The sequence below is a fragment of the Lissotriton helveticus genome, chromosome 4_2 (assembly GCF_964261635.1).
Source record: "Lissotriton helveticus chromosome 4_2, aLisHel1.1, whole genome shotgun sequence".
NCBI classification, from domain to species: domain Eukaryota; kingdom Metazoa; phylum Chordata; class Amphibia; order Caudata; family Salamandridae; genus Lissotriton; species Lissotriton helveticus.
The window spans coordinates 108,854,303-109,431,018 of record NC_136064.1 but is presented as its reverse complement, the minus strand read 5'-3'; the positions used below and the strand labels follow the sequence as shown (position 1 = coordinate 109,431,018).

General features: G+C 47.5%; 1 protein-coding gene across 6 annotated transcripts; it reads left to right on the top strand.

The window, feature by feature from the left end:
• Positions 1 to 115,591: 115,591 nt before the first annotated feature.
• On the top strand, positions 115,592 to 566,936 carry ZMYM3 (zinc finger MYM-type containing 3). 6 transcript variants are annotated; one of them, XM_078640230.1, is made up of 25 exons: positions 116,197 to 116,318; positions 165,337 to 166,274; positions 216,543 to 216,562; positions 245,837 to 245,918; positions 246,154 to 246,478; positions 326,502 to 326,688; positions 338,370 to 338,582; positions 339,279 to 339,429; positions 340,132 to 340,247; positions 340,850 to 340,936; positions 368,821 to 368,971; positions 378,131 to 378,303; positions 381,190 to 381,355; positions 383,215 to 383,276; positions 384,276 to 384,432; positions 386,452 to 386,567; positions 392,151 to 392,325; positions 405,538 to 405,684; positions 406,067 to 406,170; positions 454,982 to 455,366; positions 506,395 to 506,546; positions 526,930 to 527,044; positions 527,492 to 527,746; positions 537,685 to 537,799; positions 562,426 to 566,936. In XM_078640230.1, the coding sequence occupies exons 2-25, from the start codon at positions 165,353 to 165,355 to the stop codon at positions 562,622 to 562,624; spliced, it is 4,575 nt and encodes a 1,524-aa protein (XP_078496356.1). In that variant the 5' UTR covers positions 116,197 to 116,318; positions 165,337 to 165,352; the 3' UTR covers positions 562,625 to 566,936. The 6 variants fall into 6 exon arrangements, with proteins under 6 accessions (XP_078496351.1, XP_078496350.1, XP_078496356.1 ...); XM_078640225.1 differs by lacking the exons at positions 116,197 to 116,318; positions 405,538 to 405,684 and adding an exon at positions 115,592 to 115,683 and having other exon boundaries at positions 381,190 to 381,382; XM_078640224.1 differs by lacking the exons at positions 116,197 to 116,318; positions 405,538 to 405,684 and adding an exon at positions 116,094 to 116,185 and having other exon boundaries at positions 381,190 to 381,382.
• The last annotated feature ends 9,780 nt before the right edge of the window (positions 566,937 to 576,716 follow it).

Here is a 576,716-nt window from a genome sequence, read left to right as displayed (position 1 = left end):
ATGTGGCACACATACATGCGCCAACTAATAGTTGGTGGTAAATAACGAATCCTTAAAGCCCAGAAGCACTCTTTGAAGTGCTTCCTACATTACCGAATCGGTAAATGATGATTCGGTAAATACCGAATCTGTAAATACCGATTCGTTATTTACCGAATCGGTAAATGTGCCTCCTACATAGGAAAAGTCTATTACCGGTCGGTAAAGGCCGATTTCGTCTGTTACCGACCGGTAATCGCCTTCCTACATCTGGCCCTATATTCTTATTCGTGGTGTCTCTAATTATCATTAAATTATATATCATTTAATTATATTGTACGGTTCCATTGGGAAATATGGGTACAGTGCTTTAATTGCTGCTTTTAACTGGCAGAAGGTGAATCGAAATAATAGTGTTTGATTGCTTATGTAAATCAGATCAGCAATCTCTACACATTTCCTATCTATATATAGGTCGCCCATAGTACTCACCTCTACCTGCAATAACATTCTATGCTTCCTTTGTCCTGCGCTACAGATATTGATGAATGATTTGCTAATAGTAGTGCTGGTGCGTATAAAGGCAGCTTCTGTGCCATCTTACCCATTTCGCGCCATGCCTCTGCTGTAGCTTGTACTGTATTTATTTCTTTACGCGTTATTTCTGCACGTTTGTGGGTTAATATATTGCATAGTGGGATAAGATGCGCGTTGCCCTCTTTTACCGATGTGTGTGATAAGTACCGTGTGGTACCGGGTGGTACCAATAGTGTGCGTATAGCGCTTGTGCGCACAGGTAACATAATAGCATGCCCGGTGCCTTGAATCCCCCTTGTTCGTATGGTAGGGTTAGTGTCTTCCAGTCTATCCATGGCTGTTTCCCGACCCATGTTAATCTGACTCTCCTTGTTTGTAATTCTTTAAAAACAGATATGGGTAACTGTATTGGGATGTTGTTGACTAAATATAAAAATGTAGGCAGTGTGACCAACTTAACTATGGGTATCCTGTCCGCCGGTGTTAAAGGGGGCTGGGTCCATTTCTTTACCTGCGTATCTAATTGATCTATTGCAGTCCCATAATTTTTCCGAACCACTTCAGTTGGGTCCCTATGGATCCATATACCTAAGTATTTTATCGGGTCGCTCTGCCATGCGAGCGGAAACTCCAGTGGACATGCGCGAGTGCCTTCAGTAAGTTGGATTATGGTGGATTTGTCCGGAGTGTCTACCAAACTTGATATACTCCCTCAGCAGCAGTGATAAGTTGTTTTGGGAGTCGCGGACGTAAAGTACCTCTGACCCTGTTTACCAGGCAGGTCGCTCCCCTCACCGCCACGCAGCCCCCTGTGTGACCGCTTCCCGCTGCTGTGACCTGACTGCCTGTGACCGAGTGCCAGCGCCTTCCTTCTCCTCTGTACCCCGAGTGAGTGCCTGTGTCCACCTTCTCTCTTGTACCCCGAGTGAGTGCCTGTGCCCGCCTTTTCATCTGTACCTGTGTCTATCTGTTGCCCGGATTTTGCTCCCTTAACGTTTTTTCCCAGATTGTGATCCCTTTTTTCCCTCTGTTTCCCGTGATCGCCGCGTCACCCCCTCACCACCCGTTTCCCGCCGCTGCGTCCCGGTAGCTCCGCCCCCTCGCACCCCATTGGCCGCCCCGCTCCCACCTCCCAGCTGCTCCTCCCTCCCTCTTCCACTCATATGGAGGCCACGCAGCGAATGCGCAGCGGACGCGTGCAGCGGACGCGCCGATTGTGCGCCGAAGGCGCTCCAAAGGCAAGCCCGTCCGCGCCTGGACCGCGCCCAGCACCAGGACCCCTGGCCCCCGCCGAGGCAAGACGACCCGACAGACCTACAACGCCAACGCACTCAATGCCGGCCGGAACCCCGCCTGCTGCCGAGCCACCCCGAAACGCACCCACGGACCCTTCACCTGCCAAGCCTGCAAGTTCACCTGCCTCCCGACCTGCACCGCTCCCGCCAAGCCGAGCCCCAGCAACAACCACCTCAAATGCATCCTGCTCAACACGCCGTGGAACTCTGGAACCTCCTCGACACAACATCACCAGACATCGCCTTCCTCACGGAAACCTGGATGAACGTCTCCTCAGCCCCCGACATCGCCATCGCCATCCCGGATGGATACAAGATCATCAGGAGGGACCGCGTCAACCAGACCGGAGGAGGCATCGCCATCATCCACAGGAACACCATCCGCATCACGACCAACTCCGACGACACCTTCACCGCCGCTGAGCACCTCCACTTCCAGATACACACCGACCCAAAAACGACCCTCAGAGGCACCCTCGTCTACAGACCCCCAGGACCACGCACACAATTCAGCGAAGACATCACGGACTTCATCAGCCCGCACGCCCTCCCCTCCGCTGACTACATCCTCCTAGGGGACCTCAACCTCCACCTGGAGAACAACAAGGACCGCAACACCGCCGCCCTGCTGGACAACCTCGCCAACCTCGGACTCAAGCAACTGGTGAACATCCCCACCCACTACGCCGGCCACACGCTTGACCCCATCTTCTCCTCCAGCAAGCACATCACCTTCAGCCACTCCACCGGACTCCACTGGACCGACCACAGCTGCGTCCACTTCAGCTTCAGAAGAACCACGACCCACCACCACCCGCAACAGGTTCCTCACAGGAGCTGGAGCAAGATCACCACCGACCAGCTCACCACCTCCCTCAGCCAGAACCCACCCGCCAGCACAACGGACCCCAACGAAGCAGCCCGCAACTTCACGCAGTGGCTGACCGCCTGCGCCGACGACCTCGCACCACTGAAGAACCCTCCCAGCAGACCCAGAAGCAAGAAGGCCTCCTGGTTCACCGACGAACTCAAGGACTCCAAAGAAGACCTGCCGCACCCTCGAGAAAGCCTGGATCCTCGACAAGACCACTGACAACATGACCGCCCTCAAGCACGCCACCCGCAAGCACCACCAGCTTATCCGCACCACCAAGAAGAAATCACTGAAGGAACGACTGGACAACAACGCCCACGGCAGCAAGGAACTCTTCAGCATCGTCAAGGAGTTCTCCAACCCCAGCACCGGCAACAACGACATCACTCCTTCACAAGATCTCTGCGACTCTCTCGCCTCGTTCTTCCACCGCAAGATCGCCGACATCCACAACAGCTTCGGCACACCATCCACGCACCCAACCTTCGAACCAACGCCCCCCACCGCCACCCTCCGCGCCTGGACCACGGTGACCACCGAAGACACAGCCCGCATGATGAACACCATCCACTCCGGATCTCCAACCGACCCCTGCCCCCACCACGTCTTCAACAAGGCCGACTACACCATCGCACCCCAACTCCGGAACATCATCAACACCTCCTTCAACACCGCCACCTTCCCGGAGTGCTGGAAGCATGCAGAGCTCAACGCCCTACTGAAGAAACCAACAGCGGACCCCACCGACCTCAAGAACTTCCGCCCCATCTCGCTCCTCCCTTTTCCTGCCAAAGTCATCGAGAAGATCGTCAACAGACAGCTTGCCACCTTCCTCGAGACGAACGGATCCCTCGACCCCTCGCAGTCCGGTTTCAGAGCCAACCACAGCACCGAGACCGCCCTCATCGCAGCCACCGACGACATCCGAGCCCTGCTCGACAACGGGGACACAGCGGCACTCATCCTCCTGGACCTCTCTGCAGCGTTCGACACTGTCTGCCACCGCACCCTAGTTCAACGCCTCAGCAACATTGGCATCCAAGAGAAGGCACTGGAGTGGATCATCTCATTCCTCGCCAGTAGAACACAGAGAGTCCGCCTCCCCCCGTTTCGATCCGAGGCCACCGAAGTCATCTGCGGCGTACCGCAAGGATCATCACTCAGCCCCACCCTCTTCAACGTCTACATGAGACCTCTTGCAGCCATCGCACGCCAACACAACCTCAACATCATCTCCTACGCCGACGACACCCAGCTGATCCTCTCCCTCACCAGAGACCCCGACACCGCCAGAACCAGCCTACACAAAGGGATGAAAGACGTCGCCGAATGGATGAAGAACAGCCGCCTGAAACTAAACTCAGACAAGACGGAAGTCCTCATCCTGGGACCATCGCCCTCCGCCTGGGACGACTCCTGGTGGCCCCCTGCCCTGGGCACCGCTCCCAAGCCAAGAGACCACGCACGCAACCTGGGCTTCATCCTGGACTCCTCCCTCTCGATGACCAGACAAGTCAACGCCGTCTCCTCATCATGCTTTCACACCCTTCGCATGCTCCGCAAGATCTTCCGATGGTTCCCGACCGAAACCAGGAAGACGGTCACCCAGGCACTCGTCATCAGCCGACTGGACTACGGAAACACCCTCTACGCCGTAACCACAGCCAAGCTACAGAAAAGACTCCAACGCATCCAGAACGCCTCCGCCCGACTCATCCTGGACATCCCCCGACGCAGCCACATCTCCGGCCACCTGAGGGACCTGCACTGGCTCCCCGTCAACAAGAGGATCACGATCAGGCTCCTCACCCACGCACACAAGTCTCTCCACGACCTGGGCCCCAAGTACCTCAACGACCGCCTGACCTTCTACACGCCCACCCGCCAGCTACAATCTACTAGCCTCGCCCTCGCCGTCGTACCACGCATCCGAAGAGCCACCGCCGGAGGCAGATCCTTCTCCTACCTGGCGGCCAAGACATGGAACTCCCTCCCCATCCACCTTAGGCTGACCCTGGACCATCTCTCCTTCAGGAGACAACTCAAGACCTGGCTGTTCGAGCCGTAGCGGACCCCTCCCCCCAAGCGCCTTGAGACCCTTCCGGGTGAGTAGTGCGCTATACAAGTGATATGATTGATTGATTGATTGATATCGTCCTCATATAGTGTTATGCCTATTGGTCGCTGATGGAACATCAACCCCGTGTGTGCATACGTCTATCTTATTTTGCAAGCCAGCGGTTCAAGCGCTATTGTGAATAATAACAGGGAGTGCGACACCCTTGTGTTGTGCTGCGTTGAATATTTATCAGATCTGATACCTGCCCATTGACCCTAATGTGCGCCACTGGAACCATTAATATCAGCTGTATCAGTTGTATTAATGTTGCTGGCATACCCATTCTCTGCAGAATAGTGAACAGATAGACCCATTCTATAGAGTCAAAGGCTTTGGCTGCATCTAGCAATACAGCCGCTGCCTCCAATTTGGATTGAGATGATGCTGTAGCGCAAATATAGTGTGGATATTGTGTTTATTGGTTTGTCGGGCTTAATCAACGCCACTATCAAGTCTTCTCTGAGGGTGGGTGGGAATAGCTTTCTGGCATATGCGTCTTCATACATGCACACTAGGTGCGGGCTGAGCAGCTCAGCAAATTCTTTATAAAACTCACCCCTTAGCCCATCAGGCCCAGGTGCCTTGCCATTCGGTAGCGTCTTGATGGCCTCCTTAACATCTGTTTCTGTAATAGGCTGGGCTAGGTATTCTCGTTGGCAATCTGATAACCAAGCTAGCACCATGTCCTCTAGGTAGTCTACTATTTCCCCTGCGTCCACAGTTTTACGAGTAGCGTACATTTTACGGTATGCGTCTGCGAAGGTTTGAGAAATACTTTTAACATTGTAGTGTGTTGCGCCATCATCATCCGTTATCTGTATGATTGTCTGTGGCGTGCTTTTAGTTTGTATTTTTTGGGTGAGTGTATGGCCTGATCGACCCCCTCCCAATATGCTCTCGCTCTTTGCCTCTTGAACCTATATTTGACTTCATCTTCTGCGTATTCATCATATGTTGACAGTTGTTCTCTTATAGAGCCTAGCACTGCAGCATTAAGTGTACGATCATACTCCACTTCCAGCGCTTTAATTTTCACTTCTGTTTTCTGCAATTGTGTACGTATGTCTTGCAAGATGCCCGCACTTGTCCCTATGCAGAACCCCCGAACAGTGGCTTTAATGGCCTTCCATACTATGGTCGGGTCATCACATTCAACTGGAAATATTCCTCTATAGCCTTGTATATTAGTGCATGGTACACTGGGTCAAGCATTGATTTTGCGTTGAACCGCCATAATTATAGTGGTGGCACGTATGTTGGTATATCTAGTGACAACTGGACTGGTCTATGGTCTGAAAGCGTTCTTGGCACCCGCTGATGTGAGTCAGGGGGGACAGCGTTTGTGCAGGACGCGAGCCGTGTGGGGAACAGCATTTCTTACCTTGCTTTTCCCGGCACCTGCGACGCCGTGAGGGAAACGGCTCTGTCCATTGCCTGCCACGTCATCACCGCCACGCCGTGAGGGGAACGGCTTTAGCGAACTTCATTTCCCAGCTGCCTTGGGGGTGGCGCTAAGCACCCAGGCCACCAACGCGCCCGGAGGCGCTTAAAGAAGGCGGAGCGCCCTGAGCTCCTGGGGGACAGTGTGTGTGCAGGACGCGAGCCTGAGGGGAACGGCATTTCTTACCTTGCTTTTCCCGACACCTGCGACGCCGTGAGGGAAACGGCTCTGTCCATTGCCTGCCACGCCACCACCGCCACGCCGTGAGGGGAACGGTTTTAGTGAACTTCATTTCCCAGCTGCCCTGGGGGTGGCGCTAAGCACCCACGCCACCAACGCGCCCGGAGGCGCTCAAAGAAGACGGCGTGCCCTGAGCTCCTGGGGGACAGCGTTTGTGCAGGACGCGAGCCGTGAGGGGAACGGCATTTCTTACCTTGCTTTTGCCGACACCTGCGACGCCGTGAGGGAAACGGCTCTGGCCATTGCCTGCCACGCCATCACGGCCACGCCGTGAGGGGAACGGCTTTAGCGAACTTCATTTCCCAGCTGCCCTGGGGGTGGCGCTAAGCACCCACGCCACCAACGCGCCCGGAGGCGCTTAAAGAAGGCGGAGCGCCCTGAGCTCCTTGGGGACAGCGTTTGTGCAGGATGCGAGCCGCGAGGTGAACGGCATTTCTTACCTTGCTTTTCCCGGCACCTGGACGCCGTGAGGGAAACAGCTCTGTTCATTGCCTGCCACGCCATCACCGCCACGCCGTGAGGGGAACTGCTTTAGCGAACTTCATTTCCCAGCTGCCCTCGGGGTGGCGCTAAGCACCCACGCGACCAACGCGGCCGGAGGCGCTTAAAGAAGGCGGAACGAACCTCGCCCCGCGAGTTGCGCGCGGGAGTATCACGGGAGAAGCCCGGGACAAGGGCAGGACAGTCTGTGGCAGTCCGGGGCAGGACGAGGCTGGGCTGGGCCACAGACCTTGGTCGTAGCAATGGAGGCGATATATGGACCTAATCCGTGAGATACCCCGACTTTGTCGAACTTTCTGATTGTGTTTAAGGACTATAAGATTTTAACCAGTAGGAGTACCAGTCGGTTATATCCTCTTTATTATCATTTTCATGATAGCTTTTGTTTTTAATGTATACTTAATTGTATTCTTGTGAGTGCTATTATGTCTAAACAGAAGGCCGTTAAAAACCTCCCAGTGATAGCCACGATGGACAATTATCTAGTTAAAGTGGTGAATAAAATCAATAAGGAGCGCAGATTATCGCTCGGTAAGGGGAGCCCACCCATTTTATGTCCTACTTTGTCTAGCTTGCCAGCGGATGATTTCTGTGAATTAGATAGCCCTGAAGTCTTAGCGGAAGTGGAAGCACCTGCTAATTCAGTTCATAATATAGATCTGTTTGGTGTTTCTATTGAATCCCCTGTCCAGTGCTCACCTGCTCCTAGAGCGCAGAGAGCATGTAGGAAACCCCAAATCAATCGGGGGGGATCCAAACTCGCAAAAAGAAAAAAAGAGTAGATACACCTTCTAGGTGTATTGCAGGGGATGTCCAGACTATGGATAAGAATGGTCAAGTAACAATGAATAGCGACCAATTTGACCTTTTGGTCAGTACCTTTGATTCTAAAGTAGAAAAGCCTATTAAACCCCTGGTGGATAAACTGGACCAGATTTCCGCCGAAGTAATCAGACTAGGCGGACTTTTGGATAACCACTTTGCCCCGGCTGAAAAAAATAGGGTTGTCGATAAGGGTCTTAAAGTCCCTAAAGTAGTCCCTAAAGCTGTCCCTAAGCAATCTAAAGGGCGGAAAACTGTAAATGATGTAGCTATTTCTGTACCCCCTAGGCTTGAATCATCGCCTATTACTTGCCAGATTAATCAAGATGTAGTGGCCCCTGTAAGCCAGGTTGGGCCAAGACAGGTTGATGAGAAATTGTTCTATTAACCGCCCGCCTGAGTGTGCACCATACGTGGTTGTTTTAACCAATGTTCCACCTATTGGAACATTTCCTATCCATCTGCAGGAATCTCACGATTCATAAAAAAATAAAACAGTCTCATGGCTGTACAATAACTCTGGGTTTCCACTTTCCTACTCTGATCAAATACTAAGTACTAGAAGGGTAGACTGGATAGGCAACTCCAGCAAGACAAGTAGAGGTGACTGTGTAATAGTCAATTTTAAACACCCTCAACATGTGGCAACAGTTCTGTTAAGGGCTGCCTCCTTAACACCTGGTGATAATAGTATATGTGTCCGCCCTCTTGGCTATTTTTATAGTCACCTTATTAATATGCCTCCTGATACCAATAGGATTAATCTTTTTACCCCTCCCTGTTGCCCGATTTCTGGGATCCCGATACAGAATAGATTCCAAGCCCTAAGCACAGATTTTAATGATTGAGAAACTCAGCTACGTGGTCCCACTCTTTGTGTGACCACGAACGTCCAGGTGTCTGGTACTAGGAATAGGCATATTGATGTCGAGCCGATTATGGTGGCCGTCAACAATCTGCCTAGTGGCGTCGGGTTTATAGCTAATGGGAATCCTGATACAGTAACTGACCTAAATGAAACAACTCTATCCGAAAATAACTATAGTACCAGGGGTCTTAAGGGTATTACAAGTATCAGCTGGAATATCGCGGGGCTGAAAACTAAGGGGGATGCCTTGGGGTGGAAAGATTTTATTAATACCTATGATATACTATGCTTCCAAGGAAACATGGAGCAGGGAGGAGGTCAACTACGAGGGGTTTGCTTCCCATAACTTGCCAGCGCATGGTTCTACTTTTGGGAGAGCAAAAGGTGGCCTTTTGATTTTAGTCTCTATTGACCGACGAATAGTAGTTAAAAGGTACCTGACCGTGGGAGCATATGTACAGATCCTTTGGCTTCTTGATGATCAGGGCCGGAATGTATTATTACTTAACTACTATAATAATGTTTTTAATGATAGCCGGACATTAGTAGTCAAAGACTTAATTAATATCATTGAGAATCTTAATGACCAAAATAATGTTTTCTTTGATTTTATTTGGGTGGGTGATTTTAACATCCCGTTATGTGAACTATCAACCCAAAAAGCCTGTGGGGTTATAAATAATGCAGGTTCTGATGATCTGCACTTTAAGCACAACAGCTATGGAGATCTCCTGTATAGTTTCATGGGTCGCTATGACCTGGAAATTTTGGATTTCGCTAAAGATGTAAATGGGCAGACTATCCCTACTTTTAAGAACTGGCGAACAAGCTCAGTGATTGACCACGTGATTGTTTCCTCTAATATCACCACGCATTGTGAATCTCCTAGGATTGAAGTCACTTCTTTAAGTGATCGCAATTACATTATCTTAGAATGTACTCTTTGGGGTGAGAGTCCTGTAGCGGTAGGAACTACTCTCACTAACGTGGAACCACACAGAGCAAATGGAGTCAGAATCAGATGGATAGGGGAAAAAGCTAACGAAGTATTAAGTTCTATCGTTAGTGAGTGTCTGATCGATATTACCCTTATCCTTGAAAATAATACTGATCACAAACGGGTTCTATCTGCTTTTACTGATATTAATTCATCCATTGATGCCAGGTTCACCAGACCAATAAGAGATAAGCGTCGAATAAGCCCAGGCTGGTTTGACCACACGTGTACTACCTTACTGACTGAGCTGAAACATGTACTTGCCAAAAAACCCAGGGACAATGCTCTAATAACCAAATTAAGAGTTGATTATAAGTTAGCCCTGAAAAGGAGGAGGGGTGAGCTACAACAGGAAGCTTGGGATTCTCTCAACCAAGCAGCGGAGTTACATAATAATGCATTGTTTTGGGCTACAGTTATTTCCCCTTTTCTTAAGGAGGGAAATTTACCTGAATTAACTTCTAATGTTTCTAGCGACAGTTGGGTTAGTCATTTTTCAATTTTTTTAAATTCTGATAACTGTGGGGCAAATACCCCCGGTAGGTGGGCCGTCTTACCTCTGGATATCACTGTTGCCGAGGTGGAACACGGAATTAGTGCAAGCAAGGGAGGGAAAGCTCAGGGACCCGATGGGGTGCCCATTGATGTATACAAAGCTGCCCCTGAGATTTGGAGCCCTCACCTGGCAATAGTCTTTAACGCAGCTGTGTGTTTGGAAGCCCCAAAAACCTGTGGGGAATCCATTATAATTCCGATTTTTAAGAAGGGTAGCAGGACAGACGTTAAAAATTATCGCCCTATTTCCCTCCTTGACTCCTCTATAAAGATTATGAGTAGAGTCATGCTGGTTAGGCTTGAAGAGTGGGTTGAACAGGAGGGCATTTTGGCAAACAGCCAGTATGGATTTAGGAAGGGACGGGGAGCAGTAGATCAGTGTGTTAATCTTGATCTTACAATTGGCAAATATATCCAAGCCAAAGGCGGTTGATTATATCTCTGCTTTGCAGATTTAAGCAGCGCCTTTGACTTGGTCGACCATACTTTATTGTGGCCAATCTTGCTACAGATGGGAGCCCCCGAGGGTATAATCTTTTTTCTTGCCAGGCTGTACCAAAATCTCCAAACTTGTGTGCGCTATGGTACTAAGGGCGAATGTACTCCCAAGTTCAGTGTCCATCGAGGTATTAGACAGGGATGTGTCTTGCCCCCGTTATTGTTTATTTTATTTATAAATGAAATTGATGTTATTTTAAAGGGTGTTAAAGCCGATGCCCCTATGTTCAAGTGTATCTCTGTGCCGGTGTTATTGTATGGCGATGACGCCGTGCTTCTTTCTAGAACTCCCCTTGGTTTACAACGTTTAATTGACAGATTCTCTTTGTTTATTAAGGATAGAAAACTGATCATTAACAAGGGGAAAACGTACACTATGACCTGTGGGGCAAATAGCAAATCCAATGCCTTTTTTATTGATTCTGACAAGGTGCAATCAGTATATAAATTCTGTTACCTTGGAATAACCTTCTCCCACGATAGTAAATGGTCCTTTGAATTTAACAACATTAGCCATAAAATGGCGAAAAGTGCCCACGGTGTTTTGAGATTTGCGGCAAAAGTTGGGGACAGAAGAACAAGGGATATGCTGCAAATCTATCAAGCTAGATGTATTACTATTGCATTATATGGGGCGGCTGTTTGGGATCACAGATGTAATCATGTCTTGCAGTTGGAGGAAAACTTGTTTCTAAAGAAGCTTTTGTGTTTACCTCCATCTGCCCCAACTGAGTTGATTCACCGGGAACTAGACCTCCCCCTCACAGGGGGAGGCCACCGCTGCCCTCCACTCTTCATCATCCAAGCTGGCCACATCATGATCCATTTACTGCGCAAACGGGTTAGGTGATCTGTCATGTTGTTGATAAGCTTTATATAAATAAGAGGTATAGCTTTTTCAGGGAGATCACAATCTAGGATCCTGTCTTCAAGAGGGGAGGACTCAGGGAGGACAGTACCCCTGGGGAGAACAGCGAGCAAGGCATGCCTAATTTCTAGATATCGGAAATGCTCAGATTTGGCCATCTCATAATCGTGCTGAAGTCGGGAAAAGGGAATTACGTCATCTGTTTTCCAGAGATCCCCCACCCTGGGGATACCGATGAGGTCCCATTTATCGAAACCCTTGGAGCGGGACAGTCGACCCAACATGTCACAGTGCCAGAGTGGGGTGGATTGTTTGAGCTTACCCTCCCAGCCCAGGCTCCGGTTCGCCTCTTTCCACACTTGTACGGCATGACTGGTCAGACCGGACAGGGCAGGCTTCAATTGGAGAAGTGTGGCTCACTGGTTAGAGGAGGCAGACCTGGAAGCAGAGGTCAGCCCGGGACCAGGGTTCAATTCCCGGCTCGGCGGGGTCTTGAGTCCTAAAATGTCCATGGACTCGACAATTCTCGCTCCGGTGCCTACTCGATTCACGGGTTCACACTCTGCGACTCTGGGCAATAGCTTGCTTAATCTCCACAACGGCCACCCGCGGCGGGATGCCTGGCTTTCACCTTGCGGATACCCTGCTGGGGTTATCTCACATGGGAATACCAGGACGGGTTCCCTAAGCAAGCGCTTAGAAACCGCTTGGTGATTTGCGCTATATAAATTCCTGTACATTTCAATGACCAAATATATAACGCACCATCAAAACGACCCCCAGGAAGGAGCCATCTGTCTATCCAAAAGGCCGGGTCATCTTGCGATCTATAGCTACATTGATTGATTTCCTGTCTGATCTAATATTACTAAGACCACTTATGTTATGGCGCTCAATTTGGCTCCTGGAGGAAAAGTCAGTTAATAGACTTATCATTGAAGATTGTCTCTCCTTGGACAGCTATAGGAAAATCCCATGGATAAAATATGTCGCCGACTATTTTATGGAAATATTTAATATTAAGGTTTTGATTAAAAATAGGGCCGCTTCCATGATTCCCAAAGCTGAGTTGAAAGCAATATTCTTGGCCAATAAGGCGAGCAAGCGAGCTTTAGCCAGTGGATTGATGTCTACTGGTATATTTTTTAACAGATATTTATCTATTGAAGGTTTTCCATCTTATCTTACTATGGTGACTAGGCCATCCCACAAGTTTGTATTAACTAGACTGAGGTTTGGAGTAGTACACCATTTAGTCGCCTTACCCAACCTTAACAAACATCCTAAAGGCCCATGTCTGTGCGATGGCATATCTAAACAGAGCACCTTGCACTTTTTATTGTTATGCAAACTGTACATGAATTTCCGTATTACCTATTTGAAACCGATGTTTGTCAAATATGGTGTACGTACAGTCGATGAGGCAATGAATCTTATATTTAATATGAAATCTGTAGATATCTGCTTTTATACTGCCACGTTTTTAAATCAGTCTATTAGTGCACGCAAAGGCATGTTATTTTAAAATTCTTTTTGCTGCTTACGTTTGTTGGTATCTCTCCACCTGTTATTTAATAATTTGTCAAATTATGATTTGTACTCTGTGCTTTTATGGTCATTTTTTATATGAACCGAATCAAGCTTCATGAAATGAAAAATTAGTCAGTAGTCTAACCTAGACCATCTCAAGTGTACAGTAGATGTGTATGTGCCCTCTTGCTTCCCAGGGTTTCTTAGGCGCCACGCATCAACCATCTGGAATTCTTCCATGCCATGTAATATCACTTGGACAGCTTGTCTATGATGCTCTTTAGATGCTGGCGATCTTTCAACTGCCTCATGCAAGGCGACATTAAGATCCCCTCCCCATATTATTTCAATCTGCTGCAATTCATGCAGCTTATCAATATTGACCAGTATAATCCCGGGTCATCTGTGTTTGGCCCATATGTATTAATGATGCCTATCTTGGTGCTCCGTAGTATGCCAGTCATTATTATATACTTGATCGTCCTTGATGACCTTATACTCCTTAAATTGTACTCCTTTCTTTATTATGGTTAACACTCCTCTTGAGTAGGATGAGTACAAGGAAACTACTGCTAATTCTGTCCACTTTCTGCCTACCCCTTTATTGGTCTGAGCGTTGAGGTGCGTTTCCTGTAACATTGCGATTTCTATTTGGTGCCTATTGAGATATGCTAGCACTTGCCTTATTCCCTAGGGTCATTTAGGCCCTGCATGTTCCACTTTGTCCATTTTATCGTTGTTTTGTGCCTCTGATCATTCATTTATATAGTTAGGGACGATATAGTTGTGGGTATGTGTCGTGATGTTGTCATACAGATAGATACACACCCATGTTGTATATCCTGTATGTGGTGACTCTTGTTGAACTGATACAACAATCCCACTACCTGCATCTCAAACATGCTGGAGAATTCCCTTTTAAACACAATAACATTTACCCATTCCTCAATGAGTTTAACAGTCTTAAATTGATGCATTACTTACATAAAACAGTTCGGAGCTCACCCAATGTGGGGGCACGCCAAAGTCCCAACTCTCATCCCCTCTTGGGAAGGGACGGGCCATGAGCTTAAAGTTTTTGCCATCAGCCATAGGGCTCTAATTTGCAGTTCAGTGGGTCTGGTGTTGCACAACTTCTTAGTTACATTAGGTTTCTTCTTCTTTTACTTCTTGTTTGATTTCCCACTACCTTGTTCCGTTCACGGCTTTACTGGTCTTCCTGTCACATTTTATCTATCTTCCTTTTTCTGCTTTTCCATATGCTGGCAATTACTTTCATCGGTATCAGTCCTCTTCTGTGTGTTGCCTTTTTTGCTTGTTGCTTGCCAGCAATGTATCTGTGTATTCCATTGCTGCTTTTGGCGTGTGGAAGACCTTTTTTTCCCTTTGTGTGTTATCTTTATTCACAATCCAAGTAGAGCCCAGGGAACAACAGATATTCATCAATTATTGGTACTGTAGCTCCCACGAGAAAAGATTGGAAGGCTGTTTGGATCAAGCAAATGCGTAGCAAGAACAATTTAAGCTACTGGTAGAAGGGGGAATGTTTTGATTAATTGATGCACTGTGATTATTTGATGAATAGGTTTTTTCTTTGCATTTAATTTATTTGTCTGTATTTGATGAGATACTGTGAATATTTGTTTCTTATGCTGTGTATTGCAAACTCAAAATGTTTTAATCATGTATGTTTTCAGGAAGTTTTTCTGAAATTTTAATTCACACATGGAGGACAGTGTCTTCCATTTTTTATGAAAAATAAAATAAGATTGTAAACGTTACATTTTAGTGTGGGAATTATACATTTTCACTGTCAAGCCAGGTTTCTTGGGTTGAATGTGGTAAATGAGATATAATAGAGTGAATAAAAGAGTAGTTTCTCCAGGGATTTTCCACTGACCTTTATTGTCTACAGTACCCTGTTTCCTGGAACAAGTGGGGTCTTCTCTCTCTTTCCTTGACGTTTCTTTATTCGCGCCGGTAGAGCATAGCCTAAGAGATCTCTGCCTTTGACTTGTAGATACCGTTTCTAAACCGACTGTACTGCCATTGTAAAGTCTGGGAAAAATAGTAATGTGTTCCCTTGGTGGTTTATATCTCTCTTTTCTCTGGCCAGTCTTAATACTGTGTCTCTATCCCTATAGTTCAGTAATCTGGCCACAATTGGACACGGGCGCCAATGAGCGGTGCGCTCTCTCGACGATAAGCATAGGAGAAAGTGGCTCTGCACCAAATACTTCCTCTAGTAGACTCTGTACGTAGTGCTCCATGCATCCAGTATTTGCTGATTCTGGCACTCCGACTATTCTTTTTTTAATTAATTTTTTTAATAAAAATAACACCATTACAAGGCAATAGTAGGCAGAGAGCCAGAGGAAATAGTTCAAACAATACATCCTCAGTAATGACACTCAAGAACATAGGGCTGATAACATTCACTGAATACAGTCAGTCCCCAGCAGCAATACCGTCACTAATCCTCGGTGGTACACAAATGTCCCCCCTGTAAGCATTCCACAGCCCCCAGACCTGCATCCACTTTTTCGGGCACCCTCTCGATTCATAGATGGCTTTCTCTGTTACCAAGCACCAGTCCATATCCTTGGCCCAATCAACAGTCTTCGGTGGGCTCTGGGCCCACCACAATCGTTCAATATTCCGTTTAGCAACCATAAAACGTAGAGAAACCCAAATTCTATCCTTGCCGTTCAAATCTGTAGGGCATCAAATATTCAACAATGCCAGTTTAATGTTGCAATTAATCTGTCGCCCCAATGCCTCCTCCATCTTGTGGACCACCCTCTCCCAGTATTTCTAAATCACTGCACACTCCCAAAGAACATGGATAAAGGTACCCTTTTGCCCACATTGACGCAAACAGCCACCGTTTTGGGTGTAGCCCATATGGACCAGCAAGGGCCCGGACAAATATGTCCTGTGGAGAAGTTTTAGTTGGACCAGACGGAGACGGCAGGAAATGGCCACCTCACGGGGGGAGGCCACCTGTCACAACAGAGACTGGTTGACTAGCCTTAAATATCCAGGTACAGCAGGAGCGATGTTGTAGCTAGTTAACCCCTTCCCTAAGTGCGGTACCAACTGCGAGTGGTGAATAATCATTCCACAGATAGGACCTCAGCAGGGGAAGGGAAAAAAAAGGGATAAACGAAACAAAAACACTTGTGGCAACCAGGACACTCTTCCGCATGGGTTGAAGGAGTTGTATGCCTCACTCCTACGGCTGCATCAGTGTTCCCTGTATGAGAAACACAATAGACAGGCATACATTTTTTCCCCCTTCGTCCCCCTGTATGCAATATATTATATGTATGGAAGAGGTGATAAACTCACATAATATCTGCCACAATCATCCTCAAAATATGAAAGGCACAAAAGGTAAAAATAAAGTAAGAAAAAGAAAAGAGTACTTTGCTTCCAATGGTTCAAGGTCAGCAATTGTTTCAGCATGAAACTGTTTCAATCAAAAGCATAGAAAGTCAATGAAGGCATCTACTTATCTGGAAGATCTTGAGAGGTTCCTGTAACACAGGGGTTAACAGCATCACCCAGCTAATTTCCAGGATACCCTATGGTAATCCGAGCCTCGCAACGGCTCCTCTAAGCGTTATTCAAATACCCAAAATAATACGAGGTTTGGTTGCTTGGAACACCCTTTCCTGTTGGTGAAAGCAACCGAAGAAGCAAAGTAAAAATGCCCATGAATCCTCTCGTTTCCTCACAAGCGTGTAAACAAAGGCCCCCAGTAGCTGCTCAGCAGAAATTGGGGCGAAAAGAATATCCGGACTCTAACTCGTTAATGCGCTCCAGCGCGACTCGAGCAAGAACCCTTAGAAGTTGCCAGGCGCTGCTGGCGGGTCAGAGGTCGCGGTCGCGCTCCAGCGCGATCACGTAATCACGGAAGGAATGTTCTCAGAATTACCCGTAGATACAGCGCTCAGCCAGCGAGAGCACAGGAAGTGAAACTGCAACGAAGAAGGAATTCCTCCGTAGAACGTCGAAGGAAATGCTTTCTGGAAACCGCAACAGCGTATACTGTACAGGACCGGTCTTCACCTTGGAACTCAGGTGACAAGCACCGAATGAGAGAAAAGGAGGAGCATAAATAGGAAGTTGCAGAAAAGATAGTAAACAGCGAAGACAGAACCAGTCTTCAGGTTTTCAGGGACATGTAGTTCTAAGCCACCTTGCTGCATTCATTCAACCTGGCTTAAACGTGACACCACCGCTGCCCTCCACTCTTCATCATTCAAGCTGGCCACATCATGGTCCCATTTACTGCGCAAACGGGTTAGGGGATCTGTCATGTTGTTGATAAGCTTTATATAAATAAGAGATATAGCTTTTTCAGGGAGATCACCATCTAGGATCCTGTCTTCAAGAGGGGAGGACTCAGGGAGGACAGTACCCCTGGGGAGAACAGCGAGCAAGACAAGCCTAATTTGAAGATATCGGAAATGCTCAGATTTGGCCATCTCGTAATCGTGCTGAAGTCGGAAAAAGGGAATTACGTCACCTGTTTTCCAGAGATCCCCACCATGGGGATACCGATGAGGTTCCATTTATCGTAACCCTTGGAGCGGGACAGCGAACCCAACATGTCACAGTGCCAGAGTGACGTGGATAGTGTGAGCTTACCCTCCCAGCCCAGGCTCCGGTTTGCCTCTTTCCACACTTGTACGGCATGACCGGTCGGGCCGGACAGGGTGGGCTTCAATGACTAAATATATAACGGACCCTCAAAACCACCCCCAAGATGGAGCCACCTGTCTATCCGAAAGGCCGGGTCATCTTGCGATCTACTTGATGTACTTTGAGTGTGCCCTGGGTTCCTGCTAATCAGGTACCCAGGGCTTATGTTCTTTCCCTAAAACTGCATTGAAACCTAAACTCAATTGGCACTCTCTGGCCACAGGTCAGCCCCTGGGAAATGGAACCACAGGTACCCAGGGCACTGTGACCGGAGAAGGCCTCTAAGAGCTGCAGCACTTATTGTGCCACCCTTGGAGGCCCTGTCCCTTTACACGCACACACGCACCCTGCCTTCGCAGCCTGCGTGTCTTGGTGCAGAACAAAGTGAAGAGTCAACATGGCACACATCCCCCTGTGTGCCATGCCTACAACCCACTACCTTGGCATAGGTCAGTCACCCCTCTACCTGGGTGCACTATACCAGTGGTGAGGGTACAGGTGCATGAACCCTGTACCCCTACAGTGTCTAAGTCCATTCTTAGATATTGTAAGTGCAGTGCTACCATTAAGAGTATATGGTGCTGGGAGTTTGTCATTACAAACTCCACAGCACCATAATGGCTACACTGAAAACTGAGAAGTTTGGAATCAAACTGTTCAGCATATTAAACCCACACTGATGCCAGTGTGGAATTTAATGAAAAATACACAAAGAAGGCATCTTAGAGATGTCCAGGCTGAGTGGCTGCTTTCAGCTGCCACCACCAGACAAGTTTCTGGACCCCTGGGTTGAGGGCCTGCTGCTCTTGGGGGCCTGAAACAATGCACACCCTGGGACGAGGTGCCAAGCCTCCTCCCCCAGGATGGGCAGGGTCCACGAAGGGGAAGCTTCAATGGCTTGCCACCTTTGTGAGCTTGCCCAGGCCACTTGCTGCGCTCAGCAACTGGTCCCCACTGGTTCTATCCCCCACTTAGGGTGGGAGAACCGAAGGGCAAAACAAGTGAGGAGAGAGGTGTTCCCACCTCTGCCAACTCCACCCCTCAGGTGGGGGAGGCGAAGTGAAGCACAACTCTCAATCCACGCCATCTTGAAGATGGAGGGACTCAGCCAACCAAGGACAGGCTCATGTCCCCATTCCACTGGAGGGTGGCATAATAGGGGGAGTACCCACCCCAGGGAAGGGACCCCTTGGTTCCTGCCTTTTACCTACTTGTAACCCCCCTACATCTAGTATTTAGGGGCTACCTTGAACCTTGCTCCCTCAGACAAGAAGAAACTACAAGAAGAAGAAGGACCGAACAGCCCTGCAGCATCTAACAAGAGGAAGATGCCCACTGACTTGGTCCCAGCCCTACCGGCCTGTCTCCACCTCGAACCTGCTCTTGCGAAATCCCGGTGTGTCCTACAGTCAGCAACCTCGAAACCCCCTGAGGACCTGCCTGCCTTCAACCCCAAAGATTTTGTCTTCTGTGAACACTGAATTTGTTCATCTACAACCTCTGGCCTTGGACGGAAACCGCGATCCACAGCACTCTGCACCTGCTGTCCTCGGCCCAAACTCGAGTGGGCAAACACCACGAGGAGGTCACCCTGGCGATCTTAACCCAAATTACGGCGACCCCTGACCTGCCTCAAGCCTCCAGCCGACATCTGCAGTCTAATTCCAGAAGGTCCCCCAACCGCGACCAGGAACTGGTAAGAAGATTCGACCCCAAAGGGCACCCTTGCACCAAACGCCCCACGGCCTTGTGTACCCAAACCGACAGTGCCTAACCAACCTCTAACTTCCCAATTTACCTCTTGAAGTGGTGGTCGCACCGGAAGACCTTTGTCCCCAAGCCTGCAGTGCCTTTGCAAACCGGAGTTTCCCCATTGAAAACAACAGGGTGCCTGATGTCGAAACAGCACCCTGCACCCGCCGCCCTAGTGCCGCTGAGGGTGCACCTTTAGTGCTTCTTGGTTTCCTCATTTGCCCTGAGCTAAAATCTAGGAGCTCTGCTCCCACAACCAAGTGGCCTGCTTGCCAGCAGCCACCAACCGGAGGCCCCCTATCCTATATTGGATAACATTGGGCCTCAACACTCTGCACCTGGCCGCCCTAGTGCCGCTGAGGGTGCAACTAGAGTGCATCCTTGACCCTGGAGGATCCCAGAGTTTACCCCCAAAACCTCAACTCCCACTACCAAATACTTACCTCAAAACCAATAACACTACTTTCCTGCATAGGATAACATTGACTGTTTTTATGTGAAAAATTGTGGAGTTTGAGAAACTAAAGAAATTCTTTAAAATTGCATAATCTAATAAAAACGATTTTACTTACCTGTTTTCAGACAATGTCCCAGAGTAGTATCTAGGTATATTACTCTGTGTAAGCCTAGTAATCTCAAAAGTTACTTGCCTGCTATTTTACTGAAAAGCCTATTCAGGTCTATGTACTGCATTTACTAAGTGTTGCATTTCTCTGTATCCATACTGTAAATCAAACCAAAGTGCATATACAATTATCATTCAAACTGTATTCCAATTGCATTACTATTGTAAAGTATTTCATGCTTACCTGTGCCAGGCTTGCTTGGTTCTAAAAATAAAACAACAGTATATTTATTTATACAAAAGCAATTGGCCTAGAGTTCAGTTCTTGAGTGTGTGAACTCATTTGCTGACTGAGTGTGTACATCAAATGCTTTACACTGTCCTCTGATATTGCCTTACTGCTCGACCACAATTAGAGAGTAAGGTTCTATCTAACGTTTACCTCTGCCTAACTCTGGGGACACTTGGACTCTATACACACTGTACCTCACTTTGGTGTATTATATACAGAGCCAGCTTTGTAAGGTGAATGGTAGACTTAGCCAAGCTTTGCCTGTGAGGGCGGTGCACACAAGGCTGTTCTGGTTCTACAGGATATATCAGTCTCCGTGAGCACTCATTGCCGAGACTTGTGTCAGATGGTCACACTTAGGAGAAGCCTTTATTTGGGAGTCCCCACATTTGTACCTGGTTAACTGCTCTCTCAGACTGCTAAAGGGGCCAAGGGTTCATCCACTTCCTGTGCGACCAAGCTTCTTGCAGTTCTAACACAAAACTTTAACTTCTGCCTAGAGTTGTGAACTTCGACCAGCGCAGTCTAGGTCGGACACACCGCGCCCCTCCCTTCAGCACCGTTTCTGACTCGGTTCACTAGCGTCCTCGGTCCCTTCTACCATTCTTCTAATGCAGCAGGTATTGCTAACTTCTTAATAAAGATGGTTAGGGATCATTGTATAAACTGCGCTCAGCACGGATCTGCATGTTGGGTTCCCTCACTTTGAGGATGTTCGGTGGCTTCTCACTGGCTTCGCTCTTGCATCTGAGGTCATTCTGAGACAAGTAGACCGCGCCCGCCTGAGCCGCCCCGGCGCCATGCCAATGCTGTCTGCTTGAGCAATGAGTTACTCTTAAGTCAGGGTGAGCAGCGGACTTTGAGATCTCACACTCTTTGCCGCCAGAGCAGGACCTCTTCTTCAAGACATCACTTGCCCTCATGCGACTGACGTCAACATTCAGTTGGAAGGTCCGGGTGGGCTCCCTGTGGACCACTGCAATGGATCCATCCACTGGCTCTCCGTGTTCACTCTTCGGGGCTCTGAAGTTGCCCCTCATCACGTCTGCTGATGAAGATGATGAACATGATGATACACCGTTGTTGCTGCGGACCTATGCAATGCTTCCTGGCTCTCAGCTCTTGTTGCAGCGTCAATAATGGGATTATTTTCACATGATTGACACATTATTCACCAACAGCATCTTCAGCAATTGTTTTTGGACATCTTCTGCTGACGTCAGCAACCACTGCACCTACCCCCTTGCTGGTCTTCAGTTGATGATCTCCGAGTGTACACCCTGGGTCCAAGTCTGATGTGCGGATAATGACGGATATCGGAGGCTCGGCCGGCGGAGCCGCCTTAATGTGCGGCCATCTCGCTGCTCAGCGAAGCCACGCCCCCAAGAATAAATAATAGGTTTGCTTTTAAATATCATGCATTGGCTCCTGCATTATATTGAAATCTATAAGAAGAAACCTGGTGATTGAATGATCACTAAATCAAGCCAATTTTTAATAATACTTACTTGGCTTCCAAAGCAATATTTGTGCATTGGCTGGACTTGAAAGAAGAAGTTGCATCATTGGAATAAGAATTTGGATTGACATTGTATTGAGTTATTTTAAATTTAGATAAAAAAAAATTGGGACTTTCTAAGCACTCTCTTTCTACGTATATTTGTTCATTTTGATTTATGGTTTCCGAGCAGTAGAACCATTAGAAGGTTGAGTGCGACTGTACTTATACTACGTAAATAACGCCTGGGCGACCGGGTAGAGCCAATACTGCTCTTGTTGGAGTACTCTCATTAGATCAGTAGTCATCTGTGTTTGGAGAGAAGGTGGAAGCTCCCAGAAACAAAGATAGGGGGATTCTTGTAGATTTTGTTAAGGGCCAATTGGAGATATTGAGTGGTGGTGAAGACAACGTGATGGACTCTGGGGATAGAATCCAGAGGAGTGCTGTGCTATCAGTCTCTTTCAACTCTTTAGCACAGGTTTCCTCAAATGCTCCCAGTGTGACACAATGTTTGCTTTATAGTATATCCCGGTGATAGCCCCCTCCACACCCCACTCTGTTTCCAGGGTAATTAAGGTCATTGACTCCAGAATTCATTACCTTCTGTGAGTTAAATCTGACTGAGACCCTGGACATGCAGTTGGCACTCCTGAAAACTAAGGTTGAAGGAGAGGAGAAGGTCAGGGAGTTTGAGAGGAAGAAGTTGAGATTAGCTTGCCAGGAACAAGAGGGAAGGAGGCAACAGAGACAAGAGGACTGGGCCACATAGGAAAGAAAAGGAGAAAGGGAAAACAAAAGGTGGAGACAAGAAAAAGAGCGTGAGTAGGTAGAAAAGGATAAACTCTCGATAGCAGCAGAGGTCTCCCTGTCAACTCTACAGGGTCATCTGTTAAGGATCAAAACGTGCTTGAGCACATGTATGTGGTAGGGCCAGGATATTCTTCACTGATTTTTGTGTAGTCAGAAAGATAGGTTAGATTTGAGTAGGAGGGATACCCTTGACAGTGCTCAAGGGCACCAATTTACTATTTTTCTTGGACAGAAAGCACAGCAAATGTTTTATTATGGTTCTAAACATTTTGAAACCTATGTCACGCAGTTTGGGAAACATTAAGTGAAGTGTCCTTTACACCTTCTACTAGTTTGGACAAGTTGACAAAAACATCTGGGTCACCTCACCCCCCACTAGAGGTCAACTATAAAAAAATTAATGAGGCAGGCAGATGGTGTGGGCGGCAGTCACCCTGACCTATGTCAGGATGTGAGGTATCCACAACTTGTCAGTAGTCTCACAGCGCCAAGAAGGCCCAATGCTTCAGTAGAGTGTGCGTCAGGGACTCTACCTTGATCTTAGAAGTGGAAGCCCTGACCACCAGACAAAGAGAATCAAAGAGGAGGAGGAAATTAAGATCAGACGTGAGATCTGCAGCAACTAATTCAAATGGTCATTGCTAAGAACCGGACAAATAAGGAAGACAACAAGAAGGCAGGACAATTCCTAAAATCCGACAAGATGGGCCCTCCATGAGTATATGAACAACCATCAAAAACTAAGACCATGATAAAGACTTCAAAATGCAGAAAGTGTTTCTTTAACATTTGGGAGTTTTTCAATTTAGTACATTAGATCACAACATTGCATTGACTTATTTGAAGTGAATGTTTCTAATCATGAACTTTAAAACTTTTATTAACCCTCCATCTTCACAAAGCCATGAGTGAACAAAGTGAACCAAATGTCTGGTGTTCCTTAAATTATTACCAATATTATTGCTATGGATGGTGTAAAATGACAAGGCCACTATAACATATGCAAGTGTTGTTTTTGTACAGGATCCGTTTTGAAACGAAGTACTTGAAAGTGCTCTCAAATATCACTATCAAGTAAATCAGACACATGAAGTAACTTGCTTTGACTAAGATCACACAATTCAGTCATGTCAGGAAGCCAGGATTTGAACCCAGGTTTCCTGGTCAGGCATAGTGAAATTCATCCACTGACTAGATTCATTTCTTTTTCACAATTTCCTTTATCACCAGAGGACAATGTTTTTGTACAATTCTAGCAGATGAATAGTAACAGTAAATAATTTACAGATCACAGGTTAATCTGACACAATATATTAAAAAAGGTACATCGTGAAGGCGAAGGACTGCAGAACACTATGTGCTAACATCACTCACTCAGACTTTACATAGCTACTCAACACAGCGGGGAAGTGCATTAACGCAAAGTGTTGATCCTATGGCCCTGAGTGTAGTGGGGATGGGGTCAGTGAGCGCGGAGGCGGAAGCAAAGGCATGGCTAAAAAGAACAAAATATTCTTGGACTATTTTGTTGATCTTCACCATCAGGTAACTGCAAATAAAACAATGCACTTCTTAAATGAAAAATAAATGGCAGCTAAACTAACCAGTGGGAAATGCACGGTTTTAAGTTACAAAACCTCTGTTGGCCAACGTGATCACAGCAGATGTATGTGTGCCTCCAGAGGCGCATAGAACTGAATCTGGTTTTGTACAGCAGCGAATAGTGACTTGTGTATTTTAGTGCTATGGGGTCCCAGCTCATCACAGAAAGCACTGTGAATGGGTTAGCCATTATTTAAAATTTGCATTACACATAGTATGCGACTACAAAATGTGGAATTACATTTCAGTTCAAGATAATTAAGAGTTTCTAAAGTATAGTGTGGGCTTTGGGTATGGGCGGACCGGAATAACAGGCTTGGAGGCCGTATGTACTGAGCAATTTCTGTAGCTCTGTTTATTAACAGTGACAGTTATAGTACGTAGGGGCAGAGGAAACAGAAGAATGGAGAGGGAATCCGGATGGTAGTCGTCAGGGAGCCGGGATCCGCGGTGAGCAGGTGTGGGTGTCTTCCTTTTCTCCGTCTTTGGTAGTCCGGTGGTCCTCGGAGGTAAAGAGAGACAATGACAGGGCAGTTAGTCCTTGGTCACGAGTACTAACTGGTGACACCAACACCCGGGTTGTGAGGGGATAGAAGAGAGCGTGAGGGGGGGGGTCGGAAGGGTAGAAGATGGAATGGAACTCAAGCAGGAAGGGAAAGGGTGCAAGTTGTGAGGATTCCGGTGGCGGTATGAACTATCTAGGGTGTCTCAGGAAGTGCGCATATATACAGTGCTCCTAGGAGTGCTATACAGTGAGAGGAGTCGATATCTACACTATGATACAAGTCAGCCTGCAATTCAGGAGACAGGGTACTCACATGCCCCGCCGCAACTCTTCTCCGAGTTGCGGCCGCTCTCCAGCCACCTCCACAGGACTCCACCAGTCCTCGCTCCAGATCTCGTCCTCCTCGCCTCCGCTCTCCTCTTCTCCACGCCCTCCGTCCACCACCTTCAGTTCTCGGTTTGCTGTCTCCTGCCACGAGTCCGCCTTCAAGAACTCCGCTTCTTCTCCGTGGCGTCCTTTTCCGTGTTCCGGTCCGGGATCGTGGGCGGGACTTCCGGGGTTGGAGACAGGTACTTCCGGTTCGCCGTCCCTCGTACTCGTTTCCTGCATGGAAAGAGAAAGGGGGATATGCCGGATTGCCAGGGACGCGGTGGGAGTATCGTCGGAGCCCAGGGAAACGGTACTGAGCCACCGCCTGAGAGAGGTAGGGGAGGGGTCTGTTCCACATCCCTTTCCCCTAGCCATCTTTCTACTAGAGTTGGTTGGGGGAGGGTAACGAGACAAGTAGTCCGCATTTCCCTGTTCCACACCCTTGCGGTGTAGTGTTGTGAATCTATAGGGCTGAAGAGTCAGGAACCATCGTAGAACACGGTCATTGTGTCCCTTGTTTCTCGCCATCCATTCTAATGGTGCATGATCCGTATATAGGGTGAATTCGCGACCATCCAAATAATAACGAAGGCTTTCTATAGCCCATTTGATAGCCAAGGCCTCTTTTTCAATGACTGCATAATTCCGTTCCCGGGGAAAGAGCTTTCGACTTAGGTAGAGGATGGGTCTCTCCTGTCCGTCCCTATCTTTCTGCGACAGCACGGCCCCTATACCCTGGTCTGATGCATCCGTTTGCAGGATAAATCCCTTGGTGTAGTCGGGACTAACCAGGACAGGTTCGGAAACCAGGGCCTGCTTCAGTTGGCTGAAGGCCTGGAGCACCTCCGGGTTTGGATGACAGAGGGCCTCCTCGGCTTTTGTGGATTTCTTAAGGAGGTCCGTCAGGGGAGCAGCTGTTTGGGAAAAACGGGGAATGAACCTCCTGTAGTACCCCAGGAGACCCAGAAAAGCCCTTAATTCCTTTCTTGTTCGCGGGAAGGGGATGGATTGTATGGCTTCTATTTTTTTGCTTTGTGGTCTGATGACCCCCTCGCCCAGGAGGAACCCCAGATACTTTACGGTTTGAGCGGCCAGCGTGGTCTTGGAGGGGTTGATGGTAAAGCCATGGTTTCCTAGTGAGGAAACGACTTCTTGCAAGTGTTGTAGGTGTTGGGTCCAAGTCTCACTATAGATGATGATATCATCAAGGTATGCCCCGGCGTATCGTGAATGAGGTTGGAGGACCTGGTTCATTGCCCTCTGAAAGGTGGCGGGGGCACCGTGAAGGCCAAAGGGCATCACCTTAAATTGGAACAGGCCATCCGGGGTTGAAAAGGCAGTTTTCTTTTTGTCCTCTGCGCGGAGTGGGATTTGCCAATAGCCTTTACAGAGGTCAAGGGTACTGATGAATTTAGCCTTTCCTATGCGTTCCACCATTTCATCGACCCTGGGTAATGGGTATGTATCAAAGCAGGAGACTTTGTTGACCTCCCGGAAGTCGATGCAAAAACGTACCGAGCCATCCGGCTTCGGTACTAATACAATAGGGGAGTTCCAGTGACTGATGGACGGTTCGATGACGCCCATTCGTAGCATCATGTCAGTTTCCTCCTTGATTACCGTCCTTCGAGCCTCTGGGACCCGATAGGGCCGTTGTCTCACGGTTTTCCCTGGTTCAGTCCGAATACAGTGTTCTACCACCGTGGTGTGGCCCGGTAGGGAGGAAAACACATGCTGAAGGGAGGTCAGGGCTGTGTTTAGGTCTGCTCTCTGGGTTTCCCGCAAGTCGGGATCAAAACAGATCTCAAAAGGGAGGACAGTAGGAGTCGCAAGACCGGACAGAACAGGTCGGGGTCCTTCCCACCGTTTCAGGAGATTTATATGGTAAATCTGGGAGACCCCTCGTTGGGGATCCATCTCTATTTCGTAGGTCACAGGGGTTACCTGACGTAGGACTGTAAAAGGACCCTGCCACTGACCCAGAAGTTTATGGTCTGAGGATGGTAGAAGGAGTAGTACGAGATCACCTGGATTAAACGAACGGGCCCTAGTTCCCTTGTCATATTGACGCTTTTGAGAGGCTTGTGCCGCCAACAGGTTCTGACGTACAATTTCCCGTATTTGTCCCAAATGGGTTTTCAGGTTGGCTACATATTCTGGGAGGGGTTTGGTGCGATCAGGTGCGGCCTCCCACGCTTCTCTTGCCATGTCCAACAGGGTTCGGGGAGCCCTTCCATACAACAATTCGTATGGGGAGAAACCGGTGCTTCGTTGGACTTTGCAACGGATAGCAAATAATGCTAGGGGTAGCATTTCTTCCCACCTTTTGCTTTCGAGGGCCAGCAGCTTCTTTAGTGTGGTCTTTAGGGTGGCATTATAGCGTTCTACCAGGCCGTCGGTCTGTGGGTGATATGCAGAAGTCCTTATCTGTTTGACACCCAGCTGGGTGCAAACCTGTTTCATGAGGGAGGAAACAAAGGGGGTCCCTTGATCCGTCAGGATCTCTCGGGGAAAACCTACTCGTGAAAAGATGGTGATAAGTGCTTTTGCTATGTTCTGGGTGGTGGGTTGTTTTAGGGCCACCGCCTCGGGAAAGCGAGTGGCATAATCCACCAGAACCAGAGCATACCGACACCCACTTCTGGATGGAAGCATAGGACCGATAAGATCCATGCCAACCCGACTAAAGGGCACGTCTATGAGGGGCATAGGCATGAGAGGAACTCGGGGAGGGCGATATCGGCTGTTTTTCTGGCAAACGGGACATTCCTGACAGTAACGTTTGATCTGCTGATGAACCCCCGGCCAATAGAATCGGTCAAGGATGGATTGTCCCGTTTTTATATCACCGAAATGTCCCCCTAATAGGTGGCTGTGGGCCAGGAACAACACTTTCTCCCGAAAGGGCCCAGGGATTAACAACTGTGATGCTTGCTGTGGGTTGCCCTTCCTGTACAACAGCCCGTTTCGTTTAAAGAAGTAGGGACCTACATGAAGAGGGTCTTCGTTATCCAAAGCCTGGTTCCAGGCATTCTGTAGCATGGGGTCTTCTTGCTGAGCCGCTCGGAACTCCCTGTCGGTCTCCCATGGGTGGTCGTCCACTTGCACGGGATATGCAGTTGCGTGCTTTCTTTTCTCCTTCTTCTTTTGGCTCTTGGTTTTGTGGGGTTTGTCCGGGAGGCTCGGGTTAGCAGTGGCCTGGGGAAACGGTGCTTCTGCCCACCACTTCTCGAGTGAGTCAGTCGTTTTCTGGAGGAGGTGAGGTAGTCCGCTGTAATCACTGCCCAGTATAATCTGTTCCGGTAAAGTGGGTATCAAACCTACGTTCAGAAGGCTTCCTTGGTCTGCATGGTGTTGTACCCGCACCCTTGCGGTGGGATATGTCTTGGTGTCGCCGTGTACGCATTGGATGGCGACAGTACCGGTCACGGGTCCTATGCGAGTGGGCAGTTCTTGAGGGCGCAGTACGCTTTGCCGGCAACCGGAATCTGCTAGAGCGCTCAATGGTTGGCCGTCTATCATCACTGGACAGTGAAAACGAGGGGGTTCCATCTCCGGGGTGTCACACACCAGGTTTCTAACCAGCCCCACCTCCATAGGCTCTTCTCTCTGGGGGCAAACCCTGGCGATGTGGCCATAACCTCCACAATGGTAGCACTGGGGTCCGGGGTTCGGTGGTCGTGGTAGGACAGGGTAAGGAAAAAGGGGAGTTGGTTCGGGTTTTCTTGGCGGGGGAGGTCTTTGGGCTCGGATGTGAGAGGGGTGATGTCCTCGGGTTAGGTGTTCATCCTTAATCCTTTGTGTCTCCTGGGCACGATTGAAAGCACTGGCAATTTCCACGGCCGTTTCTAGTGTTAGGCGTGCGTGCTGGCGTACCCACTTCTGCGTGGAGGGATGCAAGGAAGCCAAAAACTGCTCCAGATATATTTTGGCTAAGATGTCATCTTTGGAGGAGGTGGCGGGTTTCAGCCACCGATTAGCCAAGTCCTGGATACGGAAAGAAAGAGCCCTGGGGTTTTCTTGTGGCCCTTCCTTTACTTGTCTAAGGCGTATTCTATAGGTGTCCTCGTCGATCCCTAGGCGTTCCAGAATGCATGTCTTTATGTCGGCATACGGGGTCTGTCCTTGAACGTTGGCCTGCTGGTAAGCTGCCTGTAGCTCCCCGGTAAGCAAAGGTCCCAAATAGTGACCCCAACGGTCGGCTGGCCATGCAGCAGCCTGGGCCAAGCGCTCAAAATTAGTAAAGAAAAAGTCAGGGTCTTCGCCTGGAACGTACTTTTGTAGCACTACCGACGGAAGGGATGTCACGGGCCTCTGTTGTCCCAACACGTCGGTCAGTTTTCCTAGAGCATGGTCCTGGGCCGTGCCTTGACCCTTCAGGACGTCGTGTAATTGCCCGCGGTCCTCTTCGGCCGTCTTTAGGAACTGTTCCATGATCCTTCCCATCTGCTCCTGGGATTCTGCTAGTTTCTTCACTGCCGCCTCCATGCTTCCGGTGTATCCCACTTCTGACACCACTTGTGGGCTTTGGGTATGGGCGGACCGGAATAACAGGCTTGGAGGCCGTATGTACTGAGCAATTTCTGTAGCTCTGTTTATTAACAGTGACAGTTATAGTACGTAGGGGCAGAGGAAACAGAAGAATGGAGAGGGAATCCGGATGGTAGTCGTCAGGGAGCCGGGATCCGCGGTGAGCAGGTGTGGGTGTCTTCCTTTTCTCCGTCTTTGGTAGTCCGGTGGTCCTCGGAGGTAAAGAGAGACAATGACAGGGCAGTTAGTCCTTGGTCACGAGTACTAACTGGTGACACCAACACCCGGGTTGTGAGGGGATAGAAGAGAGCGTGAGGGGGGGGGTCGGAAGGGTAGAAGATGGAATGGAACTCAAGCAGGAAGGGAAAGGGTGCAAGTTGTGAGGATTCCGGTGGCGGTATGAACTATCTAGGGTGTCTCAGGAAGTGCGCATATATACAGTGCTCCTAGGAGTGCTATACAGTGAGAGGAGTCGATATCTACACTATGATACAAGTCAGCCTGCAATTCAGGAGACAGGGTACTCACATGCCCCGCCGCAACTCTTCTCCGAGTTGCGGCCGCTCTCCAGCCACCTCCACAGGACTCCACCAGTCCTCGCTCCAGATCTCGTCCTCCTCGCCTCCGCTCTCCTCTTCTCCACGCCCTCCGTCCACCACCTTCAGTTCTCGGTTTGCTGTCTCCTGCCACGAGTCCGCCTTCAAGAACTCCGCTTCTTCTCCGTGGCGTCCTTTTCCGTGTTCCGGTCCGGGATCGTGGGCGGGACTTCCGGGGTTGGAGACAGGTACTTCCGGTTCGCCGTCCCTCGTACTCGTTTCCTGCATGGAAAGAGAAAGGGGGATATGCCGGATTGCCAGGGACGCGGTGGGAGTATCGTCGGAGCCCAGGGAAACGGTACTGAGCCACCGCCTGAGAGAGGTAGGGGAGGGGTCTGTTCCACATATAGATTTTAGTAATATGCAGTTTACACATAGTGCACACAGATTTAGAAATGTCCATTAAACATGAGCTCCACAGTTGAACTTAAGACATCCTTACAATACCTCTTAAAACAATTCTTTATCTTCAGGAAACTTAAAGTGATCTCCATCAATTAACACCTATTCTGGCTCCCAGGCAGCCTTTACATCTGCAGATTAGCCAAGTGCACAGATATACAGTTCTTTCAGGCAGCAGACACCCTGGCGAGAGGGTTGGTTTCTTGTTTAGATTTGTGCCCTTAACCCTGTGTTTCTGCCCAGTAATCACAAGGAGATGATGGGCAGAGCGCTGAAACTTTTCAAACACTTCCCCCAGTCACAGATCTGGGTTGAATCCATCATCGTTCTTTAGCTCACTTTGTTCAGACACAGCTATATGCAAATCAGTCTTGACCCTGTGTCTCATGGGAACAGTCCAGCCCGCACTGCCAGGCCAGGTCCGCCCTGGACTGGAAACAAGCATCCTGGGACCGGTTTTGGGCTAACAGCCCTCATCAGCCAGGCTAGCTTGAATCCAGTGAAAAAGTGAGCAAGGGACCCACGTCTGGGCATACCCTGCCAACTTAGGGCGAACAAAGCGAGCACAAGGAGACAATGTATTACAATGGAGGTAAGAACAGGAGAGAACAGTAAACTGGTTGTGCATTTGACTTGGGAGTGGGAGGGGAACCTAATTTACACCTGAGCCATAGTCATGCTTCTAATAGAGCTTGCTGGGGACAGTCCTCGATGGAGTCACCGGGGCTGGAGACAGAATAGAGTGAAGGGACCGCGTGTAGTGGCCACCGGAGGAGTCATGCTCAGTTTGCAGAGCCATGGAAAGGACCCTACGACTGCGGTGGCAAACACTGTCAACCACCACACTTGGAGCCCGGTGGCCCCTGTCTTCATCCCCACTCAATATGGGGTTTGTCTGTACCTACAAGGAGATTTAAGGTCATTCATTGAAATGCAAGGCAAACTGTCCTGGAAGATTGGTGTACTCACGAGAGGAATACGATCCGCTTTTCAGTCTAACAATAAAAATCATGGGGCAAGGCCCTGAAGGGCATTTAGGGACGTCCTGCAGCAAGAGGAGAGTTTGGTGGCAGTGCTTAGTTCTAATAAGTGTCCAGAGTTAAAATGATTGAGAGTGTCACAGCGTATGTATGATGTTACAACGCGAACAAAATGATCGTGGTACATCAGAACGCATCTTTTACAACGCAAGTCGTTACCACGACTTGCGCTGTAGGGTGTTGGACTTAGGAATAGTAAGATTTACTATTCCAACTCCAGCCTACGTACAGTAGGGAAGGTGTTGGAATAGTTAATCTACTATTCCTAAGTCTAGAGCGCCCTCCAGCGCAAGTCGTGGTAACGACTTGCATTGTAAAAGATGCGTCGTAATGGCACTGCGGTGTTTTGACCGCGTTGTAAAGGTTGTTTACCGTCACAGCAGATGTTGTGGTCAATTGGTTGAGCAAATGATTTCCTAGGGAAGAACATCCCAAGTGTTCGATATCTGATAAAGGTCTGCAATTTGAAACTGCAAAATGTGAAGAATATTTTACTGTAGGAAGCTTGTCCTTTCTGCGGGGCTACCCTAGATTCATTACATTTTTGCTGAACCCTCTCTGCACTTTACCCATGCTAACCAGTGGTAAAGTGCCTGTGCTCCACCTTTTAATATGATGAAATTGGTATACACCTGATAATAATTTTTTTTTTTACAGAGTTTTATATAGCGTGAACTTGACCCGAAGGTATCGGGTTTCAGAGCGCTTTACATAGCACCAGTTGTGTTACATGAGGACACATTAATTTTTGTTTGGCACGGGGAGATTAAGTAATTTGCCCAGAATCACAGGATGTTCAGCGTTATTGCCGAAACTCGAACCCGGTTCCCCAGATTCGAGGTCGACCGCCCTAGCCGTTAGGCCACCTCCTATATTTAACTTACCTACAAGTTACTCTGGAGTTATATCACATCCGAGCATACAAAAAACTATTCCACCAACCGCGACATGTCCGATGCTCCAGATTAAGACTAGAGCTGGGGCTAGTAATCCAATCAATCGAGTGTAAGGCATCCATGTTAGAATATTACATCAAGTGCAGGACTGCTCCTAAAAATCCATAAAAAGCCTTTTGAAAACCATCTATGAAAACCCAACTAACCCATGGTCCATCCAACTAAAAGAAGCGATCCTGGTATTCAAGACTGAAGTTCCTGCCTTTAGGGATGGCGCCATCCCACATTCTGCATGGAAAATAGCCATTAACAAGCAAATGAAAGTGACCTCCTGGGAACAGGATTTACTCACGTTGATAGCCGAGTGCTGGCGCAGCCTCTAGAGGATTCCTGCCATGTTGAGAAACCACAAACATATTTATTGAACCCCTTTAAAGCAGCTAGCGGGCCCAAATGCTTTATATGAGACTCCTTGCTTTACCTATAAGGGATTTTAACCTGCGTTGGGTTGGCTCAGGTGTTGATAATAATTGCAGGTTGTTGGACCTGCGATGGGCAAGCCCAGCACAAAGGGGGTAGCTTGGCACAAGTGACAAGGCAAGTGAAGGCTGTAGTGTTAAGCCGGCTGTGACCCAATAATAACCCCCTGTGCAGCCACACCAAAAAGAAGGACACCACACCACTGCTGTAGAAAAATACGATTCCTTTATGTAAAAATTCTCTGTAAATAGGGATGATTGGGATAGCACATATACATTTCTTTTAGTCACACATTTCAGGGCTTCAATTCTGTAATGAGTAGTTCCATAAATAATATCAAGAATAAATAGCATCAATAAATAGAATAAATATCAGGAAGCAGATAGTAGTGGCATTGGTGGGCTCGAGGTTGGATTACTGCAATGTATTATATGCAGATGGCAACAAAGGGCTCACCCAGTGACTACAAATTGTCCAAAATGCTGCGGCCCGTTTTGTCCTAGCACTCCCAAATACTTCATCTGCCACTATGGCCAGAAGGACCCTTCACTGGCTCCCTATTCAACTGAGGATTTCCTTTAAAATTCTCTGCTTAGCCTATAGAGCTCTATCAGAAAGATCTACGCACCCGTTAAGCGCCTTGCTTACTCCCTACCAGCCGGGGAGAGCGCTTAGATCTGCTGAGCTGAATCTGCTGGTTGTCCCTCGAGCCAAAAGAGCACGATGGGGAGATAGGGCATTCTCAATTGTTGCACCTAAGTTGTGGAATTCTCTCCCCCAAGATATCAAGACACAGTCCTCTCTTTCCTCTTTTAAAAAGGCCCTTAAAACCTGGTATTTCGTCAAGGCTTACCCGCAATAGCTGTATAACTGCAATAGTCGTATAGCTGTAATAGTTGTATAACTGCATAGTGGTATTTCTAACAGCTGTTACTGTTTGGTTATGCGCCTTGACGCCCATTGGGCTTAGTTGCGCCATACAAATTGCCTTTAATAATAATAATAAATATCACAAATCAATAGATTATATATCACTTTCGCCTAGCAGAATAAATACTGGTTCGTTTAAATAAATAAACACATGTTCATTCTGGTATCGCTGCCACCAATTAAATATTTTAGGAACATTTCATTTGCATTACGTGTCAATTTGGAAAGATAACTCTTACAGTTTGTGTTGGTTTCAATAACAATGCATACAGGCTTCTCTGGGCACAGAATGTGTTTTGGGACTCTTTAAGGCTCATTCAAAGAGTACGCGCATGTATCTAAAAAGGCAAGGAAACACAGTGAACATCTCATTTGCACGCGGCTGCCACCGGGATAGGATCTCTGCTTGCCGGTGGAGTCTCTACGCGCCTACGGGCTTTGTCATCGCTTGCACTCAGGCGGCACCAGTTCAAAGTCTTTAGACTGACGAACAGGCTGCCGGCGAGGTCACGTAACTTCCGCGCTTAGGGAAAACAATGCCGGTTCACAGTTCCTTCACAACACTGCACATTACTGGAAGAAACGGGCCCACCTCACGTTGGCTGTGATCGAAAAGCGATTCAGTCAGGGCTCAGCACTCCTCACACCAGCGGCGCGATTCTCAGGGGCTCACCAGACCTCCCTCTGACTTCCGCGTTCCGGGTGGTTCCCGCCCACGGCCACAACTTCTGGGTCACTGGGGAGTGGCAGGGACGCTAGTCCCACCCAACAAGGGTTGGCGCTCCCCGCCCCGGCGCACCACCTCACCTTCAGATCGCCCAGGAAGCGCTCTACGCTGGTGGGGCTCGGAGACGTCCGAGCTCCCCTCTAGAGGTGCCTGTCGCGAAGGGGGGGCACAGTCGATAAACTTGCTCTCGCCACGCGACTCGTGAAGTCTGTCGCAATTCACAACCGGGGGGCGGGGAGGAACACGATATTGGCCACAGTCTTTGGGGATGATGAGGCCCTCGCTGGGCAGGCGCTGTAGGCGCAAGGTCACCGCTAATGCGGATAACTGGAACGCCAGTCAGGGTCAATGCCAATGACCTTTGCCACTCTACTGCCCGCGCTACCAGCCACCTCAGGGGTCAACAGGGCAGGTGTCAATCTGGTGTCAAGTCTGGAATCTAAAATTAATCTCAAATGAATCTAAAATGAATCTCAAATGAATCTAAAATGGCCGCCAGGGACTGAGCCTTATATAGCCAGTGCCCTGGGGTGCTGGCACGAGCCAGAAGGTTCCAGAACCTTCTCTGGCTGTGACAATGACATGGCCCTTTGGAGGTGTATTTAGGCCACACAGAGCCACCGTACTGTGGTTCTGGAGCAGCCATTTTGTGTACCTGAGAGGAAATAAAGAAATTCTTGTCAGAAGAGCGCGCTAAACAAAGGGCGCCAAAACCTCCAAAGGTCAAAGTTCATGAAGGCTCCAATGGGAGTCACTCACATGAAGGAAAAGGGTGTCTACCATTTTAGGGCCATATCTTTGGGTTGACAACCCCAGTTTGTAATGCCACCGGTTTCACCATGTCTTGTAAATAGGTGCCACAAACCTGGTGAGCAACTGGGCTTCAAGGAACATCTAACCCCATGAAACAACACATAAAAAGTCCTGGCAGACAAAGAAAAGCGACAAATTTTGGGAGGTACAGGGGAACAAAAGAAATCATAATGGTGAGGGGACTCTCAGAAGCAGACAGGTCTAACACAGGTTATGCCACAATTATCAAGAATCATGGTTTAATTCGCTATGCTGCTGCCTCGCGTTAGATCAGCAAAGGCGATTACTGCTAAAACCAATTTTTGGGGCGGAGGGAGTACGTACCTGTGTACAGGTATCTTCCATTTGCTTTAATAGCAGATCACCTGGGGTGCTGGGGAGATGCACTAAATTTGTGAACATTTTAAATCAACTTTTAACGAAAGTATAGGCCACAGCCCTCCCTCTGAAACAGCACCAGGCGTTAATTACATCATTTGCAATATGCACTGGGCTACCTGCATAACAGTTGCAGTGTTAGTAAAATCTGATTTGAAGAAGTGTGTGTTCGTTAACAGGTTAAAACTCTGAGTATGAATGTAATTGCATTATGTATCTAGTTTAGTCTCTTTCGATAGCTTAATTATAAAGTTCTAGCAGCAGAGTCGTAAAGCGTCATTACTATTGTAGTTATTCGTGTTACATACGTTAATGCATAGGTACCTTACGAGGCAAGCAAGAGTATGGGATTTAAGATAGCCCTAAGGAAGACTATTTTGGGCGTTTCTTTGGGGTATCCTCATATTTTGCATCTCCCCGTAGAGAGGGGGGTACCAGGAGGGTATGCTTGAGGCAACAGTCAGCACAAAGCACTTTTTCCTTTTATACAATATTATTTTATTGGTGTATATTGAAAGGCATTAGGTGGCAGTTTATATAGTTCACTGCTTTTATAAAACAGCTCAGTAGTGTATACTTTGCTTACCTCGAACTGTGAACAGCTTGTTACATTGACAATGAATTTTAGTGGTTATGTGATTATGTTTTATCTTAGAATAAAATTACATATTTTAGACATGGTTAGACCTATGCACCCTGCACATTAAACAAGGTATATTACTCCCTTTACCTGACCAATGGAATTTTGCTAATTTTATTGTTAAGTATTTTGAAAATTCTGTGCAACATATCGATTTTTCCTTTTAAATTGTTATTACTTACTTACAAGTCCCTATCTGTGTGTAGCCAGAGGGCCATGCCGGGGCTGCTGGGCCCAACAGTGGTGTTTGAGGCAGTTTACTCCTGGTATCACATTGGCCCAAACTACTATGGATCCTGAGCAACAGGGCCAAGTACCCTTTTTGCACTTGACTCTCAGTGGTAGCTATAGTCGGGCAGCCAGGGCTCCCTTTGGAGGGGGGTGGATGCACAGATCAGTGACCACTGCTCAGAACTCAAAGTACAAACAGTACGAACAATAAATAAATAACCAGTCAAATACTTGCATTTATACAAAAAAATACGTATTTCATTTCTAACGATACACAAGCAAAGGTATACAAGAATCAGAAGAAACAACACAATCCCCGTGAGGTCGGGTTCTAGTAATTGTCAGGAAAATCCCTGTCCCACCCTCCTTCGTGTAACGTGTTCAGTGTTATTCCCCATTCATTGGTGGCTGCATCCCAGGAATGCTCACTATTAGGTCATATTCAAAGGTTCCTATTGACTCTTCAGGATTTATTCAAAGATGTCTGTGGTGCTGCAGCACCATTGGCAGTGAGTCCCCAGGGGCGCAACTAACCCAGTTCACGTCTTACCCACTTTCATTGCAAGGAGGAGTTCAGCGGTTCAGTGGGTGCATTTAGCGCAAGCATCCACAAATCCGGCTCTGCTCAAAGTTGATCTGCTCGTGGGCCACACAGCAGCACCTAGTGTGCATGCTCCCTTTCCTGAGTGGCACTGCCAGAGTTCTTAATGCGAGTAGGTAGTGTCACTTAAATAAGTGACATCCCCCTGAGCCCAACCTACGGCCTGCGGGGAGCAGGAATTGAGATTTTTGATGCTGGTTTATGAAGAACGAAGCCTGATGAAAATAATCACTTGATTAGATGTTCGTTTATTCCGGTTTTAATTTTCCTTTCAGTCTTTCCTGTATATACAAGGCCACAAGGGCACTTGAGCATGTGGATTACGTTTTTCATATCACAGTTCGCACTGACCTTCAATTTGATTTTTGTGGCTTTCATGGGGTGTGTAATGGTTTGTCTTTTGATGATGTTATTACAATTGCTACAGTTGTAGCATGGTACACTTCCTTTGTAATTGGTTGGTGTTGTCACTGTAGGTCTGTTCGTTATTAAGTCTTTAATGTTTTTACCCCTATTGTACGTGAAAATTGGTGGTTCATTGAAAATACCTTTGAAATCAGGTTCCGAAGACAAAATAGACAAATGATCCTTGATTGGTTTTTTGTATCGTGGACTCAGGAGAAAATTTCGACACTACAACTGTACGTTTGGAATCCATCTTCAATGTGTAGATACTTCTCCTGATGAAGGGCCATTGCCCGAAATGCATCGGGACATATGTCTGAATGAATAGATGGATTTATGTACATTCTAATGATTCACTTTTGAGATGAAGCAGTAATACTTCATGAATAAAAAACAGCTAAACAAATTATTTTCATCAGCCTTCGTTCTTCATAAACCTGCAACAAGAATCTCAATTCTTGCTCCCCGCAGGTCTTAGCCTGTGCTCAGGGGAATGTCGCTTATTTAAGTGACACTACCCACTCGCATTTGGACCTACACCCTGATCAGAAGGCGATACTCCTGAAGCATGCCACAACTTTGTATCTCCAGATCACCTTCAGTAGAGCGTGTTCTAACCCATGTTACTGCCGGAGTTCTTCTCAGTTGTTGGAACAGCTCTCAATTCGCGAAGATGCTATAAATGTGTCTTTACCCAGTTGGGGAGGGGAGGTAAGACCTTCCTTCAGCTCCCAACTAGAGCCCAGCTCAGGTGCAACGTTGTCCAGGGTATCCTTGACAGTCCTCAGTGGTCAGTTAGGGCAGTACCCTTGCAGTTAAGGTCCAACCCACTGAATGTAGCCTCAGTCTCCTTCGGGCAGCGGAACAAATCCCTTGGCAATGTTGGCACCGGCTGCCCCTCCTGGCATACGGGGTTGCTAAGCTTCTTGACAGACACAGACTATCTCGGCACAAGTTATCTCAGTACAAGCACCCACGGCAAGACGTTTACGTGGCTCGACCAGCGGCGGCCGGCGAAGGTAAGTGCTCTGGGGCGGGGTGGGGGGGGCAGGGTGGGATGGTAGGGGGGGAATTCAACAGACAGAATAGGTCAAATTAATTAAATAAATAAAACCTATTCCATCGACTGTCGACTTCTCCTTACCCCGCCCACCCTACCCCGCTCCACTCCTCTCCTCCCACTGCACTTCCGAGCACCGGCAGCGATTGGTCTCAATGCTTCTGGTAGCTTTACCGGTGGCCCCCTCTGGCATACAGGGGTCACTGCAGTACAGCAGTACGGGTTCGTCCAGTCCTGTACATCGCTTAATTTGCTGCTCAGTCAGCGGCAGCCCTCTCCTGGCATACTGGGGTTACCGAGCAGACACTGCACATGAGCAACGACCCGATCGGTGCACAGCCTCACACTTCACTCAAAAAATCCTCTTGCAGGGTTCCCCAGGGGACCTCGCTACCTTAATGCTCTCCTCTTCTGCACAGGGCACACACTGGTCTTAGCAAGCAAGCAAGCAGGCAATGGTGCTCCAGGGCAGGTGATCTTGATGTCCTCACTCAGCAGGCAGACTACCAGTCTTTTGCCCTGCAGTCCTAGTCACAGGCAGAAGTTTTGCAGAGCTTTCCCTTCTCACACAGCTAGTCTGGCTGCTTGGCAGATGACAACATTTGGGGTCTCAACCTCCCCTTCTTTTGGTCGATTTCCATATACCAAAATATAATTTGGAGCCTTTGAAGTTTTATGTTGGATTCTGCTTCTTTTGAAGTGGACGCTTCTGTTTTTCTTCTTTACTCATGAAAGACTGTAACAGCACGGAGAGTCCAAAGCTATTTTGTCCCACAACACAATTCATGGGAGTGATCAGAGTGGGAGTGAGAATGATACGTGCATCAAAAGGCTAATTGTGGGCTCCCAGCCTTTATCTTTAGGATTTCATTACAAGACCGGAGCCACCATTATGCATATTTCTTTTAATGCTAACTCCAAGCAGCCACTTGGAAGCAATACATCATAAAGTGAAACAGATCTGGAATAGAATCTTCCAGATGTATAATAGCCATGCACATAGGATAGTCTGCCTCTTTTAAATGTGGCTCCAGGCAGATAAGTACATTTTCTCTTCACTTTCATGTATGGCCTGTATCTTCTAGAATGGGCAACTACATGTGTATGTATGTTTTCTCAACTTAATTTGTATACCTTTCTGAAGAGACTTGTGCCCTTTTTAACTTAATTTGTATACCTTTTTTAAATAGACGTATGCCTCTTTGACCTCAAACTCCTCTTAAATTTTGGCTCACGCCTAACTGATTTCCAATTTATGGAAATCCTGCTCCCCCCACCACTCTCTGCCCTCACCCCAGACCTCACATTGTGTTTCCACCCAATAACGGGCTACCCCGAAATACAGACAAGTTGGGACCTCATAACAAAAATCAATGCTTAAAATAAAATAAAAAAAATGTAAAATCTTTACCCTGTCTGTAGTTGGGGGCTACATGGGCAATGCAGTAAATCAACAGCTGATCGCTCACAAGAATAGCCGATGTCAGGAAATCTGGCAGTTGGACACTCCTGTGATCTGCTGCTAACTGCGACCGCATGTACTCAAACTATTTTTACACCAAAAACCTCACTTTACAGTAAAGGAGCATAAAATGTAAAAGACCTGATGTAACAAAGCATTAATTTACATAAGCGCCTCTAACAAAGCCTTAATTTACATAAGGTCCTTTGAACCTTACTAATAAATCAGATTGCCCGCCTTCTAAGCAATCTATATAGATTACTAAGTACTACAACCCGTAAAGGAGTATAACATCTAATATGCCGGAAGTAATATCAGATGGTCTTGAGGTACCTACCCCTAGCATCAACAATGAAGAAATGAAAAAGATTACTCAACAAGAGATGCACTCCTGCATGCGCAAAACACTCAATCAGGTCATGTCAACCAAAAAACACTGACACTATTGAAACCCAGAAAGGCCAAAACGGGGAATGCAATAAAAAGGGGGCAAAATATTAAAGAGAAAGAACAACATTGAAAGAGCAAACCCCATGAGCACACTGGGATGTCTAAGCACCTCAAATAATTTGAGAGGTCTACGCACCTCATCATAGAAAGGAGGTCTAAGTGATGGAGCAAGGATTCGCACGTTACGCGACTTGCTTGAATTCATGAACCTCGAATAACATGTAACAGAGTAACTCAACATGTTTTGTCTTACTAATTTCCCTTTATTTTGACATTGGGAATGCCCAAGAGACGCTTGCCTATGTGTTTACTAAAACTTAATAACGCTTGTCACTAAAAATGGCCGCTGCTTGGCGGGGGTTTTTCCTGCGCATGCGTTAGTCGCACTCACGTGACGTGACGTACTTGCAGTTCTGGTGGGACTCTTTGCGCTTGCACATTAGCATTAAGATGGCCGCTTGGTGTCCTCACATGGTGAAGCTTGCGCTGATGTTTTCGTGTTGTCGTTTGTTTTGCACTAAAACCTAATGCCAATAGTTTATATAAAGTAAGGGGTATAGAGTAGCTATTCATGGTATACAGTGTAATCATTTATTTCTGTGTTTTAATTTGTTTTCGCTTACTTTTCATGTATCGCGTTCTTGAGGGTCTGAGGAACACTCGTGAATCCATCTTGAACAACCTTTCTGCGCATGACAGTCTTCTGCCGGTGGCATTGAATCCCTGCCAACCAGAGGTCTCAGCCAAGATGTGCCTGGGAAGATGCACCCTCACCTAGCAGAAGAAGCTAAACTGTCCTGCAAATGCAACAAATGTATTTTATTCATAATATTTCGTAGAGTATGTCATGGGAACCCCAAAATCAATAGGCGGTCCAAGAATATGTTAATATAGGCTTGTAGAATTGAAATGTGATTGGTGTGTTGACCTATCCTACTTGGGGACCAATCGAAATTGGGGATTCTGACACTTGCAACATTTGGGGGGTGGTACACTGACCCGAAAACAGTATAACTAGCCTAGGTTTAGCTAGAGAAATTGTCCGACTTGTCCGAATAGCTGACCTGTCACTGACCCAACGCACTCAATAGGTGACTTGATACAGAGGGCTGCGGAGCACTCTGTCCGAAATTTCCATAGACTCAAGGGTTTTGTTAAGAAACCTTAAGTGCTGGCGGAGCACTTTGCTGGGGAGTTCGATAACCCAATCGGGGTTCTGACTGATAGCTGCAGAGAGGGTGGAGCGCAGGCGTTGCTTCCGAACTGCGGGTGCTGGTCGTGCCTTGGTGGTCCTGTCCTGATCCTAATCTGGGTTTCCTGTCCTGTCCTGGGGTGTTCATTCTGCACCTGCTGTCCTACTGGCGACTGTCCTTCCTTGGGGTTCCTCCCGTCCTTAACTGACCCGTGGCCAGGGTTGGTCTTCACACCATTTTAGGTAAATATAGTGCTGAAAAGTCTACTCTGCACCTTCTATATTTTCCTTTCTTTTGCTTTAATAAAGTCATACTCTTGCAAAATTGATTTTCCATGCTTTTTCGCATCTCTGAATGAACAAGTCATACATAAAATTGTCGTTATTCTAGCATGTTCCACTTTTTCCCCATCCTTTGAGTACATTTCCTTTTCAGGTCATGATATACCGATGTTCCCTTGTTTTACCCATGTTATAGTTGATTCGAGTAATTGCACCGGTTTATTAGTACGATTTATTTGCACCTTACCTGTAGTTCCTCTTTATGGGGAAATATTTCACTGTGAAGTTCTAGTATGCTCTTTATTCTTCCCCGTCCTTTAGTCTCTCCTTACTAAGTCAAAATTCTTAACTTACTGCCTAGCATGTTCCTTGTTTTTACCTTACTGTAAGACTCATAAATGGTTGGCTTGATCTATTTCCTTTATGGATATGTGCTCTTTATGATTTTGGTTATCGACTGTTTGTTCATTGTAAACCTCATGTTTTCAGAGATCGAAGAATTTTAGATAAAGGTTTTCAAAACTTCTTAAGTTTGTGGTTATTATAAAAGTACAAATAGAATATATAAAGTATAAGTATTTGGTGTCTGCCTTTCTTTTACAGCTAGCTCCCTGATCCATTGTGGTCATTAGGTACCCGTAGCAGTGAAATGGTAAGTCGGGTACACTGGAAATGAAATAGGAAGGAAGCTGGGATACTGGTACTAGAGCGTAAGGTTACCTGATTAATGTATATGATAAATTGAAGTTTATGGGCCGGATACGAATCTGGTAAAATTGTTGGCCGGGTGACCTGCGCGCTCTAACAGTATTTATCTGGTAGCCGAAGGATGGTTTTAGGGACTAGTTAAAGTTAGGTAGGACTTGTTAAGATAGGTAGGTAGGTTGGATGCTGCTAAAAAGTTATTGCTGCTAATTGTGAACATTTTGCTGCTAAACGCATTTGCAAATGTTATATAGCATTGAAAATTATGAAATGTTTTAAACTGTTTTTCTTGCCGTTATATTGATTTATGTTCTAACAAAACTCGTTAGTAATTGTTATATGTTGTCTGGAATCCCCGGGGAATTGAATAGCGAGTGGTGAGGAGAATCCACTTCGCTTTGAGGTCATTGGCTTGAGGAAAATTGGTGCAGGTTAGGCAGAACTGGAAGCACTAATTAGGGTTTTCTGAATGTATGTTTGAATAAATGATAGCAAAGAGTTCGCTGGCAAAACTTCTATTGTGATATAACCTAGTAAGGGTCACACGGGAGGAGTAGCAGGTTCGTCTAAGCTTGATCGATAGCAAAGGAGTTCGCTAGTGAAACTTTAGACTTAGTATATATCCCGGAAAGAAGTGGATGAGTCAAAGAAGTAGCAGGTTCTCTAATGCTTGAGTGAAGGGTAGGCAGAAGAGATCTACTCGTAGTATTTGAAAAGTAGACAGAAGAGGTTTGCTTGCAGTGAAACAAATCTTTCTTTCTAGACACTCAAGTACAGTGGCGAATGTTTCTACGTTGTAAATTAAATAACGCACTTGCACTTTAAGAAAGAAAGAAAAGTTTCCGTTACCTTGTGAAGGAGGGAGTCAGTAGCGGAGCTGCGCTGACGTCACTCTGTGCCGCGCTGGGATTGGTAGAGACAGCGGGTGTGTAGCGGAGCTGAAATTGTAAAGGAGGGGTGAGTGCCGAAGCGTGAGAACCTGTCTCGCGAAAAGGCCGCGCACCCATTGGTCGAGATTATTTGAAATTGTGTATTCTATTGGTTGCACGGAAATAAAAGACGCATTTGGATTGGGAGTAATTTTGTAAACAAAGTCGCTTGTAGGAAGTTATATGTGGCATACGTATAGGCCAGTGACTAGACCTGATCCAAGACATTTGGGGTTTGAAAACGATCAGTGGAAAGGTCATAACACCAGCATTATGTACGGAAATAAAAGAAAATTGACCCTTGTAAACAAAATGGACAAACCTATCAAAACTAGAGAAGGTGTTGTCATACCGCCACCTAATACTCCCGCATCTTTTATGATGTTTGATAAAGGGTACCACTCATGTGTGTGGTTGGAAAACTGGGCGGAGTACACAAAGGATGATGGAATTTTGGCTTTCCCATTGGAAGGTACATTTAATGGCAGAATTCTTTTTAATTTGAGAACGCGAATGAATGATCTACATCCCAGACCTAGATTGACCCAGTACGAAGCTTTAGAAGAATGGGAGATAGAGGCTTTTGAAAGAGATTAGCCCTGCATGGACAAAGGGTTAACCAAATGGTATCCGAAATTGAAGCAAGAAACTAGAGAGAAAAAGATGAAACAGTGGAGACAGAATATGATAGTAGAAGGACTGTATCCTATGATGGCACTAGAGGAACCTGTGGGAGGGAAAAAGACAGAAAAGACCAAGCATTGGGTGTCCAGTGGGGATTCAGATGATGATTTATTGGATGACTTGTTTATGAAAAATCCACCTCCTTATAATGAAGGACTCAGATCCTCTAGTGTAGGGAATGCAAATCTGAGACCTCCTTACCAGGAGGGGTCTAGACCTGTAAATGTAAGAGAGGGCTGTCAAATACCTCCTTATCAGGAAATGCCGAGACCTGTAAGTACAGGAAATCCATTCATGAAACCTAATTATGGTGAAGGACCTAGTACGACGCATCCAACTGCCCCAACTTTGACTCCGCAAATTGTACCTGAAGTCAGCCGGGAAAGGATACTACAGGAGAGAGAGCGAGAGGCATTAATTAAACAGAGAACAGAATTAATTCAGAAAATCTCCCAGCTAAATACAAGTCCTGAAGCCCTGACCATCCCAGTAACTATTGGACCAGTCGTTCCTTTGTATGGGGATAAACCGGGGTGTCCAAAGACTCCAATTATTTCTCCAGCTGTAGTACAGCCGAGAAAAGAACCCCTAATTGTAGATGATCAGGAAAGCGAATGTGAGTCTGTGATTTCCTTGATGGATCTGCCAGTACGAGAGCTTGAAAGGGGTTCACACAGAAGACACACTCCTCTCAGTTCAGGAGAAGTGCAGATTGAGTCAGCTTCTGGTACTAAATGTGCCACTGTAGTGACTCCTGAAGAAATCGACAGGTGGAGTCGAGAATTAGAGAAACCAAATTCTTCGCCGAAACCATTAGATATTTACAAATTGAGAATAGAAATGGAAGAACTGATGGCTGGAAATGTGGGGTTAGACAGATTAAATACATATTCTGAAGAAGAGCTGCTGTTTATCTGTAAGAGTCTTACCCGTAATACCAGAGTGCTCCATGAGAAATTAACAGACACTGCAGCTAGTATGGGAATAGATATTTCGAAATCAAAGCCATTACAAAAACCCTATAGAGCTGAGTTCTCAGACAAAGATCTGGAAAATATGAATGTGTCAGGGAAAAAGGTACAGATCAAAGAATTGTTGACCGTGTTACAAAAATGGGGAGAATTAGAAAAGTGGAGAGCCAGGTGGGCAAAGAAAAAGGAGGAAGTTAGATCAAAACAGGTGACTTCTGAGTATGTTCTAAAAGAAGCTGACAAACCAGAACAGTTATATCCCATGCGAGAAGTGCCAGGTGGAAAGTATGTGCACGTTCCATGGTCCCGACAGGATATTGTGTCTTTTACTAATGATTTCCCGAAATTACGAGAGAAACCCGTAGAGTGGTACAGACAGGTAGAGAGGTCTATGAAAGTCCAAAAATGTCTGTGGAAAGACTTGGATGGATTTTTCGATATCGTAGTTCCCGTTGATTTGTGGACCGAATGTAAAATTGCCGTTGATTGGCCCAGTAAAGAATACCCGAGGGACCCTATCACAGGGGCTCCTTCAGATGACGTAATGAAAAAATACAATCAGGTAATATTGCATCTGAAGGGAAAAGTGCCTGCAAAAGAGACAGATTGGACCCGAATAGATAGAACTATCCAGGATAGAGACGAAACTGTGCATTCCTATTATGAAAGACTATCACAGGTGTTCAAAACGTACAGTGGCATAGATAACATTGAGATGAAGGATATGACCCACTTCATTTACAGGTTTGTAAACGGTTTAAGACCTGAAATTAGTCAATGGATTAAAGACAATAAAATTTGTTGGCAGTCGAAAAAAATTGATGAGGTTTTGCGCTACACAAAGTACTGCGAAGACGATATGGCTGAAAAGAGAAAGGCCTTAAAAGAAAAGGTCATGTGGGCTCAAGTTAAATTAGCTGAGCAACAAGAAAATAAGTTAAGTAAAGCGAATAGTAATACCCAAAACCAAGGTTCTGGGGGTGGAGGGAAGCCCAGGGTAAAAATGAGTCGAGAAGAAGCCAAAAAGAAGTTCCCCTGTCACGGGTGCGGACAGATAGGGCACTGGAGAGACAAGTGTCCATATGCACAGAATAATAACCCCCAAACCACTGATTTAAATCCACAGACTCAGAATGAAAAACCAAGAAAGACCCAGCAACAGGTAAAATCGAATCAGTTGCCCCGAGCACCTAGACCGAATTTTAAGGGAAAAGCACAGCAGGGTGAAGACTTAGAAATTTGGGGAGGAAAGGAGGATAGAAATGCAGCAACTTCGCAATTTCTGTTGAATGACACTTTCCTCTGTGATGAACCTTACTGACGGTGCCTGAGGGGGGAGGACAAGGAGTGCGTACTTGGCACCTCCTTGCCGGTAGACCAGTCAGGACCATACATTGAAGGAAAGGTTGAAGGCAATGATGTCACCTTTCTGTTGGACACTGGAGCTACCCGGTCTACTGTAAGAACAGCAGATGTTCCAAACCTACCCCTCTCGGGCGAAGCAATCCAAGTAGTAGGTGTATCTAATCAATTGATTAGTACCCCAGTTACTGAACCCATGGAGATTACAATAGGGAATTTCAAGGAGATGCATAGATTTGTTGTCTGTGATACCAGTCCTGTAAATTTATTAGGACGTGATTTGTTGTGTAAAATGAACTGTACCATCTTTTGCACACCAAAGGGCGTTGAAATATAAACCCCAGATGAAGATGGAATATACAAATTAATGCTAATAAGACCTGACTCAGAAATTAAACGACTGACAATACAAGACTTACCTGAAGAACTCCAACAGACCGTGAAATCAGAAGTATGGGACTTTACTGGAAAGGACGTAGGATTAATGGCAAATGTTGACCCAATTAAAATAGCCATAAAAGAAGATGCAGTTTACCCAAATACTAAGCCATACAAAATGAGTGCAGAAGTAAAAGCAGGAGTTGCCATTGAAATAAAAAGATTGCTAGAGGCAAACATTATACAAGAAGTGTTGAGTAGCCCATGTAACTCACCCATAATTGGAATCAAGAAACCTAGTGGTAAGTACAGGGTAGTGCAGGACCTGCGAAAGGTAAACAAAATTGTTGTTCCTTGCTGTCCTATTCTTCAGAACCCAGCAGTAATCATGTATCAGATTCCCTGGAATGCTGAATGGTTTACTGTAATTGACTTGTGTCATGCATTCTTCTCGATCCCATTGCATCCAGACAGCAAATTTCTTTTCTCATTTGAATTCGACAGTCATGTGTTCGTTTGGAATCGCGTCCCTCAGGGGTATACAGAAAGCCCCTCAATCTTTAATCAGATTCTGAAAAAGTGCCTTGAATCATTAGTCTTACCTGGAAACTCAGTTTTGGTGCAATATATAGACGACCTTTTGGTGGCGTCTAAGAGTCAGAAAGACTGTGTTGATGACACCATTGCCTTATTGAATCATCTAGGTGAAGGAGGACACAAAGTATCACCTGACAAACTACAGTTCTGTACCAATTCAGTAAAATATCTGGGGCACCAGATAGAGAAAGGTATCAGGAGAGTTACTTCAGAAAGAATTAGGATAATTTGAAACATGCAGTTACCCAACACTCAGAAAGAGATCAGAATGTTCCTTGGGGTTGTAGGATACTGCAGACAGTGGATTGTGGGATTTGCAGTCCTAGCAAAACCATTGATAAAAATGACAAAGAAAGGAGCAAAAGACCCAGGAGAATGGGACGAGGAAAGCCTGACGGCATTCACAAAATTACGAGAATGCCTATGTACAGCCCCTGCTTTAGGAATGCCTGATTATTCTAAAGAATTGGCACTGTTTTGTGATACGAGAGACAATTGTGCATTGTCAGTCCTAACCCAAGAGCATGGTTTGACTAGACGTCCAGTAGCATACTTTTCTGCTACTCTGGATCCAGTGGCTGCTGGATTACCCGGATGTCTGAACAACTTGCATGAGTCTTGAACAGAGCGAATCCATCGTTATGGGACATCCTGTAACTGTATATGTTCCACATGCAGTTGTAATTTTACTGACCAGAACTAAAACCCAGTATCTCACCCCTAGTCGGCTGACTAAATATGAGAGGATTCTTGTAGGTGCTGCAAATGTAAACACTACTCGATGTAACATACTGAATCCAGCAACTCTATTACCAGACTCATTAATTGCAGAAGCAAAGGGAGAGGTCGAGCATGACTGCATTGACCTGACTGGGTTTAGTACCAAACCACGTCCAGATATCAAAGAGATGCCCTTGCCTGTAGAAGATTATGAGCTGTTTGTAGATGGTTCATGTTTGAGACATGAGAATGGAGGCCTAAGTGCTGCCTATGCTGTAGTCACAGTATCACGCGCTATAGAAGCATCTTATCTATTTGGAATAAAGTCTGCACAAGTAGCCGAATTGATTGCATTGGCAAGAGCCTGTAAAATTGGGAAAAACAAAAGAGTAACCGTATACACTGACAGTCAGTATGGTTACGGAGTTGTGCATGACTTCGGCCAATTGTGGCTGCAAAGAGAGTTCCTGACTTCTTCAGGTACTCCTATCAGAAATGGAAAAGTGGTACAGGAATTACTGGAAGCAATCCAGTTACCAAAAGAATTGGCGGTGGTCAAGTGTGCTGCTCACAAATCGGGCAATGACAATGTGACAGTAGGTAATAAATATGCTGACCAACTAGCCCAACATTGTGCAAGACATCAAATGTCAGTCAATATAAAATTGGGGGGGCATGGAAACAGCTGCCAACTTATGGTGTTTGAGGATGTGCCAACATGGGAGGAATTGAGAGAGTTGCAAGGTGCAGCAGGACCGAAGGAAAAGGGAAAATGGAGAAAGCTTGGTTGTCAACCGAGAAGCGAGGATGGTGTTATAGTTTGCCCTGATGGTATACCTGTGTTGCCTAACAGTTTGCTTGCTCCTATGGCCAGATTAATGCATGGAGATACACACATTGGTAGAGATGCCATGGTTTGTGTTTTTAAGCAGACATGGTTCAATCCGAAGTTCAGGAAAGTAGCAGAGTAACTCTGCCAGAGGTGCTTGACATGTCAGCAATACAATGCTGGGAAGAAGACAGTAGTTGAGATAGGAAAAATTGGGAAATCAGGAGATCCTTTCACAAGATTGCAGATTGACTTCATTCAGTTACCCCTTTGTAAAGGGATGAGATATGTCCTTGTCATTGTTTGCCTATTTTCAAAGTGGGCAGAGGCTTACCCGACCAAGAAGAATGATGCCATCCCTGTAGCCAAGTTGTTACTGCGGGAACTAATACCTAGGTACGGGGTCCCAGTCACAATTGAATCAGACAGAGGTGGGCATTTCCAGAATGAAATAATTGGTCAGATCTGTGAAGCATTCAAAATCACACAAAAACTGCACTGTGCATATCGTCCAGAGGCTTCTGGAGTGGTGGAACAAATAAATGGCACTATCAAGTCGAGATTAGGGAAGATGTGTGAATCTACTGGCATGAACTGGATAGAGGCTTTACCTCTTGTCCTGATGGGAATCCGAAGTATTCCAGACCGAAATACAGGGCTGAGTCCTCATGAGATCCTGATGGGAAGAGTAATGAGACAAGCATGGGTCCCAGGACACAAACTGATAAGCATTTCTGATGATTTGGTACTTGAGTACTGCAAGCAACTGGGTGACCAAGTGCGTTCTATCTCTCACCAGATTGGGGAAGACGCCGTCGCCAGTCCAGCAATTCCAGTCCATAAATTGATTCCAGGTGATTGGGTGGTACTCAAGAAACACACCCGTTCAAGTTGCCTTGCACCGAAGTGGGGAAAACCAAGACAGGTGATCCTGGTTACCACGACAGCGGTGAAGTGTGCCGGTGTGCCAAAGTGGATCCATGCCAGCCATACCAAGAGGGTAACAGAGGACGAAAAGAAGACTGACGCTGAAGGTTGCCCAGCTGTGGGGTCTCCAGACGCGGGTCCTGAAGTAGCTGATGATGAACGACCGAGCACCAGTCAAGATGATTGGATCCCAGTGATCGACCTGACTGATGATCCAATAAGAACCAGAAGCCAGACATACGCAGACAGAGAGTGGAATAGTGAGGAGGAGACAGGACTAGAAGGAGACAAACAGATTATCGAAATCCATATCAGATCTGATGGAGAGGAGGAACAGATAGGGACAGAGCAGGTGATCGACACACCCCGAAGAACTCCTGAGATTGAAAAGGGACAGACAGAGACTAGGGCGAAAGTTCAAGGGGAAGAAAAGCAAAGGTTCGAAGTGCTTGAACAGGATCAGATAGAAATAGACGAAGGTGTTCAGGACACTGAAGCTGAAATACACAAAAGACAAATCCAGCATTCACCTGAACAAGGCCAGCTTAGCGACCAGGCAGAAAAAAGCTAAATAAGACCTGGGACTAGTCAGATAGAAAGAGAGGAAGTAGAAGCAGAAGTGCCACAACAGAACGAAAATAAAAGAGCATTGGAAGAAAGCCAAACAACAGTGCCAGTTAAAAGATTCAAGAAGAAAAATAAAGAACCAAGGTACATTAAGAGACTGAGACTGAGACTGAAAACAGTAGAAGAGAAGCTTGAGCAAAGGAAACAAGCTTCCAGCAAAACAGAGCCAACTGGAGAAAGCACTAAGCGAAGAAGTGCCCGAATAAAAAGACAGAACGAAAAGTATCAGGATCCTGAATGGACATACCTGGTGTTGGAGGAGTTTGAGGATCTTGATATAACTGACGAAAGTGACGAAGAATTGACGGCTGACCAGTCTGCTGAAGAAGAAGAACCAACCTGAAGTTGCTCAGTGTAAGCTACCTGTGCAAAGTTACAAAGAGGGGTTGAAAAGCTTCTTTTAAGCAGAAATGTCTGATTCAAATGTGAATGGGAGACCTAGACGGAATTATTGTAAAACCTGCTGTAAGGTATGTGTATGTAGTGTAGCTTTAGTATTAATATTATGGATAGGACTAACGATTACTATTCCTTATATGATGAGTAAAAGTACTGATATTGACTCTACAAAGACTGTGACAAAAGACACTGACGAACTGACACCACAAAGCACTTAGCAGTAGACAAACTAAAATAGACTTAGAAGCATCAGATGAGGAAGGACTACATTATCACGGAATCAAGAACAAGACTCATTTAAATGTATTCGCAAACCTTTTAGTGCATTATGTAGAAACCATGGAAATAGAGGACTGTTATGTTTGCATGAAGCTACCTACTTCTGTAGCTGAAGGAGTGACTTATCATCACTTGCCATTAACATATGGAATTTCCTGTAGCATTTTAGCCAGCTTATTCTACAAAAGAGGACCGTTACAATACTATTACTCTAACTCAGACGTGATATTTTCTGAACTTCCTATACGTGGAAATCTGAATCCTGTACATACCAAAAGTGACGTAACACGTTATATGGGAGAATACTTTTTGACTATAGGTACCATAGATTTAGGTGAAGCACATAGAGATAACTTGACCTGTTCATTACATGAACAAGAGAAAATGTTTCTAAACATGGCGGAGAAAAGAAGAGAAAGTTTCCAAAGAAAGGCAAATGATAAAAGGCAGAAAATTCCTAAATGGGCTGAAAACATGGGGAGCACCTCAAATGGTGGGGCTAATCCTGCTTTGTTGCTGGATTTCGAGAGAAAAGGGAAACTTTGTCTTCACCGAGAAAAGACTAGTTATTACAATAACATTTTCATTGGTTCCAGTCAATGTGAACACAATTACAAGGTAGTTGGAGGTTGGGGTTTCAAAAATGGGTCAGAACCTGTGTTTCCCGGAATTTATTACATATGTGGAAACAAGGCTTATTTCAAATTGCCGGATCACTGGTATGGAAGCTGCTATTTTGGAATTGTCTTCCCGAAAATATACCATGTGAATGAAATTGCTGGAAGCAATGAAAACACTAACAGTTTAGTGCGTAGTAAAAGAGAAAGTGTAGGTGAAATAATGGGTAGTATATTTAGTGCATTGATACCTGCAGTGGGAGTGGTTCTGAACACACACAGAATTGGCAAATTATCAACAATAGTGGATTGGTTGTCTACTGACACTGCTAGTGGACTTCTGATGGTCAATACCGAAATGGTTGTGATCCGATCTATGGTTTAACAGAACAGACTTGCTCTTGACACCTTATTAGCAAAAGAGGGCGGAGTCTGCCGAATGTTGAAAGCGCAACATTGTTGCACTTACATACCGGACAAAAGTGTGCAACTCAAAAGGTATGTGAGGAACATTACAAATTTGGAAAAGGAACTCAAACCACTGGAGGTTGATAGTGCCTGGAAGAGACTTGCTGATGGTCTCTCCTCTGTAGGTCATTGGTTTTCTAATTTAGGTAAAGGTCTTTTGTTTAAGGTACTGATGCCAATTGCAGGAATAGGGTTCTTCATATTCCTTATATTTGTCTGTTGCAAATGTAGCAAACCCCAAAAGAAATACACTGTGAATAGAAGAGGTGTGAAACGGAATGTGGATGAACTTGAATTAGAGGAACTGAATAATCAGATTTATAAAAGGGTGAAAACTTCTCACCCTAACAAAGAAACAAAAGAAAAGCTGAATAGAATGTTGGAAGAGATTGAATTGGGCAAAGTGTGAAAGTTGGCATCTGATTCCATTGGTTTTGTGATGATAGTAAATATCATCAAAGAGGGGATAGATGGAGCAAGGATTCGCACGTTACGCGACTTGCTTGAATTCATGAACCTCGAATAACATGTAACAGAGTAACTCAACATGTTTTGTCTTACTAATTTCCCTTTATTTTGACATTGGGAATGCCCAAGAGACGCTTGCCTATGTGTTTACTAAAACTTAATAACGCTTGTCACTAAAAATGGCCGCTGCTTGGCGGGGTTTTTTCCTGCGCATGCGTTAGTCACACTCACGTGACGTGACGTACTTGCAGGACGTGACGTACTTGCAGTTCTGGTGGGACTCTTTGCGCTTGCGCATTAGCATTAAGATGGCCGCTTGGTGTCCTCACATGGTGAAGCTTGCGCTGATGTTTTCGTGTTGTCGTTTATTTTGCACTAAAACCTAATGCCAATAGTTTATATAAAGTAAGGGGTATAGAGTAGCTATTCATGGTATACAGTGTAATCATTTATTTCTGTGTTTTAATTTGTTTTCGCTTACTTTTCATGTATCGCGTTCTTGAGGGTCTGAGGAACACTTGTGAATCCATCTTGAACAACCTTTCTGCGCATGACAGTCTTCTGCCGGTGGCATTGAATCCCTGCCAACCAGAGGTCTTAGCCAAGATGTGCCTGGGAAGATGCACCCTCACCTAGCAGAAGAAGCTAGACTGTCCTGCAAATGCAACAAATGTATTTTATTCATTGTATTTCGTAGAGTATGTCATGGGAACCACAAAATCAATAGGCGGTCCCAGAATATGTTAATATAGGCTTGTAGAATTGAAATGTGATTGGTGTGTTGACCTATCCTACTTGGGGACCAATCGAAATTGGGGATTCGGACACTTGCAACATTTGGGGGGTGGTACACTGACCCGAAAACAGTATAACTAGCCTAGGTTTAGCTAGAGAAATTGTCCGACTTGTCCGAATAGCTGACCTGTCACTGACCCAACGCACTCAATAGGTGACTTGATACAGAGGGCTGCGGAGCACTCTGTCCGAAATTTCCATAGACTCAAGGTTTTGTTAAGAAACCTTAAGTGCTGGCGGAGCACTTTGCTGGGGAGTTCGATAACCCAATCGGGGTTCTGACTGATAGCTGCAGAGAGGGTGGAGCGCAGGCGTTGCTTCTGAACTGCGGGTGCTGGTCGTGCCTTGGTGGTCCTGTCCTGATCCTAATCTGGGTTTCCTGTCCTGTCCTGGGGTGTCCATTCTGCACCTGCTGTCCTACTGGCGACTGTCCTTCCTTGGGGTTCCTCCCGTCCTTAATTGACCCGTGGCCAGGGTTGGTCTTCACACCATTTTAGGTAAATATAGTGCTGAAAAGTCTACTCTGCACCTTCTATATTTTCCTTTCTTTTGCTTTAATAAAGTCATACTCTTGCAAAATTGATTTTCCATGCTTTTTCGCATCTCTGAATGAACAAGTCATACATAAAATTGTCGTTATTCTAGCATGTTCCACTTTTTCCCCATCCTTTGAGTACATTTCCTTTTCAGGTCATGATATACCGATGTTCCCTTGTTTTACCCATGTTATAGTTGATTCGAGTAATTGCACCGGTTTATTAGTATGGTTTATTTGCACCTTACCTGTAGTTCCTCTTTATGGGGAAATATTTCACTGTGAAGTTCTAGTATGCTCTTTATTCTTCCCCGTCCTTTAGTCTCTCCTTACTAAGTCAAAATTCTGAACTTACTGCCTAGCATGTTCCTTGTTTTTACCTTACTGTAAGACTCATAAATGGTTGGCTTAATCTATTTCCTTTATGGATATGTGCTCTTTATGATTTTGGTTATCAACTGTTTGTTCGTTGTAAACCTCATGTTTTCAGAGATCGAAGAATTTTAGATATGGTTTACAAAACTTCTTGAGTTTGTGGTTATTATAAATGTACAAATAGAATATATAAAGTATAAGTATTTGGTGTCTGCCTTTCTTTTACAGCTAGCTCCCTGATCCATTGTGGTCATTAGGTACCCGTAGCAGTGGAATGGTAAGCCGGGTACACTGGAAATGAAATAGGAAGGAAGCTGGGATACTGGTAGTAGAGCGTAAGGTTACCTGATTAATGTATATGATAAATTGAAGTTTATGGGCCGATACGAATCTGGTAAAATTGTTGGCCGGGTGACCTGCGCGCTCTATCAGTATTTATCTGGTAGCCAGAGGATGGTTTTAGGGACTAGTTAAAGTTAGGTAGGACTAGTTAAGATAGGTAGGTAGGTTGGATGCTGCTAAAAAGTTATTGCTGCTAATTGTGAAAATGTTGCTGCTAAACGCATTTGCAAATGTTATATAGCTTTGAAAATTATGAAATTTTTAAACTGTTTTTCTTGCTGTTATATTGATTTATGTTCTAACAAAACTCGTTAGTAATTGTTATATGTTGTCTGGAATCCCCGGGGAATTGAATAGCGAGTGGTGAGGAGAATCCACTTCGCTTTGAGGTCATTGGCTTGAGGAAAATTGGTGCAGGTTAGGCAGAACTGGAAGCACTAATTAGGGTTTTCTGAATGTATGTTTGAATAAATGATAGCAAAGAGTTCGCTGGCAAAACTTCTATTGTGATATAACCTAGTAAGGGTCACACGGGAGGAGTAGCAGGTTCGTCTAAGCTTGATCGCTAGCAAAGGAGTTCGCTAGTGAAACTTTAGACTTAGTATATATCCCGGAAAGAAGTGGATGAGTCAAAGAAGTAGCAGGTTCTCTAATGCTTGAGTGAAGGGTAGGCAGAAGAGATCTACTCGTAGTATTTGAAAAGTAGACAGAAGAGGTTTACTTGCAGTGAAACAAATCTTTCTTTCTAGACACTCAAGTACAGTGGCGAATGTTTCTACGTTGTAAATTAAATAACGCACTTGCACTTTAAGAAAGAAATAAAAGTTTCCGTTACCTTGTGAAGGAGGGAGTCAGTAGCGGAGCTGCGCTGACGTCACTCTGTGCCGCGCTGGGATTGGTAGAGACAGCGGGTGTGTAGCGGAGCTGAAATTGTAAAGGAGGGGTGAGTGCCGAAGCATGAGAACCTGTCTCGCGAAAAGGCCGCGCACCCATTGGTCGAGATTATTTGAAATTGTGTATTCTATTGGTTGCACGGAAATAAAAGACGCATTTGGATTGGGAGTGATTTTGTAAACAAAGTCGCTTGTAGGAAGTTATATGTGGCATACGTATAGGCCAGTGACTAGACCTGATCCAAGACATTTGGGGTTTGAAAACAATCAGTGGAAAGGTCATAACACCAGCATTATGTACGGAAATAAAAGAAAATTGACCCTTGTAAACAAAGTAAAGAATTATTTCAAAAAGGACAAACCTATCAAAACTAGAGAAGGTGTTGTCATACCGCCACCTAATACTCCCGCATCTTTTATGATGTTTGATAAAGGGTACCACTCATGTGTGTGGTTGGAAAACTGGGCGGAGTACACAAAGGATGATGGAATTTTGGCTTTCCCATTGGAAGGTACATTTAATGGCAGAATTCTTTTTAATTTGAGAACGCGAATGAATGATCTACATCCCAGACCTAGATTGACCCAGTACGAAGCTTTAGAAGAATGGGAGATAGAGGCTTTTGAAAGAGATAAGCCCCGCATGGACAAAGGGTTAACCAAATGGTATCCGAAATTGAAGCAAGAAACTAGAGAGAAAAAGATGAAACAGTGGAGACAGAATATGATAGTAGAAGGACTGTATCCTATGATGGCACTAGAGGAACCTGTGGGAGGGAAAAAGACAGAAAAGACCAAGCATTGGGTGTCCAGTTGGGATTCAGATGATGATTTATTGGATGACTTGTTTATGAAAAATCCACCTCCTTATAATGAAGGACTCAGATCCTCTAGTGTAGGGAATGCAAATCTGAGACCTCCTTACCAGGAGGGGTCTAGACCTGTAAATGTAAGAGACGGCTGTCAAATACCTCCTTATCAGGAAATGCCGAGACCTGTAAGTACAGGAAATCCATTCATGAAACCTAATTATGGTGAAGGACCTAGTACGACGCATCCAACTGCCCCAACTTTGACTCCGCAAATTGTACCTGAAGTCAGCCTGGAAAGGATACTACAGGAGAGAGAGCGAGAGGCATTAATTAAACAGAGAACAGAATTAATTCAGAAAATCTCCCAGCTAAATACAAGTCCTGAAGCCCTGACCATCCAGTAACTATTGGACCAGTCGTTCCTTTGTATGGGGATAAACCGGGGTGTCCAAAGACTCCAATTATTTCTCCAGCTGTAGTACAGCCGAGAAAAGAACCCCTAATTGTAGATGATCAGGAAAGCGAATGTGAGTCTGTGATTTCCTTGATGGATCTGCCAGTACGAGAGCTTGAAAGGGGTTCACAGAGAAGACACACTCCTCTCAGTTCAGGAGAAGTGCAGATTGAGTCAGCTTCTGGTACTAAACGTGCCACTGTAGTGACTCCTGAAGAAATCGAGAGATGGAGTCGAGAATTAGAGAAACCAAATTCTTCGCCGAAACCATTAGATATTTACAAATTGAGAATAGAAATGAAAGAACTGATGGCTGGAAATGTGGGGTTAGACAGATTAAATACATATTCTGAAGAAGAGCTGCTGTTTATCTGTAAGAGTCTTACCCGTAATACCAGAGTGTTCCATGAGAAATTAACAGACACTGCAGCTAGTATGGGAATAGATATTTCGAAATCAAAGCCATTACAAAAACCCTATAGAGCTGAGTTCTCAGACAAAGATCTGGAAAATATGAATGTGTCAGGGAAAAAGGTACAGATCTAAGAATTGTTGACCTTGTTACAAAAATGGGGAGAATTAGAAAAGTAGAAAGCCAGGTGGGCAAAGAAAAAGGAGGAAGTTAGATCAAAACAGGTGACTTCTGAGTATGTTCTAAAAGAAGCTGACAAACCAGAACAGTTATATCCCATGCGAGAAGTGCCAGGTGGAAAGTATGTGCACGTTCCATGGTCCCGACAGGATATTGTGTCTTTTACTAATGATTTCCCGAAATTACGAGAGAAACCCGTAGAGTGGTACAGACAGGTAGAGAGGTCTATGAAAGTCCAAAATTGTCTGTGGAAAGACTTGGATGGATTTTTCGATATCGTAGTTCCCGTTGATTTGTGGACAGAATGTAAAATTGCCGTTGATTGGCCCAGTAATGAATACCCGAGGGACCCTATCACAGGGGCTCCTTCAGATGACGTAATGAAAAAATACAATCAGGTAATATTGCATCTGAAGGGAAAAGTGCCTGCAAAAGAGACAGATTGGACCCGAATAGATAGAACTACCCAGGATAGAGACGAAACTGTGCATTCCTATTATGAAAGACTATTACAGATGTTCAAAATGTACAGTGGCATAGATAACATTGAGATGAAGGATATGACCCACTACATTTACAGGTTTGTAAACGGTTTAAGACCTGAAATTTGTCAATGGATTAAAGACAATAAAATTTGTTGGCAGTCGAAAACAATTGATGAGGTTTTGCGCTACACAAAGTACTGCGAAGACGAGATGGCTGAAAAGAGAAAGGCCTTAAAAGAAAAGGTCATGTGGGCTCAAGCTAAATTAGCTGAGCAACAAGAAAAGAAGTTAAGTAAAGCGAATAGTAATACCCAAAACCAAGGTTCTGGGGGTGGAGGGAAGCCCAGGGTAAAAATGAGTCGAGAAGAAGCCAAAAAGAAGTTCCTCTGTCACGGGTGCGGACAGATAGGGCACTGGAGAGACGAGTGTCCATATGCACAGAATAATAACCCCCAAACCACTGATTTAAATCCACAGACGCAGAATGAAAAACCAAGAAAGACCCAGCAACAGGTAAAATCGAGTCAGTTGCCCCGAGCAACTAGACCGAATTTTAAGGGAAAAGCACAGCAGGGTGAAGACATAGAAATTTGGGGAGGAAAGGAGGATAGAAATGCAGCAACTTCGCAATTTCTGTTGAATGACACTTTCCTCTGTGATGAACCTTACTGACGGTGCCTGAGGGGGGAGGACAAGGAGTGCGTACTTGGCACCTCCTTGCCGGTAGACCAGTCAGGACCATACATTGAAGGAAAGGTTGAAGGCAATGATGTCACCTTTCTGTTGGACACTGGAGCTACCCGGTCTACTGTAAGAACAGCAGATGTTCCAAACCTAACCCTCTCGGGAGAAGCAATCCAAGTAGTAGGTGTATCTAATCAATTGATTAGTACCCCAGTTACTGAACCCATGGAGATTACAATAGGGAATTTCAAGGAGATGCATAGATTTGTTGTCTGTGATACCAGTCCTGTAAATTTATTAGGACGTGATTTGTTGTGTAAAATGAACTGTACCATCTTTTGCACACCAAAGGGCGTTGAAATACAAACCCCAGACGAAGATGGAATATACAAATTAATGCTAATAAGACTTGACTCAGAAATTAAACGACTGACAATACAAGACTTACCTGAAGAACTCCAACAGACCGTGAAATCAGAAGTATGGGACTTTACTGGAAAGGACGTAGGATTAATGGCAAATGTTGACCCAATTAAAATAGCCATAAAAGAAGATGCAGTTTACCCAAATACTAAGCCATACAAAATGAGTGCAGAAGTAAAAGCAGGAGTTGCCATCGAAATAAAAAGATTGCTAGAGGCAAACATTATACAAGAAGTGTTGAGTAGCCCATGTAACTCACCCATAATTGGAATCAAGAAACCTAGTGGTAAGTACAGGGTAGTGCAGGACCTGCGAAAGGTAAACAAAATTGTTGTTCCTTGCTGTCCTATTGTACCGAACCCAGCAGTAATCCTGTATCAGATTCCCTGGAATGCTGAATGGTTTACTGTAATTGACTTGTGTCATGCATTCTTCTCGATCCCATTGCATCCAGACAGCAAATTTCTTTTCTCATTTGAATTCGACAGTCACGTGTTCGTTTGGAATCGCGTCCCTAAGGGGTATACAGAAAGCCCCTCAATCTTTAATCAGATTCTGAAAAAGTGCCTTGAATCATTAGTCTTACCTGGAAACTTAGTTTTGGTGCAATATATAGACGACCTCTTGGTGGCGTCTAAGAGTCAGAAAGACTGTGTTGTTGACACCATTGCCTTATTGAATCATCTAGGTGAAGGAGGACACAAAGTATCACCTGACAAACTACAGTTCTGTACCAATTCAGTAAAATATCTGGGGCACCAGATAGAGAAAGGTATCAGGAGAGTTACTTCAGAAAGAATTAGGATAATTCGAAACATGCAGTTACCCAACACTCAGAAAGAGATCAGAATGTTCCTTGGGGTTGTAGGATACTGCAGACAGTGGATTGTGGGATTTGCAGTCCTAGCAAAACCATTGATAAAAATGACAAAGAAAGGAGCAAAAGACCCAGTAGAATGGGACGAGGAAAGCCTGACGGCATTCACAAAATTGCGAGAATGCCTATGTACAGCCCCTGCTTTAGGAATGCCTGATTATTCGAAAGAATTTGCACTGTTTTGTGATACGAGAGACAATTGTGCATTGTCAGTCTTAACCCAAGAGCATGGTTTGACTAGACGTCCAGTAGCATACTTTTCTGCTACTCTGGATCCAGTGGCTGCTGGATTACCCGGATGTCTGAAAGCAGTAGCTGCAACTTGCATGAGTCTTGAACAGAGCAAATCCATCGTTATGGGACATCCTGTAACTGTATATGTTCCACATGCAGTTGTAATTTTACTGACCAGAACTAAAACCCAGTATCTCACCCCTAGTCGGCTGACTAAATATGAGAGGATTCTTGTAGGTGCTGCAAATGTAAACATTACTCGATGTAACATACTGAGTCCAGCAACTCTATTACCAGACTCATTAATTGCAGAAGCAAAGGGAGAGGTTGAGCATGACTGCATTGACCTGACTGAGTTTAGTACCAAACCACGTCCAGATATCAAAGAGATGCCCTTGCCTGTAGAAGATTATGAGCTGTTTGTAGATGGTTCATGTTTGAGACATGAGAATGGAGGCCTACGTGCTGCCTATGCTGTAGTCACAGTATCACGCGCTATAGAAGCATCTTATCTATTTGGAATAAAGTCTGCACAAGTAGCCGAATTGATTGCATTGGCAAGAGCCTGTAAAATTAGGAAAAACAAAAGAGTAACCGTATACACTGACAGTCAGTATGGTTACGGAGTTGTGCATGACTTCGGCCAATTGTGGCTGCAAAGAGAGTTCCTGACTTCTTCAGGTACTCCTATCAGAAATGGAAAAGTGGTACAAGAGCTACTGGAAGCAATCCTGTTACCAAAAGAATTGGTGGTGGTCAAGTGTGCTGCTCACAAATCGGGCAATGACAATGTGACAGTAGGTAATAAATATGCTGACCAACTAGCCCAACATTGTGCAAGACATCAAATGGCAGTCAATATAAAATTGGGGGGGCATGGAAACAGCTGCCAACTTATGGTGTTTGAGGATGTGCCAACATGGGAGGAATTGAGAGAGTTGCAAGGTGCAGCAGGACCGAAGGAAAAGGGAAAATGGAGAAAGCTTGGTTGTCAACCGAGAAGCGAGGATGGTGTTATAGTTTGCCCTGATGGTATACCTGTGTTGCCTAACAGTTTGCTTGCTCCTATGGCCAGATTAATGCATGGAGATACACACATTGGTAGAGATGCCATGGTTCGTGTTTTTAAGCAGACATGGTTCAATCCGAAGTTCAGGAAAGTAGCAGACTAACTCTGCCAGAGGTGCTTGACATGTCAGCAATACAATGCTGGGAAGAAGACAGTAGTTGAGATAGGAAAAATTGGGAAATCAGGAGGTCCTTTCACAAGATTGCAGATTGACTTCATTCAGTTACCCCTTTGTAAAGGGATGAGATATGTCCTTGTCATTGTTTGCCTATTTTCAAAGTGGGTAGAGGCTTACCCGGCCAAGAAGAATGATGCCATCACTGTAGCCAAGTTGTTACTGCGGGAACTAATACCTAGGTACGGGGTCCCAGTCACAATTGAATCAGACAGAGGTGGGCATTTCCAGAATGAAATAATTGGTCAAATCTGTGAAGCATTCAAAATCACACAAAAACTGCACTGTGCATATCGTCCAGAGGCTTCTGGAGTGGTGGAACAAATAAATGGCACTATCAAGTCGAGATTAGGGAAGATGTGTGAATCTACTGGCATGAACTGGATAGAGGCTTTACCTCTTGTCCTGATGGGAATCCGAAGTATTCCAGACCGAAATACAGGGCTGAGTCCTCATGAGATCCTGATGGGAAGAGTAATGAGACAAGCATGGGTCCCAGGACACAAACTGATAAGCATTTCTGATAATTTGGTACTTGAGTACTGCAAGCAACTGGGTGACCGAGTGCGTTCTATCTCTCACCAGATTAGGGAAGACGCCGTCGCCAGTCCAGCAACTCCAGTCCATAAATTGATTCCAGGTGATTGGGTGGTACTCAAGAAACACACCCGTTCAAGTTGCCTTGCACCGAAGTGGGGAAAACCAAGACAGGTGATCCTGGTTACCACGACAGCGGTGAAGTGTGCCGGTGTGCCAAAGTGGATCCATGCCAGCCATACCAAGAGGGTAACAGAGGACGAAAAGAAGACTGACGCTGAAGGTTGCCCAGCTGTGGAGTCTCCAGACGCGGGTCCTGAAGTAGCTGATGATGAACAAATGAGCACCAGTCAAGATGATTGGATCCCAGTGATCGACCTGACTGATGATCCAATAAGAACCAGAAGCCAGACATACGCAGACAGAGAGTGGAATAGTGAGGAGGAGACAGGACTAGAAGGAGACAAACAGATTATCGAAATCCATATCAGATCTGATGGAGAGGAGGAACAGATAGGGACAGAGCAGGTGATCCACACACCCCCAAGAACTCCTGAGATTGAAAAGGGACAGACAGAGACTAGGGCGAAAGTTCAAGCGGAAGAAAAGCAAAGGTTCGAAGTGCTTGAACAGGATCAGATAGAAATAGACGAAGGTGTTCAGGACACTGAAGCTGAAATACACAAAAGACAAATCCAGCATTCACCTGAACAAGGCCAGCTTAGCGACCAGGCAGAAGAAAGCGAAATAAGACCTGGGACTAGTCAGATAGAAAGAGAGGAAGTAGAAGAAGAAGTGCCACAATAGAACGAAAATAAAAGAGCATTGGAAAAAAGCCAAACAACAGTGCCAGTTAAAAGATTCAAGAAGAAAAATAAAGAACCAAGGTACATTAAGAGACTGAGACTGAGACTGAAAACAGTAGAAGAGAAGCTTGAGCAAAGGAAACAAGCTTCCAGCAAAACAGAGCCAACTGGAGAAAGCACTAAACGAAGAAGTGCCCGAATAAAAAGACAGAACGAAAAGTATCAGGATCCTGAATGGACATACCTGGTGTTGGAGGAGTTTGAGGATCTTGATATAACTGACGAAAGTGACGAAGATTTGACGGCTGACCAGTCTGCTGAAGAAGAAGAACCAACCTGAAGTTGCTCAGTGTAAGCTACCTGTGCAAAGTTACAAAGAGGGGTTGAAAAGCTTCTTTTAAGCAGAAATGTCTGATTCAAATGTGAATGGGAGACCTAGACGGAATTATTGTAAAACCTGCTGTAAGGTATGTGTATGTAGTGTAGCTTTAGTATTAATATTATGGATAGGACTAACGATTACTATTCCTTAAAGGATGAGTAAAAGTACTGATATTGACTCTACAAAGACTGTGACAAAAGACACTGACGAACTGACACCACAAAGCACTTAGCAGTAGACAAACTAAAATACACTTAGAAGCATCAGATGAGGAAGGACTACATTATCACAGAATCAAGAACAAGACTCATTTAAATGTATTCGCAAACCTTTTAGTGCGTTATGTAGAAACCATGGAAATAGAGGACTGTTATGTTTGCATGAAGCTACCTACTTCTGTAGCTGAGGGAGTGACATACCATCACCTGCCATTAACATATGGAATTTCCTGTAGCATTTTAGCCAGCTTATTCTACAAAAGAGGACCGCTACAGTACTATTACTCTAACTCAGACGTGATATTTTCTGAACTTCCTATACGTGGAAATCTGAATCCTGTACATACCAAAAGTGACGTAACACGTTATATGGGAGAATACTTTTTGACTATAGGTACCATAGATTTAGGTGAAGCACATAGAGATAACTTGACCTGTTCATTACATGAACAAGAGAAAATGTTTCTAAACATGGCGGAGAAAAGAAGAGAAAGTTTCCAAAGAAAGGCAAATGATAAAAGGCAGAAAATTCCTAAATGGGCTGAAAACATGGGAAGCACCGCAAATGGTGGGGCTAATCCTGCTTTGTTGCTGGATTTCGAGAGAAAAGGGAAACTTTATTTATTTATTTATTTTATTTATTGTATTTAAGAGGTTTTATATAGCGCTGGCTGGACCCAGGAGTATCAGAGCGCTTTACAAGGTGTTTCCATACAGGTACAGTGTGTATAAGCACAGACAATGGAATAATAAAAGAGCAAGTCCACATAGGATACATGACATCTAGATAAAAAAGTAAAAACAATTGCTAGACACTATGAGTCATACAAAATAGCGGTCACAGTTTGGCGGGAAGCCTCACTTAGGTATACAAAAAACATGCAAGAGAACTGACGGTCATGAGGAGGGGAGGTAAGGTGATCAGATAGAAGGAAAGGGAGTTGGCCAGGTGGGTGGTCACAAGTCATATGCAGAGCAGATAGGTGGGGTGATGCAGAGGGACGAGGCTACCAGGGAGGGATTAGAAACCCCAGTATTTATTAAGGAGAAGAAGTTTGAGTTCTTTTTTGAAGCTGGGGTAGGACTGGTTACAGCGGAGGTCTTTAGGGAGGGCATTCCAAATAAGTGGGGCATTGCCTGAAAAGGAGCGTGACTGAGTGGAATTCTTTTTCTGAAGGGGGGGATAAGTAGGAGGGTGTTGGAGCTTCTCAGTGATCGCGTGCAGCCTGCTTTGGTCAGTTTATTGGAGAGGTATGTCGGTGTGTTTTTGTGGAGGATTTTGTGCGTAATGCAGGCGGTTTTATATGTGGATCTACCTTCAATGGGGAGCCATTTAAGGGATTTAAGGGCGGGAGAGATGCGGTCAAATTGTTTACAGTCCGTGATAAGCCTAGCCGCGAAGTTGAGCACAGATTTAAGAGGTGCCAGGTGGGTTTTGGGAATTCTGGTGAGGATGGCATTGCCGTAATCAATGCGCGATAGAGCAAGCGATTGGACTGCCAGTTTAAAGTCATCAATTGGGATGAAGGGCTTAATTTTCTTAAGGTTACGGAGGTTAAGGAGGGCTCCTTTGGCAGAGTTGTTGATGTGAACGTTGAGAGTTAGGCGGTTGTCAAGGGAGATGCCCAAGGATTTGACTGAGGTGGCTAGGGACAGGGAGCAGTTGAGGGCGTTAAGGTCTGTGATCCACTTTTGAATGGGGAGCTGGTTGTTTTTTTGGGGAGAAAAGAATAATTTCAGTTTTTTTTGGGGTTAAGTTTGAGATGGTTCGAGTGGAACCAGGCTTGAATTTTGATGAGGGTGTTGTTGAGGTGGAGGATGTCAGCTTGGGTTTTTATCTTATGGTAGAGTTGTGTATCGTCAGCGTAGAGGTGATAGTTAATCCCTGCTTGTTTGAGCATGAGGGTGAGAGGTTCCATGAAGAGGTTAAAGAGAGAGGGAGATAGTATGAATCCTTGTGGAACTCCTAGAGAGATGGGGGAGGGGTTCGAAAGGCAATTGTGGATTTTAATTTGCTGAGCGCGGTGCTGCAGGTATGAGACAAACCAATTATGAGTCATGCCATTAAGGCCGAATCGTTCTTTAATAACTTTGAGAAGAATAGAGTGGTTAACGGTATCGAACGCTGCGGAGAGATCGAGGAGGATCAGTAGGCTAGATTCCCCATTGTCGAGGGAGTGGTGAATGTCATCTATAATGTTAAGCATGGCGGTTTCGGTGCTGCAGCCTTTCCTGAAGCCAGATTGAAGAGGGTCAAGTAAGTTAAAAAGTTCAATGTGTCTGTCAAGCTGAAAAAGGACACATTTTTCAAGGGCTTTCGAGAGGAGGGGCAAGTTGGAGATAGGGCGGAGGTTGTTGAGGTCATTAGGGTCAGCCGTAGGGTTTTTAAGAATGGGGGTGATTTGTCCCAGTTGAAGGGAGGTGGGGACACAGCCGGTGGCTAGGGAGGTGTTAATGATCGAGGTCCAGGCAGGTGTGATGATATGTTTGAGGTTTTGGACAAGTTTAGAGGGGAGGGGGTCTTTAGTATGGGAGGAGGGTTTAAGTTTTGCAATGATGTCAAAGACATCTCTTTCAGTGACTGGCTGGAAATTATGCCAAGCTGCGTTATTTTTAGGGTGAGTGTTGGGGGGATTAGAATCTTGGAGGGTGGAGGGAAAGGGGGGGGGAGTGAGATCAGTATTATGGAGGGTCGTGGAGGGGAGGGGAAGAGAAAAGACTAGTTATTACAATAACATTTCATTGGTTCCAGTCAATGTGAACACAATTACAAGGTAATTGGAGGTTGGGGTTTCAAAAATGGGTCAGAACCTGTGTTTCCTGGAATTTATTACATATGTGGAAACAAGGCTTATTTCAAATTGCCGGATCACTGGTATGGAAGCTGCTATTTTGGAATTGTCTTCCCGAAAATATACCATGTGAATGAAATTGCTGGAAGCAATGAAAACACTAACAGTTTAGTGCGTAGTAAAAGAGAAAGTGTAGGTGAAATAATGGGTAGTATATTTAGTGCATTGATACCTGCAGTGGGAGTGGTTCTGAACACACACAGAATTTGCAAATTATCAACAATAGTGGATCGGTTGTCTACTGACACTGCTAGTGGACTTCTGATGGTCAATACCGAAATGGTTGCGATCCGATCTATGGTTTTACAGAACAGACTTGCTCTTGACACCTTATTAGCAAAAGAGGGTGGAGTCTGCCGAATGTTGAAACCGCAACATTGTTGCACTTACATACCGGACAAAAGTGTGCAACTCAAAAGGTATGTGAGGAACATTACAAATTTGGAAAAGGAACTCAAACCACTGGAGGTTGATAGTGCCTGGAAGAGACTTGCTGATGGTCTCTCCTCTGTAGGTCATTGGTTTTCTAATTTAGGTAAAGGTCTTTTGTTTAAGGTACTGATGCCAATTGCAGGAATAGGGTTCTTCATATTCCTTATATTTGTCTGTTGCAAATGTAGCAAACCCCAAAAGAAATACACTGTGAATAGAAGAGGTGTGAAACGGAATGTGGATGAACTTGAATTAGAGGAACTGAATAATCAGATTTATAAAACGGTGAAAAATTCTCACCCTAACAAAGAAACAAAAGAAAAGCTGAATAGAATGTTGGAAGAGATTGAATTGGGCAAAGTGTGAAAGATGGCATCTGATTCCATTGGTTTTGTGATGATAGTAAATATCATCAAAGAGGGGATTGATGGAGCAAGGATTCGCACGTTACGCGACTTGCTTGAATTCATGAACCTCGAATAACATGTAACAGAGTAACTCAACATGTTTTGTCTTACTAATTTCCCTTTATTTTGACATTGGGAATGCCCAAGAGACGCTTGCCTATGTGTTTACTAAAACTTAATAACGCTTGTCACTAAAAATGGCCGCTGCTTGGCGGGGTTTCTTCCTGCGCATGCGTTAGTCACACTCACGTGACGTGACGTACTTGCAGTTCTGGTGGGACTCTTTGCGCTTGCGCATTAGCATTAAGATGGCCGCTTGGTGTCCTCACATGGTGAAGCTTGCGCTGATGTTTTCGTGTTGTCGTTTATTTTGCACTAAAACCTAATGCCAATAGTTTATATAAAGTAAGGGGTATAGAGTAGCTATTCATGGTATACAGTGTAATCATTTATTTCTGTGTTTTAATTTGTTTTCGCTTACTTTTCATGTATCGCGTTCTTGAGGGTCTGAGGAACACTCGTGAATCCATCTTGAACAACCTTTCTGCGCATGACAGTCTTCTGCCGGTGGCATTGAATCCCTGCCAACCAGAGGTCTCAGCCAAGATGTGCCTGGGAAGATGCACCCTCACCTAGCAGAAGAAGCTAAACTGTCCTGCAAATGCAACAAATGTATTTAATTCATTGTATTTCGTAGAGTATGTCATGGGAACCCCAAAATCAATAGGCGGTCCCAGAATATGCTAATATAGGCTTGTAGAATTGAAATGTGATTGGTGTGTTGACCTATCCTACTTGGGGACCAATCGAAATTGGGGATTCTGACACTTGCAACATTTGGGGGGGTGGTACACTGACCCGAAAACAGTATAACTAGCCTTGGTTTAGCTAGAGAAATTGTCCGACTTGTCCGAATAGCTGACCTGTCACTGACCCAACGCACTCAATAGGTGACTTGATACAGAGGGCTGCGGAGCACTCTGTCCGAAATTTCCATAGACTCAAGGTTTTGTTAAGAAACCTTAAGTGCTGGCGGAGCACTTTGCTGGGGAGTTCGATAACCCAATCGGGGTTCTGACTGATAGCTGCAGAGAGGGTGGAGCGCAGGCGTTGCTTCTGAACTGCGGGTGCTGGTCGTGCCTTGGTGGTCCTGTCCTGATCCTAATCTGGGTTTCCTGTCCTGTTCTGGGGTGTCCATTCTGCACCTGCTGTCCTACTGGCGACTGTCCTTCCTTGGGGTTCCTCCCGTCCTTAACTGACCCGTGGCCAGGGTTGGTCTTCACACCATTTTAGGTAAATATAGTGCTGAAAAGTCTACTCTGCACCTTCTATATTTTCCTTTCTTTTGCTTTAATAAAGTCATACTCTTGCAAAATTGATTTTCCATGCTTTTTCGCATCTCTGAATGAACAAGTCATACATAAAATTGTCGTTATTCTAGCATGTTCCACTTTTTCCCCATCCTTTGGGTACATTTCCTTTTCAGGTCATGATATACCGATGTTCCCTTGTTTTACCCATGTTATAGTTGATTCGAGTAATTGCACCGGTTTATTAGTACGGTTTATTTGCACCTTACCTGTAGTTCCTCTTTATGGGGAAATATTTCACTGTGAAGTTCTAGTATGCTCTTTATTCTTCCCCGTCCTGTAGTCTCTCCTTACTAAGTCAAAATTCTGAACTTACTGCCTAGCATGTTCCTTGTTTTTACCTTAGTGTAAGACTCATAAATGGTTGGCTTGATCTAATTCCTTTATGGATATGTGCTCTTTATGATTTTGATTATCGACTGTTTGCTCATTGTAAACCTCATGTTTTCAGAGATCGAAGAATTTTAGATAAAGGTTTTCAAAATTTCTTGAGTTTGTGGTTATTATAAAAGTACAAATAGAATATATAAAGTATAAGTATTTGGTGTCTGCCTTTGTTTTACAGCTAGCTCCCTGTTCCATTGTGGTCATTAGGTACCCGTAGCAGTGGAATGGTAAGTCGGGTACACTGGAAATGAAATAGGAAGGAAGCTGGGATACTGGTAGTAGAGCGTAAGGTTACCTGATTAATGTATATGATAAATTGAAGTTTATGGGCCCGATACGAATCTGGTAAAATTTTTGGCCGGGTGACCTGCGCGCTCTATCATAAGCACCTCAAAAGTATCAGGTGTCCTTAGCGACACAACCTATCAAGGTGTCCAAAGCGGCACACAATATCTAAGTGCTCGTCATGATACACAACATCTTGAAATTGAACCACAAGGGGACCAAAACATGAACCCGTTGGATGAATGTATCCGTGACCTAGACCAGGATGATCTAGACTTCGAAAGTCCCCTATCAGAGGAAGAGCTCCCTTCATCCTCTAAAGAAATTATAACCAACTCACTGGAGAGGAGATGTTCTCTCCACATAATATCAGAAAGGCGTGGAGCTCAGAATGGTGGCCCCAAGATCCAGTGGTTCAAGAAAAGGTATGTCTGAAGCCCAACCTCGAGCCAGAATGAATCAAATTCCTATTCAAACTGGGTAGAGACCCCAGGAAGGGCATGAAAAGGTCAATGAAGGCCTGCCAGGATCGCATGCTTGATATTTTAGGCCCACTGACTAGAATAATTGATATGGCAGAAGACAGCCACATTAACGGTACCCCGTTAGACTTAGATCTACTAAGCTAAGAGGATGGAGTCAGAAATCTCTGATCCTATTAGGGAATGAGAATGCAGGGATAATTGCATGCAACGAAGAGTAGTCCTTACCAAGATCAACCCTAAGTGAGCAACATGGCTGAGAAATAGCCCTCAGCAAACCCCAAAGGACTCTTATATGGAGAGGACATGGTCAAGATCTTAGGCAAATATGTCGCCACCTTCACAGCCCTCGTCAAAGCTCAGAACAGCATGCGTCGAGTATTCAACTATAGTGTTTTTGCCAGGGCCGGCAGAAGGGGCCGCTCTACTGGCCATGTCTACAAAAGGCCCTACTACAGACAATGAGGATTAGGTCGACTCAGATTTGTTTTTTACAGACTTTGAAAACAATTACACAAGACCCCTGGGTGTTAGAAACCATTCAAGGCTTCAAAATAGAATTTTCAAAAATATGGACACAATCCTCACCCCCAAGAAACCTAGTACGGATCACAGAACAACAGAAAATAGTAGAAGAGGTAATGTCCATGATAGAGTAAGGAGCAATTATATAAGTACCATGGGATTGTATGAAATTCGTAAGCACTCTCCTTCTGGTAGAGAAAAAAGACAAGGGTTGAAGATCAGTCATAAACCTGAGAGAACTGAACAAATCTCTTATCAACATTCCGTTTTGCGATTCCTAAATAGCGATTTTTAAGAAATCGCTATTTAGAAATTGCAAAATGGTATGTATGTAGAAATCAGCTTCTTTTTAGCAATTTCTTAATATTCCTTAAATGCGATTAGCAAATTGCTAATCGCAATTAAGGAATAATTTCCCATTCATTTCTATGGGCCAGGAGGCCCATAGGAATGAAGGGGAAATGTGCAATTAGCAATTAGCTAATCGCAAATTGAGAATATTTTCAAGGGTGCAGGGGTGTCCAAAGGACACCGTGCTGCACCCCTGAAAATGACATGTGTGCGCATATGGCGCACATACATGCCCTAAGGGCATGTATGAGCGTCACATGGCACCTTTTGTTTTTAAAAAAAATGCTTTTTAGGTCGAAGCACGACCTGCATTCAATGCATAAGCATTGATTGCAGTGTGCTTCGACAACTATTGCTACCCGTTTTTGGGAATGTGGACAGGAGAGGGTGCACGAGCGCAGATCTGCTCGGTTTTGACCTCGTGAGCGCGCACGGCGCCGTGCCCCTCTCCTGCCTCATTCCCTTGCGCAAACACTCTACACTCACGCATGCGCACATACACACACTGCATACACACACGCACCCTCCCTTAAACAGACACACGCGCACTCCAAGACACATACACACACACACACGCACGCACACACACATACATACACAGCCCGCCCCCCCGCACGCGCGCGCGCACACACATGCTTCCCCCCAACCCTCCCCCCGCAGCTCAGCAACCCACTCACCGGCTTCCTTCGTGCGGCGGCTCTCCTCAGCTGCAGGGCCCGGCAGCAGGAATCTTCTTCCCTCCTTTGGCACCGGGGCGCAGGGTAGGCTCCTGCCTGCTCCGGTGCTCCAAACAATCGCGGCTCTTCCGTGGGAGGCGGGGTAGGCTCCCGCCCTCCTACTTCCTGTTTCCGGTTGTCGCGCCGGCCTGCCTGACTTCCTGGTCGCAGGCCGGCAGAGTGACGAGGATGTTTGATTTGCGGTATTTATTTATTTATTTATTTATGCATTTTTATATAGCGCGGACTTTACCCGAAGGCGGTATTTATTTGTTTATGTATTTATGCATTTTTATATAGCGCGGACTTTACCCCGAAGGCGGTATTTATTCATTTATGTATTTATGCATTTTTATATAGCGCGGACTTTACCCGAAGGCGTCAGAGCGCTTCACATTAGGAACAGAAATGAAACATAATGAGAAACATTACAAAAGAACAGGTTGCAAAAACATACGTTACTTACATAAGGTAATAGTGACAATTGTGAGCAAACAAAATACATGAGGTAGTAAAAACTATGAGCAACCAAAAATACATGAGGTAGTAAAGGTAATAGTGACAATCGTGAGCAAACAAAATACTTGAGTAAAAATTGTGAGCAACCAGAATACATGGGTAGTAAAGGTAATAGTGACAATCGTGAGCAAACAAAATACTTGAGTAAAAATTGTGAGCAACCAAAATACATGAGGTAGTCAAAAGTGCACAAGAGGAAATGAAAGTGACAAGTGTGCAGTTATAAGAGAAAACAGAGTATAATTAGAGGTATAGTCCTGCAATAAGTGCTAGACACTCAGGCTCAGGAACAAGCATTACATGGGCAAGGTGGCACTTGTGCAAGTATCAAAGGCAAAGTCATGTGAGAGGTAGCAGCCGTGTGTTGCAAGGGCAGAGTGGTGTGTGCATGTTACAAAAGGGCACCGAACACCAGTACATGGAAAATACTGCAAAAAGGCAGACCCTCCAATCACAGGCATACACTGGGAAGGCACTTCCATGGTCATGGAAAGTAGAAATTATCAGTAGTGGGAAGTCTTCCTCACAAATAGCAAGAGGACGTGAATTACTTTTGGAGGTGTCTCTGGAGGAGGAGAACTTTGAGGTCCCTTTTGAAGGCCTGGGAGGAGGCGGTGGTCCGGAGCTTTTTTTTGTCCTCTCGCGGTTTGTAAATACAAAACATATTGCATTACAAATGCTATAGGTATCACATTTGCGAAAGTTATAACTATTGGCATTGTAAATGACGAAGCTATTAATTTAGCTATTTAAAAAAAAAGAAACATAAATAAAAACTTTGCCATTTACAATACCAATAGCTCAAACTTTCCTAATGCGAGACCTATTGCATTGCAAATGCTTGTTTAAAGGAATTCGCAACTTACCACCAACTTGAAGTCACTTCAAAATGGAGGGTATCTACCTCCTGAGAGACATGCTTGTAGAAAAGGACTGGTTAGTGAAGTTGGACTTGAAAGGTGCCTACTTCACAATCACCATGGCCTCGGAGTTCCAACCATACCACAAATCACATGGAACTGTTGTCTATTCCAATTCCACGCTCTTCCCTTTGGGCTATATTCTGGTCCCTGGTGTTTCACCAAGGTAATGAGAGCTATAACATCCTTCTTGAGAGAAAGAGGGATACGACTGATAGTCTATCTCAATGACATTCTCATTATGTCCCAGCACCACTCTCAGATTCTTCAAGACCTGAATACAGCAGGAAATCTCTTAGAGTGCCTTAGCTTCATAATAAACAAAGAAAGATCTATCATGACCCCCTCAAAATCTCTGGAATTATTGGGAATCACTGTAGACCCTTTTGCTACTACCCAAGAAGAAAATAATGAATACGCAAAGAAATACGACTTGTATTAAAACGAGACCTCTTGTCTCTGACTGAACTAGCCAGACTCCTGGGCCTCCTATTTTCCTCTATCCAAGCTATCTTTCCAGGACCTTTACATTATCTAGCCCTTCAAAGAGTGAGGCAAAAGCCCTCCGTGCTGGTCTATGGTACGGAGACAAGGTAACCCTAGACCACTAAGCCAAATCAGAACTGAACTGGTGGTTAGAGAATCTAGATGCCTGGGACAGCAAAGCTGTTTTTAGAAACTCCTCAGAATTCATTCTAGAGTCAGATGCGAGCCTTCATGGCTGGGGAGCGTGCTTACAGAACCAGAACACGGGAGGTCTATAGTCCTATACAGAGAGCTCACACCACATAAAATACCTAGAGTTAACTACTGACCTTTACGCTCTGATGAGCTTCAAACAATCCCTACAAGGCAGATTGGTTATTCTAAAAATGGACCACATATCAGCTGTGGCATACATAAATTGCTCTTGGGGTTCAAAATCCTCAGACCTATCAAATCTAGCCCAAAAACTCTGGATGTTATGTCTAGAACACAAGATAGCCCTAAAAGCAGCATACTTACCGGGAAAAAACAACGTCACTGCTGACTGGAATTCAAGATTCCTGCGGGACCACAGCAACTGGAAACTCAACGTGAAAGTCTTCAGAACTTTAAATCAGTTCAGAGGCCCTCTGAAAGTAGATCTTTTCACAAGCAGACTGACATTCCAACTGCACAAATATTTCAGCTGGATGCCAGACCCCGGTGCTCAAGTGGTCAATTCCCTTCCCCAGCCATGGAAAAAAATTAGAGCATATGCATTTCCCCCATTTGCAATGCCCCAGGGAGTCTTGGAATGTGAGACAAGACCAATGCTCCTTATTACTAATAACCCCTTTCTGGCCCTCTCAGGCATGGTTTCCGATGAGCTTGGAATTAGCCTGCGAAATACCCTTTCTACTTCCACCCGCAGAAGGCCTTTTAAGAGACATAGATGGAAGGGAACATCCCCTAGTCTGTACAGGGACTTTGAACGTTCTTGCCTGGAGAATGTCAGGAAATCTAATGAAATCGCAGATCTTTTGAGACAAGCTGCTACACTCCTCCAAGAGTCACGGGCTCCTGGAACCCACTAGATGCAAAAGCATCTGGAGAACTTCGGTACGCTGGTGCCTGAAGAGGAACCTGGATTCCGTGGAGGCTCCTATTGTACAGGTAGCAAACTTTTTAGTTTAACAATATAAGAGAGGGCTTACTTTCAGATCAATTAATTGCTACAGATCAGCTATTTCAGCAGGCCACGCTCTAATAAATGGCAAGACCATAGGGAAAAATGCTACAATATGCAGAATAATGAAAAGTATCAAACTAAGGAGACCACCTAAACCTAAATATAAAACTCTATGGGATGTTAAGTTACTACTATACCCTTTCACTACCTGGCCTGAGAACAGATACCTAGATAAGAAGAGACTTTCCATAAAACTAGCATTTCTTCTCTGCCTAATCTCCTGCCGTAGAGTATCAGACATTAAAGCACTAGAAGTAACTCAGAGTCTATGACCAATTTGGTGTCAATTTCGAGATTATTAGGAGGACTAAGACTATGTCAGATACAATTTTCAACACAAAGTTTAACGCATGCAAAAAATGTGTGGTAGATTATATGAAAGAATATGATGCGAGAATGAGCTAACATCATGCGAATGGTGTTAACCAATTGCTTATCTCTTTTGTGAAACCCTTCAAACCCATTACATCAGCTTCTATAGCAAGATGGGTTAAATATGCAATGCAATCAGCTGATATTGACCTAAAAATGTTCCAGGCACACTCATAAGGGGTGCTATGGCTAGCGAATCACTTTGGAAAGGGGGTAAACTAGATGACATTCTTAAAGCAGCTGTTTAGTCAAATTCTAACACTTTTGCTAAACACTATTTTAAACCTATTAAACATATATCAGATGTAGTGTTGCTAAACTACCAACATGCATAATGGTAGCCTCCGGTCTTGTAATGAAATTGCGATTCTCCTAATAAAATGACAAGAGAATCTGGATTTCATTAAAGCAATCACAGGCACACACAGGCCTAACACGTCCACCAAGAAAGAAAAAGGAAATAAGAGACTGGATTTCAAAAACCCATTATAACTCAGAGACCAACCTAGATGGGTCAATAGCTGGATCCTTCCTTGGTTGTGTCAACAAAAACTTGGTAGGTAATTTCTCTAGTTCTATACTCCAATTGTAACGGACAGGCAGAGAAGAAATATATAATAATTAGATTTAATTATTGTTTCCTGGCCTTGCGAAAAACTAGGATAGCCACCCCGTTACAAAAATGCCAGAAGAGGGGATAGTTAGTAGGGCAACCCCATACACAAATTAGTGTCTCCCTCATCACCCACCTGCAACTCTGGCTCGGAGTACTCGCCAGGTGAAAGCAGCAGCAGATACAGGGAAGAACACACTTCGCCCAGAACAGCAATCACAGGCACACACAGGCCAGCAACTCTGGCTCGGAGTACTCGCCAGGTGAAAGTAGCAGCAGATTCAGGGAAGAGCACACTTCGCCCAGAGCCCCAATTGAGTCCGAATTGGTGTATTCGATATGATCCAATGGCGTTAAGTATTCAGTCAAAAAATTTCAAAAAGATTCCATTCGCTTAGTGGTAGCACGGGTGGTAAAAACTTCAATATCGTAAATCAAAATGGAAACACCAGCAGTGAAAAAATCATCATGAGGGGCATATGTATTTCATCACGTTGACCCCCAACTGCAATCTCAAGTTCCCGAATAACACCGCGTATAGCGTCCCGTTCCCGTGCAGGTCGACTCTAGATTTTAATACACTGGCTTATTCCAGAGTTAAGATCTGCTGAAAATTTGCCAATCTTACCATGCATTCTTCTGTCAATCTGGCGGGAAGGCACTTAGGGTAATCCATTTGTAAAGGGAATATCCTGTCTCGCAAGATCCTTTCGTCTGCCAAAAAACATTACACAGTAAACATACAGACGCTAATCAGAACTCAATGATACCTGCTCCTACCTAAAAGTAATGCATCTGGACATTAGATTGGGCTTTTACTGTTTGCTCTTTTAATGACGTTTTAAAGAAACAACTTCTCTTATGATATTTTAATCTGTTTTGTAAAATGTTTGCACTGGTTTTAATTAACTATGCACAATAAAAATGACCTTACCTTACCTTACCTTTCGTCTCTAGCCAATTCTAATTCTAGCGGTTCATGGTCACTTCCCTCTCTTTGTGTTACCCAAAATCCCTTAATTTTTTCGAAGTGACAAACTGGATTTTAGAGTTAGATGTGGAAGCACAGTAGGATCATCCTAGTAAGCCCCCCCCCAATGCTCAGAGCCCAAGTTTAGTGTGGCTGAAGCCTTTTGTCATCTTGAAAATGCCCAAAGTGGATAGGGTTGGACCAGGAAACGTTTACCCCATTGTTTAAGGCTTGCCTAGGAGTCAATCTCATCTACTAGATCACGCAAAGCATAAATATGGTACTTCCAGGTATCCAATTTGGAACATTCCTGGAACTGAGAAAGATCGTAAGAGGACTAGAGCTGCTGCCTATTGCCGGAGAGGATCCCTGGAGGACTGGACCTGATCTCCCTCATGTACCCAGAACTAAGAAGTAGATTCGATTTGATGAGTTTTAAGGCTGACCTCCTGTTCAAGCTGCAGGGCTACAACAAGCTGCAAGACGTCTTTCCTGCAGATGCCCAGCGGATTAGTGGCACATGGAATGGACTTTGCCTGTCACCCTGTGAGTTTCTAAGTGCCTCCCTTGAGGTCCAGAGGAGCTTTAAAAGTGTACTCTTGTGGCAAATAGGGACTTAAATGACTAAAGTCAGAACGTATAATCTTTGATCAGGATGAACCTGGTTGGTGTATCGGACCCACACTCCATCTTGGTCAGTGTCAAATTGCGTGTTGGTGCTGTTCTATTGTGACCATTGACCATCATTGGCAGTTTCTGCTTCTTGGTGCTAATTCATATCTTCGTGTTCTATTTAATGGATTTTTGTTATTTTAGTGGCATTTTGTGTATTAAATTCTAATTTTCTAATTCATTTTGGAAGTTATATTGTTTTGTAATCCAACATTATTACTATTTTGGTACTGCATAAAAACTTTACACATTGCCTTGAAGTTAATCTTGTCTGCTCTGTACCATAGCTACCAGGGGATTGAGCTCACATATATTTAGTGAATTTAGAGGTTCATCCTGACAAGGACTGTGATTATTTCTTGAGGTGGGTACTTACCCACCTCAACTTATAACTCAATTTCTAACAGCGTCGGACGCGGAGTTGAATGGGTGAGAGATAAGTTGAAAGCATTAGGTTACCTATGGAGAAGTCTTTGAAGGATGTGAAGTTATTTTCTCTTGTGTGTTGACTTTGGTTTGTTGGTGGTACACGAAGCAGGGAGACAAGGGTGGCAATGGGTATGGTTGGTTTGCAGTGGATTGTTGATTTTCAGAAGACAAGATCAAGGATGTGGCCTTTTGAGTGTGTTGGTTGTGTGATATGCTATACCACATTGGGTGTATCGAAAAAGTTGAAGAGGGTGCCTCTTGTTCTTTTGAGCTTGCGTTCTTTTGGCAATTGAAGTCACCCAAACGGCTGGTGTGGGCATGTCGGATAGATGAGGTGGTGAGATATTTGCACCTTCCTGGAATTAGTCACCGGCCCGAGGGGTCCGTGCCCCACAGTTTGAATGCCTCTGCTTTCTGAGGAGATCATGAAATGTGGGTATTGGTTCTCAAGCTTCTTTCAAACACTTTTACTTTAACCCTTTGTCATTTGTAGCTGAATTGGTTATTAGTGAGCTGACAATACTGGATCATCAAACAAGTGTATTCTGTTGTAGGTATGGACACAAGCAGGAGTAACTTGGTCACTGACTCCTTCGGCTGTTTCTAAGGTCGCCACCTTTCCCAGAGTAAAATATTAGCTATCTGTTGACGTTTTCAAGATTCTGCAAAAGCCAGGGCATGATTCTGAAACAGAACTTTATATGAAATCTTCTATGTTCACTTTGCTGAGTTTCTTTAAAGCAGCTGTAGAACACATCTTAAAATGTTTTTTCATACATTTATTGTTTAAAGTATGTTCTGATAAGGGGAAAGAAATACCGGCTTTGGGTGATTTTCCGAATTTTTGTACCAGCAGGGACATTTGAATAAGAGTCATGCAGGTATAAAACTGAAAAGGTGGCAACCCTAGCATTTTGCAGAGGATGATTAAAAAACTGTCTAGCTGTTGCGTCAAAAATTTGCATTTCTGTTAAGGACAAGGAGGCGAGGATTATGCTTCTCTTGCTCTACTGGTTTTCAGCAGCAGACAATAAAAAACAATAAAAAAAAGACATATCCCAACACATCATTATTCCATCCACCAATTCCTATTGACAATCCTCACCAAAAACTCTTTCTTTGCAATTCAAAAACAGAAGCACTATCTATGCCATAACTTTGTCAGACAGTCATGGTGGATAATAATCAAGTATGTAAAATCCAAAATGTGATATCTTTACACAATTATCATATTAATTTTGACAGTTATTTCCTGAGTGGAATAATCCTTGACTTCTTACATAATAAAATAAAAATTCTTGATGCAACAGATAGATTTTTTTTATTCTGTGACAGGAAAATCTGACCTAAATTCTCTTGATCACTCCTCATACTCTTTCGAGCATTTTACCACACAAAGTTTAGCATATTCTGGCAAAGCTGGATAAGAAATACATTTGGTAAAAGTCATTGCATGTTTAGAATGTAAAAGAAACTCCTTCTGGAGTATATACTTTACCTGCTGAGACAAGTGCTTGGATGTCTGAAACTCGTCTACGGGTAACAGTCAGCTTAGTCGACAGTTGTTCCCTTGGGGTCTCAGCCACCTTTCTTAAAGCTTCAACAGAATAGTGACATCCTGCAGATTGAATGAGATCATTTTTAGAGAGAGCAGCTGCTCCAAAGAGTGTCCGGGTGCTGCTCTGAAAAGATAACTGTAGATATGATGCAGAGATGAGTTGTTAATACTTTTGTGAACTGTCTCTCACAATGAAAGGAGCACAAATAGAACACAAGCTTGTTCCAAGCCCTGCCCGCAACACAGAGAAAGAGCAACCGCCAGCTCTCACCAAACAGAATTTTGGAATCTGAACTAGCAGAGATGATGCAAACCCTATAACCCTAGAGGGGGTAGAGTCTCTTTATCAAGTAAGAAGGACTCCAACTGTAGGATCCACGGTGCATAAAGATCATAGCTTTAAACAATATCCTATTTTTAATAGGTAGCCAGTGTAAGTCACGCAACACAGTAAAGACAAAGCCCCTTCTTGATCGGCCCATTATGGGTCAGTCAGCTGCATTTTGAGCAATCTGCAGTTTCCAGGTCAAATAATCCTGTAAGCCAATATAAAGGCAGTTAGAGTAATCCAATTTGGAGGTGATCAACAAATACACAACTGATTTCCTAGTTTCAACTGGGAGGAAAACAGGAATTTTCTCAAGGAACGTAAAAGACCATAACAGGTCCCAAACGCCAACCCAGTTGGAGTGTCAAAGATAACTTTTCATTGTTTATAAATCCCAGGTTTTTAGCTGATTTTACTGGGAGAGGGAGAGAAGGGTTATTTTGTGTCCAATTAACCCCTTCAGTGCGGCGCACGTTCAGCGGACGTCGCGTGCACTACCTCAGTAGTGCTGCGCACGTCCGCTGAACGTTCCGAATTCCGCCTGCGCAATAGAACGTTCCGCACCAGCGCGGAACGTTCGGCGCAGCTGAGGGGTTAAAACTCTTTCCCATCTGTCTTGCTTTGCAAAAAAAGGAGAACCTCAGTCTTAGACTGCAGGAGGTTTCTCTGCATCCAAAATAGAGCACCCTTCAAACAAGCAGTGAAAGAAAAAATGTACATGGAGATGAATGATCGAAAGTAAAGAGCAACTGAGTATCACCCACATCAAAGTGGTAACCACTCTATGAGATTCAATGAGGGACGCTAATGGGGCCAAATAAATGTTGAATAAGGTAGGGCTCAAAGTGGAGTCCTGTGGTACTCCAAGGATGAGATTCTTCTTTGAGGAGACATGGGGGGCCATCCGGATCTCTTAGATTTCCTTTTGAGGAAAGACTTTATCCAAAGCCATACCTGGAGCTCTATGCCAATATCGGACAACCACTGTAATAGCACCTAGTAGGAGAAAAGGTATCAAACGCTGCAGATAAATCCAACAGAAGAAGAGACACACTTTTCCCCTCATCGACAGCCAATTTAATCGTTTCAGTCATTTCTAAGGGGGAAGACTCCGTGCTGTGGACGGCAACCTGACTGGGTATAATGAAGTTCATTGGTTTCCAGATAGTTAGATAATTGGATATTGACTTCTTTCCTCAATATTTTCGTAGCCATGGGTAGAATTGAGATGAGTCGATAAATGGAGAAACAGGATGGATCTGCAGAAGGTTTTTTCAGGAGAGGAATTAATTTGGCATTTCTCCAGTAGGCAGGAACAGAGGCAACCTCAAGAGAGTGATTTTAAAAGCTCTGAGATCTCAGCACACAGAAGCCATCTTCAACTATGCAAGAAAAAAACACCAGATCATATGGAACGGGCAGAAGATCATCTTCACGCAGGACTATTCAAAACCCACAGTGAACACCAGGAAAAGCTTCCTAGCCTTACGGGACATAATGAAGAAGAACAACATCCAATTCTCGTTCCCAGGCCCAGCAAAATTCAGGATAAATGACAGAGGTCGCTCCCAACTATTCGATGATCCGAGAGAACTGGCCAGATACCTAGAGGGTCCGACGGCCCAAGAAATGGAGACCTCGCAAGCCGGCACCAGCAAGAGGAGAGCCTCACCGGAACTGGGGGGGAGAGGAGGGAGTTAAAATAAACGCCCTCGAAGACTCATAATCTACCTCATTGTCTACCTCAACATCAAAGTAACTACTACAGTAGCGAAAGATTGCACAAAAAAACCCCCAAAAACCCCACAATACAGACATGTTGTAACACAGAATCAACGCGCTACCTCACGAGCTACCTCAGCAGCGGCAACCATACTCAAAATATGTACCTCAAAGCTGCCTGAGAGAGCCAGCAAGACCACAATAGAGAGGCCCGGCAGGCCATACCTAACAGGGTGAAAGTGGTCCTACTCCTCAACAGGGACAGCCAGTTGGCAACAACAGCTCACAACAAGCAAAACAACGCAAAGAAGAAGGCCCTAAAACCAGGAGCAAGGGCCCATACCCGGACACCACTGTGATAACCACACCTACCCCAGGGAGGGCACCCAAAAGCCAGCTCGACGCGACCCTCATCATGAACAATGGGATGCGCTGGAGTACAATTCTTGAAAATAGGACTCGCACAGCCAAGTAGAACGCAAATTAATCTGATTGGATAGGTTGTTGCGTGCTACGCAGGTATCGCTGTCTGTTCCGTCCAGCGTGGGGTATGAATACGAATGATGAGCAACCTCTAGTATAGAGGAAGCTGCCTCCGTGCACAGCTTTGGGGGAACCTTTAAAGGTTTTATGCTTTCAACAATCTCAATAAAGTTTTTTGAAAACAAGTTATCAAAAGGAGTTCATGTTCAATGCTGTTTATTCACAATCATTGGTCATTTTATCCTTGAAATTCAATATCTTTTCCCAATGCATTTCGGGCTTTACTGTTGCCCTTCATCAGGGGGTCCCACTCTAAACAATAAAGAAAGTACATCCGTTGAGTAGATCTGCCTATGATGTTGTATCACGTTAAACATTCGTTTTAAAATCATGACTTGCCGTGAGAAGGATTATGAAAAGGGTGGTCTGAACGTCCATGCGCATACGGTATAAACGTCATGTGCATTACATCAATCAATGTGGTAGGTGTAGTCCTGGTCGTTTTATTAGTGCGTCTTCGATTCTGTACCCAGGGTGCTCAACAGGTGACTCAGTGTTTTTAGTGACAACGAAAATGCAAAGCTTAATAAGATGTTCGTCGTTTTTGACTGTGCCGGTTATGGAGGGTGAGCATGCGAGTGCTCTCCAGTGTTAATCTGTGCCGGTTGAAAGGAGTAAACATGCGAGTGCTCTACAATGTTAAACCCCGTGTCGAACTTAATGTTCACTATGATAGACGCTCACTTACCTGGCGGTTCGCTGTAGCGTACTCCGCCTGTAGAAGCAAATATATAAATGGAATATAAACAGCCCGTGTGGCCTGTAAAGTTATAAATTGTTATGGTGGAGTCCGAAAAGGTACTTACTTGTGTGGTAGGCGTGTGCGCTAGTAGTTTCATGCGTTCGTGTAGCAGGTTCGAAAATGTGTGTTCCTCTTGCGGGAGTTTAAAAGGAAGGGTGATATGTGACGATGACGGACTAGAAAAAGTGCGGTTAGTATGGGCGCCATATTAGACTGGTGTGAGTGTGTTCGTCATATACCGTTCGTGTGTCTAAAACCGTGATAAGCAGGCCTAACATGCAATATAAATTTGTGATTGTGCTTAAACAATAATTATCATGAGGTTCTGGTAACATAAATAACAAATGGTACTTGAATTCAATAGTGGGAGACAAAAACATTAGTTATCCAGGTAATCATTAGTACTGCACAAGTTTATAGATAGCACATAAATTCCATCCTATCATTTAATCCGTGGGGTTGCATCGTGGCCATATATCGGATCCAAAAGTTTTCTCTTCTCAAAAGTGCGTTTTTGTTGTTCACAGTTGGCTTGATTACTTCCAATATTAGAAACTTTAATTGGGCTACTGAATGATTGTTGTTCATGAAATGAACTGCAACGTTGGATTTGGCATTCCTTGTTCGTATGTTGCTCTTATGTTCTAAGACTCTTGTTCGTATTTTCCTTTCGGTATGGCCCACGTAGCATAGGCCACATGGGCATTTCAGCATGTAGATCACGTTAGTTGTGTTGCATGTGGCATTAACCTTCAGTTTGATTTTGGTGCCCTTCATGGGGTGATGTGTGCAGTTTCCTGGGATGATGTTATTGCAATTACTGCAGTTGTAGCATGGTTTCAGACCGTGGTATTTGACTGGTGTCGCTGTTTCTGTTGGATTGGTCAGTATTTCTTTTAGGTTTCTACCTCGTGTGTAGGCGAATATTGGTTGTTGTTCAAAGATGCCTTGGAAGTCTGGTTCGCCACTTAAAAGTGGTCAGTGTTTAAGTATGATCTGGCGGTATTTGTGGCTTGCGATGGAATATTTAGATACCACTACTATTCTGGTGTCAGTTTTCTTTTCTTTCACTTTCAATAGTTCTGATCTGTTAATCCTTTTGCATCGTTCTCGTGATGTTTCTAAAACGTCGCGGGGGTACCCTCTGGATGCAAATCTGTTGATCATGCTATTCATCTCTTGTTCACTTTCTTCCAAGGTAGAGACAATGCGTTTCACGCGTAGAAGTTGAGAAAATGGGAGGTTCTTTTTCAAGCCAGGTCTGTGGAAGCTGTTATAGTGCAATATCGAATTGCGGTCCGTTGTTTTTCGAAACAGCGTGGTGGACATCTTGCCATCAAGTAGTTGTATCTATACATCCAAAAAATGTACGCTGGAGTACAGCAGAGCAGTCACGCAGCTCAGACCCACATAACGGATGCACTGTAGCAAAGACATTTACCATATCCTTTATCTATGTGGGCACATAAGTCTGCAAGGGGGATGTATAATGGGGCGGGGCAGTACTATAGACTTAATAGGAACCGGCAAATGTAGACTCTTGGGATCACAGAAACACTGAGTTTTCACCCAAACACCTCCCAGGGCGACGGGACGGCGACCTTGTCGTCGCACGCTCAGCATACGAAAGCATACAAAGTTTCTGTGAGGGGTGGGTGAGTGGGGTGGGGAGTGAGGGGGGGCTCCTGACTATTTGCTTTCTTTTTTCTCTTTCTGTCTTTCTATTTTCACCTATTTACTCATACTACATAAGTGAGAGAGTTCAGCCAGACACCGGTTATGGCCATAGGACGGGAGAGGTGGCGGTGGGGCAGGAGGGGAGAAGGTACGGTAACACTAGTGAGGTCGGGACACGGATTAGGTTCGCCATACACTACTTACCTCAGATAATGGCCCACACCAGCAATCGCAACCTGGCAGCTGACCTAAAGATAGTATCCCAGAACATCAAAGGACTCAACCACACAATTAAATTCAAGAAGATACTTGACTATCTAGCTAAGACTAAGGGTGACGTGGTCCTACTACAAGAAACAAAACTATCCCTGGGGGATATCAAACTAGTAAAAGGTTCTCCCAAGTGGCATGCTCACCGGCCGAGGGAAAGAAACGAGAGGTAATTACACTGGTATCTAAAAGCTCCAACCTAACAATAGAATCCCAATCCCAAGATGTGGCAAGCAGAGTTCTGCTAACACACCTGAAAAGGGGAGAAGAGTGTATACATGTAGTTAACATATATGGCCCAAACACAGACGACCCCACCTTCTGGGAAGGAGTGTCACAGAAGCTCGAAAGCCTCCCACAGAACGACCTCATGGTGGTGGCGGGGGACTTTAACATGCATCTGGACCACATACTGGATAGACAATCAACATGCCAGTACCAATCCACAAGCGCACACACTACATTAAAGAACATATGCTCCAAATTCAACCTCAATGATCCATGGCGGCTCCAACACCCAGATACAAGGGACTTCACATTCTACTCTAACCCCCACAACTCATACAGCATGATAGATTACATACTAATCACAGGCCAGCAAATACAACTAATAGAACTTTCCGACATAGCGCCCAGATTAGTGTCAGACCACTCTTGCATAAGCCTAAAACTGAGCGGTTGCCACAATGTAGACATTCCCCGAAGGTGGCGGTTTAACAGTGATGTCATAGCCTCGCCCGAGAACAAGGGGAAAATAGAGGAGGCAATAAAGGAATACCTCAGGCACAACGATCTACCAGGGACTAGCGCCTCCACCCTATGGGACGCCCTAAAAGCCACAATCAGGGGGACAATAATAGATATTAAGGGCAAGCTAAATAAAGACACAAACTCACAACTCGAGCAAGACATCAAAAGCCTAGAAATGGGTCATGCTAGGGGCCAAATTGCAAAAAATACAGATGATGGACAGAATGTAGAACAATGTCATACATTCACCCCAGTACAAGGATCTGGGCCTAAATCCATCGTTTTTTTGCACTCCACACCACCCTGGGTTAGACACTGGCTATATGCAAATCAGCTCTGACCCTGTGCCTCATGGGAACAGTCCAGTCCGAACTACCAAGCCATGTCTTTCCCAGACCGGAATCAAGCATCCAAGGACCGGTTTCTGGCTATCAGCCTTCATCCGCCTGGATAGCTTGACTCCAGTGGTGTGGAGAGCCTGGGACTCACGTCTGAGCATCCCCAGCCCACTCGGGGTAAAATTGCAAAAAACACAGATGATGGACAGAATGTAGAACAATGTCATACATTCACCCCAGTACAAAGATCTGGGCCTAAATCCATCGTTTTTTTGCACTCCACACCACCCTGGGTTACACACTGGCAATATGCAAATCAGCTCTGACCCTGTGCCTCATGGGAACAGTCCAGTCCGAACTACCAAGCCATGTCTTTCCCAGACCGGAATCAAGCATCCAAGGACCGGTTTCTGGCTATCAGCCTTCATCAGCCTGGATAGCTTGACTCCAGTGGTGTGGAGAGCCTGGGACTCACGTCTGAGCATTCCCAGCCCACTCGGGGTAAAATTGCAAAAAACACAGATGATGGACAGAATGTAGAACAATGTCATACATTCACCCCAGTACAAGGATCTGGGCCTAAATCCATCTTTTTTTTGCACTCCACACCACCCTGGGTTAGACACTGGCTATATGCAAATCAGGTCTGACCCTGTGCCTCATGGGAACAGCCAGTCCGAACTACCAAGCCATGTCTTTCCCAGACCGGAATCAAGCATCCAAGGACCGGTTTCTGGCTATCAGCCTTCATCAGCCTGGATAGCTTGACTCCAGTGGTGTGGAGAGCGCCTGGGACTCACGTCTGAGCATCCCCAGCCCACTCGGGGTAAAATTGAAAAAACACAGATGATGGACAGAATGTAGAACAATGTCATACATTCACCCCAGTACAAGGATCTGGGCCTAAATCCATCGTTTGTTTGCACTCCACACCACCCTGGGTTAGACACTGGCTATATGCAAATCAGCTCTGACCCTGTGCCTCATGGGAACAGTCCAGTCCGAACTACCAAGCCATGTCTTTCCCAGACCGGAATCAAGCATCCAAGGACCGGTTTCTGGCTATCAGCCTTCATCAGCCTGGATAGCTTGACTCCAGTGGTGTGGAGAGCCTGGGACTCACGTCTGAGCATCCCCAGCCCACTCGGGGTAAAATTGAAAAAACACAGATGATGGACAGAATGTAGAACAATGTCATACATTCACCCCAGTACAAGGATCTGGGCCTAAATCCATCGTTTTTTTGCACTCCACACCACCCTGGGTTAGACACTGGCTATATGCAAATCAGCTCTGACCCTGTGCCTCATGGGAACAGTCCAGTCCGAACTACCAAGCCATGTCTTTCCCAGACCGGAAACAAGCATCCAAGGACCGGTTTCTGGCTATCAGCCTTCATCAGCCTGGATAGCTTGACTCCAGTGGTGTGGAGAGCCTGGGACTCACGTCTGAGCATACCCAGCCCACTCGGGGTGAAAATTGCAAAAAACACAGTTGATGGACAGAATGTAGAACAATGTAATACATTCACCCCAGTACAAGGATCTGGGCCTAAATCCATCGTTTTTTTGCACTCCACACCACCCTGGGTTAGACACTGGCTATATGCAAATCAGCTCTGACCCTGTGCCTCATGGGAACAGTCCAGTCCGAACTACCAAGCCATGTCTTTCCCAGACCGGAATCAAGCATCCAAGGACCGGTTTCTGGCTATCAGCCTTCATCAGCCTGGATAGCTTGACTCCAGTGGTGTGGAGAGCCTGGGACTCACGTCTGAGCATCCCCAGCCCACTCGGGGTAAAATTGAAAAAACACAGATGATGGACAGAATGTAGAACAATGTCATACATTCACCCCAGTACAAGGATCTGGGCCTAAATCCATCGTTTTTTTGCACTCCACACCACCCTGGGTTAGACACTGGCTATATGCAAATCAGCTCTGACCCTGTGCCTCATGGGAACAGTCCAGTCCGAACTACCAAGCCATGTCTTTCCCAGACCGGAATCAAGCATCCAAGGACCGGTTTCTGGCTATCAGCCTTCATCAGCCTGGCTAGCTTGACTCCAGTGGTGTGGAGAGCCTGGGACTCACGTCTGAGCATACCCAGCCCACTCGGGGTGAAAATTGCAAAAAACACAGTTGATGGACAGAATGTAGAACAATGTAATACATTCACCCCAGTACAAGGATCTGGGCCTAAATCCATCGTTTTTTTGCACTCCACACCACCCTGGGTTAGACACTGGCTATATGCAAATCAGCTCTGACCCTGTGCCTCATGGGAACAGTCCAGTCCGAACTACCAAGCCATGTCTTTCCCAGACCGGAATCAAGCATCCAAGGACCGGTTTCTGGCTATCAGCCTTCATCAGCCTGGATAGCTTGACTCCAGTGGTGTGGAGAGCCTGGGACTCACGTCTGAGCATCCCCAGCCCACTCGGGGTAAAATTGCAAAAAACACAGATGATGGATGGTGTCATGCTAGGGGCCCTCATGACACCAAACTCTTAACGGACTTACCTAAAAAAAAGTATGAATACAATAAACTCCTGAGTGAGAGAGCCGGGCTGTGGTTTAACACATACAAGGCCATTAACCTCTGCGAAGCATACAAAGCGGGGAAACTACTAGCCTCCTACCTGAAACACAAACGCAACCAATTCACCATCTTGTCCATCACAGACCCACACAATAAAACCCACACAAAACACAAAGACATCCTCAGGATCTTTCAGGAGTTCTATCAGGAGCTCTACAGAAACTATCAGACCCTAGATCTGGAGGCATGCAAGCAATATCTTGATAGAATCGGCCTCCCACAGTTAACCAGTTCTGACTCACAGAGTCTAGGGCAAGAAATTAGCTCCGCAGAGATTATATCGGCGGCCAAGTCCATGAAGGATAACAAAGCCCGGGGCCGGATGGATATACAGCCACCTTCTACAAGACCTTCCTGGAGCAGCTAAAACCAACCTAAAAGAAGGCGTTCAGTCACTTTGCAGAAAATGGGTTGGTAGCACAATCCATAGCCGAAGTGAACATAATAGTAATACCAAAGGAAGGCATGGATCAGTTGCAACCCAAGAACTACAGGCCCATATCCCTAATTAACGTGGACTGCAAAATATATGCAAAAATTCTAGCGACCTGAATTAACTCCGTCCTTCCCAACCTAATAAGCAACTCCCAAGTAGGCTTCCTGAGAACACAGATGTCTAACGACAATACCAGACCTCTCTGCCACATACTAGACCAGACAGCAAAGAAAACTGAAGCACCCTGGATGCCGAGAAGGCCTTTGACAGGGTATCATGGGCTTTCCTGGAACAGTGCATGAAATACTTCAACTTAGGGGAAGGTTACATTTGTAAAGTGATGGCGTTGTACGGGGACCCAAGCGCACGCATTGTCATTAACGGGTCACTCTCCGAACCACTCACTCTACAACGCGGCACTAGACAGGGCTGCCCACTGTCCCCCTCACTCTTTCTGTTGGCATTAGAACCCTTGATTGCTGATATCAAGCTAAACACAAACATAAAAGGGATCAACATCAATGATGTTGAAGTAAAACTGGCAGCATACGCAGATGACATCCTAATAGTTACGGTGCAAACAAAGACCTCGATTGAGGCCCTAATGACACCATAGAGATATACTCAGGCCGCTCAGGATACAAGCTAAACAGCGACAAATCAGAATGCAAGCCCCTGAGCGTACACTGCACTAGTGACTGCCTAGGGAGATCAGGTCTGACCTGGCAAACAGGGTTTATCAAATACCTAGGCATACACTTTGGCAACGACCTTATGAGCACACTAGCCCACAATTAGAAGCTACTGCTTGGAAAAATAAAGAAACTCCTGGAGGCATGGTCCCCGAAATGTATAAATTGGTGGGGTAGAATCGAAACGATCACAATGATGATCACACCAATGATCAACTACCTGATCAGCATGCTCCCACTCCTGCTCACAGATTGCTTCCATCGTAAAACAGACAACATGATTACTAAATTCTTATGGCGAGGGAAAAAGGCCCGGATAAGCCTAAAAAAACTAAGACTAGGGAAAAAACTAGGAGGAGTAAACCTAGCGGACTTTAGAACCTTCCAAACTGCATTTCTGGCAATACAAGGGGCATACTGGTTTGCACCCCCTCAGGGCCACACACCGGTATGGCTGCAAGTTGAGAAAGCCATCCTGGGCAATCTAAACCCAGTGGTGCTGCTAACGGCTAGCAAACACCCTCATGCCTCCAGCTCCATTTTTAAGAACACAAAAATTGCCCTTTTACAATAAGGCAAGAAAATGGAGCACAGCATAAAGGGCTCGAAGATGGAATCGCTCTGGGCCAACAGTAAGATCAGATACAAATCCCTCGTCCTCAACGCATGGATAGAGAAAGGCATCACCAACCCAGACCACCTAGAAGTAGGGGGATACCCAACCATATTTGCCATACTGAAAGCTAAACATAACCTACCAGACAGTGAGTTCTACAACTGTCTAAAAATCAAAACAGCTCTATCCAAAGCCAAACTTTCACAAACCCAACAGTCAATCTCACAGTATTTAACCAAGATAAACAGGCTAGGTCACCAGGTATCACACCTATACAAACTTCTACATCCAAACACCACCAAACTTAATGACAAGACAATCAACTACTGGATAAAACTAGGCAATACCACACTGAATGAGCAACAACAGGCGGAACTATGGTCATCCGCCTCACGTAATAAAATCACCCGAGTGCTAGCACAAGCTAAATTCTGGCTACTCCACAAAGCCTTCTGGACCCTCGCCCGACTATTCTCATTAGGACTTAGAGATGATGAGCTGTGTTGGAATTGTAACACCGAAAAGGGGGACCTGGCACATCTTATCTATTACTGCCCATCACTTAAAACGTTCTGGGAGAAAACCTTTGGGCTCATAAATAGAGTACTGGGCTGCACACTAACAACTGAATTCTCCTCCCTCACCACGGCATTCATTACCACAGCACTACGTTCAGAGTTGGATAAAGACCTATTGGACCTGATCCTCATTTCGGCGGTGAAAATGGTCCTCAACAATTGGAAGGACACGACTAAGACCTCATACAAGGGCTGGTTCAACTGGGTGACATACCTCAGAGGTGCTGATAACATTGCATTGTAGAACTTCCCCTGGAGGCCAGCAACTAGAGGGATGTGGAAATCACTAGATGCATACTTAGACTCGCACAAAAGCTACCTTGAAGCCACGCTGGCTCCCTCCTCTCCTCCACCTATGGGGGGTCGGAGTGTAACGATGGTGAACACCAAGGGTCGATGGGACTTAGGGAGGTCTCGCTGGACTGCCTGTTCCGACCACCTCTCCCGCCATAGACGGGCGTAAGCTTTGACACAGGACTAAAACCCCTATCAGACTCAAAATCATAGCACCTCTCTCACATCCTCCTCTCACCTCTTGCCTCTCCTTTCTCTCTTTCTATCAATCTCTGCCTAATTTCCCAGCAAGTCAATGTAAGAGCGATATAGCTAAAACAGATACCGTACCGTAATAGTACATGTAACCATTGTAAACTAACTATTTTGGCTAGCCCCTTGACAGAATGCTATTGTATTTGTTGTATAAAAATCCAATAAAATACTTTGAAATAAAAAAAAGCTCAGTTAATATCGGGGCAATTGAGGTAGCAAATGGCATAAAATCGAAGGTGGAAATGTATCTGAAGGAGAGTCTGAGTGGCAATGCAGTGGAGCTGATAGGATTTTTGTCAGAGGAATCAAATGGAAGATATTCAAGAAAAAAGATTCAGTAGGAATTGGTGCAGAGTCCGACATAATCATAGGCTCACTGGCTTCATTGATGGTAGAAAACCCACTGAGAATACGCGGTATTTTGTCCTCACACCACTTGTCAGAGGACTAGGCTGCAAAAGGATTTGAAAAGTTAAAAATTGTCCTTAGGAGAGTACTTAGACGAGGTAATGTAAGAGGTGTAGAAGGATCATTTGGCATAAATAGCTGTCCTGTGATAGTCCTTCATGGCAGGTTTATACTGCATCTTACTGCTAGAACTATAGTCTCTACGCCATTATATCTCTAAGTGTTTGCCTTGTTTTTTCATGGCCCCAAGATCAGAAGAGAACCAAGGATCAGAAGATTTAGGTTTAGAATAAATGGACTTAGTAGAGACAGCCCAAGTAACAGCCTTCTGCAACCAATTGTTTTGGAGGACTGAATAATCTAACTCATCTCATCAATTTACAGAGTAGCGGGTGTTTGCCTGCCGGGTTACCATCAATCAGCCTATGTCTAGTGATGGCTGATAGAAAATTATTTTCTAATCTACAAACTAATGTCTTCAGCCACTTGGACCAACAAATTGATTATTAGAGGTAATTCTGCCTCTACGGGATCCACATTCTGTTCATTGTACCAACACATCTACTGTCTCCGTGAAGCAGAATATCACTTATGGGTGGAGACTGCCCAAACCTTGTATTGGAGGAGAACATGCCAAAAATCGTTGGCTATTTCAGCTAACATTCTGCAGCAAGTTCCTCCCAGCTTGTTGATGTACCTCACTGCTGAGATGTTGCTCATACCTTAGCAATATACACCAACTGTTCTTTTTTGGAGAAACGGTTTTGATGGCAAAAAACCCTGCTAGGAGCACCAGGCAATTGGTCAGACCCGGCATACAGGCTCAAAGTCGGAGAATTGGGTTTTGCCAAGATCCAGGCCATGCTATATGGGGCCCCTATTACCTCCCGCTTGCCAGAAGTGACACGCTCTGTGCTGCTGGCCTGGCGGGCTGCTCTGCGCCATACCAAATGGATGCACATGTTAACCCAATGTATACCCTTGTGGCAGGGGACCTGGCTCAGAGACGTCAACGCACTACAGGGGTTTAGAGCCTGGGATTTGATAGGCATTTCGTAGCTAGGCAATGTATGGGTGGGGGACCACATGCGGACCTTTGAGGACCTTCAAGGCAGGTACTCCTTACACCGGTCACAATTCTATAGGTACTTGCAGTTACGCCATGCTCCTCACACCCACCTTGCCACTGGCACGCGCCTTCCTGATCGCAGTCCACCTGAAGCCCAGATAATGTTTGGTGACCTGGGGAGGGGTGGCATCTCCCGTATTTACCGTACATTGATCAATAATGCTCCCACTTCCTTGGATCGATTGCGGGCTCAATGGGAGGGTTGGATAGGCACCTTAGACGAAGAGGACTGGCGAGATGACCTTATGGCTTCTAGGACGGTCACGTCCTCCGCTAGACTGCGCTTAGTGCAATTGTACTACTTACATGCTGCATATCTCACCCCGACACACCTTCACCGGGCCGGACTTAGCCCAACCTCAGCCTGTGCCAGGCGCGGTTATGACCCCGCTAATTTTTTCCACATGGTATGGGAATGTCCCCACTTGGAGCAGTTCTGGGGGAGATTGAGGAGGAACTCACTGAGGTTTTGGGGTGGGCGGTCCCCCATGACCCAAAACACGTGCTCCTGGGTATCACTGATGGGCTGGACGGGTCACGGAACGAAAAACTGTTTTAAACAACGGCAATGGTGGTTCCAACAAGAGACATTGCCGCCTCCTGGAAGCTCTCCGAACCTCCGTGCGTTGGACGCTGAAGGACTGGGGTGGATTGGTGTGCCACCCAGGAGAAGGTCATGTACGAGGCTTGTGGGTGTCCTAAGAAATACCGTAGGGTTTGGGGGAAATGGGTGGGGTGGCGGAGTAGTCATGAAGGGTGTGCCCAACTTTATACTCCTATGTGTTTTTTGTTATTGCCTGTAAATCTTGTGGTGCTGCTTCCCTTTTCTATGTCCTGGACTTATGCGGTGTTGGACTGTAAGACTGGTGTAAGTTCTTTATTTTGTCAATCAATAAACACAAAAATGTGTTTATCAAAAAAGAGCTCCAGGCAATTGATGTGGAGTTGTAACTCTGTAAGGGACAAGAGACCTTCTGAGATATTGTTGCATCTGGCTTCCTAGACCCATCTGCTGGCGTCAGATTCTATCATGATCTCTGGTTAGGAACCCAAAAATGGCCTTGCAATTCCACGCTTCTATATGCTCCAGCCATCATGTCAATTCCACCTTTGCATTGTCTGAGATCATAATCTGGTCTGAGTATGCCAGACCCTTTCTCATATATTGGTTGTAATACATTATTCGATAAATATATCATAAAAGTACAGACATAAAAAACAATACATAAGACAATTTACCAAGTATTACTGCAATTTCATTTAAAAAATCATCACCACAAAAAAATTTAAAAATAGAGGAGGGTCTACGCAGAATAAAAAAATGATTGGAATTTCAGACGTTGCAGGATCGTGTGTGGAAGAGACCTGGGAAAAATAGACTGGATCGAGGATGCCAGCATTCCCTCTATCCATGCTGTGAGGACACAATCTATCTGCTCAAGGCAGACTTCAATTCCGTTTTGATGTCCTTTATTTTCTGTTTGGTAAGTTGTAGCTGAGACTTGCATTGAGCCTGTCTGTCTCCTTGCAGATTCTGAAAAGGAGAAGCAGCTCTCCAGCCCCCACCCCCAGGCCAGCAGACCCAGGACTGGGGATTGGCTATTCAGCTACCAGGCAACTCAGAGCCCTCCCCTCACGCCTGCCCAGGCCCCTTAAGGCTTTGCTGGGTGCACCCCAAATCATTCTCCTCCATCTTGTGAGTTGCAGCCTACCTGTGCCCCAGATTGCAGTGAACAGAGTCCAAGAAGTGGTAAGGAGGAAGACTAGTGCTGTCTCTTCCCCAAAACAAAATTTGTTAAAAAAACGAGTTTCCCTTTCTATGATTACAGTATTTGCCTGTGGTTGTTACAGTTTATATTTGTAGTTTTAACCTGTCTGTGATTGCATATTTTATCACCTGTTTTGTGTTTTAAACTTGTGTTTTTGCTGCCCATGATTGCTTCCATTTAACGTGTTGAATTGTGGGATTTGCAGTACAAACTCTTTAGTTTATTCCTCATTCCTGGTGACAGTTCAGTTTTCCCTCCAAATTTCTCCTTTGCTCTGTGCTAAGACCTGTGTGTTAAAACGGTGCACCCCCAGCCACCATTTTGTGTTCACAAGCCAGTGAAACCAGACCCCTTCTCCCCCACCCCCAGCAACAGGGATATTCTACATCAGAGGGTTCTTCTGCGAGCTGTTTAATTTATGTTTACTAGGGACTGTGCACTTTGTTTTTTGGCCAGGAGAGGGAGTAAAGTTGTATTAAAACAGTATTGTTAGATTTCAAGTTAGTGAGGCCTTTACCTGCAGAAGTCCAAAGTGTGGATTGAGCCTGTCTGTCTCCTAGGAGATTCTGAACAGGAGAAGCAGCTTCCAACTCCACGGCCAGCAAACCTTGTCTGAGGTCGCTGGGACCTTACAAGGTCTGCTAGTGGTTGGTACATGTGTACACTGATTGGTGGTTGTATCTGGTGTTTCTATTGGATTAGGGTTGGTGTCATCATTGGTTGGGTATTTGAGGGTTCTGATTGGTTTCTCGGTCTGTGATTCAATCAATGTAGGGTTGGGGCTAGGGTTAGGATTTCTATTGGAAGTAGGGACTAGGGCTTCCTATGTTATTGGGAGTAGGGTGGGACTAGGGCTAGGATTAGACCTTTAATTGGAAGTAGCGATTAGGGCTTCTGGGGTGATTGGTTGCTGGACTAGTTGTGGGACTAAGAGTATGGTTAGGCTTTCTATTGAAAGTAGGGACTAGGGCTTCCTGTGCCATTGGTTGCTTGGACTTGGGTTGGGACTACTGGTAGGGCTAGGGCCTCTATTGGACGTAGAGATCGGGATTTTTGAACTGATTGCTTGGGTGCTTGGACTAGGGCTAAGATTGGCTGTAAGGTCCTGGTCTCCAATTGTATCTCTGATTTTAGGGCTAGTGTTGTGATTGGATAGGGTTAGGGCTAGGGTTCCCATTGGTTGAAGGGGTCACCTGATTGCTAGGGCTATAAAAGGCCAGGGTTAGGGCATCGAGGCTAAGGGCAGTTGCCTGATTGAGCCTGTTATGGGCAGAGAGGACAAGGGCAGTTGCCTGTTTGAGCCTGTTAAGGGCAGAGAGGACAATGCACTACCCTATTGCTCAGCCTATACTTGGTTCAATATATCTTCTAGCCCAACTTTCTGACTATCTCAAACTTCTTTCTACTACTCCTTCCAATGCACTACCCTATTTCTCACCCTATACATCTATCAATATATCCGCTACATCCATTCTCTCATTTATCCCAAAACCCATATCACTACTATGATCCCCAAAATAACCCTTTCTAGACTCTCTCCTACTCTACCCCTCCTTGCATCATCTGACACCTCTTTTACTATACTGATCCCCTAAAACAACCCTTTCTAAACTCTTCCCTCTTTTCTACCCCTCCCAACCCATCTTAATCCAAATAACTGACTAACATATCCACCACTATAATTACTTTCATGTTTCACCATACTAATTCAACACTAATCCTGATGGGTTCCAGAGTAGCGTGCTACTTGCGCTTCAAAACCCCATCCGGGGTAGCAACCGCTATATAAATACAAACCTCTTTCCCTCATCTATCCCACCACCAATCCTTCTCTACCCAAATAGCTGAATAACATATCCACTACTCAAATTACTTCATATGTTGCTATACTAATTTTCAACACTAATCCTTTATGGGTTGCGGAGTGGCGTGCTACTCGCCAGAAAAGCGCTTCAACACCCATCAGGGGTAACAAGTACTATATGAATGCAAACCTTTCTTCCCCTTTTATCCCTCCGCTATCCTTCTCACTCCAAATAACTGACTAATATCCACCACTGAAATGACTTAATATTTCACCAAATTAATTCACCACTAATCCTTTATGGGCTTCCTGAATAGCGTGCGTCAACACCCCATCAGGGGTAACAAGCGCTATATAAATACAAACCTTTTTTCTTCTATTCTTCTGCTATCATTCCAAATCCAAATAACTGACTAACCTATCCACCACTTAAAATGTACTTGCATGTTTCACTATACTAATTAAACACCACTCTTCTATGGGTCCCGGAGTAGCGTGCTACTCGCTGAAAAAGCGATTCGACGCCTCGTCAGGGGTGGTTAGCGCTATATAAATGCAATTATAATACAATACTTGGAAAGCCAAAAACTCTACTGATTGCGTCGAGGTCAAAACAGACTTCTTCTCGTTTATTACAAGCCCTAGTTCCTGCAGCCTATGTATCATCCACATCGAATGCAGTATAACTTGCAACTGCTCTTGAGCCATGATAATAAGATCGTCCAAGTACACCACCTGATTAACTCCTTTTTCTCTAAACCTTTCTGCCACCAGGCTCATCACCTTGGAGAAACACCAGGGGGCCGAGGAGAGTCCCAAAGGCAGTACTAAATACTCATACCGTTGATTTCTCCACTGAAATGGGAATATCTGAAATGTTGACTAAGCTTCCTTGAGGTCCAAACAGACCATCTAGGCCTTCTCTTGCAAGAAATCCATTAACAGACGGATACCTTCCCTCTTTAAATATTTGTACAGTACCCAATAACTTAAGTCTTTGCGGATCAGGGACTGACCTGTAACCGCCTCCTTCCTTGTCCAAAAGGAATATGTTGCCTCAGAAACCCCTGGGATGTGGCGTGGGAAGCATATGGTCTCTGAACAACCGTTCCTTGATTTCTTGGTCTATAAAAATCACTTTGTTTTGGGGGAAAATGTAGTTATCAGAGAAACCACTTATGGTGTTAGTTGTGATAGAATTCTATCCTGAAAACCTGTATGGTATCTAGAATCCAAGGATCTTGAGTTAACTTCCCCAATTGTGCAGAAAGAATCAAACACTGCCCCCTAAAATCACTCTTGATAAAGAAATCATTGTACCTGTAAAACCAGATCCTGTGTTGAATTAGAAGTTTCCTCTGTAACCTCCACTGCCACATCTAACACAGCACCCTCTTGATCTGGTAGGAAAGAAAGCGCTCCTCTGGCTCCAGGATACATACACTGTGAATAGGAGGGATTATTTATGGACACAAGATATGTGAAGTCTTAACTGTATGTCTAACATCGGACCCTATTGAATCCAATTTGGGACGGAAATACAAACGGATTTAAGGATCTTCACGTATTGAGTATAGCACTGAAGAAGTCGCTGTGCACAACCGTAAGCGAGGCATAACACGTGTTGGCTAAGGTTGTTGTGAATAAACTGAAATGCATGTTCCAGCAAAGACTCAAGCTTCGGTCACAATGTTATTGATATAATGGATATACTGTTAGCCTGTGCAGAGGACTGTTCTGTATAACACGCTTATAACTGTAATAAAGGGATTAATAATGGTTCAATCTTCAACCTTTCTGTGCTTCTGTCCCACTCTGCAGAGTGCAAAACCGTGTGGGTCATCGGGCAATCTTACGGGTCCAGGGCAGCGAACACGGAGCTGGGAAAAATTGGGGAAATCAGCATTCCTGTTTCAACGTACAAGGGTGTGATGGTCTGGAAAGCCAGGGTTATACTGGAGGGAATTGGGAAGTGTCATTAAAGCGTGCTGCATCCACTCAAGAGACCCTAACGTTTTATTAATCAATTTGTTGGGAAATTACCTTCAATCTTTAGGTAGGGGTGATCCATTTCACATTCTAAAGAAAGACTGACTTGGCCAGGAGCATGAATGCCACAAAATTTTTATTGTCAGAGATCATTCCTAGGAGATCCTGGGCTAAGGCTTTCTCCCAAGGGGGTATAGAGTTCTCAAGGAGGAGGCTAAACAGCCTCAAGGCCTAATTTCTGTGGGGACTGGCTTAGGCGGCATTAGGCATAGCTTAATTATCTTGTGACAGCCACACTATTACAGTCCAGATGGGTGTAAATGTAAATGTGTGTATACTTGTAAAGCGCACTGTCGCCCCATCTCGGGGCATCCTGGCGCTGTATACCGCTGTGGAACCCTTCCTGGCTTTCCCCGTGAGATGGCCCCTCCTGGGCACCCCAAGGGGAAGCCAGGCATCCCAGCGCTGTTGGGGCCGTTGTGGAGATTAAGCAAGCTATTGCCCAGAGTTGCAGAGTGGGACCCATGATTAGAGTAGGCACCGAGGCGAGAATTATCGAGTCCGCGGACATTGATCCCAAGACCCTGCCGCGTCAGGAATTGAACCATGGTCCCGGGCCAGACCTCTGCATCAGGGTCTGCCGCTTCTAACCAGTGAGCCACACTTCTTGAAGGGTGTACCTCTCGAATACTGGGATGGATGTCCTGCTACGGAATATATGGGTGGCATTTAATGCAAGGAGTTGTTGACAGTGTGGAAGAATTGAGGCACATATGTGGCGGGGGCCTGGTTGGCAGCAAAAGCTCCCAGCAAGGCATGGCAGTATTTACACAGCAATCCTACACAAATAAAGCAGGTTGCCAAATGGCATAAGGTCACAAACGGGACAGTCAGGACCCAGGGGATACTAGCAAGCTACCCCAATGGATTTTTTCAGAGGAACCGGAAGCAAATAATTAAGTAAACAATTAAAGACAAAGTCTGCGGCATGGAAGAAGTTGAGGTACAGGTCACCGGGTCACCTCTGCAACGATGGGTTGGGGACGTTGACCCAGGATATCAATTCATTTAGGGGCTGGAAGCAGATGCTTGCCCTGAATGAAATGGATAGTGACATCAGAAGTAAATGGTCACCCGGCGGACTGGAAGAACATGCTTGCCCAGATAAAGGTTTGGCACCTGGTTGGATTGGATGCAAACGCTTACCCAGGAGGAAATGTGGGGTTGCACTGGAAGTGGAAGGTCACTCGTTCGGGTTGAAAGCAGACGCTTACCCGGAAGGAAATTGTGGTTGCACCGGAAGTGAAAGGTCACCCGGTGGGTTGGAAGCACACGCTTACTCGGAAGGGAATGTGTGGGCATCAGATGCCCCTTGGTTTGGCCCTCCACTCCCCAAGGGGAGGGGGACAATGGCTGAACCGGGGGCCTTAGTGAAGGCCACCCCCAAGGAGCAGAACCCGAACACGACTGGGTGGAGACAAGAGAATGGATTCAGGGAAGGAGCTGGACCAGCAGATACCAGCATTGGTTCAGCTCAGTCATAAATTTAATCTCAGGAAATTGGCAGGGAGGTGGGGGGTATTTATTCATAGGCGCCTGGCACAGGGCCCTCTTTCTCCTGGGAACTTCTACAAGAGAAGACCACCCACACGCTTAGGAACAGGAAGTAGAATGGGGGGCAACAATGAACATTTGTTGCGGAGGCATAGCTGACTTGCAGGAGGTCCTTTGGTATCAGAGGTTTGGGACAGGTTACGAACGGAACAGCCCACAAACGGGACAGTCAGTACCCAGGGGGTACTGGCAAGCTCCCCAATGGCCTTGTTCACAAGAACCGGAAACGAACAATTAAGTAGACAATTAAGGGCAGAGCCTGTGGCATGGCAGAAGTGGGGTACCGGTTACCGGGTCACCTTCGCAGAGATGGGTGGGGGAACATTCAACCAAGGTCTGGCGGGCTGGAAGCACATATGCTTGCCCATGAAACAAAAGTTTAGACACACCGGAAGTGAATAGTCACCTGCTTGGGGTGGAGACAAACGCTGATCCGGAAGATGTTTGGACACTGGAAGTGAAAGGTCACCCGGCCGGGTCGGAAGCGGATGCTTGCCCGGGGAGTGTGTGGACATCGGAAGTGAAAAGGTCATCCCGTTGGGTTGGAAGCAGACGCTTACCCAAAGGGAGTGTGTGGTAACTGGAAGTAACAAGCATTTGCAATGCAATAGGTCTCGCATTAGGAAAGTTTGAGCTATTGGTATTGTTAATGACACATTTTGTATTTATGTGTTGGTTTTGAAAATAGCTAAATTAATAGCTTTGTCATTTACAATTCCAATAGTTTTAACTTTTGCAAATGTGACACATATAGCATTTGTAATGCAATATGTGTTGTATTTACGTGTAATCCTGAATTCCTCGGTATCGGGTAACTACCACCTCTCTCGCACACCAAGAATGTAGAACAGACGTATCTTGGTATGTAAACCAGCTCTTTATTACAGCTTGCTCCCACCAATAGTAACAGTATAATATACTCTACAAGGTAGTGCAACGGTAGATGTTCCAACCGTCCTCTGCACGGATGCCAGTCCTAGCATCCACCAACAGAGGACACCGTGCTAAGTAATGGCCGACAATGCCAATCGATTATGGAGTAAGCTGTTTAGTGCTGTTACTTTCGTCCTCCGCACTCGTGTCAGTCCTGACACGCTCCAACGGAGGGCAAACAAATACAAAAACGAACGGAATTCCAGTATAATTCCTCTCACTCGAATCCCTCGAGTGAGGACTGGCAGAGTTCAATAAGGGTACAGAGCCCCACGCACTCGATAACCCTCGAGCGGGGACTGGCAAGGTTTGTGATGGAACTGTGTCCCACGCGCTCGATAACCCTCGAGCGGGGACTGGCAAGGTCTGTGAAGGGACTGTGTCCCACGCGCTCGATAACCCTCGAGCGGGGACTGGTAAGGGTCTGTGAGGGACCTTAGTCCCAAGCGCTCGATAACCCTCGTGCGGGGACTGGCAACGGTCGGTGAGGGGACGGAGTCCCAAGCGCTCGATTACCCTCGAGCGGGGACTGGCAATGGTCTGTGGGGGACGGAGTCCCAAGCGCTCAATACCCTCGAGCGGGGACAGGTAAAGTTCAACGGATAGGGCGGTTCACAAACGCCCCGTGAGATACAGGGTCCTGTCTGTGTGCAGCCGCCTTCCGGCAATAGCGTCCCACGCTTCCTCACCTCCACACTTAATACAGAGCTCACCTTCCTTGAAGCGTCGGCTACGCGGCTTCGCATCTATGATTCAAAATATCCGAAGCCGGCTGCTGGCTTCCCGGTTGTATTTAAGGCGACGCCCTCCGCGTGCGTTACCGCGCTATGCCCTCTGGGAATTGTAGTTCTTGGCGGGTGTGGTTCTGGGTCTTGTGGTTCCTTGTTCTGTTTTCTCCTCTACGGTGCTCCGATGTGTGTCTTAACAGTACATTCCCCCTCCTTCAGGGGCCCCCGGTCGAGCCGGGCTTAGACGGGAATTTCCGGCGGAAAGCGGACACCAGCCGCGGCGCACAGATTCCGGCAACAGGTTCCCATGACTTCTCCTCCGGCCCATAGCCCTTCCACGCCACAAGGTACCACAACCTACCCCTGCGCCAGCGTGAATCTCTGATGCCCTTGACCTCGTATTCCCGCTCACCGTCCACCCCTACAGGTGGAGGTGCGGGGGGACGTGGTGCAAAAGACGGTTTGAGCAGGGAGACGTGGAACACCGGGTGGATGCGCATGCTGTCCGGCAACTCCAGTCTCATGTTCACCGGACTGAGGCATTCCTTTATGCGGTACGGCCCAATGAACCGAGGATGGAACACACTGTGTTTGCTGAACCTCATATTCCTTGAAGACACCCATACGTAATCCCCTGCCTGGTACAGTGGGCCCTGCCTTCGTCTTTTATCCACCGACGCTTTGTATTTTCTCTTGGCCTCCTCCAAACACCTCCTAGCGCTCACCGTTGTGTCCCGGATGTGAGCTACTCGTCTGGCTGTTTCAGGAATGCCTGCCGTCGTCGAGGGGTGCAACAAAGGGAGGAACCTGGGATGATGCCGTAGTTGCTATAAAACGGAGACACCTTCGTGGATGAGTGCGTGGCGTTGTTATACGCGACTTCTGCAAGCCACAACTTATCCACCCACTCTTCCTTGCCCTGATCGATGAAACATCGGAGGTATTGCTTCAACGTTTGGTTGAGGCGCTGTTTGGCCGTCCGTTTGCGGATGGTAGCAGGTGGACAAAGCGGATGTGACTTGTAGCGCCGAACACCAGGTTTTCCATAACCTCGCCGTGAACTGCGACCCCCGGTCCGAAACAATTACGCTGGGGAGGCCGTGAGCCCTCACCACCTCCTTGAGGAGTGTGACCGCCAACTGTCCGGCCATGGGCACTCCTTTACAGGCAATAAAGCGACCCATCTTGGTCAAGTAGTCGATGACCACTAGAATGGCGGTATACCCTTTGTCCACGGGCAACCCAACCACAAAATCCAGGGAGATGCGGTCCCATGGCCTGGCGGGAGTTGGCAGCGGTTGTAGAAGGCCCTGAGGGCATCTGTGATCTGATTTCATGGCTGCGCAGGTTGCGCAGGCGGCGATCCAGCTCCGAACATCCAACCTCACAGACGGCCACCAAAACTGCCGCAACACGTAGTCGACCGTCTTCTCCCATCCGAAGTGTCCCGCGCTGGGCGACTCGTGACACCACTTGAAGGCCTGTTTCTGCAGTCGTGCGGTAGGAACCAACACACAACGACCCCTCACTGGAATGCCGTCACGAACATGCCAGTCCTCGTGCCTCCGCAGCCATGTCCTCCACCGGAAGGTGTTGACTCCTTGCTGTATGCCTTGTAAGAAAGCCCCCGGCTGGATTGCACCCACTACCGCACCCGGGCGAATTATGTAATCAAAGGTTGGTAGAGGACGCTCCGCCTCGTGGTTTGCCTCGAAAGTGCGTCTGCTTTCCTGTTTTCGGTTCCCGGCCTATATGTGATGGTGAAGTGGAAACCGGAGAAGAACCGCATCCATCTTAGTTGACGAGGAGACAGCTGCCTGGCAGCCGTCATGAACTGGAGGTTCCTGTGGTCGGTGTATACCAACACCACGTGTTTGACCCCCATCAGCAGATGTCTCCACTCGGCAAAGGCATCCTTGATGGCCAGAAGCTCTTTTTAGGCTACATGGTAGTTTCGTTCTGCCAAGTTCAGTTTCCTGGACATGAACGCAACGGGATGCAGCAACCCAGTCACTGGGTTCTTTTGGGACAGAATCGCCCCCACCGCCAGATCCGAGGCGTCCGCCTCCACCAAGTACTGCTGTTCCGGGTCAGGGTGGGCAAGGATAGGAGCGGACACAAAGGCTAGCTTCAACGCACGGAACGCTCTCTCTGCTTCTTCTGACCATAGAAACGTCACTGACTTCCTCAAAAGATGTGTGATGGGAGTCACTAGTCCTGAGAACCCCTCAATGAACCTGCGGTAAAAATTGGAAAAGCCAAGAAAGCTCTGTACTTCCTTTATGTTCTTAGGCGCTGGCCAATCTGCCACGGCTTTCACTTTTCTCTCCGCCATTGTTTGTCCTTCGGGGCTTAACATGACCCCGAGGAATTCCACCGTTGTCACGTGGAAATCGCATTTACTGAGCTTACAGTAAAGCGAGTTCTCTCGCAGGATCCGTAATACCGCAGCCACATGCCCCACATGGTCTTCTGTGTTGTCCGAGTAGATCAAAATGTCATCGATGTATATGACGATGTATACATCCAGGATGTCTCTTAGCACATCGTTCAGGAAGAACTGAAACGCTGCAGGGGCGTTACAGAGCCCGAACGGCATTACTCTGTACTCGAAAAGGCCAAACCGCGTCTTGAAGGCCGTTTTCCACTCGTCCCCGCCACGCATGCGAACTAGATGGTAAGCACCCTTCAGATCGAGCTTGGTATACACACGGGCCTTCTTCACTTGTTCCAGGAGCACGTTGATGAGCGGCAGGGGGTACCTGTTCTTTACTGTGATGGCGTTGAGCGCCCTAAAGTCCACACAAGCGCGAAGTTCCCCATTGGCTTTAGGGATGAAAAACAGCGGTGATGCCGCAGGTGATCTTGAAGGCCTAATGAACCCGAGTTTTAGCATCTTATCCAGGTAGGCACTGAGGTGGATGTTTTCAGGCTCGGACAATGCGTACAGCCGGCCGCCAGGTATCGTAGCCCCAGGGACCAGGTCGATTTGGCAGTCATAGACTCTATGTGGGGGGAGCGTCTCCGCTTGGTCGTCATCGAACACGTCTCTGTAGGCTAGATATGCCTCAGGGAGGACCACCTCCTTTTCCGCAGCGGTGGCCACCACCCACCCTGTGGTATCCGAGTTCCTGTGAGACCCCCTTGACCATATGCAAGACCGAGAACAGAAAGGGGAGTCCATTCGCAGCTCCTGGGTTTCCCAGTTGATTGAGGGGTTGTGTTTTTTCAGCCACAGTAATCCCAAAATGATCCCATACTGTGGAGCACAGATGATCTTGAAGTCCCCCACCTCCCTGTGTTGGGTCCCGTATAACACCTCAACGTCACCGGTGTGGAGGCTGATGGGTCCAGAAACCAGCCTGCGCCCATCCACAGCTAAAACTTCCTCCGGGACCTCGCACCTCTGCAGTGCCAAACCGATCCGTTTTGCCTCCTTCTCGTCCATGAATAGCCCTGTGGCCCCTGAATCGACCATGGCTGAGACCGAAACCCATGTGCTCCGTACCAGCAACTGTAGAGGGATGTACAGGTGTCGGTTACACGCCGATGTTTGCAGCTGTGCTGAAGGGATAAAGCCATGACTCCGGGAATCCCCTTCGTTGTTCCAGGAGCTCGTTAGTTTTCCGCCGTATTGTCCACAGTTGCGGTGGACATGCGACCGGGGTGAGGACGCCCTGTCTTTGGTTTAACAGGACATTCGCGGACGTAATGTCCCTTCTTGCCGCAGTATAAACAAAGACCTTGTTTTCTACGTGACTCTTTCTCGGTTGCCGTAAGGCTGGCTCTGACTGCCCCGATGTCCATGGATTCGGCACGTGATGCGGGTGTCGTCTCTGAGTTAGCCGGATGGCCCGCCGCGAGCAGGGCTTTGTCCTTCTTATGAACACCCCCACGCCTTTCGCTAAGGCGGTGGTCGAGGTGAAGGGCCAGGCTGATCAGGTCTTCGCAGTGCACAGGTTGTGGGTCTATCTGTGCGATCACATCCTTCAAGTCCTCGCTCAGACCCTGGTGAAAAAGCGCCGTTTGTTTGGCAGGGGGCCATTTGAATTCCGCAACCAGGCGTCTAAATGCGTTCAGGTACTGGACAAGCCCGGTTGTGCCTTGTTTCAGCTCCAGCAATTCCCTGTCCGCTGTGTATGAATCCGCTCTCCGGTCGAACACCTTTACGAACTCCTCCTGGAACTGCTCCCAATCGTACAAAAGCAGATCGTCCCTGCTCACCAACGGTACTGCCCACTGAGCTGCGTTCCCCGCCAAATAAGAGATCAGGAAGGCGACTCGCGCCTGGTTGGTGGGAAACGACTTCGGCTTACAGGAGAAGTGCAGTGCCACCTGCGTTATAAAGACCTGGACTGTGGTGGGATCCCCGCTGTACCTTTCCGGTGTGGCAAGAGGTATTGCCACAGGCATCTCCACTACCACGGCAGCAGGCGTCCCCGTGGTAGAAGCCCCTGCATTAAATGGATTCCTCTGTTGGTTGTCCACTCTAGCTCTTAAGTCCGCCGTCTCCTGGCGTGACGTCGCTAGTTCGTTTTGTACGTCTAACAAAGCAGCCAATACGTCTTCCATGGTGGCCATGGCGTGTTACCCAACCAGGAGGTTGATTGTTGTATGTCGAGGTTGGATATTATGTAATCCTGAATTCCTCGGGATCGGGTAACTACCACCTCTCTCGCACACCAACAATGTAGAACAGACGTATCTTGGTATGTAAACCAGCTCTTTATTACAGCTTGCTCCCACCAATAGTAACAGTATAATATAGTCTACAAGGTAGTGCAACGGTAGATGTTCCAACCGTCCTCTGCACGGATGCCAGTCCTAGCATCCACCCACAGAGGACACCGTGCTAAGTAATGGCCGACAATGCCAATCGATTATGGAGTAAGCTGTTTAGTGCTGTTACTTTCGTCCTCCGCACTCGTGTCAGTCCTGACATGCTCCAACGGAGGGCAAACAAATACAAAAACGAACGGAATTCCAGTATAGTTCCTCTCACTTGAATCCCTCGAGTGAGGACTGGCAGAGTTCAATAAGGGTACAGAGCCCCACGCACTCGATAACCCTCGAGCGGGGACTGGCAAGGTTTGTGATGGAACTGTGTCCCACGCGCTCGATAACCCTTGAGCGGGGACTGGCAAGGTCTGTGAAGGGACTGTGTCCCACGCGCTCGATAACCCTCGAGCGGGGACTGGTAAGGGTCTGTGAAGGGACGGTGTCCAACGCGCTCGATAACCCTCGAGCGGGGACTGGTAAGGGTCTGTGAGGGACCTTAGTCCCAAGCGCTCGATAACCCTCGAGCGGGAACTGGCAACGGTCGGTGAGGGGACAGAGTCCCAAGCGCTCGATTACCCTCGAGCAGAGACTGGCAATGGTCTGTGGGGGACGGAGTCCCAAGCGCTCGATACCCTCGCGCGGGGACAGGTAAAGTTCAACGGAAAGGGCGGTTCACAAACGCCCGTGAGATACAGGGTCCTGTCTGTGTGCAGCCGCCTTCCGGCAATAGCGTCCCGCGCTTCCGCACTTCCACACTTAATACAGAGCTCACCTTCCTTGAAGCATCGGCTACGCGGCTTCGCGTCTATGATTCAAAATATCCGACGCCGACTGCTGGCTTCCCGGTTGTATTTAAGGCGACGCCCTCCGCGTGTGTTACCGCGCTATGCCCTCTGGGAATTGTAGTTCTTGGCGGGTGTGGTTCTGGGTCTTGTGGTTCCTTGTTCTGTTTTCTCCTCTACGGTGCTCCGATGTGTGTCTTAACATTACGTGACATAGATGTATTGATATTACAAATAACAATGGCGTTTCATTTTTCTTAATAATTAATACTTAAATAAAAGTTCTTGTAATTTATAATGGCAATAGCTTAAACTTTTGTAAATAACTTTTTGTGAAGATTATGTTCAGTGTATTTTATTGTGACGAAAATCCAAGAACAGAAGTTAAATATTAACATATTTTTGTGACATTTGTAATAAAGCTTGAAACATTGAGAGAACATATTTGAACCAGTTCTTGTTGAATGATTGCACAGATTGATGCTGTGGTGGCGATGAGTGATGTTGTGGTGGCAGTGATGCTGTGGCGTTCAGTGATGCTGTGGTAGCGCATAGTGATGTTGTTTTGCCCCTGAGTAATGCTGTGGTGGTGCTCAGTGATGCTGTGGTGATGTGATAGATAGAGTGAGTGCAACAGATAGATAGAGGGAGGGCGATAGATAGATAGAGGTAGGGCGATAGATAGATAGAGGGAGGGCAATAGAGGGAGGGCGATAGATAGAGGGAGGGCGATAGATAGAGGGAGGGAGGGCGATAGATAGAGGGAGGGAGGGTGATAGATAGAGGGAGGGAGGGCGATAGATGGAGTGAGGGAGGGCGATAGATAGAGTGAGGGAGGGCGATAGATAGAGTGAGGGAGGGCAATAGATAGATAGATAGATAGAGTGAGGGCGATAGAGTGAGTGAGGACGATAGAGTGAGTGATGGCAATAGAGTGAGTGATGGCAATAGAGTGAGTGAGGGTGATAGAGTGAGTGAGGGTGGTAGAGTGAGTGAGGGCGGTAGAGTGAGGTGGTAGCGTGAGGGCGATAGAGTGAGGGTGGTAGAGTGCCAGAGTGAGGGCGGTAGAATGGTAGAGTGAGGGCGGTAGAGTGGTAGATTGAGAGTGGTAGAGTGAGTGCGGTAGAGTGAGGGCAGTAGAGTGAGGGCGGTAAAGTGGTAGAGTGAGGGCGGTAGAGTGCTAGAGTGAGGACGGTAGAGTGAGGGCGGTAGAGTGGTAGAGTGAGGGCGGTAGAGTGAGGGCGGTAGAGCGGAGAGTGAGAGCGGTAGAGTGAGGGAGGTCGAGTGGTAGAGTGAGGGCAGTAGAGTGAGGGAGGTAGAGTGGTAGAGTGAGGGCGGTAGAGTGAGGGCAGTAGAGTGGTAGAATGAGGGCGGTAGAGTGACGGCAGTAGAGTGGTAGAGCGAGGGCGGTAGAGTGAGGGCGGTAGAGTGGTAGAGTGAGGATGGTAGAGCGGTAGAGTGAGGGCGGTAGAGCGGTAGAGTGAGCCTTTTAGAGTGAGGGCGGTAGAGTGGTAGAGTGAGGGCGGCAGAGTGGTAGAGTGAGGGAGGTAGAGTGGTAGAGTGAGGGTGGTAGAGTAAGGGCGGTAGAGTGGTAGAGTGAGGGCGGTATAGTGGTAGAGTGAGGGTGGTAGAGTAAGGGCGGTAGAGTGGTAGAGCGAGGGCGGTAGAGTGAGAGCAGTACAGTGGTAGAGTGATGGCGGTAGAGTGGTAGAGTGAGGGCGGTAGAGTGAGGGCGGTAGAGTGGTAGAGTGAGGGCGGTAGAGTGGTAGAGTGAGGGCGGTAGAGTGGTAGAGTGAGGGCGGTAGAGTGGAATAGTGAGGGCGGTAGAGTGAGGGCAGTAGAGTGAGGGCGGTAGAGTGGTAGAGTGAGGACGGTAGAGTGAGGGCAGTTGAGTGGTAGAGTGAGGGCGGTAGAGTGGAATAGTGAGGGCGGTAGAGTGAGGGCAGTAGAGTGAGGGTGGTAGAGTGGTAGAGTGAGGACGGTAGAGTGAGGGCAGTTGAGTGGTAGAGTGAGGGCGGTAGAGTGGAATAGTGAGGGCGGTAGAGTGAGGGCGGTAGAGTGAGGAGGGTAGAGTGGTAGAGTGAGGGCGGTAGAGTGGTAGAGTGAGGGCGGTAGAGTGGTAGAGTGAGGGCGGTAGAGTGGTAGAGTGAGGGCGGTAGAGTGGTAAAGTGAGGGCGGTAGAGCGGTAGAGTGAGGGCGGTAGAGTGGTAGAGTGAGGGCGGTAGAGTGGTAAAGTGAGGGCGGTAGAGTGAGGGCAGTAGAATGAGGGCAGTAGAGTGAGGGCGGTAGAGTGGTAAAGTGAGGGCGGTAGAGCGGTAGAGTGAGGGCGGTAGAGTGGTAGAGTGAGGGCGGTAGAGTGGTAAAGTGAGGGCGGTAGAGCGGTAGAGTGAGGGCGGTAGAGTGGTAGAGTGAGGGCGGTAGAGTGGTAGAGTGAGGGCGGTAGAGTGAGGGCAGTAGAATGAGGGCAGTAGAGTGAGGGCGGTAGAGTGGTAGAGTGAGGGCGGTAGAATGAGGGCAGTAGAGCGGTAGAGTGAGAGCGATAGAGTGGTAGAGTGAGGGTGGTAGAGTGAGGGCGATGGAGTGGTAGAGTGAGGGTGGTAGAGTGAGGGCGATGGAGTGGTAGAGTGAGGGCGGTAGAGTGGTAAAGTGAGGGAGGTAGAGTGGTAGAGTAAGGGCAGTAAAGTGCGTGGCTGAAGGTGGCACGCAGCTCTCTGCTGATGGCACATTCTCCTACTGAACTATCGTTCTAGTTTGGGAGTATTAGCATTTTTAATGCAGTTCTAAGCCATGCATGCCTTCCCTGTGGCGAGGTTTGGTCTGCCCAGGCCATATGCTGTAGAAATATGGAGACGAAAATACAGCGTTTAGTTTCCAAATGTATCGCCTCGTCAGGGAGGTAGTAGGTGCTATATAAATAAATTTAAAAAAATGAAAGACTCTGAGACGGACCGGCTGACCGGTTACAGGTTATACTTAGTGAAAAGTTAATGTTTCCTCTAGCCATCAGTAATAAGCATGTAGCTTCAGGAGGGGGGATTAAAGAGAAGCTATTTACAGTCAATTAATCAAGACTTGCATAGCGGCTAATCACCCAGTAGGGTATCCAGGCGCTGAAGATGTGTCTAGAATTAACGGTATCTAAAGAACAATATGTGTGCCAGGACTGATAGTGATTTAAAACAGATACTTGATAATGACCCTTATGAATGAAATATAAACGTCTGATTATTAATTTGCATCATTTAATGATGTAGCTTGCATTTTTTCTTTTTTTAAACAAATTTTTGAAAGAAATATTCTTTGTGCAACAAACCTTATATGACAAAAAACTGATTATATATACAAATATGTACACAATAAACAATACATTTGCAATTGAAAGAATTTCACTTACACCACATATATACTTCTTTCAAACTACACACACACACTGTACAATGGTCTGTAATCACACTATAATGAAATCAAAAATTACACTTCAGGAATTAAATGGATTGTAAAAAACATTTCTAGTAATTTTAGGATTTGTGACTTTGAATTAAACTAAAGAAACAATGATGACTCCTTAGTTCGTGTGACTTGGGACAATGTCGACGCGTTTCGAACCCTCAAACTGGTGGGGTTCTCATCAGGACCCAAAAAGACTCTTAAGTCTTCTCAGCAAACCCTTTTCTTATGTGATGAAGTTGTCTTTGAATCCCTATTGATAACTCGGGAGATTTGACCTGCCAAATGTAGCCCCAGTTTTGCTGTATGCTAATTTTATATCCAGGCTTGCATAGCGGCTAATCACCCGGTCGGGTATCCAGGCGTTGAAGATGTGTCTAGAAATAAAGGAGCACACCCTTTAATTCAGGAACACGCTTGGCCCGCTGATAGCCGAAAACCTGTAAATGGCACTTTCAGTCAGACCTTTCAATATTTTAGCAAACTGGTTATTTTAAAAGTAAAACTACAAGTCATAGACCTCAACTTGCTGCTGGCTTAAAGCCAGGCTGACGTTGTCACGCTGTAGGCATGGGAGAGGGGCTGGGGACGCTCTCTATGCTGGGAACAGGTGCTGCAACAGGAACAGACTAACCAGTATACTTCTTTAGACTTGGTTTTATTTTTATGGTACGTCTGGTTCTGAATGTCAGTCTCTCTCTGGCAAACTCCAGCTTATCTGTGATGGTGGTGTCCTGTGGCTGGGTTGTCTTCAGGGGCTGTCTTCCCGGGTACAGCGTCTCCGGAACCCAAGGAGAAAGAAGACCGACAGAGGGAGGCCGTTAGTTACTTGTCTGATACTGTCTTACCCCAACGGGACCCAGTGGTTGTGAGGGAGCACCGGTGATATTTATACTGTCACGCGTGTTCGTGCTCAGGCAAGGGAGGAGTGATGTGAGGAAAGCAGGTAAAGGGAAGGGAGGGGTAGCGGGTATCGGGAAGGACACAGGGAAGGCACGCACAGGAGTTTCTACACTATGTACACGGGGCACTCTTCCTCCCCACCCAGGTCGCCCAACGCCGCCGTACCTGAGCAAGCCACACTCCTCCCTCGGGAGTGTGGCACGGCGGATCACGGGGTCGTTGGCCTCCTGGCTCTCCTCCGCTCTCGGTCCTCCCGACTTCTCCGCCTTCTCCTTGCTTCGCCTTCGGACTCTCTTCGCCTTTTCCGTCTCTCTGTCCCGCGGTGACGTCACACGCCGCATACAGGGCTTCCCCCTCTTTCATCCATCCAGGTCCTCCTACGTCAGCCGGAGGCGTGGTCTCGCCGAAGTCATCGTACGCCCAATTAAAGGAGCCGGTATTATTTTCTTCGTCGGGTTCCGGCTGTATTCCCCAGTCTTCCCTCGATGTGCCAGTCTGTGGGGAAGGAGGGGAGTTAGGGTCAGGGGTCCACCAGTCATCCCGGTCCCGACCTCGTTACACACGCATTACCAGTAAACCATATAGTGGAATTCTGCTACTGTCCCAATTGTAGATGTGAGGTGTTCCAATTCTGGCATTCCAGCTACAAACTGGTTATTGTGGTTTTGCTTTTTATAATACAAATATATATATATTGCTGCTTTATGTAGCGCCAACTTCCTTCAAGGGCATTAGAGCGCTTTACAAGAGAATCACATTATGTTCACACACTGTCACGGGCAGGGAGGCTATGTTTTCGTAACAGGTAGGGAAGGAACCAAACGGAAAGGTTGAACAAATAAAAATGTGGCCCCTGTCATATCTAGTTGGCCCGTGCAGTAGTTTCTAGCTTTGTGCGCTAAAGCTTTGTGCCTATATGGGGCCTTGATGTCCAATTGGACCGGAAATGGGCAGGCTGCATGTGCTTATCTGCCATTAAATCCTCATTTCTGTAAATCCCCTTCGCAGGGACGCAGATACTATTGCCCAGTAAGTGCCCCGCTATCAGGATAAGTGGCTGCCCCTTGGGGTTCGGCTGAGGGCCCTTCCATCTCCTTTTGTCACAGCACAGCTAGAGAGTGAAGAGCTGAGAATGGTGCATTGCTGCTGTGCTTTATTGCAGCCATATAACTGTCTCCGAAAGCAAGAGGTGACGGACCAACACGGGGTGGGGGAGAGGTAGAATGAGATGAGCGGACTTTGTTCTAAAAAGATTGAAGAGTCGTGGTTTCCTCTGAAGGCACCGGGGCACATGTTCAATGCTGAGTGGAAGGAGGGAGCACAAGGAGCGAGGAGAGAAGAGGGAGGGAGGGGGTCACGGGGAGCTATGGGGAATGCTATGCTGACATTTTTAACACCACAGACACGCATATAAATAAGGCAATAACAAAAATAAGCTGTGTTTTAGGAAGGAACAGGAAGAAGGCTGCTTGTGAGGGTGCACGTGTGATTGTGCAGTGTGGGCTTGCATGTGTGTTTGGTATGGAAATGCATGTATGCATATGAGACTGCATGTATGAATGTGCATGTTTATAGAAATGTGAGTGCGTGTCTATTTGCATGTATGTAATTATTTAGGCACCTGTGCTCACGCATGAGCCTGTGCCTTGATGTGCGCATTCCCACGCATGTGAGTATTATTGTAGGTCTGTTTGCGTACAAATGTGTGGTGTACCTTTGTACAGGATTATCCTTGTTAATTTGCATACCGTCAAATTGCATATTAAACTAACTGAAGGTTCTTCTCTATTGGCCCCGGGATAATGTTATTCTTTATAACACCATTCTGACAAGCAACCTGCTGATTGTGCGTGTGAGATATTGGGGAAATTCGATCGGCATAACCAAAGCAGGTGCTCCCGCAAGAAACATAATGAAGTCAGACTGCCCTGGTATGGCAGTCAGTTGGAAATTCTTATTTTGCAGAAACAATGCCCTAAATCTGCTGCTTATTTCTGCAATACAAAGATGCACATCCCAGTGGTGTGTGCTCGCGCACACACAAAATGTTTAAAATGCCATGCAATGCCACATTTCCATTAGTGAACTGCGGGCCTTCTTAAAAGGAAAGAAGAGACCCCGTGGGGGGGGAGGGACGAGAGGGAGGGGGAGGATGACAGAATGAGAGATGGGGAGATAATGAAACAAGCATTGGCGGTCCCTTTCAAGTGAAGCTCACGGCCGCAAGTGAAACCAGGATGTAATTAGGGGGAGGAGAAGTGAGGCCGAGACGCTGGGGAAGCAACAAAGGCCTGTGGGAGGGAGGCTGATGGCTTTGATGGGGACGCGCTTTCCGCACGAGTGCACCACACGAACTGTACGAAATCCGCGATGGTTTAAGACCTTGGTTTGACCACTATACTCTCGTCTATTTATCCCTTGCGGGATATAATAGTCTCAACCTAAAAAGGTTACCCGGTCGGGTCGGAAGTAGAAGCTTGCCCGAGTGAAAGTGAAGGGTTGCATCCCGAGGTGATAGGTCTCCCGGCAAATGGACCGGCACAGAATGTTGTGTCCTTGTGTAACGTAACCGGTGCTCATGTAAAGCGCTCCAATACCTTCGGCTGGAGTCCGCACTATATAAAATCTGCAACAAAAAAAAAAGCAACAGTGGAGAGCTTTGGGTCCGAACACAGGCTCGCCTAATAAGTTAAATGGTGTTTAAAGGATCGCTTGAAAGTTGAAAAATGCCAAATAAACCCCAGCCTCAATTCTTCCCAAAAATGTGAATTTGGTGTGGTCTGAATTTATTGGGATCCGGGTGGGGCGTCTAGGTGGGGGGTGCCTCCGCTAAGTGAAAGGCCCCCCAGTTGGGTTGGAAGTAAACGCTTACCCGGGAGTATGTGGGTCCCGGAAGTGAAAGGACACCCGATCGGGCTGGAAGCAGACGCTTGCCTGGAGTGAAAGGGATTGCGTCCCAAGGTGAAAGGTCACCTGGGAAAACTGGCCGGCACTAAATGCAAGGCACAGTGCTGAGGCTATGGGTCAAGGACACCGGCTTACCTAAAAAAGTTAATTGGTGTTTCAGCGCATGATCTACAACTTCCGGTTATAAGCCATCTCATGCATCTGCTGTAAAGATTTTGTGTATGGTAACATGTTATGGTATATACTGTCCTTCGTGTATTACCAAATCATGTATGTATAAGGCCTGTTACGATATAACTCTGTTTTCTTTTAATTTTTTATTTTGGTTGTGTTTCTTTATGTAATGATGATGTCCTGTATGCCTTGGTACTGTTTGATTCCTCCAATAAAAAAATTTGAATATAAAAAAAAAGTTAAATGGTGTTTAAAGGCTTGCTTATTAAGTTGAAAATTGGCTAATAAACTGGGCCTCAATCCTTCCATAAACGTGAATTTGGTGTGGTTTGAATGTTTGGGATGGAGTGGGTCGACTAGGTAGGGGTGCCGCCACTATGCACCAATCGTTGCCGGGGATTCCTCAAATCAAAATGACAACAGAAGTCATACACACGTGATCCCGGCGGCCGGCAGAGGAAGCGGCCATTCCAGTTAATGCTGTTTGCCCGTAGAGCTCTTCCGCCATCTTGAATCGGGACAAGTGCCTTCAAATGGCCCTAACATGCATATACGCAACCCTCTTGGATCGGTCTATTTCGTTCAGGATAAAATGGCGGGCGCGATTGCTGCCATGTTGAATAGGTGGGTTTGCCGGTTGACTGAAATGGCGGTACGGGGGCGGCCATTTTGGATGATAAATCACTTCAGAGAGAGTTCCGGCCAGTGCGGCCACCGTAGAGCGGGAGCGCTTGTTTCTCAAGCGTAACGGTATCTACCGTGACACCCATGCAGCCGCCGCTCATCTCAGCGAGCAGATGCTGGCATTGAAGGGACGGTTAGTCCGTGACATAAAAAATAGCGGGAGACTTTAAGACTGCTGCAATATGAATCACTAGTGCCTTTGGAATTGCTTTGAACAGATCGTGTATGTAATAAATATACTACTTTGAACACCGTTTGCAGATTTTGTTTGCCATACTTGTAGCCGAGAAACTGTTCAGTGATATATTTCCAAAATGCTTGTATGTTGATTAGAAGTTTAATTTGGTTTCGCTGTTTTGCATCTGAAGCTACCCCTCAGGAACATCAGCCATTTTGCTAGCCAAGAGTTTCAAAGCGCATGCGCTAACTTAGTGTAGACTGCCGTGTCCATCTCCGAGTCAGGCACCCTTTAAAGAGGTAGGCAAAAAAAGAGTCAAAGGATAACATGGGAACAGATGCCTGATTTTAACATGGACGCCCCGGCGAAGCTTATGACGCGCGGGTCAGTTGTGCGACGCAGTCCTTTGTCTGTGTCTATCTCGGGCAGCTTCTAGACGGGCGGGTGACACCAAACGGACCAGGCTCCTCCCCCACAGCGGCCCAATCGCGTTGAGGAGAGCGGGAAGGTCCCGCCCCCTGGTGGCAGCGGAGCGCCGCGAAAGAGGGTGAGATTTAAAGGGGCCGCGGCTCTGGCGGGACCGAGGGCAGGAGGAGGGGAGCGACGGGCCAGCGGGAGCGCGAGGCACCGGAGCCGAGCCACGGGAGCGCGCGGGCGGCCTGCAGCCACCTGCGCCGCAGGTACCCGCCGTGGGCTGGGTGGGGGAGGGGCCTGAGGGGCAGGGGCGCGCGGGGAGGGGCCTGCAAGTTGAGGCCTAGGGGGGGAAGAGCAGCGGTGTGACCCTCTGCACACTGTGGGGGAGGGGCGGGGCGAGGGAGCCACGGGCTCCATGGTGGGGGATGGGCGCAGGGGTAACCTGGGGAGCTGTCTCGGATGAGAGGCCCTAAAGCGAAGGGGCAGTGAGAGGCCTGCAGCAGGGAGAGGCCTGGGAGGGGGCTGGGTGGCCCCAGGAGGGCAGGGGAGCGTGCATCCTGCCTCATGGAGAGTGTGAGGTCACACCCTGGGGGGGAGGGGGCAGGAGGAGGGGGGGATTGAGGGTGACCGCCCCCTTCTGCCTGGGGTGTTTCCTCCCCCCCTATTATGCATGGTAGTTGTGTGTATCCATGATCAGGGGCATGGCATAGGGAGGGGCTCTGTTGAGCCTGCTCCTGGGGGGCATCTGAGATCTGCCCACAGGTGGGGGTGCTGATGACAGGTGCCAAGTTCATCCTTGTGTGGGGGGAGTGATCTCTCCTGATTAGGATGGACTGGGCCTGGGAATCCATGAAGAGGGAGCAGGCTGATGGACCCATAGACTGCTCTGAGAGTAGTTTGTGCTCCTGAGTAGAAGGGCATGAGTGCATCTGATTATTTTTTTTAAGCCTGTGGTGGCCAGACTAGACTCCAGAGGACTCCCCAAATCTTTAATTTGTATTGTTGACAGTGCAAATCTGCTGTCAGTAAACATTACAATTCCAAATGTTACTGACAATAATCGGAAAGTGTCAGACTTTTGAGTTTTAATACGTCTAAGCATTTGTTCATTCAAATTCATGGAAATACATTTCAGTCGGAAGGTTGTGGTCTCAGAATGAGGCAGATTTTGCTGGTGGTGTTCAATGATGCATAAGAAAGATTATCAAGCAGACAAGCCATGGCTGGCCTTTCTTGTCCTTTGTGCTGCAGACCCCACGTGTTTGCCAATGTCCTTGGTTTACTCTGCTCCTGGCTGTTTAGTGACTAAATCAGGTGACTTGGTGCAATGTTTGGTTAAGATTGGCCAGACGATGGGTTACGTGAGATATTCGACCAATCTTTGCCATTTTGGATACAATATGATGAACCAACAAAACACAAATAAGATAAAATCACATATTCTAGTCATATAAAACTGTATATTTTTTTTACATTGGAATCAAAATAAAACCATTGCATATTTAATAATTTAAACTTTGTGTCACATCTGTTGCTCGTTAATTGGCCTATGTCAATGATTAAGCTCTCGGGTACCTAGCTGTTTGCACAAATGGCAAATGCCACTCAAGGACCAATATTGGATTTTCATATTCTTATGGTGTTTCGATAACATATTGGCAACACTCAACAAAGTACAACCTATCTTAATCTAGGTCTTTTAGTTTGGTGTACAGAAAACATATAAAACATTTCCCAGTTTATTCCTATTGATAACAAGCAGGACACTGAAAGGATATCAGTCTAAACTTTATGTACAATTTTTTAATCTAAGGAGTATTAATGTAGTCCAGAATTTATATTTATAGTTTCGTTTAATAGATTAAAACAAAAAAAAGTCAATCTGTAATTGGTGGAAGTCTGCTTTTTCTCTAGAGCTACACACCCAAACATGTGATTCACAGTGCTTTAAGCACTGGATGAAATAGAGAAGATGTTAAACCAACAATCGCTCAGCCAAAGTGTACTGAAAGTGATTTGAATATTCAGAATCTGCTCCCTTCCATGAGTCTGGCACTGGGGTGCCTGCTGCTAAACCATTTGATAGACTTTAGACTCTGTGTGGTGATCGTTGGCCACACAAATTGAATGATTGACCCCATTAAGTGAGTGAAGATGACATTATTAATGATCCACTGTCTATAGTATGAAACTGGTTCACATGTATGATAGGTGATAGATGTTGGTAAACACGCAGTGAAGAGATTGTGAAGTGGAGACCGAACTAAATGAATATTTCAATGCTGTATACATTCTATACCTTTTTTTTATATGAATATTTATTTTTGCATGTTGAAATATGTGTGTAGTATGAAGGTTTATATTGTGCCTAGAGTTGTGTGTGGAAGATGGTAATTATAATTGTTCATATCTTTAGTTATATATAACATATGTATGCACTGTTTTTTTTTTCTTCTTATGTTTATAGAGTTGTTCTTTATATGTTCCATTTTAACTGATAGAAAATATATGTCCGAAAGATGGTGAACACTTAAAATTGACTGAAACGTGGAGATATGTTCCATTTTAACTGATAGAAAATATATGTCCGAAAGATGGTGAACACTTAAAATTGACTGAAATGTGGAGACATTTTTGTATCCATCTACATCTGGACATGTTTACATGGCAAATAAGTCCTAAATGTACAGTGATAATTTTGGTGGATGTGTACAAATTTAAAGACCAGTTAAATTGTCTTATGTTTTCTTATGTGGTTATATGTACTCTATATCAATTAGGGTGTATTGTCCAATGTATATTTCTGGGATAATGAAGATTATTTTCATTTAAAGGGGTGTATTTTTGTCGACATTTGGCAGTCATTGATTTTAGCTCTGACTCATGATTGTATAATAGAGTGAATTACTTAATTGGTGAAAGTCAAGTGGATTAATTGTCTAATTCTTAGTCTACTCAGTGGATTTTTTCTTTGTATTTGCAGATCTATTGGCTTAATCTTATTGAAAAAATGGGACAGAGAAAAGTCTTAAAATGTCTTGTACTGGCCTTTATAAGACAGTGATATGATTTTCAGGCAGAGTGGCTATATTTTCTTTGACGTTATTATTTTGGAGGAAACTTTACTATTGTCTGTAAACTGTTTTTAACAATAATGCAGAACCTTTTGTTTATGCTTCTACTCGGGAAAGGCTACTAATGTAATGCAGACTGGAAAGTAGAATATGTATGCACGAAAAACTGAAAGGTGTTTTGGCTGCTAACGATCTGTTGGGGCAAAGCGTTACAGCGCAGGTGTTGGGCAAGAGTGAGCTTTACATGTTTTCAGTTCATTATCACCATATCCCTGTGTTTTACAACGTGGCATCAGCAGAAAAATAATGAACACAGTGCTTAACCCACACAGGAGTGAAGAAGTTGTGGTGCAGCGGCCAGAGCTGCTGACTCAGAAATTAGGATTCTCGGTGAAGCCACACAACATCCTGTGATTGTATGCAAATCATTTAATCTCTCCTGGTGATAAACTGTTATATAAATATGCTGCAAGAGTAAAAGGCGAAACTTTATGACCATAATGGATGTTAAACAGTATTTCGGCTGCGGGAAACTAATTAGAGAAGCAGACGAGGAACAAGCATTGGTAAATTCAGGAAAATATGCTACAACCAATAGAAATGGAGGAAAGCTAAGTGGCACTCACAGGAACCAATGAGAAGCCAGGAAAAAGAGGAGGGGGATGTTAGTCCCTTTAAAGTTTTTATTAAAGACAATAGATTTCTCAAGCACTCCGCAAGCTTTGCGCAGGTGAAACCTAAAAATGAGGTAGTAATTGAGTGAAAAGTGGCAGGAATTGGCAATGATAGAAAAATAACCATCAGTTAATATACAACATTAGCAAACTGACCTTTGCATACATCTTATGACAACAAAAAGATGATTGAAGTTCCATATGCGTCCATCTTCGAGTTTAGTTGCTCCTTTGTACGCCTTCAGAACTTTGAAAGGACCTCCATGTTTGGACAAACGTTTTCCCTTCAGGACATTTTACCACCACTACATCACCAACATTTATTCGCATAACCGTAACAGCTTTTTTCATATAGTTTGATTTACAACCTTTTTGTTTACATATCTCCCTTACTCAACATTGTTGTAATTCTAAAATATCTTCATTACATTTTTCCATATTTTTTTCTAACCCACAGGGGTCAAACCCCGGAGCCTGGCTATCTTCTTCTTCTTCTTTTTTTTTTTTTTTTTTTTTTTTACTCAAAGGACGTGGCTCCTGTAGTGGGGTGAAGGGTATATCTAGAGGTCTCAGTACATGATTTAACATCTTCTCTCTAGTCCCTTCTACACTTTTGGCCAACTAAATACGTTCTTTAAGAGTTCTGTTAAAGCATTCTAACGTCCTATTTGTTGGAGGATGATACAGGGAACTTTTTTTTTGAGGCTTCTGCCTCGCTTAAAAAAACAAAACCAAAAAAACCCCTTTATATCCTTTTGAAGTCCGCTGAACTCCGTAATTAGAATAGATCTGGGATTGCTTTCTCTCCAAAATATCACTGAAAAACCTTATCACCGTATTCGTGGTTACATAATTGCCTATGGCTACTTCAGACCAATGGGGCACCGTATCAATGAGAATTAACATATATATATATCTATATATATATATATCCGTAGATCCATCCTGTACTTGTCTCAAAAAACCAAAAGAAACTTTGTCCAAGAACCTGCTGGCTGTTCTCTGCATAATATCGGATGTATTCTAGCCTTTGATCTCTTATCACTTTGACAGCATTCCATAAAGTCTGACATTTCTTACTATGCTTTGATCCATGCCTGACCACCTATAACCACAGCTTAATCACTCTTTAGTTTTACGAATACCCTGGTGTCCAATATGGACTAACACAATTATACGTGATAATGAGTAACAAGTGGACTAAGCCTTGTGTCACGGAACAGAAAACCCCCCTGCCGAAAGTTCACCTTTCACTCTCGCGAAACTTTTGAGCTGATCTTTGCATTTCCCAATTCTCTGTCCTTTACACGTAAAATCATGAACCTCTTTCAACAATTCATCGTAAGATAACTCTTCTAACATTATGCATCCAATTGTAACAGAACAGACTTTAACCACTGTCTACCAACCTTAAACACACCATCACCGTTGTCTATAACAGTCTAGAAAGACAATCTGCTGATTTATTAAGTGTAATATTTAACAAGAAAGGAGTATCACCACATGGACCTTGAGAAAGGTTCTAAATGGGATGTCGGAGAACAAGAGGAATAGTATCCTTTTGTAGAAGACCCCTCACTCACCAACCTGGTTGGTGACATGCTTCATCATCGGGGTCCCACCTTGACGGCCGAATGCCATCCGGGTGTGCTGCGACACCTGACTACAGTGGAGCTGTTTTTTTGAGTGAATGGTGCAAAAAGTGATCTTAAAAATTGTCCTGGTATGACTTTTTGAAAAAACTTTATTCATAAGCAACTGGACAATGTTAAAAAAGAAGTGGAGATACTAATGGGTGATAATGACCGTAAGTATCTATGTGAAAGTAATTAAGATGGTCTACATGTTTCAACCTGCATAGAGCTTTTTTTTGTGCCGATAAATTTGATCCAGAAACAGTTCAATATTTTAAAACTTTTTTTCATTTGGGGTATTTTAAAGTAGGTTTCCCCCTGGAAATGGTAAAAAGTAAACCGTGATGGGGTAATGTTCTGCACAATGAAGAAATAATAAAAGTAACAGATTAATGTTTAACTAATTATGATGAGAATAAAATTAACACATATATATATATATATATATATATATATATATATATATTAGGAAGAATGTATAAATCACACCATATCCAATAATCTACCTGTAAAAGAATGATTTATTAATAGAAAAATATAAATAGGCTGCATCTGAAGTGTAATGCCTGTAGATGGCAGTAGAGTCGTAAGGTTTTGCAATGAAGCAGAACTCTATAGAAGTATGAAAGGTAGTTTTTACGACAAGTTTTTCTTTCTTGATATAATAGAACTTTGTGGGTAAAAAGGCAATATGTAATCAGAAGCGTGGCTTATTTTCTTGTTTACAAATATCTACGCTTGAGTGCAGGACACAGGTGTATGCTGAGCAATTCTATTTGACAAGACTTCAGAGGCTGATAGTTCTCAAGGCAATGCAGACACCACACACCACACTCGAGAAACTGCATGAGGATATGCTAGGAATCTTAAAAATGAGAAATTTAGCAATATCCAACAGGATAGCATCCAATATTGTTAGCATATATTGTGCATAACCCCTTGAGTGTGGGTGTCGGCCAATGGCTGACACCCGCTCTCCCTCTCCTGTGTATCTGTCCGCCATCGACCCACACTGGGATGCAGTGCACCAGAAGGGTTCCTTTATAATACTTTAAACTTGGGATGCTCAGGAAGAGTTCCTGAACAGCCCAAGTCCCTTTAGTGTGATGCTTTTCACCTGACATTATTACACTTCAGTGAAAGTAAAACAAACCCATGGGCTAGTTTTACCTTCACTGCATTAGTGCTCTGGGAGGCATATTTCAGCCCCCCAAGCACTGATTGTTGTGGGAGAGGTATTGTTGGAAAGGGGGGAATCTCTTCCATGCAGCCACCCCACCACAAAAAACGAAAGTGACAGTTTTTTGTGCCCTCGGCGGGTAGATGTGGGTCGTATTTACCCTCAAAAAACCTTCTAGATAGTAGGGCTTAATTTAAAAAAACACAGTGGTGGGGACTGCCCTTGCCGCCACCCCCAAAAATGTGTGAAAACTTTTTTTATTTGGGCCATTATAACGTAGGTTTCCCCCTGGAAATGGTAAAAAAAAAAAACAAATGGTGATGGACAGTTGTAGGAAGCTGGGTTTCTGTTGCAGTAACCTCCACCTTCCCTCTTTTTGCCAGATTTCTGATGCACTTTGAGTTGATGTGCCCTAGGTACCTGTCAATCAGGTTCCCAGGGCCTGTGTTCTTGCCCAAAACTAGTTTATACCCCCAATTGGCACTTCCCTGGCCATATGTGAGTCCCTTGTAAAAGGTACCCTGGTTACTAAGGGCACTATGACCAGGGAAGGTCTCTAAGGGCTGCAGCACATATTATGCCACCCATAAAGGTCCTGTACACGCTCGCTCACTCACTCTCTTTGGTGCAGAGAAAAGTGATGAGTCGACTTGGCACATATACCCTGTGTGCCATGCCTGCAACCCACTACATTTGGTATAGTCAAGACACGAGCACCGTGACCCCCTACAGCGTCGAAGTCCATTCTTAAACATTGTAAGTGCAGTAAAGCCATAAAAGAGTATATGAGCTGGGAGTTTGTCATTACGAACTCCAGAGCACCATAATGGCTTTACTGCGTTGTGGGAATTTTGATATCAAACGTCTCCGCATAATAAACCCACACTGATGCCAGTGTGGGATTTATTATACACTGCACTCAGAGGGCATCTTAGACCAGCCTCCGGTGGGTTCACTGACTGGTAAATACCAGTCTGCCACCACCAGGCATGTTTCTGGACCCCTTGGGTGCTCCCTGAGCCCAGAAACAAAGCTTTTCCTGGGTGGCGGAGTTCACACCTCCCCCATGCCAGGAAGAGCCGTCTGTGGCAGTGGTGCTTCAAATGCCTTGCTGCCTCTGTAATGCGACCCCTCAGTCTCTCCTGCTATCAGGAGCAGGCCCCCTTCCTGTCTCCCCTTCTTTTCGGTGGGAAGACAGGTGGGAAAAATTAGAACAGCCCAGAAGGTGTATCCACCTCTGCCAACCCCACCCCTCAGTTGGGGGAGGCGAGGTGAAGCCCACTCTTCAGTGCTCTCCATCTTGCAGATGGTAGACACTCCAATCAGGGTTATGGTTTGTGCCCACTCACCCACGTGGGGTAAGCACACTATGGGTGTAGTCACCCTAAGGTCAGTAGCTCATTGGTTAATGACCTCAAGACCCCTAAACGTACCCTAAATATAGTATTTTAGGGATGTCCTGAACCAAGAAGACAGATTCCCGCAACCTACAAAGACGGATGAAAGAAGACACCCAGCAGAGGAGACTGCAGAGAAGAACTGACTTGGCCCCAGCTTTTCCGATTCGTCTGCAGTTTCCAGAGATCCTGCGCCAAAAGTCACCTCGTCCTACAGCCAGGGACCTTCAGAGCACCTGGAAGGACTGACTACCTTCAACAAAGACCGGATATTCTGTTAACAGCAGCTCTGTTCATAAGAAACTCCCAAGAAGACACTCTGAGCCTGCAGAGGACAAAGACACCTGATGCCTTGGAAAACCACTACACTAGACGATTACGCCCAAGTCCGAGTGGTCCACCGGTCCTTGCGAGGTCCAGCAGCTCTCCAGAGTCTGAGTCCACCGTGGGTAGGCCCCTCCAGGACTCCCTGACGTCGCCTGCAGCCTCTGCACAGAGACCGCCCCTGCCCCCCTCCCCAGCTCCAAAGCGAATGGTCTGGTACGGTGAAATCTGACCTCAAAAGGCACCCCTGCATCCAGCCACCCTGTGCCCTGGAGAATAGGACCTGAGGTGCACCTACGTCCCCTAGCCCTCCAACTTACCTGCCCAGCTGCTGGTTCTCCTCCTGGAAGACGTTCTGGACCGAGCCTGCAGAAAAAATCCCAAACTGGCAACTCCCATTGAAAACTGGGCACACAACGGCAAACCTGCACCTGGCCGCCCCTGCGCTGCTGTGGGTGCACCTTGGGTGCTAAATAGGATCCCCCTTTGCCCTGAGCTTAAGTCCAGGAGCTTTGCTCCCACAACCTTGTGGCATGCTCGTGAGCAGCCACCAACCGGAGGCCCCTTATTCCCCGTTGGATAACATTGAGCCTAAGCACTCTGCACCCGGGCACCCTTGTGGCGCTGAGTGTGCTTTGAGAGTGCATCCTCTACCCGGGGGGGAACCCTGGTTCTAACCCCAGAAACACAACTCCCACAACCAAGTACTTATCTGCAAACCGATAACTCCATTTCCTCCCATAGGATTGCGTTGACTGCTTTCCTTTGAAAATTGTTCAAAGTGTGGATTTGGTTTGTATGGAACTCTAAGAAACTGCAAATATACAGAGTCAGAAGGTAGCAATATTTAACTACCAGCGTCGCCACTCGCTGAATGGTGAATGGAGCCAAATCCATTCCAGACGCGGTAATCGAGAGCGCTTCGTGTAGCGACGTGTAATAATACGCCAGAGTCCGTAGTGTAGGTTTTTCCCTACACTATGGACTCTATTATTACACGTCGCTACACAAAGCGCTCTCGATTACTGCGTCTGGAGTGGATTCTGGCTCCATTCGCCGAGGGGTGACTCTGGTAGTTAAATATTGCTGCTTTCTGACTCTGCAATTACTCTTTTGGACAAACTCTTTTTGTAAATCAACATGTGTGTTCCGGCTAGCGTGGTATCCTAACTGCAATTCCAAGTCTACTTGTTACGGAACTACGTGATACTCCGTTTGATATCTGTGAGGGGGTTACCAGAGGCGACTGACCCTAATCGGAATGTCATACTGATACTTTAGAGGGATAACCACCTGCTCCGGCCGGGATTTGATATCCAATCTACAATATTTGGCTGACCTCTTCTTTGACTCTGAAAGTGGGACCTGTCTGGTACAGAAGTCTCTTGCCCTGACGAAGTTCCTATTCAAGGAACGAAACGCTTTGGCTGTTGACCTGTTGTTTTTATCCAATGAAGGTTAAAGATTTTTTAATAGAACATATTGGTTGTTGTGACTCCATCCCTGGTGCTGCCTATATGCTTTTCTCATTTTGACGCTTCTGGATCTCCAGTGGGGCGGCTCGGAGGCTATGGGCACAGGACTCTAAAATATTGTGGACATTGAAATTGGGGTGCCAAACATATAGTCAGCTGCAGTTTAGTTTTATTCTAGTGGGCAAAAGAACAATGGAATTAACCCAGATCTCGTGACTGGGGGAGAATGTTTGGATCATTCAGCATTCTGTCTATCATTTGTTGCAGTTGCACATAAAGCAAGGCAGTAATAGAAAGCACTCCTACTATGCAAACCCTACTCTAAGTTTACCTAGAGTTTGTGTGTAGGTATAGAGCCAAGAATCCCTCCAAAGGACGACCCAACTGCATTACCTGGTGGGAGAGAATGAAGGACCCTATCTTAGTCACAAACTGGACACCCCACACGAGATGTCAACCTGCTGCGTGGTGTCTTTGGTGTCAGCTGAAGTGCCTTTTCTGATAATCTATTGGGATGCTCATCTTTTATAATAGAAATCAGCCTTGCGATGTGCCTATAGAATAGCGATATTGTGGATATGTAGATAGCTTTTTTGCCCTGTGGATGAAGATAGAGGTGACATTTGTACACACTGCGAAAAGAGACCTTATACAGAATGTTCAGGGCATTGTGATAATGTTGTGCGAAGCTATATGTGTAAACAAGCTTAGTTTCAGGGAAACTAATCCAACATCTTCGCGCATGCACATATGTGCCAAAGTTTACTTCTGAAAAATAGAACCATGTAAGAAAAAAGGTGCTTCGTTATGTGGCCCTAACTATGGAATATAACAGCAGAAGTAAGGATTCTTTATTGGGTTCTGTGTGGTGGAGGACTCTGATGGGTGGGGGAGGGAAGTGGAGGGTGAGTGAGGAACTAATGTGCAATATCTCTTGGAATTCAAAAGTTGTCCTAGAATGTACTGGGGGATTACCTCCTTTGTGAAGCGATATTGCACGCACACCTACCATAAATGGGTTCGCATGGCTTTTCTCCAGAAGAAATATCTCACGGAGATGGAGGCCCAAAACTGTTGTACTCCGCCACTTATTTCTCATACGGTAGACAGATGTCGATATGTTTGGCCCCAGGAGTTCCATTCTACTTGCGGGAACACATGGCAGATGTTGAGGGAACGTACTTATTGTTGCATGGTATATTGGATGGCCGTGAGGTGTGCCTGATGAATATTTATGCTCCCAACATTGACAGCTGGGATTTCTTTAGCGCACTGGGAATGGTGTTGCTCCCGTATGCAGGATCCCCAGTTTTTTGGGATGGGGATTTTAACTGTGTGTTGGATGGGCACCTGGACAGGCAGCCAGCATGGTTGGGCAGTATGGTGGCTGGTTTGCGGGAGGTTATGCACAACTTTCAATTCGTGGATGTATGGTGGGAACTGCACCCCACGACGCCGGAGTATTCTCGTACTCCTCAGCGCATGGCACTCCTATCAGACAAGGATTCTGCACACACACAGAACCGTGCACAGGAAAACAGGACCTCGGTGTATAGGGGTTGTACCTTCCTACCACCTTAGTGCCCAAAATCCCCAAACCGACTATCTATAGTGTCTCATTTGTTCTCCGACAAAATCACGAAGCTACAAATGATTAGACAACCCAGAACACAACACTCCAGACTCTCTCAGGAATCGCGGTAGCAAGACATACCCTTTCGCTCACTCACTCGTACTTGTCCACAATATGGATTGTCAGAGTCACTATATAGTTTGAAATGTTTATTTTAACTATCATGCTCTGTAATGCAGTATACAAGCCACTACCAGCAGCAAAATGTATAAACTTAGCACAGTGAGCATTGTTACAATACCATAGAATATGAAGGGGGGATGTCATTGTATATTGACAGTGGAAAAAGGGCTGACTATAAGGCCTAACCACCCTCCCCTTGTTAAGCTACGGTTTACTATATAAAGGAAGATCTCTGGGCTTTGTCAACAGACCCCATACCTGAGAGCCTAGCTGGTAGCTTTAAATCATTGTAACAGCATAGCTCTTCTCCAAGGAAAGATTTCCCTCCAAGTGTGTGTGAACAACAAGCGTCCCCGTATTATGAAAGCATGAGTTTTCAGCAACGCAGCTGTATAGCATGTTTTGTCTAGGTGCTAAGGACTGACCAGAACAGAATAACATGGGCATGTTTATCGACCTTTCCCATAGCGTTCAGACCAAACTCCAGGAATAGCAGAAAACACAAAAAGTAGACAGTTCTCATGTGAAAGGCACAAAATAACGTTATGTGGTAACATGCGCAAAAGCAGCATCAGGGCAGCAAAGCTCATGCTAGCTTAGCAATGTTGAGAATGACCCTAACAGCCATATAACACCCTCCCCTTGGTAAAGTCATAGTATATCGAAAAAAGACCAAAACAGATTTCAAACTTAAGCGGAGTTCAAAAGCTCTTGGAAAAAAACAATGGTTTTTTTTGTTTTTGTTTTATAAAAGAGATTTGTTTTTGTCGAGATTAAGAAGGTGGTGGAAAGTCCATGAAATTACTTGAACCCAAGAAAGCAATACGTTCCAAGTGTTCATCCCAATTGTTAGTTGAAAAAAGGGACGCCATCCAATTTAGTATGTCGAAAGAACAGACATGCTCCTCGTATTGAGATGCTGTCAAGAGCACGTTGGGACAACTTGCTTGATATTCGATGAAACTTCATTGTAGGGGGGTATGCGCCACCGCGCAGACATCCCATTCAGGAGAGATCCCAAGTGCAGCAGCATGCGCCATGTGACCATTCCCAGAACAGGCCTGATCATGGGCCTCTAAGGGATCCATTAACGGGATAAAATCCGGCACTCTCCATGACGTATTGGACAGGCATATATCCAAAGCCAAATGGAAAGCACACTGCTGACAGTAGAACACAGGTTGCAGGCAAGTGAAGTAGGCAAAGCGAAAAGTTAATCTATAACTCATGCTAAGCGTCGCTAATGGCAACAATCCAAAAAGTTGTTGTATTCAATCACGGTTGCAATTGGCCTGGTCTGTGCATTACCACAAGATGAGCAGCCATTGTGTAGTAGGAGCAGAAGGTTCAGTATTCCACCAGCAAGCGCCAATAATAAGGGAAACCCTCCAAAGACGCTAGAAAAAAAGGAATGAATAAAAGCCGGTATTACTCTAAATATAGTCTGAGAAGAAGTCGCAAGGCTGGATCCCACAAGTTAAAATAAATTAGCAAGGCCTGTGGTATCAGACACATTAAATATTTGGTGTTTGAGCTCCCCAAAATGAAGTGGGAGGTTAGTGTTCAGAAGTGACTGAATTTCGCTAAAGTTTCTAGCCACCTGCAACTTGAAGATCTCTCTATCTGAAGTGAGGGCCACTTCTTGTTGAAACAATAGCGCCTTGAGCCAGCTCAATTTGTTTAAATCTGTTTTCCAAGTTTGAATGGAAGGCCACATTGAGGGCCACTTCTTGTTGAAACAATAGCGCCTTGAGCCAGCTCAATTTGTTTAAATCTGTTTTCCAAGTTTGAATGGAAGGCCACATTGAACTATCTACTTTTCCATGTGGGGACGGAAAAAGCACATTGCTACAAGTAACGCGTTGTGAAACAGTTACTAAATACGGGATCACAGCCCGTAAACCACAGCAGTCGTGGTAGTTCAAAATAAGATAACTGCAGTTAGTAAGCACAGTGAAAGCGGTAATTATAGACGGTATGAGAGTTCCTTTTAAAAAAAACAAGCCAGATTAGGCGCTGATATATTACACGTGCCGTGCAACTGAACGTGTTTATAAACTAAGGATTGTCCTACTGTGGAATCGCAGTCGTGCCCTGTCAGGAAAACTTGCTTATTCTGCCGTTGGCATCCGTAAGTGAATGAAAGGGACCATAATTCATGTAGGGGTTCACTACCTAGGGGTTCAAAGCCGCCTATCAGAAAATGTTTCAAACATGAGTTAAATTGAAACAGAGAGAAAGGGAGATATATAACCTCATGGATTAACCAAACTGCCCAATCCGTTTCTTCCACAGACAGTGGCAAAGGTTCTAACTGTCCTATGCGTAATATGGTATATGTAGCATCTTTCATGGGCATAAATCTTTGTTTATCAGTCAGATTAAATGGTAAAAATAAAGCAGAAGCATTTAAATAATTCCAAAGGACTTTTCCCATTTTGAGAGTCTGTAACGTCTATGATCTTCATTGATTATTTTTTTTAAAAGATTTTATTGAAATTTGCAACAAACGGGGAGGACCCCTGGCATACATTTGGAGGCAGGTGTAATACACCTAATGTAAGTACTTGAACTGTATTAGGCGGTACCTGGATGACACTGTAGCACCCCTGGGGCTAGCGAGGGCCTCTGACCAATCGTCACCCGATGCAGGTTTGTCTTGGAATGGGTGGTCAATGTCTGATAGAGTTGGCGTATTTTATGTTCCCCGAGGTCCCCCATCAACAGCCTACCCTCCAATGGATGGAATTCTGGCAAGGACGTCAGGTACTTGATCAGGGGAGATAGGGCGTGGCAAAGCTGAAGGTATTTGTGGAATTGAGACTTGTGTAGGTCGAACTCCTCCTGCAGCCGTTGGAAAGATTTAAGTGTGGGCCCGCGCATTACATCGCCCAAAGTTGAAATTCCAATATCATCCCATCTGCGAAACCCGGGTAGGGTCGCAACCGGTCGCAGGTACGTGCCCCGCCAGAGGGGGGTCTCACGTGTAAGCATGCCCCACCAACCCAGGGTCTTAGAAGCACTCCGCCAAATCTGTATCACAGTGCGGCAGGCCGAGGAAGGGCACCTGAAGGAGAATTACTGTAAAGGAGATCAAGCAGAGGGTGGACCTCGAAAAAGACTACCGCGTACGCCGGGTAGCTGGGGGTTGTGCTACCAGTCATTAATGACGAGCAGCTGGGAAGCCCAGTAGTAGGACCACAGTTCAGAAGCAGCAATGCCCCCGCAGTATGTATACTAGACACAGGTCGCCAGGGCCACCCGAACCGCCCGCCCCCCCCAGAGAAAGCCATTTAGGAGCGCGTTCACTTGTCGGAACCACGACGCCGGGATTGGGTATGGGTAATTTTGCAGCCGATATAATAGCCGTGGTAGGGACATCATTTTAAAAATCGCGGACCTGCCATATAGGGACAGAGGAAGATGGGACCACGCCGTCGTCTCATCGCGAACCACCGGAAGCAGAGGCGCACTGTTAAGCAACCACGCCATCGTGCGGCATCTGGTAATGTGGACTCCGAGATATTGAAACCCCTCCCGGGCTATGACCAGCTGTGAGGCCCAGTCCTGGTTACCCTGATCACCGCATATTGGAATGAGCGTAGATTTGGACAGGTTTGCGTGGAGCCCCGTCGTCTCCCCAAACACACCTAGGATCTCCAAAACTCCTGGGCCAGTGACCCACGTGTCAGAGAAGAAGAAGAATGCGTCGTCCGCATATAATGCAATTTTGTCCACACATTCCGGGGACCAGACCAGGCCTCGATATGTCGCGGCCAGGCGCACCCATGCCCGCTAAGGCGAAGAGGAGCGGGGAGAGAGGGCATCCCTGCCGCGTCTCCCTTCAAATATGAAAGGGATCCGAACGATGCCCGGCCACCCGCACCGAGGCCGTCAGGTCCGTGTATAGCAATTTAACATAGGCTCTGAAGCGAGGTCCCAGGTTCACCGCCTCCAATAATTAAAAAAGGTACATCCAGCCAAGGGAGTCAAAAGCCTTATCATTATCGGCAAGGAGGACTGCCGCTGGGCGTTCCAATCGGTGGGCTTCAGCTACCGCGTTATGTACCCGTCGTATGTTATGTCTAGTAGAGCACAGTGGCATAAACCTGGACTGGTCCGGGTGAACAAGGTCAAGAATACAGGTGCGAAGACGATCCGCTAACACCTTCCCCAACAACTTCAGCTTGAAGTTCAGCAGGGATATGGGGCGGTATGAGTCAGGGTCCTCCGGTGGACGACCCGGTTTCAGGAAAACAACAATTTCAGCGTGACGCCAGTCAGGGGGCAGAATCTGCTGCTCGAGCGCCTGATGTAGAGCGCCTAGAAGATGGGGCCCGGCGGTCCCCATTTGGCGGCGCAGAAAGTCGCACGGGAACCCGTTAGGACCAGGAACGCGGCCCAGGTGGATATTGGCGAGAGCTGCCTGGAGGTCGGCAAGCGAGATGGGTTTGTCGAGGGCGTCCCGCTGCTCGTCTGATAGACGCTTCGCGGGATGTCCACCAGGAAGGCGTCGATGAGCGGATCCATGAGCTCTTCCCGGGCGCTGTATAACTCTGCATAAAAATCGGCGAAGACCTGCACAACTGCCTCCGGGGAGGAGCATAAGACACCTGAAGATGACCGCAGGACTGGGACCTGTGGAGCATTTGACTGGAATTATCCCCCACTGATAAATCTGGTATTGGGTCGCTAACCAGGCCTCCTTTGCAGAGTCTGTAAGTAGCTGACGTAACGGCTGCTGGACCTGAAGCAGGTTGCGGCGAGCACCGACGTCGGACCCCCCCACCACTAAGTCTTGGAGGGCGCGCTGGCGCTCCTCCAACTCAAGGACCGGCGTCTCTTTTCGCCTGTGCGATAGCTAATATCGACGCCACGTAGCGTGGGCTTGAACGCTTCCCATACCGAAACCTGGGACTGAATCTACATTAGTGGCGAAATAGTCCGCCGTAGCACGAGACAGAGCCTCTTGGTATTGGGGGTCGCGGAGCAACCAGGGTGACATGCACCAGCGATAGGACGGGCGGCCGGTCTGCAGGCGGAGTTTGAGCTGGGTAGGTGAATGGTCTGATAAACCTCGCGGGAGGATGGATGTGGTGGCGACCCTGTGTGTGTAGCTGTGTGGGAGAAACATATAATCCAACCGCGACAACGTGGGGTGTACTGAAGATGCTTATGTGAAGCCGGCCTCGTAGGGATGGAAGGCCCGCCATGTGTCAGTCCAACCTAAAGCTTGCGTCAGGATACGAAGTCTGGAATTGGGGGGGGATGGACTGTAGACTGCTGCGCCCCCGCCACCTGTCCATGGGACCCATGACATCATTCCAGTCACCCCCAAGAACAGCCAGTCCAACTGGCAAGTCTCCCCAAAGCTGCGTCAATCTGTCCACGAACGTCTGGCTCAGGGGGGTCGAGGCATATACGCTCCCCATAGTGATCTGCTCCCCCGCCAAGGTACCAGACACCACTGTGAATCGGCCCCCAGGGTCTAACGACTGTCGAGTGACTTGGAAGGGGACTCCGCGATGGATGAGCACGGCCGTACCCCCCTAGAAAATCCAGAATGGAAGACCTGACTGTAGCCAAACCTGCAGAGGCATGGGGCCTTATTGCCCAATAAATGGGTCTCTTGTAGGAATAAGACGTCCGCGGAGTGGCGTTTAGCTTGAGTTAGTACTGCCCCCCTATTAACTTTGTTGAGTAGGCCCGCACATTCCAGGAAATGATGTTTAAGTCTCCCAGTGGGCGCCTCTATATGTGCGTGTTATGAGCCTTGTGGGGGACATAGTGTGAATGACCAATGATATATAGGAGATGATGCGGTGCAACGATCAAACAGTAAAGCAACAAAACCAACTTCCCAGTCCCCCCTCCCCGTCCCCCCCCAGATCTTAATTGATTATGACTGTGATACAACACAGATACATCATTCTGAATAATATCAGTAACAGATGAAACCATATTATCTAAGGTGTAGATACGTGAGGACAGTGTACTGATACTATTATCGACCACAGCAAGAACTTTTTCTAAATTTGCCTTATCAATTTGACGCAGACGAAAAGCTGCTTCCATCTGTGAAAGTTTCCAAACCTCGTTGTATGCTGCATAAATAAATCTTTTATTTCTAGGGGTTCCAGGACCCTAGATAAAGAGCGACAAGTGTTTTACTGGTGACAAAGAGAAATGCTCCATCCATTGTTGGCACAATTCACGCACATAATATGTCGTGACTGTATGTGAATTTGGAAAACGTGGATCAGGTCATGATTGTTGGAAACCGAGTGTTACATTATAAAAACTTAATTGACATGCATTTGAACTTGTTTGCCATACCAACCCACTAATTGGTCAATCTCAGAGATATTGAAAGTGTAATTTCGAAGCAAAGTCTGTGACACATCAATTGTGTAATTAGTCTGTTTGCGCCAATCATCATATTCCGCTAAGGAGGGGATGGATGGGATATTCAAATGTTTAGCAGTTGCCAGGCCTGGTGCACCATGTTGTTTAAAAATAAAATTTGTGTCGGAATCAGGTAGGCACGATACAGTGATTCAGTGCCTTCAACCTACCAAGCTTTAGTGCCCCAAATTGATTTTAAATCAATGGTATCTTTCCAGGGCTATCTTTCCAGTACTAGCCCTGTTTAGCTAATTCGGTTCTTAACGAAGTGGAATAGTTTAATTTAGTATGGATAAGGATACATTTTGGCTGCAAATAGGAATGTAATTTAAAGAAATATGATCCTGGATTAGACGTGTTATAATTGGTGAAATAAGTGAACTTATCCCGAAATGTTTTAGATGGACAATGTTCCCATTGTATGAAATTAAAGATCGGTCTTGCAGTATTTGTTTTGTGTAAGTAACGATGCCCATAATGTTGATAACGGAATAAATCAGCATAACTGGCAGAATTTAAATGCAAATCTACTGCATCAAAAGCAGCATAATATTTCAAATCAGAAAACAATGAATGCCAGCTTGCACATCCCAATCATCTGAATGTATGTCCTTTGTTACAACATCTCATAAGGAGACGCGAAACATGTTTGGTATGTTAAGCACTTCCGGTATGTTAAGCACTTCCGTCGGACCATAATTTTCGAAAGGCACCTTATCGCAAAAAATGCCATCTGCAACAGGAAACGTTCACAAAAGTTTGATCATGTTAATAAGAGGTGGCCGGGTAGGATCAGCATGATGTTGTTGAGGAATGTCCTGCATTTCAGTATTGGACTAATCTGTAGGGTAATTTTACTCAACGTCTGTATTGGATGATGGAGGCAGAACAGGTGTAAGGTCATCAGCAGTGTCCATCACTCCCTCAACCTCACGGGCACTGGTGGAAGACGATGAAGTAATCGGATTTAATGAAATTGTGTTGCACGAAACTGCAGGCGTGACACTAATCAGAATCGGCCAGACGGTGTAACTTAACATTGTCCACTGAGATGTATCTGTTCTCTTTGCAGCCAGGTAGAGATGGAAAAATGACTGAACGAGTACCCTTTAATCCAAGCGCTGGAACCGAGGTACGATAAGAGGGACCAAATTCTTTAATGAGCATTTCGTATGGGGTCCGCCGACTCATATATCTTCTAGTGAGATTATAAAGTGCACGTTAAACCCCATACAAGTGGGCTAGCCAGTTCCTGCCAATCCCTAAAACTCTAGCTGTCAAAAGAATTCTTTAAGTCCCTTTTTATTCGCTCCACTATGGAATTGCCCTCAGGCCTATATGGTGACGAAAACTGCACCTGCACCTCCATTGACATCCTTGCGTCATTGTACGCCTTGGAGGCGTACACTGTACCTTGGTCAGAATGAAAGATGCTACAGGCAAACATTCGATAAAAACACGCAAATCGACATTTCGAGCGTCCGCACTGCTTTGTGGCCAAGCCCAAAGGAATCTACTGCACGAATCAACTGCAAGCAATACATATTTGTATGCAGTATCCAAAGAGAACGGATAGCAGTGATCAAGATATACACAGCCAAATGGCTGATTGGAAATACATAGTTGTGTTTGTGGTGGGTGTGATACTGTAGATGGCTTAATTTGATGACAAATGTCACACGAAAGCACATAATTACACGTCTGTTTATATAAACCACGCCACCAGTTATGTCGCTGTGAAATAGAATCTGTCGCGGACACTTCGGCATGTGCAGAAGCCATTCCCTTGTGTGCGGCAATGATCAAAGCAGGTCTGCGGTCCTTGTTGGGAATTGGCTGATCTGCAACAGTTGGAACTGTAGCTTAAGGAAATTGTTCGGGAGATAAATGATAAGAATACTTCGAAGGGAAACCCTGCGGAGGAGCAGTTCCATCCTTCGTAGCCGCTATAGCTGCCAAAATGTCATTATTAATCTTAGTCATGGACCTTGTAACTGCTGCAACGGAACACGTGGCTACTGTAAACCTGGCCGCTTCATCAGCTAAAGAATTACCACGAGCAAGTGCTCCCACACGCTGCTGGCCAAGAGTATGGATAACCTGCGTGAGGGGGAGACGTTTTTTAAGTTCCGCCACTCGAACCCAAAGCAATTTATGCTTTATTTCGCTGCCTTTAGAGTCTCTATAGTTATTTTGTGACCAAAAGAACAAGTTGTCATTAAAAGACTGAATACAGTAGTAAGAATCGCATACAAGAAGAGTATTCACATTAGGATCAGCAAATTCAAGAGCAAGAACAAGACCCTATGCAGTCTGGCTTTAGGGCTACTTACTCCACAGAATCGACCCTGCTTTTGTCAACCGAGACTATTCGTAAAGTTGTAGATGAAGGCCAGACAGTCGCACTGATCCTTTTGGATCTCAGTGCGCCTTTTGACACTGTATCGCATAAAGTTCTTGTTGGACTTGGCAGGTTCACCCCTAAACGTTTTGCCTTTTAATGTGACCTGATGTTAGTTGTTTTTAGCCTCTGCGCACTTTAACACTGTGGCCCAGTGTAAAGTGTGTGCGCACTCTGAGTGCATGTGGTGAGATTGGCCTGCCCTCCCATAGGAATGCATGGTGGATATATGTGTCCATGGTAATTCCTGGTGTGAGAGGAATTCAGGGGCGAGTTTGGTATGTGCAAACTCGTGTGAATAAATCCTGCGCAATGGTGTGCGCAGATTTATTGTGACTTGTGAAGTGCCACTTTTAGAAGTTGGCATTTCTGTGTACTGTGTCTGCCTGCCTGATGTTGAGTGCATGTCTGGCTTGTGATTGACAGGGGCTGGATGGTGTGCTTGGCTCCAGGAGCCAGGATGGGTTTACCCGGTGGTGAATTGGGAGGTCTGCATGTAGATGTGAGGGAGGAGTTGCACCTGGGACCTGAATAGGGCTGTGCCTTCCCTCCACAATGCTGGCTCCAACCCCTGTGGTGCGTCTGAGCACCTAGCCCCCACCTGACAAAGGGACTGAGCACAACCAAGTGCTCCAAAGCTCCCCCAAACCAGTTGCATCTGGTTTTTCCCTAAACCATGTTCTATGTGACAAAGGAAAGATGGGTATATAAGAAGGAGCTGTGACCCTCCCCCCCCCCCATGAAATTGTTCTCTGTTGGGCTTGTGTTCTTGAGGGGGCACGCTGCCCGGAGGAACTGCCACGGTACTCAGCTGCTGCTTCGTGAGGGTCCCTGCGTGCTGGCCTGCCTGGCTGCGCTTTGCTGGGTCCCCCAGCCCCAAGGACTCTTTCTTTTTGTATTTGCAAAGACTTTGCAGCACCTAGCGCCTTGAAGCGCTTTTATGCAGACCTTGACTATTTTTATTTTTTTAATTCAAATCTTTTTTATTGAAGAATAAAAAGAAAATAAAGACAATACAAGAAGTCTTACAGTATACAAATGGGCAAAAATGTTGGCATAAGGACGCTTACACTAATCAAAAGCAAATCAGGGGGAGAGAGAAAGAGGGAAAGAGAGGAGAGAAAAGGCGAGAGAGAGTGGGAAGAGAAGAGAAGATAAGAGAAGAAGAGAAGAAAAGAGGACAGGTGTATCCATAGAGCAATAGCAACTGGTTTACCCAGACCTGACACGCTGCATGCGTGACGGGAAATATACAGTAGGCATATATAATCAAACACACCAAATACTATATAGATCCCTTACTGGGAAGCTAACTGTTGGGATGCGCTTCACGGGGGTTCAAAGTGGGAGGATGACGCATCCAGGGATGTCCAGAGTTTGGAGTTTGAGGGCTTCCAAGTGGCTGACTGTAGTGCAGGATTGTCCGCCCCTCTTAAGAAGGAGAGCCATTCTAGCCACATTTTGAAGCTGACTCCAGCAAAGTCTTTCCATTTGTAAAGTATGACCTTACACGCCAATGTCAGCATAATATCAAGCAGTTGTCTGTCATGAATGTCCGGCAATTGCGCCTCCAGAGGGCCCAAAATGACACATATAAATTCTTGGGTAGGTGTGATTCCAAGCACTTGTTGAATATATTTAAATATTTTACTCCAAAATGGCCGCAATAGGGAACAATTGAAAAGCATGTGTGCTAAGTCACCAGGTGCTTCTTTTTTTTTTTTTTTTTTTTTTTTTTTGAAAACCTTTATTGGACAGAGAAAGCTCACAAATACGGGCCTACAACCCACCAGGGCTGGCCACCACATAGCAAAAGTATCAGGAGTCATATACCAATTGCCACAGTATACAAAGGCAACGAATCAGGGGAAAGAACAAGCATCTTAGAGCAGTCTCAGGAGCAAACAAAGAGAAAGGTAGTTTTCTTTTAAAAAGAACGAGATTGGGAGGTCAGGAGCATAGTGGGCCGGGAAACAAACCAGAGGGGCGGGGTCGCGGCGGGCAGCAACACAGCGATCTTAAAGACACAGGAGAAGCAAATACGACAGAGGTATACCAATAAGTACCGGGCAAAACAACGGGCATGAGGAAAGGCAACTGCGCACACCGTCCACTGCCCGCCCACCGCAGCCACCACCCATCCCACCAATCAGCACAATAAAGGACCCAAATAACAAAACAATACGAAACGCACCCCCATGTAGAAGAAAACCCCACGAAAGGGGGGGGGGGAGGGGGAAGGGAAAAGGGGGAAAAAGAAAAGGAAGGGACCCCAACCCAAACACCCGCCCCCAGGTGACAAAACAGGAAAAACAAAATTCCGGTACAAAATCGATCACAAAATAGGAAAACAAACATAGCAAATCACCATCTTTGTAATACCGGAGAAATACACCAGAAAGACACCAGGGGGATAGACGGCGAGACAGAGCCCCGAAAAAGGGGATACACAAGGGCCATAGAACCAATAAGGGAGTAAAAGAGGAGGAGAAAGAAGCCCCCTCCAAAAACAACAACAGACCCTCCCACCCACCCCACAAGCCCTCCCTACACCCCTGCAGAGGGCTACGGCCTACCCCCCGGCAGCGTGCCTGTCGCCCTAAATAGAACCCGAAATGTAGAAGAAAGAAACAGGGTAGAAACAAAGACAAAAGGGAAGGGACAGGGGAAAGGAAAGAACAGCGCACACGGGGGGAGGGCGAAAAAACAGTATCATCTGCTTCCATCCCGCCACCTGCTACAAAGGAGAAGTAGAGCCCACGGAAAGTCAATGATATTAGGATAAGTTTCAGGAGTCCCATGAGAGTACACAACATCACAACAGCACTTGTCAGTCACATATCAAAAGAAGCAAGACTACCGCATATAAAAATAGTGTCAGCCCTGTCCGCTTTTGTCCAAAGTTGTAACCATCCGAACAAACAAGGAGCAAACAGTGAGGGACACAGGGCACAGGAGTAAGTTCCGCGGCAGTCCTAAGAAGAAACGTGAAAGAAAATACTGAAGGTCCAGGAAAGGCATAACACAACAGTCGCATCGCAGGCTGAGTTCCAAGGACAGTGCGAACGAGGCAAGCCCAGCCGGGCCGGCACATGCTTCTAGGCCGGGGAGTCGACGCGAAGAAAAACTGGAAAGATCATCGAGGCCAGGCCAGGATATAAGCGGACCGCAGACCAGCGGCCGAGGCACCCGGACAGGATGAAGAGGGGCGCCGGAGACTCTCCGACCCACGGATGCGGTCCCCGCCGGGGGGACAGAGTCCAGGAGCACACCAGCCGCAACCAGCAACGAGGAGGCCAGACCCGATGTCGGGGGCCCGCGCAGTTCAAAATGAGGGTCCGCCCCCACAGCGGAAACGGGCGCAGCCATGGTAGTCCGCCAGGAGTTCAGTGCATCCAGGACAACTTGAAGCGTAGAAAACTCTGTACAAGATCCGACATCTGGGCCATGCGGCGGGCCCCCAGTGCTCGCCCAGGCCCGGCAGAGACTCCCAGGGCCGGCCGCCATCTTAGGAGCCCAGCAAGTCCTCGGTCGTCGGGGACCCCGGCCGGGGTAACACCAGAGCAAAAGAAGGTCAGCCGAACTGCGGCAAGGCGCCCCAAGGCAGGAAGGAGAGCCAACAGAAGAAGGATATCCGTCGGTCCCCCCGTGCCGCCGGCCCCGTTCTCCGAGCCCGGGCGGAAAAATTCAAAATGGCCGGGCCGGGGAACAGAAGGGGGACCCAGCCGGACGATGGAGTAGGCTCTCCCGCGAGGGGCAGCGTTCGTACCTCTGGGCCCAGGCCAGTCGGGTCGCCAACAGGCACAGCCGGCCAATTCGCACATCAGCCTCCGCGTCCAGCTCCACAGCGCCAGCAAGGGCCGAGCATCATGCTCCGTCACGTCCCGGCGTCGCGATGAGGTCCGGCCAGTCCGCCCCGGAGGCTCCGAGCGAGATCGCTGCACAGGATCGACAGCACTCAGGATCACCGGAGCAACGGGTAAGTGTCCGCGAAGCGACTTGAATACCGACACACAGCAAGGAGGGCTTCCCGGGGCAGGAGTAATACAGGATAAACGAAGAGAAACAGGCGGTTGAACGGAGCCGAGCTAAAACGCGGCCATCTCGGTCGCGAGCTCCACCAGGTGCTTCTTGACAGTTCCAACAGTTAGGCGTATCCCTCAGTTTACATTTAAACAATCTCTGAGGAGTCCAGAACACTCTATTTAACAACATATACTTCGTTTGACACAGGATCGGGGATATCTTGTTTGTTAGAGCAGTGTTGTGTATCACCTCCCAGTCTAACACAATGCCAGTGGAGTTAGGCTCCAACTCCCACTTACTTTCGGTCACCCTATGTGGTTTCTTGGGCAGGGGGAGGAGTAGTTTATATATTTTGGAAACAAAATGATCAGCATGGTACAATGCTGGAGGCGGGTCACCAGCCAGGGCGAGTCTTTATTGAGGGAGCATTTGGAGATAGCAGCTTTTAGTTTCAGGAACTGGTAGAATTCTATGGGTGGTAAATCAAATTTTTCTTGCAATGTCGAAAAGGGTAATGGCTTACCATTATCATAGAGGTCGTTCACTATGTGTATACCTTTTGCAGCCCATAGTTCCCAGAAAAGGGTCTTCCCCTCTATCCGGAGCATAGGATTATGCCATAATGAGAGCAGGGTGGATCTCTTGAACACCAAAGCAGTTTTATGGGACTGGTCGAGTCGGAGGAGTGCTCTTCTAGTATTAAGTAGGATGTATTTAGAGTGGGGTACATGGGCCAAGTCCATGGTGAGGAGAGCCGAGAGGGGTGCATGTGTCATTAGTGAACGTTCAATAGTTAGCCATACTGGAGTGTAGGATGTATCATCAACCAGCCAGAGGGATCCCTGCTTGCAGAGGAAGGCTGTTTGGTAGTTCCTGAACGAGGGCAGGCCCAGGCCGCCCTTATCTTTTGCTAGTTGCAGCTTCTTTAGTGATACCCTGGCTTTTTTCCCTCGCCACAGGAACTCCCCGAACAGCCTGTCCACCTTCTTGATGAATTCCTCTGAAAAGGTCATGGTAAGCATGCAAGCTAGATAATTGACTAGAGGCGTGCACATCATTTTAAGAGTCTCAACCCTACCCCACCAGGACAAATATTTAGGTGACCAGCTATCTAGCAGCGTGGATATCTTTTTTAACGTTAAGTCTTCATTTAATTTCAGAGTTGTAATCAAGTCCTTCTCGAAATCTAGGCCCAAATATTTAAAAGCTTTTGGTTGCCAAGTGAGACCGGATGATCCCAGGATTTCTTTACCCCCGATGTTGTTTAGTAGCTTAACTTCTGTTTTATCTTTATTCAGTTTATATCCTGATACTCTAGAAAACCCCTCAATTGTGTCCATCAAGGCTGGGATAGCCTCGTCAGCTTTTTCCGTTAGTATCAGCACATCATCAGCATATGCAGTCAATTTCACAGTACAGTCCTCAAATGGGATCCCAGCAATGGCGTCATTATGTCTAATATGCCAAAGAAAGGGTTCTATTGCTAGTAAGAACAGAGATGGTGATAACGGGCAACCTTGTCTCGTCCCTTGTTGTAAACAAAAAGAGGAAGAGAAGGAACCACCCGCTCTGACCTTAGCAGTAGGGCCGGCATACAGAGCCATTACAAGCTTAGTAAACATCTTTCCTAGATTGAAGTTGTGCAAAACTGCCTCAAGGAAGGACCAATCTACCTTGTCGAAGGCTTTCTCTGCATCTAGTGTGGGAGTTTTCAAGATTTTTGCTTTCTCTAGGGCATGGGCTAATACTCTAGTGTTGTCACTAGACAATCTATGTTTTAAGAAACCCGCTTGAGACGGGTGTACGAGGGAAGGAAGGACTTTTTGCAACCGGGCTGACAGGATCATGGCTAGCACTTTACAGTCCAGATTAATCAGGGAAATCGGCCTATAATTCTTTGGTAACGACGGGTCTTTGCCGTCCTTGGGTAAGACTGCGATAGTCGCTTCTGCCAATGTGCCCTTCACCTCCCCCGACTCCGTAAACTCATGAAAGAGGTTCAAAAGAGGTTCAACCAGATCTGCCGCAAAGCTTTTATAAAATTTAGCCGTAAAGCCATCGGGCCCCGGTGCCTTTCCACATTTCAATCTACTGATCGCTGTTTGCACCTCTTTAGCTGAGATCGGCTCATTAAGACTAAGTTGTTGGTCAGGTTTTAACTTTGGTAATTCACACTTCTGTAGGTATTCCTGAATCTTATCTTCATCTACCAATTTGTTTTTAGCGTATAAGTCCTCGTAAAAGTCTTTAAAGACCTCAGTAATTTTTTGGGGGTCCGAGTGAGCTACTCCCGCCGAGTCCCTGATAACATTAATAGCATTCCTTTGCACTTTGAATTTTAAATATGCCGCCAGGCTCTTACCGGCTTTATTAGATTCACATAGCTTAAACCTTCGCTACCTATCCAGCCATACCCCTGCCCTTTCGCTCACTAGCTTGTTATATTCGTACTTCTTGTTGGTCATGGTATTTAGCGTTTCCCGGTCCCTTGTCATTTGGTGTTTGTTCTCTAAGGCAGCTATCTCAGCCTCCAGCCCCTCCAGTTTTGCATTACAGTTTCTGTTCATTGCTGAACGGATTTTGATGCACACTCCCCTTATTGTACTCTTTAGAGCCTCCCATCGCACTAGGTCTGAAGTGTCCCCTCTCGCATTAATCTCCAAATAAGATCTAATAGCTGCCAAAATTTCCGTTCTATGTTGTTCTTTGTGTAGGTTTTCTTCATTGAATCTCCAAGACGTTTGTTTAGGTGATGGTTTAGTGTTACTGATGGATAGAGATATACATGAGTGGTCCGACAGTACCCTTGGTTCAATTGATGTATCCTCTATCCTTGCGACGCCATTTTGTGTAATGAAAATGTAATCTATGCGGGAGAACGAATCATGAGGGGAAGAGTAAAAGGTGTAATCCCTATCTGTAGGGTTTTGAATTCTCCAAGCATCAATTAAATGAAATTGTTGACAAAATTTGATGAAGGCATTATGTGACTTGTTGGGTTTGAATGCACACTTAGAATCCCTATCTAAGGCTGGGTCAAGTGGAAGATTAAAATCACCCCCAATGATATGTACCGCCGTATCGGGTATTGTTGCAATCTGCTTGACCAAATCCTGCCAAAATTCTAAATCATTAGTATTAGGTGCGTAAACGTTAGTCACAAAGAATTCCGTGTTGTCCCTAGAAAGTTTCACCGTGACCCAGCGACCTTTTTCATCAGATGAGGATGACAGTAATTTTACCTTGGACTTTTTTGACAATAAAACCAGAACTCCATTCTTTTTACCGAGTGCGCTAGATCCTACAACCTCTGAATAAAACTTGTTGCGCAGAGTGTAGAATTGTTTAACATCTAACTTGGTCTCTTGCAGTAGCACAATGTCCCCCTTCTGCCTACGCAGATAATCTAATATCTTTTGTTTTTTAACGGGCTGATTCAGACCCTTAACATTCATGGACAGAATTTTCAATCGATCAAGTGAGGTTGTACCAAGTGGAGTGGACAGTGGTGGATGTGACATTTACAGTAGTATATGTATCATGGTTATTCCATGAGAACCAAGGAAAGACATCCTACTCGGTGTATTATGCAAAGAACACACTTTTTTGCTCCATATGATGGAAAACGGTCGACAATCATTAATACACATTCGTGTGCCTAGGGATATATCACGAGTTGCCTGAGTACAATCATACAAACACATCGTATGCATGATACAACTTGTCCAATCAAGAATGAAGAGGCAGGCCAGAAGAGAAGGAAGAGAAAGAAGAGATAGAAAAGAGAGAAGTGGTACAGAGATTAGAAGAAGAGGAGTGGAATAGAATAAAGGAGACATAAGAGAAAAAAACACGGACCATAAAACACAACACCCATCCCCCCCAAACCCCCACAGCCCCCCACCCCACCCACCCCAACTGTAGAACAGAAGCATGGCGACGTGAGGAAAACCGCAGTAACCCTCCCGTCTAAACTAGTCATGTACAGACATTGGAACTATTATGCATAACACAAGTGCGTATAAACATTATAAATCGGAAAAATTCCTGAGCGCCTACTGGTCATCGAACAGAAATCTGAACAGAAATCTGGTAATACAGCAACATGCTTCTTTGTAAGATATTATAGCATCATATCCTCCATAAAAGGCAGTTTCTAAGACAACGCATCAGCGGTGAGTGACCTAAATAACCTAAGGAAAAACAATAGGTCATTAACAAACATTCCCTTAGCCAGAGAGTTTTCAATGCTGCCGGAGCATAATCCGATCTACTGCGAGTAACCTGCCAGTGCGCCGGAGACTGGAGTTAAGCAACACGTTGCAATTTATATCTCACTATCCACCACCCCAGTGGAGTCGACAAAACAAGAGAAGTAAAGTGAAGTAAAGTGGAGAAAGCTTTAGTTCAGCCCCTTGCACCACATTTTCAGGGTACCATAATTTCCCAGTGCAGGATGTCTTCCATAAACTTTAAACCTCACCACAGACAAGACCATTAGACTTGTAACACGAACAGAGCATAGAGAACTTGATGGGAGTACTAAAACCCAGACGTGTTCATTTGTACCCTGAAGCTGAAGCCGAGGCTGTCAGACCATTCGGGTTATTAGTTTCCATGTCGCGTTCCATATCTCGTTCTTCCACGTCTTCAAGCATACGCTTGAGCCTCATGGGGTCCGTGAAGTAGTGAGACGTTCCTCGTATTGTCACCCTATACTTTGCTGGACCCGCAAATCCAAATTGGTATCCCTTCGTTGACAGTTGCGGACGTAGGGCAAGGAAGGCCTTCCTTATTTCTACGGTCTCTTTACTGTAGTCCTGAGAAATGTATACTTTGGAGTCTTTCCACAGAATATGGTTGTGCTTCCTCACGAAGGCTAGGATTTGCTCCACGTGCTGGTAGCGTAATGGTTTGCATACTATTGGCCTTGGTCCTCTCTGCGTTTTAGTGATTCTTCTTGGGACTCTATGCGCTCTGTCAAATTCAAGAGGGTTTGTAAAGGTCATGTTCGTGGCTTTAGCGAACCAGGACTCCAAGAACTTAATGCATGAGCTTTCCGATTCTTCTGAACCTTCCGCAATTCCAAAAATGCGTAAGTTCCCCCTCCTGTTCCTGTCTTCCAACTCGGCCAGTCGTCTAGTTATCTGGTCAGAGGAGATGTGTAGGTGTTTCAGGGCCGTCGAAGTTTTAGCCTCTATGTCTTCCAGGCGACTGATCCGGGATTCTGTTTCTGTTAGGCGCGCATTAGTATCACGGATATCTTGACGGATCGCCACTACTTCCTCTTTAGTGGTCTTGGCTAGGTCCTTCACTTCGTCTAGCCTATTTAATATCATGTCTAGTGCGTCTGTAGGGACATTCCTTGGTTTGTCTGGTGATCCCGGGTTCGAGTTGTTTGTTTTAAATCTCTTAAGGGTTCCCTGATCCTTGGTATTCATTGCAGCCACTTGATCTTTCCTGGGATGCTTAGAAGGTTGGGCAGCGACTGAAAAGCTCCCCTTCGGCACTCACGTGGCGCAAAAAATAGATAGCACTAGCTTAAGTAGGAGATTGCCAGAAAACCAGGTCACAGATAGTAATGACACTAACGATCCTTCCCAAAAGGCATCTGAGGAACAGAGCGTCCCATCCATTCATTCACTAATTGCACGTGATGATTGCTGTGACTGGAGCATTAGGGAGCCACTGTGAGTAGATTAATGGTCTGTCCTCCTAGTACACAGCGTAGCAACAGTCATCTCCCCCTGACCATTTCTTGAGTATCTGGATCTCTTCTCCAATGTCAATTGTCAGTAAACAATGCTTGCCTAGCTTGCTTAGCTTGAAAAACCCGCTGATTTGGGCAGATTTAATGTGATAGATACTTTGCCTCGTTTTTGCCTCGTTTTTTAGGCATTACCGAGTGGCGGCCGCCATCTTGGTAAAGGTCAGGGAAGCCTCGGCATGGCCGGTCGCACTGCACTGCACTCACGCGATCAGCAAACACAGCTGCCAGCCCTGGTGCGATGGTTTCTGTAGATGCGCCCACCTACTTTCAGTCCCTCTTATGTTGTCTTGTCGCGCTCCGGAGGGGCTCAAATCGCGCTCCGCTTTCCTTCCCTCAGTCACGTTGCCATCGCCGACGTCCGAAGCCTCACTCGGTGCAGCTCTTGATCCGCTGCAGCTCCAAACACGCAGGCCAGCGCATTACAGTCAGGGAGTGATCCGACGCTTGAATCTTCGGTCACATCCCAGCTGTAAGCCCATGAAAGCGTTCCAATTCTTGTTGAAGACGCTCGTGACGGGAGGAGAGACGCTCTAAACCGCCATCTTCCTCGGCGTCCAAGCCACGCCCCCCGACCTTGACTATTTTTAATTGCAGCACGGAGCTGCAAGCATTTTAAAAAGGGATTCCTCCTCATTTATGCCTCCATCACGGGAGCCAACCCCACTTTGTGCATAAAGGAAAGCGGGTGCCCACCCCGCTTTATTATTTATTTATCAATTGCCACTCCGCTTCGGTGCTTTACTATAAAGCGGGAGCCTACCCCGCATTGCCCAGATCGAAAACAAAATCACTGCTGCGACCCGGAAGAAACAGGAAGCCAGGCAACCTGTGTTGTGATGTGGGCGGGGCCGCAAGAAAAGAGTAAACGGAAGTAGTGGCCTGGGACATAGTGGGGCTCCCGTGAGGAGGGGGGAGCCCCGCATGCCACAAGAAGAAGCAGGCAGTGGACGGGAGACCACCCCGCGCTCCTGGGACCAGAGAAGAAGCGGCAGATAGCGGACTGGAGACTTCGCTCCGTACGGTGGGGGCTCCCTGTGGAGAGATGAGAGCCCCATATGCAGATTCCTCAACCGCCACAGGAGACCGGGAGATTGAGGATGGCGGCGGCGACTTCCTGAGCAGGGCTCCTGCGTGAGTTGGGAGCCCTGCAGGTTCCTAAAGAGAGAGAGAGAGGGGACCCAACCCGAGGAGCAGCCAATACAGCCCAGTGAGTGGGACACAGTTGGGAGGGGGGTGTGTGAAGGCTCGTTGCCGGTGCACCCCCCCTGCAGTAACAACGTGGCCGGGGCTCCCGTGGCCCGAGGAGAGCCCCGGGTTCCAGCCTGGGAGTGCATATTTACAGAGCGGCCCCTCAGGAGAGTGGGCCGCTCCAATGTTGGGGGCAAGTGTTTCCATGAGTCCCCCGAGTGGGTCTCCCACAGTGGTGCCCGTGCAGATTTGCTTTGGGGGCTATTTGCTTGACAGAGTCCCAGAGTGGGTCTCATGAGCCACAGAGAATGCCAGTGCTTATTTCCCTATTATTATTTTTTGTCATCACAACTGCCTCGCCTGACAGTGGGCAGCTGCAACGGAGGGCCATAGTGGTCTTTGAATCCCAGTGGGGCCAAAGAGGCACCGTGAGTGCCTGACTGTATTGGCACATTTTGGTCACATCTGCCCTGCGAGAGCGCAGGCAGCTGCAACGTTTGGGGCACATTAATTTTGTTAGAGTCCCAGAGAGGGGCTCAGAAGGCACACTGGTGCCCCTGCTCATTTTACAGCTGCCCAGCAAGTAGTGGGCAGCTGCCACGTTTAGGCCTGAGCAGATTGCGCACCCGTGACTTTCGCTGCCTAGGCAGCGCGCCCTGACTGTTGGACATAGGGTGTTGGAACCCTGTGAGAGGCCAGTTGGCCTGGGGCCAGTTTACAGGTGTTGTGCCCCCGATTGGGGCATACTGTGTTCATGATGGTAATTACATGATGCCGAATGTGATGTATGCGTAATGTATTTATGCACCCTGTTTTTAACCTCTAAATCTTTTTTGATTAGGAGGTTGTTTTGCATATTATGCTAGTGAGATTGTTTCACTGTGTGATTTATGCCGAATGGGATTATTATTGCATAGTGTGTTCCTAACTTTTACCAGTAGTTACTTTTTGTGCTCTACATTTATTATTTGTGCGACATTTTCAATTGGTGATTTGTGATTGTTCTGACAGTGGGCCAATTGGCCCTGTCAGGTGTATATAATCCCCTGTAGATACTGCCCAGTGCCAGTTGGCACAGTGTAAATTGTGTGATTATGATCTAATGTGTTTATAGTAATACAAAGGCAATTTTTATATATAACCTTGTGTGGAGTTCCTTTTGTGGTGTGCCTAGTGTGTTGCTGCTGTGTGTGTGTTGCGCAAACACTTTACACATTGCCTCCGGGATAAGCCTGACTGCTTGTGCCAAGCTACCAAGGGGGTGAGCAGGGGATATCTTTGGCGTGTAACTCCCAAGTCCTGACTAGAGTGGTGGTCTCTGCCTGGCTTTGGCGCAAGCCTTAGCCAACCAGAGATCCCATTTCTAACCGTTCTTTTACAGCGGCTCAGTGAAGGAGGACTCGAAAAAAACAGTCATTCAAATACATGACTTCCTTTTTGCTAGAGCTTTTAAGTGGTCCAACGCCCTCACTATTCTAAAAGCACTCTACTATCTCATGGGGTTTCTCAGGGCTCCATATTGAGCCCTACTCTCTTTAACTTGTACATGGCCCCATTGGCTAAGGTGGTAGAAAAGTATAACATCACTATTGTTGCATATGTGGATGACACAATTGGTGGTTTCATTGTCGCAATCCTCCTTGACATCTGCCACAAATCTCACCTCCTGTCTTCGAGATCTATCCTTATGGTTAAATGGCAGTAAGACGGAAATTCTAGTGGTAGGGAATTCGCCCTCCATTTGGTCATCGGCGTGGTGGCCACAATCACTAGGCCCCACTCCCCTCCCCCTCCAGTACTCTGGTTAAGAACTTAGGGGTGTGGTTAGATTCTAATCTCTCCTTCGAGGCTCAGACAAATAAGGTAGCCGGGAAATGCTTTGGAGTACGACGCATATTACGGAAGACTCTAAATGTACTTCCCATATCTGCCAGGAAAACCCTAGTCCATGCATTGGTCACCTCTAATCTGGACTATGGAAATGTTTTATATTTGGGTGCTACTGAAAAGTGCATGCACAGGCTTCAGTGCATTCAGAATGCGGCGGCCCATAGGCAAACGTGTACATTTTTTCTGATATCCGATGGCAGTAATGCTGTCCAGTCAATGCTCTCAGGAGCCAAGTTGTGACTATAGAAACCATTGGATATGTCCAGGCTAGTTTTGTATTTTTTGTGAATTAGTGTGTTCACTAACGCAGAGCTGTGGGTTTTGTACCCCAAATGTACGACAATGACTAATCAAATTTCAATGATTTAAGACCATGCAATACGATCCGCGAGGGTTTAATGCCTGAAAAAGAGGATTATTAATTGGTGATATGCAGGATTCAGTCACTCCTTGATACTCTACCCAAGTCAGAATATCACAAACGGGAGCCTTGGCTTCTCGTTTGATTGGATATTACGGTTGTGGCTGTAGCATAGACCGTAGTGCGATCTCATGTGCCAGGGAATCTTTATCCCAGCCCACTTGATTACGGTACGCTGCCGGGGCAAGGGCCAGTGCCCACTCAGATGCAAAAGCTTTTGCATGTTCATCAGGGATGTAACGTAAAAAACTAGGAAGTATCACGTCTTCTCCTCTAGGGGCAGCTAGCACAAATGGTGGAGGCCAATCCGCCTCCGCCATCAAAATCTCATAAGAGGATGTCACATTTTCCCCCAAAAACGCTGTGATTGTACGCTGTATATCACCTTCAGTTTGGAAGACAATGTCATATAGTCTATCCGGGGTGCCAACTCTAGTATCCTATATCCATATAATCTCTACTGTAATGAAAGTTTCAGTTGCTGTTGCCTCCAGACAGGGACGCAGTGCCTCCCGCATTATGGTAACCTCCGCTGCGCTGTCAAGTAGTCACCACCCAAGTCCAATCTAAAAGAAGTGTTCTCACCGTCTGAGGCATACTTCGCTGTTAAAGCAGCAACCTTCTTCTTCTGAAACAGTGGTCTAAAACAAGGCAGGTCCTCTTGTTTGGCTTTAACGTCAAACTGTCAAGGTAGATGTCGTCCCTTTTGTGTGGTCGGACCTTTGCCACAATCCTGGCAATCTCCACCACCGACTTGTGAGCCTGGTGTGCCCTGTAAAGAATGAGGAGAACGCTGATCAGGGACTTGAAATCTATCAGGAGTCTTAATTTTCGCGAGATTGCTCAAATCATAAGTACGCTCAGAAGACTTGGGTGTCGGTGAACCAGCACGCGAACCCTGCTTCTGCTGTTGCTGCCCCTGTTTTTTATTTTGTCAGTTTGTTTTAGGAAAGAACGGGCGCCCATCTTTATCAGCCATGGCCTTTTGTTGACCTTGTGTTTGAGTTTGTATTTGTGGTTGAGTAAAAAGTTTGATTCCCAGACTATTGCGCACTATGGTTTTATTAGCTTTAGCAATAATCTTTGGGAATTCGCGTTGCTTGTCTGCACCTGCCACAGCCTCCAAGCAGTGCGCCACTTGAAAGCTCAAAGCATCACCTTTAACATTTGCAAGGATCATATCGCAAATAATCTCGAACTCCCCCCACCAATCTCATTCCCAGCTCCAGGGCCCGCTTCCGCCCCATGTTCATCCTGAACACGTTTGATCACGGATGGGAGAACAGTAATTGAGTGGGTGCCGAAACACATTGAATATACCTCTGCAAACACTTTACTCCAAGTGTTACAATTAGCGAATTCTCAAATCACATTTTTCGTAGACATATTGTCAAAATCCTGTGTTTCTTTACAGGTGTGATATTAGGAAAGACAGCTTCGAATTGCCCAAATTTCTCGGCAAGCCAATAAGGAAGGTGATCCTTATTTTGGGGATGCTTGCCCATCACAGAATTAATAATCAACGGACTGATGGTCACAACACCAGGTGCAGGTGGTTGCACAGGAACGCCAGTTTGTCCCACCTGGAAGATGCGCAAAATGTATTGAATAACCGCTCGATGTATACGTATTAAAGAAGGGTGTAATACGTGCAGGTATGCAACTACAGCAGTGAGGTAAGTTGGTTGAGGGGTGTACCCAGCCAAAACGGCCCAAGTGGCCCCATCAATAGACAAAGGGCCTAAACGGGCCGGTGTAAGGGGGTGAGGAAGGGTGTCATTAAACCGTATTTGGGGTTGCCAAGCTGGAACTTCAAGAGATCTATAAGGTCAATATTCCCGCAGTGTTGCCGGGGCAGTATACTTGTGAAACAAATGATCTGTTCCATCGACCGCCGGAAAGGTGAACCACTAATAAAATACCTTGAAGCGGAATGCTGGATCCGCTTCCACAACAAAGATGAGCGCAAAACCCATCATCTGGTACTCCATATTGTTGCAAATAAGCCTTGAGCGGTGCTCGGTTAAACGCCGTAATGGCAATCACCATAATGAATAAGAAAGTGAACTACTTATGCCTGGCAGCGCAACAAAGGGCTACACTAGAAAGAGAAAGACCTTTTTAAATTCAAGCTTGAAAAACCTATAAAATATCACAATATAGGAGGCTACACCGTCACAGCTGTCTCCGCAAACAGAAGTGAGGGGATTATGGAGAGACGCTACTCAGGAGTCTCGCAGATCAGAACCAGACCAAACATTGGAGGCGCCATGTTGCTGGGATTCTGCACATACACAAGACTATGGGCGGGAAAACAGGGCCTCACTGTATAGAGGTTGTACCTTCCTACCACCTTAGTGCCCAAAATCCCAAAACAGACTAGCTATATTGTCTCATTCGTTCTCCGACAAAATCACGAAGCTACAAATGATTAGACAACCTAGAACACAACACTCCCTACTCTCTCAAGGGTCGCGGTGGCAAAACATACCTTCCGCTCACTCACTCTTACTTGTCCACAATAAGGATTCTCAGAGTCAATGTGTAGTTCAAAATGTTTATTTTAACTATCGTCCTCTATAATGCAGTATACGAGCCACTACCAGCAGCAAAATGCATAAACCTAGAACAGTTAGCATTGTTACAATACTATAGAATATGAAGGGGGATGTTATATTTAAACAGTGGAAAAAGGACTAAACGGCCTAACCACCCTCCCCTTGCTAAGTTAAGGTTTATTATATAAAGGAAGATCTCTGGGCTTTGTCAGCCTAGATGGTAGCTTTACATCATCTACTTCAAGGAAAGGCTTCCCTCCAAGTGTGTGTGAACAACGCAGCTGTGTAGCATGTTTTGTTTAGGTGCTAGGGACTGAGAAGAACAGAATAACAAGGGCCATGTTTATCGACCTTGCAAAAAGTAGACTGTTCTCCTGTGAAAGGCACAACAGAGTCTTGCAAAATAACGTTATGTAGAAACGTGCGCAAAAGCAGCAACATGGCAGCAGAGCTCTTTCTAACCTGGCAATGTCGACACTGACCCTAATAGCCATATAACACAGGTTCCTCCTTGTGGCTGAGGGATTACTTGACACTGTGAAAATCTCTAATCAGGTGAGCCTTCTTTCCGACCACGCTCCTTTACTCTCGGAATGCTGGGTGCAGGGATGACTCCCTGCTATACCTTTGTGGCTGAACAGACCGGAGTCTTTAGGAGACCCTGAATATGCCACAGATATGCAGGAAGTACTCCAGGGCATTTCTAACTCCAATTGGGGAACAGCGAGTGCACTCGGGTGGAATGGAGGACATTGAAGGTGGTCATCAGAAGGGCGAGTTTAGGCAAAACATACGGTATCAGCTCTCAAAACTGCAGCGACAGGCGTAAGGACGAGAGGGTGACGAGGCAGCACTTAGAGCAGTGACAAGGGTTTGGTACAGTGTAGACTGCCATGTACGGAAAGACTATTGGCAACTCCGACATAAAGAGGGAGACCAGCCGGGTCGCATGATGGCATGGTTACTCGAGGGATTGGCCTCCTCCAATATTTTTTGCTCTCCAGGAGCCAGATGGTGCATTGGTCATAGGTCAGTTGGCTATCACACGGCTATTACGTGCTCCTCTTGCTGGGATCAATACAGCCGCAGCTGTGGGGTTTATCAGATTTGTAGGGTGAATGATCCTTCCCTGATTGACAATGGGGGATGCTATAGCTCTGGAGGAATTGAAAGAGACGCTTTTTATTATGGCTAGAGGCCCGACGGACTGCTGGTTGCTTATTATCAGGCGCATACTGCCACCCTACTCCCGGCGCTGTTGGAAACCCTCTTGAAAGCCCGCAAACAGGGAGTGCTACCACCGCATATGAGGGAAGCATTGATCCTTATGCTGCCCAAGCTGGCAATGACCCTGTAGATCCGGGGTCATTTAAGGCCCCTGTCCATCCTGAACGTGGATGTAAAGCTCCTTGCAAAGGTTTTAGCCCTTCGGTTGGGGCGAGTTATCACATATTTGGTGAGGGAGGGTTACTGTGGTTTCGTGCTGGAACGGGGATCGCACATGAACCTTAGGAGGTTGCCACACTTAATGCATGAGACCGAGGACGCTGTATTTTAAGCCGTCTGGGTGTCTCTGGACATAGAGAAGGCCTTTGACACTGTCTTTGCCATACCTGTGGGAAGTCCTGACTCAAATGGGGTTGGATATCGAATTCCTAATGTGGGTCCAGCTTCTTTATAAATTGCCCACAGTGAGAGTAAGTGTGGGAACTGAGGTGTCAGAGGCTTTTGATATAGAGAGGGGTACCCAACAGAGCTGCCCACTGCCTCTGCTTTTGTTCGCTCTGGTGATGGAAGCACTCGCTATCTATATTAGAGACCAGTTGCAGGCCAGGAGTATACCGGTCGGGAATTGTTGGCACATTGTGTCGTATGCTGATGACAATGTGTATGTGAAAGAACCGGTGCAATGGGTCCCCCTCTTCCTGTGGTTAAGAGCATTTTGATGAGGCATGGGGACTCCATGTTATTCGACACAAAACCGTACTCTACCCACTAGCTGCCTTGGTGGGCAGGGAAGGGACGGATCACACAGTTTTCGGTATCTTGGGCTCCAAATCACCATGAGCCATCTCCAATATTCGTTGAATATGGGAAGAACTCCTTTTGTATACTGCCCCTGGTGGTGTTTCATCATATAGATCATATATTTGTGGACTTTGTATGGGCAGGTAAGAGATGCAGACTGCGACTTGAAATACTCCAGCTGGATCTCAGCGAGGTTGGATCTGGCAATCTACAGCTGTATTATTTGGTCGGGCCTCCTGCAGAAAGCAGCGATGTGGTGATGACCCTAACTGGGAAAAGAGTTTGATGTCGGGATCCATGGAAACTGTGCAAATCCCTAGTTATTGATGTGTGGCAGGGGGCTGCTGTTGGACACTCCTTTCTTCATTACTTAAGTAGCCCAGGCATGGGATCTGGCAGTTAAAGTTACTAAGAGAGCGCTGTATGCCCCTCCTTTACCGTTTTGGTGGTTGTGCCCTTTTTGGTATATCCAGGAGTCTATGAACGTCGAGCTGTCGCAGGGCAGAAGACTTGTACTTCAATGGTTCTTTCATGACTGGGGGGGATGGGAATGCATTATGGGGTCGATGAGTGACCGTTTTTACAGTATGCGGGTATTTCAAACACAGTTTGTGAGATCTGGCTTACCTTCCGGGACGAACCAGAGAAATCTCATGTACTCTGAGTGAGCCTGGACCCGGGCTCCTATAAAGGTATTATATCCCGAATGAATGTAGCCCTGAAGGCGGATAGGAAGACGGTGACTGGGAAGCGACGGGAGGTGTGGGACCGGGAATTGGAGTCTCCACTATCGGATGTTGAGTGGCGCAGGGAGAGAGCACAAGTAAGAGAGGTAGCCAATAATGCTCGTTTCAAATTGGTGCATTTTTATTTTTTCCATCCATGCCTACTACACAGAGTGTACCCGGCGAGGTCACCCGGGTGTAGTACATGCGGGGCCACCCCTGCTGACTTCTGTGTTGTGGAATGGAAGTGCTCACAACATACCTTGTACTCGTGAGCAGTGAGTGAAGAAATGCATCGAGTGACATGGTGTCAGGTTAGCAGATAACACAAGTCACTAACCTTCAGAACAAAACCAGCAGAGGCGATGCTAAGTTCCCTCACTCCCCCCCTGCGCCGACCAACAGAAGAGTGACCCAAGACCCCTCCTGCAAGACCGCACACAGGGGAAAGGGGTAGTGGATAAAACAATAAATTATCGTGGAAAGCCACGAGAAGGCCTCAGTTTCCTGTGTCTTGCTACTCAGCACCCTTTGTAGTGAGAGGTCCTGTGCAGGTGGAAGCAAAGAAGAGGGGTGTATTAACAGAGAATATGCCTAGGACTAAACATTACTCACAAACGAGACCATTAAAATACGTAACTCGCATATTTTTTACCCCCATTAGCATAGGAGGGTATGGATGCCAGTAGGATAGGAATCTCTCTTAAATGATAGACTGCCTATAGGGGTGGAGGGGCAACTTCTTCAATGAAAGGTCAAGCCACAAATAAAAAGAGAATCAGCTATAACACAGGACTGATAATGCACGGTTTCACATCTCTGCTCCTGTTAACCAACAGAAGAGAGAAGACGGAAGAATCAAGTCTGCCATGGATTCAGTACTGTCCCTTGACGCTCGTCCTTGCACACCTTATGGATTACCGTAGGAGTGTAGCAGTGCAGAATCTGTGCATGCTAATTCTTGAAGGATCAGGCTGGTGGAAGGCCAATGGCCACCTTTTCCATGCGGTTTCAATGTTTAGCAAAATAATCCAACTGCAACTTATGTTGCAGCACTCCGTGCGAGCAGTGCGATACCCAGTATGAGTATCTGCTCAAATACATCTCCGCTCGCAGCGCAGCATCCTGTGCGTGCAAACGGAGGAGAATATTCCACATTATAATGGCGTTCCGGACCGCAACTGTCCCAGCGGTCGATCGTGATGCAGAAAGCCAGCCGCTCCTCCCGCCCCGCTGTTATGCTAAAACTTACTGCTTCGTCTGGAAGCGGGGACAGGAAACTTCAGGAAGGAGAGAGCTGCCTTCAATGCCAGTGAGCTTACCATGTCCATGATGGCTAAGGCGGGGACAAAAGGAGAGCGTGTCAGGCAGGAATGATACCAGCATCTCTCCTACCGGAAAAAGCTGACTGGCTTCATACAACTCCCGAACAGTGTATTGGCGGATTGACAAGCACTGGTTCGTTGAAGAGGAGAGGCTTAAATAATCCGGCTCCCTCCTCAGCGCAGCTGAGCCCTAATTACAGAAATGGTGGCTTCTGGGGGTTGTAGTTTACCCATCCTGGGAAAGATATGTATACGCATTACCTCGCATACACATGCCTATTTTAAATCTGCGTTGTAGGATAAGCATGTTCTCGTTTGAAGAAGGAAGGGCCGCGCCCTCCCAGACTTGTGACGGCCATGACACAAGGGTAGCAGTGGAACTTAAGATCAGACATTGACTGCTAGGACTACTGCCCCTCTCTAGAAGGGGAAACAAGATGCAATATAAATTTGTTCAGCTGGGCCCTGCTACTGGCCCACCGACGAGTAGCCATACACTGGGCCAGTCCCATGCCCACGATCATCGCAAAATGGAAGGGGGATCTGTTGGAGCCGAGTAGTGTAGGCTTCGGAGAGTGTGCACGATTTAACATGCGGAACGGGACCTTGAGTTGTGGGTGAATATGTTAGCTACATTATTATGAGACTGGGTTGGGGGGCAGGCTGAGGGCAGAACTCGTATGACAGAGATGAGGAGAGGGGTACCTGTACAGATGAGGAACATAAACGGAGGGAGTCCACTGGCCCACAAGGGTTACCTGAAGACGTCCGATTGATAGAGCAGAACGTCTTTGGTGGTGTATCTGAAATAACACGGTGACTGTTTTTGTTGTGGAGACTGGGTACTAACCCCTCCACCCCCCTGTTGGCAGCACAACCGCACATAACATTAAAGAGACTGGGGTGGAGACCTGGCACTTGGCCCCCCTTCCCCAGAGACTGTACACAACACACACACACACCTAAATGCAACTGTATGGAATACTTGTACCTTTGCTGCAATTTTATTTCTTTGTATTGCTTATGTTAAAAAGCTCAATAAAACATTTTTTTTTTAAGAAAATGTTTTGACGTATTTTATATAAAATGGGTTGTTTTATTTCTCATGCAGATAAAGTTACAGAAACCTGCTTGTTATCCAGGAGCGCCCCTCTGAAGTTTGTGTGGTTTATTGAACTTGTAGGACAGTGAGGGTGCATGAAATAGCATTCCTCCAGGCTTATGGACATGACTGTTTGGATCATGCTCGTGTTCAACAGTTTTCTATACCATGTAGAATTGTACATCATTTCTGAAGCTTTATTTAGACATTTAGTTCAAATTGTATTTTAAAGCTATGCAGTTCCTGGATCAATCTGGCATGGGGCAATAATATTGGCTATAGGACGGAAATATCGGAAATAATTTGTTTGTGACTTAATGCTAATATGATGCAGCTACACAAGAGAGTACTTTTGAGGTCTCGCCTAGCAACGCAGCGCAAAAGCGCTGTCGCTAGCGAGATCTATTGTTACTGACTTGCTTTGGAAGGAAGACAGGACATGTGCACACGCAGAAAGGACTGCAATTGTGAACACGCCCGTGAACGCGTACCGTGGCTTTAGATTAATTTGAAGGACAGGGCGCAGCGTTGACGCGCCTCCTGCTTGGGTTGAGGAATCCCACCTTCCAGTCATGTTGGCTGCCACGCTCCTCTTCTCGGGGTCCGACTTGTCAGTTGCCTCTCTGGGTCGTTGCAGCTCCTGTCAGATACCAAAATTCCGTACCTAAAAAGGACAGCAGCTGCAGGAGACCTAGCCGCGACATAATGCTGTTGTCGCACGCCTCCTGGGGAGCCAGCGTGCTCGTCTAAGGTGTGGCGGCGACTTCCTGAACCTTATTCCTTCCCCAGAAACAGTTATCTCACGAGTCACTTTGTGCTCCTGCATTCTCCGCCCAGCAATACTACTGCAGGGCGTCACGCCTCCCTTTTGACGTAGCCACGCCCCTCTCATGCTTCCTCGAGTCTGTTCTCGACTCTCTCATCCAAAGTATTGGTATTTTCAGCGCTGATTTAAATGTGTTTGTCCTTGCCATAGGATGTTCCCGTGTGCGCACAAGCAAAATCCTGTCATGTCGTGAAGCGAGACGAATATTACATTGTGCTGTTGACACATTTCTTCTTGTTGTTTGACTGAGGGTACTCTGTCAGAGACCGCTGTGCTCAGTCCAGAAATTGTAAACAGCTGTGGTGTGGTCAACCCACCATGTCTTACATAAAGCAATGATAGGTTTAAAAAGTTGGTGCCACCTGTCCGTGGAAGTGGCCAAGAAGCTCACGAGACCTTAATCACATACTGTTCCACTAAAAAAGTTAAACTAGTTCCAAGGTGGGGACTGTTTAGACACGTCTGTGTCTGCCCGGTGCAAACCCTCATAAAGCTCAGTCCAGGTCAACCTCTTGAAGCTGTAAGAGGGACCCGCTGCAAGAGACCCATCATACAGATTCCTCTGATCGCTGCTGTGTGCTTGTAAATGCACAGCCTCTGGGCGCTATCCAATGCTTTTAGACACTGTATTTTACAGCTAAAAAGGACCCCACATGTTTGTCTCTAAAAAACATCTGCACTTTTAAATTATTAGCCATAAAATGTATACTAATATTCCCTAGCCACGTCCCTCTCGCCAATTCACCGCCTCTAGATGCTGTTTGCCTCTCTCCCATGGCCTCTAATACCTGCCAACTACTCTATCTATATGCTGCCTTTACCGCTACCTTCAATGATGTGGTGTTATAGCCAGATCTGCCAACTTTGGCACTGAGAAACAAGCTTGAGTCCTGGCACGGGCTCACCATTTTGTGATTCTGGGCAAATCACTTAACCTTTCTGTGCTAAAACAAAATGAATTTTACTTACCTTGTGTAATGTAACTAGTGTTCATGTAATGCGTTCCAACGCACTACATAGAACTGCAAAAAGAAAGAAAATAACTCTTGTTTTATTCCCAGCCTCTGTGGGCCACCCCTAACTTTTGCCTCTACCCTGGAAAAGGGAATCATAGCCGGTAAGGGAGGGGGATAATTAGGCTGCCGTGCACAAACTCTCGTGTAAAGGAAGTAGGCGGCAAACATGCACATCTCCCGCCTGCACGTGTATTGTAATCAAACGCTGCTGTGAAGTACTAAGCAGGAGTGTAATCGGGTGCTGTTATCCGAGTTGTATTTACAGGAGGGTCAGGCTATAATTCTTCACCTCCTACTATGCTATGCACCAGGACTAAATTGGTTAAGAGGTGGTCTCAAAACACCAGTACATACAGTTGAATTGTCTAACGCAGTGGTGAGAAGTCATTATGGGACTGTTGGCTCAATTCATCTGTTTTCAGTGAGAATCAAATTAAGCCGGGGACATAGCTCCAACTGTAATCTACGACGCCAAAAAACACAGTACTCCGAACTGTCAACTGCATTGTTGGTACAGCGACGTTCTAACCAATCAACTGTGCACCACCGACCATGCACAGAAACCGCTCCTGTGCTAGGGTTATTGGAGTCCCATGCTAAATGATATTTTGCTTTTTTGAAGCTTTTCATGTGGTCTAAGGGTACACCACAGACCAGACCATGCAAAAAACATTGCCATTTACAATTCCAACAACTTTAAACTTTGCAAATGCGAGACCTATTGCATTGCAAATGCTTGTTCTATAATGTTTTTAAAACTCAGTTCTTAAAATGTAAACTGCAAGATTTCTTTTATAACAAATTTATTTTGGATGGTTTTATTTTCACAAAGTTTTATTCAGTTTTCACACTTCCCAGGGCATAAAAGATTCGAAAGAGGCTATGTTCTGGCATAATTGATAAATGAGCTTGATAATAATGAATTGAGAAACTTGCATCTAATGCCCATTTTTCATAATCCTCCCCAAGCACAGGTAATCATATAACTAAGCAGTTGTAGGCGTGCCAAACCCTCCATCCCAAAACCTAAGAAATATTAACAGTCTCTTTAGTACACTGCAGCACCTATCAAAATGTTTCGGAGGAAAGTAGGGCAGCACGTACCTTATACTAGTGTACATATGCAACCATCAATTGTCATTTGGGAACTAATCTAGGAAGTGAATCTCTTCCCCAGTGCACCAAGGTATTCTGGCTTGCTACGTATAGATTTCAGATTTCCCCCATCTCTGACGTGACCATCCGGTGCATTCTACGCATCTGTGTTTGCTGCTTGTGTAAGCAGAGTGTGGGTGCACAACAGTGTGATAATTGCCCAGCATGTAGCCGTCCTGAGTGTCTCAAATGGTCTGTTGGAAATGTATTACATGTGCAATGGTGACATGAGTGTTCTGACCACTTTTGACATCACTCAAACTGCTGAAACTGTAACCCACCCCTATGTCTTACAGTGCCTTGCACCAGTGCACAATCACAGCAGATCCTCAAGTGGTCAATTCGGACTCTATCAAACTTCACCATACAGCTCTGAGTATTTTGAATGGGAAGTAGAACTTCAGACCACATACAGCAATGTTCAAAGCCTTCTGTTGACAAAATGCCTACTTTCGGGCCCTTCTCACTTGACCTGTGTCGTTTCCTCAGGAGTTATCGATCTAGCAGACACTGTTAATTCTCAAGAACTTAGTCCTTTTACTCTTGGGAATCTCTAGTGTGTACATCCAGCATCTCCTTAATACTGCTTTATTAATTAAAATGAACTGTATGGCAAAGAGATTGTCCTTGGCAAGCGTGGCTTCTGGAAGCACATCTCTTCATGGGAAATGGTCTGTAGAACAGCTTTGATTTACATGTTTGATGTACTTATTTCACTAGAAGGCACTTTAAGATTCCAGACTTCCACTTTAGAAAAAAGCTCAACTTGATAATTTTAGAACATTTGATGGTGTTCAACCTGAGAAGTGAAACAAAGCATGAAAATAACTGCTCTTTCTATCTTATGATTTCTATTTAAATACAAGAGTTACCTACTACAGACAAGTCCCTTCCCGTTTTATTAATGCAGTACTTTGACAGCACCTCTTCAATGCCTATGTACCTCAACAACAGCTGAATGTGACCACTTGAGATTTTATTAAACTTGCATGTTGTGTTGGACTTAGTTTTCAGTATTTTAGTAACGCCTTGCATTTTTTGTCTGAGTTTGCTGTTTCTTTTTCTTATGGCGGGTTGTATGCCATAAGTGCACAAACCCGTCAAGGGGCTGCGGTTATCCTCTGGTTGCAGAGGATGTTGGTCAGTAGTGAGCCTGAATCTTGCTGGTTCTAGCATCTTCTGAGAGTTTGTTGTTCTGCGGTACTGATATGATGCCGTTCAGTGGGGGGTTTTGGTCTGCAGTTGACCTTTTTGGGTGGAGCCTAAGGCAGCGGGCAAGCTCTGCTCTAAGAGATGACCTTTTGGAATCGGTCTGCAGTTTTCAAACACTCGTGCTTGTGGTAGCATCCACCTTGCGGGAGCGAGCAACGACAAACAGGGGCCATCTGTTTTCAATTAGCGTGGCCGCGTGCTCTTGTTTACATTTGCCTGCTCGCGGTCGCTTTCACTTTGCCAGACACGCGATCAAAGTTCATGTCAGAGGTGAGCACTGGAAGCCTTCATTCCACGGAGGTGTGGGCTATGAGGGAGAATATGAAATCGCATATAGATCTCCGCATCCCTCAACTCGTGATTTAATTCTGCGTACACAGGGCCATCTCTCTTTATTATTGCCCATCGCACCCAGCAAGTGTTTTTTACTGTCCGCAAAATAAATTAATTTAAGTGCTGTGGCAGAGTAGCCCGTGTCGTACCTGCATTCTCAATTCACTTAAAACAGCTCAATAAATCAAGCCAAGAGATTCACTGATCTGTGTGTGACCTGCACCTCACAGTAATATGATCAACCTTAATTGTGTGACTATTTAACATTGGACCTTCGAGTAAAGTTTAAAACCGCCACGCTCTGACTTCCAGAACGGGTGCTTATCCCACTGAGCTAGCACAAGTATTTTGTTTTTGCCTACGGAAAACAAACACTTGCTGGTCTTGCCTCCTATTTCCTTTCTTGAACGTTGCATCATTTCATTTTCAGCCCAACATGAATCTGCCAGCTCCATGTGAAGAGCTACAAGCAGGAACTGCTGTGACCTTTCAAGCCGTATAGTAAAACGTTGACCTGTACTGCCACACACACCAAAGGTCCAACTTCTTACCTTTTTGTGGGTTCCTTGAACTTCGGATCAACTCAAAATTTGGGCCTGCAAAGATTTAACACGGGCTGCTGCGTCACGGTCACCACCTCTGTGTAGATATTAAAAGTGAATTGTCAGTTTAACAGGTTTGGTAGCCTTTATGCATGTCTGGTGGCACTGATTATATTTCGAAGTAAAAAAAAAAGGTTGTGGAGTGAGGCAAACTGGTAAGTAAGCTCTTTCCCTGGAAATTATGAAGTTTCTGCTTTTGTGACTAGACGGTGCCAGTCACAGGGGCTGGTGGCAGCAGAGGTGGGGTTGGGGTGTTCTCGGATAATCCTATATTCATATAATTATCATTATAAAAATGGTCCCCTATTTTTAATTATTAGTTTTAGTATAGTTTTATTATCATAATTGTTAACCTAGTGTACAAATATTATTAGTAGCGCAGTGATAGAAGTAACCATAATGAAAATATTTGAATTGCCGTTATTATGGCGTTATTCTCACCTCTACCGTCCCCATCATTAGCACTACACATCACCCACGTAATCCTTTCCCCACAGCGTGATTTTAGGCATGATAAAATACATACAGAAAGACAAGTAAACAATCAATGGGTTCATAAATAAAGAGGTATGCAGTCAGCGGAGCGTGCATTGCGCGTGCATTGCGCAGTATGACCCTACTCATGACGCTAAACTGAGGGCACGCAGCGTGCATCACTGCGTCGAGGCATCTCGGAATATCTTTGTCATATCGCCTGTGGTGATCCAACAGTGTTTGGTTGTGTTCTGGGTTGTAGTAATGATTATTTTGCAGCCACGGCAGTAAAAGTATAACAAGCATTGGCATAGCCAATAGGTCTCGCTTTTGGGACCTTTTAAGTATTTAGTTAGGCAGCACAATATCCTTGGTGCAACAACATAAACTGTTGCATGGCTAAACACTTATAAGGTCCCAAAGGCGAGACCCATTGGCTATGCTAATGCTTGTTGTTGGTTGGAAGCTATTGACGTGTTTTATTGGAGGGCATATATGCCAAATTGATCAGTTTCTCTTAAGTAAATGGAAGTTGCTATCCAGTCAAACATCTGTCACATGAAAGAGAAATATGTTTTTGTATGTGTTTACAGTCCTAAATAACCATGTCGCAGCTATAGCACAGCCATTGCTAGATAGAGCAGTCTCTTAATCAATGCATTAACGGTGAATTGCAAAACCTACATTTTAAAGGCTTTGTATGTGCACATGTGAAGAGGGGACTCCTTTGGCACTATTTGTGCGTCAGGTTGGACCACAAACTAGACTTTTGGTGTTCTTGGCTATTGCCTGTCCTGAGGGATTTATTTATACAGTTTCATAGCGTGGACAAGGTGCGGGGACGTTAACATGATTACAAAGGCATAACAGCTTAAAAAACAAGCATTAGCAAAGACAGTAGGTCTCGGCTATCTGGGAGCTATTGGCTTTGCCGATGTGTTTTAGTCATGTTGTACATCAGCGTGGCTGCAGCGTGGCTGCTGTTCAGCATGGGTGTACAGTGGAGTGGCATAAAGTGGAGTACAGCGTTGTAGAGTAGCCTAGAGTATTGATTATTTTTCTGGTCTTTATGAAATATATTGCAGCACACCAAAATTACTAAAAAATGTGATTCTTTTATGCTTTCTTAATTTGAAATATTTGACCGCATAAAACAAGGAAGGTCTGCAAATAGAAAGCAAGCAAATGTGAGTTACAAACCACAAAGCCAGTGGTAACCAATTGGCAGAATGCATTCCCAGGGAATCTTTGAGAATGCCCCCAAGAAGCCTTTTCGCAGCCAGGCAGCTGGGCTAGCTGCGCTAGCTGGTAGTCTTCCACCTAAAAACGAGACAACTTTAGCAATAAAGATGTGAAGAAAACGTGAAAGAACAAAACTACAGTGCACATGTGCAGCACTAATTAGAAACAACATTGTTAAAGAAAACATAGATCCCCATTAGTGGATATCAGAGAAAGGGCAATAACTAATGATCAGAGCGCAGGAAAAAAAGAGATCTGTGTGACTCGGCCATGGCAGAGCAACACATGGAGAAAAAAAATCTTGAAGCTGCAAGAAGTGTGAGGGGAGGAGTGGAGAGAGTTTGAAAGATGAGGGCCATGCCAGGGGGATGGTGTCACTCTAGGCAGGTTTAAAGCATGCAGTGAAGTGAGGAGTTCTCAAATGGGTGTAACTTCCAATCAGTCAATCAGGATTTATAAAGCGCTGCTAATCACCTGATAGGGTATCCAGTTTTTATTGTAGACAGCGAGGCGATGGTATACAAACTTGGGGGGCAGAATTCCAGATTCTGGTGGTGGAGAGAAATATTTGTTCTTCCAGTAGAACTATATTGGCATATTGTGGGTGGGAAGAAAGGGGACACATTTCACTTTGGACACTGAATGGGGTTTCTGCTGTTGCTGGTCCCTTCTAGGCTGTTGAGAGTTATTTTCTCTGTGAGTAGTTTGGCATTGATTGAGATGTGTGCAACTAGTGTCTGATGGCGAGGTAATCGCTAAGGGCCTTCATGGCGCTGTGGAATGTTCACTTTCAGTACAACAATCTGTATGAACTTGATACTAGCAGTGGGGTACCTTGTACTTGAGTTTGTTTAGTAGGCCGTCTAGATGCGGCCTGTAATATTTCATTGTTATTGCACTTCGTTCTCTGAAAGGTTCTCCTATTTTGGTGGTGGGTGGCAATTGAGATTCTCTGCTTTGTATGCTGCTTTATATAGATTTACCCTTGAACCAAAAGCAGCCAATCACAGGATTGTTCATTTAAAAATGCAGCGTTTTCTTCCTGTTATAACTGTTGTTTTGTCTTCCTAGGTGTTACAGCCATCTGATGGATTTAAGCAAGTCCCGCGTTGCTTCGGCTCCAAATTCTGTCCCTGATAAACCATCTAGTGACAGCCTTACCACAAATATGGAGAAAGAAAAGGAGTCTTCAGAGTCTGGGACTGGCTCTCCACCGCAAACTGCAGTTCCTGACCCTGATCCTCCCAAGGAAGCGGCTCCAGTGAGCAAGTCCAGCTCACCTAGAGAAAATGCCAACTCTGCAGATGATGTTGAAAAAGGCCCACAGAAGGCTGTAGACAAGCCAGTTGTTGAGGATGGACCTGAAAAGTGCAAGAACGATGCGGCACTCGATGAAACAATTGAGTCAGTGGTGAACTCGAAACCATCTTCCAATGATGTGAAGCGTGGAACCTCTGTCAAGGCTCCAGCCATGAGCAATAGTTATGTGAGGGGGGCATCCATGTACAGGAAGACTCTAAAACCTAAAAAAGAGCGCAGTCCAAGTCCGGAAATCGATGCTGCGTCAAAGAACCCAACTTTTGACACTGGAACTAGGAGAGGAGCTCCCATGTTCAGAAAGACGCTTAAACCCAAAAAAGAGCGTAGTCCAAGCCCAGAGATTGACGCTGCAGTAAAGTACCCGTTTCTTGAGAACTTTATTACAAAAACGGAGCCAGTCAGCCCACCACCACCAGAAGACAAGGTGGCGCAGGAGCCATCCGCTGAGCAGGCGGACCCTCCACAACCTAGCCAAACTGTGGAAAAAAAGCCACGGCAAAGGGGTCCAAGAAAGAGGCTATCAATAATGGGTGACAAGGTGCTGCCGAAGGCTGAAGGAAAGCTCACACAGACGGAAAGCTCTCACTTGCTGGGCTTTGGGCAACTCAAAACTGAACCGGTTGATAATGGCGAGCCAGCTTCAACCACTGATTCCAGCATTGGAGAAGCCGGCACACAAACCTCAACAGGTGAGTTTTAAATCTGCCCATTTTTCAACTTTGAAATGTCTGTCAGTGCATTTGTGTGACCCAAGATTTCACTGATGAGGCAGTCAGGGATGCTTGAGCATAGCTGGTCTGGTGATGCTTATGCTTCTCTGTAAGCTGTGTTTGTTCTGGCTGTGCCGTTGGTTATGGTGGCAAGTTATTGGTGCACTGGAATCAATTATGTCCGATGCATAGATCTTTTAAAAAGTGACAACAAAGGTAATGGGTCTAGCTTATTGATGAAGAAAAGCAATTGATAAAGCCAGTAGACTGTTAACAGTGGGTTGTTATAACGTTGTGTTGAAGGCTATCTTTAGGTTTTTATGTTACATATAATCGCAATGTTTACCGTACCCAGTTTAAAAAACCCTGGGAGTTTTCACTGTGGTGATTATTGTTATGCCATTTTGAGAGGGGTTGTATATTGTTTAGGAAGCTAGATGGTTGTCAGTTTATGTGGACTTGAATAGGCATGTGCGGGTTATGGTGTCAAGCCACTAGTAAAGGTTATAGAGTTTATCGATTCGTTGGGCTAAGCTTTACCATATTACATAGTTTTGATCTGTTTATTATGAAACATAATGACAAAGCCAGTAGTTCTACCTTATTTGCTGTGAAATGCTGTTGTTAAAGCCAGCTGGCCTCTAATAGTGGGGTATCAGATGGAGTTACAGTCTATAGAGAGTATTTTCTTAATCTCATCTCACAGTGTACCGCAGTAAACACAGGTTGTGATGTTGGCATTCTGTCAAACCCCGCAGGGTTTTCACCAAGATGATTCTTCATGGGTCCTAGTGTGAGGTGTTCTATATTGTTTTGCAAACTGGATTTTTCTACATAGTTGTAATTTCATCCTTTCAAATCATGAAAGCTGTTTTATGTCTATTTAAATAAGCCTGTATTGGTTATAGTGACCGGCCAAAGATAAAGGTTGTAGGCCTGATTGTTGTGAAAAGTTATGATAAAGACTGTAGGCCTGACCTGTGTAAAGCATATTTTAAAGTCTTATTGCTGTTACTCTGTATTAAGCTTAGAGATGGGAATTTTGTTTCATGAAACCGCGCAGTTTATGCTAGTAGGCAATGTTTTTGGTGTTGGTTACCCCCTTTAACAAACTATGGTGGATAGAAAATTTGCACTGGGAGAATTCTCGCCAGGCCATCCTAGTAGAGAGTATGTTGCTTATCCTGCTATAATTTTGTATACATTCATTATTTTATGACGGTGTGTCTGCTGGTTGCTTTGTGGGTAAACCTACGTTTCGTCCAGGTGGCCATGGCTGGTTATGGTGACAACCCAATAACGGCTAGAAACCTGGTTGGTGCATGGGGAAAGTTACGCCAAATTCTATAGGCCTGGTCTGTTTATTATGAAAAGGTATGACGAAGGCAGTGGGCCTGGCTTATTTATTGTGAAAAGCATTTGTTAAAGCCAGTAAGCCTCTAATAGTGGAATGTTCTTACTCTGTGTTAAGACTGTAGACCAGTATTTTATTCCCAGAGATTACCACAGAAACCAAAGGCTTTGATGTTGACCTCACACTGACACATCATGGGAGCAGAAGATTTTCACTGTGATGATTCTTGTGAAGCCATATTGAGAGCTGTTTTATATACTGCTTTGCCAACTGCAATCTGTATATATTTGTAGTTGAATAACCATATGCATGATGGTTGCCAGTTTATGATCACTTCAGAAAGCCTTTGTTGATGATAGTGTAAAACCAATTGTAAAGGCTATGGACCTTATTGGCTCACTGGAAAAAGTTATGTCAGATTATTAAGTTTGATCTGTTTATAATGAAAAATTAGACAAAGCAAGTAGGCCTGACTTAGTTACTGCGGAAATCATGTATTAAATCAAATAGCCTTTTATGGATGGATTGTTAATACACTGTGCTAAAAACCATGTATTTCTTTATACTGAATCTCACAAATTACTTTAATAAAGAAAGGTTTTTGTGTTTGGTCCCACCCAATCAAACCACGGGGATAGACGATTTGCACTATAATACTCCGTATTGGGCTCTATTGGGAGGGAATTATATTGTTTTGCCCTCTAATAATTTTCGGTAATTTAGACTTTTACTTTGAAAGCTCAAAAGAAGAAGTAATTCGATAATTAAGGAGTCCGTCATGGGGAATCTCCAATATCATTTATTCTGCTTCCACTACAGCAGGGGAGTTTCTGAGCATTCGCCGGAGAGTCTGCTTAAACTTGCAAATTACTCTGCTTATATACATTTGTACTCACATAGGAAATAGTGAAAAGCAATTATCTTAACAAAATATTATCATAAAACACAAAGGACCTTGAGAAATGCAGCTTTCAGCAGGAAGATTACAGACCGCTTGCTATATTTATAATGAATTGATTGGTTTCCTTCCTTTGCTACAATGTGTGGTTGCACGTTAAACAAAACATTATTCACAGACCTTAACAACACAGTGGGGAGTTTGAAGTATTTATAATTGATCTAATGGGAACTCGTGCAGCGTCCGCTTCCTTACTGGCTCTAAGGCTCTGCTGACCGTTTACAAAACTGAGAGATAAACGCTTTCCTTTAGTGATCTTTGAACAGGAAGGAAAACATTCTGCAGTCAAAGCCTTTGGCATGTAGTAAAACAAATCTTTCCATGAACCCAGCTGCACTCAGCCAAATCTGTTTATCCCGGAAATAAGTTCATGTAAAGATTAAAGAAAAGAGAAAAAAAGCAGTATTATAAAGGACCATCTCTTTCAATCTTCTGTTTGAATGCCTTTTTTACACGGGCATTCACTCTATCTGTATCGTCCGCATAATTTCACGCTGATCTGGGACACCATAGCTTTACGTGCAGTAACACGAGGCTTTGGGATACATGCTGAGATGCATGCAGGTAATATATTTATGAGAATACAAACTGTTACCAAAATTGCTAAGCAAATACAGTTTTTATTCAATAACAAGGAGCCCCAAGACCCAAAGAAGGACTCCAAATCATCCCAGAAAATTATTTTAGTTGCCTCAAGTATTTGATGCCCAATATCATGCCGATCTTCCAATGCCTTATATACAGTTGATACATTATCTGGTATTTAATGGCAGCAATCCGTTTTAATCATCCTACAGACTCCACTATTCTCAGCTAATATGTCTAAAACCAACTGGTTTTGTAGAACCATGGTCCTCACTGCAGCCAACTTTACTGTTAGGTTTCCCAGTGACGTTGAGGTTTCATTTATTGTTGCCTCCAGTAATCTACCCAATTGTCTGGTTTGTCTGAAATTAACGGTTACTCCTAGCACCAGTATCATCTCTTTTCTTAGATCATTTGCTTCTTGGGCTGCTGGATCTGTCTGGTCTATTTTTCTTCCACCCCCCTCCTCCCTCCAAAGACATGCTGCATTCATCTTTGGGCTATAAGCACTCCCATCTATTACCATTAATTCCTTGTTGTGCTTGTCTTAAATGTTTCCTTTTTATTTGTGCATTTTCTAAACGTCCCTCCTTTATGTGCTTACTAACCCCACACCCCGCAGCGAACTGTTGGCCCTCACACAACGTTCATGCACCTTCACACTTCCTCCTCCTGTTGCAGTGTTTGATGGCCCCTCCTCTTGCCTGGGTATTGCCGTCTTCATGTTCTTTAGGTTTTCAATAGCTGTCGCCAAAAACAGCCAGCTTTATATATTTCCTTTTTAAAACTGTTGTTTCCAGCATTAAAAAAATCAGTGTGGCTCTCCTTTTCTTTCTTACGTCCGTCTGAAGGTTTTGAAAGTTCTTCACTGCCAACAGAAAGACAGCATGTGGTTTCATTTAATGTATCTAATTTCTGTGGGAACTGTTTCATTCTATGAGAAACAGGGCCTGTTGGTTAGTTGTTTTTCTACCCTTTTTCTGTACACTACAATGCAGGAGTGCTTTCTTTTAAGGTTACCTTTGGGTGTTTCCATGTTGTGTTAAGTCAATTTTGGCAGCATGCTTTCTGTGCGTTTGTGAGATGCAAGCTAGTCTGTAGTCTTAATTAAAATTTTACAGGGTGAAGTGTGCTTCGCTAGCACGCCTTTTTAGTTCATTTCGTATTTTCAGTCAGAAAAGATTTATTAGGAGCAGAGCATATACGCACGTTGTTACGCATTTTAGTTGCACAAATATGAAAATAATACATATAATTATGTCAGAGGCACGCATGTGCATTACAGTAGTGCTTTCTTACTAGTTTTATATAAGGTTAATATTATGCTGTATAATAAAAGGTAATCCTGTCCATGAGTAGCTACGGTACTCCGCTGCCCGTGCCCGTTGTGGGATACCCTGGGGTATACGGGATGCTAGGACGTCCGTGCTGCCCTGCTGCTGATCAAACTACGGTGGTCACAAGTAGCCCATACTTGGCTCTAGCATAATCTGGCTCCTTCTTTGCCGTACACAGCCCTCCTCAGCGTATAGACACCACTGAGCCGGGCTGGGTGGGAATAATAAGCTAACTCAGGAGCTTGCAGCTGCTCCAAACTGTCCCATTATCTGCTTTGTCTCTAACATTATAAATCGACATCTCCAGTTTAAAATGTACACTTTGACATATGTTAGCATTTCAGGACGCATTGCTGCATTTTGGTTACATGTTCAGTAAATCAAACATTAAATAGATTGCTTTATTCAGTACATTTGCGTAAACTACACAATTACTATATTGGCATTCAACAATGCATTGGTACATTTGTACAAACTGTTTTTTCCAAATATGTTTGGCATTTATAAAGCGCAACGTATACCCGCGGGCGTCTTGGCGCTGGAATGTTTGCATGATTGTTATTCAGTACGGCTTACGGTGTCCAAGGTAATTTAGAGGAACAACTATTGGTTAAACAGCCAGGTCTTTAGTTTCTTGCGAAACTGCAGGAGGGACGGGCTTAATCTAATATCTTGCGGCAAGGTGTTCCATAGTTTGGGTGCGGCTGTCAAAAAACGACGGTCGCCCCAAGATACTGTTTTGGACCTAGGGATCGTTAGTTGGTTGAGATTAGAGGACCGAAGCTGTCTAGGGGGGAGATGTCGAACCAACTGGTCCTTTAAAAATTGGGGACCTTTATTGTTTAAGGACTTGTAGACTAAACATAAGGATTTGAATTTAATCCTATTCTGGATGGTCAACCAATGTAGTTCTTTTATTGTTCCTGATATGGCTGTAAATTTTGGAAGTCCCGAAAGTAGACGTGCCGCAGCGTTTTGTATCGACTGCAGCTTTTTTAGAACCCTGACCTGAGTGTTTAAAAATAAACCATTGCAATAATCAAGTGCCGAAAGGACCAGGGAGCTAACCAGAGTTTTAGTGGCAGCTGCTGGTAGAAACGGACTTATTTTCCTGATCATGCGTAGCTTGTAGTGAGCTGTTGATGCCACTTTATTCGCATGGTCCATAAAAATGAGACCATCGTCAAAAGTTACTCCTAAATTTCTGACCGTAGCTACTGGTGTTGGGGGTGCTCCGAGAGTAGACGGCCACCAGACTGAGGACCAAGGTGGTTGGAGTGGTCCGAAAAGGACCACCTCGGTTTTTTCCGAGTTGAGTTTTAGGCTGTTTATCGCCATCCACTCTTCTATGGCCAGCATTCCACCTTGAAAGCGTTTGGCCACCTCCAGACCATCGCCTTTAATGGCTAATACCAATTGCGTGTCATCTGCATATGAAGTTAGGCTCATCCCATGGCTTTTGATGACACTAGCAAGGTCCGACACATAGATATTAAATAGTGTCGGACTTAGGGATGAGCCTTGAGGAACTCCACACGGCAGAGACAACTGAGCAGATTGGTATGTCCCCAAGGTGGCAGCCTGGGTTCTGTCCTTAAGGAATGAGGCGAGCAGTTTTATTGCCGTTTGCCCAATGCCCATTTTACCGGCACGGTCGATCAGGATCTTATGATCGACCGTGTCGAAGGCCGCGGACAAATCCAGCAATACCAGGAGTGCTGTCCCACCCTGGTCTCGAATTGCTCGCACATCATCTGCCGCCTTAATTAACACGGTTTCAGTCCCATGATATTTCCGGAATCCGAACTGTGTGTCATCAAGCAGTCTGTGATTCTCAATGTACTCCGACAGTTGTAAATTCATAGCCTTTTCGACCACTTTTGCTATGAAGGGGAGGCTGGCTATGGGCCTGTAATTCTTCAATTCACTTTTGTCGAGGCCAGGTTTCTTTAAGAGGGGTTTCAGGAGTGTCTTTTTTTAAAACAGTGGGATAAGTTCCTGAACTTAAGATGGAGTTGGATACATGAGTAATTATTGGTATTAAGACATCCACTACAGGAAAAAGCACAGATAAAGGGCAGGGATCTAATGCAGATCCTGTTTTATTTGAAGTGACAATGGTTTTTACATGATCGTCAGTTAAAGGATTGAAGCTGTCTAAGAGGGTGGTATGTTTATTGGAAAGCATAAGGTTAGTTATGGTAGACTTGGACGTAAAAGTCTGATATATGTCATCTACTTTGGAAAAAAAGAAGCTAGCAAGCTCATCGCACATTGTTTGAGATGGGGGTGGGATGAGGTCGGGAGGTTGCCTGACAATGTTTTAGTTATTTCGTATAGTTTTTTACTGGAATGTTGAGCTTGCTCAATCTGGGCAGAATAATAGGACTTTTTAGCAGTTGCTATCATTCCTTTATAAACGGCGAGTGAATCTTTGTATCGCTTTCTACTTGCCGCATCATATGTTTTTCTCCACTGCCTTTCATAATTCCAGCTGTGTTGTTTTTGCTTTTTTAAATCTTCTGTATACCATAATGCTGTAGGCCTGGCTCGGTTTTTTGATATAGACTTTGTGGGAACCAAAAGACTGGTAGCATGGCCAACCCAGTCATGAAACTGTGATATTGCCATGTTTGGATCGAGTGAAATCACTGGTCGCGTTCTGTCTAGCTGATTTATCAGTTTTAACTGATTAATATTCTTCCAGGCTTTAAAGGGGATATGGGGATGAGTTTTACATTTTTTATACTCCGTGGCTGAGACTCTCATATTAATGAAGATGGCATAGTGATCAGTCCAGGTCCTTGGCAAAATATCGGAGACCGGAAGGCCTTTAACATTAGAGAATATACCGTCTAATGTGTGTCCTGCCACGTGTGTGGATGAGGCCACCAATTGTCTGAGCCCCAATGTGTCCATGTCCGAAAGCAAGGCAAGAGTATCGCTCTGGCTCTTGTCTTCCAGATGGAAGTTCAGATCACCTAGGACCGTACAGGAGTCCTCGATGGCCAGCGATTCCAGTATAGTGCTTAGGCCCGATAGAAAAGCTGCCCTGCCTCCTGGGGGTCGATAGAGGAGTATCCCTTTGAAATTACATAGGGCACTGAGCTTAATTCTAAACTGTAAGGCTTCGCATGATGTTTCTGGAATGGGTGAAATTGTAATACCAAACCTTTCTCTGGCTATGATTGCTAATCCTCCTCCTCTTTCCCCCCCTGTTCTGTCCTGTCTATAGATTTTATAGCCATTGGGTGTAGCAACCACTAAATCCGGGTCAGAAGCATTATCAGTCCATGTTTCAGTTAAAAACAGTAGGTCTAACTTGTAATCGGTTATGAGTTCTGCTACTTCTTGTCTGTGTTTACAGAGGGAGCGAGCATTAATAAGGGCCATGGCTATGGGTATATCTGTATCTTTAGTATATATATTAGCTGGCTGTTTGACCTTGTTATTTATTATCTCTTCGTTGCAATGTGCACAGTGCACCACCTCCGTCTTGGGGGATAATGTCAAATCGTGTAGGAAGCAGTCGGGTAACAGGGGTGGTCGTAGGTCAAGCAAAAATGTACGTGAGTAAACAATATGCCGAACGTTAATCACTTGGCCATAGGTCGTGGCCCTAGGCCCGGCGCGGACGGGCGCAGACGGGCTTGCCTTTGGCGCGGGCGAGATGGTCTGACGTTTTTATCCATGTTTTGGTAAATGGGAGGAGGGTGGGAGTGACGATCCACTAGACCGCCAGCCTTCCCCTAATTAATATGGCGACTGAAGTGGCGGGAAGGACTAGTCCGCGCGTGTTAGCAGTGACGCTGTACCAGGCAAATGATACTGTAAACCTCGGGCGACGTCAATCTCGCTCCCAGGTATGAACTAGAGTTAAAAATGAGCTTTCTAAAATATTTACACAGTTGTTAAGAAACGTTATTTTTATATCAATAACGATACCGAAATGCTGCATTCAGTGAAAGGAGCACCAGAGCGCGCAGAGAACCCCCGGCTTCCGCCTCAGGCGTGAAACAGAATAAACAAATCCGCAAAAGGGATTCCTAATTTGTGGGCCAATGCTTTCTTTCCAATGTTTAGAATGACTGTTTGACACCAGTGCTAATCACGCTAAGCAGATTGTTACGAAGAGTGACATGAAGCAGAAGTGTGCCACTCATGTTTAATTTGCATTTCTCCAATCTGACCGGTTTCGGATTCATAATCCTCATCAGCCAGGCTAATAGAGAATACAATATTCTCTATTTAAATCCGCAAATAACTTGCCCATAGGCTACCTAATTAATACATTGCCATTCTATGGCGCATTGCCACATTTTGTCAATGCAGTTAATGATACTAACATTGTGGACGTAATCTGATTATATGCACAAAATCACTCCATATTCACTATTCTGTTAATAAAATTTCTACGTTGTTGCCATACTGGTTAATAGGGAAATTTTATAACTAGGGAGTGCTGCTAGCTAAACACTTGTAAGGTCCCAAAGGCGAGACCTATTGGCTATGCCAATGCTGGTTGTGTTGGTGTTGTATGGTAGGGAATATCCATTCTTTGTAACATGAACCTCCCCAGTCTCTTGGTAGCCATGTGTATGCTCTTTCTCTGTGTTTAAAATACACTTTAAGGACACTGCTCAGTAGCCGTGCGCAGTACGAATAAATATGATATAACATAACATAACTTTCCTTCCCAGGTACATGGGATAGTCTAATGAAGAGGTGTTGCTTTTGTTAACCGCATGCGTGCGGGCGGAATTCCGCCCGTACGCTGAGTTTTTAAAAAACGCATGTTACGTGACGAGCTGGGCTCGTCATGAGCGTGCGAGGAGGCTACCTCATGACGAGCCCAGCTCGTCATCAGCGTCGAAGGGGTTAAAGTACTGTTCACATTCACTATCTCTCACTTCTTCTCGTCCTTCGTACATTAAACACATACTCTCCTTTAATCTCAGCCCTGATCCCGGAGGTACCTGGACAGGAGGGGCTGTGTAATTCCATATTAAATCCCGAAATTCGCTACGATGTGTTGTATTTATTATTATGGGTTCTTCTTCCTTACTTACTGACATAGCCCATTCTATACAACCAGAAGATACATTAACCTGTCTATTATATTATTTATGGTGGATGGCCTAATTCTTCTCTGTTCTGTCCAGAATTTACATTCTGGACAGAGCAGAGAAGAATTGGGCTCCACCGGCGGGTTTCCCCTCTGCTCCAACCGAGTGCCCTGACTCTGTCACTAGAGTCGCCACAGGTAAGCATTTGCCCCCCCCTCCCTGGTGCGCCACCTGGGGGCCCATAGGGGCGGTAGGGACTCTGGTAGGGACGCAGCCAGCGGGTTTACCCTTGGCTCCAACAGAGTGCCCTGACTCTGACACCAGAGTCGCCGCAACGTTGGGACACGGCCCAGAGGGGCAGGGCATCCCACGACGTTTAGCCCTTCCATAGCGCTGTCGCACAGCCTTCCGGGGCTCCCTGTGGCCTCGCTGGAGGTCCGGTTTGGCCCTTCCTGTCCTGTGCATATCCCTAGATCTCAAGGAGCGGCTCTGGTGTATGCCTTTCTGCCTCTTTGCTCCACCCCTGCTGTTTTTCTGGGTGTGAGTTCTTATTCCCTTTCTACACAGGTGCTTCTTTAGGTTGCATTACTGTGTATGTATTCTCGACGTTCACCATTTGGTGGACGGTGTCAGTCTTTGGCGGGGTAGGTTTTTGGCGCAGGGCTTCTGTCTGCCTACTTTCTTTCCTTTATGAGCGGTCTTGTGGTCTGTTTCCGCGTCTCACGGGATGAACATTATATGGCTAATTGTTTATTGTGAAAGTTACTGTAAGGGCAGTAGGCCTGACATATTTATTGTGATAAGCCTATTTTAAAGTCCTTAGACATTTAAGGCTGGGTTGTTATTACTGTGTATCAAAGCATTCAGATAGCTATTTTGTTTACATGGTGTCCCACAGCATACCATAGTAGGCAAGCGTTTTGGTGTTGGTTACCCCCTCTGACAAACTGTGGGCAAACTGTGCAGACCTGCATTGTAATAATAATACTTGCAAATCTTTTTGGTAGGTCCAAAAGGATCTTCAAGTAAAATGTATTTTAAAAAAGTACATATAGCTGTAGAGATTTAGAAATATACATACATACATACATCTATCTGTCTAGCTACCTAAAGGCCAACTCCCCTTTTCTGTTGTCGTGTGTGGGAGTAATTAACACTCTGCCTCCATCCATAACAGTGTACTGTTGGTTCAGTTCACATCAGTCATTGGCCCATTTACCTTATGAATTATGTTATTTTCTGATTGCATGTGCAGATCCACATGAAAATGACTGGTCGACAGTCCTTTAGTTTTCAGGTTTCTCCATTTATAGTTGCTCTTTCACTTTTTTGCTTCTCCTTTTTTAAAACTGTTCCCCATGCAGTGCTAATGGGCTGCTTGCTTGCCACTCATTTCAACTTCGATGCGCTGTACCTCGCGTAGTGACCGCCTCTAAACCAGGCAACCATTACAAATTGTGGTTGAACATAGTTTGTCATTGTGTTACTATTCTAGAAATGCAATATGTTGGTACTCGTTATGGTGGCCGTGCTGATACTTTTAAGTTTGTAGGTTCTTCAAGGACCCGAGGTACCCAGAGCAAACAACTGAACTGCACCCCACAATGGTTTTTATAACCGGTATAGGGTAATTCATATGGTAAAATATACAGAGTGAAAAATGGGTATCAAAGAAACCTATGTATTTTTTAAATGGGCACCAGGTACAGATTTTTTGAGCAGTGGTTATTTGTACATCTCTGAATTTGTGGGAATCCATACTTCTGTAGTAGGGGATCTCGGTTATAGTCATAATCTAGTGAATAGTCCCGCCCATGTGCGTGGACCCCGGAGCAATCAAAAATAATCTCTTAAGGTGTCGAAAAATGCAGAACTGCACAGACACTTAAGAGTGAATTAAAGACAGATAATGCAGCCTATATCCACAGGCTACACTGTCCAGTACTTCAACTAGAAATTCCACCAAAAATCCACAAACAGCACAGCCTGTCCAGATTTCTCTTGCCTTAACAGCAAAAACCCTCGGGAATGATAGAGAGGAAGACATGGACAGACAAGCCCCATAGGCTGCCATTATGTGGCTCAGAACAGGATACTGTGCCTTTAAGAGAACTTTCCAGAACTTCACCGTCACTATAACAGAATCCAGAATCTGATCCATCCACAGAAAAGCCGGGTCAGAATCCGGGGCCCTGTACTTCTTAAGGAGCCGGGAGGGAGCGGCATTACGCACTGCTGGTGTGATGATCAGCTCCTCCGCGGGCTCTACCCATCCTGGTACTAGCGGTAGTAAAGGGCGAGACAAATGCTTCCAATGAAGCGTCTCAAAAATCACGGACGTCGTGGGTGTTGGAGCCGTCACCGTGATTCCCAATTTTGCTGCACCCCTCAGGAGAACATCCTGGAACGTGCTGATGTCCGGGGATTCCGACAAAGTCAGTGAATAGGTCCTGGTCCTGGAAGAGTCCATGCGGGACCGTGATCCGCGCCTCCTATGGCACCGTCTTGACCTAGTGGAGGATCTGTGACGACTCCTCGATCTCCCCCTCCGTCCGGAGGGTGATCGCAACCTCCTTGGCTTCGGTCGATCCGCCGGTTCCACAGGGGCGGGCGACTTTGGCCTGGCTGGGGCCCTTGGCCGAGGGGTCCCCTTGGGAGGAGTCGGATATTGGGGCAGTGAAACCGACCTCGGAGGAATCGGAGGCGGCTTGTCTGCCGGCAGCTGAGGTTGAGGTAGAGGTCGAGGACGCGGTGGAAGTGGTGGAAGCGGAGGCGGAGTGCGAGCCCGCGGAGGAAGCCCCCTCGGCAAGGGAGGAGGGGGGGTAACCGACTTCTGCCTAGAAGGGGTATACACCACTGAGTACACCGAACCCGTTGATCCGCCTTCCTTTCTGGGCTGGGACGTTGGCGAGTCTCCCATAGGCACCTGGCACCTGCTAGACTGACTCCTGACGCCAGAACTCCTTCCGCGCCTTCTTGGTGTCGAAGAATGGCGACCGGACGGCGAGCGTCGGCCCCTCGACGACGAGCGTCTTTTCCTCGACGGCGACTGTCTCTCCCTCGACGGCGACCTCCTTCGCCTCGGCGGCGATCTTCTCCTCGACGTCAAGGATCCCCTCGACGACGACCTTCTCCTCTTCGCCGACAGCGAACGGCGGTGTCGCCTCGACGGCGAGCGCCGACGCTGGGCCTCTCGCCGTCGAATACTCGACGACGACGAAATCGTCACCGGAGATCTCAACAGCGGTCTGTTCAATTCCCTCGACGCCGAACGTCGACGTCGCTTTGACCCAGAGCCCAGGGGAGACGGAGAACAGACTGCAGTCATCCCTCTCGACGCCGTAGTCGGTGCAATCGACACAGACCGAGAATGGGGACGCTTGCTGGTCTTCCTGCCCCTGGGGAGCCCCCCAGAGGCCTCAGCATGGGCAGAGGAAGCCCCTCCAGACCTACCTTGTGCCTTCAGTCTTCTGTACTCCAGGCCCTGAAGTCTGATCTTCATTCTATCCCTCAGGGTCCTGCTAGAAAAGCCCTGACAAATGTCACACTCCTCTGGGACATGAGATGAGGGAAGGCAGATGATACACACCTCGTGTGGGTCCGATTTGGCCTTCTTCCTGGAGCACTCTGGACATTTGTCAAATAATGCAGGCATATTGACAATCAAAGAGTGCACCAAAAGACAAACAGGAAGAAAAACACCAAAGTACTTCAGAAAAGTACTCAAAGAACTTGAAAAAAGTGAAAAATCACCAATAAACCCTTGAAAAGGGAGAGCTCAATGCTCCAGGGTCCTGCTTGCAGGAGCCGGAAAAAAGAACTGCAAGTAAAAAGGGACCTGCAGTGCATTCTAGGATACTGTGAAGTTCTGGAAAGTTCTCTTAAAGGCACAGTATCCTGTTCTGAGCCACATAATGGCAGCCTATGGGGCTTGTCTGTCCATGTCTTCCTCTCTATCATACCAGAGGGTTTTTGCTGTTAAGGCAAGAGAAATCTGGACAGGCTGTGCTGTTTGTGGATTTTTGGTGGAATTTCTAGTTGAAGTACTGGACAGTGTAGCCTGTGGATATAGGCTGCATTATCTGTCTTTAATTCTCTCAAGTGTCTGTGCAGTTCTGCATTTTTCGACACTTTAAGAGATTATTTTTGATTGCTCCGGGGTCCACGCACATGGGCGGGACTACTCACTAGATTATGACTATAACAGAGATACCCCTACTACAGAACTGGAGTTACAGGACAGAAACTACTCCTACCATGTGATTCAGAGGACATTTATCAGAATGTCTTCTTTCTTACACACATCCCTACATTTGGAAGGCAAAATTGCAGAGAACTATTCTGTATTCCCACACGTCTCCCAATAGAAATGGCACGCCACTTGTGTGGGTAAGCATAGTGCCTGCAACAGGTAAAGCACCCAAACACAATGTGGACACATCAAAAAACAAGCATTTACAATGCAATGGTCTCGGCATTATTAAAGGTAGAGCTATTGGCATTGCTCATGACTTTTTTTTTTAAAAATCATAAATAAATGGCATTGTCATTTACACTGCCAATAGCTTAATCGTTAAATAAATGGCATTGTCATTTACAATGCCAATAGCTTAATCGCTCGCATATGCATGACCTATTGCATTTACACCCACACAGAGCCACACACACACACATACAGAGCCACCCACACAGTCATTCACATAGAGCCACCCACACACACAGAGCCACCTACACAGAGCCACCCTCACACAGACAGAGCCACCCACACATAGAGCCACCTACAAAACAAGAAAAACTAGTGCAATCAGGGGGCAGAAGGCAAGAAAAACGAGTGCAATCAGGGGAGCGAAGGCAAGAAAAACGAGTGCAATCAGGGGGCAGAAGGCAAGAAAACGATAGCTTAATCGCTCGCAAATGCAAGACCTATTGCATTTGCACCCACACAGAGCCACACACACGAAGCCACCCACACACACATACAGAGCCACCCACACATAGTCATTCACATAGAGCCACCCACACAATCAATCAATCAATGAAAGATCTATATAAACACCAAAATCTATATGGTTATGCAGTTTCGTCCTCTACATATTTGCCCATCAGAAAGAATCACTGCAGCTTTAGTTAAAAACATGCCATGTTTTTGGCTTTGCTAATATTAATAACTATAAGACATATCTACTGTGTAAGCATCACAAACTGAATTATAGCTCGGTCCTTGAATGGAAGACTTTTACACTATGATACTTGTTGAATCGACCTCAGAAAGATGAGAGGCTGACGCAGCCCTTTATTGACTCAGAACTATGCAGGTCACAAGGCTGGCACTCTGCCCACAAATTGATCCTGCGGCTGCTTCCTTCTTCTGTGTCCAAATGGCACGGGGACACTGCTTTAATGTGTCACTAGCAACTGGAAATGCGCTCCTCAGAAGATTATTGCATAGGCAGACTACGTTACTCAGTTTATTTATGGGCCTTATCTGAACCCAGCACTGGAATAAGGTACCAGGAACTTCCCTGTCTGAATTAATACTAAAGTGCTTACAACTCATTAACTTTATTATTGTGACTCGGATTATCTTCTTTTTACCACTTAAGTAGTAATTTTTGGCTTCAAATTCCTGAAAACATACTTACACATTTAATCTAAATTACCACAAACCGCAACAATTCCGCTTGAAGTAAAATCAGGAAATTCACTATAAAAACACAGATTGTAAGTGACACAGAAAATACATAATATAACTATTCCCAAAGCAATCACTTCCTTTACTCACAGAACCCATCTTAAGAAACATTGAGGGGATAGGGCGTGAACGAACACACCTCTTATCTGGTCCTACTGGCCCATACCATTCCTAGGCTGCCTATGGGCTGGTGCTGACCAAAAGAACATGTCCAAAGTTCGTATGAGGAGCCTCCAACATGTGAAAGAATTTCAACAACTCAGTCTTCAAGTGCAACTCTTCTTCACCTGGATTGACTACACAAATTTCGAAAACCAGAACATAAACCCTCGTCTAATATTTATTTGGTTTATTTTATAATATGTTCTTTAGTATGGCACTCCGGGTGCCAAGGTCGTATTTCAGAGTACTAAGGGTCAAACCAGAGGAGAATTGGAGAATGAGCAGGTGGCGGGGAAAAAAAATACGTCAATTAGTTTACGATTGATGATTCCTACACAGAGCAGAACAATTTGGTCTTCAGTACTCTTCCGAACTTCCTACATCCATGTTCAAACAGGGTGCAGCGTAAGAGCCTTTGCAGCAAAGGACTCTGACCCTAAAACTGTGGAGCGCCGGGGGATGGGGCAACGCCCGGGGGGGGCCTGGGGGTGACAAGAATGAGTGCCGGGTGATGGGGCAGGGCCCGGGGGAGCCTGGGGGTGACCAGGAGTGCCGGGTGACGGGGCAGGGCCCGGGGGGGGGGGGGCCTGGGGGTGACAAGGAGTGCCGGGTGAAGGGGGATGGCTCCGGAGGGGGCCTGGGTGGCAGAGGTCTGGCCGGGCAGTGTGGCTGGCACAATAGCGCGGTGTAAGCTCAAGGGCCGGGGTGGGAGGGGGGTGCTGAGAGGGGGCCCCTAAGCTGATACATTATTAATAAAAACAAACACGTCCCCCAGTCCCCCGACCCTCGAATGCTGCAGCGGGGTGAAGCCTGCGCTGAGATCACAAGTAAACATTGTAAACTTACTGTGTGTAAAGCAAAGGCGGTGGAGCTTTGAGCGTCGCTGCTGACCAGGTGTGGCGTCGTGTCAAGAAGAGCTGCCAAATGCTAGTTTGGGGGCATTTAAGTAGCAAACCAGTTTGGGGGGAAAAAGGGGCGTGTTTGTTAAATAACAAAGGTTTCGCACTTGCCTTAAGTCTCGCCAAGAAATGCACGTGAGCGAGAGATGTTTTGCTAATGTGCACTCGTCTACCGAGGAGCTGCGAACCTTACAGGTCAAGGGTGAAAGGGCAGGACGGGGGGGCTCCACTTGTGCGGGTAAAAACTAGGCGGTGCAAACACAACACTCAAATGAAAGATAAAGGAGAGTGAAGCGGAGGAGGTGCGTGTAAGGGCACAGAGGAGCAGGGGGGAGCAGCTGGGGGGGAGCAGCTGGGGGAGGGGGAGCAGCGGGGGGGGGGAACAGCGGGGGTGGGGGGCAGCACGGATCATGCGTTTAACCCTCACTCAAGATGAGCAGTAAATGTGCCACCACAGATGAGCAGGGGTGCCCCGGCCGAGTGCAGATTCAGCGCGCACAATCAGCGCACTCAGGGACCATTACTGAGGGACAAAGAGAGAGTCAGTCAGCAGCAGGCCCGGGCTCCGTAAATCCCTAGACTAGCTCTGTGTGGGTGTGGCATTTAATGCAAAAAAAAAAAAAGACGCTGCACAGCTCCCCATAGCGCCTCAGCTCTGTACACTAGGTGAGGAAGTAAGATTTGCGAAATGCCCCCTGTAAGCTGGCTCCGGTACCAGACGCCTGTAATGGCGTGCATGTGAGCCGGCAATCCCAGCTCCCAAATCAGCAGGACACGGCCCACCGGCAGCGCTCCCCTCCGCAATGGTCTCAGGCTCCGGTTCCGACTTCACGCCTGCTGAAGACAGTATTACAGGCTTAGTGCTGTCTGTGGACCGCATGAGACACTGAGGGCGCTGCATGGGAGCCCGGAGACGAGGGGGAGCTGAGCCAGGAGTGGAGGAGGATGGCAGGGGGCAATGTATGTTGACAGAGCGCCGGATACCAGCTGCTACCCGCATTCCAGTCTAGCGCCCCCCCTCCCCGACACTGAGATCCTGTGCGGGCGGGCTGCAGACACCAGACTATCAGCAGCTCAGACTCTTGTTCAAGAGCTCTATTGAGTGCCGGGAGGGGGGGCGGGAAAAAGACACGGCGGGGAGGACAGCGAGATGATCTCATCAGCGGGAGGGGAACAAAGACACGGACAGCGGGAGGGGGCGGGAAAAATGACGGCGGGAACGAGGAAAGCGAGAGCAGCCTACCTCAACCTTACCAGCAGCAAAATGGCGGCCTCAAGCTTTCAAATTTTTTCGGATTCGGGGGCGTGTTTTGCTGTCCTGAGTGACGGACGACGTCACAAGCTAAAGAGCAGCAAAACTTACGCCCTCGAATCCGAAAAAGACGGGGCTAAATTAGAGTGACGCATCTCTCCTCCAATGGCTGGCCTCCGTTTAGGAAGCCAGCCAATGGAGGAGAGACGTGGCAGGGAGGCGGGTTAAACAGCACACTAAGAGACATTAAATCTCTGACCCCAGACTGCGCAAGCGCAGCCTTTAGGTCCTCGACCTAAAAAACATTCCAGTGAAAACTGACCCAATTTTCCAATGTGGTAGCTGTGAATTTTGGGCCCTATCTTAGCCAGCACTTTAAGGAAAATCCTAGCAAACCTGTACATCTAGACACAGAGGAGAATCCAGGGTGGGCGGACTTGTAATTTCAATTGGTATTGATATAGCGCTTACTACCCCTGACGAGAAGTCGATGCGCTTTTCAGTGAGTAGTAATGGGTTAGTATAGAGAAAAATGTGTTAATTTGAGTGGTGGATATGTTAGTGTGTTAGTTGGATTGAGTAGGATAATGGAGGGAAGATTCTAGAAGGTATTATCTTGAAACAATAAAAGTAAGACTCCTTTCGTGGTGTCAAAACACTTTTTGGCGAGTCGCACGTGGCTTCAGAACCTCTCCCCCTGGAATCTTTTGGGGCTCTAAAAGGTGTAGGTAAACCAGTTTTACCTTCACCAACTCAGATTTTTGCATCCTTTTGTGCTCAGAGCGAATTACTTCAGGCTCCTAAAGATCGCACCATGGCATTTTCTGTCAAACTGGGCTTTATTCTGTTTAAAGTCTGACAAGCACGCCCTACTCCTGCGTGTGAAATCTTTCACGATTTTTTCTGTTAAGGAAGGACATCTTTGCAAGCTAAAGGACCTTTTTACCTCCGTAGGTAAGAGAAAAGAAAGCCTTAAATTGGTGCAGTTTCACTGCAATAAAAGACCGCCAATTGAACATGCTTGCTCCGTTTCATTTTAATGGTAGTTGGCTCTTATAAAACAGACCAAAAATGCACCAGGTGACATGGTTACTTAGTAAGACCACATAAATACGGTGAGCAATTACACTTTTTCTGAAGAGATTATTTTTCCTCTTAGTGTTTCAGAATTCAACAAATGCGTGGGACAAATTCTTCAGGACTATAAATTAAAATTACTTGTTAGACAGTAAATTAACGAAAAAACATGAGTGGTTGAGACTTAAGACGTGTGTGAAGGTAGCAACGCTACACTTGCTGCACAGCACCCATTTGTCATAACCTCTAAAATAGTTCTCCTGTTTGCAGCCTAGTCAACTAGATTAGAAGCTCCTGCTTGTCTGACCCAACACATGTACACCAAAATTGAAAAGTAGGCATTCAAGATGAAAATGTGTGCACTCTCAGAACTCCCATGCGGATGCCTGCAGACAATGGCTGAACATCCAAAATATAATTGAAGCTCCTACCGGGGTGATAAAAAAAAAAGTGTTGTGGAGACCCATCACCAATATTATTAACTGGGTGGCAGGGCATTGTAGCCTTGGCTGCTTTGCAACACTCATCCAAAGGCACTTTACACTGACGGAGCATTTCTCCACCACTGCTAGCAACTGTGCCCGACGCACTGACATGAGCACTGTTGGCAATTTGCATCTCAAAGCCCCTAAAGTTATCTTGTCTGATGCCGTAACCACTACACCACCCACCCCCCAAAAAAATACTAGTAGCTTAGGACAACTTCCATTGAACATGAGTAGCTCTTATTACAGAAAAGGTTGGAGACCCCTGCTTCAGGCAAACGTAAGCTGTCAAAGGTGAAACTACAAACCCTGTGCCAGTCATTGGTGGGGGAGGGGCTCACCCCCACAGTCCACGGTGTACACCATCTCCGCTCGTGTGGCCTGGTGGACATCGCCACCACCTGGGCTGCCACCCAAGTGCCCCGCTCCCCAAGCAACCCACTGTCCCTTACCCTCACTTTCTGTGATAGAAAGTTCTGGAATTGCCAGGGAACCACAAACTTACTGCCATCTACCATTTCCTCAAGTCTCCATATTAAAAATGCTACCTCACTTGTGTGGGTAGATCTAATGCCTGCAACAGGAAAGGCCCCACAATTCAATGTGGAGACCTTAACATTTCCTCTCACAAAAATGATTTGATTTGGCCATGGGAGGAGCAATGTTTTGTTTGTCTGGGATCGCCATCCACCCAGGAAAATCTACCAAACCCAGACATTTCTGAAAACGAGACACCCAGGGAAAACCAGGGTGGTATGTTTCGCATGGATCACACAGTTTTCTTACCCGCAATGCCCTCCATAACTCAATATTTTTCCTAAAATTGCACATATATCTTGCATTTTTGTGACGTAAATTCCCAGAAACAGAAGGTGTCCACAAAATTCCTACCACCCTGCGTTCTCCCACTAGTCCTGATAAAAAACTACGTCACTTGTGTGGCTGGGCCTAGTGCATGTGACAGGCAAGCAGCAAACCACTGTCAATGGGAGTCTTGTGGCGCAGCATCCATTGACCTTGGTTTGATTTGTGCTTGTTGGGCATCACAGTTGTAGCTCTGCATGAGAGTGCATGTGTTTGCAGGCTATCCTGTGAAAAGCAGCGAGTCTCCTAAGACCCCCAATGCTGCCCGGAGCAGGGTCACCTTTAATTCACTTTGGATTCACTATCAAAATAATGAGGCAGGCGCTGGGAGCTGGAAGACAAGAAAAAGGTTTATTCGTCTCGAGAGGAGACCACGTCAACTGCAGACACCGGGATGTCTCAGTGAGGTGTTCTAACTGCATCTATTTTGGCTCTTCCTTTTATGCAGGTTTGACACAATGCATCCGTTTTATTCACATGGTTACACAAGCTTGAGTGCCCACCCCGGGCAGGTTACCTCACAAACCCAACAGTAATTATCCTCCTACCCAGGTCAAAACAGACCATGTTATCTCGCAGCTGGACCTTTCTTCAGGGTCTAAAACCTGTGAGCCCAGCCAGATCTGAGTCTCTTCTGTTGATAAAAACAGGTCCCATTGTTGGCAAAAACAAGTCTTGCTGTGTGCAGTTTTTGAAAAACAACAATGGTCCCAAGCAAAAGTAATAATGAACGAATAACATATAGACAGAGTCAATCTATATTTATAGGACAGACATGTCCAGCCGGACAGGGGTCTTCCAGAGATTTTACTCAGTATTTATGTATTGAAATCACATAGAGAATACCTTCCAACAATCAACCAAAGTGGACAACAAGCCTGTGTCCAGTACTGACAGAGCGAGTACAAGTGGTGATGTAGACAGCAGAGAAGGGCTTCGTAAGGCAAAACAGCGTTACTCTATAAATAGTACAATTGTACAGAGTATAACATAAATGCACTAGACATTTCAGTAGTAATCACATTTCAGTTCAAGTGCATAAATAGTCGACGGCGTTTCGGACCCCTATAAAGTATCAGGGACCATCATCAGGACAAATACAATGAAAAGCCTTAGATTAATTAAGCCTCTAAATGCCTAAAAGGGGGGAGAAAAAGAAGATATTCAAAACATACAATGAATAAGATTTAAAAACTTGGTGACATGAGTGAGACCAGTGAACAACGACGTATTGGTCAAGCAAGTCACGTGGACTACAGTGCTGGTGATGTGCACTAATAACTCTGATCCAATCGGTGGAGACTTAATATGGACAGTGAAGGTGTTTCAGTGACTGATAACTGTATTGTCTGTAAAAGTGGTTAAATTGGTTAAAAACGCGTAGGCGTGAGGGGATATCGGCGCAAGTGGTGTCTTGAGGAAGTCATGAGTGAAGGAATTAATAACCAATGGTGAAAATAGATCCAGATGCGGGCGTGAGGAGATAACGGCGCACGTGGTTCCATCGAGGAGTCAAAAGTGAAGGGAATGGTAAACCGTAGCGTCGGCCGTGTGGGCGTGGGCGGAATACATGAGGGATTCCAGGCTTACCGGGTCGCCTCAAGACGGAGAGGCTGACTCCTAGGCAACAGTTACAGCCGCGAGCCCTGCAAGGGTAAAAAGGTGGTCAGGACCCGGGAGGCGCGGTGTTTGAAATTGACGAGCCGCGAGGGCTCTGTCAAGGCGTGCAGCCACTTACCAGAATCGGGATGCGGGAGCCGCGGACAAAGTATTTCCGTCGGCTGGCCAGGATACCTAGCAAGAGGGGGGCGCATCAGTCATATACAGAATATAATCAAATAAAATAACCACGCAGCCGAAGAGCTAGAGGAGGATCCACTTACCGGATCAGTCGGCTAGAATGATTCCCTGGCGTCCAGCACGCAGGGTAGCCAGGGTCTAATATACTTAGTTCGGATTGGACCAGGAAATGGGCATAGAAATAAAAGACGGACCAACATAGGTGCCATCTTAGGGTAGTGAGAGGACAGGACAGGGCATAGAAATAGAAGACGGACCCACATGGGGGCCATCTTGGGGCAGTGAACGTGAGGAAGTGAAGGCATGCTTATGGAAAAGGCGCGTTTAAGGGAAAATAAGTGTTGTGGGGAATTTAAACATACATGCAATTAAACAATAAAATGACCCCAGCAGCCAGTACAGTTGAATACTTCAGCAAGGCACATAATTGTTATCGTACAGGCACAGTCATGAATTGTGAGCAAGGGTGTCAGATAAGGGCAGTCCATTCATCTTGGACGTTGAGCCCCGAGTTCAGACTATCAGTCTTCAGAATCCATTTCAGTTCCTCTCTGTTTAAGAGGCGTGTCAGATCTCCACCCCTTGGTGAGATTATGATTTGTGTAATAACAGTCCATTGAATGTCGTTCTCGGAGTGTCCTTTCTCCACAAAATGTTCCACCAAAGGAGCGTTGGGTGTTTTACACCTGATGCGGCTACGGTGCTGGGAAATCCTCAATTTGACCTTCTGCTTGGTTTGTCCCACGTATATCAGGTTGCAAGGGCAGAAGATGGCATATACAACATTATGACTGTTACAATTGGTAAAGGTGTTACGAACATTTCTTGCATTGTTGAACATAAATTCTTTACCATCCATTGAAAACTCACATACAACGCACGTCCCGCAGCGGGCGTGCCCAAGAAGTGGAGGTAATTGCCAATGGTCATTCAGGGTTACATTTCTACTGGATGGTAAGGCAGCCCTAACCAATTGGTCCTTGAGATTTTTGTTTTTCTTAAAAGCAAATAACGGGGTGTCCCAATTCAATACGCCTGAGTTCAAAATGTGCCAGTTCTTTTTGACACATTGTCTCACCCGGCTTGAGACCGGGGAATATGTTGTTACACACACCAATTTCTCAGTGGTCTTTTTGGGTTTAGGTTCCAGGAGGGTTTCCCGAGGGCAGTACCAAGCTCTCTTCATCGAATTCTTGATGAGACGCTTGGGGTACCCTCTAAACCTCAGTTTACTAGATAGTATATTAGCCTCACAGAAATAATCTTCCTTTCTGTAACAATTTCTTCTCAGTCTCAGGAATTGAGAATATGGCAGACTATCCCTCAGAGCCCTGGGGTGACAGCTGTCATATCTTAGCAGGGTGTTTCTCTCCGTAGGTTTACGGAAGAGGGAGGTGTACAGGTTGCCCTCATGATATTGGATATTCAAGTCCAGGAAAGGGATGCTGCTTTGGCTGTGAGCAATTGTGAAGGTGAGGCCATTGCAGTTGTGGTTAAGCCAGTGTAGGAGCCCATCTAGTTCAGGGATAGTGCCCGCCCAAATCAAAAAAATATCGTCTATGTATCTCTTCCAATTCTTTAGACCTGGAAAAAATGGATTCGTAGGACATAGGATGGTATTAGTCTCCAACCAGTCCATGTAAAGAATCGCCAACGTGGGAGCAAAGACAGCTCCCATAGATGTCCCACGTACTTGTTGGTAGTACTGTGAGTCATACATGAAGAAATTTTGAGTAAGGCAAATTTCTAAAAGTTGGATGATAAATATAGTTGGTACTCTGTGGGGGCTGGCTCGGGTGTTGAGAATGCTTTCCATCACTAGTAAGGATATGACGGCTGTCACCCCAGGGCTCTGAGGGATAGTCTGCCATATTCTCAATTCCTGAGACTGAGAAGAAATTGTTACAGAAAGGAAGATTATTTCTGTGAGGCTAATATACTATCTAGTAAACTGAGGTTTAGAGGGTACCCCAAGCGTCTCATCAAGAATTCGATGAAGAGAGCTTGGTACTGCCCTCGGGAAACCCTCCTGGAACCTAAACCCAAAAAGACCACTGAGAAATTGGTGTGTGTAACAACATATTCCCCGGTCTCAAGCCGGGTGAGACAATGTGTCAAAAAGAACTGGCACATTTTGAACTCAGGCGTATTGAATTGGGACACCCCGTTATTTGCTTTTAAGAAAAACAAAAATCTCAAGGACCAATTGGTTAGGGCTGCCTTACCATCCAGTAGAAATGTAACCCTGAATGACCATTGGCAATTACCTCCACTTCTTGGGCACGCCCGCTGCGGGACGTGCGTTGTATGTGAGTTTTCAATGGATGGTAAAGAATTTATGTTCAACAATGCAAGAAATGTTCGTAACACCTTTACCAATTGTAACAGTCATAATGTTGTATATGCCATCTTCTGCCCTTGCAACCTGATATACGTGGGACAAACCAAGCAGAAGGTCAAATTGAGGATTTCCCAGCACCGTAGCCGCATCAGGTGTAAAACACCCAACGCTCCTTTGGTGGAACATTTTGTGGAGAAAGGACACTCCGAGAACGACATTCAATGGACTGTTATTACACAAATCATAATCTCACCAAGGGGTGGAGATCTGACACGCCTCTTAAACAGAGAGGAACTGAAATGGATTCTGAAGACTGATAGTCTGAACTCGGGGCTCAACGTCCAAGATGAATGGACTGCCCTTATCTGACACCCTTGCTCACAATTCATGACTGTGCCTGTACGATAACAATTATGTGCCTTGCTGAAGTATTCAACTGTACTGGCTGCTGGGGTCATTTTATTGTTTAATTGCATGTATGTTTAAATTCCCCACAACACTTATTTTCCCTTAAACGCGCCTTTTCCATAAGCATGCCTTCACTTCCTCACGTTCACTGCCCCAAGATGGCCCCCATGTGGGTCCGTCTTCTATTTCTATGCCCTGTCCTGTCCTCTCACTACCCTAAGATGGCACCTATGTTGGTCCGTCTTTTATTTCTATGCCCATTTCCTGGTCCAATCCGAACTAAGTATATTAGACCCTGGCTACCCTGCGTGCTGGACGCCAGGGAATCATTCTAGCCGACTGATCCGGTAAGTGGATCCTCCTCTAGCTCTTCGGCTGCGTGGTTATTTTATTTGATTATATTCTGTATATGACTGATGCGCCCCCCTCTTGCTAGGTATCCTGGCCAGCCGACGGAAATACTTTGTCCGCGGCTCCCGCATCCCGATTCTGGTAAGTGGCTGCACGCCTTGACAGAGCCCTCGCGGCTCGTCAATTTCAAACACCGCGCCTCCCGGGTCCTGACCACCTTTTTACCCTTGCAGGGCTCGCGGCTGTAACTGTTGCCTAGGAGTCAGCCTCTCCGTCTTGAGGCGACCCGGTAAGCCTGGAATCCCTCATGTATTCCGCCCACGCCCACACGGCCGACGCTACGGTTTACCATTCCCTTCACTTTTGACTCCTCGATGGAACCACGTGCGCCGTTATCTCCTCACGCCCGCATCTGGATCTATTTTCACCATTGGTTATTAATTCCTTCACTCATGACTTCCTCAAGACACCACTTGCGCCGATATCCCCTCACGCCTACGCGTTTTTAACCAATTTAACCACTTTTACAGACAATACAGTTATCAGTCACTGAAACACCTTCACTGTCCATATTAAGTCTCCACCGATTGGATCAGAGTTATTAGTGCACATCACCAGCACTGTAGTCCACGTGACTTGCTTGACCAATACGTCGTTGTTCACTGGTCTCACTCATGTCACCAAGTTTTTAAATCTTATTCATTGTATGTTTTGAATATCTTCTTTTTCTCCCCCCTTTTAGGCATTTAGAGGCTTAATTAATCTAAGGCTTTTCATTGTATTTGTCCTGATGATGGTCCCTGATACTTTATAGGGGTCCGAAACGCCGTCGACTATTTATGCACTTGAACTGAAATGTGATTACTACTGAAATGTCTAGTGCATTTATGTTATACTCTGTACAATTGTACTATTTATAGAGTAACGCTGTTTTGCCTTACGAAGCCCTTCTCTGCTGTCTACATCACCACTTGTACTCGCTCTGTCAGTACTGGACACAGGCTTGTTGTCCACTTTGGTTGATTGTTGGAAGGTATTCTCTATGTGATTTCAATACATAAATACTGAGTAAAATCTCTGGAAGACCCCTGTCCGGCTGGACATGTCTGTCCTATAAATATAGATTGACTCTGTCTATATGTTATTCGTTCATTATTACTTTTGCTTGGGACCATTGTTGTTTTTCAAAAGTATGCTCCCCATGGTCCCGACAGACTAAACTGGGGTCCCTTGTTGCTATAAAATTTGCTGTGTGCAGTGCCATAAACCATGTTGGCAAGAGTCTGTTTGGTATTTTGGAACCTGTTTGTGTAGGAGTGTCCATGGATTTGCCTGTAAACAGAGATGAGAGGAAAAACGAGTTTGGGGCAGCAAGTGGCACTAAGGTTTGTCGTGACAATAGGGTTTATAGCCCCCAGCACACACATCAGGTTTGGTCAGAGAGTCAGAAGGATGCTAGCAAGGACAGGGTGAAACAAATGTGACCAACAGAGTACAAAATGGCTGTGATGTGTAAAATGGCTACAGCTTACGTGCACATAGAAATACCCACTAAGCAAGATGGCGCAGGCAATGTTCACGACCGTCGTTTTACCTTTAACAATATGCTGTGGTGAACATAAATGAACGCCGCTTATGTACACCTAAAGTTTATCGATTTTAACGGTCCCACCCCCTCCACCTCAACCCCATGCGCGTCCTTGCTTGCACCTGGCTCCCGCCCTCTGCTGCCTCCTAGCGGCTTCCACCTACCCCCTTCTCTGCTGCTTCCACCCACTCGGAAGGTCTGCATTTTTTGCAATTATAATATAGTTCAGCTAGGCGACTTCACCGGGGTGAGACGAAAGACACGAGGCTCTTCCATGCTCACTGGGTACTTCCAAAGCGGTTGGCATGAAAAGGAGGGGGTGGGAGGAGGAAGGGAATGAAAGAGGGGGCAACATTCGTTTTCCCCATTCATTTTTCTATAGGTAAATTAGACCGAGCTACAGACAACCGCTGAAAGGAATTATACCAAATTTGGCAAAATGCAAGATCTTGGCCCAGAAAGTGTGTTTTGTGGTTTGGTTTAAATCCTTTCAGTAGTTTTCGAGAAAATATTGATATTTGACGCTGCTGAGTATCCGTGAAGCTGACCGACCAGATTGGCTGCTACCACATCAAAAAAGATGCGATGGCCGCTATTTTAGGACTCAGAGTCCGTCCTTTGTCCTGACAAAGGGGTGTTAAAAAAAAAAAAAAAAAATTGTAGTTACTTGAGAACCATAACTGGCTATTATCAGTGGTATTGTTAGTTTAAAACGGTATTTTTTAACTGACATTTAGACAACGAATCGAAGAGTGCTGCGATGGACTAAGTTATCGCGCTATTATTAGCCAAAAAACAACTTTGATGATGGGGGACACGGAAGCTGCAATGCGAACTTCGATGGACTCCGCCAGTGTTTCCTGACCGAACATCGGAGAAATCACACGCAGGCAAGATCCTGACTGCTATTTGGGCGAGAAGTGAGTGTGCGCAAAGGAAAGCAGAACTTTCAAGGATGATAACTGCAGGGTTTCATCTTTGTGCCTCATTGCCGATTGTCGTGTGTGCCCTGTGGTGCGACCCCGGGTAAAAGCAAAAAGCAAATGGCGGCGCGGAGATAAGTAACACTTTATTGAGACACTTGTTGCAATGCAGGTCATGCACTCCCTCCTCTCCCTTCTATTCTTCATTATAACGCTGTCCATCACGGCCGCAATGAGAGCCGTTGAACCCCTGCAGTGCAGTGAGTATGCCAACGCGAACTGGCAATAACTTCCATACCCCGTGACACGCTAGGGACACCATACAGACAGAGTGGGGCACAATATTGTAAAAATACGCTGGATGATGTGCGACCGCACGCACTGAACACCCGTGCTGCTGTGGCACCTATTTGAAATAGCGCTAATACCTGGTGGCATCCTACTAAATCACCACCATAACTGCCCATCTGCTCCAATGCACAAACTGCACACCCACAATCCCAGGAGGCTGCCTGAATAAACAAATAATACCGGCACAAAACGTGGGCTAACATCAGAGAACTGCACCACTGAGGAGATACCCATATGAGCCTGAAAACAAAATGCCTAATCACCAGATCTCACAGATGGAGCCAGCCCCCGGCAATTTCCTCATTGCTACGCACGGCTATTGACAACTCCCATTATACCACTTCAACCCCAGTGAAACAAACTGGTTGGACCGGAAGGGTGGCACCAGGTCAGCACTCTTAGGGACCCTTAATTAGCCCAATATACAAAGAGTAACTCCTGCACGCATTCTATCAAGGGTGCAAAATATTGATGCATCAAGCAACATGGGCAAACTTGACAAACAGCCCAAACTATCACTCGATACATGTCGCACGTCCAGGCCCACACAGGCACTTTCTGATACGGAGATCGACCCAGAACGTTCCAGAGACACTAACCTGGACTACCTTTGATCTTCTCTCCTCTCCACTGATCCACGCATCTTCCAAGAATATTGCTGATACCGCTGTTCCCCCCCCCCCCCCCCCCAACTCTTTTTATGTCATATTTTACACCCCCGTTTCGTTGCATGTTTTAACACGAAGGTTCGTACTGTGCAACGCCTCATCTATCTTGTTTAACCATTCATGTGAAGACTGCCAGTACGGCCCTGACATTAAAATGGCGACCAAACCTTCCCCCGGGCCACATCTTACCTTCCCCTCTGCTATTGTTTGTTCCCAATGTTTCTCTGATCTCCTTATTCGAATCTATGCCTCATTTCATTAGCGCGATTTACGGCAATGGAGAGCGTTTTTTAACATTACGCTGACGGAGGCTCACTAGTCGGGCTCCTAGCGGAATTTTAAAAAGTAATTTTATTTTCTTATGCACCACTATTTGAGCACAATATTTTCACCACTGTATTTTGAATGCTAATTTACTGTGTGTACTGTTGGCTCAGGCGCGATCCCCGTTCCACCACTGAATCATTCAGTTTGATGTGGAGGGATAGACCGCATAACAGGAAGTGCGATACTTACTCACTTCCGGTCTTGAGAGGTTAGCAGTCTAGCTGCTCGCCTCCACGACTACTTAAACCTTATGCCTTCCCGGTCGCCTGGACCGGGCCTAGGGCCACACCCCCTGTGCAATTGTCTATCCACCATCCTGGCTCTCGTATTACGTACACCTCGGAGCAACTGAAGCAGGTTAACACATCAGTACGAGCACCTTGTTGCGGGCCGCTGCCATTTGCAGATGTCTACCAGGGTCTACGTACACGGTGTTCAGCATGTACTTTTACTTTTTCTGCACATTGCAATTCTACTCACCTCCCTTTACCTAAGGTACGCACCCCCTATCGTGCTGCTCTTATAAATACGCGTTCTTTACCCAAACATAATTTGGAAATTTCAGAGCTGATTATCAATCTACAACTGGACATTCTGTTTGTCACAGAAACCTGGGGTGACTTATCGTCAGGTCCGGACTTCTGTGCAGCATTACCTGAGGGTTTTTGTGTTACTAGACTAGACAGACCGTCAGGCAAAGGTGGAGGACTCGCTATATTTTATAAAAATCTATATTCTATTAAAACGGAACCGATCTTTAGCCTGAACTGTGAGGCACTTATGTATTCGATTGCTCTTAACAACAATCAAGCATTCAAAGGTACCCTCCTTTACCGACCCCCCTGGCCCACGTAAACGCTTCCTCACAGCCCTAGATAACATCACAGAACCCCTGATTGGACCTTCGAGCTACACCATTCTCGGAGATTTTAACTTCTATCTAGAATCTCACACCGACAAGGACACGGTTCAACTAATTTCCGACATGTCAGTGGTCGGTTTACACCAGCTAGTTTCAGGTCCTACTCACCAAGCAGGCCACACCTTGGATGGCCTGTTTACCAACAGTACTGATATATCACTGCTTGAAGTGCTCCCCTTACCTTGGTCAGACCACGCCGCAGTTATCTTCAGGCTCAAGGCTCACGACCCTATCTTGCCATATCCCAAGGCATATACCCCTCAAATAATTCGAGACTGAAAACATTTAGATACCCCGTTTCTTACCGATATCCTTACCTCTTCCCCTTACGAGGCATCCTCTAATCCCATCATAGACTCTAATAGCTACCAAAATTGGCTTCTGGATGCTCTTAATGCAGTAGTTCCCACCAAATCTATTTTTCCTAATCGCTCTACTCCTTCGGCCCCTTGGTTCTCCGAGGATCTTAGACTGCAGAGACAGCACTGCAGGAACTTGGAGTGACGGTGGCGCAAACTCTATACTATTCAGGATAGACAATGCTATAAAGACGCCTTAGCCATCTACAAGCGATAAAAGCGCGTTCTTTCGATCTCAAATCGAGTCTGCTCAGAACTCTGCAAAAAAATTGTTTCAAGTGGTTACTGCTCGTTCAACACCCCCAGTAGCCCCCCCAATTGAGCCATCTCAACAGCTATGTGACTCCTTGGCCGATCACTTTGCCTCCAAGGTTACCAATATATTTTCGTCCTTCTCTTCATTACCCTTAGGGTGAACACCTACCTTTCCCACTCCATCCTTTTCCCTCTTCGTCCCTGTCACGACAGAGATCATCAGTAGCTATGTGTCTACTATCCGATCAGGTTCCCCTCTAGACCCTTGCCCTCCTTCGGTACTAAATCGTCTCCCTGACGTCATTACCTTACCTCTTAAAGACATCTGCAATGCCATGTTTCATACTGGAGTCTATCCGGAGATCTGGAAAAGAGCAGTTATCAAGCCCTTATTAAAAAAACCTTCTCTGGATCATTTGCATTTAGCAAACTATAGACCCATAGCTTGCCTCCCCTTTCCGGCTAAGATCTTTGAATCCCTTATGAACCACCAGCTCTCCGACTATGTCAACCAACATCATCTACTGGATGATACCCAGTTCGGGTTCAGGCAGGGTCATGGCACCGAAACGGCATTGATAAAAGCAGCAGATGAGATCAGGTCAATACTAGATCAAGGCGGAGCAGCGGTCCTCATATTGCTAGACCTATCTGCCACATTTGACACGGTCGATCACTCCATCTTGATCGACCGTGTCTCTGCCTTGGGGGTTAACCATCGAGCTAAGGATCTCTTGGCTTCCTTCCTTGCCAACCGTTCACAATCTGTTAAACTGGGCACATTCTACTCACCCACTTTCACACTGCCGTGTGGAGTACCCCAGGTTTCATCGCTAAGTCCGACACTATTTAACATCTATGTGTCGGACTTGGCAAGGGTCATAAAATCTCATGGCCTGAGTTTAACCACCTATGCGGACGACACCCAACTGGTGTTGGCCGTTCATAAGGATGGGGCAGTGGTTGCCTCGAGATTCCAGGATCGCATGCGAGCCATCAGCCACTGGATGTCGAGGAATTGCCTAAAGTTAAACTCGGACAAGACCGAGGTCATGATTTTTGGCAGCCTCTCCCCTGGATGGTCTGACAACTGGTGGCCACATGACTTGGGCCCCCCTCCAGTACCAGTCACCAAGGTTAGAAATCTTGGAGTCATATTTGATGATAAATTAACATTCTATCATCATGTTAACACAGTGGTCTCCTCCTCCTTTCTGGTCCTAAGAAAAATCAAAAAGCTGCTTCCATATCTACCAACAGATGTGGGAAAAACTCTTATGTCCACCTTGGTTTTCTCCAAATTGGATTACTGTAATGCTCAACGCTCAAGAACAGGTTCTAAATAAATTGCAGTCTATCCAAAATGCCGCAGCCAGGGTCCTACTTCCCACTCCCAAGTTTCATTCAATTGCTGCGGGAATCCGGCAATTGCACTGGCTACGTGTCGGGTGCCGCATTAAATTCAAGGCGCTTTGCATAGCCTATAAGGCAATGCACAACTCAGGACCTCACTACCTAAGAAAAGCTTTCGCAATCTATAGCCCCCTCAGACCCCTTCGTTCATCTCTGACTCCTCTTTTACCAGTTTCCCGCACCAGGACAGTCTCCTGGGGAGACAGACGCTTTCAAGTGGCTACGGCGAAACTTTGGAATACTCTCCCTCTTTCTATCAAGATCAGCCCCACACTTATCATCTTTCGAAAGCAATTGAAGACCTGGCTTTTCGACCAATGACCGACTTCTGTGCACTTTGTCCTTTGGTAAATCTCAGGCGCCGAGACACCTCCAGGTATTTGTGCGCCATACAAATTTAAAAAACATAAACATATTCTGCCTACGCTCTTTCACCCTTAACTCACTTTCTGCTAGCCCTCCCATTTTAGACCATGAGGGTTCTTGACTTTGATTTAACTACGTTCAGTTCGGCAGCCTACTTATTTTAAATTCATGGTTTTTCCCTTCTACCGTCATCGTTAGCTGCTCTAGGGCAGTAGGCGTCTGTACTAGAGTACAAAAAACAATGGAGGAGTAACCCCTCGTCGCTAGAGAGGTATCTCTCTGGCAATGAGCTTACGTGCTCTGGTCAGCACAATGTGCCCCAACCTGCTGTTGGATAATACATATCCTTATAGAAGACCCCTCACTCACCAACCTAGTTGGTGACATGCTTCATCATCGGGGTCCCACCCCATAGGCCGAATGCCTATAGGGTGTGCTGCGACACCTGATTACAGTGGAGCTGGTTATATTTCTTTTATGTGTTCAAAAGCTATCAAAAAATTGTATTAAAAAGGGCCAACACTACTCACTGCAAGTATTTTATTCTTGAGTGCTTGAACCCTTGTTAAAAATTAAAGTGTGGCACCTTTGCCTAATTAAGTAGGCTTTGGTGTCATAAGTAGTATTAAAATATATTAAAAATAGCAAAAGTGTGCTATGTGAATGTGAATTTTTTACAAACTATCGGTTAAGAAGGTCTACATGTTTCAACCCATACATAAATTCAAGGGTTTTCGTCAGGACCGTGGTGTTTTGAACTGGGTGGTCCGCCCTCGCTAAGGGGCGCCCTAGTTCAAATAGGAAACCGCAAATTGCGATTTCGTGAAAAAAGTGCGTTTTTTCTTTTTTTGTAAAAAACGCTTGGAAGCGGAACTATCGCTTCATGGGCATCAGCGTTACCAAGATGACAAGAGTCCGTCTCTTGTAACTTCTGATCGTCAGACAGAAAACCTACTTGGTTCCTGCTCTGCATGCCCCGTGGAAGCGCCTTGAATTTAATGCGGCATCTGACACGTAGCCAGTGCAATTGCTGGATAGCACACTTTTGCTATTTTTAATATATTTTAATACTACTTATGACACCAAAGCCTACTTAATTAGGCAAAGGTGCCACACTTTAATTTTTAACAAGGGTTCAAGCACTCAAGAATAAAATACTTGCAGTGAGTAGTGTTGGCCCTTTTTAATACAATTTTTTGATAGCTTTTGAACACATAAAAGAAATATAACCAGCTCCACTGTAATCAGGTGTCGCAGCACACCCTATAGGCATTCGGCCTATGGGGTGGGACCCCGATGATGAAGCATGTCACCAACTAGGTTGGTGAGTGAGGGGTCTTCTATAAGGATATGTATTATCCAACAGCAGGTTGGGGCACATTGTGCTGACCAGAGCACGTAAGCTCATTGCCAGAGAGATACCTCTCTAGCTACGAGGGGTTACTCCTCCATTGTTTTTTGTAAATTAGTTGGGGGACAAGGAGTTCCCACCTCACATAGTGCCTGTATATTTTCCCTCACTCTCCCTTTTGTTATTAAAAGTCTGTACTAGAGTACCTACTCTCATTTCCCCTTGTCTGCTGTATCAGTCCCCCACTACCGCCCAACTGTCCCTAAATGACCTCCATGTTTGTGCTCCTTGCCAAAGCACTCCCTCTCTCCTTGTTGGGGTGGGATCAGCATTTTTGCCCCGGAGTCTCCGATTCCCCTCTGAGAGAGTCCACAGTGTTAAGGGTTTCACATATAGTAGAAAAAGGCCTTAATTGGCCTCCTGGAATGTGCCCCTTACCAAAGCACTCCTTCTCCCCTTGTTGGGGAGGGATCCTAGCATTCATGTCCTGGAGTCTCAGACACCCCTCAGAGAGTCCACAGTGTTTAGGGATTCTCCACATAACGGAGGTTTGGGAATATTAGCTCTTTAAATGTTTTTCCGTTGAGACCTAGCTATCTGACTGATGCGCGGTGGAGCTACCTGATAGCTGAAGAGGAGATGGGCTGTGGATTCCCCCGTGGCCGTCACCTACCCAGCCGGACCTGGGGCAGACTTTCTCTTCGTCTCTCCGTCGTATCCATACCTTACCCCCTTTCCCTACCCCCTTTTCCTTTTTTTCAGACCATTTTACTTACCCTCTATGTTCTTTAAATGTTTTTAATGTTATGGTTTTTGTAATTTGTGACTGATGTCATTTGGCAACTATGTGGAACCTTATGTAAAGCGCTCTGATACCTCCGGGTCTAGCCAGCGCTATATAAAACTCTTAAAATAAAAATAAATAAATAAGTGGGTGCCAGAGGGGCTGGGTACACGCGAGTTACTGCTCAGCAGAGTTCAAAAGCAGCACTTGTTCTTAAACCACTCAATTCTTTGGGGATGTTGCCCTCTAGTGGTAGAGTGCGTTACTGCGCCGTTAGGATACAGTCTCGTATGGCCAGATGTCGAAGCATATTTCTATACATTGAACTTCATTTTACACACCGGTGCACCAGTACTAGAATGCGAAGAAAATACAGGAATATAATTTATCTGAAGGACTCGTGAAACATGACTAATTCTGCCCGAACACCTTTGCCAACTGAACCCTCACGTGTCATTTTATTTCTAACATATTATCCCACGAAAGAAATTTCAATGAAAAATATTTCTCTAACGGCAAGGGCGGTTTTAAGTTGGTAATACGTCACATAATACGTGATTGTGGTCACATTTGGTCTTGTTTAATAAACATGGTCAACTTTGTTTCATGGTTTCATGAATGGTCAGGGTTACAGTTAACAAGTTCTGTTTTCCTCAAAGTATAGTGTTTTTGATATTACGCATACTAAAACATAAAGATTACAAAACATTCGCTTGACACAGTAAGTTATTCAAGCTTTGTGAAAGTTAGTACACAAAATAGGTTCCTGACCCCAGGGGAGTGCTAAAGGGTATCCAGAGTCATAGTAAACAAATCACACACCAGGAAAAAAGCAAAATCAGTGCATGACTCTTGAGTCGATTCAGTAGTCTCGCAAAAGGCAATTAGAGGTACCAGATTGCCCATCCTTTTGTGGTTGACTGTCTCATCACCTCTGACGTAAATTACTACCGAATTAGGTCAGACTCAGAGCCAGGGTTCTCGCAAACATTTTCTCAGGGGCCAAAACGGTTGGTGTGTGATGTGACCGGGGGCTGCATTGATGCCAGCAGGGTGGCGATTGAGGGGCGGTAAGGTGGGTGCAAGTGACTCAAATCGTGTACATCTCGTGACTGATTAGCATAATGTGAAACCAGAAAACCTGCATCAATCCCTGCAACCACACTTGCACAAATTGTGTGATCCTAGACAGTTGTTTTATTTCACTTTCTTTTTCCATCATTCTAACTAATAAGAGAACCATGAAATGCATGACTTAAGGATGTATGTTGTACAAAACCTACTCCTGTTTTTGATTTAACAAACTATAATGTTATATATAATAGCAACGGAGGCCTCCCAAAGGGTGTTCAAAACAACTGACTTGCCTCTTAGTCATGCCTCGAAAAATCATAAAACTGTCACTACCACAACTGTCACAACCCTAGAGTAGGGGCTAGAGGAGGCGGCATTGGACTGATTTTCAGAGAGACACTTAATTTCTCTCAACTGACCATCAAGGCCATTGACGGTTGTGAGGTACTTGGCCTCTCCATCAAGGGTACAGGAGGTGTGTTATACACGGGACTGTTATGCTACAGACCCCCGGCAGGGACGATATCAGCTGTGTCTGAGCTTATAGACTTGATTTATGACCTGTCCCACTCTCACACCAGGCTGATGGTGTTAGGGGATTTTAATCTGTGGCCTGACGGACCGACAAATTCCGCCTTCTTAGAGTTGGTCCAAGCTTGCTGCAACATTGAGCTTCCACAGTTGGTACTCTCGCCAACCCATTCCAAGGGTCATATCCTTGACTTGATTTTTGCTGATGCAGGTCAAGTGTCTTTGCGGGGTGTTATATCTCAAGGCTGGACCGACCACTCTCTTGTCCTTTTCTCCCTTTCCTGTCAGGGCGGCTAGGGGCAATGTGGGGGGCGCCAGAATGGGTAGACAATGGTCTAGACTTCTTGCGATGCCCGCACCCCCTAGGCTGCTGTCGGAGGGCTCCGTACTGGGAGAGACGGTGGACAGGAGCTATGAGACGCTTTGCCAACAAATCTCAGCCTCTCTGGACTCTTTGGCGCCGATGCGCAAAATTAGAGCTAAGTCGAATCTGGCAATGCCATGGTACTCAGAGGAACTCCGGCAGCTCAAGCTTCCGTGCAGACAAGCTGAGCGTGCCTGGAGAAAACAGTATCTGGAACCATGCAGAGCCCGCTTTAAACAAACGCTGGCGACCTATAAAGCCCAGATCAAGCTGGCTAAGGCTAGACACTTGGAAGAACTTTTGCTGGCCGCGGCAAATAAGTCTCAGACCTTATTTAAGGTCGTAAAAGATCTGGCACATCCAGCTTGTATAAAAAACATTATACCTGCCTCTCAAGCTCTTTGTGATTCGTTGGCACAGGCCTTTGAGGATAAGATTGTTACCATCTTAAATAATCTTGCTTTGCCATCGGGTCAGACCGTGCATTATCCAAACTGTGCTAAGATGGTGGAGGAGGACGCTAAGTTAGCGGAATTGAACATCTTGCCCTTACCATCGTATGAAGACTTCTGTGCACTAGCCGATGGCATATCCTCGGGCTCCCCGTCTGACCCGCTTTCACCAAAATTTTGGAAGCTGTGCCGGGAAGAACTGTTTCCACCTCTTTACTCCATTTGCTGCCAATCCCTCAGCTCGGCGCGGGTTCCAGACAGCTGGAAATTGGCGGTTGTCTGTCCACTACTCAAGAAGGAGAACCTGGACCCTGCCTGCCCAGCCAACTACAGACCCATCTCTCTGTTGCCATTTCCTATTAAGATTCTTGAGAAATGGGCCACAAAACATCTCTCCAACTTTCTCGAGGTTAACAACTGCTTGGATGTGGCCCAGTTTGGCTTCAGACCAGCGCATGGGACTGAGGCAGCTTTGGTGACCGTTCTTGATGACCTGCGAAAGCGGGCCGACCAGGGTCAGGCGGCCTTTTTAGTGCTGCTTGACATGTCGGCCGCGTTCGACACGGTCAGCCATACAATATTGATCAGGAGATTGGAGGAGGTGGGAGTATCTGGGTTGGCCCTTGAATGGCTGAAGTCATACCTCGATCATAGACATCAGCAAGTGGCCATCCCCCCCTTTAAATCAAACATCAGAAGGGTTGGTCAGGGCGTACCTCAAGGGTCAGCCATTAGCCCCATTCTTTTTAATCTCTACCTCCGCCCCCTGATCATGTTGATAAAATCTTTTGGCATTACGGTTGTGTGACGTGGCGGGTCGCCCCAGTGAGGTTGACGGGGAAAAGGGAACAGTTACGCAAGACTGGTGGTCAGCTGTGCCTTTATTGCCCTTTTCTCGTCCCCTCCAGCAAAACACTTCATTGTCCGAAGAGGAGTGGGCAAGCCCAGACTTTGCGTACCCATGGGGTGGAGAGACAGATCCGGTACACTGTACCTTTAACGCTGACAGCTGCGTTGCAGTGACTCCGCCCAGGGTACAGCTCGTCACGACAAAAGGAGACGGAACCCGGAAGACGCCGGAGAATACTTCCTCGGAGGTCGACTGTGGTGAGGAGAAGACGCTGAAGACGGGTCGGAGAGAAACCAGTTCTACGGAAGAAGTCAAGCCAGGAGGCTAACGGTTCCGCGAATCGCCCTGCCACGCTCCCGCGGAAGGGGCGTGGCTGACAAAGGTACGGGGCAAGGTTGCGGGCTGGGCGGGTTGGAGCGGATGACCTGCTCACTATATTCCGCCTTACGTTTCCCTGCACCCCTTCCTCACTGGCACTCCGTCACCTCGCCTTGTACATTACACTGTGGCACAGAATCCCTCACTCCCGCTCCCTCGACGAGTGTGAGTAAAACACTCCCCCTGAAACCCTTCTTTTCTTCTTGTTCATTTTCCGGTGGCGTTCTCCCGGACTCCGGCTGGAGGTCGACGGCGATCCCGACGTTCTGGCGGCAGCAACCCCTGCACGTCGCAGAGCCACCCTGGACCTCCATCTTTTCCCGAAAGGCGTCAAGACGGAGACAGATGAATTCGCCCGTATAAGACTTAACAGGAGAAAGAAAGCCTACCTTAAAATAAAGCCTTCGTTAAAAGCACTTTTTCAGCCTTCAGACTCCTTCCCCCGTGTTACCCACCCCATTACAGGTCACCAATTACGCTGACGACACCCAGCTCATCTTCTCCCTTGAGGGTAAGGATGGAGTGTCCCAGGAGGCCTTTCATCGTTGTATGAACACCACAGCTGAATGGCTGGGTAATAACTCCCTGCAGTTCAACAGCGCAAAAACTGAGGTGCTGCACTGTTCCCTGGACCGCATCCCTCGACCACTCCCGCCAGATTTCTGGCCTTCAGATTTTCAGGGCGCTAGTTCGCCCGTAGAGTTAGTCCGTAATCTGGGTTTAACGTTTAGCACTAACCTGCAGCTTGATGCCTCAGTGAACCGGACAGTGTCCACTTGTATGGCACTGCTTTGCTCGCTGCGTAAGATCTTGCCCCTGCTCCCGCCTCAGGTAAGACCAGAGGTAGTGCGGAGCATAATATTAAGTCGAATCGACTACTGCAACGCACTGCTCCTGGGAGCGCCGGCCAGTTTGGTCTCAAAATTACAGCGGGTGCAGAATTTCGCCGCTAAACTGGCCCTCTCACGCCGTCGCCTGGATTCCTCTACTAAGGCACTCAGGGACCTCCACTGGCTGCCAGTCTCCCAGCGTATTGATTTTAAAGCACTATGTCTGGTGTTCAGGGCCCTACATGGGCAGGGTCCGCCCCCTTTGCGGGACCTCTTCTCCCGGTACACCCCGTCTAGACTGCTTCGGTCAGCATCTTCCCACCTAGTGGTTGTGCCTAAGATCTTGAGGTCCCGAACGGGTGGTCGGTCCTTTAGATTCGCGGCTGCAAGACTGTGGAACTCCCTTCCTTTAGGTTTGAGAGGTTTGGAAAACCTTAACTCCTTTAAAAAAAACTCTGAAAACTCACCTGTTTCCCAGGGCAATGTAATCGTGTAATGTATGTGTAAGCATCAGGACAGTCTAAGCGCCAGGATGCCCGTTGGGTGACAGATTTCGCGCTATATAAGAATACCCATACATACATACCCATACATACTAGACCTGCAAGTCTAGGGACTTAAATAATCTACTCTACTCGACCTATTTGTAAAGCTCTAGACCCATAAACTGGTTTCAAATGATGTGATTGTGGGCAAATATTTTAATTTATTAAGCCACCATTATCTTCATTAAGACATATGACAGCACCTACAAATGTGGGAGTTCAGCAGGTCTGCTGTACGAAAAACTCTGTTTGATTTAAACTTTTTTTCCATATGTAATACAAATCTAGCTACATATAGGTTACACATGACCCCTCACTTGCCTCTTAGTTCACTAACAGCATTGTCATCAGGGGCAGGGGGGGGCTCTAGGAATGTTTTTCAAATCATCTTGTCCACTTAATCCCTGGGTACTTGCCATTTAACTTGGTACACTGCCAATTGAATGGTTATGTTTTGGTTTTTGGTTTTTAATAAATATTAAGGAAAAGTAATTTAAAAAAATATTTTTTTCCCTGGGCTGAAGTTCTAGAGTCAAATTTGCATTGGCTCTCCAGCTTCTCCCAGAAAGTAATTGGCCTTGAATAGGTGTGCAATTCCTCCTAGGAGCTACAAAATCGATCTCTGTGATTGGCAAGGTGACCTGAATGGGTGAGGATGTAGTAACTGGTATTGGTGTGTCTATGGTTTCGAAAATGGTAGTCTGTCTTTTAGAGTGGGTGTATCAAAGGTTCTATTAGGTTGTGAGGAGGTGCATCACATTATCACGTGGATGATGTCACCAGTGATGTCACGGACCATGTCATGAATGATGTAATATGTGACGTCATCAGCAGTGCATTGAGGGGGCGCGAGTTATTGGTTATACAGACAAAATATCGAATCAAAAATATAGAATAGCACTAATATCGAAGTCAAAATATAGAATGGACAAAATATCCAATGGACAGAATATAGTCAATAAAAATATCCAATTTAAGGTAAGTAATTTAATATCGATTTTCATAAATATAGAAAGTCAAAATAGCAAAGTATATAATATAGGTATTAAATATATTGAATTTTTAATATCACATTTTTAAAGTGTTTTGTATGTTAGTATATGTGTGAAAAGTGTATATTTATTTTATAATTTATTTTAAGTAATGAATGTTATGTTATTTAAATATTGCGTAATTTAGTTCAGTAGCGGGATGTGGGTTTATAGGGGAATAGGGTGGGAAGTAATTTAATTATAATTAATTAAATATTTTAATTTATTTGTATTTATTTTGAATTAATTAATTTTAAATTGGCAATTAATTTTACTTAATTGTTTAATTGATAATTATGTTAATTTTATTTTATTTTCCGTTGTGGGTTTATAGGGGAATAGGGTGGGAAGTAATTTAATTATAATTAATTAAATATTTTAATTTATTTTTTGGTATTCATCTTGAATTAATTAATTTTTAATTGGTAATTAATTACATTTTTAATGGTAATTCATTTTTTATTAATTGATAATTATGTTAATTTTATAAATGTATTTCCCGTAGCGGGTTGTGGGTTTATAGGGGAATAGGATGGGAAGTAATTTAATTGTAATTAATTAAATATTTTTATTTATTTATTGGTATTTATTTTGAATTAATTGTTAAATAATTTTCAATTGCTAATTAATTGGTAATTACTTTGTATTAATAGGTAATGAATTTTATTTTTTATTTTTAATTGATTAAATATTATATTAAATTGGTAATTACTTTTAAATTTTCATTGGTATTAATATTTTATTTTTATTAATATATGAAGTATTTACTTTCCCTACTGTTGCACTCACGGGAGTGGGAATAGTAATATTTACCCCAACGCTATCCAATGCTTTCCCTACTGTTGCACTCTCTGGAGTGGGAATAGTAATTTTTACCCCTACGCTATCCAACGCTTTCCCTACTGTTGTACTCACTGTAGTGGTAATAGTAAATTTTACCCTCCCGCTATCCTAAGGTAAAAATATTGTATATATTTTTATTAATATTATGTTAATATATATATGTTTTGAAAAATAAAGTATGTTTTTTTTATAACTTAAATTAATTATTTAATAATTTTAAGGTTATTTGAGTATTTTAAGTAGATTTTAGTTCATTATTTTTTATATTTTATTAATTTTAAATTATTTCTAAGACATTTAAAAATCGATATTTTGACTATTTTTTTAAACTATATTTTTGATTCAATATTTTTGTACTTACCTGTTTGTAGATAGGAATTCAATCCTCGATATTTGTGTAATTCTATATTAGTGTAATTGATATTTTGTCAGTGATCCGAGTTATAGATAGCTCAACTAACTATAACAGCCGAAAATCTCAGGTTCTGTACTACTGAACTGTCCAACTAACAGCTAACATTTTTCTTGGGGTCGAAACGTCGACATCTATTCTGTTAGCCAGCTTGAACAACAGAGATTCAACACTGTGTTATTGTTTAAAACCATGGCTATTTATTGTTTTGATAAATTGTGAATAATAGGCTTGAGAAATGAGCCACATGTTTTCTAAGTAACTGACTGTTATGATGTACACTTTATCCTGCATTCACTGCCTTATCCTCACTTGAACCACAATCACCCCACCTCCGCCCCCCCCCTTCCCTCTCTAGGGGCACTTTACATGCAATAATGTTTAAATGATACTAATAGACCTATGTCCAGTGTGATTAAATAACACTGCGTACAACAAATATCTTTTGTTTTCTGAATTTTTGGTCTGATCCATGTAAACTTCGTGTGTTGTAGAATTTTTTTGGGGAACATTGTTCCTACGTACTGTTCTGCACCCAGGTCCCAGAGACTACATTTGGGTTTACCCTTTCTAGGTAATTATTCTGGAATGTTATCGGTGGCTTCTTAACTACTATCCAACTTGCCTGTATTTGTTTGGGCAGGATAGGGATTTGTGGATGGATGTTAGTGCAGTAATGGTTTAAGAATTAGTGAGAGTGATTGAGCTTTTCATAACACTAATGCAATGTGCAGTGTTCACCTGTCTTTGTGTTCCCTCCCCGTCAGTTTATTTGAAGTTCAACTTAGAACCTTGAAAAATATATTGAGCTTTGGCTGGCTGATTCTTGACCTCAGTATTTCGGTACAGCCACTTTTTCTGCTCATACCCGCACTGATCACCAAATGTGAACTTCTTTGATGCGAGAAGAGATATGCTTTGGTACCCCAAATCTGAAGCTTGCAAATTGTGAGACTGTTTTGATAGTTGTTCCTTATGAAGACCCTTTATTAAGTCTCTCATCAGTGCTGCTTTACACTTAGTTGTTTCGTGGTGACAATTTAGTCATGTGATCAATACTAGTAACTCTTTGTGTTTGCATCATACCTTTACTCCGGGAGCTTGTCTCCATTGCTGGTGTAGGGGGATCACCTTGTTGATACGCCCTGAGACTTAACCCAAATGTGAGCGTGAGCTTTCTTCAACAGGTCTGTGTGCGTTAGCCAGGATTCATATTGACTTGGCCAGGAGCTGTGGTTGGGACTGGGATGGACGCGATATGCTACGGCGTGTCGAAGATAACATGGATTTTGCTCAGTTAGAAAATTCGGATAGATGATGGCAGGGTGCTTAGCTTGCCAACCAGGTCAGACACCCTTAAGCCATTTGAAATCTGAAATGTAATTTCGTTTTCGTTTATTGTTTAAACTCTAGATAAGATTCTATTACTTTAAATTATGGTAACAATTCTCTTGGCAGGCGAGGATGGCACGAAGATGGTAGGGATGGAGCGAGTCCAGTTTACTAGGATGCAATTGGTGTGGAAGGATGGCATTATTGCCTGGTTCCCCAGAATACACCCAATTGGATTAGTGCTGTAACAGAGATAGACTAATTCTACTGCTGAGGACATTTGAGATCCTCAATGCTGTGACCGAAAGTGATCTAAAGGTATTCAAATTGCAAGGGGGCTCTGTGGTCCACCTGACAGACGCTACTATTTCCTGTTACCCTGAAACCTTTCCTCCAATCTTTCGCTTGGGTGAACTACCCAATAGGCCTCAGCCTACTCCACTTTTGCTGTCTAGTGGACCAGTTAGTTTCCAACCGTCTCCTATCGACGGTTTGTAGTCTCCTCCTAGGATGGCAACTGAGGCTAGTGCTGCCTACGCACGGGCTATTCACAGGGTGGCGGCTATTCTTCGATTTCAGCCCCCTGTGGTTTCCCTACCTTCTGATCCTTTATTGGATCTTCTCCGCATGGAGCCTATTGAGGTGGAGCCTTTGCTACCCCTTGGGGGATCCTTATTTGACATCCTGCTTGGAACATGGGCGAGGCCATCCTCTGATGACCCTGTTGATCGGGCCAGTGCTTGCCTACACCGTCCTGCCCCGGCTGATCCACTCTGCCTGTCCCTTCACCCTAGAGCTCAGGGTCTAGATGTTCAGGAGCCTTTTGACTTGCAGCCTTCCTCCGCTTTGCCGTTTGTTACCTTCCACCAGGGAGTCTGGGTGGTGGGACACATGTAGTCGCCAGCGTTTTGCCTCTGCCAGTGCAAGCATCCGCGCTTTAAATACACCTTTTTCGCATGCGCTCCCTTTGCGACTTAGTCAAGATAATTCTTCCTACCCTTCTTTTTTTTGCAGAGTTTTATATAGCGCGAACTAGACCCGAATCGGGTATCAGAGCGCTTTACATAGCACCAGTTACGTTACATGAGGACGGACACACATTCATTTTAGGCACGGGGAGATTAAGTGATTTGCCCAGAATCACAGGAGGGTTTGGCGTCGTTACCGAGGCTCGAATCCAGATCCCCAGGTCCGAGGTCAAGCGCCCTAGCCGTTAGGCCAACTCCTCTTCCCTTCCAGAAGGGCCATGGGCAGAATTACATCGCCTTCTTCTTGATGGCAGGGGAATGGCGTAATTTTCCCTTTGTTCTTCCCTTGATGCAACTGGCGCTGTGGGTAGGGCTCTTGCTCGGTCTGTGGCTTTGCACCGCCATGCATGGCTGTGCGACAGTTGTTTCCCAGACAATGTTCAGGATGCTCTTAGAGATATCCACCATTCAATGGCATGGACTTTTTTGATAGCCACGCGGATTCAGCGGTCTCCCGCCTCATGTCTGGGCTACTGTAACTCTTGCGGCACGACTTTCTACCTTATAGTATCTTTTTATTCTGCATAGGTGATGTTGCCTTGTTGGTTTCATTTTTAAAAATGTCCCAGGTTTTTTTCATAGTACCCGGATATTGTAGACTTTGTTCCGCCATTTCAATATTCGTTCAGTACATCCAGACGGCTGGTTCGGTCTTCCTTTCAGTCCTCTGACTGTGTGCTTTGCCCAAGAGGACTCCCCTCGCAGGGGTTGAGAATTACCCTATGTGGGGTATTTGCGGGCCATTGGATAGCTGCCTTAGCCTTGGTACGCTCCTATGGAGTCTTCCTCAGAGACATCCTTCAGTGGGTCAGGCTGTCCTATTTTTCTGCTATTCTGCGATCCTAGCATTAGCATCGCTCTATGGCACTTTTGGTTGCAGTTGTCTCCAGTTGTCTGCAGTACTTCTAATCCTCGGCATAGGTTCCTTACCTTGCGGCCTCTGCCTCGCCTGCCTCTACGAGGTCTTTTTTTAGCATCGCAGTGATCTTCATGTCCATGATGGCTGCTCTTCTTTTGCCGGGCACTGTCTCTTGGGGCCCCTTGTTATGTTCAGTTCAGGGGCAGTTCTTTCACGGCTGACACCCTGTCATCGTTTTGTGCCTGGGAAAAGCCACGGTGCGGCACTCTTTTTAGTATTGGCGCAAACTTTGGGTGCACCCTGGTATGTCTACTACAATAGGGTGTTTGTGTTGTTGCTTCTATGGTCAGCCCTTGCTGGGCTTGTCTTTGAAGGAAGCGGATTTGCCATGTACGTCTCTGCTGTACATTGTCTTATGCCCTCATTTTCTGGGTACTTTCCCAATGGGAGTTTTTCCATATTTCATGCTGCTTCCGCACAGGTGTTTTCCACACTTCTGCTATGGGTTCATACTGTAACACTCTCAATGGGAGTGTTCTCTTCAGGATACTCGCTTCTTGGATCCCTGGACCATTAGGTTGGTCCTGACTGTTTTCACTATCGTGTCTGGGTCCATCTCCTCATCTGTCTTGCGGGGGAACATTGCTCTTCCCAGGCGAAGGGCTGATGTCACTTACGGGCCTGGACATTGTCCTGTCCAGTTCTGATGCCACGTAACTGTTGGTACTTTCGCGTGCCCTAGTCTTTTATTGTTACACTTAATTTCTTTTTTTCTTTTTAATTTAAAAAAAAATTTATTTTATAACAAAAAGAAAACATAGGGCCTAACATAATCTTACATCACATTTGTAACAGTTAGCGGTTGAGACATGTAGATCGAAAATGCAGCTATAAATTACACAATTACTACTGAAGGACAGAAATTTCTGGCATCACATTAAAAAGACTCCATTTCCTATCACACTCATTCACTCCGAGTCATCCTCGCTTCCCAACACCGGCGACTCGCACAAATTACCTCTGTACTCATTCCAAGCCCCCCATATTCGGTTCCACTTCCGGGGGCACTTTCCGTTCAGATATATTGCTCGTACCGCCAACATTGCGGAATCTAAATCACTGCACCAATCTCTGAGCGTTGGCAGCACCGGGGATGCCCAAAATTTGGCTATATTTCTCTTAGCGTACATGCTGCCTAATGTCATCCAATCCTGCATATAGCGCGTTAAGTCATTTGGTTTCCAAATATTCAACAAACAACACTTAGGGTCCGGAGTCACTGATACCTTTACCACTTGCGACATGGTCCTCATGACCATGGCCCAATATGGAGCCACTAGGGGACAGTCCCAAATAGTGTGAAAAAAAGATCCCTCCTCCCCACAGCCCCTTAAACAAAATTTATGCGTGGCCCTCCCAATCGCGTACAATGTGGTCCTGGTATAATAGACCCGATGCAAGATCTTCAATTGTACAAGCCTGAGTCTGGATGGTATGGCCACCTCCCTAGTAGAGGAGAGCGCAGTCTGCCAGTCCGACAGAAAGCTCATGAGCAGACACCATATTGAATGTCCTACAAAATACACACATGCACAACAAGTGAATGAAAAAGACTAGTATGAAATGTCATGAAGTTATCTAATATACACAGTGTTTAAAAACACATGAGCTTGGGTTGATAGAAGTTTTGCGTACAAATAGGACTCTAGTAGGCATCAACATCTCATTGATACAAGCATTGGCATAGCCAATTGGTCTCGCTTTTGGGACCTTATAAGTGAATAGCTATGCAACACTTGTTGTTGTTTAATTGAAGGATATTGTGCTGGATAACTAAACATTTATAATGTCTCAAAGGCGAGACCTATTGGCTATGCATTGGGGGGCAATGTTTCTAAGCTGTGCTGTAGAGAAGTGTGGCTGCTGTGCAGCATGCTGAGAAGTTGTAATTAATATGAGTAAGAAGCACTGAGTGATGCTGTGGTGGCGCTGAATGAAGCTGGGCTGGGCCTGAGTGAAGCTGGGCTGGGCCTGAGTGATGCTGTGGTGGCGCTGAGTGATGCTGTGGTGGCGCTGAGTGAATCTGTGCACTTCCAATAAAGCGACCAGCCCTTTTCGGAGTCAACATGTGCCCTGTTGCAATTTTACGTTAAATATCCTAATATGCGCTAGAAGATGGCATACTGTTTTGGGGGCGATTATGTGATGATCAAACAAGGTTACTTAGCCAACAGTGCAATTATAAAGTTAATGCACGCACGTTTTTAAAAATAAAAAGCACATTATGTGCCATAAAGTCTGTAGTGTAGGAGTAGCATTTATTATCCCTGTAATATTTTAATATAAGGATGGTACAGGGAAGTTATACGCATGCATCTTGTTGTTATACTAAAGGCCAATGCGTGCACCATGAATCCTGTAGTATGGGGGCTGTTTTGCTTATTTCCTGCAATGTTTTTAAAGGTGTGAATGTTGCTTTGAATGAATGTGCACGCACCTTAAGTTGTGCTTGGTGGTAACTTCAGTTTTATTTGTTGTTAAAGGCATAGTTTTTCCAGCTTGCACTCGGGATAATTGTTAACACATGAAAATGCACTTCCCTATCATGTGAAATAAAAGTCCAAGATAAAATGGGGAAAAAATTTGAAAGCGCATAAGTAGAAGTCCGGCAACACGAGGCACAAGTTTTAAATCGGGAAAGTGGCACTCCGGATAAATATGACCAGATGATAATACACGTCCCTATCATGGAGAAATGTGAAAAAAGTGCAAGCTAAAAGTGGGTGATATTAAAGTAAAAATGACAAGTTAGATGCTAAGTTAAACCGATACAATTGATCACGCACGCGCCTAAAGTTGTGCTTGGTGGTAACTTCATTTTTTGTTGTTGTTAATGGTGATCAGGCTCACATAATAAAGACAAGCACAGAGTAGTGTGGAAGTAAAAATGACAAGCTAGATGCCAAGTTAAACCGACACGATTGATCACGCACGAACCTAAAGTGGCATCGTAATGCACTCTGTGAAATCGAAGAATGCAAAACATGCGTAATACAATAGGTCTCCTATTTTCACAGGATTACAGGAGATCTGTGTGGTGAAGAGCGCGTGATGGGGGTGGGGACGGGAATTGTGGTGCTTGCCACAGCTTGGAGCTTGATTGGGCATATAAGGGGATTGGTGTGGGCACGGTGGGGTTGGTTTCAGAGGGTAGGTGCAGGCGGTTTGCGTTGGAGTGTGGTTTGTTTGGTGTTGACAAAGGGGGGGGGATGGAGGTGCTCGCATACACAACATGGGATGGCACAGCCGAGATTAAGGCGCTATCGATGGTTGCAGGAGGCTAGGTGCCCAGGGAGAGCTGGGGTGAGGGGGGCTGGACATTCGTGTACAAACTTGAATGGGTTGGTGAAGTTTTGATCTCTGAGTGGCTCAACATCCTGTGATCCTGGGCTGATGATTTATCTCTGAGTACTTAAAAAGAGGAATGTAGTCTGGGGTGACGGAAAGGGGGATGATTTTAAAGGACACGTTAATGTTGGAGGCGGGTAGAGGTAGATGGGGAGCTTGAGTGGGAGCAGCGTGAAGGGAGGGGCATGGGGGCTGTTGTTTTGGTGGCTTGGGTAAAGGTAGCAAACGGTCTGGTTGCAAGGTTGGGGCGGGGGTGTCAGGCTGACCAAGAGGAGGTTTTCTGCATAAAAGAAGAGTGAGTCGGTTGGAGTGCACTGCATGGGGGGGTGGGTGGAGGGAGTTGCGGTGCCGGGCACTGTGGGGTGCGACGCCCACAGATGAAGGGCACGAGTGATTTGCACACGTGGGGGGGGGGTGGTTAGGGGCACCAGTTCGGCAATATGGGGAAACACTGGGTTGTGTGGTGCACGCTGCTGTAATAAGGGGAGAGAAGGAAATTTGTGGCAGCGGGGACCTGCGTGATGCCCCTGACTCATGGTGTGGGGGTCTGCGAGGCGCAACCGAGCTTGGTAAAAATATGCCCTCCCTATCTTAATTAAACAAAGAACTCCGTTGTGTGTCCGTTTAAGCTCTTCTGTTGTATACACTCCAAGCAACGCAGGGCACTTTAAATATATAAATGAGCACAGCAGTCCTGAGAGACGGAGGGAGTTGTGTGTGGGCGCGCGTTGCGCGTGAAAGCCACGGAGGGGGGGAATTGTCACAGCGGGCGGTACCAGCGCCAAAGCCGGCCTTGTCGAGCTAAGTTTAATTTAATATTTGTTGTTTATGAGAACATAAATCTTTACAACTGACACAAACACATTTTATGTTTATTTTCCTTTTTAAGTGACTAACGGAACGGAACTTTGAGTTTTCGTTTCGAAATGCAGATAAGTTGACCCCTGAGGTGTGTTTGTTTTGGTTTCTAAGCACTGTGCATGTCTTCTATTAAAAAGACACACAGTGAGCATAGTGTGGTCAGTCAGTGAATCAGAAAATGTGCAGTACAATATAACTTTGATCATGTGCATCACTGTTACTGGTGAGTCCTTGTGAGCGTTAGAAGGGGGGAGTGATTTACCGAGCTGCACCACGTCGCACAGTGAGTCGACGAGGTGCAAAGCAGTAACGAGCAGTTCTCCGTGATGGAGATGAGCAGACTATGCTAGACAATACGTTTTCTATAAGTGTAAATCCAGTAATGCTTGCAGTGGAGCTGGCCTGCGGCCATTTGTGTTCCAGAACTAAACCCGCGCTTCTGCTAAAGTGAATCGTCCAGCTTACATTAAAGTGCAGAGTGCGAACTATGGGATGTACCGCACACGCCACCGTTAATGCCCGCCCGAACTGTACCGCGCTGTGCGACAGTCTAAGAGCTATAGTGAGGCCTAGAGGGACTGGAAACCAGTTACCCATCACCAGCACACCTGTTTGTCACTTCACTGTAAGTTGGACAACAAACAGACCGAGATAGAAGTGTCCTACTTTCTCACGCTCTCTTAAAAGAAAAAAAAAAAAGAAAAAGGACGTATTGTAAATAAAATCTGAGGACCATGTGAGTGGTGAAACTGATGGCAGCATTATGAGGTGGCACGAGAGGCTGCAGCAGCGCTCCAAGCGCATGGGGTTCCGCTTGTAAGGCATGGCGCTGGAGCCTGGCATGACCAGCATCCGCCGTGAAAGCGAAAGAGCAAGGGGGTGGAGGAGAATGAAAAGGAAAATGAAGCTGACGAGGAGGGAGTGGGAGAAGGGAGGGGGTAGGAGAAAGGATTCACACACTGTAAGGCTCAATCAGCCATTACATAAAGCCAGATGGCAGCTGTGCACGTTCATGCGTGCGTAACAGCATGCTTGAGGCCAGCAAAAGCCTTTGGTAGCACTTTGAAAACCCAGATACTAAATGTCTCCCCAGACAGCGCATGCGCTGGCTCAGGCGAGACCTAAAAAAAGCTACATAAATGTGCCTTGCTTTTGATTTAATGTTCGTTCTATGTCTAGGCGTGTCTGGTGCCAATAGAGACCTTATCAGTACCAAGCATGGATGTTATTAATTCGGTTCTGAGCAAAACATTAAGGGAAACAAACTTATGGTTTAGTATTGCATTAATGGCAAATTTAATATACAGCCAGTTTGTTCATCAAGGAAATAGAGACCATGTCGTTGTGCTCTTGCTGAAATGTGATCAGAAGTCTGCCCGTCTGTTGTGGGATAACTGGGCTTGGATGTACCTCTGATGCTTTGCCTAGACTTAAAAACACAATTTGATCTGTCTATCTAATTGTATGCTTTGTGCATACCTTGTAATTAAGGCTGTTTCTCTCTTTTTCAGGTGATGATGCAGTTGTGAAGGTAAGTGAAATAATTTTAACTTAACAGTATGGTCAGAGGATCTGGGAGATTATGCAGAGGGAAGACTGAATGGCCTTTTGGAATTCTGTATTGTGGCCTTGCTTCCTTTCAAGATTTGTGCGTTGATTGTGGGTGAAAATTTAACTGGGATGGGCTGGGTAGAGTTCATAGAAAGGATTAGTGTACGGAAGGGGCTGTTGACTGGGAAGGAGAGTTGTGAATTGGACCACGCATGAGTAATGCTTGGGGTGAAATACTCTGCCATTCATGCACGCTTCTACTTCGACTCTCTGGGGTGCTGTGATTTCATATTTTACCTCTGCCCTGCACATCTATTGGACTATTAACCTCGGTACCTTTTCGTTTCATCAGCCTTGCTTCCTTCTAAGTGTTCACTTTTGGTTTTTGCGTTCACCTGCCAAGGATTCGAAGAGGATTGGTAGTTTTCCAAGTTTTGAATTGCTCTGCTTTCTCTCTGCGAACCCGAACATGCTTTTAAAAAGCAAATGCACAAATGTTACCTTAACCATGGTTGAATTCCTCTTGTGAGCAGGGCAGTAATGGAGCATGTGGTAGAATGTTGTCTCACAGGTTGGTAACCTCAGTTCTATGATTAGGTTTGCCACTTGGTGTGTGCCTGTAATTCAACTGTTTTACTTGGTGTGCAGCTGTAACATTTCTAGGAATCTCAGAATGTCCACAACTCTGCAGGAAGGCTCCATGAGCATCTTTTGCCAGGGGTGTCATTCTAGGTGTCTCTCCAGTAGATTACATTTTGTTCGTAAGTGAGACACGAGGCACTGGGTGATGCTTTGAGTGTTTCTTCTATAGAAATGTGTACCCTCCTCACATCATCGCATTCTGTGTTGGGGAGTTTAGACTTTTCTGCAAGCTGTCTACACTGACTAGAATGAAGCCTGCACATAGGGTAACATTCTCAGAACTCTGCCAATCTCAAAGCTGCTCCCAGACTCATCAATGTCTCGCTGAGAAGGCAAAAATCCAAAATTCTTCAGCACCTTGAAAGTTCTTTTGAACACCTTTTGTGGTCAAAGAAACATGCTCCTGGTCCTTTGTGACCAAAACCCGATCCTTGCTCTCAGGCTTGGTTGAGCAACCCATTTCAAGACCTATTTTGTCAACCCAGCACATGCCTGATCATAAAGAGCATCTTTTCAACACCGACCCGTGGCTGTATATGTGATTCAGAGGTCTTCGATTTAATTACAGAATACCATCAGTAGGAGCAGGTTTCTGATGCAGCCTCTAGACATGGTATAGCAATGCCTTTAGTTAGTTACAAAGCACCATCATGCTACCTGTATGTAAATCGTGTTGTTTATCAGTATGAATTTGTTGGAGTGTTATCCGGGTTATATGGGGCAGTGAGCCACAAAATGACCTACCCTGATTGCCTAGTGGCTTAATACAATCTTTCTGGTTGTGTTAATCTTTAGTTTTTATCTTTTTAGTGTTTGCCTCGTCCCTTGTCACAATCTCCTAGAAAAATGTTCTCCTGCACAATTCTTGTGATATCAGCCCACCCCCACGTCTACTTTGGCTTTCTATTGTCCCTTGGGCAGATGGGGCACCATCACTTAAGCCCATAGGCCCCACTGTTGTCTCCTGGGTTATGATGTTTCAGCCCTTTTTGTGATCCTTGTTGAGGTTCTCTTTTGATCACCCTCTACCTTCACCAAGCCTCAAGTGGCTTAGTGCTGCCCAGGAGGGGAACACTATCACCTTTTCTTGTTTCCTTATGCTAGTAGCATCAGCACTATTGGTTGTTCAGTAGAGACAAACTGAAACATTGCCACTACTTAGCAGTGCGCTGACGTCCGGGACAAGATGGCCGGATTTCACACATCAGATTATTCATGTCCATGCATAATCTAATGCTGTCATAGGTGACTTAAAGCTCACGGTTGTTCACTTCTCAGCAAGAACGATTTCCTTAGGATTCTCGTTGGTTATATTAAAATACTCCTCCTGTCTAATACCTCAAACCCTAGGTTTGCACCTTTAATTAGCAAACCAAATGAAATTCCACAACCAGACATCATTAATGCTGTGGGGTGAAATGCTGTGCGCCACAAGGTCTCTTGAGTCATGTGTAAAGTTTGCAAACCTGAGTTGATGATCCAGGATGTCCAATAGGTTATATACTATTATCAATTTACAACATGTTACAAAACTAGTTGCATGTGATATATTCCTTGTGCATATAGAAGTTAACTTCATAAACACTTTAACTTTTATAGTCCTTGATTTGGATATCTACATTTAAATTTGCCAATACTTAGTTGTATACACACGGGCTATAATAGACAAAGATACCTTAATTACCACCGATCACAAGTAGTCCATATATCTACGGGCTCTTCAGATTGTGAAAGCTTCATGGTGGTTTGGCAATACTCCAGGCTTGTAGATAAATATATGTTGAGTCGGCTCTCCCTAGGAGAATCAAACAGAACGGTCCAAGTCCAACCTAAGCCCACTGGTTCTTATGCCACAGTTACCAAAGTGAGCATAGGTATATGATTGGGCGAAACTGCATAATTAATCTAATAAACGGGGATTCTAATGTTAGATAAATAACCTGCTTTGACATTTTTGTTTGATTCCACTTATTTTCTCTTTACACTCCTAAATAAGGCCATTGAGCTGACCTACAAGTACCCCCTCAAGCCTAGCCCCATCCCTAGGGTGAACCAAGAAGTGAATTTAGTGTGTGCTTGGCTGTATGCTTCTGTTTGGGAGGGGAGGGAGTGCAAAAATGGAACTGTAAACAGTGTGCTAGAACGATCCCTTCTCTTTTGCAATGTTGACATGCATGTAATGTCGCCAGCTTCCTAGGATCCCAGTTACGTGGAGTGGCGTGGCTCACTGGTTAGAGGCGGCAGACCCGGAAGCAGAGAACGTCCCGGGACCAGGGTTCAATTCCCGACGCGGCAGGGTCGTGGACCAGGGTCAGCGGACTCGATAATTCAATAATTCTCGCCTCGGTGCCTACTCTAACCAGGGATCACACTCGGCAACTCTGGGCATTAGCTTGCCTCATCTCTACAACGGCCCCCCACATTCGCCGGGGATGCCTGGTTTCACCTTGGAGATACCCAGTAGGGACCATCTCACAGGGATAGCCAGGACGGGTTCCCCAGCGGTCTACAGCGCCACGACGCCTCAGGGCAGCGGTGCGCTTTACAAGACACATACATTTACATTTAATGGTGAACAGGCAATATAGGCCCTCACCACAAAATGCATTATTAGTGCACACCGAGACCAGGCTCTTTTCATCTGGAAGTGCCCAACTCTTGAGAAAGAGTAAAGACTTGAAATGGGAGTTAAAAATGTATAGTTCATTGCCGAGCTCAATCTAAGATCAAATTCAGCTACCCTTGGTACTCTGAGTATAGGATCAAAAAGCAGCGTTCTGTAATTCTCCCTTCACGACTAAGAACTGGGTGTTGCAGAGAGTGCCTTTTGATGAAAATGTAGCACTGAAGGAGGGTTAGGTGAGAGGCCATTTATAATTACTGCAACTTCACATATGAAACCTACGCAGTATGTGGACTGCCAAGAACCAGTCATTTCAAGGCTGTGATTGAACACATTGAACAGCATAGCACGGACTTGTCCACCTCGACCCCTTCATGCCAGCTCTTGCCATGCTTTGCATAACAACTCTGGTCTGTTTAAATGAAGTGCTCCGAGAAGGTCGTTTTGGCGCTGGATTGAGGATATGTTGGACCCCATACAATGAATATCCCATTAATACTGCATATAAGCCACAATTAAGGTCTCACACTTGTGCCTACTACAAGAAGTGTAGGGTCATTGGACAAGAGGGAAAGTGAAGTTGGAGTGAGTGGTTCAACATTGCCTCGTGTCAGAAAAGGATGGAGGCTGTACCACATATCTGATCTGTGACCACAAATGCATTGAGTGCAATGAAGTATTGATCCGATTGGCTTAAAAAGGCTGTTAGTGCCATCTCTAATTGGGACTGGACTGAACTCTGTCACTCCCTCAGTGTTGGTTCCAGCTACCATGTATCTCAGTGGATGCTCCTCCAAATATTGCCTTTCCTTAACCAACGTCTGTGGCACTGATGGGGATACGGACTAAAAACCCTAAAATCTTAGTTTAGCACAACAAAACGGCTGTCCTTGACACCACGTGTATTGTAGTGACTGTGAGCGTCCGGATCGCGACATACCTACACTCAACATGAAAAATCGTTTCTTTTTTATTTGCAAACTGCGTTCATGATTTACAGGAAATGTGAAGAAATCTCAGGCTATCTGGTTCCTGTGTGCAAGGATCTGTTCAGAATACCACGAAAGGCAACCATGAAAAATGGCCATGTGAAGAATGGACATGACATGGTACTCACGAGGCACACACTACTCAGCCCAAGATGATTTCAATTCTGGAATGTTTTCACAACCATGGGTGCCAGGTCATCGAGATTTGGAGGTTCTAGCAGCTGTTGCAGCTCCTCTAATTTGAGGTCTGCAATGACGTATTATTTCCATAAGAGCTGTGAAGAGTTGGTTATTGCTGGGATGTTTGGAGCTTGGACATGGATGAAGAAATGGTGAACTTATAAAAAACCTATAGGCTTTAGTATCAAATTTGCTGATTTTGTGGATGTCTTACAGCAGCGTGGACCCCACAGATTGATTGGGCAACCACAATCAAATGCCAGGAACCTTGCATCCTGAAACCAATAGGAAGGGTACAATATGTCCAATGGACTATACTTTAGCTCAGTTGGTACAATTAGTTTGTATTTTTACTGGTAAATGCTCTCCAAGGATGCAGGAATCATCCTTCTGAATATTGGCTGGCCAGAAGGGCTGAAAATCACTCCTCTTAATTTTGGTGGCTGCTTTAGGCATAGCATCTGAAGTGCTACGAGAACATTATTGCAGCTTTAGTTGTCGCCAACGCATAAAAGCACCAGAAAAGGTCCAACTTGAAGTCTTTCCACCACCATGTCTGAATGACGTCTATGCAAACTTGAAGCACTGTCTCTGGATGGACCTTTCAAAAGTTATGTTATGTTAAAAATATTTATACAGCGAACGGACACCAGGCGGTTTCATGGCACTAGGAGCGGAAGGACGATGGCAGAAAGATTAGTGGGGCCCTATTCATAGGCTTGCAAAAACAGAAAAGTTTTAAGGAGAGTTCTGAATAGGGTAGAGCTGGTTGCTAGTCTCAGCTCATTCGGAAGGGAGGTCCAAAAACGGGGGGCCAGAAAGGAAAACCTACATGCTAAGAGTGTCACTAACCACGTTGCCTTTTCAGTGATCAGTCAGTACTTGGATTTGATTGTCAGATTTTATTGGATGCACTGAAAGTAAAGTGGTATTGTCCTGTGACTCTCTAGCCTTCTTCAATGCTTTCAGCTCATTTTTGCTTGAATGACCAGATGGTGCTGGATCTAATTTCCTCTGCAAGCTCCTTGATCTGCTGTTCGAGATGTCTTCATGTCTATGAAAGTTTATTTGGAGATCTTCTGTTGAAGAAGGAAGCTTGTGTTGTTGATGCTTCTTGAAATATCACTTAGTAGTTATCCTCAGAACTTTGATAACTCATGCTGTGCGCCAAAGGAATTCAAAACAGTCTCGTCTGTTCATTTTCTCCTTTGCCACCGTTAAGTAGCATGCTTTTACCCTATTCTTTGAAAAGTATGCGTCTGCCTTTTTCTAGAGCGTTTTGATTCCATGCCACACAAGGTTCCATACTGCAATGTTTTTTGTAAAGCAGTATTCTGGCAAAACACTAGTTATTATCATTGAGGTAGCTCCTAAATTTACCCATGTTCTAGGACGCCTGTAGGGAAATTTAATAGTACTATAAGTAAGAGAAGCCCCAGTAATGAAGGTAACAAATCTCACCTAATATGCAACCCCTCCAGACTTTTTGCTTTTTGGTCTCCTGTTTTTGACCTTTTTTGTTGGTTTTAGGATTCTAGGGCACTTTACCACTGCTATTCAGTTCTAAGGCGCATAAGCGGTCCAAGTAAATTGTGTATGGATTGGTGTATCCATGATTGACTTATTTGATTTGATTTACACTGTGTCCCTAGTTATATGCACATGTATTGTATTGTAATTGCATTTATATAGTGCTTACTACCCCTGACGCGGCTTCAAATTGCATTTTCAGCGAGTAGCACGCTACTCTGGGACCCATAGAGGATTAGTGTTGAATTAATATAGTGAAACATGCAAATAAATTTTAAGTGGTGGCTAGGTTAGTCAGTTATTTGGATTCAGTAGGATAGAAGAGGAAAAAAAGGTTTATATGTTCGAGGCATGTGGGCTGCTGAATTCATATCTATGCATAGATCGCCGCCTAGTGTTGGGTCCGGATGATTGCTCATTGTTGTCCTGGAAGAGTCTTCGAAGTATCACGAGATAGGTGGCTCCTCCCCTGGACTACAGTGCGCATGGGCATCCTCTCCATCTTCAGATTGTTTTTTTCCTGCCATTGGGTTCGGATGTACTTTCTTTACTCAAGTTCGGAAACTTATTTCTAAGGCCAAAAGGCCTTCGGGGTCGTCGGTATTGTCTTTCGTTCGGTGCCGAGTACTTGTTCCAGTTCTTTCGAATAGGACGTCGAAGAGAGCGGCGTGGCCTTTTCGACACCAAAGGCCCGATCGTCGATGGAACGGAGCCCGTTCAAACGATGCCCCCTTTGCAATTCTAAATATCCACACATCGATGTACACCCGGTGTGCAACAAGTGTCTATCTCCGGAGCACAATGAGGCCAACTGCCTAGCGTGTGCCAAGTTCAGATCGAAGAAGACGCTTCGACTTCGGCGCGCAGCGAGACAAACGATGGCGAAGCCAGCGCCCGACCCGGTGAATATCTTCGAAGAAGACGACGATGAGGTCGTCGAGACTGAGGATCCAGAACAGCAGTCGGATCCCGAGTCGGAGCATGATTCCAACTACTATGAAGACGACGACGGAAGCGTCGACAATTAAAACGTCGTCGAGGTAAGGGACGACGCATCAGCCATCGGAGCCATCGATGACGACTCGAGCGATGAACCAGGCCCAACAGTGAATACGGGGCCCAATACAAACACTGAAAGACTTCCAAGGGCTCAGGTCGAGGCATCGCCATCAGGCCTTAGCCAAGATCATGACGAACATTCTATAGCCCCGCGTCTCGGCCTGGCTAAGAATATATCACAAGAGCCATCGGTCGAACGTTGCCAGTCAATGGTGAAAACGAAACCGAAAGCCATGGAGTCGAAACCGAAACAGCTGCAGACAGTCTTCGGATCGAAGAGTTCGGATCCATCGGGTTCGACAAAGAAAAAAGGTGTTGACGACCCTGTGGGGTCACGAATAAAGGGTGTCGACCCGAAGATCGGTACGCTAAAGTCCATATCTAAAGTCAAGACCGTCGAGCCGACGAGGTCGACGTCGACGGACAGCGACACAAACAAGGGACTCGAGTCTCGGAAGGTTCTCGATCCGAAGCATCGAGTCGACGGACCACAGCTCGTCAAAAGCCCCGGGCCAAAGTCCAAAACCGCCTCGAAGGACTACGTCGAGTCGAGGCAGAAGACGGTGCCTCCAACGCAACAGGCGCCAAAGTCAACGCAAAGCCAAACCAGCATTGGCGAAAAGACAAAGTCGGTTAGACCGACGTCGACGCCAGCCCCAAAAAAGGTCAGTCAGTCGACGAATACTGTACCACCAATAAAATTCGGATTGCCCCCAACTGCATGGCCTAAGGCGCTCGATCTGAAGACTGGGATCTAAACATCCAAGAAGGTGTCGTTGGGGAAACGGAGTCATTCTCTAGAAGAGGACATTGTGTACCAAGAGCCCTCCTATGACGACCAGTCTAAGCTACATATCGACACAGGCAGACTTACTATTTATCAGAGGAAGATCAGGTCAGAAAATCCTCTTGAAACATATAAAATTCCACTCAAAAAGAAAAGGGATTCCTCCACATCACCTGTACTTTTTGAGACTGCAAGTTACCATGGCCAAGACACCTCTGCATACTCACCCACACGCAATGATGAGGATATGGAGTATGACTACAATGTAGAATTTAATTACCGTGTGGACACAGACCAGGATGACCAGACTCAAGCCTGGACAGACCCTGTCGACCAAGGGGAGTCACAGACTATTCCTGACGCTTCTTCTTATCCTATCAAAACTTCGCCAACAGAGGATACAGCTGCGTATAACGCATTAATAGAAAGGGCAGCACTCAATCATGATGTGGAGATGCATGCTGACCCAATTGAAGAAGACTTCCTATTTGACACTTTTTCCACTTAAGAGAAATTAGTCAAAACATTGCCAATGTTAAAAGGTGTCTTTAAACACGCAGGAGACATTTTCAAGGAAACCACAAGAGCAAGGGTTGTTAACCCCAGAATTGAAAAGAAATACAGGCCGGCACCTGTGGACCCTACATATATTAAGGGACAGCTGCCATTAGACTCTTTGGTGGTATCAAATGCTCGTAAGCGTGCCAACTCTCAAACCACTGGGAATGCTCCTCCTCCAGACAAGGAGTCTAAGATATTAGAAGCCTCTGGTAAAAGGGTGGCTGCTCAAGCAGCTAATATATAGAGAATTTCTAATACACAAGCGCTATTAGCCAGATATGATAGGGCACATTATGACACACTAGAGCAACTGCTACAACACTTGCCTGATGCCTACAAGGAGGGAGCAGAGACACAGATACAAGAGGGAAAACTCATATCTAACGCATCTATTGAATGTGCGCTAGACGCAGCAGACACAGCAACCAGGGCCATCAACACAAGTGTCATGCTCAGGAGACAAGCTTGGTTACGCATCTCTGGGTTCAAACCTGAGATCCAAACCACATTATTAAATCAGCCTGTGAACCCTGATTATTTATTTGGTCCTGATGTGGACACAATATTAGAGAAAATTAAAAAGGACACTGAGACAGCCAAGTCTATGGGTGCCTTGCAGTCACAACAGTTTAGAGGAGGCTCCTTTCGTCGCTCCGGTAACAGAGGAGCTACACGAGGGCAAGCATCCCAGCAGACTCCATACAATAAAGGGAGCACGCAGACCACCTACAATAAAAACAATAGAGGTGGATACCGTGGCAACAGCAACAAAGGCAGAGGACGAGGGAATAACAACACCAGATCCTCCGCCAATACTAAACGGTGACGCCTTGTCACTGCCCCCAGACCATGTAACACCGGTCGGGGGACGATTACAACAGTTCCTGCCAGTCTGGGAAAGCATTACCACAGACAGGTGGTTAAGACAACTCATCCAGTTCGGCTATTGTCTAGAGCTTACCTCCACTCCACCCAACATACCCCCAAGACACCGCCCTATGTCCGCAGAGCACACACACTTATTGCAGCAAGAAGTCATCAGCATGCTGCAAAAAGGGGCCATAGAACTAGTACCCATACAAGAACAAGGTACAGGGGTATACTCGCTGTACTTCTTAATCCCCAAAAATGACTGGTCTCTCAAACCAATACTAGACATTCGGCCCCTAAACCAATACATCTTGTCAGAACATTTTCACATGCTCACTCTACAGCAGGTTCTACCATTGCTCAGTCAGGGAGATTTCTTCGCAACACTAGACCTGAAAGACGCATATTTCCACACACCGATACATCCAGCACACAGGAAATTTCTCAAGTTTACCATACAGAATCAGCACTACCAGTTCAAAGTCCTGCCTTTCGGGGTGACGACAGCCCCCCAGGGTGTTTACCAAGTGCCTAGCGACAGTAGCTGCACACCTACGGAGGCACCATATTCACGTCTACCCCTACCTGGACGACTGGCTCATCCAAGCAAAGTCAGCCCAGCAATGTGCCAGCCACATGTCCCGCACTATTCACCTCCTACACAGCCTCGGGTTCTCACTAAACTACCCGAAGTCTCATCTTCAGCCCGCCCACGTCCAACAGTACTTGGGAGCGACAATCAACACTCTGGCAGCAAAGGCGCAGCCAAACTTGGCAAGAATCAACAGCATTCAATTACTGATTCAAAAATTCAGACCCAACACTGGCTCACAGCATGGGTGTTTATGCAGTTGATAGGCATGATGGCCTCCTGCATCTTCATAGTCCCTCACGCGAGACTACATATGCGTCCGCTTCAGGAGTGCTTAGCACGGCAGTGGAACCAGGCTCAAGGACAATTAACAGACCTAGTGTTGGTGACCAGTCGCTCATACAACTCTCTGCATTGGTGGAACCCACAAAACCTTTGCAGGGGACGACCGTTCCAGAAGCCTGTACCACAAATAGCGCAGACAACGGACGCATCTCTCCTGGGATGGGGAGCGCCTGTCCTCCATTACACAGTGCAGGGACTATGGACAACACAGCAAAAGAAAATGCACATCAACCTGCTAGAACTGATGGCAATCTTTATGGCAGTGAAGGCGTTCAAAGTACACTTGTGCAACAAAGTTGTGTTGATCCGCATGGACAACATGACTGCAATGTACTACATACAGAAGCAAGGAGGGACACACTCTCCACAACTATCACATCTAGCGCAAAGCATGTGGAAGTGGGCCATTCAGAGGAACATATTCCTCATGGCGGAACACTTGCCAGGCAAGGACAACCAGATGGCAGATCTGCTCAGCAGACACAGCCACCAGATGCACGAGTGGGAGATACATCCCTCAGTGCTACAACCGTACTTCCAGCTGTGGGGTCACCCAGACATAGACCTGTTTGCCACAAGAGAAAACGCAAAATGCCTAAACTTCGCCGCCAGGTTTCCACACCCGCAGTCTCAGGGCAATACGATATGGATGAACTGGTCAGGCATATTTGCGTACGCTTTTCCACCAGCCTCGCTCATACCACTAGTGGCACACAAACTACGACAACCCTCAATGACCCTCATCCTAGTTGCTCCAACGTGGGCGAGGCAGCCGTGGTACACCACTTTCCTAGAACTTTCCGTGGTGCCTCATCAAAGGCTGCGATTAACACCCAGTCTTTTAATGCAGAGCCATGGAGACATTCAGCACCCAGATCCGCAACAGTTGAACCTTGCGATCTGGCTCCTGAAGTCATAGAGTTTGGTTACCTAAACTTGCCTCCTGACTGCATGAATATTATCAAGGAGGCAAGAAGACCAACAACCAGAGCATGCTATGCGGCAAAGTGGAAACGATTTGTCATCTATTGTAACAATAATGACGTAAATCCACTAGATGCATCAACGCAAAACATCATCTGTTATCTGTTACATTTACACAGCTGCAATCTAGCCTACAGTTCCATACGTATACATTTAGCTGCGGTGGCAGCTTATCTTCAAAACAGGCAGCACCTTTCACTCTTCAGAGTACCTGCTATTAAAGCTTTCATGGAGGGACTCAAACAAGTGATTCCTCCAAGACACCCACCTTCACCTGTCTGGAACCTGTACGTGGTTCTAACCAGACTAATGGGACCACCTTTTGAACCTCTACACTTGTGTGAAATACAATTCCTAACGTGGAAAGTGGCTTTTTTAGTGGCTATTACATCACTTAGAAGAGTTAGTGAGCTGCAAGCCCTAACTATTCAGGAGCCATTCATCCAAATTCACGCAAATAGGGTAGTGCTACGTACAAACCCTAAATTTATGCCAAAGGTGGTATCCCAGTTCCACATCAATCAAACAATTGAACTGCCAGTGTTCTTCCCAAATCCAGATTCAGTGGCAGAAAGAGCTCTACATACACTAGACTTCAAAGAGGGGAGAGGAGTTGGCCTAACGGCTAAGGCGCTCGACCTCGGACCTGGGGATCTGGGTTCGAGTCTCGGTAACGACGCCAAAAACCTCCTGTGATTCTGGGCAAATCACTTAATCTCCCCGTGCCTAAAATGAAAGTGTGTCCTCATGTAACGTAACTGGTGCTATGTAAAGCGCTCTGATACCTGATTCGGTTCGGGTCTAGTTCGCGCTACATAAAAACTCTGCAAAAAAAAAAAAAAAAAAAAAAAAAAAGAGCTCTCCTGTACTATATAGACAGGACAAAACATTTCAGGAAAACTAAGCAACTGTTTGTTGCCTTTTCACCACAGCATAAAGGCAACCCCATTTCCAAATCGGGTATAGCCAGATGGATTGTTAAATGCATACAAATTTGTTATCAGAAAGCTAAACGCACATTAACAGTTCCCCCAAGAGCGCATTCAACACGCAAGTTAGGGGCATCCATGGATTTCCTAGGAAACATTCCTCTAGAAGAAATATGTAGAGCAGCCACATGGCCTACCATACATACATTTACCAAACACTACTGTGTAGATGTACACTGCAAGCAGCAAGCAGCTGTAGGACAGGCTGTTCTCAAAACTCTTTTTCAGACTGCTGCAGCTGGCACGGGCAACCACCGCTAAGGGGGAGACTGCTATCCATTCTATGCATAGATATGAATTCAGCAGCCCACATGCCTCGAACGGAATATGCTACTTACCAGTATGCATCTGTTCTTGGCATGTAGGGCTGCTGACATTCATATCGCCCGCCCTCCTCCCCGGTGCCTGTCGCAGCTGTAGCACTCAGAATTAATCTCTAGCATGGACATTACTTACTGTATCATACTCCATCTCTGCCACAATGGCAAAAAACAATCTGAGAATGGAAAGGATGCCCATGCGCACTGTAGTCCAGGGGAGGAGCCACCTATCTCGTGATACTTAGACTCTTCCAGGACAACAATGTGCAATCATCTGGACCCAACACTAGGCGGCGATCTATGCATAGATATGAATGTCATCAGCCCTACATGCCAAGAACAGATGCATCTGGTAAGTAGCATATTCCTTATATGGCGCTTGTTACCCCTGATGGGGTGTTGAAGCACGCTACTCCGGAAACCCATAAAGGATTAGTGGTGAATTAGTGTGGTGGAATATGAAAGTAATTTGAGTGGTGGATATTAGTCGGTTATTTGGAGTGAGAAGGATAGTGGAGGGATAGAAGGGAAAGAAAGGTTTTCATTCATATAGCACCTGTTAACCCTGATAGGTATTGAAGCTCTTTTCTGGCGAGTAGCATGCTACTCCGGAACACGTAAAGGATTAGTGTCGAAAATTAGTATAGGGAAATATAAGTCATTTGAGTGGTGGATATATTATTCAGTTATGTAAATCACATGCTACTAGTGGGCCTGCAGCACTGATTGTGCCACCCACACTATAGCTTTTCAAACGGGTTCTCAGACCTGAAACTTCAGTGACTGCACACAGTTTTTAACTACCATGTCAACCTGGCAAGTGCACGCAGTTGACAGGCCCAAACCTTCTCTTTTGTTACAAGTAAGGCACCCTTGAGGTAGGACATGTACTGGGATGTTTAACATGTTCTGTTTGTGAAATACTGTGCATTTTGTTTTTCCCTATTGACAGGCTGTCTGTCCCATAGGCTTAACAGGGGAGTTGCCTTGTAACATTTTACGAGAATAACTCTCCATTAGGATAAGATGAAGAAATTGAGTTTGGTATGCCTGAACTCAGATTTTAAAAATACATATTTTAGTGAAGATGATTTTTATGTTGTGTGTTTTAAATGCCACTATTAGAAAGTGGGCATTTTCTTTCTTAAACGTCCCGTGTGCCTCTGCCTTTTGTGTATTCACTGTTTGGGTTCAGAGTGACAGGAGCATTCACACTAGACAAACACAAGGGGATTTGAGGTGTGCCTTGCCTTTCCTAGGTGACTCATAGCAGGGCTGAATAGATCTGGATGCATTTAGAGTAGTGGGATGAGTTGTCGCTTGCACCTGAATAGGCTGTGGCTGACTTCAACAAAGCTGTCCCCCTCCCCCCCCCAATCGAGTGAGCCTGGCTTGAGCCAAGCAGAAGTGGTTTATGTAAGCTGGTAGAGCTTTGTTTGGACCAACTTCAAAGGAAAATGTGGTATAAATATTGAGGCCCTGACCCCAGAACTTTAGATTACTGCTGGACTAAGTGCAGAAGTGCAGGAAAGTGGGTTTCTGTTGTTGGATCCTCACCCCCCCCCCCCCCCCCCCCCCATTGCCAGATGTATGATGCACTTTGACTTGATGTGCTCTGGGTCCCTGCCAATGAGGTTCTCAGGTTCTGTGTTCTTTCCCAAAACTGTAACTTTGTACCCCCAATTGGCACCTTTCTGGCCACAAGTAAGTCCCTTGTAAAAGGTGCAATGGGTACCAAGGGCCCAGTGACAAGGGGAGGGGAGGGATTCCCTTTCACCAAGCCTGCGGACTGCGGACCTTCAGCTACAGCGACTGAGGAGGAGCGCTTGCTGCTGTCAGCGTTACCTGCCTGTGCCTGCTCCCGCCGCTGCCCCTCGCCGGACCCGCTTCGCGGGTCCCGCTTCGCGGCCAGGAGCTGTTGTGGGGCGTGCTAGGTGTGCTGATTCCTTGACCGGCAGGGCTGCGAGCCAGACGCGGGGGACTCCGAGTTCCAGGAGCCCCCGCGCGCCCGTGGCCACCTGGGCTGCTCTCCCTGCCGGCCCCGCCCCCACCTGGACGTCTAAAGAGCCGTCCTTCCCTCCATTTGGCGGATTCCCTTTCACCAAGCCTGCGGACTGCGGACCTTCAGCTACAGCGACTGAGGAGGAGCGCTTGCTGCTGTCAGCGTTACCTGCCTGTGCCTGCTCCCGCCGCTGCCCCTCGCCGGACCCGCTTCGCGGGTCCCGCTTCGCGGCCAGGAGCTGTTGTGGGGCGTGCTAGGTGTGCTGATTCCTTGACCGGCAGGGCTGCGAGCCAGACGCGGGGGACTCCGAGTTCCAGGAGCCCCCGCGCGCCCGTGGCCACCTGGGCTGCTCTCCCTGCCGGCCCCGCCCCCACCTGGACGTCTAAAGAGCCGTCCTTCCCTCCATTTGGCGGATTCCCTTTCACCAAGCCTGCGGACTGCGGACCTTCAGCTACAGCGACTGAGGAGGAGCGCTTGCTGCTGTCAGCGTTACCTGCCTGTGCCTGCTCCCGCCGCTGCCCCTCGCCGGACCCGCTTCGCGGGTCCCGCTTCGCGGCCAGGAGCTGTTGTGGGGCGTGCTAGGTGTGCTGATTCCTTGACCGGCAGGGCTGCGAGCCAGACGCGGGGGACTCCGAGTTCCAGGAGCCCCCACGCGCCCGTGGCCACCTGGGCTGCTCTCCCTGCCGGCCCCGCCCCTAGAGTGCAACCAACCATCTACAAAGGAGTAGAGTCATCCCCGCTGCGCGAGAGCGCCCGGGAGAGCGCCCGGGAGGGCGCCGGGAGAAGCCCGGGACAAGGGCGGGACCGTCTGTGGCCGTCCGGGGCCGAAGGAGGCTGGGCTGGGCCCACTCCCTAACATCCTACATTCTACGCTAAGGCATACCCAAGGTACTGTTATTGACTAAAAGACATAAATGTAAGAATTTTGATATCCTGTGCCACTGAACATTGTTGCATAATCCCCAATTTATAGTATTCCTCCATCCTCCTCCTTGTTGCCAGACGGGGGTCAGTGGGGCTTTCATGAGCACCCTTTGAATCGCCCAGGCATAAGGTTGAGTAGGGGGGGTTAACGAGGTTGGGTTGGGTCCAGAATCCTTGAATCTTCGTTTAATATTCTTGCGAACACGTATCCTGAGGCTTAAATATCTGCCACTAAGAAATGGCTCTTAGATCTGGTAAGCAGCGTCTTGTGCACATCCAAACTTCACAGGGGGTTGTTTCAGGCCCCCTAGATGCCTTTATTACCAGAGCAACCGGTATACTGGAAAAAGAAATTGAACTGGTTGAGCATAGATTGTCCCTGGACCTGGTTACTGGGAAACGTTCCTCCATAGGTGATTTGGCTCGTGTCAAAAGCCCTTTAACTAACGCAGCATTTAATTGTATTTCAACATCAGACACCGACATAATTGTCCATGAAGAAGGGATCGAAGCCACTACATCTAGGCTACATGAAAACATGGACGTGGCCTCCAATAGTAATGTGACTAGCTTAGAAGAGAATAGCCAATCATTTGTGCTTGAAACCTCTCAAATAAATGTCACTACTTTACCTTGTACCCCTGCCCCATCAATAGAATCCATCAAACAGGCACCACGGAAAAGAAAACATGTATCCAGCCCCGAGGGAGGAAAGACACAGAAACAACTTAAAATAGATTCCGAGAATAGTCCCTCCCACTCTCAGTCCATTCAAATGCCACAGATAGTGTATTGCCCATCATTGGCCCACTCAGGATCCTCTAACCCTTGCCCAACCTGTTTTAGTAGCGATGACATCTTGCTGGCAAAAATGGAAACAATAGTTAAAAACCTACTGCTTCCGATGGTAGAAAATATAAGGATAATGTCCGCCAAAATAGATGTCCTAGAAGCGGCAATTAATATTAATATGGACCTCTTACAAAACATATCTGGCACTAAGCCAAGGGGCACAGTTCCTAAAGGGGGTTCTACCCAAAGTACCGGGACAACCACAACACTTCCCGCAGTGACATCGCTTACCAACACTAACAAGAAACCATTAAGAGGGGCAAAAACAACATCTATAACTAGAGCCACCATTAAAGACCCACCGAAGGCTAAACCCGCATCGGTGGTCAACACCGTGCAAGGGGAAAAACATCAAGCTAATGCTGTACCAAAACAACCAAAAAACACCCCAGCACGCGCCCCTGTATCAAATAGGGATAATAATATACCATACTCTGATAGGAACAAGAGGTTAGATAATAGAAACTCACGGAAATCCCAGAGGGTCAATCTACCACCAGAAGCGGCTCAATATACTATTGTGCTAACAGGAGTGGCTCCACTTAAAGAGGGCACTAGAGAATCCCAGGTGGACTTGCGGAACAAGGTTACATTCTGGTTGAATAAACACCGCCCACTCCCCCCGTCGTCCCCCACCGAAATCTTATACGTAAGGAGAGTAGATTGGGTTGGAAAGGGCGAAAAAGATCTAGAAGGGGACTGCATTCTAATTTCTTTTAGAGACCCGTGGGTAGTGGATAGAATCCAACGGAAAGCTAGATTTGCCCGTTTGGGAGATGTCCAGACTTTACATCTTGGCTACTTTTATCCCTATATTCACCAAACAAATCATACGGGATATAATTCATGGAAAGCCAAAGGGGGAAGACCAAGAGAGCCTGTAACTCATTACCCCCCATATTATCCCCCGCTCTACAACCACTTTGAGGCACTGTCCGACCTAGAATGGGTTGACTGACTATGTGCACCAAACCAGTCACCCAATCTAGCATTAGTGGATGATGAAGGAGCCCAAACCTCATCCACCCCCACCCCAGAATCGGTAGAAGAGCGACAGCCCACGCCCCATAGTGGCAGGTCAGTAAAGGGATCTTTGTGGGTTAAAGGCACCTCCCGTAATGTAGAAGAAGCAGGACTAACAAACACCTATCCACCGAGTCCCCAATCCCTGTTCTCTGCTAGCAACAACTACGCAGAGATAGATTTGTTACATTCACACTTGGTGTCCTGGAACGTTGCTGGAGCCAAGTCACGCCTGGTATCTGACGACTGGTCGGGGTTTATAGGTAAATATGAGGTGGTGCTACTGCAGGAAACATGGGCTACAGTCCCGTTTTACATGGCTGGTTATATTAATTTTTTTAAACCAGCAGTAAAAGGTGTAAAGGGGCGGGCGTCTGGGGGCTTAACCACATGGGTTAAACAGGCCTGGGGTTTTTCAGCTTCTGAACTGTATGTGGATAACCCTGACATACTGGCTGTAAGGTTGAGTAAAACGGGGGGGCAGGAATTGTTCATTATTAACATATATTCCAGAGGTCTCCCCGGCGGCAGATGCCCCAAATTGATCGGCGAATTAGATACATTGTTAACGGGTTGGGATAAAGCCTCCCTCATCATGCTAGCAGGTGACATCAACTGCACGATTGAGCCTTTGTACCAGCCAGAGGATAATTGGGGGCTTGAAGAAGATGTCACGTGGAAAATTCCTGAACTTTCCAACAAAACCATAGTCAAAGCAACGGAGGCCGCCCTGAACTGGACATCCTTCTGCCTCACATGGGGTTTAAGGGCTGTGAACGGTCGCACAAAATCAGATTTTGGAGCAAACCCTACCTTTGACAATGGTGTGAGGAAGAGTCGTATCGATTATATTTTTATAAAAATGGAACATTGGAATGTAATCGATGACATGGAAATTATAATACGACCTGAGAGTGACCATAACCCCTTGTCCTTGAAATTCTTAACGTGTGATCAGACAAGATTAAGGGAACCTGATCCTAGGGGGCAAGGGGTGATAATTGTATCAAATGACCGGAGGAGAGTGAAGTGGTCACTAATTTCAAACGATGTAACGATTCAGTCCAACATTGAAAATGTAGTGTCATGTGCTCTAAATAACATGAAGTCTGTTGCTGTTGAAAAGGGTCAGGATGATTTACATAAATTGATGGATATTCATGATAATTGTTTTTCTGAACTTAAACATATTCTATCGAAACCATGTAATCATAATACTGGACATCTGAACCCCCCAAGAAGTAAATGGTACAATAGAGAATGTAGAGAGGCTCATAGCCATCTCATAGAAAAAGTTAAATCTAGAGACATCTGTGCTGTTAAAGAGGCGAGGAAAAGGTACAAAAAAGTACAATGGGTGGCAAAAAAGGAATGGGAAGACGAATTTTGGGCAGATCTTCTGGAAGCTAGTCAATCAAACGACCATGTCAAATTCTGGGACATCGTCAAATGTGGTAAAGATGGTGAGCTTCGCATTCCGTCCAACCATGTTTGCCCAGAAGACTGGATCAAACATTACTCTACCCAATTCTGTCCAGTGGCCCATGATTCCCCGTCCAGAATGTCTAGGCTGCCGATAACAACACCAGGCAATTTGACTCTGTCCTTTACCGAAGCTGAAACAGATTATGCATTGGGGCTAACAAAAAGGGGGAAGGCACCTGGGTTGGACCAAATTCCGGCTGACCTCTTTAAAGCGAATACAGGTCTGTGGGTACCTTACTTAACATATATAGTTAACATCATTGCGAGAGGTGCCCACATTCCTAAGACCTGGAAAGGGGCAGAGATTCTCCCCATACATAAAAAGGGCGATAGAACAAATCCAGGGAACTATCGCCCGATTAGCTTAATTGATTGTTTTCAAAAGGTTTTTGCCCGTATGATTTTGGTGAGGGTTCATGGGTGGATGGATATAGAAGGAATACTATCCCCGTTACAGGCAGGTTTTAGACCCGGTACAAGTACTATAGACCAGGTCCTGAGGTTTTGCATGATTTTTTGGAAATTTGTCATACTTGGCGGCGGAACCATCTTTGCTGCATTTATAGATCTTAAATCAGCATTTGATTTGGTGCCGAGAGGAAAATTGTGGCAGGTTTTAAGGGACCTAGGAATGCCGGGGGAACTAGTGGACATTATTATCAGACTACATGAAGACAATTTCGCTAGGGTCAGATGGGGGGCACAAGGCCAATTTACGGAGTCTTTTCCAGTCTCCCGAGGAGTCCGCCAGGGGTGCGTTCTCGCACCCACCCTATTCCTACTATTTATAGACCAGGTAGTGAAATTCTTTGGGTTAATTAACACTGATGCTCCGTCTCTGGCGGGGACAAAATTCCCATTGTTGATCTTTGCGGACGACACCCTCCTCTTATCCAAAACAAGGGGGGGGCTGCAGAGGGCATTGAACCATTTTGAGGAGTACTGTAATCGTAATGACCTTCAGATAAATGTGGGGAAAACAAAATTTATGGTTTTCTCCAGGAAAAAAAAACCAATACGTAGTAGTGTACAACTTAATGGGGTTAACCTAGAACAAGTTGACACGATGACGTATCTGGGGGTCACTCTGGATTGCCGACTGTCCTGGAAACCACAAATTGAGACCCAGCAATTAAAACTGTCCCAACTCACTGGTTGCCTTTTGCGGGAGCAAAAGAAATCGATTACCAAAAGGGTTGCCCCGGCTTTACAAATTTACGATGTTAAAATCAACGCTGCGACATTGTACGGGGCAGAGTTATGGGGTTTTATGGATCTATCAAGTTTGTATAAAATCCAGTGCAGGTTCCTTCGTAGTTTGGTGGGACTCCCCCAATCTACACCACTGATCCCTCTTTGCCACGACATGGGTTGCCGTCCAATTACGGATATGGCACGTTACAGAGTAGTGTCTACATGGAGGCGTCTGTGGACCACAGAGGAGTTGTCACTCTTTGCAAAGGAGGTATCCGAGGTGAAGGCTATTGGGGGTTCAGAGAGAATCCCATGGTTGCAGATGGTGAAAAAGACCCTGTTTGACATGGGCCTTAGCCACCTGTGGTCCTCGCCAGATATTAGCAACTTTCCCTCAAAAAAGGATTTCAAGAGCCTATTCTGGGCTTCTACCCGCCATTCTCTGGTCCAGGCATCTGGCTCTGAAGATCTGACAGGGCGTTTTTTAAGATTTAAATTGGATCCGGTTCGGGAGCTATATTGGGATCTTATCTCAAAGCCCCTAGATAAAAAATTATATCACCAACTTCGGGTGGGCACCTTACCCCTCAATTCCTTCACAGCAACATGGAATAACAAAACTAGTAATCTATGTAGCCATTGCCCTGGGTGTAAGGAAACAGAGGGACACTTTTTGTTTGTTTGCCCGCGATATAGCGAACCCCGTTCAAAGTGGCTAAAACCCATTTTTAAACGTATGAACTGTAATAAATCTTCAGATGCAATATGGGTTTTAAAAACAAACACAACTGGTTTTATTGTGATATGCTTGGCTAAATACCTAGGTTGGGCTTGGGTAATCAGAACAAAAAGGAATCCCATCGTTACTGGACAGAGTGTAAGCTGTATAGTGCCCACCACTAATACCTGTTAAAACTCATTTTAAGAGCTTTTTAACTATTATGATAACATATTTGGATTAAATAATGTCTTGATTTTGTCGTTGATGGTTTAATAACTTTTTAACTTTGGATTCAAGTAGGACGTATAGTGATGATTTTATATACATAGGTATAACTATCCCTTTTTCCTTATATATAACGATTTGTAACATGAATTGATGTCGATATTGTTGTAAATATTTTGCTAAGTTGTCTTTTATGATTTCATTTATCGAAATAAAGACATTAAAATCTGAATCTGACCTGACAAGGGGAGGCCTTTAAGGGCTGCAGCACATATTGTGCCACCCTTAGAGGTCCTGTACCTTACCACACACACACTGCCATTGCAGGCTGGGTGTTTTGGTGCAGAGAAAAGTGAAGAGTCGACATGGCACTCATACCTGTGTGCCATGCCTGCAACCCGCTGCCTTGGGTACAGGTAAGGCACCCCTCTAGCTCGGTGCACTGTACCACTGGTGAAGTTACAGTTGCATGAGCACTGCAGCCCTACAGCGTCCAAGTCCATTCTTAGACATTATAAGTGCAGTAAAGCCATAAAGAGCATATGGTCTGGGAGTTTGTCATTACGAACTCTACAGCACCATAATGGCTTTAATAAACTCTGGGAAGTTTGGTAGCAAATGTCTCAGCATAATAAACCCACACTGATGCCAGTGTGGGATTTATTATACCATGAACTCAGAGGGCATCTTAGAGATGCTCTCTGAAAAATGACCAGCCTCTGGTGGGTTCCCTGACTGGTACACACCAGACTGCCACCACAAGACTTATTTCTGGACACCTGGGCTGGGAGCCTTCGCTCATTGGGCCCAGAAACAAAGCCTTTCCTGGACGGAGGTTTTCATACCTCCCTCAGGTTAGGAAGAGCCATCTGTGGCAAGGGCGCTTCAAAGGCCTTGCTGCCTTTGTAACACGACCCCCAGCCTCTCCTGCTATCAGAAGCAGGTCCCCGTCCGGTCTCACCTCTTTTTCGGCAGGAGGACAGGTGGGAAAAATTAGCACAGCACAGAAGGTGTGCCCACCTCTGCCAACCCCACCCCACAGGTGGGGCAGGCGAGGTGAAGCCCACTCTTCATTGCCCGCCATATTTCAGGTGGCTGGCATTCTCCAGTCATTGTTGGGGATTGTGCCGACTCCTCCATGTGGGGTGAGCACACCAGGGGTGTGTCACCCTGAGGTCAGTAGCCCATTGGTTCCTGACCTCGAGACACCTAAAACACCCCCTAGATACAGTATTTAGGGGGCAGCCCTGAACCCAGAAGGCAGATTCCATTAACCTACGAAGAAAAAGAATGAAAGAAAATGCACCGCAGAGGAGACTGCAGAGAAGAACTGACTTGGCCTCAGCCCTTCTAGAAATCCTGCGCCAAAAGTCACCTTGTACTGCAACCAGGGACCTCCAGATCCCTGGGGGACTGACTGCCTTCAACAAAGACCGGATCTCCTGTGAACAGCAGGTCTGTTCAAAAGAACCTCCAAAGAAAGGCTCCGAGCCTGCTGAAGACAAAGAAACCCGTCGCCTGGAACCACCACTGCACCTGTCGATTATGGCCAGAGTCAGAGTGGCCCACCAGTCCCAACGAGGTCCCCCAGCACTCCAGAGTCCGAGTCCACCGAGGGTTGACCCCTCCAGGACTCTCAGATGTCGCCTGCAGCCTCTGCATGGAGCCCCCCCCCCACCGCAAGTGGCCCGGTAATGTAAAATCAGACTTCATAAGGCACCCCTTCATCCAGCTGCCCTGCGCCCTGCATAAGAGGACCTGAGGTGCACCTACGTCCCAGAGCCCTCAAACTTACCTGTCCAGCTGTTGGTTCCTCTTGGAAGACTTCCTGGGCCGAGCCTGCAGCCTAAATCAAAACCTACAACTCCTATTGAAAATAAAAGGGCACCCAAACAGGGCTTGAAAATTCCACTCGACCGCTCGCATAGTAGAGCTAAATTTAACAAGGTCGAGCTGTTTTTAGGTCCTACTCGCCCTTTCTGGCGAGTAGGAAAACAACCTAACTTTTGTCCTCTGTCTGTGAAAACAGAACAAATGTGACAAGATTACAAGATTTAAAGGCATTTTTATTGCTCACAAAGTTAATGAGCAATAAAAATGCATTTAAATCTAGTTATCTAGTTACATTTGCTGCGCTTTCAGAGACGGAGGTCAAGTAGGTTGCAGTTAGGTTGAGGAAATTTTTTACGGTGCTAGTCCTGCAGGACTAGTACCATTTTTTTGAATTTTTCGAGCCCTGCCAAAGCCAAATCCGCTCTTTGCACCTTGCTGTCCCTGTGCCGCTGTGGGTGCTTCTTCCGTGCTAACTCAGTCCCACCTTTGCCCTGAGCTTAACCCAAGGAGCATTGCTCCTACATTCCAAGTGGCGATCCTGTGTGTAGCCACCAACCGGAGGCCCCCTATCTCCCATTGGATAACATTGCGCTTTAGCATTCTGCACCTGGCGCCCCTAGTGTCACTGAGGGTGCTCTTTGAGTGAATCCTTGACCCTGAGGCAACCGTGGTTCTAAATCCAGAAACTCAAATCCCAAGACAGATTACTCCCCTTTTAAATCGATAACCTGATTTTCTCCCTTAGAAATTTTTCCAAAGAATAACAGTCAATGCAGTCCTAAGTGTGGAGTGGAAAATTGTATGAAAACCTAAAACTGTGTTTTGAGAAACTATTTTACTTACCGTTTATCCAGGAAATGTCCCAGTGTGATATTTAAACATATCACACTGAGTAGAAAAAGTAATCTAAAAAGTAATCACAAAGTTTTTAAAAAGTAACTGCAAAGTAATTTTTAATGTTTCTGAACATTTGACCTACCTGTAATAAAGCCAACTACATTCAACTGTATTATTCTTGAACAGTACTATATTTACTTGCATGCACCAAGTCCTGCTTGGTTCTAAAACTAAAATACAACAAAGAAATATTTTTATACAAAACAATTGGTCAGAGTTCAGTATTTGAGTGTGTGAAATCATTTCTTGCCTGAGAGTGTAGATCAAATGCTTAACGCTACTCTCTGATAAAGCCTTACTGCTCACCCGCACTACCACAAATCGAGAGTTGGTTACTATCTATTACCTCTGCCTACCTTTGGGGTTCCACTGGACTCTGTGCACACTATACCTTACTTTGGTATACTATATACAGAGACCGTTTCCTACAATGGGGCACTGCCCCCAGGCTTGAATTTTTGATTAGTGGCCTTGTTCCACACTTTCCATTATGCCTTCGGTGTGCCCTGGACCCACCAGCTTTTGATAGTTGTTGGGACCCAGTGGGAAAGATCCCGAAGCGCCCCGGCCAGATCGCTGCACTTCCTATGTGGCACACAGGAGCTGGCCCTAGGATTCCTTTGCTCCTGCCGTGCAGTTTCCAGCCTGTGCATGCCCCCTTCCATCAAAATTAGATAAATCCTGGTTCAACGGACACCTGGGGGCTTGGCCCTCTGCATGGGAATTTCAAAATTCCCTGTGAAGCGCCATGCCCTTTGTATTCCGCTCGGTCCGTTTAGGGGACCAAGCTTTGCAAGGAATTGCTTTCAGCCCCTTAAGTCCAGTTGAGACAGTCTTGGGCTTATTGAGCTGGTTTGTTGAGCGGAGTTAAAGCTCGCCAGGGTTTTTTACTGTTTTATTCTGATTTTAACTGTTGAACAAACTGTTTTTAGAACTTTTAACTGTGGAATAATTGGCTTTTAGAACACACAGGGCCATTATACTCACTGTTGCTGCTCACCTTATATTGCACCGATCAGGAGGGAATCGGGGGAAGTGAGCGGGGCAGCCATCACGAAGTTAGCAGGCTAGTTGTTTTTAGCCGCTCGTTGGAAATAGGCCTGCTGAAGCGACCGCGCAGTGGACTCGTGCAGCAGGCGCGTCGCTGGCATGCCTAAGGCAAGCCCATCTGCGCTCGGTCTGGGCTCAGGGCCTGTCCCCTGGTTTATTGAAGCCAGAATTTCTGACCTATTCAAGAAAGGATCTTTTAGAGCTGAATCCAGCAGGTGAAAAATTGAGTTGTCCAAGCATAATACTTGAGGCAACTCCTAAGGAACTGGCAACCATTTGTCCCAATTGCCATCTGAATCTTCCCCCATATCATGTATCACTCCATTAGTCGTCCTGAAAATAAGAAAGGACGGTTAAAAACAGAGCAGATTTAGCCCCCCTAAGATGCTTACTACTAAATGCAATCTCCCTGATTAAGCACAGGACTGAGTGTGCACTGCTTATCGCGGAATATAATATAAAGCTGGTCTTCATAACGGATTCCTGATTGGATAAAGCCTCCTAGCCTGATTTACCAAAGCTACACCCCCAGGCTTTCATGGCTACACTCAAGATAGACCGCATAGAAGTGGGGAGAGGACTAAAGGTCATATACCATGATTCCCTGGAGCCTTCCTTTCACACATCATCAAACCTGGCCAGTGAAGCACTTTCGTTTAGCCTACGCACCTCTTATCATAATACATTAAAGGGAATCCTTCTTTATCGACCCCCATGCCCCAGAGGCGATTTTCTTGAATCTGTTGGAACGCTACTAGAGGAGAGACTTTGCTCGGACTCATTCACTGTACTGGGGGACTTTCTTTCATCTTGAAGCTCTCACCGACCCCGACACAATTAGGTTGGGACAAGTGATGAGCGCGGAGGAACTTAGGCAACTTGTCGAAGTCCCAACCCATGGTGCAGGGCACACTTTAGACGGGCTTTATTCCAAAAATCCCAATTTGACCTGCACCAAGGTATTTACACTTCCCTGGACAGACCACACCGCCATCCAATTTGAATTGACCTATCCAACCTGCCTTCAACTCAAATTAGAGCCTAAAATAAAGATAGAAATAAGAGCCTGGAAACATATCAATAGCGCAGAGTTAGGAGATCTACTCAAGGCAACAGCTCGCCCTTTTCCCTTAATAATTAACAACCTACTTCTGCATATACGGAATGGGAAGATGCTGCTTATAATAAATTATTCCCTGAAAAACCATGGACTCCCAGACATGCCCAGACATCAGCCCCCTGGTGCTCAGAAGAATTAAAGCAAAAACATGCTTGTAAAAAACTAGAGCGAGCCTGGAGAAAAGGCTATAATAATATGATAGAGACGTATAAGCTAAGCCTCACCCTTTATAAGAAATTATTATTTAACACTAAAAGGACCTTCTTTTCAGAGCAAATCACTTGAGCAAAATCCTCCTCTAAAGAACTCTTAAAACAATAACAAAGCTTACCGCTCCCAACATTCCCAAAAACCAGAGCAGTCCTGAACTATGTGAAAACCTAGCCTCCTTCTTTCAGCAGAAGGTGGAAGCAATTTTCTCCTCATTTTCGCTTCCCCAGACAGCGGATATACGGGCTTCAGCCAGGGTGGTGTCCTGTGGATCCAAAGTAACATTGGCGCTTGATAGTTTCCCACCATTGGTGATACAAGCCTCCATTAAACTCCTGGCCTCTATTTGATCAGGATCTCCTTTGGACCCGTGTCCTGAGTCCATGATCAAACAAATACCAGAGATCATTGGTACAGCACTTACCCCCCTGTTCAACGCCATATTCAAATCTGGCCAGTTTCCCCAAAAAATGGAAGATGGCATCTATTCTTCCTCTGCGCAAGAAACAAAATCTCGATTCCCAAGGACCCTAATAATTACAGACCTACCTTGCGCCTCCCCCCCTACCAGCAAAAATGATCGCAAAAGCCATGAATGCCCAACTTAGCCTGTTCCTCCAAACAAACAATATTTTAGACCCGACACAATACGGATTTAGATCAGACTACAGCACAGAGCTGGCCTTGATACAATCTACTGAGGAAATAAGAGAGGCCTTGGACCAGGGAGGCAACGTGGTACTGATCATGCTGGATCTCTCGGCGGCCTTTGCTACGGTTCATCATAATGTTTTGATGGACTGTCTATCGGAGAGTGGGGTACAAGGCAAAGCCTGCAACCTCCTGAAATCCTTCCTCACAGATAGAACCCAAAACGGTGGACCTAGATAAAGACAGTTGGCGGCTCTGATAAGATCATTTGGGGTCCATTTGACATCTAATGTGGATGACACGCAAATAGTGTTGTCTCTCCGGCGAGGGCAAGAGGCTGAAACGGGAAAGATTCCATGACTGTACGAAAGCCATGACTGGTGGATGTCCTCAAATTGCCTGAAACTTAACTCTGGCAAAACGGAGGTCATCATGTTTGGCAACAACTTGAACCTCTGGACGCCCGACTGGTGGCCGGAAGAACTGGGAACTCTCCCCGTACTAACCAAGAAAACGAAGAACCTCGGGGTTATAGTGGACAACGGACTCACTTTCGGGGACCTGATAAGTGGGGTTGTCTCAGTGAGTTTCTGCCTTCTCAGAATCATAAGGAAAATAAAGGTTTTTCTTCCGGAAGACAGTCTTAGGACAGTGGTCACAGCACTCATTATTTCACGGTTACACTACTGTAACAGTCTTTATCTGAACATCCCAAAAAAAACACCTAAGCAGATGCCGCGGCCAGATTGTTAACTGGAACAACGAAGTTTGTCCCGGTTAAGAAACAACTAGAGCAACTACACTGGCTCCCAGATAAACAAGTGACACAATTTAAAGCCCTCTGCATTGTCTTAGGCCCTCAAGGGAGAGGGCCCGATTACCTAAAACAACGGTTCCAATGGTATGTTCCCAGAAGGACCCTTCGCTATCTGGGAGCAAAATCGTGATCATTCCCCCGGTCAAAAAAAGCAAACTGGGATGGTCGGAGCTTCATCACAGGTGCCTCAAAGGCCTAGAACAATCTACCGTTCCATCTCAAACTTAACCGAGCTCCTCTCGTCTAGGAAGTGGCTGAAAACTTGATTATTTACCTTATAGTCACCCTACACCACAGCAACCAAATAGGAAGTGATCAGTGCCGGGACACCCCAGGGTAACCGTTGTGCTTAAGAAGTTAAATTATCATAACATTATAGTCCTGGGGACCGGCCCTAGCCCAGCCATTTTCGTCAGGCCTCCTGGCCTCTGAAGTGCAATTTTTGGGGAGAGCTTGATGTTATGGCTTCCTTCTCTAGATCTGGCTCCTTGTGCTCTTCTGCTGCTTGTGGGGGCCACCAGATACGAATGCTTAAGTAAATGGCATGTGCACTGGGATGCAAGTTTGAAGTGGGAGCGTGAAACAAGCGCAAGACGAACTGAATGTACATAGACCAGCAAGTTTATTAGAAGTATACAAATGTACAGTTGTACGGTGTAGGCATGTACTAAGTAGAAGACGGCTCAGGGTTGAGAGGCATTGTGATTTTCATGTCTGTCAAACAGACAATTTTCTGGTAGCTATGCATAAATATTAGCATTTCCTGCATTTGCATTTCCTGATGTTTCAGCTGAAACCACTAAATGGATGGGATTGTGTATAGCATAGAAATCTTGAATAGGTGTGCCTGTGCAATATTGTTGATAAGGAACTTGTAAGCAAACACTGCTCTCTATGAGTAGTACGAAGACATTGATTATCGGCTACTCCAAAAAGATCTATTCTGTTTTTCCGGGCTGAGATCAAGACCAGTAAATGTTAGAATCTATTGATGCCATCTGCAAGCCTTCTTCATACTCCTGTATCACTCTAGGGTTTGAGGCCTTTTCGTTGTGTGGTTTCCAGTTTTTTTTTAACATGACGTTCTATACTTTTGTTTGTTCTGCGGCATGATGCCAGTGAGCGATTTGGAGTGTTTACTTGCTACTGTGAACCTTCTGACTGTTGGTGTTGACCTGTTACCTTGAAGGGTATTGTTGTTTGGAAGTGCAGCTCTTTGTGGACATTTGAGTGTTCTTCTCAGTTGGGTGGGTTTGCAGTTAGAAATGACGCAATTGATATCCCAGTGAATGTACTCTAAAATCTATATTCTTCTTTTATGCTTCTTATGCATCTCTCTCTCTCTCTCGCGCACTCTCTCGCGCTCTTGCGCACTCTCGCTCTCTTGCATGCTCTCACTCTCTTGCATGCTCTCTCGCATGCTCTGCACACTCATGCACGCTCTCTTGCGCGCGCTCTCCCTCTTGCGCGCTCTCTCCCGTGTTCTCTTGCATGCTCTCTCGCTCTCTTGCATGCTCTCTCGCTCTCTTCCATGCTCTCTTGCGTGCTCGCTCTCTTACGTGCTCTCTTGCATGCTCTCTCGCTCTCTTGCACGCTCTCCTTCGAGCTCTCTTGCGTGCTCTCTCTCTCTCTCTCTTGCGCGCTCTCTCGCGTGCCCTCTTGCGCGCTCTCTTCCGCGCTCTTGCGTTCTCTCTCGCGCTCTCTCCAAATTGTCAGACGAGGGAGGTCATTTCTGAATAGGGATATGCCTGGCCCACTAACTCTAATGTTCTGTTTTAGGAGGAACCAAAGGTTCGGACCCGCCGAGCAGAAGCCATTAAAGCGGATGCCATGAATTCAACCATCAACTCCTCTGAAAGCAGTAAGTGAATGGCAGCCCAGTAGGGCTTCTCCACATTTCTATTTGAATGGTTTACCTTTCATTTGTTTTCTTCACTTTACCCACTATCCAATGGGTTTCTTTTTTTGCGTCTTGCCCATTTTCTATTTTACTACCTCTTAATTTCTTTGTCAATAATCTATGCTTCAGCGGATCCCTCTTTACCTATTCTGTGTATTGTGTTTCCTAATGTATATCTGGTCTTTTCTCTTTACAGTGCAGATTTCCGATGAGGAAGACGATGCGATGGTGGACGATCCCAACGATGAGGATTTCGTTCCATTTGGTTTTCGGAAGCCGAAGCCTCGATTGACCATGCGTGGTCAGGCAGCACAGCAGCGTGGCAATGCTCGCCCTGCTCCTCCTCCAACGCCACCTCCCATACTCACAAAGATGACCTGCGCCAACTGCCGGACCGCACTGCAGAAGGGACAGACAGCCTATCAGCGGAAGGGGCTTCCTCAACTCTTCTGCTCCTCAGCCTGCCTCACTGCCTTCTCCAGGAAACCACCGTGCAAGAAAAACTGTACCTTCTGCAAAAAGTAAGTGCTCGCTCTTCTGACAATGATTCTCACTGTTCACTTACTTTCCTTCCATATTGTTGTTCTTAATGCACAGTTTTGGCTTGCAGGCTGTTGCCCTGTTAAATTTCTATTTACCATCGACTTATTCCAACTATATCTGTTGATTTGGTTTTATTGGTTAATTTGGGCTTCCTGTTTTCACTTTTTGAGTTGTGAGTTAGTAGTGTCATCCTCATTGTTTAGGTTGCAACTCTACTTTTGTAGATTGTCTCTCTGGACACAGGTTGTTAGTTGCTGTGACTACAACCAAATTAAAAAATGAATACTTTTCGCAAAAGTGGTTTTCCAAATAATATTGTATTCAAATACGTTCAAATGGTTCATTTCACAGGAATTCATTCATTGCTGTTGGAACTCCATGTCCCATAATGCATAATTTCTGCACATGAGTTAAACCTTCTCCCTATGTATTTCGGCATTAAATGCCTTCATCAGGGGAATGTCTGAAACACTAAAAGTAATATGGTTTTAATGGTTAGGACTAACCACCTCATATAAAACCGCCACCGTTTAGACTTATCAAAGCACAAATTAATCGGGGTCAACGTGTGTGAATTTGTTACTGCTGTCGTGTGAATGTCGGTTGATGTGTAACGTCAAATCCTGGTGACTTTCTTATTAGGCTGGCGTGCATGGTAAAAACGTGATGTTAAGCGCTGTTTCTCCCTTTAATGCATTTGTGATGCATTTACACGAAACGCTAAACCAAATTTAGGGGCTTGCTTCTTTAAAACGCTGTGATTGTGAATACGTTAGTCAGTCAAGATACTTTTATTCGATTAATAAAAAAACAAATACGGTATATGTACACGATATGGTGGTGAATCTAATGTGCTCGTCGCTCAATCGTTGTGAAAGCGATCATTTTCTCATTTTTAGGTCTCGGGCCTAGCGTACGCTGCACGTGCATTGTCGCGCAGCAAGAGTCCTTTTCTCGCGGTTTAGAAAATGGACCTGGAAATTCCACGCAGCTCATGCGTGTTATTTCCTAGGTCCATTTTCATTGGCCTTTGCGTGCGTGTATTTTTAAAACAGAACACGCAATAGGCCATGGGCGGTAGCGTAGCTCCGCCCATGGCTTATTGGTGTCTGTTACGCGCACCAAAGGCCATATATCTTCAATTATTATAATTGAAAACATATGCTGGCAGTGGTGCACGCAGGGCGCACCACTCGCCGACCTTTTTGTTGTTGTTTTGGATCCATTTCACAGCGCAGACAGAAGCACTGGTACAGGCTTCAATCCCCGCAGCGCGAGGCTGGTGCCGAGCTGGATAGGCTGTCAGCCTCCTCCCAGAATGAAGTGTCTCATTGCCTGCCAGGGCGATGTCCCTGAACCTGCCTGACCCACCGCAGCCTGGAGCTAAGGATTACCTGGCCGTGCACCAGCGGAGCCCCACCGGCTGCAGACCTCTCGTCCGTCCTGTAAAGTACGGGAATGTAGCCGAACGCCCTCCATCTGCAGTGTCCCTCAGGCCTCCAGTTCAGTCCCCTTCTCTCGGCTCTCTCTCCACAGAGTCCCTCTGGCCTCCACTCCCTCTCCTCTCTCGTCTGCTCTCAGCCCTCCACTGCTCTCTCTCCACAGAGTCCCTCTGCCCTCCACTGCCCTCTCCTCTCTCGTCTGCTCTCAGCCCTTCCTTCCTCCCTGGAGAACCGGTTTCTTCTATTTGGATAAGTCGCTCCCAGCCGCCGGCGGGTCTCGGGGCCTGAGACACAGGGACGATGTTATGGCAGATGCCGTAGTCACAACTGGTCATGTACATGACAATTTCCGTTATGCGTTCCTCGCACCCCGAGCTCTTAGTGCTTTTTTTTTGCAGGGAGAGCGGGTTCGTTCAAACACATTTCAGGTGTCACTATTCTGTTCAATGTATTTATTTTATACAGTCTTATTAGATGCGATTTCACCCAAATGTTACATTATTCCGCCTTTTAGAATATAGTAATAGTTTGTACTATCTTTAAAAGATGCACGCTAGAGGAGGTGGGGGCGTTGGGTGGGGCGGGGGCCTTTTTATAAGAAAGTAAAGTACACTTTTATAGGGCGGCGGTGCGGGGGTCTACGGGGTTTCGCCAACCGAAGGCGGTCCATACATTCAGGATGTTTTTGCCCCCCTCCCCATTGCCCCCACCCACCCCTCCCCCCACCCAACAGCCCAACGACCAGAAGACCATGTTCCGAGATGGGAATGAATGTCCAGATTATTGGGGGGGAGGGAGGAGGACATACAGTCTTTCACTTACCCTCCATGTATCTGGTGAAGCAGCTGAAGTGCATTCTCGGAGCTTGTGCGTCTGGTCTTGTTGTGTTGCCACTTCGCCTTGTAAGTGACACGGTCATGATCAATTCTGTTTTGGCCTTAAGAGAGGGATGTTGCTGCTGAGTTAGACAACTTTGCATTTGGTCGTGTTGTGTGCACGACATGAGCTTAGTGAGTGCACAATTGAAATCATGAGGGACTAAGTCACGTGACTACACGTATGGTCTTCGTGCGTTCACCCTTCTCACAACGCGCCTTCCGTGAGTTTGCATTTTTGATTCGTTGGATTCTGTTTGTATGACATTGTCTTGGAAGTGACACAGCTCTTGTGTAATTGGACCAACATTTAGTTTGATTTTCACAAGAAAAGACAATGATTTGCTTCACTCCCCCAGTTTCTGAAAGCACCCGTACATCGGTACAGCCGTGTGCAAAATATGACACACACATCGAAACACAAGCACATAAAAGCACAGACACGCAAATACACCAGGGCATACATAAGCACGCACACACATGCACACTCACAACAATAGTGCAGTTCTATATTGATATGCAAGTACGCACGCAAACACAGATATAAGCCCACACACACAGGCACTCACACGCAGCCCACACAATTGCACATTATTTCATAAAGTCACACAAAAGCGCACACTCAATGCCACACAGAAACACATAAAAGTTTATATAGATATGCCACGTGGATCCATGACACACATGGATCCGGGCACAATGTCTCTCTCTCTCTCTCTCTCTCTCTCACCTTCACACACACACCTTCACACACACACCTTCACACACACCTTCACACACACACCTTCACACACTCACACCTTCACACACTCACACCTTCACACACTCACACCTTCACACACTCACACCTTCACACACACACACACACCTTCACACACCTTCACACACACACCTTCACACACACACCTTCACACACACACCTTCACACACACACCTTCACACACACACCTTCACACACACACCTTCACACACACACCTTCACACACACACCTTCACACACACACCTTCACACACACACCTTCACACACTCACACCTTCACACACTCACACACACACACACACACACACCTTCACACACACACACCTTCACACACACACACACACCTTCACACACACACACACACACCTTCATCCCTACTCCTGTGCTGCATGGATTATTGTTTATTTCGCTTCGGATTGCACGCTGTTGGCATTTAATCTGAAAGAATAGCGCCTTCTCATTAATTTTCCAGACACCACCACCCTGCCGCTTTTCTCACTCTTTCACACGCAGACGGCTGCACTCCACTGTGTTTTCTCTCTCCATTGTAAGCCGGCCGCACTGCTACCGAAATATTACAGGAACCACGTCTTCACTATTTCCTACTCGTTTCTGCTGTGTGTGCTCTGTTCTCTGTTCACTACAACTGAGTTTTCAATAGACTTGTGCAAAAACGTTACAATAAAAGGTGCGCGCCTTTTATCTTGGTTGCTTCTTTTCAGCTCTCTCTTCACAGAATGAAGTGTCTCATTGCCTACCAGGGCGATTTCCCTGAACCCGCCTGTCCCGCCGCAGCCTGAAGCCAAGGATTACCTGGCCGTGCACCAGCTGAGCCCCACCGGCTGCCGACCTCTCGTCCGTCCTGTAAAGTTGATTCGAACAGAGGCCCCAAAATATGCTTTTCCCAGAAGCCTTAACATTTTTTTAAATGGCACCAAACATACGGACTTGCGCGACCTAGGTCATTCATCAGAGCACGAGCACGCGCACACACACACACACACACACACACACACACACAGACACACACACACACGCTCACTCACTCACTCACTCCCTCACTCACTCACTATCACACTCTCACACTCAGTGCACGCTTTCACCGGGCACAAACACCACCAGCCGCCAGTGCACGCTTTCACCAGGCACACACACCAACAGCCGTCAGTGCACGCTTTCACCAGGCACACCCACCACCAGCAGTCACTGCATGCTTTCACCAGGCACACACACCACCAGCCAGCAGTGCACACATCAATTGTTAACGCATCCACAATTAACTGTTGTAGCAATCGCAGTATGGCACACTTTACTTTTAAAGATATTTATCTAAAGCGCAGCATGCCACCATTGCTACAAAAATAAAGACACATTTTTTTGGCCTACAATTTATAGACTTTTGTTGCTGTTGGTGTTGCAATATTTAAACATTGCCATTCGCTCTAACTCAAATAAATCCGAGACCTATTGCATTTCTAATGCCTGTTTAAACTTATACGCTTACTGGTTTCATGCGCTGCGCTGTTCCCTCATATACGCCGAGTGTGGCCCGGTGTTAATTCTGCGCGCTTCTAATACGTAAAAGCGGCGCCAAGCGTCTTGTTGTTTTCTTAAAGGAAACGTGTGAAGGAAATGTGTGCATGTGTGTGTGGACGCGCTGTTATTTAACAATAAAGTTGTGTTAATGAAACATTACCTGCCTATGCTGATAAGTATATGCGTTCTTCCGTGTGATATCTATTCCCACACTAAACTCATTGGGCAGTATGCTGTTAGAAAAAACCTCACTTGACAGTAATTAAACAAATATTGAAAACAAACTGTGTACAATAAACAATTGATTATGTACATGTTGATAGTTCTTCTTCGCTAGGAAAAACAGTGGTATCAATGTGGTCGATACTTTCAGTATTTAGGGTAAAGCATTTACCCCATGGTGTCTTTAGGGTCCATGCGATGGTGTTCATATATTTACAGATAACACAAAAATTCAGTTCTGTCATTCATCCCATTGTTTTTTTTTTTGATAATCAATTTTATTGGGTTTTTCAAAACACAAGAAATTCATTGGCAGCAGATTAAACATGATTGGAAGGAATATAACGTTAATCATAGTCAACAGGACATGGGTTACCCGGTTGGGTCGGGTGCAATAGATTGAGTATGCAATATAAGCAGAAAAAATTAGATAGATCATCACAGTGGCAACAAATTAAACCATTTACCCCACACTTTTCCAAATAACTCCGGGCAGCCCCGGGCCTCAAAGAGGGACTCCTCCTGCATCCCACACCAATCCACTCCCCTTCTCCACTTCTGCACCGTCAGCGCCTTAGTTTGAGACCAAAGCGCCGCAATATCCCCTTTTGCCACTGCCACAGCCGTCCCAAGGAAGCGCTTGTCTGCCCTGGAGCCATCTAGGCCATCGAACACCGCCAGGAGCATACGTCTCGGGTCATGGGGAACCTCCCATCCCAGGGCCTGCGTAAGTTCGCGTTCAACCCTCCCCCAGAACGGTGTCGACGCTGGGCATTGCCATACTATGTGATAGAAGTCCGCTGGTGTGGTGTCGCAGCGCGTGGAGGCTGGGGACGGTCTCATACGGGCTTGGAAAAGGCGCAGTGGAGTGAGATAGGTTGCATGTAAGCAATATAGTTGTCAGTGGAAAAAACAACCTAGGCGGAAGTTGTAAATTGCTTACACAATGGTAACAGGACAAAGACTAAAGATGAACAGTTTCAAATTAATCACTGAAGTTTATTGCATTAACATAAAAAATGCGTATATCATAAAGCAATAGTTAAAAATTTACATTCCATGGGAGGTAGATATACATAAAACATAACATTAAAAATTCCTTAACATTCAGGAATAAGTTGTGTGTCGACGCGTTTCGGCGACCAGCGCCTTTCTCAAGACAAAATACAACTTTCTGAAAATAAAAACATAGTTTAGTATATAGTTTAATCTGTTCTTCTATTATCAATAATCATACTACATATAAAACAATAAGTGACAGGTTTAATATTAATATAAATTCAATTTAATTTAGATCCTAAATAGACAATGTGTTCTTTATTGACAAAAAGAAACTGTACAAACAAGCTAAGTCCTGAATTAATAAGGGCAGACTAATAATCTAATAATAAAGACATATATAGCGAAACCTCCATTATAGCTCACATGATTCTTTCACATTGCTTTGTGCCAAACTGTTTGGTGATGTAAGACATGATTGATACATGATATAAATCATCGTTAATTAATTTCCGGTAAACAGGGTATAACAATGAATTGTTTCAGAGGCATGATTTTGTGTATAATTGCAAGGAACTTGATGATATAAACTAAGGAACAGAAATTATTATTTGCTAATAACTAAACATTTCCAAATAGATACCAGGGTACCTACATCAATTCTTTGAAGTTAGGTGGAGCTACAGATCAGTTATGAAAAGACAGGTGAAGGGTAAAAAAGTTGAGAGAGAGAAATTCTATCACAACTACCATTTAATTATTTGATGGTACTACTCTAAGTTGCTATTTAGATTGCCAGTAATTTAAATCACTTGAATGCTCATATTCTGGCTGTAAGGAAGTGTTCGAGGCATGTGGGCTGCTAAATTCATATCTTAGCATTAGATCGCCGCCTAGTGTTGGGTCCGGATGATCGCACATTGTTGTCCTGGAAGAGTCTTCGAAGTATCCTGAGATAGGTGGCTCCTCCCCTGGACTACAGTGCGCATGGGCATCGGCTCCATCCCCAGATTGTTTTTTTCCGCCATTGGGTTCGGATGCGGTCTCGACGTCTCTCTGTCGGAACCGAGAAAAACTAACTTTAAACGGCCAAAAGGCCTTGTATTCTTTGCGTCGGTATTGTTTGCGTGCGGTCTCGAGTTCTTCCGTCTCTTGGAGTCGGAATCAGCAGAGTGCTTACACTCTTCGGACATCGGGGCCTTCTCATCGCGACACGACTGCAACTTTACAGCATGGAGCGGAGTCCGTTTCAGCTCTGTCCGCTCTGTGGGTCCAAATACCCACATATAGACCTGCACCCGGTCTGTAACAAATGCCTTTCGCCAGACCATGACGACGGCAACTGCAGGGCCTGCGCAAGGTTCAGGTCCAAGAAAACACTCAAGATTCGGCGCGCGGTGCGCCTTGAAGCCAGACAAGCGGCCCCAGATCCGGAAAACATCTTCGGCGACCAAGAAGACGAGGACCAGAGCCATCATCTTCAAATCTCCCCGCCCGAGACGGAGGTCGAGGCAGATCCGGAACACGACGACGGAGTCGGGGGTCAAGGCCTTGAATATGTCGAAGAGGTAGGGGACGTCGAAGAGGTTTATGGGGCCGCGGAAGATAGCTCAGGGGACGAGCTATGCCCCGAAGGTTACGAAGATCGGGATCGGGTCACGGGATCGCCTGTCGGCCTTACCCTAGACCCCGTACCGCAAGCCACGGCCCCGCCTTCCGGCCCGGCCACGGACAAACTTGCTGGGCAGCCCTTATCGAAACCGAAACCTACGGTATCCACTACACCTAAAATGGCCGACCCAAAATCGAAACCGAAACTTATGGATTCGAGCACACCTAAAATGGCGGCCGTAACAACTAAAACGACCAAACACGCTGCTTCATCGACTCCGTCGATTTCCGGTCCACAGAAGTCGAAGAAATCTGTCGATTCCACAGTGTCAAAATCGGCGACAGAGGAGGGATCCTCTAAGAAGGGTGGTCGGCACGGGTCAACCGCTGCGGCGCCGTCAAAGCCCGCGACAGCCAGCGAAACGGCTCCGGTTCCGACTGGGACTCCGTTAGTCGGACGTGTGGTGGAGACGGAGCCGACAAAGTCACACGGATCGAAAGCTGGTACATCTGCGCATCGGTCCAAGGACTCTGGGTCGGCGGCTGCGGCATCGTCGTCCAAGACTCAGAAGGGCCAACAGGACGTCGGATCCGAGGGCAAGGCCAAGACCTCCTCGTCGGCGCCAAGGGCCGCTGTAAGTGACGCGTCCCTCGTCGCCGCTTCACTACAGAGAATCAGGGAGAAGGCCTCTGCTACGCCGGCTCCGATGCCATCGCCACAGAAACCGATGGACATTCCGGTGAAGCCTGCGGGTAAACTTCTCTTCCTTCTGCCGCCAAAAGAGACGCCGAAGGCCTTTTCCACAAAATCGACGCCAAAGAAGTCGGATTCTTCGACGGCAGGGGCACTTTCGAGTCGGGTACTCGACTCTGAAGAGGATTCGTAGCATTTTTTCGACGCAGACACGGGCAAATTGACCCTTTACAAGAGGAGGATCACTTCACAGCCAGTGGACTCCTATGTCATCCCCCTAAAGAAAAAAAGGCTTCCTGAAGACGCTTCAGGCCTCATGGAACCTATCCAGCCTCCTCCAAGAAGGAGCCCAACTCCTTCCCCAGAACACTCTGAGGGTGAAGGATATGTTGAAGATGACCAATACACTTTCCCCATCAATGAACCAGATGCACAACCGGATTCATATAATGACATTGGTGACCAAGGCACCCAAGATGTGGGGCAAGACCCACAGCCTTTCACTGCACGTGCATCCCCAACAGAAGATTCTGCAGGTTTTCATGCACTCATTGAACGGGCAGCTGCTAATCATGATGTGGACATGCATGCTGACCCAGTAGAAGAAGACTTTCTATTTGACACTTTTTCAGTCTCTGAACGGACAGTAAAGACACTGCCTATGCTCAAAGGGGTCCTCAAACATGCTGCAGACATCTTTAAGGAACCTACCAGGGCGAGAGTGGTCAATCCACGTATCGAAAAAAAGTACAGACCAGCACCTGCAGACCCTGCATACATTCGGGGACAGTTGCCGCTTGACTCCCTGGTGGTCGCAAATGCCCGCAAAAGGGCCAACTCCCAAACAACGGGTGAAGCTCCTCCCCCGGATAAGGAGTCCAAAGTGCTAGAGGCAGGAGGCAAAAGAGTAGCTGCACAGGCTGCCAATTTGTGGCGTATTGCAAATACACAAGCACTCTTGGCACGTTATGATAGGGCGCATTACGACACCCTAGAGCGGGTTTTAGAACACCTGCCTTCGCAGTTTCAAGAGGGCACCAAACTGCTTATAGAAGAGGGAAAACTGATCTCCAACGCAGCCATAAAGTGTGCACTTGATGCCGCAGACACTGCAGCTAGGGCCATTAACACTAGCGTCATGCTCAGACGACAGGCGTGGCTCCGCATATCGGGGTTTAAACCTGACATTCAGACAACCATTCTTAATCAGCCAGTCAATCCTGATAGACTGTTTGGTCCAGATGTGGACACCACACTAGAAAAAATTAAGAAAGACACCGAAACTGCTAAGTCTATGGGGGCCCTACAATCACAACAGTTTCGTGGCAAAAATTTTCGTCGCTCAGGTGCACGTGGAGTCACCAGAGGACAGATGGGTCAACAGTCACAATTCTCCAGAGGTGGAGCACAATCCTTGTACCCCAAACAGAACAAGGGGGGTTACCGAGGAAACAGCACCAGAGGACGTGGCAGAGGGAACAACAACTCCCGCTCCTCTGCCCCAAGCAAACAGTGACTCTCTGTCACTGCCCCCCGACCACCTAACACCTGTCGGGGGGAGACTACAGCAGTTCCTGCCCGTCTGGAGAAACATCACCACAGACAGGTGGGTGCGACAACTTGTCCAGTACGGTTATTGTCTAGAGTTAAAGTCCACTCCACCCAACATTCCACCAAGGCAACGGCCTATGTCCGCAGAGCATTTGCACTTATTGCAGCAGGAAGTAGTGGTGATGCTGCAAAAAGGCGCTATCGAGCTCGTGCCGGTGGAGGAGGAGGGCACAGGGGTGTACTCCCTGTACTTCCTTATTCCAAAGAAGGACGGATCTCTCAGACCCATTCTAGATCTGCGTCCCCTCAACCTGTATATATAGGCTTTCCTGTTTTCAGTTTCTATTCTTGGGAAATTCTGGTGGTGTTTTTTCAGTGTTTTCCAGTAATTTAATACCTCAAAAAAACAGTGCTTTTCAGTGGTTACTCATTTTCGCGCCATAAAAAATAACTGAAATAGTGTTTTACCGGTGTTTATGGAACACTTTGCTTTTATTGCTTTTTCCATTTTTCTTCAGAAATTGTATACTGCTCTACATTTCAGAAGCTTAATACAGTCATGAAATACTTTCCATTGTCCTTTGAGTCCGCAACTCAGATTTAACAAGCATTTGCAATGCAATAGGTCTCGCATTTATGCAAGTTTAAGCTATTCGTGTTGTAAATGTCAAAGCCTTTTATTTATGTTTTAAAAACGAAAACATAAATACAAGGTATTGTTAGTAGCTCAAACTCACGTAAATGCGAGACCTATTGCATTACAAATGCTTGTTTTAAATGAAAGCGTTAATTGGTCACTCAGCAAGTTGGAAGTTACAGTCGGTGTTCCAGAGTCGCTCCCCCTCTCCTGCTCAGAGTGTTTCATTGCATTGTATCATCGAGGGGGTAAATGGATGAGAAGGAAAAAGAGAAGGAAGAAGAGAAAAAAACTGAAGGAGAGACAGAGAAGGAGGGAGTAGGGAGAGGGGAGAGAGGGGAGGAGGTAAACAAAAGGAGGAGAGAGGGAAAGAGATAAAAAAAGAAGGGGTATCAGTGAGATTGGAGGAGAGAGAAAGATGGCCAAAAGCCGAAATGGAAGTGGAAATGCAAATGTGAGGCACTTGACTTGGCTATTGCAGCAGGTGAGTATAGCCAGATATGCGCTAGACAGCTCAGTTGAATTAGAGAGAAAATCTCAGTTAAGAAATTGAACAATGATGTGCTCTGCTGTGAATTACTGTACTGTTCCCTGGAAGCTGGTGAGCTCCCTGCACCTTTTGAGTACAGTGATAAGTAGTGTCAGTGGGCCCCCAAATGTGATTCAAGACGTACTCCATCTTTGCTGAGGGTCCCCGTCTTTATGTGCCCCACAGGTTCCATGGTGCATGCTAAACTAGTACACGCATGCTAGGATAAACTAAATGCTTCTGCACATTGAGGTTGCCAGGGAATGGTGAGCAGTAATGGTTCAGGTGTGACAAGTAATCCTTTATATGTTTGCTTTCTGCTCTACATTTAAAGAGGCAGTAGGCATTCTGAGTTTCAGACTCTTCTCCTTCGAGCCGGTGGAAATTGCCCTCGCACTGAGCTCTTTCCCAGATTCTGAGAGATGAATCCAAGGTCACCAGATCACAGAATGCCGATTCTTTTGAAAAGCATGCTGCATGCATTAAAATAAAAATAAAACTTTCATAGCCCTGTGGGGGTTGCAGGAGGCAGTAGCAGGATGACAGATGAGCATTGTGCAGGCATCAGTTGGCACGCCTCGGCAAACACATACCCTCAGTCTCAACCCGGAGTCTCTGCTTCTCCAGTTATTAGATTTTTTATCAGAAGGCAAACGGCCAGGAGGCTTCCAGTGCAGCTGCTGGCAATTCTAGGCCTGTGACAGGCAACCCAGGGACCTGAGTGCAGCCTGATCGGTTCTGCGCCTGCGAAGCAGAACTGCAGGGGCGTGGAACACAGGAAGGGTGCTCGGGGATGGGTCGGAAGTTACATGTCTTCTCACTGAGCCTCCCCCCTGGGCATGGGAAACCTAGTGATTAGGGAAAGTCTTACAGTCGTGTGTGGCAGCCAGGGTGAGACAGCTTCCCTGTCACACACACAGTAAGTACTTCACAGACCATTTGCTTCTTAATTAGGCATTGTTGTTTCTCACCCCTTCTTAAGAGCCCCTGCAGCTCCATTCTGCCTATTTCTGGAAGAATCAGACGGTCCCCCGCCCTTCCCCCCCCCCCCCCCCCCCCCAAAAAAAAATCTTAGCCCCATCAAAGCCTGCCCCTCCCTCCGCCCCCCACGACCCCCGAAATTTGGCTCTAGTTGCGCTACTGTGTGTAAATACACAGTGGCACATTTACTGTCATGGAGGAGAGTAAAATTAAGCTTATTTACATAGTGAAGGTTTTCAACATCATTGCCATACCATCAACGCATTTCTTTTTTCACTCCTATGTTTGTAATTGAAAGAGGCCCACTTCACCTTTCATCCCAATGACGCAGACAAAAGCACAGTTTCAAACACGGTAAATAAATTAGCAACAGTGGAACATGCAGCCATGCCAGGACACTACAAAACTTCTGAGTTACAGTGAGTTTTGTACACGACCGGCACCCACTGACTGTGGCAGCTGCCGATCGCGCGCTGTCTCATGGAATTAATTAATCACACGCACACAGTCAGTGGCTGCATTGCAGCACCGCTTTCTCACTTAATTCTTTAAATTGCAGTATCTAGAGCTCGAGCCACTGCAGGAATAACCGATTGCCGCGTGCAGCACTGAGATGTTGCCGGAAAAAATAAAGCCTGTCTTCCACTTCGTGGGGTTTTGAGGTAGCTTTAAGAGCAACACATTTTTATAAATGTACCCAATTCGGGAAACTAACAAGTTCCTTAAACACCTGAAGCCTCATGGTGGAATTAATGTAATCAAGTGACGAGCATTTTTTTTAAAGGCTATACTTACAGACCGAAGTTGGTGCCCAATTAGAAGTAGCTTAGTTTTGCGGTGCGCTAATTTTGATTGGTGGTGCTTCCTACTGCCCTTTTGAATGTACAGTGGAAGATTTACCATCAGCCATTTACTCATCGCTTTTGCTACGTTTTCGACGTGGTTCTGCTCACCATTTTGTGTTTGCAAACCATGTTTATGGGTTTGGCCGGGTATGGCAGTACTTCGGCTGACGGGCTGATAGTAGTGTCTTCTGCAAATGAAAAGTCCTTCAACCATGACCGGCTGGGCACTGTCATCATGCCCTGCACATTTTATTAGCTTTAGAAAGAAAACAATCTATCTCCTTGTTAAGTAATGGTCTTTTTAAAGGGGTGTGAAGTGCTCAGTTGCGGCCGGCCCCAGTAAAACAGACTGCAGACCACAACAGCTCCTCTCCCTCCCACTTGAGCCAGGCAGGGGGCCTGGTGTTGATCTGACCCTTGGGCCATTCACACCTCGGCCCCATGTGCAGACACAGTGTTTTCCCCCTGACACCTCTGCGCCAGGCCACCACAGGCAGGCCAATGGAATGCTTTAGCTCCACCAAGTGGCCAAAAGGCGCTACAACTATGAAAATCAGTGACACTCGGTTTAAACCAGGTCAGCTGAATTTCATTCGGTAGGGTTTTCTCGGGTACAGTCGTTTTAAACCGAATTCCGAACAGCCTATGTATATACTATCAGAACATTTCCATATGCTTACACTGCAACAGATTCTTCCCTTGCTAAAACAAGGGGACTTTTTAGCAACCTTAGACCTCAAGGATGCTTATTTCCACATTCCACTACACCCGTCCCACAGAAAATACCTCAGATTCACTATCCAAGGCAAACATTATCAGTTCAAGGTCCTACCCTTCGGAGTGACCACAGCCCCAAGAGTGTTTACCAAGTGTCTGGCGACAGTAGCGGCGCACCTCAGGAGGCAGGGCATCCATGTCTACCCCTACCTAGACGACTGGCTCGTTCAAGCCAAGTCGGAACAACAGTGCGCCGCGGACATGTCGACTACCATTCACCTCCTTCACGATCTGGGCTTCTCGTTGAACTACCCAAAGTCGCATCTTCAGCCGGCACATGTCCGGCAGTTTCTGGGTGCGACGATCAATACCCTGACGGCCATGGCTCACCCAAACCAAGTCAGGATAGACAGCATGCAGTCTCTAATCCAGAAGTTCAGACCACAACACTCACTTCCAGCGAGAGTGTTCATGCAGTTGATAGGCATGATGGCCTCCTGCATCTTCATAGTCCCTCACGCACGGTTGCATATGCGCCCGCTCCAGGAGTGCTTAGCAAATCAGTGGGCACAGGCTCAGGGACAATTAACAGACCTAGTGTTGGTTACCAGTCGGGCATACGACTCTCTGCATTGGTGGACTCCACACAACCTTTGCAAGGGCCGACTGTTCCAGGAGCCAGTGCCACAGATTATCCTGACAACGGACGCATCTCTCCAGGGATGGGGAGCTCATCTGCTCACTTACACCGTGCAGGGACTATGGACGACGCAGCAACAGAAGATGCACATCAACTATCTGGAACTGATGGCAATCTTCATGGCGCTCAAGTCCTTCATTGTACATCTGTGCAACAAGGTAGTGTTAGTCCGGACGGACAACACGACCGCGATGTACTACATTCAAAAACAGGGGGCACCCACTCGCCACAGCTGTCTCATCTGGCTCAGGGCATGTGGCGGTGGGCCATTCAGAGGAACATCTTCCTCATGGCAGAACACCTCCCGGGCAAGGACAATCAGATGGCGGATCTGCTCAGCAGATACAGCCATCAAATGCACGAGTGGGAGTTACATCCGTCAGTACTCCTCCCGTACTACCAGCAGTGGGGTCATCCGGAGATAGACCTGTTTGCAACAAAAGAAAACGCAAAATGCCAACACTTTGCCGCCAGGTTCCCTCACCCACAGTCGCAGGGGAATGCGATATGGATGAACTGGTCAGGCAAATTTGCGTACGCTTTTCCGCCAGCCCCTCTGATACCGCTGGTGGCAAGAAAGCTAAGGCAGCACGCGATGACTCTCATCCTGGTTGCTCCAACGTGGGCGCGCCAAGCATGGTACACCACGTTCCTCGAACTCTCAGTGGTGCCGCATCAAAGACTGCGCCTCACGCCCAGACTCTTGACGCAGAACCATGGAGAAATTCAGCATCCAGATCCGCAACAGCTCAACCTGGCGATCTGGCTCCTGAAGTCCTAGAGTTTGGATACCTTAACCTACCTCCGGAATGCATGAACATCATCAAGGAGGCAAGGAAGCCAACTACCAGAGCATGCTATGCTGCAAAATGGAAGCGTTTTGTCATTTACTGTACAGCCAATGACATCAACCCGCTAGATGCATCTATCCCTAACATCATTTGCTATCTGCTACATCTTTACAAGTGCAATCTAGCGTTCACTTCTATTCGGATACATCTATCCGCCATCGCAGCTTATCTTCAAAATAGGCAGCATCTCTCTGTTTTCAGGGTGCCTGCTATTAAAGCTTTCCTTGAAGGCCTGAAACGAGTCATTCCCCCAAGAACACCGCCAGCTCCGGTGTGGAACCTCAATGTGGTCCTCACCAGACTGATGGGACCACCATTTGAGCCACTGCACTCGTGTGAACTCCAGTTCCTAACGTGGAAAGTGGCTTTCCTAATTGCTATTACGTCACTGAGGCGTGTTAGTGAGCTACAAGCGCTCACAATCCAAGAGCCATTCATTCAGATTCATCCAAATAGGGTAGTGCGACGTACTAACCCCAAATTCCTTCCGAAGGTGGTGTCACAGTTTCATCTCAACCAAACTATTGACTTGCCGGCATTCTTCCAAAACCCACAAACGGTAGCGGAAAGAATGCTCCATACGTTAGACGTACGGAGGGCGTTAATGTACTACATAGACAGAACACAACACTTTAGGAAAACAAAACAACTTTTTGTTGCCTTCTCACCACAACACAAAGGCAACCCTATTTCCAAAGCAGGAATAGCCAGGTGGATTAAGTGCATCCAAATCTGTTATCAAAAGGCCAAGCGCACGTTAACGATACCCCCAAGGGCGCACTCCACACGCAAATTGGGGGCATCCATGGCTTTCCTAGGGAACATTCCTTTAGAGGACATTTGCAGAGCAGCCACGTGGGTTACACCACATACCTTTACAAAACACTACTGTGTTGATGTGCATTCCAAGCAGCAGGCTGCTGTAGGACAGGCTGTTCTCAAGACACTTTTTCAGGTTTCTGCAGCTGGCACGGGCAACCGCCGCTAATGGAGGGACTGCTATGTATTCTATGCTAAGATATGAATTTAGCAGCCCACATGCCTCGAACTGAATATGCTACTTACCAGTATGCATCTGTTCTTGGCATGTAGGGCTGCGAACATTCATATCGCCCACCCTCCTCCCCGGTGCCTGTCGCAGCTGCAGATATACTATTGTATTCAATCATTAGCATGGACATCCTTTACACTTTTCACTCCATCTTCTGCCACAATGGCGAAAAACAATCTGGGGATGGAGCCGATGCCCATGCGCACTGTAGTCCAGGGGAGGAGCCACCTATCTCAGGATACTTCGAAGACTCTTCCAGGACAACAATGTGCGATCATCCGGACCCAACACTAGGCGGCGATCTAATGCTAAGATATGAATGTTAGCAGCCCTACATGCCAAGAACAGATGCATACTGGTAAGTAGCATATTCAATACTGTTATTTCCCGTGAGTGTGTTTATTGCAAGGGCCCTTAAGGTTCTACTAGTTCTATAAATCGCTGAAACAACACTGTATCTGATCTTGATTTTAAAGTTTAATGATTTTTGATTTGGCTTACCTGTAGCTAAAATAGACTATTCATAGTAGTAACATATGTCGACGGTGAGGGATTCCATTCGGTTCTTGAAACAAAAGAATTCACGTGTCTAATTGGAAGTAGTTCTGCAATATTGTTAATAAAAACAGAACACATTTACCACTGCATATAGGCAAAACTGTCATTAAATAATTCAATTTAAAGAAATAACTAACCTAATGTAGCGTGTCTTTATTTCTTGTATTCGGATAATCTATTTAGATGTTCCACTCTTTGACACCAAGATATATGGCCTACATGGAGTGTAGTACAAATATAATGTTAAGGACAAGGACTCCGATAATGTTAACGACTATACTGAAGTTTAACATGATGTTTATCAAATGAATATCAAATCTCAGGTAGAATATTAAATCTCAGGGGGGCCCCTTACCTAGTTTTGAACGTTAGTTTACGTCACCTTCACAATATATATATATATCGCTTGATTACAAATCCCTAGGGTATCGGCATCGTCTAAGCTGAAAAGAAATGGATGCAGAAACTCAGCATTCTATTTATAGACAGACGCGATTAATTATCCATGGGAACCTAGATAGAATCTTACCAGGCTTTTAGTGGACTTGTAAACAAGTATATTGAGGGTATAAGAGTTGCGTTGGACTCGATAAAGGATTGTTAGTCCAGCGCGATACCAAGCCTGAGGAGAAAAACAAGGGCTTGGTTACTAATTACCTAAAACGAAAACGCAACGTTCAAATACCCTATCTATATGTCCGAGTGATATTTTCAAAAACCTAAAACGAAAACGCAATGTTCAAATACCATATCTATATGTCCGAGTGATATTTTCAAAAGCATACCTAGAAATTCGGCTCTTTTAATTTCCGCAGTATAGCGTTTTCAGATGTGGCCGTGTGTCCTGGATATGAACACTTGGGCGGTGCCTGCAGAAAACCAGATAACAGCGCAGTTTAAAAAAAAAATATTTTTAAAAGAAGGTAGTCTATCAGAGCGTGTAGCGCTTGGCTGCTAGCCTCTCCAGTCTACGTACCTTTAGTGTTTTAGATGGAAGCGCGTGGAGGTGAACATCTATCTCGGACGTGGTTCCGTGATGAAATGGAGTCTGGACAGATTCGCGCGTTTTTATATTTTCACCGGTGAAGCTAATTAGTCTTTTCCTGACATGGCTAGAGTTAATAGAGCGCGAGGAAAGACTATAGTATAGCGTTATCGGAAAGTTTAGTGAACAATAACTGTTCTCTTTTTAAAATCGGCAATATCTCTATGGGGGAAATTGCTTCTAATTCGAGTGACCGATAGGCAGAATAATTAATAACTCAAAAAAGGCATCAATAAGATCCTTTTTCCTATATACGTAACAATCCTAATATAATTTTATAACTGGGTTCAGGGGAACATATATTTTTTTCCCAATAAGATGTCTTATATAACTGTATATTTAAACGATCGCATTCTCCCATGGGATTTCACTGTTTAATCCCTCACGGAAAGTATTAAGAGAAAAAATCCAGAAGACTTCACGTTTCTTTCGGATCGCTTCACCTCCTTTGTCATCAGATGTATTGATTTTTTCTAATATCCGCCAAGTAAATTCATTTGGACCATGTCCATGGTCTAGAAAATGCTTCACAATTGGCGCAGTAACCTTTTTGGTTCTGATCGCTGAACGGTGTTCGGTTAGTCGTGTCTGAATTGCGCGAGCTGTCTCGCCCACATACCCCAAAGGGCACGGACATTCCAGGAAATATATTACATTTGAGGTTCTGCAATTGAACATACCCATTGCACTGGTTGTGTGTCCATTGTGAGTGAAAGTCACTCCTTCATGGATATTGGCACAAGATGTACAGTTCGAACAGGGAAAGGTGCCCTTCACAGGATGATCACCAGTTAAAGATTTCTGCACAAAGTTTTGTGAGTTTGTTGGAATTTTCATTCTCGAATGAACAATGTGGTCTTTAATGTTTTTATTGCGCCTATGAGCAAAAAGAGGTTTTTCTAATTTAATTGCTCCATTGCTGTTCAAAATGTGCCATGAAGAATTAATGACTTGTTTTACTTTCGCGTTTACTGTTGAATGACGAGTAATACAAACTAATTTGTTAGTTTCTATCTTTGATTTGGTTCTCAACAAACAGTCTCTATCGTAGTACCGTGCTCTTTTGTACGAATCCCTCACTAGTCTGTGTGGGTAGCCCCTATCTAAAAATTTCCTTTTCATCTCTGCTGCCTGTATGTCAAAGTCTTGGAGATTTGTACAATTTCTCCTCACTCTTAGAAATTGGGAGAATGGGATGCTTTGTCTCTGGTTCCTGGGATGAAAACTTCGAAAATGCAGAAGTGTTTCTGGCCGTAGGTTTCACGAAAAGGTCCACTTTGAGTTTACCTTCCTCGTGAAAAATCCAAATGTCCAGAAATTCCAACCTATCAGAGCTCATATGGGAAGTGAATCTGAGATTAGGATCACATGCATTGAGCCAAGCCAGAAATATAGTTGTACCAGGCGTAACTTGGAGGACATGGTCAGGGTTTTGGGCGCCATAAGGGCGTCTCGCCAATCTGCCTCTAATAGGGGGCCCACCCATCCCTCCCACCGTGCCTTGAGCCGGTCTACAGTTGCGAGGCCATTATTAACTCGTGACTAGTATATGCGGGACACCCCCGCCTCTCCCCAGATTCCCCATCATCACCTGGGCCTCAAGCAGACTGAACTCTGGAAGAGGGGGAGGGGAGGTGCGTGTGAAGTGCGTGCCTGAGTTGTAAATACTTATAGAATTGGGAGTGGTGGAGCGCATGTCATTGCTGCAGATCGGCAAAGGACCGCACATGATCTCCAAGCAGCGAGATTCCGACGAGGTCCCACCGACGGAACCCCTTTAGGGACGAGACCTCACACATCCAGGTTCCGCTCCAGAGCGGTGTTTGTCGAGTGAGCGTACGGTTCCACCGCACATGGCGCAAAGCTGTGCGCCGAGCCGTGAGCACCGTTCTCGCTAGGGATAGACGCGGCCTCCCTCTTCCCCCAAAAAATCGGTTAAGGACGCCGTCCAGTTCTCGGAACCAACTCCCCGGGAGGTGGATGGTGATGTTTTGCAAAATGTAAAGGAAGCAGGGGAGAATCATCATTTTAAAGAGCGCACTTCTGCCCAGGGGATTAAGGGGAAGGGCCTGCCACCTCTTGAGGTCGGACTTCATCCGGGTGACCAAAGGTGCGACATTTAAAACCCATTCAAGCTCTGGCAAAAGGGTGATCCAGATGCCCAGATATTTGAACGATTGCCTCCGTAGGGGAATGTTTCGACTGCCAGTCAAAGCAGGCCCGGGAGGGATGCAAGGGAACCAGAGTTGATTTTGCCGGATTTAACCGGAGCCCAGAGACCCGTTCAAAAGCGGAGAGGACCTCCTAGCATCTGGGCCCGGAAATGCCTGGCTCTGCCAAATAAAGCAGAAGGTCATCCGCATATAGGGCTATTTTGTCAACCTGACTCGAGTCCCAGGCCCATCCTCTGATGAGTGGGTCATGCCGGATGAGCGCCGTCAGGGGCTCCTTTACCAGCGTGAACAACAGGGGTGAAAGCGGACACCCCTATCGTATGCCCCTCCGGATTGGAAAGGTCTCGGAAAGCTCACCGTTGATGAGAACACGGGCCCTGGGGTTGGTGTAGAGGACCCTGACTAGGCGGCGGAAGGGAAGGCCGAAGACCATCCTCTCCAGCACATCCTCCAGATATGTCCTCTCCACCGTATCGAAGGCCTTCTCAAAATCAATGAAAAGCAACGCCAGGTACGGGGTTAGGCGATTACTGTGGGCCATAGCCAAGTGGAGGCGGCGGATGCAGTGACGAGTACCCCTGGCAGGCATGAACCCGCATTGGTCGGGATGAACCAACACCTGTAGGAGGGGTCTGAGTCTCTGGGCTATCACAGTGTTAGACGGGGACCCTGAGGGTCGGCCGGATACCGAGGGAGAGATCCCCGAGGGGGACCGTCTCCGGCGATCGTACAGACAAGTTACCTCCCTCCCCACAAACAGGCACCACACCAAGTCGAGTTCAAGGCTTTATATAGGGTTCTTAAGGCAAGGATATCAGCGATACAGGAGATCTTGGACCCGGGGGTCCTCTCACTTCTAGTCTCTGTAGGGAAAGGGGGTAGCGGGACAGTCTTGGTACCGGATCGGTACGGGTAGTGGTAACAGGCGAGCTCACAATCCTCGAGCTGGAGTGTCTGGGGATCGGGCCGCGGCAGCGCCAGCAGGCCAAGACGATGGTTTCACGAGGCAGAGGGCCGCGGCAGCGCCAGCAGGCCAAGATGATAGTCTCTTAAAGCAGAGGGCCGCGGCAGCGCCAGCAGGCCAAGACGATGGTTTCACGAGGCAGGGGCCGCGGCAGCGCCAGCAGGCCAAGACGATGGTTTCACGAGGCAGAGGCCGCGGCAGCGCCAGCAGGCCAAGACGATGGTTTCACGAGGCAGGGGCCGCGGCAGCGCCAGCAGGCCAAGACGATGGTTTCACGAGGCAGAGGCCGCGGCAGCGCCAGCAGGCCAAGACGATGGTTTCACGAGGCAGGGGCCGCGGCAGCGCCAGCAGGCCAAGACGATGGTTTCACGAGGCAGGGGCCGCGGCAGCGCCAGCAGGCCAAGACGATGGTTTCACGAGGCAGGGGCCGCGGCAGCGCCAGCAGGCCAAGACGATGGTTTCACGAGGCAGGGGCCGCGGCAGCGCCAGCAGGCCAAGACGATGGTTTCACGAGGCAGGGGCCGCGGCAGCGCCAGCAGGCCAAGTCACGGATGAGTTCTTCTCGGGTCTCTCGACTCCAGGATACAACTGCCTTCCTGGTCTGGTCCTGCCCCAGTTATAGGTCTGGTCCCCTTTGATGTCCGGACCCTCGCGCCTGGGGGGCCGGGAGGTCCGGGATGAGGGAGTCCAGACACCCAGCATGGGGGTGGAGCCAGCGCCCAGGCGGCCGGGGGTGATCGACACCTGGCGGAGGAGAGCCGTTGACGATTCCTTTCTCCCATTGACTCGCCAAGTGGTCACTCTGCCTCCCGGGGGGAGGTTGGTGCCTCGACGTCGGGCCCGGCCGGGCCCGGGGTGAGGGTCGAGTTGAGGCCACGCGGCCTCGTGCTGTAGTGGTCCAAGATGGCGGCTGGGCCGAGGCCGTGGTGTGGATGGTGACCCGGGCCAGCTGGGTTCGGAGCTGGCGTCCCGTGGGTGAGGAACTGCAGTGTACTTCGGGTGGTCGTCGGGGACCCTGGCTGGGGGATGCAGGGGGAGCCAGGGTCCAGGTCCCATTGCGGGGAGGGGGCAGCCCGACCATGCGGCCTGTCCAACATGCGTCCCCCCCAGCTGAAGGCGGGGAGAGTCAGCCATCTTCCTGGGGACTCTCCTCGCTGAGGCGGAAAAAGCGTGACAGGCCGTCGGCGTTGGCGTGGTCCTGGCCTGGACGATGTTCCACCGTGAAGTCCATCCCCTGCAGGGAGATGGACCAGCGCAAAAGCTTCGGGTTCTCCCCCCGCATTTGCATCAGCCATTGCAGGGGTCGGTGGTCTGTTTGCACCCGGAAGTGGGTGCCGAAGAGGTATGGCCGGAGCTTCTTGAGTGCCCAGACTACGGCGAAGGCCTCCCTCTCAATGGTGCTCCAGCGCTGTTCTCGGGGCAAGAGGCGTCTGCTGATGAAGACCACCGGATGGTCGACCCCTTCGGCGTTGAGTTGGGAGAGGACGGCCCCCACACCATGATCGGAGGCGTCCGTTTGCACAAGGAATTCCCGGCTGTAGTCGGGAGCCTGGAGCACGGGGGCCGTGCACATGGCGGTCTTTAGCTTCTCGAAGGCTGATTGGCAGTCCGGGGTCCAGTTGACGGTTTTGGGGCTCTTTTTGGAGGTGAGCTCTGTGAGGGGCCCCACGATGCTGCCATAGTCCTTCACGAACCGCCGGTAGTATCCGGTGAGCCCCAGGAAGGCCCGGACCTCCGTTTGGCTCGTCGGGGGTTGCCAGGCCTGGATGGCAGCAATCTTGAGTTGGAGAGGGGCCACCAGCCCGCTTCCCACTTGGTGTCCCAGGTAGGTCACGGACCCTTGGCCAACTTGGCACTTGCTGGCCTTGATGGTGAGCCCTGCTTGCTGGAGGGCGTGTAGAACCTCCCGCAGGTGGCGGAGGTGGTCGGTCCACTGGTGGCTGTACACAGCAATGTCGTCCAGGTAGGCGGCGCTGAAGTCTTCCAGGCCCGCCAGTACCTGGTTTACCAGCCGTTGGAACGTTGCCGGGGCGTTTTTCATGCCGAAGGGCATGACTTTAAAGTGGTAGTGCCCGTCTGGGGTAGAGAAGGCGGATCGTTCTTGGGCTGTTCGAGGGTCGAGGGGCCCCACAATGTCTATTCCCACTCGTTCAAACGGGGTGGTGACGACAGGAAAGGGTTGTAATGGTGCTTTGATTTTTCGGCCACTTTTTCCGCTGGCCTGGCAGGTGGGGCAGGCCTTGCAGTGGTTGGTGACATCCTTCCGCATGTGGGGCCAGAAAAAATGGGTCACCAGGCGGTCGTAGGTTTTATCCTGCCCCAGGTGTCCGGCAAGGGGGACATCGTGGGCTAAGTTCAGGAGGAAGTCTCGGAAGCGAAGGGGCACCACCAGCACCCGACTGGCCCCTAGTTCTGCAACTTTCTGCTCGCTGTAGAGCAGGTCTTGGTCCCAGTAGATCCAGTGGGCCCCCGAGGTATCCCCGGCGCTCTGGGCCAGGGCTTGCTGCCGGAGTCCTTCGAGAGAGGGACAGGTTTTCTGTTCGGCCCGGAATTGTTCCTGCGTGGGGCCTCCCTCCTGCCGCCATTGTGCCAGGTCAGGGACGTCCCGAAGCTGGTCGGATCCCTCTTCGGTTTGGGTCAATGGACTGGCTTCTGGGGCGGCCTCCTCGGGGATGAGCGCGGGAGGAGGTTCTGGCCACTCGGGCTCTTCTGGGCTGGGGACCGCGCGGGCGGTCATGGACCGGGTCGTGACGCAGACCCATTCGGGGAGGCCAAGCATCCCCAGGTGCTCCCTCCGTTCGACAGCTGCCCAGGGAGAGCTTTCAAGGTCGTTTCCTAGGAGGCAGTCCACGGGGGCATCATCGCGGACAGTTACTTTTAACATCCCTGTTACTCCCCCCCACTCGAAGGGGACGCAGGCCATGTGGCATAGGCTTTCGGAATTGTCGGCTGATCGGACAGGGCAAAGAATGTTCGGCAAGATTTGGTCTGGAGTGACGAGGTGGCGTCGGACCGCCGTTACACTGGCCCCGGTGTCGCGGAGGGCTTCCGCCCGGCGGCCATTAATGTTGACCCATTGACCGTACTTCTGGGTGTTGGCGGGAAGGGGGGCCCGCGGAATCATGTCTCTCTCCCCTAAGCAGACCAGTGCCATGGCGGCGGGTGCCCATTCAGAGGGATCGGTCTCGTACTCTTCCTGGTCTTCCGGGATTAGTTCTTCCCCTAGGGCCGCCGCTGCAACTTGGCGGGGGGTAGTGTTCGGGTTCTTTGGGCAATTGGGATCACTGGCGTAGTGGCCGGGTCGCTGGCACCTGTGGCACGTAATGTTGGCCCGGAAACCGGCCCGGACGGCAGGGCTTCCTCGGCCAACCGGGGTCGAGGGGTTTCTGGGGGGTGACGAGGGGCCGGGGTCTCTCCCCCGACCCTGACTTCCTCCTCCCCCTCGGGGGCGATACGGTCTGGATAATTCGCTGGGTGCGTTCCTGCCAACTCGGGTGCTTTCCCACCGGTCGGCTTCGACGGCTAGTTGTCGAGGGTCGGTTAGCTTACTGTCCAGGAGGTGTTGCCGGAGCTCCACGAAGCAGTTGTTCGACAGGTGCTCCCATACGATAAGGTCAAAGAGTTGTTCGTAGGTGGTTACTTTGTTGCCCTTGATCCACCCCTCGAAGGCTCGGCTAAAAAAGTTCACGTACTCCACCCAAGTTGTACCCGGAATCCGTTTGCAGTCGCGGAACCGTTGGCGGTACATCTCCGGTGTGAGCCCGTATCGAGTGAGGAGGGCGGCCTTCATGTGGTCGTAGGAGGTCATCAGCTGGTCCGGGAGTTGTAGCAGGGCGTCCCGCCCTTCGTTGACAAACCTCCCCCATAAACCGGCCCCCCAATCGCTTCGGGGAATCCGGTGGGAGGTCATTGCCACCCCATAGGCTTTAAACCACTGCTGTATATCATCGTTCTTGTGGTATTCCCGGATGACATCTTTGGGGATGTGAACCTTGGGTTCGGTCGAGGCAGACGGGGTCGGTCGTTCGGGGAGCCCGAGGTCTTTATTCTGTTTCTGGACCTCCAGTGCTTTGAGATTGCGCTCATGTTCCTACTCTAGTCTCTTTTCCTCTAGCTCCCTCTGTCTTTGCTTGTCTTCCCGCTCTTCCCTGAGCCGTAAGTGTTCCAGGGTTATTTTTTGTTCTGCCAGCTTGAGTTCCCCATCCAAGCGAAGTCGGGCAAGTTCTAATTCGTGGAGTCTGGTTTTTTCTCTTTCTCGGATCTCTTCCAGGGAGAGATCCGCTCTTTCTTTAGTTGGTGCGGGGCTCGTCTCGGTTGTTTGTGTTCGGGGTACGGCCGTACCCGTTTCCGCCCAAGCTTCTAGGGCTCGTTTGAAGTCTTCCTTTGTGCTAAGACCTGTGGTTGGAAGTCCAAGTTCTATGCAATATTGCTTCAGTTCCCGGTGGTTGTAGTCTTCCAATTTTTCCATCTGAAATTTCTCCGTGGTTCCGCTCTCTATTGACATGGTTGTTGTGTGTGGTGGGGCGAGTGACTTTCTGTACGATTATGCGTAGGTTCGGATCCCGTCGCTGGCCACCAATGTTAGACGGGGACCCTGAGGGTCGGCCGGATACCGAGGGAGAGATCCCCGAGGGGGACCGTCTCCGGCGATCGTACAGACAAGTTACCTCCCTCCCCACAAACAGGCACCACACCAAGTCGAGTTCAAGGCTTTATATAGGGTTCTTAAGGCAAGGATATCAGCGATACAGGAGATCTTGGACCCGGGGGTCCTCTCACTTCTAGTCTCTGTAGGGAAAGGGGTTAGCGGGACAGTCTTGGTACCGGATCGGTACGGGTAGTGGTAACAGGCGAGCTCACAATCCTCGAGCTGGAGTGTCTGGGGATCGGGCCGCGGCAGCGCCAGCAGGCCAAGACGATGGTTTCACGAGGCAGAGGGCCGCGGCAGCGCCAGCAGGCCAAGATGATAGTCTCTTAAAGCAGAGGGCCGCGGCAGCGCCAGCAGGCCAAGACGATGGTTTCACGAGGCAGGGGCCGCGGCAGCGCCAGCAGGCCAAGACGATGGTTTCACGAGGCAGAGGCCGCGGCAGCGCCAGCAGGCCAAGACGATGGTTTCACGAGGCAGGGGCCGCGGCAGCGCCAGCAGGCCAAGACGATGGTTTCACGAGGCAGGGGCCGCGGCAGCGCCAGCAGGCCAAGACGATGGTTTCACGAGGCAGGGGCCGCGGCAGCGCCAGCAGGCCAAGACGATGGTTTCACGAGGCAGGGGCCGCGGCAGCGCCAGCAGGCCAAGACGATGGTTTCACGAGGCAGGGGCCGCGGCAGCGCCAGCAGGCCAAGTCACGGATGAGTTCTTCTCGGGTCTCTCGACTCCAGGATACAACTGCCTTCCTGGTCTGGTCCTGCCCCAGTTATAGGTCTGGTCCCCTTTGATGTCCGGACCCTCGCGCCTGGGGGGCCGGGAGGTCCGGGATGAGGGAGTCCAGACACCCAGCATGGGGGTGGAGCCAGCGCCCAGGCGGCCGGGGGTGATCGACACCTGGCGGAGGAGAGCCGTTGACGATTCCTTTCTCCCATTGACTCGCCAAGTGGTCACTCTGCCTCCCGGGGGGAGGTTGGTGCCTCGACGTCGGGCCCGGCCGGGCCCGGGGTGAGGGTCGAGTTGAGGCCACGCGGCCTCGTGCTGTAGTGGTCCAAGATGGCGGCTGGGCCGAGGCCGTGGTGTGGATGGTGACCCGGGCCAGCTGGGTTCGGAGCTGGCGTCCCGTGGGTGAGGAACTGCAGTGTACTTCGGGTGGTCGTCGGGGACCCTGGCTGGGGGATGCAGGGGGAGCCAGGGTCCAGGTCCCATTGCGGGGAGGGGGCAGCCCGACCATGCGGCCTGTCCAACACACAGTAGCGAAGATCTTGAGCTCCGTGTTAATCAGCGAAATCGGACGATAGTCCGCACAATCCAAGGAGTGCGGATGAGTTTTTGGGATGACCACTATGGTGGCTATGTCTGATTCTGGTGGGAAGGAGCCCGACTCCGTTACGTGTGTGAATAGTTCCACTAAATGTATAAATGTAAATGTAAATGTATAGGCATTTATATAGCGCACTACTTACCCATAGGGTCCCAAGGCGCTTTGACCGCTGCGAAACCCTTCCTGGCTTCCCTGAGAGATGGTCCCTTAATGGGTATCTCCAGGGTGAGACCAGGCATCCCCGGCGGTCTGGTGGGGCCGTTAGTGAAGATGAGGCAAGCTAATGCCCAGAGTTGCCGAGTGTGAACGCTGATCAGAGTGGGCACCGAGGCGAGAGAATTATCGAGTCCGCTGACCCTGGTCCCGAAACCTGCCGCGCCGGGAATCGAACCCTGGTCCCGGGCCGTCCTCTGCTCTCGGGTCTGCCGCCTCTAACCAGTGAGCCACACTACTTCACCTAAATGGGGGAGAAGGATCTTGCGAAAGGTCGCATAATACTCCTGGGGATAACCATCCGGACCGGGTGTCTTGCCGGGGTGCAGGAGTGATATTGCCTTGTGAATATCCTCTGGGGTGAAGGGGTGGTCCAATGTCTCCGCAGTCTTTCGGGGGAGACACGGCAGCCGGGCCCCAGTCATCTCCAGCCATTCCGCCAGCGGAACGCCGGGAGGGCGAGCAGCGTATAGGTTTGTGTAGTAGTCAGCAAAGGTTTGTGCTATGGCAGAGGACGTCACATGATGGGCTCCGGTAGCCGAGCCGATCTCGGGGATCACGCGTGCCACATCCGTGCCACAGAGGAACGCCAGAGCATTTTCGCAGATTCCAATGAGATTAGGCGAATCTCCCCTCGGACCACTGCCAATTGCCAAGAGAAATCTCCGCGACCATTTGCCACCTGGAGTCTTTCCAGCTGTGCTGCCTGGGCTTACAGCCGCACAAGGTGGGCTGTCTGTTTCACCTGTTTCGCGTGGACCAAACCCTTAGCCACCCCCCGGACAACAGCCTTGCCGGCTTCCCACAGCGTCCCCGGCGAGAGAACCGATCCTGTATTAGGAGAGTAATAGTGACGGAGTTCCTGCTTAATTGAGTCATCGAGCTTGGAGTCTTGCAGAAACCAGGCGTTCAATCGCCAAGTCGCTCGGGGGCCCGTGGAGGAGGACCCAAGACGGAGGGATACGGGCGAGTGTTCCGAGATCCCCCTGGGCAGGATTCCCGCCCCGGGGACCAGTTGGCAGTCCGTGGCAGGAAGCAGGAGGAGGTCTATGCGGGAGTGGGTATGGTGGGCCGCCGACGTATGAGTGTACTGATCCCTAAGGGGGTTCCAGACCCTCCATATATCACAACGTCCCAGGGCCGATGTCCAGCTCAAGAGGGTCCTCGCAGAGGCGAGGCGGCTCTCCGATGGATTTCCCGTCGCATCGCGCAGGTGTTGCAGGACGGCAATCCCCCACGATCTCCGTGAGACCCTGCGGAAAGGAGGAGAAGACGAGCGTAAGATGCCGAAGGGTGGAGGTCAGTAGCGCAGGCGGGGCATAAGCACATAGGAGGTTCGCGGTACGTCCTTCAATCGTTCCGGAGACGGCCACATATCGGCCCTGTGCATCAGTCTCGGCTCTAACCATGGCAAAGCGAAACCCTTTCCTAAGTAGGATAGTCGCCCCTCGGAAACCTCGGGCAAAGCCGGAGTGCCAGACCTTATCAAATCCGTATCTGGCTAAGAACTTGCATTGTGTACCTAGGAGATGCGTCTCCTGGAGAAATAGGATGTCTGGCGCATGGCGTTGGGCTGCGCGAAGGACCGCTGTACACTTGATACGTTCAAGGAGGCCATTGACATTCCAGGAGAGTACATGGGTAGGTCTATTGAAGGTGTTTGCCACCTGAAAGAATGATGTGTGGGAGGGCGGGTGTAGGCGTGGGACCGTACAAGCCCTGAGGGGTACCCACTCGGGCCAGAAACCCTGGGGAATGACCATGCAAAGTGGTGATCCGTTTGTCAACTGCGATAACAACTAGGGAGTGACTGCTGCCAGCGAAAACAACGAACAGCGGCCCGTAGGCGGCTAAAAATAAGATACTTCTGGGAGACAACGGTCTCCCACCCCCCCACCCTCGCCCCCAACTCCTCCCCCTACACTTCTGAAGTGGAAGCATCTGTCGCCCCAAAGATCCCAACCTCTAACTACCCCTCTAAGAGGTGATTCGCTAGTCTAAAACGGTTAGATAAGCCTACAACAACCAGGAGCATGGCTAAGGAGGACCCCCCTCCATGTAAACGGATGAAGACCAACAGCTGAAAAAGGAAGAAAAAAGAAAGGATGTGATGAGTATAAGGTTTTTTGTTTTTTTTGCAGAGTTTTATGTAGCGCGAACTAGAACCAAACCGAATCAGTTATCAGAGCGCTTTACATAGCACCAGTTACGTTACATGAGGACACACTTTCATTTTAGGCACGGGGAGATTAAGTGATTTGCCCAGAATCACAGGGGGTTTTTGGCGTCGTTACCGAGACTCGAACCCAGATCCCCAGGTCCGAGGTCGAGCGCCTTAGCCGTTAGGCCAACCCCTCTCCCCTTAAGGTTAACAGGATGAATCCGTTCTGACACTGCATTGGGAAGGTAGACCTTTGAACGGGCCACCCATTGGAGCCGAGGCGAACCTCGTACATAGGGCAGGTGCAGCCCGCTGTGAAAAGTCTTGACAAGTGAAGTACAGGAGACACAGTCTGCAGCGCTGGTTACACCCCCTCCTAACCACCAGAGCCACGGATCACGGGGCTCCCAGACAGGCCTTTCGTAGATTCACCTCCGACCCGGAGGCACTCCCCATGTCGATCAAAGAGGGAGCCAAGGTGGGGGAAGAGGCTCTCTGGTTCGTGGGTTGAGTTGGGGACCGTCGGGACTGCGCCCCCGGTGAGAGGGAATCCCCACCCCGGCGGTTGCCTCGCCTTCGAGACCCAGGCCGACGCCTCTGGGCCTTGGGCGCCTCGTGTGGCAGCTGCATTGATGATCTCCGGGCGGGGGGGGGGGAAGTCTGCGCCAGGCAGGAGGGGACGCTCTTCCGTAAGCCAGGTCCATGCTGCCTAGGGGGTGTCGAAGAAGAATGTCTTATCTTGAAAGATCACCTTAAGACGCGTGGGAAAGAGGAGGCCGTAGCGGAGTCCCATAGCACTGAGTTTTTGCTTGACCTTGTCGTAGGACCGGCTGCTGGGTCAGCACCTCCCTGGAGTAGTCCGGAAAGACCAGGATTCTAGAATTATGGAAGTGTACCAGACCCAGTTCTCTTGCTGCACTCAAAATCGCGTCCCTGTCTCGGAAGTTGAAGATACGAAGGATGATGGGACGAGCGGAAGCACCGGGAGGGGGCTTGGGAGCGAGAAAGCGGTGGGCCCGCTCCACCGCGAACCAGGGGGAGAGTTTCTCTTTGGGCATCCAGGAACGGACCCAGTCCTCAATGAAGGTATCTGCGTGCCTCTTCTCCACTCCCTCCGGAAAGCCCAGGAGGCGTAGGTTATTTCTTCGTGCCCTGTTTTCAGCATCTTTGGCCCTGCGGTGCAACTCCAAGGTCTGTGTCTGAAGGCGGGCCACCTGGGACTTGAGGGCGCTCACGTCGTCCTCTACCGTGGAAATACGGGCCTCCGCTTCAGTGATGCGTGCCGTGGCGTTACGGAGATCCTGTCGGATTAAGGCCACGTCCACCCTCACCTCTCCTATCTTACTCTCTACTGACGCCTGTGACATGCTTATCGCCTGTAGGATGGTGGAGAGATCACCCCCGAAGGGCCCAAGCGCAGTCAGGGACTCACCACCCGGGTCCTGGTCCGACTTGGTGAATTGGTCCATTGTTGTTTGGTTTGGGGGAGTGGGGTCTGGGTTGTGCGGGTTCGGCCCATATCCTCGAAGAATCGGCTTAGGGAGGCCGGAGGGGGGGGGGGGCGCGTCTGTGCCCCGGCCACTGCCCCCGCCACCCGGTCTGGTGGCCGATCCCTCTCCCGCTCACCAGCCTCGAAGGAAGGGGGGCTTCTCTCCAGGAGGGCCCAGCCTCCGACAGTAATGGCGTTCCCCTAGGGGCCCCCTCGGGCCCCTCCAGCAGGCCCCGGCAGCAAGCCTCAGGTATTCAGGGGGAGAAGGGGGAGCCGGGTGCGTGGGCGCCACCCGATACGGTGGCCGACGTGCCCCTGCACCGAATCACAGTGCACCCCTCAGCCCGCAGATATGGGGGAGAAGCGAGCCTCCACAGTGGTAAGCCCAGGGCTGGTCATAGAACCTTCAAGGCCTCTGAAGACAGGGCACCCAGTATTCCGCGCCTGTGCCGGTATCAGAAGGTCCGCCCTGCTCAGTCCGCTCCCTGGAATTACAGGACGGTCTTGGGCCAGCTGCTTCGCTCACCCGATGGAACTGGCGTTACCATGCACCCCCGCACTGTGTCTCCAAGATGGCAGGGGGACGAAGTAAGTCTTTCAGTGGGAGTCCCACCTAGGTTTTGGAGCAAGGCGCGCAGGGTTTCGGCTGCATGGAGGAGGCGACGCTGAGCCGGGCCCCCGGCCCCCCACACAGCCTCAAAGGAACAGTCTGGTCCCCGCCCGGGCAAAGGCCCTCTTTCTGCCTCCACGTCAAGTCGGCGCCGGGCACTCCCACCTTCAATCAGGCCCGGGCGCGCCGCCTAGGCCTCGCCGCCACTCGCCGCATTTCGGCCGCGGGCAGGGCCGGCCCAGCAGCGCGGCCCGGTTCGACAGTCCCCAGCTGAGTACCATCTAGCCAAGGTGCAGCTTGCGGGTGCCTCTCCATGCATCGCAGTGTCCCGGAGGCCGGTCGGCTGCCCCTTGCGGTCCTCTCCGCCTCCGGAGTGGCAAGGGCGCCCTTTAGTGCTCCAGGGCGCCTCTGCTGCGCCCCGGGGCCTCCCTCTGCCCCCCATGATCCAGCAGTCCTGAGAGCGGGGCCCGCACCGCAACACCGGGCTCCGCGGCCAAGCAGGCAGCCGAGGGTGAGATCCGACTCCGCCAGGTGGGTCGCAAGCAGCTAGGCGGGGGGAAGAGCGATCCGGATCCTCCGGGCCGAGGCTGCAGGCTCAAGGACAAGACGGCGAGGGGGCCGCCATCTTGAGAGAGCCGGGCCGCCCGGGGTAGGGAATCAGCACAGACAGCCCGGGCACCGGGCAGCCCCCAAAGAGAACCAGGACGGTGCAGACAGGATGAGGAGACCGCTCCTGGTAACGAGGAGAGCTGATGGCAGCTGGAAACGGACGGATGACGGAGGGGGTCCGGAGCACTCTCAGAGTGCGACCGCCATCCTGACGCCTCAAGCCATGCCCCCCCATCCCATTGGGTTTAAGAGTGTTCAAGTGATAAATCCAGTGATTTTCTCTCCTCAATAACATGGTTCTGCTATCTCTTCCTTCTTTATCCACTGTTTCCAATACACATGCTTTTAGTTGGCTAATATGAGGTTATGCTTTGATGAAGTGGACTGCTACTACAGATTTGGTGGATTGAGTTCTTATATTGCTTTTGTGTTCATTCATCTGTGTTTTCAATTTACGTTCAGTTTGACCAATGTATGCTTTTCCACATGGGCACTGGAGCATGTAGATAATGTTGGAGGTATCGCATGTTGCGTTCACTTGTAACCTGATCTTATGTCCTTTCATAGGGTGTGTAATGTACCCTCCTCTAATTATGTTGTTACAATTGTTACAATTCCAACATGGTATAGTGCTGTTGTAAGATCGCCTGTCAGTGGATTTGGTTTTGTGTTTTATGATCTCACCGAAGTTCTTAGCTCTTGCATACACAAATATTGGTTCTTGCTCAAAGATGTTTCTAAAGTCTGGTTCCAGTCTTAGTAGCATCCAATGTTTTTTGATGATTTTTTTGTAGTGCTGGCTCATGGTAGAATATTTACATACGCATGTGATTTTGTCTTTCTTGGAAGACATTTGTGTTTTCAGTAGTTCTGATCTCTCTTTTTGGGTTGCTCGATTTGACGCTTGTGTGAGTAGATCTTCCGGATATCCTCTGTATCTGAAACATTGCATTATCTCTTCGAATTGTTCGATGGCCTTTTCAGGGTCTGAGACTATCCTTTTGACTCTCAGGAGTTGGGAATATGGAAGGTGTTGCTTGAGTGGTTGAGGATGAAAGCTATCATATCTTAACCCCTTCGGTGCTCATGATGGCTCCCGCCGTCATGAGTCACGGTGGGCGTGTGCTGATGACGTCCGGGACCCGTCATGACCACGCCGCGATCGGAATGTCCAGCACCAGCGCGGAATTCCAGACGCTGCTAAGGTGTTATTCCTATCCGTTGGTTTTCTGTACATGTTTGTTGCAAAGCCTGTTCCAGATTTAGTTATTGAGACATCCAAAAAGTTGATGGTGTGGTCCTGTATCTCAAATGTGAGTTGTATTCTTTCATTTGTTGCATTTAGTAGTCTTATCTGAGCCTCCAATGTGTCTTTTGTGCCCCTCCATATGATGAAAATATCATCGATAAACCGCAGGTATAGCCGTAAATTGTCATTCCATTCCGGTGTGTTTAAGATGTGTTGCTTCTCATATTCATTCATGTAAATATTAGCACATGTGGGTGCTGCACAATTCCCCATAGATGTACCGCTCTTTTGTAGGTACCAGTTGTCCTGCCATTTGAAATAACTGTGCATCAAAGTAAATTCAAGCAGTTCCATTAGGAAAATCTTCATACCTTCTTCATAATCAGTGTTTAATAAAGCCTTTTACACTGCTTCAATTCCTTGTTGGTGTGGTATGGATGTATAGAGAGATTTAACATCTATGGTGCGTAGTACAATAGACTTCTCTGCTGGTATGATGATGTTGCCAATTTTGTTCAAAAAATCTGTGGTGTCTTTTAGGAATGATTTCATCTTGAGTACACATGGTTGCAAGTATCGGTCTAAAAATGTCCCCACTGGTTCATGGATGCTTCCTCGCGTTGAGACGGTGGGGATACAGGGAGGTTTCATCGCATCCTTATGGATTTTTTAACCATATAGAAATTTGGGCTTTTTGGTTTACTCTGTATTAGGTATCTCTTGGCCTTTTCATTAATGATACCTCTTTCTGCTGCTTTCTGAATAATCTCAATTAAAGTGGCTTTGATTTCTGTAGTCTGGTTCAAATCTAGTTTCATATAGATGCTTTCATCCTGTATATGGTTGTTAACTTGTTCTAGGTAGAATGTGGTATTCATTAGTACTAAAGCTCCCACTTTTTCCGCCTTCTGGCAGGTCACTGTAGTGTTGTTTTTGAAATTGAATGCAATATTCCAAACTCTTTGGCAGTGAGGTTTTTCCTCTTAGTTCTTTTTTGGAATGTGGTATTCATTAGTACTAAAGCTCCCACTTTTTCCGCCTTCTGGCAGGTCACTGTAGTGTTGTTTTTGAAATTGAATGCAATATTCCAAACTCTTTGGCAGTGAGGTTTTTCCTCTTAGTTCTTTTTTGGAAGTTCAATTTAGTCAAATCCTGCTTGACCATCTGTTCTGCATGGTGACTGATTTTCTAATGTTTCTTAATGTTTCAGTGGTTTCATTGTCAGATGACGAGGTGTCGGTATTCGCGGCGTACGGTCGATTTGGTCTCCTTTAACCGCATCGCTGCGGCGGCTTTTCCTGCCGTGCGCGGCAGTTTGCGGAATCCCGCTTTTCATGACGACCTCAGCTCGTCATGAGCGGCTGAGCTAGTCATCAGCGCGGACGGGGTTAAGCATAGATGTCGGCTCACGTATATACCTCCCCTAACTTATAATCGATGGTGTCTCTTTGGTATTTTCTGATCTTCTTTTCGTTCACCTCCTGGGTGTGTTTCTGTAGTTGATTATTAATGTCCTCTAGTGTCTTCGAGAGTTCGTCTGTGGTCATTGATTTGTCTAATTCTTGTTTTAATGTCATAGTTTCTTTCCCTAGTGAATTTTTGTGTTACCTGTAAATATATGAACACCATTGCATGGACCCTAAAGACACCATTGGGTAAAAGCTTTACCCTAAATACTGGAAGTATCAACCACATTGATGCCACTGTTTTTCCTGGCGAAGAACTATCAACATGTACATAATCAATTGTTTATTGTACACAGTTTGTTTTCAATCTTTGTTTAATTACTGTCAAGTGAGGTTTTTTTTAACAGCATACTGCCCAATATGTTTAGTGTGGGAATAGATATCACACGGAAGGACGCATATACTTCTCAGCAACGGCAGGTAATGTTTCATTAACACAACTTTATTGTTAAATAACAGTGCGTCCGCACACGCATTCACACGTTTCCTTTAAGAAAACGTCAAGCCGCTTGGCGCCGCTTTTACGTATTAGAAGCGTGCAGCATTAACACCGGACCACACTCTGGACTCGGCGTATATGAGGGACCAGCTCAGCGCAAGAAACCGGTAAGTGTATAAGTTAAAAAAATTAGGAAATGGTCGCTTTCAGCACGATTGAGCGACAAGCACATTAGATTCACCACCATATTGTGTATATATAACGTATTCACAATCACAGCGTTTTAACCCCTTCGCTGCGGGGGTTAATTCCCCCGCTGTGCTGAGGGGAGAGGGTGGCACACACAGCGCCCGCATGCTCATGTGCTCATGACGAGCTCAGCTTGTCATGAGGCACGGCGCTCCTGTGCTCATGACGAGCTGAGCTCGTCACATGTGCACCGGTTACCGTGGAACGCTGCGCACAGCAGGGGAATTATCCCTGCATGCGAGCGTTCCGCGGGCACCGGAGCACCGTGCCTCATGATGAGCTCAGCTCGTCATGAGCATGCAAAGTGTTAAAGAAGCAAGCCACTAAATTTTTGCGTTTCGTGTAAATACATCACGAATGCTTTTGAGGGAGAAACCGCGCTTAACATCACGTTTTTAACATGCACACCAGCCTAATAAGAAAGTCTCCAGGATTTTATGTTACACATCAACCAACATTCACACGACGACAGTAACAACTTCACACACGTTGACCCCGATAAATTTGTGCTTTGATAACAAGTCTAAACGGTGGCGGTTTTATATGAGGTCGTTAGTCCTAACCATTAAAACCATATTACTTTTAATGTGTCAGACATTCACCGGATGAACGCATTTAATGTCGAAATGTATAGGGAGAAGGTTTAACTTGTGCAGAAATGATGCATTATGGGACATGGAGTTCCAACTGCAATGCATGAATTCATGTGAAATGAACCAATTTGAACGTATTTGAATACAATATTATTTGGAAAACCACTTTTGGGAAAAGTATTCTTTTTTGAATTTGGCAGTAGTCACAGCAACTAACAACCGGTACCCAGAGAGACACTCTAGAAAAGTAGAGTTGCAACCCAGGCAATGAATTTACACGCCTCCGAGCGGGAGGCCATTCTCAGGAGCACGGCAAACCATTGAACCACACCAGAACCTAGCAGTGCACGACAGACACCATTTTGGGTCCTCATTGTTTATACATCCCAAAAATGTTTCTAATGTCTACAGACACTTGGATGTTACTGCCAAGCATGTACTACATGCATGTTACTTTTTAAAAAATGGCAAGTATTTTTATCCCCAGTCACATTGTGTGCTATGAGCCCATTAGACCACTAAAACGTTAGTTTGGATCTGTTTATCTCACTCAGTCTAACTTTCATGTTTACTGCCTCTCTCAAGTGGCTCCAGACACCCTTAGATATTGTTTAAGGATCCGACGGCTGCTTGCGATGCTCGGTTAATTTCTTAATCTTCCTTAAATTTTGTAACATTTTCTTAGGTGTGCATCACTGTCCATAATACAGTCCCTTATTGAACTATTACATTTGCCTCCGATTCATTTGGACCCTCGCTTCATGAATTGCCTGTAACTTGGATTTTTTCAGCACGCGCCTCGCTTCTTTTATGGAGTGGTGTTGCTGCTGCTGTGATGACATTCAAACTTGTTCATTTGGTCCCATTGTCCAATATGACACCTGTAACATGGCTAGTTCTATAACCCACATGTTTATTGCATTCTGTGGCTTGTACTTTATAAGCCCATGCATATGATGTTATAACATTAAACTATGAGTCACTTATGGCAACAAGTGCTTGTGGCTTAAACTCCAGGACCTCCTAAAGGAGTCCCATGACACTGGTCATCTTGACATCTGTGAGTATTGGCATTACTCTGTTTTCAGTGTGTGCTTTCACCAGAATGCATGGTACCAAGGCACGGTCATAGATGGGCACTGTTCTCTCCCACATGTTGTGAATGACTGTCTTTCTTTTGACACTGAATTGGAAATGGATTCTTGAAACACCATTTTGAAACGTCATTTTTGCCAGTCTGCCAAAAGAATAAATAAGGTTTCGGTGAAAACATCCTTGTAAACGTATCTGCTCCACGCAAACAAGGATGGGAGAAAGAAAAATAGTTCTAGTACATTCACAACCTTCAAAAGACTTGCAGATTTATTTTAAACCATCCTTCATTGCTGCTACCTTCTATATCAATGCCACAGTATGCTGGGCTCTTAAAAAAAATAATAATAATAAGAATAGCACATTCTCTTGCTACCTTGACTTTCCTCTGACTGTGGTTAGTTTGAAAAGCATGACTGAGTATAGTTTCCTGCTTCCCGGTCTTGTGTACTTCCGTTTACACTGATAGTAGCAATTTCCCCTTTGGTGGGGTTTTACTAGTGCTAATCGGTTTCAATTGAAAGCTTAGTTTTGATTATCTATTGACCCATAGTGAACTGTTCGTGAATTTACTACAGCAATGTGTACATCAAACTAATGTTGCACCAGAGTTCAGAAAACTAGTGCATGTGTCTGTGAAAGCTGCATGTAAACATTTCTCCTTTGCAGATGGTGTGAATAAGGCAGCTGATCTCACATGGACTGTCCACCTCCAGAACAATGTCCTTTGTCCCCCACTAGTGCAAGTGGATGGCCCTAACGCCCTCCCAGATACCTTGCAACACATGATTGTCGCATATGTGGCAGCAGATACACATGCTCTGCATACGCCGGCTATCTAGTGTTTGGCTTGGACTTTGCAAGTTGTTTCTGTTGGAAAAAGTCTTTCAAGTTACGGGATGTCCTGTGTCTCTCCACTTAGCTGATTTAAAAAAAACAACAACAATTTTTTATTGGTATTTTTGTAAGTACAGTACAATAGTAGCAATTTCTAACATAAATTCATCAATTATACATCTTGTCATGAATTAGAATTACATCACAGTATATGCCCCACTGAACTGGTCTGGAAGTGGCGGTGTTGATGTGGATAGATGGGTGAGGCGAGTACTGCGTCCATGTAAGGTTGGCAATGAGCTGTACTGGGAGTCGGGTGTTCGCTTCATTGCTAGCCCTACGCTGTAGTTAGTGCTATGTGCCAGCTAATGATTTAAACTGCAGAAACTGGGCAGATATAACTGGGGTACACTGTGTCTCATGTTATTACAGGTGGTAGGGGCCGTCTAACTATTGCCTTCAACTCCTCACTAGCTGATAATGCACATAGGCATCAATGGCGTTGTTAGATTGTTTTAATTCCACCATCAGGTTCGGACTTGTACCAACGGGGTTTCCAGACTCTACGTGTTCTTGCTTCAGGCCTTTGTCGATCAACCTTAGAGAAAGACTTTTTCTATACCTGTGGCCATCTTTTCTTTTTCCTCCTCTCCGCTGTTGCACTTCGAAGACCGCAACGCTTAACCGGGTCCATGACCTCGGGGTGCCCATGCCCTTCGAGTATTCCATGCTTTCTTTGATCTTCAAAGTCAGCGAATGTGAGGGTGTAGAAGATGATAGAACTGGCACCATTCAGGAAATGCCTTCAATGCCATGCTAAATATTCTTGGTATGTCCACCACAGCATCTGTAATCTTTGCCCATACCATAAAAATGCTGACTGGACGTTCTTCCTCACCCTCTATTAAAAACACTTTTTTAAAACCCTTCTGGATGAAATTGATAGGCACTGGGCATACATCAAATTGCAACAGTCACTGGAAGAAGCTCTGGGCATCTTTGGAGAGCCAGACCAGCTCGGTGCCAAAGAGGAAGAGGACATTGAGGCTTCAGATGTCCCTCCTCAACAAGCCAGCCCAGAGGTCAGACTCCAGCTGCTTCAGTGCCAAGTAGGAAACTGTGAGAAGCTGGGTTTCTGTTGCAGTTACCCCACCCACACACTTTAGCCAGAACTACTGATGCACTTTGACTTGATGTGCCCTGGGTCCCTGCCAATCAGGTTCCTAGGGCCTGTGTACGTTCCCCAAAATTGTACCAAACCCAATTGGCACCCTGGCCACAGGTCTGCCCCAGGTAAATGGTACTCCAAGTCCTCAGGGCACTATGACTAGTGAAGGCCTCCAAGGGCTGCAGCACTTATTGTGCCACCCTTAGAGGCCCTGTATCTTTACACTCACACTCTGCCTTTGCAGGCTGCGTGTTTTGGTGCAGAACAAAGTGAAGAGTCGTCATGGCACACGTCACTGTGTGCCATGTCTACAACCCACTGCCCTGGCCTAGATCAACCACCCCTCTAGCTGGGTGCCCTATGCCAATGGTGAGGGTACAGGTGCATGAGCCCTGTAGCCCTACAGTGTCTAAGTCCATTCAAGTACAGTGCTGCCATTAAGAGTATTTGGTGCTGGGAGATTGACATTAAGATCTACACAGCACTATAATGGCTTCACTGAAAATTGAGAAGTTTCTCAGCACATTAAACCCACACTGATACCAGTGTCGGATTTAATGAAACATGTACTCATTGGGCATCTTAGAAATGCCCCCTGAAAAACGACCAGCCTTTGGTAGATTCCCTGACTGGTATACACTAGCCTGCCACCACGAGACATGTTTCTGGACCCCTGGGGTGGGAGCCTTCGCTCCTCACTCCCCGAGCCCAGAAAAAAGCCTTTCCTGGGTGGAGGTGTTCACACCTCCCCCAGGCCAGGAAAAGCCATCTGTGGCAGGGGAGCTTCAAAGGCCTGGTAGCCTTTGTAATGCGACCCCCAGCCTCTCCTGCTATCATGACCAGGTCCCTTTCCTGTCTCCCCTCCTTTTGGGCGGGAAGACAGGTAGGAAAAATTAGCCAGCCCAGAAGGTGCGCCCACCTCTGCCAACCCCATCCCTCAGGTGGGTGAGGCGAGTTGAAGCCCAATCTTCAGTGCCTGCCATCTTGCAGATGGCAGGCACTCAATCAGGATCAGAGGTTGTGCTCACTCCCATACGTGGGGTGAGCACACCAAGGGTGTACTCACCCTAAGGTCAGTAGCCTATTGGCTACTGATCCGAGACCCCTAAAACGCCCCCTAAATACAATATTTAGGAGGCAGCCTTGTACCAAGAAGGCAGTTTCCCGCAACCTACGAAGATGGACAAAAGAAGACACCCAGCTGAGAAGACTGCAGAGAACAACTGACTTGGCCCCAGCCCTACTGGCCCGTCTGCAGTTTTCAGAGATCCTGCGCCAAAAGTCTTCTTGTCCTGCAGCCATTGACCTCCAAAACCCCTGGGAGGACTGACTGCCTTCAACAAAGACGGGATCTCCTGTGAGTAGCAGCTCTGTTCTAAAGAAACTCAAAAGACAGGCTCTGAGCCTGCTGAGGACGAAGAAACCCGATGCTTGGAACTACCACTGCACCTGTTTCCTACGGACCGAGTTCGCGTGGCCTACCGGTCCCAGCGAGGCCCCCTAGCTCTCCGGAGTCTGAGTCCACAGTGGGTTGACACCCCAGGACTCCCCGATGCCGCCTGCATCCTCTACACGGAGACCCCCCTAACCTCCCACTGAGTGGCCCGGTAAGGTGAAATCTAACTTCAAAAGACACCTCTGAATCCACCCGGCCTCCGCCCTGGAGAAAAGAACCCGAGGTGTACCTACGTCCCCGAGCCCTCCAACTTACCTGCCAGCTGTTAGTTCCTCCCGGAAGTCTTCCTGGACCGAGCCTGCAGCTAAAAATCAAAACCCAAAATCCCCATTGAAAACCACTCCCTCTCCCTCTTTGACCAAGAGCTTTGACGCGTGCCATTGGGCCCACCCGTGCCGACCATGCCTGCTGTCGATGGAACAGACTGTTTAAATAATTCCCCGGGTGTGGTGCTAAGTTCCCACACATGGACGTACACGAAGTGTGTAACTACTGCCTCTCCACCGACCACTACCACCCCGACCACTAGGAAAAGCACTGTGGGCCTGTACATCGTTCCGGTCGAAGAAAACCATCCGTGATCGTTGGGCTCTACGTCACGAGATGTCCAGCTGTAGAAGTTCGATTCCAGACATCTTCGGAGCAGTTTCTAATATCCATCAGAGCGCCAACCTGCAGAAAAAGATATCTCTGTGCCCGAAGCCGACGACTCTGAGAAAGACGAGCAGAACGTCACCCGACCCAAAGGACCATGAGTACTAACCCCCAGGCCACCACCAAACCTTTGCCAAGAAAAGGAGTCTGACTTTTAAAGAAGATCCTATGCCAAATACCCCTTCGGGGCACACATCAATGCCCCAAAGGCTTAGAGACTATGCTACCAGTCCTCCTTAAGTTCTACCTGCCCCCTCCACAATGGAAGAAGGCGGAAGAGCTCTATCAACATCTTCTTGACTCGTTTAAGAATAAGGATGAGGAAATGGTAGGAGAGGGAAAAACGTTGGGCTCACAACAACGGTAGGAGCCTCTATTAAGAAAGCCCCTACCTTCAAACACTGTCCTGCCACCCTCACCACCCTCGCCATACTCACAGAGTACCTGTCAGTGGGAGTTTGTAGGTTGTTATTCCACACTGGGAGGAAATCACTTGGGTCCAGTTGGTGTTTTTTGGAACTTCTTTCAACCCTACCAACCACATACCCTGGACACACACCCTAAGCTTAGAACTCCTGCGCCTTCTCCAGTAGTTTCTTCAAAAACTAGTGCCCATCATTATTGTGACAAGAGATTTAATCCCTATACTTCCTCATCCCCAAAAAGGATGGCTCCCCCTAACCAATCTTAGATATCGGGCACCTCAAAAAAATACTTCCTCTCACAACATTTCCACATGCTAACTATGCAGCATGTTATACCTTTGCAGCATTTCAAGGGGCTTCCTTTCGGGGTTAGCTCAGCCACAACAGCCACAAGATTCTTCACAGAATGTCTAGCGTTTGTAGCCGCCCACCTCAGAAGGGGAGGCACCCACGTTTTTCCCAATCTAGTCGATTGACTGATGGAGAGCGCACACAGGCAGCATTACCCTGCCACACTCGAGCTTCTATTTCCCTGCTTTACAAGTTGAGATTTACAGTAAATACCACCCTCTCCTTTTTCAACCCTTTGAGATTCAGCCCTTCCCATGGTCTATTCTAAGTACAGTCACTGGCACTGTGTTCCCAAATAAACCAAGACTATTGGCAATCCAGCAGGTACTGCCTCTTTTCTCAGGCCAAAGCAGGACAGTGGTCACAGGTGGAGGAGAGTCACAGGGAAGATCTAGTGTTGGTAAGGACAGGTGCTCATCGCTCTCTGCCCTGATTGAACAGCAACAGACTGTTGCAAGGCAGTCCTTAATGGACCCCATTCCGGAAGTGACTATAACCACGGACGCATCCCTCTGTGGCTGCGGTGGGAGTGGCAACTCCTCAACGTGACAATCCATGGTGTGTGGTCACCTCAGCAACAAGGTCTCCACATTAATTATCTGTATTTTCATCTGGCTCTCAAAACCTTTCAGAACATCCAATGCAAGATAGTACTTTAACATTACCGCCGTGTACTACCTACTGAAATGGGGAGGACACGCTTTTTTTTTTATTCTATTGTTGCAGATTTGTCACTGGGGGATATACCAAGCGGAGTATCTTCTGGAGTGGACAGTGATTTTGCAGACCTGCTCAGCAGGATGTCTCTGCATTTCCTCAAGTGGGAACTCCACCCACAAGTCCTGCTCCTGCAGGTCCGTCACTGGAGTGTTTCACAAATGGATCTCTTCGCAAAATGCCAGAAGTTCACCTCTTGGCTCCCACACCTGCGGTCCATGGGCTGTGCTTTATGGATGAACTGGTCACACTACCATGAACTGCCTACACTACTCCTCCTCTTTTTCTCCTTTCATATGTGTGAAAGAAACTACAGCAAACATCTCTCATTCTCCTTATAGTAGCTCCCACTTAGGCAAGACAACCATGGCTCTCTTCTCTCCCCATGAGAAGCACCCTGACTGGCCGGACCTTCTCACGCAGTGCCAAGGCAAAATAAGAGGCCCAGATCTCCAGCAGGTCACTCTAGGGATTTTGCACCTGAGGTGTTATAGTTGATTTTGCCGCATGAATCCTTTTTGCAGCGTGAATCTTTCTGGATTCACTATGCTGTGCATTATTCCGCGGTCTTGTGGTTGGGTCCGGATTCGTAGTCTTTTCTTTGTTTTTTTTTTTTGTTTTTTGTAGCCCAGGTGGGCGTCGGCGTCACACCCCCTTGGGTGTATTTCCGGTGACGTCGGCATGCTTCCTGCGGAAGCTCCCACTCTTGGGCGCTATCTTCAGATTCTTTTTTTCCGCGGTCGGGTCTGGATCGTTCCCGTTTGGGCTCCAGACATTTTTGGAGAAAGAAGAAAGGAAAAGACAGAAAACACAAGGAGAAGTCATCTGAAGACTCCAGGGGACTTCATCGACGAACAATCAGCAAGGAGAAGGCGTTTTTCATCGAGATCCTCGACGACCGTCGACGAACACGCGACCAGGGAGCCCCTCGACGCTCGATGATGGACAACGCGCCGTTCAAGTTCTGCCGTAACTGCCACCACAAGTACGCGCAGAAGGACCAGCACCCGGTTTGCAACCTTTGCCTACCGGTGGACCTCGAAAGCGGAGACTGCAACGCCTGCTCCGCCTTCGCACCGAAGACCCTTCGTGTGAGGGAGAGACGGAGGGTAGCGCACGCCACCCTGCAAGGGAAGGCCCCGACTCCGTCCCTCTACGAACTGGGGATGTCCTCCGAGGAAGAAGACAACGCTGCCGCCGAAGACGACAGCTACACGGTCATAGAGACCGATTACACGAAGACCTCTGATAAGGTAGGAGACTCTTCGGCCCCCAAGAACCCGAGAGACTCCGAGTCTCGAAAAATCGAGGGCAGGACCCCGAAAGCGCCGACGCCAAAGAAGGCGGCGTCCGCGACTACTCACAGGCCCAGCGGATCCTCCGAGAAGGAGTCCCCGGCGCCGAGAGCTGCTGATCAGCAGAAAACGTCGAAAATCGTACCCGAAAAGGATCGATCGACGCAGAGGGAGAAAGACCCTAAACTAACGACGACGACCAGAGAGCCAAAACCCAGTTTGACGTCGACGTCAAACTTCGACACCGAAAAGCTCGGCACCGAACCAAGCGCCGAAAAGAACGGGTGATCCATCCGACGCGGAACACGCGGCCGAGATAGAGAAGGCGCCTCAAGGCCGAAATGGAAAACATCATGCAGCGGAAGAAAGATTTCGACGCTAAGATGAAAGCCTTCACGATCCCTCACAAGACCAAGCCACCGGTGGTGGAGGTAGTCGAGGAGGAAGACGAGATCGACGAGGTCGCCGAGGAACAAGACCAGGACGTCGAGGTGGTCGACGACCAAGAAGGGTACGAGAATCCCTACGATAGTTACAACTATGGGGAGGAAGAGGACATCAGGACGGACGCAGAGTCGGCACCCTCTGACCTACAGGAGGTAGATTACATAGATGTCGACACCGACAGCCCGGAGGAGGCGGTCGACACATACCCCTCGAGGCCCTCGCCACCGGACGACATCGGGGCCTACAACTCGGTGATAAAATCTGCCGCAGCAGCATTCAAGCTCAAACTCGACGAAGAGAAGCAGAAAGCAGACTTCCTTCTAGAGACATTGCTCCCAACACAAACAAGGAGCCAGTACCTTCCAATGCTCGACAGCGTCTTGGCCCAGGGGAAGGAAGCATTCAGGGAACCCGCAACATGCAAGGCAGTAACTCCCAGAACAGAAAAAGTACAAACATTCCTCAAAGGACCCAGCCTACATCCAGGGCACGGTCTCCGCAGACTCCATTATCACGGCCACAGCAAGGAAGAGGGCTAACGTACCCACTACCTCGGGTCCACCACCGGATAAGGAGAGCAAGAGGATGGATCTGGTGGGCAAAAGGATCGAACGGAATGCCGTGACCCACTGGCGCATGGCTAATTCCAACGCCCTGATAAACAGGCACATGTACCAGATCATGGAGGAGCTGGGGCAGTTGGTGAAGGACCTGCCCCAGGATGCCAGGCAGAAGGCCGAAAAACTGGTTGTAGAAGGGAAGAACGCGGCAAATTCTTGCCTTAAAACGGCCCTAGATGGGGCAGACACCGCCAGCAGGCTCATGATGATGGGTGTCACGGAAAGGAGACACACCTGGCTCAGGATCTCAGGTTTCAAACCGGAGGTGCAACACAGCATCCTGAACACACCGTTCAACGGCAGCACGCTTTTCGGAACAACAGTTGATGAGAAGCTCAGTCAACTAAAAAAGGACAACGAAACAGCAAGGTCCATGGGAGCATTGCAGTTCAGAGGCAACAAAAGGGGCACCCCGTCACGGAGGCCTGGCGGGAGAGGTGGAAACCAGCCAGGTACATCCCACCAGGCTTTCCAGCAGACGCACCAGACAGACTCGCAGGGTCAGCAGAAGCAGCCCTGGCAATACCAACAAAGAGGCCAGTCCTTTCGAGGGAGAGGAAATGGACGTGGACAGAATAGAAGAGGGGGACAGCAGCCCGCCTCTAAGTGACTTAAAAAAACTCTGTGTGCCCGCCCACAGAAAAGATCCCAGGGGGCAGCACGTACAGAGGGGTCAGGACAAGCTAGACATCTACGACCACATAACACCAGTGGGAGGAAGACTAAGATTTTACCTCCAAGAATGGAGAGAAATCACATCAGACAAATGGATGCTCAACATTATCCAATTCGGATACTGCATAGAGTTGGAGGGGAGCCCAACAAGCAGAAAACCAAAAAGAAAAACACTAGCAAGCAAGCAGCTGCAGTGTCTTCAGGAGGAGGCAAAGGAACTCCTGCGGAAGCAGGCCATAGAACGGGTACCCTTCAAGGAAAGAAACACAGGAATATACTCCACGTACTTCCTGGTACCAAAGGTAGACCAGACAATGAGACCCATTCTGGACTTACGGTTCCTGAACAAATTCATAAGAACGCAAAAATTCAAAATGACCTCCCTGCAAGAGGTGCTCCCACAATTGCAGACCGGGGACTTCATGGTCACGATAGACCTCAAGGACGCCTACCTGCACATCCCAATGAACAGAAAGCACAAACACATGCTCACCATTGGAGAAAGCCACTACCAGTTCACGACACTGGCCTTCGGACTAAAATCAGCACCAAGAGTTTTCACAAAGTGCCTCGCAGCAGTCGCAGCGCACCTACGAAGGCAAGGAATACACGTATACCCTTACCTGGACGACTGGCTGGTGAAAGCAAACTCATACCAGAAATGCAAGCAGCACGCACATACAGTGACGAGCACGCTCATAAGCCTGGGGTTCTCCATCCATTGGAAGAAATCATCAATGGAGCCGGAACAAGTCAAGATCTTCCTGGGAGCACAGATCAACACCTTACAGGGCAAGGTGTTCCCCAGCGAGAAGAGGGCGAAGGCGCTGGTGAAGGAAACTCGCCTCTTATGGAAGGGACAAGCTCGGACAGTGAGGACTGCGAGCAAGATCATGGGCATGATGGCATCATGCATCCACCTGGTACCAAATGTACGACTCCACATGAGACCCATTCAAGAATGGCTACAGGAGCAATGGTCACAAGCTACAGGCGGTTGGGAGGATCTAGTGGTTGTAACGCACGCAGTGCAGAAGGAGATGGCATGGTGGACCATGGAGAACATAACAAGGGGAAAGCCTCTAACGCCCCCAACGCCAACAGTGACCATCACCACAGACGCATCCCTGAAGGGATGGGGCGCTCACATGGAGGAGCTCACGGTGAGGGGACTGTGGACGCCAACAGATGCGGCAAAGCACATCAATTACCTAGAACTGAAGACAATCTTCCTTGCACTGAAAGCCTTTCAAACAAGACTGTACAAACACAAGGTGTTGATACAAACAGACAACACCACTGCGATGTTCTACATCAACAAGCAGGGGGGCACACAGTCAGCCCCGCTTTCAACGCTGGCGCAGGAGATCTGGAGATGGGCCATCCCTCTCAAGATAGACCTGCTAGCCATACACCTACCAGGGAAGGACAACATACAGGCCGATTGGCTCAGCAGGCAGACATCGGCATCCCACGAGTGGGAGCTCAATGCTCAGGAGACAAGGTACCTGTTCGACGGATGGGGGACACCATCGGTGGACCTGTTTGCCACATGCCAGAATGCAAAATGCCAAAACTTCGCATCCAGGCAGCCCGAGGAGGGGTCACTGGGGAATGCCCTATGGATAGATTGGTCAAGGACATTTGCTTACGCCTTTCCCCCGATACCACTGATGCACAGAGTGCTGAGCAAGTGCAGAGCGAGCAACATGACACTGATACTGGTCGCACCACAGTGGGCGAGGCAGACATGGTACTCGCAGATCATGGAGATGACACCGGGTGCACCCCACAGATTCAGCAGGAGGAAAGACCTACTCTCCATGCAGAACGGGGAGGTACTACATCCAGAGCCAGAGAGCATGAGCCTAGTAGCGTGGCTCCTGAGGACATAGAGTTCGCACATTTGAGACTGCCAGAAAGCACCCTGAGTGTCCTTCGGGAGGCACGAAGGCCCAGCACTCGAAGTGCTACGTTGCGAAATGGAAAAGATTCACAATATGGTGCAGACAAGAAAGACTTCACAATAAAATGAAGAGGGACTCCACAGTGCTAAGGTACCTGACGCACTTGCTGGAGAAGAACCTTAGCTCATCCTCTTTAAGAGTTCACTTGGCAGCGATAGTCGCCTACACAAGGGGAGAAACGTGCAGGAGTTTCTTCACATCACAGGTGGTGAAGAGATTCCTAGAAGGAGTGAAAAGGATCGCACCACCCAAGCGGGTGCCGCCACCTGCATGGAACTTGAACACCGTCCTAACGGAACTCATGAAAGAGCCCTTTGAACCACTTCACAAGGCCTCCCTAAAGATGCTAACTATGAAAACAGCCTTCCTGGTTGCAATAACGTCCTTACGCAGAGTAAGCGAGCTTCAAGCGCTGACGCTACAAGAACCCTACATACAAATACACAATGATAGAGTTGTGATGAGGACTGACCCACACTTCATGCCGAAGGTGGTATCCAAATTTCACATGAACCAGTCTATACAGATACCGAGTTTTTTCCAAAAACCAACAACTAGCGCAGAGCGAGCTCTGCACACCCTGGACGCCAGAAGGGCAGTCATGCACTACATTGAAAGGACAAAGGGACACAGGAAAACAAAACAGTTCTTTGTGTCATTCGCAAACAGCTTCATGGGGAAAGCAGTAACCAAAAAGACCATTGCACGATGGATCGCACAGACAATTCAACTCTGCCACAAGCGTGCAGGACAAGAGCTGGCAGAGGGGACACGTGCCCACTCCACTAGGAAGAAGGGCGCTACAATAGCCTTCCTGGCTAACACACCCATAGAGGACATATGCCTGGCGGCAACATGGGCTTCGGTGCACACGTTCACGAAGCACTACTGTGTGGATATACAAATGAACAAGGAAGCTCAAGTTGGACAGAAGGTGCTACAGCACATATTCAACACCCAACGCTCATCTTCCACCCAGCCGCCACAGAGATGAGAAACCGCTACAAAATCTATGCACAGCATAGTGAATCCAGAAAGATTCACGCTGCAAAACGAATAGGTTCGAGGCATGTGGGCTGCTAAATTCATATCTATTGCATAGATCGCCGCCTAGTGTTGGGTCCGGATGATTGCACATTGTTGTCCTGGAAGAGTCTTCGAAGTATGACGAGATAGGTGGCTCCTCCCCTGGACTACAGTGCGCATGGGCATCGACTCCATCCCCAGATTGTTTTTTTCCGCCATTGGGTTCAGATGTGATTTCGACGTCTCCTTGTCGGAATCGGAAAAACATACTTCTTTAAGGCCAAAAGGCCTTCGTTAACTGCGTCGGTATTGTTCGCGTACGGTCTCGGCCTTCATCCGACATCGAGGCCCTGTCGTCGCAGCAAGACCCCGACGAGCTTACCATGGAACGAAGTCCGTTCAAGCGCTGCCCCGTGTGTGGATCTAAGTACCTGTGATGTATTCCTATAGGTTCTGAATCGATCCCCCTATTCCTGACCCTATTCTGGTTAAACAAACCAACAAGTTAACTAGCAGTCAGCCCATGAGGCAGAAAACCCCCATGATGCAGATACCGTTATCTGACGCAGTCACACTACGGCACAGGAACGTGTTATCTGATTAGGTCATAATGCTTGCGATCTAATTAGACAAGCGATATTCCTCCAGCCCCTGATAAGGCATACGGAGTTCTCATAACAAATCAAACCTATGACAACCTGGGCAAAACCCTGCGGCCATTGTTTTGATTTCACCGAGAACTTCAGTAAAAGAATGTGCTAACGAGCAAGTCGTATGACATCCTTATTGACGTATCTATGTCCATCCTTACGTCAATCTCGGCACCTTAAAGGTATAAATATTACCGATATTGCCCTATGCAAACACACGCGTGGTGACGAGACGGAGCAGCCATACTTGCCGAAGCGAAGAGCAGAGCAGACCCCGCTGGCGCAGCCCCGCCTTCCTGACGCGCTGAGAGAAGCTGCTTTCTCCTGCCGAGAAATCCAGCACCGGCGTTTCTGGGTAGCCCTCGCAGGCAGCCTGGAATATCGAGACCAGAGACGAGAGATACCATCCCTCATTCAACCTAGATTCCAGGTACAGAACTGAATAACCCCTCACAGAGAATTCTTTAGTTATTCACTTGGCAAAAACAAACTTAACTTACACTGTAACTTTCTATTCCCGCCCACGTATTAGACTTAGGTCAGGTACACGGGGTAGGCGTATTTAGAAACACCAGTTGAGTACGTTTAGTCAAATGTATATGTGTATGTAATATATTTTATTCATTTTAAACATCTTATGGCTTAGAAACCATATCAATGTTTTTACAGTATTATTTTATACTATTGCTTTTAATGTATGCACTTTACTTAACTATAAGTATTGCAATAATATCGATCCATTTCTCTTGTATGAGAAAAGAGACTGATCAATAAATAACACCTTTTTATTGAACACGCCCGTCTCTTCCTTTTCTCTACAATCTGGTGAGACTAAGAATGCACGTACTGACTGAGTAAAATAAATTGCCTTTTGTTCACACGACTCTCGAGATATACTCTTGATTAGGGGAGAGCAAAGTTCTCATGTTCTATGGTTGTCAGAAACTAAATCCCTTCTTGTCTAATCAGGGAAGTTAAGTCCTCCTTGAACATTCGAGAAAGTTTCTAGTGAACTCTGAGCTAAGCTGGCAAACCCAAAACTTTAAGTCTAGTATCGACAGTAGTAGACCTAGTTAACGTCTGGTCTAGGCCTTTACTGCTGTAGGTATTATTCCAATGCGCAGAGCCTATTGGGATGATAGGAACTACACTACATGGCGCCCAACGCGTTTGGAAAGGGCGATAAAACTAACGTAAGACATTTAGAGTAACTCAGTCGTGCTTTCTCATTCAGACCCCTTTTCCCAAATACTCCAAAGACGTCTGGAGTGGGTGAAAGGTTATATCCGCCAGACCTCGCAGGAGGGAACTCCTATGTATGGTTCTTGGTACAAGTCAACGTTGAAGGATACACGGTTCCAAAATATTGTGCATCTAATCTTTGTTTCCATAAGAAACCTGATCTGCAAACAAAAGAAAAAACCTTTTGGACAGTAAAATGTCAGACAATGAGGATGAAAGAGAGGCAGTTAGATTAGCAACTGAACTCGCAGCAGCTGATGCTACCATGCAGGCAGCAGACGAGGATATAATACTCATCCCGGTCATTAAAAGGAAATCTATAACCATAAAACTTATAGAAAATGGACTGACACCTAGAGGTGGTACAGTCATATTCGTAATTGAGGCACACGAATATCGGCAGACAGAGGTATACTATTCATGGATAAATTTTCCAGCAGCAAATCCTGTAACAAAGTACTTCCACTATTACAAAATAGAGGAACCTCCTGAAACGTACACTCCTTTCGAGGAGGTGGAAGTACCACTCAAATTTCAAGAGCATTTGCTCTTATTTGATGGCGCCCTAAAACGCAATAATCACATCACCAGGCTCGGTCCTTTAGGTAGACCAGGAGCAACGTGGCCGGTCCTAGCCGGATACACACCACATCCAGACATCGATGGGATGTCTGCACCAAACCTTTTAACACAGCTAAAACAACTAATAAAAATACACAGACAATTAGTCCAATATGTGATGCGGACTTCAACAATTCAGCCAGCGATTAAACTCCCACAGCTGACCCCTCACCAGGGGAACACAAATAAAATTACACCACAGAACATCCAGTCCTGCCTAGGTAAAGTACCGGCTAAACGGGAACAAATACCATTCTGGCTAGCGCAGAAAATCACCCAAATAGAGGCGGTGTTTCCAGACACCACCCCGCTAGAAAAGCACAGGATTCTGACTATCTGTCTTCCAATGGGAATCGCACCACACATTGAGGACTGTGACACTTGGGGTACAGTCTTTGCTTCCATCTACACAAAAACGCACGGTGTTCCATCCATTTAGGTAATACCAGATGTGCTAAAACAAATTCAAGATGAATATGGTCCTGAACCTGCTTTAACTCTTGGTATGAAATTACTGAAAGACTTCAAGCAGGTCTCGGCTATATTATTAGCCAACATAAAAGGTGAAGCAGCAAACGTGGCGATCCGCCAGAGGTTAAAAGAGACAGATATAGCAGACCAACCAGCTGAAATTGCCAGAATCATAGAAAAATCCTATGAGGAACTAGGTAGAGATAGTTTAGGTGGAATACCAGTAAAACCGCAACTAATTGAAAGTCCTGAAAAAATATTTTTTAAAAATAATTCTACATCACCAAAAAAGAACTGGGATGGAAACAAACAATCCAATCCTAAAGAAAAGAAATTCCAGTCCCGAGGAAGGTCTCCTAGGCGAAGAGAAAAATCTCCGAACCAAAGACACAGGTCACCTCAGAGTGACCCCTCTGAGAAAAGATATAACCTTAGAAATAGGGATAATATTAAAAAGCCTGATAGATATCAAGACATTGATACACGTCCCTCTCAATCTTTTCAGACTTCCTCGCAGAAATCGGAAAGAAGAGGACGATCAGAACAAAGAACCTGTGACCCAGTTCCTGAGGCGGAAGCCGGGAACTGGAGGTACTTTGCAAATTTTAACATTTCCTTTTGTGTGTGGTGTCACAATATTGCTCTTGTGTTGTTAAACAAATACTTTGTACCTCGTAGCGCTCGCTCTCCCTCTTCGCGCACAGCTGATGACAATAGCTGTTGGCGCCATTCTTTGCTCTATCAGCCTGCCGCCGCCATCACCACCGGCGTGCACGCTGACTCCGCCCCCTTCTTAGGCCACACCCCCCTCTGTCTCCCATAAATGTGCCTGTACAGGACGCGCAGCGGACGAGCGCAGCGGGAGCGCCGTTTGCGCGCCGAAGGCGCGCCTAAGGCAAGCCCGTCTGCGCCCGTCCGCGCACGACCGGGCACAGGGCCAGACGCTATGCCGGAACCTGCCACCACTAGGAGACTTTACACCCGGCGAGACCTCCTTAGCCTCAGACCTTCGAAAAATAACATCTGTCATGCCATATATGACCTAAACGTCCCCTTCACTAGCTGTAACATCTGCAAACCTGGAAACCTTCACCTTCCCAGGACGGCCGCTCCACTCCCTGGACTCAAACTAGCGACACTTAACTGTAGATCGCTCCCCAAGCACGCCCTCCTCATAAACCACCTAATTGATGAACACGAGTTGGATATTCTCTTCTTAACCGAAACCTGGATCACCGGTCACTCTAACTCCGACATTGTCTTAGCCCTTCCCCCGGGATATCTCATCATGTCCCAACCTCGCCCTTTAGGTCGAGGTGGTGGTATAGCCATCATCCACCGAGACCACTTCACCTGCCGATCTACTGAGATCCAGAGCAAGGAGTCGGAGAGCTGCTTGTTCACTCTGACGCTCTCGCCAACCTACTCCCTGTCAGGCCTCCTGGTCTACAGACCTCCTGGACATTTCGGCCTCTTCTCTGCCGCCTTATTAGAATCCGTTTCATCCCTGGCCCACCTAACATCCAATTTCCTGATTACAGGCGACCTCAACATCCATTTCAACGATCCTACAGACACGGGGTCGTCTGACTTAATCAGTGAACTCGGCGCCCTCGGCCTCACCCTGATTAACTCAGGAGCCACGCATGTGAAAGGTCATCTACTCGACCCGGTATTCTCGAATATCCCCTCCCTCCAGTTCACCAACTCCCTCCCCCTCCCGTGGACGGACCATTTCTTGGTCTCGACCCATCTCCCAGGAGCCTTTAAAAAACCCCACAACCCCCCTACCTTCACCAAGGACAGATCCTGGGCCAGACTTTCGACGGACAACTGGGCATTGGCGCTTGGCGCTACTACCCCCAGTCTTGCAGCCGACCCCACTACTGGAGACAGCCAGTTTAGAGACTGGATTTCCTCCTCCCTCGACAGCCTCATCCCCATCAAAAATCGGGAGGTGAAAACAAGAACCAAGGGCCATGCCCCCTGGTATAACTCTGACCTTAGAGCGCTCCGCAAAGTGTGCAAGAAGGCCGAGAGAGCATGGAGGAAAGATTGGCTCCATAGTAACAAGGACATCTATTACAACGCGGTACGACAATACAAAACAGCTTTGAAATTAGCTAAATCAACGTTTTACGACAACAGAATAAAAACCGCGACCAACTCAGCCAAAGAATCTTATCAGATAGTTAAAGAACTACTAAATATCCCAACAGCACCCCCCCCCCCCTCACTCCCCCTCCCCCAGACAGAAGCAAGGATCTGGCTAATTACTTCGAGTCTAAAATTCTGCGGATACTGGACTCCCTTCCCACCGTCAGCCCCCCTCCCATCCTGGCTACGGCGGACGAAAACAACAGCCCACAGCTGGAGACTTTCAGGGCAGTTTCCCTCACCGAGGTGACGTCCACGCTAGAGAATATGAAAAGCGGTTCCCCCCTTGACCCAGCCCCGGCTAGATTCTTAAAAAAGGTGTCCTCCGCCATAGCCCCAATCATCAAGGACCTTATCAACTCTTCCCTTGCTGGTGGAACGGTACCCTCCAACTGGAAGAACGCAGTTGTGAAGGCGTTACTGAAAAAGCCCCAACTGAACCCGGACGACATGTCCAATTACAGACCGATCTCACTGCTCCCTTGTATCAGTAAGATGGCTGAAAAACTAGTCAACTCGCAATTATCCCAATTTCTCGAGACAAACAATATCCTGCGCCAATCCCAAACTGGGTTTCGACCTGGCCATGGCACGGACACCGCACTCCTCTCCGTCATCGAGGAGGCAAGGTGTATCCTAGACTCAGGGGGATCAGTGGCAGTGATCCTCCTGGACCTTAGCGCCGCCTTTGATACGGTGGATCATCGTGTCCTTCTACACCGCCTGACCAAGGCAGGTATTGTGGGTACGGCGCGAGCATGGATCGAATCCTTTCTTTCTCATCGATCCTTCCAGGTGTGGGACGGCAACTCCCGGTCAGAACCTCTTCCACTGAAGAATGGAGTTCCCCAGGGGTCGTCGCTCAGCCCCACCCTGTTTAATGTCTATATGGCTCCCCTGGAAGACGTAGTGGCCCCCTACGGTATAAAAATAATTAATTACGCTGACGATACCCAACTTGTTGTATCCCTGTCTCACCTGGATAACCATCCTGACAGCCTGCTGCACTGTCTCCAGGACATCCATACCTGGATGTGTGACTCGGCCTTGAAGCTGAACGGCGCAAAGACCGAGATCATGCTCCTGGGCAATAAATGGACGACCTTCCCACCCACATCTTGGCCCGACACCTTCGGCGAAATCCCCTCTCCTAGAAAGGAAATCAAGACACTAGGAGTTTGGCTGGAACCTGACCTTACCATGAAAACGCAGGCAGCCAAGACAGCAGGTGCCTGCTTCGGTCTCCTGCGGTCCGTACGTAAGATCCTACCCCTTCTTCCCATTCCATCCAGGAAATTACTTGTCCAGGGTCTGGTCTTGGCCCGGCTCGATTACAGCAATGCCATATATCTGGGGGCCCCTGAATACACCTTGGCCAAACTCCAACGTACCCAGAACGCGGCGGCCAGGCTCATTATGAACCTTCCCCCCAGAGCGTCGGCCAAGTCTGCCCTCAAAGCCCTACACTGGCTTCCAGTCCGCCAGAGAGTAGAGTTCAAGGCCCTATGTACCTCCCACAAGCTCATCAACGGAGTTGGCCCTGCCGCGCTTAAACACATGGTCACCCCCTACAAAGCCTCAAGACCCCTTCGCTCCGACGCCGAACACCTTGCTACGGTGCCTAAATTTAGGAAGGCCCGCACCGGCGGTCGCCGCTTCTCGGTCAAAGCCTCCACAGCGTGGAACTCACTCCCTCTCAGTCTTCGCCTGGAACCCTCCCACATGGTGTTCCGCAGGAAACTTAAAACCCTCCTTTTCCCTAAATAAAGCACCCCCTACCCCCTACCCCCCTTTGTATCCTCACAGGTTGAATAGCGCGGGGATGCCTACGGGTCACCAGGCGCTTTAGAAATCGCAAAATAATAATAATAAAGAGAAGAGCACACCAAGTCCAAAGACAAGGAACCTGCTCAGCTAAAAAAGAAATTACAATTTCCAAAAAAGAAGGTAGCCAGTATCAAGGTAGTTAACAATGCCGAGAATACTGAGGACACAACTGAAAAACGGAGAATGGGCTCAGACAATGCTAGACAGCGCAGCAGAAGTGAGCATAGCTCGCAAAGTCCTTATGAATCATCTGGAGACAGTGGACACGAATGAATATCTTCAAGTGGAAACTGCGGACACCAGAGTTAGCAAACCTCACAAAATATACGAAATAACATTGCGTATAGAGGGAGATAAGACTAGGAAAATAAGGGGACTATTTTGGGATAATCTCTCCAAGGGCTATGATATCCTTCTAGCTGAAAAAGACTGGCCACCAGAGTTTGTCAGGGAGTGCCCTCATGGCGAAGAAGTAATTATGCCTGCCTTCTCAAATCATATCCCAATTCATAAAAAATACACACTTGCCAGAAAGTGGGCAGTAGCTCTAGCTCCTGCTTTATATAAAAATCAGGTAGGATGGGATGAGGATTCTCCTCCTCACAAAATCCAGTTAAAATCACAACCTACTGCACAAAGGCAGTACCCAATTAAGCAAGAAGCTAAAAAACAGGTAAATGAAATACTAGATCAGCTAGAATACCAGGGGGTGATTGAAACTTGCACCTCACAAATGAACAACCCTTTGTTTCCGGTCTCCAAACCAGACAATTCATATCGTCTAGTTTTGGATTACCGACACCTTAACACATGTTGCAAAACTTTTGCAGTGCAAAACTCACATAGTGCTGCACTAATGAATAACATAGTGCGCAAAAAATACAAAACAACATTAGACATCTCTAATGGATTCTTTTGTCAAAACATAGCACCAGAGAGCAGATATTTAACGGCAATCTCAATAAATGGCACTCAAAAACAATTCTGTCGGTTAGCCCAGGGGTACAAGAACAGCCCGGGAGTATTCTCAGCGAGAGTAACAGAATTACTACAAATATATGATGATGAAGCATTATCTTATGTCGATGACATTTACTTAACAGATGATGACTTGGAGACTCACTTGAAAAGAGTGAACACCATAATACTTGGGTTCGCTGCAGAGGGTTATAAATTCAACTATCCAGAATTGCCCATCTGACAGTCCTGTTCTTAGGATATGAATTATCAAGTGAAGGCAAAAGCCTGGCTGACAATTTCCTAGAGAAATGTGCCGTAATCCAAGCACCTAGAACACTAAAAAACCTACAGTCGATTCTAGGCTTCCTAAATTTCGGAAGAACATACATTGCAAATTACGCAGAAAGGGTCAAACCCCTATATGATCTGATAAAACCAGATTTTAAAAGATCCAATTGGACTCAAATACACACAGAAATTTTGAGATCCCTACAAACAGACATGCTAATTAAAACAAAATTAGAAACACGTGATAACACACGCAATCTTGTGATTCGAGTCATCCCAGGGAGATGCGGATTCACATACCTGACCTCTAATGAGGGAGAAAAGGTACCAATTGCATTCAAATCACACTTGTACACAGAAGCTGAACAGAAATTCAGCAACAAAGAAAAAATTGTTCATGCAGTTCAAACCGCAATAGCTAGAGAAAAAGATCAAGCGGACGGTAGACATATCACAGTCAGAACAGCAGAATCAGCCTTTGAGGCACTAACAACACCGTGTAATTTACCAACAACAACATTGAATCCGGAATGGATACAATGGGTGAATTCAATCACAACGGACAAAGTGTACTACTACTTTGATCCAGAACTAGAAGAATTAAAAAATCTAGAATATGAAAAAACATATCCTCTGCCAATCGATATTCTGCCTTTACGACATTACGCCTGTGTAATTTATACAGACGGACATGCTCAACCCCCCGTTTGGGGCGAACAGGCATACAACCCCACATGTGGGATTACAAAAGAAGTGTGGCGCGGAGGTAAACTAAAACCTCTATTAACAAAAACACACTCAGTAGAAACTAATTCAGAACAACAAACTGAAATATTAGCTTTGAAAATGGCGCTAGATAATGCGGATCGCGAATTCCCGACACTTATAGTGTCAGATTCATATTACTGCGTCAAATCATATAACAAGGATTTGCAGACATGGATTCGAAACGGTTACAAAGATGACACAGATGCACCAATAAAGCAGAAACTGCTCTGGGAACAAATAGCTCTTTTACAAAAAGAACTACCAAAGACTCACGTGACACACTCACTGAGTCATCAGCGTGATGGCGTTCACGTTGCAGGGAATTCATTGGCTGAAACAGCCACAGCGGCAGCCACTAAATCGGCTCCCGTAGTTCGAAAAAAGCGTACATTAAAATACATTGACGGTGAAACAGTGCTGGCAGTGAAAACGTCATCAAAAGGCGACTGCTCAGCGTTACCGATCAACTATCCACTCAATTATACATACATAATCGATGCAAACTCCGTCCCTTTTGCTCGAATCCCTGGAGTGGGGGATAGGGTGATTCCAAACATGGACAGGAGAAACTTGTTAATCGCAGACGCACATATGGGCGAGGGTCTCAGACACCTCAAACTAAAAGATTCTCTGGAAGAATTACAATCACGGTACTGGTGGCCAGGCATGACCCTGCGTCACACCATGTTTGTAAAAAACTGCCCAAACTGCAACAGAGATCGCAGTGGGGAGAGAAACAGTTTAATACCTCGTCGGTTTACTCCAGGAAAAATCAGGAGTAAAAAGGAAGGGTTGCGATTAACATATACAGGCTAGTTCCACTTATAATGTAGATCACCAGCACTCGGCTGACGTCTGGACTGTTATACAAAGATTTGCGAGTCTAAATGGCATATACGCTAAGAGCATGCTACGTTTGACCATTGTCTTCACTCTAGCCCAACAGCCTGAGGGGAAACATGACCAAATGAGCATAGCACAGCAGGAATCTTCTCACTTCCTTCCTGAGGGTACGGGATGGTGTAAAGAAAAAAACAAGGCATAAAGCAATCTATAGCGGAAAGGATATTAGGTTCGGGAGCTGGGTGGGTCAAACATCTAATAAGTGTCCAACGTAGTCTAAATAACTTGCCAAGAAATTCTCTGAAGGGATTCAGTGAGTACGAATTATTATTTGGAACTAGGATGTTGATCTCTGACATTGATAGTCAGACTTCAGTGGTAGAAGAAAAAAGCTTTGATATCAAAGACCGTTTGGCTATTTTGCAGGACTTAAACAAAACAAGAAAAGACCTGAGCAACATAAAGTTGAAACAACAGCCAACAACCACTGAAGAACCACCACCTGTCCCAGCAAGACCTGTCTGGATTCCAAAAGTCGGGGATCTAGTCAGGGAAAAGATCGCGGTAAAGAAGGAATTTGGGCCTTCTTATAGAAAAGCAGTTCCTGTCTTGTCTGTCAACGGGACAAGATCAGTTGTACTACCGCCACTTGCTGGGAAAAAAGGAGAACCGAGTTGTATCCATCGACCTGGTAAAACCACAACATGTGGCCGATAACAAACAGTAGGCCAAGTGGACTCCCAATAAGTAGCAGAACACCAAGGTTTGCTACCAGTACAGAGGTCCTAACGAAGAGGCTCATCACATTCGAAACGCCTACAGAAGAACAACAAGGACTATGCAACAATGCAATAGAACTCAGACCTCTGAAAACCCAAATAAAAACATTTAGCAGAGACACACCAATCTATAATGAAGTACCAAGTGAAAATGCAAGAAACAGTAATCCTGAAGCAATTGGAACAATTGACTGAACAGCATCCGGCTACTTCATAAACTTCGATGATTCCTCTGAAGGCTTCAGTGAATCAAAGACACAGCCATCATCAAAAACCTTTAAAGATAAAGCAAAATAACTTTTGAAACAACTAAAAGAAACATATCTGATTTCTCCATGGATCGAATTTTGGGTGGGTTTTGGTGCATTTATCCTCATACTTTGGCTCATCATGATACTAACTTTGGGACGCTTCATTGAGGGAAAATATGCAAAAATGGACACAGCAAGTCAGAAAATCAACTTGATCCTCAAACCACACACATCTTCACACATCGAGAAAAGAGAACTTTCTTCAGTCAACTTCACAGCCAATCCGATACCGGGTGGGGTAGCCTGGGACAACACTGACTATGAAATTTATGGTCCGGTCGAAATCCTGAAATATCCACACCAAATTAAGATCTCCTTGAGTGACTTTGTAAAACCAAGCTCATTTGCTGATGATTGGGACTTCGAAAGCATTAATAATATGATGTCTGACTTAGTAATGTCTGCTAAATTTACCAAACATGATTATTTGCAGGGTTCTACAAATTATGATAGTATGTACTGTTATAACCACTATGGTAACCATTTTTTACATAGATCTGCACAACCTAGAAATGTTTTAAATTATAATCAATGGGAACATTGTGCAACCCCTCCAAAAGGAAGCTCAAGGACCTTCTATGACAAATATTCATACTTTTCAGTTTTTAACACAAGTAATGCTGAAGTCTATTTTAAATTGTCAAACAAGACAGGGACAAAGACCATGATAACCAACACAAAATTGATATATTCAGACTCATTTTTTGAACAAATGAATACTTTTGGTTTTGATTATTGGGACAAAAATGTTGAATTGAAAAGTGTTTGGGGTACAAAAGAATGGCAAGTGCAGGGTATAGAATCTTTGTTTAGAGCCTGCATGATCCCAGAACAAATGATATTTTTAAATGACACTGTTCAACAAACTACCTGTCTTGGCCTAGCCAAAATCAAAGACTTAAATAAACCGTCTATTCCAAAGCCAACAATGCTCAGCAATAGCTCTACAGATGAAGAGATAGACGTAAATTATGTATTAAACCAAAACAGAACACATCCTGATTGGAAACAATGGTTGATCTGGCCCACAGATACTAATAACTGTCAAGACAGATTCCTGAATAAAACACAGGGGTTCAAAATGACCAGGCCAGACCCTAGATATCCTCAAAGACATCACCCAGGGATAATAAGAACCTACAGTGTGGGCAAATTATGCCTTCAATGGCTACAAACTTCCACACTGGCAGAAATTAAGCAACACCTAACTTTACTTACTGATGGTGCTGACTTGCGTGATTTCATAATGGGACCACGCAAACAGCGTCAAAAACGTTTCATAGCAGCTTCTGTATATGCAGCATACAATGAGGCCTGGAAGGTTACTCAAATTGAAACAGCAGAGAGAATACGGGAAATTGACCGTATTAATTTGGAAAAATCACTTTCTGTAGTGGACAATGGGTTAATGACTCTGTCCTCCAGAATTTTTTCTTTGGACAGCATTGTGTCTTCAGCAATCGACATATTGTCGCAAGACTTACTGTTATTACAACACGGTCAGTCACAATTGCGCTCTATTGTACAGCTTGGCTGGACGTTACAAAATCTACGTTCAGGCTATGTGCCTTGGCGTTTAATCAACACAACGTCACTATTCCAAATCTTTAACCTTACTGATAGACAAATCAGTATGGCACAAAAGGGTGCTGATTATACAATCTTGAGCATTGAAAAACTCGAAAGATTACCAGTGACAATGTCAGAACGACCTGTCAGTGAATGGATAATACATGGGATAATAAATATTCCAATCTCAACCTTCAGGTTTCAATACTGCCAAAAATATATACAGGCTGGCATGTACGAGAAATTGGGAAAGGGGTACCTTAAAACAACATGGAACCTGCCCTATTCACATGCATGTGTCAGTAATAAAGGACAGAAAGTGTTTCTTAGTGGCAACAATTGTGCGATGTCACTAAGTGGCACACTTCTGTGTAACGGAATTAGTTTGCATGGAGCCTGTGAAGGGAATTCATACAACCTTTCATGTCACCAGCAAGGCGCACCTGCAACAGAAATAGAACCATTCTTTCAAAGACTCTATAATGGGAGTTACATTCTAATTGTAGACCGCAGATGTTGTAGTCTTATGCCCGGGACTCCTTATCTAGTAACTACGACTGCGAAGGTCAAGTGCTGTGGACGCTCATTGTTCCCCAGCTCCTTTCCAGACAGGGAGGCAAGGGCATGGCCCAATTTGAAAATTACTTCTATTCGAATAGATACTTTAAGCAGAATGAAAACAGTGCTTCTTCAGACGCCTACAAGGCTCACGTCATCAAAATAAACGTATGATCTACAAGTCGCAAGGACGACTGCAGAGATACATTCATTGTTATCAACTAATTCCCCCATACATTTCGCGGAAATTCTAAACGAAATCTTAAATATTTCTGATACCAATGGGGTCTCAAAGGTATTTAAGACAGTATTTTCGATGGCATTAACACCATTCAAAGCCATACTGGGTATTTTTCCAGATTTCGTCCATTCGATTTTTGGTGGACTTCCCCTGATCTTGGGACTAATTGCAGGAATCCTATTCTTAGTCCTTATTTTTCGTTATGGCAACCCATGTCACAGACAAAACTCTTGCGACAAGGGAAGAAACAATCCTAGCCATTGGATACCGGGACCGGATATCAAAAATCCTGGGACTCTCCCGGCTTAGAGACCTGAACATGACTTGGTTTCTATCATTTCGACCAATGTGGCAAAGATGTGTTTTACCTGTATTAAGGTGTCTGCTATGCGGAGAAGAATGCGTGTTAGACACCTGTCTGACGCTACAATCGGATGCGCCAATGGATGCAGAAACATTGTTGAGCCCGATCAAGGTTCATGCTTTGTGCTGCCCTCAAAGGCTACCAATCCTGATGACGGCATTCGTGGAAGCTTCACCACTACGATTGATGGGTAGTGAAGTTCAAGATGAAAGCAGCATCGATCAGGTACGACCTTCTGTCAGCAATGCGAATCAGAATGTCAATGGAGACAATCATGCGCATGAATGCGTGATTACACCTATATCCGAGTTAGTGGAACTTTCCCAGGAAGCTGTTGACAGTTTTTTCGAAAGCCTAAATGATATGATGTTCTCGCCAGAACAGAAATAGAGACTTTTGAACAAGCTCGCACACGGCGTTCCCTGAATTCGGCCTTCAACTTTAAAAATAAAGTCACATGAACAATTTTCCCTCCAGTTCACGGACAGCAATTTTTCAGCAGCCCCAGAATATTTTTGCATATTTTTCGGGACACTATCTTCTGCTTAAAGTAAGAACTATTCTTAAAGAACTAAGGTTTCTAAATTTTAGATAGCTTATAGACATTAGCTGCCCGCTGGTATGTTCATTGTTATTATATTCTGTGATGAAATGGTCTCGAACTTTTCTTCTGTATTAAGAGCCATTTCATGTGTAATTCTCATATACAAAATAGCAATAATGTATACAAATGCGATTACTTTGGCATTATTCTACAGCTTGAGTGCATACAATACATATGACTGCAATTTTTCCGTATATTTGAAAATTTCAAAATGCATTTATGTATTTTGGGGTGGTAAGGTATACACTATACTCTATAGTATGTTGTACTATGTTATACTATGCATAGATTAGTAAATATGTCCATAGTTAGCGTGGAGTGGGTGTGATGTATTCCTATAGGTTCTGAATCGATCCCCCTATTCCTGACCCTATTCTGGTTAAACAAACCAACAAGTTAACTAGCAGTCAGCCCATGAGGCAGAAAACCCCCATGATGCAGATACCGTTATCTGACGCAGTCACACTACGGCACAGGAACGTGTTATCTGATTAGGTCATAACGCTTGCGATCTAATTAGACAAGCGATATTCCTCCAGCCCCTGATAAGGCATACGGAGTTCTCATAACAAATCAAACCTATGACAACCTGGGCAAAACCCTGCGGCCATTGTTTTGATTTCACCGAGAACTTCAGTTAAAGAATGTGCTAACGAGCAAGTCGTATGACATCCTTATTGACGTATCTATGTCCATCCTTACGTCAATCTCGGCACCTTAAAGGTATAAATATTACAGATATTGCCCTATGCAAACACACGCGTGGTGACGAGACGGAGCAGCCATACTTGCCGAAGCGAAGAGCAGAGCAGACCCCGCTGGCGCAGCCCCGCCTTCCTGACGCGCTGAGAGAAGCTGCTTTCTCCTGCCGAGAAATCCAGCACCGGCGTTTCTGGGTAGCCCTCGCAGGCAGCCTGGAATATCGAGACCAGAGACGAGAGATACCATCCCTCATTCAACCTAGATTCCAGGTACAGAACTGAATAACCCCTCACAGAGAATTCTTTAGTTATTCACTTGGCAAAAACAAACTTAACTTACACTGTAACTTTCTATTCCCGCCCACGTATTAGACTTAGGTCAGGTACACGGGGTAGGCGTATTTAGAAACACCAGTTGAGTACGTTTAGTCAAATGTGTATGTAATATATTTTATTCATTTTAAACATCTTATGGCTTAGAAACCATATCAATGTTTTTACAGTATTATTTTATACTATTGCTTTTAATGTATGCACTTTACTTAACTATAAGTATTGCAATAATATCGATCCATTTCTCTTGTATGAGAAAAGAGACTGATCAATAAATAACACCTTTTTATTGAACACGCCCGTCTCTTCCTTTTCTCTACAATCTGATGAGACTAAGAATGCACGTACTGACTGAGTAAAATAAATTGCCTTTTGTTCACACGACTCTCGAGATATACTCTTGATTAGGGGAGAGCAAAGTTGTCATGTTCTATGGTTGTCAGAAACTAAATCCCTTCTTGTCTAATCGGGGAAGTTAAGTCCTCCTTGAACATTCGAGAAAGTTTCTAGTGAACTCTGAGCTAAGCTGGCAAACCCAAAACTTTAAGTCTAGTATCGACAGTAGTAGACCTAGTTAACGTCTGGTCTAGGCCTTTACTGCTGTAGGTATTATTCCAATGCGCAGAGCCTATTGGGATGATAGGAACTACACTACATACCCACATATCGACGTGCATCCAGTCTGTAACAAATGCCTCTCGCCGGACCACAACGAGGACAACTGTATGGCCTGCTCACAGTTCAGGTCGAAGAAAACGCTCAAGCTTCGGCGCGCGGCGCGCCTCGAGGCCCAGCGAGCGGCTCCGGCACCCGACGACATCTTCGACGAGCCCGAGGCAGAAGGCCCAAGCCATCGCCTGCAGATTTCACCCCCATCGACGGAGGTCGAGGCAGATCCCGAAGTACCCGTTGAGGGCCAGGACCTTGAATACGTCGAGGAGGTAGGGGACGATGAAGAAGTTTATGGCGCCGCGGAAGATAGCTCGGAGGAAGAGCTATGCCCCGAAAGTTACATGACTCAGGCTCAGGTCACGGGATCGCCACTCGGCCTTACCCACGACCCTGCACCGCTATCCCCGGCCCCGCCTTCTAGCCCGGCCACGGACACACCAGCGGAGACGCCATTGCGCGTATCGAAACCGAAACCAAAACCTTCGGATTCTACGACACCAAAGATGGCCGACGTACCATCGAAACCGAAACCTTCGGATTCGACTACACCAAAGATGGCCGACGTACCATCAAAAATGAAAAAGCCTGCTACGTCATCGACTCCGTCGCCCGCCGGGCCTCTGAAGCCGAAGAAGGCTGTCGAGCCGACACCGCCACAGAAGGTGGCCAAGGACCCGTCCTCTAAGAAGGTCGTCCAACACGTGTCGAGCACGGTTACTCCGGCAAAGTCCACTAAGACTGTTGAAACTCCTTCGGACGCGACTGCGGCGCCAACTGGCAAACGCCCGGTCGAAGCAAAGTCGACAAAGGGCCCCGAGCCAAAGTCCGGAGGCCCTACGCATCGGCACACAGACGCCGGATCTAAAGCAACGGCATCAGCGCCTAAGCCTACAACGGAGGCGCGGACCATTGGGGCCGAAGATGCCTCGGCGGACACCTCGTCGGCACGGAGGGCCTCCGATGGTGACGGACATAGGGCATCGGTTACGACACCCTCCGCTTCCTTCACAAAGCAGGTCACTGACTCCCTCAAACGAATTCGGGAGAAGACTTTAACGTCGACGACTCACACGCCGTCGGCTCCGAAACTGGTTGACGCACCTACGAAGACTTCAACCAAGCTTCTCTACACTCTGCCGCCGAAGGTGGCACCGAAGGCATTTGCACCCAGATCGGTGCCGAAGACCACTGAAACATCGGAACCTTCGACACTAAGTGGCCGATTGGATCGACATCAAGCTTCAGAAGAACAATCTGAGCATTATATCGATGCCGAAACGGGGAAATTAACGCTCTATAAGCGAATGATCACTTCCCACCCATTGGAATCCTATGTCATACCACTAAAGAAGAAGAGGCCGGCACAGGACATTCCTGCCCTTGTTGAACCTATTCAGCCTCCACCAAGGAGGAGCCCATCACCTTCCCCCAATCAGTCAGGGGGAGAGGACGATAACCAGGATGACCAGTACAATTTCCCAGCTAACAATGACCCTGATGAGCAACAGGACTCATGGGTGGACACTGGTGACCAGGGAGGCCATCAGGTGGTACAGGACCCACAGGGTTTTGGTGCACGAACATCCCCAACTGAGGATTCAGCGGCATTTAATGCCTTGATAGAGCGGGCAGCTGCAAATCATGATGTGGACATGCATGCTGACCCGGTGGAAGAAGATTTTCTATTTGACACTTTCTCGGCTTCAGAAAAAACTGTTAAAACACTTCCTATGCTAAAAGGTGTCCTTAAGCATGCCTCAGAGATCTTTAAGGAACCTACCAGGGCGAGAGTGGTAAACCCACGTATTGAAAAGAAATACAGACCGGCACCTGGGGACCCTGCATGTATTCGGGGACAGTTGCCTCTGAACTCGTTGGTGGTCGCAAATGCCCGCAAAAGGGCGAACTCCCAGACAACTGGTGAAGCTCCTCCCCCAGACAAGGAGTCGAAAGTGCTTGAGGCATCTGGCAAAAGGGTGGCTGCGCAGGCTGCCAATATCTGGCGCATATCAAACACACAGGCACTGTTGGCACGTTATGATAGGGCGCATTACGACACCCTAGAACAGCTCCTTCAACACCTCCCAGATGAGTTTAAGGAGGCAGCCGAGATGCTCATACAAGAAGGAATGCTCATTTCAAACTCTGCAATAAAGTGTGCGCTTGATGTGGCAGATACAGCGGCTAGGGCTATTAACACTAGCGTCATGTTAAGGCGCCAAGCATGGCTTCGCATATCAGGTTTTAAACCTGACATTCAAACAACTATACTCAACCAGCCCGTTAATCCAGACAGACTGTTTGGCCCAGAAGTTGACACCACCCTCGAAAAAATTAAAAAGGACAATGAGACAGCGAAGTCCATGGGGGCGCTTCAGTCCCAGCTATTCAGGGGGAGCACTTTTCGTCGCTCAGGTACCCGCGGTGTTACCAGAGGACACCTGGCACAACAAACACAATTCACGAAAGGTGGCGCACAGTCCTCGTACCCCAAGCAAGGTAGAGGGGGTTACAGAGGAAATAGTGCCAAGGGCAGAGGCAGAGGAAACAACAACTCCCGTTCCTCTGCCACCAACAAACAGTGACTCTCTGTCACTGCCCCCCGACCATCCAACACCTGTCGGGGGAGACTCCAGCAGTTCCTGCCAGTCTGGACGTCCATCACCACAGACAGGTGGGTGAGAAAACGTATCCAGTACGGTTATTGTTTGGAGTTGACATCCACTCCACCCAACATTCCCCCAAGACAGCGTCCTATGTCGGCAGAGCACTTGCACTTATTGCAGCAAGAAGTGGTGGTGATGCTGTAAAAAGGCGCAATCGAGCTCGTACCAATGGAGGAGGAAGGTACAGGGGTCTATTCCCTGTACTTCCTTATCCCAAAAAAGGACGGATCCCTCAGACCCATTCTGGATCTACGCCCCCTCAACCTGTATATACTGTCAGAACACTTTCACATGCTGACGCTGCAGCAGATTCTTCCCCTGCTAAACCAAGGGGACTTCCTAGCGACCTTGGACCTCAAGGATGCTTATTTTCACATACCACTCCACCCCTCCCACAGAAAATACCTCAGGTTCACCATCCAAAACAGGCATTATCAGTTCAAGGTACTACCCTTCGGAGTGACCACTGCCCCCAGAGTGTTTACAAAGTGTCTGGCGACAGTTGCGGCGCACCTCAGGAGACAAAATATACATGTCTACCCTTACCTAGACGACTGGCTCGTTCAAGCAAAGTCGGAACAGCAGTGTGCCGCAGACATGTCCCACACCATTCACCTCCTTCACAGTCTGGGGTTCTCACTGAACTACCCAAAGTCGCACCTTCAGCCAGCCCATGTGCGGCAGTATCTAGGCGCGACAATAAATACCCTGACTGCTATGGCTCAACCAAACCCGGTGAGGATCGACAACATTCAGTCGCTCATCCAGAGGTTCAGACCGCAACACTCACTACCAGCGAGAGTGTTCATGCAGTTGATAGGCATGATGGCCTCCTGCATCTTCATAGTCCCGCACGCAAGGTTGCATATGCGTCCGCTCCAAGAATGCTTGGCGAATCGGTGGACACAGGCTCAAGGACAACTGACAGACCTAGTGTTGGTTACCGGTCGGGCATACAACTCTCTGCATTGGTGGAATCCACACAACCTTTGCAAGGGCCGACCGTTCCAAGAGCCTGTGCCACAGATTATTCTAACAACGGACGCATCTCTCCAGGGGTGGGGAGCTCATGTGCTCCACTACACGGTGCAGGGACTGTGGTCGACGCAGCAACAGAAGTTGCACATCAACTACCTGGAACTGATGGCAATCTTCATGGCGCTCAAGTCCTTCAAAGTACATCTGTGCAACAAGGTCGTGTTGATCCGGACGGACAACATGACAGCCATGTACTACATCCAGAAGCAGGGAGGTACTCACTCTCCACAGCTGTCTCATCTGGCTCAGAGCATGTGGAAGTGGGCCATTCAGAGGAACATCTTCCTCATGGCAGAACACCTCCCGGGCACAGACAATCAGATGGCGGATCTACTCAGCAGGTACAGCCATCAAATGCACGAGTGGGAGATACATCCATCAGTACTCCACCCGTACTTCCAACAGTGGGGTAATCCGGAGATAGACCTCTTTGCCACAAGGGAAAACGCAAAATGCCAAAGCTTTGCCGCCAGGTTCCCTCACCCAGAATCGCAGGAGAATGCGATATAGATGAACTGGTCAGGCAGATTTGCGTACGCTTTTCCCCCAGCGCCTCTCATTCCACTGGTGGCAAGAAAGCTAAAGCAACACTCGATGACGCTAATCCTGGTTGCTCCAACGTGGGCACGCCAACCATGGTACACCACGTTTCTAGAACTTTCCGTGGTACCGCATCAAAGGCTGCATCTCTCTCCAAGCCTCTTGACGCAGAACCATGGCGACATTCAGCATCCAGACCCGCAACAGCTCAATCTGGCGATCTGGCTCCTGAGGTCCTAGAGTTTGGCTACCTCAACCTGCCTCCTGAATGCATGGACATCATCCGGGAGGCAAGAAAGCCCACTACCAGAGCTTGCTATGCAGCAAAATGGAAGCGGTTTGTCATTTACTGTACTGAACACAATATCAACCCGCTAGATGCATCCATTCCTAACATCATCTGCTATTTGTTACATCTTTACAAATGCAATGTGGCGTATGCTTCCATTCGGATACACTTATCCGCCATAGCGGCTTATCTCCAAAACAGGCAGCATCTCTCTGTTTTCAGGGTGCCTGCCATTAAAGCCTTCCTGGAGGGACTGAAACGAGTCATTCCTCCAAGAACACCACCAGCTCCAGTGTGGAACCTTAATGTAGTCCTCACTAGGCTGATGGGCCCACCTTTTGAGCCACTACACTCATGCGAGATTCAGTTCCTGACATGGAAAGTGGCTTTTCTCATTGCTATTACATCGCTCAGGCGTGTTAGTGAGCTGCAAGCGCTCACAATCCAAGAGCCATTCATACAAATTCATTCAAACAGGGTAGTGCTCCGCACTAACCCCAAATTCCTTCCGAAGGTGGTGTCACAGTTTCATATCAACCAAACTATTGACCTGCCCGCATTCTTTCAAACCCCACAAACAGTAGCGGAAAGAATGCTCCATACATTAGACGTAAAAAGGGCGTTGATGTACTACATTGACAGAACACAACACTTTAGGAAAACACAACAACTTTTTGTTGCCTTCTCAGCCCAGCACAAAGGCAACCCTATTTCCAAAGCAGGAATAGCCAGATGGATTGTTAAGTGCATCCAGATTTGTTATCAAAAAGCTAAACGTACTTTAACAATCCCCCCAAGAGCGCACTCCACACGCAAGTTGGGGGCCTCCATGGCTTTCCTGGGGAATATTCCTTTGGAAGACATTTGTAGAGCAGCCACGTGGTCTACACCGCACACATTTACCAAACATTGTGTAGATGTGCATTCCAAGCAGCAGGCTGCTGTAGGACAGGCTATTCTCAAAACTCTTTTTCAGACTTCTGCAGCTGGCAGGGGCAACCGCCGTTAATGGAGGGACTGCTATGTATTCTATGCAATAGATATGAATTTAGCAAACCACATGCCTCGAACTGAATATGCTACTTACCAGTATGCATCTGTTCTTGGCATGTAGGGCTGCTAACATTCATATCGCCCACCCTCCTCCCCGGTGCCCGTAGCGGCTGCAGATACTTTATTGCATTCAATCATTAGCATGGACATCATTTACACTATTTCACTCCATCTCTGCCACAATGGCTAAAAACAATCTGGGGATGGAGTCGATGCCCATGCGCACTGTAGTCCAGGGGAGGAGCCACCTATCTCGTGATACTTCGAAGACTCTTCCAGGACAACAATGTTCAATCATCCGGACCCAACACTAGGCGGCGATCTATGCAATAGATATGAATGTTAGCAGCCCTACATGCCAAGAACAGATGCATACTGGTAAGTAGCATATTCATTTTCTTACCTGTCGGTGTAGTTTTGCAGCTTGAAGCTCTTTCTGGATTCACTAGCGAACCCACCCACCTCCGCCAGAAAGATGAGGCTGGAGAGAGAAGAGGTGGTTAACAAAAAAGAAAGGATTTTTTAAAAAGTACAAAGCGGTAAAATATCAACTAAATAGAACATTGCCATTACTTCGGAAACGAAAGAAACACGGAAAAAAAGAACCCGAAGATGGCGCCCAAGAGTGGGAGCTTCCGCAGGAAGCATGCCGACGTCACCGGAAATACACCCAAGGGGGTGTGACGCCGACGCTCACCTGGGCTACAAAAAAACCCAAAAAAAACAAAGAATAGACTACGAATCCGGACCCAACCACAAGACCGCGGAATAATGCACAGCATAGTGAATCCAGAAAGATCTTCAAGCTGCAAAACTACACCGACAGGTAAGAAAACTATTAGTTTCTGGATCCACATGCTGTGTATTATTCGCACATCTAGTGGTTGGGTCTGGAAATGTCTATTTTTGTTCTGTTTAGGAGGTCGTCTGCCACCATGTGGAATTCCTACAAAAACAAGCAATAGAGACGATACTAAGGAGTGAACACTTCAAAGGGAACTATTCACCTTACTTAATGGTACCAAAGCAAGATCTCCTGCTAAGACCTATCTTAGACCTCAGATTTGTAAACCAATTCATTCGCACGCAGCATTTCAAGATGTCAACGCCTCAGGAGGTAATCCCACAGCTTCAAAAAGGGGATTTCATGGCAAAAATAGATCTAAAGGATTCCCATCTGCACATCCTCATGAACCAAGCACACCAAAGATACCTCCGGTTCACCCACAAGGACATTCACTACCAATTCAAGGTCTTGCCCTTCAGAATAAAATCAGCACTAAGAGCCTTCCCAATGTGCCTAGCTGCAATAGCAGCAACCTTAAGAAGGAGAGGAATCTCTGTCTATCCCTACCTAGACGACTGGCCAGTGAAGGCAAATTCAAAGCAAAGATGTTACACACAAGTTCATCAGGTGATCACAACACTGCAAGATTTGGGTTTTTCAATAAACCACAAAAAGTCATCGACAAGAAAAAACCTTCTTAGGAGCAAGATTAAACTCCAAGGTTGCACGGGCGTTCCTTACCCAAAAGAGAATACAAGGTATCAGAAAAGAAACTCTCCACCAGAAGGGTCAGTCTCTGACAGCGAGGACAGTCATGAAACTCATGGGCATGATCGCATCATGCATCCCCCGTATCACTCATGCATCCCCCGTATCACTCATGCATCCCCCGTATCACTCATGCATCCCCCGTATCACTCATGCATCCCCCGTATCACTCATGCATCCCCCGTATCACTCATACATCCCCCGTATCACTCATGCATCCCCCTTCTCACTCATGCATCCCCCTTCTCACTCATGCATTCCCCTTCTCACTCATGCATCCCCCTTCCCCCTTCTCACTCATGAATCTCCCCCTTCTCACTCATGCATGTCTTCACATGCGCCCTCTACAGTTGGTCACAAGCCACAGGGAGTTGGGAGGATCTAGTGGTTGTAACAAACAGTTCAGAAGAAGATACAATGGTGGACATCCAAGAACATAACACTACACCAACTCCCTCAGTGACCCTCGCACTAGGTGCGTCTCTCAAGGGTTGTGGAGCACATTCAGGAAACTTGAGGGTACGGTGTCAATGGAGCAATGCAGACTCTGTAAAGCACGTCAACTTCCTAGAGAGGAAGACGGTGTTTCTGGCACTAAAGGCATTCCAAGCCCACATAGGAGGGAAGACAGTATTGATCCAGACTGACAATACCACAACAATGTTTTACTTCGACAAACTAGGAGGAAGAAAATCAGCTCGGGAAATATGGAAATGGGCCTCTTAAAGGAAAATCAGCATACAGACAATTCACCTACCAGGAAAGGACAACACCGAAGTGGGCCAACTCAGCGGACACAACTGCAGCTCCCACGAATGGGAGATAAAGCAAAGGAGCCTGCTACAGGTCTTCAACCTCTGGAGGACACCAGAAATAGACCTATTCGCAATATGGGAGAACAAAAAATGCAAATTCTTCTCCTTCAGGTTTCGAAACCACCTATCAAAAGGGAATAGCCTGTTGCTAAACTGGTCAGGGACATTTGCAAATGCTTTTCCTCCGGTTAGTCTCCTACAAAAGGCACTGGAAAGAGCCAGGCAACCAGTTACAAATCTAATTCTCACAGCCCTTCAATGGGCAAGGCAAACCCGGTACTCAAGCCTACTCGAACTGTCCAGGGGACAGTGGATTAAATTCAGGGCAGAGAAGGATCTTCTCAAAATGCAGAGGGGTCAAATTTGTCATGCGGAACCAGCGACGCTCAGCCTGGCACCTGAATATGTAGAATCCAGACATACAAACATACCACAAAGAACAATGGAGATACTAAATGAGGCAAAGAAACAAACCACAAGACAATGCTACGCAGCTAAGTGGAAGTGGTACACCATATGATGTACAGAAAACAGTACCCTAAATTCGATTTCCACACAGGAAACAGTGTTGACAGCAACATCAATACCCAAGCCACAAGCTGCACCTGGCAGCAATTGTAGCCTACACCAGGGGAGATTCATGTAAAAGTTACTTTACAGCACCAGTCATCAAAAGATTCCTGGAAGGGGCCAACAGGATTGCACCCCAAGGGAGTCTCTAGCTGCAATGTGGAGCTTAAACACAGTTCTAACACAACGAATGACCGGACCATTCGAGCCCATGCGCAAAGCAGAACCCAAATACATGACCATAAAGACTACGTTCATAATAGCCATAACATCTATACGACGAATAAGTGAACTACAAGTGTGAACGATTGAGGAACCATACATGCAGATACACAAGGACAAGGTTATCCTAAGGACAAAGCCTCAATTTCTACCAAAGATAGTTAGCATATTCCATATGAACCAAAGCATACAGCTAGCTGTCTTCTTCAAAAACCCCACAAACATGACTAGAAAGAAGCCTTCATACCCTGGATGGTAGAAGAGCTTTACTATACTATCTACAGGAGACAAAACAATTCCGTAAAGGCAGTTGTTCGTCTTACTCAAGGTCGAACAAGGGAGCACCCGAGACAAAGGGGACAATTGCATGTTGGATTGTAGAGGCAATTCAAGTATACTATGCCTCAGTAGGAAAGACTCCAAACACACAGCCGAAAGCCCACTCAACAAGGAAATAAGGGGCAACCCTGGCCTTCGTGGCCAACGTGCCAATAGACACTATGTGCAGCAGCAGCTTGGTCATCTCAACAAACCTTCACCAAGCATTACTACGTGTATATACAGATGACTAAAGAAGCTCAAGTGGGACAAAAAGTACTTCAACACATGTTTGCAAAATCTTCCTCAACTTACCACAGCCCCCCCAAGGAGGGGGAACCTCTAGATAATCTAATGCACAGCATGTGAATCCAGAAAAGGATTCCTGTGCAAAACGAAATGGTTACTTACCAGTAGGAGGAGTTTGGCAGCTTGAAGAGTTTCTGGATTCACATGCGACCCACCCAACCTCCCCTCAAAGGAGGAATGCAAACAGGTGGAGAAAAAATCATGTCAATAAAGAATTAACAACTAAAGAGAACAAGATTTAAGACCTAACCTATTTTACCAAGTAAGGAAAAGGGAGGAAAAAGAATCCGAAGATGGCTACCACGCACAGGAACTTCGGGGGGCTGTCTGATGTCACACAAGGGATGGACCTAGCACCAAATGGTAGTCTACAATGCTCCAAAGAGGGGGGAAAACGTACTGGACCCAACCACTAGATGGCGGAATAGTACACAGCATGCGAATCCAGGAAACTCTTCAAGCTGCAAAACTACTCCTACTGCTAAGTAACCATTTTGTTATCTCAGTTTATTACATAATTGTATGGATATTCTTAGGGGAAGCCCTATACCTACTATATGTGCTTGGTATGCTTGAAAGTGGAACAGGTTCGTATATTATTGCAATACAAAACACTTGTACCACCTCTAAACCTCTGTCCAGGACTATGTCTGCTACCAGCTCAAAAGTCAAGGTTAGCACACACATCTGTATGCCTTTTCCTGGCTGCTGTTACTGTTCTATGCAAAATAGGGAGCATTCTTCATTATTCGAATTCCTGTCAATAAAGCTTTCATGGGAGGCCTTGCATTTATTCCACCCACAGTTTCACCTGCTGCTCTCTTAATGTGGTTCTCACTAGGCTAATTGACATTTCATTTGAACTGTTACTCACTCTCCTGCCATTTGCTGCTCCTATCTTGTAAATGGGCTTGCCTCATAGCTATTGCGTCTTTAAGGTATATCAGTAAACTCCAGGCTCCTGCTAGAGGCTTTCGTTCAAGTTAATAAGGATAGTTGCTCTTAGCACTAACCCTAAATTCCTCACCAAAGTTATATCCCGTTTCAACCCTAACCAAACAATCTAGCTCCCGGTTATCTTCCGACTCCGCGGAAAGACATCTTCATATATAAGATCTGAAACCGGATCTAATGTTGTTCGTTGGCAGAACTAAACCTTTTCTGTCAAACCCAACAACTTTTTGTTGCTTTTGTTAAGCCTCATAAAGTTCACCCAGTATCAAAAGTGCCAGCATAATCAGGTGGATTGATTAATGCATTCACATCTTTTACCTTAAAGGCAAAAGAACCATTCCTACTCCCCCATTCTACTTAAAAGAAGGGTGGAACAATGGCTTTCTTGGGAAACATTCCCATAGCTGGTATTTGTAAGGCAGCTACATGTTCAACTCCGCATACCTTCAGAAAACATTGTCGCGTGAATGTTCTAGATAATCAGCAGGTTAGAATTGGCCAAATATTTTTGAGCACATTATTTCAGATATCTGTGTCTCCTGCTGACTGAGCCGTATTCTAGGGGAGTACTGCTTTAAAGTCTACGCAGACATTGTGCATCTACAGAAACGCATGCTACGAAGTTAATGTGTTACTTACCCTTCAAGCATCTGTTTATAGCGTGTAGTGCTGTAGATTCACAAGCTCTCATCCACCTCCTCTGGGGTCAATGTTTGCTCCAGGTATCGTTTGTTCATTGAGATTTACTCCTTATACACATTATATGCATGGTCACCATATTGATGTCGCTCACCACTCCTTACTTACGCTGACACACTGTCCGAAAACAATCAAACAGCGGAGTCCGTGCACACCCGTATTGCCAACTAAGGCTAGAGTCACTGGACAGCTTGTGACTTTGTAGACTTCTTCCAATAAAAACTACTTGCAACGCCCGAGCCCAGCACTAAATGGCGGGAGTATGCAGAGCATCTGAATCTACAACACTGCGTGCTTCAAACAGATGCTTACAGAGTAAGTAACATTTTCCTTATATTCAACTGGTGGGGTGTATGCTGAAATTGCTCTGATCATCAGTAGGAGAATAGTACCAAATTTGTGTCTATACAGCAGAAGGTGTATTTGTGTACGTGGGATTTTTTGTGTGATCAGGTGCCATTTCGGTCTGCAAATCCTAATGTAACTGTTGTCCGTGCCTATAATCCAATTCAGGTGCCTGCACCAGCTGCGACCTAGATCATGTTCAGGCGTTGGTGCTATAGATTGTGGATCAGTAGATGCGAAGGGTCATCCTGTGTTTAAAAATGTACACAGTCTGTAACTGGTAATTTTTCTGGTGCCTAATGCACCCACTCCTAGTCACATGCTGTCTAGAGACCTCGAGATTGACCTCACCCATAACTACCCCTGCCCTTCAACCTGGCCACTCCATGCATCAAACCTTTTGACCTCTTTTTTAATTGAAGTCGTTATGCAAAGCGATCTGCAGATGATGTAGCACTTTGTTCTTCGTCTGCTTTTGTCAAGATGGTCCCTGCACCTGTAGCATCTGTGTTCCTGGCACATGTTCTCAAACTAATCCACACACCCCTTTCATGGCTGATGCAGCCCCAGGTAGCTTTTTGCTGAAGTTACTCGTCTGAGACGATTGTACCATGACACATACACGGGAGCCACATGGAAAATTAATTCCAGTCTTGTCGACCTGCCATTTTGATGCTCAGCTTTTGGCGTGATGAACAGTCCGAAGCTTCTGATGCAAGCTTTTCTGTATTTCCTGAGTGAGGCTCATTTGTAGACCTTTTAGGTTACGTTTTGAAATGTATACTGGACTAGGTTTGGGTTATTGCCTTAGTGCCTCTTTATATACAGTTGTGCTTATTTTTTACTGTCTCTAATGTCATAACATGCTCTAACCCTAATAGCTTCATTACCAAAGCTGTGATGGCCTCAGGCTCCTGTTTGGCTTTGTCCACCTTTAAAAATCAGGACACTTCCCAACTAACGATCGATTGAGTTAGAACACTCTTATTTCTCAAACACAAGCTCAAGATGATTGAAGACACGGTCACCACATGTGAAGTAGACAAATAACGAATGACTTGAATCAATCTTTCATGCCTTAATTGATGATGCCATGGAGTTGATTTCCTGAATGTCCAGGCGATGGCCTTCTGCCAAGAAATGTACACTGGCCCAAGGTTTCTCTACGGTCCACCACACCATTTATGATTGTAGGAGAATGTGCTGAAGGAGGCCAAGGTTTGTCAGGATTGCACCCTGATCCCTGCTCCTGAGACTAGTCGGTGTTGGGCACCCATAGGGAGCGCCCATTCTCTTTGCATTGTGGCCTCAGTTAAATATGATTGTGGCAGCTTTTGGGACCGCTCACACAAATGTGCTTTCGTGATTTCAGATATTTTGAAATCTGTTTGTGCTGTTCATTTACAAGCTATTTAAATGTTTTGTGTTGGGAAAAAACACTGACATCTAACAGCCATTTGTTTCACAATGATTGGCAGGCAGCGCACTTGACAAAGACCTCTAAGTGTAGTGGGAGAACGAACAATAAACACAATTTTCTAGGATAATATGAGCAGTGATTATTAAAAAGACGAATTGACTTTTAACCGCTGTCCTTGAACAGACCACAAATGTGTCAAGATAAAAAACAGATGTAAAAGCACCTTTATTTCTCTTTCACTTTTCTGAATGAACAGAACACATGTTCATTTCAAGCTTAAATTCATTGCCAGAACGGACGAGTAGATCCTAAAAATTGCTCGACCTGATGAAATCTGACGTGCTACAGGGAGTTGGCGAGTATTTCTTTTGAGGCCAGCTAAATGTTAATAAATCCTGGTCCCCTCCTTCTGCAGTTTCTATCTTTGTTTTCTTGGCACCCAGAAGGCCAGCACACTTGTGTGGAGAGAAGACAGCCAACCATGTTTAGAACCTCTGCTGAATAGCGGCCCTCACTCTGGACTGGACCCAAATCTGGTAAAGCCATGAGAGTTGATGAGAGACTTGACTGCCTCTTTAGTAGCAACGAACGCTCCGATTCCTTGGTAGACCTGTACACTATGCAGATGAGGAGAGAAACCTATGTGAAGACAATTCGACACAGAGCCTGCCACGTGTGCCTTGATGCTGCCCCAACCCTGCTGGCCAGAAGGAAATGCGACACCAAGACCTGAGTGGAAGAGCTGGCTTGGCTTCATATATTGATGGGTGAACCTGCACGACCCCATCCTTCCTTCGTCTTTAGGATACCTGTATCCCCCCTGGTTTATGCCCTGTAGGACGAGGAGGCATTCTGTTCCTCTGCCTCCCTACGACAAGGAGTTTTTTTTATTCCTACTGAAATAGATGACCCTCGATCCAGGCTGAACCACCTTTCACTTATGGTTTCTGGAGCACTTGCCGATAGAAGTAGTGGTCACTATCTGCCCCTAATGGAAGAGTTTCTAGTTGGACGTGGTGCAAACTTTGATTGTAGTGGGTGGCACAGGGTCCTCGCATTGGAATATCGTGCCTCCTAAGTGGAAAGGCACCCTTAGTACTTAGCTGGTCTCCTTGGAATACATAGGGAACAGATAGGGCTTTTGCAGGTGCGTGAAATCCATATTACAGAGTTCCTAGTTGTTTGGGTGGTTGGTTTTAACTATTTGAGAATGACTACTTTTATTCCACCCTTTGGTACTCTTGGAGCGGCGTGAAATCCGTGCTTCTTGCATCTCTATTTCTTACCCACCTGTAAATTCTCTTTGCGAGAGCGCAGGACTGCAAGTAGCTAACGACCCAGAATGCTTTCAAGCTCTCAGTCGTCTAAAACGAAGCCCATTGAATAATATTGGCAATGGTACCATTCTTAACGCCTAGATATGCAGAGCTACAGCTATGTCTAGGTGCATATGTTATCCCAAGTAAGCGATGGCACCATTTGGTTTTCTTTATTAATCTTAGTTTTAATTTCATTTTTGCTTGATAAAGTCTTTTTTTCTTTTTTTTGTAACACTGACTGGACATTGAAGTTATTCAGTGTTACTATTGTCATGGTAATGCTGAGTTAACTCCCCTCTGCTTTCTGAAGTTAGTTTAAACTGTCCAAGGGAGTGGTGCCAAGTGGTTGAGTACCTTAAGGGAGTAACTTGGACTAATTAGAATACCTCAGTATTGTGGGCCAGGATCACTGGTGGTAATATGATCCACTACGAACACTGCCCCACAACCAGTGGCTGCTACTGGATCCCAAGGACAAGCATATGGGGAGCACCTTTGCCTTTAATTGTGGGTGAAGTATGGTTTTGCGTTCAGAGTTGCAACACCAGGGCGATGAGGTCTTATTCCGCAAGTAGCGGTGGATCTGCAATGCATAAATTCTGGCAGTCCAAAGAAAGGGGACCCAACTCTGGAGGCGATCATTGCGACTGATGTGGCCATAAAGGGTTGGGATTAAAAGGGAGGATGTGTGGTTTATATAAAAGGTCACTGAAGAGTCCAGACATGAAGAAACGAGCCATGGGTTTGAAACCTGATAGTCGCATTATTCTGCAAAATTGTGGTTGCATATAGCATTTTAGTTTGTAGCCCTGAGGAAAGAAGTCCAGGCAATGTTGCCAGACGGAACACGTGTTGGCTAGATGTTTTACAGAAGTAAGGAAGCTAAAGGAATAGATCATGAATTTTCATTTATATATTTATTAAGAATAGTAAATAACGTAGCTTCAAGTCATGTTTTTTTAACCTTGTGGTGTTGCTCGTTTGCATAGCACTTAGAAGTACTGTGGGTTCGTTCAAGGTGCTGAAAGGAAAGAGAAGAAAGCAACGAAAAGGACATGAAAGGGAAGAAGGAATGCCAAGAGCTAGATAATATAGGAAAGTGGACATGGCATTATCAGTTTGAATGGCTCATAAAACACCCTGTGTCACTGAACATGGTCCGGAATGGACCAGAAACGTACGAGCTTTCACCTACTTCCAATGATCGTATGTACTTACTGTATCTTTCCATCAGCGATGCCTTGTTAAAGTGTTAGTCCTTCTTTTAGTGTACATTTTTTTAAACGTTTGCTGAATTCTGACCTATTGATGTAAATGATGGTCTGTGATGAAAACAAGGGTTTCTAGTAAGTACTTTCCTTCCTCTGCTTCCACTAACCCTTTTATCATTCTCATCCACTCCTTGGCATTCTAGGGAAATCTTGAGCTCCAAAGAGTCTGTTGTGGCCCAGACTGGAGATGGGGGCGCCTTCCAAGAGTTTTGCACCAATTCTTGTCTAGCGCTGTTTGAGGCACAGCCAGTACGACCTCCCCCTCAGCCGCAGAGACCCTCGGACCCTGGCGAGATCATCAAGTGCAGTATCTGTCACAAACCTGGGGAGGTGAGTCCATTCATGGCTTCTTTCAGCCAGTGACTAATGGGAGGAGCTCGAGGGTACTTTTCCCACAGTGTGTGTACATTACGATGCTGTGCAGGCATACATGTCTTTAATTTACTGGGCTTGGGTTTCTTTAATTTACTGGGCTTGGGTTACTCTGCAGAGAAGCCTGGGGTTGTGAAGGACTTGCACTGCTGAGTTCTGTGGGAAAGTTTTGCATGTCTAATACTTGTTCTTGCAGTTTGGTGAGTTGCATTTGGAGAAACTAGCTGTTGGTTTTTCTACAGGAGGGATCATATTGTTGGGTGGATGTGCTTGATTTTTTTTGCCCACTTCCCCCTCTTTTAAGTAGGGACCACAGAAAACACAAAAAGATCAATAGACCGAAGAATGTGTTCTTCCTCAAGGAAACAGCCGTGCTCCAGAGACTGTTAGGTGTTACTTGATGCCAAACTTTTCCCCTGAAACTATCCTGACCTTAAAAATTAAAAAAAAAAAAAAACTATACTGGAATTTCTGGCTCCTCTGGCTGACCTTGTGTTAATCAAAGCTCTCTGATATGCCATGTTGGCTTCGTTCAGGATGGCTCAAGTATGCTCTGGGCCACTTCTAAGGGTGAGCCTGTTCTGCTTTGGGGATTCCGGTGTCTTTCAGACGCTGCACCTCCGATGGCCTTCAGTGCCTAAGAAGTTGTTAGTGCCCTTCAAGGTGCTGTATCCTCTCTCTCCCACATACCCTCTGACCAGGATCAAGCAGTGCTGACTTGGATGCTCCACTTGGACCTATTTTTCCACCACCACGGTCTTAGTCAGACGAGTTAATCTAAGTGGCAAAGGAGAAGGTTATGGCTTGTTTTTATGAAAGCCCTTCTCGCAGGACATCTTCAAAGAGGCCTGTGATTTGCCCAGTTGAAATAAGTATTTGGGTTTGACTCAAATGCCTTTAACATGTCTGAGGTGCAGAAGACAGATACCAGAGTCCGGTAATACTTCGACTGCCCCTCTGATCCTCCTTCATAAGACGTCTTTGTTCACTAACATAAGTGTTCATCATACACTTTTCAGGGGCAGAATCTGTTATTTTAACACATTTTGCAGCTTCTCCTGCGGTTGTAGAGCCTTCAGTGTCTTGGGAATAACCTTTTTTGGTCTAATAATCCATAGACAATTCAGCTCTTATTTTATTATCTTTCAACAGAAAACTTGGTGGTCCCTGCTTCCTCCTCGCAAATGTACCTGAATGTCTTTCCCATGATCCTTTAGTCTAACAAAACTAAGTGGAATGTAAAGTCTTTGCTTCCGATACCCTTGCCCTTCACACTCTGGGCTCCACATCCTCTGCACATGGCTGTTTTCATGCTGTTTGCAAAGCTGACTCTTTGGGATCACATGAGAAACCCCTTCTCAGACATGGATGGCTTGGATTCATCCAAACAGATCTTGAAGCATCTGTCTGCAGTTGGCTGACACTATGGATTGATCCATGAATATGGCTGCCACCCTAATCGGACATGCGTGCAAGTGTTCCACAGACTTTTTAGTTGATGATCAACCCACTGTAATTCAAATGCCCTTTCATGGCCAATACCTATGTGGCAAAAGGCATCTCTCTGTAAACCGAGGTAATGCTCGCTTGATGAGCCAGGCCTACCTACCGAGGCAGTTCCATCAGCAATACATAAAATATAGAGACCTGTTCAGGAGCCAGTCGCCTTGGAGACACCAATCCTCGCAGCATTTCCAAATGCCCTTACAGATGTACCATTCCTTTTAGGGCAGGGGTGGATGTATCCGATGCTGTCACCAGCAGACGATCCAGTCCCTGCCATCTTCCCTGGCTCCGACTCAAACGTCCGTTGCCTTTTAAACCAACATATTCTGCAGGGAGTGGTCTTCCATTTATCCACCAGTTGATATCACTATTGATTCACATGCGCCAATCTGCCTCCTCTGAGGCAGCTGTTTGCTCCAGATGTCATTTGTTCATTGATATTTACTCCTTAAACCCATTATGCGCATGGCCACCATGTTGATGGCTAATCAATCACTATCTTTTTTTTTCTCCTCCCTCCCATGAGGTTAGACAATGTATAAAGTAAAACTCCATTACCTTGGAAGAGATTTGTAAGAGTCGTTAGTACGAATACTCTTGTAGTGTGGTAAAATCAAAGCTATTACTGACCAGTGTTATGCAGAAAAACTCTATTTGAAGGCTGTAATTAACAAAAAAAAAACACTTATCGCCATTCTGCAGCGATCTAACCAAATATTTGAGAAATATATGCAAACACCATTTTAAAAGAACCTTACATTTCTCAAAAAATATTCACACATAGAGGGCAAGAGCCCGGATGAAGAGTGAGGGTGGATTGGTGGGTAGGTTGGGAATTGTACCGACAGGGGTGACATTACAGAAAAATTGGAATACTATTGACTTAATTATGCCAAGATATTCAGCTATATACCGCCTAAGTACATTATGTGATTCTCTATACACTGTCATTATTGCCTATGTGTTGAATAAAACAATAAAAACAGTTAAAAAAAATATATATTCACAGCAATATGCCCTCATGCAAAACTCGAACAATAACATCACAATATAACTCTTTGGGCATACATATTGTTAACATTCAGAACATGTTTTGTTCAGATGCTTATTCACAGTTGCACATATTGAGCGTCTTCAGTGAACTTTGGGTTAGCTGTGCGAACAATGCAAATAGCTCCTTTTTTTTGTTGCAAAATCACTAATTGGACATTGCTATCCCTAATGTACAAAAAAAGTGATTTGTAGTGGCTTGCAAATAGACTTACCTCATGAAATTTAATGAGGTAGGTCTCAGTTTGTGGCCCACTACGATAAGCTGCCATCACGGGATGGTGGCCTGCTGGGCTCCGCAGACCACCGTGTCTGTGATTGCTTTTAAATAAAGCATCCTTTTTTTGTATAACGCAGCCCGTTTTGCTTAACAGGATGCGTTTAAAGAGAAAACAATGAACCGTTTAAGTTGATTCTTTCAAGAGACCACTGCCTGTTCTTTAAAGAAAATGTTTCAACCGTTCTTGGGGACCCATTCCCATTTGCGAATGGGTTTGCGGTAAAGTGCTAATGTCTTGCGACCGCATTTCAGTCGCACAACATTCATACGCACCAATGCAAACTGGAATTTGCAGTGGACACCCTAATCACGCCCCTTCCAAATACTAATTCGCAAACCCAATTTGCTATTCAGGCACTATTAGGACATTGTACATTTGAACACAAAAAAGCTTTGTACATCTAGCCATTAGTTCTAGAGATGCATCCTATGTCTGATTTTAACACATTCATTTCCTTATAAGTTTGACCGTTCAATATGATTGTCACATGTCTACTTATAAATATTAATGCGAGAAAGAGGATGGTGGCACAAATTAGCAAAGTATCCTTTATAAATACTCATTTAAAAAAAAAAATCTTTGTTTTGTAAGCTTTACAGTTTGACTTCCAGCAATTGAAACATACTGTTACAACATGTATCAACAGTCTTTATCTCTTTTCTTACATATATGATGTACTACACATGTTTCCGCAGCAGGTAGGATGGCATGTCAGCTCGTATATGGTACAATTGGCTGGTCACATCACATACATCATATTACATTGTTCGCTGTATAGATGTGTTGCATAGTAAACATCACGCCAAATCCTGCTCAGCTTAGGTACATCTGACATATTGTACATTCGATAAAGGAAAGGGGGAAATAAAACTTGGGAGAGGTGGGGTACAGAACTTGGAAAAGAGCTGGAGCAGCTCCATGCAGCTACTAGTATTTGTGTACGCGTTTTCCGTTTAATGTGCCCCTATTTATTGCCGTGATGGTTGTTGGCCGGAGCGCGTACGTTCCAGTGTCCATTCACAGTTTGAGGACAACCAGTCTAGTGCCTATGAATGGTTGAAGGGTGTTGTACGCGTGTGCAGAGTCCCTCCACCGGGTCAGATCTATGTGTGGGCTGATCCGGCTGATCCGTATACTGTTGTAGTGCCGCCAGAATCGCTTCCCAACTGGTGGATATAGGTATTTTCTTACGGCCCATGATTTCCTCTCGCCGAATCGCTATACCCTCGGCCCTGGCCCATGCGAGAGTGGAACGCCACCATGCCTGTATGTGTGGGGGTTCAGGTGCTTTCCAACTCTTGGTGATTAATCTCTTCGCTGCCACCATGCCCTGGTCCGGTAATCTGGAAGGAACTTTGGTGTTTCGTGTTCTACGGAATGTGTGATGTAAATTAGTTGGCGAGTCGAAAGGTATCTCTCTCTCCCAGTGCAGGCTTGGAGCATGTTCGCAACCCCCTCCCACTACATGTTCAGTCTAGTGCAGCCCCAAAGCATGTGCACCAAGTCTGTATCCACGGTAGCACATCTGGGCCAGGCTGAGTCAGTGCGGTGAAAGTATCTGTTGATGTTGGCTGGTGTGAGGTACGCTCTTTGCATGATGTAGTATTGGATTTGTCTAAATCTAGCGTTCCTAGGGATTTGTACTGGGCTAGCCAGCGCCCGCTCCCAGTCTTTATCTGTGAAATGTCAGCCCAGGTCGTGTTCCCATTTCTGTCGGCGGGGGCCTAGATTTACCGCTGTGTGCTGCTGCAACGAGGCCGCGAACCACCGCATCAGGTGTCTACCAAGTCCCATGACATGTAAATATTGCACAGTAAGATGTGTTTGCGGTTCTGTTGTAAGGTCTCCCCATTTCACTGAGAGTGTAGCTATCCATGACCGGTAAAGGAGGACTTGCCCTGCCGGAAATCCCTCGTCAGACACTGGTGTAGTGTAGGGAATAAGCAAGCCTTCACGATAGAGATCCCCTACCGTTTGTACACCCGCGTCGTGTCAATGCTGCAGTGTAGCAGTTGTGAGTGTTGTTCGGCCTGCAGGGGCACCTTCCAGAGGGAGTGCGGGGGCGTAAGGCATTGTGTCCCAGGTTAGAGTCTTCTACGGTAACACCTGTACTCTATGTTCAGGAAACTGGGTTCAGTGGGCCGCACCTGCATGCCAGGGTGGAAGAGCTCAAGGATCTCGGAGAGCGTGTATGGTGGACATGTGGTCGCTGTGTCATCTCGCTGGCGGTCTGCCATCCATCTGGCGATCCATTGAAGTTGAGCTACCAAAGCAAGTCGCTGCCAGGCCCCCCTGATCAATGGGTCAATATAGTTTTTTAATCGCCACCCTGTGTCGATTGCAACCCCAGATAAAATCTCTGGCTATCTTCTCCAGTGCAGCAAAAAAGGAAGCAGGGACATAGATGGGCAGATTGGCAAAGAAGTACAGAAATTTAGGCAGGGCCACCATTTTGAGCAGTGCCACTCTACCGACCAGAGCGAGAGGGATTGTACTCCAGAATTGCATCTGGGATTTCATGGCTGTCAGTGCTCTGCCTAGGTTACCATCGAAGAGGTCCAGTGGATGGCGATACACCCGTGCCCAGGTATCTAAATGTGTCCGTGCTCCACTGCACTCTCACGTCTTTGAGTAACAGGCCTGGGTCGCGACAGTCCCCTTTAAAAGCATACAGTTTAGATTTAGCTACGTTTACTTTTAACCCTGACACAGCAGGGAATTCACGCAGGATTTGGGGCAGTCGTTCTGGCACCTGAGTGATGTCTCTTAGGTAGATCAGCAGATCGTCGGCGTATAGTGACACCACGTGTGTGCCATCGCCCAACAGTATGCCATCATGTAGTTGTGTCCTTAGCGACTCTGCCAGTGGCTTCATAGCGACCCCAAAAAGGAGCGGAGACGACGGGCAGCCCAGTCTCATCCCCCGCCTCACTGGAATGGCAGCTGAGACGTGTATGTTCCCAGTTTCACTCTGACCACAGGGTTGGTATAGAGTAGGCGGGTCAATTGTATCCTTTATAAATACTCATAACAGTAATACATAATGTGTATTAGTGGAACATTTACTATATAATCTGAAATACACTATTTTATATTTTTATAATTCCATTTTGATATTTTAGAAGCTTATACAATTTTCACATTAGTCCTTAATCAGTGTCCTAAATATAGCTAATTGTCCCTACTGTCCACATATTTCATGTTTTGATTTTATTAGTTTCCACAGAAATTAACTACATCAATATATAATGAATCTCTCCTTAAAAATATTTGTAGCTTATGTTTGGCTTGATTAAATACAGTTTTCATTGGTTGTTTCCAGAATAAGGATAATGTAATTCCTTTCATTGGCTTTAATTCCTAACAATATATACGAATCAAAGAGCTAAAAAATATATTTTTCATTAGAAAAGCATTCAGTTCTCAAAAGGTGATTAGTAGTATTGCATTCTTGCCTTTTTAGTAGAAATTATTGTGAGTTTGATAACTGTCTTCATGGAAGGTTCTTATACTGATTTCACTCCCCTGCCCCCTTGTAGGAAGCTTGGGTTCTGTTGCAGTAGCCCCCCACTTTTTGCCAGGTTTATTTTGCACTTTGACTTGATGTGCCCTGGGCCCCTGCCAATCGTGTTCCCAGGGCCTGTGCTCTAACCACACCCACACACAACCACACCCACACCCACACACAACCACACACACAACCACACCATCGCCCACACCCACAACCACGCACACACACACACACACACACACACACACACACACACACACACACACACACACACACACACACACACAACCACACACACAACCACACCATCACCCACATCCACAACCACACCATCACCCACATCCACAACCACACACACACCCACAACCACGCACACACACACACACACGCACGCACGCGCGCGCACACACACGTTTTGGTGCAGAGAAAAGTGAAGAGTTGGCATGGCACACGAGTGCCATGCCTGCAACCCACTGCCTATGGTATAGGTAAGACGCCCCTCTAGCTGGGTGCACTATACCACTGGTGAGAGTACAGTTGCATGATACAGTCCATTCTTAGACGTAAGTGTAGTAAAACCATGAAAGAGTATATGGTGCTGGGAAGTTGTCATTACGAGCTCCACAGCACCATAATGGCTTTACTGAATTCCGGGAAGTTTGGTATCAAACTTCTCAGCATAATAAACCCACACTGATACCAGGGCTGCAGCACTTATTGTGCCATCCTTAGCGGTCCTGTACCTTAACAGAGACACAGCCATTGCAGGCTGCGTGTTATGGTGCAGAGAAAAGTGGAGTGACATGGCACACATATCTGTCTGCCATGCCTGCATCCCACTGCCATGGTATAGGTAAGACACCCCTCTAGCTTGGTGCACTATACCAATGGTGAGGGTACAGTTCCCTGAGCCCAGTACCCCTACAGTGTTTAAGTCCATTCTTAGGCATTGTAAGTGCAGTAACACCATTAGGTGTGTATGGTCTGGGAGTTTATCATTACGAACTCCACTGCACCATAATGGCTTTACTGAAGTCTGGAAAGTTTGATATCACACTTCTCAACATAATAAACCCACACTGGTGCTAGTGTTGGATTTATTATACAATGCACTCAGAGGTCATCTTAGAGACCCCCCCCCTGTAGAACGACCAGCCCCTGCCACCACAAGACATGTTTCTGGACCCCTGGGGTGGGAGCCTTCGCTCCCTGAGCCAGAAACTAAGCCTTTCCTGGGCGGGGTGTTCACACCTCCCAGGCCAGGAAGAGCCATCTGTGGCAGGGGAGCTTCAAAGGCCTTGCTGCCTTTTAACATGACCACCAGCCTCTCAGGAGCAGGCCCCTTTCCTGTCTCACCCCCTTTTGAGTGGGAGGACAGGCGGGAAAAATTAGAGGAGCCCAGAAGGTGTGCCACCTCTGCCAGCCTCACCTCTCGGCTGGGGGGATGCAAGGCGAAGCCCAGTCTTCAGTGCCCGCCGTCTTGCAGATGGCAGGCACTCTCCAATCAGGATTAGAGGTGGGCTCACTCCTCCACGTGGGGTGAGCACAACAAGGGTGTAGTCACCTAAGGTCAGTAGCCCATTAGCTACAGGCCTAGAGACCCCTAAAATACCTGCTAAATAAAGTATTTAGGGGGCGGCCCTGAATGAAGAGGGCAGATTTCCGCAACCTATGAAGGAGGAAACAAGACTTCCAGCATAGAAGACTGCAGAGAAAATCTGACTTGGCCCCAGCCCTACTGGCCCTCCATCAGTTTCCAGAGATCCTGCACCAAAAATCGCCTTGTCCTGCAGCCAACGAACTCCAGAACCCCTGGGAGGACTGACTTTCAAAAGAATCACCAAAGAAAGACTCCGAGCCTGCTGAGGACCAAGAAACCCGACGCCTGGAACCACCACTACACAAGAAAATGACCAAGAAATCAACTGTGCTAAAATATTTAACACTAAAAACTAACCTAAGCTCTACCTCGCTGAGAGTACACCTAGCAGCGATAGTAGCCTACACAAGAGGAGAGACGGGAAAGAGCTTCTTTACATCCCAAGTAGTAAAGATATTCCTGGAAGGGGCTAAAAGGATCGCCATACCAAAGAGGATGCCGCCACCGGCATGGAACCTTAACTTAGTCCTAACAGAGCTTATGAAAGCGCCCTTTGGACCCATCCATAAGGCCTCACTACAAATGCTCACAATGAAGACAGGCTTTCTGGTGGCAGTCACCTCGCTACGCAAGGTAAGCGAGCTACAAGCGCTGACGCTACAGGAACCCTACATTCAAATACACAATGACAGGGTGGTAACGAGAACGGACCCACACTTTATGCCAAAGGTGGTGTCAAGGTTCCACATGAACCAAACAATACAGAAACCCAGCTTCTTTCAGAAACCATCCACAAGCGCAAAGAGGGCGCTGCACACTCTGGGCGCTAGAAGGGCGGTAATGCATTACATAGAAAGAACTAAAGAGCACACGAAAGCAAAGCAATTCTTTGTGTCCTTCGCAAGCAGTTTCCTAGGAAGATCCGTAACGAAGGGAACCATCGCGTGATGGATCGCACAAACTATACAATTCTGCCACAAGCAGGCAGGTCAAGAACTAACAGAGGGGGCACAAGCCCACTCTACCAGGAAAAAGGGAGTAACAATAGCCTTCATGGCTAACACACCCATCCAAGATATATGCCTGGCGGCAACATGGGCTTCAGTGCACACGTTCACTAAGCACTACTGTGTGGATATACAAATGAACAAGGAAGCACAAGCCGCCACAAACATAACAAACCGATACAAAGTCTATGCACAGCATAGTGAATCCAGAAAGATTCACGCTGCAAAACGAATAGTTTCTTACCTGTCGGTGTAGTTTTCCAGCTTGAAGATCTTTCTGGATTCACTAGCGAACCCACCCACCTCCGCCAGAAAGATGAGGCAGGAGGAGGAGAGAATACAAAGACAATATACAATCAGACTCTTAAAAAAATCTGTAGTTCCTTTAAATTAAGGAAGAACTTGAAAAGATTGTAAAAGGATGAACAAACATGACACAAAAACAAGAAAAAAAGAATCCGAAGAGGTTGGTGGGAGCTTCCGCAGGAAGCGTGCCGACGTCACAGGAAGGACACCAAATGGTGGAACGTCGACGCCCACCTGGGCTACGGATAAAAAAAAACCCTGAAAAAATAGTACGATTCCGGACCTAACCACTAGACCGCGGAATAATGCACAGCATAGTGAATCCAGAAAGATCTTCAAGCTGCAAAACAACACTGTCAGGTAAGAAACAAATTGTTTCTCTCTGTCTGCAGCTGCTGAGATGTCCTCGACAAGTTACACTAGCATGGATTCTGCTCCAAACTGCTGGAAGGAGTCTGACAGTTGGAATTTATCTGTATGAGCTTGCAGTTCAGGGACTAGACCACCACTTTTTCCAAATTATTCAGGTAGTCATGTCCTTCCATCAGTGTGACACATTGTTTTTTTAGGCCTGAGGTTTTAGGCATGACCTGATTTTACTAAAATATATATTTATAATACACTTACTGATAGGGGTTTTCAGCCACCCTTCTTCATCCATTGGTCTGTTTTTGTCAGTCAGATTTTTCTTCTGCCTACTATACCATACGGCATGAGGCAGTGGGTCAGCTCACTTCAGTCATTGGCTGAAGTCACTCTGGGTTTCAGAGGGAGTACATCGACACACAGCACTTTCCTCCAGTGACTGTGACTACTGTGGCAATGTGTGCTATTTGAGACCAAAAATGCTTTTCCGTTCAGCCAGTGTATTTTTCTTTTCTTTTTTTTTATTGAGGAGGCCATGGCCGCTTTCCTGATCATAAAGTTCCCCAAAAATAAAGCGCACTGTGACAAAGCCAAGAGGCTATTAGCAAACACCAGAACTATTGGATTTACCAATGCTTATTTAATCAAGATAGAGGCTAGTGACAGATTTATTTCATGCTTCCTAGAATTACTCAAGAGCCCAATCAATTATTAGCAAACTTGCCAACGTTGGGTGCTATTCAAGCAGGTACTTTTTGCTAGTAAACTAAAACTGATATCATAATCTTTTTCAGAAGTTTGGTAATTTTGTTCTCTTTAGCTTCTTTGAAGATGAACAGCGATTATGACCTGTTTGGGGTATTGGGGTATCTTTCATAGATTCACATGCCTGAATCATTCCCCGTCGTTGAGTCCTACTCAGTTTTCTTCATTCAATATTCTGGAGTTTTTCCTAAAAATTTATCTTTAGCAAAATATGTCTGATAAAGAAGGCCTTTTCCGCCCTTGTAAGACCTGTGGCAGGAACAGCGTTCATGTGGACGATCCACCCAAAGACTGTATTTATTGCCTCCACCCTACTCATGAGGTAAAAACGTGCAACATCTGTTGCACTTTTTCATCTAAAACTCTAAGGGATAGAGTGGGGTGGCTCCAATCCGCTAAGCAACATAATTCTTCTGAGGAGGACAGTGATGGCTCACCCAGGCCTCACGAGATCCAGATCCCAGGATGAGGAAGGAAACACCTCAAACCCTCTCAAGAGAATAAGAGCTCTAAAAAGGAGCAGCACCATAAAGTCTCCTCAGAGCCTGCGACATCTGTTCCCACCACTCCTGTGAGAAAGGAGAAGGAACATCATTGAGCTTGCTCCATGGATTCTGTGAGGCGTAAGGAACGAAAAATCCTCATCATAATAGTTGATGACAACTCCTAGATCGTCAACGAAGACCAGTATTAGTCACGTTGTCAGCTCCTTCGACGGTGGGAACGATGATGGCGGCCATTTCGGGGCCCATACCGTCGACGAGAATCTCATTGACGACATCTTTCCTGTCGGCATCCCTCCCGTCGATGTCCATCTCTTCGACGAAGACTCCGTCGATGAAGAAGGCGGACTAAGCAATGACCGCACCGCGGAACTTCTGTATTTAATTCAGCATAATGTCTAAAGTAACACACTCAATATTTTACTCTGCCTCATACTGATTCAGGTATAGTGCTGGGACGCCTGGTTGGGCAGCTGTGTGCTCTTGAAAACTTATAACTTAATGTCACGAGACTCGACTAAAGGACAAAAGGGTCACACTTCCTGTTGTGTGTGGAATTGAAGGCTTTCGGTTCTGATTAGAAGAATGGCTTCCGTTTGAGTCTGAATTGCCATTAGCAGATTGACTAGAGACAGGGAAGTTAATTCTGAGGAGATGTAGTTTCTTTCCTTCTCCTCAATCTATCGAACAGGATATGTTTTTCTACATAGTTAATTGTTGGCCTTTCGTCCTGTTTGTGTGCAGATCCAGCACGAGGTCAGCAATGGAAACGTGGTGCACCGGCTCTGCAGCGACGCCTGTTTCACCAAATTCCGAGCGACCAAAGGCTTGAAAACCAACTGCTGCGACAATTGTGGCATCTACATCTACAACAAGGGCCTGCCACTGGAGTACCTCTTCCACGAGGGACAGCAAAAGCGCTTCTGCAATTCTACCTGTCTGAATGGCTACAAAAAGGTAGCGCTTCCCTGTAGGGTTGTGCCGGGGATTGAAAGTCTTCACACTGCATGAGTCCCAGATTCTGTGTGCAAGTGAAAGCTAGTTCTTGTGCAGACAGCATGGTCTGCCTGCAGGGACTAGATGAAATGCACTAGAGGTGAGAGCTCTGTGTGTCACACTTTGTATGGAAATGTGGAGATTGTGAGGGGTTTTCAGCAGGTGTGAGAGCTACAAATTCTATGCAGGAGAGTTATTTTGGGTGCAGTGACCACAGACTGCCATAGTCTGGCAGGCGTGCACATGGCCGGGCCTCTGTGGGGGTGATGGCTGAGCTTCATTTATGGCATTAAATGGGTAAAGAAGCTATGCACAGTCCAGCTTGTATTCTTTGATTGTGACAGTGGCTAGGAGGTGATGGCTTCTGGGGGAATGAGCTGGTGTGTGTATGAGACTGACATAAACATCCCCCGCTGCTTCTAAAAAAAAGTAGCCGACAAGATGGGTGTGCCAACTTTGTTGTTGCTAATCATCGGTCTGTTAATGGCCTTGCAATTGCACATTGGTTTTTAAGTTTCAAGGACTGGTGGGCCTGTTTAAAGTCTGACGGCTGTGCTTCTTCCGCTGCACGTCTACAGACTATGCCATGCCAGGTGTTAATTACAAATCTGGAGGTAGATTTGGTAATGATCGTGAGTCTTTGTTTTGTGCGTGCAGAAAAACACAAAGGTTTTCCCGTGCATGTGGTGCAAGACGCTGTGCAAGAACTTTGACATGCTCTCCAACCTGGACAAGAACAACCGGACGGGGCTCTTCTGCTCAGTCTGCTGTATCACCTCCCACAAGGTCAAGCAGTCCGGCCTGACCGGTAAGTGGCCCTTGCACACCTGCTTTATGGATGGGGCGCCTGTGGAACATGAGCTGCTCTGAAGTGTCCTGGCTAGAAATGCACTATAGTCTGCTCTGCTGCTTTTAATGCAGCATTAGTGCGCACTGTAGCCTTGCTGGCGAGTGAAAAACAAGATATATCGCACTCCTCCGCTCACTTATTGGAGTTCGTGCCAATCAAACCTTTGACAGAACAACCATTGTTTGCACTTAATTATTCTAAAAGATTAAATGTCTGTATGTTTCCTTTTGAGATTAACTTCTAGAAAGAGGGGCTACTCTACTTTTTATGAAAATTACAGAGAATTTTTAAGTGGAGGTGCACTTTGTGCATCTGAGCCCCTTGTCCTTTGCAGCTCCCAGTCTTTATACTATAGAATCGCTCGTGCGGTGCTGTTCTATTCACTGGAGTAGGTCATGGGCTAGTGCTTCTTTAACGCTGTGTTTCTAGTCATTGGAGTAGGTTACGGGCTAGCGCTTCTTTAACGCTGTGTTTCTAGTCACTGGAGTAGGTTATGGGCTAGCGCTTCTTTCTGGCTGTGGGACTAGTCACTGGAGTACGTTATGAGCTAACGGTTATTTCCCGCTGTGGTTCTAGTCAGCGAAGTAGGTGGTGGCACAGAAGATTTGATATCTCATCGGGAGCCCTGGATGAGCTTCTTCCTTTGTGGTTTCTGTGCAGGTCCAGCCCGGCCGTGCAGTCTGTGCAGACGCAGCCTCTCCGAGCCTGTGTATTACAACAAGACTGATCGTGTTGTCTACCAGTTTTGTAGCCCAAGCTGCTGGACCAAATTCCAGGTACCAAAATGTCATTGTATCTAGTGCTGACTACCTCATCTTGAGCTCATACTCGTGCTCTGCCATCTTATCCAAATGTACACTCACTTTCCTACTACTGCCTCTTACACACATTTACAGGGGTATTCTTCTGCTATTTATCTTTGCTTGCATTCTCGTGTGAGCATGCACATTCTTTACAGAGACATTTCAGCTTGAGGGGCAACATTAGCTTGTTGCTGCTACGCCTTTCTGTGCTTTCTTTGGTCCACTTCTGCATATCTCTATTTATCCTCCCCGTTTGCTCGTTACTGGTCCTTTTTTTTGGGAAGGGTGTTCTGTGCATTCTTTTTTTATTTTTTTTAACTGTTAGCAGCTTTGCTTGTTTTTATTCTCCCATGATGGTTATTTGCATAATCCCTTGTGCAAGTTTGTGTTGTCCCCTCATTCTAGGTCTGCCACGTTTTGCTGCACTCACTTGCTTTCATGAATCTGTCACTTTCCAGATGCCTCTGATTTGTAGATGGTACACTGTTCCCTGTCCTTTGGAGTTCTTCTTGTGCCATGTAATGTATTGCATGCCGTCCGCTCTGCTTTGACCCTCTGCTCTCTTGCCCTTTTAGCGCACAACTCCTGAAGGGGGCATCCACCTGACCTGCCATTACTGTAACAACCTCTTCACTGGAAAGCCTGAGATCCTTGACTGGCAGGTAAGCAATGGGAGCTCCCGCTGTGCGTGTGTAAAATGCACATCTCATGCCTCACATTGAGAGGGAGATGTGATGCTGTCGTGTGTAATGCATCCAAGTCATCATGTCCTCTCGATTCTGCATGTTTTTAAGCTCTACCATCACGTACATTGACCACCTATATTGGTTTTGCCCCGTTCAGCCAACCAATGGTCCTGCATTGGGGTGAGATCCATTTTTAAAATGTCTCTATCGACTAGGGAATGTATCATGTAGCACATTAAGTTAAACTTTTGCCATACCTCCCACCTGTACAAACTGGGTGCATTATGTAGCACCCACCCACAAGTAGAACGTGTATGATAGGATTTTCCATTTTTAGTCACTTTCGTATTGCTTTGTAAAAAATACAGTAAAACTCATGCTTTTTTAATATTTTGTAATTGTTTGATTATTCATGCGTTCAGGAAATTTTGCAGTAGGTTTTGTTTCATCTAATGTAGTTTAACACAAAATAACTGACCCGAAACTATAGTACAGCTTTAAATGTGTATATCGTGCCTAATGCAACGCCACTGTCCCATACTAGCTTCCATGACCCCATCTTTAGGCATTATTCCCACTCAGAAGATTCTAGCAATAGCCCGTCTGTAACTGCAGATTCCTAACCTTTGAATTTTCCCCAGGCACCAGACTGGATCAAGAATGTCTTCTTTGCAGTGCTCCGATGCGCCGTTAAGTTGACGCCATGTGGCGTGGTATAGGCTTTCTACAGCTCATAAGTGGCCGGGCAGAGCTTCACAAAAGAGCCGCTGCTGGATGCTGACATCAGTTCCTGTATTTCTGCTTATTCTGACGTTGATTCGGAGGTCAGCTTCCAGTTTTCCTCTTCCATTAGATAATTTCTAAAAACAAGTTCCAGTGTGCCAGTGTAGGAAGCTGACTCTTGATATATCAAAATGAGATGGATATCATGTGAAGCGTCCAGGTGTTCTCTTATGAGTGGCGAGGAGCCTGCTCTAGCAATCCCAAGGTACTCTTCCAGGGGGTCGTGCGGTCGAGCAGCCGTAGGATTTTTAAAGGGGGGTGTAAGTCATCTGGAAATGTACACAGTAGTCAATAAATGATGCACACTACTCAATAAGGAGATCCACACCAATTTATAAAAATAATACGTATCTTTATATATATATATTTAGGCATCCGAACCAGTTCGATCAGGTAAGAACTTTTTGTAATAGAAATACTTTTGTATTAAAAAATACAAGTACGGCCTACAGGTACAGTACAGTGACTTATAGGACTAATCTCCAGGAGTTAATGTGAGTGGTGGGCAAGGTCCAAGACAGCACTTGCATAATACCACCAGTGGCACTGTGGCAGCTGGGTGCAAAACTGCGTTGGGTGCCCAATGTTGCTCTATTGGGATCCGTCTTTGCATTAAGAGGCTGCAGGCTTTGACTGGGGGGCCAGTTGGGCTGAACCAATGGGTGCTCCGGCCTTACGATGCTCGTGGACTTTGGGACACCTTTAGTCCTCTTCTCCTCGGCCTAGAGGCGATGGTGCAAAGGTATCTTTAGGTGTCGGGTTTTCCTTACTGGGAGCAGTTCAGTAGAGGGGGACTGCGTTTAGAGGCTGCAGACGACGTTTGAAAGTCCACGAGAGGCGAAACCACAGTGTTCGAGGCATGTGGGCTGCTAAATTCATATCTGATGCATAGATCGCCGCCTAGTGTTGGGTCCGGATGATTGCACATTGTTGTCCTGGAAGAGTCTTCGAAGTATCACGAGATAGGTGGCTCCTCCCCTGGACTACAGTGCGCATGGGCATCGGCTCCATCCCCAGATTGTTTTTTTCCGCCATTGGGTTCGGATGTGATTTCGACGGCTCCCTGTCGGAATCGAAAAACCTTCCTTCTCAAGGCCAAAAGGCCTTCGGTATTCGCGTCGGTATTGTATGCGAACGGTCCCGAGCATCGTCTGCCTCTTCCGGTCAGATTTCAGCGGAGTGGTTTTACCCTTCGCGCATCAAGGCCCTGTACTCGCAGCAAGACCCCGACGGCTTCAGCATGGAACGGAGCCCGTTCAAGCGCTGCCCCGTGTGTGGGTCTAAATACCCACACATCGACGTGCATCCAGTTTGTAATAGATGTCTTTCGCCGGACCACGACGAAGACAACTGCATGGCCTGCTCCAAATTCAGGTCAAAGAAGACGCTCAAGCATCGGCGCGCGGCGCGACTTGAAGCCTTCCACGCAGCCCTGGCACCCGACGACATATTCGAAGACCCCGCAGACGAAGGCCACGGCCATCAACTTCAGATCTCACCACCATCGACGGAGGTCGAGGCAGATCCAGAGGAATACATCGAAGGACAGAGCCAAGACCTTGAATACGTCGAGGAGGTAGGGGACGACGAAGAAGTCTATGGGGCCGCGGAAGATAGCTCAGAGGACGAGCTATGCCCCGAAAGTTACTCGACTCAGGCTCCGGTCACGGGATCGCCACTCGGCCTTACCGTCGACCCTGCACCGATATCCCCAGCCCTGCCTTCGGGCCCGGCTACGGATACACCGGAGGAGCCACCGTTGCGCGTATCGAAACCGAAACCGCAACTATTGCTGTCGACGGCGCCTAAAATGGCCGACATCACGCCGAAAACGAAACCGAAACCTTTGGTCTCCACAGCTCCGAAAATGGCCGCCGACTCAGCAAAAGCGAAACCGAAACTTGCGGCTTCGACAACCTCTAAAATGGCCGACGTCCCGTCCAAGCCAGCAAAGCCGACTCCGTCTTCAACTCCGTCAGCTTCAAGCCACACGAAGTCCAAGAAGACTGTCGACACATCGGCGCCACAAACGGTGGCTAAGGACAAGTCCTCAAAGAAGGTCGTCCATCCCGCCATGGCGCCTAAGGCCCAAGATCCGACGACCGGAGCCGCTACTCATTGGCACAAGGATGCCGGGACGGCATCGCCGGCGTCGGCGCCTACACCGACCGCAAAGCAGCGTCCCGTGGGATGCCAAGAATCATCGGTGGCCACTTCTGCTACGCCGAAGTCCTCCGAAGCAGACAAACATGAAACATCGGTTACCAAACCCTCGGCTTCTTTTACAAAACAGGTCACCGACTCCCTCAAGAGAATTCGGGAGAAAGCACAGACGTCAACGTCTACCGCATCATCGGATCCGACACCGGTGGACATACCGGCAAAGTCGTCCTCCAAGCTTCTCTACGTCCTGCCACCAAAGGTGGCGCCCAAAGCGTTTGTGGCCAAGACGGTGTCGAAGAACGCCGACACGTCGGAATATTCGACGCCCAGTCCCAATTTGCAGCGGCCAAAGGCGTCAGGGGACAATTTAGAGCATTACATCGATGCCAACACAGGGAAATTGACACTTTTTAAAAGAAAGATCACTTCCCAACCTTTAGAAGCTTTTGTTATTCCACTGAAAAAGAAAAAACAAGCACAGGACATACCTCCACTTGTTGAACCTCTTCAGCCTCCACCAAGGAGGAGTCCTACACCTTCCCCCCACCACTCAGGGGGTGAGGATGAGGAACAAGATGACCAATATAATTTCCCTACTGACAATGACCCTGATGTACACCAGGACCCATATGATGACGCTGGGGACCAGGACAGCCATCAAGTAGTACATGACCCTCAGGTTTTTGGAACACGTACATCACCTACTGAGGACTCAGCAGCATTCACTGCTTTAATAGAACGGGCAGCTGCAACTCATAATGTGGACATGCACTCTGACCCGGTGGAGGAAGATTTCCTGTTTGACACTTTCTCTGTCTCCGAAAGAACAGTCAAAACACTCCCCATGCTGACAGGTGTCCTTAAACATGCACCAGAGATCTTTAAGGAACCAACAAGAGCAAGAGTGGTAAACCCACGTATTGAGAAAAAATACAGGCAGCACCTGGAGACCCTGCTTATATTCGGGGACAGTTGCCTTTGGACTCATTGGTGGTCGCGAACGCCCGCAAACGGGCCAACTCCCAAACAACGGGTGAAGCTCCTCCCCCAGACAAAGAGTCGAAAGTGCTTGAGGCTTCTGGCAAGCGGGTGGCTGCGCAGGCTGCCAATGTATGGCGTATAGCAAATACACAAGCACTACTGGCGCGTTACGATAGGGCGCATTACGACACCCTTGAACAGCTCCTTCAACATCTACCTGATGAGTATAAAGAAGCAGGCGAAATGCTCATTCAGGAGGGGAAGCTTATATCAAATGCGGCCATTAAGTGTGCACTTGATGTCGCGGACACAGCGGCTAGGGGTATTAACACTAGCGTCATGCTAAGGCGCCAAGCCTGGCTTCGTATATCTGGGTTTAAGCAGGACATCCAGACTACAATCCTCAACCAGCCAGTCAATCCTGACAGACTGTTTGGCCCTGATGTAGACACCACACTTGAAAAGATTAAGAAAGACAACGAGACTGCTAAGTCCATGGGGGCTCTCCAATCACAACAGTTCAGAGGCAACACTTTTCGTCGCTCAGGTGCGCGTAGTGGTACCAGAGGACACTTGGGACAACAAACACAATTCGCAAGAGGTGGTGCGCAATCCTCGTACCCCAAGCAAGGTAGAGGGGGTTACCGAGGTAACAATGCCAAGGGCAGAGGCAGAGGAAACAACAACTCACGTTCCTCTGCCACCGCCAAACAGTGACTCCCTGTCGCTGCCCCCCGACCATCCAACACCTGTCGGGGGAAGACTACAGCAGTTCCTGCCAGTCTGGTCGTCCATCACCACAGACAGGTGGGTGAGAAAACTAATCCAGTACGGTTATTGCTTGGAGTTAACATCCACTCCTCCCAACATCCCCCCAAGACAACGTCCTATGTCGGCAGAGCACTTGCACTTATTGCAGCAGGAAGTGCTAGTAATGCTGCAAAAAGGAGCAATCGAACTCGTGCCAGTGGAGGAGGAGGGAACAGGGGTCTACTCCCTGTACTTCCTCATCCCAAAGAAGGACGGATCGCTCAGACCCATTCTAGATCTGCGCCCCCTCAACATGTACATACTGTCAGAACATTTTCACATGCTAACACTGCAACAAATCCTTCCCCTTCTAAACCAAGGGGATTTCCTGGCAACCTTGGACCTCAAGGATGCTTACTTCCACATCCCACTCCACCCATCCCACAGAAAATACCTCGGGTTCACCATTCTCAACAAGCACTATCAGTTCAAAGTCCTACCCTTCGGGGTGACTACTGCCCCCAGAGTGTTTACGAAGTGTCTAGCGACAGTGGCGGCGCACCTCAGGAGACAACACATACATGTCTATCCGTACCCTGACGACTGGCTCGTTCAGGCAAAGTCGTAAAGACAGTGCGCCTCACACATGTCCCACACTATTCACCTCCTTCACAGCCTGGGGTTCTCGCTAAACTACCCAAAGTCGCACCTTCAGCCAGCCCATGTGCAGCAGTATCTGGGCGCGACCATAAACACCCTGACTGCTATAGCTCAACCAAACACAGTCAGAATCAACAACATTCAGTCGCTGATCCAGAGGTTCAGACCGCAACACTCCCTGCCAGCGAGAGTGTTCCTGCAGTTGAAAGGCATGATGGCCTCCTGCATCTTCATAGTCCCGCACGCAAGGTTGCACATGCGTCCCCTCCAAGAATGCTTGGCAAATCAATGGACGGACAACATGACAGCCATGTACTACATCCAAAAGCAGGGCGGTACTCACTCGCCACAGCTGTCTCATCTAGCTCAGAGCATGTGGAAGTGGGCCATTCAGAGGAACATCTTCCTCATGGCAGAACACCTCCCGGGCAAGGACAATCAGATGGCGGATCTGCTCAGCAGATACAGCCATCAAATGCACGAGTGGGAGATACATCCATCAGTACTCCACCCGTACTTCCAGCAGTGGGGTCATCCAGAGATAGACCTGTTTGCCACAAGGGAAAACGCAAAATGCCAAAGCTTTGCCGCCAGGTTCCCTCACCCAGACTCGCAAGGGAATGCGATATGGATGAACTGGTCAGGCAAATTTGCGTACGCTTTTCCCCCAGCGCCTCTCATTCCGCTGGTGGCAAGAAAGCTAAAGCAACACTCGATGACTCTCATCCTGGTTGCTCCAACATGGGCACGCCAACCATGGTACACCACGTTTCTAGAACTTTCCGTGGTACCGCATCAAAGGCTGCATCTCACACCCAGGCTCTTGACGCAGAACCATGGCGACATTCAGCATCCAGATCCGCAACAGCTCAATCTGGCGATCTGGCTCCTGAGGTCTTAGAATTTGGCTACCTCAACCTGCCTACGGAATGCATGGACATTATCCGAGAGGCAAGAAAGCCCACAACCAGAGCTTGCTATGCAGCAAAATGTAAGAGGTTTGTCATTTACTGTACTAACAACAATATCAACCCGCTAGATGCATCCATCCCTAACATCATTTGCTATTTGTTACATCTTTACAAATGCAATCTAGCGTACGCTTCCATTCGGATACATCTATCCGCCATAGCGGCTTATCTCCAGAATAGGCAGCACCTCTCTGTTTTCAGGGTGCCTGCCATTAAAGCCTTCCTCGAGGGACTGAAGCGAGTCATTCCTCCAAGAACTCCACCAGCTCCAGTGTGGAACCTCAATGTGGTCCTCACTAGGCTGATGGGCCCACCTTTCGAGCCACTGCACTCCTGCGAAATTCAATTTCTGACGTGGAAAGTGGCTTTTCTCATTGCTATCACGTCGCTCAGACGTGTTAGCGAGCTGCAAGCGCTCACAATCCAAGAGCCCTTCATCCAAATACATTCTAACAGGGTAGTGCTCCGCACTAACCCCAAATTCCTTCCGAAGGTGGTGTCACAGTTTCATATCAACCAAACTATTGACCTGCCTGCATTCTTTCAAAACCCACAAACCGTGGCGGAAAGAATGCTTCATACACTAGATGTTAGAAGGGCGTTGATGTACTACATTGACAGGACTCAACACTTTAGAAAGACACTACAACTTTTTGTTGCCTTCTCACCACAGCACAAAGGCAACCCCATCTCCAAAGCAGGGATAGCCAGATGGATAGTTAAGTGCATTCAAATCTGTTACCAAAAAGCTAAGCGCACTTTATCAATACCCCCAAAAGCGCACTCCACACGCAAATTGGGGGCATCCATGGCGTTCCTAGGGAACATTCCCTTAGAAGACATTTGTAGAGCAGCCACTTGGGCTACACCACACACGTTTACCAAACATTACTGTGTGGGTGTGCATTCCAAACAGCAAGCAGCTGTAGGACAGGCTGTTCTCAAAACACTTTTTCAAGCTTCTGCAGCTGGCACGGGCAACCGCCGTTAATTTAGGGACTGCCATGTATTCTATGCATCAGATATGAATTTAGCAGCCCACATGCCTCGAACTGAATATGCTACTTACCAGTATGCATCTGTTCGAGGCATATGGGCTGCAGATGGTACATTTATGAATAGATCGCCATCTGGTGTTGGGCTCGGATGATTGCACTTGTTTTTCTTCTGGAGAAGTCTTTGTCGTCATAGATGACTCCTCCTCTTGGTGTCAGTGCGCATGGGCATCGGCTCCATCCTTAGATTGTTTTTTTCCGCCATCGGGTTCGGATGAGGATCGAAGCGCTCCGGACCGACTTCGATAAAGAAGGTTATATTCGGCGCGTAACCCTTTCCAATTCGACGGTATTGTTATCGAACGCGACTTCACTTCCATACCGACGCGTTTCGAAGGACGACGACTACGAGAAACTCGAAGTAGTCCAGCCCGGGGTCCATGGAAAGGACTCCATTCAAAAAATGTCCAACGTGTGGTGCTAAGTTCCCACACAAGGACCTACACGAGGTGTGCAACCTCTGCTTGTCCCCTGAACACGAATCCAGGGACTGTGAGGCCTGTGCAGCGTTCTCTTCAAAATCGACGATTAGAAACCGTCGAGCCCGAAGACACGAGGTATCGAGAATGCAGTCACAAGCAATCCCGGAGCTGTTCGAGGACCAGCACCCAGAAGAGGAGGAAGAAGAGGCCGACGAGGCGGGGTCGGAAGTGGACGAGTCCGACGTCGAGGAAATCGACGTCCAACAAACCGTGAGTGACGACGTCCCTTTACCAAAGAACAGACCCCGCACGGTGTCGACCCCGCCCTCTAGCCCGGTCAGACAACCGAAAAAAGTTTCTGACGCCCCGCCTTCGAGCCCGGCAACGAAACCGAAACCGAAACCCTCGGTCTCCCATCATGGTGGTTCCGATAAACGGACCACATCGACACCGAAGCTCGAAAGTCAAGGAAAGCTCGAAGTCGAAGCAGTCCATGTCGACACCGAAACACGTTTCGACGTCGAAAACACCCTCGACACCGGGGACATCTTCGATACCGAGGACATCGGATCCGAATAAAATCTCGGTGCCGAAGATACAAATGGACAGTCAGAAGAAAAAACACCTTTCGGAACCGAAAACTGTGGTACCGACACAGGAATACAAGACCGATCCTAAACAAAAGACTCTGTTTATTGATCCAAAAACTGGCAAGGTAGTCACAGAACTACCTAAAAAGAGGAAGAATGAACATTCGGACGACAAAACTCATCCGAAGAAGAGAACAATGGGGACAAATACAACTCCTCCCCCTTCTCCAAAACCTAGACACACACCATCTTCGCCTCTTCCTCACAATAGACCAAATATTCCTCCCACACGACCATCTACACCTACAACAGATGTAGAGAGTGACACAGGGGAGGGGGAACATCCTGGGGATGATGAAGACACAATCCCAGAGGAGGCAGACCCATGGGAAGAGTACAATGTAGGGTCAGATAACGATAACGACCCTGAAATGTATCCTTCAAAACCTTCACCTCCTGATGATAATACTGGTTTTGCGCAACTCATTAATAGAGCAGCAACATATCACAAGGTAGAACTACATGCAGAACCTCAAATAGAGGATTTCTTATTAGAAACACTACCTACTGCACAAAGATCAGGAACACTACCAATGCTTAAGGGCCTTCTCAGTCACACATCAGAGATATTCAAAGACCCAGTGAGGGCTAGGGTACTGAACCCAAGAATCGATAAGAAATATAGGGCAGCTCCAAAAGACCCAATATACATTAAAGGGCAAATTCCTCTAGACTCACTAGTGGTCACAAACGCTCGTAAGAGAGCAAACTCTTTATCTACAGGAGAAGCTCCACCTCCTGACAAAGAGTCTAAACTAATAGATGCCTCTGGCAAGAGAGTGGCATCTCAAGCGGCAAACAGCTGGCGCATAGCTAATACGCAAGCACTACTTGCAAGGTATGACAGAGCGCATTATGATGAGTTAGAAAAACTCATCACACATCTCCCTAAAGAACATCAAAAGAGGGCAGATCAACTCATACAAGAAGGGAAGTTAATTACTAACACTTCCATAAAGTGCGCCCTAGACGCGGCAGACACTGCAGCAAGATCTACAAACACAAGCATCATGTTAAGGAGACATGCATGGCTCAGGGTATCAGGGTTCAAACAAGAGATACAAACATCGTTACTGAACCAACCTTTTGATGGGAAAACACTTTTCGGCACAGGGACAGATGAGGCCCTAGAAAAGATGAAGAAGGATACCGAAACGGCTAAATCAATGGGAGCATTGCAACAGCCGACCCAAAGAGGTTCCTTTCGTAGATCCACCTATAGAGGAGGATCCAAAAATACAGGTACAAACCAGCAACAAACCTCTTTTACACCTACATCACCCAGAGGTAATTCTAGAGGTGGCTACAGGGGTAACAACAACAAGGGTAGAGGTCGCGGAAACAACAACAACCGCAACTCTCCAACCCCGAAACAGTGACTTCATACAGCTCCCCCCAGACCATATAACACCGGTCGGGGGACGCCTATCACAGTTCCTACCTGTCTGGGAAAACATCACATCAGACAGGTGGGTGAGACAAATTATCCAACATGGTTATTGCCTGGAACTCACATCTACCCCACCAAACATCCCCCCCAAACAGCGTCCAATGAAACAAGATCACCTGACACTGTTAAAGCAGGAAGTACTATCCCTGCTAGGAAAGCATGCCATAGAGAAGGTTCCACAGCACCAACAAGGAACAGGAGTATACTCCCCATACTTCCTAATTCCCAAAAAGGATGGGTCTCTAAGACCGATACTGGACCTAAGACCTCTCAACGCATACATAAATTCGGAACATTTCCACATGGTCACGCTCCAACAGGTACTTCCTTTACTGAAGAAAGGGGACTTTCTTTCTACACTGGATCTAAAAGACGCTTACTTTCATATCCCGATTCACAAAGCCCACAGGAAATACCTCAGGTTTGTGGTAGAAGGACAACATTATCAGTTCAAAGTCCTTCCGTTTGGTGTCACAATGGCACCAAGGGTGTTCACAAAATGCCTGGCAGTGGTGGCAGCTCACCTAAGAAGACAACAAATACATGTCTTCCCATACTTGGACGACTGGCTAATAAAGGCCAAGTCACAAGAGGAATGTCTTCAAAACACACAAAAGACAATTCAGCTACTACACCAGCTAGGGTTCACGGTGAACTACACAAAGTCACACCTACAACCAAGCAAGGTTCAACAATATCTGGGGGCTACTATAGACACAGAAAAAGCCAAAGTATACCCCAATCCAGTCAGGATCCAAACAATGCTTACAATCATTCAAAGATTCCAGCCACAACACTCACTACCAGCAAGAGTGTTCATGCAACTATTAGGGATGATGTCATCCTGCATACTGCTAATACCATATGCCAAACTACAAATGCGTCCGCTACAAGAATGCTTCGCGACACAGTGGAATCAGGCTCAAGGACAGATTACAGATCTGGTGTTGGTAGACGACCGCACACACCGCTCTCTGAAGTGGTGGAACACAACAAACATTGCCAAGGGGCGGTCGTTCCTAGAACCAATTCCACAGGTGACAATAACAGCAGACGCATCGCTCACCGGATGGGGAGCACATATGGAGAAATACACAGTACAAGGAAGGTGGAGTGTGCAGGAAAGAAGACTGCACATCAATTACCTAGAACTACTAGCAGTGTTTCTAGCATTGAAAGCCTTCCAAATACATGTTACCAACAAAGCAGTCCTGATCAGAACAGACAACATGACAGCAATGTATTATATTCAAAAACAGGGGGGGACGCACTCTCTCCAACTATCCAGACTAGCACAGGAAATCTGGAGATGGGCCATTCCTCAAAACATCTATCTGTTAGCCGAACACCTACCAGGAGTCCAAAACCAGATAGCAGACATCTTAAGCAGACAGTCGGAACAAATACACGAATGGGAACTGCACCAACAAATACTGCAGCCATTCTTCCAAAGATGGGGACAGCCAGAGATAGACCTCTTTGCCACTCATCAGAACGCAAAATGCCAAAGCTTCGCGTCCAGGTACCCGCACCACCTGTCGCAGGGCAATGCGTTATGGATAAATTGGTCCAACAAATTTGCATACGCTTTTCCCCCTCTCCCACTAATCCCATTAGTGGTCAGAAAACTACAACAACACTCAATGACCATGATACTAGTAGCACCCACGTGGGCAAGACAACCGTGGTTCACCACGCTCCTGCAACTCTCACAAGTGCCACATCAAAAGCTACAAATTCTACCCATGCACCTTACACAGAACCATGGAGAAATAATGCACCCAGATCCCACACAACTGAACCTAGCGATCTGGCTCCTGAAATCCTACAATTTGGGTACTTAGATCTACCCCCAAATTGCATGGAGATAATTAAACAAGCGAGACGTCCCACCACCAGAGCATGCTATGCAGCTAAGTGGAAGAGGTTTGCTATACACTGTACTAATAACAATATCAACCCTCTGGACGTATCAACAAAGGAGATTATTTGCTACTTATTACACTTGCAGCAATGTAATCTAGCGTACACATCTATCAGGGTACACCTAGCAGCTATAGCAGCGTACCTACAAAACAGGCAGCATATATCACTGTTCAGAGTGCCAGCGATAAAAGCCTTCATGGAAGGCCTTAAAAGAGTCATTCCACCAAGATTACCACCTTCCCCAGTCTGGAACCTCAACGTAGTACTCACCAGACTAATGGGGCCACCTTTCGAACCTATGCATAGGTGCGAAATACAATTCCTTACATGGAAGGTGGCTTTCCTTATAGCCATTACCTCACTCAGGAGAGTAAGTGAATTACAGGCATTGACAATACAAGAACCATTCCTACAGTTACACCAGAATAAAGTGGTTCTTAGAACAAACCCAAAGTTCTTGCCTAAAGTAATTTCAGCATTCCACATCAATCAGCCAGTGGAATTACCAGTCTTCTTTCCAAAGCCACAGACGGTAGCAGAAAGGGCTCTACATACACTAGATGTTAAAAGAGCCATTTTGTACTACATAGAAAGAACACAAAACTTCAGGAAAACTAAACAACTATTTGTAGCATTTTCCCCAACACATAAGGGCAATCCTATCTCTAAAGCAGGCATCGCTAGATGGATTGTAAGATGTATACAAATATGTTACATTAAAGCAAAGAGGACATTAACTGTTCCTCCTAGAGCTCATTCTACACGAAAACTAGGAGCATCTATGGCATTCTTAGGGAACATTCCCCTAGATGACATATGTAGAGCAGCAACTTGGTCTACACCACATACATTCACAAAGCACTACTGTGTTGATGTACAGGCTGCACAACAAGCCAGAGTGGGCCAAGCTGTATTAAAAACTCTATTTCAAACAGTTGCGACAGACACTGGTGACCACCGCTAGGGAGGTAACTGCTGTACAATCTATTCATAAATGTACCATCTGCAGCCCATATGCCTCGAACGGAATATGCTACTTACCAGTATGCATCTGTTCTTGGCATAGAGGGCTGCAGAGTGGTACATGCCCTCCCTGCCTCCCCGGAAACCTGTGTCTGTCCCAACATTATCTTATTTAGATACACTTACATGGGCATATCTTTATGTATTATACTACACTACTCCATCTAACCCTACTATGGCAAAACAATCTAAGGATGGAGCCGATGCCCATGCGCACTGACACCAAGAGGAGGAGTCATCTATGACGACAAAGACTTCTCCAGAAGAAAAACAAGTGCAATCATCCGAGCCCAACACCAGATGGCGATCTATTCATAAATGTACCACTCTGCAGCCCTCTATGCCAAGAACAGATGCATACTGGTAAGTAGCATATTCCGTTCTTGGCATGTAGGGCTGCTAACATTCATATCGCCCGCCCTCCTCCCCGGTGCCCGTAGCGGCTGCAGACACTATCTTGCATTCATCATTAGCATGGACATCATTCACACTATTTAACTCCATCTCTGCCACAATGGCTAAAAACAATCTGGGGATGGAGCCGATGCCCATGCGCACTGTAGTCCAGGGGAGGAGCCACCTATCTCGTGATACTTCGAAGACTCTTCCAGGACAACAATGTGCAATCATCCGGACCCAACACTAGGCGGCGATCTATGCATCAGATATGAATGTTAGCAGCCCTACATGCCAAGAACAGATGCATACTGGTAAGTAGCATATTCAGCACTCAGTCTCTGGGGGGCTGGGGGACCACGCTGACACCATTGGCACACTTCAACTCTGGTTTGGTGCGACGGGTGCAGTGGTGTCCTTGGGCGTCAGATTTTCGTGGTCTTGAAGTCCTCTCAGGTTTCTTTTGGTTGCCTGCAGGATAGACTGTCCGTCCTATGGCCTTGTTGTCCCTAGAATGGGAGGGAGCCCTTACCTAGAGAAGGGTGGTGGTCCTTCCTGACCTCCCTCTAGACTGTATCGTAGGCAGCAAGCTCCCACAGATGGGAAATTACCCAAATGTGTTAGGCTGCCCAGGGCACCCACCTGCTCAAAATACTGGAGGAACTGTCTCTAAACGCAGGAGACATAGGGCCCTGAAAGAGAAAGGGCTCCATGGCTGGCCCTGGTGAGGCCGCTGCTGACCCAGAAGTATCACCTGCCCTGTCATGGCAACAGGCTTCTCTGGGACACCCGGAGAGTGTCACCCTTAAAGGGGGGGGGGTGTCTGCCTAGTTCAGCCAAAGCACTCCGCCCCAGACAAAAGAGGATCGAAGTAGGGTGCCTACCTTCTGAGCTGGTAGCCCCCCCACTCAAAAGAACCAAAGAGTTTTGAGGAAGAGCAGGTGGATGACTCCTTTCCAGCCCCAGGGAAGTGATGCCTATTCCTGGCCCCAAACTACTGGCGTTTCTGCCTTTCAGGGGAGAGCTAGGGGTCTGGTTCCTGACACTGGCAGCTGACGGTGGCTTCTGCTGGCTGCTTGCCTGTGGAGCAGCACTGGTTCTCTCGTGGGGACTAATGCCTGACTGGGAGGCAAGATGAGCCATCTGACCTCCTTGCTGGTCTTGGTGGGTCTAGTCACCTGCTGGGTCGCCTTCATGGGTAGCCTGCGCTAGTCCTATCCCAGATCGGGGCAGGCAGAATTCACTAATCTGTGATTGACACATTTAACTTACCTGTAAGTCACTAGTTTATGGTACTCTGGGCATCCAAGGCTTGTAAGTTAATTGACACCAGTAGACTGCAGCGTCTATTATTCCACCACTAAAGTGACAGCACAAAGCATGTCTGCAGGCCTGCCCTTCCAGCCTGAGTGGAGAGCTTTAAAGTGGCAAATTCAACCTGGCAAACTAAACCTTTTGGCAGCCCCAAATCTCCCTTTTTAATACTGGTAAGTCGCCCCTAAGGTAGGTCCTATGTGTCCATAGGGCAGGGGGGATGGTATTTAAAAAGTTTGGTATTTCCACTTAAGTTTACTTGTCCAGGCAGAGGAAAATCACTTCACAATTCACACGGTTGCTGCGAGAACTTCAGTCAAATGATAGTTAACACCTTTTCATTTAAAGCAGCAGATAAGGTTTTGCATACATTAGATGACTAGGGCTGTACTACATTAAAGAGTCCTGGCAACTCTTTGTAGTAGCACGTGTCTAGGGTATCGGAGACAACATTGTCTTAAAAGTATTATAGGCAGATGGATAATAAAGACTATTTATTTATCGAAAGCCAAAGGCCCATTCCTTGGGAAGAAACGTTGGCTTTCTTCCAGACTATGCCTACATCGATGACCTAAAGAACAAACGTTAAAGTTAATCATTGGGGCTCAATTACTAGATGGCAGAATAATGCATAGTGGGTGAATCTACTAATGTCGAGCTGCAAGTTCATTGCTACAGTTGGGGAATTGATTTCTTTCTCCCACCGCTTAGAGACTTCTCTCCTCCGATTTGGTGGAGAGAAGCACTGCTTCCACAAGCCATGTAAATAACATTTGTCCCAAAACCTAAAGTTAGCCCGGACAAGATTTAGTAACTTGATTTTTCAAATTAGAGTGCAATAGTAGCTTTGGGGCGCTATGGATGGATGGATTTTCTGGATATGGCGCACTTGTCTCAGTGGGTCTCCCTACCCACGCACTCGGGTGGGCACACCCTGGATGTGATTTGCTCCAATTTTTCTCTCCAGGTTGATGCCCCGGAACCTCTGCCGTGGTCTGACCACCAGCTAATTAGATTTGCTTGGTCAACTTTGGGTACCTCCAATGAGAGGGTCAAAACACTGTGTGCCAATAAAATTAATAATGAGACTCTGGCGGCCACCCTGACCGGGAGCCGGCCCGCGATGGGAAGCGACCTTACCATAGCGGTGTCGTCCTTCAATGATTGGATGGCGTCGGGGGTTGCAGCCTCCTCCAAAGGGAGAGTTGGCAGACTGCGCGCCTCTCCCTCTAAACCTTGGTTTTCCCCGGAGTTGCGTGTCCATAAACAGTCCTGCAAAAAACTAGAGCGGGATTGGCGTCAATCATACTGCCCTTTGGCCAAGGATATACTACGTAAGGAACAGAGAAATTATTATGCTTGTATTAAAAAGGCCAAGGGTATCTATTACGCCAATCGAATCGCCAATGCCAAAAATAGCAGCCGAGAGATTTTTTCGATTGTGAATAGCTTTCTTGCCCCTCACGCGGAGCAGCGGATAGTTCCAGCTTCAAAAGACTGGTGCGAGAGTCTGTCCGGGTTTTTTGAGGACAAGATAGCTGCTATTCAATCTAATTTTGTTGCCATCAGTCCTTTAACAGCCTCGCTTGATATCTTTCTCCCTCTGAGGGTTCCATCGGCCAGGTTGACGGAGTTTGTCCCGCCTACAACTACTGACACTCTTGCTGTGATCAAATCTTTGAAATCGGGTTCACCATCTGACCCCTGCCCAGCTAGAGTGTTGGCTGCGGTTGCCGATGTGGTTGTTCAGGAGGTGACACACTTAGTCGGCCTTTCCTTTAAATCTGCCGGTTTGCCTTCAGAGTGGAAACAAGCTAAACTCCTGCCTTTGCTCAAAAAGGCCGGAGCCGACCCTGCGGTACTGACCAACTACCGACCTATTTCGTTGCTGCCTGCTCTGGCAAAAATTGGTGAGAAATTGGCTTTCCAGCAGCTTAATGAGTTTGTGGAAAGATCCGGAGCTCTCCACGAGGCCCAATCCGGGTTCCGCGCTGCTCACAGCACGGAGTCGGCCCTGGTGGAAATCTCAGAGGCAGTCAGGGAGTGTCTGGATGGTGGCGGCAGAGCGGCTCTGATTTTATTGGACCTCTCTGCCGCGTTCGATACGGTACCCCATCAACACCTCCTGGCCAGGCTCGCCGATATCGGTGTCAGTGATCTTGCATTAGATTGGCTGAGCTCATTTCTGACGGCAAGATCCCAACAGGTATGGCTCCCTCCTCATTCATCATCGGCTAGACCTCTCTTGACTGGGGTCCCTCAGGGCTCGACTTTGAGCCCTCTGCTTTTTAATATATATCTGACCCCCCTGATTGAATTAGCCGAACATTTGGGTGCCAAAATTATAGCATACGCTGATGACACACAGCTGCTGTTCACCTGGCCTGGAGAGGCTCTGGAAACAGAGCAGATCCAGAACTGTCTGTCCTCTGTTTTCAATTGGTTAGCATCATCTCAATTGAAGTGTAATGAGGACAAGACCGAAATCCTGCTCTACGGCCAGTTCCCTCCTGATTTTAGGATCCTGTTGTGGCCGGACGGCTTCCCCATCCCAAGTACCTCAAATACCTTGGCCAAGAATCTTGGGGTTTGGTTTGGGGAAGTCCTTCGATTTGAGGGGCATATTAAGAGGCTTACTGGAGGCTGCTTTGGGACCTTGAAGTCTCTTCGAAAGTTTTTTCCGTTTTTAATTCTCTCGCGACTGGACTATGCCAACGCTCTGTTCAGTGGCTCTCCGGCCTACCTGATAGGGCGGCTCCAGATTATCCAGAACGCTACCGCCAGATTACTGGGGAATATCTCCAGGCGGATCAGCGTTAGGAGTTTCCTGGTGGGTCTGCATTGGCTCCCGGTGCCGCACAGGATTACCTTTAAAATGTTGACTCTGGCCCATAAGGCCATCAATGGGCGGGGTCCCGCTTACCTGATGAAACGATTCGTGTGGCACTCCCCCAATCGAGAATTGCGTTCAGCAGCTCAACATCTGCTGCAGGTTCCGCGCTTTCGGCGTGTCCGGTTGGGTGGACACTCTGTGGCAGTGAAGGCCGCGCGCGCTTGGAATGCGCTCCCGGCTTCTCTGCGTAGTATTGCTGACTTCATGGCTTTTAAGAAAGCGCTAAAAAACCATTTATTTAGATTGGCTGTCTAGTTTGTTAGGTCGGTTCAGGGCTTTGCTGTTCAACTCTTTTCCATTCCTTTCTTTTCGCGCCAGGATACTCCGGAGTAATTGAGCGCGCTATAAAACTGCTTAATAATAATAATAATAATAATGGATGAATCACTGCACCCACTTAAAAACTTCTCGGTGATGACGAATTGTCCCAGAAACCATTAAAAGTCTTCCCTAAAGGTACTCATTAAATAATCATTTTGAAATAAATCAAATGGAATGCTGGTAGAGCTCTTAATATTTGGGTCACATGGGCGCTTATTTCTTCTGATGATGATCTGCTTCTCCGCCAACTCACCACAGACTTTTGCCAGGTTGGGGAAATTCAGGTGTTATTCGATCCGCACTTCTTAACGCACCAACAGGGTGAGAATTGCTCGGCCTTTGTGTGACAAAAGCATTTTCTCCTCCGTAGGGGCCCAGACTTGGCACTTGTTGAACATCCAAAGGGACATAAGCAAAGTCAGTCTGGCCTTGGTGTTCCGGCGCACCGGAACACGAGCACTTCACTTCCTCCTTGTCTTTTAATTATCCTAACTCTTAGGATCTCCTACAAGAGCAATCTGTTGACAAAATCAAGAAGAGACAACACTCACGACTCTCTTTCCCCCCTAAGCGCTTTAAAGCTGCTAACAAACCAGCAGCGCAACAATGGATTAGTTTCAAGATGAAATAAATGTTTTAGTTCAAGTAATTTGCACTATTTTTGCCTCTGAGTGGTTCTCTGTTGACCTTGCTCAGATCAACACTGGCATGTGAACAGAAGAGTCGGTTTACATTGTTTTTTATATAAAGAATTAGAAAAAAACTCATTTTATTTAACCATAGAATAGAGCAATCACATATATCATTTAAAAACAGCCACGTACATAGATATCCATTGTTGTTTTAGATCCCCCATGTAGAAATGCATTATAATTGACGCAAAGTCGCACATTTGTTTAACAAACAATCCCAGGCTTTAATTCCGCCTGGGCTGTCTTTTGCGTCATATGGGTTCATTCTCGGTCTCCCACACCTGAGGTTAGTAGTTGGAGGGGAGCATATGTTACCCTTATAGGTGTTCCATTTTCCCCAAATTTGTCCCAGTTTCCATTTTCCCCAAATTTGTCCCAGTTTCATTGGTCACCCTCTGCTTTTATAGGCCACTTCCTCAGCCACCGGGCACAAGTCCATGTCTATCTTCCATTCAGTCAGTGTTGGTATATTTGACACCCCACCCCCATCTCCTTGCTATGTTCCGATTAGCGATCATTGTCCCCATAGTTGCCCTGAGTTGTTCTTAGAGTGAGGTCTATAACGTACCATATATGAAGAAGGCCACATCTTAACAGGGGTTGTAGATCTAATCCACATACTTCTTGTAGGCACTGTATCGCAGCTTCCCTATAGCTTTTCATTTCTGGGCACTCCCATACTATGTGAAAGAACGATCCCACTTGCTGACTCCCTTTACGAGATTTAGAGTACCTCGCTCTTCCCATCCTCGCCTGAGCACTGCAGGACAGATACGACCTATTTATTTATTACTTTTAATTTATATTTATAACCAGCTGTGAGAAAGTGGCTCTATATACACTGGACCAGAATAAGGTACAGTGTGTATAGAGTCCACCAACCCCAGAGGTATAACAGAGGTTAAAGTCAGGGCTGACCTTACTCTCCAAAGTGGTAGCTTGGTCGAGCGGTAAGGCAGCACCAGAGAACAGTGCAAAGCCTTTGATGTACACACTCAGTCAGCAAAAGGTTTCACATACTCAAGGACTGAACTCCAGGCCAATTGTTTTTATATCAAAATATATAGTTGTTTTATTTCTAGAACCAACAGGTATCAAAAAATATACTGTTCTCAATATGTGAGGTCTCAGATGAGTACTTTGCAGAAAGGTAATAAACTTTGTAAAGACAATAGGTACAGGGGTTGTAGTAGGCAACACAATTCTACACACAATTTAGCATTGAGCTCAATGGATTTCCTTATAGAAACACAGTTGATTACTTTGTAGATTACTTTGGTAATTCCAGGACTGGATCCTCGGTTCAGTCTTGTCATCTAAGCTGAAAACAGTTTAGCAAAAACGTTTTAGGTATTGTAGTGATTTTTCAGGAATAAAAAGCTACTTTAAAAGTTTACACTTAAAAACATTTCAACAGGAATCTGGCAATGTTATCAAATGGGAGAAAATTCAGGTTGCAGGTAAAGTACGATCTTGTTACTTTTGTAATCCAGTACTGGTCTCCTGGGGCCAGCACTGGGGTCTCAACTCAAAACAGGTAAGTAATTACGTTTCAGTATTTCGTATGATTTTTAAAGAATATTTCTAGTTTTCAAAAGTAGACACTTAGAAGAAATTTCATAGAAAAGCAGACAATGGGTTCACATGGAGAAAATACAGATTATTAGTAAACCTGGTAAGGATTACGTTTGCGGTTCAGTACTGGGCTATAAGGTACAGTACTGGCTTCTCCCCTGATCACAGGTGAGTACTTTGGAATTCGGGTGATTTTATATGAATATTTTTAGTTTCCAAAACTTCACACTTAGAAGATTTTTCGAGTCAAACCAGTCAATGTTATCCAATGGCAGGTAAGTGAGTTATCGGTTTCCAGGTGAGTACTTGACTGGTGAAGTTAGGGTTCTGGGCATAGACTCAGGGGTCCCCGGGGTCAGGTAGGTACAGTTGGTTCACCCCCAGCGGCACAGGGGAGGCCGGGTGCAGAGGTAGTTAGGCCCAATGTTATCCAACGAGGGAAAGGAGGCCTCCGGCTTGGTGGCTGCTGGCTAGCAGGCCACAGGGCTGTGGGAGCTTGGCTCCTGGTCACTTGCTCAGGGCAAATGGGGAAGTAGGATAGGGTACAGGTTGCACTGCCAGGGGCACTCGGGCGGCTGGGTGCAGAGTGCTTTTGAGCCGTCGGCGCTCAATGTTATTCAATGAAGAACTTGAAAAGGGAACAAAGGCTGCAGGCTCAGGGGCGAAGGATCTTCTAGAGCGACCAACACTTCGAGGGGTAAGTTGGGGTCTTGGAGGCACCCAGGAATTGGACACAGGGGGCCGCTGGGCGCAGGGGTGTTTTTTGAGGTCGGGAAATCTTACCTCCTGCTGGTTGCGGTCGGAGGGGTCCTCTGTCCTGAGGCTGCAGGCGTCGTCGGGGTCGTCGACGAGGGTCTTTGGACACTGGACTTCGGGTTCCAGTCGCCGGGGGGACGTTCTCGTGGTCCTGGATCACTCGAGTGGGTTGGTCCGGTGCATTGATTATCAGTATGGCGAAGGATTGAGCATGTACTCCTCCTTAAATAATGTGTGTAATTCAATATCGTTGGAGACTCCCTTTGTGGTTCTGGGGTGTTATGTTTTTGACAAATATAGTTGGAACAGGTTGTCTTGAGAGTTTTTATTGGATTTCATCCTTGTTGTTCCAAAGTATTATTATACTGCAGTTGGTAAGACAGCCGACATGTGTTTAGCCCTAAGCGGTCAATAGACCAGGGCTTTCTCAAGGCTGCAAAAATATGTAATATAGCAGTACAAGTCAACCGGAATTCAGAAACCCGAAAGTAGAACACCACTGATTGCACGGTGTAGGACGTTCAAAAAGTGACAAAGGCTCAACTGTCATTGGGGGTGTTTAAGAATGCACAGTCTTAGATATTTAAAGACAGACTATGGTTATGGAAGAGTGCACATTACCATTGTGAGAGGGGGAGGGGGAGGGGGTGATGCACGAAAGCAGAAGTAGTAGGGCAGTGAACAGTTTATTTTGATGCTGGCAGGAGCAGAAAAATACTTAATTTGAATATTGCATGAGCTTTTCCTAGTAAGGTTGATCTAATTCTAATTATCATGCTTATTATTAGTATAGTTAATTGAACGTAGATTGAGAACCATAGCCATATTACGAGTATACTTAAGTTGTTAGTATCTGACAGTGAGCTTAGTAATTGAGTTAAAAGGTAGAACATATTATGATATACACATGGGGAATACATCCACAGTGACCATCACGACGGACGCCTCCCAGCTGGGGTGTGGCGCGCACATGAACCAGCTCAAGGTGTGGGGTCTATGGTCGCAACAGGATGTGGTCAAGGACATCAATTACCTGGAACTAAAAACAGTGTTCCTAGCCTTAAAAGCTTTTCAAAAGGAGCTGTACGGAAGCAGGGTGTTGATCCAAACAGACAACACCACGACCATGTTCTACATCAGCAAACAAGAAGGAACACAATCAGTAGCGCTATCAGGGCTAGGACAGGAGATATGGACATGGGCCATTCCACTGAAAATAGACCTACTAGCCATACACCTACCAGGAAAGGACAATGTCGAGGCAGACCGACTCAACGGGCAGACGTCAGCATCCCATGAATGGGAGATCAGCCTAAAGGAATTACAAAAGGTATTCCGGAAGTGGGGTACACCGCAAATACTTATTTGCAGCACACCAAAATGCAAAATGGCAACACTTCGCATCCAGACTGTGAGAAGTTGGCCTGATATATAGTGCTCACTATTCTAGTGATCACTTTGTATCATACCAAACAACCCTTATTGATGTTTGGTTGTAAGTCAACCTTATAGACCAGCTATCCTAGTAGCATGGACACGTGCAGTCTTTAGGCTAAACTCTAGAGGGCGTGTTAAGCCAGCTGTTTTACCATCACATTTACCCTTTGAACACCAAGTGAAAGGACACCACACAAGTTGTTATGAAAATAAAAGTATATTTATTTATAACAGTACTACCCTGAACTCTTTATGAGTCAGGGAGCTAAGCACAACACAAAACTCTTAAAGAAATACTGAAAGTCGCACAATTTACACAAATGCCCGAGGGGCACGAAAAACCATATACTACAAAAGTGGAATGCGAAATTACTAGCAGGTAAGTAACTACTCTCATAGACTTTAGAAACGCTAGGCCTACAATACTGAACCCTTAGATTAGAAGCAGGAGGCCTAGGGACGTCGTGTGCAGAGTGGGAACTCTCACGCGTAATGCGGGACAAAGTCTATGGATACTAGTAAAAGCAAAAGTTAGTGTTCTCGGGCGAACCCGACTAGGTAGGTCAAAAACGAAAGTGGATCTAGACACTTAGAGAGTTGGTCTACGCTGGAGCACCGGGGTACTCGGTTTACCTAGCCCAGGGGCTGCGGCTGCATAGGGTTCAAGTGTCGTCGGGTTTCTTCGTTGACGAACCAGGAGCCTGAAGTGGAAGTTGCTGGCAGGCGACCAGTGGAGATGTTCTGGGCCGATCCAAGGACTGGATCAGCTGAAGAGAGTACCTGTAAGCAGAGGGGACCAAGTTCTGAATCACTAGCCAGTGATTAGGTGGGCACCAGGATGGCACCGGACGAGGTCACTCAGCCAGGTGAAGAAGTGACACTGGATTCTGCTGCAGCACGGACCAGGGCGCTCAGGTCGACCAGGCTGGAGGTCTGCAAGCTGTCCCACGTCTGATGTCTGCTGCTGGCGATGCTGGATCCGTTGAAGGAGGCAACAAGCCTTGGCTAAGGCAAGCCCACGCGGTGACACAAAATGGCATCTGGGGTGGACCAGGAGGGTCCGAGGAAGTTCCCCTTCAAGAGGAGACAAGGGCCAGTCTAGAGGAGCTAGACCAGCGGTGAAACAAACGTAGGACGTCGTCTGGAGGGTCACTAGCCAGCGGGCAAGTGACCGGACAACGTGGCAAGCAACACAGAAGCAAAAGGGCCCCACGCAGATCTGGTGGATGCTGGGGGGCTGGGCTTTGGTGCTCGTGCTGCTTGGGGTTGGGGCTTCTCTTACCCCAGTGCACCCACTCGAGGGTCCCTCGGCGGTCGTGCTGGGTCAGTGTCGTGCAGGTTCTGATGATAGCCGGTTCCTCTGGTCTCGTCGCACCCACGGTTCTCAGCTGTGCTGTAGAGGCAGGTAGAGGTCAGAGATGCAGGGTGGCCGGGTCTCGTCGTGCTGGTCGGTCTGGTTCCGGAGGAAGGACGGGCAGCAAACCGCAAGATACTTAGCTGGTGCCTGCTGGTGCAGGCTGACTACTCCTTAGTCACAAGGGAGAAATCTTGAGAAGAAGTCGAGAGTTCCTTTCGTGGAAAGTAGTTTCAGGATTCAAAGATGATCTAATCTGGAAGGGGGCCTGCTCCTACCTTTATCCTGAGAAAAGGGTCTGGCACGCGACTAAGTCCTGCCCTATGGGTGGCACTAGGAGGGGGGTGGCTACACCCCTCTCCTTTGTCCGGTCTCTCCCCAGCTCAGGGGCTGGTGTGCCCCAGGAACTGGTTTGAGCCGGCATATGCACAGTGAGCATCGGGGTGCCACTTGCAGTCACCTTCCTTTCAGCCCTGCCTACCTGGGATACACAAAATCCTGTCTGGGATGGTGCTAGCACCGCCCCTGACAGGAAACCCTTTGTCCAGGCCTCCGTTTGCTGGAAGGACTCCCAGCAGCAGGAGGGCAGACTGGTGTCTCGGTGGCAGCATCCATTTTGTGGAGCTGAGGCTGTGTTTAACTTTAACCGGGGTTACAGCTACCAACAGGTCTTCTCCCTCTAGAGGGGTGGAATGCTACCCCCGTCGCCAGAACTGGCGAGGGGGTAGTATTCCAAAGCGTATGACACCGTACACGACATGTTTAGATAATGTCAGACCAAAGTTACCATAACCGCGAGGATTATAAGGCACTTAAGAGTATATGGTCTGACGCTATCATGGAAACGGCTAATGGATAGATCCCGAAGGTCGCAGACAAGCTCAGCTCATGCCAGAGCACTATCTCACACGATTCCAAGCACTCTGCCTTCAGGATTGTTAAGGCCTGCCATAGGAGTGACTGATAGGAGATCTGTGTGCCCATTTTAGGTTTAGATATAGGAATACTATATCTAAAGCAAAGGGTGATTACACCACCTTGCTCCCAGCTGTCAATCAGCCAGTTGTGTCAGTTTAGTTAGTCAGCCCAGGGGTGGCATAATACATGCTGCAGCCCCTGGGAGACTTCTGGGTGCACCTCTGCCCTGGGTACAGGGACTTGGAGAGGGCCCAGTGCCAATTCAGTACCTGGGTACAATTTGGAATAGAGAGAACAGCTAGGCTGTGGGTCTGATTAGCAGGCCCACAGCCAGGGAAAGTCGTAAACCAGTGCAGCAAAAAGCAAAAATCTGGGTGATCATAGGATTGCAGACCCTACTCTCCTACACAGACCACCAGACCATCAGTCACAAGGGAATGCGCTATGGATAAGGTGGTCAAAAACTTTTGCATACGCTTTTCCCCAGATACCACTGATACACACAGTACTCGACAAATGCAGAATCAGCAACAATCACTGATACTCATAGCATTGCAGTGGGCCAGACAGTCATGGTTCTCACAAATAGGGGAAATGGTGCAGGCACAAGCACACAGGTTTCCAAGACGAAGGGACCTGTTAACAAGGCAGAACAGGAGGGTGCTACACACAGAGCCGGAGAGCCTCAGCCTGGCGGCATGGCTCCTGAAGAGCTAGCACCTCAAGCTACCGGTGAGCACTAGCAGTGCTCAGGGAGACAAGAAGGCCTACCACAAGGAAATGCTACGTAGCTAAGTGAAAAAGATTCTTAGAATGGTGCATTAGAGAAAAATTGCAAAGAAAGATCGCAAGGGAGTAAACATTACTGAAATATTTAACACATCTACTGCAAAGTAAACTAAGCTACACATCCCTAAGGGTACACTTAGCGGCGATTGTGGCTTATACAAGGAGATACAGGGAAAAGTTTCTAAACCTCACAAGTAGTGAAAAGAATTCTAGAAGGGGCAAATAGAATCGCAACTCCAAACAGGATGCCAGCACCAGCATGGAACCTCAACGCAGTGCTGATCCAATTGATGAAGGCACCATTCGAGCCAAGGCACAAGGCTCCACAGCATATGCTCACACTAAAGACTGCCTTCTTAGTGGCTATCGCATCACTACGAAGAGTAAGTGAGTTGCAGGCGCTAACACTTCTAGAGCCCTACTTGCAGATACTCAGTGGTAGGATTGTAATGAGAACAGACCCACACTTCATGCCAAAGGTGGTGTCTTAATTCCACGTCAAGCAAACAATCCAAATACCTAGTTTTTTCCAAAAACCAAGCACAGAGAGAGCGCTACACACTGGACGCCAGGAGGGCTGTGATGCACTATATCGAAAGGACAAAGGAGTGCTGAAAGACAAATTGACTCTTTGTTTCCTTCGCAAGCAGTTTTTTTGGGACGACCAGTTACCAAAAATACCATTGCTCGATGGATTGCACAAACCATACAACTATGCCACAAACCAGCAGGACAACAGTTACAAGGAGCAGCTCAGGCTCACTCAACAAGGAAGAAAGAAGCAACAATTGTGTTTCTAGCTAACACACCGATTCAAGACATTTGCCAAGCAGCAACATGGTCTTCAGTGCACACGTTCACTAAGCACTACTGTGTAGATATCCAAATGAACAAAGAAGCGCAAGTGGGACAGAAGGTCTTACAACATATATTTAGTAACCAGAGCTCATCTTCCGCCCAGCCACCACAATAAGGACAAACCGCTACAAAGTCCATGCAGAGCACAGTGAATCCAGAAAGATTCACACTGTAAAACGTATAGTTTCTTACCCGTCGGTGTGGTTTTGCAGCTTGACGACTTTATGGATTTACTAGCGAACCCACCCTCCTCCGCCAGAAAGAGGAGTCAGGAGGAAAGGGATTAAATAAGAGGAAAAACAAGAATAACACGAGACAAGAAAAAAAGAATCTGAAGATGGCGGCCAAAGGTGGGAGCACGCCGACGTCACGAAGGACACCAAAGGGTGGTATGTCGACGCCCACCTGGGCCACGAACCCTACCCCATACAAAAACTACAATTCCAGACCCAACCATTAGATGGCGGAATAATGCACAGCATAGTGAATCCAGAAAGTCTTCAAGCTGCAAAACTACACCGACCGGTAAGAAACTATACCTTCTCTTTGTTCAGTCCTTTCATCACAGTTTCAAGATAGATGATTAGGGCACTCTCCTGTTGGCCTAGTCAATGCTCCAGGTTGCCTCCTCTTGCATGTTGCATTTAATGCAGTAGATGAGTTTTTGGTTGTAACCCAATACTCCTCCACTGTATTTAATTCACCAAAAACTCCTCTACTGCATTTAATTAATTTGGAGTTTTGTTTACTGTTGTTGTAAATGCAATGTAAATTTTAATGTCATGGACACCCCTCACTTCACACACTTTCACTTTTTGTATGAGCACTGGAATTATTACTAAAAATATGCGATGATACTCCATTCATGCTGTTAATAAATGTGATTGCAAAGTTAATAAATGTGATGTCATACCGAAACTTGTGTCCCAGCATACATTGCGTAACCAGTCCCGCTTGGACTTCCCTTGATTACTCCTCTGATTAACGCTTGCTGTTCTAAAGGAATTACTATTGGCCTCCCACAGACCCTTGTTTTTCCAAATACTTAATTTCCCCGGGTCTCAATACTGGGGTTCCCTTGTTATTTGAAACGTATATCCAGACTCGGTAGGGCGCAATCCTCAAGCAGTCTCGGGCAGCCCGCTTCAATCAGGGGCACTTCTGGCTATCAGTCCATGAGGCGGCAGCAGGCCAGGTCCGGCTTCCGCCTCAGGTGGGCCGCAGTTGTGATCCGCCGCCGCCCAGCTCCACAGCCCGGCAACAGGGGACAGTCAGCCACAGATCGCCACAAGTAGTCGATATCCAGTCGATTTGCCTGGTCAGCACTAGCTGATGCTACTGATACACCTCAGGAGTCCTGGATTATGCAGGATTACTGGCTCAGCCGGCAGAGCTTGGTTTCAGAGCGGCCATCTTGCTGCTTGGCGAGACCACACCCGCCTTATGGAGTATCTTTAATTGAATTAATCTAAGTTTTGATGACATGGCTGACTTGTATAAGGAATTTTAATGTTCTTCACTAATGCTGCTATTCTTTTAAGTCATTTTATAGATCACACTTTTCTTTGCAAGTTTGAAACACTTCCCATTATTGTAAATCGGAAACCGCTGTGTTCTGATGTTTACATGTAATGATTTTAAGTAATCGATCATGAATAAAATTCAGAGTTTCTTCTTCATAGACTCTGACAACTGCATTGATGCTGACTTTTTTCTGTGACAGAACAATGTTTACCAGTTTTGCTGCAAAGATTGCTGTGACGATTACAAGAGGCTACGGGGTGTGGTGTCTCAGTGCGAGTACTGCAAGCAGGAGAAGCTTCTACACGAAAAGATCCGCTTCTCTGGAGTTGAGAAGAACTTCTGCAGTGAAGGTAAGCTGGAAGGTGGTGGTGTGAGTGCAAAAACATGGAATGGTCATGTGAAACCCCAGAATAAGTGTAGGTACCCTTTCAGAGGAAAGGCTGATGCAAAGAGACTGCCTTGTGGGACAGCAGTAATATAATGGTAACACGAGAACCAAACAGAAGTCTTGTGAGGGCTGCGAGAAACTGACTTCTTTTTATTTTTTCATTCCTGCTTTTGAAATAAAGAAGGAGGGGGTGTTCATTCACAACCTGATCATTTCTGGCCCGTTAACCACATTCTAGGTCTGAAGATGGTGTACTGCAACTCTTAACCACATCCCTTCCGCCTGAAGATCAGGGTGCATTATATTGGATAGTGGCATTTTTTTAGTGCTACATACTCCTGGCAAGACGCTAAAGTGCCTTTGCGAATGCTTGGTATGCCATTTGGTGGGAGGTTTATGTATGGGATGTGTCTGCTCTATATGGGTAATGTTTCTGTTGTGTGTGACTGCCGTAGATATGCTTTAATAGTGGATTATTGTTCTGCCTAGTAGTGGAGCTGAAGTTAAAAGGAGTGATGGATAGTATTTTTTTTAATTGATTTTCTTTACGTATATGTAAATATAAAATGCAATATTCATACAAAGTTGAAGCAATTGCAGCCCACATTGGAAACCCCACCTGGACGTATGATGCTTTCTTTCTTACGTAGATACATATTGCATACTTGCAGTCAGTCTAGGGGAAAAAAATAAGTGTTCGAGGCATGTGTGGTGTAGATACACATGCTGTGCAAGAGTCTGCCATATAGTGTTGGGCTCAGATGATTACAAATAGTTTTTTTCCAAGAAGCTTTTTCGAGTCTCAATGCTGTGTGAATCCTCTTGGTAATACTGCACAATCTGTACAGAAAACATTTGTTACGATATAAACATTGGTCACATCCCTCCCTTTCTCCCTTCCTTTTCCTCCCCACTACTGGAAACCGTCATTGTATATATTGTATATTATACTTGCACTAATTGCACTGAGCACCAATTGTCACAAATTACACACCTTGCCCACCGCTGAACAGAATTTTCAGCCTTTTACTTTTGTACGTTTACAAATGAAAGAATTTATAAATGAATATAATTTATAAAATATCTTGCAGATGGTTTGGATTCTATTCTTTTTCATTAATAATTTCGCTTTGATTTTCTCAGTTAACAATGAATGAATAATATTGTGTGCATATATGAGATAAGTAAAGAAATATATTTCACCCGAATGAACCAACTGTCTATAATAACTGTATTACTGCCCAGGTTCTTGGGGATACTGGGTCACCCCATTTGTTACTTAACTTAGGTAAGTAACATAATCATTTTCTTCCACTCCTCCATTTCTAGCCAAGTTACCACTAATCACCATAAAGTCTGTCTTAAAAATGTTGTGTCTTCCTAGTAGGTCATCATTCCATATGGCCAACTAGTTGTTCTAATTGGGCATTCCATGCCAGAGTGCCATATTTCACCCATACATTTGTTGACCTCTTTCCAGTATTCAGTAACTTTGGGACACTGCCAGATAATGTAGTAAAATGTACCTTGTTGTCTGATTTCTTATTTATATTTCATCACAAGCACCACAGAGATCTACATGTCTGTTCTTGTATAGTCTCCTACACGCAGTATCTTGAGTCCTACTGATCCGAGTCTGGACCTTACTGCTACTACTGGCTTTGGTTGTCCACATGCTTCGTCTTTGTGTCCGCATTATGCCCTGGTTTTTTCCCCATCGTAACCATCATTTTTCCCAGCGGTGTAGGGTTATTTTGATGAGCGTCCTTTGCATTTGGTATCTATATATATATATTTTTTGCATCTGACAGTATAATACTTTTTATTCTAGAGTGGAACTGGCTTGTGTGCCTTCCATTTGTTTCCGTTCCCACGCTAGTGCATGTTTTAGTTGTATTCATGCTTTTTTATGAGTCCGTCTGCTCTTGATACATGCACAATTGTCACCATTGCCTTATGTAATGTAACGTTTGCTTTTGTAACATGCTGACTTGTAATAAGTTTTCTTACTATTCCTATTGTGAAGCGCTCTGACACCTTCGGGTAAAGTCTGTGCTATATAAAAACGCATAAAATAAAATAAATAAAATATAAATAAATAAAACATGTCTGCCTATAGTGTCCCACTTGTATAACACTCTAGGTCCCTTACTTTCTTCAGTATACAACTTTTCCAGTGAAGCGTTTAAACTGTTAACCCTCTCTTCCACCCTGTTTTAGCTGTCGTCGTATGCCATGCCTCAATAACTACTTTTATAGGTCTTGGTAGTTGACAGGGGATGTTGGTATTGGACAGTCCCTTCCAGGGCCTCATTCAGGGAGAGAATCTCCTCGAGGGATGAGGTTTTGATGTAGATCTGAGTGTCGTCAGCGTACATATGGTAGGAGATATTTGCGGTGTGTAATACTTCGGCAAGAGGTTCAAGGTAAAGGTTGAAGAGGGTGGAGGACAGGGTTGATCCTTGGGGAACTCTAACCGTGACCAGATAGGGAGCCAATAGGTTGCTGTTGATTATGAATCTCTGTGATCTGTGGTTTTGGAGGATGGACCTAAACCATTCTAGAACGGAGCCAACCAATCCCATCCTGAGTTTGAGGCACTCAAGTAGATTTACATGGTTGACCGTGCCAAAGGCTGAGGATTGGTCTAGGAGGATTAGGAGGCAGATTTCCCCTTGGGCAAGGGTTTGGACAGCATCGTCAAGGATGTGGAGCATGGTCGTTTCGGTGCTGTGCCCGGGTCTGAATCCAGATTGGAAGTCATCAAGTAGGTGGAATTTGTTGATGTGTTGACTTAGTTGCTGTTGCACACATTGCTCCAACACTTCAGTTAAGAGAGGGATGTTAGAGATAGGTCTGAAGTTGTCGGGGGAAACTGGATCCAGCAACAGCTTTTTCAAAATGGGGAGGACTTGGCTGGCTTTCAGAGTCCAGAATGGATCCCTGCCGCAGACAGGCGTTAATTATTGCAGTCCACCTAGGAATAATGGACAGAGTGGCGGCCGCTGGGCAGTTGGATGGTAGCGGGTCAGTAAGATCGTTGTTCGGGTTTAAGGTCGATAGGATTTTAGAGACGGAGGCTTCGTCATAGAGTTTGAAATCAGCCCAGAGTGCTTGATTTTTAGGTTAAGTCTGTGGGGGCAGCACAGGAGAAGGAAGGAGTAGAGCGTATGTTGAAGCACTAAGTTTGTTTCCTAAGGCTGTGGCTTTGTCAGCGAAAAATGAGGAGAATTCCTCAGATGATATTAAAGACTTGGGGGTTTCTTTCGCGGTTTTGGCCAGTCTATTGGATTGGTGTTTGACCAGTTCGAAGAGCTTGCGAGGTCTGTTCTGGGCATTCCCCAGTTCAGATCTGAAGAATTCTTTTTTTGAGTTGATGTTCCTGTTGTAGGCATTTCTGGCCTGGTGGAGAATTTTTAGATGTGCTACAGAAGGGTGCTGTCTCCAGATTCTTTCGGATTGTCGAGGGCTCTCCTCTCATTGTTGAGGGATCCAGTGAACCAGTGGTTCCTGTCTTTAGTTTTAGTGGTGCTTGGTCAACCAGAATGTTCGATATAGTTGCAGAGTAGTGAACGTTGCGGTCACTGACCGTTGTGATATGCGAGGTGGGGGTGGGGGTGGGGGTGGCGGGGAGGTCTGATTTGCAGCAAGCCTCCAATTCCCTGTGGTCCAGGTTTTTAGTGTTTCTGACCCAAATAAACTGAAAGAGTCGACCTAGGATACCTCTCTGGGTGCCAGGCCTACCCATCACTGCCTGCGGCAATGGTAAGTCACTCTTCTGGCAGGCCTTACAGTCCTAAGTCAGGGTGCCCTGTACCACAGGTGAGGGCATAGTTACATAAGCAGTATGCCCCTACAGTGACTGAGTCCATTATTGAACACTGCAAGTGCAGTGAAGCCATTTTGAGTACATGGGTTAAGAGTTTGTCAATACGCACGCCAAAGCTCCATGATGGCTTTACTGCAGACTTGGAAGTTTGGTATCAAACATCTCAGCATAATAACCCCACACTGATGCCAGTGATTATTGTGAAATGCACTTAAGTGGCATCTTAGAGATGCCCCCTGAAAAACTACTAACTTTTAGTGTATTGGGTGACTGGTCCCCGCCAGCCACCACCAGGCCAGTTTATGACCTGACTCAGCCTTTGTGCTCTCGGAGGTCTGAAACAAAGCCTGCTCAGGGTGGAGGTGCTTCACTCCTCCCTCTGGCAGGAACAGCATCACTTGGCGGTGAGCCGCAAAGCCTCTCACCTTGTGTTATGCTGATTTGGGCAGCTCCAACTAGTTGATGGTGTCAATTACATCATTGATGACAACACTGTGCATGGCAGAGGTATCCGTGATCGTCCCTCGAGTTAACTATAACTGGTGAATTTCAGTGGTTTTTAGAGTTTAGAATGTAATTAGTTGTAATTAGTTGTAATTAGTGTAGAATAGTTTTAACTGACATTTTCACCTAGCTATAATGTTACTTTAGCCTTTGTTTTTTCTGTTTTTTTTTTTTAAAGTAGTAGTTTACTACCATCCCAAAGTATGCCTACTCCACACGTGGGATAGCTGCAGGGCCGGGTCACCTGCAGGCAACTAGTCCAGTGTCGCGCAGAAACCCACCATCCCCACATGCAGGTGGCCAACCCACATTGCTTGCCAAACACACAACAACCCACAGGCTTAACTTTTTTTGGCACCACCGTAATTTTGCAATGATTTTGAGGAATCCTGAGAATTTCTGCAACTAGTACCGCAAGTCTGCGGCAACCATTCTGTTTTACTTTGACCTTGGGCACAGGGGATTGGTGGAGGGGTGGTGTTCCCTCAGCAGGCAATGAAAAATCTACTCGCCCACTCGCTATGGCGAGTCATATTTTATCAGGTCAAGCTACATTTAGGACCTACTCACCTGTTATGCCAAGTTACCAAAGAACAGGTGTTCTGTTCAGTCAAAGAGAAGAAGCAATACAGCTGCCTCTATATCTTGTTAGGTCGAGCTCGATATATTGTGGCTTAAACAGAGCTTACCGAGATCAGGCGATTCCCAGGCGATTTCTTCCAGTGCACGTGAAAGCGCGTGCACAATGCCACCAGCCGCTTGCCTCGCATTACCACATCAAAGGCAAGGCGGCCTCGTCTCAGGCCCCTGCTGCTTCACACCCTCATGCCGCTCTCCCCGCTCCGCCCCCTCCCCTGCCCGCCGTGTCGCATTTCTCCTCGTACTTTCACTTTGACGGCCGCAGGCCGTCTCTCGTGTTTCTCCTTGTTTTTTCTTGCTTTCCCGGTTTTAGCTTGTCATTTTTTCTTTCGTTTCTAGTTTTCGATTCCCATTGTTTTCTTGTTTTCCCCCTCCCTTTCTCATCACGTTGCTCGTCATTCTATACCTTCCCGCCCACCCCCGCCCCACCCCCTCCCCCCCCCCCCCCCACCAGGCTCTCCCGCCCCATCCGGCTTCCCTCCGCGCAGCCATCTGCCTGCCACACTTCTCCCCTCGTTCGCATTCCCGACCCCCCCCCCCCTCCACCCTCCCCCCCACCTACGGCTTTCCTTGTCCCCTCTGCTTTATTTTTTCTTGCTTTCCCGGTTTTAGCTTGTTTTTAAATCAAGCTTGCACACGTATCGATCGGCTCCATATCTTGTGCACCACAACAGCCCATTCAAGGGGTGACATGTGTCTGACACCGAGTGAAACCGAAGGCGCTCCCGGCTAATGAGTGCCTTCACTGGAGCCGGCTACTCAATGCTTGGTTAAGTAGAAACCAGCACACCCACTGAACAACAGCACACACGTTATTTTTATTCTTTATTTGGTTCTGTGGTTTACCTGATATTAAGACGGTTTAAAAGTATTGTTACCAAGTGGAATATTGCTATAATAAATGTGTGCAGTAAACACGCGTTTAACTCCCGGACTACAAAGGCTGCAGAAAGCCGCAAAAACGGCAATAGATGTAGTCAAAATTACTTATAGGATTTGAAGGGCTGAACGCTGCCAAATCCATAATCTCCTTTAAAAACGCAGTTTGCTTCTGAGCGAACAGCCGCGACGCCTCTGCCTTGATCGTGCGCTGTTCAGATATTTGTTTTCAGTTCTCTTCCCAGTGTGTTGCAGTGGGGTCTGCTCGCTGGTCCTTGCAGTGCCAGCAAATCAATGGCCTGTAATACTCGATTGAGCCTTTTGAAGCGGGGATCCCCTGGTGTAAACTTTAACACAGGCTCATTTAAATATTAATGTTACACAAGTGACTTGTTAGGCTAAGTTAATGCCAGCGTAATAAATCCCATAGCTGGCGCTATATTTCCCTCCTGCCAAACGAAACAGTCCCTTGGATTCAGTTTTCAGAGGCTGTTTAAGCCCAAATGCTAGGCCCCAGAGCTGCATATGTAATGTAATGTAATGTAATGTAAAAAGGATTTGTAGAGCGCTGCGTTCACCGGACGGTTTCTTGGCGCTGGTCAATAAGTGTCAATAATGTCTAGATGGAATGCATGCTCGTTTTTTTGTGTGACTAAATAGCCAATGATAGAGTTCGGAGTGTTCACTGGGACAAAAAAAAGCATAAAACGTGCTGAATAAACAGTGCATGTCTTTTATATTTGAGGCACATGGCATTTTGAAAGAATTAGATGGACATAGGTTGTATCACATTGTAATTGCAGACACAAATTTAAATGTTATTGAAATAAGATCATCTCATTTACAATACAATACAATAGGTGTCACATTTGCGAAAAGTTAAAACTATTGACATTGTAACTGACAAAGCTAATAATTTTGCTATTTTCAAAACCAACACATAAATTAAAAAAGTGTCATTTACAATACAATACGAATCGCTCAAACTTTCCGAATGGGAAAAGTTAAAAGTATGGGCATTGTAAATCACACAAAAAAAAAAAATGTCATTTAGAAAACCAATAGCTCAAACTTTCATACTGCGAGACCTATTGGCAACGCCAGTGCTTGTTTTTATCTTGTCACATTTGCTCTGTCTTCAGTGACAGAGTTCAGAAATCAGTTTACAATTACTTTTCCTTCTCTGACTGCAGACTTTCAGGATTTCGTAAAGTTAACTGTCTGAGCTGCTGTGCGAAGTGTGAAATGAAAGGATGTAGGGTATCAGGTTTTTCCTACCACCCATTTTAATAGCTAATAAGTCAACTGTACAAACATTTCAAAATAAATTTGATTAGTTGTGAAAGCCATTTTTTTTGCACTTCTGTGTGATGAAAACAATATTTTATCAGGATGAAAAACAAATCAGAACACTTTACTTGGTGATGTGCAAATAATAAATATGTTTTCTTAGATCCAATTTTCACAGATTGTTAATACACTATATTGTTTTATCATTAAAGCTGCAAGGCAGTGGGAAGGTTTTTGGCCACTAAATGACAGTGCATTACCACATAATGCTTTAGTAATAGATTTATGAAAAGTGAGCGTTTAAACATGAACTGAGAAACTCTCCTGCCCCGATGGCAATGCCATTTGTAAACGGAGAGGCAAGTCAGGGATCAGGCGTACCCTATATGTGGGCTAGGTTTTTATTCCACACGTAGCAAGCATTTACTCTAGTTAATCAAATAAGTTTTGTTTTGTACAGCAGAAATGCTGAACTCCATTATTTGAAGATGCACTCATGTGTGAGAATGAAGAAAAGGGCGACTCTGTAAAATAAAATGTTTGCCAATGATCACACAATTTGAGACCACTTTACAGGTCAAGTCCATTGCAGTTAGGCCGATTAGGTTATTCAAGTTACTCAACCTGCAGGCCTAGTACATTTTGAAGAATTTTCGAGGCCAGCTCAGGAAATCCAGCCTCCAAAAGGGCCATGGGTTCAGGGCTCCATTGTGTGTTCTTTGTTTTTATTTTCAGGACATGGAGACTGAGCCCACAGCCATCCAATCACAGCCCTTGGACCAGTCCTGTGGATCCAGCCAATCCGTATGACTCACTTGCCAATTAGCACCGGAGTACTCCATTAGTAGTACCGTGACTCTGCTGAGTTGTTTTTTTTGTTCTTTTACTCTGACCAGGGGTTGTGGTGGTGGGGTGGCTCGGGGGAGATGGGAGGTTCAGGGTACTGCCCCCTTATATGCTTTTATTTCCTTTCCAGGACTTGTGAACTGAGTACTTGAGCCCTAAACTGCTGTCCACAACATTTCTCTTTGTTATGGCCAGGCATTCACAACCCTTGGTTGCGAGGGACCGGTTTCGGTCCCGCAAATCCAGCCAAACAGTATGCTTCCTTTGCTGTTTAGTACCTCAGTAGTAAAGGGTTGGTACAGAGCTATAACTTTTTAAGCTTCATGTCTCTAAAATGGTTGAAACGATTAACACCAGTTCTTTTTTTTTTTAACACGCTTTCTGGGTAAGGAATAAACTTTCTGCCAAATATGGTGTAATTCCGTTCAGCCATTTTGGCTATAGCATTGTCTAAAGTTCCTTTAAGAAATTGCATGAGGAATGTGTATTTTATCCCTCCCTCCCTTTTTTAGTGGATAGCCCAAAAACTTTCCAGGAAGCAGCTGAAATTTTTGGGGAGGAAAGTTTAATTAAGATTCGTCGAACGAAGACAAACGTCTTAGCATATTGCGTTTAAGATTTAGTTCTTACATTGTATGAAGACTAATGAATAATTATAGAAGCACAATAGTACAAACTAGCATGTTCTATATCCCCAAATGATAAAATATGAAAGCATACCTAACGAGCAAACAGGGCGGTCAAGCAAGGAGTCCCAGAATGGCCACACGTAGTGTGTTGTCTTGGGCTGGATCATTCTTTTTGCACAGTCCTCTAAAGGCGTGCTTCCTCAGCACCGTTCACTGTATCACACACATTAGTTACCGTGGTGAAGCACCCATACATGTGAACAAGGCTGGTACTGCCAAACGTCACTTTTAGGGTCAGTTCTAGTCCATGGGAGATGAGTTGCGGAGGGGTGTGGCAGCTGCAGAGACACGGATGGTACTCGGAGTCATTTTGTTTGCTGTTTCAGATAAGCAGACAGGATACAAAGGGTATCTTATTTTGGTTAAGGGAGTGCAAGAATAGTGTCCCTATGTCCTCTGTGCTTTTTCCCTGCGCCTCTTACGCTACTCCCCCCTCCTGTTTTAGGTTGCGTCCTGCTGTACAAGCAGGATTTCACCAAGAACCTGGGCCTGTGCTGCATCACCTGCACGTACTGTTCGCAGACCTGCCAGCGGGCTGTGACGGAGGAGCTGGACGGAAGCACCTGGGACTTCTGCAGTGAGGACTGCAAGAGCAAGTACCTTCTCTGGTACTTTAAGGTCAGTGACGTGGCTCCACCAAGACACGTGCCGAATGGAAACTGATGTCATAGGGAGCTCCAGTTGGGAGCTTGTGCTTTGTATCTTGATTGCCACTAAGAAGGTGCGCAGTAGGCAGACTGACAATGATGGGTCGTTGGTGTGTGCTTCACAGCTCTAGATTAACCCCTTTTTGCTACGTGAAATATCTTCTAGGTACACATGATGTGAATATTTCTGTTATCTAATGGTTCGGTCCAGAATTGCTGGATTACAGAACCTTTTCCCACTCTTGGTAGGTATCGACAGTGGTTGTGTATGATTGACATTTACTTTAAGCTGTTGCATTTGGAGGTGCACGGAGAGAGCTGCTAAGAAGTTGCTGAAAGTGTGTCAGAAGAGCTTGAATGAACTCCGAAGAGTGTCAAGTACGCAAGGAAAATCAACGCTTGTAAAAAAAGTGCTCCTTTTTGCACGGTTGCCCCCACTTTTTGCCTGATGTTGATACTCTTTGACTTAGTGAGCCCTGGGTTCCTGACAACCAGGTACCCCGGGCCTATGTTCTTTTCCTGAAACTGTATCGTGTACCCCCAAATTGGCACCTCTGACCATATGCAAGTCCCTTGTAAAAAGGTACTCTAGGTACCAAGAGCCCTGTGACCAGACTAGGCCTCTAGGGCTGCAGCACTTATTTTGCCACACTTAGAGGTCCTGTACCTTATACATGTATATATCTATATACACACCCCCCCGCCCCTCCGTCTGTGAAGAGTCTGCATGGCACACACGCTTGTGTGCCATGCCTACAACTCACTGCCCTGGCATAGATCAGCCACCCCTCTAGCTGGGTGCACTATACCAGTGGTGAGGGTACAGGTGCATGAACCCTGTACCCCTCCAGTGTCTAAGCCAATTAGGTTCTAAGCCTCCTCCTCCCCCAGGATGGGCAGGCTCCACGAAGGGGAAGCTTCAAAGGCTTGCCGCCTTTGTGAGCTACCCCAGGCCTTTTGCTGCTTCCCGCAATTTGCGCCCACTGGTTCGGATCCCCACTTTGGGGGAGAGCATCGGCGGGAAAACCAAGTGAGGAAGGGAGGTGTGCCCACCTTTGCCAACTCCACCCCTTAGGTGGGGGAGGCGAGGTGAAGCACAACTCTGTTACCGCCATCTTGCAGATGGGGGACCCCATCCAACCAGAGTGAGGCATATGCCCCCCTCCCACTGGAGGGTGGCATAATAGGCTGTACTCACCCGAGGGAAACAACCCATTGCTCCCAACCTTTAATTACCTGTAGCACCCCAAAATATAGTATTTAAGGGCAACCCTGAACTTTGCCTCCTCAGACCCCACCTCGAACCTGCAGAAGCAAAATCCTGGTGTGTCCTACCAGCCATCAACCTCAAGATCCACGAGGACCTACCTGCCGTTCACAGAAATGTCTCCTTTGACCACCGGATTTGCTCACCCACAGAATCTGGCTCCAGCCAAAACCAAGAGTCTGCACCCAACGTCCCCGGCCTGAGTGTCCCTACACCACGAGGAGGCCTCCCCGTCGATCCTGACCTGAGATCTGGTGATCTCTGACCTGCCTCAAATCTCCAAGCGAAGCCTGCAGCCTCTTTCTGGAGGATCCCCTGGTAATTAAACCCAACGCCTAAAGACACCCCTGCACCCTACGGCCTGTTCCCAGCATCCCCAGGTACACCAACATATTTCTTCAACCAGTTGTCACCTCAAGAAGATCTTCATTCTGGAGCCTACAGTCTTTGTTGCAACCGGAGAATCCCTATTGAAACCAACAGGGCATCCAATGCCAAAACTGCACCCAGCCGCCGCTGTGTTTGTACTTTGAGTGCCAACTTGGATCCCCCTTTCCCCTGAGCCGAACACCAGGAGCTTTGCTCCCACAACCTTGTGGCGTGCTCGTGAGCATCCACCAACCGGAGGCCCCCTATTGGATAACATTTGGCTTCAGCACTATGCATGTGTCGCCCTAGTGCCGCTGAGGGTTCTCTTTGAAAGAAGCCATGATCCTGGGGGAACCCTGGCTGTAACCCCAGAATACCAACTCCCACAAATAACTATTTACCTGTAAACCGATAACTCAATTTCCTTCCATAGGATTGCATTGACAGCTTTTCTTGAAAATTGTTCTAAGCGTGGAGTTGGTTTGTATGGAACATTGACAAAACTGCAAATGTAGTAAAAGTGATTTACTTACCTTTTGTCTACGAAATGTCTGTGTGATATCTAGACATATCACACTGATTACCAAAAGTAATCTGAAAAGCAATCCAATAAGTAGCGTACAAAGTAATCTGAAAAGTAACTGAACAGGGATTTCAAAACATTGACTTACCTGTAATTCAATCAACTGCATTTGAACCTGCATGTAAATGTAAAAACATTGCAGAAGTTTTGTAAATTATTATTTCACTTACCTGCACCTGGCTTGGCTTGGTTCTAGAAATAAAATAACTTAATATTTTTATACAAATCAAATTGGTCTGAGTTCAGTCTTTGAGTGTGTGACATCATTTGCTGATTGTGTGTATAAGAAATGCTTAACCGTACCGTCTGATAAAGCCTTACTTGCTCGCCCACACTACCACAAATAAAGAGTAAGGTGCGATCTACTATTACCTCTGCCTACCTTTGGGGTTCCAGTGGACTCTGTGCACACTACCTTATTTTGGTATAGTATATACTGAGCCAGCTTCCTACAATATGGTTCTATTTGCACATTGAAGTCTAGTTCACTATGGTATGCATGGTTGTGCCATTTGTAGACCGTTCAGCTCTACCATTTCACACTTGTAATAACGCTAACTAATCTCTTACCAGAATATTATGTGGGAATGAGTCCGTGGGCAGGTGTCTTAATCATTTTCATCTTTTTTACTCTGCAGGCAGCTCGTTGCAATGCCTGTAAGCGCCAAGGGAAATTATTGGAAACCATTCATTGGCGAGGTGAGATCAGGCATTTCTGTAACCAGCAATGTCTCCTTCGATTCTACAACCAGCAGAACCAGCCGAACCTGGACACGCAGAAGGGACCCGAGAGCCTGCTGAATAGTAAGAACCGAGCCAGGGGAGAGTACGGTAATCAAGAATCTTGAGATGCGGATTACTTGGTAGTGGAAAAAGGCACTACAGGCCATATTTGGCTTGTCTGCAAAGGCAAAGAGGGGCACCGGCTGCAGAGCTCCAATCTGTGAGGTGGTCAAGAGGGCAAACCGGTTCCTTGTGAGGCGTGAAAGGAGATGTGGGCCAGAGAGCCTGCTGAGCTTTCACGAAGTCAAAGAGCACTTGGAGCGTACAGGGTTTGATACGAGAGCGAAGGCTTTGCGACTGCGCTAACCTGTACAGTCAAATCAGGAACACAGACACAGTGCGAGATCACCTGTGATATTTGGCAACCCTTTGAGGCTTATGGCTCCCTATACCTGCTAGACTCTAGGGTAAGGGATAGCTCACAGATTGGAGACGGAACAATGGTCTTTTTTACAGACTTCTCAACAGGTAGGGAAGAAAAGAGGAGTGATGTATCGGGCAGAAGAGCGCAGCATGGAGCCTACTATGAGTGAGGAACAATAATGGGCTGAGAAAAGGGCCAACTATGTTCCTCTGTGAACAGTGAAAAGGGAGACTGGGTGGTTCTGGATGCTGCTGAGTGATTATGAAGCACGCAGAATTAGCAGCATCGAAAAGTGGACACAAGACTATTGAACCAAGAGTAGGAGACTGTGTTCAGTAACTCCTGCTGAGAGAAATGTCTAGTGATAAGGAGCCTGTTGTATGTGAACGGTCGCAGTTCAAGGGTAATGACTAGATGTGCATAGATCCTAAACCATGGAACGTGGAGGGATCGTGCGCCCTGCAGGGCTCTTGAAACGACCTAGGTGTGCTGAATCAGTCCGTACGGGCAGGGACCCCACACAACCATCAGCTAAAGAATAGAGATTTGATCCTGACACCAGTGCTCTGTGGGGTGGCATCGATATCGAACTGTGTGGAAGATTAGAACTTCAGAGGATGAGACTTGTCTTTGAATCTCAGCAGCTTAAGATAAAGATGCATCGGCCATGCTGGACATTATAGAGCAGCTAAGAGTGTGCCAGCTAATGGAAGAGCTAGCCTTCTGCACCGAGCCAGTTTAGGGATAAGTAGTGTAGGGGCGTTGCTGCTGCTGAACTGTTAGTTTAGGAATGAGAGGTCTATTTCCTACTGAATTATGAAGTTAAGATGTGAATCCAGCTAGTGGATAAAAGTCCGGCAGTGGACATGTGAAACAATTGAGAGGTGCCATGGCAGGGCAATAACCCAGCTGCTCGAATTGTCTCTGAGGTTTGCTAGATACTAACAAGAACTCACATGTTGTAGTTTTCGATCCTGTATTTGAGAACGGAAGGTGCGAGCGGTGGTCACCTAATCAGCTTTGGGATTGTTGGAAGAAAGGTTTCCACAGCCTAATAATAGAAGTGTATGTGTGTGTTTTTGTGTGTGTTGGGGAGGGAATGCACTTAAAGAGGTACAGACCTCATGAAACATGGTCTGAGAGCAGAGTGACTTACAGTTTAGTTTTAGTGGTTACCCAAGGGATTTTGGAGCTTAATGAATGGTAGGGCACAAGGCCCCGAACAGTGGTTTAAGTGGCTCGAGGTATTTCCAGTTGCAAGGAGAATGGAGAAGCACTTTGACTGAGACATTGTGGATGAGAGGGGTGCTGGCTGCTTTCGCCATGCCTTTTTTACCCCATAGTTTGCTGGGGACGCTCTCATTTCTGCATGATTATTTGTTGTTTGTTGGTGCGCGCTGTTTCCTGGAAGCTCTACTTTTGTATGTTGAAACTATATTCCTGAGAGATTTGAATTCCTGTGGACTGGGGTTCATTCATCTGTCAGAAATAGTTAATTCTTATTTTAAAATTCTAGGCCAGTCTCCAGATGCTAAAAGTCCAACGGCAGCCACCCCCAGCAAACCGGAAACAAATACGGTAAGAATGCCCAGATCACCAGTGAAGACCTCTAACCTCGGAGTGCTGTCGGAAAGGCCATCTTTGGCCCTTTGAGAAAATGATTGAAGCATCAACAGTTCTAGAGGAGACAGTAGTTTATTTTGGATTTCAGGTTACAAGGAAGTGAGGAAAGGGTTGTAAACTAGATTTAGCTAAAATGTAAATGTAGCTGTCCATCGCTATGCTGGCATGGGAGGTATTAGTTATGCTGATTGTCTTAGGGGCTATGTGATGATCCCAGTTTCCCAGGCCCGGCAAAATTGTGGCGCTCAAGGTCTATACCCTGCAGAGTGTTGGTAGTGAGAGCCTGTATGCCCCACACCCTTTTGGAATTTCTGAGGATTGGAAGTTGTTTTTCTATTATCTCTGGCATCTTTCTGGGAACTGCACATCAAATTGGGAAAGTCACATAATGGACATTGTACACATCTACCCAAGGTACATTACCTCCCAAACCTTTGAAAGGTGCAGCCATCCTTTACGTTTTGAAATAACAGTATCATTTCTTCTCCCCCAGAATATATGTCTACGCCGCCACTCAGAAACATACTTCAGCAATCCTCCAGTTCAAGGTGTATTTCTGCCCAGCATATTTTGCTGCTTGACCAGCTATTCTGTGGTCACTGCAGGGGTGTCGCAGAATGAGTTACGATGGTTGAGTAGTGGAGGCTAGTCTGTACGTTGGGATAGTGTACAGAGTTTGTGGTGTGATTTGTGGGACATGCATTCAGATACTATCCATAGAGAAGAAAGGTGGTTTAAGGTGAGAGCATGGTTGGCCTTTGAAAGGTATAAGTGGAGCTGTAGTGCTTAGCTTTTAGGCAGCAGAGAGTGTTGGAAAGTGGTCATTTGTATGGACCCAACTCAATTGGGTTTTGTGGTTAATGTAGAAACTGTGCTCCTATTGATGCACCAGCCATGTTTTGGGGAGCAATGGCTGCGTTTCAAATCATCTCATCACTATTTTTCATTTTTCAGAATTCGGTGAAACCCCGACCTGCACAGCCACCCACACCCCCTCCTACACCTACGGCCCCAACGCCTCGAAAAAACAAAGCTGCCATGTGTAAACCTTTAATGACAAACCGAGGAGTCAGCTGCAAGGTGGAATCTAGGGCCAAGCTTAGCCAGACAGGTGGGTACAGCGAATGTGGGGGCCTAATTAATGGAGAAGGATGACAAGTGTTTGATACCTGTGTGCTGATTGATTGGTGGCAGTGCAAGAGAGACCACAGCCGAGTCAATCAATCAATCAATCAGGAGTTTGTTAAAGCGCGACTACTCACCCGTAAGGGTCTCAAGGCGCTAGGGGTGGGGGGGGAGTTGGGGGGGTGCAGGTTCCATTCCATCAAGGAGGGGGTCTGTCGAAGAGCCAGGTTTTGAGGTTTCTTGCGAAGATGGGGAGCGATGTTGTCTGTCTGAGGTGGAGCGGAAGGGCGTTCCGTGCCTTGGCCGCGAGGAAGGAGAAGGAGCGGCCTCCCGATCTGGTCTTTCTGGTGTGGAGGACCACAGCGTAGGAAAGCTGGGCTGATCGTAGGGTCCTTTGGGGTGCGTGGAATTGCAGTCGGCTGTTCAGGTATGCTGGTCCGGTGCCGTGGAGGGCCTTGTGTGCGTGGATGAGCATCTTAAAGGTGATTCTCGCCTCGACGGGGAGCCAGTGGAGTGTGCGCAGGTGCTGGGAGATGTGGCAGTGTTTTGGCAGGTTGAGGACCAGTCTTGCGGCGGCGTTCTGGATGTTCTGTAGCTTGCGGATGAGGTTTTTGTTTATTCCGGCGTAGAGTGCGTTGCCGTAGTCGAGTCTGCTGGTGACCAGGGCGTGAGTGACTGTCTTTCGGTGTTCGAGGGGGATCCATTTGAAGGTCTTACGAAGGAGGCGGAGGGTGTGGAAGCAGGAAGATGAGACAGAGTTGATCTGGCAGTCCATTTTGAGCTCGGAGTCCAGGATGATTCCGAGGTTGCGTGCGTGGTCTGTGGGGGTTGGCGGGTTTCCGAGGGCGGTGGGCCACCAGGTGTCACTCCAGGCGTCGGGGTTTGGGCCCATGATGAGTACTTCTGTTTTGTTGGTGTTTAGTTGTAGGCAGCTGTTTTTCATCCATTTGGCGACGGCTTCCATGCCTTCTCGAAAGTTGCGTCTGGCGGTGTTGGGCTCGTTGGATAGGGAGAGGATGAGCTGAGTGTCGTCTGCATATGACACGATGTTGAGTCCGTAGGTTCTGACGATGGGGGCAAGTGGAGCCATGTAGACGTTGAAGAGCGTCGGGCTGAGGGAGGAGCCCTGGGGGACTCCGCAGGTGATAGGTGTGGGGTCCGAGAGGAATGGGGGGAGTCTGACCCGCTGCGTCCTGCTGGAGAGGAAGGAGCAGATCCAGTCGAGGGCCTTGTCCTGGATTCCTGCATCGTAGAGTCTGCGTATTAGGGTGCGGTGGGAGACTGTGTCGAACGCCGCTGATAGGTCGAGGAGGATGAGGGCTACTGTTTCTCCTTTGTCCAGTAACGGCGAGTAACAGTAACGGAGTAACTGTAACGGAGTCACAGGCGAGAACGTTTGTGGCTGATGAGTAGCAGTGTGAAACAACAGCTGAGTCACAGGAGGGAAAGTGTAGGCTGATGGGTAGCAGTGCGAGATACCGCAGCTGAATAACAGAAGGGAAAGTGCTGCTAAAATAATCTATTGCTAGTGGGCTTGGATGTGAGAACTGATGTCGTAGCACGCTTGATCCCAGATGTTTAGAATGTTAAAGCTCATTCAGCGATTGGTTAACAGCCATGCTTCACCTTGCGGGCTTCGATCCTTTCATTGTATTTTTCCATGGTTTTATAAAAGAATGTCTTGGGTATGTAAATTCTATTTTTTCCCTAGTGGTCATGTTTTCAGGATACTGAAATGTCAGTGCAGTAGTGAACATCCAGTACATTTTCTCTTGCTAACGGGATTCCTCAGACCAGTAGACTATGGCCATTTTTTAGCACATATCTAAACACAAGCAATGTGAGTGTAAAGTTATGGATGATTATAAGCTCTGTTTCCGGACAGATTTCTAAGACTAAGTAAGCATTCTACAAAAGCTGTTTTACGATGTTTAGGAACCACTTTATACAGCCTATGCCGTCACAATGAAATTCTAAATCTGCTTTTCTGCTTGTTCCTCTTCAGAGGAGGACTGGAAGCCACAGGTGATCGTGCTGCCAATTCCTGTCCCCATCTTCGTACCTGTGCCCATGCATATGTATTGCCAGAAAGTGCCGGTGCCCGTGTCGGTCCCTGTTCCGGTGAGTTACCAGACACAGAGCTGAGAATGGATCTGCACCCAAGAGGTAGCTTATGCTGTCCGCGCCGCAACGCCTCCCGGGAGTCGCACGCTTAATAAGTACATTTAGCATAACATAACTTTAGTTCATATCTGTGAGGAAATGCCTTTTTTCCCAGATTGCACCCACTTTTTGCCTCCACTTTTTGCTAGATTTATTGCTCGTTTACGGACTACGAACACTGGGTCACTGATGTCGAGGGCCCAGTGTATGTGGTCTGATCCCTAAAGTGTGTGTAATTGGCTATTACCTGATTGGCATATTTAACCCCTTCAACGCGGATGACAAAGCCAGCTCGTCATGGGCGTTACCTGCGCTACGCGCATGACGAGCTGGCTTTGTCACAAACCACGCGTTTTTCAAAAATCAGCGCACAGCGGGAAAACCCGCCAGCGCGCATGCGGTTAACTTACCTAGAAGTTCCTAGTGGATGGTACTCTTTGTACCCAGTGCGTGCAAGTTAAATGCCACTAGTGGACTGCTCGCTAATGGTGCCATCACTACAGTGACATAGAAAAAAACACCATTCTAGGCCTGCTCCTGCAGCTTAGAATGGCTGTTTCAAAACTGGCAATTTGCGAGGCCTAAACCTAGCTTTTGAATTACGGTACATCACCCCTAAGTTTGGCTCTAAGTGCCCAGACGGTAGGGTACATGGTATTTAAAAAGATGGACAGGTGTTCTTAAGTTGTATATGTCCAGGCAGTGAAAAATCTCAAAAGCCTTTTTTTACTGTGGCAAGGCTGGTCTCCCCAACAAAAGCACTAGGTTACATTATAACACTGTAATTCACAACCTAGTTTTGGAATAGCTAGACCCTTGCTTCAAGGACTCTAATGGGAATTTAAAATCCATACTATTATGAAAATACCACTCCTAAAAGGGTGTCATTTTCCTGCCCTAAGCCTCTTTTATTGGGGGTGAGGATGTGGCCTAACGGGTACAAGGTTTGAGTCTTGTGGACGACGCTCAACATCCTGTGATTCTGGGAAAATCACTTAGTCTCCCCGTGCTCAACAAAAATGAATGGGTCCTTATGTAACGCAACTAGTGTCCATCTAAAGCGCTCAGATACCGGATTCCTTTGGGTCAAGTTTGCGCTTTATAAAACTCTGGGGAAAAAACCTTTTCTGAAATGATCCTCAGCTGTGACCTGGTTGCCTGCTGGGAGATGTGAATTGCTCTCAGGAAAGGGAATAAGAGATGTGGCCTCCTCCTGACTGGTTGGCCAGGGGGCTGTTGTCACCAACTGCACAAGCTTCAAAGGGGCAGTGCCTGTCCCTGTCCGATGTAGCTCACACAGGCCTGCCCTTCAGTTGTCTAAGTATCGTGAGTGGCATCAATGCCAGTTGGGGTGAACCCTGTCCCAGAACCGGGGGAGAGGTGGGTGTTATCCTTATTTCCCTAGCCACACCACAGAGGTGTGTCCAGAACTCTGACTCTGGAAAGGAAGATTAGGACATCTTGGATTTGGGCAGAGAGAATCACTGTGGGATTGTTTGGTGCCAAACCCCAGGAAGTGATGCAAGAGTGCGTAGGGTTGCCTGTGGGAATCTTACTGCTATTGCTCATCCACAAGCATGTGCCAGGCATAAAAGCTACACCCCTGACTACCCTCCTCAGAACACTGCTAAACCTGCGGAAAGGAGGAGGTCTGCACCTGCTGAACTAAAGGACTGGGACTCTAAAGAAGGACACAGCCTGCTGTTAAAGAGAGAAGCCCAGGGGCTGCACCTGCTTCCACTTAAACCCAGGACAGAAGGTTGGACTCCATGGACTAGTTGGCCAGCCTGTTAAGTATCAGGAACTCAAAAGCTGCAAGAAACCTGCAGCGAAGAAGAGCTCAGCTGACCAGTTCCAACTAGACCCCACTAACGGCTTCTGGGAGATTGAGTCCTAACTCGCCAAGTGGTGCCCAGAAGGTCCTGGACCCTTGACTTGTGTTAGAGTTCACTCTATCACCCTCAAGATTGCGGAAGTGGACACTTAGTAATGTTTTCCTAAAAGAACCAGAGTCCACTATAGGACTGCTGTCGGACCACAGCTGCCAGCGTTGCATCACCCGTTAGATACAGCTTGCCGATATGCCCTGCTGAAAGCAGCTCAACTGCAAGAAAAGTTTCTAAGTTTGAATGTGGAGGATTTCGTGGGACCAATGATGAGCAGCACCCTGCTGTTAAAGAGCCCTCCGTCAGATCCTGCCAGTCACGCCAACAATCAAATTCCTCCCAAAAAAGACTAAGTCAGTAGGTAAACTTTTGACCAGAGTGAAAATGGTTCTTGTAGCTGACCTTCGCTCACTTGCGGTCAGCCTTAACTTTTCACTTCTACCCTGTTTAGATACCCAGGGTTGGCACTTTGTGCTTTTTAACGATAGGAAACTCTAAACCGTCTAAAATACTATCTCTGGTTCCCCTGATGCGATTTTGATCATTTTGATGGCTATTCCCTCCGTAAAATGTATACAATCTTTATAAATGTCAGTGGCTTTTTATTGTATTGTATTTCCAACTTATTAACTGTTTTGGCACTGATAAATGTTTTCCACTTATCGAGTTTAGCTCGACTGCTCTGTGCCCCATGTGAGAAGTTGGCCTGATATATAATGTTCACTATTCTAGTGAGCACTTTGTATCAGTCCAAACAACCCTTATTGATGATTGGTTGTAAGTCAACCTTATAGACCAGCTATCCTAGTAGCATGGATACGAGCAGTCTAAGGCTAAGACTCTAGAGGGCGTGTTAAGCCAGCTGTTTTACCATCACATTACCCCTTGAACACCCAGTGAAAGGACACCACACAAGTTGTTATGAAAATAAACAGATATTTATTTATAACAGGACTACCCTGGCTCTTTATGAGTCAGGGAGCTAAGCACACAACAACACTCTTAAGAAAATACTTTAAGTCGCACAATTTACACAAATGCCCGAGGGGCACGAAAAACCATATACACAAGAAGTGGAATGCGAAGTTGCTAGCAGGTAAGTAATACTTTTCTAGACTGTAGAAACGCTAGGCCTACAATGCTGAACCCTTGGATTAGAAGCAGGAGGCCTAGGGACGCCGTGTGCAGAGTGGGAACTCTCACGCGTAATGCGGGAACAAGTCTATGGATACTAGCAATCACAAAGTTACTGTTCTCGGGCGAACCCGACTAGGTGGGTCGAAAACAAGAGTGGATCCGAACACTTAGGGTGTTGGACTATGCTGGAGCACCGGAGTACTCAGTTTACCTAGCCCAGGGGCTGCGGCTGCATAGGGTTCAAGTTGCGTCGGAAACCCTCGTTGAAGAACCAGGAGCCTGAAGAAAGAAGTTGCTGGCAGGCGGCCAGTGAAGAAGTTCGTGGTGATCCAAGCCTGGATCAGGGAAGAAGAAGACCTGTAAGCAGAGGGGACCAAGTTCTGAATCACTAGCCAGTGATTTAGGTGGGCACCAGGATGGCACCGGATGAAGTCACCTCGACCAGGTGAGTGGGCGCTGCTGGGCTCTGCAGTCTCTCGGACCAGGAGGCGTTGTCGGCGACCAGGATGGAGGTGCGAGCTGTCCCACGAAGGTATCTGCTGTCGACGTCGCTGGACCCAGGATTGGGGCAACAAGTCTTGGCAAATGCAAGCCCACGCGGTGGACTTAAAATGGAGTCTGGAGTGGACCAGGAGGGTCCAGGGTGCTCCTCTTTTGGAGGGGAGCAAGGGCTAGTCTGGAGCAACCAGACCAGTGGTGGTTGTCGTCGTGAAGCGTCGTAAGAGGGCCACTAGCCAACGGGCAAGTGACCTGGACAACGCGGTGAGCAGCAAAGAGCAGAAGGGCCGCAAGGGGGCTGAACTTCGGTGCTGCAGCTGCTCAGGGTCGGGGCTTCTCTTACCCCAAAGCACTCAGTCGAGGGTCACTCGGTGGTCGTGCTGGACAAGCGTCATGCAGTCTTCAAAGATGGCCGGTCCCTCGAGGTCTCGTCACACCCACGGATCACAGCTGGGCTGATGATGCAGGTTGAGGTCAGAGGTGCCAGGGAAGCCGGTTCTCGTCGTGCTGGGCAGTCTTGATCCGGAGGAGAGACTTACAGCAGACCGCGATGCTTGGTTGGTGCCTGCTGCTGCAGGGTGACTACTCCTTAGTCACAAGGGAGAAATCTTAGGAAGAGTCTTGAGTTCCTCTCGTAGAAAGTCGGTTCAGGATTCAAAGATTGATCTCATTTGGAAGGGGGCCAGTTCCTACCTTTATCCTGAAAAAGGGGGCTGGCACGCGACTAAGTCCTGCCCTATGGGTGGGACTAGGAGGGGGGTGGTTACACTCCTCTCCTTTGGCGGGCTTTCCCCAGATCAGGGTCTGGAGTGCCCCTGGAACTGGTTCAAGCCGGCCTATGCACAGTGAGCACCGGGGTGCCACTTGCAGTCACCTTCCTCTAAAGCCCTGCCTACCTAGGATACACAAAATCCTGTCTGGGACGGTGCTGGCACCGCCCCTGGCAGGAAACCCTTTGTCCTTGCCTCCTGTGCTGGGAGGACTCCCAGCAGCAGGAGGGCAGACTTGTGTCTCGGTGGCAGCATCCATCTTGTGGAGCTGAGGCTATGTCTGACTTTAACCGGGGTTACAGGTTACATACATGTCGTGTCCCTCTAGAAGGGTGGAATGCTAACCCCGTCGCCAGAATTGGCGAGGGGTTAGTATTCCAATTCGTATGACACCTTACTCGACATGTTTTGATAAAGCGATACCAGAGTTGGCATATAACCGCGAGGATTATAATGCACTTAAGAGTATATGGTATGCGTTATCATGGAACAGCTATTAGGACTTGGTTCCGCAAGCTGCAAACGGGCTCAGCTCATGCCAGAGCACCATCTCACATGATTCCAAGCACTCTGCCTTCAGGATTGTTAAGGCCTGCCATAGGAGTGACTGATAGGAATACATGTGTCCATTTTAGGGTTAGATATAGGTATACTATATCTAAAGCAAAGGGTGATTACACCACCTTGCCCCAGCTGTCGTGCAGCCAGTTGTGTCAGATTTGGATGGCCAGCCAGGGGTGGCATAATACATGCTGCAGCCCCTGGTAGGCCCTGGGTACACCTATGCCCTGGGTACCTAAGGTACACTGTACAGGGACTGATAAGGTGACTCAGTATCCAATTAGATATGTACCTAAGGTACATGGAATCCATTTTACAGAGAGAGCAGTAGGCCTGGGGTCCTGAATAGCAGGGCCCCAGGTCAACTAAGTCAGAAAACCAGCAAAACACCAGGCAAAAAGTTGGGGGCAACCATAGTCAGGGATCTACCTTCCTACACCCCAGATGCCCAGGACTGAGCTAATGTTTAAATTAAAGTAATATACCTGGACCAGATACAAAATAATGACTTTAATACTTGGTGAGGTCTGAGAACCACCCCAACTACATTCTCACAGTATCCCTTGAAAAGTAAACCATATCTCAGTGTTCGGAATTACCAGGTTTAATTAAGTTGTATATTTTGATTAGTGTCCTCATGAGATCCCATCTGACATTAAACTGTACTGCCTCTTTTTCACCTCTGACAGGTGCCTGTGCCAATGTTCCTGCCCACCACGCTAGAAAACACAGATAAGATTGTGGAGGCAATTGAAGAGCTGAAGGGGAAGATCCCGTCCAACCCTCTGGAGGCGGATATCCTTGCAATGGCTGAGATGATTGCTGAGGCAGAGGAGCTGGACAAGGCATCCTCAGACCTTTGTGGTAAGAGTGCTTTGGAGTTCACGGGATTAAGGAGCTTCAGTTAGTGGAGCAGCTCTGCCGGGGCTGGAAAATAAGTGGGAAAGGTCCAAGGAGGTTTTAAAAGAATTCACACGATCAGATTATAGTGGTGAGTATTTCTTTTCATATTGGGCAACCATGCAGTAAAGAAGTGCTCATTGCACAAGGTGCCTCTGAGTCGGACGTGAGTTTCTATACACTGGCCTACTTAGAATGTTCCACCCTGTTCAGCGAGAACTTGGTAACTCATGCTAGAGTGTGTTGAAAGCTCTCATAGTTTTTCTTGCTCCCTAGCACTATGTTTGTTTCAACCATTCTAAGTTGTTATACTCCTATGCAGTTGCGTTCTAAAAAAGGATGGAATTTGTTTTGGGTTTTGTGTAATGTGTGCCTAGACTTAATAAGCAGCAGGGAACTGAACAAAGTGGTGAGAAGTACAACTTGCATGTAATTTAAACTGTGCATGAAGGTGAAGTCCACTGCACAGGGTGAAGTTTATGTTGTGGGGTAGAGGGCTTTTGGCAGAAGTGGCATAGACCTACTATGGTTGACCTTGAAGCAGGACTGCAGTGCCCCCTTCGATCAGCACCTAACCGTTGAAGATTGGCAAGATACTAATGAGGTTTTCATGCTTAGGAGACCTACCATCAAGTGAATTGAGAAGACCGTGAAATCTCTGCTAGGTTGATGTGGTCTGGTGGGAAACAAAGCTGACATGATTCTGTGAAAACCTGCATAGGGCCTTCTGCAGTGAGTTGATCCAGAGACAAGTTGTTGGAGGTCAAGAGCCTCAAAGTTAAAGATGAGCAATGAGGTGCAATGCACTTCCGGCTTCTCAAACCAGGTGTTTGTCAGCCAAGATGCATAGATTTTGGTGGGCAATGAGAACATCTGAGGAAGAATCTAGGGAGACCTCTTGAAAGGCCGTATTGTAACAGACCAGTTGGCAGATGAGCACAAAAAAGAAGGCAAAGAAAGTTGCATTGAATGAACAACGCACAGGTAAGGTTCTGCAATGTTGGTTGGTGAAGTGTTTCCTATTGAGTCTGGTTGTAGATACCCATGTACTGCGTACTCTTGCCTTCTAATGATGGGTCTTGACATTTGCAACGTATTTTCCTTCAAAGACGTTTTGAGTCACAAGACTTATTGGGACTCCTCACTTAGTCCGCAATTCACAAGTGTAAAGACTACACCGCAGATATTCTTCTGTCTTAGGGTTTGGACTTTAAGTGCCACCTCTGGACTGGGCCATTCTTTGCTGGACTCTTCATGGGCAGCCTTTTGATCGTCTAACTCCACCAGAGTTTCAGGCCGCTGACATTGGACAGAAGGATGCAGAGCTTCTACCATAGAAATCCAAAGGACAGAAGACCAGGTTCATGCCTAGTGCCCCAGACCTGCAAGTCAGCCATCTTGACCTCCAAAGTGTCCTCAGACAGAGGTAGAGCACTACTTCAGAGGGAGTGGAGTGTAGAATCCAGCCTAAAAAGGCACCAACCTGCGAGTTTGGCTCTGCTAGTGGACCCTGCTCAACCCAAAGTCGTCTTTAGTGCTGAGGAAGCTGCCACCTAAAAGGTGCTGAGCGAGCCGCCGCCTAAAAGGTGCTGAGCGAGCCGCCGCCTAAAAGGTGCTGAGCGAGCCGCCGCCTAAAAGGTGCTTAGCGAGCCGCCGCCTAAAAGGTGCTGAGCAAGCCGCCGCCTAAAAGGTGCTGAGCAAGCTGCCGCCTAAAAGGTGCTGAGCAAGCGGCCACCTAAAAGGTGCTGAGGAAGCCGCCGCCTAAAAGGTGCTTAGCGAGCCGCCGCCTAAAAGGTGCTTAGCTTTGAAGCTGAAGACTATGCTAAAAGACCCACCCACACCCAGCTCGACACTGGCATGAGAGATCTGTCACCACTGAGGGATTGATCCGGTTAGAGGTTGTAGGAAAGTGCCCTTTTGACATGGTCACCCCCACGTTTTGCCTGCTAAATGTTTTTTCTACTGAAAGTGCACTGGGTGCTGCTAACCAGGTCCCCAGTGCCAGTGATTTTACTCTAAAAGAAGTTAACTGTTTTATTGTTCCCCAATTGGCAATACCTTTAGCACCTCTAAGTCCCTAGTAAATTGTACCCCTTGTACCTAGGGCGTGGCTACTAAAGAGGGTCCCCAAGGGCTGTAGCATGTATTGTCACCCTAAGGGACCCACCACCTAACTTATACAGACTGACATCGCAGGCTGTGTGAAATGGTGCAAACAAATATGAAAACACGACATGGCACACACCCTATGTTACATGCCCCCAGACTCTGCATGACACTGCACTGTGCTCCCTAGAGCAGGCCGGACAGCCCTAATGCAGGGTGCATTATATTACTTGAGGACATATCTGCATGAGCAGATTATTCCCCGGTGCGGTGTATTGCAATTGCTAGAAAACAACTTGAAGCAACGTGGAGGCAGCACCAGTTATATAGTAGACAGTTGAAGCGTCAGTTGTATTAAAATTTCTTTTATTTTTTTTATTTTTTCTCCGTAATCAAAAGTGCACAAGACAGCCAACGCATTTCGTTCCCACCCAGGGAACTTCGTCAGGGCAGAAATAATAATATATATTGTGTAATGTCCCAAGGACTGCAAGTGAGCAACGTCAGGTGTGAACCAGTTTGACGGTATATCAGCAGAATAATCGATATGATAACCAATGTCCTGAGTAACTTGGGGTAAATACTGATGGCCCCTTTTTTTTAGTACAGATTGTGAGAAGTTGGCCTGATATATAATGTTCACTATTCTAGTGAGCACTTTGTATCAGTCCAAACAACCCTTATTGATGATTGGTTGTAAGTCAACCTTATAGACCAGCTATCCTAGTAGCATGGATACGAGCAGTCTAAGGCTTAGACTCTAGAGGGCGTGTTAAGCCAGCTGTTCTACCATCACATTACCCCTTGAACACCAAGTGAAAGGACACCACACAAGTTGTTATGAAAATAAACAGATATTTATTTATAACAAGACTACCCTGAACTCTTTATGAGTCAGGGAGCTAAGCACATAACAAAACTCTTAAGAAAATACTTTGTCGCACAATTTACACAAATGCCCTAGGGGCACGAAAAACCATATACACAGTAAGTGGAATGCGAACTTGCTAGCAGGTAAATAATACTTTTGTAGACTCAGGAATCGCTAGGCCTACAATTCTAAACACTGGGATTAGATGCAGGAGGGCTGTGGACGTCGTGTGCAGAGTGGGAACTCTCACGCGTAAGGCAGGAAAAAGTCTATGGGGGCTAGCAGTTGCAAAGTTACTGTTCTCGGGCGAACCCGACTAGGTGGGTCGAAAACAAGAGTGGATCCGAACACTAGGAGTGTTGGACTATGCTGAAGCACCGGAGTACTTGGTTTACCTAGCCCAGGGGCTGCGGCTGCATAGGGTTGAAGTTGCGTCGGAAACCCACGTTGACGAACCAGGAGCCTGAAGATGAAGTTGCTGGCAGGCGGCCAGTGAAGAAAAGTTAGTGGTGATCCAAGTCTGGATCAGGGAAGAAGAAGACCTGAAAGCAGAGGGGACCAAGTTCTGAATCACTAGCCAGTGATTAGATGGGCACCAGAGTGGCACCGGGCGAAGTCACCTCGACCAGGTGAGTGGGCGCTGCTGGGCTCTGCAGTCTCTCGGACCAGGAGGCGTTGTCGGCGACCAGGATGGAGGTGCGAGCTGTCCCACGAAGGTTTCTGCTGTCGACGTCGCTTGACCCAGGATTGGGGCAACAAGTCTTGACAAATGCAAGGCCCACGCGGTGGACCTAAGATGGCGTCTTGAGTGGACCAGGAGGGTCCAGGGTGCTCCTCTGTTGGAGGGGAGCAAGGGCTAGTCTGGAGCAACCAGACCAGCAGTAGTTGTCGTCGTGGAGCGTCGTGAGAGGGCCACTAGCCAACGGGCAAGCGACCTGGACAACGCGGTGAGCAGCAAAGAGCAGAAGGGCCCCACGCAGATCTCGTGGATGCAGGGGGGCTGAGCTTCGGTGCTGGAGCTGCTCAGGGTCGGGGCTTCTCTTACCCCAAAGCACTTAGTCGAGGGTCACTCGGGAGTCGTGCTGGACAAGCGTCGTGCAGTTCTGAAGATGGCCGGTCCCTCGAGGTCTCGTCGCACCCACGGGTCACAGCTGGGCTGATGGTGTAGGTTGAGGTCAGAGGTGCCAGGGAAGCCGGTTCTCGTCGTGCTGGAGCAGTCTTGATCCGAAGGAGAGACTGGCAACAAACCGCGATGCTTGGTTGGTGCCTGCTGCTACAGGGTGACTACTCCTTAGTCACAAGGGAGAATCTTGGGAAGAAGTCTTGAGTTCCTTTCGTGGAAAGTAGTTTCAGGATTCAAAGATGATCTAGTTTGGAAGGGGGCCAGTTCCTACCTTTATCCTGAAAAAGGGGGCTGGCACGCGACTAAGTCCTGCCCTATGGGTGGGACTAGGAGGGGGGTGGTTACACCCCTCTCCTTTGGCGGGCTTTCCCCAGGTCAGGGGCTGGAGTGGCCCTGGAACTGGTTCCAGCCGGCCTATGCATAGTGAGCACCGGGGTGCCACTTGCAGTCACCTTCCTCTAAAGCCCTGCCTACCTAGGATACACAAAATCCTGTCTGGGACGGTGCTGGCACCGCCCCTGGCAGGAAACCCTTTGTCCTTGCCTCCTGCTCTGGGAGGACTCCCAGCAGCAGGGGGGCAGACTTGTGTCTCGGTGGCAGCATCCATTTTGTGGAGCTAAAGCTATGTCTGACTTTAACCGGGGTTACAGGTTACATACATGTTGTGTCCCTCTAGAAGGGTGGAATGCTAACCCCGTCGCCAGAATTGGCGAGGGGTTAGTATTCCAATTCGTATGACACCTTACTCGACATGTTTTGATAAAGCGATACCAGAGTTGGCATATAACCGCGAGGATTATAATGCACTTAAGAGTATATGGTATGCGTTATCATGGAACAGCTATTAGGACTTGGTTCCGCAAGCTGCAAACGGGCTCAGCTCATGCCAGAGCACCATTTCACCTTATTCCACGCACTCTGCCTTCAGGATTGTTAAGGCCTGCCATAGGAGTGACTGATAGGAATATAGGTGTCCATTTTTAGGGTTAGATATAGGAATACTATATCTAAAGCAAAGGTTGTTTACACCACCTTGCCCCAGCTGTCGTGCAGCCAGTTGTGTCAGATTTGGATGGCCAGCCAGGGGTGGCATAATACATGCTGCAGCCCCTGGTAGGCTCTGGGTACACCTATGCCCTGGGTACCTAAGGTACACTGTACAGGGACTGATAAGGTGACTCAGTATCCAATTAGATATGTACCTAAGGTACATGGAATCCATTTTACAGATAGAGCAGTAGGCCTGGGGTCCTGAATAGCAGAGCCCCAGGTCAACTAAGTCAGAAAACCAGCAAAACACCAGGCAAAAAGTTGGGGGCAACCATAGTCGGGGATCTACCTTCCTACACAGATGTAGTAAGGCTCGAAGCATCAACCTCGGTAGGGTATATAACTGGTGAGAAAGTGATCATTTGATAGTGTGCGCTTTGACATCATATTACAATCACCAGGTATCCACGAGATCCCATATGTGTCTAGTTGTCGATAATAGAAAGTCCTGCGGTACGGGGGAAACTACCAATCGTTCACTCTTTGTAGAACGAGACCTCTAGCAGCTTATCAAGGCTTGCTCGAAAACATCGGGGCATCCCCATTGGACCATTCCATTGCTAGAACACCTTCTATTATCGACAACTAGGGGTAGAGCTTCTCCGGATCTGCGCTAGCTGGCGTGGAAAAAAGAAGAACTGACGTCAGCGCGCATGGGCGGCATCTAAGTACGCCGACGTCATTCCGGCGCTAACGACGCCGACAACGGACGCGGAGCCGCGGACGACGCCTGCCGGCGCGCAGGGGTTTTGCTACGCAAAATTTTCCGGATCCAGTCTGACCCCTGGGGATATTCTAAGGTATGGAATCTATCACTAACTAATGTCTCTTACAGATATATCGTTACACAAGTAGTAACTTGTGCTTCAGGTGCGTACCTAGTTTTGCAGTGGGAATCTTTCTGGATTCACTATGCTGTGCATTATTCTGCGGTCTTGTGGTTGGGTCCGGATTCGTAGTCTTTTCTTCGTTTTTTTTTGTTTTTTTTCGTAGCCCAGGTGGGCGTCGGCGTCACACCTCCTTGGGTGCATTTCCGGTGACGTCGGCATGCTTCCTGCGGAAGCTCCCACTCTTGGGCACCATCTTCAGATTCTTTTTTTCCGCGGTCGGTCTGGATCGTTCCCGTTTGGGCTCCAGACATTTTTGAAGAAAGAAGAAAGGAAAATACAGAAATCACAATGGAAAGTCATCTGAAGACTCCAGGGGACTTCATCGACGAGGAGTCAGCAAAGGAAAAGGCGAATTCATCGAGATCCTCGACGACCGTCGACGAACACGCGACCAGGGAGGCCTGAGCGCTCGATGATGGACAACACGCCGTTCAAGTTCTGCCGTAACTGCCACCACAAGTACGCGCAGAAGGACCAGCACCCGGTATGCAACCTTTGTCTACCGGTGAATCACGAAAGCGAGGACTGCAACGCCTGCTCCGCCTTCACCCCGAAGACCCTTCGTGTGAGAGAGAGACAGAGGGTAGCGCACGCCACCCTGCAGGGGAAGGCCCCGACTCCGTCCCTCTACGATCTGGGGATGTCTTCCGAGGAAGAGGACAACGCTGCCGCCGAAGACGACAGCTACACGGTCGTAGAGACCGATTACACGAAGACTTCTGATAAGGTAGGAGACTCTCCGGCCCCCAAGAACCCGAGAGACTCTGAGTCTCGAAAAAACGAGGCAAGGCCTCGAAAGCGCCGACGCCGAAGCACCAGGCGTCCGCGAGTACTCACAGGCCCAGCGGATCCTCTGAGAAGGAGTCCCTGGCGCCGAGAGCTGTTGAACAGCAGAAGTCGTCAAAAATCGTCCCCGAAAAGGATCGATCGACGCCGAGGGACAAGGACCCTAAACTACCGACGCCGACCAGAGACCCAAAATCCGGTTCGACGTCGACGTCGAAAACTTCGGCACCGAAAGGCACGGTGCCGAGCCAACCGCCGAAAAGAGCGGCCGAACCATTCGACGCGGAACACGCGGCCGAGATGGAGAAAAAGAGAAGGCGCCTCGAAGCCGAAATGGAAAACATCGTGCAGCGGAAGAAAGAATTCGACGCAAAGATGAAAGCTTTCACGATCCCTCACAAGACCAAGCCACCGGTGGTGGAGGTGGTCGAGGAGGAAGACGAGGTCACCGAAGAACAAGACCCGGACGTCGAGGTGGTCGACGACCAGGAAGAATACGAGAATCCCTACGATAGTTACAACTATGGGGAGGAAGAGGACAGCAGGACGGACGCAGAGTCGGCCCCCTCTGACTTACAGGAGGTGGATTACCTGGATGTCGAGACCGACAGCCCGAAGGAGGCGGTCGACACGTATCCCTCGAGGCCCTCGCCGCCGGACGACATCGGGGCCTACAACTCGGTGATAAGGTCTGCCGCAGCGGCATTCAAGCTCAAGCTCGACGAAGAGAAGCAGAAAGCAGACTTCCTTCTAGAGACATTGCTCCCAACACAAACAAAGAGCCAGTACCTGCCAATGCTCGACAGCGTCTTGGCCCACGGGAAGGAAGCATTCAGGGAGCCCGCAACATGCAAGGCAGTAACTCCCAGAACAGAGAAAAAATACAAACATTCCTCAAAAGACCCACCCTACATTCAGGGGATGGTCTCCGCAGACTCCATTATCACGGCCACAGCAAGGAAGAGGGCTAACGTACCCACTACCTCTGGACCACCACCGGATAAGGAGAGCAAAAGGATGGATCTGGTGGGCAGAAGGATCGAACGGAATGCCGCGACCCACTGGCGCATGGCTAATTCCAACGCCCTGATAAACAGACACATGTACCAGATCATGGAGGAGCTGGGGCAGTTGGTGAAGGACCTGCCCCAGGATGCCAGGCAGAAGGCCGAAAAACTAGTTGAAGAAGGGAAGAACGCGGCAAATTCTTGCCTCAAGACGGCCCTGGATGGAGCAGACGCCTCCAGCAGACTCATGATGATGGGTGTCACTGAAAGAAGACACGCATGGCTAAGGATCTCAGGTTTCAAACCAGAGGTGCAACACAGCATTCTGAACACACCATTCAACGGCGACACGCTTTTCGGAACAACAGTTGATGAGAAGCTCAGCCAATTGAAGAAGGATAACGAAACAGCAAGGTCCATGGGAGCATTGCAGTTCAGAGGCAGCAGAAGGGGCACCCCGTCACGAAGCCCCAGCGGGAGAGGTGGAAACCAGCCAGGTACATCACACCAGGCTTTCCAACAAACGCACCAGACAGACTCGCAGGCCCAGCAGGGTCAGCAGAAGCAGTCCTGGCAGTACCAACAAAGAGGCCAGTCCTTTCGAGGGAGAGGAAATGGATGTGGCCAGAATAGAAGAGGGGGACAGCAGCCCACCTCTAAGTGACTTCAAAAAACTCCGTGTGCCCGCCCGCAGAAAAGATCCCAGGGGGCAGCACGTACAGAGGGATCAAGACAAGCTAGACATCCACGACCACATAACACCAGTGGGAGGAAGGTTAAGATTCTACCTCCAGGAATGGAGAAAAATCACATCAGGCAAATGGATCCTCAACATCATCCAATTCGGTTACTGCATAGAGTTGGAGGGGAGGCCAACAAGCAGAAAACCAAAGAGAAAACAACTAGCAAGCAAACAGCTAGAGTGTCTTCAGGAAGAGGCAAAGGAACTCCTGCGGAAGCAGGCCATAGAACGGGTACCCTTCAAGGAAAGAAACACAGGAATATACTCAACGTACTTCCTGGTGCCAAAGGTAGATGAGACCCATTCTGGACCTAAGGTTCCTGAACAAATTCATAAGAACGCAAAAATTCAAAATGACCTCCCTGCAAGAGGTGCTCCCGCAATTGCAGATCGGGGACTTCATGGTCACAATAGACCTCAAAGACGCCTACCTGCACATCCCAATGAACAGAAAGCACAAGCACAAGCATATGCTCAGGTTCACCATCGGAGAAAGCCACTACCAGTTCACGACACTAGCCTTCGGACTAAAATCAGCACCAAGAGTTTTCACAAAGTGCCTCGCAGCAGTCGCAGCGCACCTACGAAGGCAAGGAATACACGTATACCCTTACCTGGACGACTGGCTGGTGAAAGCAAACTCATACCAGAAATGCAAGCAGCACGCACATACAGTGACGAGCACGCTCATAAGCCTGGGGTTCTCCATCCATTGGAAGAAATCATCAATGGAGCCGGAACAAGTCAAGATCTTCCTGGGAGCACAGATCAACACCTTACAGGGCAAGGTGTTCCCCAGCGAGAAGAGGGCGAGGGCGCTGGTGAGGGAAACTCGCCTCTACCGGAAGGGACAAGCTCGGACAGTGAGGACTGCGAGCAAGATCATGGGGATGATGGCATCATGCATCCACCTGGTACCCAATGTACGTCTCCACATGAGACCCATTCAAGAATGGCTACAGGAGCAATGGTCACAAGCTACAGGCAGTTGGGAGGATCTAGTGGTTGTGACGCACGCAGTGCAGAAGGAGATGACATGGTGGACCATGGAGAACATAACAAGGGGAAAGCCTCTAACGCCCCCAACGCCAACAGTGACCATCACCACAGACGCATCCCTGAAGGGATGGGGCGCTCACATGGAGGAGCTCAAGGTGAGGGGACTGTGGACGCCAACAGATGCGACAAGGCACATCAATTACCTAGAATTGAAGACAATCTTCCTTGCACTGAAAGCCTTCCAAACAAGACTGTACAAACACAAGGTGCTGCTACAGACAGACAACACCACTGTGATGTTCTATATCAACAAGCAGGGGGGCACACAGTCAGCCCCGCTCTCAACGCTGGCGCAGGAGATATGGAGATGGGCCATCCCTCTCAAAATAGGCCTGCTAGCCATACACCTACCAGGGAAGGACAACATACAGGCAGACTGGCTCAGCAGACAGACATCGGCATCCCACGAGTGGGAGCTCAATGCTCAGGAGACAAAGTGGCTGTTCGGCAGATGGGGAACACCATCAGTGGACCTGTTTGCCACACGCCGGAATGCAAAATGCCAAAACTTCGCATCCAGACAGCCCGAGGAGGGGTCACTGGGGAATGCCCTATGGATAGATCCGGGACATTTGCTTACGCCTTTCCCCCGATACCACTGATGCACAGAGTGCTGAGCAAGTGCAGAGCGAGCAACATGACCCTGATACTGGTCGCGCCACAGTTGGCCAGGCAGACATGGTACTCGCAGATCATGGAGATGACACAGTGTGCACCCCACAGATTCGGCAGGAGGAAAGACCTACTCTCCATGCAGAACAGAGAGGTGCTACACCCAGAGCCAGAGAGCCGGAGTCTAGTAGCGTGGCTCCTGAGGACATAGAGTTTGCAGATTTGAGATTACCAGAAAGCACCCTGAGGGTCCTTCGGGAGGCACGAAGGCCCAGCACTCGGAAGTGCTACGTTGCGAAATGGAAAAGATTCACAATGTGGTGCAGGAAAGAAAGACTTCACAATAAAATGAAGGACTCCATAGTGCTAAAGTACCTGACAAACTTGCTGGAAAAGAACCTTAGCTCATCCTCGTTAAGAGTTCACTAGGCAGCGATAGTCGCCTACACAAGGGGAGAAACGTGCAGTAGTTTCTTCACATCACTGGTGGTTAAAAGATTCCTAGAAGGAGCGAAAAGGATCGCACCACCCAAGCGGGTGCCACCACCTGCATGGAACTTAAACATAGTCCTAACGGAACTCATGAAGGAACCCTTTGAACCACTTCACAGGGCCTCCCTAAAGATGCTAACTATGAAAACAGCTTTCCTGGTTGCAATAACGTCCTTACGAAGAGTAAGCGAACTTCAGGCGCTAACGCTACAAGAACCCTACATACAAATACACAATGATAGGGTTGTGATGAGGACTGACCCACACTTCATGCCGAAGGTGGTATCCAAATTCCACATGAACCAGTCTATACAGATACCGAGTTTTTTCCAAAAACCAACAACTAGCGCAGAACGGGCTCTGCACACCCTGGACGCCAGAAGGGCAGTCATGCACTACATTGAGAGGACGAAGGGACACAGGAAATCAAAACAGTTCTTCGTGTCATTCGCCAACAGTTTCATGGGAAAGGCAGGAACCAAAAAGACTATTGCACGGTGGATCGCACAGACAATTCAACTCTGCCACAAACGTGCAGGACAAGATCTAGCAGAGGGGACACGTGCCCACTCCACTAGGAAAAAATGGTGCTACAATAGCCTGCCTGGCTAACACACCCATAGAGGACATATGCCTGGCGGCAACATGGGCTTCGGTGCACACGTTCACGAAGCACTACTGTGTGGATATACAGATGAACAAGGAAGCACAAGTCGGACAAAAGGTGCTCCAGCACATATTCAATAACCAACGCTCATCTTCCACCCAGCCGCCACAGAGATGAGAAACCGCTACAAAATCTATGCACAGCATAGTGAATCCAGAAAGATTCACGCTGCAAAACGAATAGTTTTCTTACCTGTCGGTGTAGTTTTGCAGCTTGAAGATCTTTCTGGATTCACTAGCGAACCCACCCACCTCCGCCAGAAAGATGAGGCTGGAGAGAGAAGAGATGGTTAAAAAAGAAAGGACTTTAAGAGTACAAAGCGGTAAAATATCACCTAAATAGAACATTGCCATTACTTCGGAAACGAAAGAAACACGGAAAAAAAGAACCCGAAGATGGCGCCCAAGAGTGGGAGCTTCTGCAGGAAGCATGCCGACGTCACCGGAAATGCACCCAAGGAGGTGTGACGCCGACGCCAACCTGGGCTACAAAAAAAAAAAAAAGACTACGAATCCGGACCCAACCACAAGACCGCGGAATAATGCACAGCATAGTGAATCCAGAAAGATCTTCAAGCTGCAAAACTACACTGACAGGTAAGAAAATTATTTGTTTTTACTCATTCCGCAGGGTATGGTATTTACTGGGTGCCCACTCTGGTCATCATTCTGAGATTCCAACCGAGAATTAGGGGGGGAAGACTCCTAATGGAGCATGTTTCCCCCATTCAGAGTGAGAGTATCAGATTCTTTAGAGTCTATCGGTCTTGTTAGTGTATGAAAGATCAGAAACAGCTCAGTTGGTTTGTTCTAAATTAATTTCTGTGTGGCGTTCAAGGGAGAGAGGAAATATCTTACTAATTTTCTGCTAAATCTTATTGTTTGCGTCTCAATGCCATGAAGCTTTTGTTATCAGAGCACTTTACAAGTGATGAAATCAAATTTGTTTAATTAAATAAATACAGTGCAGGCATTTAAAGGACAAAGGGGGCCATGTTTCAGAGTCCCACACGTCGGCGAGGTTAGAAAGGAGAAATCAATTATGGATAATAAGGATTGAATGTGATTTTTTTTTTCTTTTTACATCTTTATTTTCTGTAAGGAGGAATAGGGGGCACGTCATCCTGGGCCCAATTTCTTTATTTTCAGTATTTGTAAAGTTTGCTATTCCATTCTAGCAGACATTGTGAATTAGTGGCAAGGGTAAAATTTAATTTTACTGTTGATGGATTCACATTCTGTGGATAATCTCGCCATCTGTTGGTTGGGTCCTTAAATGCTGTAATGGGGGCCAAGTTGTGTCCAGGATGGCTTTGCACGGGTAATAATTTTTTTCAGCAGTTGACCCTTACCACCTTGTAATATGGGTCATATTTATTCATAGTCTCTTTCTCATTCATGCATGTGATTGGTTACAGGTCCTAGGCTGTAGTAGTCTCTGGTTCTGCACTGCTGACCCAATTCCCAGCCCTCATTTAAGAAGGCAGTCAGGCGTTGCCCTTTCAGTTGCTCCGTGCAGGTTAACCTGTCTTGGCAAACGCAATGTCGGGCGTATGTATGTGGGGTTGCAGGCTGCTAGCGGCTGATCAGGAGTCCATGGGAGACTGCATGAAGGAGATCACTTCGTATCCGCAACTCCTGTTGCCCTCCCGCAAGCCAGCACAGAGTCGAGTTAGGTGCCGAGAGGTGCAGCAAATAATGCAATGATCATGCCTGGCCTCGTCGTCTAAGAAGATGTCTGACACCTTCTGACCAGGGCTTTGTATTCACAGACCTGGCCAGTGATCAGAGTGGAGAGGGGCTTCTTGAGGACTGTGACCTGTTTGGGCCAGCAAGAGATGATGTGCTTGCCATGGCTGTCAAGATGGCCAATGTCCTGGAGGAGCCCGGGCAGGACCTGGAGGCTGACTTCCCCAAGAGTGAGTACCTTCATACCATGCGCTACAGGAAGACTTCGCTGGGGCAAAAGGGTATCCCTCGTGTCCCCTAAGGGGCCCACTGAGGTGAACCCTGCCCGCCACCTAATCCACCAATGATGGCAGCTGGTGCAGCGTTGTTGAAGTGACACTCCCCAGTTTGTGTATCACTTCATGGGAGTGACAAACGTAGCTGCTCTGAACGACATCCGCTGTATTTGTGGGAAGGGCTTGGCCATTGAAGAGCGATGAAAGCTTTTGAATGGCACCTTCCACTCCGGCAAAAGGCTAGTCTAGGGATCTGTGTGCTAAGAGATAGCTCAATATATTTATGTATATAAATATATATATATATAGACATATCATAAATGTCCTTTCTTTTTAGATTCACTAGACATAAACCCAAGCGTGGACTTCCTCTTTGACTGCGGCATTGTTCCTCCAGACGAAGTACCAGCAGAGCAGGACGTACCTAAAGCCCACCGGAAGGTGAGATACTATTGCGGTGCTACCTTTCTGTTACCCATTACTACTTTCTTGCTACATTGTTACCCCCTGGGTCTCCAATTTGATTTATTTTAAGACGAATGATTGGCAGAATTCCTCAGGGAGTGACTTCTTTGGTAATTTTTTTAAATCTTTTTATTGCACATTATAATATAGCATAGTACAGTACTGACATATGTAAAATCATTGGATCTCGACAACGATCATTCTTGTCACTAAACATCCCATGCATTGCTCCCTCGCACCCACTTCAGGAATATCAATTAATAATTCTGGTGACTCACTCTCCCGATCTGATGAGGAGGTGCAGATCTTGCCTCTATACGCATTCCATTTCCCCCAGACTTTATCCCATTTCCTGAGTCACTTTGGTAATTGTGATAGAAAGAGGTAAACTTTTGTTGTACCTGCACATGTTGATGTATGAGTCGGATCGGAGAGTGTAAATGGGTTCTTTGTGAGCTATCTAGAGACTACAGTGTTTCATTTGTAAGGAGGGCTGCCCGTGTAACAAAGAACCTGTGGGTGAGATAAAAATGTGCAATGGTCTCTGTTGGTGGTTGACCGAATACGAAGCAGTCTTGCAGGATGGAAAATAACCTTTGCTTTTTCATAAAGATGTCTTCTTTGTAGCAGTAAAAACAGTTTGCTTTTGTACAGGATACCAGAATACTTTCAAAAATAGGTTAAGCATAAATCTTCTGAAAAAGTGTTACATTTTTGTGTGTGCTTTTTGAGACACTATATTCATTTAGATTTGTGTTTCTTCTGCAACACAGGCATTTAACTTTAATTTGCTATAGGTTCTGTGTTATTCCCTGACTGACTACACATATCTCCATCTGCTGTAATCTGCCATCATGCCTGCTAACTGTCCACTGGTTTTTCAGGTGATGCTCAACCCAGCCTAATAGACATGCCGTTTGATGGCTCTGTCCTGTTGGTTGAGAAAGCTGATTTTGCTCTGGAAAGGTTCAAGCATGATGTGCTACATCTCGTTCTCTGGGGCTGCCATCCTCATCCAACAATTACCCAGAGAATACCACAAGTTTTGTGGTTTCTCCAGGCCCAAACCAGCCACCCTAACCTGTGGAGCTGCTATATACCGATGGAGATTTCTACCTGCAGATTCTCCACCGCCTGGATTTTTCACGTGTATGTCCTGGCGTAAGACTGAATGCGGACATTTTGCAATGGCTCTCCTTAGCCGATAGGTAACATTTGGCTCGGTCTCAATGTTTGGTGCCACCCCAGACATTACATCAACGGAGCAATAAAGTGCCATCCTAGTGCCCTAGTGTCAGTTATTTTTATTTTCTGCACTCTTCGATACGGATCCTGAACTGATCTTCGTGGAATCTTGTTAAAAACAAACTGCAGTGCTAGGGGGCGCTAGAGGGCACACTGCGGAATGGCTGCCTTCTAAGTCAGCTCCGCCGGTCAGGCCCAAAATGCGATAAAAAGAGCGTTCAGCAGACACGAAATTGACCGCAAATGGCAGGACTACAGGTCAGAAGATATTGACCCTGGCGAGATGAATGAGAGACTGGCAGCACGCAGTAAACGCTGGTAATTTGTAAAAGATAGCCGGGCGCGCGCGGTGCTTGGCAATGTGCAAAATGGCGGCGCCCTGAAGTGTGGGTCAATTGGAGCAGACACGGAGCGGAGCACGGAGGTGTGACACATTGCGGTGAGTGTACGCTCTGTTCATCGTGCGAAAGCTGGGTAAGAGCTCTCACTGTATTGCCATGGCGCACTGAAGGCACTGAATGGAGACGTGGGATGCTTATGGTGGAGACTCCTGCCAATGGCATAAAATGGCGGGCAGAGGTAATGGCGGCAACCGTTGCTATGTGAAGCGGGCACGGAGCCATTAATAGCGGAGCTTCAGGATAGCGTGGCACCTGGGTTGGAGATCAAATTGCGCCCTGCCTCACTGTGTGTGACTTAAAATGCGAAACTCCCGCTGACGATGTCTTTATTCCCAGCTCATGTGACTGTGCTGTGATTCTCACGCCCATTGCATCGTGCTCGAAACTGGGAGGTCAAAAAACGGCAAATCTCATATGGAGGTTAAGATATAGTGCGTACTTTTCCAGACATGCTGTTAAATCCTGAATGGGTGTCTGCGGAGTGGCTGCGTATTTAGCCCTTTCGCCGGTTGATCCGTCTCTGGCGAGGGGAGCTGGTCCTGAAGTGGCGCATCACTACCGGTCACGCGCCGTTCCTACTGATGGTTGGTCGTGTGCTATCCTGTGGAGTGACGATCGCTTAGCGCCTGAAGGGTCCAAGTAGTAGGACGTCCACCCTTTGAGGAGCGGTAACTACACACCACCACACGTGCACCAAGGCCATAGTCGATACTTTACTTCCAAGACTGCAGTGCTTAATAACACAACAATGGGGAAGCTGGACAAGCAACAGTCCAAACTACCATTTGAAAAGGAACACCAGGGGTGCGACAGCGAATTCGGATACCAAACTTGAAACTGAAAATGCAGCACGCAATGTGAGAAAGTGCCATCTTTCTTGCATTGGTATGCCCCCACTTTTTTCTGACTGTTGATGTGCTTTGACTGAGTGTGCCCTGGGCTCCTGCCAAACAGGTACCCAGGGCCTTTGTTCTTTCCCTAAAACTGTATTACAACTAAAACCCAATTGACATCTCTGGCCACCTGTCAGCCCCCAGTAAATGGTACCCAGGGCCTGGTGACCAGAGAAGACCCCTGTGGGCTGCACCACTTATTGTGCCACCCTCAGGGGCCCTGTACCCTGACACCCACACACTGCCTTTGCAGGCGGAGTGTCTAAATACAGAACTAAAGCAAGAATCGACACGGCACACATCCCTGTGCGCCATGCGCACAAACTCACTGCCCTGGCATACTTCAGTCACCCCTCTAGCTGGGTGCCCTATGCCAGAGGTGAGGGCACCGGGGCATGAGCCCTGTGCCCCTACAGTACCCAGGGCCATTCCCGGGCACTGTAAGTGCAGTGATGCCATTAAGAGTATATGGTGCTTCGAGGTTGTCATTACGAACTCCACAGCACCTTAGAGATACCCCCTGAAAACCTAGCCTACAATCCACGTCTGGGCTGAGTGGCTGCAGAGGCTGCCACACAGCAGACATGTTGCTGGACCCCTGTTTGGAGAGCCCCCCGCTCTCCTGGGCCTGCAACAATACACATCCTGGGCGAGGTGCTAGGTCTCCTCTCCCAGGATGGGCGGGGGGAGCTTCAAAGGCCTGCCGCCTCTGTGAGCTTCTCCAGGCCACTTGCTGTATCCAGCAACTGGCTCCCACCAGTCCTGACCCCCACTCTGGAAGCTGCTAACAGGACAACAACAACAGCAACTAACTTGGCCCCAGCCCTACCAGCCTGTCGATCCTAGAACCTGCTCCTGCCTAATCCCGACGACTCCTGCGGACAGCAACCTTATGACACCCAGAGGACCTGCCTGCCTTGACCCTCTTAAAGCCTGGGACTCCCATCAGCAGAGGCTCTGCTGCAACAACACTCCTAGTGCCTGCCAGGAAGCTCCGGACCAGCCCACTCTGCCACCGCCGAGCCCGGCCCGTGCCAGAGTGATCCAGGACCACGAGGACGTCCCCCCGGCAAATGGGACCCGAAGTCCAGTGCCCAAAGACCCTCCTCGACGACCCCGACGACGCCTGCAGCCTCAGGACAGTGGACCCCTCCAACTACGACCAGCAGGGGGTAAGATTTCCCAACCTCAAAAGACACCCCGGCGCCCCACGGCCCCCTGTGCCTAACTCCTGGGGGCCTACCTATCCTCCAAAATCCCAACTTACCCCTCGAAGTGTTGGTCGCTCCAGAAGATCCTTCTTCCCCGAACCTGCAGCCTTTGTTCCCTTTTCCAGTACCCCATTTATTTATTTATTTGTGTATTTTGTAAAGCGAGCAGCTGCCCCAACGGGACGTCCCGGCGCTAATGAATCTGGAAGCAGTGGGCAAATATAAGACAGTTATAGATCAAAAAGATGGGTTTCGAGGGCCTTACGGAATAGAGATTCAGATGGACATGCTCGGAGGGACAAAGGGAGCTTATTCCATTGCTGAGAAGCGCAAACTTCAAAAGTTTTCCCTCCCTTTCAGGTTCTCTTAGACCTAGGAGTGACTAGGAGAAACTGGGAGTTTGAGCGCAATGACCTGGCATTAGGATAGGGACGTAAGCAGGTTTTAAGATGGACCGAGCCTTTGCCCTGCATAATTGAATAACATTGAGTGCCCGACGGCTCAAAAGCACCCTGCACCCAGCCGCCCGAGTGCCCCTGGCAGTGCAACCTGTACCCTATCCTACTTCCCCAATTGCCCTGAGCAAGTGACCAGGAGCCCAGCTCCCACAGCCGCGTGGCCTGCTAGCCAGCAGCCACCAACCGGAGGCCCCCTTTCCCTCATTGGATAACATTGGGCCTAACTACCTCTGCACCCGGCCGCCCCTGTGCCGCTGGGGGTGAACCAACTGTACTTATCTGACCCTGGGGGACCCCTGAGTCTATGCCCAGAACCCTAGCTTCACCAGACAAGTACTCCGCTGGAAACCGATAACTCACTTACCTGCCATTGGATAACATTGACTGGTGTGACTCGAAAAATCTTCTAAGTGTGAAGTTTTGGAAACTAAAAATATTCATATAAAATCACCCGAATTCCGAAGTACTCACGTGTGATCAGGGGAGAGGCCAGTACTGTACCTTTCAGCCCAGTACTGAACCGCAAAAGTAATCCATACCGGGTTTACTAGTAATCTGTATGTTCGAGGCATGTGGGCTGCTAAATTCATATCTATTGCATAGATCGCCGCCTAGTGTTGGGTCCGGATGATTGCACATTGTTGTCCTGGAAGAGTCTTCGAAGTATCACGAGATAGGTGGCTCCTCCCCTGGACTACAGTGCGCATGAAATTTCTTCTATCTACTTTTGGAAATTTGAAATATTCTGTAAAAATCATACGAAATACCGAAACGCAATTACTCACCTGTTTTAAGTTGAGACCCCAGTGCTGGACCCAGGAGACCAGTGCTGGGTTACAAAAGTAACAATATCGTACTTTACCTGTAACCTGAATTTTCTCCCATTGGATAACATTGCCAGTTTTTCATTGAAAAGTTTCAAAGTGTAAACTTTTAAAACCGCTTTGTATTCCTGAAAAATCACTACCATAACTAAAACGAATTTACTAAATTGGTTTCAGCTTAGACCCCAGGACTGAACCTAGGATCCAGTCCTGGAACTACCAAAGTAATCTAAAAAGTAATAAACTGTACATATATGATGATAAACCCATTGAGCTCAATTCTATAGTGGGTTTAGAATTGTGTTGCCTACTGCAACCCCTGTATCTATTGTGTTTGTGAGAAGTTGGCCTGATATATGATGCTCACTAGTTCTAGTGATCACCTTGTATCAGTCCAAACAACCCTTATGGTGATTGGTTGTAAGTCAACCTTATAGACCAGCTATCCTAATGGTAGCATGGACAAAGCAGTCTTAGGCTAAACTCTTTTGGCATGTGAAGCCAGCTGTTTTACCACAATATAACCCCTTGAATACCAGATGAAAGGACACCACACAGGTTGTTATGAAAATAAACAGTATATTTATTAATAACAAACACCTCTGAACTCTTTATGAGGTCAGAGGGCTAAGCACATGACAATCTCTTCTGAAAAATACGATAAGTTGCACAAAATCACAATGGTGCCCTAGGGGCACGACAAATCATGGTCGAGGCATGTGGGCTGCTAAATTCATATCTTAGCAAAGTTAGCATTAGATCGCCGCCTAGTGTTGGGTCCGGATGATCGCACATTGTTGTCCTGGAAGAGTCTTCGAAGTATCCTGAGATAGGTGGCTCCTCCCCTGGACTACAGTGCGCATGGGCATCGGCTCCATCCCCAGATTGTTTTTCGCCATTGTGGCAGAAGATGGAGTGAAAAGTGTAAAGGATGTCCATGCTAATGACTGAATACAATAGTACATCTGCAGCTGCGACAGGCACCGGGGAGGAGGGTGGGCGATATGAATGTTAGCAGCCCTACATGCCAAGAACAGATGCATACTGGTAAGTAGCATATTCAGTTCGAGGCATGTGGGCTGCTAAATTCATATCTTAGCATAGAATACATAGCAGTCCCTCCATCAGCGGCGGTTGCCCGTGCCAGCTGCAGAAACCTGAAAAAGTGTCTTGAGAACAGCCTGCCCTACAGCAGCTTGCTGCTTGGAATGCACATCAACACAGTAGTGTTTTGTAAAGGTATGTGGTGCGGACTAGGAGAGTCCGGGGTGCCCCTCTTTTGGAAGGGAGCAAGGGCCAGTCTGGAGCAACCAGACCAGCAGCAAAGATTTCAAAGTTCGTCGTCTAGGAGGCCACTAGCCAGCCGGCAAGTGACCAGACAACGCGTCGAGCAGGAACCAAGCAGAAGGGCCCCACGCAGATCTCGTGGATGCTGGAGGGCTGATCTTCGGTGCAGGGGCTTCTCGGGGCTGGGGCTTCTCAGTCCCCAAAGCACTTGGTCGAGTTTACCTCGGGAGTCGTGCTGGAAGCGAAGTGCAGTTTCTTCCAAGATGGCCGGTCCCACGTGTCTCGTCGCACCCACGGGTCTCAGCTTTGCTGCAGATGTGAGTTGAGGTCGGAGAGGTCTGGGAATCCGGGTCTCGTCGGGCTCTGAAGTCTGGATCCTCGAGGGAAGACGACAAAGGGAAGCCGCTGGACGCTTGATGGTGCCTGCTTGTGCAGGGTGGACACTCCTTGTCCACAAGGGAGATTCTTCTGTCTTCTGTGGAGCAGAACGTCGAAGGCCAGAGTTTCTTCTTGTTGAATAGTTCAGGATAATCTGATTTGGAATGGGACCAGCTCCTACCTTTATCCTGCTAAAGGGGGCTGCACTACTGACTAGGTCCCTCCCCTGGGTGGGACCAGGAAGGGGGGTGGTTACACCCCCTATCCTTTGTCCGGTTTCCCGCCAGAGCTGGGGCAGGGATGCCCCAGCAACTGGTTGGAACCGGTGTATGCACAGGACACCTTGTGTGCCCCAGGCATGTCTCATTCCTTTCAAGCCTACCCTACCCAATACACAAAATCCTGTCTGGGGTGGTGCTAGCACCTCCCAAAGCAGGAAATCCTTTGTCCAAGCCGCCCTCGCTGGAAGGACTCCCAGCAGCAGGAGGTCAGACTTGTGTCTGTGGTGGCAGCATCCATTTTGTGATGCCAAGGCTCGAGTAAACTTTAACCGGGGTTCTCAGTTACATACATGTCGTGTCCCTCTAGAAGGGTGGAATGCTACCCCCGTCGCCAGAATTGGCGAGGGGGTAGTATTCCAAATCGTATGACACCTTACTCGACATGTTTTGATAATGTTATACCAGAGTTGGCATTTAACCGCGAGGATTATAATGCACTTAAGAGTATATGGTATAGCGTTATCATGGAACAGCTATTAGGACTTGGTTCCGCAAGCTGCAAACGGGCTCAGCTCATGCCAGAGCACCATCTCACATAATTCCAAGCACTCTGCCTTCAGGATTGATAAGGCCTTCCATAGGAGTGACTGATAGGAATATATGTGTCCATTTTAGGTTTAGATATAGGGAACTATATCTAAAGCAAAGGGTGATTACACCACCTTGCCCCAGCTGTCGTGCAGCCAGTTGTGTCCGTTTAGTTGGCCAGCCAGGGGTGGCATAATACATGCTTCAGCCCCTGGTAGGCCCTGGGTACACCTATGCCCTGGATACCTAAGGTATACTGTACAGGGACTGATAAGGTGGCCCAGTACCAATTGGTAAATGCACCTAAGGTACATGGTTGTCAATTTAGAGAGAGAACAGCTAGGCTGTGGGTCTGATTAGCAGGCCCACAGCCAGGGATAGTCGTAAACCAGTGAAGCAAAAAGCAAAAATCTGGGGTGACCATGGGATTGCAGACCCCACTCTCCTACAGTGTTCACAAAGTTTATTGCCTCTTTGCAAAGTAATTACATGAGAGTATCGAGAAAAGTATATTTTTATACCTGTTGGTTCTAAAAATAAAACAACTATATCTGTTGATATAAAAACAATTGGCCTGGTGTTCAGTCCTTGAGTGTGTGAAACCTTTTGCTGACTTAGTGTGTACAACAAATGCTTTACACTGTCCTCTGGTACTGCCTTACTGCTTGACCAAGCTACCACTTTTGAGAGTAAGGTCAGTCCTGACTTTAATCTCTGTTATACCTCTGGGGTTTGTGGACTCTATACACACTGTACCTTATTCTGGTCCAGTATATATAGATCCACTTTCTCAAAATCACCCTACGGGTCGACAATATGGCCGTTAAATTGGACAAGCACGGAGAGCGTCTTGTTGAGGCTGAAACTCGTATTAGTGCTGTGGATGATGAGTCACACGGCACAACGCAAAAATGTACGGAAATGGAAAAACTGCTGGAAGTTATCAAAAATAAAGCGTAGGATTTAGAAGCAAGATCTCGACGCAATAACATCAGATTCGCGGGTTTTCCAGAGTCCACAAACACAGGACGGATGGAAACCTATCTGGAGGAAATGCTTCGCAGCGTGTTTGGTGCAGTACACCTTTCGGCGGTCTTCCTGATAGAACGCGCGCATAGATCCCTTGCCCCGCAACCGAAGCCCGGCCCCACTCCGAGACCCATCATCGCCCGTGTCCTCAATTACAGGGCTCGAGATGTCATTTTGAGGCTGGCTCGCGAGCAGCAGCAGATCAACTACCAGGGGAAAGCATTGAAGTTCTACCCAGACTTCACTATGACAGTCCAACGTGCGCTAAAAGAATTCAACCCAGCGAAAAAGAAACTGCGAGAAGTAGGAATAGAGTACGCTATGCTTTATCCAACTCGGCTGAGGGTTACACACGAGGGCCGCTCTACGCTTCTCCAGACACCAAAAGCAGCACAAGGCTTCCTTAAAAAAATCAACTATAAACGTAAAGACCAAAAGCGAGCGGAGCAGAACCAAGACTCGGAGTGAGCGCCTTTAGGGGGGAAGGATATCCTTGGATCTCAGACATTATGGACTGGTAAGGCGTGTGTGCGCTGTAATAACAGATTGAACTGATGACACGCTCGTGCAGTTACCTAGGCTTAAAGTATCCGCGCCATCCAGAGGTTATTGCAGGCGGCTAAGAGCAGACCTATGATCGGCTAGGCCTGCGTTAGCTCAGAACACAGAACTTTTGGGGCGTCCAATAACTAACTAATGTACTTGAGGTCACGAATGGGGGCGGTACCCTCTTCAGATGGGAGTATCTATACCCTGCATATTTGTTCTGATCTTGTCAGGGCTGATAGATGCTGTAGGCATACATGAATAGAACCCGATTGGCCCTGCTGATTTCAAATAATGAACAGTACTGTATCTGTGGATGTGGAGCCTAGGGAGGTTTATGCAGGCTATGGTATGGTGATTGCACTATTCACACAGATGGAGAAACTATAGCTATGTTGTTTGTCTGGTCCCCCAAATTGTACATCTTTGCCAATTGTGTGCATTATATGGGGGGGGGTGGCGGGCACTTCGCTACAGCGTATTGTACAAACCAGGTATAGGCACTATATGGAAACCCATATGTTGTAGGAAATGTTTAGTCTGCGTCACTAATGTATACCTGACCACATCCACTATGGTGGATGGAGTTTTGTGCACTTGGCGGACCCCCTAAGCGGGTGTTCCCCCATCAAAGTTAGGTTATGCTGTTTCTTTGCTCAGGGGAATGTCTTTGGCATGGTTGGGTTGCTAAAGTGGGTGGTGCGTGGGAGGGTTGGTTTTGGGAACTGTTATACAGGCCAATGTACTTGAGAAACATCGCTGAAATCCAGAGCCACAACGAGATGTACAGCCCCATTATTCTTTTCCCTAGAAAAAGACAGTAGTGCATGCTGCAAACTTTACACGTTAATACAATGGGCATCAATGATTAGAGATGACCTCTGAGAGATTTAAACCTAAGCACTTAAACTTATTAACTTGGAATGTTAGGGGGCTTAATAACCCGAAAAAATTGGCAAATATTTGCATACTTTGACAAGCTGCAAGTCGACATCGCTCTCCTGCAAGAAACACATATTGTACCCAACTCTAACATCGGGCGCAAGTGGGTGGAGTCAATACACAGTTTGTCCTACTCTAGAGGGGTCATTATACTGATTAAAAAAGATTGCAATTTAATATAGATGCTACCATCACGGACGAGTTGGGGCGCTGTGTTATTATGACAGGAACACTGAGGGGGCAGAGACTGGCTTTAATTAATACATATGGCCCAAATATAGATGACCCTGAATTTTGTCATACATTATGGCGCAAACTTCATGACTTACCGGACATCCCCTTGCTTTGGGGGGGTGATTTTAATATTGCACTACATGACGATCATGACAGGTCAGGAGCATCAGTGGAACCTCACAAAAGGGCCCTGGGCAAATTAAAAGATATTATGACCGATATGCATCTTACTGATATTTGGGGATCTCGAAACCGTGGGCGGCTGGAGGCCACGCATATGTCAGCAGCACATAACAGTTTGTCCCGTATAGATTATTGGTTAGGCTCTGACGACATATTACTATGGACACGCTCCGTGAATCACTTACCCAGAACACTGTCCTATCACAACCCAGTATTACTTTCCATGCCACACTGTGCCACCCCCTTATAGCTGGAGGTTCAATGCAAAAGCATTACTAGATTCAGTGTATACTGACACCATTAGTCAAGCTATCACAGAGTACTTTGACCGCAATAAACACACTACTGAGGATCCTGGCCTGCTATGGGAGGCTTTTAAAGCTACATAAACACTACGGTAAGGTAGGACCCGGGGGAATCTTTAAAGACCAAACTGTGAACAGTCCCCACAAATACAGAACAACAACAGGGTTCCAGAGGGTCTAGGGGAAAAGTAAGTATGTAGTGGGCAGGAAACCAGCCAAAACAAAAGACCCCGGACTGACTACAAAAGGGTATGCAATGACAACTCGATGGATGATCAAAGATTTTTTTTGTTTGTTCTATGTTCTTTTTTCTATGTTCTATCTTCCAATAAAGTTTGTTCTATGCTCCTTTATCCAATTTTAGACACATTTTTCTATTATGTTTCCACGTTATAGTTTTGGTTTTTTGCACTGCACCCCCCAAGTCACACCACTTATTAGTCTCAGAGAGTGGTAGACCACACCATTGCTTGTTCATATTTTTATTTTTATATAATATATTGGAAGAAGGAAGTTGCTGGCAGGCGACCAGTGAAGGAAAGTTCGTTGGATCCAAGCCTGGATCGAGGAAGAAGAACCCTGAAAGCAGAGGGGACCAAGTTCTTGAATCACTAGCCAGTGATTAAGTGGGCACCAGGATGGCACCGGGCGAAGTCACCTCGACTAGGTGAGTGGGCGACGCTGGCTCTGCAGATCTCACGGACCAGGAGGCGTTGTCGGCGACCAGGATGGAGAGGCGAGCTGTCCCACGATGGATGAAGCTGTCGGCGTCGAAGTTACCCAGGATTGGGCAACAAGCCTTGGCTAATTCAAGCCCACGCGGTGGACTCAAAATGGCGTCTTGAGTGGACCAGGAGGGTCCGGGGTGCTCCTCTTTTGGAAGGGAGCAAGGGCCAGCCTGGAGCAACCAGACCAGCAGCAGAAATGTCGTCGGGCGTCGTTCAGAAGGCCACAAGCCAGCGGGCTAGTAGCCAAACAACGCGGTGAGCAGCAAAAAGCAGAAGGGCCCCACGCAGATCGTGGAGATGCTGGGAGGCTGCACTTCGGTGCTGGAGCTGCTCAGGGTCGGGGCTTCTCGGACCCCAAAGCACTCACCAGGAAATTACTCGGCGGGCTTGCTGGAAAGAAGTCGTGCAGTCTTGAAGATGGCCGGTCCCTCGAGGTCTCGTCACACCCACGAATCTCAGCGTGACTGATGATGCAGGTAGAGGTCAGAGGTGCCAGGGAAGCCGGTTCTCGTCGAGCTGGGCAGTCTTGATCCGGAGGAGAGACTTGCAGCAGACCGCAGTGTTCTTAAGATGGTGCCTGCGGATGCAGGGTGACTACTCCTTAGTCACAAGGGAGAAATCTTAGGAAGAAGTCTTGAGTTCCTTTCGTGGAAAGTAGTTTCAGGATTCAAAGATGATCTGATTTGGAAGGGGGCCAGTTCCTACCTTTATCCTGTAAAAGGGGGCTGGCACGCGACTAAGTCCTGCCCTATGGGTGGGACTAGGAGGGGGGTGGTTACACCCACTTCCTTGGCGGGCTTTTCCCCAGCACAGGGTCTGGAGTGACCCTGGAACTGGTTCCAGCCAGCCTATGCACAGTGAGCACCGGGGTGCCACGTGCAGTCACCTTCCTCTAAAGCCCTGCCTACCTACAATACACAAAACCCTGTCTGGGACGGTGCTGGCACCGCCCCTGGCAGGAAACCCTTTGTCCTTATCTCCTGCTCTGGGAGGACTCCCAGCAGCAGGAGGGCAGACTTGTGTTCTCTCTATCCAAATTGTACTCAGGTACTGAATTGGCACTGGGCCCTCTCCAAGTCCCTGTACCCAGGGCTGAGGTGTACCCAGAAGTCTCCCAGGGGCTGAAGCATGTATTATGCCACCCCTGGGCTGACTAACTAAACTGACACAACTGGCTGCACGACAGCTGGGGCAAGGTGGTGTACTCACCCTTTGCTTTAGATATAGTATACCTATATCTAACCCTAAAATGGACACACAGATCTCCTATCAGTCACTCCTATGGCAGGCCTTAACAATCCTGAAGGCAGAGTGCTTGGAATCGTGTGAGATGGTGCTCTGGCATGAGCTGAGCCTGCCTGCGGCTTTCGGGATCCATCCCTTAGCCGTTTCCATGATATCGCATACCATATACTCTTAAGTGCATTATAATCCTCGCGGTTATGTGCCAACTCTGGTATCGCTTTATCAAAACATGTCGAGTAAGGTGTCATACGAATTGGAATACTAACCCCTCGCCAATTCTGGCGACGGGGTTAGCATTCCACCCTTCTAGAGGGACACGACATGCCTGTAACCTATAACCCGGTTAAAAGTCAGACAGAGCCTTAGCATCCACAAAATGGATGCTGCCACCGAGACACAAGTCTGCCCTCCTGCTGCTGGGAGTCCTCCCAGAGCAGGAGATAAGGACAAAGGGTTTCCTGCCAGGGGCGGTGCCAGCACCGTCCCAGACAGGGTTTTGTGTATTGTAGGTAGGCAGGGCTTTAGAGGAAGGTGACTGCACGTGGCACCCCGGTGCTCACTGTGCATAGGCTGGCTGGAACCAGTTCCAGGGTCACTCCAGACCCTGTGCTGGGGAAAAGCCCGCCAAGGAAGTGGGTGTAACCACCCCCCTCCTAGTCCCACCCATAGGGCAGGACTTAGTCGCGTGCCAGCCCCTTTTTACAGGATAAAGGTAGAGACTGGCCCCCTTCCAAATCAGATCATCTTTGAATTCTGAAACTACTTTCTGCGAAAGGAACTCAAGACTTCTTCCTAAGATTTCTCCCTTGTGACTAAGGAGTAGTCACCCTGCATCCGCAGGCACCATCCAAGAACACTGCGGTCTGCTGTAAGTCCTTCCTCCGGAATCCGACTGCCCAGCTCGACGAGAACCGGCTTCCCTGGCACCTCTGACCTCTACCCACCTCTACAGCCCAGCTGAGAACCGTGGGTGCGACGAGACCTCAAGGGACCGGCCATCTGCAAGACTGCACGACTTCTTTCCAGCAAGCCCGCCGAGTAATCTACTGGTGAGTGCTTTGGGGTCCGAGAAGCCCCGACTCTGAGCAGCTCCAGCTCCGAAGTGCAGCCCCCCAGCATCTCCACGATCTGCGTGGGGCCCTTCTGCTTTCCGCTGCTCACCGCGTTGTTTGGCTACTAGCCCGTTGGCTTGTGGCCTTCCTGACGACGCCCGACGACATTTCTGCTGCTAGTCTGGTTGCTCCAGACTAGCCCTTGCTCCCTTCCAGAAGAGGAGCACCCCGGACCCTCCTGGTCCACTCAAGACGCCATTTTGAGTCCACCGCGTGGGCTTGAATTAGCCAAGGCTTGTTGCCCAATCCTGGGTAACTTCGACGCCAACGACTTCATCCTTCGTGGGACAGCTCGCACCTCCATCCTGGTCGCCGACAACGCCTCCTGGTCCGAGAGACTGCAGAGCCCAGCAGCGCCCACTCACCTGACTGCGGTGACTTCGCCCGGTGCCATCCTGGTGCCCACTTAATCACTGGCTAGTGATTCAAGAACTTGGTCCCCTCTGCTTTCAGGTTTCTTCTTCCTTGATCCAGGCTTGGATCCATCGAACTTTCCTTCACTGGTCGCCTGCCAGCAACTTCCTTCTTCCAGGCTCCTGGTCCGGCAACGATATCCCCGACGTCTTTTCAGACCTATGCAGCTGCAGCCCCTGGGCTAGGTAACTTCGGCACTTCGGTGTCCCAGCATAGCCTCACTATCCTAGGGTCAGGATCCACTGTCGTTTTCTTCCTACCAGGTCGGGTTCGCCCGTGAACACTAACTTTGTGAATTCTAGCTTCCATAGACTTTGTCCCGCATCCCGCGTGAGAGTGCACACTCTGCACCCGAGTCCCCTGGGCCTCCTAGTAGTAATCTAACGATTCCCTAGTCCAGTCCTAGCGATTCCAAAGCCTATTAGAACTGTTACTTACCTGCTAGTAATTCGCATTCCACTTTTAAAGTATATGGTTTTTCGTGCCCCTCGGGCATTTGTGTATACCGTGCTAACTTAAGTATTTTCGTAAGAGTTTTGTTGTGTGCCTAGCACCCTGTCCTCATAAAGAGTACAGGGTTGTTGTGATTCTAATAAATACATTGTTTATTTTCATAACACTTGTGTGGTGTCCTTTCACTGGGTGTTCAAGGGGTAATGTGATGGTAAAACAGCTGGCTTAACACGCCCTCTAGAGTCTTAGCCTTAGACTGCTCGTATCCATGCTACTAGGATAGCTGGTCTATAAGGTTGACTTACAACCAATCATCAATAAGGGTTGTTTGGACTGATATATAGTGATCACTAGAATAGTGAACACTGCACATCAGGCCAACTTCTCACATTGGTGAGCAGCGGTTGGGATTTGAGCTTGCTGTTGTTTTACCACACATGCCCTAAGAATATCTTGTGAAAGATCACATAAGTACTAAAGGTACATATAACTTAGCTTAGAATACTCTGAGTTCTACTGAACCAGCTGTTGTAGCTCCTAGGGCCTAGCACACCCTAAACTACAACTCTAGCAAGGGATCAGTAGGCAAACATATAGTGTAGGTAAGTGCACCACTTACACCTCACTAGAAAAGCATGTCGACTCAGGGGGACTCTACTGAGACTCCCCTGGTCAGTGTTGACCCTCCACAGGTCACTTCAAGATATGCAGCTCTCAATTTTCAGGAGATGAGGCAACTCTGTGTCTCCAGGAAACTGAAGCAGGGGTCTAACCCCACCATTCCCTTTCTGATAGGTCTCTTAGAGACATATGATGCCAGAAAGCTCTCTCAGTTACATGAGAGCATGCCAGCCTTAGAGGGAACCTCTGGGGATCCAGACCTCCCCAACACTGATTCAGCAGTTGAGGAGGAGGATCAGGAGGTACTCTCTGGGGATGAGGTAGACAAAGGTCTTGAGGTAGTCAGAAGGCTAACTAGGACCAACTTAGACTTACTTGGGCTAGGATCTGGGGGCCCCCCAGTACTAACCCGAAGTGGGCCTAACCTTGGAGTTAGGAGAGATAGATCTCTTTCTAGGGACTCCAATAGATCTCTGCACTCTAATGCCTCTTCTCAGGGGAGAAGGAATCCTCCACAGAGGAGATTTACTTCCCCTCAGAGAAAGGAGCATGAAGCTAGGATGAGACAAGCTGAACTGAGGATTGAAAGGGAAGAAATTGCCCTGGCCAAAGAGAAGCTTGCCCTGGCAAGAGAGCAGCAGATGAGTGGGCTAGCTCCCACTGGTGGCAGCAATCTCCCAAGAGATAGAGAGAAGGGTTTAGATACTAAACACCTGACTAAAATAGTGCCCCCCTTTAAGCAAGGGGATGACATCCAGAAATGGATGGCTGCTCTGGAGAGGGCCTGCACTGTGCAGAACATTCCCCAGAGTCAGTGGGCAGCTATACTGTGGCTCTCCTTTGATGGTAAAGGTAGAGATAAGCTCCTCACTACAAGAGTGGAGGATGCTAACAATTACCAGGTCCTGAAGAATACACTGGTTGATGGGTTTGGTTTAACCACTGAGCAGTACAGGTTGCTGTTCAGAGACACCCAGAAAACTCAGTCTCAGGACTGGTCTGATTTTGTGGATTGTGCCACTAAGGCTTTGGAGGGCTGGTTGCTGGGTAGCAAGGTTACAGATTACACAGGATTGTATAATCTAATGATGAGAGAACAAATTTTGAACAATTGTCAGAACCAGTTGCTGCACCAGCACCTTGTTGATTCAGATCTGACCTCTCCCCAAGAATTGGGAAAGAAGGCAGACAAATGGGTCAGGACAAGGATCAAGCAGAACCAGAACCAGAACCAGGGTGGTCAGAAGAAAGCAGACCAGAAGGGTAATGTTAAGAATGAGCAAAATGACCAGAAGTCTTCACCCGGTCCCCAACAAACCAAAGAGGGTGGGGGTCAGGCTTCCCAGAAGAAGAAGACTCAAGAAGGCCAGTCAAAAAGGTGGTGCCAGTACTGCAAAAGTAAATCTCACTGGTTTAGTGAGTGCACCAAAAGAGGAGGAGGACAAACTCCTGCCACTACAGCTCCTAAAGCAACTGCACCCCCTAGTACAGTCAGTAGTGGTAGTGTCACTCCCAAGGCATTAGTTGGGTTAACCTTGGGTACTGAGGGGTCTGACAACTTAGTTGGCACACTCACTCAGGCTGTCCTTGTCTGTACAGGGGATATAGATATGTCCCCTGAAATAAGTCCCAATACCTTGGGCAAATACAGGCAGACACCTTTGATTAATGGCAAAATGGCTCAGGCCTATAGGGACACTTGTGCCAGTGTCACCATGGTGACACCTAACTTTGTGGACCCTGGACAGATCATGCCAGGTACTGATTTCCTGGTGACCAATGCCAGCAATGTCACTACTAGTCATAGTGTGGCAATTGTGGCTTTCTCCTGGGGTGGAGTGAAGGGACAAAAGAAAGTTGTAGTCAGTTCAGACCTCCCAGTTGATTGTTTGTTGGGCAATGATTTGGAGTCATCACAATGGTCAGAAGTGGAGCAGAGGACTCACATGGAGATGTTAGGCTTGCCAGCACATGTGCTTGCTGTGACTAGGTCACAGGCCAGAAAATGCCCCACTGAACAGGTGCTGGATCCTGAAATTATGGACCAGACACCTTCCAAGAAGAAGAGCAGTAAGGGTAAGGCTTTGCCTTCCCCCTTGCCCCAGGTTGAGGATCAAGTCTCTGAGGAGGCTGATCTAGAAGAGCTGAGGGAAACTGAGCCTAAAGAGCTTGAACTTGATCAAGTTGAGTTTCTGGGCTCAGGGGGACCCTCCAGAGCAGACCTGGGGAAGGAACAGTTGAGCTGCCCTTCCCTTGAACCCCTCAGACAGCAGGCTGCTGCTGAGGCTGCAGGGAATGCCACAGGTGCCCACAGGGTATACTGGGAAGATGGACTCCTGTACTCTGAGTCAAGAGACCCCAAGCCTGGTGCAACCAGGAGGCTGGTCATCCCCTTGTCTCTGAGAGGTTTCCTTCTCACCTTGGCCCATGAGATTCCCCTTGCAGGTCATTTAGGTCAGACAAAGACTTGGGACAGGCTTGTCTCACACTTTCACTGGCCCCATATGAATGAGAATACCAAGGAGTTTTGTCGCTCATGTGTCACTTGCCAAGCCAGTGGTAAGTCAGGTGGCACAACAAAGGCCCCCCTCATACCACTACCTGTGGTGGGGGTTCCCTTTGAAAGAGTGGGGATTGACATTGTTGGTCCAATGGAACCCCAGACAGCATCAGGACACAAGTTTATACTGGTGGTGGTGGACCATGCCACCAGGTATCCTGAGGCTATTCCCCTTAGGACCACTACAGCCCCTGTAGTGGCAAGAGCCCTAGTTGGAGTGTTCTCCAGAGTGGGTTTCCCTAAGGAGGTCGTTTCTGACAGAGGTACAAACTTCATGTCAGGATATCTGACTGCCATGTGGAAAGAGTGTGGTGTGAACTACAAGTTCACCACACCCTATCATCCACAATGCAATGGGCTTGTTGAGAGATTCAACAGGACCCTGAAAGGGATGATTCATGGACTACCTGAACCTCTTAGGAGAAGATGGGATGTCCTGATCCCCTGCCTCTTGTTTGCTTACAGAGAGGTCCCACAGAAGGGGGTTGGCTACAGCCCTTTTGAGCTTCTGTATGGGCATCCTGTAAGGGGACCCCTGTGTTTGGTGAAGGAAGGATGGGAGAGACCTCTCAAAAAGCCTGCAACCAACATAGTGGACTATGTACTTGGTCTCCGCTCCAGGATGGCTGAGTATATGGAAAAGGCATCTAAAAACCTTGAGGCCAGCCAGGAACTTCAAAAAGCTTGGCATGACCAAAAGGCTGTACTGACTGTGTATCAGCCAGGACAGAAGGTGTGGGTGCTGGAGCCAGTGGCCCCAGCAGCTCTGAAAGACAAATGGTCTGGGCCCCACACCATCATTGAGCAAAAGGGAGAGGTTACCTACTTGGTGGACCTTGGAACTCCCAGGAGCCCTCTCAGAGTGCTCCATGTTAACAGGCTCAAGGCATATGTTGACAGGAAGGACATGAGCTTGCTCATGGCCACAGATGAGGGACAGGAGGAAGAGAGTGACCCTCTCCCAGACCTGCTCACTCAGAATCCTGATGATGGGTCAGTTGATGGTGTTGTCTTTTGTGGCAGCCTCACTGAACATCAGCAACAGGATTGCAGGCAAGTTCTGCAATCCTTTCGACATATGTTCTCTCTGACACCCAGCCAAACTGATTGGTGTACCCATGATGTTGACACTGGAGACAGTCTGCCTGTCAAGAGTAAAATCTACAGGCAGCCTGATCATGTTAGAGACTGCATCAAAACTGAAGTGCAGAAAATGTTGGAACTGGGAGTCATTGAGCCCTCAGATAGCCCTTGGGCTAGCCCAGTAGTTCTAGTGCCAAAGCCTCACACCCAGGGTGGTAAGAGAGAGATGAGGTTTTGCGTAGACTACAGAGGCCTCAATGCAGTCACTAAGACTGATGCCCACCCAATACCAAGAGCAGATGAGCTTATAGATAGATTGGCTTCTGCCAACTTCTTAAGCACATTTGATTTGACAGCTGGGTATTGGCAAATCAGGTTAGCTGAGGAAGCCAAACCTAAGACAGCATTTTCTACCCCTGGAGGGCATTATCAATTTGTGGTAATGCCCTTTGGACTGAAAAATGCACCTGCCACCTTCCAAAGGTTGGTGAATCAAGTCCTCACTGGGCTGGATGACTTCTGTGCAGCTTATCTTGACGATATTGCTGTCTTTAGCTCCACCTGGGAGGATCACCTGGTCCACCTGAGGAAAGTGTTAGAGGCCCTGCAAAAGGCAGGCCTCACTATCAAGGCCACAAAGTGCCAGATAGGGCAGTCACAGGTTGTATACCTGGGCCACCTTGTAGGTGGAGGCCAGGTTCAGCCACTGGAGAGTAAGATACAGGCCATCAAGGACTGGACTCCTCCAATCACCCAGACTCAGGTTCGAGCTTTCTTGGGCCTGACTGGGTACTATAGGAAGTTTGTCAGAAATTATGGGTCCATAGTGACCCCCCTTAATGACCTGACAAGCAAGAAGATGCCAAAGAAAGTTCAGTGGACAGCAAGCTGTCAGAAAGCATTCAATGACCTAAAGCAGGCCATGTGCACAGCACCTATCCTCAAGAGTCCAGATTACTCCAAGCCATTCATTGTCCAAACAGATGCTTCTGAGTTGGGTGTGGGAGCTGTTCTGTCACAACTGAATTTTGATGGTAATGATCAGCCTATTGCTTTCATTAGTAGGAGGTTGACACCCAGAGAGAAAAATTGGTCAGCTATTGAGAGGGAGGCCTTTGCTGTGGTCTGGGCCCTGAAGAAGCTGAGGGCCTACTTGTTTGGCACTCACTTCACCATTCAGACAGACCATAAGCCCCTCTTGTGGCTAAATCAGATGAAGGGTGAAAACCCCAAACTGCTTAGGTGGTCCATTTCCCTACAGGGGATGGATTTTACAGTGGAGCATAGACCTGGGACTGATCACAGCAATGCTGATGGGCTCTCCAGGTATTTCCACTTAGAGCAAGAAGACTCACCTGGTCAAGGTTAGCTTATTGTCCCAAAGTTTGGGGGGGGGTCATGTAGGAGAGTAGGGTCTGCAATCCTATGATCACCCAGATTTTTGCTTTTTGCTGCACTGGTTTACGACTTTCCCTGGCTGTGGGCCTGCTAATCAGACCCACAGCCTAGCTGTTCTCTCTATCCAAATTGTACTTAGGTACTGAATTGGCACTGGGCCCTCTCCAAGTCCCTGTACCCAGGGCTGAGGTGCACCCAGAAGTCTCCCAGGGGCTGAAGCATGTATTGTGCCACCCCTGGATTGACTAACTAAAACTGACACAACTGGCTGCACGACAGCTGGGGCAAGGTGGTGTACTCACCCTTTGCTTTAGATATAGTATACCTATATCTAACCCTAAAATGGACACACCGATCTCCTGTCAGTCACTCCTATAGCAGGCCTTAACAATCCTGAAGGCAGAGTGCTTGGAATCGTGTGAGACGGTGCTCTAGCATGAGCTGAGCCTGTCTGCGGCTTTCGGGATCCATCCCTTAGCCGTTTCCATGATATCGCATACCATATACTCTTAAGTGCATTATAATCCTCGCGGTTATGTGCCAACTCTGGTATCGCTTTATCAAAACATGTCGAGTAAGGTGTCATACGAATTGGAATACTAACCCCTCGCCAATTCTGGCGACGGGGTTAGCATTCCACCCTTCTAGAGGGACACGACATGCCTGTAACCTATAACCCGGTTAAAAGTCAGACAGAGCCTTAGCATCCACAAAATGGATGCTGCCACCGAGACACAAGTCTGCCCTCCTGCTGCTGGGAGTCCTCCCAGAGCAGGAGATAAGGACAAAGGGTTTCCTGCCAGGGGCGGTGCCAGCACCGTCCCAGACAGGGTTTTGTGTATTGTAGGTAGGCAGGGCTTTAGAGGAAGGTGACTGCACGTGGCACCCCGGTGCTCACTGTGCATAGGCTGGCTGGAACCAGTTCCAGGGTCACTCCAGACCCTGTGCTGGGGAAAAGCCCGCCAAGGAAGTGGGTGTAACCACCCCCCTCCTAGTCCCACCCATAGGGCAGGACTTAGTCGCGTGCCAGCCCCTTTTTACAGGATAAAGGTAGAGACTGGCCCCCTTCCAAATCAGATCATCTTTGAATCCTGAAACTACTTTCTGCGAAAGGAACTCAAGACTTCTTCCTAAGATTTCTCCCTTGTGACTAAGGAGTAGTCACCCTGCATCCGCAGGCACCATCCAAGAACACTGCGGTCTGCTGTAAGTCCTTCCTCCGGAATCCGACTGCCCAGCTCGACGAGAACCGGCTTCCCTGGCACCTCTGACCTCTACCCACCTCTACAGCCCAGCTGAGAACCGTGGGTGCGACGAGACCTCAAGGGACCGGCCATCTGCAAGACTGCACGACTTCTTTCCAGCAAGCCCGCCGAGTAATCTACTGGTGAGTGCTTTGGGGTCCGAGAAGCCCCGACTCTGAGCAGCTCCAGCTCCGAAGTGCAGCCCCCCAGCATCTCCACGATCTGCGTGGGGCCCTTCTGCTTTCCGCTGCTCACCGCGTTGTTTGGCTACTAGCCCGTTGGCTTGTGGCCTTCCTGACGACGCCCGACGACATTTCTGCTGCTAGTCTGGTTGCTCCAGACTAGCCCTTGCTCCCTTCCAGAAGAGGAGCACCCCGGACCCTCCTGGTCCACTCAAGACGCCATTTTGAGTCCACCGCGTGGGCTTGAATTAGCCAAGGCTTGTTGCCCAATCCTGGGTAACTTCGACGCCAACGACTTCATCCTTCGTGGGACAGCTCGCACCTCCATCCTGGTCGCCGACAACGCCTCCTGGTCCGAGAGACTGCAGAGCCCAGCAGCGCCCACTCACCTGACTGCGGTGACTTCGCCCGGTGCCATCCTGGTGCCCACTTAATCACTGGCTAGTGATTCAAGAACTTGGTCCCCTCTGCTTTCAGGTTTCTTCTTCCTTGATCCAGGCTTGGATCCATCGAACTTTCCTTCACTGGTCGCCTGCCAGCAACTTCCTTCTTCCAGGCTCCTGGTCCGGCAACGATATCCCCGACGTCTTTTCAGACCTATGCAGCTGCAGCCCCTGGGCTAGGTAACTTCGGCACTTCGGTGTCCCAGCATAGCCTCACTATCCTAGGGTCAGGATCCACTGTCGTTTTCTTCCTACCAGGTCGGGTTCGCCCGTGAACACTAACTTTGTGAATTCTAGCTTCCATAGACTTTGTCCCGCATCCCGCGTGAGAGTGCACACTCTGCACCCGAGTCCCCTGGGCCTCCTAGTAGTAATCTAACGATTCCCTAGTCCAGTCCTAGCGATTCCAAAGCCTATTAGAACTGTTACTTACCTGCTAGTAATTCGCATTCCACTTTTAAAGTATATGGTTTTTCGTGCCCCTCGGGCATTTGTGTATACCGTGCTAACTTAAGTATTTTCGTAAGAGTTTTGTTGTGTGCCTAGCACCCTGTCCTCATAAAGAGTACAGGGTTGTTGTGATTCTAATAAATACATTGTTTATTTTCATAACACTTGTGTGGTGTCCTTTCACTGGGTGTTCAAGGGGTAATGTGATGGTAAAACAGCTGGCTTAACACGCCCTCTAGAGTCTTAGCCTTAGACTGCTCGTATCCATGCTACTAGGATAGCTGGTCTATAAGGTTGACTTACAACCAATCATCAATAAGGGTTGTTTGGACTGATATATAGTGATCACTAGAATAGTGAACACTGCACATCAGGCCAACTTCTCACAATCTCTAAATATCCCCACATCGGCGTGCATCCGGTGTGCAACAAATGTCTCTCACCGGACCACGACGAGGCCAGCTGCATGGCCTGTTCGAAGTTCAGGTCGAAGAAAACTCTCCGTCTTCGACGCGCTGCACGACAGTCGGCGCGCGAATCGGCACCAGACCCAAAAAACATCTTCGGTGGCGACGACGAAGAAAATGTACAAGACGACGAACCGGAGCACTCGGACCCCGCGTTGGAGCCAGACTCCACCTACAACGAGGACGAGGAAGAACTCTACGTCCATGATGAAGACATCGTCGAGGTAGGAGACGACGTACAACCTATTGGAGCCGTCGACGACGACTCAGGTGAGGAGCTAGGCCCAACCTCAGTCGCGGGGACCCATAAAGACTCTTCCACGGCTCAGGTCGAGGCATCGCCGGAAGGCCTTAGCCAAGATCTTCGACACCGTTCTCTAGTCCCGCTTCCAGGCCTGACTAAGAACATTTCCAATGAGCCATCAGTCGATCGGCCACACTCTGTGGACAAATCGAAACCAAAACAAAAAGACTCAAAATCGAAACAGAAACTGGTTAAAACAACCATCGGCTCGACGGCTTCGGAGACTACCAAGTCAAAACGTGCACCCGACCCCTCGGAGTCGAACGGGGGCGTTGAACCGAAGATCGGGTCGACTATGCCTGTGTCGACAGTTAAACACGTCACGTCGACGTCGACGTCCGGCTCCAAAGATGGCCACTCTTCCAAAGGACTCGAGGCCCCAAGGACCATCGATCCGAAAATAAAGAAGCCACTGCTGGTCAAGGCTTTCGACCCGAAGCCAAAACTCGACCGAAAGACCCCGCCGCGTCTACTTCTGCGCCTTCTCAGCGTCGAAGAACGGCGACCCGACGGCGAGCGTCGGCCCCTCGACGGCGAGCTTCGTCTCCTCGGAGGCGAGCGCCTATCCCTCGACGGCGAATGTCTTCGCATCTCCTGCGCCTCGACGGCGACCTCCTTCGCCTCGACGACGACCTTCTCCTCGACGTCAAGGATCCCCTCGACGACAACCTTCTCCTCTTCGCCGACGGCAACCGGCGGTGTCGCCTCGGCGGCGAGCGCCGACGTCGGGCCTCTCGACGTCGATGACTCGACGACGACTCCGACGACAACGAAATCGTCACAGGAGATCTCGACGGCGGTCTGTTCAGTTCCCTCGACGCCGAACGTCGACGCCGCTTCGACCCAGAGCCCTGGGGAGATGGGGAACAGACTGCAGTCATCCCTCTCGACGCCGTAGTCGGTGCAATCGACACAGACGGAGAATGGGGACGCTTGCTGGTCTTCCTGCCCCTGGGGAGCCCCCCAGAGGCCTCAGCATGGGCAGAGGAAGCCCCTCCAGACCCACCTTGTGCCTTCAGTCTTCTGTCTTCGAGTCCCTGAAGCCTGATCTTCATCCTATCCCTCAGGGTCCTGCTAGAGAAACCCTGGCAGATGTCAGACTTCTCCGGGACATGAGATGAAGAAAGGCAGATGATACACACCTCGTCTGGGTCTGACTTGGCCTTCTTCCTGGAGCACTCCGGGCACTTGTCGAATAATGCAGGCATATTGACAATTAAAGAGTGCACCAAAAGACAGACAGGAAGAAATACCAAAGTACTTCAAGAAAAGCACTCAAATAACTTGAAAAAGTAAAAACAATCACCAATAAACCCTTGAAAAGGGAGAGCTCAATGCTCCAGGGTCCTGCTTGCAGGAGCCAGAAAAAAGAACTGAAAGTAAAAGGGACCTGCAGTGCATTCTGGGATACTGTGAAGTTCTGGAAAGTTCTCTTAAAGGCACAGTATCCTGTTCTGAGCCACACAGTGGCAGCCTATGGGGCTTGTCTGTCATGTCTTCCTCTCTATCATTCCAGAGGGTTTTTGCTGTTAAAGCAAGGGAAATCTGGACAGGCTTTGCTGTTTGTGGATTTTTGGTGGAATTTCTAGTTGAAGTACTGGACAGTGTAGCCTGTGGATATAGGCTGCATTATCTGTCTTTAATTCTCTCTTAAGTGTCTGTGCAGTTCTGCATTTTTCGACACCGTAAGAGATTATTTTTGATTGCTCCGGGGTCCACGCACATGGGCGGGACTATTCACTAGATTATGACTATATCAGAGATACCCCTACTACAGAATTGGAGTTACAGGACAGAAACTACTCCTTACCAGTATGCATCTGTTCTTGCTATGTAGGGCTGCAGAACCACACACACCCACCCGCCTCCCCGGCTACCTATATCTCTTCCAGTAATATCTTAATTAGATACACAATACCTGGTCATCCTTATCTGTACTGATACAATTCCATCATTTGCCCAATGGCGAAAACAATTTGAAGATGGAGTCGATGCCCATGTGCACTACGATCTACGGGAGGAGTCATCCAACGGACAAAGACTTTCCAAGACAAAAACAAAGTGTAATCATCCGGGCCCACCACCAGATGGTGATCTATGCAATAGTGTGTTGTTCTGCAGCCCTACATGCCAAGAACAGATGCATACTGGTAAGTAGCATTTTCCTTACAGGTAACAATGTAAAGTTGCAAAAACTGGATGATGGATGTTGTTGTACAACCGTCTGTATGTTAATTACATGTTGGACGTTGTATGTCTTTAAAAAATGCTAAATAAAAAAAATAAAAAAATCAATCTGCAGTGCTAGGAATGGCCCCATGCAAAAAGGCTAATTTTGGACTTTCCACAAGGTCTCTTTGGGGTTCGAGCGTGCCTCAAGTTGTGCAAGCAGTACGACATGTAGGCAGAAGGCAGGTGTAGAGAGGGATGGATGAGGCCCAGTATAGCGTGAGAACTTGCCCAGAGATGAGAAGTGGCAAAGGATGGATGGCATCCTTGGCACTTCTTCAGATCACAGCCAATGCTTCGGGTGATGCAGAGACAGTGAGGCAGCCAGTGTTCTGCCCCCTGTGATATGGATGCATCTGAGTACTTGGCCCTCTGGAAAGCGAGTTTCCTAGACGTTACTGAAGGTGGAGCTGGATTGCCCTTCAGCACCCCTTTGTGTGGCGGAAGTGTTCTTCACAGCATTGATTAAGACGGCAGTGGAGGTCCTGGAACTGCCTTTGCCAGTGGAGGAAAATAAGACGACCATCTTGAAGGAAATCCTCTAGCCTGCTTCTGATGACTCCTAGGTGTGTGTAGGAAGGTAGATCCCTGACTATGGTTGCCCCCAACTTTTTGCCTGGTGTTTTGCTGGTTTTCTGACTTAGTTGACCTGGGACCCTGCTATTCAGGGCCCCAGGCCTACTGCTCTCTCTGTAAAATGGATTCCATGTACCTTAGGTACATATCTAAATTGGATACTGAGTCACCTTATCAGTCCCTGTACAGTGTACCTTAGGTACCCAGGGCATAGGTGTACCCAGGGCCTACCAGGGGCTGCAGCATGTATTATGCCACCCCTGGCTGGCCATCCAAATCTGACACAACTGGCTGCTTGACAGCTGGGGCAAGGTGGTGTACTCACCCTTTGCTTTAGATATAGTATACCTATATCTAACCCTAAAATGGACACACAGATCTCCTATCAGTCACTCCTATGGCAGGCCTTAACAATCCTGAAGGCAGAGTGCTTGGAATCGTGTGAGATGGTGCTCTGGCATGAGCTGAGCCTGTCTGCGGCTTTCGGGACCCATCCCTTAGCCGTTTCCATGATATCGCATACCATATACTCTTAAGTGCATTATAATCCTCGCGGTTAAATGCCAACTCTGGTATCGCTTTATCAAAACATGTCGAGTAAGGTGTCATACGAATTGGAATACTAACCCCTCGCCAATTCTGGCGACGGGGTTAGCATTCCACCCTTCTAGAGGGACACGACATGCATGTAACCTATAACCCGGTTAAAAGTCAGACAGAGCCTTAGCATCCACAAAATGGATGCTGCCACCGAGACACAAGTCTGCCCTCCTGCTGCTGGGAGTCCTCCCAGAGCAGGAGATAAGGACAAAGGGTTTCCTGCCAGGGGCGGTGCCAGCACCGTCCCAGACAGGGTTTTGTGTATTGTAGGTAGGCAGGGCTTTAGAGGAAGGTGACTGCACGTGGCACCCCGGTGCTCACTGTGCATAGGCTGGCTGGAACCAGTTCCAGGGTCACTCCAGACCCTGTGCTGGGGAAAAGCCCGCCAAGGAAGTGGGTGTAACCACCCCCCTCCTAGTCCCACCCATAGGGCAGGACTTAGTCGCGTGCCAGCCCCTTTTTACAGGATAAAGGTAGAGACTGGCCCCCTTCCAGAGCAGATCATCTTTGAATCCTGAAACTACTTTCCACGAAAGGAACTCAAGACTTCTTCCTAAGATTTCTCCCTTGTGACTAAGGAGTAGTCACCCTGCATCCGCAGGCACCATCTTCAGAACACTGCGGTCTGCTGCAAGTCCTTCCTCCGGAATCCGACTGCCCAGCTCGACGAGAACCGGCTTCCCTGGCACCTCTGACCTCTACCTACATCATCAGTCACGCTGAGATTCGTGGGTGTGACGAGACCTCGAGGGACCGGCCATCTTCAAGACTGCACGACTTCTGAACAACAAGCCCGCCGAGGGAATTCCTGGTGAGTGCTTTGGGGTCCGAGAAGCCCCCACCCTGAGCAGCTCCAGCACCGAAGAGCAGCCCCCCAGCATCTCCACGATCTGTGTGGGGCCCTTCTGCTTTTTACTGCTCACCGCGTTGTTTGGCTACTAGCCCGCTGGCTTGTGGCCTTCCCGACGACGCCCGACGACATTTCTGCTGCTAGTCTGGTTGCTCCAGACTGGCCCTTGCTTCCCTCCATCGGAGAAGTACCCTGGACCCTCCTGGTCCGCCCAAGACGCCATTTTAGGTCCACCGCGTGGGCCTTGCATTTGCCAAGACTTGTTGCCCAATCCTGGGTCCAGCGACGTCGACAGCAAGAACCTTCGTGGGACAGCTCGCACCTCCATCCTGGTCGCCGACAACGCCTCCTGGTCCGAGAGACTGCAGAGCCCAGCAGCGCCCACTCACCTGACTGCGGTGACTTCGCCCGGTGCCATCCTGGTGCCCCCTTAATCACTGGCTAGTGATTCAAGAACTTGGTCCCCTCTGCTTTCAGGTTTTCTTCTTCCTTGATCCAGGCTTGGATCCATCGAACTTTTCTTCACTGGTCGCCTGCCAGCAACTTCTTCCTTCCAGGCTCCTGGTCCGGCAACGAGATTCCCGACGTCTTTTCAGACCTATGCAGCTGCAGCCCCTGGGCTAGGTAACTTCGGCACTTCGGTGTCCCAGCATAGCCTCACTATCCTAGGGTCAGGATCCACTGTCGTTTTCTTCCTACCAGGTCGGGTTCGCCCGTGAACACTAACTTTGCCTTTACTAGCCTCCATAGACTTTGTCCCGCATCCCGCGTGAGAGTGCACACTCTGCACCCGAGTCCCCTAGGCCTCCTAGAAGTAATCTAACGATTCTATAGTCAAGTCCTAGCGAGTCCAAAGCCTATTAGTACTGTACTTACCTGCTAGTAATTTCGCATTCCACTTTTTAAGTATATGGTTTTTCGTGCCCCTCGGGCATTTGTGTATAACGTGCTAACTTAAGTATTTTCGTAAGAGTTTTGTTGTGTGCCTAGCACCCTGTCCTCATAAAGAGTACAGGGTTGTTGTGATTCTAATAAATACACTGTTTATTTTCATAACACTTGTGTGGTGTCCTTTCACTGGGTGTTCAAGGGGTAATGTGATGGTAAAACAGCTGGCTTAACACGCCCTCTAGAGTCTTAGCCTTAGACTGCTCGTATCCATGCTACTAGGATAGCTGGTCTATAAGGTTGACTTACAACCAATCATCAATAAGGGTTGTTTGGACTGATATATAGTGATCACTAGAATAGTGAGCACTGCACATCAGGCCAACTTCTCACATTGGTGAGCAGCGGTTGGGATTTGAGCTTGCTGTTGTTTTACCACACATGCCCTAAGAATATCTTGTGAAAGATCACATAAGTACTAAAGGTACATATAACTTAGCTTAGAATACTCTGAGTTCTACTGAACCAGCTGTTGTAGCTCCTAGGGCCTAGCACACCCTAAACTACAACTCTAGCAAGGGATCAGTAGGCAAACATATAGTGTAGGTAAGTGCACCACTTACACCTCACTAGAAAAGCATGTCGACTCAGGGGGACTCTACTGAGACTCCCCTGGTCAGTGTTGACCCTCCACAGGTCACTTCAAGATATGCAGCTCTCAGTTTCCAGGAGATGAGACAAATCTGTGTCTCCAGGAAACTGAAGCAGGGGTCTAACCCCACCACTCCCTTTCTGATAGGTCTCTTAGAGACATATGATGCCAGAAAGCTTTCTCAGTTACATGAGAACATGCCAGCCTTAGAGGGAACCTCTGGGGATCCAGACCTCCCCAACACTGATTCAGCAGTTGAGGAGGGGGATCAGGAGGAACTCTCTGGGGATGAGGTAGACAAAGGTCTTGAGGTAGTCAGAAGGCTAACTAGGACCAACTTAGACTTACTTGGGCTAGGATCTGGGGGACCCCCAGTACTAACCCGAAGTGGGCCTAACCTTGGAGTTAGGAGAGATAGATCTCTTTCTAGGGACTCCAATAGATCTCTGCACTCTAATGCCTCTTCTCAGGGGAGAAGGAATCCTCCACAGAGGAGATTCACTTCCCCTCAGAGAAGGGAGCATGAAGCTAGGATGAGACAAGCTGAACTGAGGATTGAAAGGGAAGAACTTGCCCTGGCCAAAGAGAAGCTTGCCTTTGCTAGAGAGCAGCAGATAAGTGGGTTAGCACCCACTGGTGGCAGCAATCTCCCAAGAGATAGAGAGAAGGGTTTAGATACTAAACACCTGACTAAAATAGTGCCCCCCTTTAAGCAAGGGGATGATATCCAGAAATGGATGGCTGCTCTGGAGAGGGCCTGCACTGTGCAGTGCATTCCCCAGAGTCAGTGGGCAGCTATACTGTGGCTCTCCTTTGATGGTAAAGGTAGAGATAAGCTCCTCACTACAAGAGTGGAGGATGCTAACAATTACCAGGTCCTGAAAAATGCACTGGTTGATGGGTTTGGTTTAACCACTGAGCAGTACAGGTTGCTGTTCAGAGACACCCAGAAAACTCAGTCTCAGGACTGGTCAGACTTTGTTGATTGTGCCACTAAGGCTTTGGAAGGCTGGCTACTGGGTAGTAAGGTTACTGATTTCAAAGGATTGTATAATCTAATTATGAGAGAGCAAGTCTTAAATAATTGTCAGAACCAGTTATTACACCAGCACCTGGTAGACTCTGATCTGACCTCTCCACAAGAATTGGGTAAGAGGGCAGACAAATGGGTCAGAACCAGGATTAGGCCCAAGAACCAAGGTGGTGACCAGAAAAAGGAATCAACCAAGCCTCAAGAGAAGGGTGGGAATAAATCTACAGATCAAACCACATCAGGGCCCCAAAAATCCTCTGAGGGGGGTGGGTCCCAGAATCCTTCCAACAACCAGAAGAAACCTTATTGTTATCCCTGTAAACAGGTGGGTCATTTAAAAACTGACAGCAGTTGCCCAAAGAATAACAATAAGGAAAACATACCCCCAAGTAACATTCCCAAACCTCCTGTTACTACTAGTAGTAATCCCCCAGGTGGTGGGAGTGCCCCCAAGAATTTGGGTGCATTTACTTTGGGAGTTCCTGGGGACTCTGGCCTAACCAGGTCCCCTGACTTAGATACTCTTGTCTGTGAGACTGGCATGGGGTTTGCCAACTTCACAACTTGTCCCAACACTTTGGGCAAGTACAGACAGGAGCCCCTCATCAATGGTATAAAAGTTGAGGCCTATAGAGATACAGGGGCTAGCATCACTATGGTGACTGAGAGTCTAGTCCCCTCAAGGCAACTTTTACCTGGTGCCACATACCAGGTGACCAATATTGATGGAGTACAGAGAGATCATCCCATGGCAGTGGTCAATCTCAGCTGGGGAGGTGTCACTGGCCACAAGAGAGTGGCAGTGTCACCAAACTTGCCTGTAGATTGCCTACTGGGGAATGATTTGGAGCTCTCAGCCTGGGCTGAAGTAGAGCAAGAAACCCATTCTAAAATGGTAAACATCCATGGTAAGGTTAGTGGGGCAGTGGTAGCCACAGCCCCAGTCCAAGATGTCCTCCCTGAACAGGTCAGGAGGGTTGTGCCAGTCACAACCCAATCTCAGACAACTCCCTTCCCAGAACAGGTTGTCAAGGCTGTCATGGTAACAGCCCACACCCAAACTGAGCCCCCTCCTGAAAAGGTTGGGAGAGTTGTGATGGCCACAGCTCAAACTCAGACAGATGATAGTGTTGTGAAGCCTGAAACTATGGATCACTCCACTCAGACAGAGAGCATTGAGGAGGAAGAGAAATCTCCCTCCCACCAGACTTTAGGAAAGGATCAGCCTCCTCAGGGAACTGATCTGACCCCTTGTGAAGGAACTGCCACAGAGGTAGTCAGGCCTAGCCTGGCAGAACCCCTGATGTCAGTGGATCCTTCCAAGGTGGGAACCAGTCTGGAGCAGGTAACCTGCCCCTCTCTACCCTGCCTCAGTCAGCCCAGGGCTGTAGAGGTCAGGGAGGCCAGTGTTGGACCCCAAGGGGCCCCCTGTCCAAAAGAATTTCCCAATCAGCAGATTAAGGGCACTGAAGCTAGTAGTCCTAGCCCAGTGAAAATAAAACGTACTTCTGAGGGATCCCCCTTAAAATTAGTTAGGGACCTCCCACAGATGGACACTGTTGGGCACAGCCAAACTTGGGACCTGAGGGCCCCAGACCTGACCTGTCCCTCCAGTAAGCCAAACAGAGGGACCCAACCTCCAGCTGTAGGTAGCCAGAGGTTGACCCTGAGAGCCCAAAACAACTCAGTCTTGGAAAGAAAGGCCTCTATGGTGGAAAATGATTGGAGGAAGCTGAGCCCAAAATTAGTGGAGCCTCACTTCAGTACTCCATTTCAGCACCAGCCTTTTACTTTGCCAAAACACACCACAGGTAGAGATTCCCTATGGTGGAGACCCTCAGACACCCTTAGGGTGAGGGATTGCTTAGTGGACCATGAGATAGGGGGTAACCATGCCAGTGCTGGTACTTCCTTATATGGCCACTCAGGCAATATAGGCTTACCTGGCAAGGCTAGCCTTATCTCCTTTCGTTTGGGGGGGGGGGGTTATGTAGGAAGGTAGATCCCTGACTATGGTTGCCCCCAACTTTTTGCCTGGTGTTTTGCTGGTTTTCTGACTTAGTTGACCTGGGACCCTGCTATTCAGGGCCCCAGGCCTACTGCTCTCTCTGTAAAATGGATTCCATGTACCTTATGTACATATCTAAATTGGATACTGAGTCACCTTATCAGTCCCTGTACAGTGTACCTTAGGTACCCAGGGCATAGGTGTACCCAGGGCCTACCAGGGGCTGCAGCATGTATTATGCCACCCCTGGCTGGCCATCCAAATCTGACACAACTGGCTGCTTGACAGCTGGGGCAAGGTGGTGTACTCACCCTTTGCTTTAGATATAGTATACCTATATCTAACCCTAAAATGGACACACAGATCTCCTATCAGTCACTCCTATGGCAGGCCTTAACAATCCTGAAGGCAGAGTGCTTGGAATCGTGTGAGATGGTGCTCTGGCATGAGCTGAGCCTGTCTGCGGCTTTCGGGACCCATCCCTTAGCCGTTTCCATGATATCGCATACCATATACTCTTAAGTGCATTATAATCCTCGCGGTTAAATGCCAACTCTGGTATCGCTTTATCAAAACATGTCGAGTAAGGTGTCATACGAATTGGAATACTAACCCCTCGCCAATTCTGGCGACGGGGTTAGCATTCCACCCTTCTAGAGGGACACGACATGCATGTAACCTATAACCCGGTTAAAAGTCAGACAGAGCCTTAGCATCCACAAAATGGATGCTGCCACCGAGACACAAGTCTGCCCTCCTGCTGCTGGGAGTCCTCCCAGAGCAGGAGATAAGGACAAAGGGTTTCCTGCCAGGGGCGGTGCCAGCACCGTCCCAGACAGGGTTTTGTGTATTGTAGGTAGGCAGGGCTTTAGAGGAAGGTGACTGCACGTGGCACCCCGGTGCTCACTGTGCATAGGCTGGCTGGAACCAGTTCCAGGGTCACTCCAGACCCTGTGCTGGGGAAAAGCCCGCCAAGGAAGTGGGTGTAACCACCCCCCTCCTAGTCCCACCCATAGGGCAGGACTTAGTCGCGTGCCAGCCCCTTTTTACAGGATAAAGGTAGAGACTGGCCCCCTTCCAGAGCAGATCATCTTTGAATCCTGAAACTACTTTCCACGAAAGGAACTCAAGACTTCTTCCTAAGATTTCTCCCTTGTGACTAAGGAGTAGTCACCCTGCATCCGCAGGCACCATCTACAGAACACTGCGGTCTGCTGCAAGTCCTTCCTCCGGAATCCGACTGCCCAGCTCGACGAGAACCGGCTTCCCTGGCACCTCTGACCTCTACCTACATCATCAGTCACGCTGAGATTCGTGGGTGTGACGAGACCTCGAGGGACCGGCCATCTTCAAGACTGCACGACTTCTGAACAACAAGCCCGCCGAGTGAATTCCTGGTGAGTGCTTTGGGGTCCGAGAAGCCCCCACCCTGAGCAGCTCCAGCACCGAAGAGCAGCCCCCCAGCATCTCCACGATCTGCGTGGGGCCCTTCTGCTTTTTACTGCTCACCGCGTTGTTTGGCTACTAGCCCGCTGGCTTGTGGCCTTCCCGACGACGCCCGACGACATTTCTGCTGCTAGTCTGGTTGCTCCAGACTGGCCCTTGCTTCCCTCCATCGGAGAAGTACCCTGGACCCTCCTGGTCTGCCCAAGACGCCATTTTAGGTCCACCGCGTGGGCCTTGCATTTGCCAAGACTTGTTGCCCAATCCTGGGTCCAGCGACGTCGACAGCAAGAACCTTCGTGGGACAGCTTGCACCTCCATCCTGGTCGCCGACAACGCCTCCTGGTCTGAGAGACTGCAGAGCCCAGCAGCGCCCACTCACCTGACTGCGGTGACTTCGCCCGGTGCCATCCTGGTGCCCCCTTAATCACTGGCTAGTGATTCAAGAACTTGGTCCCCTCTGCTTTCAGGTTTTCTTCTTCCTTGATCCAGGCTTGGATCCATCGAACTTTTCTTCACTGGTCGCCTGCCAGCAACTTCTTCCTTCCAGGCTCCTGGTCCGGCAACGAGATTCCCGACGTCTTTTCAGACCTATGCAGCTGCAGCCCCTGGGCTAGGTAACTTCGGCACTTCGGTGTCCCAGCATAGCCTCACTATCCTAGGGTCAGGATCCACTGTCGTTTTCTTCCTACCAGGTCGGGTTCGCCCGTGAACACTAACTTTGCCTTTACTAGCCTCCATAGACTTTGTCCCGCATCCCGCGTGAGAGTGCACACTCTGCACCCGAGTCCCCTAGGCCTCCTAGAAGTAATCTAACGATTCTATAGTCAAGTCCTAGCGAGTCCAAAGCCTATTAGTACTGTACTTACCTGCTAGTAATTTCGCATTCCACTTTTTAAGTATATGGTTTTTCGTGCCCCTCGGGCATTTGTGTATAACGTGCTAACTTAAGTATTTTCGTAAGAGTTTTGTTGTGTGCCTAGCACCCTGTCCTCATAAAGAGTACAGGGTTGTTGTGATTCTAATAAATACACTGTTTATTTTCATAACACTTGTGTGGTGTCCTTTCACTGGGTGTTCAAGGGGTAATGTGATGGTAAAACAGCTGGCTTAACACGCCCTCTAGAGTCTTAGCCTTAGACTGCTCGTATCCATGCTACTAGGATAGCTGGTCTATAAGGTTGACTTACAACCAATCATCAATAAGGGTTGTTTGGACTGATATATAGTGATCACTAGAATAGTGAGCACTGCACATCAGGCCAACTTCTCACAGTGTGCCACTCTTACCCCCCCCCCTGTGCTAGAAAGCTTTGTTGAGCAGGCATCCTCCTGCATGAAGCAGAGTCCTGGCTCTTTTTTCCGTCTACAGCCAGACTAGTAGTCTAAATAACTTGAGCCCATGAAAATGAAATTTTCTCCGTGAACGCCACCTGCCTTTTGGCCAGGGATTCCCATGCCCTGTGGGAGATAGTGCGGAAGGCAGTGCCAAGTTTCCCAAATCATCTAAAAGACACTTTGTGGAGGTATTTGAAGAAAACAAGACAAAGAAAATTGTTGGCCTGAATACCATGAATTCCATGGTTGAGCCCGTGTGAACTTCTGTATCCGTTCGATGTCTTTGCTCAACTGGATTTGGGGGCATGTCCACACCAATTTAATGGACCTGCCCTTTGATGGGTATCAACTTTTTAGAAGAAAAGCAGATTCAGCCCCTAAAAGGTTTAAGCAGGGTCCAGCCTTCAGCGCGATCCTCTACCAGGCCGTTGTACAGATTGAATCTCAGGGATGCAGCCCAACCAGTTCCTGTGTCAGTACAGGAGCCCTTGTGGTTCCAGATGTAGGCCAGACGAAGAGGCCTTCCTCTCCTCCTCTCCCTTCTGATCTCCGGCACCATCTGGAAAGCTGCATTAATTTTCCCTCATCTGATCACTTGCAGCCTTAGGGAAGAAGCTAGCACATCACTTGAAGGCTGGTACCCAGCATGACAAACCTATGGGTCGTGCTGGTCATAAAAGTGGGACACATCATTCCTTTTCAGCAGTTTCCTCTTTGCGTTCCCCACCACCTGTTACCTCCCCGAAGGCATACAACCTCATTCGTGTACTGCAGCAAGAAGTGGCAATCTTGTTGCAGAAACGGGCAGTGGAGTTAATCCTAGAACAGGATATTGGACAAGGATGCTACTCCAATTACTTCAGAGTCTTGAATTTCTTCCTATGTAAGGCGAAATTAAAGTTGCGGTCTCCAGCTCAGTCCTTCTCGAGCTCGAACTTTGAGAATGGATATGATGTCCCTTGACTTGCAGGACGTTGACTTCCACACCTGCAGTCGCATAAGCTGTATTTTGAGGCATGTTCCACAACCATCCCAATCCTACTGTTGAGGCACATCTGTGTAGGTCGGTATCTCAGTATACCTGACCTGGATGAGTGGCTGCTAAAGGCAGATTCACCTAAGCTGGTGTTGAACCACTTGAATTATATCCCCTTGCTGCTGTTAGTCTTGAACTCCTCATCAATCTCCCAGCTCAAACTTGGAGCAATCGTCGTGCCTCCTGTTCATAGGAGCAGTACCCGGTGCAACACTTCCAAGACCTTCCCTCCTCCTAAGAGGATTCAGGACACTCAGGATGTGAGTCAGATTTTTGGAGAAGACGCTCTGATTCCAGCCTGTCTCCCCTCGAACCTGCTCCTGCGAAATCCCAGCGTATCCTGCAGCCAGCAACCTTAAAAACCCCAGAGGACCTGCCTGCCTTCACTTCAAAGACTGAACCTTCCATGAACACCAGACTTGTTCAAACAAGCAACCTCTGGCAGCAGCCAGGGACCGCGAATCCAGCCCACTCTGCACCCGCCGAACCTGGTCCGAGCTAGAGTTGAAAAACGCCACGAGGAGGTCACCCTGGCGATCCTGACCCGAGATCCGGCGATCCCTGACCTGCCTCAAGCCTCCAGCCGATGCCTGCAGTCTAGCTCCAGAAGGCCCCCTTAACCGCGACCAGGAGCTGGTAAGAAGATCCGACCCCAAAAGGAACCTCTGCACACGACGCCCCACGGCCTTGTGTGCCCAAACCGATGGTGCCTAACCAACCCTTAACTTCCCAACTTACCTCTCAAAGTGGTGGTCACACCCAGAAGTCCTTCGTCTCCCTGCCAGCAGTGCTTTTGCTAACCAGAGGTTCTCCATAGAATACAGCCAGACATCGAAACCGAACTCTGCACCCGGCCACCTGAGTGCCGCTGAGGGTGCACCTTTTGTGCTACTTTGTTTCCCCATTTGCCCTGACCTAAACCCTAGGAGCTTTGCTCCCACAATCCAGTGGCCTGCTTGTCAGCACCTACCACCCGGAGGCCCCTATCCCCCATTGGATAACACTGGGCCTCAACACTCTGCACCCGGCCGCCCGAGTGCCGCTGAGGGTGTAACAACAGTGCATCACTGACCCTGGGAGACCTCTGAGTCTAACCCCTGAACCTTAACTCCCACAATCGATTACTTACCTGTGAACCGTTAACCTGTTTTCCCTCCGTAGCTTACCATTGACACTTTTTCTCCAAAAAGTTTCTAAGTGTGGAGTTTTGAAATCTAAAAATATTTTTTTTAAATCATGCGAATAACCAAAACTTAATTACTTACCTGTTTCCAGGAAATGTCCCTATGCTGAATCTAGGTATCCAGCACTGAGTTAGAAAAGTAACGTAAAAAGTAACTTACCTGTAATTTACTGAAAAAGCTCATTCATTTCAATGTACTGTATTTGCTAAGTGTTGCAGCTTACTGTATCCCCTGTAAATCAAACAAAGTACCATTTCTATTACATTTTCAAATTGTTCTATATCCAGTAACTTATAACTGACAAGTATTTAATGCTTACCTATACCAGGCTTGCTTGGTTCTAAAAATAAACCAGTATATTTGTTATACAAAAACAATTGGCCTGCAGTTCAGTTCTTGAGTGTGTGAATTAATTTGCTGACTGAGGGTGTACAACAAATGCTTTGCACTGTCCTCTGATAGTGCCTTACTGCTCGACCACTCTACTACAATTAGAGAGTAAGGTTCTATCTAGCTTTAACCTCTGCCTACCTCTGGGGTACCTGGACTCTATAGACACTATACCTCATTTTAGGGTAGTATATATTGAGCCAGTTTCCTACGCCTTGTTTTAACCCCTAAAAGTCAACCCTCAAGACCAATTGCTTACCTGCAAACCAATAACCCAATTTTCCTCTGTAGGATTGCACTGACTGTACTCCTTTGAACACGTTCCAAGTGTTGTTATGTTTGTATGGAAGCCTAAGCAACTGTGTTTTTATGCAAAAGTGTGTTTGAGGCATGTGGGCTGCTGAATTCATATCTATAGCATAGATCGCCGCCTAGTGTTGGGTCCGGATGATTGCACATTGTTGTACTGGAAGAATCTTCGAAGTATCACGAGATAGGTGGCTCCTCCCCTGGACTACAGTGCGCATGGGCATCGACTCCATCCTCAGATTGGTTTTTTCCGCCATTGGGTTCGGATGTATATCTCCAGTTCGGAATAAACTTAACTTTTTCGAGGCCAAAAGGCCTTTTTGCTACCCTTCGGTATTGTTTGTGTTCGGTGTCCCGGTTCAATTCCGACTCAGTTCCAGAGTTGGTTTCCAGGGAGTCTAGTTACTCTTCGTTGATCGAGGCCCAGTCGACGCAGCAAGACCATCGACAACACGACATGAAACGGAGCCCGTTCAAGAAGTGTCCCGTGTGCGGATCGAAGTACCCGCACATCGACGTCCACCCCGTGTGCAACAAGTGCCTGTCGCCGGACCATAATGAAGCAAGCTGCATGGCTTGTTCGAAGTTTCGTTCGACGAAGACTCTTCGGCTTCGGCGCATGGCGGCCCGGCAGTCGGCCCCAGCACCAGTGGACATCTTCGACGACGGAGGTGCAGGCGAACACGAGGTTCGAATGCAGATTTCACCTCCAACGGTGGACGTCGAATGTGAAGACGACGCGGATGTCAGAGGCCTCCACGTTGACGAAGTCGTCCAAGAGGTAGGAGACGACGATGAGGCCTATGGGGCCATGGAAGATAGCTCAGAGGACGAGCTATGCCCCGTGCGAACATTTACAAAGGCTCAGGTCGAGGGATCGCCATTCGGCCTTACCCAAGACCCTTTACCAGAATCCACGGCCCCGCCTTCTGGCCCGGCTAAGGACGCTTCGGCGGAGCCGCCGTTGTCGAAAACGAAACCGAAACTGAAAACATCGGTGTCGACAACAACAACCGAGATGGCCGAGGCGCCATCGAAACCAAAGCCGTCTGCTCCCCCATCGACGCAGTCTTCCTCTGAGGTGTCGAAGCGGTCGACGTCGACGAAGGCTGTCGACCCGGTCAAGGTGCCGAAAGGGGTCAAGGTCGTCAAGCCTAAGCTGAAGAAGGCCGCCGAATCGGAGATGACAAAGACCGTCGAGCCGAGGCCAAAGAAGGCCGTCGAACCGACGACAAGCAAGGCCGTCGAACCGAAAACCGGAACCCCGACGACAGTGGTCAAGGCCGCCGATCCGAAGCCATCGCCGGCCGCGTCTACAGCCAAGGCCAAGGATCGTAGCGCACCTAAGGTGGATGCTCCGGCACCTCGCGCCGAGAAGCAGAAGTCATCGGCGATCGTGTCCTCCCCTGGAGGTGGACAGAGGCCGACTGCCGGGTCGACGAAACCGTCCGCTTCCTTTACGAAGCAGGTCTTGGACTCCCTCAAGCGAATTAGAGAAAAAGCTTCATCGTCGGATCCGAAGACTCCTTCCGCCACGAAGCAAGTTGTCTCGACGCCGATCCTCTTCACGTTGCCGCCGAAGGTGGCGCCGAAGGCCTTTGCACCCCGTTCGGTGCCGGAGGACTCTGAGGTATCGAAGCCAACTCACACGGCTGGGAGTCTGCTTCCTCAACAACACTTGCTGGAGGAGCAGACAGAACATTTTATCGATGCCGACACCGGAAAGCTTACGCTTTACAAGAGGAAAGTCACGGCGACACACCCTTTACAGTCTTATACCATTCCTCTAAAACGCAAGAGGCCTGCTCCAGATTCCATGGTCCTGGTTGAACCTATTGTTCCACAGTCCCAAAGGATTGCGACACCCTCTCCCACTTACTCTGGGGGGGAGGATGCTGAAGAGCAGGACGAGGAATATACCTTCCCAGACAATACTGAGCCTGATGAGCAACAGGACTCCTGGATAGGGGCTGGTGACCAAGGGGATCAGCACACAGTCCATGACCCTCAATTGTACAATGTTAAAACTTCTCCCACGGAGGATTCAGCGGCATTTAATGCCTTAATTGAAAGAGCAGCCAAGAACCACGATGTGGAACTACATGCTGACCCTGTGGATGTGGACTTCCTATTTGACACTTTTTCAACGGCTGAAAAGACTGTCAAGACTCTTCCTATGCTGAAGGGGGTCTTAAACATGCTGCAGACATTTTTAAGGAACCTACACGCTCCAGAGTGGTCAACCCTAGAATCGAGAAAAAATACAGGGCGGCACCTGGCGATCCCACCTATATCAAGGGGCAGATGCCATTAGACTCTTTGGTAGTTTCCAATGCCCGCAAAAGGGCGAATTCGCAGACCACTGGTGATGCTCCTCCCCCGGACAAAGAGTCAAAAGTGCTGGAAGCATCGGGAAAAAGAGTGGCAGCTCAAGCGGCCAATATCTGGCGAATATCAAACATGCAGGCGCTCTTGGCACGTTACGACAGGGCACACTAGGACACACTAGAGACCCTGTTGCAACACCTACCAGACCAATTTAAAGAGGCTGGGGAGAAGCTTATCCAAGAAGGGAAGCTCATCACCAACGCTTCCATTAAGTGCGCCCTAGATGTTGCGGACACTGCCGCTAGAGCAATAAATACAAGTGTAATGCTTAGACGGCAGGCATGGCTCAGAATCTCAGGTTTTAAACCAGAAATCCAAACTACCATCCTTAACCAGCCGGTGAACCCTGACAGGTTGTTTGGTCCAGAGGTGGATACCACCCTAGAAAAGATCAAGAAAGATACTGAGACTGCCAAGTCCATGGGAGCTCTCCAATCCCAGCAGTTTCGAGGAAACACTTTTCGTCGCTCAGGCAATCGAGGTGTTAACAGAGGACAGATGTCACAGCAGACACAGTTCAGTAAAGGTGGGGCGCAATCCTCGTACACTAAGCAAAGTAGAGGAGGATATCGGGCAACAGCACCAAGGGCAGAGGCAGAGGCAACAACAACTCTCGTTCCTCTGCCACCAACAGTGACTCCCTGTCACTGCCCCCCGACCATCCAACACCTGTCGGGGGGAGACTCCAGCAGTTCCTGCCAGTCTGGGAATCCATCACCACAGACAGGTGGGTCAGGAAACTTATCCAGTTCGGCTATTGTTTGGAGCTCACATCCACTCCACCCAACATACCACCAAAGCACCGTCCTATGTCAGCAGAGCATTTGCACTTATTGCAGCAGGAGGTTCTTGTCATGCTGCAAAAAGGCGCAATAGAGCTCGTGCCAGTGGAGGAAGAAGGCACAGGGGTGTACTCCCTGTACTTCTTAATCCCAAAGAAGGACGGGTCCCTCAGACCTATTCTGGACCTGAGGCCCCTAAACCAGTACATTCTCTCCGAACACTTCCACATGCTAACACTGCAGCAGGTTCTTCCATTGTTAAATCGGGGAGACTTCCTCGCAACCTTGGATCTCAAGGATGCTTACTTTCACATCCCACTCCATCCATCCCACAGGAAATACCTCAGGTTCACCATCCAGAACAGGCATTACCAATTCAAGGGCCTTCCTTTCGGGGTGACCACAGCCCCCAGAGTGTTCACGAAATGTCTGGCGACGGTGGCGGCGCACCTCTGGAGACAAAACGTCCACGTCTATCCTTATCTGGACGACTGGCTGGTTCAAGCAAAGTCAGCCCAGCAGTGCGCCGCTGACATGTCCCACACCATTCATCTCCTTCACTGTCTGGGCTTCTCACTAAACTATCTGAAGTCGCACCTTCAGCCAGCACATGTGCGGCAGTATCTGGGCGCGACGATAGATACTCTGGCAGCCACGGCTCAGCCGAATTCAGTGAGGATCGACAACATCCAGTCGCTCATTCAAAAGTTCAGGCCGCAACACTCACTTCCAGCGAGAGTGTTCATGCAGTTGATAGGCATGATGGCCTCCTGCATCTTCATAGTCCCGCACGCGAGGTTGCATATGCGTCCGCTCCAAGAATGCAGTGGACTCGGGCTCAGGGACAGCTGAACGACCTAGTGTTGGTGACCGGTCGGGCATACAGCTCTCTGCATTGGTGGACTCCACACAACCTTTGCAAGGGCCGACCGTTCCAAGAGCCTGTGCCACAGATTATCCTGACGACGGACGCATCTCTCCAGGGATGGGGAGCTCATGTGCTCCACTACACGGTGCAGGGACTATGGACGACACAGCAGAAGAAGATGCACATCAACTACCTAGAACTGATGGCAATCTTCATGGCACTCAAGTCCTTCAAAGTACATCTGTGCAACAAAGTCGTGTTGATCCGGACGGACAACATGACGGCCATGTACTACATACAGAAGCAGGGAGGTACTCACTCTCCACAGCTGTCTCATCTGGCTCAGAGCATGTGGAAGTGGGCCATTCAGAGGAACATCTTCCTCATGGCGGAACACCTCCCGGGCAAGAACAATCAGATGGCGGATCTGCTCAGCAGGTACAGCCATCAGATGCACGAGTGGGAGTTACATCCATCAGTACTCCGCCCGTACTTCCAGCAGTGGGGTCATCCAGAGATAGACCTGTTTGCCACAAGGGAAAACGCAAAATGCCAAAGCTTTGCCACCAGGTTCCCTCACCCACAGTCGCAGGGCAATGCGACATGGATGAACTGGTCAGGCAGATTTGCGTACGCTTTTCCCCCAGCACCTCTCATTCCGCTGGTGGCAAGAAAGCTAAAGCAACACTCGATGACGCTCATCCTGGTTGCTCCAACGTGGGCGCGCCAACCATGGTACACTACGTTTCTAGAACTCTCCGTGGTACCGCATCAAAGGCTGCACCTCACACCCAGGCTCTTGACGCAGAACCATGGCGACATTCAGCATCCAGATCCGCGACAGCTCAATCTGGCGATCTGGCTCCTGACGTCTTAGAGTTTGGCTACCTTGATTTGCCTCCTGAATGCATGGACATCATCCGGGAGGCAAGGAAGCCCACTACCAGAGCTTGCTATGCAGCAAAATGGAAGCGGTTTGTCATTTACTGTACAGACCACAACATCAACCCGCTAGATGCATCCATTCCTAATATCATCTGCTATTTGTTACATCTTTACAAATGCAATCTAGCATATGCTTCCATTCTGATACACTTATCCGCCATAGCAGCTTATCTTCAAAACAGGCAGCATCTCTCTGTTTTCAGGGTGCCTGCCATTAAAGCTTTTCTAGAAGGGCTGAAGCGGGTCATCCCTCTCAGGACCCCACCAGCTCCTGTGTGGAACCTCAATGTGGTCCTCACCAGATTGATGGGCCCACCTTTTGAGCCTCTACATTCATGTGAGATTCAGTTCTTAACATGGAAAGTAGCTTTTCTCATTGCCATCACGTCGCTACGATGTGTTAGTGAGCTACAGGTGCTCACAGTACAAGAGCCATTTATCCAAATTCATTCTAACAGGGTGGTGCTGCGCACTAACCCTAAGTTTCTTCCTAAAGTGGTGTCGCAGTTTCATGTTAATCAAACCATCGAACTGCCCGCATTCTTTCAGAACCCTGAAACAGTAGCAGAAAGAATGCTCCACACGCTTGATGTCAAAAGAGCATTAATGTACTACATTGACAGAACCAAAGACTTTAGAAAGACTCAACAGCTCTTTGTTGCCTTCTCGGCCCAGCACAAAGGCAACCCCATTTCCAAAGCAGGTATAGCCAGATGGATCGTTAAGTGTATTCAGATTTGCTATCACAAGGCTAAGCGCACTTTAACGGTACCCCCCAGAGCCCACTCCACCCGCAAGTTGGGGGTCTCTATGGCTTTCCTTGGTAATATCCCTTTGGAAGATATTTGTAGAGCAGCCACATGGTCTACACCACATACCTTTACTAAACATTACTGTGTAGACGTGCACTCCAAGCAGCAGGCAGCTGTAGGGCAGGCTGTTCTTAAGACACTATTTCAAACTTCTGCAGCTGGCACAGGCGGCCGCCGTTAGTGGAGGGACTGCTATGTATTCTATGCTATAGATATGAATTCAGCAGCCCACATGCCTCGAACTGAATATGCTACTTACCAGTATGCATCTGTTCTTGGCATGTAGGGCTGCTGACATTCATATCGCCCGCCCTCCTCCCCGGCGCCTGTAGCGGCTGCAGACTTTTCTTGCATTTACTCTTAGGCATGGCCATCGCTTACACTAATACACTCCATCTTCGCCAATGGCTAAAAACAATCTGAGGATGGAGTCGATGCCCATGCGCACTGTAGTCCAGGGGAGGAGCCACCTATCTCGTGATACTTCGAAGACTCTTCCAGGACAACAATGTGTAATCATCCGGACCCAACACTAGGCGGCGATCTATGCTATAGATATGAATGTCAGCAGCTCTACATGCCAAGAACAGATGCATACTGGTAAGTAGCATATTCATTTATTAACTTTGTCTAGGAAATGTCCCAGTGTGCTAGCTAGGCATGTCACAGTAAGTAGAAAAAGTAATCTAAAAAGTAATCGCTAAGTAATTGCAACTATTTTTAAATGTTTTACCTACATGTCACAAAGACAATTCCATTCAGCCTGCATATCCTTAGCAACCTTTCTTTAAAAGTACAACTTTACTTATCTGTATCAAGTCCTTCGTAGTCCTAAAAATAATATCCAGCTGAAGAAATATTTTTCATACTAACAATTGGTCTGAGTTCAGTTTTTGAGTGTGTGACTTCATCTCTTGTCTGAGGATGTACAACAAATGCTTAACACTACCCTCTGATAAAGCCTTGCTGCTTGCCCACACTACCGCAAATAGAGAGTAAGGGGTTATCCACTTTTACCTCCGTAAGCCTTTGTGGTTCCACTAGTCTCTGTGCACACTATACCTCACTTTGGTATAGTATATACAGAGCCAGCTTCCTACATCTTCTTGAGTCGTGGGTCCCTTATTGATCTCTGTTGTGCAGTACTTTTCTTGTACTCCTCTGTGTTAGGCCTAAGGCTGCTCGCTCACACTACCTTTAATAGAACACTTTGTGTTTTACATTGAGCCCTATACACTTGTGGAATACCCCTGGACTCTGTGCATGATATAACCGCCTAGTAGAAATTCCATATACAGAGTGTCTTCACTGCACAGGTGAGCCAGTCGGGCCATGGGCGTTGGGAGCAGAGTGGGCTGGGGATTGCGATTCCAACTGGATCCGTAGCCCTCGGAGTACGTTTCTTCTGGACAGATCTGCTGTCCACAGGAGAGGAGTCTTTTTCGAAGCAACAGCCCAACAGCAGCCAGTTTTCAGACGTCGCTGGCTGCAAGACAGGTCACAGGTTCGCAGAAAAGGCAGACAGGCTGGTAGCTGGGGCCAAGGCTGTCATTGTCTTCAGTCTTCTCTGCAGGGTTGTTTTCTTGCCTCTTATGTCGTCGCAGATCTACTTTCTAGGTCTGGGGAGCCTCCTATATACTAAATGTAGGGGACCTTTTAGGGGAGTAGTAGGTAGGGTCAGTGGGCACCTTACCTGGGGTGACTAAACCCACTATTATGCCACCCTCATGTGGGAGGAGGCATAGACCCAGCCCTGGTTGGAAGAGTCCCCTCATCTTTAAAATGTAGATACCCGAAAGGTGTGCTTAACTTCGCCTTATCCACCTTAGGTGTGGAGTTGCCAAAGGTGGGCACATCTCCTAATCTTTGAGTTTTCCTGCCGGTTTTCCCACCTAAAGTGGAGCTGTAAACCAGGAACTGCCATCTGCTGCAAGCAGCAGAGGCTGGGGGTCGCATTACAAAGGCAGCAGGCCTTTGAAGCTTTCCCTTCGAGCACTGGCCCATCCTGGGGGAGGAGGTGTGACACCTCTGCCCAGCATGTGCATTGTTTCTGGTCCCAGAGAGTAGAGGTTCTACACCCAGGGGTCCAGAAACAGGTCTGTGTCCGGCAGGCTGCCTAAAGCCAGTCGATGCCCACACCATGGTCAGTAGGTTTTCAGGGGGCACCTCTGAGGTTCCCTCTGTGTACATGGTTTAATAAATCTCACACTGGCGTTAGTATGGATTTATTACAAGGGAGCTGTTTGATACCAAACACTCCTGGGTTCAGTGGGGCCATCATCGTACTATGGAACTCGAGTTGTCAAAATCCCAGCACATGTACTCTATGACTTCCTTGGCACTTAAAATATTAAGGAATGTATCCCAATACTGTAGGGGCATATCTGCTCAGACAGATTTACCCACACAAGGCTACAGTGCACCCTTCCTTAGGGCTGGTAAGGCCCGCTAGAGGGGGTGACTTAGCTATATCTTAGGCAGTGCTAACTGGCATGACACACAGGCAGTGTACCTTGTTGACTTGGTCATTTTCTTTTCCTCACTGGGGCCTGCCAGATGCAGGGACTGTGACATGGTCCTAGTGAGTGGTTCCAGGGGACCCTCCTCAGCCTCCAGGCCTTAGCTACTTCGGGTACCACTTGCTTAGGACTTAAAGGGGGGCCTAAGTACCAATTGTGGACATGTGTTTAGGGAAAGAACACCGGTACTGGGAACCTTGTCAGCCGGACCCCGTACTCTACAATCAAAGTTGCATCCATTGCCAGGCAAAAAGTGGGAGAGTATTGCAACAGACCCCCATTTTCTCACAAAGTGCTTAAGGTATTGCCAGTTGGGGTACAATTGCACAGTTTTGGGAACGAGATTTGGCACTTGGAACCTGGTTACCAGGGGTCCCAGTGCACTACCTGTCAAAATTACATCAAATACCAGACACAAATGGGGGTCACCATGTCAGAAAGGGGCACTTTCCTACAACAGGTAGAAATCCCTTCTCTACCTATTTATTGGATGGCACTTTAAATTCGGATACAGGGAAACAATAACTGTCATGAAGGGTGGCTTAAAATACCTACACATATATGGTAAAGGAAATGCGAAGGTTTTTCTAGCTAGAACTCTATATTCCCTCCTGAATAAATTTAAAACCGATGTTGGCCATTGAAGACCCCTACCATTGTCGTTGCTAGTTCAAGCTGCAATGGTAACTGATTACCCTGCCTAAATTCCACCATGTACTCCAAAGTAGACTGTTCAGAATCCCATAAGAATTTTTCTGGAAGGTAAAGGCTGAAATCCGATTACTGTTATGGAATGTGAGTTTGGGGGCCTCCAATCTATTGACAGCAGGGGGCTACTGCTTTACAGTCAATGTAGAATATGTATATCTAAAGACACACATAATAGAAGCAGATTGTTACTCTGTAAGCATCAGTTATCTGCAAAGATCTTGTTCGCGCTATATAAAACTTTCAAAATAAATAAATAAATATTGCATGTAATATTGTAAATTCAATAGGGCCTACCTGCCTCCCCGTAGGCCAGTGTTTGTTACAGATCTCTTCTGCTTCCAGAATTAGTTTATACAACATTCATGGCCACTAAACAGTCCTAATCACTACTTCATATCTACTCATACTTGCTGTGAAGAAAACATTCTAACCTTGCGCATTCTGCATCAGAGGAGAAGCCCCAACACAACTTAGAAGAAAATCAAGTTTCAACATTCTGAGCCCAACACTAGATGGTAGGTGTGAGAAAGTGCCATCTTTCTTGAATGGTATGCCCCCACTTTTTGCTGAACTGCTAATGTGCTTTGACTGAGTGTGCCCTGGGCTCCTGCCAATCAGGTGCCCACGGCCTGTGTTCCTTCCCTAAAAACTGCATTGAAGCCTAAACCCAATTGGCATCTCTGGCCACAGGTCAGCCCATGGTAAAGGGTACCCTAAGTACCCAGGGCACCTGTCAACCGTTAACCTGTTTTTTCTCTATACGATAACATTGCCAAGTTTCTTCCAAAAAAACAACTAAATATGTGGAGTTTTGAAATCTAAAGACATTCTTAAAAAGTCCTGCGAATGACCAAAACCTATTTACTTATCTGTTTCCAGGAAATGTCCCACTTCTGAATCTAACCATCCAGCACAGAGTTAGAAAAGTAACAAGAAAAGTAACTTACCTGCAATTTACTGAAAAAGCCTTTTCATTCCAATGTACTGTATTTGCTAAGTGTTGCAATCTACTGCATCCCCTGTAAATCAAACAAAGTACAATTTCCATTGCATTTTCAAACTGCTGTACAATCAGCAACGAATTCCTGTAAAGTAATATATGCTTACATGTGCCAGGCCTGCTTGGTTCTAAAAATAAAACAGTATATTTTTTATACAAAAACAATTGCTTAGAGTTCAGTTCTTGAGTGTGTGAATTCATTTGCTGATTGAGTGGGTACAACAAATGCTTAACACTGTCCTCTGATACTGCCTTACTGCTCGACCACACAACCACAAATCGAGAGAAAGGTTCTATCTAACTTTAACCTCTGCCTACCTCTGGGGACACTTGGACTCTATACACACTATCCCTCATTTTGGTGTATAGAGCCAGTTTCCTACAGTAGTAGTATGCACATCATGTGAATCTACAGCACTACATGTAACAGATGCTTACAGGCTAAGTAACCTAATCCTTTTGTTGTAGCTACCTTATTTCTGAGTTGGAATTACTTGTTCTTCTGCAAAGAGAGGTTTGCAGCTCATGGGAGTAGTCTTTAGACATGTATTGTGTGGGTAAGGAGTGGGATTGCATCTGGTAATGTGCTGGACGCTGCTTCTGTTGTGTGCTCTCACTACCTATGCTGGTTGTCCAAGAGGAGTTTGGTTGGAAGGGATGCACTTCCATCAAAGGTTTTCTTAAAAAGTGGCAGCAGGTTCTTCTAGCATCTGATTATTTTTTTTAATCTAACTCTTTATATAAAATGTTTTCTAATCACTTTGCTCTTCTCCACAGGGCCAGAAGCGCCTGGCTTTGTCAGAGAGCTGCTCCCGGGACTCAGCCAACAGTCAGCCCAACAGTCAGCCCAACAGTCAGCCCAACAGTCAGCCCAACAGTCAGCCGAACAGTCAACCCAACAGTCAGCCGAACAGTCAGCCGAACAGTCAACCGACCAGTCAGCCCAACAGTCAACCGACCAGTCAGCCCAACAGTCAACCGACCAGTCAACCGACCAGTCAACCGACCAGTCAGCCCAACAGTCAGCCCAACAGTCAGCCCAACAGTCAGCCCAACAGCACCGGCTTGAACCATTCGTATGGTGTCAACGCGTGGAGAACGTGGGTACAGGCCAAGTATGCAAATGGAGAGCCCAGTAAAGTGGATGACCCGCGCTTTGGCTGTGAGTGATAGCGGAAACACCTGGTTATGGAAAGGAGGCAGTGTTTATAATTATAGGTTATGTTTCTCATTGCTTATGTAGTTATTGTTATTGTTATATTAGAATTATATTGCGCCAAATCACCTACAGGTCTCTAGGCGCTCGTGTAGTGTGGTTGTGTGTGTTCTTTTTAGGTCTCGCCTGGGCGTGGCAGGGCAGAGCCCTGCTGCTCCTCTGCGGGAGATATTGTAAATACAAGATTTGTAAAAGGGATTCTAATCCCCGCCCCTCTTTTCCATTGGGTAGCATCAGTGTTTATGGTAAACGCTGGCTTCCCATTGGATAAGAGTTTTTGGTTGACACCCTGTCCGCTTTTCGAACTGCCCCTCCGGACACGATAGCCTGCATTGCGGCTGCTTTGAAGACTTTTCTTATCTGCTTGTTATTTAACAAGCAGATAAGAAAATTCTTCACCACAGCTGTGAAACAGGCACGGAGCGCAGAGGCGCACAGTGTCACGGGGAGGACAGGGGGATTCCGGCAGACTCTGTGTTTTCCTGCCGAGCCAGCAGCGTGTTCATTTTTCCATCGCGCTTTCACTTTAAAGCACGATGCAAAAATAAACACGCTGCTGGTCTTTTTATTTATTATTGTATTTCTATCGAGGCGCCTGATGAGTTTGAGCTGCGACTGCAGGTGACATTTTTGCCCTGTTTACATAGTTTTTAAATAAGTGACGTAATGCTTTTCTTTGCAAATCTGAGATCAGGCAAACCGTAGCGGCACGAGGAGGCACCGTAGCTGGGCCCCCTCGATGTGCAGTGGAAGTGAAAGGCTGCCTAATGTCAAATGATGGCGATGTTTATTGTGAGCCGTTGCCACCGCCCAGTCCCCGCTGCTGTTATTGATAACGGACCATCGTCTCTGGCTGTAAACGTCATCAGTATGCAAACAGGGTGTCACCATGATGGGTGATGACTTGGTTGGGTGCACTTTCTACCTTTCTGGCAAACAAGCGCAATTATTTTCAGGGCTGTGGGCAAGTCATGCATGTTTTATTCTCCATCTGGGCCTGCACGGTGCACCACAGTGATAAAAGATGCTGGTCCCCCTTTGGATGCTCTTAGGATTGTTGAAAAAGTAAACAGTTACATTTTTTAATCTATTTCTTTATTTTTTTACCAATCGCGGCAACTACGTTTACTTTAACAAACTGCGTGCGGCGCGATTGTTGTGAAAGTAAAACAATAGTTGCGCAGTTTAATATCTTAGTTTTGGGATTTTATAATCTGTTTCTTGACTTTTCCAACAATCGCGGCACCCGCATTTTACTATAACATGTCGCCAGTGCCGCGATTGTTGAAAACGAGCATAAAATTCCAAAACTGAGATCTTAAACTGAGCACCTATTTCTTTACATTTTCAACAATCACGGCACCCGCGGTATGTTAAAGTGAAGCGTTGATGTCGCGATTGTTAAAAAGTAAAGGAATAGTTGCGTATGCTCTTTACCAGTTTTGTGCTAGTTACTATTGGTGAACATCGCTGTGCTGTACATTTGACTAGATTAAAAGCAGGCGCGAGCAGCGCATTCGTTACGGTGGAATAGGCCCATTGGTAGAGAGTTATTAAGGTCCCGGAGAGGGACTTTTGGCATTAGGAGGCAGTAATGGGAGGCAGTTACACCGTGTCCTCAGAAGGACTTTTTGCAAAAGAGACCGGCACCGTCCTTTTTTGTCCTCTGTTGTGTTCCATTTCAGATTTAAAGACTGCATTTTATCGGCACAAACACCCACAGGGACTAGTGGCATCATAAGGTGAGAGGAGGCAACAGCTTCAGGCAAATATACGGGTCTATTCTTTGGATTTGTTGGTGCATTTAAAAATATTTGTTGTAGGAAAGTGAATCTATATATACTGGACCAAAGTAAGGTACAGTGTGTATAGAGTCCCCAGTGGTTTGGCAGAGGTTAAAGTTCGATATAATCTTACTCTCAAAGTGGTAGCTTGGTCGAGCAGTAAGGCAGTACCAGAGGACAGTGAAAAGCATTTGTTGTACAAACTCAGTCAGCAAAAGGTTTCACACACTCAAGAACTGAACTCTAGGCCAATTGTTTTGTATCAAAAGATATAGTTGTTTTATTTTAGAACCAACAAGGGATCTGTGAGAAAGCGCCATCTTTCTTCCATTGGTATGCACCCACTTTCTGCTGAATTGCTGATGTGCTTTGACTGAGTGTGCCCTGGGCTCCTGCCAATCAGGTGCCCAGGGTCTGTGTTCATTCCCTAAAACTGTATTGAAGCCTAAACCCAATAGGCATGTCTGGCCACATGTCAGCCCCTGGTAAATGGTACCTTAGGTGCCTAGGGCATTGTGACCAGAGAAGACCCCTGTGGGCTGCAGCACTTACTGTGCCACCCTTAGGTGCTCTGTGCACTAACACTCACACACTGCCTTTGCAGGTTGAGTGTCCTGGTGCAGAACTAAACATGGCACACCTCCCTGTGTGCCATGCCCTCAAACCCACTGCCCTGGTATACATCATCCACACCTCTAGCTTGGTGAAACGGCCTTATCTGAAAGAGACACGTTAGTGATAGACTCCTTACCTTAGAATATCCCCAGGCGTCAGACTGGATCCGGAAATTTTTTGCCTAGCAGTACCCTTGCGCATCGGTAGGCATCGTCTGCGCCTCCGCGTCCGTCGTCGGCGTCGTGGGCGCCGTGATGACGTCGTCGGAGTACTTAGACGCCACCTCCGCGTGCTGACGTCAGTTCTTTTTTCCGCGTCAGCAGCGCAGATCCGGAAAAAGTGGTACCTTAGTCTTTTTTGACTAAACTTTTTGATCCCTTTTGATCATTTCTTTTCGAGTCTTCGACTCTGAACGGTGCCGATAGGGATGCCAGGTAGGGATGCCAGGTTTTAAACCCTGTGAGGACTGCGACCGACTGATGTCGGTCACCGACCCTCACCGTCGGTGTCTCCACTGTCTCGGCGTCGACCACGACGACAAGACCTGTTCCGACTGCCGGGCCCTGACTTCGAAAGCTAGGCGGGAGCGGTCCCGCAAGCGACTCGAACTCCGGCAGTCGGCCCCGCGCCAGGAGAGGTCTCGGTCCGGACGGAGGTCGAGGGACCGGTCGCGGGAGCGGAGCCATCGTAGCTCCGGGAGTTGACATCACTCCTCAGGGTCGAAGTCGTCAGGTAAGCACAAGAAGTCGAAGAGACGTCATCGCTCTTCCGACTCCCACGACGTGGCAGGGGGTTCAGGTGGCACCGCCCAGGCGGCTCCGTCGGAGGCGTTGCGTCCGGCCCCATACCCTCCGGTCCCTGGGCCCAGCGTGACACCGGAGGAGATCGAGCGGTTCCTCATGGACATGAGGTCCCTCACTCCCCCGGCGGGCTCCGCGGCGCCTTCGGGCCCAACGGACCCGTCAGGGGGCCCTAGCGGGTCGGGGGCTTCGGCCCTGACGCAGTCGGGTGCTTCGGGCCCGGCGCTGCAGGCCCCCACTGGATCCGGTTCCGGATCCGGGTCGTCGCCGGTCAACCTAACGACCTCCCCGGCGCCGGTCCCTCAGGTGTCACCCCCGGCGCCGTCTTCGGGCGGCGCCGTCCCCGATACCTCCCTCAATCCGGCACCGGAACGGTGCCGCTGGGCGCCGCTTTCGACACCGTTCGGAGAGTTCATCTTCCAAGAGCCGGCCCCATCATTTGACACCCCTGAGTACCAGGAGATGGGTGATGAGGAGTATTGGGAGGGGTCTGAGGACCCTCTGACACGGGAGTGTCAGTCCCAGGAGGACTGGACAGGTGGACTTGGGGATGCCAGTGGTCTGGACACCTCGCCAGACACTGGTTTTGTCTCCCCTCCTACCGTGGCTTCGGAGGACGGGGCTACCTACAGTGTGGTGCTGACGCGGGCGGCCAAGGCCTTGGGCCTTGAACTCCCCGTCGCGGCCGTGAGGACTAACCTCCTCACTGAGGTCCTTAAACCGCAGTCAAGCTAGGCTGAGCCTCTGCTGCCGTTTAATGAGGCCTTGACAGACGTTCTTTTGGGCACTTGTTCCAGGCCCGCTACAGGTTCGCCTGTGGATAGGAACGTGGCCAGACGCCACCGCCCGGCCCCGGGCGACCGTTGTTTCCTGTCCACCCACCCCACCCCTGAGAGCCTGGTGATCCAGGCCTCCAATTCCCAGACCGCATTCCCATCGGCTCCGCCTGACAGGGAATCCAAGAGGTTTGAGCAATACAGCAAGAAGGTATTCTCCTCCCTAAGTCTGGGACTGCGGTCTTCCAACACCGCATGCCTCTTGGGCCGCTACACCCACTCCCTGTGGGATACGGTCGCGGAAGTGCTGCCAGAATGCCCGTTGGAGGTACGGGCTAAACTCGGCCAAGCCCTTGTGGGAGGCCGAGATGCGGCACGTTATTCTATTCGGTGTGGACTGGATACCACCGACTCACTGCGCAGAGTGATGGCAACGACGGTGGCGATTCGTCGCCACGCCTGGTTGAGGTCCACCAACTTCTCGGCTGATGTCCAGAATAGACTCATGGACATGCCGTTTGATGGCCGTCGCCTTTTTGGCGACAAGGCAGACCATGCGCTTGAGCGCTTTAAGGACTCCAGGGCTGCGGCCAAGTGCTTGGGCCTCTCGGCCTCGCACCAGCAAACGACTGCCTTTCGCTCGTTTCGTGGCCAAGGAAGGGGTGTACCCACACGTGCTGCCAGCCACGCACCGCAGAGTAGTACCCAACGCGGTAGCGGCTGTGGAAACCGCCGTGGCGGCGGTCGGGGACAACGGCGAGGACAGTCCACACCTTCCCCCGCAGCATCCGCCTCAAAACCCTCCTAGTCCGTGCTTTCAGGCCCATGTGTCGCCAGTGGGGGGCAGGGTTCGCCATCACCTCCTCCACTGGCACACTGTCACATCGGACCGGTGGGTGCTGCAAATCGTCGCAGAACCACCGCTTAATGGGGGAATCATTTGCGACTTCTGCAGAGGAAGTTACGGCCCTCTTGGCCAAGGGGGCCATCGAGCGTGTTCCTGGGCCAGAAGTAGGGTGTGGTTGCTACTCCCACTACTTTCTGGTACCCAAGAAGGGCAAAGGGGGCCTACGCACTATCTTGGACCTACGGAACGTCAACGGCTTCCTCCGGAAGGAGAAGTTCAAAATGCTGACACTGACTCAGGTCTCAGCTGCCCTGGACCCAGGAGACTGGATGGTAGCGTTGGACTTGCAGGACGCTTATTTCCACATCCCTGTCCTGCAGGCCCACCGGCGTTACCTGCGGTTCACGGTAGGCCACAAGCACTTTCAGTTTACCGTGCTCCCCTTCGGCCTTACCAGCGCCCCACGGGTGTTCACGAAGGTGATGGCGGTGGTCGCAGCTCATCTGCGCAGGTTAGGGGTTTCAGTCTTCCCCTACCTTGACGACTGGTTGTTGAAGGCGGGCTCGCCCCAAACAGTCGTCAGCCACCTCCAGACAACGGCAAACCTGCACCTGCTGGGGTTTTCCATCAATGTGCCGAAGTCACACCTGTGCCCCTCTCAGAAGCTCCTCTTCATCGGAGCGGTTCTCGACTCGGCGCAGTTTCGGGTTTATCTTCCCGAACAGCGGGTTCGGGACATTCAGGCTCTGATTCCACTCTTTCAGCCTTTGTCCCGGGTCTCGGTCAGGTTGACGCTGCGGCTACTGGGGCTGATGGCCTCCTGCATCCTTCTGGTGCATCACGCCCAGTGGCGGATGCGGGCTCTGCAGTGGGACCTGAAGTTTCAGTGGGCCCAGCATCAGGGCAACCTATCCGACCATGTCCTGATCTCGGAGGGCACTGCGAGACAGCTGCAGTGGTGGCTCACGGACCGCGATTGGGTCAGCGGCAGATCCCTCTCCCTTCCCCAACCGGAGCACGTAGTTGTTACGGACGCGTCCCTCCAGGGCTGGGGAGGCCACATGGGAGAGGCGGAGATCAGAGGCCTCTGTTCTCCGGCGGAGTCCCGGCTCCATATCAACCTTTTGGAGCTGCGGGCGATTCGTCTAGCACTGAAGGCATTCCTTCCCTCAGTTCGGGGGAGTGTAGTGCAGGTGTTCAAGGACCTGTGGTACTGCAACAAACCGGGCGGGGTGGGGTCGTGGATCCTTTGCCAGGAGGCTCTGCGCCTCTGGCAGTGGCTGGAACATCAGGGCGTGACCCTGGTGGTTCAACACCTGGCAGGTTCTCTGAACGCCAGGGCGGACGAACTCAGCCGTCGGTGCATGATGGATCATGAATGGCGTCTGAACTTGGACGTGGCGCAAGGTCTCTTTCAGCAGTGGGGAGAGCCTTGGTTAGATCTATTCGCCACCGAAGAGAACGCGCAATGTCATCTGTTCTGCGCATTGGAATTTCCAAGGCGGCACTCGCTCGGAGACGCTTTTTGTCGCGAGTGGAGTTGCGGTATATTGTACGCCTTTCCGCCTATACCACTTCTGCCCAGAGTGCTGAAGAAAATCAAGCGCGACCGGGCCCAAGTCATCCTTGTGGCTCCGGACTGGGCGCGAAGGTACTGGTATCCCGAGCTACTCAGTATGTCAGTCGATCCTCCGATTCGTCTGCCTCTTCAGGAGGACCTTCTGTCGCAGCAGCAGGGGACGGTCCTCCACCCGAACCTGTCCAGTCTCCACCTCCATGCTTGGAGATTGAGCGGTGACAGTTGAGGCCATTTGACTTGCCTCCTGAAGTCTGTAATGTCATTCTGGCAGCCTGGCGTCCCTCCACAAAGTCGGTATACGCCTGCAGGTGGAACAGATTTGTGGCATGGTGCACAGCAAAGGCTGTGGATCCTCTTGCTGCCCCTCTTTCTGAGGTTCTTCTCTTCCTTCTTTCTCTTTCCCAGCAGGGCTCTGCTCTGGGCACTATCAAGGACTACCTTTCTGCCCTTTCAGCCTTCCTAAGGCTGCCTGATCAACCTTATTTGTTCAAGTCCCCTATTGTAACTCGTTTTCTGAAGGGCATCACACACATGTTCCCTCCTGTTCCATTGGTGATGCCTCAGTGGGAGTTGAACCTTGTTCTTACGTTTCTGATGTGCGCTCCCTTTGAGCCACTTCACAACTGTCCTCTCCGTCTTCTCACTTTGAAGACTGCTTTCCTGGTTGCCATCACCTCTGCCAGGAGAGTGAGTGAGCTCCAGGCTCTTTCATGTACACCCCCATTCCTTTCTGTCCATCCGGACACGGTTGTGTTGCGTACTAAGCCATATTTCCTGCCCAAGGTTGTCACGGCCTTCCATATCGGGAATAGTCTATCACCTTGCCCACCTTCTTGTCGTCTGGACCCAAAACTTGCGCTTTCATTGTACTTGGATTGCACACGCCAGTTCCGGGTGGATGACCAACTCTTTGTTGGTTACGTGGGCGCTAAGAAGGGGCGGGCGGTGCACAAAAGGACCATATCTCGGTGGATCATCTTGTGCATCCAGGCGTGTTACTCCCTGGCTAAGAAGGAAGGGTTGGGCTGAGGGCTCATTCCACTCGAGCCACGGCGACTACAACTGCCTTAGGCCGTGGAGTGCCCTTGCAGGACATCTGTCAGGCAGCTACGTGGGCATCGCTGCACACGTTTGCAAGACACTACTGCCTGGACAGCCAAGTCCGGAGGGATGGCTTCTTTGGCCGTTCCGTCCTTCAGGACTTTCTGGTGTGATTATTGGTTCGCAGACCCACCACCGGGGTTAGTATTGCTGGGGTATCTATTCTCAGGTAAGGAATCAATCACTAACGTCTCTTTCAGATGCACAAGTTACTAATTGTGTAACGATATATCTGTAAGAGACATTAGTTAGTGATAGATTCCTTATCGACCCACCCATCCTCCCCGTTCTGCGAACCGATATCGAGGGTTAAGGTCATCCCCTTTCAGGGCCCTAGTTTCAATGGCACCAGTGTTGGGAATCTATCACTAACTAATGTCTCTTAGAGATATATCGTTACACAAGTAGTAATTTGTGCCTTAGTGGCGATCACATCACTACGAAGAGTAAGTGAGTTGCAGGCGCTTACACTTCAAGAGCCCTACGTGCAGATACACAGTGATAGAATTGTAATAAGAACAGATCCACATTTCATGCCAAAGGTGGTGTCACTGTTCCACATCAACCAAACAATCCAAATACCTAGTTTTTCCCAAAAACCAACCACAAGCACAGAAAGAGCGCTGCACACCGTGGACACCAGGAGGGATGTGATGCACTATATAGAAAAGACAAAGGAGTGCTGTAGGAAGGTAGATCCCTGACTATGGTTGCCCCCAACTTTTGCCTGGTGTTTTGCTGGTTTTCTGACTTAATTGACCTGGGGCCCTGCTATTCAGGACCCCAGGCCTACTGCTCTCTCTGTAAAATGGATTCCATGTACCTTAGGTACATATCTAATTGGATACTGAGTCACCTTATCAGTCCCTGTACAGTGTACCTTAGGTACCCAGGGTATAGGTGTACCCAGGGCCTACCAGGGGCTGCAGCATGAATTATGCCACCCCTGGCTGGCCATCCAAATCTGACACAACTGGCTGCTTGACAGCTGGGGCAAGGTGGTGTACTCACCCTTTGCTTTAGATATAGTATACCTAAATCTAACCCTAAAAATGGACACACAGATCTCCTATCAGTCACTCCTGTGGCAGGCCTTAACAATCCTGAAGGCAGAGTGCTTGGAATCGTGTGAGATAGTGCTCTGGCATGAGCTGAGCCTGTCTGCGGCTTTCGGGAGCTGTGATCCGTGGGTGTGACGAGACCTCGAGGGACCGGCCATCTTCAGAACTGCACGACGCTTGTCCAGCACGACGCCTGAGTGACCCTCGACTGAGTGCCTTGGGGTAAGAGAAGCCCCGACCCTGAGCAGCTCCAGCACCGAAGTCCAGCCCCCCTGCATCCACGAGATCGGCGTGGGGCCCTTCTGCTTTTTGCTGCTCACCGCGTTGTCCAGGTCACTTGCCCGTTGGCTAGTGGCCCCCTCACGACGCTCCACGGCAACTAACACTGCTGGTCTGGTTGCTCCAGACTAGCCCGTGCTCCCCTCCAAAAGAGGAGCACCCTGGACCCAGGATTGGGCAACAAGTCTTGGCAAATGCAAGGCCCACGCGGTGGACCTAAAATGGCGTCTTGAGTGGACCAGGAGGGTCCAGGGTGCTCCTCTTTTGGAGGGGAGCACGGGCTAGTCTGGAGCAACCAGACCAGCAGTGTTAGTTGCCGTGGAGCGTCGTGAGGATAGTGTTGTGAAGCCTGAAACTATGGATCACTCCACTCAGACAGAGAGCATTGAGGAGGAAGAGAAATCTCCCTCCCACCAGACTTTAGGAAAGGATCAGCCTCCTCAGGGAACTGATCTGACCCCTTGTGAAGAAACTGCCCCAGAGGTAGTCAGGCCTAGCCTGGCAGAACCCCTGATGTCAGTGGATCCTTCCAAGGTGGGACCCAGTCTGGAGCAGGTAACCTGCCCCTCTCTACCCTGCCTCAGTCAGCCCAGGGCTGTAGAGGTCAGGGAGGCCAGTGGTGGACCCCAAAGGGCCCCCTGTCCAAAAGAATTCCCCAATCAGCAGATTAAGGGCACCAAAGCTAGCAGTCCTAGCCAAGTGAAAATAAAACAAACTCCTGAGGGATCCCCCTTAAATTTAGTTAGGGACCTCCCACAGATGGACACTGTTGGGCACAGCCAGACCTGGGACCTAAGGGCCCCAAACATGACTTGTCCCTCCAGTAAGCCAAACAGAGGGACCCAACCTCCAGCTGTAGGTAGCCAGAGGTTGACCCTGAGAGCCCAAAACAACTCAGTCTTGGAAAGAAAGGCCTCTATGGTGGGAAATGATTGGAGGAAGCTGAGCCCAAAATTAGTGGAGCCTCACTTCAGTACTCCATTTCAGCACCAGCCTTTTCCTTTGCCAAAACACACCACAGGTAGAGATTCCCTATGGTGGAGACCCTCAGATACCCTTAGGGTGAGGGATTGCTTAGTGGACCATGAGATAGGGGGTAACCATGCCAGTGCTGGTACTTCCTTATATGGCCACTCAGGCAATATAGGCTTACCTGGCAAGGATAGCCTTATCTCCTTTCGTTTTGGGGGGGGGGGGGGTTATGTAGGAAGGTAGATCCCTGACTATGGTTTCCCCCAACTTTTTGCCTGGTGTTTTGCTGGTTTTCTGACTTAGTTGACCTGGGGCCCTGCTATTCAGGACCCCAGGCCTACTGCTCTCTCTGTAAAATGGATTCCATGTACCTTAGGTACATATCGAATAGTTTTCTTACCTGTCGGTGTAGTTTTGCAGCTTGAAGATCTTTCTGGATTCACTATGCTGTGCATTATTCCGCGGTCTTGTGGTTGGGTCCGGATTCGTAGTCTTTTCTTTGGTTTTTTTTTTTTTTTTTCTTAGCCCAGGTGGGCGTCGGCGTCACACCCCCTTGGGTGTATTTCCGGTGACGTCGGCATGCTTCCTGCGGAAGCTCCCACTCTTGGGCGCCATCTTCGGGTTCTTTTTTTCCGTGTTTCTTTCGTTTCCGAAGTAATGGCAATGTTCTAATTAGTTGGTATTTTTACCGCTCTGTACTTCTTAAATATCCTTTCTTATGTTAACCACCTCTTCTCTCTCCAGCCTCATCTTTCTGGCGGAGGTGGGTGGGTTCGCTAGTGAATCCAGAAAGATCTTCAAGCTGCAAAACTACACCGACAGGTAAGAAAACTATTCGTTTTGCAGCGTGAATCTTTCTGGATTCACTATGCTGTGCATAGATTTTGTAGCGGTTTCTCATTATTTCTGTGGCGGTTGGGTGGAAGATGAGCGTTGGGTATTGAATATGTGCTGTAGCACCTTCTGTCCAACTTGAGCTTCCTTGTTCATCTGTATGTCCACACAGTAGTGCTTCGTGAACGTGTGCACCGAAGCCCATGTTGCCGCCAGGCATATGTCTTGTATGGGTGTGTTAGCCAGGAAGGCTATTGTAGCGCCCTTTTTCCTAGTGGAGTGGGCACGTGTCCCCTCTGCTAGCTCTTGTCCTGCCCGCTTGTGGCAGAGTTGGATTGTCTGTGCGATCCATCGTGCAATGGTCTTTTTGGTTACTGCTTTTCCCATGTAACTGTTGGCGAATGACACAAAGAACTGTTTTGTCTTCCTGTGTCCCTTCGTCCTTTCGATGTAGTGCATGACTGCCCTTCTGGCGTCCAGGGTGTGCAGAGCTCGCTCTGCCGCAGTTGTTGGTTTTTGGAAAAAACTCGGTATCTGTATAGACTGGTTCATGTGAAATTTAGATACCACCTTCGGCATGAAGTTTGGGTCAGTCCTCATCACAACCCTGTCATTATGTATTTGTATGTAGGGTTCTTGTAGCGTCAGAGCCTGAAGCTCGCTTACTCTGCGTAGGGACGTTATTGCAACCAGGAAAGCTGTTTTCATAGTTAGCATCTTTAAGGACGCCTTGTGGAGCGGTTCAAAGGGCTCTTTCATGAGTTCCGTTAGGACTATGTTCAAGTTCCATGCCGGTGGCGGCACCCGCTTGGGCGGTGCGATCCTTTTCGCCCCTTCTAGGAATCTCTTCACCACCTGTGATGTGAAGAAACTCCTGCACGTTTCATCCCTTGTGTAGGCGACTATTGCTGCTAAGTGAACCCTCAAGGAGGATGAGCTAAGGTTCTTCTGTAGCAAGTGCGTCAGGTACTTTAGCACTGTGGAGTCCCTCTTCATTTTATTGTGAAGCCTTTCTTGTCTACACCATATTGTGAACCTCTTCCATTTCGCCACATAGCACTTCCGAGTGCTAGGCCTTCTTGCCTCCCGCAGGACCTTCAGTGTACTTTCTGGCAACCTTAAATGTGCGAACTCTATGTCCTCAGGAGCCACGCTACTAGGCTCATGCTCTCTGGCTCTGGGTGCAGCACCTCTCCGTTCTGCATGGAGAGTAAGTCTTTCCTCCTGCTGAATCTGTGGGGTGCACACTGTGTCATCTCCATGATCTGCGAGTACCATGTCTGCCTCGCCCACTGTGGTGCGACCAGTATCAGTGTCATGTTGCTCGCTCTGCACTTGCTCAGTACTCTGTGCATCAGTGGTATCGGGGGAAAGGCGTAGGCAAATGTCCCTGACCAATCTATCCATAGGGCATTCCCCAGTGACCCCTCCTCGGGCTGCCTGGATGCGAAGTTTCGGCATTTTGCATTCTGGCGTGTGGCAAACAGGTCCACCGATGGAGTTCCCCATCTGTCGAATAGGTGCCCTGTCTCCTGAGCATTGAGCTCCCACTCGTGGGATGCTGAAGTCTGCCTGCTGAGCCAATCTGCTTGTATGTTGTCCTTCCCTGGCAGGTGTATGGCCAGCAGGTCTATCTTGAGAGGGATTGCCCACCTCCATATCTCCTGTGCTAGCGTTGAAAGCGGGGCTGACTGGGTGCCCCCCTGCTTGTTGATGTAGAACATCGCAGTGGTATTGTCTGTTTGTATCAACACCTTGTGATTGTACAGTCTTGTCTGGAAGGCTTTCAGTGCAAGGAAGATTGTCTTCAACTCTAAGTAATTGATGTGTTTTGTGGCATCCGTCGGTGTCCACAGTCCTCTCACCTTGAGCTCCTCCATGTGAGCGCCCCATCCCTTCAGGGATGCGTCTGTGGTGATGGTCACTGTTGGCGTTGGGGGCGTTAGAGGCTTTCCCCTTGCTATGTTCTCCATGGTCCACCATGTCATCTCCTTCTGCACTTCGTGCGTTACAACCACTAGATCCTCCCAACTGCCTGTAGCTTGTGACCATTGCTCCTGTAGCCATTCTTGAATGGGTCTCATGTGGAGTCGTACATTCGGTACCAGGTGGATGCATGATGCCATCATCCCCATGATCTTGCTCGCAGTCCTCACTGTCCGAGCTTGTCCCTTCCGGTAGAGGCGAGTTTCCTTCACCAGCGCCCTCGCCCTCTTCTCGCTGGGGAACACCTTGCCCTGTAAGGTGTTGATCTGTGCTCCCAGGAAGATCTTCACTTGTTCTGGCTCCATTGATGATTTCTTCCAATGGATGGAGAACCCCAGGTTTATGAGCGTGCTTGTCACTGTATGTGCGTGCAGCTTGCATTTCTGGTATGAGTTTGCTTTCACCAGCCAGTCGTCCAGGTAAGGGTATACGTGTATCCCTTGCCTTCTTAGGTGCGCTGCGACTGCTGCGAGGCACTTTGTGAACACTCTTGGTGCCGATTTTAGACCGAAGGCCAGTGTCGTGAACTGGTAGTGGCTTTCTCCGACGGTGAACCTGAGCATGTGTTTGTGCTTTCTGTTCATTGGGATGTGCAGGTATGCGTCTTTGAGGTCTATAGTGACCATGAAGTCCCCGATCTGCAATTGTGGGAGCACCTCTTGCAGGGAGGTCATTTTGAATTTCTGCGTTCTTATGAATTTGTTCATGAATCTTAAATCGAGAATGGGTCTCATTGTCTCGTCTACTTTTGGTACCAGGAAGTACGTTGAGTATACTCCTGTGTTTCTTTCCTTGAAGGGTACCCGTTCTATGGCCTGCTTCTGCAGGAGTTCTTTTGCTTCTTCCTGAAGGCACTGTAGCTGTTTGCCTGCTAGTGGTTTCCTTTTTGGTTTTTGCTTGTTGGCCTCCCCTCCAACTCTATGCAGTATCCGAATTGGATAATGTTGAGGATCCATTTGACTGATGTGATTTCTCTCCACTCCTGGAGGTGGTATCTTAATCTTCCTCCCACTGGTGTCCTGTGGTCGTAGGTGTCTAGTTTGTCTTGACCCATCTGTACGTGCTGCCCCCTGGGTTCTTTTTTGCGGGCGGGCACACGGATTTTTTTGAAGTCACTTGGAGGTGGGCTGCTGGCCCCCTCTTCTATTTTGCCCCCGTCCATTTCTCCCTCGAAAGGACTGGCCTCTTTGTTGGTACTGCCAGGGCTGCTTCTGATGACCCTGCTGAGTCTGCGAGTCTGCCTGGTGCGTTTGCTGGAAAGCCTGGTGTGATGTACCTGGCTGGTTTCCGCCTCTCCCGCCGGGCCTCCGTGACGGGGTGCCCCTCTTGTTCCCTCTGAACTGCAATGCCCCCATGGATCTTGCTGTTTCGTTATCTTTCTTCAGTTGGCTGAGTTGTTCATCAACTGTTGGTCCGAAAAGCGTGCTGCCGTTGAACGCTGTGTTCAGGATGCTGTGTTGCACCTCCGGTTTGAAACCGGATATCCTGAGCCAGGCGTGCCTCCTTTCCGTGACGCCCATCATCATGAGCCTGCTGGCGGTGTCTGCCCCATCCAGGGCCGTCTTAAGGCAAGAATTTGCCGCATTCTTCCCCTCTTCAATCAGCTTTTCGGCTTTTTGCCTGGCATCCTGGGGCAAGTCCTTCACCAACTGCCCCAGTCCCTCCATGATTTGGTACATGTGCCTGTTTATCAGGGCGTTGGAATTAGCCATGCGCCAGTGGGTCGCGGCATTCCGTTCGATCCTTCTGCCCACCAGATCCATCCTTTTGCTCTCCTTATCCGGTGGTGGGCCCGAGGTAGTGGGTACGTTAGCCCTCCTCCTTGCTGTGGCCGTGATAATGGAGTCTGCGGAGACCGTGCCCTGAATGTAGGCCGGGTCCTTTGTGGCATGCTTGTACTTCTTCTCAGTTCTGGGAGTTACTGCCTTGCATGTTGCGGGCTCCCTGAAAGCTTCCTTCCCCTGAGCCAAGACGCTCTCGAGCATTGGAAGGAACTGGCTCCTCGTTTGTGTTGGGAGTAATGTTTCCAGAAGGAAGTCTGCTTTCTGCTTCTCTTCGTCGAGCTTGAGCTTGAAAGCTGCTGCGGCAGATTGTATCACCGAGTTGTAGGCCCCGATGTCGTCCGGCGGCGAGGGCCTCGAGGGGTAGGTGTCGACCACCTCCTCCGGGCTGTCGGTGTCGACATCGATGTAATCTACCTCCTGAAGGTCAGAGGGTGCCGACTCAGTGTCTGTCCTGCCCTCATCCTCCTCCCCATAGCTGTAACTTTCGTAGGGATTCTCGTACTCCTCCTGGTCGTCGAGCACCTCGACGTCCTGGTCTTGCTCGGTGACTTCGGCGATCTCTTCTTCCTCCTCGACCACCTCCAACACTGGTGGCTTGGTCTTGTGAGGGATCGTGAAGGCTTTCATCTTTGCGTCGAAATCTTTCTTCCGCTGCATGATATTCTCCATTTCTGCCTCGAGGCGCCTTCTTTTCTTTTCCATCTCGGCCGCGTGTTCCGCGTCGGATGGGTCGGCCGCTCTCTTCGACGGATGGCTCGTCGCCGTGCCTCTCGGAGTCGAAGTTTTCGACGTCGAACCGGATTTCGGGTCTCTGGTCGTCGTCGTCAGTTTCGGGTCTTTCTCCCTCGTCGATCGATCCTTTTCGGGGACGATTTTCGACGTTTTCTGCTGATCAGCAGCTCTCGGCGCCGGGGACTCCTTCTCGGAGGATCCGCTGGGCCTGGGAGTAGTCGCGGACGCCGCCTTTTTTGGCGTCGGCGCTTTCGGGGTCTTGCCCTCGATTTTTCTAGACTCAGAGTCTCTCGGGTTCTTGGGGGCCGAAGAGTCTCCTACCTTGTCAGAAGTCTTCGTGTAATCGGTCTCTACGACCGTGTAGCTGTCGTCTTCGGCGGCAGCGTTGTCTTCTTCCTCGGAGGACATCCCCAGCTCGTAGAGTGACGGAGTCGGGGCCTTCCCCTGCAGGGCGGCGTGTGCTACCCTCTGCCTCTCTCTCACACGAAGGGTCTTCGGGGTGAAGGCGGAACAGGCGTTGCAGTCTCCGCTCTCGTGGTCCACCGGTAGGCAAAGGTTGCATACCGGGTGCTGGTCCTTCTGCGCGTACTTGTGGTGGCAGTTACGGCAGAACTTGAACGGCGTGTTGTCCATCCTCTAGCGTCCAGGGCCTCTCTGGTCGCGTGTTCGTCGACGGTCGTCGAAGATCTCGATGGAAAACGCCTTATCCTTGCTTGTTTTTCGTCGGTGAAGTCCCCTGGAGTCTTCAGGTGACTTCTCCTCGTCTTTTCTGTATTTTCCTTCTTCTTTCTCCAAAAATGTCTGGAGCCCAAACGGGAACGATCCAGACCCGACCGCGGAAAAAAAGAATCTGAAGATGGCGCCCAAGAGTGGGAGCTTCCGCAGGAAGCATGCCGACGTCACCGGAAATACACCCAAGGGGGTGTGACGCCGACGCCCACCTGGGCTAAGAAAAAAAAAAAAAAAAACAAAGAAAATACTACGAATCCGGACCCAACCACAAGACCGCGGAATAATGCACAGCATAGTGAATCCAGAAAGATTCACGCTGCAAAACTAATTGGATACTGAGTCACCTTATCAGTCCCTGTACAGTGTACCTTAGGTACCCAGGGCATAGGTGTACCCAGGGCCTACCAGGGGCTGCAGCATGAATTATGCCACCCCTGGCTGGCCATCCAAATCTGACACAACTGGCTGCTTGACAGCTGGGGCAAGGTGGTGTAATCACCCTTTGCTTTAGATATAGTATACCTATATCTAACCCTAAAAATGGACACACAGATCTCCTATCAGTCACTCCTATGGCAGGCCTTGACAATCCTGAAGGCAGAGTGCTTGGAATCGTGTGAGATAGTGCTCTGGCATGAGCTGAGCCTGTCTGCGGCTTTCGGGATCCATCCCTTAGCCGTTTCCATGATATCGCATACCATACACTCTTAAGTGCATTATAATCCTCGCGGTTATATGCCAACTCTGGTATCGCTTTATCAAAACATGTCGAGTAAGGTGTCATACGAATTGGAATACTAACCCCTCGCCAATTCTGGCGACGGGGTTAGCATTCCACCCTTCTAGAGGGACACGACATGTATGTAACCTGTAACCCCGGTTAAAGTCAGACATAGCCTCAGCTCCACAAGATGGATGCTGCCACCGAGACACAAGTCTGCCCTCCTGCTGCTGGGAGTCCTCCCAGAACAGGAGGCAAGGACAAAGGGTTTCCTGCCAGGGGCGGTGCCAGCACCGTCCCAGACAGGATTTTGTGTATCCTAGGTAGGCAGGGCTTTAGAGGAAGGTGACTGCAAGTGGCACCCCGGTGCTCACTGTGCATAGGCCGGCTGGAACCAGTTCCAGGGGCACTCCAGCCCCTGATCTGGGGAAAGCCCGCCAAAGGAGAGGGGTATAACCACCCCCCTCCTAGTCCCACCCATAGGGCAGGACTTAGTCGCGTGCCAGCCCCTTTTTGCAGGATAAAGGTAGGAACTGGCCCCCTTCCAAATCAGATCATCTTTGAATCCTGAAACTACTTTCTTCAAGAAGGAACTCAAGACTCTTCCTAAGATTTCTCCCTTGTGACTAAGGAGTAGTCACCCTGCAGCAGCAGGCACCAACCAAGCATCGCGGTTTGTTGCCAGTCTCTCCTTCGGATCAAGACTGCTCCAGCACGACGAGAACCGGCTTCCCTGGCACCTCTGACCTCAACCTACATCATCAGCCCAGCTGTGATCCGTGGGTGTGACGAGACCTCGAGGGACCGGCCATCTTCAGAACTGCACGACGCTTGTCCAGCACGACGCCTGAGTGACCCTCGACTGAGTGCCTTGGGGTAAGAGAAGCCCCGACCCTGAGCAGCTCCAGCACCGAAGTCCAGCCCCCCTGCATCCACGAGATCGGCGTGGGGCCCTTCTGCTTTTTGCTGCTCACCGCGTTGTCCAGGTCACTTGCCCGTTGGCTAGTGGCCCCCTCACGATGCTCCACGGCAACTAACACTGCTGGTCTGGTTGCTCCAGACTAGCCCGTGCTCCCCTCCAAAAGAGGAGCACCCTGGACCCTCCTGGTCCACTCAAGACGCCATTTTAGGTCCACCGCGTGGGCCTTGCATTTGCCAAGACTTGTTGCCCAATCCTGGGTCCAGCGACGTCGACAGCAAGAACCTTCGTGGGACAGCTCGCACCTCCATCCTGGTCGCCGACAACGCCTCCTGGTCCGAGAGACTGCAGAGCCCAGCAGCGTCCACTCACCTGACTGCGGTGACTTCGCCCGGTGCCATCCTGGTGCCCACTTAATCACTGGCTAGTGATTCAAGAACTTGGTCCCCTCTGCTTTCAGGTTTTCTTCTTTCCTGATCCAGGCTTGGATCCCTTCAAACTTTTCTTCACTGGCCGCCTGCCAGCAACTTCTTCTTCAGGCTCCTGGTCCGTCAACGTGGGTTTCCGACGCAACTTGAACCCTATGCAGCCGCAGCCCCTGGGCTAGGTAAATCCAGCACTCCGGTGCCCCAGCATAGTCCAACACTCCAAGTGTTCGGATCCACTCCCGTTTTCGTCCCAACTAGTCGGGTTCGCCCGAGAACAGTAACTTTGCAACTGCTAGCCTCCATAGACCTTTTCCCGCCTTACGCGTAAGAGTTCCCACTCTGCACACGACGTCCACAGGCCTCCTGCATCTAGTCCCAGTGTTTAGAATTGTAGGCTTAGCGATTCCTAAGTCTAGAAAAGTATTACTTACCTGCTAGCAAGTTCGCATTCCACTTACTGTGTATATGGTTTTTCGTGCCCCTAGGGCATTTGTGTAAATTGTGCGACTTAAAGTATTTTCGTAAGAGTTTTGTTGTGTGCTTAGCTCCCTGACTCATAAAGAGTTCAGGGTAGACTTGTTATAAATAAATATACGTTTATTTTCATAACAACTTGTGTGGTGTCCTTTCACTTGGTGTTCAAGGGGTAATGTGATGGTAAAACAGCTGGCTTAACACGCCCTCTAGAGTCTTAGCCTTAGACTGCTCGTATCCATGCTACTAGGATAGCTGGTCTATAAGGTTGACTTACAACCAATCATCAATAAGGGTTGTTTGGACTGATACATAGTGATCACTAGAATAGTGAGCACTGCATATCAGGCCAACTTCTCACAAGTGCAGAAAGACAAAGCAACTGTTTCCTTCCCAGCATTTTTTTGGGACGACCAGTTACCAAAAATACCATTGCACGGTGGATTGCACAAACCATACAACTATGCCCCAAACCAGCAGGACAACAGTTACAAGGAGCAGCTCAGGCTCACTCAACAAGGAAGAAAGGAGCAACAATAGTGTTTCTAGCCAACACACCAATTCAAGACATTTGCCAAGCGGCAACATGGTCTTTCAGAGCACACGTTCACTAAGCATTAATGTGTAGATATCCAAATGAACAAACGTGCAAGTTGGTTCAGAAGGTCTTACAACACATATTCAGTAACCAGTGTTTATCTTCCACCCAGCCACCACAATAAGGACAAACCGCTACAAAGTCTATGCACAGCACAGTGAATCCAGAAAGATTCACTCTACAAAACGTATAGTTTCTTACCTGTCGGTGTAGTTTTGCAGCTTGAAGACTTTCTGGATTCACTAGCGAACGCACCCATCTCTGCCAGAAAGATGAGACAGGAGGAAAGGGATTAAAAATTAAAAAGACTATAGAAAATAAGAGGAAAAGCAAGAATAACACAAGACAAGGTAAAAGAATCCAAATATGGCGACCAAAGTTGGGAGCTACCGGAGGAAGCACGTCAACGTCCCGAAGAACACCAAATTGTGGTATGTCGACGGCCACCTGGGCCACGGGGGAAAAAAAAGAGAAAAGAGACAACAATTCTGGACCCAACCACTAGATGGCGGAATAATGCACAGCATAGTTAATCCAGAAAGTCTTCAAGCTGTAAAACTACACCGACAGGTTAGAAACTGTATGTTCTTTTCTCTAGGGCGTAGGGTGGCTGGATGTAGGGGTGTTTTTTAAGGTCCGATTTCACCCTACCGAGCCACTCACCGTTGGGGGTTCTCTGAGCAGAGGCTGCAGATGACGTCGGGGAGACCTGGAGTGGTCAACCCACAATGGACTCGAACTCTGGAGTGCTGGGGGACCTCTTTGGGACCGGTGGGCCACTCTAACTCGGGCTGTAGGCGACTGGTACAGTGGTGGTTCCACACATCGGGTTTCTTTGTCCTCAGCAGGCTCAGAGTCTGTCTTGGGAGTTTTCTTTTGAACAGAACTGCTGCTTACGGGAGCTCCAGTCTTTGTTGAAGGCAGTCAGTCCTCCCGGGTTTCTGGAGGTCGCCGACTGCAGGACTAGGTGACTAGTGGCACAGAATCGCTGGAAAAGGCAGATGGGCATGTAGGGCTAGGGCCAAGTCAGTTGTTCTCTGCAGTCTCCTCTGCTGGGAGTCTTCTTTCGTCCTTTTTCTTCGTAGGTTGCGGGAATCTAACTTCTCTGTTCAGAGCTATCCCCTAAATACTTTATTTGTGGGGCGTTTTAGGGGTCTCTAGTTCAGTAGCCAATGGGCTACTGACTTTAGTGTGACTACACCCTTGGTGTGCTCACCCCACTTGGGGGAGTGAGCACAATCCCTAATCCAGATTGGGGAGAGCCTGCCATCTGCAAGATGGTGGGCATTGAAGAGTGGGCTTCACCTCGCCTCCCCCACCTGAGGGGTGGCAGAGGTGGGCACACCTTCTGGGCTGGCTGATATTTCCTGCCTGTCTGCCCGCCGAAAAGGAGGAGACGGGAAGGGGGCCTGTTCCTGATGGCAGAAGAGGCTGGAGGGCGCTTTACAAAGGCTGCCAGGCCTTTGAAGCTCCCCTGCCACAGAGGGCTCTTCCTTGCCAGGGCGAGGTGTGACCAACCCGCCCAGGAAATGCTTTGTTTCTGGGCTCAGGGAGAAAGGCTCCCACCCCAGGGGTCCAGAAACATGTCTTGTGATGCCAGGCTGGTGTGTACCAGTCAGGGAACCCACAAGAGGCTGGTCGTTTTTCAGGGGGCATCTCTAAGATGCCCTCTGAGTGCATTTTTCATTAAGTCCCACACCGGCATCAGTGTGGGTTTAATGTGCTGAGAAGTTTGTATCCAAACATACCAGTTTTCAGTAAAGCCATTATGGTGCTGTGGAGTTCGTAATGACACACTCCCAGCACCATATACTCTTGATGGCATCACTGCACTTTACAGTGTCTAGGAATTGGTCTTGACACTGTAGAGGTGCAGGGCTCATGCACCTGTACCCGCTCCACTGGTATAGTGCACCCAGCTAGAGGGGTGGCTGACCTATGCCAGGGCAGGTGGTTGTAGGCATGGCACACAGGGATGTGTGCTATGTTGACTCTTCACTTTGTTCTGCACCAAAACATGCAGCCTGCACTGACAGTGTGCGTATGTAAAGGTACAGGGCCTCTAAGGGTGGCATAATAAGTGCAGTAGCTCTTGGAGGCCTTCCCTGGCCACAGTGCCCTTGGTACCCATGGTCCCTTCTACAAGGGAATGACATGTGGCCTGAGAGGTGCCAATTGGGGGTACACGGTACAGAGTTTGGGAAAGAACACATGCCCTGGGAACCGGATTGGTAGGGACCCAGGGCACATCAAGTCAAAGTGCATCAGTAGTCTGGCAAAAAGTGGTGGGTTACTGCCACAGAAACCCAGCTTCCTACAGCCCCTAACCACTAAATGTATAGAAGTTTCAGGTAGGTACAGGTGGGGGACTAATGGGTCCCTTCCTTGGGGTGGTTACAACCCCCTATTATGCCTCTGTGCAGTGGGAGGGAGGCATGGGCCTCACTCAGGTTGGCTGGGTCCCCCCTCCCGCATCTTCAAGATGGCAGGGACTAAGAGATGAGCCTCGCCTCCCCCACCTGAGCTGTGGGGTTGGTAAAGGTTGGCACACCTCTTCTCCTGTCTTGGTTTTCTCGCCGGTTAGTACCTACGGGGGAAAGTTGCTGGGAGCAGCAAATGACTGGGTAGGCTCACAAAGGCGGCAGGCTTTTGAAGCTTCCACTTCGCGAACCCTGCCTGTCCTGGGGCGGAGGCTTGCCACCTCTGCCCAGGATGTGCTTTGTTTCAGGACCCCGAGAGTGGGAGGTGCTCAACCCAGGTGTCCAGAAATGTCGGGGTGACAGCTGGCGAGCAGCCACTCATCATGGACAGTGGAGTTATGTCTCTAAGATGCCCTCTGAGTGCACTTAGCATTAAATCCCACACTGGCATCAATGTGAGTGTAATGGGCTGAGAAGTTTGATACCAAAATTCCCAGAATTCAGTACATCCATTATGGTCTTGTGGAGTTCGTAATGACAAACTCCAAGACTGTACTCTATGGCTTTACTGCACTTACAGTGTCTAAGAATGGACTTAGACACTGTAGGGGTACAGAGTTCATGCAACTGTACAAAGAACTGAAGTAGGGACCGGGAGCAGAAAAAGAGATGTCCAGTACCCATGCTCCAAAGACCATGTATGTAGAACACTCGAGGGTAACTGTTCCTAAAGGGGAATGTGGCCTATTGGGCTGCGGGCTAAATGGAGGAAGGATAAGAGAGGAAATTCGATTTTAAAAATAAGTGGGGTCTCAGGATACATATAAGTTTGAGGATTTTTCCCTCATAACGTATATCCATCCTGAGAACCACTTATTTTTTAAATGTTAATTTCCTCTCTCATATCCTTCCATTTAGCCCACAGCCCAATAGGCCGGATTCCCCTTTATGAACAATTCCCCTAGAGTGCTCTACTCATGCAAGTGTACCCTCACCAGGGGTGTAGTGCACACAGCTAGAGGGGTGTATTACCTGTACCATAGGTAGTGGATTGTGGGCATGGGACAAATGGTTGTGTGCCATGTCGAGTCTTAACTTTTCTCTGCACCAAAACTCGCTCCTCCCCCAGATAAGGAATCAAAACTCATTGATGCTTCTGGCAAATGCATACCAATCACTGGCATATTGCTAACACGCAGGGCCTTCTAGCCGGATACGACAGGGCGCGCTGGGATGAAATGGGGCTATTTCTACAATATCTCCCTGTGAGAAGTTGGCCTGATATGCAGTGCTCACTATTCTAGTGATCACTATGTATCAGTCCAAACAACCCTTATTGATGATTGGTTGTAAGTCAACCTTATAGACCAGCTATCCTAGTAGCATGGATACGAGCAGTCTAAGGCTAAACTCTAGAGGGCGTGTTAAGCCAGCTGTTTTACCATCACATTACCCCTTGAACACCCAGTGGAAGGACACCACACAAGTTGTTAAGAAAATAAACAGTGTATTTATTTATAACAAGACTACCCTGGCTCTTTATGAGACAGGGAGCTAAGCACACAACAAAACTCTTATAAAAATACTTAAGTTAGCACAGTATACACAAATGCCCGAGGGGCACGAAAAACCATATACTCTGAAAGTGGAATGCGAAATTACTAGCAGGTAAGTACAGTACTAATAGGCTTTGGAATCGCTAGGACTTGACTATGGAATCGTTAGATTACTTCTAGGAGGCCCAGGGGACTCGGGTGCAGAGTGTGCACTCTCACGCGGGATGCGGGACAAAGTCTATGATAGCTAGTAAAGTTAAAGTTAGTGTTCACGGGCGAACCCGACCTGGTAGGAAGAAAACGACAGTGGATCCTGACCCTTGGATAGTGAGGCTATGCTGGGGCACCGAAATGCCGAAGTTACCTAGCCCAGGGGCTGCAGCTGCATAGGTCTCAAAAGACGTCGGGAATCCTCGTAGACGAACCAGGAGCCTGGAAGAAAGATGCTGGCAGGCGACCAGTGAAGAGAGTTCGAGTTGATCCAAGCCTGGATCTTGAAGATGGATGACACCTGAAAGCAGAGGGGACCAAGTTCGTGACTACTAGCCAGTAGTCAGTGGGCACCAGGAGGGCACCGGATGGTAGTCACCTCGACTAGGTGAGTGGGCGACGCTGTGCTCTGCAGATCTCACGGACCAGGAGGCGTTGTCGGCGACCAGGATGGAGAGGCGAGCTGTCCCACGATGGATGAAGCTGTCGGCGTCGAAGTACCCAGGATTGGGCAACAAAGCCTTGGCTAATTCAAGCCCACGCGGTGGACTCAAAATGGCGTCTTGAGTGGACCAGGAGGGTCCGGGGTGCTCCTCTTCTGGAAGGGAGCAAGAGCCAGTCTGGAGCAACCAGACCAGCAGCAGTGAAGTCGTCGGGCGTCGTTCAGAAGGCCACAAGCCAGCGGGCTAGTAGCCAAACAACGCGGTGAGCAGTAAAAAGCAGAAGGGCCCCACGCCGATCGTGGAGATGCTGGGGGGCTGCTCTTCGGTGCTGGAGCTGCTCAGGGTTGGGGCTTCTCGGACCCCAAAGCACTCGCCAGGAGATTACTCGGCGGGCTTGCTGTGAAGAAGTCGTGCAGTCTTGGCAATAGTCGGTCCCTTGAGGTCTCGTCGCACTCACGGTTCTCAGCTTGGCTGTAGAGGTGAGTAGAGGTCGGAGGTGCCAGGGAAGCCGGGTCTTGTCGAGCTGGGCAGTCGGATTCCGGAGGAAGGACTTGCAGCAGACCGCAGTGTTCTTAAGGTGGTGCCTGCGGATGCAGGGTGACTACTCCTTAGTCTCAAGGGAGAATCTTGAAGAAGAAATCTTGATGTCCTTTCGTAGAAAGTCGTGTCTTGATTCCAAAGATGATCTGATTTGGAAGGGGGCCTGCTCCTACCTTTATCTGGGAAAAGGGGGCTGGCACGCGACTAAGTCCTGCCCTATGGGTGGGACCAGGAGGGGGGTGGTTACACCCCTCTCCTTTGGCGGGCTTTCCCCAGGCCAGGGGCTGGAGTGCCCCTGGAACTGGTTTCAGCCGGCCTGTGCACAGTGAGCACCGGGGTGCCACTTGCAGTCACCTTCCTCTGTGGCCCTGCCTACCTGGAATACACAAAACCCTGTCTGGGACGGTGCTGGCACCGCCCCTGGCAGGAAACCCTTTGTCCTTGCCTCCTGCTCTGGGAGGACTCCCAGCAGCAGGAGGGCAGACTTGTGTCTCGGTGGCAGCATCCATTTTGTGGAGCTGAGGCTATGTCTGACTTTAACCGGGGTTACAGGTTACATACATGTCGTGTCCCTCTAGAAGGGTGGAATGCTAACCCCGTCGCCAGAATTGGCGAGGGGTTAGTATTCCAATTCGTATGACACCTTACTTGACATGTTTTGATAAAGCGATACCAGAGTTGGCATATAACCGCGAGGATTATAATGCACTTAAGAGTATATGGTATGCGATATCATGGAAACGGCTAAGGGATGGATCCCGAAAGCCGCAGACAGGCTCAGCTCATGCCAGAGCACCATCTCACACGATTCCAAGCACTCTGCCTTCAGGATTGTTAAGGCCTGCCATAGGAGTGACTGATAGGAGATCTGTGTGTCCATTTTAGGGTTAGATATAGGTATACTATATCTACAGCAAAGGGTGATTACACCACCTTGCCCCAGCTGTCGGGCAGCCAGTTGTCAGTTTAGTTAGTCAGCCCAGGGGTGGCACAATACATGCTTCAGCCCCTGGGAGACTTCTGGGTACCTCAGCCCTGGGTACAGGGACTTGGAGAGGGCCCAGTGCCAATTCAGTACCTGAGTACAATTTGGATAGAGAGAACAGCTAGGCTGTGGGTCTGATTAGCAGGCCCACAGCCAGGGAAAGTCGTAAACCAGTGCAGCAAAAAGCAAAAATCTGGGTGATCATAGGATTGCAGACCCTACTCTCCTACATGACCCCCCCCCAAACTTTGGGACAATAAACTAACCTTGACCAGGTGAGTCTTCTTGCTCTAAGTGGAAATACCTGTAGAGCCCATCAGCATTGCTGTGATCAGTACCAGGTCTATGCTCCACTGTAAAATCCATCCCCTGTAGGGAAATGGACCACCTAAGCAGTTTGGGGTTTTCACCCTTCATCTGATTTAGCCACAAGAGGGGCTTATGGTCGGTCTGAATGGTGAAGTGAGTGCCAAACAAGTAGGCTCTCCGCTTCTTCAGGGCCCAAACCACAGCAAAGGCCTCCCTCTCAATAGCTGACCAATTTTTCTCTCTGGGGGTCAGCCTCCTACTAATGAAAGCAATAGGCTGATCATTACCATCAAAATTCAGCTGAGACAGAACAGCTCCCACACCCAACTCAGAAGCATCTGTTTGGACAATGAATGGCTTGGAGTAATCTGGACTCTTTAGGATAGGTGCTGTGCATATGGCCTGCTTTAGGTCATTGAATGCTTTCTGACAGCTTGCTGTCCACTGAACTTTCTTTGGCATCTTTTTGCTTGTCAGGTCATTAAGAGGGGTCACTATGGACCCATAATTTCTGACAAACTTCCTATAGTACCCAGTCAGGCCCAAGAAAGCTCGAACCTGAGTCTGGGTGATTGGAGGAGCCCAGTCCTGGATGGCCTGTATTTTACTCTCCAATGGCTGAACCTGGCCTCCACCTACAAGGTGGCCCAGGTATACAACCTGTGTCTGCCCTATCTGGCACTTAGTGGCCTTGATAGTGAGGCCTGCCTTTTGCAGGGCCTCTAACACTTTCCTCAGGTGGACTAGGTGATCCTCCCAGGTGGAGCTAAAGACAGCAATATCGTCAAGGTATGCTGCACAGAAGTCATCCAGCCCAGTGAGGACTTGATTCACCAACCTTTGGAAGGTGGCAGGTGCATTTTTCAAACCAAAGGGCATTACCACAAATTGATAATGCCCACCAGGGGTAGAAAATGCTGTCTTGGGTTTGGCCTCCTCAGCTAACCTGATTTGCCAATACCCAGCTGTCAAATCAAATGTACTTAAGAATTTGGCAGAAGCCAATTTATCTATAAGTTCATCTGCTCTTGGTATTGGGTGGGTGTGGGAAGTTGGCCTGATGTGCAGTGTTCACTATTCTAGTGATCACTATATATCAGTCCAAACAACCCTTATTGATGATTGGTTGTAAGTCAACCTTATAGACCAGCTATCCTAGTAGCATGGATACGAGCAGTCTAAGGCTAAGACTCTAGAGGGCGTGTTAAGCCAGCTGTTTTACCATCACATTACCCCTTGAACACCCAGTGAAAGGACACCACACAAGTGTTATGAAAATAAACAATGTATTTATTAGAATCACAACAGCCCTGTACTCTTTATGAGGACAGGGTGCTAGGCACACAACAAAACTCTTACGAAAATACTTAAGTTAGCACGGTATACACAAATGCCCGAGGGGCACGAAAAACCATATACTTTAAAAGTGGAATGCGAAATTACTAGCAGGTAAGTACAGTACTAATAGGCTTTGGAATCGCTAGGACTTGACTAGGGAATCGTTAGATTACTTCTAGGAGACCTATGGGACTCGGGTGCAGAGTGTGCACTCTCACGCGGGATGCGGGACAAAGTCTATGGAAGCTAGTAACGCTAAAGTTAGTGTTCACGGGCGAACCCGACCTGGTAGGGAGAAAACGACAGTGGATCCTGACCCTTGGATAGTGAGGCTATGCTGGGGCACCGAAATGCCGAAGTTACCTAGCCCAGGGGCTGCAGCTGCATAGGTCTCAAAAGACGTCGGGAATCCTCGTTGCCGGACCAGGAGCCTGGAAGAAAGATGCTGGCAGGCGACCAGTGAAGATAGTTCGAGTTGATCCAAGCCTGGATCTGGAAGATGGATGACACCTGAAAGCAGAGGGGACCAAGTTCATGACTACTAGCCAGTAGTCAGTGGGCACCAGGAGGGCACCGGATGGTAGTCACCTCGACTAGGTGAGTGGGCGACGCTGGCTCTGCAGATCTCACGGACCAGGAGGCGTTGTCGGCGACCAGGATGGAGAGGCGAGCTGTCCCACGATGGATGAAGCTGTCGGCGTCGAAGTTCCCCAGGATTGGGCAACAAGCCTTGGCTAATTCAAGCCCACGCGGTGGACTCAAAATGGCGTCTTGAGTGGACCAGGAGGGTCCTGGGTGCTCCTCTTCGGGAAGGGAGCAAGGGCCAGTCTGGAGCAACCAGACCAGCAGCAGTGATGTCGTCGGGCGTCGTTCAGAAGGCCACAAGCCAGCGGGCTAGTAGCCAAACAACGCGGTGAGCAGCAAAAAGCAGAAGGGCCCCACGCAGATCGTGGAGATGCTGGGAGGCTGCACTTCGGTGCTGGAGCTGCTCAGGGTCGGGGCTTCTCGGACCCCAAAGCACTCACAAGGAAATTACTCGGCGGGCTTGCTGTGCAGAAGTCGTGCAGTCTTGCAGATGGCCGGTCCCTCGAGGTCTCGTCGCACCCACGGTTCTCAGCTGGGCTGTAGAGGTGGGTAGAGGTCAGAGGTGCCAGGGAAGCCGGTTCTCGTCGAGCTGGGCAGTCGGATTCCGGAGGAAGGACTTGCAGCAGACCGCAGTGTTCTTAAGATGGTGCCTGCGGATGCAGGGTGACTACTCCTTAGTCACAAGGGAGAAGTCTTAGGAAGAAGTCTTGAGTTCCTTTCGTAGAAAGTAGTTTCAGGATTCAAAGATGATCTGATTTGGAAGGGGGCCAGTTCCTACCTTTATCCTGTAAAAAGGGGCTGGCACGCGACTAAGTCCTGCCCTATGGGTGGGACCAGGAGGGGGGTGGTTACACCCACTTCCTTGGCGGGCTTTTCCCCAGCACAGGGTCTGGAGTGTCCCTGGAACTGGTTCAAGCCAGCCTATGCACAGTGAGCACCGGGGTGCCACGTGCAGTCACCTTCCTCTGAAGCCCCGCCTACCTACAATACACAAAATCCTGTCTGGGACGGTGCTGGCACCGCCCCTGGCAGGAAACCCTTTGTCCTTATCTCCTGCTCTGGGAGGACTCCCAGCAGCAGGAGGGCAGACTTGTGTCTCGGTGGCAGCATCCATTTTGTGGAGCTGAGGCTCTGTTTGACTTTAACCGGGGTTAGGGGTTACATACATGTCGTGTCCCTCTAGAAGGGTGGAATGCTAACCCCGTCGCCAGAATTGGCGAGGGGTTAGTATTCCAATTCGTATGACACCTTACTCGACATATTTTGATAAAGCGATACCAGAGTTGGCATATAACCGCGAGGATTATAATGCACTTAAGAGTATATGGTATGCGATATCATGGAAACGGCTAAGGGATGGATCCCGAAAGCCGCAGACAGGCTCAGCTCATGCCAGAGCACCATCTCACACGATTCCAAGCACTCTGCCTTCAGGATTGTTAAGGCCTGCCATAGGAGTGACTGATAGGAGATCTGTGTGTCCATTTTAGGGTTAGATATAGGTATACTATATCTACAGCAAAGGGTGATTACACCACCTTGCCCCAGCTGTCGGGCAGCCAGTTGTGTCAGTTTAGTTAGTCAGCCCAGGGGTGGCACAATACATGCTTCAGCCCCTGGGAGACTTCTGGGTACCTCAGCCCTGGGTACAGGGACTTAGAGAGGGCCCAGTGCCAATTCAGTACCTGAGTACAATTTGGATAGAGAGAACAGCTAGGCTGTGGGTCTGATTAGCAGGCCCACCGCCAGGGAAAGTCGTAAACCAGTGCAGCAAAAAGCAAAAATCTGGGTGATCATAGGATTGCAGACCCTACTCTCCTACAGTGGGCATCAGTCTTAGTGACTGCATTGAGGCCTCTGTAGTCTACGCAAAACCTCATCTCTTTCTTACCACCCTGGGTGTGAGGCTTTGGCACTAGAACTACTGGGCTAGCCCAAGGGCTATCTGAGGGCTCAATGACTCCCAGCTCCAACATTTTCTGCACTTCTGTTTTGATGCAGTCTCTAACATGATCAGGCTGTCTGTAGATTTTACTCTTGACAGGCAGACTGTCCCCAGTGTCAACATCATGGGTACACCAATCAGTTTGGCTGGGTGTTAGAGAGAACATATGTCTGAAGGATTGCAGAACTTGCCTGCAATCCTGTTGCTGATGTTCAGTGAGGCTGCCACGAAAGACAACACCATCAACTGATCCATCATCAGGATTCTGAGTGAGCAGGTCTGGGAGAGGGTCACTCTCTTCCTCCTGTCCCTCATCTGTGGCCATGAGCAAGCTCATGTCCTTCCTGTCAACATATGCCTTGAGCCTGTTTACATGGAGCACTCTGAGAGGGCTCCTGGGAGTTCCAAGGTCCACCAAGTAGGTAACCTCTCCCTTTTGCTCAATGATGGTGTGGGGCCCAGACCATTTGTCTTTCAGAGCTGCTGGGGCCACTGGCTCCAGCACCCACACCTTCTGTCCTGGCTGGTACACAGTCAGCACAGCCTTTTGGTCATGCCAAGCTTTTTGAAGTTCTTGGCTGGCCTCCAGGTTTTTAGATGCCTTTTCCATATACTCAGCCATCCTGGAGCGGAGACCAAGTACATAGTCCACTATGTTGGTTGCAGGCTTTTTGAGAGGTCTCTCCCATCCTTCCTTCACCAAACACAGGGGTCCTCTTACAGGATGCCCATACAGAAGCTCAAAGGGGCTGTAGCCAACCCCCTTCTGTGGGACCTCGCTGTAAGCAAACAAGAGGCAGGGGATCAGGACATCCCATCTTCTCCTAAGAGGTTCAGGTAGCCCATGAATCATCCCTTTGAGGGTCCTGTTGAATCTCTCAACAAGCCCATTGCATTGTGGGTGGTAGGGCGTGGTGAACTTGTAGTTCACACCACACTCCTTCCACATTGCAGTCAGATATCCTGACATGAAGTTTGTACCTCTGTCAGAAACAACCTCCTTAGGGAAGCCGACTCTGGAGAACACTCCAACTAGGGCCCTTGCCACTACAGGTGCTGTAGTGGTCCTAAGGGGAATAGCTTCAGGATACCTGGTGGCATGATCCACCACCACCAGTATAAACTTGTGCCCTGATGCTGTCTGGGGTTCCATTGGACCAACAATGTCAATCCCCACTCTTTCAAAGGGGACCCCCACCACAGGTAGTGGTATGAGGGGGGCCTTTGTTGTGCCACCTGACTTACCACTGGCTTGGCAAGTGACACAGGAGCGACAAAACTCCTTGGTATTCTCATTCATGTGGGGCCAGTGAAAGTGTGAGACAAGCCTGTCCCACGTCTTTGTCTGACCTAAATAATAATCCACATTTGTATAGCGCACAATCACCCGTTAGGGTCTCTAGGCGCTGGGGGCCGTCGGGAAGATTAAGCAAGCTATTGCCCAGAGTCACATGGTGCTGGGCTAACCTGCCGCCGGCGCTGGGGATCGAACCGTGATCCCCAGATTCCAGCGTCAGTCGCCCTGGCCGCGGCGCCACACCTCTCCCTAAATGACCTGCAAGGGGAATCTCATGGGCCAAGGTGAGAAGGAAACCTCTCAGAGACAAGTGGATGACCAGCCTCCTGGTTGCACCAGGCTTGGGGTCTCTTGACTCAGAGTATAGGAGTCCATCTTCCCAGTATACCCTGTGGGCACCTGTGGCATTCCCTGCAGCCTCAGCAGCAGCCTGCTGTCTGAGGGGTTCAAGGGAAGGGCAGTCTAACTGTGCCTTCCCCAGGTCTGCTCTGGAGGGTCCCCCTGAGCCCAGAAACTCAACTTGATCAAGTTCAAGCTCTTTAGGCTCAGTTTCCCTCAGCTCTCTCAGATCAGCCTCCTCAGAGACTTGATCCTCAACCTGGGGCAAGGGGGAAGGCAAAGCCTTAACCCTACTGCTCTTCTTCTTGGAAGGTGTCTGGTCCATACTTTCAGGATCCAGCACCTGTTCAGTGGGGCATCTTCTGGCCTGTGACCTAGTCACAGCAAGCACATGTGCTGGCAAGCCTAACATCTCCATGTGAGTCCTCTGCTCCACTTCTGACCATAAGGATGACTCCAAATCATTGCCCAACAAACAATCAACTGGGAGGTCTGAACTGACTACAACTTTCTTTTGTCCCTTCACTCCACCCCAGGAGAAAGCCACAATCGCCATACTATGACTGGTAGTGACGTTGCTGGCATTGGTCACCAGGAAATCTGTGCCTGGCATGATCTGTCCAGGGTCCACAAAGTTAGGTGTCACCATGGTGACACTGGCACAAGTGTCCCTATAGGCCTGAGCCATCTTGCCATTAATCAAAGGTGTCTGCCTGTATTTGCCCAAAGTATTGGGACTTATATCAGGGGACATATCCATATCCCCTGTACAGACAAGGACAGCCTGAGTGAGTGTGCCAACTAAGTTGTCAGACCCCTCAGTTCCCAAGGTTAACCCAACTAATGCCTTGGGAGGTACACTACCACTACTGACTGTACTAGGGGGTGCAGTTGCCTTAGGGGCTGTAGTGGCAGGAGTTTGTCCTCCTCTTTTGGTGCACTCACTAAACCAGTGAGACTTACTTTTACAGTACTGGCACCACCTCTTTGACTGGCCTTCTTGATTCTTCTTCTTCTGGGAAGCCTGACCCCCACCCTCTTTGGTTTGTTGGGGACCTGGTGAAGACTTCTGGTCATTTTGTTCACTCTTAACATTACCCTTCTGGTCTGCTTTCTTCTGACCACCCTGGTTCTGGTTCTGGTTCTGGTTCTGGTTCTGCTTGATCCTTGTCCTGACCCATTTGTCTGCCTTCTTTCCCAGTTCTTGGGGAGAGGTCAGATCTGAATCAACAAGGTGCTGGTGCAACAACTGGTTCTGACAATTATTAAAAATTTGTTCTCTCATCATCAGATTATACAATCCTGTGTAATCAGTAACCTTGCTACCCAGCAACCAGCCCTCCAAAGCCTTAGTGGCACAATCCACAAAGTCAGACCAGTCCTGAGACTGAGTTTTCTGGGTGTCTCTGAACAGCAACCTGTACTGCTCAGTGGTTAAACCAAACCCATCAACCAGTGCATTTTTCAGGACCTGGTAATCATTAGCATCCTCCACTCTTGTAGTGAGGAGCTTATCTCTACCTTTACCATCAAAGGAGAGCCACAGTATAGCTGCCCACTGACTCTGGGGAATGCACTGCACAGTGCAGGCTCTCTCCAAAGCAGCCATCCATTTCTGGATGTCATCTCCTTGCTTAAAGGGGGGCACTATCTTAGTCAGGTGTTTAGTATCTCAACCCTTCTCTCTATCTCTTGGGAGATTGCTGCCACCAGTGGGAGCTAACCCACTCATCTGCTGCTCTCTAGCCAAGGCAAGCTTCTCTTTGGCCAGGGCAATTTCTTCCCTTTCAATCCTCAGAGTAGCCTGTCTCATCCTAGCTTCATGCTCCATTCTCTGAGGGGAAGTCAATCTCCTCTGGGGAGAGTTCCTTCTCCTCTGAGAAGAGGCATTAGAGTGCAGAGATCTATTGGAGTCCCTAGAAAGAGATCTATCTCTCCTAACTCCAAGGTTAGGCCTACTTAGGGTCAGTACTGGGGGTCCCCCAGATCCTAGCCCAAGCAAGTCTAAGTTGGCCCTAGTTAGCCTTCTGACTACCTCAAGACCTTTGTCTACCTCGTCCCCAGAGAGTTCCTCTTGATCCTCCTCCTCAACTGTATTGGCAATGTTGGGGAGGTCTGGATCCCCAGAGGTACCCTCTAAGGCTGGCATATTCCCATCTAGCTGAGAAAGCTTTCTCGCATCATAAGTCTCTAAGAGACCTATTAAAAAGGGAATGGTGGGGTTAGACCCCTGTTTCAGTTTCCTGGAGGTACACACTTGTCTCATCTCCTGAAAACTGAGAGCTGCATATCTTGATTTGACCTGTGGAGGGTCAACATCCACAAGGGGAGTCTCAGTAGATTCTCCTTGGGTAGACATGCTTTTTTCTAGTGAGGTGTAAGTGGTGCACTTACCTACACTATATGTTTGCCTACTGATCCCTTGCTAGAGTTGTAGTTTAGGGTGTGCTAGGCCCTAGGAGCTACAACAGCTGGTTCAGTAGAACTCCGAGTATTCTAAGCTAAGTTATATGTACCTTTAGTACTTGTGATCTTTCACAAGATATTCTTAGGATATGTGTGGTAAAACAACAGCAAGCTCAAATCCCAACCGCTGCTCACCAATGTGAGAAGTTGGCCTGATATGCAGTGCTCACTATTCTAGTGATCACTATGTATCAGTCCAAACAACCCTTATTGATGATTGGTTGTAAGTCAACCTTATAGACCAGTTATCCTAGTAGCATGGATACGAGCAGTCTAAGGCTAAGACTCTAGAGGGCGTGTTAAGCCAGCTGTTTTACCATCACATTACCCCTTGAACACCCAGTGAAAGGACACCACACAAGTTGTTAAGAAAATAAACAGTGTATTTATTTATAACAAGACTACCCTGGCTCTTTATGAGACAGGGAGCTAAGCACACAACAAAACTCTTATAAAAATACTTAAGTTAGCACAGTATACACAAATGCCCGAGGGGCACGAAAAACCATATACTCTGAAAGTGGAATGCGAAATTACTAGCAGGTAAGTACAGTACTAATAGGCTTTGGAATCGCTAGGACTTGACTATGGAATCGTTAGATTACTTCTAGGAGGCCCAGGGGACTCGGGTGCAGAGTGTGCACTCTCACGCGGGATGCGGGACAAAGTCTATGATAGCTAGTAAAGTTAAAGTTAGTGTTCACGGGCGAACCCGACCTGGTAGGAAGAAAACGACAGTGGATCCTGACCCTTTGATAGTGAGGCTATGCTGGGGCACCGAAATGCCGAAGTTACCTAGCCCAGGGGCTGCAGCTGCATAGGTCTCAAAAGACGTCGGGAATCCTCGTAGACGAACCAGGAGCCTGGAAGAAAGATGCTGGCAGGCGACCAGTGAAGAGAGTTCGAGTTGATCCAAGCCTGGATCTTGAAGATGGATGACACCTGAAAGCAGAGGGGACCAAGTTCGTGACTACTAGCCAGTAGTCAGTGGGCACCAGGAGGGCACCGGATGGTAGTCACCTCAACTAGGTGAGTGGGCGACGCTGTGCTCTGCAGATCTCACGGACCAGGAGGCGTTGTCGGCGACCAGGATGGAGAGGCGAGCTGTCCCACGATGGATGAAGCTGTCGGCGTCGAAGTACCCAGGATTGGGCAACAAAGCCTTGGCTAATTCAAGCCCACGCGGTGGACTCAAAATGGCGTCTTGAGTGGACCAGGAGGGTCCGGGGTGCTCCTCTTCTGGAAGGGAGCAAGAGCCAGTCTGGAGCAACCAGACCAGCAGCAGTGAAGTCGTCGGGCGTCGTTCAGAAGGCCACAAGCCAGCGGGCTAGTAGCCAAACAACGCGGTGAGCAGTAAAAAGCAGAAGGGCCCCACGCCGATCGTGGAGATGCTGGGGGGCTGCTCTTCGGTGCTGGAGCTGCTCAGGGTTGGGGCTTCTCGGACCCCAAAGCACTCGCCAGGAGAGGGCTTGCTGTGAAGAAGTCGTGCAGTCTTGGCAATAGTCGGTCCCTTGAGGTCTCGTCGCACTCACGGTTCTCAGCTTGGCTGTAGAGGTGAGTAGAGGTCGGAGGTGCCAGGGAAGCCGGGTCTTGTCGAGCTGGGCAGTCGGATTCCGGAGGAAGGACTTGCAGCAGACCGCAGTGTTCTTAAGGTGGTGCCTGCGGATGCAGGGTGACTACTCCTTAGTCACAAGGGAGAATCTTGAAGAAGAAATCTTGATGTCCTTTCGTAGAAAGTCGTGTCTTGATTCCAAAGATGATCTGATTTGGAAGGGGGCCTGCTCCTACCTTTATCTGGGAAAAGGGGGCTGGCACGCGACTAAGTCCTGCCCTATGGGTGGGACCAGGAGGGGGGTGGTTACACCCCTCTCCTTTGGCGGGCTTTCCCCAGGCCAGGGGCTGGAGTGCCCCTGGAACTGGTTTCAGCCGGCCTATGCACAGTGAGCACCGGGGTGCCACTTGCAGTCACCTTCCTCTGTAGCCCTGCCTACCTGGAATACACAAAACCCTGTCTGGGACGGTGCTGGCACCGCCCCCGGCAGGAAACCCTTTGTCCTTGCCTCCTGCTCTGGGAGGACTCCCAGCAGCAGGAGGGCAGACTTGTGTCTCGGTGGCAGCATCCGTTTTGTGGAGCTGAGGCTATGTCTGACTTTAACCGGGGTTACAGGTTACATACATGTCGTGTCCCTCTAGAAGGGTGGAATGCTAACCCCGTCGCCAGAATTGGCGAGGGGTTAGTATTCCAATTCGTATGACACCTTACTCGACATGTTTTGATAAAGCGATACCAGAGTTGGCATATAACCGCGAGGATTATAATGCACTTAAGAGTATATGGTATGCGATATCATGGAAACGGCTAAGGGATGGATCCCGAAAGCCGCAGACAGGCTCAGCTCATGCCAGAGCACCATCTCACACGATTCCAAGCACTCTGCCTCCAGGATTGTTAAGGCCTGCCATAGGAGTGACTGATAGGAGATCTGTGTGTCCATTTTTAGGGTTAGATATAGGTATACTATATCTAAAGCAAAGGGTGATAACACCACCTTGCCCCAGCTGTCGTGCAGCCAGTTGTGTCAGTTTAGTTAGTCAACCCAGGGGTGGCATAATACATGCTTCAGCCCCTGGGAGACTTCTGGGTGCACCTCAGCCCTGGGTACAGGGACTTGGAGAGGGCCCAGTGCCAATTCAGTACCTGAGTACAATTTGGATAGAGAGAACAGCTAGGCTGTGGGTCTGATTAGCAGGCCCACAGCCAGGGAAAGTCGTAAACCAGTGCAGCAAAAAGCAAAAATCTGGTTGATCATAGGATTGCAGACCCTACTCTCCTACACTCCCAGATGAGCATAAAGCTAAAACCCAAGACTTGGTCCAAGAAAATGAATGTTCGAGGCATGTGGGCTGCTGAATTCCTATCTATAGCATAGATCGCCGCCTAGTGTTGGGTCCGGATGATTGCACATTGTTGTCCTGGAAGAGTCTTCGAAGTATCACGAGATAGGTGGCTCCTCCCCTGGACTACAGTGCACATGGGCATCGACTCCATCCCCAGATTGTTTTTTTCCGCCATTGGGTTCGGATGCATATTTGATCACTCAAGATCGGAATCAATAGAAACTTTCCTTTAGGCCCGAAGGCCTTTCCTTTAGCGTCGGTATTGTCTTGCGCGCGTTCGGTGCCCAGCTCTGTTCCGGCTCAGTTCCAGAGTCGGACTTCCACAGAAGTCGCGTGGCTCTTCGGTGCTCGAGGCCCAGTCGACGCAACCAGACTTTCGACGACACATCATGGAACGGAGCCCGTTCAAGAAATGTCCCGTGTGTGGATCGAAGTATTCCCACATCGACGTCCACCCGGTGTGCAACAAGTGCCTGTCGCCGGATCACGATGAAGCCAACTGTATGACTTGTTCCCGTTTTCGCTCGAAGAAGACGATTCGACTTCGGCGCGTGGCGCGCCAGGAGGCCCGGCAGACGGCCCCGGCACCGGTGGACATTTTCGAGGGGGAAGAAGCGGACGAGCAAGAAGTTGGAGAGCCGCTTTCTACTCCGGCCGAGGAGATCGTCTACAATTACGACGCAGACGTCGAAGTGATCGATGTAGAAGAAGTCGTCGACGAGGTAGGAGGCGACAATGAGGCCTATGGGGCCACGGAAGATAGCTCAGGTGAAGAGCTATGCCCCAATCGAACAATCACTAAGGCTCAGGTCGAGGGATCGCTACATGGCCTTACCCAAGACCTTACACCTGGATCCACGCTCTCGCCTACGGGCCCGACTACGGACACTTCTGCGGAGCCGCCATTGGTAAAATCGAAACTGAAAGTGAAAGCTTCGGTCTCGACGAAACCGAAAGTGATAGAGACGCCGTCGAAACAGAAGACGTCTGTCTCTCCGGTCGCCTCCTCGTCTGCCGACATGTCGGGGCAGCCGAAGCCGAAGAAGTTTGTCGATCTGGTTAAGTCGCTCAAGGGTGTCGAACCGAAGACTGGGGGCACCAAGACCAATTGTCAAGGCCGCCGACCCGAAACCGTCGGCGCCGAAGGCCGTCGTCACGGACGGAGGATACGGCGATCCAAAAGCGGCAGTTCCTGCACCTCGACCGGAGAAGGCCAAAAGTTCTGCGCTCGAGTCTGCACATGCTGGTAGACCGAGAACGCCTGTCGGGTCGACGAAACCGTCCGCGTCCTTCACGAAGCAGGTGTCGGACTCATTGCAACGCATCAGGAACAAGGCTTCCGTGGTCGATCCGAAGGATACTTCCACCCCGAAGCCCGCTGCCAAAACGCCAAAATCCTCCGCGCCAATCCAGTTCACGCTGCCGCCGAAAGTGGCGCCGAAGGCGTTCGCACCCAGGACGGTCGACGACGCGCCCATGAAGGTGTCCACGGGGTCGAGGCCTCCACAGCCAGTGGTGAGCTTGAAACTTCGACAACCCCGAATGGAGGAGCAGTCGGAACAATTTATCGACGCCGACACCGGTAAACTTTCACTCTACAAGAGAAAGATCACGCCGGCACAGCCTATGGAGTCCTACATAATTCCCTTGAAACGCAAAAAGCATTCTACGGATTCCCCAGTTCTGGTGGAGCCGATTGATCCACGGCCTCGGACCATTGCTCCACCCTCACCCACTTATTCAGATGTGGAGGCTGGGGAGGGGGGTGATGAGGAGTACAACTTCCCTGCCAACACTGATCCTGAGGATCACCAGGACTCATGGGCAGATGCAGGGGACCCTGAGGATCCGCACACTGCCCAGGACACTCAAGTGTACAATGTCAAAACCTCCCCTACTGAGGATTCTGCGGCATTCAATGCTCTCATTGAGAGGGCGGCTAAAAATCATGACGTCCAGCTGCATGTTGACCCTGTTGAGGTGGACTTCCTGTTTGATACCTTTTCCACCTCTGAAAAGACTGTCAAGACTCTGCCAATGCTAAAGGGGGTTCTGAAACATGCTGCAGACATTTTTAAGGAACCCACACGTGCCAGGGTTATAAACCCCAGGATTGAGAAAAAGTATAAGCCGGCACCTGGTGACCCTACCTACATTACGGGCCAGTTGCCGTTGGACTCTTTCGTTGTTTCTAATGCCCGGAAGAGGGCAAATTCTCAAACCACTGGTGATGCTCCTCCCCCTGACAAGGAATCGAAAGTGCTAGAAGCATCAGGGAAGAGGGTGGCGGCTCAAGCGGCCAATATCTGGCGTATTTCAAACACTCAGGCACTCCTGACCAGATATGACAGGGCACACTATGATACACTTGAGACCCTGTTACAGCACTTGCCCGATGAGTATAAAGAGGCAGTGGAGATGCTCATTCAGGAAGGGAAGCTCATCTCGAATGCTTCTATTAAATGTGCGCTGGACGCAGCAGACACCGCGGCCAGGGCAATTAACACAAGTGTGATGCTGAGGTGTCAGGCCTGGCTCAGGATCTCCGGGTTCAAACCGGAGATACAAACCACCATACTCAATCAGCCTGTAAACCCTGATCACTTTTTTGGACCTGAGGTGGATACCACCCTGGAAAAAATAAAGAAAGACACCGAGACTGCAAAGTCCATGGGGGCTCTCCAGTCCCAACAGTTCAGGGGTAGTACTTTTCGTCGCTCAGGCAATAGAGGTGTTTCCAGAGGCCAGATGTCCCAGCAAACACAGTACACTAAAAGTGGGGCGCAGACCTCTTACAACAAGCAGAATAGAGGCGGCTATCGTGGCAGCAGCACCAAGGGCAGAGGTCGTGGAAACAACAACTCCAGAACCTCCGCCACCAACAAACAGTGACGCCTTGCCACTGCCCCCCGACCATACAACACCTGTCGGGGGGAGACTCCAGCAGTTCCTGCCAGTCTGGAAATCCGATACAAAAGGGGATGATGGACGGAGCGTTTGAGCAAATCAAACACTCACCCCCAGTCAACTGATCTGGGTTTAATCCATCACCATTCTTTAGCCCACTCAGCCACCCCATTTCAGACATGGCTATATGCAAATCATGATTCAGAAAAGGGGGTGGTGATGAACAGAGTGTCTGAATTAAGCAGACCACTCTTACCCAGTCCTAAGATCAGGGCTTGATCCATCACCGTTTTTTAGCTCACTGCACCATCCCAGCTCAGAACCTGGCTACATGCAAATTAGTCTGTTCCTGTCCCAGTGCATGATGGGAACAGGGCAAACCAAACTACCAAGCCAATTCTTATACTGGGAAGGAAACAAGCTTCCGGGGACCGGTTTCTGGCATTTCAGCCGTCGTCGGCCCGGCTTGCTTGAATCCTGATGGTGCAATGAGCAAGGGACTCACATCTGAGTATACCCTTCCACGCTTATGGTGGACAAAATGATTCAGAAAAGGGGGTGGTGATGAACAGAGTGTCTGAATTAAGCAGACCACTCTTACCCAGTCCTAAGATCAGGGCTTGATCCATCACCGTTTTTTAGCTCACTGCACCATCCCAGCTCAGAAAGATTTGCCTCCAGGTTCCCTCACCCACAGTCGCAGGGCAATGCGATATGGATGAACTGGTCAGGCAGATTTGCCTTCGCTTTTCCCCCAGCACCTCTCATACCGCTGGTGGCACGAAAGCTAAAGCAACACTCGATGACACTCATCCTGGTTGCTCCGACGTGGGCACGCCAACCATGGTACACCACGTTTCTAGAACTCTCCGTGGTAACGCATCAAAGGCTGCACCTCACACCCAGACTTTTGACGCAGAGCTATGGCGACAGTCAGCACCCAGATCCGCAACAGCTCAACCTGGCGATCCGGCTCCTGAGGTCTTAGAATTTGGCTACCTTAACTTACCTCCCGACTGCATGGATATCATACGGGAGGCAAGAAAGCCCACCACCAGAGCATGCTATGCAGCCAAATGGAAGCGGTTTGTCATTTACTGTGCAGAACACAACATCAACCCGCTTGATGCATCTACTCACAACATAATTTGTTATTTGTTACATCTTTACAAATGCAATCTGGCGTACGCTTCCATTCGGATACACTTATCCGCCATAGCGGCTTATCTCCAAAACAGGTAGCATCTCTCAGTTTTCAGAGTGCCTGCCATTAAGGCCTTTCTAGAAGGACTGAAACGGGTCATTCCTCCCAGAACCCCGCCAGCTCCTGTATGGAACCTTAATGTGGTCCGCACCAGACTGATGGGCCCACCTTTTGAGCCTCTACACTCATGCGAGATTCAGTTCTTAACATGGAAAGTTGCTTTCCTAATAGCCATAACGTCACTGCGACGTGTTAGTGAACTCCAAGCGCTCACTGTACAAGAGCCATTCATACAGATTCACTCAAACAGGGTGGTGCTCCGCACTAACCCTAAATTTCTTCCTAAGGTGGTTTCACAGTTCCATGTCAATCAGACTATTGAACTGTCTGTGTTCTTTCAAAATCCTGAGACAGTGGCTGAAAGGATGCTCCACACTCTTGACGTCAAACGAGCTTTGATGTACTACATCGATAGGACCAAAGATTTTAGGAAGACGAAACAACTCTTTGTTGCCTTTTCTGCCCAACACAAAGGCAACCCCATTTCCAAAGCAGGTATAGCCAGGTGGATCGTTAAGTGTATTCAAATTTGCTATCTCAAGGCTAAGCGCACTTTAACGGTCCCCCCCAGAGCCCACTCCACCCGCAAGTTGGGGGCCTCCATGGCTTTCCTAGGTAATATCCCTTTGGAAGACATTTGTAGAGCAGCCACATGGTCTACCCCACACACATTTACTAAACACTACTGTGTAGATGTGCACTCAAAGCAGCAAGCAGCTGTGGGGCAGGCTGTTCTAAAAACACTTTTTCATACGTCTGCAGCTGGCACAGGCGGCCGCCGCTAATGGAGGGACTGCTATATATTCTATGCTATAGATATGAATTCAGCAGCCCACATGCCTCGAACTGAATATGCTACTTACCAGTATGCATCTGTTCTTGGCATGTAGGGCTGCTGACATTCATATCGCCCGCCCTCCTCCCCGGCGCCTGTAGCGGCTGCAGAATTTACACTTACTCTTAGCATGGCCATCGCTCACACTGTTACACTCCATCTTCGCCACAATGGCTAAAAACAATCTGGGATGGAGTCGATGCCCATGCGCACTGTAGTCCAGGGGAGGAGCCACCTATCTCATGATACTTCGAAGACTCTTCCAGGACAACAATGTGCAATCATCCGGACCCAACACTCGGCGGCGATCTATGCTATAGATATGAATGTCAGCAGCCCTACATGCCAAGAACAGATGCATACTGGTAAGTAGCATATTCATTCCAACTCTTCTATATAGGTGTGCTCTAGATGCTGCTGACATCGCAGCTAGAGAGGTCAACACTAGTGTCCTACTCAGAAAGCAAGCTTGGTTAGGTATCTCCGGTTTTAAGCCCGAAGTCCAACAATTTTTTTTTAATACTCCTTTTGCCAAAGAACATCTTTTTGGCCCCGAGTTAAATCAACTGCTCGGAAAAATGAAAAAGGACACTGAAGTAGCAAAATCCAATGGAGCGGTTTTGTTTCCTTCAGACAGGGGTTCCTTTCGGCGCTCCTTTTACCGGGGAGGATCCAAGTCACCACCCTCAGACCTAAGCACTTCCTCACTTCTTGGGGGAAGACTTCAACAGTTTCTCCCCATTTTGAGAGCAAAAGAACTGGGGAAAGGGGTTTTTAAGCACAATTGCACCTATCCTGTGTATTGCCTCGTTTATTCTATCTTTATGGTGCTCCGGATCGGAGATTCTATTACCCTAAATCTCCTAGAACAAGAAATTGTTCCAACATACAATTTTTAGCAATACTGATCCAGCATACAAACTATTAAACATGTACAGTAGTAATCAAAATTGATGAGTCACAATGGAAAAACATTCGGTAGCAGAATCTTGGATGTTTTTAGAAGTTAAATCTTTATTTGGTTCTTCACAAATGTAGCCAACGCGTTTCGTCCTCCACGGACTTCTTCAGGGCAACTAGAATGAGTTCTTCTTAGAACTAGATATAAATGTATTCTTCCATCCAGACAAAGACCGTTATTTTAAAATTTATTCTCTTTTTAAGTGAAAGACACTTCAATTTCGTAACCAGGATCATACGGGTCAGATAGCCCAATGTGGCAGAAATTTGGAAAAGTAGTTTAAGCCGGCTCCATCGCGTGGCTTCTCCCGTTGCAAATCCATAACATTTGGCAATCCATAACAACCGACAAATGGGTGTTTAGAGTTATCCAACATGGTTATTGCCTGGAACGTACCGCCAATCCTCCAAATATTCCACCTCGCTCTCACAAATTGTCGCCAGACCACTTGCTGTTGCTCAAACAAGAAGTGGAATCTCTCTTACTGAAAGGAGCCATAGAACCAGTTTCACTTCAGTACCAAGGTTCAGGGGTCTACTCTCTACTTTGTGATCCCTAAAATTGATGGCTCGTTAAGACCTATACTGGATTTCAGAGAGTTGAACGACTACATACTGTCAGAGCACTTTCACATGGTGACTCTTCAACAGGTACTTCCACTTTCACAGAAGGGCGATTTTATGTCTTCTCTAGACTTAAAAGACGCATATTTTCACATTCCAATTCATCCAGCTCATTGCAAATACCTCAGATTTGTGATAGCACGCAAACATTACCAGTTCAAAGTATTTCAGTTCGGAGTTACCACTGCTCCCAGAGTATTCACCAAATGTCTGCCAGTAGTAGCCGCTCATCTCAGAAGACCACATATTCACGTCTTCCCCTACCTAGACGCCTGCCTCATCAAGGCCAGCACTTACCAAAACTGTCTATGACACACTCCGATCACAATCGACCTACTTCATCAACTCGGCTTTATGATCAATGCACATAAATCTCACCTGCGTCCTTCACAGATGCAGTCTTATCTAGGAGCCACTATCGACACTCTCAAGGCTCTAGCCTCTCCCAATGCAGCCAGAATTAACATTGGCTATGGTACTAAAGTTTCAACCATCCATTACCAGCAAGAGTTTTCATGCAACTGCTGAGAATGATGGCGTCTTTCATTGCAATCGTACCCCATGCAAGGCTTGACATGCGTCCCCTGCAATAGTGCTTAGCACGTTAGTGGAATCAGTCGTAGGGTCAATTCATCGATCTAGTGTTGGTAGACAGCCGCACCCATCGCTCTCTGCAGTGGTGGAACCCACAAAATGTTTCAAAAGGGTGGCCCTTTTTAGACCCTATGCCACAGATCATGCTAACAGCAGGCACATCTCACAGGTCGGGTGCCCATCTCCAAGATTACAGAATCCAGGGTCTGTGGGGCAAAAATCACAAAAGTCTCCACATCAACTACCTAGAACTTCTGACGGTGTTCCTAGCCCTCAAAGCTTTTCAAACACATCTCCTTGGCAAAGCTGTCCTAGTCCACACAGAAAACATGACAGCAATGTACTAAATGCAAAAACAGGGAGGGACACACTCTCTCCAACTGTCACGTCTCTCAAAACATTTGGTACTGGGCAATACATCACAGGATCTATCTCCTGGCGGAACACCTTCTAGGAGTAAACAATCAGATTGCCCACCTCTTCAGCAGAAAGAGGCAGCAAATTCACTTGTGGGAACTTCATCCCCAAGTTCTCCATCCACACTCCCAACAATGGGGATTTCCACAAATAGACCTCTTCGCCACGGTAGACAATGCAAAATGCCCAAACTTCGCATACAGGTTTCTACACCCTCGATCTAAAGGCAATGCTCTATGGATCAACTGGTCAAGGATATTTGCCTACGCTTTTCCACCTCTCCCACTACTTCTGTTACTGGTTCGGAATCTCAGGCAAACATCCCACACACTGATTCTAGAAGCCCCCACATGGGCCCATCAACCTTGGCACACCACCCTGTTAAAACGGTCAGTGGTTCCACATCAAAAACTACATCTCATCTGCAGTCTCCTCAGTCAGAGCCATGGAGAAATCAGACATTCAAAACCCAAGGCGCTCAACCTAGTGATCTGGCTCCTGAAGTCTTATTTTGGTTATTTCAATCTACCACTGCAATGTACGACTACTTTAAAAGAAGCAAGAAAACCTTCTACCAGAGCTTGCTATGCAGCAAAATGGGAAAGATTTGATGTCTATTGTAATAACAACAAGATCAATCCTCTAGACGCTCTTGTACAAAACATTATCTGTTACTTGCTGTACTTACAGCAAACAGGGTTGGCTTACACATCTATTTGTTTACACCTTTCAGCGTTAGCTGCATATTTGCGAAACAGAGAACATTTATTGCTATTCAAAATCCCTGTAATCAAAGCTTTTATGGAAGGCCTGAAAACAGTTATACCACCAAGACTTCCACCCACACCAGTATTGAATCTTAATATTGTCCTTACAAGACTTATGGGTCCACCCTTTTAACCCTCACATAATTACCCTCTACATTTTCTTTCATGGAAGTTGCTTTCCTCATTGCCATCACTTCATTGAGGAGAGTTGGTGAGCTACGAGCTCTAACCCTAGAAGAACCTTTCTTTCAACTCCACAAAGATAGTTGTTCTTGCACTAATCCAAAATTCCTTACCAAAGTGGTTTGTGCTTTTCATATTAACCTATCAGTAGAGTAACCTGTGTTCTTTCCTCATCCTAATTCAGTAGCAGAAATAGCTCAAAACACGCTAGACGTTAGAAGAGCCTTATTGTATTACATTGAAAGGACCAAAGCTTTTCGCAAAACAAAACAATTGTTTGTTGCATTTGCTCCACCTCACAAAGGCAATCCCATCTCTAAATCCGGTATTTCAAGATGGATTGTTAAATGTATTCAAGCATGCTACGCAAAAGCAAAGAGAACTTTATCCATTCCCCTAGAGCGCATTCTACATTCAAAATAGGGGCTACTATGGCCTTCTTAGGCAACATTCCTCTAACTGACCTATGTAGAGCAGCTACATGGTCTACACCACACACATTTACCCAACTATTGTGTGGATATGTTAGCACAACAACAGGCTAATGTAGGCCACGCAGTGCTTAAGACACTATTTCAAACAATTGCAACACCTTCAGATTAGCCACCGCTTGGGGAGCGTACTGCTTTATAGTCTATGCAACGATATTCATGCAACATTACCTCTGTGGCTATCAATTTTCGTACTACTTGTTTTGCCTAGGCTTTACTTTATTACCTATGCCAGTTTTCTATAGATCAACTCAATACTTACCTTGATTTTGCAACTATGGTAGATGGACATAGGCTACATCTCTATACTTATGTAGCAATATGTTATGTTATGTTAACTCCATTTTTAAGCGCACAGCTGCCCCAGCTAAGAGGCGTCCCGGCGCTGCGCCTGGAAAGGAACACAACACAAACCGAGCGAAAGAAAGAATCCAAGATAAGGAAAGTTAATGCCTGTTTGGGAAGATATAGGTTTTTACAGCTTTCCTGAATGTCAGAAGGTCATCAAGAGCACGCACATGGGCAGGAAGAGAGTTCCAAAGTTTAGGGGCAAGCACTCTAAAAGAGCGACCGCCGGACCTGCTCCTTAGAAAACGAGGGACTACAGCTAAATTTTCTCCACAAGATCTCAGCAGACGGGAAGGAGTGTAAGGAAGAATGAGATGCTCCAATATCTGAGGAGAGGCAAGTTTTAATATCTTAAAAGCAAGACAAAGAGTCTTAAATTCTATCCTCTGAAGCACAGGCAGCCAGTGGAGCTTGATAATAGTGCTTCTAGCAGAACAAAATCTAGGGAGACCGACTAAAGCCCTGGCTGCCGTGTTCTGAACGCGCTGCAATCTCGTAATTTCAGCCTGATTGGCCCCAAGCAGCAACGAGCTCGCATAGTCAAGCCTAGACAATATGACTGCCTGAATAATCAATTGACGAGTCGGGCGTCAAAAAATTTCAGCACCGGCCTGAGCCCCCGTAGGTAACCAAAGCAGGTCGCAGCTATTTTCTTGGTATGACAAGAAAAACGGAGCATAGAATCCAGCCAAATGCCCAGATTTTTCACCTCAGCAACCGGATTCTTCAATTTTGTACCTTTTCAAGACTGTATTTTACTTCATATTCTCAAGGATTGTTAAAACCAAATGTACAAATCATTACACATTACTTTTTGTTGATTTAGTACAAACTGTCCTATACATTCATTTTCATGAAGATTGTACAAATATAAAAAACCCAGTGCAAAACATAAATCAGAATTTGTTGTTTGTTAAGAACTCATCAATTCAGTAAGTCATTCTTGGTTTTACTGTTTTATCGGGATACATTGCGATCTATTTATTCTCGATAGTCTATAACTGAGAGGTCCTAAAACATATGTGCTCAGAGAAGTTTGAAAACGCTCTTGTTTCAGGCATATGAGCTGCAGATTCTACACTGCATTAGATCGCCACCTGGTGTTGGGCTTGGATGATTGCATGTTTTTGTCGTCTTGGAAGAAGTCTTTTGTAGTCACGAGATAGGTGACTCCTCCCTTGGACGATAGTGCGCATGGGCATCGGCTCCATCCTTAGATTGTTTTTTTCCCGTCACTGGATTCGGATAAAACTTTTCCGCTCTGGTTCAAAATCTACTTTGACGCGTAAAAACATATTCAAACTTCACCAAACTACTTTCGATATCGATAAACGTCGACTCGACTCCATCAGCTCAATTTCGGTCATCGACGCGGGCCATTGGGTCTATTCATGCCTTGAGGCAAACACCTCATGAAAAGGACACCATTTAAAAGATTCCCCGAGTGTGGAGCAAAGTTTCCACACAGTGACCATCACGAGGTCTGTAACCTGTGCTTATCTCCAGAACACGACAAATCCAGCTGTTCAGCCTGTGCATCCTTTCTATCCAAGAAGACCATTCGAGATCGGAGGGCCCGTCGACACGACATGCAGAGATCAGCTCCGGAACCGGTGGATATCTTCGACGAAGAAGTTCCGCTCGTCCCCGAAGAAGATTCAGATGATCTCCAAATCGTATCCGGGGCAGACGACTCCGATGACTCCATACCATCTGGTCAGCGCGTGAGTACTACTGCCCCTGCCCCATACCCAGCACCCAAATCGAAGGCAAAGGTCAACACTCCGCCTCCGGGGCCCAGTCGCGCCCAAAAAAACACTTCGAAAGCCCCGCCATCGAACCCGGATCCGAAGAAAATACTCAAGCCTTCCGGTAGCTCCTTACCGAGCAAGCCGCACATGCCGATCCCACCAGCTCCCTCGGCACCGAAACCAAAAGAAGTCCCGGCTCCGAAACAGTCGACTTCTAAAGACAAAACTATGAAGCCAGCGCCTGACACCTCGAGGCCGACGATACCAGCTTCAACTCCGAAGCCAATATCTTCGGTACGGAAACCTACAAGGCCTGACTCCGATGCGCTCAAGCCCTCGAAACAGCCTACGACTCTGAAAACAATACCTTTGGTGCTGAAATCTACGCCAAAGGACACAATAACAACTCCTAAGGCTAAAGACAAGCAGCAACCACGCCCGGAACCGAAAACATCAGCGCCAGCAAAGGTTCCTCAAGGAGAAGACCTTTTCCAACCTGATCCTCTACAAAAGAAGATCTACATTGACAAAAAGACAGGTCATGTATCCGCTACACCACACAGGTAGAGGAAGTCAGACACAGCACCTACACCTGCAGTGCCTGTCAAGAAGAAGGACTCTGCCTCATCTCCTATGCACCCTTCTTCTCCTATACTTCCTTCTCCTTCATCTCCTGTTCCTCTTAACATTTCCCGACTGCTCTGTCAAGTTCCCAAATTCTCTTCTGTGTCTAGTTTTTTTCGCGACCTCCACTGGTTGAGAGTGGAGAGCCGCATTAAATTTAAGACCTTAACCTAAATGTACAAGATTAAAATGGGTAAGGCCCCCCAATATCGAAAATCTATTGTCCAACTGTATGTTCCTCCTCGTTCTCTTCGTTGAGCTAGTCAGACAAAATTTGTGGTTCCTAGATACAGATTATCTAGAGTAGGCGTTCCTTTTCTTATTTAGGGCCTACCTTGTGGAACTCTCTTCCTCTGTCTTTAAGAAACTAGCCTAGTTTCGAGCACTTCCGTGGGAGGTTGAAGACCTGGCTCTTTAATCAATAGGCCCTCTTCTGTATTTGTTTTTTGACCTATGCAGGCGGCGCCGGGAAACCCTTGGGTAGCTGAGCGCCTTATAAAATTAAATAACATAACATAACATTTCACCTCAAAATTCTCCTGAAAACTCTCCTCCTCATTCTTCACCACATACACCTCCAAATGATGATGAGTATAGCATAGGGGGAAGGGCAGACCCAGATGAACCTTTTCCCTACCCTATGATGGGCACGCCAACCGTGGTATACAACACTGCTAGAACTATCCCTAGTTCTACACCAAAAACTACGTCTGACACCATCCCTGCTAACGCAAAACCATGGAGACATCAGACATCCATACCCAAGCCAACTGAATATGGCGATCTGGCTCTTGAGGTCTTAGAGTTTGGTTATCTTAACCTACCACCAGACTGTATGAATATCATTAAAGAAGCCAGGAGACCTACTTCTAGAGCTTGTTATTCCGCTAAATGGAAAAGATTTGCCATTTACTGCAACAATTACCAAATTGATCCCCTAGATGCTTCAATCCAAAATATCATTTGCTACCTTCTACATTTACAAAGATGTAACTTGGCATATTCATCTATACGCCTACATCTGGCAGCCTATTGCAGCATATTTACAAAATGGACAGCATCTGTCTTTATTCGGAGTGCCTGCTATTAAAGCATTTATGGAAGGATTAAAAAGAATCATTCCTCCCAGGTTACCACCCTCTCCAGTGTGGAACCTAAACATTGTTCTTACAAGGCTCATGGGACCACCTTTTGAACCACTACACAAATGTGAACTGCAATGCCTCACATGGAAAACAGCTTTTCTAGTAGCTATTACCTCTCTTAGGAGAGTTAGTGATATTCAAGCTTTCACTATACAAGAACCATTTTTACAATTACACCGTTATGAAGTGGTTCTCAGAACAAATCCTAAATTCCTTTCAAAAGTCATCACTCCGTTTCATTTAAAACAATCTGTAGAGTTACCAGTGTTTTTCCAAAACCCAGACTCTGTAGCAGAAAGAGCTCTACACACACACTAGATGTTTAGAGCTCTTCTCTATTATATAGATAGGACCAAATCCTTTCGCAAAACAAAGCAACTGTTTGTAGCTTTCTCTCCACCACATAAGGGCAACCCCATCTCTAAAGCTGGAATTGCAAGGTAGATTGTAAAATGTATACAATTATGCAATCAAAAAGCAAAACATACATTAACAGTTCCTCCTGGAGCGCATTCCACACGCAAACTAGGAGCCTCTATGGCTTTCTTTGGAAATATACCACTAGAGGACATCTGCAAGGTAGCAACATGGTCTACAACACACACCTTCACTAAACACTACTATGTTGATGTGCAAGCCAAGCAGCAAGCTGCAGTAGGCCAAGCTCTCCTGAAAACTCACTTTCAAACTACTGCAACGGAGCCAGGTGACCACCGCTAAGGGGAGACACTGCTGCACAATCAATGCAAAGTGTAGAATCTGCAGCTCATATGCCTCGAACGGAAAATGCTACTTACCAGTATGCATCTGTTCTTGGCATGTAGAGTAGCAGATTTCTACACGCCCTCCCACCTCCTGTATCTGTTCCAGTTTCATCTTAATTAGATATACACATGGACATCCCTTCTTTATTTCTACTAACTCCATCATTTCCCGTCATGGCGAAAAACAATCTAAGGATAGAGCCGATGCCCATGCGCACTATCGTCCAAGGGAGGAGTCACCTATCTCATGACTACAAAAGACTTCTTCCAAGACAACAACAACATGCAATCATCCGAGCCCAACACCAGGTGGCGATCTAATGCCAAGTGTAGAATTCTGCAGCTCTACATGCCAAGAACAGATGCATACTGGTAAGTAGCATTTTCCTTCCTGTTTAGATCGTCTTTTGTCTGCTAAACTAATCTGTCATTTCCACTTTATAATTTAATGTGGCAGTCCTCTGAGTCACGTGCAAAAAAACTGTGAGTTGCGTTGGTGCCGACACGTTTCGACCTTCGTGCAGGGGACCGTGAGGGTTTCTAGGAAGGTCTTCCTCAGGGCTGGGGCTATGAGTGTAGGACTTGGTGGTCTAATTGTCCAGGATGTTTGTTTTGGAACTGTTCTTGTTGTCCCGTTCTTCTTGGCAGGTCGAGGGTTTTGTCCTGATTGTTTTCTTGTATCTTCTCGGCTCTGTTGTCAGTCATTGGATTTTGGAAAACTTCTTCGTTTGAAGTTTTCCAAAATCCGGACCCAACGCTAGATGGTAGGAGTAGGCAAATCATGTGAATCTACAGCTCTACATGCCATGTACCAATGCTTACTGGGTAAGTAACATTATCCATCCCAATGCAGGCTCTGCAGTATTACATTCATAAATCAAATGTTTACAAATAAAATTGTGATTGTGTGCTTCATCCCATGAGCTTTTTCTGTCTTTTCTTGGCAGCAAAACCCATTCGAATTAAGGATGACCTCTTGACATGTACTGCAACAGAACTCAATTATGGCCTTGTAAACTTTGTGAAAGAAGTTACAAGGCCAAACGGAGAGCGCTATGAACCAGACAGTATTTTTTACCTCCTCCTTGGGATCCAGCAGGTGAGAAATCTGGCTTTCCATTACCAGCTGTTAGACTGTTCCTGAGCTGAAGTGAAGGAAATTGAATATAGTGTAATTTTCTCGTTGACTGCTCCTGTGATCTTTTTATCGCGTTTGCCTACTTTGTTTTGTGAACTGATGTGCAAGGTTGTTTGGTAATTTACTGCTATTCAGAAGTTGATTTTCAATTTTCAAAGTGCATGTAATTACTGGTTTGAATGTTATGAAGTTCAGTATTATTTCAGACCGTGATTTTGTTTCCAGCGGCATGTTTGTATTGTAGTTGCACTCGGTGTATTGGGTGACTGGTAACAGCAGGTCTGTCATGAGGCCGGCATGTATAGTGTTTGATGTTGTGCATGTGGACCAGAGCCATGCTCTTATATTTTGTCACTATGCAGGGGTGTGGAATTTCATAAAACATCTACTTGTCCATGGGGCAGGTTACTTCATAAATCTACTTGTCCTGTAACAAAATCCACTTGTCCCTTTGGTGCCATGTACTGTGGCAATAAATTATGGCAGTAATCTCATTATATAGGAACTCGGATTATAGCCTCTCTGATTATGCCAGGGCTCATACCATAGTAGTGTTTGAATACTTGCAATCCCCTTATGTTGCCACCTTTTCACAGATCTACATACTAGGGCGCTGAAATGAAGTGGTAAGCAATATTTCCAGGGTTAGAATGCCCTTTTGAGTCTGTCCAAACCTACTAACTTAGATGTTTTAAGGGTTTTCAACAACTCTTTTCTAACTTATTCTCATCCTGAGAAATGTTGGCAGTTTACTCTTGACAATGGCAGACTTAAACCTTCTTCCAGAGTTGGGGAAAAAAGTGGTTGGAGGGAAAGTGAACATGCAAACACTCTGGTTTTCGTATGAGGAAATCTACATATGCAACTTTTGCTCTTGCTAAAATGCAGTTCATAAATATTTTCTAGGAGTACTATTTCTTGTCCTACTTCTGTAAATTCTTGGGAATTCACGAAAGCCGTACAGCTGCACTTAATTCAAGGACGTATACCAGGGGTGCACTTTGGAGACTTTCTTCCATAATTGGGTCCCTAATTTTGTTTGGCGTCAACCCTGACTTTTTGAGTTTATTAAAATACTGTCTCTCTCACTGTATCGTCTGGCTTCACTGTGAGTGACTGCATTCTGCTCTTTCACTAGGAGCATATAGGCACACAAAGTAGTTTTGTTCAGTGCCAGTAACTACTGTGGCTGTGTGCTTTTTTTGAGACCAAAAACAACTTTTGCCAATGCTTGTTATAACGGTGAGGGCTGGACAGCTCCCACACCAGTGAGGTTTTACTAAAACCATGCCAAAACAAGTCACACATTGCCAAAACTAAAAAGCTGACCACCAATTTCAGACCTTCTGGCTTTGCCAATGCTTGTTTTTGTGTTTCCCATAATCCTATTGAAACTGGTTACACTGATTTTCCATTATGAATATTTTTGGGAAATACTAGCATGCATCAACATGTTAATAAATTATGCTGCAAAGAAAATGTACCTAACATTTTACAGTGGTTTAGAGATGTTTTTTTTGTGCTTTCATTTTTTTATGAACATTGTATTTTGAAAGCAAAGGATCATCAATCTTGCTTTTAAGCTTCTGCAAATATTTGCAACAAATCAGAGCATTCTGGGAGCATTATAATAGCCTCATGTTGCTTAACTTTGAAAACGTGTGTACACATATTAATACTGGAACCACTGTCAGTAATGCAGTCAGAGCTTACAACATTAATTAGAGCACTCGCCCTAATAATAAAGGCTTTCAAATAATGAACCATTCATACAAGTTTGAACAGCATTAGCATATTACCTAAACTGCAGACAGTGCCCTTCCCTGATCCATAATGTGGTGCTGCAAACTGGGAGCCAAAGGGTTTCTGCTGCAGGGTGTTGGGCCTACTTGTCCCAAGGACAAAATACACATGAAAACTTGTTGCCCTTGACCCCAAACAATATGTCCTGGGCGTCGGGCTATAGGAATTCCACATCCCTGCTATGCCTCTGTGTGAATTTAAAGCTCCATGAGTGAGAAAGATGTTTAAGCAATAGATGCTGTTGTATGTACGGGCCTATGTGGGAAGTGTTATGCTACGTGTTTGGCAGACTGCTATTTTGCAAGTGTGTAGCTGTGCCTCTACATTTGTGCGTAGTTTTGGATTAGTCTGAATCGTACAGTTTAATTCACACTTCGAAAGGGCATCTAAATGCTCAGCGGACATGTATATTTGCCCTCTGTAGGAAGCTGGCACTTTATTTAGTGGACCAAAATGTAGTACATTGTGTATAGAGTCCAGGAAAACCCCACTTGGTTTAGAGTCCAGGCAAACCCCACTTGGTTTACAGAGGCACACATGATAACCCAAAAGCCTTCTTTTATGGTAGTGTGGACAAGCAGTTCGGCTTGTCAGAGGGAAGTGCGAAGTATTTGTTGACACACACACAGGCAATAAATGAGACATGCACGTAAGAATAAATCCGAAACCAATTTAGAAAAACAAGTCGTATTTTTATATAGCTTTTGATTCCAAGAACTTTGATAGCAAGGAAGTACTTTTTTAATTATAGATTTTAGCAGTTAAGTAAATGTTCACTTAAATGCACCTTTACACACATTGCTTTCCTATGGGAGAAAAGGGAAAGATCGCATACATATATTTATGGTTGGTTTTCAGGGGTGTTCTTCGGGACGTAGGGTCGTAGTGGGCCATTGTCAAAGTACTACCAGCAGGTTCTCGTTACGTGCCTTGGGTCCTCTGGTTGCAGAGGGCTGGTCGCTTTGGTAGACGTGCGTGCTATGCCAGTAAGGAGGGTGGGGGGGGCACATAAAAACAGGCTGCAGAGGGCGACTTAAGGACTATTCCCGGAGCTCCCAAAGGGGGGCTCGAGCCACAAAGGTCTCGGGACCAATCGAGCATAGTAGGTTCGTCGATACCAGGGCTGAGGTGTTCAGCTGCAAATTAGAAAGGTCTGAAGGGCTCTGTGTGCCGTGGAACCTTGCGGTCATCGGTCTCGCTGGATGAGGGTGGAAAATCAGGACAGCTGGGCCACTCTGGAAGTGCTGACTTCCCTCGGCAGCTGCGTTGTCTTGGAGTCGTTGGAGTCCCGGCTGGACTCTGAAGGTCTCTGCTTGCTGCAAGGGATCCGGTACCCCGGGTATTGGTCCTGGTGTCCTCTCACTTGGTGGGGGGCCGGAGCTGACCTTCAGGAGCACAGGGCCCTCTTCCTGGGGGCTGCTGCGTCGAGCTCGCTGGGGAGCAGCAGAAAAGTGAACAAGACTTTGCTTCCCGGTGCCTGTGGACTGCAGTGGAATAGCTCCTCTACTCCAAGGGAGATTGCTTGTTGATTTGCGAAGGCTGTCAGTCTCCAGGGGTTCTTGGAAGCTTGTCCGCTGCAGGACGAGATGAGGGGAACATTTCCCCTGTCTGTGGAAGCCGTGGGTCACATCTCAAAGGCAGCAGATGCCTTTGAAGCCTCCTGCCTTGATATGCCGATTGCTTTAGCCATACGGTTCGGAGGAAGTGACGGCACCTCCGTCTGTGGCAGGCGTTGTCTCTGCCCTCTGAGCGCGTGCTCTCACCTGCAGGGGTCGGAAACCTGCCTGTGATGGCAGGCCAGTCTGCACCTGTCAGTCTACACACTAGTAGTCGGTATGTTTTCAGTAGGCACCTCTATGGTGCCCTCTGGGTGCATGTATTAATAAATCCATCACTGGAGTCAGTGTGGGCTTATTAATACCATACATCTCTAGTTTCAGTAAAGCCATCATGCAGATGGGCGACTCGTAGACACTAGTGTCCAGCACATGTACTCATAATGGCTTCTCGGCTCACTTGCAATATCTAAGAATCGACTTCGACATTACAGGGGCATTTCTGCTCATGCAGATCTGTCCTCACAGGTGTATAGTGCACCATGCCTTAGGGCTGTAAAGCCTGCTGTAGGGGTGACTTATCTACACTGCATGTAGTGTCTATGGGCATGCCACACAGGAGGTGTGCATTGAGTGTCTTCACTTATCTCTGCACCATGGCACGCACCCTGCAATGGTAGTTTGCATGTAGGTGCTGAGAGGTCCCTTAGGGTGGCCCAATACATGCACAAGACCTTAGGAATCATCTTTAGCCTTTTTACCGTAGGTACCAAGGGTACCGTTTACTAGGGACTTACAAGGAGTGCTAAAGGTATTGGCAATTGGGGAAATAATTGTACAGTTTTATGGCAATAGATCTGGCACTGGGGACCTGGTTAGCACAAACCCAGGGCGCTTTGGTCTAATTTGCATCAGATACCAGGCAAAGAGTGGGGGTTACCATGTCAAAAACTACACTCTGGCGCTCACACAGGCACCTGCTGCAGATCAACATTTCGGAATGGGCCTGAGGCAGCCAACCATGGCATGTCCGCGATGGTTCCTCTGTGAAGCGCCAGAGAGTAACTACTACACAAGTACTTGTTCTACGCCTGAGATGTCCACCAAAGCATTCCAGCAACCCATAGGGGAGGACATTATATAACGAGTCATAGTGCATGCTCTGTGGAATTTGTCCAGGAGCAGCAGCGAAGTAGCCATTATGTGTCAAGGAATAGTAAATCGTCTGACTGCTCCACAGAGGAGCAGCCCATGGTACTGATCTTTATACACGCAGCCGTGTTATATGGCTTGAGTCTTCACCCAGGCATGGAAGAGGAGTGTGAGAAAGGGCCTCTTATGACCGGGGTAGTCCCCACTTTTGCCTGGTATTGATGTGATTCCAACTGTAGTGCATAGGGTCCCTGCCACTCGGGTCCCCTGTGCCACTGCTTCTTCCCTGACAAGGATTCTCCAGTTGGTCTTCAGGCCCCCTGTAAGTCCCTAGTGAACGAATGAATGAATGAATATGAGACTTTTAAAGCGCGGACTTAGCCAAAGGGCATCAAGGCCCTAGTAAAAGGTACCTGGGTACCAAGGGCATGTGGACTGAAGAGGGACCCCTAGGGACCCCTCACCTAAGCCATGCAGACTACCACTGCAGCATGCGTGGCCTAGTGCAGACAAAACAACTAAATCCAGATGCCACACTGCCGGTGTGCCATGCCAACTAGCACTACCCAAGGTATAGGTATAGGAGCTGGTAAGAAGATCAGACCCCAAAAGGCATCCCTGCACCCGACGCCCCACGGGCTTGTGTGCCCAAACCGACGGTGCCTAACCAACCCTTAAATTCCCAACTTACCTCTCCAAGAGGTGGTCGCACCCAGAAGTCCTTCGTCTCCCTGCCTGCAGTGCTTTTGCAACCCTTAGGATATCCATAGAAAACAGGGCACCCAATGTCAAAACAGCACTCTGCACCCGGCCGCCCCAGTGCCGCTGAGGGTGCACCTTTTGTGCTACTTAGTCTCCCCATTTTCCCTGACCTTAACCCTGGGAGCTTTGCAGGCTACAACCCAGTGGCCTGCTTGCCAGCAGCCACCAACCGGAGGCCCCCTATGCCCCATTGGATAACATTGGGCCTCAACACTCTGCACGCGTCCGCCCGAGTGCCACTGAGGGTGCACAACAGTGCATCACTAACCCTGGGGGACCCCTGAGTCTAATCCCAGAACCTTAACTCCCACAGTCGATTACTTACCTGTGAGCCGATAACATGTTTTCCTCCATAGGATAACATTGACAATTTTCTCCCAAAAAGTTTGTGTGGAGTTTTGAAATCTAAAAATATTCTTTGAAAATCGCACAAAGAACCAAAACGTATTTACTTACATGTTTACTCCCGCCGGCATCTAAGCAGTCACGACTGGCCTCAGCCACCTCCAATAGTGCTGATTCCGTACTGTAGGAAGCACGGAACCCCGATTGCGCTGGATGAAGCAAGCCCGCCATCACAACAAAGTTGGTGAGCTGAGACGTCACTGCCTTTTCACAAACTTTAGCCAGACTTGGCAGGAGTGAAATCAGCCGCTAATTGGCAGGGAGCAGCGGATCAAGGTTTGGCTTCTTGAGAAGAGGCAGTATCAGAGCCTGCTTCCATGAAGGCGGAACAAAGGCCTCGCGGAGCGACTGATTGACCACAAGGTTAACTTCCATGTTGATCGTATCAGACACTTCGGGCAGAAGCCTAGCCGGGTAAGGGTCCTTGGGCGAGCCTGATTTCAAAGCTCTGAGAATTCTGAGCGAGGACCGTAAGCCACCGGGCTGAAACAGAGAGAAGGTGGTCTGAATCTCTCCCCTTTCTCCCCAGCGGAGCAGTCAAGGTCCGTTCAGGGGCCTGCTGAAAGGAGTCTTGAATGTCCACAATCTTATCCCTAAAATGTTTTGACAGAGTATTGCACCAGATGTCAGAAGAGGTCACAGCCACCTCCTGGGCAATGGGAGTTACGAAACTCTGCACAATAGCAAAGATCTCTTTGGAATTATTATTAGCTCGGTTAATACGAGTAGCAAAATGCTGGCCTTTGGCTATCTCAATAGCTGAATAATAGATTTTCTGTTAAGCTCTGAGGGCCTGTTTAGCAATAGGGCAGTGGCCACTAGACCCCACGCTCTCTCCAAAGCCCAGGCATGCTTTAGCAACTTCAGTTCCGAGGTAAACCAAGGCTTAGAGGGAGCCTCTCTCCCAGGCTTGCGATGAACCGAGGAAGAAAGAGCAGTGACCGAACCCCTGATCCAGTCAGTAAATTTGGCCACATTAACCTCGAGATCGCCGAGAAGGAGAGGACGTGAAGCTGCCAGATGACAGCTAAGTAGCCCAGCATCCAGCTTCCTGGCGGTAGGGGAGCGATGGCAACTAGCTGGTGGCGGAGCTCGCTGGACGGTCCATGAAAAGAATATGGGAAAATGATCCGACCAAGTGACCGGTAATGGTTTTGTCACTAACATGAGGAAATTCGCACAGATATGATCTAGAATATGACCCCCTTGATAGGTCGGGTCTTTCACCCCATGTGAGATCTGGGCTAGCTGGAGGATATCCAGAAAAGCTGCAGAATCTGCCAGCTCTATGAGGTCAAGATGGATATTAAGATCCCCCAGGAGCAGGTAGTTAGAGAAACGGAGTACTTTATCTGCCAAAGCGTCTCCACAGGATTCCAAAAAAGCGCCAGCTTGCCCCGGTGGTCGATGTAGTAATGATCCCCCCAGAGTGAAGTGAGACGATAGTTGTAGACTGAAATCAAGGGCCTCACATCCTCCCCAAATAGTGGATGTTTCACTGTGCAGAGACCAGCGATCTCTGTATTGAATGGCCAAGCCCTCCCCCCTCTACCAACAGGATGATCCGCCCGGTGAATTTTGTAGCCGAAAGGGGTCGCCAAAGCTACAATGGGGTTGGAGAATGGATCAAGCCAGGTCTCCGTAATAAATAATAAGTCTAACTAATTATCCGTGACCAAGCCTGCAATATCAGCATGATGCTTCCTCAAAGATCTTGTATTAAAGAGTCAGGCTTTAATACAAGCCTGAGTGCAGGAACCAATGGTCATGGTATCAGCGGGGAGCTTTGTGGTGGGAAGAAACCCACAGTCAGGACAGACCATTGGACTCTCAGGCCCTAACTGGTTGACACCGTATGAGGGGCAGCGAGGGCATCTTAAAGATTTCAACAACATGCTGGAATACTGGATAGTAACGCCGTTATTATTGCTGGGGGCAGAACAGGCAGCATGGCTTGCCCTGAGCCCTGCCTTAGCGCTGACTGGCGCAGACGGGCTTGCCTTTGGCGCGCCATCTTCGCGCCCGCTGCGCGTTCTACCCAGGCACATTTAAATAGGGTGTAGCCCAGTGCCGGTATAATGCGTGCAGCGACTGGACCGCTGACCGCGAGAAGCGCGTGTCACGTCCAAGATAGCCGCTACCTGGCTGCAAATGAGTTTGGGTATACTGCAGTGCCGTGCCTAGGAGTGAGCACACTCCAAGAACTATGCCAGCAACAAAGACGGTCATTTTTTAAAAAATTCCTAGGTGGCAAAATTATTAAGACAAGCTAGCAATCACTCCTCCCAAATTCCCCATTCAGACACACAAAGTAAAACAAAACTTGTGAAGAGCAATTTTAAAATCCGAGTGAAAGTTAGGAACAACATTTCAGGAGCAGCGCTCGACCGTAATGAGCCTGTTTAAATACTATAAGCCCAGTGCCGGTATAATGCGTGCAGCGACTAGACCGCTGACCGCGTGAAGCACGTGTCACGTCCAAGATGGCCGCTACCCGCCCGCAAATGAGTTTGGGTATACTGGAGTGCCGTGCCTAGGAGTGAGCACACTCCAAGAACTATGCCAGCAACAAATACGGTAATTTAAAAAAGAATTCCTAGGTGGCAACATTATTAAGAAAAGCTAGCAATCACTCCCCCCATTCAGACACACAAAGTAAAACAAAACTTGAGAAGAGCAATTTTAAAATCCGAGTGAAAGTTAGGAGCAACCTTTCTTACTTGTAATTTACTGAAAAAGCCTATTCATTTCAATGTACTGTATTTTTTAAGTGTTGCATCCTACTGCATCCCCTGTAAATCAAACAAAGTACAATTTCTATTGCATTTTCAAACTGTTATATATCCAGTAACTTATTACTGAAAGGTATTTAATGCTTACCAGTGCCTTGCTTGGTTCTAAAAATAATACAACAGTATATATTTGTATACAAATACAATTGGCCTAGAGATCAGTTCTTGAGTGTGTGAATTCATTTGCTGACTGAGTGTGTACATCAAATGCTTAACACCTGTCCTCTCATACTGCTTTACTGCTCGACCATTGTACCACATTTAGAGAGTAAGGTTCTATCTAACTTTAACCGCTGCCTACCTCTGGGTCACTTGGTCTCTATACACACTATACCTCATTTTGGTGTAGTATATATAGAGCCTGTTTCTTACGTTGGTGGATCAGCAGCGGGATACACAACTGTGCATTTGTGGACTACTTGGTTACCACCTGATCACATCACAGAGCTCTTAATTTGACTTTAGAATTCAGATTTTTACAAATTGGCATTTTTACCAAACTACTAAAAGTCTTGTTAGGGCCTTGCTTAAGTCCCTTTAGAATTTTAGAACATAAAAAGTCACTGTAGTCAAGGGTAGAGGGGTTGGAGCCTTTTTTGTTAGAATTTCTCAAAGACAGACCCCAGCTATTAGTGAAGATTACCATAATGACATACAGGACATGGTTGAGGAGCTTGACATCCCCCTCTTACCTTCACTTGTCTTTTCAGGCAGTAAGGTCCGTATGTAGAATTAAAAACATAGCAATGGGCTCACATCCAACCAAACAAAGGCTCCAGGAGCTGTTGGCTGAGTATGCAAAGGCCCACCCTTCTGAGAATGGTGATGACCAAGCAGAAGAGGAAGGAGGTGAGGAGGATGGAGATAGGTGCCCACCTCCATCACTTCCTAGGGCAGAAAGGAACCCTGATTCCTTACTTCTAAGAGTTAACCTCTGGGGACCTAGATGGTGGTCCACGTTCTGGTGAGGACATTGAGGGTAGCCTCCACGAGGACAGCCTTTTAGCAAGGCTGGCCAAAAGACTGGATCTAGAGTCCAGACTCCTGGCTCTAGAGAAAGAAAGGATATGGGTTCGCACCCACCAGTGGTGGCAGCAATCCAAATAATAAGGATAAAATCCCCAGAGGGATTGTCCCTAAGTTTGAGGAGTGTGATGACATCACTAAATGGTTGACAGCCTTTCAGAGGGCTTGTGACATGAGAAACGTGAAAAAAACTCTCTGGGGGGGGCACTCCTCTGGGAACGGGTTCTCTGGTAACTGCAGAGACAGACTACTGACCCTCTCTGGGCTGGATTATGGGTCCTATGACCTCATGAAGAGAACTCTGATTGAGGGATTTTGACTCGCCGCTGAGGAGTACAGAATTAGATTCAGGGGGCTCCCAAAACCAAAAACCAGTCCTGGATTGATTTTGTAGACTACTCAGTAAGGACACTAGATGGTTGGTTAACTGAACACAATGTGCATGACTTTACTGGACTTTACAATTTGTTTATGAAGGAACATATACTAAGTAATTGCACAAATGAAAAGTTACATCAGCATTTGGTAGACCTAGGTCTAATTTCTCCCCAAGAATTGGGAAAGAAGGCAGACCACTGGGTCAAGACTAGGGTGACAAGGACAACCACTCGGGGTGACCAAAGGAAGGTGGACACAAAGCCTCGCCAGGGGAAAGGTGGTGAGAATCCCCCAGATAAAAAGTATAAGCCTTCTAAAGGGCCCCAAAAACCTGCACAGGGGGTGGGTACCAAAACACTCCCTATACTCCACAGCCCTATTGGGGGGGGAAGAACCTTGATCCTGCAAAGGCCTGGTTTAACAACTGTAAGCGGTTGGGACACTTACCTGGAGACAATGCTTGCCCTAGCAAGAAGGCCCCTAGTTCTACAGCTACAGATACTCCTGGTGTAGTACGTCTCCAGATGGGATCAACAGTGTCCCCAGAGCAAATCCGGTTCACACTGAAGCAGTTCTAGTTTCAGAGGGGGAAGTTGAGTTTGCCACTGTAGCCGTGTGGCCATCCAACTTAAAGAAATACTTACAATACCCTTGGATTAATGGAACTAGAATAGAGGCTCTGAGGGATACAGGTGCCAGTGTCACTGTGGTGAGAGACGCACTGGATTCCCCTGAGCAAAAGTTGATTTGTCGTACTTACCCAGTCGCCAATGCTGACAGTGTTACCACAAATCATGCAATGGCTATGGTGACATTAGACTGGGGTGGAGGGGGGTGTTACTGGCCTGAAACGGGTAGTCGTCTCTCCAAAGCTACCAACTGAATGTGGCAATGATCTGGAAACTTCAGCCTGGGCTGAGGTTGAACTAAAAACCCATGCAGCCATGCTGGGTATCCCTGAATTGGTGTGTGTGTACAAACAAGAGCACAAAGCAAAAGGCAGGGTGAAAAAGTAGTGTTGGAGCCTGAAAGTATGGCCCAACCTACCAAGAGAAAAGGTAAGAAGACTGGGGAGCCAGCTTCTGTACAGCAAACAAATCGGGATCCCTCTCCTCAGGGAGAGGACTTGGACACCCCAGAGGGAACTGAGCCTATGGAGCTTGACCCTTACCAGGTTGAACTCTTGGGCCCAGGGGGACCCTCTAGGGAAGAGCTGTGCCTTGGACAGCAGGACTGTCCAACTCTTGAAAGCCTAAGGCAGCAACCTGTTTCAGAAGCAAAGGGAGATGTCAGTGGTACCCACAGAGCTTATTTGGAAGAGGGATTACTGTACACTGAGGCTAGAAACCCAAATCTCGCAGCCACCAGGAGAGTGGTAGTGCCACAGAAGTACAGGGAGTCCCTCCTAACTTTAGCTCATGACATCCTGGGCCAAACCAAATCTTGGGAAATGCTAGTCAGCCGCTTTTACTGGCCCAGATGCACCAAAAGGTGAAGGAGTTTGTCAGCTCCTGTGTTACCTGTCAAGCCAGTGGCAAATGGGGAAACAAAGTAGCACAAAAGGTGCACCCTCAGCAAGACTGGGGCGCCGGGTGCAGAGTGCTGTTTTCATGTGGGACGCCCTATTTTCTACAGAGCACCTTCGGTTTGCTAAAACACTGCAGGCTGGGAGACGAAGGTCTTCTGGGTGAGACCACCACTTTGAGAGGTAAGTTGGGAAGTTAGGGGTTGGTTAGGCACAGTCTGTTTGGGCACACAAGGCCGTTGGGTGCCGGGTTGCCTTTTGGGGTCGGATCTTCTTACCAGCTCCTGGTCGCGGTTAAGGGGGCCTTCTGGATTTAGACTGCAGGCATTGGCTGGAGGCTTGAGGCAGGTCAGGGGTCGCCGGATCTCGGTCAGGATCGCCGGGGTGACTACCTCGTGGTGTTTGCCTAATCGAGCTCGGGCCGGCGCAGAGTGGTGCGGATTCGCCGTTTCCGGCCAAGGCCAAAGGTTGCAGATGAACAAATCTGGTGTTCATGGGAGACAAGTCTTTGAGGTTGAAGGCAGGCATGTCCTCCGGGGTTTTCGAGGTTGCTGGCTGCAGGACACACCGTGATTTCGCAGGAGCAGGTTCGAGGGGGGAGACAGGCCGGTAGGGCTGGGGCAAAGTCAGTGGGCGTCTTCCTCTTGTTAGCTGCTGCACGGTTCTCCTTCTTGTTGCAGGTTCTTGTCTGAGGAAGCAAGGTTCAGGGGTGCCCCTAAATACTCTATTTAAGGGAGTTACAGGTAAGTAAAAAGCAAGGACCAATGGGTCCCTTCCCCAGGGTAGGTACACCCCCTATTATGCCAAATTAAACAGTATAGTATATTATGAATACAAATATCGCTTATATTTTCGTACATTGGGGGGTTACGAGTTAACATGTCTCCCTCCGTCCTATAACGAAGGTCCAGTTTAGGGTACTGCTTGCTATTATGATTCAGGCATGATAGATACCCCAATACTGGATAAGAAAATGAGTTACTTACCTGTAACTACGATTATCTAGTCTTGGTATCTTTCATAGATGCACATGCAACCCACCTGCCTCCCCGCACAGGTAGTTCTCTTTAGTCTTTTGGGATTCTTAATTCCCACATGCGTTTAGAAAATCTGACTAGAGGGTGCTAATAGCTGATTGGCTGGATTCCAACATTTAGTCCTTTTTAAAAAGGACCTAGATAGGCTACGGTTTAGATGTCTTTAGGCCATTATAGCCTATGAAGCTTTTAAAGCACTGCTTGAATATTTTACCGTGGGACTCCCATCTCGACGACGGAGAATGATTCAGGCATATGAATCTATAAAAGATACCAATACTGGATAACCATTGCTTTGCAGCGTGAATCTTTCTGGATTCACTATGCTGTGCATTATTCCGCGGTCTTGTGGTTGGGTCCGGATTCGTAGTCTTTTCTTTTTTTTTCTTAGCCCAGGTGGGCGTCGGCGTCGGCGTCACACCCCCTTGGGTGTATTTCCGGTGACGTCGGCATGCTTCCTGCGGAAGCTCCCACTCTTGGGCGCCATCTTCAGATTCTTTTTTTCCGCGGTCGGGTCTGGATCGTTCCCGTTTGGGCTCCAGACATTTTTGGAGAAAGAAGAAAGAAAATACAGAAAAAACGAGGAGATGTCATCTGAAGACTGCAGGGGACTTCATCGACGAAAAGTCAGCAAGGAGAAGGCGTTTTCGATCGAGATCATCGACGACCGTCGACGAACACGCAACCAGAGAGGCCCTGGACGCTCGATGATGGACAACACGCCGTTCAAGTTCTGCCGTAACTGCCACCACAAGTACGCGCAGAAGGACCAGCACCCGGTATGCAACCTTTGCCTACCGGTGAACCACGAAAGCGGAGACTGCAACGCCTGTTCCGCCTTCGCCCCGAAGACCCTTCGTGGGAGAGAGAGGCAGAGGGTAGCACACGCCACCCTGCAGGGGAAGGCCCCGACTCCGTCCCTCTACGAGCTGAGGATGTCCTCCGAGGAAGAAGATAACGCTGCCGCCGAAGACGACAGCTACACGGTCGTAGAGACCGATTACACGAAGACTTCTGACAAGGTAGGAGACTCTTCGGCCCCCAAGAACCCGAGAGACTCTGAGTCTAGAAAAATCGAGGGCAAGACCCCGAAAGCGCCGACGCCAAAAAAGGCGGCGTCCGCGACTACTCCCAGGCCCAGCGGATCCTCCGAGAAGGAGTCCCCGGCGCCGAGAGCTGCTGATCAGCAGAACACGTCGAAAATCGTCCCCGAAAAGGATCGATCGACGCCGAGGGAGAAAGACCCAAAACTGACGACGACGACCAGAGACCGAGATGGAGAAGAAGAAGAGAAGGCGCCTCGAGGCCGAAATGGAGAACATCATGCAACGGAAGAAAGATTTCGATGCAAAGATGAAGGCCTTCACGATCCCTCACAAGACCAAGCCACCGGTGGTGGAGGCGGTCGAGGAGGAGGATGAGATCGTCGAAGTCGCCGAGGAACAAGACCAGGACGTCGAGGTGATCGACGACCAGGAGGAGTACGAGAATCCCTACGATAGTTACAACTATGGGGAGGAAGAGGAAAGCAGGACGGACGCAGAGTCGGCACCCTCTGACCTACAGGAGGTAGATTACATAGATGTCGACACCGACAGCCCGGAGGAGGTGGTCGACACTTACCCCTCGAGGCCCTCGCCGCCGGACGACATCGGGACCTACAACTCGGTGATACAAGCTGCCGCAGCGGCATTCAAGCTGAAGCTCGATGAAGAGAAGCAGAAAGCAGACTTCCTTCTAGAAACATTGCTCCCAACACAAATGAGGAGCCAGTTCCTTCCAATGCTCGAAAGCGTCTTGGCTCAGGGGAAGGAAGCATTCAGGGAGCCCGCAACATGCAAGGCAGTAACTCCCAGAACTGAGAAGAAGTACAAGCATTCCACAAAGGACCCGGCCTACATTCAGGGCACGGTCTCCGCAGACTCTATTATCACGGACACAGCAAGGAGGAGGGCTAACGTACCCACTACCTCGGGCCCGCCACCGGATAAGGAGAGCAAAAGGATGGATCTGGTGGGCAGAAGGATCGAACGGAATGCCGCGACCCACTGGCGCATGGCTAATTCCAACGCCCTGATAAACAGGCACATGTACCAAATCATGGAGGGGCTGGGGCAGTTGGTGAAGGACTTGCCCCAGGATGCCAGGCAGAAGGCCGAAAAGCTGGTTGAAGAGGGAAAAAACGCGGCAAAGTCTTGCCTTAAGACGGCCCTGGATGGGGCAGACACCGCCAGCAGGCTCATGATGATGGGCGTCACTGAAAGAAGACACGCATGGCTCAGGATCTCAGGTTTCAAACCGGAGGTGCAACACAGCATCCTGAACACACCGTTCAACGGCAACACGCTTTTCAGAACAACAGTTGATGAGAAGCTCAGTCAACTGAAAAAAGATAACGAAACAGCAAGATCCATGGGAGCATTGCAGTTCAGAGGGAACAAGAGGGGCACCCCGTCACGGAGGCCCGGCGGGAGAGGCGGAAACCAGCCAGATACATCACACCAGGCTTTCCAGCAAACGCACCAGGCAGACTCGCAGACTCAGCATGGTCAGCAGAAGCAGTCCTGGCAGTACCAACCAAGAGGCCAGTCCTTTCGAGGGAGAAATGGACGGGGACAAAATAGAAGAGGGGGGCAGCAGCCCACCTCTAAGTGACTTCAAAAAACTCTGTGTGCCCGCCCACAAAAAAGATCCCAGGGGGCAGCACGTACAGATGGGTCAAGACAAACTAGACACCTACGACCACATGACACCACTGGGAGGAAGATTAAGATTTTACCTCCGAGAGTGGAGAGAAATCACATCAGACAAATGGATCCTCAACATTATCCAATTCGGACACTGCATAGAGTTGGAGGGGAGACCAACAAGCAGAAAACCAAAAAGAAAAACACTAGCAAGCAAGCAGCTGCAGTGTCTTCAGGAGGCGGCAAGGGAACTCCTGCGGAAGCAGGCCATAGAACGGGTACCCTTCAAGGAAAGAAACACAGGAATATACTCAACGTACTTCCTGGTACCAAAGGTAGACGAGACAATGAGACCCATTCTGGACTTACGGTTCCTGAACAAATTCATAAGAACACAAAAATTCAAAATGACCTCCCTGCAAGAGGTGCTCCCACAATTGCAGACCGGGGACTTCATGGTCACAATAGACCTCAAAGACGCCTACCTGCACATCCCAATGAACAGAAAGCACAAACACATGCTCAGGTTCACCATTGGAGAAAGCCACTACCAGTTCACGACACTGGCCTTCGGACTAAAATCAGCACCAAGAGCTTTCACAAAGTGCCTCGCAGCAGTCGCAGCGCACCTACGAAGGCAAGGAATACACGTATACCCTTACCTGGACGACTGGCTGGTGAAAGCAAACTCATACCAAAAATGCAAGCAGCACGCACATACAGTGACGAGCACGCTCACAAGCCTGGGGTTCTCCATCCATTGGAAGAAATCATCAATGGAGCCGGAACAGGTCAAGATCTTCCTGGGAGCACAGATCAACACCTTACAGGGCAAGGTGTTCCCCAGCGAGAAGAGGGCGAGGGCGATGGTGAAGGAAACTCGCCTCTACCGGAAGGGACAAGCTCGGACAGTGAGGACTGCGAGCAAGATCATGGGCATGATGGCATCATGCATCCACCTGGTACCCAATGTACGTCTCCACATGAGACCCATTCAAGAATGGCTACAGGAGCAATGGTCACAAGCTACAGGCGGTTGGGAGGATCTAGTGGTTGTAACGCACGCAGTGCAGAAGGAGATGGCATGGTGGACCATGGAGAACATAACAAGGGGAAAGCCTCAAACGCCCCCAACGCCAACAGTGACCATCACCACAGACGCATCCCTGAAGGGATGGGCGCTCACATGGAGGAGCTCAAGGTGAGGGGACTGTGGACGCCAACAGATGCGGCAAAGCACATCAATTACCTAGAACTGAAGACAATCTTCCTTGCACTGAAAGCCTTTCAAACAAGACTGTCAAACACAAGGTGTTGATACAAACAGACAACACCACTGCGATGTTCTACATCAACAAGCAGGGGGGCACACAGTCAGCCCCGCTTTCAACGCTGGCGCAGGAGATATGGAGATGGGCCATCCCTCTCAGGATAGACCTGCTAGCCATACACCTACCAGGGAAGGACAACATACAAGCCGATTGGCTCAGCAGGCAGACATCGGCATCCCACGAGTGGGAGCTCAATGCTCAGGAGACAAGGTACCTGTTCGACAGATGGGGAACACCATCAGTGGACCTGTTTGCCACACGCCGGAATGCAAAATGCCAAAACTTCGCATCCAGACAGCCCGAGGAGGGGTCACTGGGGAATGCCCTATGGATATATTGGTCCGGGACATTTGCTTACGCCTTTCCCCCGATACCACTGATGCACAGAGTGCTGAGCAAGTGCAGAGCGAGCAACAAGACACTGATACTGGTCGTACCACAGTGGGCGAGGCAGACATGGTACTCGCAGATCATGGAGATGACACAGTGTGCACCCCACAGATTCAGCAGGAGGAAAGACCTACTCTCCATGCAGAACGGAGAGGTGCTACACCCGGAGCCAGAGAGCATGAGCCTAGTAGCGTGGCTCCTGAGGACATAGAGTTCGCACATTTGAGACTACCAGAAAGCACCCTGAGGGTACTTCGGGAGGCACGAAGGCCCAGCACTCGGAAGTGCTACGTTGCGAAATGGAAAAGATTCACTATATGGTGCAGACAGGAAAGACTCCACAATAAAATGAAGAGAGACTCCACAGTGCTAAGGTACCTGACGCACTTGCTGGAGAAGAACCTTAGCTCATCCTCTTTAAGAGTTCACTTGGCAGCGATAGTCACCTACACAAGGGGAGAAACGTGCAGGAGCTTCTTCACATCACAGGTGGTGAAGAGATTCCTACAAGGGGCGAAAAGGATCGCACCACCCAAGCGGGTGCCGCCACCTGCATGGAACTTGAACACAGTCCTAACGGAACTCATGAAAGAGCCCTTTGAACCACTTCACAAGGCCTCCCTAAAGATGCTAACTATGAAAACAGCCTTCCTGGTTGCAATAACGTCCTTACGCAGAGTAATCGAGCTTTAAGCGCTGACGCTACAAGAAGCCTACATACAAATACACAATGATAGAGTTGTGATGAGGACTGACCCACACTTCATGCCGAAGGTGGTATCCAAATTTCACATGAACCAGTCTATACAGATACTGAGTTTTTTCCAAAAACCAACAACCAGCGCAGAGCGCGCTCTGCACACCCTGGACGCCAGAAGTTCAGTCATGCACTACATTGAAAGGACAAAGGGACACAGGAAAACAAAACAGTTTTTTGTGTCATTCGCAAACAGCTTCATGGGGAAAGCTGTAACCAAAAAGACCATTGCACGATGGATCGCACAGACAATTCAACTCTGCCACAAGCGTGCAGGACAAGAGCTGGCAGAGGGGACACGTGCCCACTCCACCAGGAAGAAGGGCGCTACAATAGCCTTCCTGGCTAACACACCCATAGAGGACATATGCCTGGCGGCAACATGGGCTTCGGTGCACACGTTCACGAAGCACTACTGTGTGGACATACAAATGAACAAGGAAGCTCAAGTTGGACAGAAGGTGCTACAGCACATATTCAACACCCAACGCTCATCTTCCACCCAGCCGCCACAGAGATGAGAAACCGCTACAAAATCTATGCACAGCATAGTGAATCCAGAAAGATTCACGCTGCAAAACGAATAGTTTTCTTACCTGTCGGTGTAGTTTTGCAGCTTGAAGATCTTTCTGGATTCACTAGCGAACCCACCCACCTCCGCCAGAAAAATGAGGCTGGAGAGAGAAGAGGTGGTTAACTAAAGAAAGGACTTTAAAAGTACAAAGCGGTAAAATACCAACCAAATAGAACATTGCCATTACTTCGGAAACGAAAGAAACACGGAATAAAAGAACCCGAAGATGGCGCCCAAGAGTGGGAGCTTCCGCAGGAAGCATGCCGACGTCACCGGAAATACACCCAAGGGGGTGTGACGCCGACGCCCACCTGGGCTAAGAAAAAAAACCACAAAGAAAAGACTACGAATCCGGACCCAACCACAAGACCGCGGAATAATGCACAGCATAGTGAATCCAGAAAGATCTTCAAGCTGCAAAACTACACCGACAGGTAAGAAAACTATTCGTTACAGGGAAGTAACTTATTTCTTTTGACTACGAATTCGTCTTTGAGGGATGAAAAGGAATAGATGTGGATTTATCTGCTACAAAGTTGAAGGCTGGTGGGGGGGTGCAGTGAGCCTGGGGTACAAAGAGTAACTCCTTGTTAAATCAGGTAGAAAATCATTGTGTTCGGGATCACATTTGGGTTCGTTTCCAGTAGAAGTTAATTGAGGCATAAAATAGTCATTTAATCTGACGAGTTGTCATTTTGTAGCTGAAACATCGGCACTAGAAGTGTGTGTCCCTGGTTGAGAGCTCAGTACTAGAGTGAGCATGGCATAATGGAGCATCAGAGAACCATGATTGGAGTGGAGAAGTGTGGCTCAATGGTTAGAGCGGCAGACCCTGATGCAGAGGTCTATCCCGGGACCAGGGTTCAATTCCCGCCTAGGCGGGTCTTGGGCTCAAAATTCCACGGACCTGATGATTCTCGCCTCGGTGCCTATTCCAATCATGAGTCCCACTCTGCAACTCTGGGCAATAGCTTGCTTAATCTCCACAACGGCCCCCACAACGCTAAGGATGCCTGGCCTCCACCTTGGGGCTGCCCAGGAGTGGACACCTCACAGGGAAAGCCAGGATGGGTTCCACAGCGGTATTCGTACAAGCGCCTTGAGACCCTTGCAAGTGAGTAGTGCGCTATACAAGTATCAATTTACATTTACATGATTGGAAACTGCATTGACATCTGGCCGAGCAGACGCAAGCGGCCTCAACTTATTACCCAGTTTGACAGGATGGCTGAGCCTTCAAGGTGGGTTAGATATTTGGCATTGGTTAAGAATGAGGAAGTGATGACTCTCGCCGCTGCTCCATTTTGACAATCAAGTGTTGAAGCAGAGTTGTCGATGGCTTTGCAGTGAGGGGCAGGTGAGCAGGTGCTGTTGCATTTGCAGCTAAAGGTTAGTAACTGATTGAAAGTATTTATGGACATCCATGCTCCTTAGACGTCATGAAAGTGTCCTAGTCATCGAATGGGTCATTTGCTTGAGGTGTAGAGCGGTTTGTGGCTGGAGGCGTCGGCTAAGGGAATCTGGCTATTGGTGCTCGGGATAAACCTGTGCAGGGATATGTTTCTCGTTACCATTTTCATATGCACCGTGTCCGTAGAATGTCCCCTCAGCCTTCCCCAATCCTGTGGCAGACCCTGGCCAATAAATGAAACTTTGCAGAGCCCCATGGTCTCCGAGTGTATTCTTTCTCTGGACTCCTGCTACACACACGATGGCGAAGGTGAAGATAAATCCCTCTTGCTTTCAGGTGTTTTGAAAGGAGTTTAGCTTTGTTACATTCTGTTGATCCCGACATTATTGTGGGGAGGGAGGGGTATGGGGGGAGAACATGAGCTTGTTTTTAAGGATGCTCAAGATTGGTGTTTGCTTCGCCCTGCTGGGCCTGGAACTGTTCTTGTAGATGGGCCAGATGTTGAACCTGACAGTTGATTTAATGTTACTCCGCCTTTGTGGTCCAGCAACTTGTATTCTTTCCAATACTGTAACATCAGTGTATTAAAGGGGACCCGCTGCGATGTCAACTTGTGAATTGTTGCTTTTCTTTGGCTTTTCTTGACCTGTTTGAAGTGAGAGAGTGGTTGTGTAATGGAATAAGGGGCTTGAGCTACTAGGACACAGCCATTCTATAAATCCAGTGCCAACGCTGTGTGATTTCTGTTTTTTCCTCAGTATCTCTTAGACAGCAACCGCATGGTCAACATCTTCACAGACCACTTCTACCTGTCCTTCGTCCAGGAGCTGAACAGGTTACTGGCCACCTGGCATGCCACAGCACCGACTCACAGTAAGAACATGGGGTGAAAGATTGCTTCTAGAGGCGTACAGCAGAAGGCCTTGCAGTGGCTTCAACTGATAAGGGTTAACAGGGTTTTTGTATACACTCTACGTGGACTTTAAACAGTATACGTTGATCATGGGATTTACGAAGCCCAAAAAGGGAGACAGAAGCATGGAAGGGTGTGCGTTCAGAAAGGTTTGTCCACATAGCCTTGTTGTCACTCTCTCACACAGTGGAGGTATAGAGGAGAGGTTTTCCTCTTTGTAATGCTGGGGAGATGTGAACAATGGAGGGTGCTTCTTTACGAGGCAGTTTGAGTGGTGCTGGTACATAGAAGTGTCAGGAGGAGGAGCACAGCCCCAAGGGATGGAATTGGGGTGCATGTCCCAGGTACGTCGTGCTGTTTCTAGTGTTACTTAATCTGATGCTCTGAAATACTTCTTTGCTTTGCAGGTCTGTTGTTCTCACGGGTGGAGGAGGAGCACCTGTGGGACTGCAAGCAACTTGGGGTGTATTCACCCTTTGTCCTCCTCAACACACTCATGTTCTTCAATACGAAGTACTTTGGTCTGCGGACCCCAGAGGAACACATGCAGCTGTCCTTCACTAATGTCGTCCGCCAATCCCGCAAATGCAGCACTAGCCGAGGCACCATCAAGCTGATCAGCGTTCGATTCTACCCACCGGCCCGGCAGAGAAAAGGACGAGGTAGGGACATCTTTAGACCTTACTTTTTCAATATGTGCTACTGACAGCAGCATTCTAACACTCTGGGCAATGTATGTAGCACAACCCGGTATGTCTGTGGAGTGCTGGGAAATAGATACCTTGATGTAGGCCACATCCAGAAATACACGGCTTGGCAGTGAGCACTGCCCGGAACACATTGACATGCTGAGGCTTACGGGATCATAGCGCTAGACTACTGGGCACTGCAGAAATACACTGCAAGACAGCGAGTACTGCCAGGAACACATTGACATACTAACAGACGCCTCAAGTATCATCGTGCTTGTAGGAACAAGCCTCTTTCTGATGCTGCTAGTATTCGCTGATGACGTGCACTGGACCCTGCTGTCCAGGCCCCAGTGCATGTGCTATTATCCACAAAAGTATGTGTGCCATTTGCTAATACCTGATTGGCATATTTACCTTGCCTATAAGTCCCTAGTATATAGTACGAGAGGTACCAAGGGCTAGTAAGTTGAATGTCACTAGTGGCTGCAATACTTAATTGTGCTATCACTACAGTGACACGGTGAACACATGACCCTAGGCCTGCCACTGCAGGGTAGTCTAGCAAATAAAAAATAATACCTTTTCCCTGGTCAAAACCTTTCTTTTTAGTATGAAGACACCCCTAGGGAAGGCCTATGTAAACCACCAGGCAGCGGGCTAAATATTAAAAAGAAGGGCAAGTTCTAATGAAAACACAAAATTGAGGTTTACACTGTAGCATGGCTGGTGGTCCCATTGGATAACTTGGAGTTTCACTAACCGCCGAGCTAAGTGCTAACTTTCATTTGAGACCACCAAAAATATTATGTTGCAGCATGAACAAGTTTCTGTATTCACATACTGTGCATTATTCCGCCAACTAATGGTTGGATCCAGAATTGTCTTTGTGTTTTTCTAAATTTTTGTTTGTTTTTTCCTCTGTTTTGGGTGTCGTCGACCACCATTTGATGCTACACTAATCCCTTGTGTGAAGTCAAAGGCGCCCTGGAAGCTCCTGTGCGTGGTAGCCGTTTTCAGATTCTTTTTTCCGCTGTTGGGTCTGGAAGCACAGGGAGACCCTCTAAAGTTTTTCGATGAAATCCCCAAAAGAATCAAGGGATTTGAGTGAGAAAACCATCGGTCTTCGTCTGACAAGACACTGGAAGGAGAGAGTACTCCGGACACCTTTCTCCGTCGGGGGATCCCGACGTAGCAACGACGCAGAACGATCGAAATAAGGCAAGGTAGGGGCCATGGAAAATACCCCTTTTCAAATGTTGTCCAATTTGCCACCACAAGTTGGCACAACGCAACCCACATGACGTTTGTAACCTCTGCCTGCCTAGGGATAACAAGGATGAAGACTGTTAGGCCTGCACGGTATTCATGTTGAAGACTCTGAAGGCACGTCGAAAGCAGAGGGAAGACCCTTACTCAGCCATGCTCCAAAGCCAGAAACCACCATCACCGAGGCACTTGGACAAAAGGGAAACACTTGCAGGAGGGGCTTCCCTATTGTTGAGATCTGCATGCTGGCACTTGGGAGGGAGAAACAGTTTGCCAAACCACTTTGAAGGGGCGTGTTGCCCCCTTTGAGTTGGGCTAGGGAGCTATTGACTCCAAGAAAGGGATTCTGCCATGTTGGATGCGGGCAAAATGGTGTATCCTGGTGTAGTCTGATCCTGCACTTCCGTAACTTGTCATCATGAGACAGTCCACTGGCTGCCTACCACATCCTACCCTGAGGGTATTTTCTGATCATATAAAAGGCACCCCGGGCACCCAGAACAGAGATCTTGACTGCACTGGAAGAAGAGCCGAAGGAGAACTGCCCTGCCAAGAGAGGCTGCACAGACATGGATTGAGTTGAATCACATTGGGTACTTGTAGAGCGCACTACCACTCCCAAAGGAGCATCTTAGCACTATGCGGAAGCAACTCTACTCAACACATACAGGATCAGAGGCTAGGAAGCAACTTCTTCAGAGGATGAAAGAATAACTTAATATACCGGGGGGTGAGGGGGCTGTAAAGGTTGCAACTGCTGAACTTGGTGGATAGCAAAGAAGGGACTGTGCCTGCTGTGTCCTGCTCATTGGGAAGTAGTCTCCGAAGCAAGACATTTCAAGGGTCATTTGGCTGATCTGTTTACCATGCAGGGCTACAACAGCTGAAGAAGCCTGCTGGGACAAGTAGGTAGCCCAGATCTTCGCGTAGCTGCCACTTGCCGCTGTACAGCACCAGAGACCAGGACCTGATGCTGAAAGTTGCACCCAAGTCTGCTGGGCCTGGAAGAGTCGGTGGAGTGCAACTTGGTTGTGCACAAGGCAAGTTACCGACCTTGGAAGAATCAACTGCAGTGCCAGGCGACTGGTCTTTTGCCAGGATCAAGTGGGATTCAAAGGACACCCGACCCTTGTGGTCAAGACTGCCTCCCCAAGTGTGTGGACTGAAAGTAGCCGCAGAGAGACCCATGTCACCCACATTGCATCCAAAGCATCCTTTAACATCCGCATCCTGTATCACTTGCATCGGGACCACAGAGAAACTTATAGCAAGAGAATAAAAATAGAACTAACTGAAGATTACTTACCCTTCCGAGGTAACCGTTCTGGAGGCTTTTGCTGGTCCTCGTGACTGGCTTTTCTACCGGAGTTGGGCACCTAAAGTAACCAGAAGTAACCACTTTGATCCTAACTTAAGTTTTCCCTGAAAAAGTTTCTAAGTGTCAAATTTGTTGACTTTGCCAGTACTTGTTCGCAGTTAAGTAAAATGTGTATATTTACACTACCTTGCAATCTCTATCTCCTGAACTCTCCGGTGGATCCTTTTAATTTGTGTATCTAAAATACATAAAAATACAACTATTTTTATAAATTGGTATTTGTTTTCTTGACTGTCTTGTGAATTACTTCTTGAATTGTTTGGGTTCTGTTTAAATGCTCACCACTTGTTCCTTTGTGAAAGTCTGACTGTTCAGCACGACAGCTACCCAGGGTTGAGCTAAGGGTTTCACAAACGAAACCTGATCCTAAAGGGGTCGTTAAGTGAATTACACGGTGAGGTCACTCAACCACACAATATAACACACCCCATTTCCTCACAGAGAGCAAGAGGGTAGAGATGGTGGGTCGAAAGTGGTGCAGACGCAATGGCAGATTGAAACTGTTAACACCTTTCTAAATCACTATGTCCACCAAAATAGGGAGGAAAATTGTGGAACTAATGAAATGCCTCTCCGAGCAGTAACCATAGAGGATGTTCTCCCACAGAGAGGAGAGGGAAAATCATCACAAACACCTACCTCAAGTAGGCCCTGGGTGCTGCAGATACAGTAAGGAAGCAGTTGGTCGCAGGGACAATCCTCGGGCGACATGCCTGGCTATGGGTATCAGGCTTCAATCATGAGGTGCTAGCCCAACATTATTAACAACACATTCACTAGTGAGCACCTATTCGAATGTGGACGAGATGCTCTAGAAAAAAGAAAAAAAGGAAGAGGGCACAGTGAGGGCCATGGGGGCCACACAATTCTGCAGCCACTCACGAAAGGCAGCACCCCTTCCATAAGAAGGCCAGCAAGACAAGGTAGTTTCCAAATTTCAGTACCAGAAACCTTCTGCCAGCAAGCAGAGCTACAGCAGGCATCACTGCAACAGTTCTGCACAACCCAGTGCTGGCCCCACGGGGGGAGGCCAAAAGGAAGTGGCCAGCTCTCCAAAGGAGGGAGCTCCTCAACCAAGTGACTGTACATTATGCAGGCCCCACTACAAAACACCAGTGGGGAATAGATTAACCCCTTGCGTGCTTCTGTCGGCCAACGGCCGTCTCACGCACTACCTTCGTAGTGCTACGCACATCTGTTGGCTGACGTGGCCCTGCCCACTCCGCTGAACTGCGGCGGAATTGCCGCCACGGTTCAAAGGGTTCCTCTAAGAACGGAGGAAGATCACAGCAGACAAATGAATAGTTAACATCATCCTGCACAGTTTTGTGGAGAACTATGAAAACATACTCCCAAAGAAAAGATCACACACAAAGAAATTATTATTTTTGGTGGAGACTTCTAGCTACAGATTCCTCACCTTTTGGATATTCCCCAGGGGTCAGACCGGATGGTAACATTTTCAGCGGTACTTCTGCTCACCGGAAGGCGGCACCTCCACATTGATTCTGTTCTGCTCCATGCTGAGCTTAAATAGGCACCGTTTCTGTGTGCTGACGCTGGTTATTCCTTTCATTCCTCGCCACCCAATTCGTATCCCTCTCGTCTCTCTGAGACACTCGCCTAGATATTCTCACAACATTTCTGAGTGTGCTAGTTTAAACCATATATAAATTGTTGCAAACAAATGTCTGTAACAATTCTGTGGCCAAGACATGACTCCAAAGACCGTGGTAACGGTGCATCGAATGCAAGGCAAAACTTTACTTCACCAAGTATAAGAAGACTCCTCAATGGAACCGTCTAAAGACCGCTCTCTGTTCCTTTTTCAGAAGTCGAGTGAGCCGCTCTGAGGTCGTTATTCGTCGAGCGCCAAGTCCTTAGCTAATGTAAGAAACATAAGAAGTCGAAGCGTGTTCCTGCTCACACTTGCCATTCCCATTTGCTTGAGTAAGCACTTAGTGGCAGCACCCATTTCGATCTGGACCCTGAACACTCTCTTTTAATTGAAATGCTCCTTTGTCAGTTGCGATACTGGTTGTCAACAGCGCGGAGATACTCCTTCGGGAGTCGATTCATAGCGCTATAAAAACTCGCAAATAAATAAATAAATAAATAAATAAAAGTAAGTCAACTTCCAAGCTGATCCCGCAGTTAGCCCAGCACAACCAGAGTTTCCTGGGTCTTCAGCCACGCTGTGTCAGATCGAAGAGTTCTGTGCAGCCATGCTCCTGCTCTATGGCTCCCTGCCGCCTCCCTCTGGCTCTCCCTCTGGTCCAAAGGATGCAAGAGGCATTCCACCGGAGATACTAGCTGGTGTATTCATTCTTGACACCAACTTGATCCTCCGTCCTTGTTTTGCCCCACATCATTCTGCTGGAGCTCACGGCCATCCACTTTTAAAGCCTTCCAGACTTCGATCAAGGGCAGACTGGTACAGGTGCTCACGAACAAAACTACCTTCGTGTGGTACTGCCAAAAAATAGGGCAGGGTGTGTTACGGACCTTGTATGGAGGCCTCGTGCCTCTGTTAATGGCTGAACCACCAGAAGACTTTCCTGGTGAACTATCTGACAGACTCCTCGAACGTCAGGGTGGTGGGACTCAGCCGCTGACGCCTAGCGGCTCATGAATGGCAGATGCACCCGAAGGTGGTGTGGGGTCTCTTCCACGCATGGCGATAACCTTGGCTCCATCTTTTTGGCATTGCCAAGAACATGCAATGTCAGTACTTCAGCACGTTGGAGCTCCAAAGGCATCTCTTGCTTGGAGATGCGTTCTGCCTCAAGTGGAACTTAGGACTTCGGAATGCCTTTCCGCTGAAACCACTGCTGCCCCGACTTCTCTAGAAGATTGGGACAGACCGTGTAGCTCTGACAGAAAGACCTACTAGCTCTGAATTAGACACAGAGACCAAGATATCCAGAAATCCTGGGCTTGAGCATTTATCCTCCTATCGGGCTGTTGTAGCTGAAGGGTTGGATTCTGCACATGGACCTTCGCACTCTCCACCATCATGCTTGGGGATTGAGCAGCAACAGCTGAAACACCTCCGACCTCCCCCAAAGGTTATTGATGTCATCTTGGCCCCCTGACTTCTCTTGACAAACTTTATACTCATGTCATTGGGACAAGTTTGTGGGATTGTGCAGCTCACGCCAGATTGACATCGACCCCTTACACCAATCTGTCTGACGTCCTTTTTTTCTCTTACCCAGCAAGGTCTTGCTTTCGGCACAGTTGAAGACCAGCCCTTTCAGCCTTCCTATGGTCACCTGACCCAACCTCATTTTTTAACTCCCCAGTTGTGAGGCTACATTATATGTCCTCCCATTACCCTTTTGTGATTCCCAAGTGGGACATCGATCTTGTCCATACGTATCTGATGTGCACTCCATTCAAGCTGCTCCACACCTACCTTCGCACAGTGTGTCAATGAGCTTCAGGATCTGTGTGTTAATGCTACGTACATCACCACCATCCCGGATAAGCTGGTTCTGCAACTAGGCATCCATTTTAGCGTATGTTGTGATGCCGTTCCATCTTGGTCAAGCCTTCATCCTGCCGGCATGCTTTGCTCCAGCTCACCCCACTAAGGAGGAGGAGAGGCTCCACCACTTGGACCCCAAAAGAACGCTGAGCTCCTACATTGATTGTATCAAAGATCCCCAGGTAAACAACTGGCTCTTTGTGGGGTTAGCCAGAGCGAAAAAAGGCAAAGCTGTGCAGAAGCGTACCGCCTTGCACTGAATCTTGCTCTTTCGTTAAGATCTGCTACACATTTGCAAAGAAGCAGCCTTGAGAAGTACTGTGTGCTCATTTTGCCAGGGCCAAAGCTTCTACTGCTCCGTTGGCCCATGGAATTCCTGCCAGGCTGCAACATGGGTGCCCCCCACAAAACAAAACCAAAGGGGATGATGGACGGAGTGTTCAACAATGCAAGCACTCACCCCCAGTCAATTGATCTGGGTTTAATCCATCATCAAAATCCATAAAGCACTTTTGTCTGGAGAGCTAGGTCCATGAGATGGGCACTTTGCCTGGTCGGTCCTGCAGGACTTTCTGGTTTGAGTCAATCCAGAGCCTAACCCCTTGGGTACTGCTTTGGTATCTAGTCAAAAGGTGAGGAATCTGCAGCTAGAAGTCTCTATCCGAGGAACCGGTTACTTACCTTTGATGACTCTCTTTGTAGTGGAGACTCTATCGAACTCATTGATCCTCAAAGTACGGCTTGGAGGCCGCACATTGTTTTCCTGGCCTTTATATGCAGTGATGGGCTGCTGCATACTCGACTCCGCAATATCAATAAAAATATACTAGCTAAACAAGCAAGCCTTTATTACAAGGTTAATCAAGTTTAATAAAGGAAGTTACTAGGCAGTCCTGCGCCACTTTTTAAAGAACTCTTTCAGCAAAAGTGTTAAATATGACAGTCACCTCAAAATAAAACAAAATTACTTGACATTCAGAACATATTCTCCTTAGTACATCAGTGCATTGAGAAGTATTATTTTAAAAGTGAGTTTTCTAACAGGAGTTTAGAAACATTCTTGTCCCCGCCCTGGCAAGAAGGGCAACTGTGAACTAAAGCTGCGAGACAGTTGTTTTGCGCACTCTTTGGGTGGCCTGGGTTCCTGTTATCCATGCACACTATAATTTATTAAATTCAACCCCACTGGCATTGGCACTGAGGCCCTCTGTCACATCCCTGACCAAACGTATTGGCCCCTGGGAACATGCTTGCAAGTAGCCATGATCTTTCTGGAGATTCCTCACCGACCCTCCCTGTTCTGTGTTTGTACTCTACCCATTAATCATGGGATCCCAAGTCTAGGAATCTGCACACAGGTCTATCAATTTGCTTTTGTGTCTTCACGTCTGGAGGCACAGACTGCATCGAAAACGGACATCAACATTCAAGAATGGCACTTATATATGCTCCGCTCGTCATTTCCGGAGCCTAACAGTGTCTGTGCGGAGCCACATGGCGCCATCTTCTAGAAAGATTTCCCAATCCAGTCTGACGCCATGGGGAACATTCAGAAGGTAAGAAATCTGCAGCTAAATAGTCTCCCAACAGAAAGAGCCTTACCAAAGGAAAATCACTTGTTCGTATGGCAGCCACCTGGTAATCCATCCATACTTTCACAAAAGGCTGCTTTGTGGACATTCTCCTCAAGGAGTCCCAGGTGGGAGAAGGGGTACTGAAGAATTTATTTGCAAGTTTAAGCTCATTTCAACCCAACCGCTAAACATTCACAGGGATCCCGCGACAAATCCAACGCAGAGCATATGAATCCAGAAAAGATTCACGCTGCAAAATGAAATGTTTACTGAGTAGTTTGGAGAATGTTCTAAATTCACCTGTCACCCACCACTCCCGGAAATGAGGTGCAACACTGAGAAACAAATCTAAAAAGGTGAGTAAAACTCAGCAGAACGCCAAGAAGAACATAAACAAAGGTGCCAAAGGGGAAACAAGAATCTGAAGATAGTGACCACGGACAAAGGTTTCCAGGGCATACGAAGATGGACGCTGCACCAATTGGGAACAGACTTCCCCGAATCGGAAAGAAATGTATTTTTGAACCAACCACTAGGTGATGGAATAATGCACAGAAAAATTATTGAAGCTGCAAAGCTACTCCTACAGGTAAGTACACATTTCTGGTCTATTTCTGTGCAATCTTTTAGGATGAATCCTTTACAGAGGGAACCTGCTAGTCTGTCCATTAATTGAAAATACCAACGTTACTGCCTGAGTTTGTTTCCTCTAAATAACTTTGTTTACCTTGCAGACACAGTTAGAGTGCAGTTTCCACAGGACTTAGCCTGAAAACGTTGTATGACTCTCTAGCATTTCCTTCATTTCTTTATGCATAAAAATGAATGAGTAAAACGTTTTCTCGAAGAAGAATATATGCTGTTTTAGTCAATATTTTAAATGGTTAAAATTGAAGGAAAAGGTTAGATAGCCATATTTGAGGTTACTTTAAAAAAGGTTTTCTTGAGGAGATTTTCCTGGGATCCCACACAGATGCAAACACATTCATTGCTCATGAATTTAGCAAAGTTTCCCTTGACGGACAAGTGGCTTGTTTTTCGCTGTGTATGTGTATATTGGGAAAAGGCCCACATTAATTCCCTCAATTAGTAACTCCAGGTTTTCCTTCTCCCGCATTTATTCAGTGGAATTCCTTTTGCACATGTACTGTCACGTGGCACATGGGGACATTGGCCTTTTATTCACTAAACTTAGCGTGAGCACATTGCAGCTTGCCTGCTGCTGTGCAAACATTACTACATGTATTTATATTCTGCAATAATTTTAATGACTACTTTCACATAGAACTCAACGCTGTGTTCGCTCTGTATGTTCATGAGATTTTTACTGAACATTAGATGCAAGGTTGAACACAATGCTCCTTGTTATTTTGTTCTGGCCATTCCTTAGCCCTTAGACAAAACATACCAATGCAGCTGTTGTTTGGACAGTGTGCTTGGATTTTTAGTGGGGTACACAACTAGGTGGCAGACACTTGGAGAGGATCTTTCCAGGGAAAAGAGTGAGACATTATCTATGATGTAGATCTACCATCTATAGGCTAAGGTATGGGGGCTGCTGACAAAGCCCAGAGATCTTCTAACATATAATACTTCTTAGCAAAGGGGGGGAGGTTAGGCACTATAGTATTTTCTCCATTTTCTTTTTCTGATGACATCTCCCTTTATGATGTTTGGTAGCTGCTATGCCAACTATATTTGTACTATGCATTGTCTTGCTTGTTGTGGCACATATACTGCATGTTAGGGTGCAATACTTAAAATTAATATTTTAAACTTTTCTGTGTCTCTGTCGAATATTATTGTGGACAAGTATCCGAGTGTGAGCAAAAGGGTGTGTCTGGTTACCGCATTTACTTCGAGATCTGGGAGCGTTGTGTTCTGGGGTGTGTAATCATTTGTTTCTCTGAGTGAGTAGGAGAGCAAGTGAGACACTATAGCTAGTCGGACCTGGATTCGTGGGTACTAAGGTGGTAGGAAGACTGAGTCCCTATACACTAAAGTCCCATAATCCTTCGCATAGTTCTGTGTTTGTGCAGAATCCCTGCAACAGTACACTGCCTCGCAGTAATAAAAAGCTCTTTGCATGTGCATTGGCACTGTTTTTATGGTTTAATTTCTCTTGTGTTCTTCGGCCACTCCCATACGCCACATGTACTATGCAGCTGTTAAGCTATGTCTTTTCTCTCCTCATTTGCAGAAAGTGGATCAAAGCGCAAACGAGATGACGAGATACCGATTCTAGAGCAACGTGAGAATCGAATGAATCCTCTTCGCTGCCCTGTCAAGTTTTATGAGTTTTACTTATCGAAATGGTAAGGACCTTGATGATCTATAAATTGCAATGGTCTGCTTCTAGCTGTACATCTTAGTAACTAAAGTAAAGGTCTCCGGCTTGCACTCGACCTCGACGCCCTCCCCTTCGGTGTGGTTATCACTCTGGTGCTGTTAGATATCACCCTGGCCATGTTTCCTCACCCGCATGCTTCTCTCATCATTGTGCTGTGTTGTTTCCATGTATTCAGCCTATGCATTCTCCTGCAATCTAGTGTTGTGACATAGGAGTAATAATCAGTGAAACGCACAATACAGAGGTACAAAGACTCCACCTCGATTGTTTTCCGCCTTTGGAATCGGATCCATTTATTTGCTCCGCACTCGCGCTGCTGCCACCGCAAGGGTAGGTCCCAAAGTGGATCTTTCCTTAGTAGTCCCTACAGTCTTCTTAAAACCACAAAAAAGTATTACGGGAGGGCCCCCGGAACTTTAAATCAAGGATCGGGAAGCCCACAAAGCCAGTAAAGCAGGGGTAAGAAAGCTCTTGCCCCCCTGATTACAATATCACCGTCCGTTAACTCCTATTTTAATGTAGTAGCTTCCCCATTTCTACTTTTTTTCAATCACAAGAAAGGCCCCGGGTAATAATGATTGGGGGGGTTGAGCCAAGGGCTGAGTGTACACTTACGCACAAAAGGGGTTCCCTTTTTAGGACGGTTCCCCTCACACACCAGAGGTGTCATGCGCCATCATAGGTGTGCCTCCTCACATGAGAGGCCCAGTCTCTACGTGGGCTACAATCACCTCTGCAAGGGAGGAGCTCTTGGATGTTTTTTGTATGAAGTCGGCGGGTATACTAAAACCCTATGTGAGATTGGTGTGTTCAAATTAGTGCAGTGCTGTAAATGTGAGTGGTTTAAAACTAACTACAGGGTTAGCTATAGCTATGCTGCAACTTTGAGTTACCCGGTGTCAGGATTAAAAACAGAATCTCGCTGGTAACCCAGATGCCATCCTTAGAGGCTCCTGTGTTATGTCAAGACCAACATGTTTCGGCCAGCAGACCTACAATAGTGTCACAACCTTCTTCAGGGTCAATGATCTAGCTAACTGCAATAAATGTGAACTGCGTGAAAAAACAATAGAAAAACACGTGCAACAGTATGATGCTGAACCAGTGATTTTAGCCTATTCAGTATGTTCAACGCACAACCTACGATGGAGACAAAGAACATCATATCACACCATTGTTTTCATAAATCGGAAAAACAAGAAAACCATATAGCGCGAGTCCAAATTGTATTACCACTCCCCATTCAATAATGCATTGAAACACATTCCCGTATTAGATCAATCTGTATGGTAATGAGATGCGTGACTTACCACTTTTGGTATGTGTAGTTTGCCACATCTGTCCCGGCTTATTAGCCAAAAAGGGAAAAATTATTCCACATATAACCATGACGGTAAATAAAAATAAGGCGCTACTCTCTAGTAGGAAAAAGATTCGAATTAGTTTTAAGTCCTCTCCAAGATATCCTCTCACATGACAAGTACATTCAGTAAAATAAAAATAGTAAGCTGGAGCGTAAATGGGTTAAGGGATAGCAGGAAACTCTAGAATCTGTGGATTCCTGAATAAATTAAGGGCCCATATTTGCTTGCTTGAGGAAACTCATCTAGAACCACAGGAGTGCAGGGCAGCATTTAGGAACCAAAGGTGGATCCAAGACCTGCTCTGCTCCAACCAGAGTGGAAATACTAGAGGAGTGGCTATCTTAATTCGTGCAAACCCCGGGATTAGGGTAGAGAGGGATGAGACTGACTATTGAGGCAGATGGCTGACTGCATCCTTAGTAGTAGACAGCTCACGGTTAGCATGCGCAGTCTACTATGGGCCCAACTTAGATTCCCCAGGGGCCTTGTTTAGTTTAAAAGCTAGTCTCTTGGATTTGGCGATCGCCTTTATTATAGGAGGGGACTTTAACCTGATCTTTGCAACTTTGGATCCCACTTCTAGGGCTAAATCTACCCCCCCACGCAAATCACAAATCGAGCTTAAAAACATCATGAAAGATTTTAATTTATTGGATGTTTGGAGGGTGAAAAATGGTAATGGAAGAGATTACTCCTTCTATAGTCGCAGATATAGGCGCCACTCCAGAATCGATTTGTTTCTTACTGGATCAGGTGCTTCTCTCTGCAGTTGACACTGTATCATACATTCCAGCCTTACTATCGGATCATTCGATGGTGGAACTAACAATTAAGCTTAAACAGGGAGAACAACTAAGAAGGTGGACCCTGGACAGATCAATACTCCTAAAAGAGGAGGTAAGAAATTACCTGGAGATGCAGGTAGCCAAGTATTTTAGGCTAAATTGTGGTACCACAACCAATCAAATTGTATGGGAGGCCTTTAAGGCCTGTATGAGAGGATCCCTGAGCATTCTAATGATTTGGAGAAACAAAACTAGAAGAAGAATGGAAGAAGAATGTCTTCTCAAAATAAAACAAAAAGAACAGCAGTTACAGAGGGCTTCGTTAGATCAGCAGACTAATCTGGCTGATATACAAAGTGAGCTAGATTCTCTACGGGCAGAATATCAGGCTAATCTTGATAAAATACTCAAAGACAGGTGGGATGCAAGCAAACTGCAAAATTTCTCCTATGGGGAAAAGTGTGGACGACTTCTTGCCTGGAAGGCCAGGACTGATGGTGTCAGAAATCAGATCAATCGACTAACCGTGAATAGCACAGGGGTCACCTCCCATGATAGCGACCAGATCTGTGAGGAGGCCAAATTATTTATGCAAAATCTTTATACAGAAGAGAATTGCTTTCAATCTCAAAGAGCAGAAGATTGGTTAAATCAGCTCGAATTGCCTCAGTTAACAGAGGCAGACAGAGCATTTCTGAGCTCAGATATAAGAGGGTGAAGTTCGAAATCAAATAAAAAAAATGGCCAAGGGAAAGGCAGCCGGCCCCGATGGGCTCCCAGTAGAGGTATATCTAGTAGTCTCTGATAAAGTGGTCTCAGTCCTAACGACCCTGTTTAACAAGATACATCTTCTAGGCGAGACTACTCCACAATCTTGGTCAGAAGCCACAGTCACTCTGATCCTGAAACCTAATAAGGATCGGGAAGCCCACAAAGCCAGTAAATCTGTCTAATGGGTCAGCAGTGAGCAGGGGTAAGAAAGCTCTTGCCCCCCTGATTACAATAGCACCGTCCGTTAAATCCTATTTTAATGTAGTGGCTTCCCCATTTCTACTTTTTTTCAATCACAAGAAAGGCCCCGGGTTCATAATGATTGGGGGGAGGGGGGTTTGAGCCAAGGGCTGAGTGTACACTTACGCACAAAAGGGGTTCCCTTTTTAGGACGGTTCCCCTCACACAGCAGAGGTCATCATAGGTGTGCCTCTTCACGTGAGAGGCCCAATCTCTACGTGGGCTACAACCACATTTCTGCAAGGGAGGAGCTCTTGGATGTTTTTTGTATGAGGTCGGCGGGTATACTAAAACCCTATGTGAGCCTGGTGTGTTCAAATTAGTGCAGTGCTGTAAATGTGAGTGGTTTAAAACTAACTACAGGGTTAGCTATAGCTATGCTGCAACTTTATTGAGTTACCCGGTGTCAGGATTAAAAACAGAATCTCGCTGGTCACCCAGATGCCATCATTAGAGGCTTCTGTGTTATGTCAAGACCAACATGTTTCGGCCAGCAGACCTACAATAGTGTCACAACCTTCTTCAGGGTCACTGATCTAGCTAACTGCAATAAATGTGAACTGCGTGAAAAAAACAATAGGAAAACACGTGCAACAAATGACAGTATGATGCTGAACCAGTGATTTTAGCCTATTCAGTATGTTCAACGCACAACCTACGATGGAGACAAAGAACATCATATCACACCATTGTTTGCATAAATCAGAAAAACAGGAAAACCATATAGCGCGAGTCCAAATTGTATTACCACTCCCCATTCAATAATGCATTGAAACACATTCCCGTATTAGATCAATCTGTATGGTAATGAGATGCGTGACTTACCACTTTTGGTATGTGTAGTTTGCCACATCTGTCCCAGCTTATTAGCCAAAAAGGTACGTACGCCAAAACCTGATGGAGAAGGTTTATAGAATAAAAAGCTAAGAAAGCCCAAGGAAGGGAGTAGAGTATGTCATGGTCATAATGTCAGCGGCAGGAAAGAGATGGCTGGGGGATGCAGCTCACCGGGTATCACTTGGCATTCAAGTTAGAACGTCTCCCATTGCCACAACAGTAAGAGCAGAGTTGGAAGTACAGGGCAAGGGACCCAACAAAGATGTAACCGCGGTGTTTCTCAGTGGTGCTGGAGGAGAGGGGGGGGACACCCTGCTGCTGGCAGTTGGAAAAACAAACGGGCAAGAAGTGATTGGAAAGAACCAGTATTGAGGGCTGGTGTCATCGTGGGAGTGCCAGCAGATTTACAGTCGCATAGAGAAGGAGGGATGCGCTGTGGGGTGAGGAGCCAAACCTGCTACCGACGGCTAGTGGAGCCGGGGTATCAGGCGTGGGTGGGTAGGAAAACCAGCATGCTGTGTGCTTGTAATGCCGTGAGAGTTCTTAGCAGAGGTGCAGCCGTATGGAGAAGGCGCAGGGTGTCAGGGAGGGCCAAACATGCTGCCGGTAACTCGAGGAGCCGATGTGGGGAGGCTGTAGACCAGGCGTGTGTTGTGCTGGTAAACCCGTGGGGGTGCCAGCATGGATTGCGGCACACAAGGAAAGCGTAATGCGCTCGGTGTTGGAAGGGAACAAGCATGTGCTTGTGAGCTGGTGCATCCGTGGGGGTGCCAGAATGGATACAGCTGCAAGAGGGGGGGTGCTGGGGATTGCACCGGCCTCTGGGTGAGTGCTGGGTGTACGGATGCAAGGCAAGAAAGAGAGCAAGCGCCTGGAGGCTGTGGGCTGGAAATGAGCACTGCCCTGGGTGATGATGTCAATAAAAATTAGACCAGTGTCGGTTAGCAAAGGCACACGACACTGTGGAAGCAAAGGCAGTGGTGTCTCATGTTCAGTAATTGCGTGAGAGCAAACATACTGTAGAGGTTGGGTGGCGAAAAGAAGTGTGCTCAAAACACGCGGAGTCAAGGTGAAGGAACGGGGCAGTCACTTACCATGTTTGGTGGGGTGCAGAGCCTCAAGGCGTACGTCCTGGGGCAGGGTAGGAGTGAATCGGATCCAACGGCTTAAATACGGAGGCTCGTTGGTATCCAAGTGGGAAATGAGGCGCAACAGAATGCGCCACTACCGGAAGTGAAGTGGTGATGGGGGTTGTAGTTCTGGCGTCCGCCGTAGAACTACTCGCCGCTGGGAACGAGGTGCCTCAACTGGGGCAGGGGCGGGATCGTGAGAGCACAAAATGTCAGGGACCCGGTAATGTGGGCAAGACTATGTGTGCCTGTGTATCCCTGCAAGTGACAATGGGCATGTATGTAAAACCCTGCGGGACCTCACTCAGATTTGAGGAGGCGTACTGGGAGGTGAGAGGTACAGTGGCAGGCGGGGGCCCAGTGGGGGACCCCGGTGGAGCCGGGTTGTAGTCACTCTGAGCGCACTTAATGAGAGATGTGGCGCCAGACAGTATCTGAGACCGGGTGACCTAGGCAGGACTGAGCGTGTAAGTGTGGCCATGCCAGTGACGGGGGGCATGAACATGAGTCCCAGTGGGACCCCGCACGGATGGAGCGGGCCTATGAGTCGGTGAAGCTGGGAGGTGGAAGGAGCAAAGGTCAGGAAGGGCCTGGTAGGGAACCCCGGTTAGCCGGGTAGAAGTCACCCTGATGGGGCGTGCGGAGTATGAAATGTCGCGCCTTATAGCAGGGAGAGTGGGTAGGAGGTTGGAGATCACCAAAACTGATGGTGCTCGCCAGTGGTATGTGACGCTGAGCTTCATGGCATTTTGTGATGTTTCTCAAGAGAGCGCCAACCACCGGATATCCTCATTGAGCCCCCTGTTTGCTGTATCCAGCCTGTACACCCATCTCTGCTCCAGCCTGAGAAGTTTGACAGTCAGTCCAGCAGTGGTTGCAGTGAGATTTGGTTTGTCAAGAATGGTCCAACTGAGGGAGTCTGCGCCATGTCTCATGTGAAAAAAATCTTTAGTAAATTTTGTGATTTGTTTAGCACACCTGATTGTACTCTTGTGTTCGAGGATCCTTGTTCGTACCTTTCTAGTGGTCATCCCCACATATCTCAAGCCACAAGGGCAAGAGATGAGGAAGACCACCCTCTCACTGTTGCAATTAGTGTTGTTGCAGTACCCAGGGTCTGGAGGTGCGTTTGTCTTTGCTTTTGGTTACTTGTGTTAGTGCGCAAGCAGCACAGGATCCTCATGGGTAGTGGCCCCGGACATTTGGTAAATTCCAGAGGGTGTTGGGTCTAGGTGTGTTTGTAACAAGGGGTCTGGTGTGTATCAGAGTATCTTTCAAGTTGAGGCCCCTTTTAAATGCAAACAGCGGTTTCTCAAGGGTCAGCTGTCCCTTATTCAAGATGTTCCAATTATGTAATATGGAGATCAGACTCAAACTCAGAATGTGGAGTCTCCCCTGGTTTTTACAGCGGCTCTAACAGGGGTGACCAGCTTATCTTGCACGGGCACACCTCCCACAGAACCTAGTTTAGGGATAGGTGGTCTAACTCAGTATGCCCCACAAATTAGCAATTAGAACCAATATGAAGCTTACTTGCCTAGAACAGCAGTAACAGATAGCTGAGTGTAGCCGGGGAGATCAACAGAGGGAAAGCCCTCAATCAGAAGTACCCAGTAGGCTAAATGGCAATGAGGTAGTAGGGGCACGGATTGAGGAGTCACTCGCTGCTATTCTCCTGGGCCTTAGGGAAGAAATCAGGAGCAGGTTTGAGGTATCTAAGATCAATCAAACAGGGATCCAAGCCTCTTGCTTAGCCCTAACTCATAAGTTGGATGAGTTAGCCGCAAGAACAAGGGTATTAAAGAAGAGGTTGTTATCGGTGAAAGGAGATGTGCAGAAGAATGCAACCAGATTAGGGCTACTTACTAAACGAAATCAAGGGCTGAAAGAGCACCTAGAGAGGATTGAAAACCATTCGTGGAGGAATAATCTGAGGATCTTGAATGTGCCGAGGTAGCGAAAGGTGGCGACATGAAGTCCTTTGTGGTAGCATTACTCTGAGACACGGTTCTCAAGGATAGACCTGATATTAATCTTGAATGGGAAATACAGAGATCTCACAGGGATCCCTTCAAAAGAAAACTGTCAAAAACCTAGGAAGATATTGTGAGAAAGGGCCCTCTTTCTTGCATTGGTATGCCCCCACTTTTTGCTGTATTGCTGATGTGCTTTGACTGAGTGTGCCCTGGGCTCCTGCCAACTAGGTGCCCAGGGCCTGTGTTCCTTCCCTAAAAACTGCATTGAAGCCTAAAACCCAATTGGCATCTCTGGCCGCATGTCTGACTCTGGTAAATGTTACCATAGGTACCCAGGGCACTGTGACCAGAGAATGCTTCTAAGTGCTGCAGCACTTATTGTGCCACCCTTAGAGGGTGTAACCTGACACCTGACACTCGCACACTGCCGTGGCAGGCTGCGTGTCATGCTACAGAACAAAATGAAGAGTCGACATGGTACACATCCCTGTGTGTCATGCCCACAAACCACTGCCCTGGCATAGATCAGTCACCCCTCTAGCTGAGTGCCCTTTGCCAGTGGTGAGGGTACAGGTGCATGAGCCCTGTACCCCGACAGTACCCTGGTCCATTCCTGGGCACTGTAAGTGCAGTGCAGCCATTAGGAGTATGTGGTGCTGGGAGTTTGTCATTACAAACGCCACAGCACCATATGGCTACACTGAAGACTTCGAAGTTTGGTATCAAACTTCTCAGCACTTTAAACCCACACTGATGCCAGTGTGGGATTTAATGTAAAATGCACAACAGAGGGCATCTTAGAGATGCCCCCTGAAACGCGACCGACTTCTAGTGACCTGACTGAGTGACTGCTTACAATAAATACCAAAGGAGGGAGTGGAAATTCTTCATAGAATTTACTACACCTGAACTACCCTCTGCAAAATTGGTAAAACCGACAGCCCGATATGTATGAGAAGTTGTGGGGGGCTTGGTACATTCTTCCATACAATCTGGGATTGCCCCGTGGTGATGGGATACTGGGAAGCGGTCATGACATTGATCAAAAGGGTGAGTGGTTGTTCAGTACCAAGAGAGCCCAAATGCTGTTAGCTTAATATATGGGACGTGTAGGAAGGTAGAGCCCTGACTATGGTTGCCCCCAACTTTTTGCCTGGTGTTTTGCTGGTTTTCTGACTTAGTTGACCTGGGACCCTGCTATTCAGGGCCCCAGGCCTACTGCTCTCTCTGTAAAATGGATTCCATGTACCTTAGGTACATATCTAAATTGGATACTGAGTCACCTTATCAGTCCCTGTACAGTGTACCTTAGGTACCCAGGGCATAGGTGTACCCAGGGCCTACCAGGGGCTGCAGCATGTATTATGCCACCCCTGGCTGGCCATCCAAATCTGACACAACTGGCTGCTTGACAGCTGGGGCAAGGTGGTGTAATCACCCTTTGCTTTAGATATAGTATACCTATATCTAACCCTAAAAATGGACACACAGATCTCCTATTAGTCACTCCTATGGCAGGCCTTAACAATCCTGAAGGCAGAGTGCTTGGAATCGTGTGAGATGGTGCTCTGGCATGAGCTGAGCCTGTCTGCGGCTTTCGGGATCCATCCCTTAGCCGTTTCCATGATATCGCATACCATATACTCTTAAGTGCATTATAATCCTCGCGGTTATATGCCAACTCTGGTATCGCTTTATCAAAACATGTCGAGTAAGGTGTCATACGAATTGGAATACTAACCCCTCGCCAATTCTGGCGACGGGGTTAGCATTCCACCCTTCTAGAGGGACACGACATGTATGTAACCCCTAACCCCGGTTAAAGTCAGACAGAGCCTTAGCATCCACAAAATGGATGCTGCCACCGAGACACAAGTCTGCCCTCCTGCTGCTGGGAGTCCTCCCAGAGCAGGAGATAAGGACAAAGGGTTTCCTGCCAGGGGCGGTGCCAGCACCGTCCCAGACAGGGTTTTGTGTATTGTAGGTAGGCAGGGCTTTAGAGGAAGGTGACTGCAAGTGGCACCCCGGTGCTCACTGTGCATAGGCCGGCTGAAACCAGTTCCAGGGGCACTTCAGCCCCTGGCCTGGGGAAAGCCGCCAAGGAAGTGGGTGTAACCACCCCCCTCCTAGTCCCACCCATAGGGCAGGACTTAGTCGCGTGCCAGCCCCTTTTTACAGGATAAAGGTAGAGACTGGCCCCCTTCCAAATCAAATCATCTTTGAATCCTGAAACTACTTTCCGCGAAAGGAACTCAAGACTTCTTCCTAAGATTTCTCCCTTGTGACTAAGGAGTAGTCACCCTGCATCCGCAGGCACCATCTAAGAACACTGCGGTCTGCTGCAAGTCCTTCCTCCGGAATCCGACTGCCCAGCTCGACGAGAACCGGCTTCCCTGGCACCTCTGACCTCTACCTGCATCATCAGTCACGCTGAGATTCGTGGGTGTGACGAGACCTCGAGGGACCGGCCATCTTCAAGACTGCACGACTTCTTTCCAGCAAGCCCGCCGAGTGAATTCCTGGTGAGTGCTTTGGGGTCCGAGAAGCCCCCACCCTGAGCAGCTCCAGCACCGAAGAGCAGCCCCCCAGCATCTCCACGATCTGCGTGGGGCCCTTCTGCTTTTTACTGCTCACCACGTTGTTTGGCTACTAGCCCGCTGGCTTGTGGCCTTCCTGACGACGCCCGACGACATTTCTGCTGCTGGTCTGGTTGCTCCAGACTGGCCCTTGCTTCCCTCCATCGGAGAAGTACCCTGGACCCTCCTGGTCCGCCCAAGACGCCATTTTAGGTCCACCGCGTGGGCCTTGCATTTGCCAAGACTTGTTGCCCAATCCTGGGTCCAGCGACGTCGACAGCAAGAACCTTCGTGGGACAGCTCGCACCTCCATCCTGGTCGCCGACAACGCCTCCTGGTCCGAGAGACTGCAGAGCCCAGCAGCGCCCACTCACCTGACTGCGGTGACTTCGCCCGGTGCCATCCTGGTGCCCACTTAATCACTGGCTAGTGATTCAAGAACTTGGTCCCCTCTGCTTTCAGGTTTTCTTCTTCCTTGATCCAGGCTTGGATCCATCGAACTTTTCTTCACTGGTCGCCTGCCAGCAACTTCTTCCTTCCAGGCTCCTGGTCCGGCAACGAGATCCCCGACGTCTTTTCAGACCTATGCAGCTGCAGCCCCTGGGCTAGGTAACTTCGGCACTTCGGTGTCCCAGCATAGCCTCACTATCCTAGGGTCAGGATCCACTGTCGTTTTCTTCCTACCAGGTCGGGTTCGCCCGTGAACACTAACTTTGCCTTTACTAGCCTCCATAGACTTTGTCCCGCATCCCGCGTGAGAGTGCACACTCTGCACCCGAGTCCCCTAGGTCTCCTAGTAGTAATCTAACGATTCCCTAGTCAAGTCCTAGCGATTCCAAAGCCTATTAGAACTGTTACTTACCTGCTAGTAATTCGCATTCCACTTTTAAAGTATATGGTTTTTCGTGCCCCTCGGGCATTTGTGTATAACGTGCTAACTTAAGTATTTTCGTAAGAGTTTTGTTGTGTGCCTAGCACCCTGTCCTCATAAAGAGTACAGGGTTGTTGTGATTCTAATAAATACACTGTTTATTTTCATAACACTTGTGTGGTGTCCTTTCACTGGGTGTTCAAGGGGTAATGTGATGGTAAAACAGCTGGCTTAACACGCCCTCTAGAGTCTTAGCCTTAGACTGCTCGTATCCATGCTACTAGGATAGCTGGTCTATAAGGTTGACTTACAACCAATCATCAATAAGGGTTGTTTGGACTGATATATAGTGATCACTAGAATAGTGAACACTGCACATCAGGCCAACTTCTCACAGGACGCAACAGACCTAAACCTAGTACAGCAATCTTGGGTTACTCTGGGTATCACGGTAGCAAAAAAAAACATCGCCCGTAATGGGGGCTGGGTAACTACTCCTACCCCAACAATTAGGTGTAAAGACATGGACACAGTGATGGTGGCGGTGTACATACCATGGGGATCCCCCAAAAAATTATGAAAATGGAATACCTATAGGGGAGGTATTTGCGAATTGCCAACGATTATTCGGGAAGTGGACTCAATGGGGAGAGGCGATAATGCTGACAGTAATGATGTTTAAATTACACATTGAACGAATTGAATGTATGCATAATGTATATAAGACTGCAAACGTCACATGTTCGTAAATGGAATTCGTCATGGGGTTGTAGCAATTACAGTGGTAATTTGATTGTTCCTTTTCTTTCTTCAAATAAAAACAATAAAAAAAAAGGAGGGAGTGGAGAGTTGATGTCCTACACGAACACCTAGGGTGGATTCGAAATCCCCTTACAATTATTTATAAACCAAAGGATCCACCCATGAGAGATTGCGATGGATGATGGTTGATCATGGGTCAAGTGTGTTTCCTACATTGTGGGAAGCATATTGTGTTTCTTAAATACCCCTCACACACCAAAAGGGCCTTTGGTGTCACAGGGGTCTTCATGTCCCTCTATGGAACGTGGTGTGCTACTACCAGCGAATGCGCAGGAGCACTGATGTTTTCGCTATGTGCAGTGTGAGAGAGGGTGAGTGGTACGGTCCGGAATGAGTGATACGTGACTGTTAAAAAATACCTAGCACCTTCGGAGTAAAAAAAATGTAATATGCCTTAGTGTCGGTATAAGTTGTGAGGCGGAGGTGTGTTGTGTTAATGTACAAGACCTCCTGTGTGTGTGTCAACATGTTTCGAAGCGTTTGCTTCTTCTTCAGGACGGTTACACAGATCCCTACCCTACTCATATAAAATGTGTGACAATATCAACAATAATTAGATGCTCAGTGTACACAGATAGTAAATGCTACAAATACGACACAATGGTCTCAATCTGATTTGCAAAAAGGTTATTCCTTAAGTGCAATTTTCTGTATTGAAGGCAGTGGCGTCATGAGCCTTAAAACGATGGAGACCAGGTGCTATTTGCACTATGTACCGGGTACTACCTTGTATTATCGTCCCTTTTCACAAATCAGATTGAGACCATTGTGGAGTATTTGTAGCATTTACGATTTGTCTATACTGAGCATGAGTGCCCTAGAGCAGTTGTTCCCAAACGTTTTCTACCCACGGCTCCCTTGACATGTGGGCCGTTGGCTGCGGCTCCCCATTATGTTAAATGAACAAGCATCCTGGGAGCGGTTCAGGGCATGCCTTTGAAATTAAAAACAAACCCTAAAGCAAAATCAGCACACATAGTTCGTTTTGGTTTAACGCTCTGCATACCACTGACCTTAGGGCAAGGTTCCTAAGAGTGGATTCTGGGAAGGGACACTGGGTGGGGAGCAGTGCGATAAAAGAAAAAAGTCCTCAAATTCGCCAAACTACAGCATTTATAACTGTTGGCATTAACTATGACATATGAAAGCTGAGGTGTAGAGGGTTAGAAAATACATGGGGGTAGGCAAAGAGATACGATTTTTTACCTGGAACGTCAGTGGTCTCGGACAAAGGGGAGGCGGAGACTGGTGCTTAGGTACTGTGAGGGGAGTACCGTTCATGTTATGATTTTACAGGAAACCCATCTGATAGCAACCGAGAGAAGAGTCCTTCTCTCTAAGTTTAGGTGGATTGAGAATTCTATAGTCTCAGATCAAGATGTTTGTTGTGAGGGGGTTGCTATCCTTCTTAGGAGAGGGGTAGGAATGGAGGTTTTGACCTAAAAAACTGACAATTCCAGTAGCTTGGTTTTGGCTGATTTATGGTGTGCAGGTTTTTATGGCCCAAACTCTGATGATCCTTCCTTTTTATCAAATTTGGAGAAGAATCTAAAGGAGTCCAAACTCCCGGTGCTTCTTGGGTGAGATTTTAATACCCTACTGGATATTAATCTGGATAGATCTACCAAAAGGGACTGTATTCATACTCCCAAGATCAGAGAGGGTTGAAGAAGGATGATACAGGACTTTGGATAGGTGGATGCCTGAAGACGTCAAATGAGCTCTGCAAGGGAGTACATATTTTATAGTAAGAAATATGGTAATTTTTCAAGGGTCGATTATTTCTTTATAGATGGTGTTTTAGCTGAGAGATTAAAAAGGTTAACCACCTCCCAGGTCATATATCTGACCATTCAGCCATAATTATGCTTATCCAATGCCCCGGAGGTGTCCAGAACTCAAGGTGGACTGTCGGCCGCGCCCTCCTCTTGGACGCTGATATCGCTGTGGCCCTAAAAAGCGCAAGTGATGATTTTTTCATCAATAATATGGGATCTGCTTCCCTTGCTATAGTGTGGGATAACGTTAAGGCATTTGTTAGTGGTGTCTTGAGAAGTAAAGCTAATTTTCAGAAAAAAATAGAGCGAATTGAGATTACCTCCCTGGAGCAAGAAATTGCAGTTTTGGAAGCTAATTTGCAGACAATAGGCACATCTGAAGTTTAAAATTAAGCTTGCTACGAAGTGTAGGGAAATATGGCAGGCTAGGTGCCAGAAAATCTTTGAATATGGGGAATGATCAGGATCACTTTTGGCATGGAAGGCGAGGACAGAAATGACCATGAATAACATCAAGGAGCTGGCAATGCCCTGCTTGGAAATAGCTAAAACGCTGACCTTACAGTTAGTGTTGCGCTAACATATGCTATTGGAGTGTGCCTGCATGGGCAGCTAGAGTGCTGATCTTGATATTGCAGTGTCATGCACATTTGCATCAATTGAGTGCCTTCATACCTACAGCTAGAGTCTGATGTTGATATTGCAGTGAAACGCACACTTGCATCGTTTTAGAGCAGTGTCACAAACATTTAAACTATTGGAGCATTCCTGCATGCAAATCACTAGACCGCTGACATTTTTTGCAGTAAATGTACATTTGCATTATTGAAGCTTGTTGCCGTCTTCTTTATGCAGTAAAACGTACACTTCTACCAAGGAAACTTAATTCTGTTATTTCTGCGCAGTGGCACAACTTGAAAGTGTGTTCTTACTGAGTTATTGGCAGTGCAGTGACACACAGTTGGAACCCATAGCTGTGTTACAGTTAAGTCCTGCAGGGGCATATTCACCGTACTTTAAAGCGCTTACTAAGGATTCAAATCTATGTTCATCCATGTCCTTTCTCTCAAGTGTGTGTTTATTTAAATTCTGTGTTATCAATGCAATTTATTTATGGTGCATTGGATGATAGTGCTGTTTAGTTTTCTACTTTACGTCTTGGTCAACCTTTACTGGGTGTGGTATTTTATTGTTGTAGTCACATTTCATCAGTCAGGCAGAATATTACTGCAATAACTTTCTTTCTAGTCCAGGGATGCTGCACATGAAGTGGCAGAAGTGTCAGTGTTTGACAGATATGCTAAAGTGTGTTGAACATCCCTAAGTGTGGAAAGGAAAACATCTCTTGTTCATTGTCTAGGTCCTGCGGGTCAAAACATTTTTGATCATCTTCCGTTGAATCCGGATGATGAATCAGATTATTTGAATGCGTATGAGATTTGTATTAGGAAATTGGATAAACAATTTCTACCAAAACTGAGCACCATCGTGGAAAGGTATCATGTTGCTAGACGGGTACAAAAGACGGAGGAGTCTGTGGAAGGTTATGCAACTGAGTTAAAGAGACTTGCATCCTCGTGTAAATTTGCTGGGTTATATTAGATGAACGCATACGTGATCAGTTCATGTTGGGATACTATATTGAAGAAGTGAGGGAGGCATTATGGTTGAGAGATGAACCTACACTGGAGGAAGTCCTACTGGTTTCTAAAAAGAGAGAAAATTCCACGAAATGTGTGAAACTGATTAAGAAAGAGAAGGAAAAAGATCAGAGTGTGCATGTTGTAAAGGAAAAATAAAAAAGTAAAAGTTAGAAATGAAGATGGAAGAGTGAAAAGTAAAGTTACAGTACACAGGTGTTAAAGATGTGATAAAACTGGTCATCTGGCCAATGTTAAAATGCATCCTGCTTTAAAAACCACATTTGTTGAATGCAAGAAAAAAGGGCACTTAGCTTTGGTGTGTAAGATTAAATACTTCAACCAAGTTTCAGGAGGGTTGTTTTGGAAAATGATTGGGAGAGTGACGGTACTGATTTTGAGTGTGTACAATAAAAGGTAGATGACTAGGGCAAAGTTAGAGCTACCCCTTTGGACACCATCTTAGTTGAAGGGGAGGCGACTAAGGTGTTTGACTCAGGGGTGAAATTCACCATATCTCTAAAAAAAAATTGATTTCGCAGCAAACTGGAAGAAAAGGTCACACTATTTAAACCAGAAATCAAGCCCTGTGCTTATGGTGGTGAGCCCATAAACTTAAATGGTTATTTTGTGGGTTTAATTGAATACGAGCAACGATTGGTGTCTGGTAAGACGTGTGTCAAAAAAAGGGGACAGCATCATAAGTTGGGTAGATCAAGGTGACCTGGATGTGATGTTAGATCCCCACTATGATCCACCATTTTGTCTAGAAGAGAAGGTTAATTTTTGCAGCGTGAATCTTTCTGGATTCATTATGCTGTGCATTATTCCGCGGTCTTGTGGTTGGGTCCAGATTCGTAGTCTTTTCTTTTTTTTTTTTTTTTTTTTCGTAGCCCAGGTGGGCGTCGGCGTCACACCTCCTTGGGTGCATTTCCGGTGACGTCGGCATGCTTCCTGCGGAAGCTCCCACTCTTGGGCGCCATCTTCAGATTCTTTTTTTCCGCGGTCGGGTCTGGATCGTTCCCGTTTGCGCTCCAGACATTTTTGGAGAAAGAAGAAAGGAAAATACAGAAATCACAAAGGAAAGTCATCTGAAGACTCCAGGGGACTTCATCGACGAGGAGTCAGCAAAGGAAAAGGCGAATTCATCGAGATCCTCGACGACTGTCGACGAACACGCGACCAGGGAGGCCCTGAGCGCTCGATGATGGACAACACGCCGTTCAAGTTCTGCCGTAACTGCCACCACAAGTACGCGCAGAAGGACCAGCACCCGGTATGCAACCTTTGTCTACCGGTGAATCACGAAAGCGAGGACTGCAACGCCTGCTCTGCCTTCACCCCGAAGACCCTTCGTGTGAGAGAGAGACAGAGGGTAGCGCACGCCACCCTGCAGGGGAAGGCCCCGACTCCGTCCCTCTACAATCTGGGGATGTCTTCCGAGGAAGAGGACAACGCTGCCGCCGAAGACGACAGCTACACGGTCGTAGAGACCGATTACACGAAGACTTCTGATAAGGTAGGAGACTCTCCGGCCCCCAAGAACCCGAGAGACTCGGAGTCTCAAAAAAACGAGGGCAAGGCCTCGAAAGCGCCGACGCCGAAGCACCAGGCGTCCGCGAGTACTCACAGGCCCAGCGGATCCTCTGAGAAGGAGTCCCTGGCGCCGAGAGCTGTTGAACAGCAGAAGTCGTCGAAAATCGTCCCCGAAAAGAATCGATCGACGCCGAGGGACAAGGACCCTAAACTACCAACGCCGACCAGAGACCCAAAATCCGGTTCGACGTCGAAAACTTCGGCACCGAAAGGCACGGTGCCGAGCCAACCGTCGAAAAGAGCGGCCGAACCATCCGACACGGAACACACGGCCGAGATGGAGAAAAAGAGAAGGCGCCTCGAAGCCGAAATGGAAAACATCGTGCAGCGGAAGAAAGAATTCGACGCAAAGATGAAAGCTTTCACGATCCCTCACAAGACCAAGCCACCGGTGGTGGAGGTGGTCGAGGAGGAAGACGAGGTCACCGAAGAACAAGACCCGGACGTCGAGGTGGTCGACGACCAGGAAGAGTACGAGAATCCCTACGACAGTTACAACTATGGGGAGGAAGAGGACAGCAGGACGGACGCAGAGTCGGCCCCCTCTGACCTACAGGAGGTGGATTACCTGGATGTCGAGACCGACAGCCCGGAGGAGGCGGTCGACACGTATCCCTCGAGGCCCTCGCCGCCGGACGACATCGGGGCCTACAACTCGGTGATAAGGTCTGCCGCAGCGGCATTCAAGCTCAAGCTCGACGAAGAGAAGCAGAAAGCAGACTTCCTTCTAGAGACATTGCTCCCAACACAAACAAAGAGCCAGTACCTGCCAATGCTCGACAGCGTCTTGGCCCAGGGGAAGGAAGCATTTAGGGAGCCCGCAACATGCAAGGCAGTAACTCCCAGAACAGAGAAAACATACAAACATTCCTCAAAAGACCCACCCTACATCAGGGGATGGTCTCCGCGGACTCCATTATCACGGCCACAGCAAGGAAGAGGGCTAACGTACCCACTACCTCTGGACCACCACCGGATAAGGAGAGCAAAAGGATGGATCTGGTGGGCAGAAGGATCGAACGGAATGCCGCGAACCACTGGCGCATGGCTAACTCCAACGCCCTGATAAACAGACACATGTACCAGATCATGGAGGAGCTGGGGCAGTTGGTGAAGGACCTGCCCCAGGATGCCAGGCAGAAAAACTGGTTGAAGAAGGGAAGAACGCGGCAAATTCTTGCCTTAAGACGGCCCTGGATGGAGCAGACGCCTCCAGCAGGCTCATGATGATGGGTGTCACTGAAAGAAGACACGCATGGCTAAGGATCTCAGGTTTCAAACCAGAGGTGCAACACAGCATTCTGAACACACCGTTCAACGGCGACACGCTTTTCGGAACAACAGTTGATGAAACGCTCAGCCAACTGAAGAAGGATAACGAAACAGCAAGGTCCATGGGAGCATTGCAGTTCAGAGGCAACAAAAGGGGCACCCCGTCACGGAGGCCCGGCGGGAGAGGTGGAAACCAGCCAGGTACATCACACCAGGCTTTCCAACAAACGCACCAGACAGACTCGCAGGGTCAGCAGAAGCAGCCCTGGCAATACCAACAAAGAGGCCACTCCTTTCGAGGGAGAGGAAATGGACGTGGCCAGAATAGAAGAGGGGGACAGCAGCCCGCCTCGAAGTGACTTAAAAAAACTCCGTGTGCCCACCCACAGAAAAGATCCCAGGGGGCAGCACGTACAGAGGGATCAAGACAAGCTAGACATCTACGACCACATAACACCAGTGGGAGGAAGGTTAAGATTTTATCTCCAGGAATGGAGAAAAATCACATCAGACAAACGGATCCTCAACATCATCCAATTCGGTTACTGCATAGAGTTGGAGGGGAGGCCAATAAGCAGAAAACCAAAGAGAAAACAACCAGCAAGCAAACAGCTAGAATGTCTTCAGGAAGAGGCAAAGGAACTCCTGCGGAAGCAGGCCATAGAACGGGTACCCTTCAAGGAAAGAAACACAGGAATATACTCAACGTACTTCCTGGTGCCAAAGGTAGACGAAACAATGGGACCCATTCTGGACCTAAGGTTCCTGAACAAATTCATAAGAACGCAAAAATTCAAAATGACCTCCCTGCAAGAGGTGCTCCCGCAATTGCAGATCGGGGATTTCATGGTCACAATAGACCTCAAAGACTCCTACCTGCACATCCCAATGAACAGAAAGCACAAGCATATGCTCAGGTTCACCATCGGAGAAAGCCACTACCAGTTCACGACACTAGCCTTCGGGCTAAAATCAGCACCAAGGGTCTTCACAAAGTGCCTCGCAGCAGTCGCAGCGAACCTACGAAGGCAAGGAATACACGTATACCCTTACCTGGACGACTGGCTGGTGAAAGCAAATTCATACCAGAAATGCAAGCAGCACGCACATACAGTGACGAGCACGCTCATAAGCCTGGGGTTCTCCGTCCATTGGAAGAAATCATCAATGGAGCCGGAACAAGTGAAGATCTTCCTGGGAGCACAGATCAACACCTTACAGGGCAAGGTGTTCCCCAGCGAGAACAGAGCGAGGGCGCTGGTGAAGGAAACTCGCCTCTACCGGAAAGGACAAGCTCGGACAGTGAGGACTGCGAGCAAGATCATGGGGATGATGGCATCATGCATCCACCTGGTACCCAATGTACGTCTCCACATGAGACCCATTAAAGAATGGCTACAGGACCAATGGTCACAAGCTACAGGCAGTTGGGAGGATCTAGTGGTTGTGACGCACGCAGTGCAGAAGGAGATGACATGGTGGACCATGGAGAACATAACAAGGGGAAAGCCTCTAACACCCCCATCGCCAACAGTGACCATCACCACAGACGCATCCCTGAAGGGATGGGGCGCTCACATGGAGGAGCTCAAGGTGAGGGGACTGTGGACGCCAACAGATGCGACAAGGCACATCAATTACCTAGAATTGAAGACAATCTTCCTTGCACTGAAAGCTTTCCAAACAAGACTGTACAAACACAAGGTGCTGCTACAGACAGACAACACCACCGCGATGTTCTACATCAACAAGCAGGGGGGCACACAGTCAGCCCCGCTCTCAACGCTGGCGCAGGAGATATGGAGATGGGCCATCCCTCTCAAAATAGACCTGCTAGCCATACACCTACCAGGGAACGACAACATACAGGCAGATTGGCTCAGCAGACAGACATCAGCATCCCACGAGTGGGAGCTCAATGCTCAGGAGACAAAGTGGCTGTTCGACAGATGGGGAACACCATCAGTGGACCTGTTTGCCACACGCCGGAATGCAAAATGCCAAAACTTCGCATCCAGACAGCCCGAGGAGGGGTCACTGGGGAATGCCCTATGGATAGATTGGTCCGGGACATTTGCTTACGCCTTTCTCCCGCTACCACTGATGCACAGAGTGCTGAGCAAGTGCAGAGCGAGCAACATGACCCTGATACTGGTCGCGCAACAGTGGGCCAGGCAGACATGGTACTCGCAGATCATGGAGATGACACAGTGTGCACCCCACAGATTCGGCATGCAGAACGGAGAGGTGCTACACCCAGAGCCAGAGAGCCTGAGCCTAGTAGCGTGGCTCCTGAGGACATAGAGTTTGCACATTTGAGATTACCAGAAAGCACCCTGAGGGTCCTTCGGGAGGCATGGAGGCCCAGCACTCGGAAGTGCTACGTTGCGAAATGGAAAAGATTCACAATGTGGTGCAGGAAAGAAAGACTTCACAATAAAATGAAGGACTCCACAGTGCTAAAGTACCTGACACACTTGCTGGAAAAGAACCTTAGCTCATCCTCGTTAAGAGTTCACTTGGCAGCGATAGTCGCCTACACAAGGGGAGAAACGTGCAGGAGTTTCTTCACATCACAGGTGGTGAAAAGATTCCTAGAAGGGGCGAAAAGGATCGCACCACCCAAGCGGGTGCCGCCACCGGCATGGAACTTAAACATAGTCCTAACGGAACTCATAAAGGAACCTTTTGAACAACTTCACAAGGCCTCCCTAAAGATGCTAACTATGAAAACAGCTTTCCTGGTTGCAATAACGTCCTTACAAAGAGTAAGCGAACTTCAGGCGCTAACGCTACAAGAACCCTACATACAAATACACAATGATAGGGTTGTGATGAGGACTGACCCACACTTCATGCCGAAGGTGGTATCCAAATTCCACATGAACCAGTCTATACAGATACCGAGTTTTTTCCAAAAACCAACAACTAGCGCAGAGCGGGCTCTGCACACCCTGGACGCCAGAAGGGCTGTCATGCACTACATTGAGAGGACGAAGGGACACAGGAAATCAAAACAGTTCTTCGTGTCATTCGCCAACAGTTTCATGGGAAAGGCAGTAACCAAAAAGACTATTGCACGGTGGATCGCACAGACAATTCAACTCTGCCACAAACGTGCAGGACAAGAGCTAGCAGAGGGGACCAGTGCCCACTCCACTAGGAAAAAGGGTGCTACAATAGCCTTCCTGGCTAACACACCCATAGAGGACATATGCCTGGCGGCAACGTGGGCTTCGGTGCACACGTTCACGAAGCACTACTGTGTGGATATACAGATGAACAAGGAAGCACAAGTCGGACAAAAGGTGCTCCAGCACATATTCAATAACCAACGCTCATCTTCCACCCAGCCGCCACAGAGATGAGAAACCGCTACAAAATCTATGCACAGCATAGTGAATCCAGAAAGATTCACGCTGCAAAACGAATAGTTTTCTTATCTGTCGGTGTAGTTTTGCAGCTTGAAGATCTTTCTGGATTCACTAGCGAACCCACCCACCTCCGCCAGAAAGATGAGGCTGGATAGAGAAGAGGTGGTTAAAAAAGAAAGGACTTTAAGAGTACAAAGCGGTAAAATATCACCTAAATAGAACATTGCCATTCCTTCGGAAACGAAAGAAAAACGGAAAAAAAGAACCCGAAGATGGCGCCCAAGAGTGGGAGCTTCCGCATGCCGACGTCACCGGAAATGCACCCAAGGAGGTGTGACGCCGACGCCCACCTGGGCTACGAAAAAAAAAAAAAACAAAGAAAAGACTACGAATCCGGACCCAACCACAAGACCGCGGAATAATGCACAGCATAGTGAATCCAGAAAGATCTTCAAGCTGCAAAACTACACCGACAGGTAAGAAAACTATTCGTTATGGTGTGTTGATGCATTGTCTGATATAAAGTTTTAGAAAAAGTAAACATGATATATGCTTGGTTGTAGGTGCACAACCAGTGGTGTGTTGTAAAGTATAGCTATTAGAGAAAAGATGCAGCATGAGATTATGAAACTGAAGGAGAATAGGATAATAGAAGAGGTTGAGGTTACTGAATGGCCTGCACCATTGGTGACAGCTAGGAAATCAAATGGAAATCTACGTCTGCGCATAGATTTGAGACATCTGAATAAGTGTTATTGTAGACAGATATCACCTTCCAAACATTACGAAGCTGTTTTTGTTGCTTGGTGGGGCAAAAGTATTTAGTACGAATGATCTCACCACGGCCTATCATCAGAGTTAAAAGAATTCTAAAGGAACTACACCATTTTGTAACACCTTTTGGTACATTTAGATGTGTTAGGCTTCAATTTGGATTAGTTTCCACGGCATCAGTGTTCCAGCGTGTCATGGAAAAGGTGTTGAAAGGAGCTGTAGGAGTTTGTGTACATCAAGAGGACATCCTGGTATTTGGTAGGGACATTGAGGAGCACAATATTCATCTTAGAGAAGTTTTATAGAAGTTAAGTAACTGTAATCTCACAATAAAACCTGAAAAATGTAGGGTTGGTACTAAAACCATGAACTATTTAGGGCATATGATCACTGGAGAGGGAATTGTAACCAAAACTGTTTTGGTTGACACTATCCTCTGTATGAGTTTGCCCTCATCTCAAGAGGAGTCGACGTTTTAGGGTATGGTGGAATTCTACAGGAACTTTGGAATTATTTTTATTGAATTAAGTGTCAATATGAAAAGTCTCTTGAGGAAAAAGTTTGAGTTTGTATGGGGTGGTGTTTGTGAGAGTGAATTCTTGTTCTTAAAAAAAGAACAGCAGCCCCTAAACTGAAAAATGTTGACCCCAAAAAGTGATCTGTGATTACAACTGACGCCAGGCTTAAAGGACTGAGGGCTGTGGTGCAGCAGAATGGTTAGGATGGCATGAACACGGTTTATCTCACGAAGGGTTGAAAGATCCCAAGTTGAGCTACTCCATTATTGAGAGAGAAGACCTTGCCGTGTATTGGGCGGTGAAGAAACTGACGTTTTTATGGGGTGCCAACTTTAAAATAAGGACGGACCATAAGCCCCTTTGTGAGATTTTTAAGAAAAAGGGGAAAGACTTAGCGTCAGGACGGATTACAAAGTGGGTAATTGCTTTGCAAGAGTACAATTTTGAAGTGAAGTACATTCCAGGAATAGAAAATGGTGTAGCTGACATACTTTCTAGGTTGGTTCCTGATGAACATAACAATACAGATGAGGCTGAACAATCTGATTGGGGTAATGGAATTTGTGTGCAAGATAGAATGCAATACTATTGCAGAGGAGAGATGTCATGAGGAGTTGAATTCTGACATGATCCTGGGTGAAGTGATTCTCTGGGTCCGGAAAGGGTGGTGTAACAAAAAGAAGGGTCTGAAGGTTGTAAGGTGTATTGGGGAGTAAAGGATGAATTAAGCACATGCAAGGATCTCCTGTTTAGGGAAACTAGGCATATACCTCCGTACATTCTCAGACAAGATTAATATCTTTAGCCCATGAGTCTCATCCAGGTATATCAAAAACAAAGGAAAGGTTACGTTCATCATATTGATAGCTAGGGATGGACATAACAGGTTGAAAGGGTTGTATGAGACTGTGTACCATGTGCGCGTAGTGAGAAGTCAAAGAAGACTAAGATACAACCCATGGTAGTCTGGGAACGTCCAAAGAGTCCATGGAAGGAAATTGCTCTAGACATTTTGGGTTCAATTAATGTGGAGGGACAACAAACGTATGTAATTATGGTGATCGATATGTTTTCAAGGTGGCCAGAAATATGTTTGAAAAGTGTGATATGACTAGACTAATAACCTTGTTTTTGAGGGATCTCATGGCTAGGGAAGTCGTTGACAATGGTGTCCATCTGGTTTCTAAAGAAATGGAGGGGTTTCTTGAGAATAGAGGAATAAAGCACAACAATGTCCACTATATCACACACCGACGAATGGCATGGTGGAAATGTTAGCAAAGTCTAATTCATTGAATTGGAAGGAGGAGGTGAGAAAAAGAATAGAAATGTACAGGTTCACAGCTCCTACCACAACAGGAAAAACTCAGTTTGAACTGTTTCGAGGAACGTATACTAGCACCTCGATATAACCCCCTTTATTTAACAATTGCGAGTTTGGATTGGGCAAAGGTAGCATTGAGAATGGGTGGTGTGAAAGGGAAGTAAAGAAAACCATTAAACGAAAAAAAAAGTTGTTGTAAGAAAGGCAGTAAGGAAAATAGAGGTTGTGCTGGGGGACATTGTTGCGATTAAACATCCCGGAAGGAGTGGTGAATATCCCAAATTCTCTAAGCCAATACAGGTGATAGACATTTAACAGTGCTGTCAAAACCCAGGACCATAGAATATGGAACCTCAACAGAGTTATGTTGTCCAAAGGTAAATTGGATTCCTCTGATAATGAGGAGGTGGGGTGTGTGCCACAAGAATATCAAGAATATGGTTATGAAGAAATCTCAGAGTTGTTAAAAATCCTGTTTATTTAGAAGACTATGTTTAGTGTGTGTGTAAACTTGTAAGACTTGTTATAACCATGGAATCGGTTATTTAGAATCAATGTATGATGATACGATATATATATTTGGAAGGTTGCTTAACCTATCTTGTAATTTGGGCTTTATGTACATTCTTTTAATTACTTTTTTTATTTTATTTTTTAAGGAAGGGATGTGTGTGAAAGCTGTCTCGGAGTTAGAACGCTGTGCATGTCATCTGCGAGCTGAGCATGGAACGCTATGTATGTCACTGGCTGAGTCAGATCAGGAAGTGGAATGTGAGAGGGTGACGGTTGCCTAGGGAGAGCTGTGCGGCGGTTGTATGAGATCTTCCTTTATGAATAAAGTAACTTTGCTGATTTTACACCTTCTTGTCTATGGTGGAATTATAGAGGGGTGCTACATAAGTTCTCTTTGAAATGTTAACCATGTTTTTTGCTCTATCTGCAGCCCAGAAGTTCTGAAGAACCGAAGTGATGTTTTTTATCAGCAGCCGGAGCGCTCTTGTGTGGCAGAGTCACCACTCTGGTACTCTGTTATCCCTATGGAAAAAGGGATGCTGGAGAACATGTTGAACCGGATCCTAGCAGTGCGAGAGATCTACGAGGAGCACCAACGGGCTGGCATCCTGGATGACGACATGGACTGAACTGCTGAAATGGTTGTGCCGAGAGGTGAAATTGGAGAACAATACCAAGCGTGGCTTGGAGAGCCACCCGTTTCCTCTCCCGTCGGCATATCAGAAACCTCTGATTGACTGGCCCTGTCCTCCCCAGTGAGAAGGGCTCTTTGGGAGAGGTTATTAGGGGCACAAGGAATGAGGTGCCTGTGAACCACTGAAAGCCAGCTCCGCCTTCTTGATAGCAGAGGCTGTGGGAGCTGTAATCTGGATGGGACCGATGTTTCAAATTTCCTTTTCCAGTCCCAACACCCCAAGTTGCGTTTTGCTCTGCCCTTTCGAAGACATCACCTTTTTTAGCCACAACCTCTTCTTTCCATCAATCTGAGCATGTTCTTGGAACATTCATTTTCAACGGGTTGTGCAAGCCTGACCGGTCCAAGGGTAATCTTGACATGAAGGGGCTGATGGCAGGGCGTTGTCATGAACAAGCAGTGTCTGGAGCTGGATGCAACATTAGCTGAGGTCCTAGGAGCCGGGGTCGTGGGTCGCCCGCTCCTCAGATAGCCTCCTCTTACCATCTATGTATGCCTAATCGCAGACCTAAATCTCTATTCCTTTCTCCCACTGGGACATGTTGTACCTATTCCTGTTGCCTTGGTGCCCACCCCTAGATGCAGTGAGTTGAGTGCATGTCCATACTGTCGGTGGACAAGGCAGGGCTGTTCAAGCGATTGTGCTGTTTGTATTCCCCTTCAAACCCCACCCAGTAGAATTACCTGACTTGTGCTCACTAGTGACTGTACACTGTGCAGCGTCCTATACATAGAAGGATCCTTACACCATACCCACAAATAAGTGTTAAAATGACCCTCCCTGCTGGTTCATGGAGCTGCACATATAGATACGTCCTGGCATTTCCCCCACAACATTGCCATGTTTCCCAGCCAGCTTCTGGAAATCTGCCAAGCTGAAGGACTGCCGGAACCACGGGTTTGTGAAAGAGGGCGGTGCATGGCAGGGATGCTTTCCCTTCTCGCAGGTGAAAGTGATTCTCCCTTGGTTGTTCATTCTCTTGCAAGCTGTCCGTTCTTTGTAGGGAAAAGAAAAGCCCATCACATTCGTCACATGCAAACAATGGTTCCTCCAATACAGCACTTCAAGGTAATGCTCTTACCTCATCTGATCAAGACTTCTCTTTCCTCTCAGCCTGCAACACCACAGATCACTTTTACCTTCTCTCTGTCCCTTGTTCACAGCTCTGCAGTAGACACTACCATCCATGCAAACTATGATCATGAGGGGTCTCTGAGACTGAGCAATGTAGACTCCCTCCCAAGGTTTGCCATTTACAGAAAAACAAGTTTCTGACGGCAAATGAACCAAACTTGCTTAAACAGCTGAGCAGACTCAAAAAGGAGTCTCTGCTCACGTCATACTCTATATTAGCGTTTGAGTTGGTAAGGAAACCGATGATAGGTGCTCCACAGTGCATGTTGTATTGGGAAGGGACATGGGGAACCTACCAGTGCGACTAACAGGCTGGAGATTCATTGAGATGTAGGAAATGCACTTGATATGATTGAGCATTGAGCCTGGCTGGAAATGAAGAAGCCATCAGTCTGGCTGGAAATGAAGAAGCCATCAGTCTGGCTTGGAGAGCTGTAGGGGTGGTAAGAGAACTTCTCCCTCTACACTCTGGTATTAGGGCCACTTACAGAGTGCAAGGGCCAGAGCTTCAGTGCAGAGATTTCCTCTGAAGTTCAGGGAAGCGTTGTGCAGAGCCTTAGCCAAAGATATATATTCACGGGACCACGCATCATTTCAGAGACTGCAGGCATGATTTAAACATCGCTTGTATTTTAACCCCAGGAAGAAAAGCTAAGATATTTATGATAGTGGGAATAGCTTTATGAGAGAATGACACAGGACATCTAGTGCAGACATCACAACGTGGCCACATCTTCAGAGGAATTTTTTGCACAGTACCGGATATCGGGCGAGTGTGGCTTTTATGCGAGTTAATCCGGGGTTCCATCAGGTTTGCAATAGATCACTCCGTACTAACAATACCATAAAAATCTTTAGATTTAAATGTGGGAATCTACTCCAGTGCAGCAGCGTCCCTGTGCTACTTGTGATATCCATAGGGCCTTTCTGCGTGTCACCGGATTGGTGAGGGGTGGGGTAGTTTGGACTGACTACTTGCAAGACTCTGCAAATATGGCTCCCTAACTGCCTGGCTCATGGGGCATAACAACAGTCTTGGTAGTTCCATTTGAAACCTGGGGTCCTGCAAATAATGGTGACCATAAAGTTGACACAAACTGCCAATTTCAAAGCCTCTTGGGCCAAGAATATTTATTTTTTGAATGTTAACAGAACAGTGAAAAGACACAGGTCTGAAATGATTCTGGAGGTTTTAAATCGTTTAAAATAGTTTTAGCTTTTTAATAAAAGGCGATTGGTCCGTTGTACCAAGGTTGGTTGTCACACTTTGACCTGCCTTCCACCTGTCAGCTGCAGGGTTTTAGCTCACACCCTGTGTGGTTTATTAAGACATGGATTTATACATCGAAGCAGAGCTAGAAGAGGAGTCTGTCCTGCCTTACTTAGGAGTTGTATTGATGCCTCCTGGTGATTTGAAATGTAATGCCTGTTAAATCCTCTTACCCAAGGAGCTCCTTTTCTGTAACCTGTTCTAGGAATCGGTGGTGGTACAAGAACCTGCTTCTTCACTGCCGAATCCCTCCGCTGACAGTCTGCACTGGGCTGGGTGGGCGCACTCTTTCATCTCTATGGATTCTTAGAAGTTGCATCAGCAGGAGTACACTTAACCACTTCACACTGACTCACTTGGGGGACTGTGTAGCCTGGCTTTCCTCTTACTCCTTTCACTTTCATGCTGTCCTGTCACATGCCACCTGTCATGGCTTATGTTCTCATCTGGGGCCTCACACCGTCTCTGCCCCGCGTCTGAGCTCCTGTGGTGTCCACAGGTGGCAGTCTTGAACTTTTCTGTTGTAACGTTCAGTTGCAAGTCACCCTTCACTCACAGAAGATTTGATATTCTATCTGTCTTCGTTATCATCGGTTGGGTCAATACACTTCTCTTGTTCGTGGACCTGCTCACCTGTCTCCATCCTTACCTGAAGCAGACACCTCTTCACACACTACCGGCTTTATATATGCCTCTTCTCACCAGTAAGAGGCACTCCTAGGTCAACAGATGGATTGGATTCCCTGTTGTTTTATTTTATTTTTTAAATGTTTTTATTTCATTTTTAAACTGTAAATTGACTTAGCTGCTGTTTTAAAAAAAAATTCAAAAAACAAACAAATTTGTAAATACCGTACTGGATCCCTGTGATCCAGGATCATGTGCACGTGCAAGCTGCCCTGCAGGCGCACACCTCTGTCCACGTTCATAGTGACAAACACTTCCTTCTAGCGTTAAAAGATGGTTATTACAACTGAATCCTGTGTCTATATGGAAACTGTTCATAGAAAATAAAGTAATTTCAAAACTTTTATTAGCAGGCTGTATGCTGTTGATACCACCTAACGTGGGAGTGGGTCAAAATCTTCCCTAGAAGCACCTGTAAAAACTCATCTTTCACTGTAGGAAGATTGATTCCAGAGACTTGGTGAATTCTAAATATACAAATGCATACCTAGAAAGATACATTTTTAAAATCAGACTCATCCAGAACTTCAGACACTATTGGTTTGTTTCACTGTTCCACTCGTGAAATTAGGTCCTTGGATAGTTGATACAATTAGCACTATTCCTTTAACATTCAGATGATTGTATCTGGTTCATTTTCACCTGTTCTGTGGTAAATCCACTATTTCAGACCTTCCTGTACTACACTGTATCCAGCTGAAGTATCTTAAAAGTATTCAAACCATAAAAGAAATATCATACATTGAGAATTTACGCCTCTGGTAACTGACTGTATAGGCATCCAATTTTAAGTCTTTATACCTTGAAGCAGAAACTGCCATGCTCCTAAATTAATAAACCAATATATACAGTTCTCGAAGATCTGATGTTCCAGGTTAGTGATGGTATAAGTTTCATGTCAATGCCATTTTTTCATCACAACGTTGAACTCTTGCTGAATGTCCAAGATCTCCCGGATTAAAGTTTAATGGCCGAGTTGGATGTGGAGTGCCTCAAGCTCCTTATGCGGAGACTGGTTCATGAACTCAGAAGCAGGAGTATAGAGCTGCCTTCCTCTAAGACCTTTCCTTCATATTTCAAGAGTTCCTTTTGTCCGGCACTGAAGTTGAATTTAACATGTTTATAAATAAAACATTTCTTTTTTTTTTTTTGGCATTGTTGACAGATTCATGACTTCATTTGTGGACTTCGAGGCCTGTGATTGATTTGACTTATTTTCAGCTGTGTAAAGTGTTATTTCAATATTTAGTATGACAGCATTTCTGTGCTCACTCGTTTGTGCTTGGACATCAATAAGGCCTCACTTGTCAGTAGATGGTTCATTAGACAAAGACCGTCATTTTAGCATTCAAGGAGAATTTCATCTGTGCCTTCGTTTTTTAAGTGATTTTCCAACTTTCGCCTTTTATTAGGACCACAGTGTGTTCTACGTGGAGCATATTCTTTATATCGTAGGTGATTTCAGTTTTCCAATATTTTCTTTCAATCCTGCCTCTCACAAAAGAGACCAGTGCAATATTATGGATTAGATGTATGTGGTGTGTTGTGTTACTGTATTGTTGAGTTGAATTATGTGGATTAATGTCAAATTATGTGGTGTTTGTGCGTGTGGTTGCGTGTATGCGTGTGGTTGTGTGTATACGTGTGGTTGTGTGTGTGAGGTTGTGTGTGTGGTTAGGTGTGGTTGTAGGTATTTATGTGTGTGTGGCAAACAGTTGTTAATTAATTCAATGTGCATTGAAAAAGACTACACCTCACCCAAGCCATTCTTGTAGCTTCAGGGGCTGGGAACAGTCTGAATTGTCACACTTTGCAGTGCTGGCAGAGGCCATGGGTGGTGCAAGCTGCAGTGGCCTCATGACTAGGTCTCTGGCACTTATTTATTTACAAATTAAGCACTGAGCTAAATATTACCTATCCTGTAATATGATTATCAGGAGCACTGCCTCCAGCCTGAAATTAATACTCCAGTACCAAAAGCGAGCCCCCTGTTGCACACGTGCAGCGATAGCTGGGCCGGCAGGTTTGAAAAGTAAACACTGGTATCTATTCTGTACAAGACCCCCATGTGGAAGATGGCTCTTGGTTCTAAGAAGCGGAAACCTACCAGAGTGCGTGGCGGGTAAATGGGATGAGTGTGTGTGTGCGTAGCGGGTAGATGGGATGAGTGTGTGTGTGTGTGTGTGGCGGGTAGAAGGGATGAGTGTATGTGTGAGTGGTGGGTAGATGGGATGAGTGTGTGTGTCCGTGGCGGGTAGATGGGATGAGTGTGTATATGCTTGGTGGGTAGATGGGATGAGTGTGTGTGTGCGTGGCGGGTAGATGGGATGAGTGTGTGTGCGTGCGTAGAAGGCCACAAGTTGTCATACTGCTGATGACGTCACCGCATATACTAATACAGTTGTGCACCGGGTGTCGCCACAGTGCATACTGTCTCTCCGCTGATGACATCACAGAGAACGCGCTGACAGCTCCTAGGTGGCTTGATTACTGCAGCAAGATGTCTGCCTGTTGATTACACCACAGCGGACAACGCCTCCATTATTTTGTTTTAACTGCCCAGGCACAATTAAAACAAGCAATCGCGAAAGCGATCCTATTGTAAAAAAAAACAATTAAAACAAGCTAAAGCAATCCTATTGTAAAAAAAAAAAAAAAACGGCACTTCAAGCGATCGCGAAAGCGATCCAATTGTAAAAAAAAATGAAAATGCGAGTGGTGCGCGCACGCCACTGCAGGCATATGTCTTCAATGATCGCGCCGTGTCGGCACGATAATTGAAGACATATGGCCTTTGGTGCGTGTAACAGACACCAATAGTCCATAGGCGGAGCTACGCGACCGCCTATGGCCTATTGCGTGTTCGGTTTTAAAAGTACACGCACGCAAAAGCCAATGAAAATGGACCAAGGAAATAACACGCACGAGCTGCGTGGAATTTCCAGGTCCATTTTCAAAACCCCGAGAAAAGGACTCTGGCTGCGCGACACTGCTGCGCAGTGTGCGCTAGGCCGAGACCTAAAAAGTATACAGACAGCTAAATCTATGGGAGCCTTGCCGTCGCAAGCTCCCAGACGCTCTTTTTGCCGCTCATCTTACAGATGTACAAAAGGGGGTGGTGATGGACGAAGCATCCAAACCAATCAAACACTCACACCCAGTCAAAAGATCTGGGTTTAATCCATCACCGTTCTTTAGCCCACTCTGCCACCCCAGTTCAGACATGGCTATATGCAAATCAGTCTGACCCTGTGCCTCATGGGAACAGTCCAGCCTGAACTGCCAAGCCATGCCTTCCCTGGACCGGAAACGAGCTTCCGAGGACCGGTTTCTGGCATTAAAGCCGTCTTCAGCCCGGCTTGCTTGAATCCAGTGGCAAAGTGAGCAAGGGACTCACGTCTGAGCATACCCTGCCACACTTATGGTGGCCAAAAGCGGTACTAAAGGGGGTGGTGATGGACGTAGCATCCGAACCAATCAAACACTCACACCCAGTCAAAAGATCTGGGTTTAATCCATCACCGTTCTTTAGCCCACCCTGCCATCCCAGTTCAGACATGGCTATATGCAAATCAGTCTGACCCTGTGCCTCATGGGAACAGTCCAGCCGGAACTGCCAAGCCATGCCTTCCCTGGACCGGAAACGAGCTTCCGAGGACCGGTTTCTGGCATTACAGCCGTCTTCAGCCCGGCTTGCTTGAATCCAGTGGCAAAGTGAGCAAGGGACTCACGTCTGAGCATACCCTGCCACACTTATGGTGGCCAAAAGCGGTACAAAAGGGGGTGGTGATGGACGGAGCAACCGAACCAATCAAACACTCACACCCAGTCAAAAGATCTGGGTTTAATCCATCACCGTTCTTTAGCCCACTCTGCCACCCCAGTTCAGACATGGCTATATGCAAATCAGTCTGCCCCTGTGCCTCATGGGAACAGTCCAGCCGGAACTGCCAAGCCATGCCTTCCCTGGACTGGAAACGAGCTACCTAGGACCGGTTTCTGGCATTACAGCCGTCTTCAGCCCGGCTTGCTTGAATCCAGTGGCAAAGTGAGCAAGGGACTCACGTCTGAGCATAACCGTCCATCACCACCCCCTTTTGGACCGCTTTGGCCGCCATAAGTGTGGCAGGGTATGCTTAGACGTGAGTCCCTTGCTCACTTTGCCACTGGATTCAAGCAAGCTGGGCTGAAGATGGCTGTAATGCCAGAAACCGGTCCTCAGAAGCTTGTTTCCGGTCCAGGGAAGGCATGGCTTGGCAGTTCGGGCTGGACTGTTCCCATGAGGCACAGGGGCAGACTGATTTGCAGATAGCCATGTCTGAACTGGGGTGGCAGAGTGAGCTAAAGAACGGTGATGGCTCAAACCCAGATCTTTTGACTAGGTGTGAGTGTTTGATTGGTTCAGATGCTCCGTCCATCACCACCCCCTTTTGTACCGCTCATCTTACAGAGGCACCACCAAGGGATACTCCTCAGATACTCCCTCTACGTCTTACAAAGCCACTACCCAATCCACCTACAGTAGAGGCTACCAAAGAGGAGGTTATAGGGGTAACAACAATAAGGCAGAGGCAAAACCCACAACTCCCGCTCTGCCTCCACCCCTGCCAAATGTCTTCCCTGCACTTCCCCCACCACATTCCACTCCAGTTGGGGGAAGACTACACCAATTCCTGCCTGTTTGGACCATCATCACATCAGACAGGTGGACGCAACAAATAATTCAGTCAGATTACTGTCTCGACCTAACATTTACCCCCCCCCCCCCCCAACCATACCTCCCAAACAGCGTCCAATGTCACAAGAACATTTCATACTGCTCAGGCAGGAGGTAACAACCCTCCTACAGAAAAGCGCAATAGAAGTAGTTCCACTGCACCAACAAAACAAAGGAGTTTACTCCCTGTACTTTCTAATTCCAAAGAAGGACGGATCTCTAAGGCCTATTCTAGACCTCAGACCACTAAACCTGTACATACAATCAGACCACTTTCATATGGTAACACTCCAGCAGGTCCTTCCTCTCCTTTTACAAAACGACTTCCTTGCCACTATAGATCTCAAGGACGCCTATTTTCACGTTCCCATTCACACAGCGCACTGAAAGTATCTCAGATTTGTGCTAGACGGTCAGCACTATCAATTCCAGGTACTCCCTTTCAGAGTAACAACAGCACCAAGAGTGTTTACCAAATGCCTAGCAGTAGTAGCAGCACACTTAAGAAGACAGCACATTCATGTGTTTCCATATCTAGACGACTGGCTCATAACAGCCAGCTCATACAGCCAGTGTGTACAACACACTCACACCACTATCCAATTACTCCGCGACTTGGGGTTCACAGTAAACCACACCAAGTCCCATCTGCAACTGTCCCACGTACAGCAATATCTGGGTGCCACAATAAACACTGCATTAGTGCTAACTTATCCCTCTCCTGCCAGGATAACAAGCATACAAGCTCTTCTAGCAAAATTCCAACCGCAACACTCTTCCATCTCGAGTCTTCATGCAACTCATAGGAATGATGGCCTGTTGCATAGTCATAGTGCCTCATGAAAGACTACAAATGCGTCCGCTTCAAGAGTGCTTAGCACACCAATGGAACCAAGCTCAAGGTCAATTAAGAGACCTAGTGGTGGTAGACAGTCTGACTCGCCATTCTCCGCAATGGTGAAGCACCAAAAACCTTTCCAAGGGCTGACGATTCCTAGAGCCAGTTCCTTCAAATAGTCATGACAGCGGGCGCATCGCTCTCCGGCTGGGGAGCTCACCTACTGCAGCACACCATGCAGGGCAGGTGGACACCGCAACAAAAGTTACTCCACATCAACCACCTAGAGTTATTAGCCATATTTCTAGCCTTAAAAGCATTCCAAAAGCAAATATTGGGCAAAGCTGTCTTAGTCCGCACAGATAACATGACAGCCATGTACTACATAAACAAACAAGGAGGGACACACTCGCTGCAACTCTGTTAGCGCAGCAGATATAGAGATGGGCTATACCACTAAAGATCTCCTCTTAGCCCAGCATGTTCCAGGAGTACAAAACACCATAGCAGATCTGTTAAGTCGGCAGACACAACAGTTCCACGAGTGGGAACTTCATCCACAAGTTCTTCAACCGTTCTTTCAACTGTGGGGACAACCTCAAATATACCTCTTCGCCACCCATGAAAATGCCCAAGCTTCGCCACTAGATATCCACACCGGCTGTCCAAAGGCAATGCGATATGCATGAACTGGTCTGGCAAATTTGCGTACGCCTTTCCACCTCTCCCACTACTTCCATTAATGGTACGCAAACTACAGCAACATTCCCTGACACTCATTCTAGTAGCTCCAACTTGGGCCAGACAACCGTGGTACACCACCCTGCTGCAACTTTCTGTGGTACCGCACCAAAAGCTATACCTGTCTCCACGCTTGCTAACCCAGAACCATGGAGAGATCAGACACCGGGACCCAGCTCAGCTCAACATAGCGATCTGTAGTGATAGAGTTCGGTTACCTTAACCTTCCCCCTCACTGTATGAACGTTATTAAAGGAGCTAGACGTCCCACCACTAGAGCATGTTATGCAGCCAAGTGGAAACTTTTTGTATTAAACTGTCAAAAACACCAAACCAATCCTTTAGATGTCTATTCATCACATCATAGGATACTTACTACACCTTCAAAGATGTAACTTAGCGTACATGTCTATTAGACTGCACCTTGCTGCCATTGCAGCATACCTACAAAATAGACAACATCTATCGCTTTTAGGGTACCTGCCGTAAATGCTTTTATGGAAGGACTCAAAAGAATAATTCCTCCCAGAACACCACCTTCACCAGTGTGGAACATTGTTCCCACACGGTTAATGGGACCTCCCTTTGAACCTTTACATAAATGTGAACTGCAATTCTTAACTTGGAAAGTAGCTTTCCTAGTAGCTATTACCTCGCTCAGAAGAGTTAGTGAGCTACAAGCATTCACCATTCAAGAACCTTTTCTGCAAATGTACCATAATAAAGTTGTTCTCCAAACTAATCCTAAATTCCTTCCAAAAGTAATTTCGCCCTTCCCTCTCAATCAATCTGTAGAGCTGCCCGTATTCTTCTCGCAGCCACAAACAGCCGCAGAAAGAGCTCTTCATTCCTTAAATGTCAAAAGAAAATTGCTTTACTACATTGAAAGGACACAAACTTTTTGCAAAACTAAACAACTTTTTGTGTCTTTTTCCCCTCCACATAAAGGTAACCCCATATCAAAATCTAGGATAGCTAGGTGGATTGTCAAATGCATACAGATTTGCTACCATAAAGCTAAACATATCTGTTCCTCCTTTACGCCCATCCTACAAGAAAGATAGGGGCTTCAATGGAAGGGAACATTCCCTTAGATGACATCTACAAAGCAGCTACATGGTCTACACCGCACACATTCACAAAACACTATTGTATAGATGTGCAAACTAAACAACAAGCTACTGTGGCCAGGCTGTACTCAAAATACTGTTTCAAACCTCTGCAACAGTTACTGGTGGTCGCCGCTAGATGTGGGTACTGCTATACAATCTATGCACAGTGTGCAATCTGCAGCTCATATGCCTTGACCGGAAAATGCTACATACCAGTATGCATCTGTTCGTGGCATGTAGAACTGCAGAGTTACACACAACCACCCGCCTCCCCGGCTGCCTTTATCTGTTCCAGTATTATCTTAGTTAGATACAGCTTACATGAACATCCTTCCTTTTCTTGCAAAGCTCCATCACTTTCCTAATGGCGAAAAACAATCTAAGGATGGAGCCGATGCCCATGCGCAGTGTGATCCAAAGGAGGAGTCACCTATCTCGTGACTTCCAAAGAACTTTTCAGGACAAAAACAAACTGCAAACATCCGGGCCCAACACTAGTTGGTGATCTATGCACAGTGTGTAACTGCAGCTCCACATGCCAAGAACAGATGCATACTGGTAAGTAGCATTTTCCGTCCATCTGCAAAGGCATGTCATTGTAAATGCGGTCTAGTGCAAGGTGGATGGTATGCATGCTTCCCATTGCACCTTTTAGGGTTCAATGGACTCACTCTTTTAGGAAAAGCAACCTCTGCTGCTCTTGTAAAGAAAGTAGTCCTCGAACACATAGTGTAAACTTAAAGATTAGTTAATTCCTATTACCATAATATCAGAGCAGATGCTTTTGTAGGTCTACTGTGCGAGAAAGTGGCTCTATATATACTGGACCAAAGTAAGGTACAGTGTGTTTATAGAGTCCACAATCCCCAGAGGTATAACAGAGGTAAAAGCCAGGTGTGACCTTACTCTCTAAAGTGGTAGCTTGGGCGAGCAGTAAGGCAGCACCAGAGGACAGTGTAAAGCATTTGTTGTACACACTCAGTCAGCAAAGGGTTTCACACACTCAAGCACTGAACTCCAGGCCAATTGTTTTTATATCAAAAGATATATAGTGGTTTTATTTTTAGAACCAACAGGTATCAAAATATACTTTTCTCAATATGAGTGATCTCAGATGAATACTTTGCAGAAATGCAATAAACTTTGTAAACACAATAGGTACAGGGGTTGCAGTAGGCAACACAATTCTAAACACAATTTAACAGTGAGCTCAATGAGCTTTCCTACATAAATGCAGTTGATTAGTTTATAGATTACTTTTGAAATCCCAGGACTGGATCCTAGCTTCAGTCCTAGGGTCTAAGCTGAAAACAGTTTAGTAAAAACGTTTTGGTTATTGCAATGATGTTTAAGGAAAAAAAGGTATTTTAAAAGTTGACACTTAAAAACTTCAGTGAAAAACTGGCAATGTTATCCTATGGCAGGAAATTCAAGTCACAGGTAAAGTACGTTCTCGTTACTTTTGTAATCCAGTACTGGGCTCCTAGGTCCAGCACTGGGAACTCTATCTAAGACGGGTAAGCTATTACGTTTCAGTAGTTGGTACGATTTGTAAGGCATATTTGTAACTTTCAAAAGTAGACACTTAGAAGCATTTTCAGAGCAAAACAGTCAATAGTTTCCTATGGAAGAAAATTAAGTTATGGGTAAGTCCGGTTAAAATTACTTTTGCAGGTCAGTATTGGGCTGAAACCTACAGTACTGGCTCCTCTCCTGATTCCAGGGGAGTATTTCAAAATTCGTTACTCGGCTGATTTTATAGGAATATTTTAGAGTTTCAAAACTTCTCACTTAGAAGATTTTTCCAGTCAAACCAGTCAATGTTATTTTGTTACCTACCTGACCCTGGGGGACCCCTGAGTCTATGCCCAGAACCTTAACTTCACCAGTCACAGGTAAAGTACGTTCTTGTTACTTTTGTAATCCAGTACTGGGCAGCACGTCCAGCACTGGGAACGCTATCTAAGACAGGTAAGCAATTACGTTTCAGTAGTTGGTACGATTTGTAAGTAATATTTGTAATTTTCAAAAGTAGACACTTAGAAGAATTATGACAGGAAAGTAAGTTATCGGTTTTCAGGTGAGTACTCGACTGGTGAAGTTAAGGTTCTGGGCATAGACTCAGGGGTCCCCCAGGGTCCGGTAGGTACAGTTAGTACACCCGAAGAGGCACAGGGGCGTCCGGGTGCAGATGTAGTTAGGCCCAATGTTATCCAATGAGTGGCAGGGGGCCTTCGGTTGGTGGCTGCTGGCTAGCAGGCCACGAAGCTGTGGGAGCTGGGCTCCTGGTCACTTGCTCAGGGCAAATGGGGAAGCAGGATAGGGTACAGGTTGCACTGCCAGGGGCACTCGGGCGGCTGGGTGCAGGGTGCTTTTGAGCCGTCGGGCGCTCAATGTTATTCAATGACGATCTTGAAAAGGGAACAAAGGCGGCAGGCTCAGGAACGGAGGACCTTCTGGAGCGACCAACACTTCGAGGGGTACGTTGGGATCTTGGAGGATAGGTAGGCACCCAGGTGTTGGGCACAGGCGGCCGTAGGGTTCCGGGTGCAGGGGTGTCTTTTGAGGTCGGGAAATCTTACCGCCTGGCGGTCGGAGGGGTCCTTTGTCCTGAGGCTGCAGGCGTCGTCGGGGTCGTAGAGGAGGGTCTTTAGGCACTGGACTTCGGGTCCCAGTCGCCAGGGGGGACATCCTCGTGGTCTTGGATCGCACGGGCCGGCTTGGCGGGTACAGAGTGGGTCGGGAGCTTCCGGGCTGGCACCTGGGGTATGGTTGTTGCAGCAGAGTCTCTGCTGATGGGAGTCCCAGTCTTCAAGAGGGTCAAGGCAGGCAGGTCCTCCGGGTGTCCCAAGTTCGCTATCTGCAGGAGTCGCCGGGTTTAGGCAGGAGCAGGTTCCAGGATTGACAGGTCGGTAGGGCTGTGGCCAATTCAGTTGTTGTCGTCCTGTTGTTAGCAGCTGCACGGCGGGTATTCTTGATCTTCTTTCTTCTTTTCTTATCGGGATCCGAGGAAGGAAGGTTCAGGGAGCCCCTAAATACTGAATTTAGGGTCATTATAGGTAGGGCAAGGGCAGGGACCAATGGGTCCCTGTCCTGGGGTGAGGACACCCCCTAGCCTGCTCCTCTCCTGTGGGAGGGGGTCAGGAGCCTAGCTGTGATTGGGCAGGGCCCCCCATCTTCAAGATGGCCGGAGCCCGGGGTCATGCTTCACCTCGCCTCCCCCAACTGAGGGGTGGGGTTGGCTCAGGCTGGCACCTGCCCGTCCTGACGTATGTTTTCCTGCCAGTCTTCCCGCCAGAGTGGGGGTCAGAACTAGTGGGGGCCATTTGCTGGGTACAGCAAATGGTCTGGAGAAGCTCACAGAGGCGGCAGGCCTTTGAAGCTCCCCCCGCCCATCCTGGGAGAGGAGGCCTAGCACCTCGCCCAGGATGTGCATTGTTGTAGGCCCAGGAGAGCGGGGGCTCTCCACCCAGGGGTCCAGACGTGGATTGCAGGTTTAGGTTTCAGGGGGCATCTCTAAGATGCCC

Bases quoted from the DNA above. Each gene is read 5' to 3' on its own strand.
- ZMYM3 (XM_078640230.1), top strand. From the start codon at position 165,353: ATGGATTTAAGCAAGTCCCGCGTTGCTTCGGCTCCAAATTCTGTCCCT. The intron at 368,972-378,130 runs GTAAGCTGGAAG...CTCCTGTTTTAG, and splicing joins GAAGAACTTCTGCAGTGAAG to GTTGCGTCCTGCTGTACAAG. The intron at 406,171-454,981 runs GTGAGATACTAT...TCTTCTCCACAG, and splicing joins TACCTAAAGCCCACCGGAAG to GGCCAGAAGCGCCTGGCTTT.